Here is a 570,576-nt window from a genome sequence, read left to right as displayed (position 1 = left end):
CATGGGGGACATTTAGAGGTCTCATTTGTCGTTTTCTCTTCAATATGAGAGTGAAGATTTAAATTTATAAACAGATTTGTATTGTGTGATCGTGTGAGTGAGTGCGTGTTAGATGTGGAGGCGTGTTTGAAGTTTAAGTCTGGAAATAGTAAAGTAGACGTTTATTCAATAGTCACAGCTGGAACGCAGGTTTGGACTGGTGCAGAGGATCTGTAAAGAGGTGAGAGTTGTGAGATAAGTGTGTGTGTGTGTGTGTGTGTGTCTCTACAAGGTTTCCACAGCTGTCCAATCAAACACATCCCAATCCTACCCACTGCTGCCCACTCTTTTCCCAGAGTCCACAGCAGCGGCCCCCAAGAGGGGCCTGCGAGTCGACTTCCTGTATGAGGGAGAGCAGAGCAGGAAGCAATTTGTCACACAGGATTAAATGACAGGAATAATAAAAGGAGGAGAGGAAAATGAGTGTGCCTTTGTCCAAATCTATATATGGAAGTCGTGAAGGAGAAAATACAAATATAAGAAAGCAGCCTAGACAAAATATTAAGCCAAACTGTCAGTCAAGTGGGATGTTGTCTTTACACTGACATATGGATGAAGGCATGGACATCTTTTCGACTCATACTAAGATGGTTGAGAGTTGAGAGAGGGGAAGAAAGAACAGGAAGGACATTTGGAAAGCGCTGCAGGGAATGTAGCTGTTGTTTGGTGAGAGATGTAAAATGAAACAATCCGAGCACTAATTTGATGAGGGAAAAAAAGGAAAATAAGCAAATCGTGCTTGTTTACGGAAGTGAAAGCAAATTCTCCCTGAGAAACCTGTGCAGTCCGGCTGCAAAACCTTCTCTCTCCTTACATTTTAAGTACAAAACTTTACCTGGACATTGAGAGCCTCAAACTAAAATTACCTGGAAACCAGCTGAGCAGCTGAAGATACTACTTTATGAGCACAATTAAACTATAAAATATGTTTGGGGTTATTAGGAAACATCTAAAAATTGCAATTAATGGTTGTATTCAAGGATGCATTAAACTAAATTAAAAGTGACAGAAAAAGAAATATATAATGTTAGAAAAAATTTCTAATTAATGTAGTTTTTCTTTTTTATATTCTGCAAAAGTATTAAGCAACACAACCCATTTCAAGTCTGATAATAATAAGAAATGTTTATTGAGCAGCAGGTCAGCATACATTTAACTTTTTTACATACATTTTAAAATATATTAAAGTAGAATTTTTGAATTGTAATAATGTTCAAAATATTACCATTTTTTAATGTATTTTTGACGAAAGCATGAGAGCCTTCTTTTAAAAACATACTTACTGCAAACATATAAATGATAATGTATCTAGACATGAAATACATAGAAATCTATTCACATAATTTTATGTCAGAAACATAGCTTTTTTCCCAACAGTGCTTCTAGATTTTGTTTTGATTTTTCCTAACCTGTTCCCCTCTCCTCTCCATCTCTTCTTTAAACTCTATTAAAAATAAAAGGCAAACAAAAAATGGCACATAATTTGATTTCAGTTAGATGTGGTGTAGCATGTCAAAATGAAATTAAAAAATAGAATAATATTACATCCCCCCAAAAAAAACCTGATGTGAAGAATTAAGGATAAAGGTGTGAGGTGGCCGTATGAAACCATTTTGTGGTTGGAGACGTGAATTCAAATGTTTTGTATGTTTTCAGTGGAATAACGTCATGGAACTGGAAACTCTGGTTGGTAACACTGCCAGGCAGAATGGTTAATATGAAGGCAAAGTAGCACTGTGTGTGTAACCCTCCTTCCCTGACGCTCTCGGTGGCATAAGCTTGCTAACCCAAACCATCTGTGTGGCCCACACTGACAGGAAACTGATAAAAGAAATGGAGGGATGAAGGAAAGGTAAAAAGAAGGCAAACATATTTTATGTGTTTCTCCATAAATGTCTGCTGAATCAAGGAGATTATTTTGTGTGTAACCTTTACTGCCAATTCAATGTGACTTACAGTAACAGACATCAATAGCCTGATTAATCAATGCTTAACACAATCACAATAAAAGCTAATATAACCCAGTTATCCATTAAACTCCCACACACACTATGAATGTATGTATGCACAATTTCCCATGTTGGAAAGCAAAATTGTCCATAAAAAAGGAAATGTGAAAAATAACCCCCTGGAGACATTTTATATATTTGGGTTACTTTCTAGGAATTTTTTGTTAATTATAATAATTTAATTAAGGGTATTATTTAGACAGCTAAGTAAGTGTTTGTGTGTGTGTGTGTGTGTGTGTGTGTGTGTGTGTGCGCGCGTGTGTGCGAATCAAGCACAATCCAATTTTACCACACAAAGCATCCAAAAAAAGATTACATTTTCTCATTTGAAAATTAAAATGCAAACAATTATTTACAATCACTATTAAAGAGGTCATGAACTGCCTTTGTTTTTAGGTCCACTTAAATAGACATAACTTAAAAGTAATAGACGATTTTCTGTCTTGTTTTTGATCGTTTTGACCGTCATCTTTATCACTAGGTTTCTACATAGACCTGTGCATTGGTCAATCTCATAAAAACTACACGCGTGAACCAGTGGGCTGGACCGAGATGTAGAGGCGGGCGTTGATCTACTGCGGAGGCGGTGCTTATCCACACCATTACATCACAGAGTTGTACATTTCACAAGCTGCCGTCAATTTAAGCTGTTTTTAAATTAATGAGAAACTTAACAGTTCTGAGTACTTAGTTCTGAAGCTTGCAGGACGACCTCTTATATGTCAGAAGTCCAAAGGAATTTTAGTTTCTCAGTTAATGACCCTTTTTAAAAAATAGGTTAGAAATATTTCATTCAAAAACAACAACAGATTTTAACCATGAAAGTCTAGGTGCTCAGCTGTTAAAACATGGGAAACACATTAGCACCAAGCTGTGACCTGTCAAGTTTGACCCCTTAATTGGCTGACAATGCAGAACAGCTGGCAAAAGGAAAAGCCAAAAATGAGCAAAATGTTCTTCAGTTTGAGATAAAAAAAAAAAAAAAAAAAAAAAAAAAAAAAAAAGCAGGAGGAAAAAAACTAAGAGCGACAGATACTAAGACAATGCTTTCTTTCGGATATGGTGACAGAGTCTTCCTGACCTTTGCTAAAAATAATACCGTTTACTCAAGAATACTGCCAAGACATTCCACATCCAGTCAGCCGAGCGAGACAGAAAGCACTCAGGATGACAGCACGTGTGTTTCTAATCCGTGATGAGACTGAGCGACCTCTACATGCGATAAAAAAGTCTGAGTCACCGTCTGGCTGAAGGTTTCCTGCAAATCTCAACCTGCTATAGGACACGCACTTCCTCTAGATTCAAGGATCCACACTCTTTATAATACAATAAAATTTCAGCTCATTTGCACTTTTTGATTTTTTGATGATTAATGGTAAAACATTTTGTATGTGTGCCTGATTCTTTGTGCTGTGGCACACCCAAAGCTGACATACAGTAGTCAGGCAGCCTCGCATGCCATTGCCTTACAAGTGGCTGTGTAACATACGCCAAGTGAGTACATTTGAAACAATGCCGATCTTTTAAACTTTCCATTCAGCAAATATTCTTGAAAAAGCGTGCAACACCGTTTTCATAAGAAAATTAAGCAGCACAACAAAATTACACAATATTAATGATTTCCTGCATTCTTGATCAAATGTACACAGTCTTGGTGAGCATAAGAGATAATTCTCTATGATATTTATATCAAAATAAGATGGTATTACTATCCGATAGGATCTACAATACTTTTGTGTAAGGGTATATACTGTATGCACTGACAAATCTATCTGTCCAGGTTGTGAGGGAGATGTAGGACAGACACACACAGACACACACACACACACACACACATCCTATTAAACATCATTAATGGCTGAACTCACCAGGGTGTGCCGTTGGCTGTGCGAGTGGGCTGAGACAGAGTGACCTCTAGTTGCCCCTGTAAAAGAGAAAGGACAGAACACATGGGCATCTGGCAGGTATTGATCTCTAACTCCCCTTCCAGTAAACTCTGCTAGATATTCTCGTCGGATGTGCAGTACATGAAGAATGTCTCTTTCACTTCCTGTGTTTTCGATATGTTCAACACACATTATATGGTTCTATTTAGTACTTTAGTTTAGGGTTGGCATGATACAAAATTTCAGTGTTCGATACCAAATGTAAAAAGAAAAATCTAGAGTAAACGGCTGTTAATTTGGTTCACAAGTTACATTATTATATGTGCTTAAAAACTGTGAATGGTTAAGCATCACACTGTAACATGATTGTACATTTCTGTCAAATGCATGGTTTTTGCAATGAAAAACTGTGCATTACTTCATAATTTAGTGGGAGATAGTGTAAAAAGACAGACCTTGTGTGACAAGTTAGTCCCTTTATTTGTGCCATCAGTAATACACATCAGGGCGTTTTGTGTTACATTTTCCATATACAGTACATTAGTTAATATTTTTTAATTGTTTTAGTGTTATATGCGCTTTTTTTAAACATTAAATAAACACATGCTGTTCCGTTGCAGGTGGAAAAAATAGGTTAGTCATGAAACAGCTGGTCTTTAATTATGAATCATTATAAATAATTATGGCTTGGCATCACACCAAAAATCTAATGCCAGCATATGGTGAAAACCTTCAAAGTAACCGAGCATTCAACTCCGCTGTTGCACAATGTGCTAGCAGTGGCCTCAAAAACTAGCTATGTTTTGGACGTTGACGCCTGCACAGATGATTGACAGCATGGTAGGGTACGGTTCCAGGGATGTCCGGATTCTTTAGTGCATTCCTCAGGACTGGCTTCCCCTTCCCCATCTCAGAGCTCATATTAAAGAGGGGAAGACGGAAAAAAAAAGAGCTCTGGACTGCAGGAGGGGTGCAGGAAAGGTTAACCGGAATGACCTGGAAAGTCTTTGATGTGGCTCAACGTGGCTAACCAAAAGAAAATGTAGCAATTGGTCATAATGGCAGTCAGCCGACTGTATGGTGTTTCATTGTTCATAATTGTCAACTAATGATGAGTTAAGTCATGTAATTTGTATGGTAATTGTCAAGCAACTGTACAAATACCTAATCCAAGCTGTGAGCAATACGGTCATTTACTGGATCCTAAAAGTCTCCCTTGGTTGAAGAAAACCCCATGGGTTTGCAGATGTAAACCGATGTAAAGTGACCACACTTCCTATTTGAGACATGACACAGAGTCATGATCTGAAACTACCACACGCACAAACACACAATCAAAAAGCAGGCCAAATTTGGATTTCCCATTGCCCTTTATTATTCTTAAATTAAGCTAGAAAAGCCAAGCATCACCATTACCGCTCAGAAAAATGGGATATGATTGGGAAAGGTTCTCGAGTAGGGATTCATACCCATCACACCTTTAGTGCAACAGCAAGGCTATCAGGGTCCACAGGAGGGCAGTTCTTGCCAATGCATGTCACAATTCAGAATAGAAGATGTGACACTACTTCTGGTCAGCTGGAACTTTACCATTTTTCATCACTACATTACTAAAAATGTAAGATTTTTAACGGGGGCTAACACTTTGTCACTAGGTCATTATCAGACACATACTTTGATGAATAAGTGCACTTAGTAACAGCACCTCTTCTGTAGTACTTGGAGGTGAATTCAAACGCACAAACACTTGGCAATCCGGGGCTCTTGACTGCTGCATGTAGATTGTAAAACTCAGAATATGGGCTCTTCTTAGAACCGACAATTTGTGCTCAATCCATCTATATGCAATACCAACCAGTTCTGCCCCACCCAGCCCCTCTGGACAAACTGTCCCACAGCCAGCATTTAGCCCCTTCACACCCAGTGGACAGTAAATCCACACTGTCCTTCCCTGCGCAAAGATCCGATGTCAGCTTTAGTTTCCTCTCTACCTGACATGTACTACTTGAGCCTGAATATTTCAATAAAAATCCAGTCATTCTCATGTCAACCCTGCATGACTTTTCATTCTCCATTCACTTATACTGTATAGAAAAAAACATTTTCAAAATATCCTCGAGTTCCACAAAAAGAGAGTCAGTCATACAGGACTGGAACGACACGAGGGTGTTGAAAGAGTTTTTCTTTTTGGCTGAGCTATACCTTAAATGGCATACATGAAGTGATGAAGAGAAACCAATGTCAGACATAGAGGGAAACATTTCCTGCTTTGAACTGTGTTGCTTCTGTCAACACTATTAAACCAAAATACACACATAGTTAAGCCTTGAATACCTTCTGGGAGGCGATGGCTAAGAAAAAACATGCACGAAAGTGTCCTGAAAGATTAGTTGGCTCCTACCATTTTGCCAGCAATTTTCTTGTGAATGGTCCTGCAGTCAATAAAAGCAGTGTTTCTCCAGTCAGGCAGCGAGCACGCCACAATTTGCAATAAATACTGTTTATGAGTGGATTCTAGTTAAAGTTGATTTCCAGGAAAATTACAAAGAGGCTCATTTACACAACCATGTATTTCTACCCACTGAGATGACCATCTGACCCCTTTCAAACGCCCACCCACTGGCAGGTCCAGGCTGCGGTGCCACGCTCGGCTCGCCTGCGGGTTCCCGTTAATGACTGGTATGCATTGGCTCTGATTCTGCCCTTTGGTCCAGTGACTCTGTGAGGTTTATCAGAATCGATCCCGGCTGTAAACTGACTCAGTCTGACTCCCCCACATCAGCTGTAACTCTAGCCCCCCCTCACCTTGACCTCTTTCACAGACACGCACCTCTGTGTGTGTGTGTGTGAGAGTAAGTCTGTGCCGCTATGTGGCATCATGTTTCAGGGCCCTGGCACGGCCTCGGAGGAACGTTCCGTGCTGGGCTGCGGGCTGCTGGGGGTCATGAGGCTAAAGAGTCAGGAAGACGGTTCTTTTCTTACACAAACTCTTTCAAAGAAACAACAAACATTTCTTCTTCTTTTTACATTAGTAGTTATTCTGTATTTAGGCCTTATCTTTTCTTAGTTTTAAAAGAGTCACCATAATAGTCATAAAAATGTCTAATATACTGTATGCTCCTACAATAGGACAGAAATATGAAGTCTATTCACCAAGAATGTATGAAATTGATCAAAAGAGACAGTAAAGACATTTATAATGTTATTTTTTAACTTCCATCGATGAATCCTGAAAGAAATGTAGCAAAGTTTCAGTGCTGTCAAATTGACTAATCACAATTAAATCGCATCCAAAATAAATAATAGTTTACATAAATATGTGTGTGTGTACTGTGTAGCCTATATATATATATATATATATATATATATATATATATATATATATATATATATATATATATATATATATATATATATATATATTCACACACACACACAACACGTACATTATTATACACAAATCTAAAAATATATGCATGTTTCAATAAATTAACAGGTTACTAATTAATTACTTAATTTTTGATCAAGTAAAATTTGAAATTCATTCAAAACATTTACAAAATCTTATGAATCTAGAGGTCCTAAAGCTTCTGACATATTTAAAAAACTGTCCGTCACAAGATCAAACATTGCAAAATGTAATGCTATTTGAATGTAATAATGACTGCTGTTAGATAAATATTGAAATATTATTGTATTCTAAGGTGCATGTGAAAGGTTTGGCACTAAATCTATGAAACGCTATCCAGGTCAGCGGCAAGACGCTTCACAACCAGCAACCCACAATTTACAACTAGAGCTTCTAAGTTTAGTACATACGCACACACATTAACAATGATGGCGTAGGGAGTAGGGAAAGTTGTAAGTCTACTTGGCATAAGGAGATGGACTGGTTGAGGTCCCTGGCAGAGGAAAAGTGGAGTTAAAAGAGCTGGATGGAGGTGAGAAACAAGGTAAAAGTGTGTTACAGAGCAAAAGGGGTGTGTATAATGAGACTCGATTAATGTTTAACCAGGGTGGAGAGGCACCATAAATGTTGGACAGGCTCAGCAGAGGTGTCATTAAAACTCACTCTTGGCCATTCGTGGCCCACGCTTTTCATTCATTTGCTAATGTGGTGTACGTGCATTTCTTCATACGTTAAAGACGTCTGTAGGGCTTCAGGCAAGATCAGAGTTCAAATTCAGATGAATTTCAGGAAGCCAAACATCCGAATTCTTGTTCAGTGTCATATCTTCCATTATGAACCACTTCCACAAGACACATAAAGAGTTCACAGCACTGAAAATAAGTCTGTCTGTTTCATATAATATCTAATAAAGCTTAAGTGGGGGATTGAGTTGGTTAGGAAGGCTGGGAAAGGTATGGCGTGTGAGCGAGACCTCTGGCAAGAGCGCTCCGGGATGAGGAGCAGGATGAATCATCCGGGCAGGAGATGCCGTGATGGGTTCGTTCCGTGGCTCACTTCCGTTCCCGTGTCCCAAGAGATGGGGTTGAGTAAGCGGGCGGAAATGCCGCTGCTCTGCCAACCACGGGCCTCTGAAGCAGATGTTCGTCTGTGTGCTTTTTGTTTTTTTCCCTTGCTTCTACCCTGAGGGGACTTTTAGGGACAGGCAGGATTAGCCAAACAAAACAAGCTTCATTTACTTTTTTTTTTTTTTTTAATTTTCCGAGTGGCCTGAAAGACCACCACTTTGACTTTTTATATTAAATTTCAAGGTATCATGCAATCCGTTTTTATGTTTGCGTAACAGTTACCGTGTGTTGCTGGGAAACTAAGACTAAAAACTGAAAACATAAGGGGAAAAATACAAATGTAGCGTTATGGAAAATCGGGTTTATTTTGCCCATATCGCTCCAACGAAAATAACAACAAAACATTAAACTTCAATTTAGACCTGCATAGCGCAAGATTTTGGCTCACCGTAGAGGGTGTGGGGGAAATACCATCTCAAAGCTCTGTGGTTCTACCGTTATACATTAACAACACTGAGTCTGTGCCAGAAACTCCTGCCAGTTTGTGTTTCTTTCCCAGGATGCCCTGCTCCTCACCCCAACAGCTGCAGTGGGCGGGTGTCCTAGTGTCATAACATCTTCAAGGCACAGCGTGAATGTCAAAAACAAAAAGAAAGAAAGTTCTGTGTCTCCTAAGAAACACGGAAGAGCGAAGCAAGGGATGTTCATCGCTCTAAAAGAGGAAAGAGGGGGGAAGAGCAAGAGCGTGCAGGACAAACAGAAGCGCTCTTTCAGCTCACCCGCTGTCTGTTTGGCCAGCTTGATTGGGGACCGCTGCTGACGTCAGAAGAGCAGCACTGCAACGCTGCATACTTGCTATCGTTAAAGGGAAAATCTGTCACATTCATGTCACTATAAACCTTTAGAACTTTCTTCTGTGAAACCCAAAAAGAGATAATTCGCAGAATGTCATCGGACCTCATTGACTTAAACAAAAAAAAAACCTCAAGTCATTCATGTTTGGAACAACATATGGGTGAGAAAAACATCAAAGCCATTAAAATACAAAGTTACAAGCCTGAATATCAGCTTTACATATAAATGTATGACAAAATATAGGGTTTGTTTTAGCATAGATATGGTACATGTGAGTTAAAAGTGGATCTGTGGAGATGATGCACTCAACTGCGGTCTCCTGTGGCACAAAAAAAGGACCGTTAACAGTCGCTGCAGAGAGGAAGTATCCAAACACACGTCTGTGGGGTCTGACCACCTGCTTGAGTGTGTGGCCTACAGAGGGCTGGGTGCAGTGGAGGAGGTCTTTGTGTAAACACGTCAATGGATGTTTCCGGAGCGGGCTTTCCTAGACTTCAGCCAAACCAGGTCTTTCTGCACATGCTGTGTCTTCCAAGCATGCATTTCCTCTTTGGCAATAATAGTTGACAGTGAAAGCCCAACTTCTATAACTATCTGGTTTAGTTTGATTTAGGGGAAAAGGTTGCTAATACTTAATCCAAACAGAGCAAAGATTATCAAGCAAAAATGGGTGAAATAATGAAACTAAACAAGACTGATTTAGTGAAATTCCCAACTTGAAAATACAATTTAAGGTCTTATCTGTGGGATAGAAAATGGTAGATATGGTCACATTAGCAAAATTTCAGTGGATGTTTGGGGGCAAAGCACAAGAACTTACTTTCCATTTGGTCAAAGAGGTGAATTCATAGGACCAGCTTGAACCAGATGTAAAATCGAAATCTTTTGCCCTTACAAAAAAAATTCCCATTTGTGTGGATTCCTGGACTTTTTCACATGGGAATTCACTAAATGATAGTAAATGTGACTGCACCGTAAGCCAATCTTTAGTAAATCCAAAAAGATCATGGGTTAGTAGACAGCTTGTTTTTGGCAGCACACGGTGACTGGTCAACCGGCAAATGTCTATGCTAAACAAATTTAATCACCAGTTTAATCCAGTTATAAACCAGCTACCATGTTGCAAAACATAGTTACCAGTTTGATAGTTAGAGAGCTAATTATGATGACAAAAAAAAAGGTGCCACCCACCAAGACCAACCACCCACCAACCACTTAGTTTCTCCTAGGAAGGACAACTGAAGGTTGTTGTTCGGACTATTGATCCTGCCTGGCATGAAGAGGAAGCCTAGCTTTGCAGATGCACTCTAGATATCAATATCTTTTATCAATAATCAATAAAAGCACCATGGTAACAGTGAAATAAGCAAGAGTCAACTGTGGCGGTGCAAGAGCAAGAAAAAAAAAGATAAATCATAATAAAAAAGTTCAAGCTCTGTATGCCCTAAAAGAATGACTCAGCAAATGGGTACTCATATTACAATAGCCATTCATATAGTTAGAACTGATTATCAAGTCTTTAAAGCTGCTTTATTACAATATAAGATACCCAAAGATGCGGCATGCACTCAGTTGACTATGTAACATTATCTAATGGTTATATCACATACTGGAGACTGGCAGTGTTCAGTGGATCAAGTACATCAAATTTAATCATCCAATCAAATTCAAACTGAGTTTATCTGAAGCTTTGTGTCAGAATTCACCCATTCGCATGTCTAAATCTGTCTTTACTACTAGACTATCCCATCTTACAACACTTTAAAAAGTGCACTTTTTCTACTTCCTGGACATGTATTTTCTTGCCATTTGGCTCCAAAGACTCGCACTGGTACCTTTTTACAAAAAAAAAAAATGGTGCATGATATCCCTGGGGAGGAAGGAGGATGCATTGACCTATTAACCTCCTATATTCTACCCTGACACGCACGCACGCCACAAATGGGTTAATGGCATAAGACTTGGGCAAGGAAATATGGGGATTATTGATCTCAGGGCGATTAGCCCATAGAGGATGGATGGAGTGGGGGATAAAGGGAGTAGGGAGAGATAAGAGGTCAGTCCATAAGAGATTGGTGCAAAAGGTCCCTTAGGCTGTTTCATATTGATTGGCCCAGTGCATTTGTGTTTAACATGGTTTCACAATATTTAACTGATTAAAAAACGAGTGGGTTCCTCGTAGTGCATGTGTGTGTATATGTCCAGACATGTCACTATGTCTTTATACCCGCCTATCAAAGAACTGATATGAACTGCAGACGGTACACTTGAGGTAAGCCAGCATTAGATGCGAGTGTTGGGTCATAATGAGGTGTGGAATACTTTCAGTTATAGGCGATTAGCCATCCCAAGAAGTACACAGGGGCTACTGAGTGTGAGATGGAAATATTTCTGCTTTAATTCAGAAATGCTCAAAACTGCCTTTGTGTGAGTGTGAGAAAGGCTCGCTGGCTGTTGAAAAACTCATTTAGTGTACAAAAGGGGATCAATACCAGAGATTTTACTGACAGAGGAGCCATTATTAAATATTTGATCATGCGGATGTGTTCAGTTGCACAGAGGCGTAAAATAGATGGGGAACCTGAGTGCTGGCTCAGCTGAATGTCCTTCACTCACTGTTCATTACATTTCACAGGAACTCTTCGCCTCTGTTCTGCACTATGATTTGTGCCTTCCTTTTTTAACGCACATTTGCTAATCAAGAATCACTTCAACAATAATATCTTGTGCGTGAGAACAGGGGAATGCTTTTGGATGCATAATTGCCTACATATTTTATAACTACAAATTTTGATGTTATGGTGACCCTCTAACATGGTTGAAATCTCATATAATCCTCATACAATTGAAAAGCTCTCAAATCCATGTCGTAAGCATATATATTATTGGCTCACAAGTGTTACCTAGGGTGCATTGGTATCTTAGCATGCAAACCCAGAGCATTTCTCTTTCGATTGTGAAAATATGACCAGAAAAACTAGTTTTGCTAGAATACCCTTGGTGTTCTTATCACATACTATTTCCAACACTTAAAACCGAGAAAAGAATACAATCAATTTGCAAGTCAGTGCTTTTAAAATACAGTATGTCTGTATATGTCCACAATGCATGAATATAAAAAAACTATTAACTTGGAACATTACAGTATACACATGAAGAGAGTGTATGACTGCAATTATGGTATTATAAAGTTCCTAGCATGTAATCCAGTAAGGACGAACAGTATCCTTTTCAATTTAACTAGTAGTAACTATTTATTCAAATATAGGTGCCTATTTATTAGATACTAGTAATAATACAACAGTGACTAATAGCTATTCAATAAACCACTAGCAATTATCATCATCATCATCATCATCATGAACATGAATTATTATTGCTAATAATTACTTTTATTAGTTCCGAATAAATAGACACTAAAACTTAATCATATATGATAAAGTAAAACAACCACTGACTGGGACAAGTAATGTACCAAAGTACTAAACACCCAACAAAAGGCACTTTTTCCAAATGAAAAGGTACAAGTAAACCTGAATAGGTATCTGCAACAACTAACTTTAGCAACACATGCTAGTTGGGGGTGAATAACTGAGATCTGAATCACACATCCCCAAACAATGATCCCCCCCAAAATGGCAATATGTCACTAGATTTATTCAAAACAATAAAAGTTTCTTGTTATGTATGGGATCATGACAAGCGAAATAGTAACGAGTGTATAAAGATGCTAAAAAAGTTTAATCTACATAAATGAACCAAACTGGAAAAGATACTGTTCTGTTGCCTAGGTAGCCAGCTAGCCTTAGGTTTCTGAACACAGCTTTAGTTTTGTCTACATACCCGTCCTGTGTGTGTGTGCTCGTCCTGATTGCGTAACTCAAAAGACTCTTCCTCCTCTTTCTCCCCATGATCCCGAGCCAGCAAACTGAAGCCTTGTCTGCAGCACACAAGCCAGCAAAGTCCCTGCAAAGGCATTCAAATCACGGCGTGTCGTCCAGTTTCTATCCGTAAAAGTCCAGTGATGCCCACCGTCCTGTCGTGCAGATGGGACAGATGGGGACTGTCTAGTCGCAGGAAACGGGCTGATCCGAGAGAATAAAGTCCTCGAATTAGGCTGGGACAACTGACAATACCTTTTTTTTATTAGGCGAGATATATCCAAATACGCATCCAACTTTAGAGAAAGACTGATATATATATTATTATTTTTTATCCCACGGGTGATTAAAAATGAGACATGATCAAACTAGGCTTCTTATCGGCTTCTGTCGCGTCTCTGATTCTGTGGGACATAAGCATGCAGACTCTTTGAGAAGCGTGAGTGAAAGGGCGGAGCGAATCACCCCATGCGTTAGAATTCGCAAGATGATTGGATCACCGCGCACACGCCCAGAACACGCCCCGCCCACTGTCTGGCTCGCTGCACATGGGAAGTAGGCATTTCAGGAAATGGAAGCAATTCGGTAATGAGATCAGAAAGGTTTGAGTCTCGCTGCGAAGCAACGACACATGTAACTCTGGACCACAAAACCGGTCAAAAGCGTCAAGTTCTTGAAATTGAGAGTTATACATCATCGGGAAGTTAAGCTTTCAACTGATGTATGGTTTGTTATGATGAAGTGAAATGAAGACAGGAAAATATTTGGCCAAGATAGTATTTGAAAATCTAGCATCTAAGAGTGCAAAAATGTAAAAAAAAAAAAATTTTTTTGGAGAAAATTGCTTTTAAAGTTGTCCAAATTAGGTCCTCAGCCATGCATATTATTAAATAATTGTTGGCCATTGCTAGAAATAAACCTGTGCTACTTGTGACTGGTTTTGTGGTCCAGGTTAAAAAAACATCAAATCCCTGTACTTTAACTTTAAATTCAGACCATAAACAAGCAAATTATACTTTTTTTTTGTCAACCTGCATGCACTCCTTGCTCTGTTTACCTAGTAATTACTAAACATAAGAACTGTTTTCTTGGTTTTACCCAAGTCCTTGTCCTTGTCAAAACTATGATGTCATGACAGAAAGGTTACTTTGAATGGCAAAATGAAATTCGCCTTCTATTATTTGGATAGAGCTGGGACGTGGAGACTGTGCAGTTGAATTATCAAGTCAGTGTGAAGTTCTGGGTAAAGGGGTGAATGAGCACTCTGTATTTTGTGTGTGCGTGTGTGTTGGGGGGTAATGTAGTCTCCTGAAACGCATTATGTGCCTGAATGGAAAGCAGATGGACTCCTTTATTCCAGGAAACTCCTGTCACGAGAGGCTCTGAAGAGAGGGAGACAGACAGAGAATGAGGGGAGAGGGTAGAGCACCAGAAATACTTTTTTGTGTGACTTCCAAAAGGTCTGATGATCCCTCTTCCTCTTTATTGTCTTGTGCAATATCTGTTTTTTACATTTTTTCTGTCATTTATTATATTTTTATGGCTTAGAAAGCAAATGACTCCTTGTGGACACCAAACAAACATCACATTTTCATTTAGTTTTATTGTACCTATCTTCCAGGAAATAACTGGTCTGGTCAGAACTGTTAGTGTGATTCAAATAAATCAGTCTGAATTTAAATAGCTGAGAAATTTTTTTTCCAGCAGGTAAATACTTGCTGCCAATCATTGGATTAATAAAAAGTCCCTTTCTGTTCCTTGTTTCTAGTTCCCTTGAAGTCCCTTCCCAAAATCAGTCCTTTTTTGTGACATTGTAACATTTCTCTTTTAATTTATTTTTATAATTTTTTCCTCAAAAATACAGCAAAACCATTTTGTGAAATACTACTGTTTAAAATAACAGTTTTTCTATTTTAATGTATCCTAAAATGTAGTTTATTCATGTGATGCAAAGCTGAATTTTTAGTAGCCATTCAGTCTTTAGTCACACGATCCTTCAGAAATCATTTAATATGCTGGTTTGAATATATATATATATTATTATTATTATTATTATTATTAAAGTGTACGTATATTTAATTTAATTCCTAAATTCTTTTCTAAAAATGCATTTTTTTTTTAAACAGGACTGAGTGCAAATGCATCTTCTTGAAACTTGATCATTTCCTCAATGTGAGTTCCTAATTTTTACCATTTGTGTTTTAAAGCTTCATTTTTCCATCACACACATTGTCAGTCTTTCCACTCGAATCCTTCTTTTCCTGAAGCCTCACACAGAAACTAGCTCACTCACTTACTCACTCATGTACACCCATAAATCACGCTTTCAAAAAGCACACCAAACACGCTCTCTCTCGCACACATTCACGCAGATGACACATGATATTTTTCAGGGCCCCTCTGTGCCTGCGCTGCCTGCGCTCTCTCTCTATGCCTTCATTTCCTCTCGTTTGCTCTGCTCTGCTCTCTGCTGACTCTCTCCACGCATTCATCATTCTGCAAGCTGGCCCTGGTGTTTGTCTTTAAGTCTGCCTGCGGCTTTACCAAACACACATGCACACAAACGCGCGCACACACACTCACTCGTGCAGGGGTCTAGAGTGCTGTCCAGTAAAAACCCCCTGCTTGGCATGTCTCTTTCTCTGTCAGTCAGTTCCTCGTCCTCTCTCTCTCTCTATCTAACAGATTACAGTATCGTTTTCCTCACGGCTCATACCTCTGCTTTTCTCTCTTCTCATCTTCCTCTTCAGACCTGCCTCCCACCTGACCTGCTCCTGGAACAGATGTTTTATTTTTAGAGCACTCTCTCTCTCTCTTTCTCCCTCTTTCTCAATCTCTCTGCCCACGCTAAGAAGAAAAAGGGAGTCTTGTGTCTATATAAGGTTTGTGAGAGAGTGAGGTTTTCAAGAAAAAACAGACTGTCATTATCACACCCATCTTTTGTCTCTGAATACAGGGGAGTGAGAGGAATTTGACCACACTGATGTTTTCAGTTTTCTGTCTCATTTTCACAAAACAAACCCTAAATCTTCATTTGGGGCCCTTTTTCTGTTTACTGTCTTGATGCCACAGTCTGCTGTGCCTTCACATCCTCCCAAATGTTCGAATGTGTATTGTACAGCTTTTTTTTGAACCACTCAGATTAAGGAAGCCGTTTTTTGGCCAAAAATGACAGAAATGCTTGCAAGGGTTCTGAAAAACTTTATTCATGCTTTATAATTTAGATGGACATTTAGTGACTGGCGAATAGTTTAATTGTTTACATTAAAGAGAGAGTTCACCAAAAAATGAAAATGACTCCAATGATTTTTCCATCGTCAAACCATCCTAGGTGTATATGACTTTCTTCATCAGAGTTATATTAAAAAATGTCTTAGCTCTTCCAAGCTTGATAACTGTAGTGAATGGGTTTCGTGATTTTGATGCCCAAAGAAGTGAACGTATGCAGGAGTCTCCAAGGGTTAATACAGTTCTTCTAAAGAGAAGCGATGCATTTGGGTCATCCATATTTAAAACTTTAGAATCTCTAGCTTCCGCTAACTATGGTTCACATGTTCATGACAGAGCGGTGTTTCATCGAATAATGTAGACGTAGCCGTGAGAAGTGAGGAACATAGAAGCACAGAGGAGAGAGCAAAACAAAGCACTGGTCACTAATTAGGATTTGCAAAGAAACATGTGAACATTTTGATATAGGGCAAGAGGTTTTTGTTTTTGTAACTCGGTTCTCACAACACATATTCTCACTGGAGCTTATGCTACGCCTACATCCAACAGTCAGTGGAAACAAGAGATTGCGGTTTAGAAAGTTTTAAAGATGGATATTTTTCTTACATAAACGTTTCGCTTCATTTCAAAAGGCCTTTATTAAACCCCCAGAGCCATGTGGATAATTGTTTTGGCCTTCAAAATCTTTGTTTCATGGGCTGCAACCAAGGGCCTCTGAGACAATATAATATTTAATCATTCTGTATTCAAGGCATCAGTTTGTCCAATATTTGCAGGCATACGCCATAGGCCACCTTAGGCCATAACAAATGAATTCTTTTCTATTCTATTCTTACTCTTAACATTTCATCTTCATTAAAATTAAAACCTGGAGATTTTAATTCAAATGTAATTCAGATGGACATAAAATCGAACAAAAAATTCTTGTATTATAGTTTCCGTCTGCTTCACATTTCCTGTGTCTCTTCATGACTTGCACTCAAGTCAGAACTTGGTATAATTGACATTTCCTGTCTGTGAGGTTGTTTTAGCCCTTAAGGTGTTAATTCTACTTGAGAAATGGGATAGAGTCAATCCCTGAGTCAGCCTGACAATAGACAGACACCATAAAAACAAACCTCGTAATACTGATCCTATAAAGTTGTTCTACCTACCATGAACTGCTTGTTCATGATTACACTGTCTTGTTTTGTTTTGTTTAGTAGCTTTATTCTCTTGTTTAGCAGCCTCATTCTCCAGACTATTTTTCTTACTTAGTTTATTTGTCTTACAGGCTTGTCTGAAATGTGGCTGAATAGCTCATAGCTGTAGAAGTCAGAGGTCACCTGAAGCCTTGTAAATCTTAAAGTGGGAGACATCACAAATGACCAGCACACAAACATTTACTATACTGTGTCATGGTAGAGTTGTTACAAGTTGAAGTATAACTGCAAAAAATAAAATAGAATAAAAAGCAAGCTGAATGAAAATGGCAAAGTAAAGCGAATGCTTTTAGAATAAACAAAAGTGGTTTATATATCTGTGTTTGGTTTATTAAAGGTTATTTCTTAGAAGGATTGCTCAAATATAAGTGGCACCAAAAAGCACAAGCTGCCTTGTCAATGAATACATTGTATTAAACTTTTCTGGGCAGAATACTGTTATTGTGGTTTTTTTTGCAATGGAGAGTTTGGAGGCCTGTTTCCAGTGCCTCAGAGTAAAAAGTTAAGAGAAGTTAACAGAAACACTGTGAGATATATAGTCAAAAGTCGCAATGTGAGATATGCAGTCACATTTCGAGATAAAGTAAAATGGTCAGATGTAACATCTGATAATGAGATATTGTATGCAGTCATGTTGGGAGATATGAAGTCACATTATGATATATGCAGTCACATCTTGAAATATAATGTCACAATTTGAGACATAAAGTCAAAATGTCAGACATTTTGAGATACACAATCATGTTGTGAGATATTAAGTCAAAAGTAACATTGTGAGATATAAACTTAAATTTGAGATATGAAGTCACATCATGAGATAATCATGAGGTTGCCAGATTTTGTGGTTTGAATCTTGAAATCTGGCAACTCTGAGAATCTTAAATGCTCGTGAAAGCTGTTTACAGTAAATGAAATGTGTTTTTAAAATAAATGATCTGCACGCCTGATTAAACTGTATGTAAATGAGTTCTGAATCCAGGCTCTGACACATACTTTGCAAATGTCTGCTTTAAGAGAATCATTGTATATGTATACAGCTTGCTCTTCTTTGTTTTTCTTTCTGTGTGTATATAGGTCTTTCCATCTTTCTAAATCTCTCTGGAAGGAGGGGTGTTAGGGAGAGGGCACATAGGAGAAAAAATATTCTCTCCATAAACTTCTGACCTCTCTTCCCCACCCCCTTTCACCTCCCTTCATGGTCTCCATTACTCTATCTTTAACCCTGGTTCCTCTAGCTCCCCCCAAAACAATCCCAAATTTTGTCCCTCAGACAAAAAACTCTCACAGCCCAATTCATTTCTATAAAGTGCACTGTATGTGTCCCTTAATCTCCCTTGTGAACACATTTTGCTGCTCTTTTACAAGCAGTTATTTTGCTTTCGAGACAGATAGCAAGTGCCATTCTTTTTGTTTACTCCATTCACAGCAAACCTCCTGGTATTTCCTTCTGCGAAATGTTCTTACGGTCACGGCAGTGACAGAACAGGATCTGAGACACTTCTCGGCTATCTGATAGTGGCTGATTTCTGTCCATTGTGAACTGGCCTAGAAAATTAAAGGAGAAAAGAGGACATAAACAAAAGCATACCTTATCGTGTCTTGCATCAGCGTAGTACAACAATATCCAGGAAGAAAGGCGCAGATCTGTGATTGCATACGCAAACACAGACACATATATTCGTATAGGGTTGGTTGGAGCACAGGAGGCATAAGACAAAACAATGGCAAAGCAAAACAAGCAGCGAAAAAGATCCAGCATCCAGGCACCCTCATACTGCACGGTCTATGCACACTAAAGAGGGAGAAAGATAAAATCAACTGCTTCTTCAACTCTCTTCTCTTCTCTTCTCTTCTCTTCTCTATTTTAATTTGCTTAATTATTAAAGAATAGTTCACACCAAAACATTTTTGTCATCATTTGCTCAGAATTGTGTCATTCAAAACCAGTATGAGTTTCTTTCCCATGTTGAACATAAAAGGAGGTATTATGCAGAATGGTGTAATTAAACAGTTGCTGGTCCCATTATATGACATTATATGTAAAAACAAGGCATGCACAATCCCCTATATCAGCAGAAACACAGTATCTTTAATATTGACTGATAGAAAACATTTTTAAAAACTCTAATAACCAATTTTACCATTATATTGTACATTCCCTGCTTAAACATTGTTAACATAGCTGCAATATGTAATATATTATCACCCAAACAGTGATGTGTAGAACTCATAATGCTTCATATATGCTGCAGGTAGCTATATTTTATTTTACAATTGTGTGCGAGTATTATATGTAAACCTGCAACCTTATTTTCTTTTTCATCCATGCTTCAAAAAGCTATAAATCACCCATTTAATGCTGCTAGAAGCATCCAAAATCCAGTATATTTATGAGCATGTGTTTACGTTCATTTACATGGTGTATGCGCTCTTAAAAGAGGCTTTCTTACAGGTTTGCGTGTGAGCAGAAGTGCACAGCCCGTAACTGTAGGGTAGACTCACTGGTTATTAAGAGTTAAGGAAGGGTGGGCAGTCATCCAGAGGCCTTGCTCTATTTATATCCTCTAGACTGTGTGAAAGTACTGAGAACTTGTACAGAGCTGCCAAAATCCCTGAACTTCTGTGGTGTGTGTGTGTGTGTGTGTGTGTGTGTGTGTGTGTGTGTGTGTGTGTGTGTGTGTGTGTGTGTGCGTTTTGCATGCATTTCTATACATGTGACAAAGTATTAAACCATGTTTGTCTTACAGAAAGATTTCAACTACATTGTGCGGTAGGGGCAAGGAAAAAGAAAAAGGAAAGAAATGTTGGCACATTTCGGGTAAATAACCGAGGGTCTGTTAAACTGAGTGGAAATCTGTGTGTGTTCCCAGATCTCATATAACTGTGCTGTGATTTCATATGCATAAGGCCTTAGAAAAAAAAAGCATGGCTTGCTTTGCTTTAGGGAAGGGTGGAAGCCGCAGTGAACAATCATAGAAACCTGCAATTTCACCCCGAATACACACACACACACACACACACACACATACTCACATTAAAAAAATATGGGTGAATGAAACCTATTTCAGTATTGAGGTGGGACCGAACTGTTAACCATAAGACCAGTGTGTCGTATTTACAAGCCATTGTGGTCGAAAGCCTGAGCAATTATGACTGTTAATGAAAGGCATTAGCTTGCTGCTTAGCCTGCAGACACGCACACAAAGAGACGTATGCAGACATCGACATATATTCACATTCATATTGCATGTATAGCTGTGCACGCAGTCTTTCGCAAAGATACAGACGGGACAGCCAAGAATAAGAGACTGTGGGTCAAAGGGTTGGCAGGGCGTCCACATGCTCACTGGATCAGTTTGCGCTTGGAGAGTTCGGTAAAGCTTCCAGCACACACAGACAATCACACTGCACATACAATATACAGCCCATTAGTCATATTGACGCTTTTACAAAGCCTTAAGCAGCTGGAATGAATTCTGGCACTGGTGGCTGGGGATCGTGGATTAAAGCTCAGACCCCTTTTATTTCAAATATTTACTTCGCACGTCACACCACATACATCATACGCACACATTCTCTCTTACATTCAATTCGTGTGCACTGAAAAAATGAGGTGTTTGTAGAATGCCAGAAAAAGGGCAACAGTTTGCATTGTTTTCTTTTTTAGTTGAATCATTGGGTAAATGTTTTGACTGAATGTAGAATGTCATCTCTTGAATTAAAATTGCTACATACCAATTAGATTTGTGTGCGTTTTTTTAAAAGATTTAACAATTTTAACAACAATCCATACAATCTTAATTCAAACCACACAAAGCACCAAATAAAACCTATTATTCAATGCAGCTTGAGAAAAATAGATAATCTATTACAGTGCAAAAATGTCTTTCCATACATCATAAAAATTCTCAATATTATTCATTCAGCGTAAATTAATGTCATATTCTTGCTTAAACCAGTCTTCTGATAGTGCCATCAGCATCATTCCCTTCTTTTCCTTCTAGTTAGAACAACTGCGGCCTTTGCGACTGAGAGGGAGAAAGAGAGAGAGAGATGTACTGCATAGTTTGTACCGCCCTTTATCGAAGCAAAATCAATAGGATTTATTTGATTATTATCTAAAACCCAACAAATGTGTTTCCAAACCTTTGTAGGGCATTTCATCATGACACAACATAGTAACTCACTGTACGTAACATGACAATAAAATAAGCGCATTCTAGGAAAAGGCACATTCGTACTGAACCGCGAAACCATTTTTCTAAGTAGCCTATTTGAACTAAAAAAATTCAGATAATTTAACTTGAAAAGTGCATGTCCCAGACTAGTACTAAAAAAATACACAGGTTTTGCTTATCTAAGAATTTTGTTTTAGAGACAGTGACACAAAAGACATGTCTCTCACTGCACAAAGACAGACAGCAGCAACATCACACACACACACACTGTTTCATCTTCCACACATCTCACAGGCCTTGCATGTTTGGTCTGCCCGTTTGTTTGTTTGATATTGACAGCACTGTGCTGACTATCATACTTGGCAGCGGCGACCGAGGATTGTGTTTCAGTGTGCGAGTTCAACGCGTGTGCTTGTGTGTCTGCAAGGGTGAAGATAGCATTTTGCATTCTTCCATATGCATTTGCAAATGTTTGCAAATTTTCCCCACATGCAATTCACTAATACCTCTCTCTCTAGGCTTCTGCAGCGACTTCAGTAAAATCACAGAGAGAATGGATGGGTGCTAATTTCATTTCAAAGGTGTTGGTTGATGGCCATTGACACCCTGATAAGGCAAACACTATTCTAGCCTGTGAGCTGAGCTGCAGTCATGGTTATTTAAAACTGTAAAGTGGAACTTGATGACAGGACTAGTCTGGGCTCTGTAAAATACAATACTTGCTTACACCGCTTGCACTCTAATGCGCCTGCTATTGAAACTCTTGCTGACAGAGCTAGCACGCTAACCTCCTCGGTGTCTGCATGCAGGCCCCAAAACTGTCCAAAACAGATTATTACTTGAAGGAAATTTGCAGATTTAGGAGGTAGTAATCGCTCTTTTCTCTTTTAAGATGGAAATTTCTCTTTATTGTCTGTGGTAGATGGTGTCAGGCAGCTGGCCAGTGCTTGCAGACAGGGTACTTATTTGTTTATTTGCCCATTAAACTCCACCACAGCCATCTTGTTGTAGCAGCTGTCCTGTCAGGGGATGATGGGCCATGGAGAGGCTACAGGTGCCCCCCGCCAGCACCGTCAAGACTCGGTTTGCTCCTGCTGGGCTGCAAAGCAGCTGAAGTGTTCCAGGACGAGAGACAAGAACAAAAATAGCTGGATGACATGATTTTTCTCATTTTATCTTTGCATTTTAAATCTATTAATTCATATATGCAATCACTTTTATACGCGTCTGCCATTGTTCTCAACAATATTCGACTTGTCCAATTGTTCATGAGTTAGCGTATGTTTTACTCAGAATTTCTAGATATAACATTTTAGAGATTAATGTAACCAGAAAATTTTTTTTTATTCATTCTAAAAATGGTTATGGAGTTATAATATTTCATAGATTTGCATGATTTTGTGGTCTAAAAGTCACACTTTTAAAATTAGGCTTCCTCGTACTGTAAATTTAAAGTTTTCCGAGAATATATGAACTCTGGTTCTTCTTAGAAAAATCACTTGATGAGGGATTTCAGTTGTTTCGTCTCATTTTAATTACTGATTGGCCTAACACATTTAAAATCATTGAAATTTTGAACCACCCTTGAAAGTTTGCTTAGACCCCCTGTGGAGGGTGGAGATCCACTGTTTGGTGAGCATTTTTGCTAAATGTTGAATTAAAATTTCCTTTTGGTAGTTTTGGTGTCTTTTGGATGTCAGAGTGATTCCTGATGTCATTGTTCATCTTACTATTATTTCATTACAAAAACGTTCTTACTTCTTAGTATTGAAATAACCGTTATTTGCCAGCTCAAGCCATTTAAACAAATCAAGAAATGGTATCATCAATAGAGTCATACGAAATGTACTGCTTTTAGGGGTCCCCGGGACAGGTTTGAGAAGCACTGACCACTAAAGGCTCTCATGTAATCAATATTTTGCTTAAAATGTCAGATTTATCTTATGTGTTAGATCACCTATGCAAATTGGTGCTTTCAGTATTTATCACATTTAACCCATATCCTTGTCAGTGACATGCATAGATTATATTGTAGATCGTCAAACAAGTCTGTTCCGGACCTTTCTAAACTGTTTTTGACAACTAAATGCCAGCTAACATACCAGCTTTTGACAACCACACACACACACACACACACACACACACACACACACACACACACACACACACATAAGTAGATCGTCTGATAAACAGTGAGGAGGCCATTAGACCAAAGGAAAATCCTGCCCAACATATGAAAATAAAATAAAATAAAATAAAAGCGAATGGTTCAGGAGCATGGTTTTATGCTTATTTCTGGGTACAAATGTGTGTCGCAGCAGTACAGAGAATATGGAAACTATTTACAAAGCGGAAGAGATGAAGAGGAAGTGCATTTACATTTGAGCGTATCGTTCCTGCTGTCTCTATTTGCATGATTCTGTAACCTGAGCTAAAGCAGCACACTTTGTTCGATCAGAGGTTTCACTTTCCATCGAAAGATGTTTCGCAGCCTGAGAGGGAGAACTGAACCTGAACCAGCTAAGCTTTATCCTGACTAATGACTACCTTGAGACCAAAGTAAAGTCAAGTAAACCGAACAGCTGTGCGTATGCCTGAACGTGAAACTTCCCTCACGTGTAGAGACGTGTTCCTTTCTCGAGTCACGAACAACTTTATTTCCTCTTTTAACTGCAGAGGTCACTGGTTGGAACAGAAAAGGGAAGTGGGTCCGGACAGTCCCAGATTCTTTGACCGGCAGCTCCGTTTTGTTTGGATGGAAACCTCGCGCTATGACTTATGTGCGCCATCTGGTGCTTATATAAGGCATTTTATCAGTTCATGTAGTGCTTGTCTTCACTGTACGTACTAAAAACTGTAAACAGTCTAAGTCATGCCTATTAAATATAACTAAAACCATAAAACAAACCGTTGTCACAAATGTGTGTTTGTTTGTTCACTAGATAGCCTAATATGGAGCATATCGTTTCAGATTATTTTTCATTTTCATTTAGTTTAAGTTTATGTACTAAAAAAAACAAACAAACAAACAAAACAAACATGACCAACACAATAAAATTACTAATAAAATCGAATAAAATAAAAACTAATCCAAAATATTTATAAAAAATTATATTATTTCAGGTATAATACTAAAAAACACTGGTATAAATCTAGAATTGATAATAGAAAACTATTTTTCTTTTCTTTTCTTTTTTTCAAAAAATTATATTCTGAAACATGTTAATATCAACTTTTTGACGTGTTAATAGCATTATTTTTTTTTTTTTTTTTTTTTTGACTTATCTAATTCAGACGTTATCACTAATAAACATGATTTTATAATTCAGGACCTTAAACTTATTAAATGAACAAATTGGCACAGCTGTGTTTTGGACTTGAAACAGATGGTGATTTAAGGATGAAGTTTGGATTATAAAGATAGTAGATTTTGTTAGATTTTGTTTTGTTAAAGAAAGTCAATGCATGGATTTATCACTTAATCCTTTGCTCAATCTATTGACTTTTCCTTTATGTAAAAGCAATATGCTCCTGCCCATCCAGATGCCCATATAACTAGATAACTAGTTCTCTATTTTTACAAATCATGCAAAGTTTTCATCAATAAAATAGTGATTGTGTGCGTGCATGAGGATAGACACCTTAGTCTTTTTTTTAAGAAGAAGAAGAAATATCTTAACCGCCTGCACTGCAGATGGCTTTACTATGCGTTTGATTTGCTCATCATATTCTTGAATGAGTATTGATGTGTGTAGGATGATTGTAAGAACAGGGAGGGACTTTGGTAAATCCCAATCTGATTTGATTAGAAACACTGTAAATCCCCCTCTGCCCCTGCATGTGCCCCTGCTCCCACCCTGCTCTGTTGCTGTCCTACAAACCCACTTCTTAATCCCAAAGCCTTTTTATATCACAGAATCATGGACAGACCGCCTCTTCCAACACAAATCCGGATTTTCCACCCACTTTGTACGAATGACCCCCACAAACAAATGTGATTGTAGACAGTTCTGACTGTAATGAACTTGTGATGTCTGGTCAAACCAACGCTGCAGCGCAGGGAGAAACTGCAGACTACTTTATTTTATATTCTATAGGCTATTTATATTATATATAAATGCATTCAATATTTGTGACCCTGGACCACAACTAGTCATGACGGTCCACTTTTGTCATCTGAAAACGGATTAAATAAGCTTTCCATTGTTGGTTTGTTAGGATAGGACAGGACATTATTTGGTCAGTATAACTATAACAGTTTAACAGCAAATCTGGAATCTGAGGGTTTAAAAATGTGAAAATTGCCTTTGTAGTTGTCCAAATTAAGTCGTTAGCAATGCATATTACTGATGCAAAATTAAGGTTTGATGTATTTATGGTAGAAATTTACAAAATATCTTCATGGAACATGATCTTTACTTAAAACCTAATGATTTTTGGCATAAACGAAAACTCTACTCATGCTACTTATGATTGGTTTTGTGGTCCAGGGTCATTTATTTCTTATATATATGTAAACAGCACACACACACACATATTATATAAACAAAAACCTTTATTTTGGATGTGATTAATCACAATTAATGATGAAGATTTGGCCAATTAGGTAAAAATTAAATATATTTTAAAAGTGTTTAATTTAAATGGCTACAGCAAAGATTAGTGGGCAAGCAATAAACGGTCCTTATTATAAATCTTAATATTATTTAGATTTTATTTGAATCTATATAAACTTGAAACTCGATTTACGTACCTATTGGGTACGCAGGATGTCAGGAGCAATAACGTGATCTCGTCATTACGTAAAGGAATTATTTTAAGAGGTTCTGTTCAAAAGAACCGATTCACGGAAATGATTCGGACTGCTGAGTCCAAAACTTTTTTTCTGTTGTCATCTTGCGCCCCCTCCCTTACAGCGAACCCGGACACTAAAGTCGTGACTGTTCACCGTCTACCCAGACCGTACGACTCCACATTCCCTATGTATGTAAAAACAGAGAGTTTATGTATGCATTTCGACCAGACTGTCACAACTTTCCAAGTTTCAAGGAATTTGGTTTAATGGTAGGATGCGCGCTCCCGCCAAAGCGCAGCATCAGCACCACTATCTCGCGCGCGCCTGCCTCTAGCGAGCGAGTCTATCGCCATCCCGGCCGAGAGAGTTAAAGTTGGCCGAAAGGACGGATAAACGATGCTGTACTGTCGGGTGATGAGAAGAGGATAACATTTGATTTACTCATCTGATACAGACTCCATCTCCCGGAGAGGATGGATATCAAAATTCTTGCCCCAAGCCTTTTACTCTTTCTCGCCTTTCAGCATTGCTCGTCACGTAAGTCATGCCGCAGATGCAAAATGCAGTGCGAATACGGTGTTTCTTATCTGGTAAAACGTGGCTGTTGTTGTCTATCAGGACAGGTGCATCAGTGAAGCTACGACATAGCTAATGATTTTGATCTCAAAATTGCGATGTTTTAAGCTTGTGTTCGTTTTAATGAGCGCGAAATCGTAAAAAATGCTGTTAATCCATACGGTATATGATGAATAAGTCTAAAGGGTTTCGGCTGAAAGTACGGCACTGTTGTAGTCCTCAGTCCGGGCTCGCGACTTTGCTTGTGTCTACGGGCTCTTTCTGCATTGCAGTGCTTCTGCGCGCTCACTTGGGCAAGTTTCTGCATGGAAAGGTGCGCCTTGCGCAGGGGACACGCGGGAAGGACACGCCGTCCTGCTGTTAAACAGAGACTCTTCAAAGCACGTATGTGCGGAATTAGCCGTGTCTTCGGTGTCTTATTGGGGGAAAGTTGAGATTGTCGGTGCATTTGAAATGGCGTGGCTCGTATTGCGTGAAGTTGCTTGTGGGAGCAGCCCTATGCGGAGACAGAGGGCGGGCGCATTAACTCACCGAACTCCCAAATTCACATGACGTACAACACCGCATGCGAATCCTCACGTAAGGTTACCTTCAAGATAGCATTTAAGCCCGCAAACCACAGACTACATCCTAATGCAATCGTTGTTTCTATTCTACGATCTATTGAATCTCCACAAAGCACTACAGTTAGGTTGTAATTTTGGTGCAGCTAGAAAGCTTGTGATATTTTATTTTGTATGTAGCCTACTTAAATTATTTAGATCGTGTAGTCATATTCTCACATTTCATCTGCCAAGAGAATGCTTATTATAATCTCACATCAATATTTTGAGCGCATTCTTTTAGTTTGCATAAAATGTACCGAAGTAACCAAAGTTATCGTTAACACTATTTGTTAGATTTCTAAGGTCGAAATGCTAAGATGTAACATTTAAACATGTCAGTTTAATTTTCTTAAAATTTGTATTTTTTCTCATGTCAGCAAAAGTTTTGAGAAAGTCTGGTGTGGATGTCCTTTTTTTATCCACGCCATCGGCTCTATTTCCTAATATTAATTAGTGACTGTTTTTCAATACAGCGTTAGCACAAACCATAATAGCACATTGTGTCTTGAAACAATGAGGTTTTGTGAAATCCCAAAAGTGGGCTTTTGCTAGGCTGCCACTTCAGTACTTTGCCAACAATGAGAGCTTCAGTGTGACGTATTGTGTAAAGAAGATAATCCAGGCAGCACTGAGCAGTGAAATGAGACAGAACAAACAGCGTATTTGGCATAAAGGGAGTGGAAACTGGCCAAGCTGAAAACGGGTGCTGTGTCGACACAGAAAAACTGCTTGAAAATGTCATTTTTATTGAGATTGAGGATGTCATGTCTGTCTGTGGGATGATTTTAGGGAGCGTGGTTGGTGAAATAATGATAGAATAAATGTCGTGTTTTGGATTTGAAACAGGGCTACATATTAGATCCAGAATAGAGGAAGAAAGGTGTGAAAGATTCAGTGAACGGTGTATTTTTAGTCTGTGTTCAGTGGGTGTGTGCCCTTTGTAGAAAGATGTGCTGTGGCGTCATAGATTGACTCAGTATTTTAAAGTCCTTTTTGAGCTTATCTTTTGTTTCATTCAAAGACTGCCACCTACTGTGCTGCAAGTCTCGTTATGAATAATTCATACCAACGTGACTCCCCCGGTTGCTGTTCACCGTGCTAAAAATCCAACCACAGCCTCTACACCTATATGATCGATAAAATCTCAGCCAGCTCAAAGAGATTGATCTGAACTAGCAATCTTAGTCTAGACTCATGTGTGCTGCGGCCTCCTCCCAGAGATGAAAGATTGCTCACATGATATGCACTCGATTCTCCTCGAGCAAAGTGCTGCGTCAGCCTGCAGAGACTGGGGGAGTGCCTGTAATTCAACACATGTGTTACACAGAGAGAGAGAGAGAGAGAGAGAGAGAGAGAGAGCGAGAGAGAGAGAGAGTGCAAGGAGCCGCATGTGTCACTGTTCTCTCTTATCTTTGAATGGAGAGCATCCAAGGTCTTTGGAGGGAAACAGGAGAAGGAACGATTGAGAGTGAAAAAATAACATCACAAGGGAGTGAAATGGAAGAGTTTAAAATTTCAACAAGGCATTTTGCAAAAAGTAGAAACACCACTGTGTGAGTTATAGGTTATCAAAGGTTAAAGGGGGAGTTTTTTCTAACCCATATGACCTTCATGCTTCTTTGGAACACAAATTAAGATATTTTTAAATTAAACTGTCTGACCCTCCTTAGACAGCAAAGTAACCAAAATGTTGCCAGATCTAAATAGCAAGGACATTGATAAAATAGTCCACGTGACATCGGTGGCTCAACTTCGGTTTTGCGAATCTATAAGAATGTGTGCGCAAAGTAACGAGTTAATGCTTATTAGACCCGACAAAGACACGCCATACAGAACAGAGCTAAATACACAAGCAAATGAGGATAATTAATAAGACACAGGTGAACGAAATGACAATAAGGCTTGAGGGAAAACTGGGTCAAGGAACACACAATAAAACTGCCCATGGGTGTGATACTGTACAGAGTCTGATAGACCCTTCCTTTCTACTATGTAAGAAGCTGAGACAGTTGAGTTTACACATTCCACTTAATGGTTTTTATTTTCATATTATTATTTTTTTACATAAATATATACATAATATCCATACTTACATACAAAACCATGTTAAAATGTCATTATGATACATCATCTCTGATTTGTAGTGGACTGAATTATTTGTTTTGCTCCACAGAGCTTTTATCATAAAACTATAGCATTTAAACATCACGTTACTAAGACATATTATTGGGAGATATTTATACATGACATAGGATAGTGCACAAGTACACAAACTGGGACGCACCTCTTGTTTTAGCCAGACTGCAAAGCAGAATCGGTTGTGTCCTTCACAGACAAGACAGTCCCAGAATGCAATGGGAGAAGTTCTCAGAGGGAAAAAAGGAGATGAACAAAACAAGGGTTATTTATATTTTATAAAATAGTAAATTATTGATTATAAATAGACCAGTGTTCATCCGATTTTTATGTGTGCCGGGATTGTTTTATGATTAATAAAGAATTGCACTGTGCATCATGCTAACATCGAGCTACTGTAATAGATGGTATGGTGTTTGGAAGGTGTGCACAATTGCTGACTGAGTAGAGCATTCTGAATCCATCAAAATTAGCTTCCATAACAGTTGGGATGCTCCTTTAGGAGGCAGCTGCCCATGTCGGCTATATGGGGCAAGCAAGGTAGCTCACCAGTAGGTTTTGGAGCAGAGCTTTTTTATTGAAAAAGGTGAGTTTTGCACAAGCACGTCTATGTGCAAGTCTCTGCATATATCTCCATGACCCTGTCATTGCTTATTCCCAGTTTACCTCGCAGCCCTTCTGCACTGAGTGCTTTAATAACTGTAATGCTTCTCCTGCAGGGCAGGCACTCCTCTCCTCTCCGCTCTGCACAGCTGCTAGTTGGGAAAGAATAGCACAGGGTGGAGATCATTGATCTTAGAGCTGGCGAAGAGGGACAGACAATCTCTGCATCTCATATTTTACAAAGATAGATGGGGCTGGGTCACATTCAATCGATTCATTTATCTGCCTGATGTGAATTAGAATACTGCACTGGTGCTCTTTTGGGACAGTATGGAAATGAGGCTAATCTTAGACGAGAGCCTTTAACATGGATCTTGACATGGATTTTTAAGCTTGTGCTTTTAGCACTATATGAACATATTTGCATGATGATTTCTTCGAAATGTATTCAAATACTGATTACATACAAATTTCAATAGCATGAATAATTGTCCCTTTTGACTAGCTGCAAATCAAAGCCACACACACCTTCATTGACCAGCCAAGGTCATTCCCGTTCAGCATCTCTTTCACTAGTGAGTCATATCTCAGGGAACAGACACACAGCTCTTTCTATGGATAAGCTGGAATAAAGGCATATTCACAGGATGTTCCCATCCCAAGACATTTCTTTCAAAAGACTTTCATAATGGAGTTCATGACTTCATGAATCTGTTTCGTTAAAGACTGAAAGATGACAGAGCAGACGACTGTGAATCAGATGGGAATTGAAATCACTTGAGAATAAACTATGACTCATGCAGTATTGCGTTATCTTCCTTGCTTTCTCTCTCCATCTCTCTAGTTCTCTCTCTCTCTTTCCATCAAACTGTTTCTTTTCCCCCTCTGTTCCCTCACTGGCAGTTGCAGCAGTCAGAATACTAATAACCTCTGTTGTGTTAAGCAGTCTGACCCCTGCAGCATCTTTTTGGTAGCTGCAGTTAATACCTCATTGAGAAATACCACAATTAAAAAAACGCAACAGACTTACTAATTACAAACAAACAAATAAAGCCCGATCCAGTCATTACCTGTATTCTCTGTATTGTAAGATTTATTAACCATTCTTCCATTCAAAAACATCCTCAGTTGTGGTTTTATTAGACTGATAAACTTTTTTGGCAGGATGTTGTCAATTGTTGTAGTGAAATTCATCTTTAGAAAGGAGTTTGATTGACATGCAGTCTGACCAATCATAATGCTGAATCTGCCAAAATTGATGGACTTGAACTTGAAAAATTTTGTGCATTGAAGTCTTTGAAGATACTGTCTGATGTTCATTCATGTTTATTTCATTCAAAGTGGAAGAGATCATCAGTTCACGTGTCACTTGAACTGAGGCGCTACAGTGTTGCCTGTTGTTGCATTGTCAGTTTCCTCTTTTCTCCGCAATGTATTTTTTACTGTGGGAGAACATTAGAGTGCCATGTTACTACTTGGATGTAATTGGGCAAACAAATGTAATCATAAATAAAATGATAGTTTTACTTATTTTGCTGAGAATCATTTGGAGGCAATGACTGCCTCAAGCCTGGAACTCATGGACATCACAAGAGACTGGGTTTCTTCATTTGTGATGCTTTGCCAGGCCTTTGCTGCAGCTGATTCTGTTTGTCTGTGGGTCTTTCTGCTTTTAGTTTTGTCTTCAGCAAGTGTAATGCATGTTCAATTGGGTTGCAATCAAGAGATTGACTTTTTTTTTGACATTGCTAATTTTGTTCATTTATATTATGAAGTGCTGCCCAATCAACTTTGTTGCAATTGACTGAACCTGGGCAGAGAGTATATCCCTTTACACTTTAGAATTCTGTCTTCTTTCATGTCTTCAGTAAACACCAATTACTCACTGTCACTGGAAGCCATGCACACTCATGCCATCACACTAGTCCATCCTGTTTCACAGATCATTTAATATTCAAAGGTTCGTCTCAGTTTCAGCCAATCCAAAGAATGCTTTTCCTGAAGTAGCCTGGCATTTTTACATTTTTTTTTTTTGACTTCTATTTGACTTCTCTGTATTTGCTCTCATGAAGTCTTGATTGTAGACTTTGACAGGTACATGCCTGCCTTCACTTGGCTGGATGTTATAAAAGGGTTTTTATTTACCATGTAGAGAATCCTCTGATCATCCACCACTGTTGTCCTTCATGAACAACCAGGCCTTTTTATATTGCTGAGCTCACCAGAATGTACCAAACTGTTGATTTGGCCTTTCCTAATGTTGTCCTAATGTTAATGTTTTCTGATGGATTTATTTTGCTTTTAAAGTCTAACAATTGTCTGTTTCATTGCATGGAGAGATCCTTTGACTATGGTTTAGAGCAACAACTTCCAAATGCAAACCAACTCCAGACCTTTTACCTGCTTATCTGATGTATAAATAACAAAGGAATAGCCCACATATTTCTATGAAAAGGCATTTGAATCAACTGTACAATTACTTATGGTCCCTTGAAGGTATATTTAGGAGCTGTAATTCCTTATCCTTTCCTCCAATTTTGATGAGAATACTCTTTCATTAAAGTTTAGGGTGTGCACTTTAAGCCCGTGTTCTTTATATAACTTTAACTTGAATATGTTTTGGTCAGCAGCTAAAATATTAATTGTGCCCATGCCCAAATATATATAGACCTGACTATATGATAGTGACAGTGATTTTAATTCCATAAAGCTAATGTAAGGGCACATCTTGAGTTGTAAATAGTGCTATATAAAAAATGGTGATATGACATTCAATATTTCTTTCTCAAATTAACTCCATAAAATGTGCTTTTTGCTTGGGTTATTTTCTACAACCTATGACATTATCTTTTTATTTGTTATGTTGTACTACTCATTTTGTTATTTCTTTGGATAAAATAATCTGATACATGAATAAATGTGAAGGAATACAGTATTGTGGACGGAGGAGTATGACTTATGTTGTTTGTAGACCGATGCTATCATTTTTGTCCATGAATTACAGAACCTGTTTGTCTCTGTTCACCTTTTTTCTTGGTTGTTAGCTTTGCCAGCAATCTGTCTTCGTGTCTTCCTCTCTTACTCCTGTTCGTTTGTGTGTCGTCTGTTGTTAGAGAGGTGAGGTTGATGGGCTGTGAGATGCGATGCCATTTGGGCAGATGGCTTTATTAGAGCTCTGTTGAGAGGGTGAGATTGAGGTGGGTTTATCTGACTCTGTCGTTTAGATTAGGCTGAAATGTTGCCAGGTCTAATTGAAGCAGGGATTTGTGTAACAGAGGGACTAATGAAATGCCACGGCAAGACTTGCTAAAAGGGCCTTATTCATGTTCTATCTGTTTAATACTTCACATGCATATTTTTGTATGTTTTGTTTGTAAATGTAACATATGCATGATTAATTTGCAGTGCACAATTAAGTGCACATATATGCAACTGATCCTCAACTTCTTTATACCACAAATAATCTATGGATTCTTTATTACTTTTATTTTGAAGCAAAATGTTGTTAAAGTTATGGAAAATACTTTTTCAGCATTGTAGCCATAGGATTTTTTATAATGAGAAAAAGGACCCAAAGGCAGACGATGCCAGGACTTGAAGTTAAGAGCAACACAGCACAATAATACAAACTTTGATAGATGTATTTATTAATTAAATTCAGTAAGTATGCTGTAAGAATGTAATATTCCATTCCATTCAGTGAACAGGGTTACATGGTAGATTAGATGTCATTTTCAGCGCAATGTCAAATGTCATTGTTGTTCATTAGGCCTAGTAATAATCTCAGCTAGAACAGACAAAGCGTCACAGACGTTCTCATGATAGAGTGGTTTTACTGTGTTTGTGTTGGTGCTATGAATTGGATAAACTGTATATCATATACCAGCTACAGGATGTTTTTTTTATTGGAAACTACAACTTAAGTTGCAAATATTACACATAATGGAAAATAAAAGTATTTATTGCAGATAATTTATATATATATATATATATCATCTTGCTTTTATGATTATGTTTTTATGAAATGCTGTTGTTGTTTAATATTCTCAGTAATTTTCTTTTTCTTCTTTATTCAGGGCCATGCTTAGATCCGCTGATCTCTCCTCTCTATGCGTCTTCTTTCCATGCTTCCTCCAGATATAACTTTTTTATTCTGCACACTTTGCCAAACTGTACGGTAAGTGACTACTGAGTTATGGAAAGACGTTTGAATAAGTTGTATTGAGAATAGTGAAATTAAATAATATTATTCCCTTGAAGCACAAAAAGATTGTGAATAAAAGCATCTGTACCTATATCTGACATTACTGCGCTATTAAAAAAAAAAAAAATATATATATATATATATATATATATACATATATATATTAGTATGAGGGAAAGTTATATACTGTATGACTTGAAACAGAGCTAACAGTAAATGCTGACTTCTTCAAGGTTGAGTAATATTGTCCTGTAGTGTTATTGGCATGATTATATTTTAGGCAGCAGAGCAGTATAATGATTATTCACTGATGTCAGTGTAGAAGAACCCAAGTACAGCTTATTGAACAAAAGTGAAATCCATAATACAAACAAATGAAGACTTGATTGTCACACTCAACAGCAGGGTTATATATCCAATACATGACAAGGAACAATGGTAACAAATGGAGTACTTACAATGACAGTCACATTGAGTTCACATTGAGGACAGATGAGTTCAATGGCGTAGCAGACGTCTTTACCAAATACCAATGCAGCCATATTGGCCAAGGGATTAGACGTGGCAGCCATCTTGTGATGATGCTCAGGCATGGCGGCCATCTTGTAGCAAAACTCTTGACTGGTGGTCAAGAGTTTTCCTGAGTTAAACCAAAACGGTAAACATATTTAAGGAAAGTATCATTGACATCCACCTTATGACATAGCCCCAAAAAACCCTTTGAATAATCCTCAGAGGAGCAATCGCCTTGACAGAGATGAGCTAAGGGATCTGCTGGATTCATTTTGATGTTTGTGTTTTCTGTAGCGTAGAAGAACCCAAGTGCAGTTTATTGAACAAAAGTACAGACTCGACAATTGCCCTCAAACTCACCTACAGCAAGGGTATACATGAGCAAACCCATGAGAAACAAGACATATGACCTGAACAACCAATCAGAACATGACACATACACAAGGCAGAGATACAAGAGTGCAAGGGAAGCATGACTCTAACAGCATGAAACAATTACATAATAAAAGACATAAAAACAGAACATGAAACAGAACCCCAAAAACCAACCTTACAAGCAGTCAGTTTTTCATAGTAGTTTTTATTTTATTATCATAACAGCCATTACGGTTATTTTATTATTATTTTTTTTTTAGATCTGCTGTAGACACTAAATTAGGGATTCAATAGGCATATATTCAATTGGTTAGTGGAGAAAAATGACTATTTGAACTTTTTGCTTCATTTGAAGTGTCATAAACACACAAGGTATTTGGAAAATGTATCTTTATTTTCCACTAGAGGAGAACATAAAAATTCTAAAATAATGTAGATCATTTATATATGCCCAAAATAGAGGCCCTACTTACTACAATGGTTCATGCAGCACATAACAAGAATGGCTCAAGAATGTTTTATTACTTGAATTTAACAAATGTTTGTGTAATGATGCATTTGTAAGTAACTTTGTATAAAAGCATCCTGATGAATGTAAATGTGATGATGTAGGGAGCAGCGGCTGGTCTCCATCCCCTCGGGACAGGCAGCCATGGATGCAGATTGACTTGGGGAGGAAGTATCGTATCATGGCCATTGCTACTCAGGGTACCTTCAACTCTTATGATTGGGTCACCAAATACATGCTGCTGTATGGGGACCGATTTGACGCATGGACTCCATATGTCATGAAAGGAGGCAACATGGTAATAAAAATAACCACGTGTTATGAGTGCTAAGAAAGAAAGTGTTATTATGATTTGTGCTGATCAATGATCCTGATGTTTGGTGATTCAGGACAGGTCAAGAGGTAATGCATTTGTAGTGTTTTTGATTCCGGGTTTAGAATTTCCATAAGTTTTTGATATAGGATTAGTTGTAGGTGAGAGAAGCGGTTTGTTTGTTAAATGGTGTGCAACATTCATAGAGCCTCTAATATCAGATTTTTGTGTCTCTCAGACGTTGCCTGGCAACTGGAATTACTACCAGGTGAAGAGGAACGTCTTTCATTATGCGTTCACTGCCAAACATCTGCGCATCTATCCCATGGGCTGGAATACTGAGAACGGAGGAAAGATCGGCCTTCGTGTGGAGTTCTACGGCTGTCCTTACGGTAAAACAACACACTGAGTTACTGGCAACAGCTTTGGTTTTATCAGCAGCCAAGAACTTTATCTTAACATGATACAGAAAATCTCATCTGTGCTTTGTAATTTTAACTGGTCCTTTTAAGCTGTACTGCAGAAAATAATTCTTTAATCAGTTTTCTTGTTTCCCAGTACATATATCCTACATGTGCTTATGAAGTAAAAGATCATTTTTAGAAGTTATTTTCCTAAAAATAAAAAAAGTGAGGTTTATGAAATATAAAACCTTCTACATTAAATTTGTTTTTCTTACTGCAAAACATGCTTTATCGTTTTTCTTCTCACGCATTTTGTATCTTGTTTCAAGGATTTTTAAAATATTAGTACTGGAAATGAGTTTGTGTGTGTGTGTGTGTGTGTGTGTGTGTGTGTGTGTGTGCGGGCACATGCACCTGGTATTTATCACATTATGGGCACCAAATGTACTCACAAGGAAAGGAATACCAGAATTTTAGGTCCCAATGAGGAAACAAGCTTATAAAACACACAGGATTAAATTTTTGCAAAATCTAAAAATGTTAGTAGTTTTCTGTAAGGGGTAGGTTTAGGGTTGGTGTAGGGCAATAATACATTCAGTATTTACAGTATAAAAATCATTACCCCTATGGAAATACCCACATAGAACACGGAAACACAACATGAGTGTGTGTGTATGTGTGTGCAGTGTGTCAAGCAGAGTATCAAGCAGAATATCAATTTAAATGTTAAAATCTTTACACTGCAAATATAACAATGCTTTTTTAAGATTCAATGTCAAGCGCTCACACCTACTGCCTATTAAGATTATGGATTAACTGAATATCATTTGTAAATTTAACCACTATAAACATCGTCTTATGCTAATTTATGCAAGCTAGAAGCAATTAGGAAGACACTGTGTACACCTTGATGATCTGGGTTCCTGTTGTAGACACATAGGCTTGTCTATTTTGAGTTTAGTTTTTAAGATGAAGGACATCTTCCAGTAATGTTTTTGACAATCCTCTTCATACTCTTGACCTTTGACCCTAAACAGACTCATATGTGATGCAGTTTGAGGGGGATGACATGGTGGCGTATTCATTCCCACGGGGAAGAATGAGGACACTTCAGGACCACTATGCTTTAAACTTTAAGACCTTGGAGAAGGATGGTACTCTTCTGCACAGTGAAGGTCTTCAGGGAGACTCCATCACTCTGGAGCTGAAAACTGGACGCCTCTACTTGCATATCAGCCTAGGTATTGATATCTATCTGTCTATCTCAACCTGGTCTCTGTTTAGAATTTAGAATATCCACGCACTGTTGCTAAAAGTTTATGCTCTATCGTGTTGGAAGTATGCCCTACACCAAAGCTGACCCTAAACCTACCCGATATTGTTAACAAATGCAAAACTGATATAAAAAAAAAATTGTTGATGTAACCGTGCCATTTTAACTTCCTTTTACACAGATTTGAACTGTTTTGTTGAACCGTAGTTACACAGGATTTAAACCAGGGCTCCTCGCCTCCCAAGTACATCTCTGTACTAGATGAGCTACCGAACAAACCTAACGTCTGTGAAAACTCATAGATATGAAGCTGGATATGTGTGATGCTAACATTCAAAAGCATCAGCTTTCAATTCTCCCAGCATGTTAATATTGTTTTGTCATAACATGATATTCTAAGTAATTGTGCAAAAATGACACCAAGTTTTACTGCCTTTAGTGTTTATTTCTTTTGGAAACTGCAGTGATAAGTACGTATTTTGTGTCTCGCTTATAAGTGCACCATGGTTTGTTTATGCCATGAGACCCTGTTTTTTTTTCAGGGAGTAGCACTGTCCATAACACTAATGGGATGACCACAATGATGCTGGGAAACCTGCTGGACACTCAGCACTGGCACTATGTCACCATCAAGCGATACGGGCGAGAGGTTAACTTCACCTTGGACAGCCAGACTGAGACTGCTGTCCTTAACGGAGAGTTCCAGTATCTTGATCTGGACAAACAGGTGTTATTTTGGATTAAACATATACTGGACTACTAATGCACACTTCACTAAATGAATCTTTGTTCCCTGCATCCTGGTCACAGCAATTATCCATTTTTCTTTAGATTTATGTTGGCGGTGTGATTGAGAAAGATGTGCCCCATCTGCCCGGTAAGGTTAACTTCCGAGGCTGCCTGGAAAACGTCTTCATCAATGGAGTCAATATCATCTACAAGACACAGTACCAGGAGCCTGAAATCCGACTCGCTCCTAAAAAGGTAGGTGGAGTTTTCCTAAAATTCACACAACCGTTGAGCACAATGTTTGCTTTTGCAAAATATTTGTAATATTAATATGCATCTTTATCTTCTCATCTGCAGAAAAAGATGCATTATACTTGCCGTGATCTCCTCTGGAAGCCCATGACCTTTGCAGGACCCAACAACTACCTTCAGCTGCCTGGCTTCTTCCGGAAGAACCGCCTGGCAGTGAAGTTTAAGTTTCGCTCATGGGATTACACAGGGTTACTGATGTTCACCAGGTTTGCAGATGAGTTGGGCTCTCTGGAGCTGGGCCTCAGCGAAGGACAAGTCAACGTGACTCTAATGCAGCCTGGAAACAAGAGATTACGCTTCGCTGCAGGTATGATTGGGAAGTGTGTCCATATTATTATTCATTTTGACATTTTGAACTCTGTTTCTATAAGAGAGGACTGAACGAAGCCATGTAAGACCAAGAATTAAGCAGAACCAACACCAGATCAAAGGATATATAAAGTACAGTAAATACGATCCTTTTTTGTGTGGTTTCAGGGTACCGTCTCAATGATGGCTTCTGGCACACAGTAGATCTGACTGCCAAAGACAACTTATTAACTATTACTATAGATGAAGATGAAAGCTCACCACTGAAGATCACCAACCCTTTCATGGTTCGTACAGGAGACCGCTACTTCTTCGGGGGTAAGTAGCAGAATGATTAGTCTGTTATGATTCAATGCCCCAATAATTACTATAAAACAATGTTAATGTTTCATCTATTATACATAAATATGCACATGCCACAAATGCTACATTAATGTTTAGAATTCATACTGAATGTGAATGTATTCAGTGCCTTTCAGTTGCATAGCAGATAACTAGATTGATATTTCATATCTGATGTGCTGCAGGTTGTCCTAAGACCAATAACACGGCTCGCTGTGTGACCAAGCTGTCTCGCTTCCATGGCTGCATGCAGCAGATCTTTATAGACGATGAGCCAGTGGATATAGATGTCATGCTGCAGAGGAAATGGGGCAGATATGCCGAAATCCTGCTGGGCACCTGCGGAATCACTGATAGGTGTGTGTTTGTGTGGGTGGTTTTTGCCAACACTGTCCTTCCAATTGTAGAAGCCAAGCAAACAGCCCGCATGCATGTAAAATACAAAGTGGTAGGGCATAACATTAACATTAATATCTCTGTAAAAACAGTGCATATCAATGGGACACCACCATGAAAACTGAAAACTAGCATGCAGATGTGGGATATAAATTTAGTGTTTAAGTCAAAGTCTATTATCTTAATCTTTAATAAGCAATCAAGATTAACATATTAAGAAAATGCAAAAAACACCAGTGCAAATATTCAAACATAATAACTATTATCCAAACAAATAAGTTCATATCTTTTGGTTTGTTATCTAAGAAAACATGAAAATGGACAGTAATCTTGTTTTGCCCTCGAATTAATGTAATTTTTCTTTCCCTACTGTATCTCGCTTAATTTTGATAGATTTTTTTGAAAATATGACTTATGACAGATAAATCATAAATAACAGAAAACAAATATATATTCTGGTTTTGATATAATAATATAACTCCTAGGATGATTCATCTCATATTAGTGTCACCTGCAAATGATATTTTGTCCAATATGCAACAACAGCATTGACAAGAAAACATGACATGCCCAATTTAATATTGTGAGAAATGCATTATTAAAATGTCTCTTGCTTTTTCTCAGGTGCAGTCCAAACCCTTGTGAACATGAAGGCAGGTGTATTCAGTCCTGGAATGACTTCCTGTGTGTGTGTAACAACACGGGCTACAAGGGAGAAGTGTGTCATAACTGTAAGTGTCTATCATTGAGGAGATTCTTCTATAGCAACTATTTGTTGGTGAAACATGATAATTAAGCCGCTCTCTGTCCCTCTCTCATCATCTCAGCGGTGTACAGGGAGTCGTGCGAGGCCTACAGACTGAATGGAAAGTACTGGTCAGGCAACTACACCATAGATCCAGATCTGAGCGGACCACTGAAGCCTTTTACCGTCTACTGCAATATGTGTATGTATGAAGTAGAACAGACTGACGTATTGAAAGCGATTTAGAATGTTTTTTTACAACAAGCTGAAGTTTATCCTATAATATTTTTAGTGCAAAAATCATGGACCGTTATTGAGCACAACCGCATGAAAAGCACCAAAGTGAGCGGCTCCACCGTTGATCGACCGTACATTGGGGACCTCCAGTATGTAAATGCATCATGGGATGAAGTCACTGCCCTAGCAAACACCTCTTTATACTGTGAACAGTGGATTGATTTTTCGTGTTACAAGTCACGCCTCCTCAATACTCCACGTAAGTTCAAAAGTTTGAACAATGACAGGTGGGAATATCATTGGTCATTTATAGTCAGTGGTTGAAATCAATAGGATAATTTGCCTAAAATGAATATTCTGTAATAATTTATTTACACTCGTGTTTCAAACCTGTATAAGGGTAATCAGTGCTTCTCAAAATGTAGACAATCCTAGCCGCTCTAAGTATGTGATTAGTCTATATACGACTCCTGCACTACATTCCATACATTTTGTAGCGCTATAAAATTTTTAGCCATAAAGTTTAACTCATTATTCACTGAAATCCCTTAATTTCTTAAAATTAACAGCATTTATTAGGTGATCGGCAATGACCGATTCACAAATGAATCATATTTTTGAGCCAAATCTTTTCAATGAATCAGTTAAAGCAGTGCACAAAACTGTTTTGAATAATTTGCTCTCAAATCAAAATGGTCTCGTTCTGGAGTTCAACTTACTGATTCAAAATATAGTCAAAGCAGCTGACAGCTCACTAGATGTATATAGTAAATAGAGTATGTGAGTTAGTGCTGATTTATGCTTTGAAAAGAAGGAAATAGTAATACATTTATGATGTTTCTTTTCCTTCTTCTTTTTTTAGTTATTTTTACATCCTCAATCAATCCTCAATAACTTTTATTATATTAAAAAGAGTGGAAAAGCCTTCAAAAGCCTTTTGCAAAAATAATTTTATTTAAATGTTGTGTTATAATGTACTATATGAACAGCCATCACTATGTAGCTGAATTATAGCATAGAAGAAGAAAAAGGAACTACAGCTGTGACTTTTAGACAGCTGTTGAAGTATTGATCTCAGCTAGGATCTTAAGGGAAAACAGTAGATGGTCTGACTCAGCTGAACTGCCAGGAACTTGAACATAATTAGTGTCACTGACCTTCTCAGCCCTTTTCTCTGCTGAGTAACTAGGAATCTTATCAGTCAGCCTTTACCTTTTAAATGAGTCTGCTTTGTTGACCCAAGCGAGACTGGCTTGCCTACATTACCTACATATGTATGCACTAAGTGTTTCATTTGTTTTATTTATTGTTGTAAACAGAAGGACGACCATATACTTACTGGATTGGTCGGCATAATGAGAGCCATGAATACTGGGGAGGAGCTTTCCCTGAAAGTGGGAAATGTGGATGTGCTGTCAATCAAACTTGCACTGACTCCAAGTACTGGTGCAACTGTGACGCAGACTACCGCCAATGGTGAGAATGAATGAACAAATGAAAACTATTTTTTTAATAAGCATTCCTTTTAAAAATGTGTCTGTATGGTAGTGTTATATATTATTAAATATAAAAAAGTTGGGTGTCAGTAAGTTTTTTTTAAGAATTTCAAATAAATGCTGTTTTTTAATCTTTTATCTATTAAACAAAGAATCCTGAACAAATGTATCTTTTCTTTTTTTTTTACAAAATTAATCAGTGCAGTGCAATAATGAGAAATGTTTCCAAAGCTTTCCAAAACACACTAATAACATTTCTGAAGGCTCATGTCACACTGAAGATTGCAGTAATTATGCTGAAAATTCAGTTTTAACATTACAGGCATAAATGTAAGATATATTCAAACATTATTTCTGTATTTTTAATCAATTAACTGCAGTCTTCAAAAACTTAAAAAAATCTAATCAACCCCAAACGTTTGAACAGTAATGTGTAAGTATAAGCAACATATTAATTGATTATTTAAAGGCTAATTTCCATTCACCAGGCACTCAGATAAGGGCTACCTGTCGTTCCGAGACCACCTGCCTGTCAGAAGGATTATTATAGGAGACACTAACCGCACCGGTTCAGAAGCGCACTACAGTGTTGGGGCACTGTACTGCCATGGAGACAGTGAGTAATGAATGTTACAAAGATAAAATGGATGAAAAGTCTGTCTATATAAGAAGAAGATTCTGAGGTGTGAGTAAAGGGAAATGTAGAGTCATTTGATTTATCACAGAATAAACAGCTTTAAATGTCCCTATAGGAATTTATTTTAATGGTTGACTTTGAATATGAAATCCTTCTCTTTTAGGGAGTATCTGGAACACTATAGCTTTCACAAAGCCCACCTACCTGGCGTTCCCCACCTTCAAGCCCGGCACCAGTGCTGATATCACATTCCACTTCAGGACCTACCGAACTAACGGAGTATTTGTGGAAACCTCAGATGACCACCTGCGCAATTTCTTACGAATTGAACTCAATTGTGAGTGTTGTTTTTACCGTAGACGGACTGTAAATCCCACTGTTAATGCTTAAAACATATGCTATTATATCTACTGAGTCTGATGTCTCCTTTAGCAGCTTCTGCTTAAATTTTCACAGCTACAACTGAGGTGGTTTTCATTTTCATGGTGGGTGATGGGATTAGAAACGTGACCCTGCGCTCTCCTAAAGCTCTCAACGATAACGAATGGCACTATGTAGAAGCTGAAATCAATGTGAAGTTGGCACGTCTCAAGGTTGATTTTCTGCCTCCGGCCGTTCACAAGTTTCCAGGCCAAACCTACATCACCATGAAGTTCACTCAACCCCTGCTCGTAGGTAAGAATCATAGAACTAGAGTTTGTGTTGAAAACATGGCTTTAAGCAGTTGATAGCACTCATCTGTATTCAGGGGCGGCCAATCACACCTTAAGGCCTTTTCTGGGTTGTCTGCGTGGTCTGAGGATGAACGGAGTCCCAGTGGATTTGGAGGGAAAGGTTGACGAGAGGGCTGGCATACGCAGAAACTGCACCGGAGCGTGTCTGAATGCCTCCATACCGTGTCGAAATGGAGGCCAGTGCATTGATGGCTACGCTTCATACACCTGTGACTGTAATAACACAGCCTTTGATGGCTATTACTGTCATTTAGGTGAGTTAACACATATTTGCATATGCTTTCTCACACTTATAATAAACGTGAATATGTGATATCTTTTCATCTTCATCTGGGGAAAGACTAATTATTGCGAACACATTTTCATTTCATGAAACCGTGATTAGGAGATTTAAAAGATTAAAACTGATTCAAGTGAAGGATAGAAAATTGGAGGAACAAGCAAACTGGTGCCTCAGATCTGTTAAAGCACTGCCTGAAAAAGAGAGAGTGACAGACTTTGGCTTTTGTGTCTACTTTCCATTTTAAGCATCTAAATCCAGAGCTGACTTAGGCTAACAGAGAGGGATTTGTCTATTCCATGAATTAAACTGCAATTTTGGATAATCTGTGTGGGAATATTTAAGATATTTGTCTTTAAGCTGAGTTATATATTGCTTTTATTTTTTATAATTAATTTTTTTATATTATCTTAATACACTCACCTACACTATAGGATTCGCAATTTGCTCACAATATAAGTCATAAGTTATATATAACCATGGGGGATTGGGGGCTGGGGGGGTATGTCCCCATAGGTTATATAGATAAAATATGCATACTTTCCTTTGTTGTGTTCACAAAACTATAGCACAAACTACACATTAAACTATACGTTACTTAGATAACCTACTGTTGTTCAATCTACACTTATCTATCCCATGAGGCCACAGCTGATGTTTCGTGACTGGCTATGCAGCGATACAACTGATGCTGGAAGGACATATGACAATAACAACATGTCAAATCTACATACATTTATACCCAAGTCAAGTCAAGTGGCTTTTTATTGTCATTTCAACTACATATAGCTGCGCAGTACAGTGGAATGAGACAACGTTTCTCTAGGACCTGCTGCTACATAAAGTCACACAATACAAAAAAGCTCACATACTGAGCTAAGACAGTGTCTTAGCCACATAAAGTGCAACATAAAGCCACATACAGTGCATAAACTACTATGTAGTTTACTACATACTTTCATTCACTAAGTAAGTACTTATTCAAAAGATGTACCTTCGGACATAGTATGTGAGGCAGCCAGTTTTGTTTACAAATAAATCAGGGTCTTTGAACAAACTGGTTGAGTAAATGATTCAAAGACTCAAGGCTGAGTTTCAGACATTCAACTTGTTTTGTTTCTGAATGAATCAGCATTGTGAATTTATTATTTAAATTTATATTTTAATTAATTAATCATTTAAATGACTTGCTCACTCATAAAGACATTAAGTTGTCTTCTTCAACTGGTGTAAATTTGGAGCTGACAAGTACAGATAAAAAAAAAATATTACAATTCTACTCAGCCAGTCAGATAAAATGTTTTTTTTCTCAGGATTTTAGAAATATGGATGTGACTGTGTATATTTAATGTTTTTCTACTTTTGTCTATTTGAAATGGACAATATGCTTTAAATCCCACTCCAGCCCAAAATGACAATTTTACCATTAATCACCCCCATGTTATTCCAAACCCATAAAAGCTTAGTATATCTTCAGAACACAATTTAAGATATTTTTGATAAACTCTGAGGCTTGTGACTACTCCATTTACTGTCAAGTAATGAACATTGTTAAGGTCCAGAGAAGTTTGTGTCACATTGTGGTTTAGCATGAAGGAGCACTCAATGAGAATAAATAACTTAAATAGATTTAATCCTCTTCAAACGGGCAAAATAATAATATATAGGTAGACAGGCAGGCAGGCAGAACATAAACCACACATAAAAACCTTGACGATTGGAAAAACTGAATGCAAACACACAGGAATTAAATACACAAGGAAATTGACTAAATTAACAAGAAACAGCTGAAGACAATGACACAATTAACAGGAACGGAAGGTAGGACACAGAGCACATGGTACAAGACAAAAACGACAACAAAAGAGTCCAAATACGTGACAGTATGAAAGATGTCATCTGAATAGTCCATCTGCCATCAGTAGTTCAACCGTAACATTATAAAGCAAAACTTTTCATATGCAAAAAAAAAAAAAAAAACTTTATTTAACGATTCAGTGCCGTAACATCACCATAGCGCCATTTTAAAGTTCATTATGTGCACGCATATAACGTAAGCAGCATCAAAAAGTAAATACATGTAGAAGACATATCTTTCCATTGCTAATACAGAACTGCATACGTTATGTGCATGCACCAGATTCTGTTCAAAATGGCACTGTGGTGACGTTGCAGTGCCGAATCGTTAAATAAACCTCATTATTTTTGTTCTTCATAATATTACGGTTGATCCACTGATAGCAGATAGAGCATTCAGATGACATCTTTCATACTTTTCTACACCTTGACAGTTGTAATTGTTTAGCAGTCAATGGGACAGTCACAAGCCTCCCAGTTTTTATCCAAAATATCTTAAATTGTGTTCCGAAGATGAATGTAGCTTTTATAATTTTGGAACCACATGGGGGTAAGTGATTAATGACAAAATTTTAATTTTGGGGTGGAGTAACCCTTTAAACACTAATTACTTGTACTAAAATATTATATAAACTGTTACAAGTCTATTGTTTTTGAGTCTAATGATGATGTGTTATTATGATAAAGTATCTCTATCATGTCCATTCTTTTCTTTCAAAAGCAAGTTAAATCAGCATGTGGGAGGATTGCCTGTAAGATATAACCTGGCATAAGCAACACTCTGATCTCTGCTTGCGTCACATCCTTTTAGATATCGGGGCATTCTTTGATGTGGGAGCGTGGTTGCGGTATGACATCCGCAAAGAGCCAATATCCTTTGATGCATGGTGGGCAAACTTTTGGATTGAGCCTCATTGGCACAACTTCACCCTCGGCTACAACACCACAACTGATGACATAGAGTTCAGCTTCAGCACTCTACAGGCCCCGGCGGTGCTGCTTTATATCAGCTCCTTCAGCAACGATTACATTGCCGTCCTGCTCAAGAAAGACGGTAAACACATGCACAATCACACCAGAGCATACAAAACATTAGCTTTAGCACTGATGTGACGCTTTTGCAGGGACTCTTTCGCTGAGATATCGGCTTGGGATAATAAGCTACAAATTTAAGTTGACTGACCGAAACATGGCCGACGGCTTCCCTCATTTCGTCAACATCACCAGACACAACTACACCATATGGACACAGGTCGGATCTCAAACTAGATCTAGAGTTATTATTAGCATAGCAAAAGCGCATTGTTTGTATATGTATGTTTGTATATTTGCACCTGGATATAGGTGGATTACATGGATCCATGGATTGAGAAGTTAATACCAGGAGAGATTCCCAGATTCGATTCACCAAAGTCTATATTCCTGGGTAGAGTAATGGGTAAGACGAGCATTTTTATCTTAACTCGTTGCCTGTGCATGAGAATCTGTATTTAATAGATTGCTCTGATTTCTTTTCTTCATAGAGGTGGGAGGTGTCGACTACGAAATACAGAGACACAACAGTCCAGGTTTTATGGGCTGTATATCAGGGGTCCGATATAACATTTTTGCTCCTCTGAGGGCTTACTTCCGACCCAATGTAACCAGTCCACCGGTGACGACTCAAGGCTATGTGGTGGAGTCTAACTGTGGAGCATTTCCCCCTGTTTTAGGATATGTCCCTTGGGAGGATGACCCCTGGTTCACTGGCCTGTGTAAGTCTACCTATCCTGACATTCACACGAACGCCTTTATATACAGTATATGTATATGTTAGACTACTATTCAAATGTTAATGGAAATAAATGTGTACTTTTAGTCTAAAATGATACATAAAATTGATAAAAAGTGACAGAAAAGACTTTTATAATGTTGCAAAAGATTTCTATTTCAAATACATATTGTTCTTTTTCAAGGAAGGCTGAAAAAATGTATCAAGGTTTTCACAAAAATGTTAAGCAGCACAGCTGTTTTCAGTTGTGATAATAATACATGTTTTTGAGTAGCAGGCCAGCATATTAGAAAGATTTTGTAAAACCTGCTGATAATTACAATATAATTTTTTTTTCTGTACGTTTTGTGATCAAATAAATGCAGCCTGGTCAACAAAGAGACTTCTTTCAGAAACATTTCATATCTGAGCTCAAAACATTTGAATGATAATGAAAGTAATTGTAGGGTGAAGTAAAGCATATTGAACTATATCACAAAGATATGGTCCAATGTATTTACTTTTATTGCTTTTGAGCAAGTTATTAGTGCATGAACTTTCAAACTGATGTTTTTGTTTTACTTTTGTAGTGTATGATTAATGTACTTTACACTGTGATTAAAAACCAATGTTTTTCTTTTCTTCTCTTTAGTCTTTTATTACATTCATGATGATGTTACCCCACCTTGGATGACACGTAAGTTTACAGTCACACTCATTTTATCATCTTGTTTTAAAGCATATTTAGCACTATTTTTATTCCTCTCAGGTTTTCACCATCCTCCAAGTAAATGTGACAAAAATCCCTCCCGAGACAATTTTTATGTATTTATACTAATGGATTCTGTTCTTCTTGCTTTTCTTTGTCTTTTATTCCTATTCAGCATTTCAGTCAGTACTACAGATCATGCTGATCTTCTCTGTTTGTGATGCTAAAACCTGTTTTTAAAATCCTCTTAATTTGCAGAACACAGGATTAGGGAACATTCATGGGAATATAAGCTTCTGCATAAAGACGATCTTCTGCACATGACAGACATTTGGTATAATCAGTTAGAAAGCGTCATATAAGGATAATATACTGAATGAGGAATAAAGGTGTAACAAGAGTCACATCTTTACAAATGGCCATATATTTCAAAATATGTCACTGTGACAATCTTTTAAATTATTTTTGTTTTTGTTTTTGTTCTACAGAACTACTGTTTTAATGCTAACTTGATTATTACAAAAATAGAATACTCGTCAAAACAATACAAGACCATTTTTTAAACTGAATCAGTTTTATCAGAATCCTTACTCATCATTTGCAATTATCCATCATTGCTTCATTCAAATCCTCTTTTTTTCTATCCGTCTGATTGTCATCCCTTTTCTAGGATAAACAAGCCTTGTTTCTCCTACACACACACCCACACACACACAAACACTTAATCCTCCTTACCAGTAGAAACAGCTCTCACAGCAAAACAGAAAATCTAAAAGAGGTCAAGACGTTACAAGAACAATTTACCCCAAAAAATTAACATTCCTGACTCTCATGTTGTTCCAAACCTGTATACTGTTATTCTGTGGAACACAAAAATATATTTTTGCTGCTCTTTTCCATACTAACAATAGCGACCACCTCAAGGTGAAATTTTGTAATCATAAAAATAATCCATATCCGTTTGGTTACATGGAATTTCTCTGGTTGTTTTTCACAGATTTGGAACACCACAAGAGTAATTAAATGATGCCAAAAATTTTTGGTTGAAGTATCCCTTTAAGGCTTATGAGTACATTTGAGCTGACAGTCAGCAGTGTCTCCTGTCAATTCTGCAACATGATACAAATTATGTTTAAGCCATCATTTGCAGACTGCTCAACTAGCGATCCGTAAGAGTATTAAGCTTAAAACGACTGCTCTCTCTCTTTCTCTTTGTGTGATTTTCTCCACAGTAATCGTGACAGTGTCTCTAATGCTGCTCTTCCTCATCCTGTACGGCCTCTACATTTACCTGTACAGGTATAAAGGCAGTTACCACACTAATGAACCCAAGCAGCTGGAGTCCCCCAGCTCTGCTCGGCCCCTCACTGATACTCTGCGCAAAGATAGAAAGAACCTGCCGGAAATACAGGAGGAAAGTCCCAATGAATAACACGGACTGAGGGCTGTCTGGAGGCAAAGAGAGTAGCGCTGGTGATTTCGAGGGAGGTACATGGTGAAGACTGAGGAATGAGTTGCAAATGTGATTTTTTTTGTATCTTTTTTGCCTTTATGGTAATGTAACTATGTTTATTTTTCTGTCCCGTTATTTTTACAGCGTAATCTGATATTTGGTGCTTTTGGCAGGGTTCAAAATAAGCAGGCTAGAGACAATTTACCATCCGATCAATGAGCACTAGCAGTGCAGGCCGACTGAAGTGCCTCAGCAACAAGAAAAGATCGATCCAGGGTTCCCACGGTCATAGAGATATCAGGAAATATCAGGGTATTTAGTGAAAATTAATGAAATCTTTGCTCACGTTCATTTCTGTAGTCTGCAGTATAAATCATTGTAGTTATGCCCATCTGAAAAATATTTTATTGGTTACAAATTCACTTTTTGTGAAAACAATCTCAATAAAAAATCGTTTTCAGCATCTCTTATTTTTAATCGCAATTGGCTGGAAAACCGGAAACATTACAATTAATAAAAGTTTTGAAAATGAGAAATACCTGTAGTCAGAATAACTATTTCTAGTTATGCCCATAAATTAAATAATATACTGTAATAAAAATCTGTATAAATTATACATATATTTTTTAATTTAATTATAAATTACTGGAAAATGAAGAGGTGTAAGGGTGTGGGAACCCTGTATATACTGAATGAGAGTTTTGGCTCATTGTATACTGGCAGAAGTAGTGTGTTTAATGGCCATGTTGTTGTGTTCATGAGAGAATCTGCACAAAATGCACGACAACCTTCAGAGTACAGTGTTTTGAAAGTGTAGATCTGTTTTAACATCACTGAAACTTCATTCATATATGGAGGGATTTGCTCAGTATATAAGTACTTATGTGTTTTAACTAATGTCTAAACTAGGTCCAAGCACTTATAAGAGATGAAAGGTCAATGGCAATGAATGGCTTCAGCTTCTTTAGAGCACAATGACTTTAATAATGTCTGGGATCATATTATTTCTGTGGCATATCATGAACTGCTGAAAGGTGTTTTTGTGATAGCAGCCATATTACATCTTGCTTGTGAACAGCATTATGTGGTGATTGATAAAGATTTTTGTAAAAGAGACACAGTAGGCCTCATGAGAAAAAAAAAAAAAAAAAAAAAGCAGAAGGAATTTTAGCTCCATGAATGATTTCCATAGAAATCTGCGTTTTAGTGCAGTGAGTGGTGTAATGAACATGTTGTGTTGTGCTGTGTGTCTCAGGGTTGGTAACAGCGGTCATGATGGTCACGTTCTTCTCACTGCTGCTACAACAACAACACACCAGCCTTTTTAAGCCGTCCTCTTGACATTTTGACTCTGAAATAAAGTTTCAGATTATATTTTACAAACCTAGCAGTACATGAACAAGGGCAGGTAAGAACTGTATTGTGTTTGAGAGCGTGTCTGATTATAATGATGCCACAGATCAGTGACTGGAGTCGAAGCTGTCTTTTCAAGAGAGTTCTTCCTGTGGGCCAAAGTAAAATGATATAGTTTTTTATAATAGAGTATAATGATATCATACTTCACAGTCCACGCCATATATTTATTTCACACGATTGACGATGATTCCCAACAAGGATGTCAAATATGTATTAAAAAAAAGAATTAACTTAATTGATATCTCTTTTTTTCCAGTTAATTTTGTAAGGGAAAAAATATTTTTTTTAATGTGTGCAAGTTTTATATTTTTGTGGTGTTTTTCGTCCATATTTCAGGTTTTTCTTTAAAAAAAGACATCATGAATTAGTGATGATGGGGTAATTCTGCCTTATTGATTGGCTACATAAGGAAAAAACTGTTTGGGAAACACTGTTTTAGGCAGCCTGCACTTTTCATAGTGAGGAGCTTCTGTGGGCTGAATGTGTTCACTCATAGTCGTTGAAGCCTATAATGTACATACTGATCAGAAAAAGGTGAACAAACCGTGTTAACGGTGACAGAAGATACTAAGATCTCATCTTTAGAATATCAGAGGAACAGCAAACTCAATGTGTTGTGGTGGTTTGTTACAGATCTAAGATAATCAGTTACAATCAGTTTATCAGTGGTAGATTTTGGACGGAAGTAATCATTAAAGCAGCTGATATTTTTAACATGAGGTCACATATGAAAGCTTTCTTAGCGTGAAACACTGAGCTGTTCAGCACAAGTCTATCGATGTGTGTCAAGAGGCTTTCACACATCACAGACGGTCTGTGGATGAAAGACTCGTGTATAAACTCATGGTTTTTATAAATTCATTCATGCGTTTGCTGTGTAGGACACCATTATTGCTGCTGCTGCTGCTGCTTCTTAGCTGTTTTGATGGCGGTCTTACCAAGAGCTTAGAGCACTTCCATCGTCGTTCCAGATGTAAAATGAGCTATTAAAACAAAAGAGCAAATACGGTAGAACACATGTATTAACTTTAGGAGCTATGCATTTTGCATGACTACTGCACTTTTCATCGAAATGCAATAAGAAAAAGAAGAATCCGCTGCTTCCAGTGCCAGGCACATGTTCTTTAGTCTGTTTCTTTAACAGAGCCATAAGAGCTTTTATCAAAGAGATCACATAATATTCACCCACAGATTATGCTGTTTATGTATATGTATAAATAAAGTGTACTTCTCTTTTTATCATTCTAATTTGTATAAAAAAGGCAGGCACGTGAAAGTATTTTGAATAGTTGAGTACTGAATGAATAAGTCCAGCTTTTTGTCTTGTTTTTATTCTTTTTTTATGTATCCCTCATTCCTTTCCTCTAAACCAGTGGAATATGGACTTTCAATTTATTTTTACTTTGAAGAGTGTCTTGAATGAAGAATGAAATGCTACTGTAAAGAATTATTAATATTAAATTTAGCAGGGACAAACGCCTCTCAGAGTCTCTTCCTACTTGATTTTTTCTGTAAAAACGATATAGTTAGTATAAATGATTGAACACCAACACCGAAGGTTGGTGATGCTCAGACAAAAGTAAATGTTCCAGACGAATGTTAATGTGAAACGAGAAGCGAGCAGTATTTAGCACTAGCTTGTGTGATGTATGTTTGTATTAATGAGGTTTTGCGTGTCGTCTGTGTCGATGCTGCAGCTAATAGGAGAGTTACCTCATTGACATACATTTGACTGAATGTTTGAAGAAAACAACGTCACTTATGGGCACACGGAGGTCCATTTGTTTCATTTGAGGAAATGTATTACTTAATACATGACATTCACCTATGTTTTGTAGGGATTTTTTGTCCATTTGGCATTTTTCATGTACATACTGTATAAACACACTGATTCACTGTGAAGTATTTTCTTCATCTTTTCCAAATGCACTACATATCCTGTTTGAACAAAACTGAAATCTTGTAGGCCATTTTTCTTGTGGACAAACTTTAAGAATTCCACTCTGACTGTCATGTTGGTGACAACAGTAGCTGTATGTATCTTTTGTGCAAATAGCCAACTTTGTTAACAGTGGCTATTTCACCAATTTAACCCACTTTTTCTCAGGCAGTTTATACATAGTGCAAATAACATTTTTATTTCTTTTATTTTTACACTTTTTTGAATGGCATCTATCACTATTTGCACTGCAAACAAGTTGCTATAGCTTGTAACTTGGTGCAAAGTTATAGCATTTAATGTTATACTCATTAAGTCATTTAGTTTATCAAAGTGACATATACATATATATATATATATATATATATATATATATATATATATATATATATATATATATATATATATATATATTAATTACACGGTGGGTAATAACATCAAGTGCTAGTATGTTTCTGTAGGGTACTAATATATGTTATTTTGAGGTAAATAAGGTACAAAGTTGTACCTTTCAGCTTTTGCCACAATGACCGCTTTGTACTTTTTTTTCCTAAGAGTATAATATTTCACTATTTACGGACATTTTGGTCAAATAAATGAAGCCTTGGTGAACATCAGAACTAATTCCAAAACTTAAAAAAATGTGTACACCCCAAACCTTTGAATGGTAAACTGTATCTGCTGAGGTTAAATGAACATTGGGTACATTATTTGTTCTATTATTTGTTATTATTGTGATCACAATGATCTTTTATTACCACTGTGCTCTTGAGGTTGTTTCAGGGGAACTGTAGGTCCTGTGAATGCAAAGCATTTGCCAAAATAATTCCCATGAAAATCTCCAAGTTAAAGTCGACTAGTTTCATGGAATCGGACAAAACCTTATAATTGTATTGTCTTACAAGCAGGTAATTTCAGGTTTTTGGTCAGGTGTGACATGGTGTTCATTTTCAGTTTTCCTAATTCTTTAGTTCTGGTTTCGTTTGTGTCATCCTCATTGTAAATGACCATGACTGTGTAGAATCAACACAAATCCCTAATGACACTTTAATAAAAGAAGCCTGAAGGAAAGACAAACTCTGAGGACTCTTTCTATAATGGAATCCAGGTTTTGACGAAATTCATGCCTGATACAGTTAAGTGTGTCCAACAGATATACCTGCTTTTAAACGCATCTGGAATATCAGTTACACCTGACTTTTTCAGAAAGCTCAGTGTTTTGGGATCAGCGTAAAGCAAAATGTAGTTACAGCATTTTACAAGACACTAGGATTCATGTTCTCGACTTTGCAAAATAATTGCGTATATTTGTATTGAGTGGACGTGTGAAATGCAGTTACAATTCTAGGGCATGTTAAACAAATATGATCATTTGGTTTAGTTCTTTATTTTACATAAAATGTAACATATGACAGTGAAACCCAAACCCTAACTCTTGTTAGGCCTATTTTGTACACTCTTTTGTTCACTCCAAAAAAAAAAAAAAAGAAGCCTGCTAAACAATGTCACTCTTTAGCTCACAGTTCACATTCAGTCTGTCGGTTTATATGGTTACTTGTTTTGTTTATTTCTACAGAACATTAACAATATTTGACCTCATACAGTTTAAGCAGCGATGAAGATTAACTGCCTTAGTGCTATGTTAGCAAGAATGCTAATCTCTGACAACATGAGCCAGCTTTGTGCAATACAGCAAGCAGCTTACAGCTGAGAGATAGATAGATAGATAGATAGATAGATAGATAGATAGATAGATAGATAGATAGATAGATAGATAGAAGAGGTATGCACATAACAGTAACAGGCTAACATCAAATGATACCAGGTTGCAGACAAGTTTACTGAAATTTGCTCTAAAGAGAGAAGATACTGACCTGACTGACTATAAGTGCAAATGTAACTATGAAATATTGCTTATTTTGCAAAACATAATATTTTGACCAGAAACAACAATAACGGCTAAGTTTGATGCATTCGGTTTGCAGTTACAGTATATATTAAGTATACAGAGGTTATAGCTATTTCAGAAGCTGTTTACAGAGCCTTATGAATGGAGAGATGAGATTAAAAAAAAAAAGAAAAACTTCATGACAGTTGTTCAAACTGTAATTTTTCCTTCTGCGAAAGAGAAAATGGTGCCATCTATCAATATCCTGTGTTATTGGCCATATAGTGCAAATATGGAGGAGTGGATTTATAAATCTGAGGATGCCTTTTGGTTTCTTTAGGTCTTTACAAGCATTATCTCGAAGAAGTAAACAAAAACGCTTGTTCAGACAAGTCAATTAAACCACAGGTTAAGGTAGTGACATCACCATATGACTGCATCTTCAAATCAACCTGTGATGTCGGTGAAGTGCAAAGCGTTGTGGGTAGGCAAAAATGTTACCAGGTACCAGGTAAGCGAGGACACACTCGAGGAAAGCATGTCTACACGATGTCGATTTCCCTCTCAATACCCACATACTTCAATGCATCTGCTTGACTGTATCTAAGAAGCGGGAAAAATAAAACGACACAACAAAATGACAAGAAACTGCAGTGTATTTGTGATGCAACAGTATTGCTGAAGCAAACAAATCATACCTGTAGTCAAAAAAGAGCTCTTCTCCTCGCTGTATAGCTCGCTTGGCAAAGATTCCAATGCGATGATCTCCATTAACCATGACGACTGTAATAACAACCAACACCACACCAATGTGCTTAACAGCTTTAACACAAAGTGCTCCGATATTTACGTGATAAAATAAAGTACCTTTCGCGTAACAATTGGGGTTGACGGAGTGGTTGGCGAATCGTATTTTATTCCCTTTTCGAGTGGCATCCACTACAAAGTCTGGAATGATAAGAAAACACTATTTTAAAAACACCACATTTTCATCTAAAAGACAACTAGAATAGAACAGAATGAGTGAAGCTGATACCATTGTTCAAGTTGAACAGAAAACTGGACATGTACTTGTCATAGATTCTTCCTCTCCTGTCTGCTTCATCCTGGGAAATAAGCTACACACACACACACAAACACGATGCATTAATCAGAGCACTAATAATAATGTAACTTTCATAAAAATCACAAAAGCTAGTTCTCATCATCAGGCGCGTGTGTGATGTACACACACCTCTCCACAGTACTCAGAGATGAACTCGTTCTTCTGGACTGGCTCTTTGATGAATGTACCCCACCCCGCAACATCAGATGGGGCCAGGAGCAGGTGCTGGCAAACAGGTTAAACAACATTTACTAAAGCATCTTCTGTATCAGTTATTTCCCTTGACTGATAAAATGACAGATAGGTCATTTACAGTGTCACTGGAATGTACTTCATACCTTCTTGAGTCCTCTCTGAATGCTGCAGTTCTTACAGGAGACCTGTTTGCTGTCCCAGTGGTCTGCGGCCCCACAGGTCATGCAGAGGTCAGGGTCACACTCCCGCACAGCCAGGTAACACGGACACTGTTTGGTGTTACACTGAGTTTTACATCGACAGCCAGGAAACCGGTTCTGACCTAGAACAAATCCCCAGAGCAGGACTCGGTTAAAGTGTCTGAGGTGTCATTATACCTAAAATAAATGGACGTCCAAAATCGTGCTTTTTGATTGAAGTACACTAATTTGTTACAGTTAAGGTGCTTCATTTCTTCACTGCGCCACTAATGGTATGAGCTTGTTTTGTTGGTGCCCTCTAGTGGTGTATAGACGTAAAACCAAGAGAAATAATTGAGCATTGGACAGAAACGTAATTCTACAGATATTATATATCTACACAGTACAATGAGCTTTTAGAGTGTAAGCTTGGATAAAGTGAGAGAGAAAGGGAAAAAAACTTGTGCAAATACTGTATACTTCATATTTCATGAGTTTGCATGTGCGTGTGTGTGTTTATGTTCATTTGTGTTGAACTTACACTCCCGATCACACTGGCAGAATTTCTCACAAAAGTTTTGTGTCATCACACACGAGCAGGAGCTATCACATGGGTGCTCAGGGTGGTCACACGGCTGATAGTTGTACACTTGATTGGATGAGTTGTCTGTTAGACGAATAGAAAGGCAAATAAGAACAATTCGATCCAAAAATGTGTGTTTATTATGTATTATTTATATTTTTATAATTACTTTTCAGAAACTGCACTCACGAAAAGCAGTTTTGCTAACATTTTACTACAAGGTTTGATTAGCGTTATTAACAAACATATAGAGTCTAACTGTTAAAAATTGACGTTATTGTAAAGTGTTACTGCAATTTTAATATTTAATAATCATATTTAATGGAAATAAAAACATTTTTACACTGACTATAATTACAATGCCAACGATAGATATGCCTTTTGCATTTTAGCCAATATTCTGACTGCATATTATTTATTTTAAAATACTGAAAATACTTAACCTTAAAATATTATTGTCTTGTTATTTTCCCATGTTTGTTTACTGAGTCTTTGCTTCTGCACTTGAACGTTAATAAACAGTTTTTAAAAGCACTGGCACATGAACAAACTATCAAACTGACTATTATGGGTACTATTCGCCAGCCAGAATAATCTCCCTAGCTATAGACACCTCCATGGATTTCCTTCTGTTTGTCCATTCCCGAACTTGCCAAACCACTGAAACCTCATCTCGATCTGCTATTGAAGTTGAGAGTCTTACCTTTCTTAAGCTGTATCTTTGCCCATAATCTATCAAACAAACAGAAACAAGGTTGAGCTCTAATGTTAGTGTTTTGCTGCCTGTGTAAGAACAGCATGCATCTGACAGCCAGGTAAGAGTGTGTTAACATCTTGCCTGTGCTTTCGTTTTTTCTTCTGAGGTGAGATCCCACCATCCTCCAGCGGGACACGGTGAATCAGCACCTCTTTCACTGCAAACTCGTAAACCTGACAGAAAGTCACACAAAAATCACATGAAACGGAGCATTGCAACATGTTACACACACACACACACTGCATCACAAACCAGTGAACACTTAATGGGCGTTAGTCAGAACTTTGAAAGCCGTCTGAGACCTAACCGCTCATTATCATGTTGATCTTTGCCATATGAGCTCTCACACACACTAACACGCGCACACACACAACCAAAACAACACTCTTCTAGAAAAAGATTTGGACCATTTCCTAAATGAAAGAAAAACACATGATTTGAGGTAATCGCATTTCCAGTTAGCCAAACCACAGTCTTTCTGGGAAAAACACACAGGCACACACAGTCATACATTTAAACGCACACATTTTTGTCGTCTTTGCTTTTTAGCAAACACTGTAGAACTTGACGCGCGTTTAATACATTTTAATTCACTTAATTCGCAATCTGCATTAATGAACTCCTTTACCAATGAGTTACCAGACAAAACATTGCCAAACTAGCAAAAGACACATATAAAACTCCCTGTTTATTATGATTTGGGCGTACCTCTCTACATGTCTTGGTACCAATGAGTCGAGCAATAGAGCAGAAGTTGTTGTAATATGTGCCGTGCAGGACTCTGAACAGAGACTCCTCTCCTCCGCTCCACTGAGGTGGCGAATCAGACTCCTCTGTTCCTTCCTCTCCTGGTCTCAGTTTGGCGGGACTGGGACACCGAGAGTTGCCCTCTGACACATAAATGTATAATGTCAGGTTTTCATCAAAACACTCTTTGCTAAAGTAACTCAGAACTGAATGGCAGCAGCTGATATTTGATATTAACTTTTTAAATTAAAATTTTATGCAATTTTTGGGGCCAAAGTTTGGGGTCAGTAAGATATTTAAGAAATGACTGTTAAATTGATCCAAAGTGACAGTAAATGTTACTGTTGTGAAAGATTACTACTACTTTTACTTTTTATTCATCTGAAAATCCTAGAATAAAATGTAAATAAAATGTAATTTTTGTGCAATGTTAATGCTAATAGGAAAATAAATGATTTCTGTAGCAATGGCTGCTGAAAATACATATTTCCCATTACATGAATAAAATAAAAACTAAAATTAGTCATTTTTAAATGCTAAATGTGAATTTAGGCATCACAAAATTATAACGTACAGTATGCAAATAGATATTAATCTTGGGATTTGCTAAAGATTATAATGTTATTGAATTATTTGTGTTTTTAAAAACTTTACCTTAGCATAAGATGATGACAAAGGTAATCTAAATGTAATTATGAGAATAATAATTTAACTAAAAAGGCCGTAATACTGTGTAAGTGGATTATCAGATGGTGTATCTCTAATGATACTACTGATACATTGTTCATGAGCTTTATTCTATTTGCTTACAAACATGTTTTAGTTGTTGCTTGAATGTGATGACTTTAGGCCAAAATCTCTATTATACTCTCTCTAGAATCCCTCCTTTAAATAAAAGCCTGTACAACTGTTTTCCTGTTTTATCACCCGACAAGCGAAAATAATAATTATTACTTTAGTAAACACCACTACTAATGTTCCTACTTCCACCGATCTCTCTGTTGCAATTTCGACAAACAACTCATCATGGGACAAGAGTTATTTTTGGCAAGGGAAGGTTTAGCTGTGTGTTTCATCTGTGTTATTTTGGTCTGGATAAACTATTAACTCTTTATCCACTGTACCTGAGGAGCTGGTGGTCTCATGGTCGCTGTCTCCTTCTTTTCCCTCCTCGCCAGAGCCTGAGGGGGTGGGGCCACAGGAACTTGAGGGGCGTGGCTGTCGCCGTCGGCGACGGGGCCTTTGAGACCTCTGCATGTTTTGATCAGCGAACTCTTTTGCCCCTTTCTGTGACCAAAGATGAATATACAATTAAAATATAAAATTAATATAAAATAATCCAAGTTCATTAAATTGTAAAATTCGCATCTAAGTAGAAAAACGTATGAAACTGTTTTGCATTCAGAAAGCTGTACCTGCAGCAGAAAGCAGTCCAGTCCACAGGGCTCTGTCTCCATTCGGATTTCTTTATTCTTCCTCTTATACACATTAGGAGATGCATGGAATGCTGAACACAAAGAAGTGCTTATTTACATCCATTTTGGATGATTTAATCACAAGTGGTCACTGTTAACTCTAACATAATTACAATTACACTACATTTAGTACAATACTCAGCTAACCACTTGTGAGCGGATCGTATCAGACAAACACAGAAAGTAGACTAGAGAAGGACATTATAATTTCTTACGGTGCAAGAAGCAGTCGTATTTAAAGCAGCGACGACAGAAAAGTGTGTGAAAAGAGTGCAGACTTTGCTCTCTCTGAACAGATTTGGCAAAGGGGCCGTCCATGTTGGGCGTGCAGAGAGGAGGCAGCTTCACAGGGCTGGATGGCTCCAGGAGATCCTTATACCTGCAAGAGAGAGAAAAATACACTAAACTGAAACAGCTCGACAAAGCTGCATTTATTTGGCCAAAATATTATCGTGTATATTATGTATTCAAATATTATAATATATACTGTTAAATATTATGCACATTTGTAATAACAGTATAATAATTTTCTCTTTTAGAATATTTTTAATTTACGTAACTTATTCCTGTGATGCAAGGCTAACTTTTTAGGATTCCAGTCCAGTGTTGCCAAGTCTGCTGTTTTCCCACAGAATTGGGCTACTGCTGCCATTGCTTGAAAAAGCTTGTATTTTCCCCCTCTAAAAGCAATGTTTTAATGGGCTAGTTTTGAGTGGCAAATAGAATGTTTTGTTCTTAAAACCTGGCAACCCCGCTCCAGTCTTTATTGTCACATGACGCACAATGAAATCATTCTAATATGATCTGCTCAAAAGCGGTCAGTTGTGCTCCTTTACATTTTTGCAGAAACCATGATGCATTTTTCTATCCAAAGAAAGTGTATACTGTCACTGTTCATCAATTTAATGTAAAAAGGAAAACCAAAAAAAATGTGATCCCAGACTTTAAAGAAAAGTGTACAATTGTGCTATTATTTACTCATCCTCATTAACTGCCCTAGTCAAAATGGGCTGTTGTGCTGAGTGTATTTATGTATTATTTCTGTGCGATCTTTAATCAAAAAAAAAAAATGAATGAAAGAAAGAAAGAAACAAAGTTACACAAGTTTTGAGTGAATACAATGATGACAGAATGTTCTGTTTTGCATGAACTATCCCTTTAAAGTAATGGATTTGTTTGACACACATAACAGGCCATTAAATACAACTCTCACCCGCAGATTTCCCCCAGCCAGCGGAAAGAAATAAAATGAGCACAGCTGGTGGAATGAACAATAATGACATGAAACGGTAAACAGTTGGATGATAAGGCAAACTGTGATGGGTTTTTGTTTCCACTGCTGCTGCGGGGGCTGCACAGACAGCTGACAGCAGAACTCGAGGAGCTTCCCATGAACCTTCATTTACCACAGCTTGAAGGTGGCGTGACATACACCTTCCTAATCATGTGAAGAACGCGCACGAATGTTAGGTTTGCCATCATGGATGCAGACTCTTGGTGAATAAAAGCTTTAGTTTGGGACAGCGTCCCGTAAATTAATTAACTGGACTAAACACTAAAACAAACGAACCTGTTTGTCCAAACAATGGAAGTCATAGGAGTATTTAGAATAAGGTTTGACAGCATACACAATTTGGCGGGCCGATTTGAACCTGGACTGCCTTGTGTCCTGATCTTATTCATTTCTAAAAATGAAGGTTAAAAAAATTAACAGGGTGGCCTACTTGTCCTTCAGCTCCTCCATGGTGCCTTTGTAAGGAAACATTGACGCAATAGCTGTGAAAATCTTGTCGTGAGGAATCTTCTTATTGGTGGAGAGCTCTCTTCCTAGTGAGGAAAAAGCGAGACTAAAATCAGCATTGTCCTGAATTTGACTTCTAAAGCAAAAGTAGAGTAGTGCATGGGCTTATGTGTGTGTGCATGTGTAAGGGTCAGGGTGTACCGTAACCGGACACTGTCCTAAAACAAACTGAATGAACAAACAGGTTTGTCCAGCCCTCACTGGGAATAAAGGCAACACTCAGAGCAAACAATTGCACACATAGAGACAGAGCCTGATCTGATGGGCAATGCATGTGAGCTCTGTTTGTTGTTAAACCACTGAAATTCAAATCATCAGGAAGCTGAAAGCTCTACGGTGCTGCACCATCAATTGTCTATTAAAAGCCAAAATCTATGGCAATTTGACCCAACATATCATCAAAATTACTGATTCATTTATAGGTCTTATGATTTTTTTAATATATATATATATATATATATATATATATATATATATATATATATATATATATATATATATATATAAAACAAAGGCATTGATACATTTTTGGTCAGTAAACCTGTGTTTTCTTTAAAATAATTAAAATTAAATGTAAATAATTTCATTCAAACTAATAAAAAATAGTTTTTAAAATGTATTAAACATTTTTGTATATTATTTTAACATTATTATACCTTTTACATTTACTATACATATTTTTATTTATCATTTATTTTTATTTTTTTATTTTTACATTAAATAATTATTATAATTATTCCATAATTTTCTTTAAAACCAACTCACCTTCAGCAGTGCTCCTCCTCTTCCTCTTGAACAAGCCCATTTTTGACTCTTCTATTCCTTCAGCTGTAGTTTTCTGCACCGTTTTCTCCTCCTCCTCCTTATTCTCTGTTCCCTCTGAGGGCTCTTCCTCCTCCTCTTCCTCTGGGTCTGAGTATTGGCTCAGTGCCTCCACCAGCTCTTTAAAGATCTCATCATTTATGAAGCCTCCTTCTGTTGGTACAAGATACTATCATACTTACTGCCTGCCTAAGATTCACAAACAAGTTATGAGTAATATATTGATTATCATGTACACTACTGCTCTATTTTTTGGTGCAAATACTGTGCATTAAAGTAACTTGACATTATCATTGAAGAGCAGCAATAGTAATTTTCATTTTGATTACATAATAATAGCAGTATATACTGTACATGTCAAAGTTAAGCTACTATGGGAGGAACTGGACCGTGATGTCCATAAGAAGTGTCCAAGTCAATGTTTGCAGAAACTGACAGATCGGATGTCCATATTATGCAGAGATGTAAAGGCTGCTAATACTGGATATTTTGATGAATCGAAAATATAAGCATTTTCTATGTATAAATTGTTTATGTAATAAAATATGTTTTCGTAGTTTATGTTGTACCCTTTTTAGTGCAAAATACAAAAAATTAAAAATATTATACAAACCCCACTTTTCTAAACTTTTGCGGGGCAATGTAACTTAAAATATGAAATAATGCATTTTAAAATATATTAAAAAACATTTATTTTAAGTAATAACATTTCACATTATTGATTTTTTTTTTGTAATTCTCCCTAAAAAATGACAAAAAAAATCCTTTAAAACATTCAAGGTTTTCTAGAATAGATTCAGCTCAGGTCTAGCGATGCCTCTCATAATGTGTATAAATACATATTGTTATGCTCACCTCTGTCTCCATGCACCCCGTCATAATTGTCAATAAGCTCTTCCAGGAAAGCTTCATCCTGTTCCAACACCTCGTCTCCCATGTAGGGGATATTATGCAGAAATGTCTCATCTTCCACCTCAGTAACAAAGAGAGGGAGGAAAGGCGTTTTTGTGATTTTATTGACTTATATAAAGACATGTTCCATAGACATTCATGCATCAGTGAGGTTCTTCTAATGAGAGATAAATGCACGATATTGTGAATGTGTGTTGTGGGTGGCTGTTTTTGTGTATTCCTATATTTGTGCCTCTAAGTGAGTGTAGGCGTTTAAAGACGCACATCCTCCTCTACCTGAGAGAGGATTTCAAAAACACATGCTTCGAGCTGTCAGAACATGTGAATGCGCTGCTGCAGGGTGACCTACTTTCAAAATGACCAGTGTCATAAATGATGCTTTTCTTCTATTTTCATCTCTCTCTCTCTCTCTCTCTCTTTTTTTGTCTGCAGACACAGGCTTCAAATGGTGATCATGATTGAGTGCTTTTTATGTGTGTTAATGTGTGTGCGTTTATTGTCCACATCCAGTACCATGAAGTTCTGCTGCAAAGGGGACCAGGAGTACATGAATGGTATCCCAGCAACAGTTGTCAAGGGACGCATGGCAACTGCCTGGTTCGGAAAAGACGGAAAGCCAGACTCTACCATGCACAACTGTGATTGGACAAAAAAGGGAAGACAGGAAAACAGAAGACAAGTCAAAGTGTCACTCAAAACTATTAGAGGACCGTTAAATTGCTTTAGTCCTGCCTATGTTAATTAGTCAATATATTTTACACTGGCTATATTTTACTGACAGATTACTGAATTTAGATCTATTGCATTATTAAACGAAACGTTGACCCAAAATAAAATACTGTCATTACTTAAATTGTTTTAAACCTGTACGTTCTTTCTTCTGAGAAAAAAAGACATTTTTACAATAATTTTTTCACAAATAAATATTAACTGAGGCTTTCAAATTTCAAAAAAGACGTAAACGTATCATGAACATTGTATGGACTGTGTTCCAAGTCTGAATTTCTTAAAGCCATACGATAGCTGTAAATCGTTTGAGTCAAGCTGAAACTGAGAAGCAGATGAGGTGGATTTGTGGCCAGATCATTCAGAGAATGATCGTTCTATGAACTGGATCAAATGACTAATTAAAAAGATTTACGAATTAGTCACCAAAACTTCCCTCGGAATGCAAACTACTTTATTTATATGATCGTGTCTGTCAGTCGCTCAAAGCTTGTATGGCTTCATAAGGAACGTAGTGCACTCTCTGTACAGACCATATATGTTTTTAATGCTTTTGTGTCCTTTTTGAATCTTAAAAGCTTCATTCATGCTTAATGCACCGTAATAAAACTAACAATATTCAGTATGCCTCCTTTCGTTTCATAGGAAAATAAAGTCGATAACACTAGTGACCAATTCTGACGATTAACTAGTTTCCTATTAGCATGCCTATTATTGAATCATTGTTCAGCACATCTTCTGCATGACCATAATGATGCAGATCTTTAAAATAGCGTGATCAAAAAGTCATACTGGAACAACATGAGGGTATAAAATAAAATAATTGAATTCCAAAAATATCAAGAATAGAAATATCATAAGATCAAGATAAATAAAATATTTGCTTTGGTGTTATCTAAAGAAGTATGGTATTGTTTTCCAGTGCTATTGCAAGCAAGATCCAGCTGTTCTGGTATGTTGAGCAGTCTCTCTATATTCCACAGAGAGCTAAGCTCTGCTGTGCCCGCTGGCTGCTTTTATTGTGGATATCACAGGAGTTTCAGATATTGAGCTCTGGCTTGGCAAACATACAAATACATTTTTGGCAACAGAGCAATTGTACGAAAAGAGAAACAAAATGCTGCAGCATTTTACCGGCCTGCTGGTAATATCTGACCTGACTAATTAATCAGAGGTTAACTGTGCCACAGCCAGTCCATTAATAACATCATTAGATTGATCTAAACGCTTGTCAGGAAGGATATGATAAAGTAGGTTCTGCAGGAAATAGAAGGCAAACTGTGGCACCTGATCTTGAGCCATTACTGGCATTATGTTAGAATAAATTATGTTTGGAAACGGCAGGGCAAAGCGGACTATGTTTTGATTCAGCTCATAAATCAGCTAGGGGGGACAGTCTTGTGCTGAATTAGCAGGAGCAATTCATAGTAAAGTGATCTAGTGTCACGGAGCAGATGCAAGACGCCCTATTCTGGTGCGTGGTGGTCAAGGACTCCAGATGTGTCATTCTTGCCTTTTTGCCGGGCAGAGAGCCACTGGTTGTGGAAAGGGGAATGGACTGGATTCTGAGCTTGGACCATTCCTCATTCAGCAGATCGGTTCTTGCTTCAATCTTGCGGCGATTAGACTGGAAAAGAGCCTGTGAAAAACACACCGCAGAGACTGAATTATATGAAGTGAAAGTTACATTTGTATAGTTATAATGACAAATCTAGGAAATAAAAATTGACAGAATAATGAAAGGTTCTAAAAGAAATTGTTCAGAAGATAGTGAAGATAGCCTATGGAACACACTTTCTGCCTCGTTCTTTTAAAAAAAGCTACATCAGATCTCAAAAGCAAGCATTTGACTGGTAGTGTGGAGTAAAAATAATGATCTCTTTTGTTGGACGACAAGTTTAAAAATGTAGACAAGGGAAGTGTAGCTCAATTAAAGCATGTTTAGCTTAGCTAGTTAAAGGAAGGCTATGTGCTGCCGTCAGAGCAAGTGTGCTACTTGGATTCTCTGATGTCCCAAGTAGATTTTTTAAGTCGGGATGTGAAAACAACATGCACACTCGCGATACTACAAAGATTTGTTGGGTTTGTTGTCCAGGCAAGGCACTGAAATGAAGCACAGAAATCCACCTTTTGATTCGGCTACAGTACATCTTTATCATTCCTTAATTAATAGAAAGATTGGTAATACTTTAGAATAGGCACCACTTCTTAACTATTACCCACGACTTTTACCTCAATAAATTCTTAATTTGCTGCTTATTAATAGACAGTAAGGTAGTTGTTAAGTTTAGGTACTGGGTATTAGGGATGTAGAATAAGTGCTTGATTAGCACTAATAAATGGTGATGATTTCTAGTAATATGAATGCTAATAAGCAACTAATAGGTGTAACCATAAAAATAAAGTGTTACCAAAAGTTCAAAGAACAGCATTTATTTAAAACCGAAAATTGAAATCTTTTGTAACATTAATAATGTATTTACTTCCACCTTTGATCAATGCATCCTTGATGAAAAAAAGAGAATTGCTATAAAAACCCTTAATGACTCCTAACTAGTAGAATGAATGACATATAAAGAAAAGAAAAGTACCTTGACCTCCTCAGCTTTGCGGAAGCGTTTCAGCTGTCTTAACCTCATGTACTCAGACTTGACTCTCTTCTTCCATTCCAGCAGACTGCGGGGGGGCTTTGCAGTGCAGGACCGTGGACCTGACACCTCCTCCATCATCAGCCTCACCTGGCTACAAGAGCACACGACCGATGCTTCAATAAACGGGATGACTTTCAGACAACACTGGAACAAACAATATATGTTTAAGGGTTTTATCAAATTAATATTTCAGACTGTTCATAAAAATTTTAAAACGTTTTATGTATGTTTGTGTGCGTGTGTGAGATATATAATATATATTAAACATAATAATTATCATATATAATTACACAGTGTTGGGAAGTAACTAGTTACATGTAATTGAATTAAATTAATTAATTACATAATAAATTTAACAGTAATCTGTTACATTTACTGAGAAAAATGATTATATCATGGTTCCTTCTGAAAATGTTAATGATTGCAAAGGGGGTTATATTTGAATATTTTTACACACACATATGTAATGCTCTCTGACCCTTCATAGACAGCAAGTATATTACCATGATCAATGCACTGAAACATAGCAAGGACACTGGTAGAATGATCAATGTGACGTGATATCAGGGATTTATGAAGTTACAAGAGTACTTTTTTGTGCACAAAGAGAACAATAATAACATATTTATTATCTTCTTTGCGCACAAAAATAATTCTTATCAGAAAGCTCTCAGATTCCATAAAGATATCTTAATTTGTGTGAAGTTTTGGGTGACCCATTGCTTTTAAATGTGTATTTGACATCAGAATTAACTCAGAATAAAAAGAGGCACTAAATGTCTGATTTTGTGGTGGCTGTGCTTTCAAATGAAATGATTAATCTTAATTCGAGTGATTTTGAAAGTCTGACAGTAATCAGCGATGAATACAACTGTAAGGTTACCCATGCATGCTTTAAATTTTTGAAAAAGATTTGTGAACATCTGTTAGAAATTTTGAAAAGTAATTCAATGTAATCACAGTTGCTTTAATAAAGTAATTAAAACAGTTACACTATTTATTGAATTGTAAATAGGGTAACTTACAATCTGTAATCTATTACATCTTCAAAGTAACCTTCTCAACACTGTAAATATACTATGGTGAATAAAATCATCTGTACTGATAATTATTCTCATGAATCCATAGTTTCATCTTCTCGGTAAACATTCTCTGGTATGTAATAAACAGTACCTTCCATAAGGGTTCCCGTCAGATGTGACTCACTCTCTTTCACACACACACACACACACACACAGACACACACACACACACACACACACACACACACACACACACACACACACACACACACACACACACACACACACACACACACACACACACACACACACACACACACACAAGAGAGACCTATAAATTGCATGACTCAAACTTTATCATCAGTAGTGACTCCATATAGGACTCACTCACTGCCCCCTGCAGTTCACGAAACACAACTAACATTCCGCATCACACACCATTTAAAGGTCTCCAATTCAGAATACAACTTCAGGTTACCCCCCAAAAAAGTCATTTAACGGACAATGACACGAAGAAACGCGTTGATTGGCCAGGAACAAAACAGGCTATGGAAATCGCATCCAAGTGACACTGTGCGGGGAAAAACACGCGCTGGCTCCTCTCAGTGGAAGTGGGCGTGTCTCTCACAAGCCCATATCACCACGGTGCGGATAAGTGCGTAGTACACTTTTCACCATTTCTTAACCCTCCAATACTGCTTTCTCGAACTTTCGAGGAACCGAAACGAAATATAAAATGTTGTTTTAGAACGAATAACGCGAGGCTGCGCGGGCCAAGACCGAAAGCGTTAACGAAGGACGCTAAGCTCCGACAACGCCACACGTTAAAAAAAAATACGCGCAATAGACACTACGGAGCAAGCGATACACGCCGAGGCGATTTATTAAACATGTCTCGCGCACATGCTCTAGCTTCCTCGCGCGCGCTGGGGGATCGATACGGAGAATCGCCGTCGCAGTTTGAAATACCTTAAGAGTCCCTGCTCCTTCCTTTAAACCCTCTCGCGAATCGGCTTCGGCTTCAAGTACGCAGAAAAAGAAGTCCGCGTGCCCAAAAACGTCCTGTAGCGAAAAACGGTGTCCTGGCTAGCGAGCCGCTGCAGATGTCGTTGCCAGAGCGCTTGTGTTGAGGGATGCGAGGATTCCTCGGTCGTCCGTAAGCATGTCGAGATTGTAGTTGTACAGTTAAGAGCTGCGCACTTGGTTGGCACGGTCAAAGCACAGGGTGACGTCTTTATTATGAACATACTCCAGCTCTCTTTGGCTGGACCACAGGCTACGAGTGCGCCGAGGAGGAAAATAATAACGCAACTCATTTTCTGAATAATTAATAGCCTGCACGCAAACATGTGCACGAGCTCTGACGTTTAGTACGAGTCATTTAAAACGTGATTAATCGATTTAAAACGATTATCCGTCTATTATTATTATTATATTTATATATATGTATATATATATATTTTTTACATTATTGTTATTATTGTTGTTGTTATTGAAAATTCCGTAGTATTGTGCCTTATGTTAATTATAAATAAATATACACATGCAAAACAAATTAATACACAGTTGAAATATATAACAAATAACGTGCTGGTGACATATAAAACAAGTGACACATAAACCTCTGAAGTAGTTACTTTATAGCAAGATAACTAATCATATACGTAATATGTACACGTGGCTGTTAATGTATGCAGAGACAGAAGGTTCCGCGCAAAGGGGCTTGGCTTGAGGATCCAATGCTTGTTGTTTTTGGACGGCTCCCTTGAGATCCGCAGCGCTTAGCATGTGCTGTTTTCCTCCAGAGAGCGAGCGAGGGCAGCGTGACAGAAGGCACTGCCCTTCTCAGTAAGTCACACGTGACCGACGAGAACGCGCTCGAGAGAGAGAGAGAGATCGCCAAGCCGTTTAAGAGCATGAATAGCAGTAAATGCTTTTTACGTTCACCGCTTTCTGGCACTGATAATATCAGTTATTGGCTATTACTAATCTGTGAGCGCCAATGGCTGCTGCTGCGACTGTTATTTTTTTTAAATAATAGCGTATGCATGGTATAGATAATACAATAATAATAAGTTTTACATATTGTGTTACGTAATTTAATAATGCATCTCCTAAAGCTTGATTTCGACAGATGTTTTGATATTTATGAATCCACTAGGGGGCGACATGTAGCCATTTGTAACGCAGTCTTAAAGAGACAGATCACCCAAAGTCTTACTCGAGTTGCTCTGAACTTGTTTGGCTTTCTCACTTTAGTTAAACACAGAATGAGATATTAGGCAGAAGGACGATGTCAGACCCTGTTCAGTTTCAGATTGTCTGAAAAAGTGTGCAGTGAAAGTAAATGGAGATTTTTTTTTTTTTGCTGTTTTACAAGCTAGGATTTTCATTTTATTTTTGACGTTACTATAAAGAGGTATTCCGTGGAATTGTGTTAATAGCGTTAAGCTCCAAGTGAAAGAATAAAGGTTTTTGTTGTGTAAGAACTGAAAGTCACTGCAGATGTAGACCAGTTCACCAAAAATGAAAACTGACTCATCGTTTACTTTCACGTCAGCCCAAACCTATATGACTTTATTTTATGCAGTGGAACGTAAAATAAGCTATTTGAGAAATGCGTTTTTGTCCATTCAGTGAAAGTCAGTTGAAACCACAAAAGTGATCCACAAAAGAAAGTAACGCAGGTTTGGAGCAACACGAGGGTGAGTAAATCACGTCACAATCCCTTTAACTAACAAGGAAAAACTATTCTGTCAGATACTGAAGTTTTGTTTACTGTTTCTGAATGTAATCAGATTTTCTGTCTCATTCTGACACCGTGTGTGTTGTTTTGAGCTTATGCAGGCTTGGTTAAAGATTGGACATGTGCAGGTGTTTTAGCTTCTTCTGTTTGTAGAACTGAGGTGGTGTTGCTCTACTCTTCAGTATGTATCAGATGGAGTAGTAACGCAATTTTTCCTCCCAGCCTTATCCCAGTAATGGGCCCATCCTAACAGGGTTTTCTTAGGCCAGTCCGGTGTTTATCTTGGACTTCACAACAGAAGCAAACACAGGCAGAAAGATAGACATAAGAGGGAGGTCTTATCTGTGGAAAGTTTTTAATTATGTGCAGTGTAAACCCTGGATGTTGGTTTTGGCATGTCAAATGAAGATTAGTATCGGCCGGTGTGTGGGGTACTGAGGGATGGGCTCTTTGCTCTGAGGCCCGGAGTTCAGAGGATGAAATGAAATATAGTAGAGACTGTGACATTTGACATGCTGTTGAACAACTCCAGATACAGAGACTTTAAAGAGACAGCTCTAGAAACAGAGGCTCCTCTTCAGGAAGTACGTTTGGCTAAAAACATGTGCTAAATGTAAAGGGTGTAAATGCAAATGTGTATACAAGCTTTCTGTTTGAGATCGATAATTAACTAAACGAAAATCGTTAACGAATATCATATATTACATCGTTTTTGTACATACTTTATTATATTATGGCATCAGTGAAAGTTATTTTTTTGTTTTTTAAATAAATAATTAAAGAACGTGTGTACAACTATAAAGAGCCATTTGTATGGTGGAAGGTTTCTGAAGATTCTAGTAAAGAAGTTCTCACTTAAAGCTTTTATCAGAAGAAAATAACAATAAACAGAGAGACAAATTTTTTCACAAGTTTTTACAGAGGGAGACTCATTTGCTCAGAAGGTAGGTAGACATTTTGCATGTGTGTTCCCATGAAAAAAAAGGTTTTGGACTAAACTGTATTTCAGTGAATCCTAACATCAGCGTGACAGTTTCATCCCTGTGTGATCTTAATTATAAACACCTTTTCATATGTTTAGAAATTGTAATATACTGTTAAAAAAGCATTTTTGTCCTCACTATGCCATATGAACTCCAATTCTCTGAAATCGAAGTGTCCCAAACTGCTAAATAAACCCCGCATTTTCTGTCCCTCTAACTTAATCTGCTTCATAAACAGAGCAAACCAATTAAGGGTGGAAAACAAGCCTCTCCTTACTAATGTGAATCAAATGTGGAAGTAATTTGGGTCCTCAGAACTTCACCAGGCACCAGACCAAGTCCAGCTGAGTGAGAGAGGGGGAATCGCCAGATGACGTTGACTTACACATCTGTGGCTGTGAGAGAGTGTGTGGACAGAAACTCTAAGGGAATGATACTTTCTCCTCTTGCATCACTCCTGAGCTGAACTGAGCGCACGCCAGTGGTGGTCATAGTGTACATGCGTCAATGGCAGTGGTGTAGCTCTGTGTACGTCAATGGCGAGGGTAGACGCTCCTCTGGGCCAATGCTCAGGGGGTGGATTTGTCATCAGGCTTTATCTCTCCCCTCCTTCTCCGCAGCACAGTTCGCTCTCCAAAGCACCTGGGGTAAGACCCCCTGCACGGCTTGACGAGAATCCCTGCCAGAAACATTAAAAGAAACAGTCTGTTTGGAATGAGGCTGCTTACTCAACTCTATAATAATAAACACTGTGAGACCTACCACAGAAGCCAGTTCTGATCTATTATTTTAAAGAAGTGCCTTAGTTACAATGTAATTATTCTGTATTATACATGTATTTGGTTGCCCATGCAGGTTTGGGACTTTGAATGCACTTTATATTAGGATTGTACACAGTTGATAATAAATATGAAGTGAAAAGTGAAATATGTGTAAACATCCGTGGAAAGCATCCTGAATAGCAGAATTCTCCATTTCCGCATTGTTTTCACAGTAAATACCAGTACATCGCATTGTGTAGCCTATATATACTCTACATGATAAACAAATGAGTCAAACTATAAGCAAACTCTGGTTCATTTAAAAACAAAAAGCCAGAAATGTTTGGCTGACATAAAAAAAAAGAGTTATTATTAACAATTTGAAATTATTAAAACACAAAAGCAATAAAAAGCAAATATGACCGATTTGATACAACAAATAGTGATGGCAAACATGACAGAGACAGACAAATGGATTAAATAGAACGAGAGAGAGAGATAGCAAGAGAAAAAGTGACAGTGAAGATAATGTTGTTGAAATTCAGAGAGACAGATGATGGCAACATTGGGATATAATAGACTGCCCGCCCCTTCTGCAATGTCTCTCCATTTGTGAATCCACCACCCCTTTAAGGAAATGAGCACATCCTGTTGTTTTAATAGAGTCTTCCTGTTGAAGAGTTCATACATGTGATATTTGGAAGCTGAGGTGGACAGGCAGATAGAACTACCACTGCATTAAAACATAATGGCGCACATATCTACTTCGAAACCAGCAGGGACTCTTCTGTTTTGGGGTGAGTATCTGAACCTTCAGAATAAAAGCTTGGTTTAGTGTGCTTGAAACTTAAAATCAGAGGCGATCTCCAGCAGAAAATTCTTGTTATTTTACCAATATTGAACAAAAACTTACTGTGTTAACTATTTTCAATATTGTACAAATGTTATATGCGAATTTTATGGATATAAAATGTGTCTAACTGATAATTGAGAATATTCTGGTTTGATTGTAATATATTGTAACATAATGGAATGTCAAGTAAATTGCACTGCTGACTTCTTTCAGATTATTCCTTAATTTAGTATATGGTAGATATAGATAAATTAGACAGCTTTTGAGGAAATAACTGTCATGAACTGGTCAGGACAAAGGGAGGATGTTCCATGCCTCTCTCTTCATCTACTCCCTTCCTGCATCTTTTTCCATGCCTGTCAATATTCCCCAGACTGCTGGAATATGCTGTCTTACAAAGACAAATAAGTGTGTTTCTGTATACAAGTGTAATTCAAATAAGTTTTTTTTTTGGTTGGTTTTTTTTTAGTCTCCCTGTGTCTAATGGTCTCAACTACGCTGACCCTGGTACCAAACGAACAGAAAGAAACCGTGGTGAGTTGTGTTAAAGGGTTGGTTCTCCCAGAAATTAAAATTCTGTCATCGGTTACTCACCCTCATGCCATTGCAAACCTTTAAGACCTTTGTTTATCTTCAGAACACAAATTAAGACACTTTTGATCAAATCCGAGAGCCCTCTGACCCTGCATATGGCACGTTTAAGGACCAGAAAGGTAGTAAGCACATTGTAAAATAGTCCTATTTTCAGTGCGCAAAGAAAACAAAAATGGCAACTTTATTTAGTGATTCCACTACTCAATCTCATAATTGTGCGTATAAATAGTATGTTAAATAAAAACAAACACTTGTGTTAAAGATACGGAAAAACTTGTGTTTATGCTATGCAATGGACAGGTTTATGGTTGTGAGGCAGATCATGTGCACATGAAAATTGCATATTATATGCACACCAAACAAGTGATATATGTGTGTATACATATATATATTTGCGTATCAATACCATGAGTTTTTGTTTTTATTTTGCATATTACACATTTTTATGAGACCAAGCTGGGTTGTAAGTCAGCAGCACCACACACATGAGTAGTCTTCTGATTGTGGTAGTTCCCTTGCTGTCTACGGAGGGACAGAAAGCTGCAGGATTTCATCCAAAATATCTTAAATTGCGTTCTAAAGATGAACAAAGGTCTTGCGGCTTGAGTAATTAATGACAGAATTCAAATTTTTGGGTGAATTATTGCTTTAAAATGAAATTTGCTCTAAAAAGTTATTTTTGTAAAATTATTCTCTGTATTTCATTATCATTTATTTTTTTCTCCGTGCTCTAGAGACGAACTACATTAACCGTGCCGACAGAAGTACAAACCACTGCATACACCAGAGCAGGTGAGCGATACAGCTGTGTAAATATAACAGACATGTCCGCTAATTTCTTTGTTTTTCTGAGTTGCATGTCCAAATAAACCCTACTGTGAGGTGGTTTTCAGTGTATGGATTCAATTGAGTGCGTACTGAGCAACAATGAATAGAAGACAGTCAGTGCTTTGAAAGGTTACTGCTACAAAGTTGATAAAAACTTGTGAAAAGAATATTGTGGTGCAATTCTACATTGTGGTGAGAGATTTTGTTGACACTTTCAATCCCCTTTTTCTATGCATACGAGAGTCTCTGGAACAAAGAATAAACTAACTCTTTCAGTTTGAGATTTTAATAAACACATGGGCACTAGGGAGATTTACGCTGGCCTGTTGTTAGGAAGCAAAAACAGAAACAAAGTCTGCATTGTTCAGATATATATTGAAACTTGAATAACTCATATAGCATGCTGTCAAATAAAGCCATTTTTTCTCCACACAAGACTTTTTTATTATAAAACTTTAATCTTATATATGAAGATAATGTAACTTTAAACATGTATATATATATATATATATATATATATATATATATATATATATATATATATATATGTGTGTGTGTGTGTGTGTGTGTGTGTGTGTGTGTGTGTGTGTGTGTGTGTGTGTGTGTGTGTGTGTGTGTGTGTGTGTGTGTGTGTGGAATGCGTTTGGTGAATCAGCATACACTGCATCACTGATAGTTCCTATGGAACCGTTTTAGACCCTACTCTGAAGTAAGAGCTAATTTAGCTCCCCCAAACAGAGTTCCTAGAACTAAATACGTTCCTAGTTCCAAAACACACACACACCAAAAAGCGGGAACTTCCGCCAATAGTTCTAGGAACTATGGAAAGGTTCCTCCAGTGTGTTGTGTTGGAGCGAAAGCCCCTTAACCTGACTGAGGTCTATTAGGCTTACAGGATGTTTTGAGTTCTGAAACTCATCTGTCTTTTCATATTGCGATTAACGCAAAAATATTTCTATTTGAAAAAAGTAAAATCAAAACCTTTTTAAACACGAATACCAGACTAAATGCTTTTTTGCAGAACTAAACTATTGGTAGTGGTTGGTCCGTCTCACATGGTCAACATGGGATCCACAAGCCCGAAAGTGTTACATAAACTGTTCCAGCCCTCCCTCGGCCCTGGATTCGCTTCTTTCTCCTCCTTTGAAGTGAGTGGTGAGCTGAGAGTTTGTTTCAATCACAGCTGGGCTCAAACCAAAAGTGCAGCCCTTCAAGCACAGATGGCAAACTCTGATTATATCGTTTCCCGAACTCAATCTGTTTAATATGACCCAGTTATTCTTAAAAGTGTCCGTTCCATCAAGCCGCCCTGCTCTGCCCCTAAATGTTCACTTATGTTTCCTGTTTGGAAACAGATGCGAAAAACTCAAATAAATCAGAACCACTGAGCCGACAAGGAATCAACCTGAGAGAAATGGAGTGTTTTCTAAAGGGGAAGACCCGTTTGCAGATGTGCATCTGGACTGGGTGTGCTCAGCCCAGAAAAGATCCGCGCCTCAGGGAAACAGCAATCTTTAAACACAACAGTGCTTTACCATTTCAAGAGTCAGGACTAGAACCGAGAACTGGTTCTCACACAGAAACTGTTCCATTTATACAAAAGCACCAAAGTGAATTTTGTGACGCTTGGGTTGACTTGTCTGGAAAAAAAATATCTGACAATTCCACTACTACTCACCACATCACCACTACTAAGGGAATCTTCACGTGACAACAATGTACTAAAAACAGATATGTTTTTCCTTTGTTTTTTTGAAAAGTTTTGCGTACAGAACCATATCCATGAAAAATAACTAACAATGCTGTATTATGGTTTTCAAGCACTCGTGCACATAGACTGAATATGTAATATGCATGTACACGACATTACTGCTTACACAACCTGTAAAGAGGGCTTACGTGCACCCCTTGAGGGTCTGAAAATGCAAACATTTGAAAAAAAAAAAAAAAAAAAAAGTTTTCGAAAACTGCCGTTATACCGCTCAATACACGTTTTAAACAAGTGTTTGTTCAGTCACTAAACTGTACAGGGTTTTTTTTATTCAGTTGAAGCCTGACTGGAAAAGAGTGAGAGTGAGTGAGCGAGAGAGAGAGAAAGGCAGCCAGAGGTGGAGCGTTATTACGTGGGAAAATTAAAGCGTTCTCGATCAGCAGCTTTCTGAACATCTGGTAACCGTGATTGTATGTGGTGACGGCGCATCACGCTTCCACCCGTCGCGTTTCCTGTTATGCCTCGCGTTCTTCGGTGGAAAAGTTCAGACACTTTCAGCGGCGGGTTGAGAGCAGCTCGCCAGCGCTCGTTTGTTCTGATATGAGGGTATCGTTCGGCTTTTTAGGCGTCTTTCTGTCTGTTATCTGTGGTAAGTGTGCGTGTGTGTGTGTCGATAGAAAACTTCAGCTTTAATTTAAACTGAATCAGACAGTGTATGCAGTGCATGAGAAATGCTTTGAAGGATGCAGATGACAAATGTGGTTACAAACGCTTTAACAAGATAAATGCTATAAGTCGTAGTTTTTTGTCTGTTTTTTTTTTTTTTTACTGAAGCTAGTTATGTTTGGTATTGTTTTTAATGACCAGAGGCAGGGGGTTTCATTTCATTTCAACAGTTTGGACACATCACGTGCGCATTTTGCCTAATTATATTTACATATTGCGTACATGTATATGTTTGTGTTTGTATTTATTTACAGTACTTATATTTTTTTAGGTATCGGCTATGGAGATGGAGGAACATTTGGTACGTACATTTGCTATCGTAAGAAAGTTTACGTTAATGAACTAAGATCATTACTGTAGATATACAGCTTGTCTGTGACAGAAAACTGCATTATGCGGGACATGATGATTCATTATTTGTTTTTATTTTGTTTACATCTTAGGCTGTGGTAACAAGAGCATCTGTGACACATACTGTTCATTTTGTATGAACTATTCCTTGATAAGTCAAGAATGCTACGGACTGCTGGTGCAGTTGTGTCAGTATAATTTTGTTGCTGCTATGGACTCCATGAACAGTACTGACTGGTGTTCACTGGAAAAAGTAAAAAGGTACATGCTATGGATTCATTATCAAATGTCATATAATTCTTGATGCGTTTGATAGCAGTTGGTGACTCTCTTTCTCCGTCTGTCTCTCTGTCAGTGCATACAACAACTTCACTGTGTGTACTGAGACTGTTGCCGAATGTCTGCTGCTTCCCTGGCCGAATCAGTTGGTTGAACAGATGTTTGTGAACATCCACTCCACCTATTTTCACGATTGCCCCACAGAGGCACTGCGAGACCCCCCTCCCAGCATCATCCTTGCCCTTGTGATGACCCCCATATGCCTAATCCCCGTTATGGTGGTCCTAGTTGTTCTCAAGACTAAGAATGGAGACAGGAGGTCATAGGCGTCCAGGTGCAAGAAGATGTTACTTAGTCATTCTTCTCCTCTATTTTTTCTTCATCCAGTATCCCACCCAGGGATAATGTCCTGGCTCAACGCTCCACAGTCATTGCGCACCTGGGCGTCTCCAGGACTGACTAAACCAGGATGGAGGATGTGCATTTGTTCTGGGGGTGACCTCTGACTGGAAAATGTTACTGTAATTTAGTGGAACATTTGTTGTCTAGAAATGCAAATTTATCATGAACATACAGCTACTGCGCATGACAGATATTTCACAACCAGCATTATTATCTCCAAAGTGCACATATAGGCATCGTTGTCTTCTGGATTTAAATTCATAATCCAATGAAATGTGAAATGTAAAGAGATTCGTTTGAAGTATTCACACAAATTGTGTACATGACCAGATGCAGAACCACAAACTCATTTGAGTGTCCATTTTATGCACTGTAAGAAATCTTTAACCCGTGTTTTAATGTAGGTTTTGATGTTAGTTAGGTGACAAGAGCTGTTTAGCTGACTCTGGGAATAATGTCTTCGTGATTTCATTTCTATTTTGACACAAGTCATAACGTTTGACTTTTTAAATTTATTATGAAAGCTATTGGGGAATTAAGCATAAACAAATCAATCTGAATGCATGACAAAACAAAGCCGGATGAAAGCCACCAATTTCAATAGGCAGCTTATTAAATATCTGTTTATTTATCTAAGTTAATGACATGCGGGTGTCTCTGAAAAGTAAACGTTTAAGAGGAAAGGGGATGAGATTGCAATGTCCACTTACATTGTCCATTTTTAATTTTACTCTGCCCCTCACAAAGAACTGCAGCGTACTATGATTACAATATAATTACTGTATCAATGTAGTCACATGAACGAGACTGGCATTACTTTGTGTTTTATAATAACATCAGTAAGCGTTTATGAAGGATGAATCTTACACATGTCTGAATATAGTATCATCTATGCCTGCAGATCGTTTTCTCTTTTTTTATAGACCAACCATTTTAAGAGCCTGTGAACTATTTTATAATTTTATACTTCACCTCCTACTTTGATTGGACATGTGTTTTTAATATAATTAAACCACACCTTTTACCTAGAGTCTATCATTGTGATTTTAGCAAAAGTGTCTTTGTTGTGTGATTTTAGTTTTAAGAATATATCATATTTTGTCGTGCCTCTCAAAGGTGGCTCTATGATACTTGCTTGTCGGTGTCAGAGAGCTCAGATATTAAAGCTCAGAATTCCCCTCACACTTCAGACGGATTGGTGGATGTTGGCGTTTAAGAGCGGAAATACTGGAATAGTGAGTGAAAAAGCGAAGTGTCTAACATCTTCCAGTGAGCTTCTTTAAAGTCAGTTATAATTACAAGATATTATTTGTTTATAGCACAAAATTCTGGTGAAATCGCTGCCAGAAAGCTTAAACCATCCTAAACTGGTTTAATATGGTCTCCCAGGCAGCCTGGCCGGCAATACAAAACCTTAAAACTAGTTTAAGATGGGTTTTATACCACTCACTGCCTTCAGTCTTGATGTATCTCTCAGTAAATAGGTTAATATCAAATGCAAATATATAACTTTTTATTTAACTAAGGTAACTCTGCACATCGTTTCGTGAAAGTGAGACTCTGAGACGCCGTAAAAACGCCCAGTAAAGTGTGTTTGTGTGGACTCGGTCTGGCAGGGTGTGGTGGGAACGAGGGCAATCGCCCTCCTCCTTTGTCTCGTTCTTCGGCTCTCCTCCGGCTCAGGTCAGGCCTTCCTTAAGCCCGGCCCTCCTCCGGCAGCTCATCCAATCCGGCGCCTGTCTCACAGGTCCCGCGGGAGAGGACACACCTCACATCTGAACCATTCGGCCATTCACAGCTGGCCAGATGCTTCAGGCCTTCATTACTGCCAGATCTCACTGTCAGATCCCCGGCACTGATCCAAAACACAGATGCACATCTGTACCCTCCCCTGGCCAGCGATTTATGCAATTAAGAGCTTACAGTCGCATTGTACAACACCACTCGAGCTTCTGACAGACCCGTTTTATTCCATTAAAACCTATTACAAACGCAATTAACGTTACGCGTTCATTAGCCTTTATAAAAATTAAGTTAATTTTAATGACAATTTTTAGTAAAACGTGAATGTGCTGGTTTGAAGTTATGGATACTATTCTGTTTATGTTTCTGTTTCGAACTTTTTTAGTTTAATTCAGACCGGCAGAAAGGGTTTATGTGATATTGCTGCCACCCAGTGGTGAAGTTATTAAAAATCTGTGATATTGACATTTATTATTACTCTATTGCTCTCTCTCTCTCTCTCTCTCTCTCTCTCTGTCATTTTGTGCTCTTGGTGATTTTTTGGGCATGTTACAAAATAAAGGTTCCAAAAGGTGGTTCACATCGATGCCGTAGAAGAATCAGTTTTGGTTCCTTTCAGTGAATAGCCCCTACTGTTTTTTTTTAGTTTAAAGAATTTTTTGATAATCTAAAGAACCTCTTTGCTGCTCTTAGTTATAATGTTTTTCAGTGAAAGTACATGCTTTAACCAAACTCTGACCACTGGAGTTGCAGCTTGTGGGTTAAGGACAAAGCATGTTACATGTCTTGCAGCGTCACCAAACCTTCCAACAAAGTAACAGTGAAACAAAAAAACCTTCTTTGGTTGCACAGATTAACAGTTTGAAAATATTCATGACATACCCAAATCTGCACGTGCTCTTCCTTTAACTGAAAAATAAAATAAATAAATCAAAGTCAGTTTAGACAAAGACACAACTGAACTTCAACTGAAACAAAACTGATGATAATTCCAAATCAAAATGAATTCATTTGGTCTGCTCATGTTTCATTACGATGGTATTGGCTTACCAAAAAAAATGACATTTAATTATTGTGAAAGCTTGTAAAATCCTAAAACTATATGCTCTGATACGAAGTAAATGGATGCATGTTTTGAAAATGAGAGGATGGGGTTTGTAGAAGGCCTGATTTGTCATTCAAATCTGTAAAATGTCGCTATTGCTGTGTTCACCAATAGATGGCAGTAATACTTTTGAAATGCTGTTTTCATACAAGAAAACTTTGTTTATTAGTGTTTTGTTATGGCTGTCCGTTATATCTGCTTTTTTTTTTTCCTTTCCTTTCCTTTGCTTTCTTTTTAAATTATTAAAAATAGGCAGCCAATATATTTATTCATTTTATTTAGAAGAACATTTATACCGTAGTTTCCCTGAAGCATCTTTAACACTTCAGATGTCGGTCAGCAATGCACAATCAGCCTCGTGAGACTCTAAAATCTGAAGAAGGCTGTTATTAAATGAAGCACTGCGTGTGTCTGACTAAGGTGTCTGAGGGAGCTCAGAGGTCAGTGTTTCGCTGTAACAAACTAGACTGTTGTTGATACAAGCCATTACCCATAGAGAGGTCCAGAGTGTTTTCAGCTCTGCTGGTGTGAAATGTGGTCTGGCCTGAGGTGAGCCAGTGTATTTCATTTGGACAATGACCATGGCGTTGTGGTTTCAGACAAGCAGCAGTGGTCAAAGAGGGAGGGTGGGATGCCACATCGTGAAAACGTCTTTCACCAATGGCATGCTAGGAACTGTTTGTTGATCGACATAGTGTTACACAATATGTCTTCCCACTCTTGTGATGTGAGAGCATAAGAAAAAACAAACAGCAGAGGTCACAACCAGTTAAAGTCTGCACTTTGAGTGAACAGATTCAATTGAAAATGAAAGCTGCTCATGTACAAAGATCTGCCTAGAATTAACCGTATTAAACTTTGATTTTCAAATGAAATGCAAAATTTGTTATTTTGTTAGTAATTATGTTATTTTTCTGCTGCAGTTTTGCAAGTTGTTATAATAGTTGCTGCCATTTCTCTTGTAGTAAATCAAGATGCTTATGACGTTTATCACAGTTTCCCCTAAGATTGGTTGGGTTTTACCTGCAAAAACATGTAAATGCCTGCAGACAGTTTGCTGTTGTAATTATATATAATTATGCCACTGTAGCTAACGCAGATGCAGCTGTCCTATGAATCACAATTAATTTATAACACCAGCTCAAAAGCATATCTGGAAAAAAAAAAAAAAAAAAAGCAGTACACACTTCAAAAGTTAAATGTTTTTGAAGCCTCCACTGGTCACCCAGGCTGAATTTATTCGATCATACAGTAATATCGTAAAATGTAATTACAATTTAAAACAATTTTCTATTTTATGTTAAGATGTAATTTATTCCTGGGAGTTTATCACTCGTTAAGGCTTCAGTGTCACATTATCCTTCATAAATCATCCTAATATGAGGATTTGCTTCTCAAGAAGCATTGTCAAGATTGAAAATGTGGATGGAAAATAGACTGCTGACTTGGCAATGCTGCAGAAGATGATCTTTGACACCCACCACAAAGAGGTTAAGTCACAGAAGGTCATTACTGAAAGCAGTACTGATTGCTTAAATTGGGTAGAAAAGTGTTCAAGCAACAGGGATGACCGCAAGCTTGAGAATACAGTCAAGAAAAGCCAATTTAAACACTTGGTAGAGCTTCACAAGGAGTGGACTGAGGCTGGATTTAATGCATCAAGAGTCTCCACGCTCAGACCTTCAGGAAAAGTGCTACCAAGACACTTCTGAAACAGCACCAGAAGCATCTTAACTGGGCTAAGGAGAAAAATATCTGTAGTGTTACTCAGTGTTCCAGTAAAAGCTAATTTTGCATTTCATTTGGAAAATCAAGTTCTTGAATCCAGAGGAAGACTACACAGGCACAGAACCTAACCTGCTTGAAATTCTGTGTGAGACAAGACCACTTGATTAGACAGACAACATGCCTAACCTGAAACCCATGTGGAATCTATGGCATGTTTTCAAGAAAAAAACAAAGAAACTCAATCCTACACCACAGATAACATGAAGGCTCAGTGTCTCAGAAGAGCCACAGACTGATCACTTCAATGTCTGTCCTCACTGAAGCTGGAGTTTGTACCAAAGGTATGAAGTACAGAAATGAACATACTGACAAACTTGAACTTTTCAGCTTCGCAAATACTTAATCCATTTTACAATTACATTTAAGCTCAAAACCCACTAAATAAACTCAAAATAATATTTCATATAACCACTGGAACACAGACTCATAAAAGACAGCCAACACTAAAAACACAGGGTTTAAGTAGTGCAAACAATGAGGAATTAACTAGATAATTAACAGACACACACCTGGAACTCAATGAAACATTAATGACAAAAACAACAACAGGAACAGGAAAACCAAATATGGGCATAACGTGGGGAACAAAACACAGGGCAAGGGAACATAAGTCTGACAACGATGAAGTGTCAGCGATTTAACTAAAGAATAATTTTCAACCTTCAAGAGGCAGAAATCATCGTAAGAGACATCAAACAATGTAATATGCACCTGAACATGAATTGTGAGACCTTTTACATAATTTTTTTTTTTACATTACCTCTTCAAGATGGACGGATCAGTGGAAACCACAAATGAGTAATGGAATGATTTCTGGGATACTTACAGTAAGCTAGCACAACGGAAACAATAAGAGGCACACTGAACACATGATGATTTGTTCATGTAGTTGAGCAACATTGAAAGTCTTCATCTCACATGCACTTTGTCCCACATTATGTGGCTTGTATTACTATTGATCCTGTAATTTGATTGCTCAAGCAGCTTTATGGGGCACTAAAAATATGCACTTTTTAGAAAGCTATGGCATATACAAGAAGCTGCAAATGGTCCATTCAAGCCCTCTTGGGAAGTATGTATTTGCAAGTTTTGATATCATACTAATGATGTCAAGTGAGTTCTTCGGTCATCCATGAATTGCAGTGCAATTTTCATTGGTGGGTATAAAAATATTGAATAGCCGAATCCTTAGCAGTAGCCCAATATTGCTTAATCACGAATGTCTGCCCTCTATGGAGGCCCTTTTTTTTCCCAACATCAAAATGTTTCCTGTTCATGAGAATTTTTTTGGGTCCAAATTTGATGTAAGTATATTTACTTGTCGTCTGAGAAGCAGAAACTTTCACTATTATTTTGACTAGACTGTGTTTGCTGCAGCATGAGAAGCCAGAGGAAGTGTAGGTGATCGGAGTCTGGTTTACCACTGCATGGCTGCTGCTCTCAGCCCGTCTGGTGGAGGCCGCTTTTTCGCGGCCAGCCAGAAGCGGCCCAGCCAAATGCTGTAATTGAGAGTGTGGAGGTGGCAGGGATCCAACTAGAGGAAACAGTCTATCTCCACACTGCATCCCCGCAGTCTTGAGTCACCTCCCACAACATCTTATACAAACAGGCCGCCTATGTTTTCCTGAGCGGAGCTCGCTGTTGAGGCCTCTGAGGAAGCTGTCTGTATGTTTCTGACACTCAGATGGGCCTTCCCTTCCTCTGTCTGCTCATTTTTTCTGTTTTGGTTTGGGACGTGTTCATGCGTTACGTTCCATTAAGGATCGAATAACAGGACAAGGAGTCCATGAGGCCTTTTCATTTTTCTGAAAAGACAAATTTAGTTATTTACTTCAAATATATTAGTGCTTGAGAAAGAATTCTGACTTGAATATTCTTATTTGATACGTTAAAGAAATGTCAGACACACGCTCTAATAGCACGTTGTTCATTATTACTGCAGATAATATTGACTTGCCCCTCAGTTTGTAAAAATGATTAAAAAAAATCACAGTCAAGTCATATTTATTTATAGAACATTATACAATAGAGCTTGTTTTAAAGCAGCTTTGCAATCTTAAGCGAAGCTAGTAACAGAATGAAGTCTGATGGGTTGTTATCACAAACAAATGAGTCAGAGCATTAAAAACTTCTTGGCACAAGCTGATAGATTCACACTGCATACAAAGCCAACAAGTTCGCTGCTTTATATTTATAGTGCATTCAGAAAGTATTGAGACCTCCTTTGCATTTTTAAACTTAACGTTGCAGCCTGACACTACAATTGTTTAAATAGTCTTTCTCAATCTATACTCTGTCCCTCATAATGGAAAAACGAAAACTGAATTTTAGAAATGTAAATTTATGAAAAAGAAAAACCTGAAAAATATACAACATATTTGCATAAGTAGTCAGACCCTTTGCGACAACACTTGATACTTGGAGCCTCCCATTTCTCTTGATCATTGTTGAGAAGTTTCTACACCTGGATTGAAGTCCAATCCAGTAAAGTAAATGAAATTGATCAGACATGATCTGGAAAAGCACACACCTCTTTTTTAAAGGGCTCACAGCTGCCGACATATCAGAGTTAAAAACCAAGCCATGAGGTCAAAGGAACTGCATGCAAAGCTCAGAGACGTGATTATGTCAAGGCACAGATCTGGGGAATAATAATAATAATAATAGTACGTTTTCCAGTGCTGAAGGACACTTTACAATGAAATATAACAAGTAAAGATAATACGAATAGACACTGAGGGAAATAACATATAGTAGATACAGTAAGAAACATTATATGGGCAGGGTAGCAATCAGAGGTCAAACATAACAGAATACAAACCTAAAAGATAGAGCTGTATAGGACAAGTTGATTAAATAATACAGTTATTCAGTCAAATTCAGAAGAATAACATTTAGAAAACAAGTGAGTTTTAAGTAATGATTTAAAGTCAGAGATATTATTAGCAGAGCAAAGTGAGGAGGGTAGTGAATTCCAGAGTTTGGCCGCAATAACACTGAATGATCTGCCCCTCACTGAAGAGAGGCAGTGCCGAGGGACAGCAAGAAGGCCAGAGTCAGTGGAACGTAACACGCAAGATGGTTGTGGGGAAGACTACAAAAAACATTCTGCTTTGGCACAACCAAGACTCCAATAGTTCGTCACCAGCCAAACTGAGCAACTGATGGAGAAGGGCCTAGTCTAGACTGGTCACTCTAGTTGAGCTCCATGATCATATACAGGGCCTCAGACTAGGCCGAATTTTCACCTTCCAACAAGACAATGACCCTAAGCACACAGTCAAAGCAACATAGGAGCAACACATTCACTCTGTGACTTTCCTCAGAGCCCTGTGTCACGCACAGAAAGAATGTCAAAAAAGTGCTAAGTCAAGGGACTTACATAAGTGATATTTTCCTTCAATAAGTTTAAAGGCATTTTTAAAATTCAGTTTTAACTTTGTCATTATGAGGTACAGAATGTAGATTAATGAGGGGGAACAAATATTTTAAACAATACTAGTATTAGGCTGCAAAAAAAAACTGAAAAAAGTGAAGGGTGGTCTGAATTCTTTCTGAATATACTTTGAATGCTTGGTTAGTATTCCCTGGAGCAGTTCACACTGCAATATCTTACTCTGAGTTACTCTGAAACCTTAAAACTTCAGAGAGTTGTCACAATAGAACTGACATTACAGTCATCAATTATACAAAATCATACAAATTATATCAGGATGTAATATAAGATATCCGGAATTTATACTGCATTAAATACCCATGCTTGAATTGAAGAACTGTCTTCTGTCCTGCAGGTATGTTCAGTCATGAGGTGTTGAAAGCAAATGTGCTGAGACCGCATTTTAAACCATTCGGCTGACAAACATATGACCATATGTCATATTTCAGTTTTACAGAAAGCAATATTTTTGAATTTGTCCAACATTGCATTCTGGTGTAAATTACCCCTCTCTCAATAGCAATAGTCAAATTGTGTATTAGATTGTGTAATTAGATTGCACCACAGACTTCTACAAGAAGTGTAGGAAAACAAGAAAATATTCTTTTTTTTTTTATGAGGTGACCCATAAAAGTTGTCCAAAAGCACTCTATTCCTGTTAACCTGTAAACAGGCTCTTCTTGTAAACAAAATCAGCAGGGGAAATTGTAGCTTACTTCAATACACAAAACCATTTTCGGCCAAAGGTCACTGTGATCTTCACTTTCAACGGACAATGCCAAAAGAGCAGGCCAGTGACACTGAGCATACAATCATCTCCGCAGGTTTTGGAGAATGCTGGCTGTAAATGTATGCATCCCTGAATATAAACATGATGCAGTATGGTTACCCTGCTGTGCAATTAAGTAATCAACACAATAAATCATGAGGAAAAAAGTCCAGTGACCGTCACCAACTACTTTATACAGTATATATGATTCAGATACACATACGTATTTTAAGGCGTTTTGGAAAAAATGTTTTAGTAATTTAAAAAAATGCCTATAAATCCATTTCTTTATGAAAATGATTGAATTTGTTTTTGCAAAAACGGTTTTGCCCATAAAAATTCCACTGTCATCTGCAATGACCATTCATTAAGTGTGGAAACAGGCTGGCACAGCAACCATTAATGAAGACAGAAATAGTGAGCAATGTTTTACTGTAAAAACACTCATAAGCTGTAAAGTTCCATTGCAAATGAAATGTTTTTGTGGTTGTTTGCTCCAAATCGCCACATTTAGCTGAATATTAAATCTTACTACCAATCAAAAAGACCACTATTCTCATTTCTTACAGATGAGACATTTTCCGATGTTTCATTAACATCCTTGTGTTTGTTTTGATGACTGTCTAGTCAGAATTGAACGGAAAATAAAGAGAAGCTTATGTCATAATTCCGCCATATGCACAGGAACGAAGGAATGGTTTGAAGTGGATGTGTGTCGGTTTCGGGGCTTTGTTAAAGCATAGTTCTTACAAAAAAGAAAAATCCACTTTTTAAATTCTGTACTATGCATTTTTGCTGTCAAAAAAGAGACAGGAAATAAGAGGGAAAAGAGGGGGTAGTGGGATTGGAAAAAAAGGTTCATTTTGTGAGTTTCTGAAGGATAAAATGAATAACACCGAGAACGTTTTTAACTGTTGGACATGAACATTATGTAATCCTGCAGAACAGCATGTTTTATGTGCTAGCCCTTATCTACACAATCTATCACTGAGATGATAGATTCCTCACACTGGTGTCAGTTGTTTAATACCCAGTAAGCGGCATCTAGTTTAACCAGCTTCTGCACCTCAAAAGGCAGGGTTGGGCTGCTTTTCAGAGTCCATCTATCGATCTGACCCCTGGCAGAACTTCCAGACACATTCACTGAGCTCCTCTCATTCTCAACTCGGTGCTGGAGCAGACACAGTAAGTGAAGGGTAACAAGAGTTAAGAGGATTTTTAAAGAGGTCTTTTTAACAGGTCTGCTCTGACTGATAAAGAAATGAAGAGTTCAGATGCGAAAGCTTTTAAGTGCTATTAGAATTTTTCTTCTAAAATGAGTATTTTTACCATATGTCTCATATGTGTAGTTTTAATCATTTCAGTCTGAGCCTGAGAAAAGTTCTAATTTCAGAAGAAAAATTCAGATGGCACTTATTAGAGGCTTTTGCGTCCGAACTCTTTAAATAAATACGCAACCATTTGCATTGTAAAAGAAAGTATGTCACGGACTGCATTAAATACATGTTTGCCTTGCAACAAAAACACAGTGCAGTGAATATATGACCATGGACCACAAAAACCAAGATACAACTATTTCAAATCTGCAATCTGAGGGTGGGAAAAACAAACAAAAAAAGCGATGCGTATCCATAATAAAAAATGAAGTAATTATATATTTATGGTAGGAAATGTACAAAATATCTTCATAGTGCATGATCTTTACTTAATATATTTTTAGCATAAAAGAACAATGGATCATTTTGATCCGTACAGTGTACTACTGGTTACCGCTAAACATACCCATGCTACTTATGACTGGTTTTGTGGTCCAGGGTCACATCTTTTATCACACTTAACCAGTACAATTCAATTGTGTATGCTGACCTATTTTGGTGGTGTGTTGGGTTGCCACTCGGTGTTACCCACGCTTTCTGTAAAAAACGCCTTGAGCTGGCTTTGTGTTTTTTTTTAACTATTTAAAAAACTTTAACTATTTATTTACCACAAATTATATTACTATATATACTCCATCAGTGTTCAATTAACTAAATAATGTCTAAAATCTGATATCGGACATGACGTAATATATTTTTTGAACAAACAAAAAAATAACTTTCAGTCAAGAACGCCAGTAGCCCGACTGAACCCCGCACGAAATGCCTTTACAACCACCTGTAAACAGCGCCTGCATTCCTTATTTGCCGTAAAACATTTTCTCCGTCCATTAAAAAGCAGCATGAAGGGTGGAAGGGTGGGGTCAGGGGAGTCTGCAGAAGCGAGACCTGAAGGAGAGAGGGGTGTGGCCACGTCTGCGGCGCTCTCATCTCCTCCAGGGGAGTGTCTGTGGTACTGTGACCTCGGCACACGTGGGCCGGAGCGACGAAAGAGAGCAGGGAAGATAGTTTTACAAAGTCTAAATCTTCCACCCACCTGGCAGGCCAGAGCTCATAAACAGGACAGTTACACAAACCTGGTGTCAGACTGTTGCTTTGACAAGACCGAAGTCAGGACACGGGAGGCTGGCTTACAAAAAAAAAGGGGCTGAAACATACACTCAGGCACAACTACTGTCAAACTCACTTACACTGCCAACAGAAACTACATAGAAAGGAGACTGGGACGCTGCTGAGTTCAGGGAGCAGGGATTTACTACAGCAAGGAGAGAAAAACCTGGATGGACACCCTCTGCAGTCTCAGTGGCCTGGACCCTCTCTGGGTGAGTTTCACATAAGTGATGGAGAGGGGTATGTAGCTCTATTCACACAAACACAATTCAATAGCCAGTTAAAATGTAAGAGGTTCAACAGTTTTTAAAAAAATGACTGCATGTTAGTGAGATAACGCAAGCTGTGTCTAGTCATCTGTTTTTGTTATTTATGACCCTTTATTCTTGTAAGTGATCGCGGTTTGAGAGTAACAGTCATTTGGGGTGAGTCACGCATTTTTTGACCAATGATTCATTGAATAAGATTGAATGAGGAATGTAATGTGGAACCTCAAATGTTCAGTTTTAAGGTCGCACTGTGTTACATGTGTGAGAACATATTTTTAAAATTGTGTAAAAAGATTATTTGTGCTCTTTAACATTCAAACAGCTGTACTCTGGTATCATTAAGAGTGCAGTTAATGTAACTGTACTTTAGCCCATATTTTGAACAATGATTACAGATTGGATGATAACCAGTGTTGGAATTCAGGTTAATAATAAAAGATTAATGTCCTCCTTCTCTTTTTTTGCTTTGTATAGTAGATCATTTTAAATCAGGTGTAGTGATATCGGTGTGTGAAAAAGCCGGGCAAATGTTGTTCCAGGCCCTGTGCCCACTAAGGTTCTCCATGGTATAGTGTAATCATTTAGCAATATTTACCATTTCACAATGACGGTGGATCAGATGATGCACAATCAGTAAGCGACCGCATTCTGTGGATGATTTCAAAATGCTACATTTGCATCCCATCTAACATGAAACCTTCTCGGTTCTGAAAAATTTGTAAACTAAATATTCTTGCTGCAATGTTAACAGAACAAGCATTCAGCGTTATCAGATATACAATTTCGACACGAAAATGACTCATACATTATCAGTCATTCAAAAGGGTTCACTATGAATGGGAGAAACAGCAACCGTTTTAAGTCTTCTAAATAAAAGCGCCATCACATCACTGCAGCTGCCATTCCCATGAAAACATGACTTGGGCTACACATTTTTAATGCTATTTGAGCATCATAATCAACATTCATTAAACGATTCGTGTCATATTTCTGTTATAGTTTTGAAAAGGTATGTAAATGCGGGTTTTGAAGTTTTTGAGATTTAGGTCTAGCTATTTTCTCATTCAGTGTTGGTCAGGCGTGCCTGAAATAGCTGCCTAAAATGTGGCCATTGAGTGAACCAACTTTCCTTAAAAAGGATTTTTGTGTAATCGTCTATGATGTTTCATTAGTTATAATTGCTTATTTAATCATTTTACTTTGTATTTTACTGTTGTTAGAATGTATTTTTGCCCAGTCCCGTGAAACCCAAGGAATGCTTTACAGAACATTTGTATAATCAAGGAAAATGTTTCTAAAAATGACAAAAAACATTAAATGTTCCAGAACTTATGAAAATACCATTTTAGGAACATAATGGGAACGGAAACCAAAGAACAACATTCTTAAAATATTAAACTGTTAGTTGGGAAAACGTGGAATGGGATGAAGAAGTCAAAGTCATAAGCTGTCTATTGACAGCAGCAATCTGGCTGAACCTTTTCGACCTTAAGTTAGACTAAGTTGTTATGGTTAGCGTGAGAGATTGTTATTAGCTTCCAACTGGCCATTTCCAAAAGAAGTGACCGGAGATTTGCAAGCCATCCTCGCAAATCTCCTCCAAATAAATCCAAACATCAGTTTTAAACTGTTTTTAAACATTATTTGTGCTGACCAGCCTACACTTGTCTGAACTCCTACACTTGCAGGAAGGGTACACACACCACTCTGAATCACTTCCTGAGACTGTGGTTGCCATTGGGTTTAGACCAGTGCAAACATAGTCTTGGAGGATGCAGGACGGGCAGAAGCTGGTGTCTCTATGCTTTATTGAACTCCTTGTGGAAAAGTGTGACTAGGCTCTGCCACGTGAACAAGAATCTCTTTCTCTTCCTGGGCCCAGACCGCAGTACACCTCCTCTTAGATAAGGACATATCTTGACCAAAACAACAGCATAACCAACCAGATGTCTCATCTTCAACCTGTAGTGTGTGTCAGATACTGGTCTAAATAAAGGTAACATTTTTGGAACACAAAAGGAACATTTTAGTGATAAATATTTTGGCCAGAATAAATGAATGAAATATCATAAAAGTGGTCCATGTGACTTTTATGCTATTATTGCCAACCTGATCTCATGGCATAAACGTACTTTGGTGCATTAATTAGCGAGGCATGTACATATCAATGCAGTTTCCGAAAGAAATGAACACTAGAGCAAGTAAAACTCTGACACCTTTTTTTCCTTTTCACACACATTTACAGAGTTTTAATTAATGAAAGTGTCATTTTCACACAATTACTTGAAGAACATCTTTAAAACAATATTAACATGCTGGGAGATTTGAAATTTGATGCTTTTGGATGTTAGCATCACACATATCTATGTGTTTTCACAGACGGTAGGTTTGTTCAGTAGCTCACAGAGATGTGCGAAGAGTTCCAGTTCAAATTCTATGTAAAAGGAAGTCAAAATGGCACAGTTGCATCAACAAATGTATTTTTATACCAGTTTTGCATCTGTTAACACTATTGAGTAGGTTTAGGGTTGGATTTGGTGTGGGGCATATTTCTATCATAATAGAGCATTAACTTTTAGCAACAGTCCACGGATATTTGAATTATGAACCATCACAATACATACCTATAACACTGTAATAGAAACGTGCCAGTGTCACATAATGAATCTGTTTTGTGCCTCTCAGTGGACATTTCTTATTGAAACTGCGGCGAAATGTTCAGTAAGGCACATAAAAGCGGTGTTGCAGAAAAAGTGTACAGAGCTACATATTTCTGAGATCAGATTAATTATTGTATATGAGTTCATTATTTTATGTGAGATAAAGACCATAAAAGTCAGTAATTGCTAAAACAACTCACCTTGGTGCATTCATGAGGAAAGCAAAAATGTTTTTAGTGATTTGTTCACAAACTGGACCAGTCCAGTCCTCAAAATTCCCTAACTAACAAAACAATACTGATAAAAAAAATACGTAAACTTCAAGCAATGGCTTTACTGCTGTATGTACTTGAGCAAAGAAGCTTGTAAGAATATGTGTTTGGTGCTCTTGGTCTTTCTCATGGTGCATATATATGGGGATTATACATTTTGGCTTACCAAAGGTACACTTGATATATACTGCCATACCACAGGACTTCTTCCAACCAGCATGCAGTATTTATCAGAGCTGTGCCATTGCCGAAATAACCACAGCATAAAACACAGCCAAACAAGTTCTCATCAGTCCAGAGAAAGAAAAAACAACAGCTCTACAGCTGCATTTGGACTTCAGCCTGTTTTCCAACATAGAAAGGCTAGAAATAACTGATGAGATAGAGTGTGAATTACTGATGTCTGAATAGAACAAACTTGTGAAATTTGACTTGAGAGAGAAGTCTTGGCAATGATGCCAAACTGGGATTTTGCCCAACTTTGATGTAATCAAAATGCACAGAACAGCATTTTTGCCACACACCACAGCTTTGCTTTGCTTAAAATATACACACAAATTCTGATATCACTCAGCAGAACCAATGTGCACAAACTGTTTCTTCATCAAATCAATATTTGTACACACTACGTGCTTTAAAATCTGCTCTGCTGCTGGCAATATGCTTCTTAGCAATATCTGTCAAAAACAGTGGAATATTGAAAGAAAATTAAATTTTTTCAATTCACTTAGCAAACAAGTAAAAGGATATTCAAAATGTTATTGCAAAAACTGTGAAGATTTATTACAAGAGTTTTACCTTTCACCTTTGTGCTACTTTACACAAATTGTCTGCTCTCACTCCAGAACTAATATAAATAACACCTAGATATTATGTACAGATGTAAAACACGCAGAGCCATTTGGGCTGAACAAACACTGGACAGTCAATGGAACTGAGGGTGAAAAGACTGAAACCTTCTAATAAGATGTAAAATGTGCGTAAAAAGTAGTTGTTAATGGTTAGATAATCGTGATGTAACAAGTTAACGAGTAAGGACTAATGGTTTAACATTGTGTTTTCAGGACTGGAATGTCACATGGTACACAGCACACCCAGACCTGACCCAGTGCTTCCAGCACACAGTACTGGTGTGGTTCCCCTGCTTCTATCTCTGGGTTTGTGCCCCTTTCTACTGCTTGTACCTCAGATTCTATGACAATGGACGCATATCTTTATCCAGCCTCTGCTGTGCCAAGACGGTGAGTCATACGGGTCATATTAAGACTTGACTTGACCTTCGTAGATTAGACCTGAATACAGCATCGATCAGCTGAAAAACTACTTTATGAAAATGTTTAAATGAGTGTTAAAGAGATAAAAGGTAGGAAAATGATTCTCTGGGAAGAAAAACAGATCATATCAGGTTCAGCACAGTTAACATGCAACTCAATTTTAAAAGAGTTACAGTACTGTTCAAAAGTTATGGGGAGAGTAATATATTCATTTATGACAAAAACATAATGTTGTGAAGTTGTTGTTTTTTTACTGTTCACCTTTTTTAATGTTTCTACAAAGATATTCTGCAACTGTTGATGTTAATGTAGATAATAATGTAATTAATGTAGATAATAATAAGAAATGTTTCTTGAGCACTATATTAGAATGATTTCTGGAGGATCACGGGAAGACTGTAGCAATGATGTTGAAAACACATCTTTATATCACTGCAAGAATGAACTACATTTTAAAATTCATTTAAAATTCATTTATTTTAAATCATAATAACATTAATAACATAATACCGTTTGTACTGTATTTTTAATCAAATGCAGCTAATACATTATACACCTCTTCTTTAAGTTAAAACGCTCGGGGGTTATGACATCTCAGTGTTGCGGTTAATGCTTACATGTCTGTTTGTGTCTTAGGGTTTGGGTCTCTGTCTGGCCTCCTTTGGTTTGCTGGAGATGGTCTATCTGCTGTTGGACAAGAGCAGAGACATAGAGCATCACATAGTCTTTCTCCTGAGCCCTATAATTCGCAGCCTTACCATGGTAAATCGCACAATAAAAATGAATATTAATTATATAAGTATAATGTATCAAATTATGCTGTATAGGATTTTTTCTATTATGGCTATTATAACCAAAACATGAAAATGTTTTCCAATGGGGCTCTTTCAGAGGATAGTTAAGATTTACGATCTGTTATATTTAAGCTTGAATGAACAAATCTCTTTGTGGCTAGACGTCTGGCAGAGGTTTCCTGAAGAGATCAGGATAAATAAGCTTCTTTTACCTCTGGTCAAAGCAGACAGCAGTGTCAACAGAGGTTGTAGTAAATGGCTTTCTTTTTTTTTCAGATCTGCCCAACATGATAAGTCAATTCTAAAGTCCTGACACAGACTAAACATTCACAGTAGTCTTTGCACACCAGTATAGAATCACTACATTTGGTTGAGAGATTTTTGTATCAACATGTCTAAGCTGCTTAATGGTATTCTGCCACGTTCATCTAGTATGTTTTGGATTTCTCAAATTGACCATGACTAGCATACTGACCGAAATACACTCTGTCTTCAGATACTGGCAGTATTGGTGATCCACTTGGAAAGGATGAGGGGCTTTCGTTCCTCCATCTTTCTTTTCCTGTTTTGGACGCTGGCCGTGATCTGCTCACTGGTGCCTCTCAGAGCCAACATACAAGCCATCATGGATGAGGTTTGTTCATTCCCAGTATATCCAACTGCTGTATAATATTTAACATTTACACTTAAAATAAGAACAACAGAGGTAATCAAAGCAACAAAGTATAAGTACTGTGACAAGTCCTGTATAGTATACCACAGTACACATGGCATTCTGACTGTCGAAATCTTCTACTTGGATTAGAAATAACTGAAAATAAAAAATGAAGAGACATTTTGGCAGACCCGACTTCCCAGACCTGAATCTAAGAGTACACTTAAAATCTTAAATCTGAAATTAAACAGGAAGTTTTAGCATTTAACATGAATAAATAACATGAAAATTACACTTATTGTACTTGGCTAAATGCTGCTGCCAATATAATTTGTAATTATTACAAAATATGATACTAAATTGGAAAAGTACAAAATGGAAGCATTTATACTTGCAGTCACAGACTATTACCTATTTTTGTACTGTTTTAACAGCCATTAATGGTGCTTTGAGACTATAAAAGAAATAAGTGAATTTGACTTGTTGCCCTAAACTCTGAAGCTCCGTTCCTATGCTGTGTTTATGCACGCGTAACATGGGCCCTCTCATGGTTTTTTTTTAATGAATGTTACTCAATAAGACTCTCTAAATTTATCTGTGTTGTGTCTGAGAGTCTTACAGCGGTGCGTAAACAGAGTGCTTACAGATGGTGCTGTTCTCAGCACTGACGTCTGGGCAGCCTGTCGGTTTTCCCTTTCCAGTTCCCTCAATGCCCTCTTTGTCTGGAGCTGAGGCTGTGCTGCGACCATGTCACATCAGAGCTGGTGCTTTTCCAGACAGATAGGAGAAGCCGCATACGTCTGCGGATCCCCATACTTTTCCCTCAGTCTGTCTGTCTCTTGCCTGCTGCGATGCTCCCACTCCATAATTATTTCACTGCATCTTGTCAAAGACGCAACAATCAACGTCTTGACACTGGAGAGGGAAATATACATGCAACTCACACGCAGACACAGGCACACATACTGAGCGTGGAATATATAATCTTTAAGGCTATGTGCATATTTTGCTGATGAATATCGATGACAGCGTAGACTCAACCCATCGACAATTCACTTCACAACTGTCTGCAAATTAAAAAAGCAACTTAATTTTCATTTAATTCCCAGTAATCAAGATCCAAAATTTTCTGAATCATTCACTGAAATTTGCTAACTGATTCAACAGCTTATTATAAAAAAAAAAATTCATTTGAAAAGTTCATTCGTCGTCATTATTGTGTCTCATGGTGCCTCTTTACATCAATACAGGTTTTAGTGAAATGTAGTGGAGTTTCAAGATGTTAACCTTTGCAGTATACTGAAGTAAAAGCGAAAGTTTGAAAACATATAACTAAACTAAAATGTGGGCTCCTTAAGTACAGTAAGAAAGTAAAAATACAGTAAGGAAATGTAAAAAACCAATAATGAAGCCTCGTACAGCTCAGTGATGACAGTCCATACGTTTACACAGGAACTGAAGCTTGGTTTGTGGTGGGATCTGTTGTGATCTAAATGAGATCTGTGCCAATGGGCAGTGGGTCCAACAGCAACAGCAAAACAACCAGCGCTTGGTCCTCTCATACCACACTGTGGGAGGATATGTTCCCTGACCAGTTTGAGTTTCTCCAAACTGTTTAAGCGTACAGTGTGGCGGACAAATAATCACAGTATCCAGCGTTGTGGTATCCAGAGATTGGACTGTGACCATTTGAGTAAATTAAGCTTGTGTTTACATATTCTTAAAGAGGCCACTTTCTCTCGTGTCATGGCCATTTGACACAGTTTCTGTCAGAAGCCCGTAGAAATGGATGCCCTCGGTGGCCCTGTAAAACTTTCAATAGCAATTCAGGGCCTCTGGCAGGCCGGCTGTTTTAAACCTAAAACCCTGACCTCAGCATATTTTCTCTTGAACCTTGTATCGAGCACCACACAAACAGCTCAAACACAGCAAGATGAAACTTTGTCCTGAAAAACAAGTGAGAATACTGTAAAACAATAACAAACAGAAGCATTACTTATACGTAGAAATAGAACTTGTTAAATATTTAAACAATTCATTTAAATTTTACATTATTCAAATAGATTGAAGATCAGATCCAAGTATGTCAGTATTAGAAGTAGTTTCAATTGAATGCTTACTGAATACTAATACAGACAACCTCTATACTCTTAGAAGCTCTTAATGACTGTGAGTTTGGGTTTGTTGGCATAAATGTGTGTCTGTGGTCTGTATTTTTTTTGCCAGGATTTAGAAGCGTTCATAAAAAGGTTTGTTGTGTAATTAATCCTGGTTTGATGGAACATTTAAGCCATTATAATAAGCTGAGGTTTGAAAGGAAGGGAGGGGAACAGCAGGCAACATCCCCAAAAGAACACTCCCCGCTTTAGCCACCAGTCCCGCCTCCGCACAATGCGGTGAGACAAAGTGGGCGGCTGATCTCAGATCAGTCCTGGTGCATGGGCAGACGGAAGAGAAAATATGGATATGATCCCACAGGAAGCATGCAGCTTATGTGGTTATGACTCCTTGGGAAATCCCTGGCAAATGTGCCCAGTTGGTCCTCTCCACAGAAGGGGAGAATCAAAACATTGAGCGTTATTTAATAATTCATTTGTCACATAATTCAATTTGTTGCAGAAAACAAGAGTTTATTACAGCTTAGGCCAAGGTTTTTAATATGCATAAATACATTGTGATCCTGGACCACAAACCCTGGCATAAATAGCACCGATAGCACTGCCGGATATATGGAGCAATAGCCAAGAATAGGTCAGAATTATAGAGCAAAAAATCATTAGGTTAAGGTTATGTTCCATGAAAATATTTAGTAAATTTCCAACCATAAATATATCAAAACTTTTTTTTTTTAATTAGTAATATTCATTGCTAAGACTTTAACAACTTTAAAGGCGATTTTCTCAAAGTTTAGATTTTTTTTTTCCACAACAGATTTATAGTTGTATCTGGGCCGAATATTGTATCCTAACAAACTATACGTTCATAAAGCTTATTTATTTAGCTATATGATGATGTATAAATCTCTTTCAAAAAATGTATGGTTTTGTGGTCCAGGATCATGTCAATTTGATGCAATATTTAAGCTATAAAACAATATCAAAGAGTTCAATATGAAAGATTCTGGGTTTTTTTCTGGGGTGTGATGGGCAAAAATTGCAGTTTAAAGAGGAGGGACATAGACAATAATAAATGTTATATACTAGTTTATCTAACATTATATAAAAAAATAACTGAAAATTCTTCCCATTGCTGTAGTATAAGTGTACCATATTCATGCAATATTTTGTTCCTCACTGCTGTCTACATTCTGCTCATAACCAGTTATGTGTGTCACAGGGTTTCTCTGCAGATGCGATGAGATTCGTGGCATTTTTCACATTCTTCTCTCTCCAGTTGGCTCAGCTCATCCTCAGCTGTTTCGCCGATCAGCACCCAGCGACTTTCAAACCTGTATATGTAAAGGTACATGTTTGGTACATGCCTACCATGCTATTGTGGCATTTTTTTAAATGAGTAAACATATATTTGAAACATAGTGAAAAATAATACCTGGACATACTATTTGTCCACTAGAACCCTTGTCCAGTTGAGGATGCTTCATTCCTTTCAAAAGTATTGTTCTGGTGGTACGGCAGGTAGAGTCATTTTTTGCCTCTGATTTTACTGACTTCTTGTAAAGATCTGCAGAATAAAAACCCATGAGATACTGAGAAACACATATATTTGTGCCCCACAGTTTGGTGGTAAAGGGCTACCGTTCACCTTTACAAGCTGAAGATCTCTGGTCTCTACGAGAAGAGGACACTTCTGAAAAAATCATTTGTGATCTGGAGAAAGAGTGGGCCAAGCAGTGGGCCAAAATGCAACAGTAAGACACCTGCCCTTTCACTAACTGTCCATTATTGGCCTCTTCATAACTACTGATTATTTGTATTATTAATTAACAAAACACTTCTTTACTTTGTTAAAGCAATGATTGCACAATAATATACCCCCAGAGACTAACGTCTGGATAAAAATGTGTGTTCTCCTTCAAACACAGGCAAGAGTGTGCTCTGAATGGAGCGCAAGCTCTTGGTTATAAACTGAGTGAGCAGACACAGCTGCTTAGAAAACTTCATAAAGAACAAAGCTCGGGCTTCTGTCTGCTCCGGACCCTAGCCAAAAATTTTGGCCCTTACTTTCTGACTGGAACTCTCTGTCTGGTCATTCAAGATGCCTTCATGTTCTCCATACCACAAGTGTTAAGGTGAGTGACGCATTAATGCGGTTATGGCATGTAAAATGAAGCTGTATATAGTATAAGATAACTGTTTAAAAGTTTGACAATGGTAAGACTTAATATATTTAAAAGAAGCAATTTATGTTCAACAAGGCTACATTTGATTAAAAATGAATTAAAATGACTATTCCCCTTTAAAAGAAAAATATAAAAAATATCTAATATATATATAATATATATATTATGTAATTTATTAAAAACTAAAAGGATGCTTTCATAATATAATGCTTTCAAAATAATTTATTCAGACTTTTTGCATTTGGGAAATATCTTAAAGTGGCAGTTTTCAATGTTATTTTATCAAAAAAACACATGCCTGGATGCAAATGTAGAGCAAGACCTTTAGCACACAGCTGTAAAGCGAACTTGATGAACTTTCTCAGTTTTGAGTGTGAACTCCTGGCACAGACTGTTAACAGCACATCCTGCTGTGGTTCAGCCACACACTGTTAATTATGTCCCAAGCACCACGAGTCCACAACACTTTGGAGAGTCTGCTCACTGCAGCATCATATTCTTTGCGGCTGAGCTGTAGCTCAGAAGAAACTGGATTTGGATCATCAAACTAAGCCACTATTGAGAGCAGCGGTGGGTTCACTGCTCCAGAAGCACAGGAATTGTTTCACTCTGAGAAACTTTGATGCGTGGAGATAATACTGGACTAGAAAGGCAGATTTTTACAGTCATTAAATATATTCACATTACATTTTCTTTAGGTTTGGCTTATGTTTGCTATGCTTAAGAGTTAGACAAACTAAATAATGCTAAACTCAAACTGTATTTACAAAACTGGTGCGCCATTATTTGGGTCTCAATAAATGACAATACGTGTTTCTTTTTCTTTAGTCTACTGCTTGGCTTTGTGAGAGATGAAGACGCCCCCTTGTGGAAGGGTTACCTCTTTGCCTTCTTGATGTTCCTGTTGTCTTGTCTGCAGTCCCTGTTCAACCATCAGTACATGTATACGTGCTTCACAGTAGGCATGAGGGTTAAAACTGCAGTTATGGGCCTAGTGTACAGGAAGGTAGGCCTTTGAACTATTTGTTAGCAAATGCAAAGATGCATATAATGTTTCTCACACTCATTCTGGTCTCCACAGTCTCTGGTCATCAGCAGCGCGGCCCGCAGAACGTGTACAGTTGGAGAGATAGTGAATTTGGTTTCAGCTGACACCCAGAAACTCATGGATTTTGTGGTGTACTTCAACGCAGTGTGGTTGGCCCCGATTGAAATCGCCTTGTGTCTTTTCTTCCTCTGGCAGGTGAGAACAGATGATGGTTATTTTGTGGATGTTGGATTGTTATACGGTCAGGAAAAAATATACACAATATTGTATCTTTAGGGCAACTTGGTCCTGGAAAATTTGTCCCTGCAGAGTTTAGATCCAATCCTAATTAAATGCACCTTAACCAGCTAATCAAGGTCTAACTAGACACACTACAAAGGCAGGTGTGTTGTTGCAAGTTGGAGCTAAACTCTTCAGTTAGAAGACCCCAGCTTTAGGGGTACTGGGATAGCTTAGTACCTTTATAAAGTACAACTATTAGGTACTAATTACCCCAGTGTCAAGCTATTATACCCATATTTTGTACAATATTTCTGAGATCACAGATCTAAAATTCATTAGTTGAACTGTTTCACCCCTGTATAGCGCCTCGGTCCATCTGCATTGGCTGGTATCGCCACTGTAATACTCATCTTCCCTTTGAATGGGTTCATTGCCAAAATGAGAAGCAAACTGCAGGTACAGTCTCTACTGTTCAATTCAGTCAAATTTCTATGATGATATTCGTGCTGTGGCAACTGAGGTTCATGCCTACGAATGATTTAAAACACGAGCATGTGGGACAGTGCGCCCTTTGATTCTCTGATGTAATGAACTTGGTAGAAACCACAGGATTTTGCTTTGTCGTAAAATTGAAATGTCTTTATTTGCCTGGTCTCAAACATCCAAAGAATTGAAACTCGCCCATATTGGTTTCTGTCTGGTCTCGTAAACACGTTTGCTTGCGTGATTCTCAGTTCGCATCTGTTTGCTGCTCTCAGGAAGTCCAGATGAAGTACATGGACGGACGAATAAAGCTTATGAACGAGATCTTGAGCGGAATAAAGATCCTGAAGTTTTATGCCTGGGAGAATGCCTTCAGAGAACGTGTTCTTGGCTATAGGGAAAAAGAGCTTAATGCTCTGAAGAAGTCTCAGATCCTATACTCCATATCAATTGCCTCCTTCAACTCCTCAACTTTTTTGGTACATTTCATCATCGTCATCATCTTAACACATTCATTTAATCCTAACAACTGAAGAGTTATATCATGTATGCCCACTTTGCCTTTAGATTGCATTTGCCATGTTCGGGGTGTATGTGCTGATTGATGACAAGCATGTTCTGGATGCTCAGAAGGTCTTTGTGTCCATGGCTCTTATCAATATTCTCAAAGCTCCACTCAGTCAGCTGCCCTTTGCAATGAGCACTACCATGCAGGTGAGCAACAAACATTTGAACGCTTATGTATTTATACTTTTGAAGATAACTTTGTTTCTTCTTGTTTCTAAGGCCGTGGTTTCTCTCAAACGCCTCGGGAAGTTTCTCTGTCAAGACGAGCTGAAACTGGATAGTGTGGACAGAGCTCCCTACAATCCTGGTGAGTGCATTAGCGTGTCATTGATTTCAGACCATGCTCTGACATACAGCAGCTTATAAACAGACCAACAGTTATACATATTGAACAATACAATGACTTTTCCCTATTAATGTGATGGTGGAGTTTTATTTCAAAATGCCATAACAAAATCTGGCATGCCAAGAACAAAAATAATGAATTACTAATCTGCCAAAAAGACCCACCTTGTAGAATATTTTTCCAGTTATTCTGCAAGAAAAGCTTATTTGAATTTAAAAGCTGTAATTCGGCAAACACTACAAGGAAATTGTGCGGCTATGAGGTGGGTGTTGGTAGTGGTTGAAATGCGCATGATGACTTCATGCAGCGGTTAAAGGGGATTTTCAGCTTTGGGGCTGTAATTATATTTATATAAGTTTCCACATTTTTGTGTGTTAAAGGTCTATTTTAAAACAGATTTATTAAAAATACAGCTTTTTATATTAAAGGGCAAAAAGAAGTTTTTATGAAAATCTATAATTAATAACAGCCATGTGAATAATAATAATAATATCTCATGGATTCTTTTTAAATAATAATAGAAATGTATTACCTTAAATATCTATCATCAGCCTGTCGCATCATTAATGTGCTGAATTGTTTTATGGGCCTCAAATGCCACACATACATAAAGAGTTCACCCAAAAATGAAATTTCTGTGATCATTTGCTCACCTTCAAGTCAAATCTATTTCTTCCAAACATATAAATCGTATAGAAAATAACAGAAAATTGGAATGCCATGAGTGCATAAGTAATAAAAAATATCACCTCTTTATTTCCTCCGTCTGTCAGACATTGATGGTGTTGTTATTGACAACGGCTCTTTCAGCTGGTCTAAAGATAGCACACCCTGTCTCAAAAGGTAGGTGCCACTGAATACATTTATAACTTACTGTAATTTGAAATACATGCTGAAAGATCTCAGTAGGTTCACTATTCCTAAACAAAGATCTGGCAATGGTCATTTTCCTCAGGATCAATGTCAAAGTACAGCAGGGTTCACTGGTGGCTGTGGTAGGTCACGTGGGCAGTGGAAAATCCTCTCTTCTGTCTGCGATGTTGGGAGAAATGGAAAAGAAAAGTGGCCATGTCAGAGTATCGGTAAATCCTTTAAAAAATGACTAAAAATATACTGGCATCAATTACATATTCCACATATAAGTTTTCTAACACCTTCTTTTAGGGCTCTGTGGCTTACGTGCCTCAGCAAGCATGGATCCAGAACGCCACTCTCAAAAGCAACATTTTGTTTGGACGTGAGAGAAAAGACTGCTGGTACCAGAAAGTGTTAGAGGCCTGTGCTCTTCTACCAGACCTGGAGATCCTACCTGCAAGAGATGCCACAGAGATTGGGGAGAAGGTAAACAAGAATGATTCTTACAAAACAAACATCACCCAATAATGTAAAAAGGCATAAAATATAATTAATTTTTAAATATCAAATGTGCAGGGTATTAGCGGGGTATCATGAGTAATTACATGACTACATTTTTACAATGTTCACAGGGTTTGAATTTGTCCGGGGGTCAGAAACAGAGAGTGAGTCTGGCACGTGCAGTATACAGGAAGGCTGATGTCTACCTGCTGGATGATCCCTTGTCAGCTGTGGATGCACATGTGGGTCAGCACATCTTTGAAAAAGTCATTGGACCTAATGGCGTTCTTAAAAATAAGGTAAAACGTTTAATGTGATTTTAAAGGTTAGTTCTAAAACTGAAAATTCTGTCTTAATTACCTTCATGTCAAATTCAACTTGTGTTTCGAAGATAAACAAAGGTCTTATGGGTTTGGAATGACATGAGGATGAGAAAAATCATTCCAGATTCAACATTTAAAATTATCCCTTTAAATTCGAATATGTCAAATTGCTACATATTACACTGAAGAAGCAAAAAGGATACAGAATTGCAAATTGAATATAAATGTAAAGGAAGCAGAAATTGTTAACTGTAATTTAGCAAATTTCTCTTCCTGTCATTCCAATTAAAATTTGCAGAATATAGAAGCATAGAACATAGAAGCTTTTGAATAAAAAAATGTGTTTCCACCTTTCAGGCTTAAAAAAAGCAAATTAGATAGCTTGCTTGATTATGCTCTCCAATGCTTGCTAAAACAGACACGTATTCTGGTGACCCATGGGCTGAGCTTCCTACCCCAGGCTGACCTGATTGTGGTGATGGAGGATGGAGAAATCACAGAGATGGGCTCTTACACTGAGCTTTTAAGCAGGAAGAATGCCTTTGCAGACTTTGTTAAAGCTTTTTCTGTTAGCGAACGCAAGGAAAGTGCTACCCATAAAGGTAAGCTAAAACAGCAATTGCCTGATGAATTACTACAGCATTACTTTTATATATTGACAGAGTTAAAAAGCTGATTTGCATTGTTTTAGGGACCAGAAAATCACTATCTCGTCTCAGCATGACAGATTTCTCTATTGACCTCTCCCAGGAGCAACTCATCAGGTAAAAGTAACCAAGTTTTGAAACTGAAAAAGAAAAAGACAACGTTAATGAAGATCACATATTTACCCTGTATTTCAATTTTGTTTAATGAAGTGGGGACATGGGAAGTGCCAGTATACAAACCATGGAGGCCATATCTGACACAAAACAGGAGCAGGATCAAGAGGAAGTTGGGAAACTCACCCAGGCTGACAAAGCTCATACAGGCCGAGTAAGTAATGGAGTCACATCCACAGACATTTCAAACAATGTGTAGACACATCCAAATATACCTTACCACGTAACATAACACCAAAGACCAAAGATTTAGAGTGGCAATTCAGTTTTAAAGTTCAGCTACAGGTCAGTGACAAAAGCTTCAGATGCTCTCAGGTCACCACAGAGATCTAATTTTAACCCCTGATTACAGGTCTTTGAGCTTCATTGTTCCAAACACCATAATATAGCCTGAACGTGCACTATATCATCCAAAGTGTAATTCCTCACACACTCTTCTCAATAATTGGTCGCACATAGGTGAAACTGGAGATGTATGTGGAGTACTTCAGGACCATCGGCTTGGCCTTCATCATCCCCATCATCTTTCTATACGCGTTCCAGCAAGCTGCATCATTGGTGTACAACTACTGGCTAAGCCTGTGGGCTGATGACCCGGTTGTTAATGGAACACAGATTGATACAGATCTGAAACTTGGTGTTTTTGGTGCTCTCGGCTTTGCACAAGGTCCAAAATCCTTTGTGTTCCTTAATCTTCATTGAGAATCCTTGGACTTTGTACTGTTCTTGATCATTAACTGTGTTGTTGTGTTGCAGGAATTGCATTTTTTAGCACTACTGTAGCCATATCACTTGGAGGAATAATTGCATCTCGGCATCTTCATTTGGACCTTCTCAACAATGTACTTCACTCTCCTATGTCATTCTTTGAGAGTACACCCAGTGGTAACCTTCTCAATCGCTTCTCTAAAGAGATAGACGCCATCGACTGCATGATCCCTGATGGGCTAAAGATGATGCTGGGCTATATGTTCAAACTTCTGGAGGTTTGCATTATCGTGCTGATGGCGACTCCTTTTGCAGGAGTGATCATATTGCCACTGACTCTGCTCTATGCCTTTATCCAGGTATGCTACTATCCAGGACTGCTCAGCATGTAAAAAAATCATAACAAGTCACACCAGTTTGACACGTAATCTTCTGTGTTTTCAGAGTTTCTATGTGGCCACATCCTGCCAGTTGCGTAGACTAGAGTCGGTGAGTCGATCACCCATCTATACTCATTTCAATGAGACAGTCCAAGGAGCTGGAGTAATTCGGGCCTTTGGAGAACAGTCTAGGTTTATCCTGTTGGCTAACGGTCAAGTGGACCACAATCAAACATCCTATTTCCCAAGATTTGTGGCAACCAGGTCAGATTCAGTCTCAGCTTATTCATGCTTTGTATGATGTAATCCATTCTAACTATATGCAATTTTTTTAATGTTATTCCAATAGGTGGCTGGCAGTAAATCTAGAGTTCCTGGGTAACTTACTGGTCCTTTCTGCATCTATTCTCTCTGTTATGGGAAGGGCAACTTTAAGCCCTGGAATTGTGGGACTGGCTGTGTCGCATTCTCTTCAGGTAGGAAACTTGTCAAAAAAGTCCTTGAAAATCTTCAGACAACCAAATATTAGGCAAGTCTATTAGGCAACAACTTCTCAAGAAAAATTTTATTGCAGGTTACTGGGATCTTGAGCTGGATTGTAAGGGCATGGACAGATGTAGAAAATAACATTGTGTCTGTTGAGCGAGTGAAGGAATACGCAGAAACAGCAAAAGAGGTACTTTTGGTCTGAAAGCTGATTTTTTTTCTCCCCCATAAATTACTTTATATAAAGCGACCATATTATATTTTTACATTCATTCTTGAGGTCACTAAGTCTTGGGTTTTCACAGGCACCATGGGCAATCGAGGACAGTTCACTCCCATTAGACTGGCCCAGATCCGGATCTATTGGATTCCAGAAATATGGACTTCAGTACCGCAGGGGTCTTGACTGGGCCTTAAAAGAAATTTCCCTCAGTGTTAATGAGAGAGAAAAAGTAATTATAACATCTAAACACATTGTGCCATAGCTGTGCTTTATTTTTTACTACATTCTAAGCAATTTGCTTAATGCGTTTAGGTTGGAATTGTTGGAAGAACAGGGGCAGGAAAATCATCTCTTGCTCTCGGAATTTTCCGGATCCTTGAGGCGGCAAAAGGAAAGATTTTTATAGATGGGATAAATATTGCAGAGATTGGACTGCATGAACTGAGGTCTCGTATCACCATCATCCCACAGGTACACCGGAAGATGGAAAAACAAATCAAATACCTTGACAAATGCACAGTGTTTTATTTTCAACTTTTTCCCTCAAGGATCCAGTACTGTTCTCTGGTTCCTTGCGTATGAATCTAGACCCCTTTGATGGCTACACTGACGAGGAGGTCTGGAGAGCTCTGGAACTCGCACATCTCAAGAACTTTGTGTCTGGCCTGCCTGACAAACTCAACCATGAGTGTTCAGAAGGAGGAGAGAATCTCAGGTACAAACCCCTTCTCAACTATGTTTATTTAATCATTTAATTGTTATCTGATATGACCGTTTCTGATATTCTGGGCTTCAGTTTGGGTCAGCGGCAGCTGGTTTGCCTGGCTCGAGCTCTCCTGAGGAAGACCAAGATTCTGGTTTTGGATGAAGCCACTGCAGCTGTAGACCTGGAGACAGACAATTTGATACAGTCTACTATCAGAACTCAGTTTGAGGACTGCACTGTTCTGACCATCGCACATCGTCTCAACACCATCATGGACTACACTAGGTATAACATTTTTTTATTTTTAAGAAAAATATGGTTATGATTGCTGACAATGTTCAAACTCAATCCCATTTATCTGTTCCCAACAGAGTGATTGTGATGGACAGAGGGCACATCACAGAAATGGACTCTCCAAATAATTTGATTTCTCAGTGTGGTCAGTTCTATCGAATGTGCCAGGAGGCTGGGCTAGTTTGAACATTCACTGCCAGAGGAACCATCAATGACAAAATCATCTCTTCACTCAGGAGAGACTATAAAAATGGTGCAAAAATCTCACAAACGCACCTGCTCAGACTACCTGAAATGTTTCCTCACAGAACTTACTAAAGGGCATATCTTGCCTTCTCTAACGAGAGAATCACAAAGCTCAGGGTGAAGAGGTTTTGCCAGTAATAGCTGTTCAGTGGCTGGTTGCAACAGTCATCTAATTTTTCTTCTTCAAGACTGTTCATATGTTTTTAGATTCAGTTATGAAAAGGTAGACTGGTTTTACTTGTATTGGAAAAGTAAGACTGATATCCCCTCTGCAATTTCTAGTTGGTCAAACTAGTAATAAGACATGGTATTAACATGGTGGCTAAAGTTATGCAACTGGCCCCGGGTGTGCACGTTTTCTCCAGTATTACAGACATGGTGTGCTTCAGCATTCTCCTGTTGATTCTTTAACTGAGTTGTGAGGCGCTAAAACAGGCTGATCCCTTTATGTCGACAACAGTCTCATCGCAGAATACAAAGACTTGAATAATGTTATCTTGCCATAGAAGTGTTCAGTAGGTTAATATAATGCCCACTTCAGATAGTCAGACCATGCACAGCCATGTTCAACACCTCTCACTGCTGTCAAAAGTGAACATTTGTGGAATTTTGTTTGTTGTTGTAGATCTTGGCATAACACAGCTAAAGAATTAGGCATAGTTATACTTGAACCTTTTCAGGTTATTATAAGAATTTATTAATTACTATATCAGCACATTAAACCTTAAATTCCCATAATGGTGAAAGATGCATCTATATTTATGAAGTGAGAAAGATCTGTTCATGTTAAAAACAATGCAACACCCACTCATCCTTACTCTGATTTCGTTTGTGTGTCTCTGTATTAATACTATTATTGTTTTCTTTATCTAAAACTTTAAGTTTGTATTTATGTATTTTGTACTGTATAATAAGTGTATTTTTATATATTTAAAACATTTCCATGCACACTACATGAGTGACTATCAAACTTGAAAATGTTTTTTTTCCTGAACAGCTTCAGTAAAATAAATGTTTGTAGTAGTGATCAGAAACTGTTTTCCTTCTCACTCTGACAAAAAAAATTTGAAACCCTGATCTCAGAAGAACAACACTGTTAAAACACTGACAAAGGGCTTTTTACAAAAATTTATTAATATTTTCCCTGTACATATCAGCCTGATTTATGAAACTAAGCACACTTAAAACTAGTGCATGTATACAAAAATCAAATAATAACTTTATGTTTACATACAAATTATATAAATATGTAACAATATATAACCAATATATTTATTTTTTTTAATCATTCAAAGTGTGTCTTTGTCAGTTCTTTAAAAAAAACTGATTGGCCTTTAAAAAAAAGCTCAGAAGGCTTAAATGATCTAGAGTGGAGGTACTGATGAATGAAACCACGTGGCACACTCAAGCGTACATTCAACAGATATATGGTATACAGCACACAGAGTGAAGCACACAGCACACAGCACACAGCTCAAGACAACCTGTCCTTAAAGAACTACTACGATTTAAGTATCTGACCTTAAAGTGGCATAGAATAATTCCTACTTGTTTTTAAAACATCACTCCCAACAAACCTGAAATATAAACCATAATTTGAGGTTTTTATAAAGAACAATAAGTGCATTTATAATTTTTTGGTGAAATGATCACTGAGAAATAATAGTAAACAAAGATCATAAATCAAAATACACCAACTAAATATATTACCAATGAAAACCAAAGGTCAGTGTAGACTCTAATGCATGATATTGGTAAGATGAGGCTTAAGTTGCCATTAGTGGGAGATACCCATTTAATAAATATGTTATATGATAAAATAATTTGATACAAAGAAAAAATATATTGTAACAGATTCCTCAAACTATAAAGATTAAATGAGAGAAAACAATGGCTATCTGGAGATTAAACTAGAGTTTTCAAACGTGTCTCTTATTTGACAATGAGAACAGCTTCAAATGTTAACTTTGGCTTGGGATGAAGTATCTCATGCTCATGAAGGGATTTTCCAGCAGCTGTTTGGTTAATAAACAATTGATCACTGCATCACTGGTACACTGCACAGAGAAACTTTGTTCTTTACTCCTAGTGAAACTCCATTACTAACCATCAACCACTAGCAGCAAAGCGCAGCTTAGCGGTAAACTGGGAAGTCTTCCAAATCGAAAACCGACAACAAAACAGCCAGGACTAAATCAAACTAGTTTTAAATCTCCCAAATGTTGGCATCAAAAAAGCAGCATTTGCAGCGAATCCCTCAAAATTTAACTGAAAGCGGAGGGCTACAATAGTAGAGGATGGAGTTGTGTCATCTTCACACTGTGTGAGCTCCAGGCCCACAGAAGAGGTACCTTCAGAGTCCTTGTCCCACAAGGTCCACTCTCCAAGGGCTCAGGTCAGTGATATGTACTGGATGAACACAGGGCTCTTCAGCCCCATTACCTTTCAGACCAAACCTGAGTCTTTGGCCATCTTGTAGAAAATTCCCTTCTTGGCAATTAAATTGGACGGAGAATCAAATTCGGTCATCTGGCCTTTATCGAGAACCAGCACCCTTTTAAGAAATATTTTTAAATATTATTATATAACAATTAAAATACAGCATTGGTGATATAATATATTATGTATTTTTAATATTCTATTCATCATTTCATTATTAAAAAATAATAATTACCTAGTGTAGTCCATGATGGTGTTGAGACGATGTGCGATGGTCAGAACAGTGCAGTCCTCAAACTGAGTTCTGATAGTAGACTGTATCAAATTGTCCGTCTCCAGGTCTACAGCTGCAGTGGCTTCATCCAAAACCAGAATCTTGGTCTTCCTCAGGAGAGCTCGAGCCAGGCAAACCAGCTGCCGCTGACCCAAACTGAAGCCCAGAATATCAGAAACGGTCATATCAGATAATAATTAAATGATTAAATAAACATAGTTGAGAAGGGGTTTGTACCTGAGATTCTCTCCTCCTTCTGAACACTCATGGTTGAGTTTGTCAGGCAGGCCAGACACAAAGTTCTTGAGATGTGCGAGTTCCAGAGCTCTCCAGACCTCCTCGTCAGTGTAGCCATCAAAGGGGTCTAGATTCATACGCAAGGAACCAGAGAACAGTACTGGATCCTGAGATAGAGGAAAAGGTGTTTAGAAATATAAAACTTAAAAATAAAACAGGGTAACAGTTTATTTGGATAGTCCAATTTAGGCATTATGCTACCAGTAAGTAACTTTAATAACTGCTAGTTGACATGTAGTTGCAGAGTATTTGAAGACTGTCTGCTTAATATCTTTTAATACTTTATTTTGATGGGTCAACAACATACTGACTATCAGAAACTTTTCAAGTATATATGAACTTATTCTACTAACCCTAAACCTACCCTGACAGTCTACATCGAGAGTTAGTAGAAATGTAGTTGCAAATTAAATAAGATTTAGCTGACATGTAGTTACAGTGATACTTGCAGTTAGTAGAAAGTCTAAAGTGGACTATGGAAATAAAGTGTATCCTAAACCTAGTTTCATTTTCACTGATGAGTCAACTAAATCATTCTAAAAGAAGAGATTTTTTAAGAGCTTGTAAACTTTACTACTGATGTCCTCAAGTCCGTGCCTTTGAATCAATGTTTAGGTGTACCTGAGGAATGATTGTGATCCTGGATCTTAGCTCATGCAGGCCCAGCTGAGCGATGTTGACTCCATCTACACAGATCTCGCCCTGAGCTGCCTCAATGATGCGGAAGAGCCCTAATGTCAGTGAGGACTTTCCTGCTCCTGTCCTACCCACAATTCCCACCTAATAATAACAACAACAACAACAGCACACAAATACATACATGAGGAAAAAGTTTTAGGTGAAAAAAAAAGAAGAGTTTACTGATGCTTGAAAATGCAGTGGTTCCAGGCACCTTTTCTCCTCCCTCAATGTTGACTGAGATGTCAGAAATAGCCAGCTCCAAGTCCTCTCTGTATCGCAAGCCAAAGTTGCGGATTTCAATATGACCAGTGGTCGGCCAGCCAGCAGGAAGAGTTGAGTGCTCCAACTTCCATTCAGCCTGTAAACAGAGACGTTCATGCAGCATAGACGTGCTGTAACTCATCCAATACTATTTGATTTAGCTGACTGCTTATTACTCTACTGTTTAGAAGTCTGGGGTGGGTAGGGTGTTTTTTAATATTTAATATTTAAAACAGGCTTTTTTATTTCATCACAAATAGTCATACCAGCAATTCTGTGAAAATTTTTTAACAATTTCAAACATTTTTTCATTATGATATAATTTATAATGCTATTTATTCCTGGTAAGCAATGCTGAATTTTTATAAGCCATTACTCCAGTCTACAGTGTCACATGATCCTTTGAAATATTTTGTGTGTGTGGACTGAGATACTGTATTTACTTTCACTTAATGCATCCTTGCTGAAGAAAAGTACTAACATTTTAAAGTATAAAGAATATTAATTAATTTGTCAAACTGCCTGTCCATTTAAATTGAGTAAAGAATAAAAGTTAAAAAAAAAAAAAAAACATTGGTCAGCATATCAAATGAAAAAAGACCGGTTACAAGATCATAGACACAGGCTTTCATTTCATACATTGATGCAAATTACAGCCTAAAATCCTGATGTTGGAAAAAAAACAAGTCCATGAAGATGTCAAATAAAATTACCAAAAAATTAATAAATTAGTGCCACATCTTGTGGACAGATCCTATCCCCCACCTCTCCATCTGCGCTAAATATCCTCATCTCTCTAGTACAGTGTGAGATAAGGAAGGAAACAGGGCTAATCACAGATTGGACTCTACATAAGTACAGAATGAACACACACACACACACACACACACACACACACACACACAATCTGCCTACTGGAGCACTGACCTCTTTCTCTGTGTCTCCGTATTCCTTCACCCTCTCCACCGCCACTATGTTAGTCTCAAGCTCAGAAGACATCCTCACCAGCCAGTTCAAAGATGTCGTGACCTGTGTGAAACACGGGATAAGTACGTTTTTGGAGCGACATTTGGTCTGTATCTCATGGTTTTAGGAGTTAGACTGACCTGCAGCGCATAAGAGATGGACAGCCCCATGATACCTGGACTCAGACTGTCCCTGGCCATCACTGCAAAAAGCGCTGCAAATGTCACAATACAGTTTCCCACAAACTCTAACCTCACTGCCAACCATCTGGAGAAGCACAAAGACAATGACACACACAAATCATTAACTATCCAAAAAATAAAAGACTAATAAGTACTTAATGACACCAAACTGACCTAAAAAAAAAAAAAAAAAAAAGAAAAACTGGTCAATTCTTACCGGTTGGCTACAATGCTGGGGAAATACGCTTTTTGGTTGTGGTCCACTCTCCCATCACTCTCTCTGATGAAGCGCTGCTGCTCTCCAAATGCTCTGATCACACTGGTGCCCAGTAGCGTCTCGTTGAAGTGTGTATAGACAGGAGATCGGCTCACAGACTCCAGTCGTTTCATTTGTCGTGAGGACGCTACGTAGAAGCGCTAACAGAGACAAAAAAACGGCAGCACCCAGCAGATAATTACACTTACACTGAAGTGTTAGATCTTTTATATTTAAATGTATTTTAGCCTAGGGAGTTGCTAGCCTTGCAACTGCATGGTAAAATAACTGACTGACCTGTACAAAGAAGTAGAGCAGACCCAGCGGCGGGATGATGATGGCCACCAGCGGTGTGGCGATGAGGATGACAGCGCATGAGCCCAGCACATTAAACATGGAGCCCATGAACATTTTTATGATGCTAGGGATGACTGAGTCAATGGTATCTGTCTCTTTGGCAAAGCGGTTTACCAGATTGCCACTGGGTGTGCGTTCGAAGAAAGACATGGGTGATCTCAGGACGTTGTAAAGCATGGTCTGGTGGAGGTAGCGAGAGGCTAAGATCCCACCAACAGACACCGCCACAGAATAACAGAACACTGCAATGCCTGTCAGAGAGAAAATTAAAAATTGAAATCTGGCTTTTCAGAATCAAACTGGTTACTGGACAAGCATGCTAAAATAAATAAATAAATAAATAAATAAGATATTTGATTGTATTCAAAAGGTATTACAATGCTGTAATATTGTATTTTAGAAAAGAAAAAACTAATGTATGTTCTAATGTATGTTCTATCCAACAGTGACCATATGCCTCGAAACTTCACTGAGCTTTGGTGTACCAACTTTTTCTTTTTTTTTGTAGTTGATCATTCTCACTGACATTTCTGCCTGCTCTCTTTTGCCAAACTGTTGATTCCAGTTGAAATATTCACTGTTAACAAATATTTAAGCAGCCCCCAAAACAAAAGCATGTAAAGGCAATTAATTTTTTTTTTTTTACAATTTTATAATATAATTTAGTTTTTAATTTCAGTGACCTTTTGTACATTACATAACCATGTATACCTATTTATCTATGTAACTACAAGCTAATCTTAAAGCTTGGTTGAGGAGGCCATGTAACATTTAATAGAAGTTGTCATAAAAAGCAAGAATTTAAATATATATGCAATAACACACAACAATATAAACGTCTCTCACCTTGTGTGAGTCCGAGGGCTCCATACACCCCTAAACGCATCTTTCTATGGGGCTGTGTGTTGTTAATAACAGGGTCATCTGTCCAGAGACTGAGCCAGTAGTTTGATCCCAGAGAGGACAGATGATGACAGAAGAACAGAAAGATGCTGAAGATGGAAAGGGGCAAACCGATAGCCTTCATATACTCCCAAAACACAGACAGTTTGACCTGCACAACAAACACCAAATCTCAAAATCAGATGGAAACAGTAACAACAATCGCACGTCCTGACACAGAGATGGTGGACCCGTACCCTGCCAGTGTTGGCCTTGTCAGCCTCAGTCAGTCGGGCAGCTTCGGTGGATCTGGTCTTCTTTGCGGCCCCAACATCATTGGGTTCAGTTTTCTGTGGGGTTTTACCTAAGCCTGCCGCATTAAGAGAGATCTGACTCTGCCTACAGGACACACATTAACAGCAGGCTAGTATATCATGTCCAAATATTATTAGTACATGACTTAAATGGTTGCTACATATAATACAGGGTCTTTATCAACCATAACACATCATTTCTAGTATATAGCACAAATAAGCGAGTGATGCAGTAGGTTGGCATTGTTTTTTTTTTTTCTGCCAAACTGATGGATGGCATCTGGAATGACTGATTTAAAGATTTGGTCACCATGTTTCTCAAGCTTAAATTTCTACCCGTTTCTCACACAAATCTCTCATGAGACTTCAGAAGACATATACAGAAAGCAATGCACAAATTAGGAAAGACAAAATGTCTCGCAGCTGGTGATTCATCATGTTGCAACACGTCTAGACAAGGTGCTTATTCATAACAAATAAATGAAAGGTAAGGAAAGGTATCTCTTACCCCAACATAGCTGCAGGACCCCCATTCTCAAGTCCTTTCCGTGGGACTGCTTCTGTGGATGAGAAAATATATACTAAATCAGACAGAATTACACATATCTTCCTGCATGCTTCATGCTTTTCCATGTCCAACTATTTTGTTATTATCTATAAATCATGTCATTTAAAAGCGTCTATGCAACACAGTCATTTTGGAACAAATTTTGTAATCAAGAAGCGACTAAAACACCAGGCCGCACTCGAGTACAAACATGTCTATATTTAATGTGGCAATAAAAGGCAATCGTTATTTGCTTCTAAGCAACCACACCTCTCAGGCTAGCTGAACAAAAGACAATCAAAAACTGAATCAATGTTTTAGGCTCAGAGGTGTGGGTTAAGGTTAGAAGAATCACCAGCAGGCTGCCCAGCACCTCGGACACATGAGGAACTGACACAGTGACAAAACTGGTGAAGGTCAAAGGTTGAAGCCATTCACAGTGCTCCATTCTAACAAAAATGATAAATGTGAATGATCCTGCACAGACTACAAAGACCTTTCACAAAGGTCTTTCACATCTTAATCGGATTAATAAATATCATTTTTAAATCAAATAAATATTATTTTTAAATGTTCTATTCAAAGAATACTACATTTCACTTAAACAACAAATCGGCATATTAGAATGATTTCTGAAGGACCATGTGAATTCAGCTTTACAATCGCTAAAAAATTGTTTTATTTATTTTTTATTTATTTTTTTAAATGTAACAATGAACTGATAAGTGTTATAATGTATTAATTGTGCATACAATTAGTTATAAGATTGGACAATGCATTATAAGGTGCTCTACAAGGCTCTTCTTTTATAATGCATTATGGATAAAAACTCTGATCAGATATATGCAGTCTTGGTTGAGAATAGGAGACTTTAAATAGTAGTGTTTTTTTTAAATGTGTCATTCATAAATTATGTAGTAGAACTCACACCATTGCATGGCTCTCAAGTGGGTTGAGATGGGATCCAATTATATTACTGTGAAAGGGGGTACTACTTACTCCATCAAAATGAAGCACAGTTTAAGAATGTAAAAAGGTAAATATACGGGTTGAAATGGGAAAGTACTGAACCACTTAGTGTGCACCTCAAAGATTTCAGGCCTCAGACCAGGATAATAAGCCCTATTCTAACATGCAGTACAGGCCTATTTAATTTATACGGCCCAGGGACAAACTACACCCTCAAACCTTCAGATATCCCTTTTTCGTCCTCTGCCTCCCCTCCCTCCTCTGAAGAGCCAACAGAGGGGACACAACAAATAAGAACAAAAAGGAGATGAAAACACATACTTACAGACCAAATAGATCACTAGACAAGGATTAATTTAGAAAAAAAAAAAAAAAGATGACACACAATGTGAACAACAGTAATCATTTAGAGGAAACGGCTATGTGAAAGGACAGACGCATGAAAGAAGCTCAGATATGAGGAGGCCAGCCTCACCTCCCCCTGACTCCTCCAGCTCTTCCTGCTCTGTGTTGCTGTATGTGCGCAGGAACTCAGCAAAGGCACCCTGTCTGCCCAGAAGCTCGGTGTAAGAGCCCATCTCTGTGATTTCTCCTTCCACCATCACCAAGATCAGGTCAGCCTGGGGCAGGAAGCTCAGCCCATGGGTCACCAGAACCCGCGTCTGAAAAAGTACCATGTGCGATGTGAAATCTCTATAAGAGATGTAAAGATATTTAGATAATACTTGGCTAAAATGGCCTTACTCTGCCCTGTAGCAACCCCTGAGGTCCGATGACCTTCTCAAAGATGTGTTTTCCCACATGAGCATCCACAGCGGAGAGTGGGTCATCCAGTAAATACACTGCACAGTTGCAGTACACAGCCCTGGCCACGCTCACCCGCTGTTTCTGACCTCCAGACAGATTCACGCCCTAAGATTACAATGTCACACAATTAAACCGACTGGGAGCTACTTAAATAACGTCAAACTGTTGTATTAAAAGCAGCAAGTGACACCACACAGGTTTAACCTTCAATCTACCGTGCTTGTTTATGACCAAATGTAAGAATCTTTCTAGTCTTTAGTTACCTTCTCCCCAATCTCTGTGGAGTCTCCTCCAGGTAGGATCTCCAGGTCTGGTAGGAGAGCACAAGCCTCAACAACCTTCTGGTACCAGCTCTCTTTTGCCTCCCGTCCAAACAAAATATTGTCTTTGAGAGTGGAGTTTTGAATCCAGGCCTGCTGAGGAACGTACGCCACAGAGCCCTGAAAAACATCAGATGCTCAATGTATTTCTGTATCATCCTATTTTTAATGTTACCCAAATACACTGAAAAACTATTTTTTTTATACTCTTCTTGAGCTTCATTTTAACCTTAAAATGTCTTTAAGGCATTGTTCTTAAATCAAAACAAAGAAGGGTTTGGGCATGTAATGAACCATTTCTAAATCAAATAAATAAATGTGGGACACTGATCATGTGACAGTCAGATGTTCTTGATTTCACCGAAGCACAAGACCCTTTTTGGATTATTTTCAAATCATGCGGAGTTGGATGTCAATCAAGGGAACAAACCAAATACTAAGACGTTATGAATTTTGAACCTTAATTGTTATGCTACTTATATAATGAAATGATCTAATATAAAAACCATACAAATAAATATATAGTCAATTCAATTTAAATCTGTACCTTGATTGAGACAGATCCTTCTTGCTTCTGCATCTCTCCCAGCAAAGCTGAAAGCAGAGAGGATTTCCCTGAACCCACATGCCCTACCACAGCAACAAGCGCCCCTTCAGGGATGTGCACATTAATCCTGAAGAGACAGAGAGACACGCTGAGACAACAACAGATACAAACAACAACAAACAGTTCACGCAACATGTGGACAGAGGTGGCATTGTGTCATGAAGGTATAAGAGAGTTCACTCGTTCATTAGAATTTCTTCATTCACTTCACTTGATTAAAAGATATCAGGCAAATCCTTCAAGGTATGCTGATTGAGTTGTACTCCGAGTGAACAATAATGCAAGTCAAATTACACAGTTCAATGCATGATTTAAAGTAAATGAGATAAAAAAATTAAACTAGCAATTTCCAATTTCCCAAATTTCATTATCCCTCTCATTAATATCAGTGGAGATTCACCAGATTACATTTCCTCTGAAGATTGATGCTTTCCTGTATCGGGGTTCATGCACATGTACTTGCCTGTGATGTCCTCAGTAGCCTGTTTCACTGGTTCTGCTCTATATAACTGCAATATTCATGTCAATGCTAAATGTCATTTTACTGCCTTGAAAACAATAACAACATTTGTACGAAGTATATAGGGATGGGAATTAATAACGGAAATTAAACAAAAATCGAATGATTCATGACAAGTTTTCTAAAATTGTGCTGAAACAGTACTAAAATACTGTAAACTGTAGCATTTATTGGCTAATAAATAGATTTTTGCATTGCTGTTGCATACAACAATACAAATATTGCCACACAGTGTAGTCCTATTCAAATGGCAAACAAATGACTAATCAGTCTTGTAACACTTGGCACCGACAGGTTGTATTTTCACATTATGAAAAGAGTTTTATTGCAACAAACTGTACTTCAAATAAGAGTCTAATCAAAAAAGTATTGTTTTTGTTTCATTTTGACTAATTCTTAAAGGAAATATCAACTTCTTTAAAAAAAGTAATAGTTGTACATGGAATCGTTCATCAGAATCATGAAATTCCGCACAATTCCCATCCCTGGTACTGAACAAAATGCTATTCATTGGATCATGTAGTATCTCTTTTATACGCAAAGAAAATGGTGTTACCTCTTCAAAGCAGGGGAGTCGTCTTTAGACCAGCTGAAAGCTCCGTCCACAATCCTGATGCTGTCAGAAGCTGAATGAGCAGGAGACAACAATGAAGTCTCTTAAGTGGACATCAAAACACTTCATACCCACAGATCTACTGAACAGCTGCTACTTTCTCATACAATGCTGTTTTATTTCTGTCTTGAAACTGTTCGGGGACTGGAGCGCTTTGTGAGTCAAAATCGTATTGCATGTTAAAAAATACATGCCACAGAATAGGGCAGATTTGAAGTGTTTGCGAATTATTCGACTCACTTGCAGTGATGGCTGGCCGCTCCACATTGTCTTCATCCAACTCCTCATGGGACAGAAAAACACGTAGACGCTTCATAGACACACTGGCCTGCAGGAAGCAATACAGCTCATAGTTAACCATGCTATTCTTCTTGATCCAATCACAAGTGGCTGAAAAAAAGTTTATTTAACATTCTAAGGTATATTTCAAGGTTCATATTTTATTTTTTTATTTTTTTAAAGAAAGTGAAACAGAAAGAGAGTAGTACCTGCACCATGCTGCTGATCACCATGGGCAACATATTAAGAGGGAAACGCAGGATGTTGAACAATGCCAGAGAAACGAACGCCTTTTGTGCATCCAGAATGTTATGCTCATCCACTAACACATATACTGCGAACGTGGAAAGGGCAACCTTTGTGACAGAGAAAAGATGAAAAGAGCAAATTTCACTACACAACCAAAAGGTAGCATTGAAAAGTGCATGCAAAAATAGAACTCAAAAGGCACCACCTACCAAAAATGGTGCACAGACCCAAGTAAAGGTGGACACAGCACCAAGGTAAGCGGTCTTCTTCAGCACACGCAATTCACTTTCCCGGATGGCAGAAACTTTGTCTTTGAATGCCAGTTCCCATGCGTAGAGTTTAAGCACTTTAATGCCATTCAGCACTTCATTCATAAGCTTGATCCTATTGTCCTTGCTTTTCATTTGGGCAACCTGTTGGTGAGGGTATCAGATTAACAAAAATGATCTAATTAACGAAACTGGCTGCTTAGCAGGAAAAGGGGTACAAACCTGGTAGGTTTTAGTTTTCATGGCAATGACAGCATTTATAGGAACCATCAGCACCATCACAGCAACTCCAGCAAGCACAGAAGGTCCCAGATTCTTAAAAAAACAAACAAACAAAAAAAGATGTATAAAAATCTTATTGCACTGATGTAATAAAATGAGCATACAAGCCAAGACACCTTTGTGTAGGCACATACCTGCCACAAGAAGTAAAGGGCCAGGATAACCTGCAAAGGTGCTGACCAAATCATGTTGATATAGGTGATGAGGTCCATAAAGCGCTGAGCATCTACAGACATCAGATTCACGATCTCTCCAACAGTGGATGTTCGTCGGGCAGCATTGGTAATGACCAAGGCCTTGACAAAATGAAGCAAAACATTACAAATCACTACACCACCATTAAAAATTACTTGTTAAATTATTTAATTAAAATTTACTTTATTCAGTAAGGAAGCTTTTATTTAAATAAAAAGTGACAGTAAAAGACATTTATAGCGAACAATTATAGTATGCAGCTTTGCCATAAAGTCAAGTCACCTTGATTTATATAGCTTTTTACAATACAGATTGTGTCAAAGCACTTAACAATATCAAATTGGAGAATAAATTGTTAGTAATGCATGACAAGCTTAAACACTCAATTATCAAGTCAAGGCATTTCATTATTAAATTCAGCGACGTCATTGCCTAGCTCAGTTTACTTTAATTAGTATCTGTGCAATCAAATCGACAATAAATCACTAGAAATTAAGTGTCCCCAAGGCGACAGTGTCAAGTAACAAATCTCCATCTGTAACAGAATGGAGAAAAAAAAAAACCTTGGGAAAAACCAAGTTTAGTTCTCCCCTGGCCAGACAAAACTAATTGATTTATAGTTTAATGTATTTGTGTTTTTTTATTAATTTATATGATTTTTTTATTTGCTATAACTTTAATGCATAGTTTAATGCATATATATATATATATATATATATATATTGAAAAGGCTACAACATGTTTTCCAACAGCTTATTTAAAAAAAAAAAAAAAAAAAAAAAAAAAAAAAAAAAAAAAAAGGAAAACAACTTACTAAACCCAAACTTTTAATCATATTAGTTTTAAAAAAAATATCCACATTTGGCATGCATTTTTGTGCACTTTTTTGAATCTCTGAGGGCTCTAAATTTGAAAAAAGAAATAAATAAATAACCTCCAAATGGTCATGTACACTGTATTACTACATGTTACATTTTAGCAAACAAAAGTCCACATACTTTCCTGTAAACGGCTCCAACAATGGCTGTACGTAACCTCATGCCTGTCACAAAGCAAACATGGAAATATTTCTGCAGAATGAGGGTTTGCACACAGGTACAAACAAACAGCAGGGTGGTGTAGAAGTAGCCATGCCAAGTAGGGGCACTTGAATCATTCACAAACTGGATCAGCAGCCTAAGATAAAAAAAAAAAAACCCACAGAATTCGCATGAGTATAAATTAATGTGTCAATCATGCAGCAGAATGCAGTTCTTCAAGTGCAAGAAAAGTGGACAAAGGCTCACTGCTGAGACCTCAGGTGTTATTTTCGAAGGATTAGAGAGGATTTATACATGGTCCGGTGCACAATTTGATGGCACAACTTTTCAGCATGCCAAAACTAACTCTTCACTGGAGCTCTTTTAAGAGCCACAGCTGTTGTTTTGACAGAGTGGCCTTCCCACAGAGTTAAAGTCATTTCTAACCACATGACTGTGATAAGGCGGAGGGCACACTTGCACTTCCCCTGAAGAGAACTACTGCTTCTGAACTCAGCACAGATGGGAATAATCCTACTTGGAAAAAAGAAACAGATGATTCTGGTGCTGCGTGTTCATACCTGAGAATCTCTGGCCCAACAAACATCAAGATGTCATGAATAATCTTATACAGAGAGCTGACGAGAAAGTATGGTCCAAAGGTTCGGCATAGAGCATATAAGAGAGACGGCTCGCCAGTTTTCTGAAGGTTTTTTGCAAGCAAAATCTCTGATTCTTCTATTGGTTGTCCATCCTTCTTTTCTCCCCTTGCTGCTTTTTTTGGTGAGTAGAGTGTCTTATCTACTGGCCTAACACAAAATATAACCCAATCAGAGGATTAGATGTTTTTGTAGCAGGTTGACTATTGGAAAAAAAAAAAAAGAAGTGACTTTTCACTTCCGACCTTTTGACCTTGTTGCATTCTTGGTCCCAGCAGCGCACCAGCTGTGGCACCACTCTTTGAGACTTATCCTCTGTGTTGAGCGACCACAGATCTTTCTCTTCCAGAGGCCTTTTATAACCAGTCACCATCAATCTAGGAGCAAACAAAATGAACGTACAATAGAAAAACATGCGGTCTGAATAAAAGCTTATTCATTAGCCCAAAGATTTAATAGATAAAACAGAAAGATAGAAATTGATGGGGAAAAAAAATTATCAAGAACTTATGAGAGCCAGAATATAACTTTTTGTTTGTTTTTTTTAAAAGAAAGAGTGATAGAGATGCAATCGTTTATTTTGCTCACCCGGTGATCCACCAGAAAGTGATTCTGGACAGGAATGAAGCTCCTGACTCTGGACATGGATTCTGTAAAAAAAAAAAAAAAAAAAAAACATTCACAGCACTGGCCAATTCAACATTTCTATAATAAAGCATATCTTTGCCTGTTTTAAGAGAAGTTAACTAACCAAGTCTTTAACAGCCTGTGAAAACAGCGGAGGCTGGTCGGACAAGCAGGCCAGGATCAGGGAGATGAGCAGCATGGTGTAATATATGTAGAAGGTGGTGTATTTGAACACATTCACGCTGGCCGGCTGAAAGGAAAGACCAAAGAACACTTTAAGGGTTTCCTCACATTTCAAATCAAACCTCATTTGTTGTTTTTGTCTGTACTTCAAAACTGACTGCCCTTTTGACTCTGAGGAAATATGATCCGTTTATCCGGGTTGTTCGGTATTCTGTGTACCAATTATTATATATTGATTGCTATATTAGTGATGTAACGGTCAACATAATACTGAGAAAATTTGTTCTACGGGAACAGTGTGATAAGGGACAGGAAACCATGTGGGGTAAAAGGGATTTTACGCATTCAAGCATTTACTGCATTCAAAAATGCTGATTCATTCATTCTACTCTACACAATTCTCTATTACACAGTTCACTATATGAGGAAAGAGTGAACAAAAATGAGCGTATTCAGACAGTGCTCTTTTGCGCAATTGGTGTAACATTACATACAAAACACATTTCAAATGACAAAAAAAATACATCTAGCAATTCAGATTGAGGTAAACTGCCACACAAAAGCTTATTTTGAAGAACATACATGAATGTGGACAGGGTCGGGTTTGTAAATATCTGATTTTATGTGTTTGACTACAAAAAAATAATTTTCAGTATGGCTTAAGAAGACATATCAATCATACTTTATTAATTTGTGCTGTCAAACTATTAAATCGCATCTAAAATAAAGTTTTAAATACATAATATATATATGCGTGTGTGTTTACTACATATATATATATATATATATATATATATATATATATATATATATATATATATATATAATGGGTGTTTTTAATCTCAAGAAATTATAAATGTATAAATATATATAACATTTGATTTATACATTCATATTCCTATATATTCTAAATTTATACTGTATGTGTGTGCATTTTTAATTAGTTTCATGAAAACAAAAAATAAAAATTAATGCAAAGGTTATATTTACCTCATTGAGTGCATGCATGATTTTGGAGCGAAAGGTGACTGTAGCGCACACTATGGCGATCAGCCAAAAATTGAGCATCACCCCTGAGGACTGGACCCCCTTCATCCGCTCATACTGGATCAAGAACGTAGCCAGCAACTAAAACGCATCCAATTACAAACCACTTCAATTTTGTAAACATCAGGCTAAGAAAAAAACATGACTAGACAACTTTTGAAGCTATAAACAATAACATTAAATATGGGAGAACTGTTTGACTCGTTTCCCTTTGCATGAAATCAATGCAGAGCGAAGAGCAATTGATAAGCAAATCAGTTAAATTCAGCACTTCCTTTTTTGAAAAACAGGTCTCACCATAGTAACGCCAAGCATCGTGGGGCTGACTAGGTAGACTGGGGCTATTGTAGCACCATGGCTTCTTTCCCAGAAAGAGTAGAAAACATCTGCCCAGCAGATAAGCCATAGGGTAAACCCAATAACCTGTTGGAGGAGAGTCACGTGACCTTGAAAAAGTGTTGACCTTGGCAGAGTTATCAGAAAACAATCGAAGAGCACACTGCTACATGAAAAGCATTGTACCAGAATCCTGTTTATTAATACTCACTGTTTTGGCTCTGTTGAGGTGGGTCATGCATATGTATCCACGGTCATTTCTTTTGAGGTATAAGATGTAGAAGGGTGCAAACAGCCAGAGGTAGAGGCAGGGTATCCAAACCAGAACCGTGTTCTGGAAACATGGTGTCAGGTCTGGATTCTGTGTTTGCCATGTCCGGTTCCAATCCTGAAAACACGAGAGGACAAAAGGGTGTTTCATTTCATCTCCCATCTCCAGAGATTCTTTCGACGAAACTTAGAAACAAAGTAACAACTGGAGTAGACACAGAGCTCTAGGCCGCCCAGAAAAGCCAACAAAGATCTAATGATGTGTGCAAGGAACAAAGACTCTTGAGAAGATCTTTCAGAGAACCAAAGTCAAGCATCCTTTCTGTGCAGCAGAGCAGAGCAGAGTCTTCAGCTTCTTGACAAAAACAAGGCTCCTTTAAGTAGTGACATTCAAAACATGCCTAAAAAAATGAACTGAACCTTTTCTTACAAAGAAAACCTAATCTTGTTCTCTGTAGGGAGCATCTCTTCCCATAATCCTGTCTCTGAGGAGGAATAATAGATCAATAAATAAAAGGGAAAAACAAATCAATAAATAAAAGGCTGCTCTGCTAAATTTTCAAGACCAGGACATGAAATGCAATTTTCTTGACATTTGAGCTAAATGCACTTGTACAGCCCTACCATCTCTTTTTTCCATTTTGGATTTGTAATGTCATTTATTCACATTTCACTCCAAATTCACTGTAAGGAAGATGTGTTTTGACATTGTGAAAATGTAACATTTCCCCCTTCCTTTCTCATTATTCTAACAAGGAAAACAATGAGAAAAAATATATAAAAAGCAAACAATTAATTATTTTGTTGATTGCTAATTTTATATGTAATAGTCATGTTTGCTGTCCCTTTAAATTACTTGAATACAGTTTATCTGAACAAAAAAGGCTACATTTCACAAAACATTTTCACCTCAAATTCCCAGGACTTTAACAAGGAAGAAAAACAATTATTTATTCTTAAATATATGCCACACCTATTTTATGGTGTGACTGTAATACAAAAAGAGACTGATGAAGAAAAAAAAAAAAAAAAAAGTTAAAAAAATATTTTATCAAATAACCTTCATTACAATTTTTTATGTTTTTATTATTATTACTATTATTATTATTATTATTATTATTATTATTACTACTACTATTACTACTACTAGTACAGAACACAGTTGTTTTTTTAGTTTGTTTGTTTTTTTCATCCTATGCCTCCAAACTTTTCATTGCTAATCTTTCATCGCATTGTAGCCTTGAACAAACAAAGGACTAACAAACGTAAACTTAAAACCTGAGAGCTTTTCAAGAAAAATAACAATGTCTACTTGGCATGCTGTCATCTGTCAGAGTGATTCATAATTTAATGTTTTGGCCCTCTGATCCTGAAGGACAAATTGCCTGTCTAAACCTGTCAGACTACAACTAATACTGATAATCCACTGACCTAACAGACCTTACACAAACTGGAACACAAATAAACAACACTTAATTCTTTGTAAATATGACAAATAATTACAATTCTCTAGTTAAGAGGAAACGTCCTAGCATTACAGGAATTAGCTAACCATAAACAAGTCAGAGCAGTGTGACAAGTCAACTCTTTAGCTTCACACTGTGATAACGACACACAACGAACAGGTGATCGTGTAACAAATCACTCTTACATGAGACGGTTAGGCCGTCAAAGAAAAATATCAACACTATTGTATTAAAGTCCACAGAGAGTTATATGCATGTATAGTAGTTGTTGTGTGGCTAACCGGTTAGCTTAGCAACGGTGGCTGCGTCTCAAAACCTACTAAGCTGTCTACCTAGGCAGCAAAATTCGGCGTTATAGGCGCATTTAATCCAAAACCGTCTTTTCGGACGCGCATTTGATGCACGGAGACACCCTGACACCCACAACGAGCGCAAAAAAGCGCGTACGACGGTCCGAAACGATGCCTAGGTCGAGCTGCTCGCTGTGTTTTAAGACACAGCCAAGTGTCTCCATGCTGCGGAATACAACCCGGCGAACCTGGGCAATCTGTTGAAAACAAAATATAGTCGGAGGAATAGGGTTCACGACAGCAGAACTGTTTATTCACTCACCCAAAATGGATCAGAACCGTCCAAACTGCAGAAACTGTCAATACCCATCGGCCGCGGGAAGGATCTGTTATAATTGACTGGGTTTACACTGCCTCCGTTTCATAACCACTGCTCTGTGTGTTATGATGTTGGGGATCCGTATAGAAGTGGGAGGCGTACACTGACATATAGGGGGCGCTGTCGCTTCATTAATTTAACGAGATCTATACAGCTGCAGACCGGCAGCAAAGAGCACCAGCAGGTTCAGGAGCGCAGCTAATTTTATTAGAAAATCTGTACTTACGAACACCAACGAGAAAGGGGCTTTAAACTTTCTTTATTTCAACTTACTTTATTTAAACACAATACATAAGCTTAAACATATTTAAAATAAACTGGATAAAGAACCGTCTCAATAAACCCTCATCTATATGGGATCTGATCCCTAATGTTATCTTTTCCAAACTAGGTGGTTTAAAACTCTATCAGATTATCTCTTTTTCGCGTGATTAGCTTGGATTAGCATTTTTAAACACAATTTCACCCTTAAGCACACCTCACTTTTATCTTATCTGGAATAACAAGAATCTACTGTATAAACACAAATCTCCTTTTTTAAAAAAAAAAAAAAAAAAAAAAAAAAAAAAAATTCGTATTTTTTGTGTCTCAACGTTTCAATCAAAATGGTTCAATCTGTAATTAAAAGTTTTTAGTTAAGCATGGAATTCCTGTTAGTCCAAGAATTTGCTTGTTTTTAGAGGTCTTTCTTTTCCAATCTCTTGTAACTCTGTGGATCTTTGTAAAACATTTGTTGGATTTGTTTTGTTTCCGAGTCTATTTCTGTATGTAATCTGTTATTAGAATGGTTATGTAACTAATATTGCCTGGAAGAAAGTTTGATCATTGAATATTTGATTACTAACAAAATGAGAGAGATTAAATTTAAGTTGACTCCTACACAACATCATTTTTCATGAATGTGGAAAAAGATGATACTTATTTTATAAACCTTATTTTCCTGTTAGCTAAGTATCATATTCATAAATGTACATTTTCTAAATGCGAACATCTTTAAGATTTAAACTTGAAATGAAAATGTATATTGAATCTGTTTAATTTCCTACTAACTTAAAACCAATAAGCTAATAATGGCTTTGCTAAATATTAAATAAATTTGTATTATTAAATTATGTATTATTAATAGATGTAAATAAAATGTAGGCTACATTTTAATTGTTTGGTTTTAAAAGTATGCTGCTGTGTGTGTGTGTGTGTGTGTGTTATATTTAAATGTATAAAAAATAAGTAAAATTAACTAATATCATCAACACCAGCACTTTCAAAAGGTTAATCTTAGTGCTGTCTGTGAATCAAAATAAAAAACAAACAAAAAAAAGTCTGTAACTAACTCTAATTAACTGAATTAATTAAATTACTATTCAATGTTATAATACATTTAAAATCCATTATTTTTAACATTTAGCACAGAATACTAGGAATTGTAGTGATTTTTTTACTTTTCATTGAAGTGAACTTCAATCCTTAAACAATCCTCGCATGACCTAATTGTTTATGCATAAATTAATCTCCACTCAAGCTACAAAACTTGAGTGATTCCCAAAAGTACAAAAGTCTTGCCGGTTAAAAAAAATTCAGATCCGTGCAGCTTTTAAAAGGACAGAACTAAACATGCTGCCGCTCGTCATTAAAGGCATAGATGACCCAAAAATAATAATTCTGTCATTATTTACTCCCTTACATGTTGTCCCAAACCTGTATTAAGTTCTTTCTTGTGGTAAACACAAAATAAGATATTTTGAGTAACCTAACAGTACCTGGTCCTCACTGAATATAATAATATAATATTCAACAGAGGGAAAAAAAGCTATTTCAGGTTTAAAACGACCTGAGAGAGAGTAAATGATGTATATAGTGTATAAGTATATAGTGTTTCACTTTTTATATTTGTTAATTCAATACTGTTAAGTACACCTACTACCTGAAGAATAAAAGCACTGTTTGTTTTATTCTTATTACATTTATTTGTAACGTGTACAGTATCTATTCTAATGACAAAAATACAACAATGACAAAGATTTTTATCTTTGCTCATTTTGACCTAAATATCGGTCCTTCTTTGTAATTTTATACTTTACCTTCGAAAGGCTTTGTTTTTTAGAAAAGGGAAATTAGTTTGTCTGTGCCTCTCAGACAACTTGCAAAATAGTAAAATCAATGAAAAAGAATTATATGATATTTCTGAAAACAAAAAAATCGTGATATAATATTATTGTCATATTGCTCACCCCTACTTATTATTGACATGGCAGGGAAATAGGTAAATGTTAAAATATCAAACTGCTTATGAAAGCCATGAAATAATGAGCTTGTGTGATGAGCATCAACCTGTAACTGATGACTTTACAAAAGTCTATAGCTTTGACTTTAATTCTCATAAGCTGTAAAAGGTAAACTGGCCAGTTTAAACTGAAATAATATATATCGACTTTAGTCAAGTGACTGTGACAGATAGGCTACAGATAGTCATTTAGTGTTTAATGACCTTTACAAAACTGTCTTTCATTAGAAAAGCCTCATCATTTGCATAGGCTGTAGGCTATATTCTGGTGAATTTGGCTGTAGGATGGTCCAAATGACTTGCTCCACCCACCTAAGCCAAGTGTGGCTTAAAAATTAATAAAGATCATTCAAGGCAGTCATTTTTGGATACTGCTCTAAGCATACATAGACACTCCAAAAAGAAGAGGTTATTCTAGCATGTAAGTATTAATTTTATGCTATGCTATATATATATTGTAACCTATATACATTATAAATGTAATTAAAACTTGAATTATATATATTTTTGAAATATTGAGTTATAATAAAAGCTTATTTATAAAAAGCTAATCTTTTTTGCTATAGTTTGGGGTGGCAGGTTGGAACTCTTGAAATGTTTTGTAAAAAAAAATCTGTTTATGCACTGCAGTGTTATTGATATATTGCATAAGAACATCTGTATCATAAGAACATCTACAAATACAATTCTATTGTATTTAACAGCAAAAGTAATTGCTAACAACAATATATAATATATACAATATACACACTGACTGTAAAATGCCCCGGTAATTTGTCATGATAATACAATTACTTAAATATAAAACAGGCAATATAAATTGTCTCTAATATATCTGTGGTATTAGAAAGATTTTACTGGACACACTCAATATAAGGAATGATCATGGGGACTTTACTATCACCTTTCAGCAGGTTTACAGCTATTGGTTGTGGGTTGCCTGATTAGAATGTAAAATAAGGCTACATGTTTGCACTTCAATCGGTAGTGTCAAAAAAGCTAATACAGACAGATGATTAAAGTAATTTCTTATTACATCATAGAACAACTCACAGAAATACTTCAAGATGACCAAGCAACCAGAAAACGAAGACAGCAGCAAGTTTCTTTTCCTTGACAATGACTTTAAAAATAGCGGCGTTGCCCAGGCCGATTGGTCGACCAAAAAGATGGTGTGGATACCCTCAGAAAAGGAAGGTTTTCAGTCAGCCAGCATCAAGGAAGAGACAGGGAATGAGGTAGTGGTTGAGCTCGACAATGGACAGAAGATGACCATCAGCAAAGATGAAATCCAGAAAATGAACCCACCCAAGTTCAACAAGGTTGAAGACATGGCTGCACTGACCTGTCTGAACGAGGCCTCAGTGCTGCACAACCTCAAGGAGAGGTATTTCTCAGGTCTCATTTATGTAAGTTCATTCAAAATTCGCCTTACACAATTGGTTAAACTACAGAAGTCTTTATTTATGATCATAGCTCAATCATAGGGGTTTTCGAAAAAGGGTGCACTCCCATTTCTTATTTATGATTAATGTAAAAAGCAGTTGCTGCTTAATGCTTTTATGAAAACTGTGATATTTTGTAACCACAGTTTACAGTCACTTCTGATCTAATTAATGTATCCTTGCTGACTAAAAGTATTAATTTCTTTCAAAAAATAAAAAAAGAAGCTTACTGACCCAAAACTTTTTAATTGTACTGTATACATTGTATGCATTTATACTTTATAATGGGGGTCACATCTAAGGGAATCATTATATATCAGCCAGCCTTTGTATCTAAAAAGTTGAAAACGCTTTATAGTGTGATAAGAATGAAGAATATTTGTACCAATATATGTATAATGTATTATATTTCAGATTCCTGGCATACATTTTGACTATATATTTCATATTTATTTAAATCCAGACTTACTCAGGCCTCTTCTGTGTGGTGGTGAACCCCTATAAGCTCTTGCCCATCTACTCTGAGAAGATCATCGAGATGTACAAGGGAAAGAAGCGTCATGAGGTTCCTCCCCACATCTATGCCGTCACTGATAATGCCTATAGAAACATGCTTCAAGGTGACCACCGGTCTTAACTCTCTGAATGCAACCTTATAAAAACTATGACTAATTCACAGGCTTACTGTGGTTGTTATAGAAAAAAAAAATCATGTCTTTCTTCCCAAAATCAACATTTTCAGTGTTGTCCAATTGTGCAACAAAAATATAGAATAATAAGGAAAATGTAAAAATGAAGATTATTCATAGTTGTCCAGTCCAACAGAGCCAGCTGCGTATTAGTGTGTGTGTGTCAGGGAGTCTGTTTTACAGGCTGTGGATTAAAGGCATCAAAATTGCCATACAAGGGGCCTTTCCCTTTCTCACTAGAGTTTTTAACGGCTATTTTTGGAAGGTTGAACTGAAGTTAATCTCACCCTGTACTCAATTTAGAATATGTAAGATTTTGGAGGTAGGGATCTCCAGTGAACAATAGTGGAGTTTGTGTTTAGACAGCCGGGCCCCTTGTTAATCTCCTTCAGGTTCTTAACTGTGACAATTCATGCATTTCTTGTCCTGTCCTTGTACTGAGTTCAAATGTTTCTGTTTCTTTCTCCGCAGAGCGTGAAGACCAGTCTATTCTCTGCACGTGAGTTCTAACGGCCCTACGTATCGTTTGCTCCATGTACTCTTAAACAATAGTAAAGCATTTAGCCCAAGACCGACTCAGGAAAGAAGTATCCTCTGTGTCTGTGAGACACCATTCAGTAAAGATGCAATCAGCTGATACATTTGCAAGAATTACCAGAGCTTGAGTTTGACTGGTCAAATATCACACGGGCCATAAAATAATATACATTTATATGCACTATATCATTAAACGTGCTAAGCAGCCTGGCATGTAAATTCTAATGCAAATGATTATGGCAGCATTGTTTAATGTGTGTTTAATAGTGGCGAGTCGGGAGCAGGAAAAACGGAAAACACCAAAAAAGTCATCCAGTACCTTGCAGTTGTGGCATCATCACACAAAGGGAAGAGAGATGCTGGATCTGTGAGTTCAAAGTTTTTAAAAGATATCATACAGTATCTCTTAGAATAACAGTTTTTGCATGCCCTTATTACTGTTATGGTTTTGATAACAGCATAGTGTTCGATTAGAATAACAATCACGTGTTTATAATGGGATATAAATGTTTCAGTATTAAACAAGATATATTTAAATATTACATGCATGGTACAGTGCATTAATAGTGAACTTAAGTCATTCTCTGCACTTTTTCAATTTTAACTAATGTATCGTTTTAATCAGTTTATTATTTACCCCTGTTTAGCAACAAAAAGGACCCCAGTTAGCATATGTGAGTACATAAGCTTATTGTCATACATTTTTGGATATATAAATGTGCGGCATTTTACATGTCATTCATGGATGGCTAAACCCTGTATGGCCTTTATTTTAATATATGCTAAGCTATAATATGTCAAGTACACTAAAAGAGATTTTAGTTTACAGTTGGACTGCATTGAATCACAATGAATAACATTTGTTCTGTCCACATTTGTTTAGGGTGAGCTAGAGAAGCAGCTCCTGCAGGCCAATCCTATTCTGGAGGCATTTGGCAATGCAAAGACCATCAAAAACGATAATTCCTCAAGATTCGTGAGTTAAATGTTTACTTTGTCACTGAATATTTGCTCATTATCATTATTATCATAATTAACATTAGTGTCAAAACTTTTGCTGTTTTTCCTTCCCAGGGTAAATTTATTAAACTCAATTTTGACAACACTGGCTACATTGTTGGAGCAAACATCGAAACCTGTATCCTAATAAATCTTTCCATCCGAACAGTTTTATATCCTAATTAGTTAGAACAATTTAGCCAAGCACACTCATTTTCATCTTAATGACTTAATTAATCCAGACCTCCTGGAAAAGTCTCGATGTATCCGACAGGCCAAAATCGAGAGATCCTTTCACATCTTCTACTACATGGTGGCTGGAGCCAAAGACAACATGCGAGGTGGGTGAGGACAGAGAGTTTATTAGTTTTAGTAGACAGTTTTAGACTCGTTACCACTAGCAGTCATTCTCTTCCACAGATGAGCTCTTGCTAGAGGATTTTGGTAACTACCGTTTCCTGGTGGCTGGGCATGTGCAGGTACAAAACCAACAAGATGATGAGATGTTTGAAGAGACTCTGGAAGCCATGGAGGTCCTGGGCTTCAATGAGGAGGAAAGAATTGGTATTTAACAAAACAACGATTGGTTTTACAACTTAATGTCCTATCTTTTTGTGCTGCTTTACATGAAGTGTTTTGTTTTTTTTAGGCATGTTGAAATTATGTTCTACTGTGCTGCAACTGGGGAACATTGAGTTCAAAGCAGAGAAAAACCAGGAGCAGGCCAGTATGCCAGACAACACGGGTAAACAATCAGTCCAGAGGGATTCATCTGTGATGTTGCACTTATACTGAACTATCTGACTAAATCAAAATGATACTATGTTGTGATAAATGCATCCACCAGCTGCACAAAAAGTGTGCCATCTGCAGGGGATTAATGTGACTGACTTCACCAAAGCTATTCTCACTCCTCGCATCAAAGTAGGCCGAGAGCTGGTACAGAAGGCACAGACCAAAGAACAGGTGCATTACCACACTATCCCATACAGCTGCATATCCATTATTTTTAATTTGTACTGTACATACAGTAGTCAACATTTTGAAGTAGATCAAAAATGTTGTACTAAGAAAAGAACAGGTATTGTTCTTGACCAACTGTGATGAAAGGTTTTGATCCACTCCAAAAGTTGAATACTGTATATATCAGTTTGTATATGTAATATGTCCATTTATCAGGCTGACTTCGCAGTTGAAGCCTTGGCCAAGGCTATGTATGACCGTCTGTTTCGCTGGATCTTGGCACGTGTCAACAAGGCTTTAGATAAGACAAAGCGTCAGGGAGCCTCTTTTCTAGGCATCTTAGACATCGCTGGGTTTGAGATTTTTGAGGTGAGGCCAAAATTCTTTATTAATAGATTATAAAATCCAAATGTCAACTTTCAAAATCAAGGCTCTCCTTTTTTGTCTTTCTTGCAGGATAACTCATTTGAGCAGCTGTGCATCAACTACACCAATGAGAAACTGCAACAGCTCTTCAACCACACTATGTTCATCCTGGAGCAAGAGGAGTACAAAAAGGAAGGCATTGAGTGGAGCTTTATTGATTTTGGCCTGGACCTCCAACCCTGCATTGAGCTCATTGAAAGACCAGTTCGTACATATTAAGTCTAATAGTATTTGATAATCTTTACTGAGACTATTTTGACTAAGTCACTCAGTCGTGGCATTTCTCTTACAGAACAATCCTCCAGGTATCTTAGCTCTGCTGGACGAGGAGTGCTGGTTTCCAAAGGCAACGGACATTTCCTTTGTCGAAAAACTCACAAACACTCACTCAAGCCACTGCAAATTCTCTAAACCTAAGAATCTAAAGGAGAAGACTTTCTTCACTGTGCAACACTATGCTGGCAAGGTATTCGAAAGTCAGAAAATATATATATTTAAAATATTTACACAGTTAATGAAAAATTTGTTAAACTTAAAAGTTGAACCGTTGCAAAGTAAGGTACTTAACATGAGATCATTATGAGAAAAAAATATATGATTGCTATAATAATAATAATAATAATAATAATAATAATAATAATTTAATTTGATTTAGGTGGATTATAATGCAACATCTTGGTTAACTAAAAACATGGACCCCCTCAATGACAATGTCACAGCCCTGCTGTGTAACTCTTCCAGTGCTTTTGTTCAGGACATCTGGAAAGATGGTAGGTTTTTGTCATGAAAAAATGTAAATAATAACACTGTTTGCTTAAGTATGAGCAGAAAGACAGTAATTTATGCCAGATGAAGAAAGCTTTTATTTTTCTCCTTATTCCTTATTTTAAATGCAACGGGTATTTTGAAAAATGTATTTTGAAAAAAATTCCTGTGTTCTCACAGTGGATCGCGTGGTGGGTTTGGAAACTATGGCTAAAATGGCTAAGTCTGATAGCGCAGCTCCAACTGCTTCCAAGTCCAAGAAAGGCATGTTCCGCACTGTAGGACAGCTGTACAAAGAGTCTCTTGGCAAGCTCATGACAACGCTCCATAACACTCAACCAAACTTTGTACGCTGCATAATTCCCAACCATGAAAAAAGGGTATGCAAATATCAAAATATAGCAATTAATTTCTGTATTTAGTAGTACATCTAAGATGCCTTTTCCAAAAGGTAGACAAGAGCAGGTTTTACATCTGTTATATGGGATTTAAACATGAATTTAAAAAAAAACTATAGTAAAAGCAGTACTAAAATAGAGCAAAAATTCACTGCTTTTGTCCTTAGGCTGGCAAGATAGCTGCCCACCTGGTTCTCGAGCAGCTGCGATGTAATGGTGTACTGGAAGGGATCCGCATCTGTCGTCAGGGCTTTCCCAATCGCATCGTCTTTCACGAGTTTCGCCAGCGGTGAGTCATTTCTGAAACATGCTGGATCATTTCAGAGTTTGTAGATTTGGATGTTTCTAACTGGCCAGAATACTAATTTCAATCTCCGATTATTTCCAAGCTATGAGATCCTTGCTGCTGGGGCTATTCCTAAAGGATTCATGGATGGAAAACAAGCCTGTACACTTATGGTGAGTTTGAGCAAAATATATATACTTACACTGTACTGACAATGATGCAATTTTTTTTAGCATTTTTTTTCTCCCTTCTTTTTAAACATCAGATCAAACATCTAGACTTGGACCCCAACCTGTACCGGATTGGTCTGAGCAAGATATTTTTCCGCACAGGAGTATTGGCACAGCTGGAGGAAGAACGTGACCTGAAACTGACTGATATCATAATTGCCTTCCAGGCCCAGGCCCGTGGCTTTCTTAGCAGAAAGTGAGTTCTGTATACCATCTACCTATATAGCTTCTTGCTGCAACTGTAGTTTTATTGTGGCTAAAGACCAGAAGTAAGCTACTCTATTTAAACATCTTAAAATTTCCAGGGCATTCAGCAAGAAACAAAAGCAGCTGACAGCCATGAAAGTGATTCAAAGAAACTGTGCTGTTTATCTGACACTCAAGAACTGGCAGTGGTGGAGACTTTTCACTAAAGTAAGTTCTAAACACAAATCCAGAGTTTTTACATGAAACTCTTGATGGCACACTCTGATAGGTCAAACTCAATGTGACATAATGAAACCATTACATGGCGCAGCTGATTGGCTGCTGATGTGAAAAGAATCAATGAGCTCATTAATCAACATTCAAATACTTGACTAGTACTTGCTGTGGCAGTTCTTCAGTAACCCTACTCCTTCCCCAGCTCCCCCTGTATATATCTGCTATGGGGTGATTTGGGTTTACTACAGTATATGGAGGTTAGTTTATGTATTATTTGTGCAGCAGAAGTATTTCTTAAATGCTCACAGCAGCATGTTATTGATGTATTGGCAGTAGCAAGTCTTGGTACTTGGTCTGCCGTAGAAGTAGCATAGCAGAAATACAAAACACATTCAAATTGTCATGTGCATTACTATGATAAACCCTCTCAGAGTTGTCGTGACAGAACTACAAATTATCCATGTACTGTAGATTTAAAATATAAATGTGGCCATTTTGTAATCCATTTATGTTTCTGTTTAGGTAAAACCTCTGCTTCAAGTGACTCGGCAAGAAGAGGAGATGAATCAAAAGGAGGAGGAGCTTCAGAAAGCCAAAGAAATTGCCCAGAAATCTGAAACTGAACTTAAGGAGATCACACAGAAACACAACCAGGTACAAGAGCAGAACTACATCCAAACTTAACTACAATGGTGCACTCATTCATACTGATTCACTATTAATACACTCATATTTCCTGGAGTGCAGGTGGTAGAGGAAAGAAACCAGCTACAGTCAAAACTACAAGAGGAGGCAGAGTTGTATGCAGAGTCTGAGGAAGTGAGGATACGGCTGGAGGCCAAGAAGCAAGAGCTGGAGGAAGTGCTGCACGACATGGAGGCTCGACTCGAGGAGGAGGAGGAGCGAAGCCAGGTCTTTCAGCAAGAGAAAGCGAATCTGCAACAACAACTCAAGGTTGAGCGGTGATCACTTATAACAGACTAAGTGGAACAATATTGACACTTTAAATTGCTAACTGTAATTTTACTGTATTTTTTTCTCTTGCTCTCATTGTCAAAGCATAAGATTTGGAAAATGGTAAATAAGAAAACTGTCCTGTTGTTTTGTGCAGGATTTAGAGAAACATTTAGTAGAAGAAGAAAATGCCAGGCAGAAGCTTCAACTGGAAAGTGGGGCTACAGATGGGAAGATTAAGAAACTCGAGGAAGATCTTTTTGTCGTGGAAGATCAAAACAGCAAGTTGCAAAAGGTTTATATAGTTTTTATCTCATCATTATATGTGAAAAATGAATATCAGATCTGAGTAATGTGGCTGCTGCTTCTGTGTGTTTAGGAGAAGCAACAGCTGGAGGAGCGGTTAGCTGACTTTTGCTCCAACCTTGCTGAGGAGGAAGAGAAATCCAAAAACTTAACTAAACTGAAGGCTAAACATGAATCTATGATTTCAGATCTTGAAGGTTTTTTCATTATGACTTTGGGTTTTATAGTATAGAATTGTCTATAGTTGAAAATAACTTGAATCCTAACTAAATTAATTTAGATATCAAATAATAAGTAAATTCATCAAAGCGTTTCCTATTTCTGTTTGTCTGTGCAGTTCGAATGAAGAAGGAAGAGAAAAGTAAGCAGGATGTCGAGAAAGCTAAACGTAAACTGGAGACTGAGTATAATGATGTACAGGAACAACTAAAGGACACACAGACCCAGATAGAAGAATTCAAGACACAACAAGCCAGAAGTGAAGTGGAGATACAGGAGCTTCAGGCATGGTACATTGTTACTCACACGACTGTTCAAATACATTGTTTCCCTGCTCATTGTAAATTGTAACCAGATCATCTGTATATTGACCAGCATAGAAAAAGAATCAGCTCAGAAGAGCAATGCTCTGAGAAAGATACAGGAAATGGACGGGCTTGTCTTAGAGCTTCAAGATGAGCTCGAAGCTGAGCGGGAGACTTGTAGGAAGTCAGAAAAGGCCAAAAAGGAGCTGGAAGAAGAGCTGTCTGCACTAAGAACTGAACTGGAAGATTCACTAGATACCACAGCAGCACAACAAGAGCTACGGTGATTACTTAAATGTGTAACTTTCAAATAGTAATTTATTACTTTTTACCATTTACATGCAATGTGGTAGAGTAGATGTTAGTCTTAGCCTCTTTTTTGGACAGAGCTAAAAGAGAGCAGGAGGTGACAATGCTGAAGAAGTTGATAGAAGACGAAGGCAGAAGCCACGAGGCTCAAGTGAATGAGATGAAACAAAAACATGCTCAGTCTGTAAATGAACTTGGTGAACAATTAGAGCAAACCAAGCGGGTAAGAAACCTGCTTAAACATTGGCAGTGCTTAAACAACATTAGCATCAGTAATGATACCATCAGTAATAATAACATCAGCATTTTTTTTACCTCATAAGTAATATCTTGTGAAATGATTAATATGAAATAAATTTACATTTCCTAACCCAAACCTGAAATACAGGCCAAAGTCAATCTGGAGAAGGCAAAACAGGCCTTAGAGAAGGAAGTTGTAAACTTGAATGGAGACCTTCGCTCACTGAGTAATGCCAAGCAGGATGTGGAACAGAAGAAGAAAAAGGTGGAAACCCAGCTTGCTGACCTTCAGACTCGCTTCAATGAGAGCGAAAAGAAGAAGGAAGACCTTGGAGATGCAGTGTCTAAACTGACTGTGAGTTTTACATTCAGAAATGTGCTCTGAATAAACACTTATAAATGATTATTATAGATACAGTGAAGGTTATTGTATAAACACCTGATTTATAGATGTCTTTTGTAAAAACTCTCAGATGGAGTATAATAATGTGAACAGCATCCTCAATGAAGCAGAGAGCAAGAACATCAAGCTGAGTAAAGATGTTACTAGTCTCAACTCACAGCTTCAGGATACACAGGTATTATATAATCTAAAGCAGGAATTAAAAAATATATACAGATAATATTTTATACAAAGTCATTTTGTTACAGAATAAATGGGTTAATAAATGTGCAAAATTATATTTTGGGAATAATAATTAGGAGTAAAACTGAAATATGATTTTGGGAAGCATTTGATCTTTGGGGAAGCATCTTGATGTTTTGTCTGTTATGATCTGACTGTTTAGGAGTTACTTGCTGATGAGACCCGGCAAAAACTTAATTTTTCCACTCGACTACGTCAAATGGAGGATGAACGAAACAGTCTGCTGGAACAAATAGAAGAAGAGGCAGAAGCCCGAAGAAACGTGGAAAGACAGGCCTCCAGCCTTACCACACAGGCCAGTCTCTTGCAAAGAACACCCTCAAAAATTCGCAAAATATGACAATCAGTTGTGCCAAAATGAAATAAAAAAAAAAAAAAAAAAATACAAATGAGGTGAATTTAATTTATAATAAGTTTGCTTCCACTGTAGCTGTCAGATACAAAGAAGAAGCTTGAGGAGCACTCCAGCAATTTCCAAATGCTTGAAGAAAGCAAGAGACGTCTACAGAGGGATCTGGAAGCCACAGTTGGAGAGTTTGAGGAGAAAGCTGCAGCCTATGACAAGCTAGAGAAGATCAAGAATCATCTTCAGCAAGAGTTGGAGGATGTGCTGATGGAGCTGGACAACCAGAGACAGCTGGTTTCAAATTTGGAGAAGAAACAACGGAAATTTGACCAGGTTGCATTTCTGTGCTTTAACTTCAGTTAAATTTCAGTTATCCTAATTTCATTTTTTTTTTAATTAAAGATGCTTGCTGATGAGAAGACCATCTCTAGCAAGTATGCTCAGGAGCGTGACTGCGCTGAGGCAGAGGCACGGGAGAAGGAGACCAAATGTTTGGCCCTCACCCGAGCATTCGAAGAATCCCAGGCTTCCTTACGAGAATTAGAGAAACTCAATAAGACACTTCGCACTGAGATGGAAGATCTGATCAGTTCAAAGGATGACGTGGGCAGAAATGTAAGTTGTGTTTTACAGTAGCATGAATCTTGGTCAGTAGTTTATAGTCAATGTTGAGACAAAGTTGTCTCAAATTAGATTACTACGTTTTGTATATAAACTACTGAAGGTCCATGAGCTGGAGAAGGCAAAACATGGACTGGAGGCTCAAGTGGAAGAAATGACAATCCAAATGGATGAACTTGAGGATGAATTACAGACTGCAGAGGATGCTAAGCTCCATCTGGAAGTCAATATGCAGGCTCTCAAGGTCCAGTTTCAAAGAGACCTGCAGGTCAGAGAGGAACAAAATGAAGAGAAGAGGAAACAACTGCTCAAGCAGGTGAAGACTGCTTTCTTTGATTTTCTGTTGATCAATGGGTGAGCATTATCTGATTTTGTAGGTCTTCCTGCCTTGCATGACAATGTAGACTCCTTACTCTCCTCCAGGCATCAATTGTAAAAAGTTTTGAGATATTTACCCACTTGGCACACAGGTACGTGAGCTTGAGACTGAACTAGAAGATGAGCAGAAAATGAGAACTTCATTGGCAGCTGCCAAGAAGAAACTTGAGGGGGATCTGCAGGACTTTGAAGACCAAGTTGATGCAATCAGCAGGGCGAGGGATGAGGCCTTTAAACAGCTCCGCAAGACTCAGGTCAAACCTTCACATTCTTTTGGAGTTTCCCAAGCCTTTATCAAACTTCTTCTATGTGAGTTTTCTTCCCCATGACAGGCGCAGATGAAAGATTCCCAGAGGGAGCTGGAAGATGTGAGAGCATCCCACAAAGAAGTTGTTTCCGAAGCTAGAGAATCTGAGAGAAAGGCCAGAGCCATGGAGGCAGAAATCTTACACCTACAGGAGGTATACATGATACCAAATAGCACATTGCAATAGGCTTAAATATCTTGCCATACAATCGTCAATGTCTTTGTAGGAACTGTCTATAGCAGAGAGGGCCCGCAAACAGGCTGAGCGAGAGAGAGATGAGATAGCAGGGGATATGGCAAGTGGCTCATTTGGAAAGTATGTTGGGAATTAACATTTGCGAAATGAGAAAATAAAATTATAATACTTTGAATTTTAAAACTGTAACATACGATACGCAATGCTTGTCCACTGATAGATCTGGCGTGTCTGATGAGAGGCGTCGTCTAGAAGCCAAAATTCAACAGCTGGAAGAGGAACTTGATGAGGAACAGGCAAACACAGAGATGCTCAGTGAGAGACTGAGGAGAAGTGTGCAGGAGGTGATGGGGTTAATGTGCCGTTCATCCACTTGTATGCTGTAGTGAAGGTGTTCTTTTGAGGTGATACCACAGATTGCATTCATCTATAACTAGGTGGATCAGCTGACCAGCGAGCTGCACGTTGAACGCTCCAATGCTCAGAGGATGGAGAGTGGCTGGCAGCAAATGGAGAGGCAGAACAAAGAGCTTAGGGCCAAGCTGCTGGAGACGGAGGGACAGGTGAAGTCCAAGCAACGGGCCTCTGTAACTGCACTAGAGACCAAGTTACAACAAATGGAGGACCAAGTGGACCATGAGAGCAGGTAAGATCATTAATCTTGTAAAGACAAGATGGATTTGGTTATGGACTAAGGGATTCTAACTAGTCGTTTTTTGTAACAGGGAGAGACAAGCTATTGCCAAGGCCATGCGTCTGAAAGACAAGAAACTAAAGGAACTGATGATTCAGGTAGAGGATGAACGAAAACAGACAGAGCAATTTAAGGACCAGGTATGAAGTATTCCTGTCCAGCATTTGAGTTTTTAAGGTTCCATGTTTTGTCATAACATTGATGTCACCTTTGTTGTAGGCTGAAAAATCAAATCTGCGAGCAAGGCAGCTTAAGTTGCAGGTGGAGGAGAGCGATGAGGAGTCTCAGCGTGCCACTGCTGCCCGTCGTAAACTTCAGAAAGAGCTGAATGAGGCCACTGAGGCCAATGACGCCCTGATCCGAGAAGTGTCTTCACTCAGGAGCAAACTCAGGTTGTTCTCCAGTAACCCCTTTCTGTAATGTATGTGAAACCAGAATCCCATTCATTGACATCCTCCTTACTGCATTCTACAGCAACATACATTCAGAGACATAAGTTTGCACTTGGAACATTTGGAGATGTGTGGTTTTTAATTCTTTGTATGCTCCTCAGGCGTGGCAGTGACTCATCTTTCAGCAGTCCATTAAGGCGAAGTGGAGGTGGGAGCTTTAGAAGAACACGCAGGAGCATGATGGAAACATCTGAGGTCCCTGAAGATGAAGATCCTGCTACTCCTGTGCATCAACTCGAGGAAACTCAAATCGAGCCAATCAATGGCACAAAGGATGAAAACTAAAGAATTAATTCCTAAAGCTTTTCACTATGTTTTTGCCATTTCTGAATGATAATTTATGCTTATGTAATCCTAAAACAAGGTTTGGTATTTATTTCTTCTCTTCACTGACTTCAACAACTGGCTAATTCTAATAGGGTTTTTAACAAGCAATCAAATTTCTATTGTTCAGAAAATACCATAACATTAGTATTCACAAAGTGATACTAAAAGTTATACCACACTGCACCGTGATATGTATTGTTATTATTATATAATTGGAATTATTAAATATTGTTGTGTTAAAGGGGTAATTGATTGCTATCAAGTAAAGGCTTTAATACAACTTGGCTGACAAAGGAGTAGAAATTGAGGGTCCCCTTTTGCCAAAAACCTAAACTCCTATAATGCATTTTTAATCCATTGTCCATAGGCATAGTTTTAACTAAATCTGTGTCTGAATGATGTAAAATGACAACTACAACTGATGCATTCCTGCTGACAAATTAACTGGGGTATCTGGGTGCACATAACATAGGGAAAGAATATACATTACTATATATATAGAATATACATTACATATATATATAAAATACACTGTAACAATGCAAAGTTGGATGGAAAACTTTTTTTGGTCAAAGTCTTCTTAATTCAAAGTGTATAAGTCGCGTTTGTTGACCTCACTTGTATTTTCTGCTTCTGAACAGCTGTGTCTTGCATGTAATACAGCATTTAGGACCATAACCAAGAGTTACTATTTCTGAAGGGAAATAAATGTCAAATCAGTCCTGTTAACTACACATTTATTTTGAAGGTTATGGATTAACCAACAATGAAATGGTTTTACAGACAGGATAAACTTTGCATTGCCTTTGCTGAAGAACGCATGGACATTGCAGACGTTTAGGTTCATTTATAACAAAGAAAACCCATGATGGCAATAATTGGCAACTGTGCATGACTTGTGCATAGAGACAAATACTTGACAGAATTTGAACTGTAATGACATCTTTAGTGAAGTTATTGCTTTCATGAGGCCCTGAGATGGTGCGATCAAGTGTGATAAATCTATCAATCATGATACTCCATTTCTATCATTTTTCATTAGTACCTCTAAGCAAAAATGGATAATATAATGTATCAATTTTTCTTTACAACTATTTTTAACATAAAAATATCTGTACCCTTCACTGAAGTATTCATATTGCTTGTTTCTTAAATGTACAACTCAAAACGAAATGTGAAAACTAAGCGATTAAACGCCACTCAGAATTCCATTTCTCCTGTTAATGGAATCCCTGACACATCAGAGAATTAATACATTGGAAAGCTGCAACTCCCTTCGGGCTAATAAGTTCCCCAATACCCAAATTAACTTTGAGGCAAAGCTTATTATGGCCACAAAATTAAGGCACATTAAATTCATGTTCAGCGCATAATATGATAGCAACTACCCTCCAGTACTGCAATATAATCTTTGAAAACAAAGATGGCACTGACAGTTCACTAGCTATTACTAGAAACAAAAAGGCCCCAGAAAGGATCATGCGTAAACATTTTGCCTACTGTTGGTTACTTACGTCAGCCCCTACAAGGCAACGATATGAACAACAGCTTCAGTTGATAACATCTGACCAACCTCCTTAGAATTTCAAATCAAAACACTAAAGACATGACATTCAGTTAGTAACAAACATATATCATTAAGATGCTAGTTTCTAAATAAAATAAAATCAGGTATTTCTAAATTAAAAATGAACCTGCTATTTACCTTGTTTCAGTCCTGTGACCCACAATAGGCATTTCACTGGACATTGATCAGTAGTTTAGTGCCAAATATAATGGGACTGCAGGGGTATATCTGCCAGTGACCTGTAACAGTCTCCCAATTTATGGTCCCAAAAAGAGCAAATAAAAATGACAGTGCAGATACATTTAAAACTGCTATAAATCACCAGATATCTAAAAACAACACAACAAAAACAAAAAAAAAAAACACACAGTGAATTTAAGAGATAGCACATCTGCAAAACCACAATGCAAATCTCCAACAAAATAGTAAAATTACAGGTAGTAGTTTCAGTCCACAGACACAACAACAGGGTTGATATGAATGTTAAAGCAGGCCCCTTCTCAGATAGTGGAAGACTTGGGGCATAAGATATGATTCAGCTCTTGAAAATAAAGCATTTCCATATTAATGGTTTAGGAATACTTGTTCTCCCAATGAGAGCGAAAGACATGCTTGTGCACTGGTAGCGAATATGACTTTATTCACAGCATTATCTTGGGTCCTGTTCCAAAGTCCAACCGCTTCACCATCCTGCAACACAAAACCGTTTGAAGAAAAATGATTGTCTACAAGTCAGACATGATACAATCTACACCGTTTTGGTCAGTTACAGAGATGTACGGAAAGTAATAGTGATACTCACCCCTTATCATACAAGCCATTTGTGTTGGATGGGATTTCTGGGGTTTCCCGTGAAATGCTTGGTGTACCCTGACTTATCGCCGCACGGCTAGGTGTTTTCTCATGGACGTGTAACTCTCTGCATGATGCCAGCTTTGATTCAAGGTTCTGAAAAGAGAACAAAGGGACATCCAAACTACAGACCAACCTCAGTTGAAAGTGTGTATTTTTTGGTAATATCCACAGTTACAGCTGGACTCACCCCAACTTTCCTCAACAGTTCTCCAACGATATTGAGGGCAGATATTCTTGCAGATGTGGTGAGAGGAGTTCCAGTCAGACCTTCAACTATACATGACAGATAAAAAAAAAAGTATAAATCAAAACTCTTGAGTGTTATAAATCCTAAGGCTTCCTCTCCATCATTTAAATTAGTTCTTTCTACCCATTCTTTCCTTTACCAATCCTTCTCTTGACTTGACTCAAAATTCTTTGATAGCAAAATACATTGTTCAGTGAAAGTAAATGATTTAGTATAGTTAGGCCATGCTGTGTGTGCACTCACTTCTGCTGTAGGAAGCGGAGGGGGTGTTGAATGCGGTCCCTGAGCCAGGAGGTCTGGAGGGTGTGGCGTGGAGAGATGGGAGGGCAGAGGTCACAACAGACGAGGGTCTGGAGGGTGTGGCCTCTGGCTTCTCTATATCTTTAGGAAGGCTGATTGACGGCTTGCGCTCCTGTTTCTGCTGAACAGCCAGTTCCTGTCTTAAATCTGCCACGAGGGAAAAGGAGACCGAAAACACTGAATCTGTTAAAACATCTGAGACTGGCAAATCAGGTGATTATTCTTCCGATCATCAAATATATATATACAAACGGGTTTCCCTTGAGTTTACCTCGGGCTTCATCTTTTAATCTCTGTACTGATTCTAGAAGATTCTCTTTTTCATCAAGCTCACTCTCGAGGAAGGCATTTCTCTCTATAACATGATTCATTCTCTGCTCAAAGTCCTCAAGTGACATTATAGTCGCCCTATAAAAACACAAACAGGTATTAGTAAAAATTGTCATAAATAGATAAACATAAAAAACCCTAAATGCACCTCTTAGTTCTTTCCAGGTCATCGTTGGCTTGTTCTAACTCCCGGATATATTTGTGCAGTTGGTCTTTGATGGCTGTGGTCTCTGCCAGGTCTCCTTCTAGAGTCGAGATCTGCCTGACTGCCTCAGAGTGCTGAATTTCGTACTTCTCCTGTTAGCAAAAACAGAAAAGAAAATATGCATATGAGAAACTACACTTAAACTTAGACTTTTATTCTAAAAAAAAAAAATAAAGCACTAATCAAAAGTTGGTCTTTTTTTTTTTTTTTTTTTTGATGTTACATGCATACCAAAAGCTATATTTGTGTAATCAAAAATACAGTAAAAACAAAAATAATCCATTCAATCCATGATACTTTTTTTTTTTTTTTTTTGATTTTTTGATGAATAAAAAGAATAATAAACTTAATGAAACTGAAGTGTACATAAATATTTGAAGCTATTTTTAACAATAAAATACTGTCTTTGAATTATCAAAATTTGATAATTGGCTTTTTAGCAATTTATGATACAGTCAATTAATTGTGATTAATCGGTTGGCATGTAATTAGGGTTGCTTTATATACAGGTGTTGGCAAAATATCAAGCTGGATCAAACATAAAACTTGCGCTGCATAATTGTGCTGACGATTAAAAAAAAAAAAAGTGTTGTGAATACTAGTATAATGTACATGTAAACTAACAGAGCTATGCAATATGTTGTTTTTACAGGACCACTGCACTTCTGATAATTCAATTATTGCTCAATAATAGAAAAAAAAAATACAATTCTGATCATTAAATGGTGCTCTTTCCCTGTTTATGTGTTTACATTTGAAAACAAGCAACACATCTGTCTCATGTGTGTCAGTGTTTTATACAGTGCTCTTAATTCATCTTTTAGGCTGTTTATTTGTCACCTATGATATTGATTTAGTATGGATTCCAAGGTATTAGATTTTGGTATTATACCAAAGCCAACACTGTGGTATTGAGTCATCCCTAGACATAATTGTAGTGAACTGAAATGCCTAATGAGATGTACCTTGGCTTAGGTCTCTTTTTAAAAAAAGAATCTTGCAACATGGCTTTACAACCACGTTTGTGCAACAAACACCAAGTAAAAACATGAGTGAGCCTCCATGCCCTCCAGACACTGATGCAGAAATAAGCATCAGCTGATTTCCTCATCCTGAATTGGATCTCTGTTTTTGGTCTGTGAATGTGAGATTGTGTTCTCAGTAAGCACTGAAAGAACCAGACAGAGACATTCTGGATGTACACATTCAGCCAAAGAACATTCAAATGGCTTTTATCTGTGGTTATATGCACTTACAAATGAATGTCAGTTATAGATAAAACTCTTATTCAAATATTAGATAAAACTCTATTAATGTGCTTTATGAGACATCAGCGTCACAGCTATTCACAGTTCAGTGAGGCTATTCAGTTTGAAAACTATTATGTTGCTTACATATGGTTAGAGCTAATAGATCAAATTGGTGTATTATAAAAATAAGCACATATTGTCGGTGGTAGTAATGATAATAACAACAACAACAACAACAACAACAAGTAGTAACTTTTTTATATATTATTATCATCATTATTATTATTATTAAGAACATAACATTTTTCATGTAATATTTTGCTAAGCCATTTTTGCAGCAATAAATCAGTTTTGCAAACTGTTCAGGTGTGATTTGGGAATGTTTTCCTGTAAATGGACCTATAGTATATTTTTTTTAAGATGTTGGCGATTAAACGTGTATATATATTCAGAAGCACTTACATTGTGACTTTGCCCATGACTGTAATGTATTTGCATTCAACTTTAGTCATCTGCACTTTCGTTTACAAAAGTATGGCATTGGAAAAACCTGCCACCCTTAGTTACTATTGCTGTGTCTGACAAGTAACAGCATTCTCACTACCACACATTGTGTTTCCCGTAATGAAAATTCATCACAGAGCAAAGAGAGAACTGACAAACTCTCCAACAGACAACAGGATACAGGTATTAAAGTCTTAACTTTCAAATTATCATTTAATTATTTCAAATAACTACAGTTCTGTGGCTCTTTAATGTGTCCTGACAAATTGTTGTAGTGGCTCGTTTCAAGTGGCACATGAAATAATCATCTCTTCATCTTTACTGGTAATAACATAAATTAACGTGAACATCAGAAAGTGTCTTGTTTCAACCACAGAAAGATGTTTTTACACCATTCTTCAAGTTCAAGTCCGACAACGTTAATCTGCTCTCCTGTCTGGTCTGTTTGGCGGACAAAATGGCAAAAGTCAATCTTTGTGATATAGCCCTGGTGGTAAACGTCATCTAGCACTAAGGCTGTCACAATAACCGCAATACAGTGCTATTGAAGAGCATAATCAATATGCAAAACAATGTTCATGAACTAATGTTCCATTATTTTACATAAGAATACATATCTGTTCAAATTATCATAGCATGTGTTAACTAAACTTACATAACAAGATTAGTATTATTAAATTACTTATTTAATAAATGAAAACAAATAGAACCAATTTGCCATTAAAAACAAAAATTAATTATTTTAATGGCTAAAAGAGCAGCTGTGTAACAGGGAAAAAAGTAAAAAGACACAGGCTCCAGTCGGATTCAGGCTAGTCATTTTGATAATCTACTGGACAAAGGCATATGTTCTACTGATCTTAATTGGAACCAAAATCAATTTGGTACTTGCGTATATATCTGTGGATCATTATTTTGTCATTGCCTTCCGTTTAGTTCATTTCAATAACGCGATTTGGATTTCTGAATATGACCTTGTTACACTGTAGCACATACACTGATTTTGTATATGCGGTAATACTGCATATTATTGAGCCGCTCAAAATTACCGCAAGAGAAATTACTTCACCACAACAGCCCCATCTAGCACCTTAGATCAGCATCAGGTCAACGTGGGTCATGGGCTTTCCATGTATCAGAGAGATCAGTCAAATACATAAAAATCTAACAGCGACTACCATAAATCAGTTTATGAAGCATGCGTCTATGATGCACCGCAGTACCTTGTAATTTTCTAGTTCCATGCGGAGTCTGTTGTTGGTGGTAAGAAGCTCGCGATAACGGGCATCACACTGCTTCAGCTCAGTCTCCAGCTCTGCCTCATAGTCTCGACTCATCTGCTGAAACTCCTGCAGCTCCTCCTGTGCCTCCTCAGCCCTGAACAAGCAGTGATTCGATACGATGACTGAATGTGGGCTGTAAAGGCAGATCTTGTACTTCGATTTATCCCAGGTGTTTAGGAACAAACATGGGCTCTGCAAAACTGCCTCTTTTTTTTTACAATGTAGATCAAACATCATTATGAACGAAAAACATCAGTGAAGTACCTTTGCTGGTGTTTGGCAGCCTGTTCCTTCCAGTAGTCCCTCTCTTGTTCAACAGAAGAGAATGTTGCAGGCTCAGGGTCACTCATTGCTGTTCAGTCAGGATTACTGGTAAAATAATAACCATTAATATATTACAAAACGTAGTAATAAAAATTAATTAATCAATGGCTTAAATATATAAATTAGATTATATGAAAACACTGTTGATGTGTCAGCCATAAGCATCCATAACCACAATGATGAACATGGTAATACCTGAGCAAAACCTGTTAAACCTACTTATTAGACTATTCTGTTACTGAAAGTGTTTCTTCTTGAAAGAACGCACAGCTTTTTTGTATAGCAAGGGGGAAAAACAGAAGAGGAAGGGCGTGTCTTGTGATGATTTTAAAAACCTAAAGATATTTTCCCTCAGGCATACAACTCACTATTACGCTACCATTTTAAAAGTAACAACACATCAGTATTTTAGGACTGTGTGAGTTATTAGACTACCTGAAGACTTCTAAAGAATGTATAACCTAACAACAGAATTAATTCTCATTAATTCTAATTCTATTCAAAAATTGCAATAAAGCGGTATGTAGTTATGTTTCGAATTAAATAAACAAGAAGTCCAGATGAAGCAAACATTTCTGGAATACCATCATATGTAACGTCAACGACTTCAGTCTTGGATTAGCTAACTTAACGTTAGCTAGCTAACAACAAACCGGCCACTTAAAGTTCTTAACAGTCGGCAGATTCGGGCTCCGACATAAATCGCCTTAATAACGAGTGAATAAGACGGTTATGTGTAACCTACTTTGTTTTATAATTAAACAACTATACGATGAAGAGTCTGTTGCGCGGCGTTTTGGAGAACTAACACATCTCAGAACTCAACCGAACTGATAAAACTCTACCCCCACTATTCTCAAGAGCAATCACGCTAGCTAGCAACTTACCTCCGGCTAATGCTCAAAGTTGTTTCCTTCCAAATATTTATTTAGTTTCTGTGAGGGATATGTTCAACTAAATAGTATGATTACGATTCTGAGAATAAAATAATAGCACTACACGAACTATTTTCTGGCACGTTACACTCCCGACAATGGGACTCTTCCTTCTGTTGTGTAAAAACTCTCAGCTCGTGGTTTGTTTCATGCCTGCTTCTGATTGGCCGATTTGTAATGATGCCATCATTTTGCATGCCATCGGTTGGTTGTTTGGATACGTTTGTTTCAAGTGATCCTCCTTTCTCTACCCCGAACACCAGAAGGCGCTAAAAATACCGCTCGACACCTCAAAATACGAAAATTATTCACTGTATCAATTAAAAGCTTCGTTGCATATTTTTTTTCCAAAGGCTCGATTCTGTAGCGATTATTTTACGTCATGGCGTAACACACGTCATGACGTGGTACGTGAGCAGAGTATTCTCTAATAAAAACTTCTGCCACGATATTGAAGGAATAACTAATACGCGCTTTATTACATTTACAAACTTGCCATTTCTCCAGTTACGTTCTTATTTCATAATGTTAACTGTAATTCCATATTTTACAGTTAAGGTAGAGAAGTTTTGATTCAGCTTTTAAAACAGTTATTTAGAAAATAATTGCATTACATTGAACAATATTATAATTATATTAATAATAATTATTAATATAATTATATTAATAATTAATATATTAATAAGAAAACTGACAATACTCGTTTACGTTTTCCAGATGAAATTAGTGTGTGTGTGTGCGTGTTTTCTCGCAGAAGCAATAAATGCAGTTATACATACAGATAATAATGTATAAAAATTATTCAGTTCGAAAAGTAATGGGTTTTATCAAGCAATTTATTCACTGTATTCCAGTCATTAAACTATTGATTGATTAATTATAAGTTTAGTCCTATATTTGTGTTAATGTAATGTAATATATTAGATTACGTTATCCTTTGGCGCCATTTTTTTCGTGTTGGTTGACAAAACTGTCACGAGCATTTTTAATAACATATTTTTAATACGCTTTATTTAAATATTTGCTGCAGTTCGGAATAATTTACTCCAATTCTCGTTTGCTCCTACACTGCCTCTTCTCGGTTCAGTTAATCGGTAGCAGACCGATTCAGTTTAATTCGTAAACGAATCATTTCGTGCATGCAACTAGATTAAATGAAAAAAAAAAAAACATTCAAAACTGATTCGTTCATGAATCTGCCATACTTCTTTAAAAGAAGCGAGAACATAAAGAACATTAACATTTTCACATATAAGGCAATGAACACACTCATAAGTATAAAAATATTAAAATAACAATATCCCAATTAAATCATAATCAACAATTAATTATATAATGGTAGATAAACACAGAGCTTCATATTTTCAGTCTAAAGTTATGTTTTTTTTATTCCCACAGAGCTGACCTACATATTTGTGCTTTTTCAGTGTTCTGCACATCTCTGCTGTTCGGTTTGGGCTGAATTAATTCTGACCTATGATGACATCAGCGGTGAGCATTTAAAGCCATTTTAATCCAGTTGTAGGGATTTGCCGGGAACAAAACAACAAAAAAGCACTTACAACAGGAGACATCTATAAACTACACACACACACACACACACACACACACACAGACACACAAAACATTTCTCATTTCACAGGATAAAACAAACATTATATAAATAAAACATTCAACTCAAGAGTTCCTATGAAATGGTAACACATGACTGCCTATGTATTCCTTGTTCAGGTAGCAGAGGTCTGCCATGGCTCATTTGGGTCATTGCTGTATGGACCATCTTCTGCTTGATGACGGGCACCCAGACAAGTCCAGTGACCAGGAACATCAGCCCCACAGACAAGAATATAGGTCCTACTAAATAGGGCACATTGCCCACCTGGGTGAAGTACAACAAGGACAGTGCAGTGCCGGTGCCAAACAGAAGACCCCCAATGAAGATGGCCAGAGCTGGTTTTTTAAAGTGGCTCCAGCCACATTTCACTCCTTTGTAAGAAGTCTTTCCAGGACATGAAGCAGCTTCATCAGTCTCTGTCCGCACAGCAGATATGTTGGAATGCATCTTGATCTACAGAAACGTAAGACCTCCAATATAAAGTCAGCCAGAGTATTCAAAACACACAGAAAAAACTTTGCTTTTAGAGAATTCATCACTTAACTATATAAATCAAAAGAATGTACTTACTTACAAAGCTCAGAGTCCATCAATGGTTATACAGAAGCTCTTGTTCCACTTCTGCCCACCAGTTACTGTATTTATCCACAAAACACAGTGGAGAGAAAGCCACTCCCTGTGGGTGTGTCAGTACGAACATCTGGAGCTGGACCACACTGCCCTATTTGCGTCTCAGAGTAATTGCACCCACAAACACAAAAATCACATTGCAACTGGCTTAGGCAAAGGGCTAAACATAGTTCAAAACAAATCTTTTGCATATTTTGCAGAGGGCTTTATATAATTAAACAATGAAAATATTGAAGTTTGTAGACAATATGTATTCAGTGATATAGGAATCAGTACTGCATAATAGTTAGCATTTCTGTCTTTGACTATGCAATAAAAATTGAGTTTAAAATGAATTATAGCAACAAAGATGAATGCATTTTTTTAAAAAAGGGATTACTGAAACATCCTTAAAATTAAGGAGGACAGAGATAATTAATTTCTATCACATTTACTTCCTTTTTTCCCCTAAAAATAATGGCACAAAAGAAAAACAAATCGTTTTTTTTCCCCAATTTTATATTTTATTGTCATAGAAGATGCTTTAATAACGTGAACACGCTCATGCACTTTGCAAGAACGTTATGTGAACAGAAACCAAAATGGGAATAAGCAATGGGAGACATGTACAACCAAGATATTAACATTTTGGTTTCAATTGGTTAATCATTCAAACTTTACTGCTCAAAAATCACTTTATGTTAACAAGCAAATCTTGGTCCACATACGTTTACTGTATCTGCTGCCATTATATTTCTCTGATGGAAGCGAAAAGAAAAATTAAAAAAAAAAAAAAAAAAAAAAAAAAAAGGTTGGAAGGGAGCTAGATCTCTTGCCATTTAACATGTGCAGATTGATGAAGAACAGGTCATGGGGGAGAACCTAAAACAATGGCATCGCTGAGCTCTCAATATGAGAAAGCTGACACATGTGGACTTGATTTCATTTTCATTTGCTTAAAAACAGATTTCTTTAAGAGAAGTTTTTTAAGCTGGTCTTCAGGAGGCGGAGAGGAGAAAGGACAGGAGGGCTATGAAGTGTGCTGCGGCTGAAGCAGCATCTACCTCCGCCTTGGTCAGTCGTTTCAGAACCATCAACCTTTCTTTTCAGTCCTTCTCGGCAACAAGTTTCAACACTTTTCCAATGGCAATGGTTTTCCCTAAAAGACAAAACATTAACAGATCGTATAAAGTGAAAAATCCAAGTCGAAGACCAGTTAGACAGGTGCTTTTATTAATAGCATCCTCTCTCACCTTCATCTCGTAAGGTGAAGCGTCCCATTTGAGGGAAATCTTTGAAGGTCTCAAGGCAGATGGTCCCAGCTGTTCTCAGGCGAGCAATGCACACCTGGTCCTGTTTGACAAAGCGGGGTCGTGTTTTGCTCTTGTCCCCCGTCTTTTTGTCTACCAGACAGATTAAGGCCTGTAAAGGGGCCAGAGGCACATTTAAACCACTTTGATACAGAACTAGCTGTAAATGAGGGCACTCACTCGAGCTAAAGTCTACAGGCTTACAGTCACAGATTAGTTACACCATAAAAGAATTTATGCACAAAATAAAACATTTAAACAATAAATAATTACCGTAATTTGCACTTCTTCAATGCAGGTGTGGATATGAAGAACTGCATTGTAACCTGGGCAGATGATTGACTTGTGTTCAATGATGACTATCTGAAATGGCAGAGACAAAAGCACAATATGTAGTACTGCAAAACAAAAACCATGAAAACTGAGTAATCATTTGTGACCGTGGACAACAAAACCAGTCAAAAGTAGTCATTTTTCTTTATGCCGAATATCACTAGAATTTTAAGCAAAGATCATGTTTCATGAAGATATTTTGTACATTTCCTACTGTAAATATAATTCATTTCCTGATTAGTAGCATGCATTGCTAAGGATTTTAATTTGAACAATTGAAAAGGTAACTTTCTCAATAATTAGATTAGATTAGACACCTTCAGATTCCATATTTTGATTTAAGTTGTATCCTATCAAACCATTAATTATTTATGCTTTATTCAGCTTTCAGAAGATAAATACATTTCAATTTCATTAAACTGACCCTTATGGCTGGTTTTGTAGTCTAGGTTCACATACTGATATAGCTTGTATTGAAGCTGGATCTCTCTTTTCATTACAGTACACTGACCTGGGCATCGAAAGTGCGCCCAGTGTGGCAAAGGTTCTCAGCATTGCAGAGGATGAAGCCTGGCAAGATCTCCTCCTCTTCAATGCCTTTGAGTCGCAACTTCAAGTTCTCTCCCGGGCCAGCGTCATCGGTTTCAACATCGTCGGAGAGCAAACTCAGCACCTCCACAGTGTGCTGCACGCAGATGAGATGGGCACAGATATACGTCAGCCATTTCTTCCCACAAAACCTGATGTTTTAAAGGGTTATGTTACAATCTTACCCTGTTGGGCATCATTACAAGCTGCTGAGCTTTGCCGATTGATCCTGACTCCAATTTTCCCAATACCACAGTGCCCATGTCCTGCAAATACATTTTTTTATAAACAAAACCATATGAAGGGACAAAAGATTTTCTAGACAGAACAATGAAATAAATGAAAGTCATGCATGACATATGATGTATTTATACAATTCAAGGTAAGGGGAAAAACCACATATACATATGTATATTTTTCTTTTTCTTTCCACTCTACATACCTTATATTTGTCTACTATAGGTAACCTGACTGGTCCATCACTTGATCTGTTGAAATTTGGCAAACTGTCCAGATGTGGAATGAATGGTAACCCTCTGTCCATAAAACACAATAATGAGACACATTATTCATGTACTTTTTTTTACCCTGGACAATCAGGTCATCTCGACTAACTTCTAAGGGGCCCCAGTAAGTACCATAAAGCCTATGGTAACAGAACTAAATTTAAATATTAAATGAGAGAAAGTACAATAATAAACTAATATCATATTTTAGAGTTTATTCATTCTTATTACATAGACATTTTTTAGCTTAGAAAGGACGGCTTGAAGTGAAAAATGTTGAAAGTCATCAATTTATTTTTATACTTTTCAGAAAGCATTCAAACAAAAACCAAATAACCACAAATTCACACACACTTACGTATACCAAGGGCAGAACTCCGCTGGCTCCTTTAGATTGGCCCCAGTAAGACCCGAACATGGCATGAAATGAACATCTTTCCTGGGGTTGAACCCAACTTTCTTCAAAAATGGAACAAGTTTCTCCTTACATTCTTCGTACCTATGTGCAAGCAGTGTAAGAATAACCACTCAATACAATTTTTTCACAAAAGCACGTAAAATACAATACAGTCTCTGTATACAAACGTCCATCTTCTGACCTCTCCAGACTCCAGTTCACTGTTGGATCATCCATTTTGTTTACAAGTACAATCAAATGTTTGACTCCAGCAGTTTTGGCCAACATGGCATGCTCCCTCGTCTGGCCTCCTTTCTCAAAGCCCGTTTCAAACTCTCCTTTCCTTGCAGAGATTACCTTCAGACAGAAATAATAAAAAAAAAATTAAGTCACAGGCTGAAGTGAATGAACAGACAGTAGTTTCTGATTTGTGAGTTAACGTCAGGCCTTTTGAACCATAGCCTCCACCCTAATGTGCATACTATCCCCCCTTTCTGCCCCAAATATTAAACAAATAAATGACTAATATCACATAGAATTTAGGATGATAGTATGATCATTGAGCTGCAGGTTTACATTGGTATTCAAATATCGCCCCCTACTGTGTCGTATTACAAAATTCAACCAGCTCACAGGGTCCTTGGAGATTTTCTGAATTGCAGGTAGTATGAGTGGACATTTCTCACGGCTGTTTTTGAGTGCCTACTCAATGCTATGACTCACCAGCACTGCCAAATCAGCCTGTGAAGCTCCACCAATCATGTTGGGCACAAAGCTTTTGTGGCCTGGTGCATCCAGAATGGTAAAGTGTTTTTTCTCAGTCTCAAAGTATGCACGTCCAACTTCCACAGTCTTTCCTTTGTCTCTTTCCTCCTGGTTTGTGTCAAGGGCCCAAGAGAGGTACCTTAAAAAAAAATAAAAAACATATTGAAGTGTTACACGAGTTTTAGCTGTGTTTGGAGCGAATCTGTTTGACTGCCCACTAGATGTTCTGGTAAATATACTTACACCTAAATATAAACTTAAACATAGCTAATTACCAAGTTTCCCTGTTCTTCTCCTTGGCTTCTTTTTCATACTTCTCAAGAGTTCGTTTATCCACCATTCCTGTTAAATACCTGCGGAGGAGAGGCAAAATAGAAGCTATCAGAAACGCTGGAAGGAAAAACCAACAATATCTGCTAAAAACACTGCGACAAAATCAACAACTCACATGATTTGTCCTCCAATAGTTGACTTGCCAGCATCTGGAGGAAAATGAGATAAGAGAGAGACAGGGTGAGGCCAGAACAGATAAAGATGGTAGAATTCTGTTCTGTAAAGATGTTTTAAAAGTGTTTCCCATGATGCTCTGGAGAAATGTATGAACTGAGATGCCTTGACGGTAACTGATTAATAATAAAAAGGTTATATAACAAATCCAAGCCAATTAGAGCAAAGTACAAAAAATGAGATGAAACTGTGACATTACTAGAACGTCTTATTTAGAGAAAAATTAAATGGAAGCTCAAGATAGAAATGTACAGAAATGGCATGAAGATCCAACATACAAATTATAATTCTGCATAACCTCAGCTATATACTATATAAGGAATGAAAAACTAAACATACCCTTAACATTAAAAAAGCAACACTAAATTTAAGCAGGCATCAAATACATGTAAATGCAGTATGCAAACACTAACCGACATGGCCAATGAAGACCACATTAACATGTTCCTTCTTGGGGGCATTTGGCTGTGTGGGGACAACTTTAGGTGTTGGCACTACTTCTTCCTCCTCCTCCATTCCTTCCTCTTGAGGGGAGTCTTCTTCAGCCTGACCCCCGTCGCCCCCGGGGGTGCCTCCAGGCTCTGCCTCAGCCTTACTAGGCTCACTCCCTTTCTGCTCCCAGGTGTCATCTGTTGCCATCTCTGCATCACCATTCTCCATGGGCGGAGCTGAGGTCAAAGGCAACATTGTCATTTTACACTGTTTATCCAATCACTGTAGGTCATGCGTTAATAACTTCAGTCATTTCCTTTCTAACTAATACAGCTGTGTTTGGTGTCAACAATTGTGCCTAAAAGCTATTTTGAACCACAACAAAACGTACAAATCATGATAGCATGAAAACACAAAAACACACATACATATATAAATAAATGCAACAAACCACTAGAACATTTTAACTACAAAGTTTAATAAAATGGCTATTAATAATACATTCAAGAATTCTTAGAATAAAAATTAAATCTAACACACACACACACACACACACAAAAAAGGCAAATAGGGGTAAATGAAAACCTGCTCTCTGGCAGTTGGTGGCGCTGGAGCAGAAGTCAAGAGACACCCCAGTTAATAAATCGCTATGCAACTTTCCATTTATGTTACCAGCTTCTCACTGAGAATGTGAAAATGTTTCAAACAGCAGTTTAGATATAGACCTAAATGGAGCATAATTTAACGAAATATTTGAGTCATCAGCGCCACCAAGTCATGGAGTCTCTGAGCTCATGACCGAGAACACAGATTGTATTGGTTGAACAGGTTTTTTAAAACAGGTTCTTCTGTTCAAGTTCTACTTAAACAGAAGCATTAACATTATTCCTTGTTTAATTGTTAAAATGTTTATCTAAATGCATGTTAACAACAGTGGTTATATTCATGGCAAGATGAAACCTGTCACTATGTTATATATGCATATATAAAATTAAATAAAATGTATATGGCATTGAATTATTCACACAAAACATCCATTTTGGTGTGAACAGAACTCTAAGATTGTTGGAAATGGGAAAGTTACTAGCTAGAGACTCATCTGTAGGTTTATTATCATTATTACAGGGATGTGAAGCAAACTGTGGTTGCGCGTCTCAGCATTTACTTACCCTCGGGCTCTGATACTTCCACATTGGCATCTGCATCGGGACCTGCAGGAATATAAAATGCTTATTTTTACAGCTGTAATTACACAGGATAGTTCTAGTTACCAAAAATAATCATTAAAAAAAAAAGTCAACATTCAACACATTTACAGACAACATGCTGTGCACTGTGAAATAATAGTATGTGAATGGCATCTTTTTTACTTGTGGTAAGACAAAAACATTTTTATTATTTTGTAACAATCATATATCAAAATAAATAGTTTGAGAACCATACAGTTGTGTCTTAAAAAATACCTCTCTTTATATTTTTAGTTTATAGTCAAATAAGCTAGGAAAAGTTTAATAAGCACATCGGACCACATCACTGAGTTTACCTCCATTACACGCTGCATTGATCTTTCTCAGAAGACCTCCAGTGTGTACCTTATAAACACTTTGTAGTCAAATACAACAGCTGGCATAAAGGCTTCAGGCAAGATTTTTGAAACTTAGCTGTAATGAAAACCTGTAGCTTCCTTGTCATCAGCCAGATTCTAGGTGGTAAATACCTCTGAATGTGTACAGATGATGGTGAACAGCTTCATCAACAGATTTAAGCGGATCGGACCAACACCTGACTTTCATTGTTACACTGTAACAGCCCAACACATAATGGTACATCACGTTTGCAGTAAGACAGCATGGGGGCCAAACCCCACCCTTAAACAATCAGCCAAAAAAGGCCCCTCAAACAAAGCAGTCAAGCAAGAGAAAAAATGGTTGTTTTTGAAGCGCCAGGCCTCTGATCATCAGTATCGATGATATTGTCATGCAAACAAACGCGAGGACCTTTTCTTGTAAGTTCACGTATGCGACTAAAAATGCGGTAACGTGTCTAAAGCTGTCCAATCAACCAAAAAGTTACCCGAATACACTTTTAATTCTTTGTCGCCATCCAGTTATATATTGTTATACGTCTAAATTTGCTTTACAAACAGCTACACACAAAGTCTCCACTAAATTGAATCCGTTTCTAGCACGGGAGGCTGTAAATGAACACTTCTTATTCACGTCAAGAAAGTTTTTCAGCTTGTTCAATCGCAAATTACACGTTGGCCCCGTTTCCGCTTCGAGCCGTTGACGGTAACTCTGGTGTTACGTTAGCATCCATGCTAGGCTCATTCGAACAAGCGTGTGTGCGGCTAACAGCTAGCGCGGCTAACAGTCGTTAAAAACCGGGAACTCACCCGCTGACTCCGCCGTTTCCGTGGAGCTCTTCTGTCGGAAGCCCGGGACGAATTCCGCGGCGTGCACGTTGGGGACAAACGGCTTGGCGTCCACGTTTAGGGTGGTAGAAAAAGCCTTGGAAAGTTGGTCGTCGACCTGGGCCTCGCCATCGTCCTCCTGATCCCAGGAATCAGGGGCAGTGTCTATCGCGTCCATCGCCACACAGCTGCTCCACACACACGCTTTCAAGCCACGGACTTGATCACTTTTGTGTCCGGCCTTAGCCGCTATTAAGGTCACCCCGTGCGTCGTGAAAACTTTATGTTAACGCACCGTGGCCTTCCCCCGTTTGGTTGAAATCAAACAGCCGGTGTCTCTCAGCGAGGGGCGAGGGAAAAGGGAGGTTTGACTAAGCACTCGGAATGAGTCCTCGTGTGTGCTGACGATTCCCCTGACCTCGTGAAGCAACATCGTGTTGGATTCTGGGAAATGTAGTTGGTTTTGCTTCTCGAAAGAACGCGAAAGGCGCCTGAGCGGTGTCGATAATAAACTACATTTCCGCATTATGGATGAACCCGATCGTTTGCTGACCTCTTTTAAAACTACCGAAGAGACTATTTCCTTTTACATCAACTATGAAACATCTAAAAACGTGTTGTTTTAAAGTAATTCTAAAATGTATTTGAATCTTAGCTTTTTGATGCTTTTAATTATGTGATAAAGCAAAATTCCTTAAATTATGTAAACGTTCAGAACAAAGTTAAAAAAAACCTTCCAAACTCCTCTTATTTTTGTTTTAGGACCATTTTCTTTATTGTCATTTACATAACTGCTCATTGTAAAATAAAACTGTAATTATATTAAAAAAAAAAAACACTATTCTTACTTTTGACACATTTCAAGTCAGCACTCATCTCCCCAAAGAAAACCCCCAATGATTTATTGCACCAGTTAAGACAGAATAATTTTGAAAAGATGAGCAGATCTACAATTACATTATTCAGTAAGGAAGCACAGTTACGAAAAGAGCACTTTACGCACCCCCAAAAATATGGATGGACGTGTTCTAACTGTAATGAATTTACTTCTCATTAATAATTCACACAATATTCATATGCTAAATGAAACTACATAAATTCCCCAGTAGCAAAGCTTTTTTTTGTATGTGCTAAAACAATTAACATTGGTGTAAACAACAAATAAGGATCTTCATCTCAGTACATTATTTTTAGCCTTCATACACATCCAAAAATGTAACAATTATTCAAAAGAGACATCTCTGAAACATTCTTCACAGTGAGAACAGTATATAATTATCATCATTTCACTATTGGTAAAGCCAAAAGTTCTGGATGGATATCTGTTTGATTTAAACATACTTTAGACTTTATATAGCAAATGTTACTCATCTCTAAATAGCCTAATGTCCTCCAAGATAATTATTTATAGAATAAATAAATATTCTGCTGTTCTGATTAAAGTGTGACATTCTGTACATAAAAGTGCAATAAGGCTATCATTTGATTAGAAACTGCTGCATGAGTCAAGCATCAACTTTCCTTCTCACACGTCTGCCTGTGGAGACTACATAAAGCCACACCAACTTTTGGCAAACAAGACATTCTGACATTAATGTACATGACGGTAAGGCCACAATAGCCCTTTCGTTGTGTAAATAATGTGTGGAAATGGATCAGAAAAACCTGTCAGACAAGCCTATAGATGACAAAGATAAGCGTTCAAAACCTAAACGTAATGGCTGTGTCACCTATTATGGAAGGATATACTGGCAGTGCACATAAAGAACTGTGAGGAGACCCTATAACATACGATTATCCAAACCTTAAAAATGTGCAACTGATTACATAAAAAAAGGGATGTGTATTCAGACATTATTTCAGTGAAATTCCAGTGTTTTTGTTACTTGCATTTAAAGCTGCTTCTTTCCCTAATTTCAAGAGTGGTTTGCTCAAGGCATCAAGGTCACGGATGCATATCGCTCCATGAAACAAAGCCAACCTCCTGGACATCCCTTTAGGAGTGGTCTTATCTAAGGGTGTCTACACTCTCTGTCTCTTGTCCCTCTGGTACACGCTGGTCTGACAAAACCGTTTCCTCCTCTATGTGGACATGACGCTCCTGAGGGACCTCTGCCTCCTCTGCATCACTGGCCTGAACGGGTGCCGTTTCCCTGAATGATTCATCTAGCTGGCTGACGGAGCTGGTATCACTGACAGAGTCTGAGCCGGCTCCGTGCCGACGGAAGAGTTTTTGGCCTGTGAATAACATGGTTTGATTAACCTAAAAGATCTGTAAACATCAGCGACAGACCAAATGTGTTTTAATTATTCAGTAGACATGTAGTAATTAGGTGTAATTAGGGTCACACTGATCTTAGATCAAGATGTTACCGTTACCTGGAAACCGTTTGGTGACGGACTTGGGGGAATCGAGGGAAGCTTCTTTATTCATCTGTGCTTTAATAGAATAAACAGGCTCCGTGCTGTCCAGACAACCTATGGAGGCAAAACAGATGTTATAAAAAAATAATAAAAAATAAAAAATAATATATAATATATATATATATATAATATCATATTTGTGCATTACATACTTTAATAAAATATCTATACCTTCAGCTAGGTTGAAAGTTCTTCCTTTGACAGAGGACTGAACTGGGGAGAACCAGTTAAGCACAGAGCCCACCAGAGGGATCTGTCGAAGTACACCCTGAAAAGCACATTTTTTTCATGATTTCATCATTAATTAATTATTAGAATTACATAACCAGCATTTTTGAAATGGAAAGTTAATTTCCAAATGTTTGAATATTTAGTTTGTCTTGATCATTATTCACATGATTCACATGCAAAATATCACATACGAAAAGCTATAAATTAAGTAAAAGGAAAAAAAAATTGCCTTGATCTTTTGACATATACTACATGTCATTGTTCTATAAAAACATCCTGTAAGTTTCAGAACTCTCTCGTTGGTCTAAAAACAGCTCGTATTGAAGCCAGTCTGCCAAAAATGACAGATTGTGTAAATGTACAACTTCTTAATTATGCTTTTTGATGTAAAAATCATCTCGTTAACATAAGTCATCTTCAGAGTACAAAATAAAAACAATGACAGTTCATGACCCCTTTAAATATTCCCTCTTCCATTTTATGTCATCAAGTTTATTTATTTTTCCAAGTTTAAAATGATATCTTGTGATCTCAGACGATCAGACTCCACTGTCCACCTATTCACTTACCTCCTCCATAAGTTTTTCTTCATTCGCTTTCAGAAGCTGCTGCTCAGCTTCCTGTATGCCTCTTCTCACAACCTCGGTCATGTTCTCAAACAACTAGCCACAAACATACACACATGCATTATATCTTATGTTTTTGCTTTTCATTTTCGGCTTCAATTATTAAACACCAATCCAAAACAAAAGTCAGTGCAAACCTTTCCACTTTCTTCAATGTCTCTTCCAATAGATACTATAGTTTCCACCAACTCTGCCACATCCAGGTCTTCTGTTGCCATACCAATGAATATGCAGTTTTTGTCCTCACAAAACTCAGGACCTGCACACAAGACAGAAGTTTTAAGGTCACAGAGTTCAAGTGAATCACACCAATTCTACAACTGTCATTCATAAGACCATCAGGAATTTACCATCAGAGAAGTAGAGGTCAGTATCCAGCTCCATCAGTCTCTTAAGCAAGTCACTGTTGATCTTCTCCACCCTCTGTTGTCTCTTGTCTTCATCCAGGTCTGTGATTCTGGGCTCAAACCTTTCAAAGAGAAACAAACAATAAGTAACCATTTTACACTGGAACCATATAACAATGCAAGTTTCCTTCTTCGTTGAATGAGGAATAGAGGATATTATTATCACAGAATAGGTCACATTCTCTTTTTCCAACGAACGCAAAAGTGACTAAATGTATAAAAAGAACTTTGGATAAAATAATCTATCAAATGCATGAAAGTAATGGAAAATGTGCTGTAGACTCGAGTCACATGCATTAGAGTCTCACCTCACACTTCCAAGACCAGGCCAGCTCTGGTCTTCAATGTACGTGAGTGAAGCTTGTTGTAGAACCTCATCCTTGAAGTCCTGTCTGAAGCGTAGGGTGCAGCTCAGCACTGGAATCATCTCTCCCAGCTTTTCCACCAGTGCAGCCACGTCATTCTCCTGAGTGCCAAGAGCTACACACAAAAACAGCACTATTAGCATAAATTACCAGAAATTGGGTCTCACCACTGCACAGCAATGGACAAGTCATAAAAACAATGATAATTTGATAATCATTGATTTATAATGATAATCAATCGGGCTTGGTTTGTGGCAACCGTGCCAATTGTGAGTACATCCTGAAGCTTTGATAATACTTTAACGCAATGAAAAAGAAAATAACTACTTTTATTCATCACTACATTATCTCAGAGTCACCGTAGCATCATTTTGGAGAATATCCACAGTATGTGTCAGCCATACCATATGTACACGTTGTTCTACAGGTAGACAAATTGTTGAAGAAATATCATTGCTTTTATTTTCTTTACATACAAACAGCATTCTTGTAGCTTCATAACATTACGGTTGAACCACTGATGGCAGACGGACTATTCTGAAAATGTCTTTCATACTTTTATTTAGGGTCATCACTTGGCAGTCAATGAGACAGTCACAAGATCCCAATCATCTTAAATTGTGCTCCATAGAAAAACAAAGCTTTTACAGGTTTGGAACGACATAGTTATTTTGGGGTGGAGTAACCCTTAACATAGTCTTATTAACCTAGTGCTTGCACATAACCCAAGATTACCTGCATTTATCATTAGCAGTTCTCCAGTTCTTTAGTCAGTATGTCTTGGGCCTGAGCATTGTGTTAGCATTCCCGATTTTGATTATCTCCCAATGTCTTACCTGCAGCGGTCATGAGGGGGCTGAAGCGAACACATGTGCCTTCATCTTCCAGCTCAACCACATCCACACCACTTAGGGCAACCTGCTGCGCCAACTGTTCACCCAACTGTCAAATCAGATCAGAGCAGTTGGGTCACTCAAAATTATCTCAGCTCTCTGTTATAAATGCTCACAAGTCCGCCTAATTATTTCTTATAATACACTGTGAGAGAAGTATTTACCCATCTGTTAAAGGCATCAAGGATATCCCTTTCCCCCGTAAGATAGCCTTCTACTGAGCCACCACTTGAGGCTGCAAATAAAAGTTTTATGTATTTTAGTCAATATCTTTTAATATACCCATAATATGCATAATATTTCTGTAGAAACCTTTTTTTCCCAGAATTCTTTGATGAATAGAAGGTTAAAAAAAGAACAGCATTTCATTAAAATCTTTTATAACAATATAAATGTCTTTACTGCCACTTTAAAGCTTTGTCACCATATTCACATTACATGCAACTGTACAAATTCTTATTAAATGTTATACTTTGTTCTCGAACTGTTAATGTTAACATCAGCATTACGTGACTATGAGTCACTATGTAGTGTGTATTAGCATTAAACCCAATAAGCCAATTATTCCTCCCTAAAACTGGTTCTTTTAAAAATATAAATGTTGTGTAATCCCACATTGAATTTCTGTGATCTGATGCACATTTAAAACTGGGATATAATCTCATTTCAGTCAATTTTTTTAAATTACATTCCACCAGCAAAATGATACGTTTAATTATTCCAGCTGCTGTGAAAAAAGCTCAAATTTCCCGCTAATTCCTACCAGTACCACTCAAATTAAAAAACATTACTAGAAACTTACCATTGTGAATTGGATGAAGGCAAGGAGATAGTTTTGAAAACTGGCATTTTATGCATTTATTCAAAATATTAATGTCTTAATTCAAAACTTTCCAGAATTTTTCTCCGTACAGTGGACTTCTCCAGCTGGTTGAAGGTCCAACCTGCACTACTCAGTTCCATTCAAGGAATAAGGGTCTCATCTAGCTAAAAAATTGGTAATTTTCTTGAAAAACAAAATTTTTCGATATATAAAATAATGTTATAAATATATGCTACTTAATGCATTACGCAATCACATATGAGACATTACGTGCAGTTAGCTCTTCGTCTGTGTACTCCGGTTCAAAAGTTATGGTTGGGGATCTCCTCCAACTTCAAAATAGTTTGACATCGTTTTACTTTGTTTTGTAAAGGGCGTTTCATTTTCTTTGCACGTTTGCCATGTAAACACTGGGTTGGTACTTCCACCTGTGTCACACTTTTCTAACATGATTACGTAATATGTGAGGTCAAGCTAGTACAAGGCATGCATTTGTGGTTAAAAAGTATAGGCTTTTATAAGATAAGACACTTATTCATCAGCGGGCATCATGTAGAGTCCTGCAGTAAAACCGCAATTTGGACATACAACCTATTGGCCGCCAATGAAGTCTACAGTATGGAGAAAAATCCTGGAATGTTTTCCTCAAAAAACATAATTTCTCACATTATGACAAGATCATCTTAGATGGCAATTTAACCTAGCTAAATAAGCGTTTTCAAAAAAATTAATTAAATTAAATAATGTTTAACAGTTTACACACGCATAAACACACACACATACAAAAGGAAACTTACGAGTGCTGTTGTCTTGTGAAAACCTGAACACCACTACAGGGGAGTTCAGTTCATCCTCCACCTACAAACATTAGAGAGACACAGAGGGTGGGGACGGGTCTCAAAACACCTATTACACATATGAGCATTCTCTACAGGAGGCCTTAATGTCATGCTGTGAGCACTACCATGTTATTGTGATTGGTTTAGTATTTAAATGTTGTGATGCAATGTCATGGAGAGGCTTTTTGTTTGCTAGCTACTGGTTTGGCAGGTCAATCTGGACAATGTGGCACATGACCTAAAGTCATGCAATAGTGCTGCTGGAATGTCTAAATGATGCTGGAACCTTTGTTATAACAAAGAAATGATTATGTCGTTAAATTACAGGATAAATGCCCATTGTTATAATTATCAAACAATGCTTCCTTCATGATTACTGGACATTTTTATGAACAAATGTCTAACCACCACTAACATAAGTTAAGCAAATGAGATATAGATATACAATAAATGAAATCTCTCTACATCAATATCTCAAAAAACTTTAAATAGACGTTGTACTGTGGTTCCTGTTATGGCCACGTAGTTGTAGCTATCGTATAAATAACTTTATTTTGAACAAAGGAGTGTTAGTATTACACACAGGAACATCACCACTTAATTTTGCTTCTTCTCTCAAAACGGCCATTTAATAAATTCTGCTCTGTTCCCATGATGCTGCATCATTGCTCCAAAGCGAGGTCTAGCGTTGATGCCCAACGAGTCATCAAGCTCTGTGAAGTGACATTTCTCAAATGTTTTTGCACATGCCTGTAGCACTGGCAGGCCTTTACACAAATAAAAGCCTTCAATCTGAGCACCAGCACTTATGGGTGGACATGGTGAGGGAGGGAACAGTGGAGAAACAGCGCGAGTGAAAGGGAGAAGGAGTGGAGTGGGATCAAGCAGGCAGAGGGTTGGTCCCACCTACAATAGAGAGTATAAGAGAGCCCAGCACGTCCCGCAGCGAGCCCCCGGAGATGGGAGGGACCCGGGAATGAGACACCACATCCTGAAACCAAGGCACCCACGCTCACTACCACACTATGTATACAGTATAAGAGCTGCACACAGTGCTGACGGTCACAAACCACACCGCCAACAAACATATGACGAACACTCTGCTCTTTACCATGCGCAAAGCCTCGATGAGAGACACCTCACTGTCAAGGATATCCTAATGGTGGTGACACAGAACAGAGGTGTTTGCTTTTAAGGTTTAAGCCTTAAAAGTGACAGGAAAAAGTGGGCCACTGAGAGACAAAATTTCAAGAAGCTGCCAGATAAAGGGCAAAGAGTAGTGCCGTTAAGCTACCAAATGTATTATGTATTAATGTTTTCAGCTGACTGATACAGAGCCTGTCAGCTTGTAAATGGCAGAAATGCCTTTTGGTGCTAATGAGGTCATCGAGATTTTAAAAGGGAAAGTTCACCAAAAAGGGTAAAAGTTGGTCATACAATTCTATTACATATTAGTAATTTTAATTAGCTTTTATTTGTATCATTTTTTTAAAGCATAAAAGCTTCACTTTTAACTTAGTAATTGTCACATGCTTGTTTTTATATTTCTATTCAACTTTAATTTACATTTATTTTAGTTTTAGTATAGCAACTTAGAATACAGGTCACAAATCACACAGGCTACTTTTTAAGAGCATCTCTTTACAGTTCCTATTTATTTTCATTACATGCAGGTACGAAAATGAAAATCCTTGTGGAAAAAACTTTTTTTTTTGTTTGTGTTCCATGGACGAAAGTAGGTTTGGAACAACATGGGTTGACTAAAGACATTTTTGGGTGAACTATCCATTTAATAAATGAAGGAAGCAACACCAACTCAGGACAATACTGGTATGCAGAAGCTTCAAAATCATTTTGATTGAAAGTCATTCTTTTTTTGTGGTGACTGATGTAACACTAAAAGACTCTGTAACAACATACAGCTAAATGAATGAAAACAAGTTCACCTACCGAGGTTTTTATCGAAGCCAGTGTCTTCAAATGCTCCAACAGCTGTTGACTCTACAGGGAAACAGATCAATTCCCAACAAGGTCAGAGTATAATTCTTGTGTTTAAAGTACAGTGCTTCGGATTATCTAAATGAAGTTGGCAGGGTACTCACTAGCTCCGAGGCATGCTTAATCCTCTGTACAATCCCATCATGCCCAAGGTACTGAAGGGACAGCCAGAGAGGCAAAGCCCGAAGCTTCTCCACTGGTTGGCTAGACGTCAGGCCTGCTGTGAGAGACTGCCCCCATCCGGCAGGGAGGATAATTAGCATATTAGCAAGTATTTATACACAGTACGGTCATATATTTGGGCTGTATTTTAATATGTTGTACTGTAAAATGATTATTGGGATTTAAAATAACAGCCAAACTTACTAGGGCCGGATCTTCATGTCTGTAAAGGGTGACAGCAGGCACAGCCGGCAGACCCAACCACGGGCCTGGAGTTAATGTCATACTATCACATTTTGTGGCCGCCTTGATAGATAGAGGAAGAAAATAACACATACTCCATGACTAAAAACAAATGTGAACAAATTTGGGCCAAGAGAACCTACAACGTACCGTGACAGTAGAAGAGACCTGACCGAGAACAAGCGTTGCCAAATTCACCCTGAAAGAACGACACAGAAAATAAATTTACAAATGAATATTAACTAAAAAAACATATTCTGTTTATTTAAATGGATAAAAGTAACTCATGTAAAAGCTAATACCAACCCCTCCACATGGAGCCACATACTGTACTGAACGCAGAGCTCCTTCAGACGACTGAGTTTGTCCGTGTGACCCGCACCTGGCGTTCCTGGGAGATAAAATGAATTTTAACGATTGCATGCAAAACTGAGAACCAACAAGTGCTTGCAAAAACTGCGCTGCTTGAATGAATAAGGTCTAACAGCGAACTGACCGGCATTCGCTATCAACAGCAACGGAAGCTTCCCTGATTCACGATCATCTCTGATGAGCTTGTCAAGCAATGCGACATCCTGGGAAAAGACGAGTTAGTCTTTTAAAACACGCCATTTTAACACATTTTCTATGAATTGTATCAATAGCTTCTATTCCATATGTCTTTCAATTTAATGTGTTACACGTGTCCGTCCGCAGTGTTTTGCATATGCACCAAGGCAAATTCCTTGTTTATTTTTTTACTTGGTTTAAAATAATGTCGGGGGAAGGAAGGTTTTTTTCAATTAAAGTAATACTTTAAAGGTAAAAATTCTACTCATAAAATTGATCAACGGTGACAGTGTTTTAAATAAATCCTATTTCAAATAAATGCTGTTCTTTTGAACTTTCTATTAATCAAAGAATCCTGAAAAAAAGTAATCGCAGCTTTTATAAAAATATTAACTTTGATATTGTTTGATCAGCAACCTAGACTAAACAAATGCTAAACTTCTCTACCAAGTGATAACCTACCATTTGGTGCAAGGAGCCAAACATAGTGTTACATGGCACAATACAAAGACTTGACAGAGGCAGTCCCAGCTGAAAAGCAAACACATAAAAAGTTGTCTAATCAAAGCAAGCAGTACAAAGCAAGTGGGGGGGGGTTATATAGTGCAGTAATGTGAACCATTTCAGATCCTGCAGCACTGACATGTGACGTGGAGGTGACATTGTACCTGGCTGCAGAGATGTTGTCCCAGGCCAGGTCTGCATGCAGCACTTTGGTAAATCACGGGATGTTTAGAGCTGAGCAACGTAAAGCCCTCTGTAGCGTAGTCTTCATAATGAGTATTAATAGCCAACCGACACACCTTCACCAGCCCCTCGCGGTCATCTTCATGAAAATATGCTGAGCCATTTTCATATCTACGAAAAATAATTCAATTTGAAATATTTTAAATGTAATCTTTAACAGATCTCAAAATGTAGATATTTCGTTCTGCTCATTGTAACAATACGATGTCTAAATACACCTACAATTAAATATGATCTTCGATTTTAGTATTTAGTGTTTTATTTAAACCCTTTTAAACCGTTATAACTGTATATAACTGTCAGTGCATGCTTAAACCATATAATTTGCTTCAAAATCATCTTCTAAAACCGGAAAAGCACTGAAGAAGAATCTATATGATAAAGATTCCCCTTGTCCACTCTTATTCAGCATTAAATCTGTCATTGTTCTAATGAAAAGCTCAATGTTTTGCCGCCTAAGCTTTTCAAGTGAAGACACTGCCAATAAAATTTGCTGAGCCGAACCAAAGGTGGAGCCTATTATTAATGCTCTAACACACGTGCCTATAAATAGCTTTAAATAGAGAGAAACCCCTGAAATCACGAACGTACCTGAAAAGCCTGCAGAGCCAGAGAGTGGTATCTGACAGGATGCGTGTGGTCAGCTTTCTCAATCGTTCTCGTTCCAGGACAGAAATATATGCAGCCAGACTGTGTCCCAATAGAGCCATGTGTCCCTGCTCTCCGACATACTGCATCCTGCTAAACAGACGTTTATAGATTTATGACATACGCTGAGGGGTTTACACATGCTCTCAGTGCAATATAATGGAGCTGTTCAGGTCTGGATGTCAATATGCAGACCAACCCTGAAGACTATTTTAACATACCGTAGGTCTGGTTAATCAGTAAAATAAAGTCAAATAAAAACATTGTTGAATAAAAGTATTAATATCTTTTCATTATAAACCAGTTCGTAACTCTTCAGGGATTCATTTCTCGGCTTTAGGATGAGAAAACGAGCGCGTGGTGACCTACCGATGACCCTGCTTGTCATCATCTCCGTGCATCAGGTTCTGGACAAGCTGGAGTATGCTGACAACATCCTGTCCACTGTCAGAAAAATACGGAAAAGGGAAAAGGATAAGAAAGGCCTTCAAGCGCTTTTTATTGCCAATATACGGTGACTTTAAACTCCACAAATATGGCTTAGAAATAAACAAGGTAGAGTTACAGAGAATGACAAGAACTGGTGTAAAGGTCTCACTCACTCTCCTTGCAAGGGCCCCGGAATGTCTTTCCAACTCAACTTTCTTCTTTCTTTGCCCTGTTCAGATTCCCTGGATACATCCGAACAACGTTATATTATGTGAAACTAAATACCGTCGACATAACATAAAGATAGCTTAGCACTGGCATTTTAAATGCGATTTCTGAAAATATTGTAATAACAAAAGGTGAAGTCTCACAGTTTTCCACTTTCCAAAATCTTCATGGCATCAGAGAGATGGTTTCCCATCTCAGCAAGTGTAGGGTCCATCATCTGCAATTACACAGCACATATATATAGGGTTATCTTCAAAGGGCACTGCACTGAAATACTGGAGAACTCGCAAACGTGATGACAATGGATGTATATCACATTACTTGTCACATCAAATAAAATGATTCCTCAAGCTTTAACAAAACTCATCCTATTTCACCTGTAGGGCACTTTCACTGACTGTGAGATAGGAGGAAACATTCAGGCCTCTGTCCTCTTGTAATAATTACAGCACAAAGTAAACAACACACGGGCGATTGGCAGATTTGACAGGCACTTCTCTTTGTAAACTCTGCTAATTTGCGTGAAATGAGCCTGCAGTGCTGTCTCAATTCTTGCTTTATTAGTTCTACACTTATAATTCCTGATATTCAGGATGTGGGGCGTGTTAAGAGAAGCAAACCTGTCGGATGACAAGGCTCATTTCAATACACTGGCGCTCATCTGGTATGTCCACCTCGTCCACACAAGGAAATTTTAATGTCGTGTCCTCGTGCGCATCCTGATCTAACGCAACGCTTCATTTTGCAACACAACTGATTTTTTTAGATCAGACTTGCACGTGAAAGCGGTCTGCAGACCACCACCTATTTACACTTCAATTTTCACCGGCACTTTCACATTTAAAGATAGCATCACTATATATGTAGGATGTAAATACTCGATACAAATGATTCTAATGAATCCGGATTAGCTCCGTGTCGTGCTCCCCATGGCAATGACAGTGAATAAAGCTTCTTGCACTTTAATCATACGAGCGAGTCCTTCAGGGAATGATACGCGCCGTTCCACATTACCTTCACAGGCGGCTTATCCATGCAATGTTGAAAACCCAGTCGCAGGGACTCTGCGTGCCCCCAGTGCGTCGTGGCGTGCTTGGTGTTTTAGGAAAGCAAATCCAAAAAGCCCCAAAATCCAGCTCGGATACCCTCTCTCTTCGTTGTTTGTATCGTCAATTGAATTGTGTTACTTCCTGGTGTCATGCCGCTCCACGCTGGCAGCGCTGACGTAGCCTAAACGCACGCCCCCTTTTACAGTCTCGTGAGTTCCTCACTTGAGCCCGACGCAAAGACATGTAAGGATGCGGTGAACTGATGTGGAGTCCGAGCCCAATCGGTTGATTTGAACAGTTCGTTGCAAAACAAATACATAAATAAAAACTAATAAATAAATGTATGGTTCGACAACCCTTTTACGTCATAGCGTCATCTCGAATGGTAATCACATGCCTTTTATGATTAAATAAAAGTAAGGTGCAAGGTGCCCATATTCGTTGTTGCCATGATTGAGCTCATAATATATATATATATATATATATATATATATATATATATATATATATATATATATATATATATATATATATATATATATATATATATAATATTGTCTATGAAAGTGGTACACACTCACACACACACACACACACACACACACACACACACACACACACACACACACACACAATTACATCTATATAAATGTCGCCTTCATGGGCGCGCGCTTCGGTCTGATCTCTATGTAATAAAGATCGACCACATTCTCAGTTAGACCAGGCACTAGCTTTTATGTTCGTGCGATCCACATTTAACTGAGACTTTTAATGCGTACATTTTTTCTTTATATGCTTTAGCGACATATTGCTCATTTTAGGTTATGTGACATTATATACATATATAATGAATACATTTTTATTAACTAACATTAACAAAGCTGGATAAATACTACTGTAATAAATGCATTGTTTATAGTTTGTTATAGTTTGTCATGTTAGTTAATAACATTAATAACAAATGACTTACTGTAAAGTGTTACCCATAAAAAATATTGTTAATTTGAATCGTATATCTTTTTAGTGTTGAAAATCTAATAATTTCAAACATATCAGATTCATAATAAAAAGTAGGCTAAAACATTAAAAAAATAGGTAAACACACACACACACACACACACACACACATATATATATATATATATATATATATATATATATATATATATATATATATATATAACAGTGGTATTTATTTACCTTTGTTTATGTTACTTAATAAAAATACAGTCGGTCATTGTTAGTTCATGTTAGCTAATGTTGTTAACTAATAAACCGTAAAGTGTTACCTGAATATATTTAGAACCAGAGGTATAGTACAAAATAAAATAACATTTTAGGAAGTTTACGTATATTGTTACGTGCATGTTCTAGACTTATCGTCTTAGTAGCCTACCAAACAAACAGTGTCACATAACCTAAAATGAGCAATATGTCGCTAGAGCATATGAAGAAAAAGTGTACGCATTAAAAATCTCAATAAATGTGAATCGCACGAACATAAAAGCTAGTGCCTGGTCTAACTGAGTATGTGGTCGATCTTTATTACATAGAGATCAGACCGAAGCGCGCGCCCATGAAGGCGCAGGAGCGCTCGGGCAGATTAATGTGGGATTTGAGCAGCACCTGACTAAGTAACGGGAAACTGCTGATCACTGGATGAACGCGCGCTGGAACCTTTTAATTTAATTGCTAATGGATTAATGAAGCGTAATTCTTATTTTTTTGCCTCGTCTCTTTTAAAGTCAGAGAAGATGGACTGAGCCCAAGTACTCGATTGATCCGTGTTTTATTTGGCAGTGCTTTGTAATGATCTTCTAATGTTTAGAAACCGAAGGATGTTCACCAAGAGTCACAATGGGCCGTCAAACTATTAATCTGTAATTTAGTGCGCCTTTTAAAAATCCTCAACCAGACTGACTTACAGAGTTTAACTGAACATGTAACTTGAAGAGCAAAAGGTCGTATTTTATGAGCTTATCCACGGCCGTCTGCCAATGTCAGGTCACCGCAGTTTCGTTTCCTGTCCATCGACATCATCTGCAAGGGTTACGAAGTAGGCCTACGGCACTTTCTGTTTGGCGAACATGAGAAAATCTTTTTTCAAGCGAGCAAAAGTATTGCCTTGGATAAGCAATGTGACTCTGTACGGATGCTTGTTCGCCGGCGGGGACTTCGTGCATCAGTGCATGATCGCGCAGAGAGAAGAAATGGACTGGAGGCACACGAGAAACGTGGCCATAGTGGCGCTGAGTTTCCAAGGCAACTTCAACTACTTCTGGCTGCGAGCTTTAGAGCATCGTTTCCCGGGAAGATCGGCCGGTATGGTTTTCCGCAAGCTGCTTTTGGACCAAACTTTTGCTTCACCTTTGGCGACCAGTGTCTTCTACACAGGTGATGTAGACTAAAGTCAGTCCCGGTCTCTAATAATACAAGCGTTTTGTTTCATCGCCCGATTCCTTGTCTTTACAGGTGTGAGTTTCTTGGAGGGCAAGGAGGACATATTTGCAGACTGGCGAGAAAAGTTTTTTAATACGTACAAGGTAGGCCCTTGGTGAACCACCAGAAAGAAGTATTCTTTTACCACTTAACCCCTGAACAGCCTACTTTTCTCAATATGGAAGTGTCACTTAAAAAGAGGCCAAAAGGTATAATATACGAGATTATGCACAAAATCCACTGATAAAATGTCATTTTATTTTGTGATTTATTAGGCTCATGTTCAAAATGCTATATGTGCAGTTGAGTTTAGGATTAGGTTAAAAAATGAATAAATAAATGATGAATAAATTGCAACAAATCCATGGTATTGTTTTTGAATTAATATAAATGTCATATATTTATTATTAAAACAATATTGAGAACAAGTAGCTTTTTATGGATGACTGTCTAAATATATTTTTACATTTCAGACCGGACTGATGTACTGGCCATTCATGCAGGTAAGGACTGCGTTCAGTCACTATATAACATATAAACACAGATAAACCCGGCACGTCTTCATCCTTTGCTTTGTCAATATTCTTCAAGCGCGTGGTTCATTTTTCCCATCTAATCGCTATTTTGCGTTGATTGACCTGTACCTTTCTTTCAGTTTCTGAATTTTGTTCTGATGCCTCTGTATCTGAGGACGGCATTCATGGGCTGTTCGGCATTCCTGTGGGCCACGTTCTTGTGTTTCTCACGGCAGAGCGGGGACGGCACTGCAGCAGTGGCCTTAGCTTGGATCATGGCCCCCAAAAAACGGCTTCTACCTCGCGGCACCGACGAGGAGAAATAGAGACACAGTGGCGCACGTCAACAACATTGTGCCTTTGCGGATGAACAGTTCTGTCCCACAATGGTACTGCATTGAGGCTGTGCTTATGAATCTTATTACGAGTGATATTAAATTAACTTATTTGTGTACTTTGTGTTGAATAAGCCCATTTTACTTTATATAGTTGCATATACGTTTTGTTTCATGTGATTCGGTTTATTTATTTATTACTGAAGGGAAATGCATTGTGTCTTTATGAATTTCACTGGCTGGGTTGGAGGGGCCTTGTGACATTTGTGCCCCTGGGTAAGGTTGCCATTCAACCCATATACCTTATTCGTTTATTGAAATATTTAAAAATGTGCATATTGTGCAGTGTCTTTGTAAAGAGAAATAAAGACGCATTCATTAACAAGGTTTACATAACATGCACATGTATTCATAAGGGATGCAGTATTTAAAAAAATGTATCTTATTAAATTATGTAATAAAACAGTGTATTTATTGCGATTATATATTTTAGTTAAAATACATAGTTTAAGTATTTTATACTAAGCGTTGTTCACTTAGTTTGTGAGTTGTACGGTTTATTGTGGTGCTGTTTCTATGAAAGTGTATGCGAGAGGTGACGGCTTAATGTAGATTTTATGAGATATTGAGGGTGATGCTGGGTAACAGATAAACAGCTTTTCCGGTACTGATTGTCTGTGTTGGATTAGGCAGGATCACACGCTTGCTAATCTTAGAAGGGCAAAAATGTCTGGTGTGCCCTCACTGCATGCAATGACCTCTGACAGCAGGACAGAAAAAAAAAGCCTTTTTATTTTGGTTTTTAAACGTGTGGCATTTTTAGACAAAAAGAACGATGAGAACAAATACCAAAATGTGCTTCATTCGAAGCTGCTGCATAGATTAAATATTTGCCACTGGTTACGTGCAAGTTGCATGACACGCACCGCTCGCATCAAGTTACTTTTTATTTCATGCATGGGTCTTTTAAAACGCTCAGAACAACCCAGGGGGCCTGAGACCCTCCTAGCGGCCCTACACTAGGAGGTGTCAGTAAAATAAAATCAAGATGAAAAATGATAAAAAAGAAACCTAAGTATACCAAATTAATTGTGAAAGTGTGATCTGTAGACGTTGAAAATCATAGAAAATAATCAAATCTTTAAAAGTCAAGGAAATTTCTTTAATAAACATATTTTTGTAACATATTTTTGTCAAGCTATAAAACATTTTCTTTGTTGTAAATTATAAATGTATTATTATTATTATTATTATTATTATTAATTTATTGAGATAAAATAATTTGTAAAGCCTTATCCAATAAATCAGTGACTTAAATATGTTAAGAAAATAAGAAAAATAGTTTAATTTAATATTGACACTTGTTTCTGTACATTAAAAAGTTTGCAAACATAAATGCCAAAAATCTATAGGGGCTGCGTTGCTAAATATTGTCTTTTTTTTTAATTATGCAAGGCCTTGAAATCTAAAAGGTTAAGAACCAATGAAATGTGTTCATGTTCTAAATGTTGTATGTTGTTTTTTTTTTTTTTACTTTTAAGTTTATGCACATAAAAAGACAGTGCAGTGTTGCATTTTACATCTGGAGCAAGTTTATAGAGATCACTGCCACCAAACTCACATTTCTTTAAGACGCAGCATAGATAAGGTTTTACCAAAGATCTCACCTAAACGTTGAAAATAAGTAAACAAATTCAAACATCTGATGATTATTATAAATACAGTATACAGCCTACAAATCCAAGAATATTTTTAAACAAATTATACAAACCACACTTTTAATAGAATTTTATTACTATATTATTAATATAGCCTAAATTGTATTCTAGTCATTATTGCCATCCTACAAAACCCAATCTACACTGCACTGCCATGCAAAAAAAAAAAAAAAGATTCAAGAAGCTGAAACCATCCTGCAGTAAATATGTTTTTGAGGCTGTAAATACAGGTAACTTTCTCCTGTCCTTCAAAATATCACATTCAATCCAGTGTGCTACTTGCCCATTTTTTTGTATAGAAATTGTTTAATTTTATACAAGCAATTTTTGAGCTAAACGTTTTCTGTGTATTTTCAAAGTAATCAATCGACTGGTTAAGTAAAACGATAACTACTCTTTTATTAACTTTATTCAACTACAGTGTCTGGCCTCAACTAAAGAGAACTGAAGGCGCACTGTGAGTTGTAAGGTGTTGTGTGTGTAACGCTCGGGGCAGCAGAGCTCAGCTCAGGTGGACGGTCTCTAGGTGAGTCTGTGGTTAAGACGCACCCACCGCTCGATGCCACTCCCTTCCAGGTGAAGCGTCCTTCGCGCCGCTTACCTATGAAACGAACACAAACCCTTCCAAACCCTTCTTGTTTTTCAAAAAAAAGGCAATAACAAGCGTAAGAGGTGAAGCAGCGTGAAGATGGAGGCAGCGCCGGGCGGTCTCGGGCGCTGTTCCTGCGCGTTCTGGCTCGCGGTGGCTTTCGACGCGCTCGGTCTCGTCATATTACTGCTCGGCGTGTTCGGAGACTTGTTCTTCTACGACTTCTTGATATACGCGGGAGCCATCATCATCTTCCTGAGTCTCATCTGGTGGGTTTTCTGGTACACGGGTAACATCGAGGTGCCACCGAGGAGCTCGAGGACGACGTGGGCTTGCTGAAGAAGGGCAGGGGTTTGGCAGGGGTCGTGAGGAGGTTCTCCAGCCGCCTCTCGAGCGGAATCAGAAACTCCCTCAGGAGAAACGGGGGGCCGCGGGGTCGAGGCGCGGAGCCCGGGCGAGCGAAGCACGGGAGGGATGGCGGTCAAGCGCCGGTGGCTTTTGCCATGAGCTCTCAGGATAACGTGAGCACTGTTTCTGCGACAGTGAGCGGAGGAGACGCTCTCAGGACAGAAACACAGGCCATATGAAGCGCCACTTACAGGTTAATAGCGTCGCGTCTGATTGTCTGAATTACACTAATTAGGATAATAACGATGACAGCTCCACCAGTTTAGCAATTAATATTTGATTTAAAAAAAGCTGGTCGTATAGAGAAAGGAGACATGTCAATCAGATGACTTTGAGGAAGTATTCGTGTCATAAGTAAGGGCAGATCCCTCTGTTAAACATCAACCGTGAAACCTACAATAGCATATAGCCTATAAACAACCGAGACTTACAATGTAAAGTATGTAAAGTCATCCGGCTATGTACTATATGAGGAGTGTTTTACCACCTGTAGGCCTGCTTAATAATTAACACAATATGAAGTCAAATAAACACACAAAACTGAGTATTTATAGACTGTGTATGAAAAGAAAACACAAAAATGCATTATGCCTTCCAAGTGGATTCAATAGGTTAAATAAGTACATTCTATATATAATACATGCCCTTAGATAAATAGACCTTTTAAATGACAAAAATAAAAAGATGTTTAAACATTTTCTTTTTTATTTTAACAGGTTACAGAAGAGGATATTCAACCACATGGCATTGCCCATTATGCCTTAACAGACTCGTTTTTCTCTTCTGTTGAAATATTATTTTTTTTACTCTGGTGTTTTATTAAAAATGTTTACAAGTGAATTACATTTTGTACGTTTTTTTGATTTGATTGATTATGCGTATTGTGCTTTGTACTATACACTATTGTGAGATTATGCACTGACAAGAATGGCCGTGACGAAATAAACACAATTATGTATTTTCCTACGTTTAATTGTCTTGTCTTACATCTGTGTTTTGAACAGCGCGATTGTAACCCAGAAAAGTTCTAGTATCCTGCTTTTATTGAATCTCGTCTATACTGTACAACCTTTGGACACCGAGAAGTGTTATTAGGTTTGCTTCCTCTTATCTTTGTTTGCTCATACCAATTTAGAAGCAGCGGGTGTAAATGAACCAGATGGGTGGCAGACGGCTTGATAGTTAACTCAACAACAGTGTACTTTTTTTTTTTTTAACTGTTTTCCAGATATTTATATGCAGCTTTCATGTGGATTTGACAACTTTATTCCTCAAACCATACATGCATTTTATGCCATTTTAGATGCATTCACTCAAGAAACTTTTGCACAATTAAGATAACGATAATTTCATGTAAGACTGTATTATTCAACAGGGTGAATCTATTGCTGATATCATTTGTATTGTGATATTTTTCATGACAAAACCAAAACAAAAACAAGTGGTCTTCAATAAGGAGCCCACCAGTTATTTGATTTCTCACAAATAAAAAAGTAGCTTATTAAATATTTTAAAATATTAATATTTAATCATATAAATGTATTAAAAAGGTTAAACATTAAACATTGTAAAGTATGTATGTACACGTTATTATAGACCAATGAAACAGTTAAATCTGTATAATACATACCCGTCTCATCTCTCTTAGAGGCCTTTAGCCTGATTGCATGCCTTCATTGAGTCATCACGCTTTAAACCACTAGGTGGCAGAACTTTCGTTTATTGAGCACAACGCTACTTCCGTAACAACAATACAGCGCTTCCGGTCGTGCGGAGCTCAGCATGGTTACGCATGTGGCTATTCTTATAACTCACTTATAATGCCTGCTTTAATTTCATACTTTTTTTGAATAACCGTTATTTGGTAAGTTGCGATCTATTACCTCTCGTGACGTAGTCTGTTTAACAACTAACGTCACGCGCAGTTATTTTAAAGTAGTTTTGTGTTCGCAGATTAAAATTATTTGCGATAAATAATGGAAATTGAGGGCAGAGAATTCCTCAATACACCCCCGAAGAAAACTGTGCGTTTTGGAGGCACAGTTGCCAGTACGTTAGCGAAGGTGCAGGAGGTGAGATTGTACATAACGTTACCGTGTAAAGCGCGTGAAATGTCCCTGTCTCTAAAACATGTCCTGGCATGTCTGCTGTGACGTCCACAGGGCGACACAAGGGATTATGAACTGATAAAACATCAACTCTCAGATCCTGACATTAAGGCGAGTATTGTTTTTAATCGCTATTTCAAAGCATCCACGCATAAAATTGTTTTGGCAAGACCTGTAGAAATCATAGAACATAAAAAAACAGTAGATACTACTACTATACTATACTATCTTTCTATTTATGTATATATCTATGTATGTATCTGTCTATCTCTCTCTCTATATATATATATTCATAAATCTTGAATGAATTGGTCAAACAGACTCATGAAGATTGTTTTTTTTTTTTTTTTAAATGCTTATTCAATATTTGTGTGGGCATCCTGGAGCTTGTATTGAAATGCTCCTTCTATTTTATTGTCTTGTATCTCATTGTAGGACGCTCAGATTATCAACTGGCTGCAGGAATTAAGGACCTGTGTCACTCAACTTGGCAAAGATCACGAGCAGTTAATATATGTTGTTTTGGTGAGTGAAACACTATTGTGTCAAATGATGAACCAAAGCAGGGCGGTCATGTTCTCTGTGTTTGTCCATGCAGAAGCTGCCATGGCTCAGTCGCGGTCAGGCGGTGGTGGACGAATATCTGGCCTTTCTGAGTAACCTGGTGTCGGCGCAGACAGTTTATCTCAGAGTCTGTCTCAGGATGGTCATTGCTAATTTTGCACCACGTAAGATTTATCGTGATGATGCTTTGCTCCATTCACGTTGGTTAATGGCTTAAAATAATGTTTGATTTCCTTTTTCTTTCAGAGAGAATACGAATCCAAGAAGGGAATGTGGATATTTCAGATTCTGATGACGAAGATGAAAGTTGGTCTACTTTTTTTTTATATCAACTGCATGTGTTTTTAGTGATTTAATTTGTAGCGCTGACTATTGTTTTTGTTGATTAATTATCATATACTGGCTTCTTTAATCCACCCTGGTGGTAGACCTTTGTCAGGATAGACTTGATGGATAATCATACTTGCATAAACTCTCATAAACAGACTGTGGTTTTAATGCATTACAGTGTGCAGTGTGCTGATATGTCATGTTGACGTCAGTGATTTGTTTTAAAATAACTTGTTTTAACGGCAAAGATCCAATAAATTGATCCAAGACATTTTGTCCTTTTGAAAATATACTGCGATTTCCACAAGAATATTAAGCAGCAGATGCTTAAACGGATGTTTTAAATATTGATGGTAATATTAAATGTTTTTTAACAGCAGATGCTGTCATTATCCATTCCTGTCATCAATCAATGAAATCATATCTGTATGTCATTATTATAACTTCTAAGGCTGCACAATTAATCGATTTTCTAATTACAATTACGGATGCCACAATTATCGTTCAAAGTGGCAATTACACTTATGTTATTCTGCATGCTTAAGATGTTTTTTTTCTTGCAAAAGGTTATTTTAAGGGGACTTCTGTTGTTTTAATTTTGGTTTTTGTATAACATTATAACACAATTAATAGTTTTGGTCTTTTTTTCTTTCTTTTTTTAAATAATGGATAAGCCAATCCAATGTATAATTGACATTTGAGGCTTCAAACTATGGTATAAACGTTAAAATGTTACAGTTTCAAGGGAAAATCGTCGTAATCGTGCAGCCCTAATACCTTCTGCCTTACACCATAATCATTTTTTTTTTGTTTTGTTTTTTTATTCCCACAGATCTGCCGAGGACATTTGATCATTGTCATCAAGCCTTACAGCTGATTGCAAGATATGTTCCATCGTAAGTGTCTTTATAAAACCTTCAAAAGCTTAACACAGTTTCACAGTTCTCTAACTGCGAGTCTAACTAGAGTTTCCTTGTTCTCTAAGAACCAGTCGATTCCTGATGCCGATCCTTTCCGACAAGTTCCCTTTTGTGCAGAAGTCCTCCAGAACACTTGTGAGTCATGTAGAAAGCACGTCAAACCAGCACTGGAGTAAATGAACATACGTGAATGGGATTGTTCTGAGTCTGTTGTTTGCCCACTCAGGAGTGTTATGTGCACAACCTGCTGAGAGTTTCAGTCTACATCCCTGACCTGAGGAGAGACATCCTAGAGCTCATCATCAGCAAAAAGCTCATGCTAGATGTGAGGGACTTTTCAGTCAACACTGATTTCTTTGTAACTGTGCAGATGTTTGATGGCTGTTTTTGTCATTTAGGTTAGTGCACCACGGAGTGAGATTGAAGAAGTAGAAAGTGATGCTCATGCTAACGGGGCATCACACGATGACTGCCTCTTTGACATGGTGGGTCCAAAACCAAATATTCAGTCTCATGTTACTCCTATCTTGAATCTTGAAGAACGTACTGCTCTTTTACATTCAGTGAATAGGGACTGAAAAGTTCAAGCTTCAAAAAAGTAGTTGAAACAACCTAAATTGGATAACAAGTTTTTATTAGGAATCAAATTGACTTAATTCAGGGGTAACTTGTATTGTAGTCTTTCCTTTTTTAATGTTTGAGTAGTCATAGATCTTACTCGTTTTAACTTCATGTTTTGTGTGGTTTATTCAGGATGAGGAAGAGGACTCTCGACTGGATTCAACAAGGCCTGATGGAGCTGTGATGGTTCATCCCATGGCACAGAGACTGGACACAATGATGACCGTCCTGCTGTCTTACATTAAGGACATTTGCTATGTCAATGGTCAGGATATTACCTCTTTATTACTGTCAGTTAAAATGTTTAATTAAAATTCAGTTAGGACATTCATAACGAAAAACAAAACTGCCTAAAGTTTAGGGTCAGCAGGCTTTTAAAAAAGAAATGAGTGCTTTAATTCAGCATGGAAGCACTGAAAACCCTCTGCCTTGAATAAATGCTGTTTGTTTTTTTACTTTTGTATTCATCAAAGAAAATTGAAAAAACTCTTCACAGTTTGTATAAATATATTAAGCATTGCAGCATGCTTTTTTTTTTTTTTTACATTGATAGTAAAAATAAATGTTTATTGGTCACTGGATCATTTTATTAGGTAATGATTTTAAGGATTAAGTCTGGAGTAATGATTGAGAAAATTCAGCTTTGCATTATAACATTTAAAATACATTTGAGTAGAAATCAGTTATTTTAAATGATAATTTCACAATGTTACAAATTTTACTGTATATTTCAGCAAAAAAAATGCAGAAATATTGAGCATATAAGACTTTAAGATCTTTTGAACTGCTATCTATGTATAATGGTTGTGTTAGCCTGTTTATACCTCCAAGTAAAGAAGTGCATTAAAATGCACAGGCATTAATACATATTTCATAAATGGCATTCACACTTGGATTTTTAATGTAACTTTTTTTTCTTTTTTTTATTGTTTTAATCTCAATAGGCTCATTAGATATAGAGAAAACCAAAGCTCTCTACAGAGACCTGGTGTCCGTGTTCGATAAGGTGGTGCTTCCTACTCACGCTTCCTGTCATGTACAGTACTACATGTTCTACCTGTGCAGCTTCCACCTGGTAGGTTCACGCTTCTCTCTCATTTTCACATAAACAAAAACAAAACACAACTTAATCTCTAAATCTTTTATTTCTCTCTTAATTTCTTAATCTCTTTTTTTAGGGCTTGGCTGAAGCTTTTTTAGATCACTTATGGAAGATGTTACAAGCCCCCAACCAGCCCCCAGTCCTGAGACAGGCCGCTGCTGGATACATGGGAAGCTTCATGGCAAGAGCCAAGTTTTTGCCAGTATCGTACGTGACCTTATCATGCGGTTTTATCTTATCTGATGGAGCAGGGATAAATATTTAATCATCGTTCTTGGCAGTGGTTTGTTACCTCAATTAAGCAATTAAACATTAATGCCCCTTTGTTGTTATCTGCGGAAAAAAATGCAGATACCCATATTTGTGAAAACATAATTTGAAACCTACATGTCAAAACTGGTGCTGTAGAGTTTCCTGTCTTCCGCAGGACAGTCAAGGCCTGTCTGGACCTGTTGGTTCCCTGGTTGCACCTTTACATTGATAGTCAAGACTCAGGATCCAAAGCGTTCTGTGACATCAATCTGCACGGCCCATTTTATACAGCCTGCCAGGCTGTGTTTTACACACTCATCTTCAGACACAATGCCATTCTGGAGGGCAATATGAAGAAAGGTCAGAACATGTGGAATTTACCTGTCTATCTATCTTTTTTATAGCATAAGCAAGAAAAAGCCTCTTTAAAAACAAGGGAAAAAATAGTTTGGGTACATGTTATAATTATTGCTTTGAAAAATTATTTTAACAAAAATGCTTCACTGCTTAATATTTGGAAAATGCTTGTGTGCCAACATGCACCCAAAAAAAAAAAAAAAAAACACAGTAAGGAAAGGTCAGTTGTAAAGGTGTAAAGTGTTGCGTGATGGCAAAATAATCCTAACCTAATCCTAATCAAACAATCTAAAAGTACTCATTATTTAAATGTACAAAAGCATTTGACAAGAACTTCACCCATGGGTTTCAAACTAGACTTTTTGTCCTCGACCCTTCCTCAGGGTTGGCGTACTTGCAGGGTTTGAACCTGGAGCGTATAGTGATGTGCCGGCTCAACCCGCTGAGGGTCTGTATGCCTGCTGTCACCAACATGTTTGCAGCCATCACCAGGTACAGCACAAGAGAACCCCATCATCTGATTACAACACTTCACAAAATACCAGCATGACAAATGAGGGCAATTTCACCCATCTGTTGGCAGGAAGTACCAGCTCGTCTTCTGTTACACCATTATTGAGAGAAACAACCGGAACCTGCTGCCAGTGGTGAGCCATTCAACGGGCGGCAACTCGGTGTCCATTAACACAAACCCTCTGGATTGCTTCTTCCCTTTTGATCCATATCTCCTGAAAAGGTGACACATTTATGCTCATTCGTGTCAAGCTCAGCCTTGGAATGCTAGTTAATTTAAATCATTTATGTATTATTATTATTATTATTATTATTATTTACAGCTCTGGAAAACTCATTGAGCCAATCTACCAGGTGTGGGAGGAGCCATCCGATTGTATGATAGACGTTCCCAAGAAGGACGTGAGAAAGGTGATATACATTCATAGCGGCCAGAAGAGGATTTCATTTTTTTTTGGTCTTGAGTTTGACTTTGTCTGCACATTCAGGAAATTTTAAGTGTCCGTATACTTACTCTTTCGTGTTTTCATTTAGTAGTTTAGTTTCTTCAGAAATATCCAGTGACACTTTGATCTTGTCTCTCAGGGGTCTATGGAGGAGGAAGATGACTTCCTGCATGGAGAAACGCCTCATGGAGACTCACTAGTAGGCATGACTCCTGGCTCTTATGACTCTCTGCACAGTCCGCGGAGTGTTGGCTCTCCCCCCATCTCCTTCCTGCAGCGGCCTTTCTGATCCACCGCTGTAGCTCTCAGCTGTTCACAGAACACACCAGGAGGGGGCGCTCAAGGACTGCTTGTGCTTGTGTTAGCACAGATCTTACTGGGGCCCTTCACATACCAGCATTACTGACCCCAGTGTGCGGCAGTACTTTTACTAAACCCTCACTCAAGACCGTGTCATAAAATGTAAAAGTTTATTGCACACTTGTGCTATATTAATAGAAACATCAGCGGTTTTAAGTACAAACTATCACTTTAATCACTTTGAATAAATTAGTTTTTTTTCTGTGATATTTTCAGTTTGTTCTGAAAAAAATTGAGATTTGAATTGCTGGCGGTGTGTTTAAAGGTAAATGGGTGTCAATTCCCATGTTATGAGTTTGAGCTCGAGCTAAACCTTGTCTGTTTGCACAAAATATTCTGTAAAAATTGACATACAGAGAACACTTTATTGTAAAAATGTTTTTCTGTGTTATTTGTTAAAATTATAACTTGTCGCCCTAGGCATATTCTGTACAAATATCAAATCTCCGCACTGAGCTGTACTTTGCGCTACAGTTTTGAATTCAACTTTTGAAATTAACGTCAAGTAATAAATTGGTCTGGCTGTTTTATTACAATGTGGAAAATAACTCTCGTTTTCATTTTTGATCACTTTTGGTAAGCTTTGGTCAAACCAAAGCAAAAAACCTTTTTTAAGACATACATACATATGTGAATATACTAACAGTGATGAACCTATGACTGCATGTTACTGGAAGGTCAAATTCAGTGATGCATGCTTAATAGAAACTGTACAGATGCATGTAGTCGTATATAACAAAACAAAAAAAAGACCCACACAAGCTGTTGCAGATTATACAAGCATTAAAACTGTGTCAGCATGCAACCCTTGGTAGCCAAATAATTTTTTCAAATATTGCACCATGCACCAGCTTTGGCTCAACAATGCAGACTGGCACGCACCACAGACGCACAGACACGAGCGTGTCTGTCTCAGTGCATCTGAAAATAACAGACAAATACTGTACTGTTTCAAAAACTCAGCACTGCATGTAATACAAAAAACAAAAGCCACATCACATACTTGTTCAGACTTTAATAAAAACATTAAACGAAAGAAATTCAGGCCACACATATGATGCAATCTAGTTAAATCACAGGACTACGTGTCAGCATTTGCAGAGCATGTGCTGTTATTTATATTAACAAACCATCTGCATGACCGTAAACCTCTATCCTCAGGAAATGAAAGACACCAGCTTATTATTACACATTGATATAAGTGACTGTAGATCCTATACGGCAAGACAAAACAGCCGAATACAGTGTGCTTATGAAAACAGTAACCCGAACCATGTGCATTGTTCAGCTGAATGGATGCATTCGGGGTGGAACGCTGCAATATGACTCCCATTACTCCACACCAGCGCCGTGACGAGCCAAATCCCCCCCCAGAACAATCAGCATAGTCCCAAAGATTCCGAGATGGAGCAATCAACGTCCATCAACCCAACGAACCACGAAAGATTCCCCCCAAAGGACTCAACGGACCATAACTGATCGTAACGCAGTGCATGCTGGGTGACATTGGACTGACCTGCACCGCAAATGCGTCCCAGTGTAGACTGACATGATCGGCAAAGACATGAAGAGGACATCGAAGGGGTCGGCGGCTAGATTTACAAGGTTTCTGACGGCAACCGCGCACGTACTTACAAGCGAGCGTGTCTACGTGTCTATGAATAATAAAAGATTTGGACCGAAAATATAAAATCTTTAAAACATCATAGCACTTCTCAGAACGGATACAAATAAGCATCATATCAAATGATGACGAGTGGGGACTGTCCCAAAGATCCCTAGGTGAAATGTAATACATGTACTGTATAATACGCCTAACTCTAATAGAGAGGTCAGCTGCACAGCCACATGTGTTTTCATTACAGTTGAAATGGGGAAATATACCGCATCTGAATGAAATCGTCTTCATAACTATGCGGTATGTATTATAAGTCACATTCGAGCATCATAAAGTCGCCTCTGCTGTTAAGAGTGACGTCGGTGTTTCAGATTTCTATTCCCTCGGTTGGTTTCTGCCTTTATGTTATAACACTCAGTACTGCTACGTGTTAAATATGTACACGGACTGTGTTGAAAAAACGAGTATGAGTTTGATCAGTAGAGCTCAGGCCTCTGATAACTGCTTGAAAGAGTACAAACCGCACCGCAAATCTTCACAGTCTCTTATTTTCCACAGGAGAGCTGCAGTTCAGCCTCGTTGTTCTGATTGAGCCCGGTTCGTCTGTCCATCCCAGATGCTCTACTGACCTCTCCGCTCTCCCGCAGGAGCCCCGAGGACAGGAGGTTGTGGCCACTGAACGAGGCTACAGGGAGAAAACACAATTGTTGCAGGTTAAACATAGCGTTATGTAAGTCTATAATCTTCTCATGTAAATATGATGAAGAAACTCGTAAGCATGTTTGTGAACATGTTCCATCTCAGAAGTGACAGGCACTTGCCCTTTTCCTTAAAAGTATACACCTTCCAAAAAGGGGTGGAAAAAAATGGTCATATTGTGTAACACACAGTGGCTGTATAATATTGGACAGCTGTTGGTCTTTGTTCATTAATAACTTCTTAATAATGCAATGTTTACAGAAGAAAAAACAAACAACTACAGTATATATATATATATTTTGTCATCAGTAAATATGTAGTTAGTATAAAAAATAAAGAAAATATGATTCATACATAAAATGTATTATTATTTTAATAATAAATACATGCACATATACATAGGCCTACCAGAAAACAAATGTACCAAAGCATGTTCAATAAATAAATTATATAAAAAATAATTTCAGAATGATAATTAAAGACTAGCAAGACTTTTGTTTTCAAAGGATCTTCTGAAAAGCACTCATGAGCACTTTCTGTTAGGATTGACCCAATAACAAGGCTGCCCTTGATTCTCACGTCAAAATGGCACGATTAATACCATTTAAACTCTACATGTCTAAAATATGAGCCATGCGAAACCTGCTTTGGTGTTTTTCAAAACTCCTTGTCAAACTGGATAACAGAGAGACTTTGCAAGGTTAGCAGTTATAGTGCAGGGTTTTGTGACAGAGAATGAACGTTTGGCCTGAGCTAAACTCAGCTGACAGCAGCAGTTGAAGGCAAAAATGCTGATTGCTTTATAACACGACAAAAACGGCCACTCACTCTGAATCACAGTCCTCTTCAGCCTTCACAACGTCTCCCTCTACGTACTGCACTAACGCTGCAAAACAAGCAAACATTTCATGAATATTAATGGATAAGAAAACAAGTTTAAATGTCCCAATATCCCAGATTATGTAAGTCACCCCACTCAAACAGACTGATGTAGCTTCAAACAGTCAGAGTAAAGGAAAGAGGCTTTAAACGGCCAGGGCTGTTGATTTCTCACTCACTGTGATCCTCAGTGCAGAGCGAGCAGACACCGTCCACGAGCTCTTTGGCCTCAGCCGCGAGCTGGCAGGCGCTGTCAGGGATCGGGGATGGTGTGTCGGGGCTGTCGGTCACTGGAGACGCTCGAGCGCACCTGCGGGACGAGGAAGGTAAGTCACCATCTCTGGCGGGACACACAATGCAACTTTGAGTGCTTGTCTTGAGAAACTTACCCACTTTCAATCCCAAATAAGCTGGTGTTAGTGAGAACTTTGTGGACATTCTGTAAAAACAGAGAGCGAATTTTACCCAGAACAGTTTTAAGGGACAGTTCACTCAAAAATGCTAATTCTGTCATCATGTCGTTCCAGTCCTGTATGAATTTGTAGGAACGTTGCTTTTAACAGTATGGAAGAGTTACTGGAAGTCAACGGCTACCTTTAACTGTTTGGTTGCAAAAAATCCTATAAAAAAGTTCAACAGAAGGAGAAAAGTCATACAGGTTTGGGATGACATGACGGCGAGCAAATGATGGCAGAATTTAGCATTTCTGCGTGGACTAGGCTAAGTGTTGAGTCAGAAAATGAGGTTTGTGTTTACCTGTGCAAAGCCAAGGAGCTTTTTGTTGGAAATCTCCAGGTGTTTTCGTGTGAGTTCAGACTTTCTTAACTGACTATCAGTGGTGGTGAGCCTCCTGTTCAGCTCCAACACATCCTCCTGTGAAGAAAACCATTTACAGTTTACTAAACATATAAATATATATATATCAGTATATATATATATATATATATATAAATAAATAAAAAAAAACATTTTCCTAAACTGAAGATGAAATTGCAAAACCGCTCAAAATGTAACTGAAATACTAACTGAAATAAGTCTAAATGAGTGCTAAAATTAGTAAAGCCAAAAGTTAAATAAAAGAAATAGACGAAAAGAAAAAGAATTGTATATGAAAACATAAAAAAGCTAATTCAACAAACATAATAATACATAAATACCAAAATAACAGCTTAAAATGAGTTAATCACAAACAGGACTGTGCTAGTTACCTGCCAACTCTTTCCAGTCCACAGAAGTTTTCATTCATTGCATCATCTTGTAAATCTTCTTAAAAATAATATAAATAATTTTTCATCACACGGAGAGAAGTGATGAGGATGATTTACCTTAGTAGCCTCCAGTCCTCTCTGTTTCTTCCCAGCGAGCTGGTTCTTCAGATCTTTGATTTCAGCCTCCAGGAGCTGAATGACCTCCTCGTAGTCTTGCTCGGCACTGTTAGTCTGCCTCTGAACAGCCTCCGCTACCTGCAGCTTACTCTTCAGAGACTTGTTCTCCTCCACCGTGGCTGTGGCCTTCTGTTTCATCCATATACATGGAAATAAGAGAATACACAAACTGATGAGTGGAGAAATGTCTTGGGGCCAAATTCGCTAGGAGTCCGCGCAGGCACAAACCCTCATTTGGCATTAAAAAAAATACTGTCAGGATTTACTAAAAAAAAAAAGCAGTGGGAAATTAGCGCTGAAAAGGCATGTACGCAGTTATTTTTGAATAAGCATTTGTAGAAGTTTCCCTTCTGATCGGTAATCACGGTTTATGACCTATTATTTCATTCATAAAAAAAGCATGTCTTAAAGCGGGAGGTAATTTGCGGTGCCCTTGGTAGACTGCAAAGATCATTACGGCACTGATTTGTTTGTTTCCATTAATCACACGCAGCATTTTTCCTCCCATTGGTGCTTTTACGCTAATTCGCCCTTAAATGTTCAGATATTCATGTGTTTATAGCTTGTGTTTGGTATACACAAATATAGTAAGGTAAAATGTGGTGCATACATCACACTGCTCACATGCCTCTTAATATGTGGATGGGGTATTTTGAGCCGTTTAAGTCGCATCAAACAAATCGTGTTTATTTGAGATGCTGCAGGCTTTACCTCCGCCGTCTTCTGCAGTTCCTCCTCCAGAGTCTTCTTGCTGTCTTCTGTGTCTTTCAGTAACACCTGAGAGCATTGCAATAGATGTTCACGTCACAAAAGCTTTCTGCACAGATGTTCAGCTCTGTCTTGATGAGTGTAAATAGAAAGTTAAGCAGGATTCAAAATGACCATGAAACGCAAATGGAATTATGTTCTCTAAATGTATGATATTCATCCTATAGACTCAATGCATCAAGGCGTGCAATTTTTGATTTCCACTGAAATTATAGTCATGCATACTAAACATCAATCATTTATAACTCAGCCTCATGTTCAGATTTGCCACTACTACTTTTTTAGTTTTTGCCACTACAAGGCAAACAAAGTCATGATTAAGGAAGCCATATCAGTGGAGGAAAACAGAAAAAAATGTAATAACCTTATTTAACATCAAGTAACCTGATTTTGTTACTCTTAATTCTGTTTTAGTGGCTTAGTTTGAAAAACATTCCCCAACATTTCTTAATAAAGGTATAGAAGAAAAAAGCGGTTAAATAAAGTTATAAGCAGTTTAAGCTGTGTGTTACTAAAGATGATTTGTATATAAATCGCTCAGTCTAACATTTTAACAATCTGACTTAAAACTATATTATGTTGTATTTCCTAATGTATTATTATGTATTATGTTGTACTTCCTAATGGAGTTATATTTCGATATTCACCTTCAGCTGTTTCATTTGCAGCTGGAGTTGTTTGACCTCAGTCTGAAACTCCTCGAGTTCCTCGCTGCTGTAGCTGCACTCCGACTCATATGTCTGAAAGAGAGAGTGACACCCCTAAAACAACTCTTCAGTAAGTGCGTGACCCTGCCTCTGAATCTGAAAAGAACATTAAAACCAGGACCAATACATCGATGCGAGACATATCCAAAGGCGCAGGGTACAGAACAGGCGAGCTCTGACAATTGAAGCTTTTAAGAGCTTAAAAGACAGCTTTGATAACTTTCCTGAGCAGCAGAAAAGCTCCTTTAAGAACCCTGAGTAAATCTCCCGACATGCTCAACTTCAGGAGAAAGTGAAGTCTCTATGCGAGGAGGTGCTCTGAGGATTGCGCTGAAGTTTAGCCCCAATCAAAGTCACAACTAAATCCTGCGGGTCTACTTACTGGGGAATGAAAGGCAGAGGTGTCCATCAAACTGGCTGCTTCCTGATAGGAGAACATGAAGGGACCCTGTCCCAGTCCCGCCTCCTCCAGCTTCTCCTGATAAACGCTGCGGGTGGCTTCCACAAAGTCTTATTAAGAAAACAGAGGCGTAGTTGGAAATAGCCAAGTATAGCGCTACAAACATAAAAAGCACGTAAGCATCAAAGCCATCGAGACTTCTTTAGTGTTGATTTGAAAATTTGTGATTTCATGTCAACGTTTGCCAGCTGTACGGAAAACGGGTGCAATATATTCTCTTCTCCTGTCACTGAGTGAAATCTATCCAGAATACTGCAGGAGAAAGAGAGTCTGGAGGGAATATTTATGTTGAGGTGCCCTTGCTCTAAGTGTTTGCGCAGCTGAAGTACGAGAAAGCAGGCAGAACTCTTGCTCCACTGCGAGCACTTTGATCACGATTTGCCGCGGTGGCATCTTCCTGCTGAGGAGTGTAACTCCCTGTCATGAGCAGCCTGGAAATATACTTAGCTGTCTAAGTTTGTACTGAACCCAAATATTTTTCACCTCCTGACAGACAATCTGTCTCTAAAAACTCATTCTAGCTGTTTCAAAGTGTAAACTCAAGCTCAATATCCAAATAAGGATTGTGATTCCCTTTTCAGAATAGGTATTTCCGTCCACGTCAAAATGTGATTATTTCCTCAGAGGTTGGGAACCTCAGGCACGCAAGCTGTACCGATAATCACTGGCATCCGAGGAGAGAGTGCTTGAGAGATTAGTATTACGCTTTTTTTTTTTTTTTTTTAAGTTATTTCAGTAATGTTAAATTCCACCATTTGCATGCTAAACTACGACTACCTTTTTTGCTAAACTACAGTAACCTTTTTTTCTACGTCATGCAACCTGTTTGGTGGGAGTCATAGAAAGCAGTCTACTTATTAAAAGATGCTTCACCTGTAAATATGAAGATGCATTTTTAGCGATATTAAATAGTAATTTTGGATTTCAAATTATAATCATTACTTTAATATAATCGTTACTTTTACGTAAAAACGGTAACCCCTGAATTGGTAAAAACAATGTACATTACCTAAGCAGTTCAATGGCATATGCTATTAAACCTCACTTAAACAAGGACATTTGCAGAGGAAAGTAAAAATTGTTCAAAATGACCCCTATTTTAGACTCATTTCTGATACAGAAATATGTGATTTTCTTAAAAGGGAATTTAAATCCACACCAATTGTTTTTTTTTAAAATAGTGATTATTTCCTTCATCTAGTTGATTGGCTGAGGATAGTGATGCAGGTGCGGCATAGAGGCTTAAAGGATGTGTCTATACCTCCATACGAGACGGTGCCCTGAGGGTCTGTAGTGAGACTCTCTCTGAGCTGCCGCCGCTTCTCCTCTGTTACATCCAGACCCAGATACGACAGAGCCTGCAAAAATGTCAAAAACCTTTATCATTATAGTACTTCAGGCCTATTCAAATTCTGAGAGGTCTTCAATGCCATTATACTATTCTAAAGCGCATTTTTCACTAATATGATTTTTGAACACTGTTTTAAATTTACTGCTAGGAGCATAAAAAAACAAATGTATAACTATGAACTATCAGGCTTAACTTTAGTCAATAAACAGATATTTTAAGAGCCGACTGATGACTTGTTTTCCGACTGTACAGCATCTATCCGAGTTTGAAATGAGTGTTACAGCTATGTACACAAGAGGGCAGTGTGGTAACAGAGGTCAGTGGTGGACAATAAATCCAGGCTTATGGTCCATAATAGTTCAAAAGGTATTAATAAGGCTAATCAGATTAAGTTCAAACCTACAATCTGATACTGGCACTAAAGTAAGATATACTGTTCAAACACCAGTGACAAGAAAGCTGTCCTGTTCCAGATAAAACATTTACTTAAAGATGAGACAAACAGTGGAATAAAGCATAAAGTCACATCAACATTTTGGAGCATATCAAATACCTGTTCGTGCAACACTTAATATCGTGTGCATTGTGCCTTTAGTCCACATTTAAGTGCTCTCGTCCATTGAGACCTAATCCTATTAATGGGCCGGTAGATTAGGGTCAGCCTCGGGATCAGAAGGATTAAATTAAATCTCTGCTAAACAACTGCACCATAACAAAGAGCAGAGACAGAGATCTATGATAGGTATGATAGGTTATCTTTATAAGTGCTCTGTCAGTTACTTCACTTTGAGATACGGGTTCCTAATGAAGTCACTGGTTCAGATTTCAGAGGATTAACCCTTTAAATTCCCCTTGTTTTCTGAACATTACTAAAAATACAGCACATGGCACATGCCACTACTATCGTCAACTATATAAAGAATTAAAGTCTTACTTTTTTCAATAAAATGTTTTACACTCAAATTAAAAGCATTTAGTTTAAATAATTTATTCTTGAATGTTTAAAAGAAAATCTTAAAGACGTTAAACGTTTTGAAAAAAATGGTTTATTTTAACTGGTTGCCTCACGGGGGCCACCGCGTGTCATTCAAAACTAACAAGACCTTCATTTATCTTTGGAACACAAATTATGACATTTTTGATGAAATCTGAGAGCTTTCTGACCCTGGATAGACAACGATGTAACTGACACGCTCAAGGACCAGAAACATTGTTAAAAAAGTCAATTTGACTTCAGTGTCTCAACCCTAATTTAAACAGTCTTATGGACTATTTTAACAATGTCTTTCTTACTGCCTTTCTGGTCCTTGACCATGTCAATTGCCTTGCTGCCTTTGCTCTCAGATTTCATCAAAAACATCTTAGAGGATTGGAATGAGGGCGAGTAATTAAGGATTTTTGAACTATCCCTTTAAGGTCACATGACTAGTATACTCCTCTTTTTATGTTTTCACTGAGGGAAATAATCTGCTGATGTAAATTGTAGTCATATTTTGTAATGTTATCTAGCTCAGTGGTTTTCAGTCAGGGGGCTTCAACACAACCAAAAAAAGTACTTAAATTCTAATTTAAGCTAAAATGCTAAAATAAATAAAATCATTTTGTAAGGTATTACAAAGATAATAATAAAAAATATTTCTTTCTTCCGACTCAATAATTGTTTGTTGGCTTTAATAGAAGATCATAGAAGAAAATCAATAAATGAATTAGTTATACACATTAGTGTATATATATATATATATATATATATATATATATATATATATATATATATATATATATATATATATATATATTAAAATGGCTCATGTCCACTGAGGGATATGTCTCGGTACGATTCAGTATAATACAGTACGGTTCATAATTTCATTGTCAGTAGTTGTGAATAACACTATATTTAACAGGCATTCATTGTCTCATGCATCTTTTATCTGTTCCTGGTCATGTAGTTTTGGCTAATACAAAGTTATATTTAACTTCGTATATTTATTTTGACCTTTACCGTAGTACAGCACTGATTTTGTTTGCTTTTGTCTTTATTTTCTCCGAAGCCTTATACTTTTATAACGGCTATTATTGTTCAAAAAAGGAAGATTTGTGGTAATTGTCAAGCTCTATTGTCGATCGCTGCTTTCCCTGATACACCACACCTATCAAGTAAAAGTAGTATTCTGTTATTAAAAAGCTCAGAAACAAGCAGCTTTGTCATAATTACAGTATATTAGTGTAATATCCGCAAATCATTGAATACTAAGTTGAAGAACAAGGGGCCTTCAAAGTAAAAAAGGTTGTCCGCTTACCTATCTAGCTAACCCAAAGACGGGTTGAAAATGATAAAAGACTTAACATTTCTTTTTGCACTTTTTTATGTAATATACGTTCATTGTTCCATGTAAAACCTCACAGGCTAAAAACGTGCCATTTTTGTGTAAGGTCAGTGAAAGTACTACCTGACCGCTGAGAATGTTTCATGAAGCATCACTTGTTGTACACATGCAAAAGCGTTTGTGTAAACCAGGCTTACCAGATCGAGCTTCTCTGATTTGAGCCGTATGTGGGGGTCCAGCGAGATCTTGGGTTTGGAAACAGTGGTTTGTCTCTGCACGGTGGAGGCTGAGGGGGGAAAGTGGGACAGTAATTCACCTACTTTAAGAGTCATACTCACATTAGAGCATTTAGTGGCGAGTGCTAGTTAGCTGCATTGGATACCGTGGCCTTAATGTTTTTTTCATTGTCTGGGAGCTCAAACGAATGAGTATTATATTAATACAATAAAGATTATGAACTGTGTGAGGGATTTGAAACGAGGGGTGGAGAGAGATAGCGATAGAGAAAGTCAGGTATTAACACCAGCGCTTTCAGCGGCGTGTGTATTGTTAAGCAACGATGGCTGTAAGAGCTATGAGATGATCACCCCCAACCCGGGACACGCTCCTGCAGGGGATTTATCTGCCTTCTGACGCTCATGATTGACAGCTTGAGCTCAGACTCGTCAGCCTCACGCAGACTCAGACAGGTCCCATGCCGGTACGCACAGCAGGCGCTCGCTCAGGGGCACTGGATTTAACAGGTGGTACTGATGGTACACAATCCAGGACAGCTAAAACAATCCAGATTAATGGTGCTTCTATGAATGCCCCGGAATTGTAAACATGTGGAAAGTCTACTAGTTTACACAATTTGTTTTATAATTTATTCAGCCTCATGTTGTACAGACATGTATAAAGTCCTTTTCTTCTATGAAACACAAAATGTGAATTTTTGATGAATATTCCGGCTACTGTTTACCTAATGAAAGTGAATGGGGACTCACTTCCCCATTAAAGGTGTCTATTTTACTTAAAAGGATAGGATAGGATTCTAAACCAGTATGAGTTTCTTTCTTATGTTCAGTAAGAAGATATTCTGAAAAATACTGGTAATTAAACAGTTGTTGGTCTCCATTGACTTAGTATTTTGTTTCCTGCTATGGAAGTCTATGGGAACCAGCACAACTTCACAATTTAAAAAAAATATTTGCTTTTGTGTTCAACATAAGAAAGAAACCTATACAGGTATAGAACGACACAAGCACTGTATGCTCACGGTTATAAAACTAAATATAGCTTCATGCTTCATGTCATTTTCAGTGACATTATCCCCTTATCCCATTCACTTTTATTATACGGGGAAAAAAAAGTCTCAAAAACTCTCAAATTTAAAGGCCAAGCTCAACATCTAACATATAAGCAAATTCAAATTTAAAATAAGTTTGTATTAATTTAATAGTGTCATGTTTAACCTCCACTCTCAGAAAACTGTCACTGGGGTCACACCTTTTCAAACGGTACTAACATGAACATTTTAGGTAATAATGTGTACTAATATGTTGTATTCATGGGTTAAAAAAAATAACATTTTAGTTTTTGTACTCAGTGACAGCTTTTAACCTTAATTTAACTCAAAAAGGGTGCAAGCCAGTTGTAAATATCCCTCTTGCATGGTGAGCAGAATTCTACACCAATCTCTATGTCTCTACAAATCACAATGATTAAAAAATGACAACGGACGAAGATAAGAATGTCTCTGAGCCTGAGCGCATCTAGTCTCCCTTTCTAGGAAGGACACCCAAAAGGGCTTTTGCAGGATTACAGCACCTATTTAATTCCCATAAGACAGATCTTCCTTATTCTTATAAGATCTAATCAGCTAGTCTGGATAAATGGTAATTAAGTACTATACACTTTATAGATGTCAAGAATGATTAGAATGTTTCGCATGTAAACACAACGCCATCCAGAGTTCAAGGGCGAGCCAGGCATGCCTGCATCCCGTCTAGATTAACCTTAAGCTCTGGGCCAGGGATAGCCTGATGGACAGGTGCATGGTACACATCTAAGTTTGGACACTGGACATCACAGCCATACTTGAAATCTCTGAATGTCACTGAATTGCATTAAATAATCATTTACAAATGCAAAAAAACAATCTGCGGGTTTGAGGTTTCATAGTTAATATCCGTAATATTTATATATAGGTTATATATATATATATATATATATATATATATATATATATATATATATATATATATATATATATATATAGGTATATATATATATATATATATATACATAGGTTAATTTCATAAATACAAATTTACTTTGTCAAAATAGCTAATTTCAGTAAATGTTTCTTCCACTTGATATATCTAATACATGACACTTTCAAACACATTAAACACAAATCAAAATCATTAAACACAATCGGCCTTTTTTAAGCGTGAATTAAGTGTCAAAATGTGTTTGGGATCTTTGTGTAGACAAATACAATGATAAATCGTATATAAATGGCGATTCTTTCTGCATAGAAAGATTTCAGTGTCTGGAAAAGTGACTTGACATGTTAACATCCACTCTGACTGCCGCTTCGAAGTATCTAAGAGCATAAAATGGACTTAAGTGGCTTTCTCTGTATGGTTTCTTTAACAACTTATCAATCCCGTTTTGTGCCCCAAGAAAGGATTACGCACTGTGCTCAGCAAACCAATCTGTACCAAACAGCTACCCAGCTGCTGTGAACTGAGATAAGAGCACTATCTGACTCGACATGAAAGAGGCCTTCCTCTCTTATTCTGGTACGTCTTCTAGAATTGGATTGTGTAATTTCAACACCTCACATACATACCCGAACCCTGGAGCACCGAGAGATTACTTTGCAACTAGCCGTTGATTAAAATCCAAACACTGCTACTGACTAATCCCCAATCTCCCTCTCTGAAAACAAATAATTGCTTTGCAAGAAATCCTGTTTCTCTGAGCACTGCTTAATTTTAGATGCTACTTGCACCGAGGCAAGGTGCAATATGTAAGGTACAGTAACTTAAAGAGCAACTACTTTCTGTATTCATGAACCTGCACTTCAGCACCACTGGTTAAGTATTTTCCCTTTTTGTCTGTAACCATGAATGATTTAAAAAAATGTACTTTACATAAAAAGTTACTTCCTGGAAAATATTTAGATTAAATTAAAGGTTAATATTGAAAATACATACAAATTATTGTCCGTATTTTAATTCAGTAAGAATATCATCTTATCCTTTTGTAAATATCCTTGTAACAAGGATAAATGTGTATTGTTTTTTTATGGAAAAATATTCTGAATTATATTTTTAGCACTTATAATTCCTAATGCAGAATTGTTATTGTAACAGGTTTGGGTCTTTAATGCTCTTTTTTAGATCAATATTTTAAAATATGTTTCAAATTTAAATTAAAAGTTTATATTTATAATTCTTTTTATAAATGTAATTTATTCCTGTGATGACTTTTCAGCATAATTACTCCAGCCTTCAGTGTCACATGATCCCCCAGAAAAAAAGAAAAACATTTCCTATCATCAGTTATGAAGGCAGCTGTGCCTCTTAATCATTTTTTGGATTTCTTTCAGGATTCTTTTATGAAAGGAAATTTTAAAATAATTATTTTGCATTTATTTGAAAAAGAAATCTTTTGTAAAATGATCAATGTATTTACTGCCACGATTAATCAATTTAATGCACCCTTGCTGATTGAGGCTCAGTTTCACTAAACAGATTTCCGTGCATGACTCCAGTGTTTCAAGTCGTCTTTTATTTCTTGAGGCAAATTAGAAATAACAAGGCTTGGCCAATGGTATGATATGCAATTGAAACGTGTTGTTCTGGCATTCAAAATAAATTGATACGTGTGAAAATCCTCTCCCTTCTACCATCCTCCTCCTATAACTACAGCCATTTCAAGCACGAATCGTTTAACACATGCTTTTTGTGGGGCATTAAATAATGGTGCAAATATTTGATGAGCGCAAACATTAGTAAAACATACAGAGTGATTCATCTGAACGCTCTCCTCCCATAACTTTTGCTTCGAAAGGTTATGAAATTAGATTACTCCTTCAAAAAGGGAAATACGAGCCTTATAAATAACAAAAACTGCACTGTTCATGTGGGTGATGAGAATGGGTGGAAACTAGCAGTAAAGCTTATTAAGATAGGGTTTAAGGGGGTCAGACATATGAGTCCACTTTCGTGACGTACCTGAAACCTGTATGTCTGGAGGGCAGATATCCGGGGAGGAGGAAAGCACTGGAGCTGTTTCCTCTCGTTGCATCTGCAAGAAGAAAATGATAAAGCACTGCACGCTTAGCAGACAGACCACAACAAGCGTGTGTATTCTCTAAACCGCAAGACTCTTGTTGTTGAAATGCCAAAGACATGGCATGAACCGTACGCTAGTAAACACTGACCTCAGGAGATCGGACATGAACTTTTAACCGGCTGGAGTTGTATCCGTTTCCAACCCCCCTCTGAACTCCATTATGCAACGATGGGCTGTTGGAAAAAGGTCCTTTTCCTGGGATGAAGGCAACATCCACCACTGGTTCCTGACTTCAAGGGCAAAGAACGAGGATGAAGGATACGTTATGTAAAAAAGTGAACAAACATACCGATTAATTATTAAACACAGATCAAAAGACATAAAGCTGAACACTGAACAGAGTGAATACCTGAATTTGACTTTATTCAGCACACTTTTGGCCTCCTCATACGTGACTCCTATCAATGACTCCTTGTTAATGGCGATAAGCTGATCTCCGGGTCTGAGCCGTCCATCCTATAAGGCCAAAGGAATGAGAATCCTTCCTAAATGTTGCTGATCAGTCAAAATTCATGGCAGACTTTCAGTTTAAGGAAGCGGTGCCAACAAGATCAGCAGGAACATAAGCCACGGTACAACTCATCACCAGGTGGAGACCTCTCTCATGTCACAGAGGACACCACTACAGCAACTCCATTCCCTCGGAGAAACCAGAACTACACTGAGGCAAAAGTCTCCGATTCGAGGGAATACTATCCGCTCCCTGGCTTTTACAGAAACTGGGGGTTTAGAGATGCATGAAATATTAGCTGTCATATCAGTACTGGGCAAAAATGTCATCAGTTTTGCTCTTAGTGCACATATAACTCAATTAAAATAATGAGCCTGTTAAATTTAACCTGTTAAATGTACATTAAAAGCCACTTTCACTGGAGATATTTAAAACACACATAGATTTTGAGTTTTTAGTTTTTTAGTAGTCTCACAAATTTATTTTAGACTGATATTTGACGTCTGCCGATACATCACTTATTTGCTTAAAAATATAAATAATTGCAGTTATTGCCTAAATTTCCTTATCTGTGTATCACTAAACTACTACTCAGAAGTTTGTGTCCAAGAAGATTTGTTTGTACATTTTTCTCTTATGCTAGTTACAGTTATTTGATTTTAAAATACAGCAAAACAGAAATATTGCAAATTAGTTTTAATTTGAAATGGCTTTATTCTTATCTATTTTTCAAATGCAATTTATTCCTGTTATTGCAAAAAATCATTTTCAGCATCGTTACTCCAGTCTTCAGTGGTGCATGATTCTTAATAAATCATTCTAATATGCAGACTGGCTGCTTATAAAACATATAAGCAGCCAATCAGTGATTAACAGTTGTGCTGTTTGATATTTTTATAAATGAAAACGTCTCTTCTGTCACTTCTGATCGATGTAATGCATACTTGCTGAATAAAATAAAATTTCTAAAAAACCTTAAATGTACATATTTTACAACAAATTATTAGAAATATTAAGAAAATTATTATTACAGTTCTAACTACAGCAATAAAAGTGATTCTTGTTTTTGGAGACACCACTTGCATGCAAGTAAAAGCTAAAACCAAGGGCTACACAAAAAACAGGGTTTATTTCAAATGTTCTGATCATTGATTATTATTAACGGATATGCATGGGAGCTTATATAATAGGGGTCGCAGATGGCCAACAATCTGACACCGAAAATCTAAGTGATATTGAATATCTTGGTTTCAGCACAATAGTCGTGTAGGTGAATGCCACAGCTCCCCTGCCCGCTCTGAGTTTTATATTCCAGAGGGAGGGCGATGCCCTAGACGGCCTTCTGTACACCTGACCTCTGCAGTCTGCTGTGACAGCACTACCCATCCCCAGAGCAGTCCAGCGGAGCCAGGGAAAACACTCAAGACAACGTAAAGCAGGGGATAAATTGCTTAGACGGTTTCCAGGAGATGTCTACCTGCTTAAGAGGAAACCTTTGCTCTGGCTCAGGCTATAACGCACTACTCTGACATTCTAGGATGTCATCTTCACTTTAATCCCAACCTCCTCTGCGATAAAGATGGCTAAATGTGTTAGAGCTTAATGGTAAGGTGTAAAAAGCTGAGTGATCCTTGCTTTGGGAAAGAAGATTCTTGGAGGTTTGTAATCGGTTTCTTCTTCAGCTCACAGTATACACTTGTGTGACATGTCCCACTCAGTTATGTCCACTGATCTCTGTCGTTCTCTTTCACTTAATCAGTTAAAATACAAATGACGATGCTTACAATTGGTAATTAGCTTAATATGCATTCAAACTCCATATATACGAGCTGTCAACACAAGCTCACCTACTCATCTATTCAGCACTTGTTATTCTCAGAATTGAACAGTTAAAACACAACTAACCAGTGGTTCGCAAACAGGGCGGCTTATCTAACTTTCAAGGGCGGGCTCAAGATAACTTAAATATAGCAAAACAAGCATCAAAGCATCTAAAACTCCATATATATATTTATATCAAGCTCTAGAACATTTACTGAGCTGAAACAGTATATATAAGTATATATTTTAAGTTATTTATACACTTTTTTTAATTAGACTTCCTATGTGAATGTGCAACACACACAAACTCAAGAGGTGGGATTTATCGCATGAGCCAACCACAGCTGATCATAACCAGTCATACCCATCAAATGAAAGTATATGACGATGGAGGCATTGCCTCATCTCACACGGCTTTCCCCCATTCATTCTCAATTAACCCCCACTAAACCCACCGCAGGCTTTAGGGGGTCTGTTAAAACTCAATGAGCTCAGGGGAGGAAAGTGAGACTCCCGCTGAAACTTTATCTTCTGGTGTCGCTGTTGGGCAATCTTTCGATTGACTATTTAGACACTTTACATGATATTTTTGTGATATTGCCATTGATTTATTCTTGTACTACAAATTTTAGTCCCACTTTATATTAGGTGGCCTTAACTAATATATACTATTGTATTGCTGCTATTGAGGTGAGATATGGTAAGGTTAAGGAGAGGGGATTGGTGGTACGGTTTAAGGTTTAAGGGTGGGCTAAGGAGTAAAGAATTGGTAAACAGTGTAATTATAAATAATTGCAGAAATGAATTACAGATGTATGTTTTTCTATTATTTCTATCATAAATTTTCAGTAAATCCTGAACTGGTAAAGCCATTGGGCCATCAAATTGGAAATTGCTGGAAATTTTGGTCAATGGGGGTAAAAAAGGTTTGAGTTCCACTGCAAAAAATGTTTTTCTTTCATTCTTAATCCAGAACTTGTCTTAGATTAAGTTATAGGTTTCAGTTTTACAAATTTAGCGAAGTGAGTTTAAACATTTTGATGAATCGTGATTTCTGTGTACGCCCAGATTATGCACAAACAGATTATGCGCACACAGTTCATTACAGAGTCGCACTCTCTCACCCGATGACAATCTCCTCCAGACAGCACTTCCTGGATGAAAACTGCAGGGCCATCAGGTCTGTTGGAGCCACCGCCGATGGTAATACCCAGACTGCAGGAGCGAGCGATTGATATCAGCTGAATCACCCCCTCACCTGGGTGACTGAAACCAAACACACACAAACTCTGTAAGACTAGACTGAACTTTTGGTAAAAAAAAAAAAAACTTACACAATTCAGTAAGCTAAATTTACAACTAAATCATTGTTTCTCCGTACCTTAGGGAGCGTAGCAAAGGTCCAGTAGTGTTGTAGTTACTCTGAGACCCAGCTGGACTGAGCAATAGAGGACTTTGAGATCTGGATGAAGACCCTGATGATGTGCTGTCCAAGTATCTGCCTGCTTTAGCGCAAAAAAGATGGATAAAGACGTGATGGAAAAATGAATGATCATAAATTTCCTGATATAAAACTAGGTAGTTAGTAATTGTGAAAGTTTTTAAAAGAACCACCAGAGGGCAGTGACACAACCCATCAATTCATCTATTTCAACAATAACAACAGCTTTAGTATCCAAAGAGTAAGTATATCCAAAAAAACTAAAAATAAAGCTTGTTATAAAACTACCTAAAAATAAAGATATAAAAATTCTGCTTGTTATACAGTACCATTCAAACCTGGAAAAATTTGAATCTTATTCATCTATAAAGAAATAAATACTTTTATTCAGCCTGGAGTTGCATTAAATCTATAAAAGATTACAATATTTTTCTATTTCAAATACATGCTGTTATTATGAAATTACTATTCATCAAAGAATCCTTGGGGAAAAAAGTGTGCCGCCGTTTACCTAAAATATGAAGCAGCACAACCGCTTTCAATATTAATAATAATACAGAATATTTATTGAATATGTCTTCAGCTTTGCCATCATATGAGTAAATTAAGCATAAAAAACAGCTCTGTGAATGGTTTAAACAGTATTGTAGATGCAAAAGGAGTGCTGAAATCAACAGAAGCTGTCATGTTCAGAAAAAGTTTAAGTTTGCAAACTGAACTTTGTGTTATTGTCAAAAAAAAACAAAAAAACGTTCAGATGAAGAATTTTGACCAAAGCTCCGTCTCATTTGCACTTTTCAAATTAAAGACTTTTTGCTGCGCTTAAAGCAAGTTACATCATTAGAATATTGTACACTGAGGGGAGAGCAGGGATCAGACTGAGCAGACAGTGCATGAGCACACGCTCCGCTCCCAAAAACTTTTTCCTGCGGAGCGTCTTTCCTCCGGCAGGAACAGATGTTCAAAATTGCATAATGGACAAATGCGCTGTCTTAAGCCATTTTCAAGGGCTGATTTGTTTCTCCCCTAAACATTATAATTCTAATTGACTTGACTCCAAAAAGAGAGATTGTTATTCGAAAACACAAAAACAGCTTGTGTTTCTGCTTTTATATACATATATATATTTGACAAAGAGCAAAAATGTAGACGTTAAAAATAGAGGATGATGATCAAAATATGTGATGTGAATTTCTCCCTCTCCTCCTTCAGTTTTGAGGATCATATTGCATGAATCAGCAAGGTTAGGGAAGATCCATTTTAGCACACCTGAGCACAGAACTGAATGCTTTTACAAAAGACTATGCCTTTAAAATATGCATCTTTCATTTACTGTAAACTTGACAGTGACTGAAAAATAGAAACCTACTATGCTGAATAGGTGAATTCCTGGTAGATCCTGTGCTTCCGTTTGAGCCGTATTTTTCAAGGAGCTCTGCAAATTCTCTCCTACACAAAGACAGCAGAGGAATTAACAATAACCCCGGTGTAACCGACCAAGAAAAAAATAAAACCTTCAATAACATCATACAAAACAACCCAAATACCTTTAGACACCTAAATGACATAACAGTTCTTACTGCCCTCAGATTATGTAAGACCAGCTTGCACCATTCCGAAATAATATCATGTCAGTTAATTCGTTTGTGAAGGACTCGGGAATGTTATCTACGCAATCCAAATATGCTTTAAGCAGATATATACGATTCTCTAGAGGGCAGTATACAGCGATTAAAATACTCCACATCATATGTGGAAAACATGCCAAATAAAAAAATAAAATAAAATAAATAATAATAAAAAAAGATAATAATAATTTTGAACAATAACTGAAAAAAGGAACTATATATAATCTTATACATGTTATACATAGGACCGGCTGTTTTCCAGTAAATGTTTTTATGAATTTGCTGTTACTGAAATATATAGCAATGCCAATGGATTTTGTGATCAGCCTATTGAGTAAAAATAAACATGCTGATTCTCTTTAGTTGCCTTTAGTTGGGCTGGGCAGCAACTACAGTCTATTTAAATATTCCCCTCCATCTCAGTCCATTTTCCCCTAGACACCTCTTGAGTGTCAAATATAGGTCAACAGAAATGTCCTGTCACTGGACTCAAATCATATTCAGTTATGTGCATGTGTTCATTACGCACTGGTGCACAGCCTCGGCCACTGGCCTCTTTACCTACATGCAGGTGTCCCTGAGTGGCTCCAAAGGGACATGTAAATCTGAGTAGACCTTTGCTTCCTTTAACCACACTCCGAAGCGACTTTGTGTGTTCAGAAGACTATATAAGGACAGACAAGCCTTCAAAAACTACTGTAGACCCATGGATCTTTATTTTCTTCCACACTAGAGCCGATTCGTGTTTATTCTAAGCCCAAAATATCTAGGTGTACTCAAAGTGACAGCTTTCGAAGTACATGATGCAATGCAATAAGAGCTTTTTCCTCCTTTTCCCTCGTCCTCAGGACGGGTTATCGGTGCGGATTAAAAAGAGGGAGGTCAGACAAGGTTACGATGCATATGGTAAGGAGCCGACTCTAAAAGGCTTGAGCGTTGTCTCAGTAAACCGCCGTAGATACATGCACATTCTAAAGTGTCTTCCTCATAAATACACACAAACAAAAAGCCCAGAAATGCTGCGCTCAGTCTTCCGGTCCCTGAAGACTTCCAGGTTGTTGATATGCGGGTGAAGGCAGCGGAGGTCTTTGCATGGAGGCAGCGGAGTAATCCCCTCAATGCGCATTGGTTAAGGGCAGAACGCAGATTAAAGCATGGAGACGCAAGGACTCATCTCATCATGGCTTAAACTGTGAGTCTGTTCTCATTCTCCCTCACTCTTGCTCCCTCTGGTTCTTCCTTCATTCATACAATCCGCTGCCAGTCCAGAGCCATGGGACTGAATCTCCTGCCAGTCTGTCCGTATGTAAAGTTCAAAAGTACACTGTGGTCATGCCACTCACTCTCGCAGTAAACGCATCTGGGATTCTGCATAATGTATGTCTGATACCAAAATCTGGACAAATTCCTATTAATCTTGTATTCTCAGCTTACTCACTCATTTGAAGTAGAAGCCGCGTGAACAGGTGGTTTTGCACTATTCTGTCACACGGCACTATTACGAATACTGGAAAACTGCTATTAGATTTCACAAATGAAATTTCATGTAAAATATGTAAAACATTTATAAATACATTTGTACTGTGTACCATATGAAAAATGGATATTCATTTTGAAGTTTGTTAAATATTACATTAACTGTTAAATTATCTGTGCTTTTAACCTTAAATGAGGATTTTAGGTGACAGCAAACTATAAGGTAGGGGAAATGAACAAGCATAAGTACATACACTAATACAATATTATAATCCAAAGTTTGGGAACAGTACAGTTTTTCTTCAAGACATTTATACTACAAAACACTTGATCAAAAGTGACAGTAAAGCTGTTATAATGTTATAAATGACTGATTATAAAGTGTCTGGAACAGGGATGTCAAACTCAGTTCAACACACATACTCTGCAGTTTTCAATTAAGCCTAAAGGACTTGATTAGATGGCTCAGGTTTATTTAGGGTCGCATTTAACCTCTGCAGGGCTCCCTCCCTCCGTGAACTGAGTTTGACACCCCCGGTCTGGAATCACAGTGTTTTAGTTACTTCAAGAAATGAATCTTTGAATGGCTTTCTTATAATTGTTTCCGTATATTAGCATAAAAAAGGAAAAAATTATGCATTTCACAAACGTACATAATAAAGGTTCGTGCCTGATCGCTCTTTAATTAAAAACAATAGACCCAATTTAAGTAAAGTTTTAGAGAGTGAAAAGGTCACTGGCATTTCCATGAGCAGGAATGCTGTTTTTCCATTTATAGTGTTTTTCTAGTGAGTGAAGTGAACAGTGGAAGGAGGCAGTATGGGAGCCCTGTGGGTCCAAAGCTTGTCTTTGAATAGCACGCCAAGAGACTCACATGCACTGCCAATACTCAGTCAGATCTAGTTTATGAACAAAATTATTCATCTTTCATTGAATTATTTAACATGTCATCCAAGGGGTGGACATGCAAATGAAATATACTCAGGTCAGATATCCATAGATCAAATGTTACTGTGGCAGGTTGGCAATAAATTTGGACTATAAGCAGAAAAAAAAAACTTCGGTTTGCTCAATGTCATTTGATAACTTAATGTTTTTTCCGATTTTTAGTCTTAATTGAAATGAAGTCTGTGATCTTCGGGTCTTACCTGGCTTCCTCATCTCTGGCTATGAGAAGGCGCATGTGATTGGTTGAGGATGCTGCTCTAAGAATGTCCACCGCTCTGCAATCGAACAACAATATCAGACAGTGTTTTAAAAGTGCCTAATTTTGTTCTGCTTAAAGAGTAAATTACCAAAACTTTACAATTAAGTCATTTTCTCTATGGCCATCACAGAACGTTTACACAGAATACAAGAATATATTAATAAAAACAAATAGGAGAGCAATGTATGTACCGTTCACTTGTCACGCCAATCAAGCTTTCACCATTAACTTCCAAGATTTGGTCTCCAGGCTGCAGGTTTCCTAATAAAACATTAATAAAAGTAAACACCATGAATAAAAACCCATGAAATGACTTGACAAATATATCAATATTGAATAATATATAGTATCATTCTTAATAACTTCACCATATAAAGACAGACTACTGTTCAGGGGGGTTTGTAACATTTTTTTTTCTAAAGAAATTAATATATTTTCGGCACGGATGAAATAAATTAATCAAAAGTGAGAGTTAAAACACTTATAATGTTACATATATAATGTATATAATTTAATGTTGTTATAATGTAACAATTTCTTTTTCAAATAAATGCTGTTTTTTGTTTTTGCTGTTCTGAAAAAAAGGTATCATGATTCTATTAAAAAAAAAAAGTAAATATTTTATTGCCATAAGCAACTTCTCAAGTATATTAGGGTCAAAAATGGAAAAGGGTTTAAATAAGTGTAAAACTGCTTTAAAATGTTGTTTTTCCCAGAAAAAATAAATATCATACATTTTCCCTGATTTACAGAAGACACCCAGTAAAATGTTCAATCTAACAATATTGCCAGGCATATTTACAACAAAAATCAATTTCAAATACTTTCTTTATTTAGCCACTATCCTAGGTTTTGCCCATTTGTCAGTAAGAATTGTTCTAATTTAAAACACAATAACACTTAATAGGCTCATGTGTATATTTTAATAAACATGTTGTTTGAATGTTTACATATATATATATAAATATACATTTCGGAGGTATATTAAATGACTGAATGACAATGTAACATTATTTAAACCAAATTTTATTCTCCAACACTTCTTTGAAACCTTAAAAGTAGACTTACATTTAATGTGCTTTCTATATCTTTTTTATAAATCACAAATTTCTTTTTATGCGGACATCATAAAGTCTTCGAACCTTTAGGAAACTGTACCAGCAGAAGAGACAGCATACAGCCCTCAATCTTTTTTTTTTTTTAATTTCTGTAGGCCATATTAATAACATCTCTCTCGAATGTAGGTCAGGGATACATCTTCTCGACCCCTTCCACCATTTCTTCAGAGATGTCTTGTCAGAACAAATCAAATCTGGAAAGGACCAAGCTGTAAAAGTCTCAGAGGGGTCACCTATGTCCTACTCGCTCCACTTCAGCCAAATATCACCTTTGCACTGTCCGATTTTACAGACACCCAGGATTATCGGAACTGTGAAAATCTGGTTTCGTACAGAATATCTGTCTGCCGGGTAAATACCAGCATGCTTAGTTTTGTATTTCCACCAAACCAGAGCAATCAGCCAAGAATCTCGCTGACTTCTCTGAACGGTGAGCTGACAGAAATCGCGTGTTCGGGCTAAAAACAAGCAAAGCCCCCTCAGAGCGCATGCGCCCATATAAGCTCCCATATACCCCGTGCTCGGCAGCAGCAGAATGGGAGACAGACTCTAATTCCAGTCCGTCAGGGGCATTAACTCTAAGCACAGGGATGACGCTAAACTCCCCTTCACACGTGAGAGACTTAAGCAGAGGTATACGCAGTGAGACAGACAATCTGTTTTGCAGAAATGTAAACAGCTGCACTGACACAGTTTCCTTTCTAACTCTGTTTCTGAATGTTCACATTTCTCCGGTTCAATTTAAGGGGCTATTATAGTTCACATTCATCAGATTTCAACGTATGCCGCAGTAGACGCTTCCACCGATAATAACAAGATTGATTCATTTTGTTTATTAGCATAAGCTGCCGAATATAACGTGGATCAAAGCAATTTAATTAAACTCACTGGTCGGAGCAGATTTCAAGTTCCCATGCTGAATGACTAGCTACGTTTTGCTTTGTGTAAAACAATTTAGGAGACCGCTTGTATAAATGTTAGGGCAAATTATGATAAAAAAAAAAAAAAGAAACTTACCATCACTGGAAGCAAGGCCACCAGGTAAGATCCTTTTCACATAAACACCATATTCTTCTCCTGTTAGTTCTTTCACACCACCGATCACTTTGATTCCTTAAGAAAAGACAAAGCATGCTTTACTCAAAATAAAATACAACAGTTCTTTACAACTTACAGGAATGCACGGCCATTTTCATTGACAAATAAATGCCACTGCATTGCCAGTATGAACTCACATGCTCACAGGTGACTGTGAAATGAAAAACCTGAACATTCACTCTTGTCTGTGAATCATTGTTTTTCTAAACAAGAGGAGATAAAGCAGACTTATATTTAACATGAACACTAGACAGCTTCAGCTGATGCCTTCTGAAAGCTTTAACTCTTATTCGTTCCATTTAAAATGCCAAAAACATTTCAATAGTTGAAAAAACAAAAACATTCAAAATCTTATATACTTTGTACCCTATGCAATGTAATTCGAAAGATTTTTCTCAAAAATGCAGTTCTTTTGAAACGTCCATTAATAAAAAATAAATAAATCCTGAAAAAAATATATAATTGTTTTCACAAAAGAATTAAGCAGCACAGCTGTATTCAACACTGACGATAAGAAATGTTTCCGAGCATCAAATCAGCATATTTCTGGAGTAAAAACAAATCATGCTTTAAATTATATTAAAATGGAAAACAGTCATTTTAAATTGCAATAGTATTTTACTATATTACTGTTTTTGTATTACCTCAAACTTTTGAACAGCAGTGTACATTATTTGTCACTCTGGTAAGGAAAGTAATAAATATGATAAATACTGTACCCCAGCTGCTGTCCATTTGTGATTTCAAGTCTGATAACAGAGGTCTTAAACAGCTTACGTTCAAATGAGTCTCCCTAAAGTAAGGATTTAGAGCTGACTCGGGTCAGTATTAGTTTTAGGTATTACACACAGAGTTTCAGGTATATGTTGTGAGGTTTACATCCCCCTGAGGTCATCAAGTGGACTGAAATGAGTTTATTGGATTTCAGGGGGTCACACAGCAACTCTGTAAAGCTCCAAATCTCCCTGGCGACAGAAGCATCTTCTACCAGTGATGTAAACGCTGTGCTGCGCTGAATCGATTACTAAGTGAGTTAAACACACAGGAATCCTGTTTCCCTTCACCGAGTTTAAAGGTATTGAGGTTAAAGTAATCCTTAAAGACAGTTTTACATCAAAAGCAATGAATGAAAAATTATTTTCAAAATACTTTTTTGTGTGCAAAGAAAACAAAAATAATGACTTTATTTAACAATTTCTCCTCCTCCGTGTCAGTTTTAGCTTTATGTTGCAAGCACTGATGTCACATGGACTTTTCTCTGCCTTGATCCTGAAAGTAACCTTGCTGTCTGAGGGTCAGTATGCTCAGATTTCATCAAAAATATCTTCATTGTGTTTCGAAGAAGAACGAAGGTCTTACAGGTTTGGAACGACATGAGGGTGAATGATTAATGACAGAGTTTTCATTTTTTGTGGTAAACTATCCCTTCAAGAACAAGACGAATCCAGTACAACATTAAAAAAATGTGATGAAACGGAAGTAGCAACAGAGCCTTTCCTCCATATTATGTCTTACATCTGGGAGAAATGGTAGAGCAGGGATTTGTTCTATGCATCGGTTGTTGACTGGATGGAAGATGAATGTGAGTTTAAGCTTGATTGTAAAGCCCTGTTCACACCAAGAATGATAACTATAAAGATAACAATATTAGCAAAAAACATCAACTGTTTGTTCTTAGTGCATGCGCTTCTACAGCTTTAAATTCTCAAGCTTGTGATAGCAGCATCGATTCTGATTGGGCGTCAATGTTTTCATCATCTGAAAAGAAATTGTTTTGTAAGTGATCGTTTCTCTTTGCCTTTATTGTTATAGCTGTAGTGTGGACTGTGCTATTCTTTAATATTGAGAATGATTTTTAAACTATATCTTTATGAATATCATCCATGGTGTGGGATTTAAGCGGGCAAAATGATTGGAGACACTCACAATACACTGACAGAGAGAATCTGACTTTCTGACTTCAAAGACTCAAGGATGATATTTTGACTAAAAATTAGGTGGTAAAATAACATATCAACATGCAACAAGGAAACTGATGAACTTAGGGTTTATCTAAAAACTGACACATTGAATAAACTCACTGTCTAGATGTCAGTGTGAAAGAGCAACAGCAAATGCGGTAATTGTTGAAACAACAGGAACGAGCTTTGACACCACCAAAATATGAAAGCCTTTAATGAGATGAGCATCTTTCACACCCATACCTGTGGAAGATCCATTAGCAGGCAGTTCAGTGCTAAAAAGACACTTCCCTTGATGGACAGCACAGATGCTTCAGATTCGATTTTGGTCACACGGTTTAGTCACACTCATGGAATAATAAATATCCTCTTTTTGCTTCAGGCTTATCTAGTATTAATAGACAGACAATGTATTGGCACTAATTGAGTTTTGAGCTGGTATTGCATGTTAATAGATTCACTTCAAGATAAATCTTGAGAGTTGGAAGCACTTTAATGAAAAGAACTATCCACAAAGCTTGTTCTTTGCTAAACTCAATCTCAAAAGAATGTCACAGAACTCAAAAATAAATGCAAAGTAAGCACTGTGTCCTGGAAAAACCCTTGAATGCTTATGACAGTGTCACACTTAAGTCTCTACATGATAGCGCTGCAAATACGTGTTGTAAAATATTCGATTTATCTGTGCTGTTTTTATTCAGAGCTCCACTTCCTGGGTCTGTATTCATGAAAATGTCTCCTAAAACAGAATCATCTTGTAACACAATGGATTGTTGACTGTGCAAGTTGGGATGTAAGAAGGACAGGTTTAAGGAGCTTAGAGCTGCCTTCAAATAATGTTTTTGATCTATTGTGAAGAGGGAGATCAGGCTGCAGAATAAATATAACAAAGACAGCGCAAGACTTGAAAGACTGGAAAACAACCGTACCCTAAACCTATCCCATCGCTTCGCTCAGAGACTCCGCCATACACCTTATTTCACGTCCCCATGGCCATTAGAGATCAGAGACGTCTGCTGTACATTAAGCCTCGTTAAAATCGACTAAATGATGGGCTGCCTTTCTAATGTCTCGAAAAAATTCTCAGTATCCCTTGATTCTCAATCCGCACACACAAAAAAAGCATTTATCAAAAAAATGTGAATTCTAAGGTGGTCCTCAGACATTGAAGACGCGGTGTTCTGATAGAAGATCTGGTGGAATATTTGGGAAATTATACAAACACACAAATGCACAATGAAATGAATATGTTAAGAAGCACTTACCTAATCCATTCTCACAGTCTGTAAACTCCATAGAATGCACTGCTCGATCTACTCCATACGGACCCATCAGTGTCCTGAGCAGGACGGAGAAAAAAAAGGCTTGTTGGATTCAGAGAAACCTTTTTTTATGTGAAACAAACTTTTTTTACGCTGGTAATTCAATTCATATACGAACATTGTAACAAAAAAAATATATATTAAAAAATACGCTGTGAGTTTATGTGGGGGTGAATTTTCTGTACACACTGTGCCTGTGGACTGTTATTAGTATCAAGACCAGTTCATTCCAGTGGGGAATCAGTGTAAATTATTTAGCATGAATGTCCTGCTTTGGACAGGCTCCTCTTTCTCATGAATTCAGATTTTTGAGAAACACAGTCAGTTAAATCATTCAGTAAAATGAAATCATGTATTAAAAAACTCAACCCTTTGACAGTGTAAACTCTGTTTTCAAGCAGTTGCAAGAGGAATAAATATAATGAGGTTTCTTTTTAAGTAGGCAATATATCAGGACCCTGACGTCTTTGGGCATTTTGTTATTAAGTGACTTACCAGTACCACACCAGAAAGATAACATGCTTCCAGCCTCTCCTGCAGACTCACTGCAATGTCCTTGAAATTGTACTTTAGACTTAGTCTGAGGCTACAATTCAAGCTAAACACGCTTCACACGAGTTACGTAACAGAGAGTGTCCACTGTCCCCAGCACAGCGCCCTCTAAAACAGACATTTAAAATGGTAGGGGGTCAGTGGGAACCAAAAAAATATATTTTTTTAAGGCTGTTACAGTTTCTATCAATGTCGCTCTAATCGTGGTTATTTTATTCTATTACGAAAAAAGGGTTTCTGAGAGTTCATCAAATGTTTATACATACACTGAATGTTTAGTAGTCTATTTGGGTTTTTTTGGTTTGCTCACTGGAGATGTTTTCATTTCGTTTATTTTTAAGTGCCCTACCAAAAACTAATCATTTAACGGAACATGTACATTAGCCTACAGTTACCTTTATACAAAGTATACATTTTCCATATTACCTATATTTGAGTGATTTATTATTTTTTTTCTACAGTAACTGATATATATAAGCCAATTATTCTAAATTATAGTCCTAAATATCATGCTTAATATAGAGCTCGCATATGGTCTTTGAAAATAAATACATGAAAATATCCAGCTGCCTTTATATTTTACAAAGTGGGTCCCTTGCAAATGGATCATCGATTTGGGAGTGTTCCTGGCATCCGAAAGTTCAAAAACCTCTGGTTTTAAACGCATAAAGCCTAGCAAAGTTGTATTCCACGAGGTATGTATGAATGGATTTAGTGAGTACGCACGAATACATTATAATCTCCAGGTGATTAAAGCACATTAATAGCACATCCTTTATAGTGTTGTGGATTCTTCAAAGCATATAGCTTGAAAAATAAAATCATAAAAAACGCGCTTTTGCACGCTCTAACCGCAGTCAATGCAATTTGTATTGCGCAAGGAAGTATGGTGAAGTATCCGTCGTTCAACACGTTTTACTCACGCTTTCTCTCAGCACTCATAATAATAACACGCTTTGTTAGGGATACACCTGAGCAGCCAAGGTGCCACAAAGTGCCCAAAAGTCTCCAGAAGCGGACGAAGTGAAGATGTCGACGCTTCTCTCAAGACCGCTCGGCGCTTATTGCTCGCTGGAGCTAATGAGCCGGGAAAACGAGTCGTAATGCAGCTCGACTGCCACGAAATCACAAAACAAAGGCTTTTTTTTACCTGCTAATCATGACCGCTCCCTTGTACATGACCGAAAATGTAGGCATTTTGAAGATATTTCTGCGCATCCAGCGGCGTGTACCGTATGCCCATTCCTCTCGTGATCAGCGCCTCGCGGAGGTCCGGTACAGCGCGAGCCACATGATTCACTGCTACAGCCCTCTAATACAGATGATCCTAAACATCACCAACTTTGCCCACAGATTAAATCTTATGCAACAGAAATGAGGGGTAGTGGTTTTTTTATATATAGATAAGATTTTTTTTTGACATTGTTTAACAGTGACCGGAACAGGTGGTTTCCAAACTGGAAGCCACATATTTGCGTTTATGATAGGACTGTGAAGGCTTGCATGTGGTGTGATATACAAAGTGTTGCCGACATTAAGCCGTTTCAATCCAAGAGGGTCTTTCAAGGGTATCGTCGGGCTGAACCGAAGTATACTAAATTCTTTTGCATCAGATCAAACCTGATATGGGAATTAAAACTGACAAGCTACTGCAATCTCGAGTCTTCAAACAAGGATCCACAAAACCAAATAATATCACTGGAACAAGCCTCTAGATGAAGCACACACAGAAATGTAATGCAACAAATTTAAGAGACAAATGATATAAATGAATATGACTGAATCAACTATACACCAACAAGCATCATTGGTTTAATCGGGCAGTATAGCATTTTTTTTACAGTATACTGACGGACGGTTGTGTTTTCCTAACTTCCTGTTGATGGAATCACATCGCCACTGTAGCTATTTCACTGTAGTCATGAAAAACGAAGGAAAACAGGAAACGCTGATGCTTTGAGGAGAAAACAACATTTGTGCAAAAGCAGAAAACTCTAAATCCTTGTCAACTCAGAAAGACATATTTAATCTCTCGACTGTTTCCATTTTTAGCCAGTGTTATTGTCTATGGTCATCCCATGCAAAGCTAGAGTGCTTTCCTCTCGCACAGCAATCAGATTTATACACACATGCTTGAGGTAAAATTACACAATATCTGGATTACACCGTCCAAATTTACTCAGGTTTTTGTATTCTTACAATATCATGTGTAATATTTGTGGGTATTTATGTGTATGCACTTCTTTAACATGACTAACTGCGTTTATAATGTAATGAAGGGACTACCTGTTAAAAGAGATTATTGTCATTTAGTGCTCTACAAACAGCGCTGCTTGCGCTCTAGTTAGAGTCAGAGTGACACTTTCCCTTTAATGCATTGTCACTGTGCAACTCCTCAACGTCATTTACCTTGACACATGTCCTGTGAATCAGGGACCACTTTTTACCTGCAGCTTGAGTCACGCAAGTTTGTACCAAAAGCTGCTAGATTACAGACATTGCAAACAGTCACGTCATTCACTAAACCACTGAGGATCACACACTAATTCAGAAACTCCAACTCATTCAGAAATGTGTGTCTTGTTGTTAAGAGATGTGTGACAAATGAAAACAATATTGTAAAATCAGCCGGAATATAAAACATGTTTGATTTGCTTCAACCCGATGGGATCATAGTCTGAAGCACAATGCAATTTACTGTAAAATCTCAAAAATGCAGACTTTTGCCATCTAGCAACGTCTTCAGACTGTAAATCAGGGCAAAAGTCAAGCACTGTATTCCAGCTTTAGTTTTTTTATGCCTGTTGTTTGCATTGCAGTTAACAGAATGCTACATCTTGTCTGATTTTATTAGGCAAAGTGCTAAAAAAAAGAATCAAATGTCTTTTTTTAACAATATAAATAATGTATCTACTACTGTACACAATCTGTCAAGTCTCTGTGATAGTCACAGAGTGACCGGACTAAGCCTTTCTTGTGCCAAACTCGCAGGCTGTAATGATGTAATTTGAGGATTAGCTTCACAAACCCGGCCATGATAAGCTTTATTTTCAAAATTATCACACTAAACTACACTGACTTAAAGCGTCCGACTGGCTTGCCTTGAATTTCTCCTGTAAATCCTCTCATGAGGTAATATGTCAAGTGTGATTTGCACATTCACATATCAAGCCATGACTGGACAGAGAACAGGTCAGGTCCTTACCAGGGTTTTTTTTTTTAAATATGAACTCACACTCATGTTCTTCAAAAACCTGAACAAAGACTTATATAAATGTCTCTGTGTTTTTTGTTTGTATCTGTAAAATGGAGTGTGAGTAAAATATTTTTTCTGTAAGTTATCCAATTAAGACGTCATCCCCCAGTTTCACAGACAAGGCTTAGGCTTAGTCCCAGACTAAATTGTAAGTCTGAGCTGTTTCAACTGAAAGAAACGTACATTGATCTTAAAATATATCAGTGCCTTCACTTTGTTTTAAGATGCACACCAGTACTGTTTTTTCTAAGACATGTTTCTAAAAACTATTTTCACGTTCTAATTGCCTATTCCCTTAACCCAAATCCTATCTGAAAAACCAGGCCTGTATTTATTTGTTATGGTTTTGTTTTTATTTCAAAAGATGAAAAAAATCTATATCCTTACTGAGGTCTATAAGGCAGTATTTTGACTGTAGTAACCAATAAAACCTGAAAAACTATGAAGTGTGATATGTTCGTACAACACCAGGCATCTTCACACTCCATCCATCTCTCATTCAATCCCTGACTGCCTCGATAAAAAGGCAGGAGATTTTTTAATTGGCTTTGTATAGTCACTCTGTGACCAACTAAAGTTTATGATTCTTAGACATTTTGTCCACCTAGATAATCTTTACAAAATGTGTGAATTGTGATTACTATATACAATTGTCAGACCTATAAAATGTTGTTTATTTTAAGTTATAAGTAAAAAAAAAAAAGGCCATTAATCTTCTGACAGCTGGAAAGTTTGAGTTACAGTAGTTTTCAGAAAAACAATTACAAACACAACAAAAAGGAGGGCAAATGAGTAGATGAGTTTTCCTGTTTGGCATGGTGGCGTTTAATGTCCCTGACAATGTTTGCAGTTCCAAAAATAATAAAATTAATCACATTCTTTAAGCATTTACCCAACGATACATTAAAAAAACACTTCATGAAGAACAGCACAATCAGAAGTTCAAAAATGCTAATTCATTTCTGGGTTTTAGAAAAAGCAGTTGACCTGAATTTTGCATTAATTTTCTCCCCAAAACCCGAATGGACAAAAAGAAAGAGTTGTACAGGACTTTTCATCTCATTTGCTCTAAAACGTGACTGTGCCTACATTTATAAAGCCTGATACTAAACGTCTATAAATAGTCTTTGAGGGCAGCCTCTGTGATACAGGAGGCAGCTGTTCTTTATTCAAGAATCTGCGATGCCCGAGAATGGCAGAACATAAAGCTCGGGCAGAATGGCAGATATTTAGCACTGGAAGGCTTAGCATAAGACTACGTGCTAGAAGACAATCTGAGATGAGCTATTTAAATGTCCCAGAGAACGTTCTGAAAATCGTTCGTACTTTAAAAATGAGCCAAAATCATCACTTGTGATTTACTCATGTGTTCTATTTATGCCTTTCATAATCTTCACCTTTCAACCACCCCAGACGATACACGAACTCACACAGCCCTGTCAGACACGGGCATTAAACTGTGCAGCGCACCGTGCTGTAACATGCTTGATAACACGAATAAACATCAAACAAAGAAATGAGCAGAACGCTCATGCATGTCGAAGTTGCAGTACTTACATTGCGCTGTAGATTTTTTTCATTGAAGCTTTGGATAAGGAGAACTATTGAATAAATAAATTATTAAATGCACGTGTAAATATTTACAACAGTATCTCTGAATTTCATAAATTCTTGCTCCAAAGTATCATATATCTCACCACTCAAGAATCTCAGAAAGCCAACAGCCCTTCAACCCTCTTAAATCGCTGAAGCTGTAAATCCCGTGAATGATGATTCATGACAGATTGTCTGTCCATGTGATTTCTCATGATGCAAAGAATTCATTTATACGGGCCATGTATCTATATCATGCATTTGTTGGCACAGCGTGAGTTTTTATCGTGTTTACTATGGTGGTATATTAAGTATATGTTAGTCTTATCTGAAATCTTCTTACAGGAGAAATTTTTTTCCCCATCTGCAGTCTGTTCATATCGATCAGAACGTGTAAGGACCGTAAACAATATACTGGTATTATCCATGTGCAATAGACACAAATATGGATGAGTGAAATTTAAGTAGCGTGAAAATCATATACTTGTTTCAGACTTAAATGACGATGGTTTGCATTGAAATCTTTAACAAAGGCAAAAGTTATTAAAATAATGCAAATTATGTTGCTACTTATTAACTTTTTGATTTGACCAGTTGGTTTCAATGCTTTTTAAAAATATTAATTTTCTAACTAGTCTTCCAAATAATATGAAAATTGCATGTTTAATCATTTTAATGGTGTATCTGCCATTTTGCCCTTTGGCGTTCCTTTCGAAACAACGGCTTTTGAGCCAATCACTTGAGCTGTAAATATCATGTGACTCATTACGCTTGGAGGGAAACTGAAAGACATCATAAATCATTTTTATTTCGTTTAGGTTGTATTTGTAAATGTTGACATTTTTTGTATAAAAAAGCTCACTGTTTGAGTTTTGAGAAGAAATATTTGCTGATGTATGATATATTTATGATATAAGACCATATAGACACCCTGAGAAAGCAAACGGCAAGTCACGTCAATCACTCAAAAATATGCATGAAAAAAAGTAAAAACGTATATGTAAGTATAAGTATAGTGTCTCTGACTGCAAACACAAAGAGAAGAAGCTAAAATAACATACATGCATACTATCCCTTTTCCTTCCAGCAGCCATGGCAACTACCCATTGCATCAGAACTTTAATCACCAAATCTGCACAGTGGGTTGTTATCAGATTATCGGATAATCCAGTCCACATTGAGAAATCATAACAGCGGAGAGGTGGAGACGCACTATGTCCGTTTTTGGCCAGTCCAGCTTCTTATTTTTCATCAAGGCAAAGCTCAGTAAACGTGCCACCCATTGCAGTAAAGAAGAATGGGAAATGAGGGTGGCAGCTTTACTCAGGTGCCAAGTTTCCATGCTGGACCACCGAGTGTGGTGAAATGGGTTAATCTGAAACAGTCTGACAGGCCAGTCTGACCTGTTTACAAACTGCTGCATTCTGGGCCCACGACTGCCCTCCGTCGGTAACAAACAGAAACACATCCCATGTCACAGCGAGCATATCATCCACTTTTAATCACGCTTGATGCTGTCAGCATAAAACAACACTGAAGAGGATGAACAATCAGGAAGGGATTGCTGGAATCGTTTTTCTCATATCACGGAAGGACTGAGGTTGCAATTTAATGAGACGATTTTGGTCTATTAATGGTCTAATTTTTGATGAAAGCAGATAGGAGAAAAAAAGCACAACATGTTTTTATACGACAAAAATACAACTGACGAATCAACTGAAACTTCTTTACTGGCAATAAAGGTGTATGAACTGTACATATTAAATATAGGCATACCATTCTGAATATGTTTAGAAATGTAATAATAGTATACTTTTTCCTGGTAATTTGATACACTAAGCACTAACACAAAATCTTGGTTCTACTGGCAGGTCAACTAACTGTAAGAACATGCCTGATTTAAATCTCTTAACAACCGCATAGCAAAAAGCAGAGAAATCAATAAATCGCAACCAAGATGACAACAAACTACTCAACAAGACCTCATTATTAGGCAATAACAAGGCTGATAAAAAAGAATGAACAATCAGAATTGAATGACAATGGCTAGTACCAAAAACATGGGGGGAAAATGTAAGATGCAGATAAAGATAAAACAATTATTTTCATTAGACCCAAATGTTACTTTTCATTAGCAAATAGTTTTAAAATTACAGTGATATACACTGTAATTTTTATTTATTTCTCTTTTATTTTAACCAGTCTACTGGTGTGCATTTGACAAGAATATACTAAAGTATTTAAACTTAAAATTTAATGTCAAAATCACTTATTTTATATTATTGTCATTTACATGTGACAGTTGTTTCAAAGAGCTGCTGCTGTTGTTTTTGTTGTTTTGTAATGCTGTCAAGTAATCCACAGATATTCACATAACAGTCACAGACTCATGCAATCGCGCACAAACAAAATCTGAAGCTTCATGGTAGAGCAGGTGTGTCCAATCTGTGCCTGAGGGCCCATGTCCGGCAGAGTTTAGTTAAACTTGCCTCAGCACACCTGCCTGGGGGTTTCAAGTATGCCTATTAAGACCTTGATTAGCTGGTGCTTAAGTGAGTTTTAAGTGAGTAAACTCTGCAGGACTGTGTCCCTCCAGGAGCAACACCTGCGATAGAAGAAACCCTTTCCTGAAAAACTTCATACAGGTTCAAAACCTTTACACTGGGTATGGGTTACACAAAAGCTCCTGCTCCTGTGGTTGCTTTATATTTGTTTCACATTAGTAAGTCAAAGCCAGCACCATAAAAACAATGTTCAACGTTTGTCAAGTTACTATAAAAAATGTTAATTTGTTACACTATTTGTGGCACAAGCATCACAGGTGTTTGAGGATGAGATGATTAACTACAGCGTCAATCAAACAGTATCTTTAAGCTACTGAGTTCATTTAGTATTATTTGAACACAGCGCTCACGATGCTGAGATACAGACCCTGTCTCCACGATCAGAGCAATGATTTACACACACGCTTTTTACGGTGTTACTTCTACGCATATTCTCATGTACATGCAACATACGTGCTTCCTCAGGTTTCTATTTTAGCATAGAATAAATAACATTTATTGATATTAATGTGATTAATGAAATATTAAACCTAAGCATCGAATCAAACTGAAATTAAGATTTAAACATGAAAGTCAGCGTTAGTAAACATTTCACAGCATTATAATATCATGCAGCCTTTGTTAAATTTGAAAGCTGTTGCAGTGTTATATTTAGAAATAAAAGATTTTTTTCAAACATGTTTTTGTTTAAGGTCTGTTCAGCACAGGTCTATAGACCTAACGGTGCTCATTAGTGCTATTAAAGAAGTTTGGTTTTGTCTAGACATGTGTGTTTGTATAAACTGGGTAAATATCCACCATTCTGACCTGCTGTTATGTTAAGACATGAGACATGAGGACATGAGACCTGAAGAGACCCTATTCTTCCCAATAGTCTATTCAAGTCCCGGTCACCAAACTCTAAATTTAGCACGTCACCGGGCAGATTCATTCTCAGGTACATACACTATTAGCTATTCTGATCTTTTAAGGCTATAATATAAATGTGCCATTAGTAAAATATTCAAAAACTCTCCCAGATATGTCAATCACGTGTGAATTTGAAGGATGATGGCAACTGTAAACTGCGCTAAAAACCCTTCAGAAGGTGACAAATTGCCTGTTCACTTTATTCACCTTAAATGTACACCTTATCTACATTTGAGTAATGCCTTTGAATGTAAACAAACAAAAAATCTCTGCCATACTGTACTTAAAACTATCTAAAATTAGGATTTTAAACCGGGAAGGGGCTAAAGGGGTGCTTAGGCATCCACAAATATTCTGAGAGAGATTTTTCTTAGGGCTGTCAAAGATATATTGTAAATTAAGATTCGGATGAAACATGTTTAATACATTAGCAGAATGTACTGTTCGGCTAAATCACTTTTAAATCGCTTTTATTCACATAACAGCCTCGCTTTTGATAAGTTTTTGATAACGGACTTTGAAAACGCATCTAAAGTACTTTGAAAACACACCTTTTTTAAAGGTTTAAACATTTTACATTAATCAAATAGCGACAATAAATACACATTGTAAATATTCTACAGCTATTAGATCTTTCTTTACTATACTAGACAACATAAGACAACAATTATTTAATTTTAGAAAAACTGTTTTTATGTATATTGTGCATTTCCTGCTAAAGGACCTTGAGTCTGGAAATACAGTTGACTGAATCATATTGACTATATTATATCTGTCTTAACGCATGGGTTTTCAGCACAGTCTTTATGAAAACACAATAAGGCTATGCTTTTATACAGGCGGGGGAATCGTCATATTTTGGGTTCTTGTCAACAAAAATCCCTTGTGTTTGCAAAAAATGCAAGCACCATTAAAACAGGCTACGTTTAACTTCCTCTATATACTCTACATAATAGTATATACTCTTTATAAACGCAAAAAAAAAGTTTTTTTTCTTTTCTTTATATATATATTTTTTGTCAGTTGTAGGCTACTTTGGTTAAATAACTACAAGCTTTTATTACTCAGTTTTCGAAGCGACTCTTTCTTTCGTTCATGGTTTCTTAGAAAACGCCAATGCCACAAAAAAAAAAATCAGGCAACGGGAAAAAGCTCACAGATAACTGTTCTCTGCCGAGAGCGTTATGTGAACAGGACTGTATGTACTCCGTGCTTTTCTTTAATTACGCTGATCTTCACTTGTTACATATACTACAGTTTGAGACTTTATATGAACGTTACGCTTCGCAGTACTATACTATACGCCCGAAATGACAAAGAAAAATAAAGAGACGGCACGCGCAACTCCACAAGCATATTCAGTTCTTACCAGTAAATGAGCGAAAGTCCATCAAAACGCTCGAGCTCTCTTCCCCGGGGGTTCAGATAGGACATTGCATCCAACAGAAACGTTAAGGATAAAAATAGTCTGCTCTGGAAACGGACTTAAATGCTGCCTCCAAATATTAGCATCACGCACATCGCCGCGGTTTCGTGTCACGCTCGTGGTCCGCCGCCTCGCTCAAGAGTCAGCGTTCATTCAGCATTAAATCAATGATACCTCAACTGCCAGGCGAGAGAGAGACTCAACTATGCCAGTTTCTAATCTGTAAGACACGTGGTTTTCGTGCTGACCTGGCCGTCTGTTAGAAAAAATCTACATCTTGTCGACAGCCCTCTGGTCACATTACTTTGACTTTTTCTAGACTAGGTACCAGGTAATGTCGGCGTGTGTGTGTATATACTGAGATGTGTTGTATCAGATTCACTGATTGCCTCTGAAAAAATACTACCAAGAGAGCCTTTTAGGGCACCGTGTGTAGGCTCGCTGCTGAGGACTGAAATGTAAGGCACGGATAAATATATAGAGACAATTACGGTTTGTTTAGCCAAGTGTGCAGTCAGACTGAGGTGAAGCCACATGACCGTTCAGCTTCAGGTGACTGAGATTAATAGTGCGGCTTTTGACCTGTCCTGAGAGATCTGCTGCACTGCAGCCAAAACACCAGGGGAGTTTCCAATTTCCTCACATAGACATTTGTTTGTAACACCGGTATCTGTCCCTGTAGCTTCATACTGTGAGTTCAATCAAAACCGGTGTCTACATTTGTTCTCTTAGTGCATAAACCGTTTAGGCACATTTACCATCATAATCGCATTGGGTCGAAAAATACTATAGTTAGGCCTATTGTAGTTAATGTGAAATCAGAAGAAAAAGTAAAGGACAGGACTCGTAACTAGTATAAAGAAGCGTAAATAATGCATAGACAAACTTCTAATACGCATTTCAATAATATATTAATAATATATGACCACGAAACAAAACTAATGTAAATATATCAAAACTTAATTTTTGGATTAGTAATATGCTTTGTTAAGTACTTCATTTGGACAACTTTAAAAATGATTTTCTCAATATTTAGATTTTTTTTTCGCAGAATCAGATTCCAGGTTTTCAAAGAGTTGTAGAAAATATTGTCCTATCCTAACAAAGTTTATTTATTCAGCTTTCAGATTATGTAGTTTCAAAAAATGACCCTTATAACTGGTTTTGTGGACAATGGTCACATAATCATATTCCAAATCCATATACTATTTGCATGTAGAATCCTGCTCTGTGTTCTTTCTTACATCTATTTTCATTCTGAGTTCTGATTGGTCTGTCCTTTCTTGCATTATTTTAACCGTGAATAGCAACTTTACACAACACCAAGGGTGTTGAATCTAACAGATTTTTTTTTTTTTCATTCTACTATTTTATTATTATTATTATTATTTACAATATCAGATAAACATTAAAACAAGAACTTAAGAACATATGGGGGATACAATAAAAATGAAAAGGAAAATAAAAAGTCAAATAAACAATAATAATACAACTTATTTTAAATTGATACATACAGATATAGCATTTTAATAAATTTGGTTACCGCTGCAAAAAAAAAGTCAGAGATCAAATTTGTTGCACTTATATTTACAATGTAAAATGAGATTATAGTTGTGTATTAAATGTATCTTCTATTTTATTTATATTCTAATGATGGCTACCTGAAATACCTTTCCAAACGACGCTACTCCCCCTAGCGGTGAAGTTCGGTAACACGCAGCTATGGCTGCTTTTAGTGGGACATCGGTGCGCGTATCCGCACCGTATTTTAAATGCGTGCCACGTGTTATAGATGTCTGGCTCTTAAACAGCATGTCTGCACTTTTAATCCGAATGCGCATCATTTCAGATCTGTGTTAAATCTGTGTGCAAGCCTTCATGACATCCTGCCTAAAAAAGACAACAATGAAAAGTCACTTCACGGAGTTCGGTGCCATGGTAACTACAATGCTTGACATACTTTGAATGAGATCATGATGTGAGGTGTAAAGTGACAGAAAGAGTGACAAGATGGGTGTGGCAGCATGTTTAAGATAGTATAGTAGATCAGCGTGCATTACCGCAATCACCCTGTCAACATTCCTCCTTATCTGTAAAGCAATGTTCATTTTCAGTCTTAAGCAAGCGGAGAAGAATATAGCTTTTGACAGCAGATTCCCTAAAGTAACATTTTCAACACAGCATATTAGTCACAAGACTCTATGAAGCCCGTTTAACACTCTCTTTAATTAAAATAAATGGCTGGGGCCTGGCAGGATTGGCTGGTTTTCTGAGACCTTCCCCGTTCTAGAATGTAGGTGGGGCTGCACCATCTGCAGTGTTTGACCCAGCCGAGCAGGTTCCTTCTCCGTCTCATTCTTGACCTGGGTGTGGTTGTCACCTGTATGTGTCAATGCCACTCCATTGCTCTTTCATACGTGTTGAACTCTTATAGCTCGCCGCTTATAGCTGTGCGTTTTCCAATCCGTTTTTTTTCCAGGCTTGTGACATTCTACGACGACAAAAACAAAAGCTAATTCTGAAGGGATGAATAGAGTGATTAGCCAACGGCGGCTGATGATCATTGCTCTGTTGAGATTTGAGACCGTGGACAGTCTGGTTTGATGAACTCTGGCTGGGCCGTAGCAGGATTGCTGCAACACAGCAGTTTTGTGTGTCAGAGGGTCTTTGGGAGGTTTTCAAACTCACTGAGCCTTAGCTTTCTGCTTTGTTCACAGTCTCAGGGAGGATTCAGCCATGCTCTGGATTCACTCTGCGTGCCCAAAAGAGTTCCAGACCCCGATAGCTTCGAAGTCTGGTACTACTATGTAGCAAAGACACCTAAAATACACGGACGGTGATATAGTTGTCTTTAGTTTGTGGTATAGCTACATTAAATGTCGTTACAGAAGTGAAACCAGACCGGGTTAACCTTAAAATAGTATAACACTGATTACTGACTTTCAAAAGACCTTCAAGATTAGAATCGCTTCATTTTAAAGCAAAGCCTCCACAAGCTCCTCCTTTACTTTTAGATATTTTAATGTTAAATAAGGATTTGCTATCGTAATCATAACAAGAAGTACATAAATAGCTATGGGTTTTTTTATGACTTATAAAATAAAGCATATGAATAAACCATGTTAGTGTGTCATACACTCCTGAAATATTGGTGTCTTACATTCTAGAGAAGTCAAAGAAATCAATTAAATCTGTAGGTGTGTACAAAAGCAAGCAGATATTTTGTAAGTAACTAATTTCCAATTTTTTTCTCAGTAACTATAATGGATTACAGTTACATTTATTTTGTAATAAAATGATTTACATGCAACTCCTCAACACTTTGTACTTCACACACCACTACTCTATTGACAATGGACCTTTTTTTGCTGGCCAACTTTTTCTGAAGTGAATAATGTTGAAAAATACGAATGTGACTTTCACTGAGTCAGTAACTAAGTATGTCTACATTAGCAGTTATGTTTGTCATCTCTCTGCCAAGTGATTGACTTTCATAGATTAAATGCATGTTGCACGCTGGACAAATTTGAGCTACAATCACATTACCTGTTCCGACCTCACGAACTGAATCATTCAGTTGTGACAGTATTTGCATGATGAATTATTGCTTTAGTTTGACTGAAACAGAACTGTTAAAGTGCATGTCATCCTCTTACCGAAACTGCATTTTATGCAACAAAGCACAAATGTTATGGTGCCGTTTACCGTTGCTCGCCAACAGTAATCCACGTGAACAGGATTTTCACATAAAGGCAAAACATTTCCCCACACATATTACACATCTGGTTCTAGTATTAATGCAAACTTTCATGCAAGGGGCTTGTGTATGAGTGAGTCTTTGTGAAGACGAGCACCAACCATATTAACTCAACTTCACAAACTCAGCGATTTAGGTCGGACTAAAGCATTTACATAACAAGCCAGGCTAACACATCGCATTTATTGTAATGACCTTTCTTGGCCTCTTGCTGAAACAGCATTTTCAGCGATTGTGAATATTCCTCTTCAACCTAAAGAAAGAGAGGATAAGTAATCTGTCTAATGACCACAAGTGTCACTTCAATCTACAAGAGAAACAGGTGCAAAGCAAGGCTTCAAGACTAAAACGTTTCCCTACAGAGACAAAAGCTGTGCTGTCACCAACAATGTCTTAACATACCACAGCGGATAGCTAGCATATTTGCATTATATAGTTTCTAGGTGCATTTTAGGCACATATTGCTAAGAGAAACTGTGTGACACACCTTTAGTGGCTGTTGTGTGTTTAACAAAACAAGTGCTGACACTCCTGCCATTGAACCTTAAATCTTCACACCCGGAAAAACAGACACTCCTCTCCCATTTAAAATTAGTAGATTGATGAGAGCGATTTCTACACAAGTTGTAAAAAAAATATATCAGTGTAATATAAATGACTTGCTTATCTATTAGTGGAAGATTTGAAGGAATCCTGGGTATGAAGTGAATGCTTTGTTCTTAAAATGTCATGTAGGATAGTCTATTTTGGTTGATAGCCCACATCTACCTGTTTGAAATACTCTCTCCACCCATGTTTGGATAATGCACCTTGCACTCGGAGACATGAAGTACACACCCCACAGTCCATACTACACTTTATCACAGACAAGACTCTTCCTTAGAGGAGAATGAACTTTCACTGGTACCCCCACCGCTAAAAACTTGACTTCACGGTGGCCGATGGCACACCGGCTCTTCAGTACAACTTTGCATATAGGGTGTGTTGAGTTCCAAAGCAGGCCCATCCTGGCAGAGGAATGCTAAAAAAACCCACACACATAAATTCACTACGGTACTTCAAATCTGGCCGCACAGGTCTCTCCACTGAGTTGTGTTCGCATAATGATCCACGCATGTCAGTCAGGAGCTTAATCGCCTCATTCCTCACCTGCACCGTATGGGTGTGAGGGAATTCCGGCCTTTCACCCGTTTCAGAAATTCTTGGACCCAAACCCACTTAGACTGAGCTTTATTCATTATCAGCAGCGCATGCAAACACCTATTTATTTGAATATAAAGTGATGACAAAGAAATTTCTGTGTAACCGCTAGAATGTGGCGACACCGGTTGAAGAGACGGTCCGTACAAACACATCTGGCACGGAAGAAACCCTGCGGCCCGTTGAAAGAGGCTTCAGATCCAAAAGTAAATGATGGATGAAACCCATTCACACATAATAGGCATCTGATCACTTTAGTAGGTGTTGTAAATAAACGCTGCATTGCAGGCTTGGCTGCCTGACAAAGTTAATATTTAAGCCCTTGGAATGGACTGTGTTCACTTCTAGCCGTTTTCAAGCAAGTACTGCACAGTCGTAGCTTATCTTTGGGCATTCCTTTAAAGTAGTGATATCACATTACTGCGCGGCTATATTCATTATCGGCGTAGTAAGATAGTACTGTAATACATTTCACGTCTCCTAAAGTGTCGGGCACTTGGAAGCTCTTCTTACCATCATAACTGTGAATACTTAAAATACTTTGGCAATTTGCAGACTGTATTCTGATATAAATATCGCCAGAGAAACATTTTTATGCACAAAGACCAGTTTCTTATAAACAAGACATGTATTGTACGAGTTATTAAAAACCTTGTGCGCTCTTATATGCACTGTAAAATGCTCGATGCTTCTTTGAGACTGACGTACTTAGGAAGTCACGTCAGTGTAAATATTAGCATAATGTATTCAAATATTCTGATTTGAATTGGGTTTGCGGTCAATGCAGACGATCGCTGCCCATGGACACTATAGGCTATATACTCTGTATCCCATTATTCATTGATTATCTGTAATTCAGGTAATTGAAATGCACTCTGGGTCAGCTAATGCTAACACTTCAAATTATACACCCTCTGAAATAATTTGTCTCCTGCTGTTTGCTCATGTAAGCTTGTTTAGGTTGGATGGCAATCTTCATCTGACACCTGCTGAATTAGTCTTTGAAAGAAAGGCCTTATTATTTATATAGCTTGAAGCCTAAGGCATGGTGTAACATGGAATAATACTGAACACCGAACCAGTATTTCTGTTTTGTTTCCATCTGCTTCCATTCAAAAACAGACACTGGAGCACACACAAATGCACACATACACACCCCCGATGACTCATTGTTTCTAGCCATCCAACAATACCCGGTTCTCATGACTTTTCCTCTGTTGGCATTAAAAGGGGTCCCCAAGTGACTTCTTCGCTGCTCTGAGCGTGAGGCCCTGTTCAGAGACAATTGCGATATTTTAAAACTGGAAAACATATGTACCAGCTATAAAAATGAAAGCCGCTCAGGAAGTTTAACATCAGCAGACTCTTCTTACCGCTGACTCTTACAAAGTAGCTGCATCCCAAACAAAGGTTGGACTGATTATGCGAACTTTCTGTTGAGCTGACAGCAGCATGAGAGAAGAATGAATTATGTCGGTCTTGAGCATTACGGCGCAAAAAAAGCCATCAATAAACTAGACATTACATTTGTGCTCTGCATTTGTACTATGTTTGTTTTGTTCGTTAAATTATATCCTATATATTAAATCATGTTTGAATAATGTTTCCTGTCAAATAAATAAACGAAATTTGCATATGTTATAAATGATGTTGCAATTCGTTAAAATATGTATAAATATGTTTATGTTAGGTAACAGTTCATGAAGCATACTCGGGTTTTGTGCTTCTTAAAAAGTCATGAGACACCAAAGTGTATTGCAAATGTGGACTTATGCACACACTGATGTGATAATAATATCATAACTTCCAAATAATAAAAAAACGCAGCTGCCGCTTGTGTCGTTGTTTACTTTTGTGAATGCAACAGTCTACTGCTGAGCAAAAGCGTGCTCCGACTGTGACCTGTTGAATCTATCCCAAGAAACTCGTACAGAAGAAAAAGAGACGACGCCTCTGTTTGGATAGGCTGCAGGTACGTCTCTCAGAAAGGGGCGGACACCAGCCCGTACTTTTAAATGGGCTTGATGTTAAAAGCACGGCTAACCTTGTCGGACAGCGAGCGCTCGTGCTGTTGGGAGGGTAGTGGCTGTTTCGTTCGTTGTGGGCGTTGTATGCGAGGTGTACCTGTCCTGGGACACTCGTCAGGTAGAGAAACGACAGACAGCAGACCGGGATCCTAACCGTGCCATCTAAGCAGAAACTCCGCAGCTGTCACCATGTTCAGAAAGAAGACCGGAAAGACCAGCGTGGCCATCAGCGATAAAAGGTCGGTGGTGACCCGATACAGTATCGCTTTGCATTGTCTCGTCGTTCCGGAGTCACTAGGCGTTTTTGCGTTTCCTTGTCGTTCGGGTTGCGGTAGCTGCTTGCCACTTTACACAAGCTAACCCGTATTTTAAAATGTATCTTTACGTTAAACCGGGTTAATACTTGCTTGACTTAAGGTTACTGTAGTAAGGGTGTGGCGCTGTAACAGGTTGGATAAGTTTTCTCTGAGATAGATATTGCGTGGTTTCTCTGCTTCTCGTCTGGGTTGGTCTCGGTTCACATTTAAAACTTTTTTTTTGCTGTATTAAAATGTGTCTGGTTTCAACTGCAGTCTACTCTGGACACACGTTTATAGTAAGAGAGCGTATGTGTTGAATGATTGCATAAATAAACTATATCTAGGTCCTCATCTTTGCGATAAACAACTGGATAACCTTCAGACAGATCTTTTAGTTGTGACACACTCCATTTGGGAAGCGCAGGAAAGACGGTTCAAGGTGAACTATTTTGTCACAGACCATTGGTTATTCTGTTCTGAGCATGCAACTGTAAAATAAATAGATTTATTTAAATTTAACGTCGCTTGTGTTATTTCATTCACAGTAATCGACATTTTATTGTTCTTATTGCGTATACAGCACATACGATTGAGAACAGGCTGACAAAATGTGTAGGGAATCTTGGAAAGAAGCCGGGAGAGAAGTGTGATCGAAGTGACAAGTTCAAGTTCAGACAAGCATGAGCTTCGGATGGAGTGAGAGACGAGTCTGGCCCCGAGCTTCGTTCCAGCGGGAATCAATATCGGATACTAATATTGTAAAAGCAGCGCAGGGTCTTTCACTGTAGCTATGAAGGACTTTACTCCAGGAGTATGGTTTCAGTCTGAGTCAAAATTATTTTATTGGTTACAGATGTACTAAAAAGAGGTTTTTCTAAACACATAGTTTTGTGTTTAGGTCATCTTTGGGTGTTGTTTGGCTGAGCACAGTGGGTCACTCCGTGTCAAATGTGCCATGTTTTGTGACTTGTCTGTCAGCTTTTGACAGAAACAAGGCATGGCACACTGAGATATGGGCAGTTTGTTTGCAGTAGGCTAAAAAGGACAAAACCATAGGCTAGTTAATACTGTGCTTATTATACCCACATTTCTTATTTCATGTTTTTGCATTTGTATATTTTGGGTATGGGAACGCCTCTAGGGAAGGGAAGTGAGCATCAAATAATTGCTCGCCACACCCAGATCTTCCCCTCGAATCAGATTAAATTATTTTCTTTAGACAGCAGTTCAAATGTTGCTGCTTGTCCCCATTATCTGTTATATAAATCTGCCAATTTCACAAAAAATTTAATTGCAGCTTTGCTTTTGTATGTCTTGCTGCTTTAATGGTTGTTTTTGATTAAATAAATTACAACAACATTGGTTACATAATCTCATGTTTAAACAGTCCAGCTGTGTTTCGCCTCTCATTTTGATGGGTTTCACATGCAGATGCATTCAGAGTAGACAACATCGAAATCTATGAAAAATCACTCCTGTATGCGTAGTGACACATTAGTAAACTTGTTGGACCAGTTTGAGTTTCTAACGCCCTCATTAAAGCCACCTTCTTGTTGTAATTATCAGCCTCATTTGCATCTCTCAGTCATAACTCAGTTCTACAGCGAACATAAAATGTAAAATTAAGACAAAACTGTTTTGTATTTCATGACAGGACATTATAATTTTAGTCAGTGTGAGATATTTTTAACCTGCAACGAAGATCATTATTAATGATTCATACTGTTGGATGTTAAAACAACATGCCTTGTCCTTAAGGCAAATACGGCCCAAGGTGTGCAATTTGTTACTGATCAAGTTTAGTCATGTCTACTATACACTGTTAAATGGCATTTCTCTAGAATTCGCAGAATGCAAAACTATGCAAGGCTGCTGTAATGTTGGACAGCATTTCTACATTTTTCTGTATGCTTCAGCTGAGAGGTGCAACTTTTTTTTTGTTAGCACCATGGTTCTCTTAACAGATCTAAAATCTGTGCCAGATGATGTGGAATGAAAGTGTTTCAAGTCCGGTGTTTATTTTCAGAGCATGACAGCGAAGTGAAGTGAGGTGTTCTGTCCTAGATCCAGAGATGCAACATAACAGACCTACCACATTTGCAGCAGTATTTTAGGAAAAATGCAAATGCAAAAAAACCCAAAAAACTTTCTGTTATTTCACCTTAGACCGCCTGACACTGATTTGGCGACCCTGATCGACAAGTTGCAGAAAAATGCAGACAAGGTGGAGAAGAACATCATTGAGACGGAACAGAATCTCAACAGGGTAAGCACAGAATGACACTTTCTATGGATTACAAATCAAACCAATAAGCATGTCAGTGCACCTTCAGAGATGCCAGATTAGGGTTACTTTGGGTCAAATAGAAGAAAGTGTATACCAGTGTATATTTTATTGTTATTTAGTATTATTTTTAGTATTGTGGCTTTTTCAAATTTAGGTCATTTTGTTGTTTTTGCACAACAAATATTTTGTGTGCGAGCGTGTATATATGTATATGTTGTCAAACTAATATATGTGTGTGTGTGCTGTGTATAATTATTATGCATGTAAAGACACACATGCATCATATATTTTGTGTCATATTTATATAAATATTTAAAATATATAAATGTAACATTTTTAATAAATATATATACATGCATGTGTGTGTATTTATATATGCAAAATAAATATACATACTACAAATATTTTATGTAAACAAAAACATTATATATATTAAATATGTATTATTATTATTATATTAAATAAAAATAAGAATATTTTTCTAAATATCTGCTTTTGATGAAAAAATAGATGAAAGAAAGTCATACAGATTTGGAATGACCATCTATTTATCTATTGATGCATAACTATTCTTAATAGTGTTTCTCATTGATGTTTCCAGGACATCAAGAAGATCAATGAGGGCAAGCAACCCCTCTACCAGGAGGACACCAACAAGAGGATCCTGAACTCACTGGAGCTGTTGAATAGTCTGGATGAAGATGCATCCAATGCCTCTCGTTTGCAGCACCCTCAAGCTGAAATGATTGAGAAGGAGTGAGTACTAACATTCTAACTCTGTCTACATGACCACCTTTAAACTGAATTATCCAATAGCATTGCATGCTTTATGCCATGGAAACAGAATTTTGCTGGGATTGTGGATGACTTTTTTTTTTTTTTTTTTTCTTCTCAATGGTGAAGTATGAGACAACTGCGAGTGCGTGTGATGAAGCTCCGCGAGGAACATGATCGCATTTACCACATCACACGATCAGAGCAGATTCCCATTGTGAACTGGGGAAAGATCGTTGACGAGAAACTGGTGTGTGTCTAAACATATCTCTCTCTTTCTTTTGAATGTACAGTTTCAAATGCAATCGATTCATGTCCGATTATGCTTTGGTGCAGGCAAATGTGAACAACAAAGGATACGGACAAGATCTGCTGATCGTCGAGAATGAATTGGAGGAGCACAATATTTTCCACAGTGAAGTCGAGGCACTGGCTCCGTACATCACAGGAAACAGGGTACATTTTAACTTTCTTTTTTAAATGCAGTTCTGAATGATAGAAGTATAGATGGCTATTTTGAACAGTCATGCGAATGACATCTGTGACTCATCTGCTTACTTGCATAACAGGACAGTCTGGATGGTCAACAGGCAAAGTACAACAAACTACTGGTGAAACTTCATTTTTTGCTTCTAATTTTCAACTTAGATATGCACTGAAGTTGCAATAGTTAGTTGTCAGTTCTCGAGTCTCAAAACACTGGATATTGCCATGTCTGTCTCAGGCGAGCTCATCTGCACGTCAGAAGAACCTGCTCAGTTTGAGGGACTACATGCAGCGCTGCACTAATGAGCTCTACTGGATGGAGCAGCAAGCTGAAGAGCGAACCGCGTATGACTGGAGCGACAACAACCTGGACTACCCTGCCCGAAAGAGGCAGTATGAGGTAAATGAACGGCTCTTTGATGCTAGGTAATGCATAAATGAGTTGTGATTCTAGATAAGAGTGTGGATTATAACTTGTATTGATATGTTACATTTTAAATATGCTTTCATCACTTAAACCTCCTGCAAATTACAGTATTGAAATGAAAACAATGAGTCTATATATTTTTAACATGCTTCTTTGTACTTCATCAGAACTTCATTAGCAAGTGTCTGGAGGCTAAGGAGAAGAGCATCACCCAGCTGAATGAAGATGGAGAGGAACTTATTGAGCAGAACCATCCAGGAAAAAATGTCATTGGGGTAATTACAAGTCACTTGCTAAAAAAAAAAGACAGTCAAAACCTAGCAGTGGTCGTTGCCACAGGCAATATCCAATGATCCGCTTTATACTTTAAAATAACCACCATAATTGACATGTGGATTAAAGGGGTTCTTAGTTAGATTCTCAACCACAGGCTTCTTAAAAACATTTAATAATGTATGATCTCCCAGTTGGATATTGTACTGACTGACTCTGTAGATGAGAGAATGCTAACTTGTAGAAAGGTCAGAAAAAGACCAAGTATCTTCAGGCTAACACATATTACACAACAATACACTACATTGATTGCAGATAAACCACATAACTTCAGTGCACATAACTAATAAAAAATATCGAAATTTATTATAATCAGTAATGGGTCATAAAAGAATTCTCAAAATCCCCTTTCTATATAGATACATAATTTAACGTGCACTAGTGCTTTCAAACAATTAATTGTGATTCATTGCATCCAAAATACGTTTTTCTTTACAATATGTGTGTGTGTGCATGCTGTGTATATTTATGTATATATAAATATTACGCAAAAATCCATATATATATATATATATATGTATATATGTATATATATAATATTTCTGGATTGTTTTTTCTATCAAATAATTGTATATGATAATATTAATGATATATAAACAAAACGATTAATAAACTAAAACATTTCATATGTTTTTAGGCACACATGGATGCCGTACATGCGGATTGGAAGGAATACCTCAATCTGCTCATCTGTGAGGAGAACCACCTCAAGAACATGGATGATTATCACAAAGTCAGTTTGCGTCTTGCATCATTTCCTATTCTATATTTCCTTTAGTTTGCTTTCAGACTTGCTCAGTTACATTCTTTGTATTTTTCCAGTTCCACAAGGATGCAAGAGACACCAGCGATTTGTTGAAGCGCCTGGAAACCGAAATCAACCAGAAGTACAACCCTGAGTTTAAAGATATGTACCAGATGGAGGGCCTGATTGCTGACCTAAATGTAAATACACTGTGCTAATTTGGCACCCATTACTAAATCTTTACCGAATTGCTGAACTAAAAGGTGTCTTCGCTATCTAAGTCTGTGTGTGTATGTATTGACAGGATCAAGCAAAGGCCATGGACCATTACGACGAGCGCCTGAAAGCTCTTCAGAAGCGCAGTCTGCAGGTGCTCCCTCTGAAGTACCGCAGGGAGACTCCTCAGAAACTGCTCCCTATCGAGGCTCTCTGTGAATACGAGACTAATGAGGTACGGAGTTTGAGCTCTCGCTCACTTTATGCATGCGGCTTAGAGCTCCGCTAATACCAGTCAGTGAACCATCAGCTATTATCATGAGTAAGCACAGAAAAACGTTACACTCTGTCTCTGCTTGTGTTTTGGATTCCCCCATCTAATGTATTTAAATCCCTAAGAAGGCCTTCACCCAAACGATTCATCTCATATAAACCTCTGGAGACGTGTGCAGGGGATTTTGCACGGATTTCACATTTATTTTAAGAATTTAGGCTGCAATATCAAGTTGAAACAGAGCTTACTTGCTTATTTTGTTTGACACAGGGTTCAATTTTGCGAGGGGAGCGGTACACCCTGCTCAGGAACAATGGGTCAAAATGGGACGTGAAGGACGCAAATGGCCGCACCATGAGTGTTCCAGCTGTGTGCTTCATAATTCCTCCAACCGACCCTGAGGCTGTGGCCGTTGCTGATAAGTAAGTATTCCCTGATCTGTACATGTGGTTTATAATGTATACACTTGAAAATGTGTCTAATCGGAAAACATCTGTGCAGTCTAATAAACCAGCACAAGGGTATCAAGCAGAAAGTAGCCAGCAGCAAATCTGCACTACAGGGACGACTGGCAGAGCTGAAGAAGGATAGTACAGGAGGTCAAGGTTTGTCTCTCCTGTTATAATATACTTAAATGCAGAGCTCTCCAAAAGACAGTAAAATACTCAATGCCTTCATTTCTTGAACCTCAGATAAACAAGAGCAGCAATGCCGTCAGCTGATGGCAGGACTGGATAAAGTGGTCGGTGATCTGGATAAGCAGGAGAAGGCCATTTACTCTCGTGTGCGCCCCCCACTGGAGCAGACACGTCCTGTGCAAGACAGCGCTGACCGGCTGCAGGACATTAAGGTACAAAGTTTGGTGTTTTTTAAGGATGTATTAGTGGACATTGTGCATTTTTCTGAATAAATATATATTTTAATAGGCATATATTTTCATTCTGATAATGTTTATTAAATAAGGTTTTCTCTAAGTAAGGTTGTTCTCAACCTTATTAGAGTCTTAACATTTTCAAATCCAAATAAAAGGTGAAAAAATAAGAAACTGCACATAATTTTTTAGTGTCTATTCATTTTTTTTTTTTTTTTTTTTCATTTTCATTTTAAACACAGAAGCATTAATTCTGGTCTTGTGTTTCAGTGGCAACTGATGTTTTTACTTTAAGTTAATCCAGTGTTTTGTTCACAGGACATTGCTGCTGCTGTTCGTAAGGTAGAGCCAGAAAAGTCTACAAAAGTGCAGGAAGCTGAGAGTTTCCTCAAATCTTCTCCCAAATGTGCAAGTGCACCACAGCTCTACTCTAAGGTGGATGAGGCAAACAAAAAATACAATAAAGTTGATTTGCTTTTGAAAAGTGCTGATGACAAGTAAGTATTACTTTCTTTTTTACAGTGGAAATCACAAAGGTTTTGTTAATTAAGAGCTTGAATTGTAAGCCTAAAAATTGCCCTTTTGTAGACTGCAGAACTCCTATCGGCTTGAGAATTCTCTGCAGAATGGCAAAGCTCTGCTGTCCTCTTATGAGAACAAACTGGCAAGAGAGGAGGTCGCTCCATCTGACCCCACCTCACTGGACAAGACCCAGCGTGAGTTGGCGGTAAGTCTAGTAATTTATGCCACATTAGGTTTTATATAATAATAATTATTATATAATAATAATTTTTCTTTATATTGTTTATTTCATCTTATTTTTTTGTTTAATAGTATACTATGCATTCATATATTGAACTCCTGTCTCCAGGATATTGCATCTGAGCTGAGGAGCAAAAGATCTACTGTCACAGAGACTGAGCAGAACCTGAGAGATGCCAAGGCCAGCTGCAACAACATGGCCAACAAAGTGCAAGAACATTGCCCTGATATTGAGAGGCAGGAGGCTGAAGTTCAGAAACTCACCAAGCGCTTTGACAACCTGAACAGACAGGTTGAAGCAAGGTGAGATCATATTCATTTAAATTCTTTTACATGGACATGTACTTAAAAATTACTTCATTTAATATATTCATAATATTTCTGTCACACCTTAACATAATAGGACTGATTTCACTGTTTATGGTTCTATTTCATATAGGGTAGAATTTTTTGATATAGCGTTTTGTGTCAAGAAGAGCATTTATTAATTTGTGTTTTATTTGTACAGTAAATTAGCTATTGTTCATTGTTAATTAAAGCTTGTGAAATATGTACATCTGTACATAATGTTGATGAACTGAACCTTATTGTAAAGTTGTATCCTTGCTTATGTTATTCAGATACATTCTTATTTCCATAGGTCCTACAGAAAGTGTATTTAATCACAAAATAGCAAAAGAGCATCTTTAATTATTTGAATTGTATTCAATTTACAGATCACAGTGTCTGCAAAGAGCCAAAACCGCCCATGCCAACTACAACAATGACTATGACAACCTTAATAGCTGGCTTTCTAGACTACCAAACTATGAGCCACGTGAAACCGATGACGTCAGACAGATTGATGACAAACTAAAAAATCAAAGAGTATGAATTTAGACACGTCTGTCATTACAATAATTGCATTACAACATTACAAATTATATTTTATTTAGAAAAACTATGTTTGAAATGTACAGAATCTGCTCTCTGACATCACAAGAAAGGAATCAGACCTGAACAATGTGTCTAGAAATGCACAGCTTTATCAGCAAGCAGTCAAGGTACAAAAACCTCAGTGTATTACTTGCAGAGCATTATCCTACTATCATGTTTATGCAAAGCCATGTGAACTCCTTTGTGTTATGGCTTTCAGGACTACGAAAATGAAGCGGAGCGGTTTAAATCCATCCTTGACCTTGAAGATGGTTTGGTTCCTCAGACATACAAAAGGAGCAGACTCGAATCTCCTGCCTTGAAAGTGAAGAGAGAGGTGAATGTTTTCAACACGTAAACAGTTTCCTGGATCAAGTAATTAGTATGCCTTTTAATGACAGTTTTTCTGACTGTTAAAGTTTAAACATGATTGTTGTGTTTTAAAGGAATCTGCAATTGAGTCCAAATTCACTGAAGCAAATGCTGTGAACAAGCAGAGGCTGCAGAACCTGGAGTTTGCCCAAGGCCTTCTTAACCAGGTAAAACACATTTTTAACATACACTGTGCATGAAAATAACCAGAGTATGGCATAAGCATTGCTTTTTAATATTTTTGCAATTCTTTATAGCAACCAGAAGTTACAATAATCCAGCAAAATGTCCAGACGGTGAGATCCTCAGCCCCAGGAGAAGAGCCCTGGAGAATCAGAAAACAGCTTCAGGAGGAAATTCAGCGGAGAGACCAACTGGAAAGAGAAATTCAGACTGTCCAAAGTGACATTTATTTACTAGAGGGCCAGAAACCGCAGGACACAATCGTCAAGAAAGAGCTCATCAAGAAGGTGCATGATCCTCAACTTGATGAAGAATACCACCGGGTTCAGCAGAAGCTATTAGAAGAAAGCAGGACCACTCGTGTCTTAGAGAGCGAGTTGGACACCCTCCGTGTAAAGCTGCGTGGAATTGAGACCGAAATGAAAGAAGGAGCTCAGCAGTATACAGTCAAAGAGGTGCTCCGCATTGAGAGGGACAGGGGACAGGAAGAAGAACTCAGGAGACTGAGAGAAGATCTTGAGGAACTTAAGAGACTGAAGATGGTCAGAGAGAATGAAATCATTCAGATTCAAAAGCAAGTGACTATTCTTGCAGAGGAGAAAAGCAGAGAGCAGGAAATCATCAGGGAGGAAGAAGTCATTAAGGTACAGAATGACCCTCAACTTGAGAGTGAGTACAGACTACTGCTTGACAGGAAACAAAAAGAAATAGACAGCCGAAAGGAACTCGAAGATGAGCTTCGATTCCTGCAGGATAAACTAAGGCGTCTTGAAAAGGAAAAGGCAATGGCTGAGGAAAAGATTTCCATCAAAGAAGTACTTAAAGTTGAGAAAGATATTGCTTTGGAGAGAGAGGTAGACAACCTGAGAAGACAATACGAAGATGAAAAAACCAAGCGCAGCTCATTGCTGAGAGAGAAAACAGACATGAATCGCAAGATCACCAGCCTGGAGGAAGAGAAGTCGAAGGTCATCATTCAGGAGAAAGTGCGCGAGATTGTTCGACCTGATCCGAAGGCGGAAGCGGAGGTGGCAAACCTTCGACTTGACCTTGTGGAGCAGCAGAGAAGATGCAGAGATTCAGAGCTCCAGCTGAAGACTTTCCAGGATGAATTGACAGTGCTAAGAAACAGAGGCCCACAAATTGAATACAAGGAAATCATCAAAGAGGTCATCAAATACAAGATTGACCCGGAAACGGAAAGAGAGCTGGAGAAGCTCAGGAATGAAATTGTGGACAAAACCCACCAGACAGAGAAATTTGAGATGGAGATTCTCCAACTCAAAGAGGAGATTCAAAGATGGAAAGACACCAAGCCTCAGATTAATACCAAAGAGGTTGTAAATGAGATCCTCCAGTACAGAGAAGATCCTAAGACCAAGGAGGAGATTGAGAGTCTGAAGCGGAAACTGTCTGAGGAACAGAGGAAACGTTTGGACCTGGAAAATGAAAGGGCCTCCAATGAAGAAAGGATCAGGATTAAGAAGATCGACTTGTCACAGGTGAGGGAGAAGGTTGTCCAGCAAGAGGTAGTGAAGATGGAGCAGGATCCCCTCTTGAGGTCTGAATGTGACACTTTCACTCAAAACATCAACAATGAGCAGAAACAGAGAGAAATCCTAAAAGAAGAGCTGATCAGGTTGCAGCATCAAAAGGCTGAATTCGACATTCAGCTTGAGGAGCTGGAACGAGAACGCAGAGCCCGCAGAGAAGCTGAACTTGAAATCCAGAGGCTGAGAGTGCGGCTCAATGAACTGGAGATCAGGGACAAGGAAAACCGAGAAAAGGTTACAGTTAAGCAAAAAGTTGTACTCCAGCAGGACCCTCAGCAAGAAAAAGAGCACTCTATCCTACGTCTTCAGGTTGAAGAGGAGAGGCACAAGCGGATGCTTTTGGAGAAGGAGTACAATGCCTTGTTGCAACAGCAGGAAATACTCGAGAGAACGGAAGTGCGTGAAAAAGTCGTGCGAACCGAAAAAATTCAAGTCGAGCGAGACCCTGAGGCTGAGATGGACATTATAAGGCTAAAGAAAAGCCTTGAAGAAGAAGAGAAACGACGTCGTGAGCTGGACCAAGAGATGATCAACATGAACTCGAAGCTTTCCGAGATGGAGTTCACCAATACAAAATCATCCAAAGAACTTGACTACATTCGTGATGAAAGCAACAGGTTACAGCAGGAGAACCAACGCCTGCAGAACGAAGTAAGGAAACTGCAAGCCGAGATCGAGATCACGACAAAAGAAACCAGACACATCACTGAGACGTCTCCGGTGGAGAACAGCAGGAACCTGGAAATTCGACTGGAATCCTTGCAAAGAGAACTCACTGAACTTAAGCGCATGCGAATCGAGAAAGACGAAGAAATCGAAAAGCTTCAGAAGAGTCTGTCTGCAATGAGAGTGAAAAGGGAGCAGCGGGAAAGTCACCTCCGCCGCTCGATTGTCGTCATTGATCCGGACACCGGGAAGGAGATGAGGCCTGAGGAGGCTTACAAGCTCGGCCTGATCGACTGGAAAATGTTCGTCAACCTGCAGAGTCAAGAATGCGACTGGGAGGAGATCACAGTCAAGGGTCCAAGCGGCGAGTCCTCCGTTCTTCATGACAGAAAATCGGGCAAGAAGTTTGCCATTGAAGACGCTCTGAGGGCTGGAAACATCACAAACCGTCAGCTGCAACAGTATCAGAACAAAGAGATCAGCATCCAGGAGTTCGGCGTCATGCTGTCAGGCAGAGGCAAATGAATCTGTTAATCAAAAAAAACAACATCATATACTGCTTGAATAAACGTGCTGTTTGTGTTCTCTGTATTCATTTTCTCAATACAGGATGTATTTATTTTTAAATGCATTCGTATACCAATGCAAGATGGTGTTCTTTTGGTTATGGTGCTGAATATGGGTTAATGTTTCTATCACTATACCTATGAATCTTCATTGAAGATTAGCGAGATATGAGAATTTTTACTGAAGTTTTACTGAAATGTAGTTCAGTTTTACTGTAATCTGATCTAATATATGCATACAAAATGTGTGCCTTGATGATAAAGTTATGGCCCTATCTGTCTCTCTTTATGCACTTTTTACTTGTGTCAGATTATTCTACTTTCATGTTTGATTTGAGATTAAAAAAAAAATTAAATGAAGATAAATCAGAGTACTGTTATATTTTTCCCTCCATCTTTATCATGAAGTAATAAAAGCTGAAGCTGTCTTTGCGATCATTTTTACTTAACAAAACATGTAGGTGTCTTTCATCTGTGGTTTAAATGGTTCCCATACAATACACAAACAAAATAAAATACTTAAAATGTTTTTGCAGTAGTATTTTTCAATTTTCAGAACTAAAAACACTGGACATTTATTAAACCGCAGTAAAGTAAATTTACGATTAGGCATTCAGACCACAGTTGATATGACATTTTGTCATATCACATGATATTTATCAAATGCTAATATGGCCAGTGTCTATTCCATCACATCTTAAATTATGGTCATGTTTAATAGCTTTGGTAATGACATTTTTATGCATATTTAGAATAAAATGTCCAATGTTTTTATTTATTACATTTTCTCCTAGCTTTTTCACACATAATTTCATACTTTTTATGTTATTTTACATAATTTGACAAAATAAACTTTCATCTTTATGGCTGATTTGTGCGTGTCTGTATTATATTATTAGTGCTGTCAAACAGTTAATCACATTTAAAATAAATGTTTTTGTCTACATGATATATAGTCATGGCCAAAATTGTTGGAACCCCTGAAATTTTTCCAAAAAAATCAAGTATTTCTCACTGAAAAGTATTTCATGATGCACAGTCAAGGCACCCAGTGCCAGAGGTAGCAAAACATCTTTGAACCTCCATCATATTTGACTGTAGGTACTGTGTTCTTTTCTTTGTAGGCCTCATTCCGTTTTTGGTAAACAGTAGAATGATGTGCTTTACCAAAAAGCTCTGCCTTGGTCTCATCTGTCCACAAGGCGTTTTCCCAGAAGGATTTTGGCTTACTCAAGTACATTTTGGCAAACTGTAGTCTTGCTTTTTTATGTCTCTGTCTCAGCAGTGGGGTCTTCCTGGGTCTTCTGCCATAGCGCTTCATTTCATTTAAATGTCGACGGATAGTTCATGCTGACGCTGATGCACCCTAAGCCTGCAGGACAGCTTAAATTTCTTAGAAACTTGTTTGGGGCTGCTTATCAACCTTTCATCAATTTTTCTCTTCTGACCACAGGGAGATTAACTATAGTGCCATGGGTTGCAAACTTGATAATGTTGCTCACCGTGGACAAAGGCAAATCTAGATCTCTGGAGATGGACTTTGAGATTGTTGATATTTTTTTCACAATTTTGGTTCTCAAGTCCTCAGACAGTTCTCTTCTCCTTTTTCTGTTGTCCATGCTTAGTGTGGCACACACAGACACACAATGCAAAGACTAAGTCAACTTCTTTTCTTTTTATCTGCTTTCAGGTGTGATTTTTATATTGCCCACACCTGTTACATGCTTAAAACTATCTTATTTATCCACAATTTTTAAGGGTGCCAATAATTGTTTGAGTTTTGTGTGATGTTGTGTCAAATTATCTTTTTTTTTTTTTGTTCCAATACACACAAAGGGATTAAACATGTGTATAGCAAAACATGTGTTAATGCAATACTTTTCTGTAAGAAATACTTGATTTTCTGGAGAAATTTCAGGGGTGCCAACAATTTTGGCCATGACTGTATGAAAATATTTAGAAAATATTTACATGTATATTTAGTGTTGCCAAACGATTAGCATCAATATATATATATATATATATATATATATATATATATATATATATATATATATATATATATATATATATATATATATATACTGTGTACTGTGTATATTTATTATGTATACATAAATACACACACATAAAGTATATATTTAGAAAATATTTGCACGTGTATACATTTATTTCCATTTATATTTTATATTATGTATAAAATATTTAATATATATAATTTCTGTATTTATATTTTCATATAAATAACATACACAGTACACATATATTACATAAAAAACTTTATTTTGGATGCCATTAATCGCTTGACAGCACTACGTTATCGTTGCAAATTGGTATTTCTATGCTATATAGTTCTATGAATTTCCACAGGAGGACCTCTACATAACTCCTCCGCAACCTGCTGCTTAAAAATACATGAAGCAGGTCAGTGTCGTTACACTTTTAGTAAGCCACGAGCGAAACTACAAGTCTCGTAGTAACAGCCTCCAACGATAAACAAGACGAGCGCGTACCGCTTTCGTCGCGTCGCGTCGCTCGCAGGGGTAGATGGGTGTAGTGGGTGTGTTCATTCCCTGCATTCAGTGCGACGTTTCTCACTAACAGTTTAAGATGGCGACCGTGCACCTAAGGATCGGGGATCTGGTTTGGTAAGATAACAATTTCAACTTTACACGATTTGATTTTGCGTCAGTGTCAAATTCTCGTGCGTGCGCGTGAAAGGCATTTTGCCGTGGCTGCAATAAAATGCTTCGCTTAAAAATCTTTCATATGGCCCAGTTTATGGGTCGTCAAGCCAAACACTGAGCAGCAGGCTTGAGAGAGCTTAGCATAGAAGCTAACGATATGCCTTTACTTTATATGCTTTTTGGGGGAAACCTGCGATGTTAGTCTGTTTAACGCTAAAAAGGGGTTTCGTCTTAAGTTTAGGTGTGTAATTATATAACCAGTTAATTTAATACAGGCTTCGGTGCAGATAGGGGGCAGTTTGCTGATGGGGTCGAAACGGGGTTTGCTATACACTAACGTTAGCTAGCTTGTTTCGAGGCACGAGATATTTCACTTAATAAGCGCTCAGTCGTGTCACGTTTTATTTACAATACTAACTTATCGTCTCAATTTGTGTTTCAGGGGTAAGCTTGGACGCTATCCACCTTGGCCAGGCAAGGTAAGGTCTTTTCATGTAAACGATTGAGTTGAACTTCTGTTGTTTTTATGAGGTCAGCTGTTAGCTTTTGCATATAGAGGTCGAATTTGCCGTTTTTGGCCGCTTTCAATCAAAGCAAAGCAATGATGCTTCCATTTAAACCTTAATACAAGTCCAGAAAGGCATTCTGTTTAGACTGTTCGCTTAGTTTGAGATACAGCCAAGTTACTGTATCAGCAGACTCTTTTTGGATAATGTGTTGGTTTGTTGCGTTTACTGATCCCTAACCGTTGTGTTTTCAGATCGTCAGTCCTCCGAAGGATCTGAAAAAGCCGAGAGGCAAAAAATGTTTCTTTGTGAAGTTTTTTGGAACTGAAGATCAGTGAGTACAGAGACGCCCGTAGCCTTCTGCCGTCACTTCCTCTTGTTTGCAGAGGATTCGAGAGGTTAAACCAAGCAGATGTTGACTTTTGATATGCCTTGCCCTTTTAGCGCCTGGATAAAGGTAGAGCAGCTAAAGCCTTACCACCCCCACAAAGAGGAGATGATCAAGATAAACAAAGGAAAGCGCTTCCAACAAGCTGTTGATGCCGTTGAGGAGTACCTAAAGAAGGCCAAGGGAAAAGATCAGGTAAGTGTGTTCACAAACTTGTGGTCTTGTTTTCACCTTTTCCGTGATCTGATTAAATGCATCTTCCCCTTATTTTCTCACACTGTACATGTACAAAATGGCCTTGAGTCGTGCAGATTATGTATGGCTATACAGTGGAAGCAAGTTGGCACCAAAACGGTTGTCAGGTAGTCTTACAGGTTTGGAGTGGCAAGAGAGTAAGCAAATTGTAAGCCTTGGGGGAAAGGCCCTAGTTACACCTGTTATGAAGAAATCCCTCTTTATTTCCGATTGTAATGTACATCTAGGTTTCTTGTCACCACTTGTGATCAGATTTTAAGGTCGCATAGGCATTGCTCACAATGCCAGTGTTTAACTTCACATAAAGAAAATCACAAAGTCGGCAACCGTTGTTTCCACATTAAGTTTAATCCCACTGTAGGCAGGGGTCCATTCTTCGTACATCGCAAGCTCACTTAGCTGGATTTCGCTTGATCGTGGGTCATGTGGTTTTTTTGTTGCCATGACTTGCTGTCATAGCAACAGGTCCGTAAGCTTAAGGAGCAAGCTTATTTCATGTAAACAGGAATAGATTGCATCTTTAAAATTTGTTCCTGCCATTGCTACTTTATTACAAGAGTATCTTACTGGGTCCAAGGGAATTAATTAAAATAACAAATAATATAGCAATGCTTCTGTAGTCTATAATACCATAAACAAAGTCAGTTTTACTCATTGAACGATTTACTTGTGATGAAATAATTGCTTTATTAAAATTAAAATTGTATTGCTGTCTTACACATACACACACACACAGCGTTCTTAGCTGTGCCTTAATTTGGGTGATGAATGACAGGTATTAAGGGATGATGAAGTGCAGGAGATGTAGATAACTTAAATTAATGCAGTCATTTAAGGCAACTGCTTCAAAGATAAATATGCCCTGTTTTTAATTTTATTTTATTTTTTATATATGATTCCCAATTATATTAATGATTTGTATTATTTCTACAGACCTTACATTTTTATTTTAATGTTATAATTAGCAATTAAGTTAATCTATTTATTTCATTTACATAGTTTTGTTCGATTAGATGTTTCCTTTATAAAAGTCTAGAAGTTTTTCGTCAGGTGTCTTTTATGATAAGATGACGTTACGTTGCTGTCTCGCCACCAGCCAATCACTCCATTGTTGTTTTGAGTTTCGGGAATGCGGGAATCCTAGACGACTTAATCCAGATATTTTAATCCAATGCACAAATTTGTTCGAAGAACCAAATTAGCCAGAGATCAGTGATCAGGAGTATAAGATCTGGCATCTTTCAAATCATAACGTATAAAGAATGGACCCCAGGACATTGAGTCAAACCACGCTTTTTTTTTTTTTTTTTTTAATAGATATAAGGTCTGGTTTCTGTTCCCACCTCTCTTTTTATGTTGCCACCCAAAACGCTTCACTACCAGGCACAAACGGGTTCTTCAAAATTCACCAGGTAGTATTTCAGAAATAATTCCTCATGTTTTGTAAACTTTGTTTTACAGGCACACTCTGATGACAAAAGCAAGTCAGATAAAGGGCGTAAAGCAGCTAAACCAATGAAGATCATTGAAGAAGATGACGAAGATGCCTTTAAGGGTGGCTCATCGGACAAGGTTAGAAAATATTTCTTTGCCGTTAAATACCATTGTGGAGGGAAAAGGCTAGGTCATAGCACTTTTTTTTTTTGCCCGCTTCATCAAAGTCCTTCGCTAAGGCCATTTGCTGTTGCACCTGCCGTGGAGTCAGGTTACAATTGTATGTTTTAGAGGTGGATTTGTCAAGAGCTACCTACCCATTCATTGAGCCTGATGTCATCTTTTGCAGTGTGGCCGTATTTTGACTGGGTCGAGATGCAGCTAGATGTTTCATGAGATATAGCCATTCTGTACACACGGTGAATGTGTCTCTCTTTCCCTTAAGGAACAGACTGATTCTGACCCAGAGCCATCCTCAGTACGACGGCTGGTCGCTGGAACAGTATCAGGATTCAAATGGGAGAGCAGTGTAGGTTACATTCACAGTTTGCTTCTGCACTTTTACGGGATCTGCTGCACATATGCCCTTTTTTAGTCATCAGTAAGACTGATTTTGGTGCAGTTACAGCTGTGAATTCTCATAGCAGCCGCACGGCTGGTGTGAAAACACCGCTTTTTCAAAACGTCATTATGTCCTTCACTGTATAGTTGCACCTCTCACCATGTCGCTGTAATTAGTTGCAGATGAAATAACTGTCAGGTCAGTAAGTCTCTTTGGAGAATAGTTTCCAATTTAACTCTCTTCCATTATAGCCAGTAAAGGATGACCCACATTTTCATCACTTTCTGCTCAGCCAGTCTGAGAAGGTAAGGAGACTTTTTGCTGGGATGCTGAATGATTTTCTAGTTAGTGCAACCTTACCCCTGTCTCTTGCACATTGCACACTGCACACAATGGCTGCTCTAATAATTTCTGAATAATATCCTCCCCCAAACTGCTTCTGGCAATGCTAATCGGCCAAATCTGCAGCATGGCAGTTGTACAGTTGAGTTGTTTTTTTGTTTTTTTTATAACCTAACGGGACAGACAGCGTCAAGCTTATTGGTTGATCCTCTGAGATTGTGAGCTGATGTACTCAACTTTGCAGTTTAAAAAAAAAATTTCTTTGTCTCAGCTGTGGTCAGGGTCCAAAATAACTTTTTTTCTTTTCTTTTTTTTTTTCCTCCAGCATTTCAAGTAGCAAAAAAGCACACTGTTTTTAAAAGTGAGATCAGTAAGATTTACAGTTTGAACAGAAATTCTTTTATCAGTCAAGAATGCATCAACTCTTATGGTGCTACTAAATATTTCTGAATAAATGCTTTTCTTTTGAACTTTTAATATTAGAATTTTTGTTGTCATTGTAATAATACATTATTACTGCTCCTGTATTTTTTGCACAAATAAATAAAGCATTGGCTGGTATAAGAGACTTGAGACAAAAAAAATCTTACTGACCTCAAACTTATGAGAGATAGTGTTCACTATATTTCAGAAAAGTTGGATGGGAGACAGTTATGTCCATATGTATGCCTGTTAATACAAAGGAGGTTTTACCTGCAATCATTTTGTCGGGTTGTTGTCAATCTCGTGTGTGCAAAAAGTGGGGTGATAGACCATGGAAACAATACTGTAAGAAAGCAAAAAGTTTTTATTTTTCCCACAGCATTTGTGAGCTACAAACTATGGTAAAAATGTTTTTATTGAAACCAAATAAATGGGCTGTAAAAAAAAAAAAAAATTGTGCCAAAAAGTTAATTTTGGACTCTGGTTGCACAGTTTGTTACATGCTAGTCCGTGTGAATAATTGATTGGATTGAAGGGAAAAAAACTGCAACGGAAAAGCTTGTTTTCAGCCAGCAAAGACGCCCAGCCAAAATACTCTTGTGCTTCTGTTCGTGTGCCAGTTATACCAGCAAACTGTTTAAATGACTCTTCCTTTCCTCTTGGCACTTCCTCTTTGGAGGAACATTTCCTTCTTGCTTGTCCTTTTGCCCTTTGCTTTCAGGCACCACAGTCAGAAACGAATTGATCTTAAAATTATATCTCCAAAAAGGAGACCCTGAGATCTTAATTGCCTGAGGTTTTTCTCAAAAATGTGCATTTAGGCTGCGTCAGCCATTTTCTTGCCCTGTATAAGTTTCAGTTAAACTGAAACGGAGCATGTGGCTGAGCATGATAACTTGATTTTCAGTTCCTAACACTGGCTTTGCTCCTGGCTCTCACATCAGATATGGCAGAAAGAGCTGCGCGGCACGACAGCAGAAGATAATATAAGTGCAATCTTTACTGGAAGCTGACGGAGCAATGAATATCGTGCACTTAAGATCATTTGTGACTGTTGGGCCAAAAGGTTTCCACCTGGTTTTCCTCCCCTGGCTCTGTACTTGGTGTTTTCAATAATTGTGTGTCTAGGATCCTTTTGTGCAAGATTGTTTGCTATTTCTAGACTAAAATGAATGTGCTGAATTGACTTTGACAAAAAAAATGTCCCTTTTCCTTACAGCCAGCTTCATCAATGGAACCCATCACCAAACGCTTAAAGATAATCGAGGAGGTGAGCGCTTTCTAGCATTTGACAGCTTGTGGTTTCTTCATTAACCTGCTAACTAGCCAGCATTGCTTGGTAATTTGAAATAATTGTCTGTTTTCTTCGAAAAGGACACAGGATCAACATCTATTCAAGCAGCAGACAGCACAGCCATCAATGGCAGCATCACACCTACAGACAAAAGGTAACAAGAAAAGATCATGCTTTTAGTGCTCAGAAAAGGTGGCAGTCCAAATGTCACCATTGAAGTTCTGGTATAAAAAAAAAATCTGGAAGTTCAAGGTTTTAGTCGTTTTAGACACTTCTAATTTAAAACATTTTTCATCTTATTTTAAGTAACTTTGCCAGAAAAGGTTTTAGAATTTTTATTATACGTTAAGGTCCTTGTGAGCCAGAGTTTTGTGACTGGTTTTACTTCCATATCGGAGACTTCCGAGAGAAACAGAATATTGACTGAGGGTGTGACTTGTTTGTTTGTTTTTTTTCTACTGCGAGTTGATTGGATGTAATAAAGTAGGTGTTTTATTCAGAACACTGACAGTTGGAGGGGCGTGGTTAAGGTTGATACACTCATGCCCAAGCCGCCAAACTGATATCTAAACTGATTTTAGAAAGGTTTTTATTGTATTTGTTTTCCTTATTGTTTTTGCCATGAAAATAGCCTAAGATGTACTGACATGAAATAAAAATATTCTACTGTGGTTTGGTTTGGTTTTTTTTGCTTCGCTGCATTCACTGAAAAAATTATGAGCTGGTTTTTAGTAAATCAAAAATAAGTATGATGACACTAACTGTAATGTTTGCATTATTTTTCACAACAGGATAGGGTTCCTTGGACTTGGACTGATGGGCAGTGGTGTGGTTTCTAATTTGTTAAAGATGGGGCATGTTGTGACAGTTTGGAATCGCACTGCAGAAAAGGTACAATCCAAGGTGTTTGGTTGCTTCTTATGTTACACAAAGTGAGTGAAAGGTTTGTTTTGAACTTTTTATTTCCTCCTTTTCCAGTGCGATTTGTTCATCCAAGAAGGTGCCAGATTAGGACGAACACCAGCAGAAGTTGTGTCCATGTGCGATATCACATTTTCCTGTGTGTCAGACCCAAAAGCTGCCAGAGATGTAGGTCAATGTTTTGTAAAAAAAAAAAAAAATGTTTGCCAAGCTGCTTTTTCTTGGGTTTACATGTGCGGTATTATTTCCGTTCAGCTTGTGTTAGGTCCTAGCGGAGTCCTACAGGGAATCAGACCAGGCAAGTGTTATGTGGAGATGTCAACCGTTGATCCAGAAACCATCACAGAGCTTGCACAGGTAACAAGCAACATCCAGACGGGTCTTTCATGACATTACCAGGGGAAGTCTGTAACTAAGGTTCATTTGACTCTGTAGGTCATCACATCCAGAGGTGGCAGATTCCTAGAAGCTCCGGTTTCAGGCAGCCAGCAGCTTTCCAATGACGGCATGCTGGTCATTGTTGCTGCAGGAGACCGCAGTGTTTATGAAGACTGTAGCAGTTGCTTCCAGGCAATGGGGAAGACGTCTTTCTTTATAGGTACTACGGCCTTTCAGTCGTGCCATGTGGCTGTGTGCGAGGTAGATGTTTCCACGTGATAACTTTGTTTTTTCATCGAAGCAGGGGAAGCAGGAAATGCTGCGAGAATGATGCTGATCCTTAACATGGTTCAAGGCAGTTTCATGGCAACCATCGCGGAGGGATTGACCTTGGCGCAGGCCACGGGCCAGTCGCAACAAACATTCTTGGATATTCTTTGCCAAGGACAAATGGCAAGCACGTTTGTGGACCAGAAATGCCAGAGTAGGTTTACTTTGTAACATTTCTAAGATTCTGACAAGAAGTGTTGGTAGATTAACCATTTTCGGTTACGTGCTGATTGGACATGTCTAACGGTGTCCACCCAAATGCCTATTTAGTCATTTATTGCACAAGTCTTCCAAGGGAACGTTACAAAACTATTGTAAAACTTCAATGGAAACTGGTGACTATTACAATGTAGCTCCTTTTGGAGCTATTAGTTTGATACTAGAATATAGCTCATTTTATTTAACATTTGTTAAATTTTTCCTCAGATATCTTGCAGGGCAACTTCAAACCTGATTACTACCTGAAACACATCCAGAAAGATCTGCGATTAGCCATTTCAATGGGAGATTCTGTTAATCATCCAACACCAATGGCAGCTGCTGCAAATGAGGTAAAACAGCTTTTTGGTAACTGATTTTGGTCACTTGGCCACAATAAATGACCAACTAATGTATTTTAAGTTCTGTAATGTAAACTAAACCACGGAACTTAATTTAATGTAATATTTAATTGTAGTATATGGATATTTAATAGTAATTTCCCTCTGCAATTAGATTAACTAAGCATTATATTTTGGGAAAGCTAAAGTTAATCTTTAACGCCAGGTTTCATAGACGTGGATTAAGACTAGTCCCTGACTAAAATGTAAGCCTGAGCTGTTTTAACTGAAATAACTTGCACTGACTGATCCTAAAATATACCAGTGCCTTTGTTTTGTATCAAGATACACCTCAGGTGTTTTTAAGTCTATAAAAATTACTTGAGTCTCTATTGAACTATGGCCTAATTCTGGTGTGGTCTAATTCCTGTCTTTGAAACCGGCCTAAAAATGTTAAAAATAAATATCCTTTTTCATTTTTTCATTATGCATAATGTTGTGATGCCTAAATTCACTTAATATATATTGTGTGTGTGTGTGTATACACGCACACGTACACATACATGCATGCATGCATACATTCTGTATTATTAAAAGTTGGAAATTATCATCTCAAATAATAGGTGTCATTTAAAACTTGAATTGTGTTTCCTAGAACTAAATTCAATTTTGGCTTATGCTTCCGTTTGAAGTAATGCATTGTTTTGTACTTCTGCAGGTATACAAAAGAGCAAAAGCATTGGACCAGTCGGACAATGACATGTCTGCAGTCTACAGAGCTTATATTCACTAATCCTGTTTATGTGCTCTACATCCTGGACCACAAACCTCACCTACTTCTTTGTTCCTCTCCCTCTGTCTTTCTCTCTGCTGATGAATTTTGTTGGGCACCAGTGATATGTTTTCCCATGTATAATGGGATCTCTTTAGCAGCCTAATCTGAGCATTGCACTGACTGTAATATAGCTGCACGTATGCTCAGTGGGAGGTTATTAAACTCCCTGCGAGTGATTTATTTTATGATAGAACGTGCAGTGTATTATATCTGCGTTTCGTTAAGGCTACTGCATTCGCTGCAGTGTTGTTTGAAGATGCTAGGGTTTTTATTTATCATTCATAACTTTACAAACGAATTCCCACGTTGTAATTTTCAATCTTCAGAAACATGTAAAGTGTGAACTTTTGATCACAAACAGGCTTAAGGAGCACGACGAAGAAGAAGCCACTGCATTGCCTTAATACCCATATAAGATAGATGTATTTATTTATTTTATCTCTTAAAGATCACCATCAATGTCAGGTGCAATTTGGCCGTACTTTTTTTTTTTTTTCTCCTATTCCTTTCAGTTTTGGAGGTCACCTGTTCAATAGTAAATGATTTTGTTCTTATTGCCTTATGATAAATGCAGTTTTTTTTTTTTTTTATTTGGTTGTGTAATCTCACAGAAGTTCCTAAAACGATTTTTCCATTTACAATGAAGCTAATGCTGAAAAGCATCCAGTAGTTTTCCCATTGTTGAATCTTGATCTCTGCAACAGATGTTTCCGTTTTTCCAGCTTGACTATTTTACGGACGGATTTGTTTCACGGCTTTTAAGTCTTTCACCTGTTGTGGTGGGATAATTTGAAGACATTTTAAGTTGACTTATTTGCTTTTGCTTTTTAAATTGGATGTTATATTTTGTCCAAGTCATTCAGCTGGCAGAGTGATCTGTTTTTATTTTTTTTTTGACTAATTTACGGTTTTGTTTTTTTTCTTTCTAAAATTACCATTACGGGCCGTAAGAAATTTAAAACAAAGTTAAGTCAAAGTAATGTTTTGCTGCATTTTATCCCTACATTATGATTGCTTTTGTTAATTTTAAGTGATATTACAAGCCATGAAATCAGTGGCATATAATTTGGTCTTTTTTTTAAACTCAGAACAAATACAGGGTGATTCATTTTCTATAAATTGTTCTGCCAAAAAAAGGAAAAAAAAGACTTTGAAGTGCTTAGTTATGGATACGAAAATTCTGTGATTTACTAAGGACTCTGTAAGATTAAGATGTTGTAAATATCCCCATCAAAGGGTTGGGTTATTTGAATACATGGAATAACATGCTTTCAGTTTGACTCTACTGAAATTTATTAATCATCTGTTGTCTTAATATTGTAGACTGTTCTTTTGTCTTAGCTAATGGGTTTATTTACTGTAAATGGTTTGATTTTTGTGGCTTAAACAGAGCTGGTGATGATATACTGACGACTTGATTCCAGTTGTGCAAGGAAGGTATTGGTGTTAATTGGAGGTATTTATAATTTCATGTAAATGTGAAATTTCTTTTTTTGTTTTCGTTTGTGCGGTCAACTGAACCCTCTGAATAAACAAACCGAATGTCCAGCTGTTTATTTATTCTTAGGTCTAATGTCTGTTCCGAGTTCATACATGAAATGAAAACGCAATATGATATTACAAATGTTGTGTATTTTTTTAAAATGTTTTTATAATAGAAATGCATTTTCAAATAGGTTTTGGCGGCGTTCAAATATTTTTAAAAATAAAAATAAAACAAATAATCCCGTCATATCCAAGCCGGAAGATTTCAGGGTTACACAAACCGGAAGTCGACGAGAAGGAGGCGTACCAAGACTAATTGTTTACGTGTGATCAGTCTGGCCAGTCACACTAAATAGCGGACTCCTCAGGTTATTTTCAGCAGATTTAGGACAGCTTCAGTGTACTGTAATGCTCGGAGCAGAGCGATCTACTCTCTCTGAACTAGCGAAGATGACGGCCGCGAGTCAAGCAGAGAGGACTGTGCTGGTGAGAGGCTGATCTGTGTTTAATGCATGTAACGTTAAGCTGCTTCACGGACGGATGCTAGGTCGTTATGATTTGACCGCGCGCAAATCATGTCCAGAGGTAGATTTCGGGTGCGTTGCAAACGTGTTCATTGCTTTGTCAGCTTTTTGGTGCGGTTTTGCAGAGCAGCTGGTGGGACAAAGTCCAAATTCATCCCAGTGTGAATGGTTAAACAGTCGCGACAGTGATTTGTCCTGCCCTTATCATGGTTGATGCTGATGTGCTACTTTAGTCTTATATCGACTGATGCTGTTTTCTCCCATCAGTTCGCCATAATGATCGATTTAATTGTGCAACGGATTCCAAAGTGATAGAAACGAATGGTTAGAATGAACTATTTCTGTTCGTGACGTGGTGCTTTGTTTAAAATAAGGGCAGCTTCAGGCATTGCTGACTTTAACTGCATGGCTAAAAAATGCATTGAAAGTGAAAAGGGGTGACTGTCTCTGTCTCTGAGTTCTTAAATTTCATCATTCTGACTTCTACCGAGTTCCACAGAAGAAAGGAAGTCAGGCCTTAATCATGATGAGTGTGAATAAATGCTGACAGAATTTTTTTTTTAGCAAAATACGTATTTACTGTTTGCAACTATTGTGTGCTTTAGGAAGAGGAGTTTAATTGGCTGCTGAAAGAAGAGGTCCATGCGGTGTTAAAACAGCTGCAAGACATTTTAAAGGTAACATCAGATACTTATTACACAGCTTACTGCATAATATTTCTGTTTTTATTATAATAAAAAAAGGGCATTAATGGTAGCATTTGACTGTTTTCACTAAAGGAGGCGTCAAGACGTTTTTCGATGCCGTCACCAGGTCTGGAAGGACAACTGAAACAAGAGAACTTCATTCTGGGCAGTTCAACGTAAGAGCCATGAAAGGAGACGGCTATTTTTGGAAAATGTTAGATTTAAAGTATACAATAATGTTAATGTTACTACAGCTTTAAGGGACCGTGTGCATTGCTGAAGATGTGTACAACACGGTATAGACATGCTTTTAAATGAATCTGTTGTTTTAATTTGCGTATGATGTAGGATGGACCAGGTGAAAGGGGTTTTGACACTACAAGGAGAAGCTCTAACTCAGGCTGTGAGTATGTTTTATAACATCAGAAAATTAAAGTCCTCATTCAGCGTGAATTGCACTGCTTTGCTTCAGTTGGACTAATCTATGATGTTTTGTTCACACTAAAAAATCCAAAAGGTGCACAAATCTGTATAATGCACTTAAATAACCAAAACAAAGAAATATGTTGGAAACTTTCATGTCAGCAGTGAAGGGGAAGGTGCAATTAGACTCTGTTTATAAATAACAAAATAACCTTTTATGTAATTCATACACTGCATGATTGAGTACATTGTGCATACATACATTTATATATATATAATATTATGTCAGCCAGTGGAACTTTGCTGTTCAATTTATCTGAGCTCACTGATTACTTTTGCTGTTATTAGACTCCTATAGAAAATGGAGGGAATAATTTGCAGCTTTTTTCTTTGCAGGATATTAATATTAAAGTGGCTAAAAGCAGTCAAGTCATGCATTTTGCATTCCGTGATGATAAACAGTGGAAACTGCAGCAGGTACTCTTTCTTTCTCTCTCTCTCTCTGTCTCTGAGTCATTTATGCATTATTAAAATGAGCTGTTAAACGCATCCTGCCCCTGCTCAGATTCAAGATGCCCGAAACCATGTGAATCAGGCCCTGCAGTTACTAAGCAGCCGTGACGACAGTTACACCTTCAAAACGGGTGCTGAGGTCAACAAGGTTTGTATTTCACAAATATTTGACGTGTCCAGGGACCAGATTTACACACATCTGAAGCAAATACATTCTTTGTAAACAAATACACTCTTGATAAGTTCTCATATTTACTTTTGGATTTAAGTAGATATCTGGTTTGTTTGTTTTTTTGGGGGTTTATGCTGCCTACAGATGACCATTCTCATTACTGTCTGCACTGTCACATTTTTTTGAGCTTAAAGAGCATTCCTCGAGACTTTGTGCTTAATCTTTCCTGTTGGTGGATGGCTTATGTATCGCAGCCCATAGAAACAGTCGCTAATGAGGGATATATATATATATATATATATATATATATATATATATATATATATATATATATATATATATATATATATATATGTGTATGTGAAGTGAGATTGCACTCAGTGATATAATTTGTGTTTCAGCTCATGGATGCAGTAATGCTTCAGCTGACCCGAGCCAGAAACAGACTGACGACCCCAGCCAGCATGACGCTTCCTGAGCTCGCGGCCAGTGGCCTAATGGTCAGTAGTGGACCATAACTGGATCTTTATGTGGATTCTTCATGCGCTCTTGTGAATATATTTCTCCCGTTCTTTCTAGAAAATGTTCACGCCTCCCATGCCCGGTGACGTGATGGTGAATTTCTATATCAATCTCAGTAAACTGTGTTTGACAGTGTATCAACTACATGTACTGCAGCCTAACACTACTAAGGTATCGAGCCATCAGCACAAAAAAACAAGCATCTTCTTAACAAGAATGTGTGTGTTTTTTAAAATGCACAACCTGTTTGTTTTTCGTTAGAACTTCAGATCAGCAGGAAGTTCAGTGCTTCATAATCCAGGAGCAATGTTGTAAGTGCTCATCACGTTTCTTGTTTTCATGCTGCAACACCAGCGGTCAGACTTAAGTTTCGTAATGTCACATTTGATATCTGCCCTCAAGCGAATACAACAACACCAAGTTCGAGGTGAGCCACGTTCATAAGGTGGAGTGTGTCGTGCCGTGGCTAAACGACACTCTGGTGTTTTTCACCATTTCCCTGCAACTCTGTCAGCAGCTCAAAGATAAGGTGGGTGTGGCCTGTTGATATGGTAACGAACCTCATTTCACCTGCACAGACACGGTCAAAATTTATGAACAATGTATGGTAACAGAACAGTAGTGGTAGTGGTGGTAGTTAGTAGTATTCTGTGTTCAGAAATCTATTTAATATGCTAATTTGCTGATTTTCAGTTTTTTTATGAATGCATTTGTGAATTTTTCTGGGGTTTTGAATGTTGGTTTGAATATATAATTTTTTTTTTTTAAAAGAACAGACTTTATTCAAAATTATAAAACACAAAGCAAAACTTTGTGGAAGCAAATCTAAATGGGATCAAATGCGTTTCACTACCTAATAGAAGATCAATTCACATGTCAATTTCTTTCATTTGCAGATTTCTGTCTTCTCCAGTTTCTGGAACTACAGACCATTTTAAGCTGCATCTAACCAAAACTCTAGTCGGTGACCATAAACATGATGAATTTATTATGCACTAGGAACAAAGAATTCCACGAACAAGCTCCCTGATATAATTTGTGACTTCGCTATATGACCATGTATTCATTTCGTGTGCTTTATTGTTCAGTATGTGTTCTGCAGCAGAAATAGAGTGTGCTGTGTATGTAGTATACAAACTGAATTCATTCATTTGAAACGACAGGCTCTTCAGATGAAGGTATTCAGCAATGCCTTGTTTTGTCTATGCAGTATTTGTCTTTGTCAGTGTTGTCTGTCAGTAATCTTGCATCATCTGATATGTGTTTAGGCTATAGGCAGGAAATGCTACTAATTACGTAATGCTTACATTCTTATGTCACAGAAACTGTGAAATATTCTAGTTGAGATCTCTTCAGACTCATTTTACCAGTGTTTTTGCCTTTTTAGAGCAGTGGGTTGTAACACTTGAACATTATCTGATGCCAGGGACTATCTTTAGTGCAGAAAAGCACAAGCATTGAGACCATTATCATATGCTTACGAATGTGCATAAATGACCAATAGTGTATTTGCCATTGTGACGCAACTGTGGTATGACTATATTAACACTAAATGACAGATTAGAGTAAAACGACACATTCCTGAGGACGGCTGATTAGGGAGCAGAGCTCAGCATCCAGTGAGGAAAAAAAGGAATATTATATCAAGCGATTAGTTCAGATGCTGATCAGGTTTCTCTGTGCTGATACTTCATTTATTTTGTCAGCTTTATTTATTGCTACATTTTTTTTTATTTATTTTGTCAAATGCACTTAATTTGTCTATTGATTTCATGCATGTTAATTTGAATACTGATTCATGTTTTAAGGAAAACCTAAGCTATTTTCATGTGTATTTCATGCTTAATACGAAATATTTTGTGCAATAAACATAATATCAACATTACGAACTTACCTTTGCTATTAATATTTCCACTGAATTAATTCATCCAGTGCTGATGTCTAAATAAAAGGTACAGGCGAAGGTGCATTTCATTTAAAGGTATGTATTTTATTTGCTTACAAAGTCTAATATTTATACAAATGTGGTACATTTCTAAAAATAAAACAAATATTGACATTTTTCCAAGGTATAGTTTTCACAAGTATTTCTCTTATTAGCATTAAAACTTCTTTTTTTTCTCTCTCTCTCTCTCTCTCTTGTAAGTTCTGTATCATATGCACATTTCAGATTAAAAATTCATTAAAAACACTTAAAACTTGGACAAGGCCGCTGGTTGAAGTAAAGATTATAGGTTAAGTGCAACAGTTTTAACAGCCAGGCTACAGATTAACAGGTTATACTTACTGTTCAAATAACAACTAAAATGAATTTTAATAGAGGCTGTTTGTAAAAGTCCTGCGCTAGTCCCATCCAGGATGATTGTTATAAAGTGCTTAAAGGGTTCAAGCAACCAATGTCTTCAAAACTGGTGAGCGTGCTTCTATGTAAAAATCTATAAATACAACTGACAATGACATTCAAATCATGTGATTTCCTGGCTAAATATTAACAGCATTTTTACACAGTAGGAAAAATGTCTTTTATCATCCCTATAAGGAAGCGTCTAGCTAAAATATAGTTCTCCCTCGATTACTTGTTCACACGTAAATAATGAAAAGGTGGCATAACTGTTGGAGAAAGAAACCCAGTTGTAATGGTGCCTGTGTTTCAGGAAGATCATGGCTCCATTGCCATATTATCGGCTCCCACCTTCTGTCTTCTTGGCTGTAACGTAGAAACCTCAAAATCACCACAAATATCATGACACTTCTATTGTTTGATGAATATAGAGCTCGGGTTATCAGTCTGACCTTCTCATCGCAGCAGCAGCAGCAGCAGCAGCGGATCAGAACCAAGATGACCAGCAACAGCACCATGCCTAGGGACATTTAACACCAACTTAACGATTTGTAACTCTATTTCCTATTTCTACGCAATTCGATTTTACCTATGAAGATAAAGAAAACGGCAAACGAGGCAATGTCCCAGTCCGACTGAAACATCTGCTTCGACTGTAGCCTCGAAACCACATCGTTGAACTGGTTCTCAAAATCCTGCTGAATGCTCTTGTCCATGACTTCAGCGAGACGACTCCTGAATGGAGGGAATGTCGTTCATCTCAAGTCGTTAACGAATACGTTTAAATAAAAGACAGGCGCCCGTAAACAAATCCAACCCACTCAACAAACAAATATACTCGTACGACTTTGTCAACAAACAGGAAGTTTTTCTGTCTAGTTTTCGACGAAGAGAACCGAAATAAACCACTGATTGTAAACCACTGTGAGAATCGTAAAGTATAAATTATATTGTAACTTTAAAATGTATTTTGAAGTAAGAAACTATCTATTATGGGAGGGGGGAATGACATACAAGAAGAGCAAAGAACTCCATCATTATGAAGACTAACTGTATACAAACTGCATCATATTTTAATAATCTTTTTATTTGTATTCTTTATTTCGTAAACCGTTGCGATCTTAAAGAGGATTGATCAATTACCCACCTGTTGTTTTCGTTGGTGGTGTTTCCGGGTTACCGCGTACACCTGTTTCTGTGGCGCTTTTGATCAGGTCTCGTTCAACCGCTGAGAGATTTGCGGAAGTGCGACGATTGCACAAAACTACAGGAATCTAGTCATAAAGTGTTCTTTATGTGCTAAATATTAACCACAGAGAATACACCATACACTACTCGATATTAAAGCAGCTGACAGACGTAACATGCAGTATTCCATTCATGCTCTTTATAATAATTTTAAATAATTTGTAACGTTTCCGGTGTTTTTTTATTCAGATTCAGGAAACTCGGGAAGGGTATGGTACACAAACAGAATTTAAACGTATGTGACACTGGGCTGCAAAACCAGTCATCTTTTTAAAATTAGATTTATATATCTGGAATATTTTCGTTGATGCATAGTTTGCTAAGATATGACAGTATTCGGTCTAGACACAACTATTTGAAAACAATTATTTGAAAAAAAAAAAATCAGTCCGATTGAGCCAAAACAAACTAAAAAAATAATAACAAATAAATAAATAAAATAAATATGCAGGAAAATCGCCTTTAAATAAAAAAATCGTTGCAATTCATATTACTTCTCAAAAATGAGGTTTTGATATATTTACGGTTGGAAATGTATGAAATATCTGGAACACGACATTATACGTAATATCCGAATGATTTTTGGCATGAAAGAAAAGTTTATACATTTTCCCGTACAAAGTATTGTTGGCTAAAATGGCTGTTCTTGTGTTCTAGGGCCACAGTCAACAAAACCAGTATTAATAATAATATTAAAAGGAGAAGTGAAGGGCCAATGTTCGCTTAATATAATAAGACAATCGAAAGTAAGAAGGATTATTGTGATTGAGGGTCCAGTACCTAACTTCCACTAAAGGGGTCGCTGTCTCACTTCGTTCAATATGTGAGGAATGACCTCTGACCCTTTGTTTACGTGGAAGGAGAGCCGTTCGTGCTTCCGGGTTTTATTTCTGCAGTTATCTGCCCATTTTTAAAGAGATGGCTACTGTACCGGCCCAGTCTCTCCGGGTCTCAGAGATTAAAGACCCCACCGTTTTGTTTGAACGGTACAGCACGGAGGAGATCCGTGCTATCGAGAGGAAAGTGCGCGGAGAGATCGAGCAGAAGAAGGAGGAACTTCGACAGATGGTCGGTGAACGTTACCGGGATTTGATCGACGCCGCTGACACGATCGGTGAGATGAGACAGTGCTCGGAGAGTGTCGTTCAGTCCATCCAGGACATGTACCGGTACTGCCACAAACTCAAACAGGCGAAGCACGCCCCTCAGTCCAGCGGAAAAGCTGAGGTAAAGCCCTTGTGTCGCTCTCAGTCCAGAGTAATGGGACAAAACAGCCTGTCAGAAATGAAAATGTGCCGCTAAAACAAGGTTTATGCAGGTTTTTGTTCTGATTTAATTTATTAATTCCCGCCTGCGTGAGTGCAGCTAGTTTCTTTAATTTTCTCGTCGCTCAGTATACCGTCAGTAAACAAAGTACGTCGTTAATGTTATCAACTTTGGCAAACATGGCATCATTTCACTGAAAAACTACAGGATAGTTGAAAACTGTACAGTCAGATTTGAAGTTTTGCAGTGTTGACAAATTAACCATCTATCTCGGGCAGTATCACAAGTATTTGATAAATGTATTTCTATGTACATATGTAGATTTTTATATTATACCTATTATATCATATCCAGTCTTTATTGTTAAGCAGTTTCTGTCATTATACGATAAATCTTAAAAGTGTCAGATGCATTAGTGAGATATTCGTGTGTTGGGAACGGGTTTTGTTCCTGGCAGGGTCAGAAACAGTCGCAGGAGAGATTCTACACGATGGCCTCGCAGATAAAGCTCCTGCTGGAAATCCCGGAGCGTGTGTGGAGCGCGATGGAGTCCTCGCAGTACCTGCAGGCCACACAGCTCTACCTGCTCTGCTGCCACCTTCACAGCCAGCTGCACTTGGAGGGAGGAGGGCATCAGTACAGCCCCGTCCTCTCTCGCTTCCCCATCCTGGTGCGCCAGGTAGCAGCTGCTGGTCATTTCAGGTACATTACGGAATTACACCCAACAGAGAAAACCGAAAATGACAAGTCTGTCATCGTTTACTCCCCCTTAAGACTTTGGAAACTCTTCGAAAACACACGTTAAGATTTATTGATGTACATTAATGCATTCATTTTTAACATATTCGTAAGATTTGCTTCTTAGTTGCTTCTTAATATCCTTTTTGAATCTCATATGTTTGATAACCTGGGACTTTAATGGAGGGACAGAACCCTCTCAGAGGTATCTTGTATTGTTTTTCAAGATTAACCAATGTCCATCAGATTTGGAAGGACACGAGAATGAGTAAATGGTTGCACTGTCCCTTTAAAGGCTTTGGTTTAGTATGTTTCTCTTGCTAAAAGCTTTGTCTTTGTCTGTAGGTCTACAATCCTATTGGAGAGTAAGTCTGTGCTGCGTGGCAGGGCTGTGTCTGATCAAGCGATCGCCGAAGCGCTGGTCTCCACCATGCTCCTGGAAGACAGCTCTCCTCGCCAGGCCCTTGCTGATTTCCTGCTGGCTAGGAAAGCGTCCATTCAGCAACTGCTCAATCAGCCCCAGCATGGTGAATAACTTTTAGTTTATGAATGCTTAAAGCTCTACTCTTGTTTGTTCTTAGTTTATTAGAATACATCCTTGTTTTAGAAGCTCTGTTATATTTGCACATGCTCGTTCTTCGTTCAGATGTGATGCTGTTCCTCTGTTAGGTGCTGGTGTGAAAGCACAGGTTTGTTCTTTGGTGGAGCTGCTGGTCACCACTCTGTACCAGGCATATGCTGTGTTTTACGTGCCTCCTGAGGGCCAAGTGTCCGATACCGGTCTGGGATGTGGCCTGCTTTTCACTACCTTGGAGAATGTGACCTCCAACAAATCTGGTGAGTTATCCATTTCTCTTTAGGGATCAGGGTTAAACGCTCCTGAAAGGAACAAATATGCCCCCCAAATTCAAGATACACGCGTGTCTGGCTAGTGTAATAAATGCACTCTCACAGATTCATTGCGAACATCAGAATACAGATATGATGTAATGGATTCATTTTGTAGTGTAGACAGCTTCCTACAATAAGTACACCAAAAATATATATATATATATATGTATATGTATATGTATATGTATATGTATATATATATATATATATATATATATATATATATATATATATATATATATATATATATATATATATATATATATATATATATATATATATATATATATATATATATATATATATATATATATATATATATATATATATATATATATATATATATATATATATATAATGATGTAAAAGACAGCATACATGCATGTAATTATAGCATTATATAAATTGCCTTTCCAAAAAAAATAAAATAAAATAAAGACACAGGAAATCAATTGCAGGTGGCAAATATTGCCCAAGTAAACCTCAGGATCATAAATTAATATGTACAAGCCAACCTGTCACCTTCTCTGTAATTTTTTTTGTGAAATCCAGGGAAAGAGAAGAAAGTTCTGGACAAGGAGATGAGCACAGGAAGCTGGTTTAAACACCTCCCCCTCTCGGTGATGAACTTCCAGCCTGCTCTTCGGACACTAGCGCAGCCTATCCAGAGGGAGCAGCTCAGAGACACGCTGCAGCAGTGGATTGATACGTATGTCCCTCCTACAGATGTTAATGAACATCTCTCAGTATTTGTTTTATACGCTCATTTGTGTTTTAATAGCTGCAAGGAGGATATCCGCAGCGGAGTCAGCAGTCTTCTGGTCTATGTGAAGAGTCTAAAGGGTCTGGCTGCGATTCGGGATGCAGTGTGGGAGCTGCTCAGCAGCGAGTCCATCAGTCTGCACTGGAGCACTGTGTGTCAGTCCCTCCTCGAGCGACCTCTGGCCTTGTGGGATGACCTTTTGCAGCAGCTCTTCCTGCAGCGACTTCAGGTATTCGCAACCGATTTAACCAGTTTAACTAGTCTGATAAGCATGGTAGCACAGTTTACACCAGCTATTAACATACATCAGGTGATCCCATAACAAGTATCTCGCATAGACAGATTTTTTTATTTAATGTGTGGATTCAGCGCTCCTCTTATGACCGCCTGTGATTAGGGTACGGTTTCTAACTATAGCCTAGTTCACAATGTAAGGGTGCTTCTACATGTTAATTAAACACTACATATGCACAATATGTTCATGTATGTTAGTTAAGCAGAAACGGAGGGTCTACATGATCCCAGCTCAGGCTTAAGGGTCCTATCTAGTGAAACAATTGGCAAAAAAAAAAAAAAGATCTTACAGATCTTGTTCTTTTGGGGGTTTTTTTTGTTTGTTTTGTATTTTACAAACAACGATGTCAGATGATTTTGATGTTGGAGGATAAAATGAGATGGACTTTTTTTTCCCCTACCAAGAAAATCATCTTTAAAGTTGTAAAATGAAGTTTATAGTGCTGCATATTACTAATAAATAAAAATAAGTTTTGATACATGTACAGTAGGAAATACAGGAAAAGGGTAGGAAATAAAGAAATTAAATATATTCATGGAACATGATCTAACTTAATGTCCTAATGATTTTTGACGTAAAAGACTTATTTTATGTTCCAGCTTCACATTTATTTATTTATTTAGAAAATGGCCAATCATACAGCCAAACTGGCTGAGCTCTACCCAAAGAATTCAGAAAGAAATTAAGCTCAGTAATGAAGTTACAGGTGACGACATTCTCATAACCAAAGATGAAGAAAAACATACTCCTCCAACTTTGAAAGCTGTTGTGGGTAGAAAAGGTGCTTCTGTCACTGAATACTTGCAATACCTTGTTCTGATAAAAAAATATAATAAAAAGAAAAAATTAAAATGGCCGATTATTTAGCTAGATAAGACTAATTCCTTAGACCGTAAATCCATTTTTACAGTACTATCAGGATTTTTTTTAGAAATGTAAATTAATCCTTTAAGCAAAAAAATGGCATTACGGTGTTGTTAATTGTGTTATAGATGATCATCTTGTACATTTTTAGGTAACTGATTGAAAACACTTGTTTACCCTTTACCTGTCTCTAGGCGATCACTCAGGAGGGCACAGAAGGGATCTCCAGCAGCTCCAGACAACTCTTGTCTTCAGCTCTCCGGGATCTACAGGGTCAGGCCACAGCTGGGAGTTTCAGCCGTGGAGCACAGTACGAGAATGACGTCGCAGCTTTCCTGTGGTCTGAGTCTCAAGGCGACCTGCTCAACGACACAGCCTGGGTGAATGTAGCCCAGCGCAGCCCACAGCAGAAGAGCGGCCTGTCCATGAAGACCCAGGCCCTCACCCCCTGCGTTCAGACCTTCTGCTCCTCCCTGGACTCTAGGCTCAAAACCAAATTAGATGATCTGCAGCACTACTTGCCCTCTGAAAAAAATGGCAAAGAGCTTTCAGAGATGGTCCCAGTCACCACTAACTCAACTATTAACCGCTTTATGGATGCTGGGGCCGTGGAGGACACTCTTAGAGAGCACTGCTTGGCATGTGTCCGGGACATCCTTTCCAGTGTGCGTGCCGAGCTCGCTACCGCCCAGGCCAAGACCAACAGCCCCAGCCAGTTAAGTTCAGTGCTCTTTATGGCCAGGCTATGCCAGTCAATGGGGGAATTGTGTCCTAGTCTGAAACAGTGCATTCTGGGGAAGCAGGGGGGCTTGGATCCCATAAACAGAGGCACTCCAAGACAGGGCAAGAAGTTAGGCAAAGGCAAGGCAGCGGAGGTCAGCCCAGCACAGTCCAAGTGGAGCTGTCTGAAAGACGAACTCCTGTCCTGCAGCATGGAGGCCTATGGTATCTGGAGCTCAGCACTCACCAGGGTAAGGTGATGAACACACTGTTAACAATGCATTCTGAAAACAGGAAATCATGACAAGCGTGGGTGTTTTTATGCAGAGAGCATATATTAGGGTTCCCTTATATTCTGCAATACAATTAAAGTAAAGTAACAATGCGTTTCAGGCACTTGTGGGCAGTTTTGCTACGACTCTTCACTCTGGAACCGCCGGATCCATCCTGAGCACCGCAACAAATTGGGAAGAGCTTGAAATACAGGAAGAAACAGAGTCAGGAAGCAATATAATGTCCAAAATTCGCCTCCCTGTGCAGGTAACTGTTATATTAATCCTTTTTATTATTATTAAAATTTATATACATACTAATATATGTACACTTAAATGTGATGATGCACTTTTAAGGGTACTGCTTTGCTTAAAAAGAAAACTTTTATGTATTTTTGTTTATAATGGCCCATTTAACAGAAGATAAACAAATATACTTGATCAACTTCCAGAAGTTTGTGTTTTTTTTTTAATTGTTATCGAAAGAAGTCTATTATGCTCACCAATTAGAATCAAAAACACAGTAAATACAGTAATATTGTGAAATATTACTGCTATGTATTTATATATTTTAAAGGGATAGTACACACAAAAATGACATGTCTGTTATTAATTACTCAACCTCATGTCATTTCAAACCCCAACTTAAGATACTTTTGAGGAACTCTGAGAGCTTTCTGAACCTCCAGAAGGTCCAGAAAGGTAGCAAAGACATCGTTAAAATAGTTCATGTGAAACATTATGAAGCTGCAAGAAAACAAAAATAACAACAGTTTTCAATAATTTATTGAATATATTTTTTTTCTATCTCTTCAAAATATGTAAAACATAACATATCTTAACATAACACCCCGTTGTGGCCACCTTGCAAAGTGTTTTGTTGACCTGAAAGGGATATAAACAATTAAAATAGAAATAATAATTGTATTTCTTCCCCTCTCTACAGCCGTCGTGGTATGTTCAGTCGTTACTCTTCCATCTGTGCCTTGAGGTCAATAGGGTCGGAGGTCACGCGTTACCAAAGGTCACTCTCCTGGACCTTTTGCGGGGTTGTCTAGATCAGGTGGTGAGCGAGTATGAAAAACTCACTCAAAAAACACAGAGCAAGGTGAAACAATAATCCATTCCTGCCTAGTCACTGTAACAATGGAATAATTCTGTAAAACCAAATCCTTTCGCCTCTCTGCTCTCTAGGATGCAGCCCTCCCCATGACCCAGAACAGAGCTTTGCAGCTGCTGTTTGACCTTCGCTATCTCAGTGGCACTCTAGGGTCCCGCCTTGAAGAGGGCAGGAGTTCCCGCTCTCAGCAAGACCCAAGGTAACCTGTTCATAAGCTATGGATGGGCAGAAGTCCTCTGTAGGAAGCAACAGCAATGAAAACAATCATAGCGTGACTTGACCTTCCAATTTCAAAACAAAGCACAAAAGAATAGCCCTTTCCTAAGAAGCAGACCTCTTACACTTCTCCTTAATTCTTGCGATTTGTTAAAGGATCCAGCAGGTCTGCGACTCCCTGGAAAGTCACATTGATCCATTTGACCTGGATGTTTTCACTCCACATGTGAACAGCAACCTGAACCGACTCTCACAGAGGACCTCTGTAAGCACGGCCAATTTTTCTCCGAAATCTGTTTCAAACATCCTGCTAATTTGCTCATCCAGTTTACCCTTTCTCATGTGTTTTAAGCTGGCATGGCAAATGCTGTATTTCCATACTCTAGCAAAACTGTGCGTCCTATTGTTGATTGAGTCGCGTGTTGTTTCTAGGTGCTTTTAGGACTGTTGTCTGGTACGGAGAAGCAGTTTACCTCTAGGACCAACAATATCAACTCTCAGGAACCGTACAACATCCTTCCTTTGGCAAGCAGCCAGATCCGGTCAGAATAAAACTCTTATCTTAGCCTTCGCACCGTTTACCTTATTGTTACGTATTTATAGCTAGTTTATTGCTGTCATGCTGTGCGTTTCATTGTTGTACAAGACAATAAAAATATATTCATTTAGAAACATCTTAAACATGTTTTGCTGATGCTAATTTTCTGTAAAATTCACAATGTTACATTTTCATTTGCTAAATTACTTATTTGGTTATTAATTATTAAGTGCATCGTTTGCACTAAATGTGGTCATTTCATACATTTTACATTTTAGTTAACTATATATTTATTTATTTATTTATTCCCTCCTCAAGGTTTGGTTTGCTGCCACAGAGCATGACAAACTCTCGGAAGACTAATTCAGCCACGCATGGAGCAGATATCACCAGACCACTGGTAGGTTGCTAAAGCGTTTGTTGTGTACAGCATTCAAATACCTCTGCTGGCTTTTTTTTTTCCACATAAACCATTAACCAATAATATTTGTATTTTAAAAAATAGTATAGTTTGTGTTTTGTTCTCATGGCTTTGCAAATGAGTCCCTTTCTACCAATGCTCCCAGTTTTTCATGGCCTAGCAGAAGAGCTGCTGGATCTCAAGGCAATAGGTGATGTGATATTGTGTGGTTGCCGCTTCGTTTTTTGCAGTGAGCTTGCGGTGCATAGATTTTCTGCACTTTAATCACTTTGGTGGCATCGGCTGATACGCTTTATGAATGCAACACATGGCACAGCAGCGCTCAAATGCAACGGATACATTCCAAATACTGAGCAACATGAAGATCAAGGCTGTTGAGCATCAGTCACAACAGTCCATCTTGAGCTTGTTACTTCTGTATCATAAGCCTCATGTAGCTATTGGCCCTTTAAAACTGCTAAAACATTTGCTTGTGGTGACACTTTTTGGCTTGTACCGTCATTATGAAATACAGTTACATTTTGAAGGAAATTGAGGCAATTTGTTTTATTTCTATTTTAGGTGGCTCCCTCTTCTGCTTCTGCTCCACAGGACAGTTTCCGCCCAGGAAATCTCTTCAGGCAGTTAGCCAATCAAGAAGAGGAATCCGCAGCCCCTTCTCTCTTTAAATTAGGCTGGCTTTCTGGCATGGCCAAATAAACTTTTATTAAAAAATTGCTATTTTTTTAATCCGCATACAACACTATGTAAAATAATATTTAAAATACATTTTGAAATGTTGAAATCTGTGTCCTGTATTGCATATTCTTACAAAATCACATGAGGAATTGCAGTGCAAAGCATATTAATAAAAGGGAGTTTAAATGGAAATTACACTTTTGTATTTATCATGCACATTAGCTATCGTTTTGTGGCTTTTCATTTTTATTCTGATTAAAATTGTAATTGAGTGAATCATAAACACAATATAGTTCTATATTTTTACATTTTAGTGTACATTTATATTTTATCATGTCCTTGTTAGTTAACCTAATTAAGAGTTTGTGTATATTCCATTTTTGTAACTTAATTAAAGAGGCTTTTTAAGTAAAGGTTATACAGTTGAATAAAATGACGTTTTGACTGTAGATTTGTAATTTAAATGGAAAAGATTAGCTACATTTTCAAAGACGTTTCTTCAACACTGCAGGCGGTATTACAAACACACAGCACTGAACCAATAAACATGCTGTCTACACTCGAACATAAACAGGTATTCGCTACTGCACACACATACTAAACATCTTCACACTGTAATGGGAAACCGCTATACAGGTAAACACATTGAAATGTGTGTTGTGTGAACAGAATCACTGCATGGAAACAAGTGTGATCTGAAAAAGTATTTTGCAAACTACAAAAAATATTTGAGTGTAGCAATATGAAACTAGAAACTATGTTCGGGAGTCATATATACAACAAATTTCGCGGAAGTTAGGGTTTCAAAGTTTAGCTTGATTATATAAGACCTTGCATTGGATCATTAAGCCATGTACGGGTCTCTTTTTATTAGTCAGATTGTCAGGTGAAGCATTTCCAGCATGTCCCGCTGTCTCAGCTTTCTATTTGCGGTCTAGTTTGCTGGCCATCAGTTTCTTGATGTCGATGGGTCCAGCTGCGGCTGCTGCTTTGGCTTTCTCTTCCTGCTCCTTCTGCCAGGTGATGATGGGGCTGACGCTCGGCCTGCGGTTCCTCATGTTTTGCTGCAGCTGGGCCTCACTGGAGGGGGGGTAGAACAAGCCTTTTTACAGCAAAATACCGTTGGTTTGGTGACACGTGTTTTATATTTCTGAAACTACTTTGGTAGAAATGGTAACAAAATGTACAAGCGCACTGGCAAAGAATTTCATGGATAAGGTATTTTCATTCAAAAACCGTTTTGTTTTGTAATACTTGCTCTAATATAAATGCTTCAGTCTTTGTTTAATTATTGGTCAACGTGCATATACAAAAATGCACTTACGAGAAATCGTGTGGTGCTGGAGAAATGGCTTTTTTCTGCATTTCCTTGTAAACTGGTGACTTCAGGTAGCGATAAAAGGTATCCTAAATAGAAAATAGAAAATGTATAAATGAGAAATGTCTGATGTGCATACTTACTAAACAAAAAACAAAACACGCATGGCAGAGTTCAAATTAAGCATACAGACTGCAGGTGATACAATCATACCTTTTTCATCAGCATAAAGATGTGGGTCTGGGCGGCGTCCAATACGTATCGGTGAGGATGTTCCAGTCCCTTTACTGTTAGGCCCATTGTCCTGCCATCAATGTTGATCCATCGTGGTGCTCCTGGGGCCAAAAAGGTCCTACAAAAAATGTATAAAAAATAAAAATGAGATGCCTGACATCCAAAATAAATATAAAACTATTATGTGCACAAATAATGTGCATCTCACTTGAAAATCTGTTCTGCTTTCTCTGACATAGAAGCTGCCGTGCCCCATTTCAGCTCCTCGGCGGCCTCCCAGAAAGCTAGATTCTCACCTGCAGCGAAAAACGTTTTTTACTCGCCCTCATTTTGTTCCACACTCATATGACTTACAATCAAATATAATAAAAAAAACTTTACTGCAGCCAGAACCATATTTAAATTGAATAGAAGTATTTAAATATATATATTTAAAAAAATGAATGAATAAAATTTAAATTTAAACTAAAATTTCTAATTAATTTAAATTCATTAAGACTCTTAATAAGAGTACATAAATAATATTAAAATAATACTGGCTCCAATTTTATCAAAGGATTAGTACATCACAGTGTACTCAAAGGAGCTGATTCAGTTCAGAAAGTGGTCTAATTCATTCTAAACTGGAATGATCCAAAAAACTAAGACTCACGAAAAGAAAATTTTCAGGTTAAGCAATGGCAGATTTTGTTTTCGTTTTTGTGTAGTTTCTCTTTCTCACTCCATACCAACAAACGGTCAAAGCAGTAACGAAATATTGACAAACCGCTGAATTCTTTCTTTAGGAAAATCTTGAAGTCTGCACGGCCCCGTGGATCATTAAGCAGCTCATAGAAGCTAAAGGACCAACGCTCCACTCTCATTTTTGTGGGAGTTTCAACACTGCGAACAAAAATGTGAGAAACCATTTGTGATTTAAAACCTCAATAATATTAAGTAACTGATTTAAATTTAGAGCGCTCTCTGTGAATTTACTCTGCCGTGTTCAGCTCCCAGTAAGCGTCGTCGTCAGTAATCCAGGGATTGCTGGGGAGGCAGGGAACGAGGAATGGGTCGTGGTTCTTAAGTGTCGTCACATATTTGACCAGGCTGAATGAAAAGAAATCAAAATTTCACAACTAAGTCAATGAGTTACTTCTGACTATTTGGGAAATTTATTAAGAATTTCTAAGTGTGAATAACTTAATTGTGTTCAGTGCAGGAGCCATCCCAGCTGTGGCTAATGTTGACTTACGCTCCAAGAGATACTGAAGACTTGACCCTTGACCTCATGATGGCCTGTTGTGTGTAGATGATCTAAAATACACAATTTGAACCAACATATAAATATCAATAAAAAAAAAAAAACAGTTTTCTGTATTTTTGTAAAGAAACAGTGTCACTTACAATTCTTCTGTAGTAATCGTAGGTTTTTTTCTGTAAATAAAAGGGAGAAACAGCATCCTGTTACATTACAAACAGACTGCTTCTGAATACACCACCACAAGACCCACTCGCTACATGCTATCCTCACAAATACTAGTGATATCCTGAGAGTGATATCCACATATACTACCAAACACAAGCTACTGCAAGGAACAACCTAAAGCTCTTAATATAACACAGGGACAGTCATTTTAATTGTCAATGCTCTGAAATAATGCTCAGGGTACAGAAGCAGGGAAGTACTGTGGCACACTATATATATACACACACTTGCTTATAAAGTGTTTGAATAATATTCAAGGCAGGAAATAATAGTGTGTGTGTGTGTGTGTGTGTGTGTGTGTTTGTGTACTGGCATTTATGGTTTATGAGAACAGAAAATGTATATAATGACATGAGTAAGACAACATAAACACTTCCTGTGTTCCTTTAAAACAAAAGGCTTAAAAACATACAAAATAGTGTTTTATAAAATTAAAAAATTGTCAGTAATTTCCTGTAAGGAGTAGATTTAGGTGTAGGGCGATAGAAAAAATGCTTAAGGAGAGTCCCTGTAAACCACAAATACAAGTGAGTCTGTGTGTGCGCGTGTGTGTGTGTGTGTGTGTGTGTTTGTGTGTGTGTGTGTGTAGGTGTGTCATCTTGATAGCTGAAGACATATTAGAAGTGAATATCTGTGTGGAAAGAGAAAAAAAGAAGAATAGAGTCACAGTTTAAAAAACTTCAAAGCAGTCCAAGATATAGTCCCAAAATCCCAAGAAATAGTCCCCAAATATCAAACATTTGAGGTCTGCAAGTTTTTTTTTTTTTAAGTATGCAAGTAAATATATTTACAGAAATTTCTGAGCACCCCACTGGCTTTTATTACATCAACAAAAAACAGTTAATTAATTCATTCTCCAAATTATAGTTTGTGATCCACAGTAAGTAATTTTTTTAACAACACGAGGGTGAGTAAATGAACTTTCATTTTGGGTGAACTGTCATGACCCTTTGACCGGTGTTTTAATGTTAAAAAAGTGGATTTAAAGAACTCGTAAATGCAAGTTTACACGTTATCAGCAGCAGCAAAAGCAATCAGCTGCCCTGGTCTATTTCTAAAAGGCTCTATGAGGGAAAGTGTGGGTGGGTTGGAGGGGAACTCCTCGGAGGATCAGCAGGTCAAGAATCCTCTTATATCACAAAGCAGATTGTGGGAGAATCTACATGGCCATCCCAGGACTGAGACAGACACACTGCTAATCAGCTCTAGTTAGAGCATTCAGCAGTATTGCCCGTAAAGCCTAAAGTCCCTCCCACAGTAACGTTTAACAGCATTTAAAGAGACAGTTCATCTAAAAATGAAACTTATGTCATGATTCCCCGTCCCCTTACGTTGTTTTCTTTAGTAAAACACATAAATGGATGATTTAATACAGGTTTCAGTGTATTTTCAGTGGTGGGTTCACATCTTTGCTTAAGATATCTTCTTCTGTCACACATAAATGATGACAGAATCTTCATTTTTGGGGTAACTATCCCTTTAACTACTATATAGATAGATTTAGTGATTGTCAAAACTGAAGCTTTAAAATAGAATCAACCAGTGACATCAATCTTGACTGATGTCTACAAGAGCTGGCTTTACCTTAACAGATATTAAGGGGTCACATGTACACTTACCAGTTACCTCCTCCACATTAGGGTCAATGTGACGTTCCAGGCCGCAATCCATAGCGCTGTGGGTTTGCGGCTGTAGGCATTTTAGAGAAAGTACATTTATCCTCCTTATAATGTTTAGAAAGCCACGGTAAACTAACAGATTCTGCCAAGCACTTACTGGAGGCCTGTGGACAATCCAGTAGGCTCTTTCCTGACAGTCAAACACAACTCTGTCTGCCTTCTGACGCTGCTTCCCGGCACTTATAAGAGAAAACACAATACCGTGAAGTAAGCACCAACAATAAGTGCTTGAAGATGAAGAATTACAAAAAATAGGACAAACCACATGACACAAATACAGATGACAGAAACTTAAAAAGGAAGCATATATGTTTATTAAGAAAGCAGGAGAAGATCAGAGTTGAGAAACTCACTGGTACTGCTCTTTAGCTTGCATCACGATAAAATCCCATTTGTGGTTCATCCATTTGTGAAGTTTGCTGTATTCCTCCTGTCGGTGTTGTAGTATAATGATATTAAAGTCGGCATTGAAATTGAAATTCACACAAACTATCATCTACATTCGTCTTATGGATCTCATAGTGAACGGTTCATTCAAAATGGAATAATGCGCTCTTGCGGTAAAATGAATTCTGAATAAGTCTGGTTCTCAGTAATAACAAAATCAGTATATTTTTACATACCTGCTCATAAGCATCAAGCACACCCTTTTTTCGAATGTTTCTCTTTGCCAGATAGATTGCTTTGGTGACAGAAAACACTTTTTTATTAGGTGACGGTTAACAAAAAAGATCTCTTCAAATGAGTTCACGAAAGCAAGCGACTTCTCAGGTTTTGTTAATATATAAAAGATTACAAACCATAATCTGTGTCCTCAGCCTTCCACTTCTGTACAGGCCAGAAATAGGGGGTCTAGACAGAGGGGAAAATGCATCTGTTTGCTATGCACTGCTATTAAAACATTTTTAAAGATACAAAGTCTCCTGACCCATTTACCTGAAAGCGGTACAAACTGTCATCTGGTCTGAGGGCAAGCTTTTTGTGGTCCTGCAGAGGATAGATGTAACCGAATGCCACTAACATTGTTCCAAATGCTTGAGCCTCTGTCAAAAAAAGCATTCAAGAACATTATTGTGCTGGATATTATATTATATTCCAAACATATACCATACTATAAGGGTATTTTTACAGACCATTAGTTTTTTCAAAACAACTTATTTTTACAATTACCATCACTGTCCATGTTCATGTTTTTGGCGATCCATGCAACAATATCCTGACCTGTCAGACAAACAGACAATGTCATGACATCTGAACAAATAGCAAAAAACGTGCATGAAAACTACCATGACATGCAGCTCAGCAAAATAACAAAAATAAAAATAAAATAAAAAGCGATGAGGAAAATAACGAGTAATATTAATGTCCGAATATTAAATCGCGGTGATACATTGTAGAAAATATGTATACGTTTTCAAACGTTTTGATCGTGTGCTTTACAAATTTCAAGCCCATTATTACAAGAACCAGTTAAATGTAAGACAAAGTTAAAGTGCCTGGCTCGCTGGATTCGTCGACAACCCTTGCAGAGATTAAAGAGCAACTTTGGAACGTAAAGTAGCAAAGATCTCATCCAATTGAAGGCTGCTGTATATAGCCAGTGCCGTCAGATTATGATCTGGCAGCAAAACACTTGTGTCCGTACAAAGGCTGAAAGGAAACGTACAGAGCACAGTACAACGGTTGTAGGATTCTGTAGGATCTCACCAGTGATGGCATGGGGAATGGTTGTAACGTTGAGCTTCTGACTCGTTCCCTTCACTCCAGCCGATGGGTCCTGCATCTGAACCACTGTGGTCTCCACCTGGGAAAATCAGGAAATTAGTAATATATAAACTATTAAGAAGGAATATATAAAAGCAGGCGCTGAAGGATAAAATGCAATGCTAAGGAAAGGTCAGAATCAGTCCTCACAACTACAGATGTTCAACCCGGGAACAGGGTTCCCTATTCAGCTATATTCGGCCATGACAGTCACGTTTCAGCTGTACAGGTCCCGGAAGATTGTTTTACAAATAAAGATTCTAAAATCAGTAAAGAACATAGGAATATATTTCATTTTTCCAGTTGCTGCTGTGTTATTTTAGGGGTTTCAAAGACAAGAGAGAAAGATGATAATGCAATAAACAATTAAATTTAAATGATTGGTTTCTTTTTCACAGCCGTTATATTTTTGCATAATTACATCAGTTTTTGCCATTAAGTATTTGTTTAAGGTTTCTATATGCTGTAGGGTAGCTCTACAAACCTTACTGTAGAAGAATTAATTTCTTACAGTCAATATTCAATATTTTATTAATTATAAATCAACAAGGAACTTTTAGATTAGCTTAACTTTTAGTTTAAACTTTTAAGGTTTTTTTCCGTAAATGCCCATTTAATGATACATTTGCCCAAATGACACTGAAAGGCTTTTTCCCCTTTTTAACACTGCTTCATTAATATTCCCTAAAGTTTCATATGCATATGAATTATGTATTACGAACTATTGGGGCATAGCTGGTTCTCAACTAAGCCAAGGTTAAAGAAATAAAAATATTTGTCACAGGTACCACTTAGTCCAGACCTAAAACGGGTTTGACAGTCGAGTACTATGGCAACATGCATGCCCTTTGAACTTAGAGTAAGACATGAAAGTCTTAAGGCAAGCTGTCAGATGTGGCATGAGGCCAGGCTAATTGGCTTTGAATCAGAAAGCTCTTTTAGAACGAATCTTTTCAATGACTTCAAGATCTCTCCAAGAAGCTAAGAATAAACAGATACTCCAGAAACGAGAGCAAAATAGCGTGAAATAGCATATAAAAAACAGTTAAAGCTTTGGATATTCCATGCAAACGCTGAGATACAATGACTTTGGTTCTTATTTAAATCATGGCATTGTTAGAATCACATTACAGTATTTTTTTTTTATTACGAAAATATGAAAATAAAATATATGCAATTTAAAATAAGATATGTTGTAAAGTCGTTTAAGTATATTGAACGCTACACTGGGCATGGCGTGTAGCTTATTTACAGCAGAATGAGCAGAGAAACAAACATCTACTTGTAAAATACATAGGATGCAACAAAAAGTGAACTGTTCGATAGTAAGGTAAGAATGGACTTACCTTTTTAAGGCAGGACATTCGTGGCCGATAACGCTGTCCATGGTCTCGGTCCGATCTTATAGTCATATTGTAGTCCACAAAAACAAATAAAGCGGAAAACAAAAGGTTTTCTAGGGCAGAAGGCAAATCTTGTTGCGATTATATTCTCAGCCTTACTGAGAATATAATTTCAGGTTTTCAAAGAGCTGCGGACAGCGCAGATCCCTGCTCACGCACACACCTGAGAAGAGCGCGAGCGGCGAACACGAGAAAGTGACAGCGGACCAATCACGGCGTGGCTCTGTTATCCGCCGTCACTGCTCTCACTCACCGACAGGGGGCGACACACAGAGGCGACAACGCTGCCAGAAATGACCAGAAGCACAGCCTAGACCAGTGATCCTCGAGTCCGGACCTCGAGATCCATTTTCCTGCAGAGTTTCGCTTTAACCCTAATCAAACACGCCTGGGCATGCTAATCAGCGTCTTCGGGATCATTAGAAAATCACAGGTAGGCGAGTTTCATCAGGGTCGGAGCTAAACTCTGCAGTGCATTGGACCTCCAGGGTGAGGTTTGAGGAACCCTGGCCGAGACGGTCCTCTGGTGGGTAAGATTGATTCATATGGGTTCAAGATGCCCTGTGCAGGTGCATTCATGTCATGCGAGGGCAAACGTTCAGCCAGTCACACTACTTGAAGGCGCACTCGCTGCATTCTTTAGTTCTCAATGAAAACCTTCGCAAAAAGCATTTACAGGTGCATTCATGTCATGTCAACGTGACAGTTCCCACGAATATGTAACCAGCTCCAAGTAGAATAAAATAGATAACTAGATGCACCGGTCTTCTGATTAGCTGATTATCATCTCATGTGATTAGAAATCCTTTAATGATATTTATCAAAATGTTTCTGTATCATATTTGATACGTGGACCTCTAAGGCCTGTAAATTACCAACACTTGCACACTATCTGTCTACACGCAATCTGCCCCCCGATTGATAGCCCATAATTCTTTTAGCAAATAAAAGGTCTTTGAGATGTGATATTCTCAGTATATCATACTATACGATCCATAAATCCCGATCAAATAAGATACAAAATAGTGGTCGATCCATTTATTGCCAACCGATATATTTAAAAAAATATATGTGTTTTTTAATGTTCCATAAAATGTATATTTTTTTGACAGTGCAGGGTTCAATTCTTTGTATAAAAGTTTTAATTTAGTGCTAAAAATATACTGAGTGCATCCTTAAATTCGAAACTGCCTAAAGTTTAAAAATCTCAGTTTGTTTATGTGACACAATCATCATTTCTAAATTATTTCACATTTCTCATACATTGATTAAAATAAAAATAAAAAAAGCTTGGCTTATTTATGTCGGCCATCCTGCTTTTAAGCACTGGTTGTCAGTCGACCACTACAAAAACTTTAAACATAAACATAAACATGTAAACTTTTTACAAATAAATTGTTTAAAGGTCCAATAAACTGTTCCATATATTTTTTCTGACAGTGCAGGGTTACATTCTTTGTGCAGAAGTTTTCGTTTAGACGTAAACCTTTAAGTAGCAATGTAAGTATGTTTATTTTACACATTTTCAAAACATATTGATAATAACAAATAAAAACGATACATATCTTGACATCACCCTGTTCTCGAAAAAAAAACAGTATCGGTCGACCACCACAAAAACTTTAATCTCGTAAATGCAAATGTTTAAAAAAATATAGAATCCTGTCCAATAAACTGTTTTTATTTTGGTAAAGGTTCAGTAAACTGTGGCATAAAAAGTTCAGACTGTGCAAGGTTTTCATTGAGCGCTAAAGAATGTAGCGAGTGCGCCTTTAAGTAGTGTGACTGGCTGAACGTTTGCCGTGCATTTCGAAGTTCGCACCCGCCCAAAACTTTCAGAGCACTGCGCGCGCGCGCCACTGTTATGGTAACGGCGCCCCGCCCGCCTCTAGCACTGCGGCGCGCGCAGTTTCACTCCCTACTGTATCGATGAAGTTGCACAAAGATGGCGGATTTCCTGCCGTCCCGGTCCTTTCTATCCGTTTGTTTTCCAAACTGTCTTCTCAACAGCAGCGAGGCGGAACAGCTGAGGAAATCTAAAGAAATAGACCGAGGTCTTCTGAAAGACAAAACGTATGTGAAACGGTTAGTGAAGATACTGCTGCTCGGCGCCGGAGAGAGCGGCAAGTCCACTTTCCTCAAGCAGATGCGCATCATACACGGCCAGGACTTCGACCAGCGGGCCAAAGAAGAGTTCAGAGCCACCATTTACAGTAATGTTATGAAAGGTAGGAGGCGCGTTTCTCATCCACGCACATGTACAAAGTTCCATGCGGGCTTTAAACCTGGCTTTTAACTGGCAACGGCGGGGATATAGGCTAGCGAAATGAGGTTTAGCTAGCGTTAGCTGAAGTTGCGCTGTAACCTGCCCAGGAGAAACGCCCATGTTATGCTCTCAACTTTTCAGCGTCGCGGTCTTGAACAAAGACCTCCGCGAAGGATTTGTTTTTTTGTCTAAATAATTTACTAACTCGTCGCCTCGTTAAAAGTGCGATCCCCCCCCCGCTCTCTTGATTTCTGAGGTCCCGGAAAGAAGTTTGAATTTCATCAGAAATGAACGTTAGCGCTCAAGTTTTTAACGGCTTCGTAAAGCGCACGACTCCCCGGATTAATTTCAATTCAAACTATTATTCTCAAAAGTCGCATACGTGTTCGTTTCTAAAATCGTATACTCACGATTGCCCTAATTTTTGGCTTTTTACCAAAATCTCTGGGCTGTTTAAAGACCTGCTAAATCTTTCCCCCGCGTGCTAATGTTTTGTCTGTCCGAGGTAATGCCATAACCGAAACTGGATTATGTAAAATAAATCAATCCATTATGAAAAGCCCGGCTTAAATTGTAAATCAGCTCTCTCTTGTTTGTTGGTATGCTGAGCCCGTCTCGTAAATAACAAAGAGACTGGTGTCCACCGAAGGCACGCCACTCATTGAACTCCTATTCAAAACCTACAGACTCTTGTCCAATAATACCTTTATTGGCCTTATTATAGACTTGTTGAATTTTCACATTTTAAATGAAAGGGTGGTTTTCAAGTGTGTATATATATTAGTAGTAAAGGACGCGTCTGAATTCACGTGTTTGGGCATCTGTGAAATGGGTGGAGTCCAGAGCCCTTAGACTACAAGCACATGATGAAAACATGGGTTCACAGTGGCACTAACTACTCACTAACACCTGTTATGAAAAAATAACTGCCTTAGCTACCTTAGACAATTTGAAAAAAGCTAAACATGTCAGACGATCCTTAATTTGTCATATTCAATTTTTTTCTCTTAGTAGTTCATGTTGATTTACCACCATCTTGCTTTTTGTCTTTCAAAAAAAGGATGTGATAAATGATTAGTACCCACCTTATATAATACGGGGCTCCCCGTTTAGGCTGCCTCAGCTGGGGATTTCCAGTGCCTATCTATGAAAAGATTTGCGATTTCCTGTATGAGATTAATATGTGACAACGGTCATCATTTACAGAGGCGTCGCATCTCATGGAGACTCGATCGCAGCATCGCTAACATCATATCATTCCCTAGCTCAACTTAAACAGGAAGCGTTTAGTCAAATGGCCTTGGATCTAATCCTAAGGCATTCCAGGAAACGCAGACATTTCTGCTTATAGTTTCTGGAGACAGAGAAAAGGCACTTTAACAAACGGTAGCATTTTCGAACGCTTTCTCATGTTTCACTCCAGCTTCTTCTCACATGCACCTGTGAAGATGTTGGGTTCGAAGCAGAATGGTTTCTCACTGTTTGACAGGTTGGTTTGATCAAACGTTTGGGGTTTGCGAGATTTTCTTTCAGTATATTTTGCTCACCCAGGCTGCAATTAGCCTATTTGATAAAAAATTAAATAATAATAAATCATGTAATTTATTCCTGTGGAACAAAGCTGTATTTTCAACAGCTCTTACTCCAGTCTTGTGTCACATGATTTTTCAGAAATAATTGCAATTTGCTGATTTGGTGCTCAAAGTATTTATTCTTATTAATGTTGAAAAAAGTTGAGCTGATTAATATTTTTGTGCAAAAATATTTTTTCCAGTAGTCAATTTCGAACAATTTAATGCATGCATGCAGAATAAAACAATTTTTTTTTCTTACCAACCCCACTATTTAAAATGGTAGTCCAAAAATGCTGATTTAAAGATAATTCTCTTTAATATAAAAATGTCTGAGGGCAGATATGAACAAATGCACTTCAATGGAGTCTGAAGTAGACAGGAGGTACTTATCGAGGCTTTTTATGAAAGGTTGTAATTGTTAACATAATTCCTCTAATTAAGTGCATATTGATAGCCAGGTTCATTTAATGTACTACACATTTGACTTGAGAAGAATAACGGTCCTGAGCATCCGTGTTGTATAACCAGACTGAAACACCAGCTGTGTGTCAATGTCGTTTATTTTCTGAGTTTTTTTTGGATGGTATGGATGAAATCCTGCCTTCTGCGGTTTCTCTTCCAAGCTGAAGCTCGTTGTTTATCTTTTCTAACTCAGGCATGATTCTGTTTATAATCCTAAATAGTTTAGCCCAGCATGCATTTGTTGCATCCTGCTGTTGTTTATAGAATTTGATGTGAAATTATGTCTCACTGAAGTCAGATCTCATCTCCCAAACATCCCATTAACATCTGCAGTTACTGTAAAGATTTAAAAATGTGTTTTGTTACACATAGTCAAGGTGAAAGTGCATGTGCTTGTATATAATGAGGACACCCTCAGAGCCACAGTCACATGGACGCACCACTTCACAACAGATGTGGGATGTGTCAAAGGGGTTATGCTTTTGAGCACCTCTACACTTTCAGTTTCCTGCACAGTCGAGTGTGTCACTGTAGCCCTGCAAGTCTGATGCTGTTTATTTCATGTGCTTAGTTGACAATGAATTGATTAGGGCTGTCAAGATAACTTAAGAGATATTGGACCAATTTTTGTTGCGTAAACAATATTATTGTCATTTTAAGACTGTTTTATTCCACTGATTATATAATGGCAGCATATTAAGATTGGAACTGTAATGTGAAAAAATATATACTACATTTTTTACGACATACACAATTTGCTCTCCTCTCTCAATCGTCTTAAAGCTCCCACACCAGAGCTGATTTAATTATGAAAAATGATTGCACTCATTTCCACATATCGTGCAATATATTGACAGGCCTAGAATTGATATGTCTTTTGTTGTTCCATGTTCTAGTTTTGCACAATTTTTGGCTTCCAAAAGACTGACTTAAATAATCAACAGTGGCGATTACAGTGGCTTTTTCACGTGGATATACATTTAAACCTAAAATCTTGATATGATTTAAATATGCACATTAGCTACCCATATGTGCTTTAGTCTTTATCAAAAAAATTTTGGCCTTGGGAATGAAATTGTCAAGGCCGGCATGCTCTTAACTCTGTAGGGGCAGGAGAGAAACTGTACTGTATGTAGTGCATGAGTATTTTAGACCGAATGGCTATTTGCTTTCGCTAATGTGCATCTATGGACTGCTGTTATTGATTTTGCTTTAGGACATGCATATAATAGAGACAGCTCTTTTTATATACAGTCTTGTGCTGCAGTAGTGGCTTCTGCTTGGACATTGCTGACCTCTTAAAGGGCTTTCAGTTAAACACTTGACCTGGCATCAACTCACGGTGGAATGTGTTAGGAAAACAATTAGGGACTTATCCTGTAAAAAGACCCCAAAACAGGTTGATAACTGCAGGATGATGAATCTTGTCAAATCCAGCACGATATAAACCAATTGTTTTTGTTTGTTTGATTTTTTTTTTTTTTTTTTTTTTTGCAGAATGGAAGATAAGCGCCAAGTCAACTCCATTCATAATGTAATTCTCTATTTCTAGTTACCAAGAGCTTCAAGTGTTTTCCACTAAACTGGCTAAAAGACAATATTTGAAAGGTCAAAAGAGCTTGTTCTCTTTGTTTGTCATTGTGAGACAGCTACAAGTGGAAACTGGTTAAGCAGGTTATTTCTACTGTGACTGCTTGTGACGCCACTTTTTAAAAGAGAAAGCCAGGTGTGAAAACCAGTGCACAAAGAGACTCTCCTACGTCGATAATCTGAGTATACAAAACTTGAGACCAACATCACCAGCGCTGTTTTAACTGCTGATACTCAAGCCCTCACCTAGGAGTGGTGTAGGAGGTTGTAGCCACATGCTTAGGACGAGGCTCAGCGAAACGTTAATCTATTTATTATAGGATTTTCATGTTGTTGCTGTACTGCATCACAGAAGTGGATAAATTCTGAATTCTGGCGCTTTGTCTTTCGTTGGGCACATGATAGCTCTTGCTCTTCAAAAGGCTCAGCGTACAGCTGGCATACATTGTGGGCACTGCAGAAATCACATTTATTCCATATGTAGAATGGATTTTGAAGTTTATTGCATTGAATCCTTGTTCAGTGATAGTAAGTGTTCAGGAAGAGTCATTTCAGTACATGCAGATAATTATAGCTCAATTAGCAGCATTGACTGAACATGAACATGGATCGCAATCAGAAAGCTCTTCACCAAAATGAAAGCCCAATTTTAGTGTACCTGACATGCGGCCGCTCCGAAAGTATTTGGAGGTAGTAAGGGATGGATTCTGTAAAGTGCATTTTCTTTAACACAACCAAAACGCTCGAGGCAAAATAATAATCATCATTTATCAAATAATCATGTCACTTTGAGTCAGCTAGGCTGCTTACTTAAATGATACTTGGAAAATATCCCAACAAGACTGAAAACTTTTTCAAATTTGTAATTCCAAATCTAATAAAATGATCCTTACTAACTACTTACACTTTCTGGTAACACTGTTTTATTGTTACACCTATTAGCATGGCATGCATATTACTAGAATATTCCCCATTGATTAATGCTGATTAAGCACACATTAATGCCTTATTCTACATCTCTAATCCTACCCAGTACATAAACTTAACGACAACCTTACTAACTATTAATAAGCAGCACATGAGGGAAAAGTTGTTAATAGTTCATAAGTGTTACCATTAGTCTTTACACAATACACGTGTCTACACTAGAACTGTATTTTAGTTCACTTCACTTGTGCCCTGAGATGTCCGTTATGTATGTGTGGGTGTAAATATATCAAAGCAAAACCACAAGCCTTAATAGCAGGCCACTGCATAATTCTTATGCTTAGCTTCATACAGACCATTTGTCATTTTTATGAATATAGATTAATTTATGATAAAATGTCCTTTTTTGTTAGTGTACGTCCTAATTTTCCATGTGTTAAAAAACTGTGGTCTTATGGGGTTTTCTTTGTTTCACTCAACCTTTGTCATTTAGACGTTAGAACTGACACAATGATTCACCCGTGTCTATTAAAAAAAAACGTACTAGATCATTTAAATCTGCATTTGTGCTGCCACTGATACAGAGAGCAGACACTTACCATGTTTGGGTAAGGAATCACAAACTGCCTTTTTTAACAGCACACTAATATTTCTATCTTACAGTCATTCATATCACAGAAATAATTGTGTAGTTCAGATATAAGCAAAATAGATCAAAATAGTGATCAAAGTAGTGATGAAAATAGAGCAAATTCTTTGAATTTATATGAAGTAATTGTCACTTCAAATAACGTTTGTGTCAATTGTATTGCGAAGTGATTGTTAAAAATTGATTTGATAATGAATCATGCAGGAGATTTGTTCAAAAAGGCTGATTCATCCAATGATAGCATTGAATCATTCAATCAAACCGCTTTTTCATCACTTTAATATTAAACATTTATTTATTTATATATATATCTTCAATCATATCTAAAATTAATATAATTGACACACAAAAAATTTTTTTTTTTCAGAAACAACATAAAGATTTACATGTTCTTATTATTGCTGCCATCTAAGGTGTTCGAGTGCTTGTGGATGCCAGGGAAAAGCTGCATATCCCATGGGGAGACTCTTCAAACCAGGTGCATGGAGACACCATGATGGCTTTTGACACACGATCAGCCATGGTGTCACAAGGGATAATGGAGACCAAACTGTTCCTGCAGTACCTGCCTTCAATCCGTGCCCTGTGGGCCGACAGCGGCATACAGAACGCATATGACCGGCGCAGAGAGTTTCAGCTGGTGAGTTTCCCAACTGTATTTCTCTAAAAAGAAGACTAGAAGTTGTAATTAATTTCACTTCTGTAATGCGATGCTTTTTTTAGTGAAACCGAATATTTAGCAGGCAGTGGGATTTTTAACAGCTGTTGAGCAGACAATGTGTATAGCATGGATTTAAAAATTATTAATAATAATAATAATAATAAGAACGCAACCGTTTTTTGAAAACGCTCTGCGGATATTAAGAGAGTGGATATTATCTTAACTGTCTTAAATACACATTCATGCTAGTTATTGTGGTTTTTATGGCACTTTAGGCTACAGGCACCTGCTGTGGCATTTTTGAACGTTGACAGAAGTTTTGTGGCAGACATAAAACCTTTTTAAAGACTTTCAGAGACCCCAACTGAAAGTTTAAAAGGCACATTAACTTGCCAAAATGGTGTGTATATCCATAATGATGGATATCAGTTTAGTTGAGTAATTTTCGGTTTTCCCCAATAAATCTCAAATGATTCCTCATTAGTGCCTGACATAAGCAAGTGCCATCTTAGCAACTTCAGACTTCTCTAAATGCTCTCAGTTCCTAGTGCAATAGTTCCGCATTTTAAATGTTGATTTCACCAAAGTACTTTACACCCTGTAACTGACTCTTACTATTATGATTTGTAGAGATCACAGAGAAAGAGAGATTCCAGATACAGGCTCTTTCATATGTTTTCCCACCAATCTCAAGTAAAATAGTTTGAGGAATTAGGGCTGTGGTATTTATACATCACATGATCACAAACATGCACACTACATGAGTCACTTTATGTCTCTAGTGCTGTAGTACTAATTTTGCTACATTGACGCTTAACGATTTAACATGCATTGCAAGTGCAAATTAGTTGCTTTCACTTTTTATTCTATCCAACATGTATGGCTATTCATTGTCAGCCAAAATGACATGGCCGTGACGTCCTAAGGCAGCTTCGTGACTGTCATTTAAACTCTCTTTAGAACATGCGTATATAATACCACGGTATTTTCCCATCACCGGTGTCATGCACAGATAGTTTGCTTTTTTGCTGAGGTATAAAGGTGGTCTTTGCCCATTTCTAGTGATCCTCTCAGCATGGGCAAGTTAGGTCTTAAGCAGAGCAGTGGATGCATGCGGTTGAGGACAAGAAACAACACGACACTGAGCCGCTTCACTGCGGCCCAGATGGAGCTGATATAACAGGCTGGGTCTGCTCGTCGCCTATCTCAGGAATCTCCATTTGTGCTGAACCAAGGCTGGTCAAAGGCAAATTTGTCTGTTACTGTTGAGGTTTCCATACAGCTCGTCCGTTAAGTAGACGGCCTCTTTCCTCGGCTATGCCACAGGCTCGGGTGATTTGCATGCACTCTGTGTGAGTGAAGGCAACAAAACAAAACACTTTTGTGCCCTGTAATCCACAAACCACGTGTGTTGAGTGCAAAACATTATCAGGCTTCCTGCTTTCACAACTCTGCCCCTTCAGCCTCTGGGGGTTATGGTATGCACCCGACATGCACCCGACTGGCCCCTCCTCTTATTTCTAGCCATTGCATAATTTTAATCCACTGCCTTATTCCTCGCTGTTCTGCTCTCAACTACCCCCAAAGAGCTGCATCGTCATTTGTCTTCTTTTGTTTGTCTTTTTAACGTCTGCTTCATGCTAAAAAGCCAGCACATAGTTTATAACTGTCAAATTCAGTTTGGTGAATCATTAGATGGTTTACTTACAGTCAGTGAGGTTCATTTTAACTCCATTTACTGGAGGCTTAATCTGATTTAGGTAATACTTGCGAGACGTGCATTTTTCGAAATGCATACTGGCTGTTCGGTTTAGACGGTCATGCTGCTTTATAAAATGAAACTGTCTTAAGCGCGGTACATCTCTGCTGGGAATCATGATCTCTGCAGATTCAAGTGGAAGATTCACCGGAAGAGATATTTTGATCCACCCAAGTGGGCTCTGTCTTGCTTTCTCAAACACTTGATTCTGTGCTCTGCGCACCCCATATAGGGACAGATAGTAAAACATCTAAGAGTTCGCTTTCAGTTTTAGTAGTATTCTTAACTACTGTGTACAGGTGTCATTGTTGAGTGTAGAGTGCTTTGTGGAGGCTGACAGGCCCGAGGTCTCAGGCTTGCCTGCCTCACGCCTTCCCTTCATCTCAGCCGGAGATTACTAGGATCTGGGAGAAGGATTGCATGATCTGTGAAGGAATGTTGAGCTGTGATTTAAAACGATGACTCTTCTGCACTCCTGTAAATCTGAGGCCCAGAGAAGGATGTATTTAACAGACCTTGACTTACACTAATTAATTGTATTCATGCATTACAGATAACAATTGGGCTGTTTTATTAATCATCTTGTCTGCCAGTTATCATGACAATTAAGTTGTTTAATACGTGGGATTTTTATATCATGTTTAATTTGTGCACTATTCCTTTAACCTACTAATTTCTTCGAGGTCTTGCTTTGCTTGTAAAACATTTGACAGAATAGTTTCTTGTGTACTGGTCAGCAGATCAAAATTCTATTGCAGAAAGAAGAAAACATAAGTTACTTTTGTATAAGTCACGTTTTAATATTCCGCTAAACATTTGATTGTACTGGATGGTACTGTTTTTAATGTAAATGGACAATGGATATACTCTGTTTGCATTGGTGTGGGTGTGTGTGCATGTATATTTGTATATATTTGTTCAGGGTTTATAAAGAGATTTTGTATTTGAAAGCATCCGTTAGCTTCAGACTTAGCTTCAGATGTTGCTGAGTTAACAGGACTTCCTTTTTAGCTTCGCTTAGAAACTGATATCCTGGCCTGCCCTGACCATGTTGTTCCTGTGTGCCCACACCCTTCATTGAAGATGAACAGCACACTGTGGCTATGGCTTCATGCCAAGCTGGGGGAAGGTTCCCGGGGGTTTTCTTATGACATAATCCCCTCTCGACTGACAGTCACCTCGAAAGTCCTACATTCACCCCTTATAGACCTCAGCTAACCCCAAGATGCAAATAGATGCTGTAATGGTTGGCAAGGGTATTTTTTTTTTTTTTTGTAGGCAAGAAGGAAGACTTTTCTTTTTCTTTTTTTTTCTTTTTTTCCTCCCTGACGGACTTCCCACAGAGCTTTGCTTTAAAGTTTCATTGTGCAGTGAGATAGATGAGAATCATGAAGGAAGCAGAACATAACTCCTTCCTGCTGTCTTGTCAGCGTGCCAGACTGTTGAAATTGCAAGAGGCTAATTGGTCTGTTGTACATCTGAGCGTCACGGAACATTAACACATGGCCTGTTGCTGTTTCCTGCGCAGCTTGTTCCTGTTACTCAAGATTTTCATTTTCTGAACCAGAGCCAGTGTGTTCTTCTTCATCATTTTCTAGTGTCCTGTGTTTGCTGAGACCAGCTGTCACAAATTCATGGCTGAAGCAGGAGGTGGTGCTAGTACAGCACTTGTACAGTCAGCACTATAAACTGATGCAGATAACCAATAACACTACAGAATTTCCCCTACAGGGATAAACAAAAGATGCCGGTGACATTTGCCTTTAAAATAGAGTATGCTTGTAATTACTGACATCCTGTGAGAGGCTTTTCATGAGTCATGTCCGTGTGTTCTCATGTTGAATGAGGCCCTCATTACCTGGAGTGCTTATGTCTGCACATCTTACATGTTTGCATATTGCCAAGTTTATTTGAGAACATTCAACTGTAATAACCTTTTTTTTTTCATGAACACCAAATTACATTCTTTGTGTATAAATCCAAATCCATTAAGTATGAAGAAAGGAACATTGTTATTGTTATGTCTAGTTTGTTCTCAGCTGTATTCATTGTCAGTTCACAGTGCTTAGATAACCTGACCGATACTTTTTTTTTTTTTTTCCTCTTCCTCACAGGGTGAATCGGTGAAATATTTCTTGGATAACTTGGACAAACTTGGAACACTGGTAAGCATGTGGCTTTCAGTTTCTCGCCTCACATGTACTTTCCAAATGTGATATTTATGTTTAGTATTAATGTTAATTTAATGTGGATGCTTTTTAAATCTTAAGACTTATTGTCCACACTTTTTTTTAAGTTTAAAAAAAAATGTTAGAGTTTTAAATGTGATAAACTGTATTAATGGACCCTCTTTGCAAATGGAAAGCATTAACAAATTTGCCGAAGTGTGTAATAAACAAAGATGCTTTCATCTTTGTAAATGGGAGCATTTCAGTTCTGTGGAGATTTGTGGGCACACATTCCTCGTAGGCCTGGAAACTGATGAGATGGAGATTGACTTCTGTGACAAAATCTCAGTTTTCTTTTGTAGCAGTTTTAAGAATGTTGCTGTCCTTTTTACTTATGATTTAAACGGATAGTTCCCCCAAAAATGTACACATCATCATTAAGTCACATTCATGCAATTCCACACCTGTATGTCTCGTCTGTGGATATTTTTAAAAACATCATCAGTTGTATCCCATTGTTTTCCATTTGTGTATGGAAAAGCAAACTAATAAAAAGCGTTTGAGACATTTTATTCATCATTTTATTCAGTGGATGAAGGAAGTACTGAATGGCAAATGCTGAAGATGATGTGAGACTGATGAATGCCTGTCTGTTTGTTCTCTCGCAGTGCTGTGGGGCACTACAGGGTTGCCCTGTTCACCAGCCAGTGTAGACAGAGAAGTGAAACTAGCCCTGCAGATATCAAAGGATTACGCGCGTCAACCCTTTCCCATAACACTTTCGATAGCACCTTTTCCACGTAAACACCTCACCAGTTTTAAAGTCTAAGGGTTGGTTGCACCAAGGATTACATTTAAATAAAAAGGTTTGATTTGTTACCCTAAAATTCAAAATAATGGGTGCGACACAACTATTTTAAATAGAACCGTGATCAACAAATTTAGCTCTAAACTTTGCTTAATTTAATCCTTGTTGGTGCAACCCTCCCTAAAATAATTTGAAAGGATCAGTCGTGTGTCATAAGGCTGTGTGATTAAGAATGACTATATGACAGTTCCTCGTCTGCTCATGAGGGTTTTCTTACTCATTCAGATCCGTTTGCTCACACTGATAAGGACTGATGATAAATTCAATATGCTTTCTTAACAAGCAACACTGACCACCCGTTTCAGCGACTCGTTTTTTATAGAAATGATTTTTATTACGTTCCAGCACAATTTGAGATCCCCGTTTACTTAGATTTATCTGTTTGTGGTCCGTATTTCTTCCCATGTTCTTGGTTTTTATATGCAGAGTTTGTTGTCAGATTAGTTTTGAGGCTTGCATCTGTGCAGCTGTCACAGCATCAGTGTTGGACTGATGCACGAGGCGCCAGTGCAGTTCCTTTTGCGTCATGTGACTTGCCGCCTGCCGCTTATGTTCTCTCTCTCAGTACTAAACGGATGTTTGTGGTTTTGTGCTCTTTCTAGACGCTGCTGACTTGAGTAAATGTAATGATTAGTATCTCAGCTTTGACTCCAAGCTGCTCTGCTTTAGGACAACAACAAAAAAATCAGATAACCTGTTTTAAAGTCACGTTCTATGAAAGCAGGCACACTCAAATCATCCTGTTTAAATCACTGATGCCGCATCGGGTAGAGAGACCGAAAGGACGATTCATTTCCCCCCCTGTATATCTCACTTTCTGTATTACGCACCTCGACGTCACTGTGTCGCACGGTCTTGGTTCCCGTGTCTGTTGCTTTGACTTTGTTCTGAGAAAGAGGAAGCAGAGTTGAATGTGCTCTGCTCAGGCGGCACGCCTCAGACAGGCCCCTTTTTCTTTTTTTTCTTTTTTCTGTGCCGAACTGCTCTTCTTCACTCAGCCATGTCACAGCACTGTAGACCCACTTCTGCAATCACACCATAGACAAACAGGAAGAGGAAATAGCGCATGCTTCAGAGTGTGTTCAGAGAGGGAAATGGCCACTTGACTCTTTTGGAAAGTATGTGTTTGTTTCATGTTTATGTTCATCCTACTTGGATGGATGTAGAGTGGGTGTCATGTTTGGAGAGAGACAGACCTCAGCAGCCCAGAATTATAAATATTTGGGAGGAGGTGAGGAAGAAGGGTTACCTCAGGCATGTGACACAGTACAGGCAATGCAGAGCACATGTCAGAGAGAGATGTGTAGGTTTTGTTATAGAACCGATTATTGGGTATAATCTGAAGCTCTAAATGAAAAACGTAATTCAACTTTATATGTCTAGAAATCATTATTTAATATCTTGAAGGTACAATAAATAAGCTGTTAAGATTATTACACAAAATAATGTTCACTTATACTTCAGTTTGTAAAATCATGCCAATAATGTTGACCCTTACTAACAATGGAAAGCCAATTAAACAGATGGAAGTTGATTTGAAATTAAAAACTTCGACAATAGTTACTCAAGATTATTTGGTGGAAAATGTGTTTTACATAAGAGTTTCCATGACGTTGGGTCCACGCTGAATGTCTCGTCCACTCAAGGCAGGTGTCTTTGGCGTCATCCTGTCTGGAATTTCAGATATCTATCTCAGGTCTTATGTGCTAGCACTGAGCACTGCTCTCTTATTGGCTTGACATGGCTTGCTTTTGCTTTAGTGTAGAGTTTCATCTAATGCGTTTGGAGTGCATTTGCCCTTACACCTTTGTATTGGCCGGTGCTTACATCCAGATACACCTTTTTGCTAATGCTTTACCCCCACCCCCCCAACTTTCATCTCTGGTATGCCAGCAATGTGAAGAATGAGCTAGGTCATAGTTGTTGTTGTTTTTTATTCTCACTTGTCCTGTCCCCACAGAGTTTTGTTCTACTCAATTATTATCAGTTTTTGTTTTTGTTTGCCTTACGGAAGGAAGTCCAAAAGACGTTTCTTCCTTTTGTAATGTAAAATGTTTATCCCAAAAAAATATGATAGTAGCTTTGTTAGCTTTATTTTGGAATAGCCTTTATTTAATTACTTATTACTTTCTTTAATCAATTTAAAAGATTCCTGCACATGATTTAATTTAATATCAAATCCTAACCACCACATGCAAATCTCATTCCAACATGGGTCGCTGGCCTGTGCTTGGAGCTCCAAACTTCATTAGAAGCCATACTCCACAGAAACGTCAGGAGGAAAATAGCATTCATTTGTCCCTTTGGTGCTTTTTCAGCACTAAAGTAAAATTTCCTTTCAAAAAAGTTTTCTTTTCTGGTTGACGCCTCTCTGTATCTCTACAGGACTATCTGCCAACACAGCAAGACATCCTGCTAGCCCGTAAGCCCACCAAGGGCATTCACGAGTACGACTTTGAGATAAAGAATGTGCCCTTCAAAATGGTGGACGTGGGCGGTCAGAGGTCGGAGCGCCGCAGGTGGTTCGAGTGCTTCGACAGCGTGACCTCGATCCTCTTCCTCGTCTCGTCCAGCGAGTTCGACCAGGTGCTGATGGAGGACCGGCTGACCAACCGCCTCATGGAGTCGCTCAACATCTTCGAGACCATCGTCAACAACCGCGTCTTCAGCAACGTGTCCATCATCCTCTTCCTCAACAAGACAGACTTGCTGGAGGAGAAGGTCAAAACGGTGGCCATCAAGGACTACTTCCCAGAGTACACCGGGATGCCACACGACCTGGAGGACGTGCAGAAATTCCTGGTGGATTGTTTCCGGAACAAGCGCCGGGACCAGCAGCAGAAGCCCCTCTACCACCATTTCACCACCGCCATTAACACGGAGAACATTCGTCTGGTCTTTCGCGACGTCAAGGACACCATCTTGCACGACAACCTCAAACAACTCATGCTGCAGTGATGCTGGTCCAGCCATTACCCTTCAGATCTCTCCGAAATAACCCTCTTCTGCCCAGAAGAAACTGACTCCGATGTTTGTACTCCACACAGTAACCTTTCTGAATAGCTCTGACGTGCTTTTATGCGAAGAAGGCGGCCTTGGCCTAGCGGCCTGCCAGGAGCACGGGACGGCGGGTAGTTTTGAGGAGAGAGCGGGTCCGGCCACTCGCCCTCGTCCTGCCAAGAGAAGCTGTACCTGTCACCCTCTCGCCGAAGGTGCCAAACGCAATGCGCTCCTCTCTCAAAAAGAGGAGAGAAGCGGGATGAGAGATCCTAGCACTGTTCTTTGATCTGTTACCTTTGAGCCTTTTTATTACTGACCAAATAGCAAGATAAGAAGCAAATGCTGTTTTAACCTTTTAACAGGAACTATGTTCTGAGCCTTTCTGTCAACGCCTGCCTGGCCTTAAACCCCCCTCATTTTGATTGGTGTTTTTAATGTGTAGATTTCTAATCAATTGTAAAATTTCTAGAATCATGTTTTGTTTTTGTTTTTCTTTTCTTTTTTATAGATCTAAGAATATATTTACCGATAAACTTCTTAAGTTATGTTTCGAAGGTTTACACTGATTTTCCTCTGCTGATGGATAACGCTCACGATTCGTACCACTTGACAAACGGAACTTATCCTGTGGTTAGCCACGCTAGGCCAGCTGATAGATGCAGCACGCATAAACAGCGTAAACTCAGGGCTGAATGTAGACCACTTAAGCGCGACTGTTCGCCTTCAGGAACATCCACTAATTGTAGCTCACCGTTGGTGGCTGGAAATCGCATTTCCTTGCTGGCCTGCAGAAGACATCCTCTGCTCTGCCCTAGCTAGTCTGGAAGAACTTCTTTATCCATCAGGGAACGAAAAACGGTTTCTTGTTAATTTATTTGCTTTGTTTTAAATCTCTCTTGTTTGCAAACGAACTAAACTGGTTTCTCGGTCAGACCCCGCTAAACAAAAAGCATCTGTATTCACAAGTGCCACGTGTTTAAGGTACCAATAATTCGAACAAATTTCCTCGAAAGGGATAATCTTTGTGACCCTCGTTCCCTCGACGGTTGTGTATAGCTACTTTGTATAGTGCCATGTCTGCCCTGAATACTACTGTTGTAGTAAGTATTTTATGTAAATAGTCTGTACCTCACCCACTCTTTTCTAACAGATATGTAACCTACACTGAAATGTATAGCTGTGTTTTGTTTGGTTTTGGCCACTGTGCACCCATAAATCCAGAGATACTGACTCCCCGCCCCGCGTTCGCCCTATTCAGGGTTGCTCTTGTAGCGCTTCTGGTTGGTGCGTCTGCGCTGAATGGTTGCCTGTATATGTCGTCTATGCATTCAGATAGCGGTAGAGCACTCTTTGTCTGTTGTCGAATTCTGCCTTACGCCTCTGGCTGAAGTCCCGGAAGGCTCGTGAAAAGCAAGTATTACGTCTTCACTCTCCACTGACAGCGTCCTGTGTTTTCTAGTGCCATTCACTGCCCTCCAATGCCAGGAAACCAGGCATCGCGGAGCTTTTGTTGTCTTATTAGTGTCCGACGTTAGGAAAGACATAGTATCCGTCTTAGTATTTCACTTCACAAACTCGAACCGTTCCAAGCACAAGATGTTGACTCATTGAAGTGACTTTCGGTGTCTTTCGGCGATGCTAAAACACGGAGTATCAGCTTCTAGTATTTGCTGCATAGTTCTAGCATGCCGAGTCTTAAAGTGTTGTATTATCTGCCTTTGTGCTCGAAGACCTTAATAAAGCAAGTACTCGCCAAAACCCAAAGGAATAGCTGAGGACGCTTCCGAGTCTAAGACTTTCCGCATCTCAGAGCCTTGAGCGAATGATGTGTCTGTCTGCTGTTGACGCGACGGAGCCGTCATGTTTAAAGGAAGGGCAGTGCTGCAGATAGATACACTACTCCAGCTGTATTCTTCCTCTACACGGCCTGATTTTGTGGCAGTTCTGTTGGCTTTCATTAGCGGTTCACGTTCCATTCTCCGCTCTTGCTGAAAGGATGGTGTACAAAGAAAGGCCTTTTTCTCACTGTAGCCTTTTTTAAAAAATTTGATTCTGATCAGAGAAGGCTGATTTGCCGTTTTGGTTTTGCCCTGATAATCAAGTTTGATTATTAATAATTATGCAAGAATTTTTATGCCTGCCACAAAGAATTCCTAGTGCCTCCAGTTTGATGCCTGACATTTTTGGTCCTTTTTTTGTACTTAGGTTTTTTAAATTTGATTTAATGTGGGCGCTTTTGAGTCCTCATATCAAAATAATTCGTACTAAAGATTTTGCTCAGTACAGAATATAGACCTGCTTTCATTGTACAGTCTAACCTAAGCTTCCTCATTCTTCATCATTGACCCAATAAAATCATTTTGCAAAAACCGTCATTTTGGTGTGGGTTGTCTTTTTTTTTGTTGTTTTTTTTGTTTTTTGGATTTAAGCAATTCTGCAACTTGTTTTCATTACAACAAATGCTAAAACGGTCAGTGAACGTGAAATTCCATTCGTGAACACTAGGTTGTAGTGTTAGACCAAATTTATCCAGGATTTATTTGAGATTTGCTTTTCTCAGTTATGTGACAGCATTTAAAATATCTTTCATTTATTTCATATTAACTGAACATAATGGGTGCTAAAAATATGGAGTGGTGTTTGGCATGTACACTGTAGGATTAACTAGTGGGACACTCCCTACTAATAAGCAGTTTTGAATTTAGTACTTAATTAAATGTTTAAACAATGGCTTCTATTTATAGCAACAGTTTGGACATGGCCTTATTTTATCAAGACAATTCTTCTGTGTATAAGTCAAGGTTAAAAAAAAAAAAGTCAATTTTTTTTTGGCTTTTAACACAGAAGCATTGTCATGTTAAAATAGAAAAGGGTCCTGTCCAAGCTTGCTATAAAAAGCACACAATTCCCTAGAATATCATGTGCTTGAACACTGCGATTTGTATTAGTGGAAATTATAAGTAGTCAAAGCCATATATAGGCCACCAACTCCCGAGGGGCACCATCCCAGTTGTTAAAAATATTTTATTCTGTATTAATGTTAATATATATAAAAATGAACATATAAATATTTTTATGTAACATATATAAATATTATAAAAAATGCATTTTGCAGTGAACGCAGAGCTGTTTTTACATTTACAGGACATCAAATCATTGAGCAACATGTAGTCGGACACTACAGTACAGTTCTGCTCAGGGCACCCATTTGGCCGACTGCTGCAGCACAGCTACATGACTCAGCTAAATGCTTCAGATTATAGGTCGGTACAATATGATATGTTTATGTGGTGTTCCCCGAGGAGGATGAACCTGTGTAGTATCAAATAATGACCAAGAACGACAGGACTCGGAAATGAAAAACATTGCTTTTATTCTACACTGAACGTGCTGTCATATACAGAACAAAAGTGCAGTATCTCACTGTTAAGACATCTGCAATACGTAAAAAAAAAAAAAATCAAAGAAGGACGCACAAAATGTCCTCATTGAAAGTACAAAACCTAAACAAACAGGGCAGGGCCGTAGCTGGGGTTTGTGTGGCCCCGGTGCAAGTTGTACCAATGGTGTAAAACACTTAACATTCTTGTTAAAACCACAAAGTAATTCAGAGAGCAGTGAGTGATTTTCTTCCTGTCATTCTCTTGGATTAACATTAAGGACATCGACAGCAGCTAGTAAATTAGATGTGGTCACTTTAAGAGACAATGCATGCAATGTAATGATGCACAAGTGATTTCTTTCTCCACAGATTACTTTCACTTAAGATATAACTGAGGATGCTCTCTAAGAAGGGTATTTTGACATGATATTTCTGTGTATCTGTCTGTACAAGTGCAAGAGGCGACTGAGATCGCCAGACGTGGGCCCCTATAATTCACTCAATCTTTCACCCTGCTAGCGACGGCCCTGCGTGTATGACAAATGAAAAGAGTTTACAGAAGATAAGAGGTACACAAGATTTCAAGTCATTAGGTAAGTGCTTTAATGGGTTTCACCTACAGACTCCTCTCATATGCACTACTTGGTGCTAGAATACTTCATTGGGGTTTTTTTCATTTTAAACTATAGTGCTTATGAACTATCATTTCTCTCCGTCAAATTACCCGTTCTGTCATTCATGTAGTGAATCGCACATAAAAAAAAACTAGTCAAGATTTGGTGTATTATGTTTTCAGGGATCATTCTCGCCGGAACACGTTCAGTTGCCTCACCTTTTATGAATCACTGATGTGCGTCACGTAATAATGAAGCAACTCTATGTAGTTTATTTTATTGTGACTCTGGAACCCCCTATAGTTGAGTGAGTTCACTGCTGTGCACATATAACTACTAATACCCCTGTCTGTAGACGAGCATTAGCCGCTGCAGTAAACCAGTGCACCCTTTTTCACTTAATGTGGTAACCTCGCACCCATCCTACACCCAGAACAGATGTTTGAGAGGCATAGGCGTCAGTGGACCATGTTCAAAATGATCCTGATATCTAAAGGTAAAAAAATTGACATACAGACTCGTTCCGTCAGAATTTCAACTTTTACGTTTTTCAATGTTTCACGAGTTCTTTTCCATTAGTTTTCTGCGTTCTACTTCGCTGAAGTGAACGTGTTATAGACGGGTGTCTTTCACTATTAAAAAAGCAATTCAAAATACACGTCTTTGTTTTTATATGAAAGCTTCCTGTTTCAAGTCAAACTCTCTTCGTAATTCAGCAGAATTCTTTGAGAAGGCACGGACGGCGCGCTTCACTTACAGCGGTAACATGACATTCGATAGCCATCGTTTTTCATGAGAAACTTTTGAAGGTTTTTCTAGACAGCATACATCTCTGAGCAGCAGTTGAGACGTTTGGTCACCATGACTTATCAGTTTTTTCAGTTCTGACTGACAGTGGATTATGATTTATCATCAGAGCTGAGATGCTGCCATCTTGGTTTCCATTAGCAATAGCAATAATAGTTAAATATTAAACCAGTGAACACAGACCGTTATCTATAGGCAAACGGATAACATATAACCCTAAAACAATAGACAGCTCTGTTCTTGTCTCACCTTCGACTCTGAATGAGGCTTATGCAATCTAATGTAATATGCATCATGGCCTCAATGTAAGCAGCAAAACAGCCTGAGGTTTCTTTTTTAGATGTTAAAGCCAGAAGTAAAAGTGGTACGATGGTTTGCGGACAATATAATAAAAAAAGGCTTTGGTAAATTTAAGGAATAGAACTGGATGCTTAATTGGTTTAACTCTTGTTCTCTTTAAAAGTGTGCTTATCTGTAAAGGAGAGGAACGTTTGCTTGTTTTCAATAAATAACAACACAAGGAATGTTTTCAGGATTCTGATTGGGTGGTCAGCAAAAAAAGTGCAACGAAGAGTGATTAAACTCTTCCTTAATTGACTTAAAGTTAGAAAGTTACCACGTTTCCACAGGGGTTGTGTACGGCAGCCTTTGGGATGATTATTCAAGTGAAGGATATGGTGTTTGCTCTTGAGGTGAGGCGGTTTTCATACTGGCCGAGGTTTGCTCTTTTCAGGACTGTTGTTCTGTTCCATGTCCATTTCCACAAAGTCAGCAAGGCCTTCATCACTGCCCTGTGAGCTGGAGTCTTTGTCCGTTGTTTGCTGCTCATTTCTTCTCCTCCAAAGGCAAAGGCCGGCTTTGGCTGGACGCACCAGTCCAAGAAACAGAGCCCCGACTCCTATCCCAGCCGCACACGAATAAAAGGCTGATCCATAATTGTTAGTCCTGTCTACCAGAAAACCTGAAACAAAAGACACAAGTTGACCTCCATAAATGTGGGAGTTTCTAAAGATAACTTTTCAGGAGGAAGCATGAATGTGTATTTCAAATCAAATGTGTTTAACATGATTTTTTTTTAACATGACATTCACCAAATGTTGATGAATAAAAAAAAAATGTCTAAAATGTTTGCTTACTTTTCACATTAGCAGTACACTGACTGTAAAATTGTACATTTATTGACTCAAAATTGAGTGAACTTAAACTAGCCTTGAGTAAATAATGTAAGAAAATTTCATGATGTTTGATACCCTTTTCAAACAGTATTTTCTTCTTACTTATTACAAATTAAATTTATAAAATTAAAATATATGATACAATATTTGAATTTCTTTGAAAAAACCTGTTCCAGGTCGCTATATGTTTGCTGAAGTGTTCGGAGTGCTTTGTAACTAAGTTTTTACCTCCTAAAGGTGGACCAGCCAGTCCTGCAAAGCTCTGGATACAGACATAGACGCCAACGGCCGATGACATTCTCTGAATGCCGATCACGTCATCTTCAGCCAGCATTGGGATGTGACTGGAGGCCACGGTGCCCAGCAGGAAGCCATAGAAACAGCAACAGAACATGAGCCCCCAGAACTCAGTGACGAAGGTGAAGACGATCAGCACCGGACACAGCAGAACCGTGCAGATCAGCAGAATGTAGATTTTGCGGATGGGCCTGCGATTGAGCACCCAACCCATGGACAGGCGACCTACGATCTCAGCCACGGCCATGGTTGAGAGCATGTAGGTGGCTCTCTCCCGCTGCACTCCTCGGCTCACGCTCAGCTCAATGACATAGAGCTGAGGAGCGAAGAAGCCCAAACTGGCGAACAGGCCAAACAGTGCATAGCAGTTGAAGCTGGCATCTCTGAGCACGGAGAAGTCTAACAACTTGGGTCTAGAGTCGCTTGAGTCTTCTCGTTTCTTTTCGAGCGGGGTCTCAGGCACCGCTGGAGGCTCGTTTTCTTCTTCCTCCTTTTCCTTAAGTGCTTTTTTCTCCTGTTCCGTAGATTCCTGGTCCTCGGACAGGTTGATCTGGAAAGAGGTGACGGACTGGACCCCTGAATCCACAGAGTCGAAAGAGGTCCGTGTGAATTCATTCTCCAGGTCGAATTTAGATTCGGGTTCTTTAAGGGGGGATGTGGAGTCCTCTGCGGTGACGGGTTTGGGTTTGATGACTATCGGCTTTAGCAGAGCCCCACAGACAATAATTGAGGCCTGCATGACCCCGATCACAATCAAACAGTTCCGCCAGCCGATCTGCTCCTTCAGCGCATTCATAGCTGCAACGTGAGTTCAAACGAAATGAATTACAGAAAGACCAGTTTTTCAACATGCCTGTAAAACATTAGGCTTCCTGTGAAAAGTAAGTCTTTTAAGGCTATGCAAATCCATTTCACTTCCAAATAGACTTTAATCATGTTATGTACATGATTAGCTAATATGTAACATTCAAAATAGTCTGCCTATGCAGACTAAGGGCTAGTTCACGCAAACATTAATAATCTATCATTATTTGCTCAGTCTCATGTTGTTTCAAACCTGTATTTTATCTGTGAAAATAGAAGATATTTTTAAAAAAATCTCTCTACGTTTTTGTTGTACTGAAAGTCAATTTTGGATAAAAACAGATGGAACATTTTTTAGTGTGTCATGTTTTGTTCTGTTGCAGAAGATTGAATGACATGCGCGTGAGAAGCAATTTCCATTTTGCTTGGAACTGTCCACATGATTATGTTGCACGGCTCTTGCACGATCATACCTGGCGCAAGTGCTAGCAGGGAGAAGCATTCTCCTGTGGAGGCTATGGATGTGACGAGGGAACGGCGCTTGCTGAAGTACTGCGACAAGATGGTAACTGTAGGCAGGAAGGTAAGGCAGTAACCCAGGCCTGTGAATAAATAGCAAAGAGGGAGATGACAGCCACTGGTCCCTTCAACACAAGGGCCTCAGGTCAGTCTGAGGGGCCGTGCTCAAAGCACACCAAGAACCAGGCCGCTCTCGTCCGTAGCGCAAACTGGACAAAGGGCTGAAAGAAAACTGTATTTAAAAGAGACAAGGAGAAACAAAGATCGGCGAGGTTAGGATCAACTAACGTTTGTGGGGAGGGAGCGTTTTGATATTTGGGGAAAGCTAGCAGTGCATCTTTTGAGAAAAACTAAATGATTATGTGGTCACATTGAGTGTCATTTCAAATTTGAGCTTGACAATAAATGACAGGGATTCTCCATAAGTCGAATGGACAGCTTGAGCGTGAATAAATGATTCGATACAAATTAAATCTGCAAACATACTGTGTTACATTGGGGTATTTAAAATGTGCACGATATAACTGTTATATATTGTATATACCTGACAGTATTCTCAAAAGAAGTAAGTTTGAAATAAGCCCAGTTAACTTTTGGATAATGAGTTTGAACATTAAAAAACACTCCACCCAAAAACATGATATGTTCATCCTGTTATATAAGGGTGTGTGTTACTGAAGCTGTCAGGAATCAGGTTTATTGATGCTGACAAGTCATATGCCAGTCACAGCACTGCTTGAATTCCCTCCTTAAAAAAGTAAGTGAACAGAAGAGAGCCTCATGTCTACTAGAGAAAAAACAGTCAATCATAAAGTAATGAAACAGGAAATAAATATTGGTAATCACAGAATCTATGACTATTTATATGACAGAAAATATTCTACTGTTCATAAGTTTGAGCTTGGTAAGATTCATCAGTGTTTTTGAATTATGCTAACAACACAGTAAAATGGCAATATTGTGAAACATTACAAATTAAAAAACTTGAATACATTTTAAATGTACAATATCATGTCACGCCACCCTGAAGAAAAATGTGTTTCTGCACAAAAAAGCACGTACAGAATACATATTTTGTTATATGACAGTACGGGACGAAACATATATCACAATATAAACTCACACTCGAGCTGTATTTACCTGCAACAATTCCCATGGTAATGTACATCTCAATGATGGAGCTGGTAAGGGCTGTTGTAATTGTACCCAGGCTGATCAGGAGTCCACCGAGCATGACGACCGGCCGATAGCCAAATCGGTTGCTCATCACCGTGGAAAGAGGAGCTGTGAGACACAAGGTGCTAATCGTAAATACTTACAATAAAACATATTTGCGGTCAATCAATGCACTTCCTTTTCACAACTGTCCTAAACTAGCCATTAATCGTGCTCTCATTTTTGCCGCAGAGGCACGAAGATAGCTTCACTAGCAAGTTTGAAAAAGAACGATCCTTCGAAGCCCAATCAACTGCTTTGTCACTGGGCAAAGTGACTGAATCTCCAGTCAGCCGCAGCTGGAAAGATTCCACTGACAAGCAATCAATCAAACATCACATCCAATCAGAGTGGGCGGGCTCTCTCTGGATAGCACTGCTCTCGCAACAAAAGGGATTTGTGTATAATTCAAAAATATTCAACCTTTTTAACATTATTAAATGTGAGTTCACACTTTTACCAGTCATCTTTGCTTTAATTTATTTTCAAGATCCGAGGTGAACTGCCTGTTGCTTTTAGTATGTCTATAAGGTCACTCATATTTTTACATGTTAAATGTAAAATGAGCGTAGAAGACAGAATCAGCTTGACCGGTTCATACTGAAGAAACTCAGTTTCCTTTTTGTGCACAATTTAAGAGGATAGCTAACCTGTCTCTCACCATTATTTCATTTGTGAAACATTAAAAAGAAGATATTTTAAAGAAAGTTGGTAACCAAACAGTTCTGGTGTTTGTTGACCTTTGACTGAATGGACGAAAAAAGACATTTCTCAAAATATCCTCTTTTGGAATGACACGAGGCCAAAAAAAATCACTTTTATAGGGCAACTATCTCCTTAAGGCTTCAGAGAATTACATGGAAAGGTAATGCTTGTTTCTTAATTTTACACTTTGTACCCGCACCGCCTTTTATGATATGCCCGTTCTTTTTTTAATGACCTATTTTTCCCCTCAACTCCCCTGAACTTAACAGAGTTGTGTGTTTGGTGTAGTTTTGAAGCTGTGGTCGCTGTAGACTAAAGCTAGCATTGATAATGATGAAACAAACATCCCATACGGTATTTTTCTCTTGTGTAAACACCATTTGTATTGTGTAAACACTGTGAGGTACACCTAGTACTATCGTATTGTATCTTTAAATGTCTAGACAGAATTACCTGTGAAGGCCATGACAAAGACACATATGGAGACGACCCAAGACACCCTGCTGTTGGTTTCATTAAAGTCTGTCCTGAGGTCCTGCAGGAAGATCCCAAAAATCTTGATGATGCCATAGGTGAAAACCTCCACAAAGAAGAAGGCAGCAGCCACCAGCCAACCCCAGCCTCCATCTGGCACCTCATCGTATACATTGGGACTTGTGCAGCCCTTCAGGCCAGACATTATTCCTCTCATGATGCACACTGGTGTTTCTGCAAATGTAAGTACAGTTACCGTTTTAGACATGATGCCATTTCCACACTGGCACTGATGCACGTGTGCCCTTGTCAACTCAACACGGGCTTTGTTTGCAAGCTGCTCATGTCTTTAATAACCTATGTTTCCTGGACTATTTAAAGGTGCTAAAATTCAGTTTGCACAAAACATTTGTTATATAACTACTGTTAGGACATTACAGAAAAATGGGAGTGGCGGAGCCAAGCAATATTTTCAAACTTTCACACAGACACACACATATATATATTGATATTAACACCCACCAACCCACCGAATGCGGGTGGATTTCCGCTGTGACGGGTAACACAGTTACTCCCACTAGCACTCTAAAATGCATATATATATATATATATATATATATATATATATATATATATATATATATATATATATATATATACCTGTGTGTGTGTGTGTGTGTGTGTGTGTGTGTGTGTGTGTGTGTGTGAAAAGTTCAGATTCAGTTAAAAACTGCTGTCCAAATCTTCTAAAATGAGCATTTTTATGTCTGTTTTATGTTTATTTCATTTTAATGGCAATAAAAAAAAACTTTTTATCGTCATTACACTGAAATTACTGAACCTGCACAGGAGCCTGAGAAGAATGCTCATTTTCAAATGGCACTTAGCATCTAAACTCCTCTATTAATGTATATTTTAATGTATAAGATAGCAGTGTAGCCTAATACATTTCGCAAGACGTGGACTGTTTTAAATATGAAGACACACGTATTGGCACTGTTATCGGTAAAAAAAATAAATAAATAAAAAAACATGACCTAGCTGACTGGTTATCATAGGCGAGATAAATAAGTCTCAATAAGTAAGTTTATCAGGGCATCTGTCCTCAGACGCAGTGCAGCAGGAGGACTGTGACCCGGGCTGTGTGACATCGTGCTCAGTTAACTCAGCGACTCATTACTGTCTGTGAAAACACTCGGAAAGAGCTCATCACATACCCCGTAATTTTTACCGTATTTAAAAAAATATAAATAAATAAATTGAATCCTAATGCCCATATATTCAATAGACTAACGTGGCAGTCACGAGCGTCACAACAATACAAAATAGTTTTGAGTATAAATCGTTTTAACTTACCGAAACGTTGAGGAAAGTGAGGAAAACTCGGAGTATTAGGGGGGGGGAAAAATTGGAGAGCTAAGTTAGCAGGCTCTATTGAAGTGTTCGCTGGAGAACATCGCTATGAGCATCAGTCACTTCTGAGAAAGACAACCGAGCGAGAGCGACCCGGCTTAAATATATAGTTTATAGCTTATGTTTTATAGCTAAATGGCTTCATTAACAACTTATAAACACAGAAATTATATCTAAAGCAGGTATGACATGCCAACTCCCTGTCTCCGTTTCCTCTTACTGAGGCTTTGCAGATTTTATACCGGCTGAAGCCGGTCTTCGGGCGCGCGCGCGCGCTAGCTGTACTACCGAGCGTCGGGAGCGCGCTGTGAACGGAGTTCAAATGTCACCTGTCTGTGTTTACACAGGACAAAACACACGAAGAACTCGCTGGCAAAAAATACAGAAACAAGATTTTTCATCCTGCATTCGTTATTATCGATCAAACTGCATAATGGGTTATTTCGATAACTAAAATACATCGAACACAATAAAAATATGATTTATGAAAATGAATGAAGAGGGAGTTATGTGTCTTTACAAATAAACTCTTCATATCTTAAGCAGACATGCTGGAGGCTGTCTGAGGAGTCAACACATCACGACACTCAGACTGTGTTATTTAAAAGCCGACCCTGCGTTCTGTGTACGTACACCTATAACAGAAATAGGTTCGTTATTGTTAACAGTCATTTTTACACTCGAGTCTCGAGAGGCTGGCCGCAGTGGCTCTGTGTAGGCGCGAGCGAGCGCCTCGTGCACGCGCAGCATGGCAGAAGCCTCTGCCGGGCAAAACGGGTTTATTCCAGTTCTGCCTCCAGCGCGAGCTGCTTCATTAAGACACAACTGTCAGGCCGCCTATAATGACACCCTGTAAATATAGAGTGAAAATCAACGCTAGAAACACATTTCGAAGGATTCCTTTAAACTAAATGTTCGTACACTCTTTTATATTTTTTCGTACCGCTGGCTGTGACGTCACTCGCGCGTCCAGCCGGTTTCCGCAGACACGCTGCTGACGTCACGCGCGTGAAGCGGCAGATGAATAACTAACCCACGGTTTTCACTCTATGCATTTGTTATTTGTACTGTCGACTTCATTTATTTAAGTTGTTATTATTTTTATCTTCCTCATCATAATCGTTATTATAGTCATTATTAGTATATTATTATTATCAATTACTTGTCGGTATGTATTGTTTTTTTGTATGTGAAACTTTAGGCTACAAGGCGTGATGGGTTGTTTTATTTTTTTTGTGAAGGTTTTGTCTGTTCTGTCCTTTACGTATCTGTTTAATATATAAAATGCAGAAATGAAAGACCAAACATTAAATCTGCAACATTTTACATTCTGCTTATTTTAATTTCAAAACCCTAACAACGCTTACAAAGTTAAAAAAGTGAAATGATCTTTTCAATCCCCGAGGTCTTGTGAATCATTTGTCTTTTCCAGTGGTCAGATTAGGCATTTATCTTTCTAGGTGTCCTTACAGAGGACCTGACATCTATAGTGAGAGATAAGTAACCAGCTAACTGTTATCTACAAGAAAGTCTTGCGTCATTGTCTTTCATTATTATCAGTTGGAGAGTGCTTGTTTTGTGATTTAGCATTATAACTACAGTTGCCATGGATTAATAAAGTGTATCTCAAATTTTTTTTAAGAGTTTACTGGAAACCATCAATTATCCTGGCTTGCTCTTTGGAAACTTTCCAGACAATGGTTAAATTATAGCACTGTGTACCCTCAGACTCTAACAAACAAGGATACAGCGCAACCCTTCTGTGTGTGCTCCTTGCAATAAAATGCTGACCATTGTGCTTTTTTACTACAATGTGAAAGCAAAGGTGAAAGTACAGCACTGAGTTAAAGCACATACAAATACATGACCATTAAACATGCTGGACTGATTCATCGATGATAGGTAGGGTGATAATGGATTACTTAAAACGCCCTTGTAAAGAAACTTGGGAGTTACTGTTTAGGTGTTATGATGAAGATGTATCACAGGTGTTTGTGTCTGTGTTTATATAAGCACCAGACATCAGTGGGTTTATAGCAGAATATTCTTCAGTACCCTGGAGAGCTCATTTATCACACAACAGGGCCATTTTTTGATTTTCAAATGTTCTTATGCAAATACTTGATGATAAGAATGCATAAAAACTGTAGTGTGTGTTCATTTTAGCGCTTTAAGATAAATATGTCACATTTTATCATCAATATGTCATTATAGAAAAATGTTATCATGGGGGCTTTAAAAGTTTCCAGGTATGAAAGGCACTTTTTCAGGTATTAGTGACTCTAGTTTTTCTTATTCATCATTGATACTGTAAAATAGAGGACTCTGCATGGCAGACTCACGCTGGACTTCATGTGTATTAATGTTATTCAGGATCTTAAGGTCTCTCTGTGTGAAGACAAAACAAATTCATTAAAATCAACTATTAGGTAGATTATCTACGGTGACCTATAGCACAAATCTGACCTAAATGACTCAGTTTTCTCAAATGTCATTAAATTTTATCAGGTTTGTTGATTTGTCTAACAACTCAAGTCAAAACTGTTTAAAGTCATGAATTACATGCATATTGAACAATAATATATGATTAGATAAAATTTTTGGATACATTTTTGACAGTATCCTCTTTTGCTCACCAAGGGACGAAGTATTATAATTAAATAGCGTTGCATTTCATATTAGCGTTTCATCAATAATATTACAATTTAAAACAGATATGCAGTAGTACATTTCTATGTAATTTATTAATGTGATGGAAATCTCAATTATCAGCACTAATACTCTTCAGTGATGCTTCATAAATCATTTTATTTATGCTGATTTGCATAAATGATGCTGATAGCTATTTCTTATGAATTTTCTGTGTGGAAACAGTCATTTGTTATTCGGGATACTCTAACGCATAAAAAGCATTTTCTTGCAATAGAAATCTTTTTGTAACATTATAAATGTCTTCACTGTAACGTTCGATCAATTTAAAGCAGATCTTCTGGCTGAAAGTGTCTATACTAACCCGAAGATCCGATGAAGGAAAGACCACAGGACACAGGAGGTGTTTTGCATAATTTCATTCCTAATAGATTTCCTACATAATTTCTTTTTTTTGTTTGTTTTTTTTAGCTTTTGGTCTTGAGCAATCCAGCAAAATACTTTGCACTCTTACAAGTAATATCATAGGCACGTACATACAAAACATCCCGTTGTATTAGTATTCAGGATGGTAACATGTAAACATATTAAGTATCAATACAGCAAAACACATATATAAAAAAGTAATTCCTCTTCTCTTATGATTCAATATGATGGTGTTATAAATTAAAAGAATAAAATGCTACAGTATTACGACTGAATTAATACGATGTGTTTACGTAACTAGAACAATATGTGGTTATATTTCAGTCATGCACCTCATTTATAACACACCCTTCAGGGGTCTGAGCGACAACGACCCAAATCCCTGATCAACTCATGTGTAAGATATTATCATTTCAAACCGTTCCTGTAATAATTTAGCACCCTGAAGTTAGTTAATTTATTTATTTTTTTATTCGTTTGTCCTTGCTCATGCACTGAGGATCCTCCTGTGACAGTTGCAGCCTCCACCTGTTCTCTACCCTCTCACGGTCGTCTCCCCTTGCCTCTCCCAGATCCGTCACGGCACCAATTTATCTACCAGAAACCAGAACAGAGCTTTATTGTTCCCTCGGCCGCGGGTGTGTTATAGACAGATACAGATCTCAACAAGAGCTAGCTGAGAACATGTCGGACACATATCAGTTAGCCATAATGACATTTCGATACACCACAGTGACACTTGGAAGGTATATAAACGCAATAGCGATGGCATCTGATGTATGTCGGTCCAAACTGTCAACCCGGAAACGATAAAATCCAGAGTCCTGAGCTCCTCTAATTGAAGGAATAGCTGTTCACCCAAAAATGTAAAAAGTTGCTGAGAATTTACCGACCCTCGGGCCATCCAAGGTGCAGAAGAGTTTAATTTCTTCATCAGAACAGAGACATTTAGCTTTACAACACTTGCTCGCCAATGGATCCTCTGCGCTGAATGGGTGCCGTCACAAAAAGCACCACAATAATGCTTCGAGAGCAGAACCTAATGATGTGTCGTTTTGTGTCATAAGGCATTAATTGATGGACTGCAGTCGAATGGATTGCTTGTGAATTATTGTGGCGTTTTTATCAGCTGTTCGGCACACATTCACTGCAGAGAACCTATTGGTGAGCTAGTAATATGTAATGCTGCATGGACGGAGGTGAGTACATTTTCAGCTTTTTTATTATTGGGTGAATTATCCTTTTTAGCATCTGAAACTATCATTTCAGCTCCACCAAAAGAAGTTAGGAAGTGTTAGTGTTAACAAGGCCCGTCGGACAACAATAAGTGCTCCACCGTGTGGAGTTACGTGAGCACTGCATAAATATAAAGCGTCCTTTCTAGTTTCTCCTCTTGATCTTGAGATCTTTTGCATTGTAAAAAGTAACGAGTCCATCGAAATTTGTTCAGATGTAGCATGTTTAAGCTGAAATGTATGTTGTGTGTATGCATAGACAAAAATGTGTTTGAAATCGTGCCATTTAGACTAAAAAAAAAAAAGAAAAAGAGCTAGTTACATAGTTATCTTATGTAGAAATGTTGATGAACGAACCCGGCATTTACTGCATCAAAAAGGCCGACAGAATGTAAAAGACAAACAACTTAGGTGGATTTGATGCATTGTTCATTGTCCTGTCTGTGCACAAACAAACAAATTAGTCACCTGACTTGTGCTCATGTCCATGTATATAAGATCAGAAACATCATTAGACTACAACAGCAGGTTTAGTGTCAGAAAATGTGTCTGAGATAAACACAGATCACGTGGAACGCTTCAGTTTTCTTTGCTATTAAATATAATCCAAGTGGCTACATATACAGATTTTTTATGAAAGGTTTTCAAAGAAACCTATTGTTTTTACCATGGCCGCATTAATTAATTAATTCATTGAAATGTGTACTGTAAAACAGTAATATTGTGAAATATTATAACAGTTTTCTATTTGAATATACTTTAAAATATAGTTTATTCCTGTGACATGAAGTTGCATTTTCAGCATCATTACTCCAGTCTACAGTATCACATGATCCTTCAGAAATCATTCTAATAGGCTGATTTGATGCTCAGGAAACATTTCTGATTATTATCTTATTAGCAGTTGTGCTGTTTCATATTTTTAAGTGTCCTACTTCGTCTACTAATACTACTTTGATACTAATCTTTAAATGTCCCACTGTGTCTGTATTCACCCAAAACGTACATGAATGTAGCATTATTTCAAACTAAATACATAATAATACCACTGAAATATATAGCTCCTTCGCAAAAGAAGTAATGTTCTGATGTGAACGAACTTCAACATTCGTTCCTGCTAAAATGTATTTCTATGAACCGCTTTCTGTCATGAGACCTAAACGGGCTGGTGTCGGTTTGGTTAAAGATAAACAAGCACACTTAGTTTGAGTGCTTGTGGACAGAGGGACAAGACAAGCCCATACACTGGAAAGCACCACTGCCGCTTAGACGTGGGGAGGTTAGCGAATGCTCACGGGAGGAAATTCAGTTTCGTCGTCCAGACACACAGGCCCTGCTGCAAACTCGTGCTCGGGAATCACTTCGCCCTTCTTAGCTCCCCCATCCTCTGAGTAGCCTGAGACGAACACAGTTGAGCGGCCGTGAAAACAGAGCTGAAATGCGGAACGGCGTGTGTTCGAGTGTGCTGCTGTACCTGTGAGAGTGGCTGTAACGGGTCCAGAGGTGGGGATGGCCACGGTGGCAGCATAGGACTGGCATGCTTGCGGTGGCTCTGTGAGTTCGGATTTCTCAGTCTCCTCCCAGTCCTTATCTGATCCAAACAACCTGGGGGAGTTTTAGCAAAATATGGACTGTGTCTATACAACTGAAAAAGACATTTATGTTGTTTTGTACTACATTACAGTACATTACAGACCGACATTGCAGTCATAGTCAAACGAGTCTGCTTTAAAAATATCTACAACAAAGAGACCTCTTGTTCATGAATGAGCTGAATGAACTGGGTCAACACATTCATTATGAGGATTTTTGAGTCAGTGACTGAATGAGAGTTGTTTGCTCATGTGACATTTGAGATGATCTTATTCACAGCAACAATGGAAAAAGAGCAAAAGATATAAAATTACTGATGACCTCGAACCAGTTAAAATGCGTAATTAATAACTATTATTTAGGACTGGAGAAAAATTATAGCTTGTATGTGTGTGTGTGTGTGTGTGTGTGTGTGTGTATACAGTATATAGTTTTATTTTATTTATTTTTTATGATTTTGTCATTTATATTTTTTAACATTTCTATATTAATTTGATTTCAGATTTAGTTTAATTTTAAAGTAATTTTATTTGCTTTTCTACTTTTTATTACCTTTTTATTTGTTTTTATATTTCTGTTTACTGTTCATTTATTTTTAATATAGACTTAGTTTAATTTACATATTAATACTTTTAAAACTTTTAGGCAAGTAAAATTACAAACTGCTCCTTTTCAATACACATAAAAATACAGACACTAGTCGCCACCCTCTGGCTTAAGGATGTAAAATGCAAAAAAAAAAAAAAAAATCTATGAACAAATTTAACAGATTAAGACGACTTACCTGTGCTTCTGCACCAGAGTGCATTCACCCCCATCTTGAGGATCAATATTATAGATGAATAGCTGCCCATCAGAGGACGCCACAAGCAAACGTGGAAGCTTCTGGATTCTGATTGGTCAAGTGAAACCCATGAATGAGTTTTCTTTTCTCAGTAAATACAAGGTTAAGCTTTACAGATTGCAGTGCATTGGGTGCAGGACTCACGTTGCCAGGGCACAGACATTTTTCTGACCCGCCATCTGGAGTCGGACGGTGGCGAAGGCTCGGTCTTGACTCATCATGCCTGATACCTGTGCTGGGAGGTAGCTACTGGCTGCTGTGAACATCTTACCTACATACGCTGACCAAGAGGGAGCTTCCTCCTCCCCACTGCGAGAGAGACACAAACACACAGACGAACACAAACACAAACACTGACAAAGTTAAGATCTGTCAGTAAAAGCAGACGTACCGACTCATTCGTTTAGTTGTTTATTAAACAAATTGAGAGCAAAGAGCATTTTCAGTACCTTGGGCTGTGCTGTTCAAGCTTGAAAATGTGCACCGTCTCTGTATTGCTTGAGGCGCAGAGGAACTGAGCATCCGGGCTGAAGGAAAGGGAGCTGATGTTGACATACCTTGGGTGACACAGACACACACGGAGGTCAAAAATGTGAAGAAAAAAGGCTCACGCATACCACAGTTCACACAAACGCCTCCATCGCTGTACCTTTTCATTCCACGGCGAAACTCAAACAAGCGCAGTCCCTCTGGAACGGAGAAGACTCGAATCACTGTGCCCTAAAAAAGAAGTGGACAGATCAAAAACACATCTGTGTTGCATTACATATATTATCATTGTATAAATTATATTTAGCCTAAAGAATACTGAAGTCTATTCTAGAAACATACCAATTCAGCAACTTTTGCCACAGTTCCTAGCTTTGTTACATGTCTGCATATGTTCATTTGATTTGATTTTTTGATTCACCCTTCAACCAATGCTTTTTTTACTGCTATTAGAAAAAAAATATATACGAGGTAGCTTCATTTAAGTGTATTTTCTAGACCTGGATAATGTAGATGTCAATGTAGATAAATGTTTTTTTGATTAATATATTATGAATATTATATATTTTTGTTTTTAATCCTTAACTTAATTCCTTTCCAATCGATCAATTACTACTGGAGAGGTCATAGGGCCTTTGAAACGTTTTGTGGACATTGAGAAAAGGTTGAGGGCCACTGTTGCAGAGCATTTTTACTGTAGTGCATCAAAAAAAGTCAAATGAACAATTATTATAATTATAACAAAATATTATGTTATATTATTTATTTGTATTTAAATCAGCACAACATTCCTATAACAAATACTAGCATAAACATTTATGCAATATTTCTTTTTAGTATAACAGTATGTCATTTTTTTTTTTTTTTTTATCATGGTGATGGCAGTGTGGGATGTGCTTGAAATAAAAAAAAAAACAACCTTAAATCATTAAAGCCACAGTTTCTTTCCTATGGACTAAGTGTGTAAGATGACCCAGACATGCTCTTGACCAGTTTTGTGAGGTTCACTTGGCTGTGTTTCTATATAAACAGAGACTCTTTACCCTTTCAGAAGCACTGGCCAGTTTGGTGCCGGAAGCACTGAAGGTGATGGCAGCGAGTGGACTGTCATGAGCTGGAATCATGGTCACAGTGCTCTGAGACAAAGAAAAAGATTCAGTAACACTTTATTTTAGAGTAATTACCTAGTAAGTACTTAGTAGTTGCCGTTGTACTTACCTAAGGCAACATGTACTTACCATGTAACGAAGTTATGGAACAGTTTGTACTTACAGTTTGTAAATATGTATATGTAAAAGGCTGCTACACATTACACTTATAATGTTACACATATGTTACAGACAGAGTCTGTTACACAGCTACTTATGTAACCAAATCAATGTCACATATGTGTTGCAGACTTTATACAACTTAAGTGTACTTTGTGTGTATCTATACTGTACACCTCATCTGGCCGCACCTTAGTTTGATTTAACCCATTAGTACACAGCTTAAATTCATGCAATACCTTTCTAATTACTTTTAAATTACAGAACATTACACATAAGCTACTTAAAATAAAGTGTATCAAGATTGCACTTAAGTGTAGCTGTGTAAAAGTCTGTAACATATGTGTAACAGTAGCTGCATGTTACATCTACGTACTTACAAACTCTAATTACAAGCTGTTCCATAACTTAGTTACATGATAAGCACATTTTATTTAATTTAAGTACAACAGCTTCTATTAAGTACTAAGTAATAGGTAATTACTCTGTATCATGAAACCTTAAAATAAAGTGTTACCAAAGATTCAAACGGTGCATCACGACTAAAGATTAGTCATTTGTCTCATGTATAGCAACTAACTGAACCAAACGGAACTGCCAAAATGAGCTGCATAACTGGTCCTTGGACAATATTTTTACCAGATTGTTGGCATCATAGACAATAATTTCTCCGATGGTGTCACTTCCTGGATATGCCAAAAAAGAGTTGGAATGGTTGATGGAGAGAGCACAGAGACCTACAGAAACATCATACACAGTGTACAGACATTTTATATATTTGTAAACATATAAATACATACAAATCGATTAATATAAATTATAACTGATATTTTTAGGTGCACACACCTGATGGGTTGGATGGCGTGTTGAGAAGGGTCTTCAGGAGTTTCATGTCTTTTATATTGTGGATATAAATGGATTCCTCCAGACAGACAACCAGTCTCTGCCACGAATAACACACAAAAACAAATGAAACATTCGCGAAACAAACCACGCTATTAAAGAACAGAGACAAGCCTTCGCCTATTCAGCTGCATAATTGATAATTGGCAGGTGTTTTGCTGCAGCACAGCTGTGTTGTGTGTTACCTGTCTGTTTAGACGCACTGCAAGAATGTTGTTCGAGTAGCTGTAGTTGCAGATCTCGGTGCCCTTTTTGAAGTGGTAGACATTCATGCGACGTGGCATGGACTGACTCACCACCACAACCAGGCTGCTGGAGAAAAGCCTTTCCACGATATACACGTCTGGAGTTTCTGCTGAAGGGGAGCAGAGGAAAGGACACATTAACAGAAACATACGGTCAATAAGCCACACGTGCAGCTGATGTACAAGCTTGTTTTATATAGAGCTTTACACGATACATTCATATACACAATACAAATTGCTTAAGGTAACAGAACCATGAAAACAATGCAAATGCTAATAAATGATACAAACGTCTTTTAATGTGAGACACATTCTGCTGTAAAGCAGCTCTAACAAGACAATAATGTCATTATTTAGCTCTGATAAGATTAGTGTTGATTTAGTTCGGTTTAGCGAATGTGTAAAGTTCATAAATTATAAAACAATTAATTTTACTATATGTAATTGTGGAAAAGTCAACAGTGTCTTCAGCTCAGTTTAATAACAGAGCAAGATTCTAAAATCTATTATGGAACAAATTATATTCAGCCGTGAACAGAGCTGTGTAAAGATAACAGTGTCATTTTCCCGGCTCAGTTCGGTTCAAGTTTTGTTCTCGTGTGATAGTGTCAGCGTGGCCAAATGCATAATGTTGCCAGTGGTGTCGGTGGAAAGAAACCCAAAGTCTATCAGAGGACAGAAATGGAGATAAAATGACTTTTAAAGAAGGTAGTAACGTCCACGAACATTCAGTCATTATCTGTCATGCAAATGATTGTGTGAATTGAAAATTGTCATTATGTACCTTTACTAATCGGTGTAAACATTCTTTTTAAAGAAATAGAAACATAAAAGTTTGTCGATGATACGAGGCAGTGGTAATTATTACATTTTTTGATTGTAACTTCAAAATGCTATTTTTTATTCAGACTCTTTATTTACCTTTATTGTATTTTAACCCTATGACTTTCCAAGCATACCTTTTATACTGCACACATTATCAAAACCGGCTGTTTCTCTGTCTTCAGCTTTTTTCCAACCAGAAATCTCTGAATGACTTTGTTGTGGACCGCAGATACGATCTCAAACACATAAGGGTGTTGCCACCAGGTACAATGAACCAGCCGGCTATTCTGACTCCATTAAATAAGACAGGATCACGTATGGGTTCGGAGAGACAACTCTTTACATAAAACGACTCCAAAGTCAAATGTCTTCTCACGTCTTTCTCAACACAATACAAAGGAAATGAGATGGCATTTTCAGTTTATGTAGTAAGTGATTTGCAAGAAAGTAGCTACACCCTATGATGATGACTATATTATACGGCACGTGTTGGTTCCACCTATTGCATGGAAGTTTGGTAGACAACTATACATGCCCGAATTATCACATTTAAACTAAAAAAAGAATGGGAGGATGTCTCACTGCTCTCATGAATGCAGTCCAGTTTGTCCACTGAGGTCACAGAGAATAGTCTGTATCCAGTTTTAGTGCCCACGGCCAGAGACCTGCAGAAACAATGAGATCTGAGGTTGCATCAAATCTGTTAAATAAGAGCATCCACAGTTCTGTATCTAGTTCACTTGTGCATATGCAGCTTATAGTATATATGTTCTTCTTTTTTGGTGTGAGTCCCTAGGCTGATACAACACATAATGAAATAACACACTGATGTACTGGCAGACAGGCTTAATATTACTGCTTAATATTTCAGTAGCAAGCAAAGTTTCTCTACATCATAACAGAAGTCCTGACGCAAGTTAGAAACATTTTGTGTAACTCTCAACAAAGGTTGTTAGTAATTATTTAGCTTTTATGTAAACACAATAGTTTAAGTCTGTTCCATGGACCTATTTAGTTAAGGAAATAAGATCCACATCTGTTTCGCAGGCTCCTCATTCCTTTAGACGAAGTTGTTCATGTCAGATCTTGTGCTTAGCATGTCCTTTCCTACTTTTATTGAAGAACATAAGTACGTCTCCACCGTCACTGACCACGCTGCTGAAACCCAAAACAAAACCTTGTGTTTAGAGCAGGACTTCAATAACTGTGTCTGACATGTGTTGGCAATTACCGCTGTGTCTAACACCCTGTATATAAAATAAGAAGATTCAGATTTTTCTCATACAAATGTGTATTGCCCGAAGAGACACAGACCACGTCCATCTCAAATGAGCGGTGTGTCAGATCACCTGACTCTCAGTGTCATGTTGTGCGTTAGATTTGCTGTGCTTGACTTTTTAAGACAAGAAACCAGTGTGATCAACTGCTAGAAAAGAGGACGCAAGCGGGTCACCTTGTCAGGAGACTGTGGACTGATCAATAAGACCACACAATAATGCAATTTGTTTATCCTCTATAAAAACGAAGAATAAAGCCCAATGCTTGGTTAAAATACAGAGTAAAGACACAACAGAGCATAATTTGTGCTTATTTAGCCCCTAACACCAAAATATGTCATTTCTACTGCCGACAAACAGTATTGCATCTAAAATAAATGTTTTTGTTTACATAATGTGTTTGTGAACGCTGTTCATTTTTGATGTATATATATGAATACCTACACGTGCATGTGCATATTTAAGCAAAATATGTTATAGCCTAATGATATGTAAAATATTTGTATTTATACACAATATGAATTGAGGATATAATACGTATATATTATAGGTATTTATATATACATAACACATTTACAAAGTACACATACATGCAGTATATTATGTGATTTTTATTTTATTTAGGATGCTATTAATCACGAATGGTTTGACAGCACTGACGCCACCTCTGAGACTAAACCAAATGCCACTTAAGACGTGCTTCTTTGCCGCATTTGCAGTCTAAATTTGCACTAAGTTTCATACACACTTTACAAACAACCCGAGTAGACTCGTTGTGTGTTTATTGCAGTGTTCGTGTTTGTTGTAGTTGTACGTTTATCTCATTTAAAGTACTATCCCGCAGCCAGAAACAAAACAAGGCACAAACAGCACTGAAACAACGCCTCATCATGCAAAACACCGTTATAACACAGTGATTAGCCTTTTATGGATATGTAATAATCAAAATAGCCAACTAACTGCGGACAATCCTTTAAGCAAAGGTGACATTCCCTCTAGTAGGGTTTATCGCGGTTAATAGCATCTTAGAAATATCCGCCTCGACAGATGATGCAAGACTGGTCTGCAGATGTGCGGCGCTTACGTGGAGTCCTGGTTGAAGGAGGCGCAGCACAGCCCCGGCCCAACATCTCCGGTCTCCATCCCGATTCCCAACGACCTCCTTCCCTCCCTCCGCCCTGGATCGGAGGCCTGGGATCGGCTGGACCGCTCGGAAAGATAGTGGCAAAGCGTAGACCTACTGAGGAAAAACTGGATGGTCCGGATAAAGTGGAAGACGAATACTCCGACGCTTCGACTGTTCTTCCGCCTCACATTAATGAATTAAAACGCGAGTTTTTCGTACATTTACGACTTCAAGCGGAGCAGAGAGAATGAAGCAAAACAAAACCAGCTGATCGTTGTTGCGTCACATCAACATCACATACTAGTGGTGGAAGAAAATGCGCCGTGTTGTCGTCTGTCTGAGCTCCGATTGGCCGAGTCAACGAAGACAGACGCTGATTGGCTGTAAGTGCGGAATTAAGTCGAAAGGGGGCGTGGTTTGGGTGTACAGTATTGTATTATTCAGAGAATTTAAACGCATAAAAAATTTCCACGAATACAGTTATGACAGAGTCATTCACAACCTTTTCCTCTGGTCTGCAATGCTTATTAGTCTAAGGAAGTCAGACTCATTTCCGCGAATCATTTCTTTCGAACAGTTCATGGTTTTGACTCGACTCGGTGATTCTTAAACGTCATCACGTGATTTTTGATAGTCTTTAATTTGTGACCCTGAACCGCGTAACCAGTCTTAAACTGCACGGGTTTTTTTTCTTTTATACCAAAAATCATTAGGATATTAAGTAAACACTGTGTTCTATGAAGATATGTTGTAAATTTGCATTGCAAAGAACTTTATCTGGACAACGTTAAAAGCTATTTTCTCAATATATAGATTTTTTTAGCACCCTCAGATTTCAGATTTTAAAATAGTTGTATCTCGGCCACATATTATCCTATCCTAAAAATACATTGATGAAAAGCATATTTATTCAGCTTTTATGTGTTTTTTTGGTCCAGGGTCACATATTAATCATTAAAACATTCCAAGAATCCATTTCAGTGTTGCTGTTTGTGTCATCTTTTTCTGATGACGTTTAATTAAAAATCGCTTTTATTGAAATATCATGCATTCCAGCTCAGATTTTTTTGCACCAATTATGTTGCTTTTAAAATATATTAAACATAATAAAACAGAAAATATGTCAGAAACATAACACAAATTTTATTTGTGTCTCTCAGTTTTTCACAATTTTAATGTCTTTTCATTACAAAATGCGTAACTGTAATACAGTCAAGTAATTTTGGAATGTTTTATTCTTATTTCCGCTTTGAACTTTCTCCTCACTACATCGGCTCTGATGGCTCACTCATAGTTATTTGTATCTAACAATCTTCTGCAGTACTGCAACAAGAGAGAGCGAAACGAATTCACCCAACTTTTTAAAGAATGATTTCTTTATTTGTTTGTTGATTTTTTTTTTTTTTTGGTCAAATCTAAATTTTTATTACAATAGCAGCACATTTGGTGTAAAAAAAAAATTATTATAGTCATTGCATACACTGTTAATTCTCTTTTTGGTGCTAAATAATCATTTTTATGTTTGCTTATTTTCGAAAACCTGGGTTCAGTGTTAAGATGAATTAATACTGCATGACAAAAACTACTGCATACCACACATTTGGGATCGGCCATCTAACATTCCATAGCAATGAAATATCATATTAATCATAATAAAATCAACCGGCTTTAATCACTTTAATGTGTAACTTTTGTAGTAAAGGCTAAGAGGTTTCTGAGAAACAAACAAACTTATAAAGATGATCCTCAATTATTATTGTTGTTTTCTGCTCTTTCCAGATCCCATGGTGTTTCAGTGCTAAAGAAAAAATTAAAGAGGAAAACGTTTAATACTTTTTAAATCGTTATGATAATGCTTAAGCAATCTAGTGTTAAACAGTACAAATTAAAATATTGTTTAATTGTCTAAAATATCAAAATATTGTTTCATGACAATACAATACCTTAAAATCCCAGACAACCATGGCACCATCTAAGCCCACACTGCTGAATTTCTCCACCTTGGCTTTCGGCCCTTCCAGAGTACACAGCTGACTACAGTAGAAACAAAGTATCAGCAAACTGCAATGCAATTTCTCCCAAATGTGAGCAAAATGCAAAAGGTGCTAAAATAGACTGTGCTTGCAGACGTCAAGCCTTATATTACGTGATGCTGTTCTGATGCAGACTGCCCAACCCAGTTTCCTCCTCCTCAGTAGTTGCTTTTTTGTCCAAATTACGGAAATGCTGCATGGCTGACATGTTACCCTTGGAGCTCTGCTTGGGAATGTCCACTTTCTTCACAAACTCCAGGCATCCAAGACCCTTGTATGAGAACTGATAAGGGCAACAGTCGTGGCCCTAAAATCCCCACCACAGACACACGCACAAGGAATTAATATTAAACAGTGGTAGGAAAACACGATGGCACGTCCACATCCAATGATCATGTCACATCCTGTCAAATGAGATTACTTCATGTATTATATGTGTGCTTGTTTCCATGACAGTAGAGGTAAAATGTACATATCCCATTTGAAAGTTGTGAACTATGCCATTTCTTAGAAATTAGTTTTGTTCCCTCAGTTATCACAAGCTCTATTTTCTGGTAGTTCATAACGCTCTTTTGCTGCTAATAGAGCAAGTGTATAATTTTTTTTTTCTCCATCATTTAAACTCATTGAAAACCTTTTAAACTGTGTCTCGCTACAGTGCTTTGTCTTAACCTTTTTACATTTATTTTTTAAAACACGGAGAGCAACAATTTTATATCTCAGTACGGAACGGTAAGTAACAGAAAATGCCTCACCGCAGCTACAATCTCTGTCTCACTCACATACAGCACGCTCAGCAAAGGAAGATGTCCTGTTGTCAGCTGAGTAACCCTGCAATGCACAAAATTTCATATGTAGGCAGTCTAAAAGTGACGGCTAAAGGTCATACTGTGCATATTATTAATTTCAGGCATGCAGCAAACTCCAGTGGTTTTAATGGAGGCAAGGATAATTAGTATCCATTTATTTTAGTTTGATTTTACTTTCTGTGTATATAAGGAAATGGAGTTCTACAAATTAAGCTAATTATTATTTGTGATTGCTGGTCTTACTCCTTTCCCTGTGTGGCATCTGCTACACTGATGGCGCTGTTGTGGCTAACCCAGGCCAGAGCATCACCAGACGGGGAGAAACAGACGCTGTGTACCCAGCCGCCACACTCTTTATACTCCAGAAGCACCTCTCCAAAGGGCATTTTCGACCCCCAGGGTGTTGGTCCAGGCTTGTCCTCGATGTCCTTGATATATGCAGAAAAAATTCTACACCAATGAAAAGACCTATGTTACCAAAAAGTGGATTGGAAAGCAGCATGGTGCGAAAGCAGTCTGAATATTCAAACCTGCAGTTCAGATCAGCTGAGCCAGCTGCCAGCAGAACATTATTGGGATGCCAGTCTAGACTCAGAACAGTGGAGTTAATGGGTTTCTTGATATGCTTACTTAGCCACCTATAGAGTCAATCAGGAACAGAGATTGCACAAGAGATGTGGCTATGGATGAGATAATACATATGTGAACATATGTGTATTTTTTTTTTTGCACTTTCATTTTACAGATTATACAATAGTTGTTTCTGGGCCAAATACATACATCATCCAATCATAAAAATAAATCTCTGTTTCGAAAAATTGACCCTTATGACTGGTTTTGTGGTCCAGGGTCACATATATTTAGCAACAACTCTCTCAGTCAGTAAAGAAATAAAAAAATAAGGTTAAAAGGTCTTATAAAAGCAGGTCTCACCAGTCATTCTCTTTTTCAAAGTAGCATACTGAAATAAGTTTAGCCCCACTTCCAAGAGCAAACTTGTTCTCGAGTGGTGACCACTTGACACATGTGGCAGCTCGATTAATGCGAACCAGGACCAAAGTCGGCTTCCAAACCCCATCCTTAAGTGTCCATACATAGGCATTCCTATCTGAGGCACAGGTCACTATACGGTTGGACTCTGGGGCCCAGTCAATCCCTAAAAATGAAATCAATTGTTAGAGATGTTTTAGTTGCACTTTATTTTACAGTACGTGAACTTACATGTACTTACAGTGTACTTATAGTGTACTTAAAAAAGTACTGTTAATATAACTACATGGGGTAGGGTTAGGTTTAGGGGTAGGTTCAGGGTTAGCACCTAGTTTTTACCTATAGTAACTGAAATTACTGTAATAAATACATAGCATGTACATAAGTAACAGGACTGATGTTTTTTTATTATTATTGTTTTCTATATGTATTGTAAATATGTAAATCCTGTGCTGTAAAATAGGGTATATGTCAAACACATGACCAAAATCAAAGTCTTTTTCATAGATGTTGACAGATAGAACTGATGTTAATATCTATGTACTAACCTAATTTTTGTTCGTTTTCTGTTAGAATGTTAGAAAGGGGAAAATCTTTTGGTTACAATGTTAGAGAGAGGAAAAAACGTTTAGATTTCGGCCTGCAAGTGTTGGATGTTGGTTATGCACATCTTTGAAGGCATCTTTATTAAAACAAAAGATTCGAACCAGAAGTGACAAGCCCTGTTTAACAGGAAGTTTGCTGCACACAACCCCTATAGCGCAGTTGTAGTAAATATAGTCAATTTAAATCTTATCCAAATTCATCTCTTTTCTAAATGCATGTTATTGATGTTATGAAATTTATTTTCCCTTTCATAATTGCATTCAGATCTGCCTCCATCCAGTCAATAATTGTGTATTGAACCTTATTGAACCTTAAAATTTATGTCACAATACAGAAACTGTCTGTCTTCTTTCATTGTGACTAAGTTCCAGTTTAATACTCAGACTTTAGTTGAAGCCTTTGATTGGTGCACTGAGATGTTTGTTTTATGGGTCAGTCTCACAGTATCTGTGGGTTAATGACTAATGTGGCAGCTATTCTCTTTGTCTTACCTGTGATTCGCCCACTGTGTTCCGTCAGTTCATGAATCTTAGTCCATTCCTTTCCTTTCTTTTGGTAAATGTGCACAATGTTGCTGTTGGGACTTATTGCAATTTCTAATAATAAAAATAAATTATACATTATTATTATTTTAAAGTTTTATGCACATAAAATAGACCTGAAAATTGTTCTGCTACAAAATGTATGAAGCAGCATTGTTGCGGTACGTTCATAGCAAACTGATGATTCATATGAAGAAGTGCAGCTTTTCTCCCAAAGACAATCTGATATTCCTCTGAGTAGATTATAATGGATGAAAATGGAACTGCAGGCAGCAACATTAGGAGCCTGAAGGGATGTAATTTGTATTGAAATGTAGCTCGACTAGTTTTCTCTTACGTGTCCGGTCCTTGTTCCAGGCATGACAAGACAGAGGCTCCAATCCAAAGCTATAGAGGGACATGTTTCAACAGGGAAACCCTGGAATGCACCGCAGATGTTAAGAAGAGCATGCAATCAGGAAAATGAATGTGACTAAAAAAGGAAGACAGAGTGTTGTTAGCTCAGAGTTCTCCACCCAAATGTTCTTGTTGTTTATTTTTCTAAATAGTATAATTTGTCCTTGGTTAGCCATTTTCATTCACACAGTACACTAGTATTACAGTTACATTACCGAAATACAACATTTCCACAATTACAAGTGAATTAAAAAATTAATTCTGCATACAATGTTCAGTACTACAAAAGAGCCACGCTTCTCTAACAAATTCTTATTAAAATAGAGTTCATTTACAGTAGAATGGCATGACTGAGCAGTGATTGCAGATTTGTACAGCAAACAACAACTCTACCTGACTATGGAAAATTAACTATGCCCTCACCTTAATCTCTTCCTCTCTTTTGCTAGATAGTGATATTTCCTATATCCTTGTGCTGGAGAGTTGTTGGAAGGCTATGTTCGTGGACTCTGGGCAGTCGACACGAATGAGGCTGAGCTGTTGTAAGAAGGGCTGCAGAAGCAGCAGGGAGGAGATAAGAGAGGGTGTGTCTATATATTCTGATATAGGCACCTGGGCTGTATGATCTTATGATAATGTGTTTAAAAATAGTGTTTTTTTTCACTTAAATGTTTTTTTTTCCTGCAAAAATTAAAATTCCATTATCATTTACTCACCTTAATGTTGTTCTAAAAGCTGTGTTGTCTTCTTACTTTTGTGGAACATACAAGAAGATATCTTGAGAATTTCTGGTTTGGTTTAACTACAGATATTCCTCAATGTTCTTTTGTGTTTCACAGAAGAAAGGAAGTCATGCAGCTTTGGATTTGGAAATTAAATGTTGACAGTGTTTTCATTTTTGGGTGAGCTATGCTTGACGTATTGTGTTTTAGTTCTTACGTAAATACTTCTTACTGCTTGTATTCTTGTATTATATTATCCTTTGTAAGTCGGTATGAGTAAAAGTATATGCCACAAAACATGGTTACTACTCTAACCACAATAAAAGCATGGTATTTTTTATGCAAGGGGCAGTTAAATTATGGATTCCATTATCAGAGACATGTGGGTGTACCGGTTAAGTATTAGTTTTGTTGAAGTAAGGCAGTGGTGGTTATGACCCTGGCTGAATAAGGACAACACTAGGATTGGGTTTATGTACAGAGTTGTTAACCTTTTCAGCTGTCATTAGATCCAAATCACACAGGCCCTCAGTTTTAAACACATGTAAAATAAAACCTGTTCTTTTGAAATTCAATACCATGGCAAGGGAACTGCTAAATTTAATCTAAAGTACATGTAGCACATCATGTGAGTCAGAATGTAATAAAATAGTTTGTTTGATAACCTCGGTCTCCTCTCAATACAAAAACAAGCCCTTGCCCTTTAAGGTTGTCAGGAGTAACGGGCATCCCAGATCGAGGCTCATTGACGTCAATCGTTGTTTGTGATTGGTCATAACCTTTTCCGGTGAGGCATCCATCCATCCAAGGACTGTGAGAAAGCCAGTGTAAACGAAGTAAAACACGTCGACAAACTCATCGAAGCGACTCAGGTATGAATATTTAATAGCAAAAGTCTTCGCTGTGACAGTTGTTGATATCGATGCGTGGGCTGACAGTCTGTTAGAGTGGTTAGTGTAATGCCGTCGGCTTCCGTTGTTGTGGTAATGTAGCTTGCAAGATGGCGTATTTTGCTGCTTGACAAAACTGGTTACAGAAAACACAGAGCTGCAAGAAGTTGCAGGATTACCCTGCTTAACCTTTACGCAATTGCTAAGTAGCATGTATTTACAATGTCATGTATTTTCTGCACTAAAATAATGTTACGTTCACATGACCGATTAGCGGTGAATTTGAGAAACGCCTGTGGAGATGCGAACTGCGAATTTTATGAGCTCAGGGGCCCCGGCAGGGATTTGGGGCCAAGATGTGTATGTCAAAATGCTACACTGCTTAAAAAATAATATCTTACTTGGGAGAATATTCTAAGCTTATCAGCTTAACCACAGACGAATTTATTAGAAATATAGGAAGCATGTTAACTGTTGAACTTGTTGAAGTTTGACAACTTATTATTTGAAATTGTTTATTGTTGTATGGGATTGCAGCAGCAGTATGTATGTTTTTTTTTTAATCACTGGTGCTTTGTTTTCGTTAAGATATGATCACGAGGTCGTGTGTGTGTGTGTGTGTGTGTGTGTGTGTGTGGGAGAGAGAGAGAGAGAGAGTGTGTTTTTTACCAGAAGGTTCCCAGAGTCAGGGAAGACCTAGAAATAAATCGTTTAATTTAATCAAAACAAAATGTTAGGCCAGGCCAAGTAATAGAAATGGAAAAGACATTGATATTTGTAGAATGGAAACATTTCTATGTATTTTAACTTAGAATTTCATCAGTTAAAAAATATCTTTTTAAACATTATTTTAGTCCTGCAATGACAGATGGACTGGAAAAGATCATTGGTCAAAATGTGTGGAAACCTTGTAACACTGTAAACATGGCAGCGATTTATTTTCACACATGTGGGAATGTAGGAAGTATGTTTAACCACATAAACGTCTAGACGTGATCTGTTTGTATGAGAAATCACAAAACAACAAGTATTTATAACACATACATGGAGCAAATGTATTAGACGCCTCTATTTAATGCCCGTAACAGCTTTGTTTGAAAGTTTCGAAACAGTACAAAATATTTTGCTGTGATCAAAATGTAAGACACTGTTTACTCAGCATGCTAGTCTTGTGGTAAACAGTTAATCTGAGTGCATGTTAATCCACAGAAAAATAATGATCTGTCTTCATAATCCTAGTCAACATAAGAGAATTCGCTTCTGCTCTGGAATGATGTTCCGTCTCTGATGACGTCAGTTTGACGTGTGTCTGCTGCAAGCTAGAGATGGCTCCGCCCACAGTATTCCGTTTTTTATTTGGAAATATGTCACAAAGCTGGTTGCAACTTCAATTTATGATACAAAATTACTCTTTAAAAGGCACAATGACCGTCAGCTCTTCACATTTCAATGCGAAGAGTTGGTCTAATGAGGTTTTTGGCTCATGAACGAGGACTGGATTTGCTCCAGGTCTGTTGGGTTGTTGAGCTGATGTGAACTGCATGTGCTGGGTCAGCAGGTCATCATGGCGTCCAGCAGTACAAGCAGTGAAGAAGAGAGGAGCTTGCGGGAGTGTGAGCGCTACGTGCAGAAGCACAACATCCAGCAGCTGCTGAAGGACTGCATTGTGCAGCTGTGCACAAACAGGCCCGAAAGACCCATGGCTTTCCTCAGAGAGTACTTCGAGAGGCTTGAGAAGGTCGGTCATTTGTCAAGGGAAACTGCATGCTCTTAGACTCGGTTCGCTTTAGACATATATTCTTTACTCTTGAGAAGCTGGTTTCAGTGTCTCAATTGTTGTTTATGTTTATCAGGAGGAAGCTAAACAATTCATCAGCCAGCAGAAGTCCAGCTCTCGCTCAGACTCCCGTGAAGATGAGGTTTCTCCTCCCATGAACCCTGTGGTTAAGGGCCGGCGGCGCCGCGGTGCCATCAGTGCAGAGGTCTACACTGAGGAGGACGCAGCGTCTTATGTCAGAAAGGTAGCTTTTTACTTGCTTTTAGTATTTTTCTGTGACACAAATAATATCGTGCTGAATTCTACATTACGATTGCTGTTTAGTAAGACAATAGCGTTTGCTGTTTTTAACAGGTTATTCCTAAAGACTATAAAACCATGGCTGCTCTTGCTAAGGCGATTGAAAAGAATGTGCTTTTTGCTCATCTTGATGACAATGAAAGAAGGTGACGCATCTTGTGGTTTCAATAAGCAGATTGAAATATTCAGTGGGACTTAATACGGTCTAACATTTATTGGAAACCACTTTTTTTTTTTTTACTCTTTGCAGTGACATATTTGACGCCATGTTCTCAGTCACTTACATCGCAGGAGAGACCGTGATCCAACAAGGTAAGGCTTCTTTTTTAGGAGAAGCTGAATATGTAAAAATAGAAAAAATAAATTGACTAATGTATCGTATCTCTCGTTTCAGGGGATGAGGGTGACAATTTTTATGTTATTGACCAAGGTGAAATGGATGTAAGTGCAGTGCTTTCAAATTGGCGCTGAATCAGGATGTAATATGATAATGCATAAATGGGAAGGATATTGACATATACATTTGTAAGTACTGTTGTTTTTTTTTTTTTGACAGGTGTATGTCAACAATGAGTGGGTGACCAGTATTGGAGAGGGTGGCAGTTTTGGTGAGCTGGCTTTAATCTACGGCACTCCCAGAGCAGCCACTGTCAGAGCAAAGACCAACGTCAAGCTGTGGGGAATTGACAGAGACAGCTATAGGAGAATACTCATGGTCGGTGTACTATTTAACCAATTCTTTATTTATTTATTTAATATTATAATTTTTTTTGTCCTCCTGCTGAATCTTGATTACCCTCTGTTCTTAGGGAAGTACTCTGAGAAAGAGAAAAATGTATGAGGAATTCCTTAGCAAGGTCTCCATTTTGGGTGAGTTGATTTTTCATCTGCTGTAAATGTAACATTTTTATACTATTTTATTGTAATGTAGATTTGCAGGTTGTGTCTCTGTGTGTGTGTGTGTGTGTGTGTGTGTGTGTGTAGGAAGAGTTTATTTGCGGAAACAGAGAACACAAAATCATGTTTTTTTTTTTTATTATGTTATCATGTTTTTATTGTGTTCCAGCATACAGAGGTGTGATTAAGCCTGCGCAATGACATTTTTTTTTTTTTTTTTTTTTTAGTTGTTAAAATATGGAAAAAAATAGTTAAATGTATTTGATTTGCCTTTTGTGTTGATGGCATGTTAACTTTATGTGAGCAGAGTCTCTGGATAAATGGGAACGGCTGACAGTTGCTGATGCCCTGGAGACGGTCCAGTTCGAAGATGGCCAGAAGATTGTTGTGCAGGGTCAACCCGGAGATGAATTCTTCATTATTCTTGAGGTAGCTTTCCTTCTTAAATTTTTGGTAGTTTTTACACTATTTTCATCCGTTTCTCCAATAAGTGTATACTCGCAAAAAATGTAAATAATTGTTAAAGAAAATATAGTCCTAAAAACCTCGGAGCAGACGTATTGATTCAGTTTTCTGTGCTCAGGGTTCGGCAGCAGTCCTGCAGCGGCGGTCGGAGAATGAGGAGTTTGTAGAAGTCGGGAGACTTGCACCTTCCGACTACTTTGGTAATTGTGCTTTCTTTACTTTCTGGAAAATCTCTCATGCCGCGTATATTTAAACATATCCCAGAAATGTAATTGCTTATGGATTCCATGTGCAGTGTCCATTAGTGCACTTTAATGTGTTTGTTCCTCTGTGTCCTTTTTTTTTTTTTTTTTTTTTGATTTCCCTGCATGTGTGTTTCAACAGGTGAGATCGCTCTGCTTATGAACCGGCCTCGTGCCGCCACCGTGGTTGCCCGCGGCCCGCTGAAGTGCGTAAAACTTGACCGTCCACGGTTCGAACGCGTGCTCGGCCCCTGCTCAGACATCCTGAAGCGAAACATACAGCAGTACAACAGCTTTGTGTCTCTGTCGGTCTGAGGCGCACTAGGCTCTTTCCTCCTCTATTGCAGGGTCCACCAATGCAAATCCGCTTTATTTTCTTACTTTTCTTTATGCATTTTCCAACACCCAGGTGCCCATTCACTTCAGTGTTCTCTCTCTCTCTCTCTCTCTCTCTCTCTCTCTCTCTCTCTCTCTCTCTCTCTCTCTCTCTCTCTCTTCTCTCTTTTTTTTTTCTTCTTTTTTCGTGCCGTACCCTGTCGCGTTCGTATCCATCGTACATTTAAGGCTGATTGTTAGTTTTGCCTGAGAAACGAGCCAATCATTGTGCCACAGATGCCTGTCATGTGAACAGATGTTGAACTAACAAGGTCTGTCGGGATTGTCTCTTTCCTCCAAGTTGCTTCTCGTTCCTGTATAACAGTGTTTTGAATGGAAGGAAATCAGTGGCAGGGTTGACATTCATGTAGTGTATCTATTCAGTATATTCAGTATGATGTATCTTATTTGAGGCATCAAGTTCCAGTTCTGTTTTCCCTCGTTCATTTCAAGCATTTGAGTATAGGGAAGCCAAAGGCATAAATCCATGTGTTATGTTGTTTTCTTGGGGGTACTGAAGTTAAAATGTCACCATGGTTATCGTGGTGATTAGCTTTGCTCTTTTATTGTTATAGCTGCACATATATAGTGTATGTAAATGATTATATATTAGAAGTAAATGACCATAACCATATTTTTTTGCACAGTTTGAGATATATATATATATATATATATATATATATATATATATATATATATATATATATATATATATATATATATATATATATATATATATATATATATATATATAAAAAACACTTTATATGCGCCTGCTGTCTTTCATTGTGGCATTTAGTCCTGTTTCATTGGATTTTTCCATTTTCTGTTTTGTTCTCCCTTCATGCTACACATAGGCTTGCACTGGATTCTTATGTAGAGCACACCAGGATTAGACAAATCTCCTTTTAAAATTTAATTTTGTTTCGCATTTGCTCCCTTCTGAAATGCCACCTGCCGCAAATGTTTTTATTGGTTTGTTTCCCCCACAAAAAGGTGACGATATCTTGTATTCAACATTGTGTTTAAGTACAAAAAAAGCACTCATTTTTAGTTTTGATTAATTGATGAGAAGAGTTACAGATATGTAATGGTTAATGAAATCTGACCGAGTATGCAAGGATCCTCCTCGACAGGAAGTGACCACTTGGTGACCTCTTTAGCCAAGAGAATCCCATTAGGTTATTTTTTTTTTCCTCGATGAGTGTATGTGAATTGCTTTAAAAATACCAAATGTCTTTTCCCTTCTTTCTTTCTTTTCATAATTTAAACTGAAATTATTTGGTTTATCAACAGAGCAGGACTAAGAAAAATAGTTTTCAAATGATCAGTGTCTGTATTTTTATTTTTTTAAATTGAGATTTAGATTATTCTCCTTAGTTAAATCGAAGTCTTAAAACAGGGACAGTATTTACCGCTTGTGTTGAGTTCATGGTGTCTATATGCCATTAGGGTTAGGGTCCATCAAATGATTGGCGTAGATCTGCAATCCAATACTGCCACCAACTTAATCTCTTATCAGACATTGTTCTTAGGGTTCTCTGAGCTGTTGTTGGATTTTACTGGATGGTACAATAGTGTTAACTGTTGCTGAAAGTAGATTTTTAATGGTCACACAGATATATTCTTGTATTATTTGAAAACAGTTGATGTGAATTTTAAATCTGTGTGTTTTTGTTTTTCACACATCTTGTGTTCATGTAATTATTCAGATATCCAGCTCCTTTATACTGCAGACTCGAGCAAATTTAGTTTTTGAAAAGTGCCTGATTTCTTTACTTTCATAATTCACAGCCAACAGACATTTCCTGGTAGGTTTTCCCCCTTCCAATTCTATTCGTACATATTCTGTCAGCTTGTTACCTGTATTATCTATAAGCTACAATTTTAGTTTATTTTTTCATATGCAGATACCTTTGGCCCTTAGCAGTGTAATTTTGTTTAGACTTGAAACTCCAGTAATTAAGAGTTTATTTAACTGCCCCAAAATTGCTACGTTAATTAACGAAAGGTTCAAGTGAACTGACCTAGGTTTCGTGTTTTTATCTTCACTATCTGCCCTACTGACCGCAAGGAGTGGTTTTCTTTTTACTCTCTGACACTTGATTTAAGAGCCTTACTGCATTGCCACTGCAGTTGTCTGGGAAAAGATACTCATTCACAGATTCTGCCCCTTTAGACCGGATTATAATTTCAGAATCAGTAAAATCTTGGTGCTGTAGCTTTAAAGACACAATCTGCACCCTTAATGATATGTAAGGAGTAGCCTTTGATTAACCGTTCCACTGTCTTTTCACTGAGTGGTTTATGCCTTATGATGGGGTTGAATAAATAAACACTTTGAAATTATTTCTATAGTCCTTAATGTAAACTGTAACACCATTTGTTAGGCATACAATTGCTAAATGGTGTACTTGTTATTGCTCAAACACAATATGTATTGCTTTGTTAATTTAACTTCATTTGGCAGTGCAGAACTGAGTAAATAAACAATAAATCTTTCCCTGTTTTCGGTAAAATGCATAATTTAAAATTTATTGTAATTCTCTCCTTTTTATGAATAAATGAAGTGATTTGTTCTACCGCTAATACAATTTTCTGCTTGCTTTATTATGATCTATTATTAACTTCAGCCCCGGTTTCTTGAGGAACATTCATTGATACACTAGAAGTGTGTTTGTATTACCACCATTAACCTTTTTTTTTTTTTTTTTTTTTTTCCCCTCCAAGTTTGCTTTTCATTCCCTGGTTGTGACTGCCAATGGTGTTTTCTTCTGAAGTTTTCAGTAAAATTGTGTTCTAGTATGTACAGAGGAATTGATATATTTGCTCGTAGGCTTTGCCATCAAGGCTTAGAGACTCCTGTTCACCTATTCTTCAGTTTGTTAAGCCCTCAGCACAGAGAGTTGTAAAATGTCAGAGGACCATTTTTCTATTATTCTTTTTCTATAACTGTGTACGGTTTGATTTCATTGGATGTGCTCAAGTTGTAAACCTTTTGGTATAGATTGTCCCAATGGCAGGTCAAGCAATAAAATGATTAATTCTTGAATATGTAAGTGTCTTGTGTTTCCTGTACCGTTTTCATACTTTTATTTCTAATACGACCTGCATCCTGTGGTTTAACTTGCGTATTTTGACATAAAATGCATTGAATTAATCATCCCCAATAAATACTAGATGTTTACAGTGAAAGTACAGCAATAATTGTAATTGATAACACTTTATTTTAAGGTGTCCTTGTTACACTTTACCTGCAATTACTATTATAATAACAATTATGCATAATTGAATGCAAGTAACCCCAAACCATCCCATAATCTTAACCATATAAGTAAATACAGTTAATTAATATTACTCAGTGCTTAAATGTATATTTATACTGGAACAACATAAGTGTAACCTAGTCACTTTTAATAATAATAAAAAAATCTAATTCGCAGAAGTGTCGATTGAATGACCTCTCACTGTCAAAATGGCTGTAAGGTATATTTATTTTGACAACTGTTCGTTTTATCTATCCCAGGGGAGTTGACTCTTCCCATTCCAGAGATTTCTGTATCATTTTGCCCCACCTCTCCACACCCAGTATAACAACTGTCATCCCAAACGGCACTGCAGCGACAGCTGTTCCTTTAACCCTTATCGTGCAAAACAAACCTCAGTTCCTTCCACAACCTCTAGTTTCTACATTAACCTGTTAAATATGCACGTGTTTTTTAATTTTAACGCGCGCAGTTCAGTTCTTCGTCTGTGAAATAAATTAACCGATTTTCACACGGCACGGAACGAGAGAGAAGCAGGCGGACTCACGAGATCTCCGAAATCTCCGAAAGTGCACGAACCACGTTCGTGTTTTTCCGGACGCATCGTGAAACAAGCCCGAGCGCCGCCGCCGCTGCAGCCGAACGGCACTCGCACCAGCCCACTGGCACCTTAACATCACATTTCAGGCTATTTCTTCAGACTCCTCGCTCGTCCGATACTGCCCGTGCGCTGCAAATGCAAGCCATCAAGTGTGTCGTTGTCGGCGACGGGTAAGATTTTGACGAGTAAATGGTAAAATCGCTTCTTTTTGTAAGGAGGTTTTCTTTTGGGGGGGGGAAAGCAATTGTTGCGAGAAGGAGCCGGGGAGTGGGGATTGTGGTTCGGCTCAGCGGATGAGGGAGATCTGCATTGGCAGAATTGAGGGGTTTATAATAATTAAACATTTTTAAATATATATGTGTCATTCTCCGATTCACGGTAGTTGTTTTCCCTGTGGTTTAAAATCAGATTGTAATGAGCATTGGCTCTGTTGTGATGGCTGTTTGGTTAAATATCTATATATGCTCAGGCGTTTACGCTTGCGTGCGTTTGTTCCGTTTTTAAATGCGTCGATTTCGCCCTGACAAGTATTGGGGCAAAAACAGCGCGTTAACCACGCGAACGTTAAACGCTTCTCGTGCGGTGTAGAAATGAGATGCGCGTGTACGCTGGAATGGCTATGTAATGATGTCATGGTTTCACACCTACATCACTAGAGCTCCGGTGGAAGTGATCGCGTGCTCGTGAGCACCAACTTTAACCTTTTCATAATTCATTCTTTTTTTTTTTCTTTTTTTTTCAGAATTAATCATAATTCCAAAAACTCGGTTTTTCCAAGCGTTGGTAAACATGGAAACAAATAGCCGCGTTGTAATTGCTATGCATTTGGTAGATACAGTATTTGTTTTTGTGATAATTTCAGTCTCACATAACCACTATTCATCTTTTTTTTATTATTTTTTTTAATTTATTTTTTTTATAAATAATAACCACTGGATTGTTAGACTATAATAGTAGAATGTAATATGTACTACACAATTTTAACAATAATACTATTGCTGTTTTAGCTTAAAATGCATGTCATGCAGAAAAAATATTGGTCAAACCATTTATCTCTATAATATCTGTGGAAGCTTATTTCATGGTATAGTTAAAAGTATGCTCTTAGGCCTCGGGGAAGTAATATTAGCTCTTTCATTGTAACCATTTAAGGTTTAGTCCCTGTCTCATAGTACACACTTTCTGTCGTTTGCCATGTGAAACCTCATTTCACAGCCTGCTGATTTAATGACAGGAATACAAATTCAGTCTTCAGAGCCCTCGAACATACTTGCTATTTTTGCCTGCTTATTTTGCTTCTTCTATTTTTACCCCCTTTTATTATCAGACTTCCTCACTCTTTCTCTTCCATTTTTTTTTTCACTTTTCACCCTGCCACTGCATTTCCTGTCTAGGCTCTTTACTCTTTCTATGTAAGTGCATGCAGGGTGTTTTTCATGACAAGAAGCTGTCTCCCTGTATTCAGTCCTCGTCTGGCGGGGCAGTTCAGTCGAGAGCAGAACTGTGAATTAGTGGCTGCCAGTATGCCATCGAGCCTGAATGAATAGCTACAGGCCTTTCTGCCTGCTTTCCACAATTGTTTCCTTGATGTGCAGTCCTCGGTTCTCAGTACGGCCGTCACACGTACCACTTAACATCTTTTGTATTTCAGTGCCGTGGGTAAGACATGCCTGCTCATCAGCTACACCACCAATGCCTTCCCAGGAGAGTATATCCCCACAGTGTGAGTACAGTCCGAACGGGAATTATTCCTGTGTGTCTGTTTACTTCTGTGGATGTGTTTCTGAAATGTCCTGAAAAATCTATGCGTGACCCTCAGATTCGACAACTACTCTGCCAATGTTATGGTGGACGGCAAACCTGTCAACTTAGGCCTCTGGGATACAGCAGGACAAGAGGACTATGATCGCCTCAGACCACTCTCCTATCCCCAAACGGTACGTAAATATCTGTGTCATCTTTGTAATCCAGACTTTACATTTTTTCTTGACAGTTTTGACAGTGTTCATTGTTTAGTCAAGCTTATTAGCTTATTTTTTTCTTTTACTCATTACTAGGCTTCCTTATTATCATTTTTGGACTTATCCAAAGTCTGTTCTTTGCTTTGTAAGACAAAATACTAAGATATTCTATTTCAAATAAATGGTTTTCTTAACTTATTATTCCTCAAAGAATCCTGAAAAGATCTGTCATTGTTTCCCCCCCAAAACAAATTCAACGTTGCCTTTATGGGAATGAATTACATTTTCGAATATATCACAGTAGAAATCTCAATATAACTGTTTTACTGTATTTTTGATTAAATAAATGCAGTCCGCAAAAAGAGCTTCTTTTCAATACAATCAATACATCGTACAGACTCCAAACATTTGAGCAGTACTCTGTATTCTTAAAAATAATGAATGATTTAAATAAAAAGTTTTTAAAAATATTATTCCGTTTTCTGACAACCTCGGCATTATATAATGCAGTGTAAACAGAAATGAATAATTGATGACATTGATTTTTTACAAAGAGTCTCCTTTGCTTTCTGCAGGATGTGTTTTTAATTTGCTTCTCACTGGTGAGCCCTGCTTCCTTTGAGAATGTAAGAGCAAAGGTTAGTATCCACAGAAGAATAAGACGAGCATCTTGAGCATTTGGTTTCCTTAACAAGATCACAAGCTGTTAGGGTACCTCGTTTTAACCAAATGTCTCTTTGTAGTGGTACCCTGAGGTTCGCCATCACTGTCCAAACACCCCCATCATACTTGTGGGCACTAAACTTGATCTGCGAGACGACAAGGACACAATTGAACGTCTGAGGGATAAGAAACTAGCTCCCATCACTTACCCGCAAGGGCTTGCTATGGCTAGAGAGATTGGTAAGAACGTTTTCTTGCATGCGTATTTCCTTTTTAAACAATTCACCATGGTGTAGAAATCATTTTCATTTATAAATTACTAGTCAATTTTACTAACAATTACTAATTAAGAAAATGATGCAATTAAAGTGAACATTTCAAATTTGAAAACTGAGATATATATGCATAATATATACTTAAATAGTCTTTGTTTACAAGTCTGACATTTATTTTTTTCACAGTTTAATAAAATGTGAAATTTTGAAGTGACAGACACTGATCAATAAATGCATCAAATGTACTTAAATAGTATAAAATGTGTATGTTTTCAATGTTTCAATAGTGTTACGGCATTGCCGTGGGGAATTGTATATCACGTATAGTTGGCTCATTGAAATCTTTGGCTCTGTAGGTGCTGTGAAGTATCTGGAGTGCTCTGCTCTTACTCAGCGGGGTTTAAAAACCGTGTTTGATGAGGCCATCCGCGCTGTTTTATGTCCTCCACCTGTAAAGAAAAGGGGCAAGAAGTGTACTGTATTTTGAGGAACACCGCAGCTCATTTCTTCATCGATGTGCCATGTAATCTGCGGGCTCTTGGTCTTCGGCTCTGCTGTTATCAACAGATAAATCCAGCTTGTGAAGTGACAAACTGCAGAGACATGCGTTTCCATGGTATGTCTGGTATAACTGATATATCAACATAAATATGCCAAAATTGCTTTGTTTTTATTAAACTTTGCCTTAAAACGTTGGTGTAATGTGAACATTTAACGGAAGAGAATGACATAAGGCCATGGCGTCAGGATGAATAATTAGTTACTTAAGAACACGCATTGCTAACTGTAAAGAGCTTTGCCCTGTTGCAACAAATCTTACATTTTTCAGAGCTTATCGTGTGGAAATTGTGGCTATTCGTATTTGATCTGCACATAATTTTCCCTCTTGGGATCTGTGAATGTGTCAGAAGATCGTGTAAATAGATATTTTGCGACCTAAATGTGTGGCCATAGCTCATGCTCTCACGTGAGGGGTGACGGTAAATGCATTTTTCAATATTTTACTTTCAGCTTTTGTTGCCTGTAAAACATTTAATACTGTACCCGTGTTTTAATGTGACTACTGTATGTGACAATTTGTTAAACAATGACAGAAATATTACACACTGAAATATTTGTTTGCCAATAAAGTACTATTATTAGATACTATAAACAAAAATACTATATAAAATAAGCCGTAATCACACTTGTCTGCTACATACTGCAACTTACAATGAAAATCATTTCGTGTAGATCTAGTTTAAAAGTGTCTTTTTTTTTGCTAAACATTTTCCTATACATTTTGATATGTTTGAAACGCAATGAAATGTGCCATTATTGATTTTTTTTTTTTGTGCTGGGCTAACAAAATGTGTTAAAAGTTGTAAGTGTTCAGATGATTATTTGAAATGTTCTTTTACCTTTTAATGATTGATATTTCAATTTGAATGAGATTAAAAAAATGTATGTATGTGTGCCAATTGAGCATTTTTGTTTTGTTAGTATGCATTAGCATCAGGCTTTTATTTGAACTAATGACTGGAAATTAAATGAGTGGCACATACATAATCTTAGTTGGAGTTTCAGTTCTTACCAAAAAATAAATTAGTAGGATAGTGAGATCATTGCAAAGGTAAGGTAATTTTTTAATTAATTTGATAAGTAACATTTGTATACTGTACAGTCATTATCTCAAAACAAACTTTTCAGTGTACGATATCCCTTACATAACTAGACTTGGTAACTTTGGTAACTAGGAACATTTCTTAGTTCAGTATTATTGAAATCGCACTGTTACTGTCTATAAATGAAAATACAGGAACATATTACAAAGATTTTTTATGTTTTATTATTACTGCTCCATATACTGTTAGTATAATTTATTATATATTAATACTATACTAATAATTCTATACTATTATACATTAAACTGACCCAAACTGGTTTTAATACAATATAAAAAAAAATACTAATCTATTAGTAAATAAATCTGCAGTTAAAAATAGTAAATATCTTAAGCATTTTAAACAGTAAAGAGGTAGCAATAGTATTATATCGACAAAACGAACTTTACAAAAACATACAAAATAAATACATAGAAGATGTGATAAATGGGACTATTTAGCAAATAAACATAAAGTTAATTATTATATTTCAGACAAAGTCAGAAACCCAAGCGATAAAAAAGGTCGGCATAATTTGCATCGTTTTACCAGACGCTGCCTCGATATAAAATCAGCCACTTTTTGTTATTATTTCATGGCCTGTGAAATATATCCCCCCCGACCGAGGCAGCGTCTCGCGGAGTGTGAAGGTAGTGACGTCTCCGCGCTGCAAGACGTCGACCACGCGCACTCTCATGCCCCGGATGTGTTTGTGTGCTCTGTTTCTGCAGAGGAGGAGGAGATGCCACTACCCGTGCAGGTCTTTAACTTTCAGGTAAATAAGCGCCTTTAAATGCATTTCAGGCATCTTCCACAACACGAGAGTAGCTAGAAGACGCGCGCCGAGTTGAAGTAGCTCTGTTTACGGTGTCGGTTCCTCGCTTATCGCAGCCGTTGGGAGCTGTTAGCTCGTCTAGCATGAGCTCGTAAGTCAGAGCGGCCCTCAGGACGCGACAAGTTTAGCGACAGCGCGCCTCTATCCGCCCGAGGAGCGAGACCGATGCAGTTTCGACAGTGAATACATCCAGTAGAGCTGTTTTGGTTTACACCCAAAGTGGTCCAGTGGGTTTTCTTGGGGTTGTTTGTGAAACACTTGGGTAGAAACTTTCTTTAGCCGGCTAAGTGTATTTAGCAAGCTATCTCGTTAGCAAGCTGTCTGTTTTGTATCATTTAGCCAGTGTGCTTGGAACTCAGGACGTGTCTCAATACATAGTACAATACTCCTGGCTTGAATGCGTTTTAGTCATCGTTTAAGTGCTCCAGCTTCATATGAGGCTCCAAAATACTGTCCAAGTAGGCTGCTCACAAGGATTTGAGACACAGCCTCTATCATTTGCTTGTAGAAAATTAATATAGAGCACTAAGCATTTCAATTTAAGCCATATATATATATATATATATATATATATATATATATATATATATATATATATATATATATATATTACAAAATGATTAATCACGGCTCATATTTTATTGAGCAGTATTTCTGTCATTTACTGTCATTTATGAGCATGTGCATTATAATGTAGTTAATTATGAATGACAAACCAGCTAATTTATTGCAGTGTAATGTGATCTTAAAAAGAATTGTTTGTGTGGTAAACGTAACTGCTTATTCAAGATAGGTTGGCTTATGTTATTTTAAACAATCTGTTATTGAAAAACCTAAATGTGTGACTAGTAAGATTAAAAAAATTGGGGGGGAAGTGTCCCTCCCGTTGTCTTTTGTGGTTATGAATCATTTAATGAATATCTTTAAGCCCTCACTTCTAGTAGAAACATTCTTCAGTTGGTTTGGTTTATATTTATGTGTTCATTTCAACAACTTTTGACTTGCTTTTGTCTCGGAGCTGCTGCCACCCCAGTATGATTTTCTAGACATCCGCCTTCTTGCAGGAGTATTTTCAGTCAGGTCAGCGGGGTGCCGAAGGGCAGGTTCAGGGAAAACTTGAATTTGCCAGTCATTTCAGCCGCGTCCTCATGAGTAGAGCTGAACTTCAGTGGTCAAAGCAGCATGTCTGATCTGTTTATGGATATTACCACGGCGTACAGCTTAAGCTCCTCATCATGCTCACTGGAGGTAACCACACAATGAAGGCAGATAGGATTCGCAGCTGTCACTTAGTGTTGTGGTGCTATTTTTTTCTTTCCTCACAAAATTTGTTTGGTGGTAAGGATATTGGTTCCTCTGTGCAATTTTGTTCACCTGCGCTTGAATACATCCCTCCAGTGCAGAATGTTAAACATGGTGTGTCCTGCCTTAACAGGGGTCTGTAGAACCCATGCAGATAGATGCTGACCCTCAGGAAGACCAGCAGAATGCGCCTGACACCAACTATGTTGTGGAAAACCCGACGTTGGTATGTGTCATTGTGCAGCAAATATCATTGTATTCATTAATTTCTCATTTCTGAAGTATTATTAACACAATATCATTCAGCATCTAAATTATCTTGTTGTTTAGATCATTTTCTGAATCACAAAAAAGTAATCTTTGGTGGAGATTTAAATTATTTTTAGAATCACAGAAAAAGTTGTACTCTTTGGTAGACATTTCATCCAATAACCAGTAAATGGCTGATATCAGAAGTATATATTGTAATAATTAAAAATAAAAATAAACATTTAGGGTTTACAGCATAATAATTTAAAGTACAAAAAGTTTTTATTTTGAGATTTGCTGAAGATTAATTTGACATTAAATTATTTGTCATTTGTTTTTACCTTATGATTTTTTTTTACATTTATAATTTAATGTATTATTTTACATTTGTAATTTTTGTATACTTTCATTTTAAATTTTTATTTTAAAGTTATTTTATGTGCTTTTGTCATTTTGATTGTTTTTATTTGCAAATTGAATTATGTTTTTATTATATGCGTTTAGCATCCAAGTCAACATATCCCAGCTTTTTGTTGTTGTTGTTTTTCATCTAATATTTGTACTTTTAAGTCAACTTTATTACAATTGTAATGTTTTAATAGTTTTTGTTTAAACAGTAACGACAATGCCTCAACATTGCCATTATCTAATTCTTATTTAGTTATTTATTAGTATACAAATTGGACAAATGAGCATCTGTCATATTGTTTGATCATCAACCTAGTGCTGATGATCAAACGATCGAGTCACAAACTTTATTTTTGCACAGGATCTAGAGCAGTATGCCTCCAGTTACAGTGGGCTGATGAGGATCGAGAGGCTGCAGTTTATTGCAGACCACTGCCCCCAGCTACGAGTGGAAGCACTGAAGATGGCCCTGTCCTTTGTCCAAAGAACCTTTAATGTTGATGTCTACGAAGAAATCCATCGCAAACTCACTGAAGCCACAAGGCAATTCAAGATCATTTCTTTTTTTCTTTTTTTTTTTACAACCTAACAAGGTTTCTACATGTAAATCTTACATGCATGACTTTGAAAAAGATTGCACTTAACATATTTGTCAACACAGGGATGTGCAAGGAGTCCCAGATGCGGTACCGGAGGGGGCAGTCGAACCCCCTCCTCTCGACACAGCCTGGGCAGAATCCACCAGGAAAAAAGCCCTGCTCAAACTGGAGAAGCTGGACACCGACCTTAAGAACTACAAGGGAAACTCCATCAAAGAAAGCATAAGGTAAGGCCAGACCGAATGCCTGACATTTATTGTCTGCGATCGCGTGCTTGTTTTTATATATATTTTTTGTACACCTGTATGTATTCAGGAGGGGTCATGATGACCTCGGAGATCACTATCTTGACTGTGGTGACCTCAGCAATGCCCTGAAATGCTACTCCCGAGCCAGAGACTACTGCACTAGCGCCAAGCATGTCATCAACATGTGTCTTAATGTAATCAAGGTATGGGTTTGTTGTCTTCCCTGACCGTTAACTTAATGAATGTGCTTAATGATGATGCAGAATTTTTTTGCTCACAATTTAGCCTGCGTATAGCAGAATTATCTGTTTTACAGTTATGAATCTTTTCTGTGCAGATTGCTTTAAAATTCTAGCAGCCTCTAACAGCTCATCCTAACAACCTTAATATTTTATAGGTTAGCGTTTACCTCCAAAACTGGTCCCATGTACTTAGCTATGTCAGCAAGGCTGAATCCACTCCAGAGATAGCAGAGGTAGGAGCAACCTTTCTTTCTGGTTCATTAAGATGAAACTTAAATATAGAATGAATCTGCAATTATCATTTTTGTGTATCTCCGCAATCTAGCAACGAGGAGAGAGAGATAGTCAAAACCAAGCTGTTCTAACCAAACTGAAATGTGCTGCAGGCAAGTACATTATTTGTATTTCAAGTATGTGAAGTATATTTGTCTTTGAAATGTAGACACGACACATGCTGAATCATTATTTTTGTGTGTTTTTAATGTGTATACATTCTCAAAATGTGTGTGTGTCTGTATATATACATTATATGTAGGAATTTGTATTATTTTAGTCACATTTTTAGTAAATTCCTGAGATTTGTACAGTAAGTCATCCAAAAATGGTTTGAACCTTTCTTGTGATATTTTATCATCTCTCTCGTGACAATAGGATTGGCAGAACTTGCCTCAAGAAAGTATAAACCGGCTGCCAAGTGCTTCCTGCAGGCCTCCTTCGACCACTGCGACTTCCCTGAGGTTGGTCCCTTCTTAGCTTTGCTCTAATGCAACACCAGATATTTCTTATAACACTGTTGAAGAGAAATAAGATGCAGTGGGTAATGATAAGCACTGTTTGCTCTCTAGCTACTTTCCCCCAGTAATGTAGCAGTGTATGGGGGGCTGTGTGCCCTGGCTACATTTGACAGACAGGAACTGCAGCGAAATGTCATCTCAAGCAGGTGAACTTTTTGGACCTTCAAACTAGGCGTCTTTATTGACACAAGGTTTATTGTTACTGGTTACATGTGGATAAAGCCTCACTGATTTATATATATATATTTTTTTTTTTCCTTAGCTCCTTTAAATTATTTTTAGAGTTGGAACCACAAGTCCGTGATATTATCTTCAAGTTTTACGAGTCAAAGTATGCATCTTGTCTGAAAATGCTGGATGAAATGAAGGTGAGTTTACTGATGCATGCCGAGTTGCTAGGTTTTTATTTAGCAGCGTTTCAGACACTGATTCTTTCTGTTGTTATGTTTGTTGGGATGTTGTAATTTGTGTTTTGTTTATTATAGGATAATCTCCTACTAGACATGTATCTGGCCCCTCATGTAAGAACACTGTACACACAAATCAGGAACAGAGCCCTCATACAGGTATGTAAAGGGATATTTGGTTCTGAATTTTATGTAGTTGCCAATCTTTGACTTCAGCTTAGTCTGATTCCTTTAAAATAATAGTTCAATTGGAGTAAATGACAGAATCTTGATTTTTGGGTGAACTGTACCTTTAAATCAGCAGAATTCACAAGAGCAGCGTTCATTACGTGCTCCAAACTTTTGCGAGTCATATTGACGCATGCACGTGATCAGTGAACATCAGGTCATCCCTGTTTTTGAGCTCTGCCTGACATAGATATGGAATGCCGAATGGGAGTTCAAATTAAAAGTGCAGTGACCATAAGATTATATTGACTCCTGAAGTATTAACATAGTTGCACTTACATGACCAATTGATTAACTTTGTCTTGTATTTCCCACGGGCAGTACTTTAGCCCCTATGTGTCAGCAGACATGAACAAAATGGCCGTGGCCTTTAATACCACAGTGGCAGCTCTGGAGGATGAACTGACCCAGCTGATCCTGGAGGGCCTGATCAATGCTCGAATCGACTCCCACAGCAAGGCAGGGCTGCACTCTCTCATTTGTCACCATGACACTTCCTTTTCTGGAACAGTGTTCGCTAAGCTGAAATGCTTTGGCTGATTTTTGTATCAATACTTTTCTGTACTGACTGAATTATAATTATAATCCACATTTCTCTTGCTTTGTCAATGAGTTCTTTACCTTAAATAAACACGCCGTATTGCCTTTTTGCTTTGGTGAAGATTATACATTAAAATGTAACCTGTGTTTTGAAAACTGTGTTTGTAGATTCTGTATGCCAGAGACGTGGATCAGAGAAGCACAACCTTTGAGAAGTCTCTACAGATGGGCAAAGAGTTCCAGAGACGAGCAAAAGCCATGATCCTGCGGGCAGCTGTGCTTCGTAATCAGATACACGTCAAGGTAACAGGGTCCCCAGGGTAACGTGTCCTCGCTCTGCTCTGCTCTTCACCTCACCATCACCTGACCATCTCCTTCCCCTCAGCATGAGCGTCTCAGAGCGCTACAGCTATTAACGCAGTAACACGTCTGAGGATGCGTCATTAACATTGTGACGCTGTGAGATGAAGTGGTTTACTTCACATTGATGTGACTCATAGTTTTTTAACATTTAAATCAATGCGAAGAAAACGGCTTGTAATCATATAAACTTGCCTCAGCTGTATTACTGCACTTATAAGCAAACTTATAAGTTATAACCTGAATGTTAAATGAATATTCTGGGTTCGTTTTAGGCTAATCTCAGTCGACAGCAGTTGTGTCTTTCATTTTCTTAAAAAAAAAAGAAAGGAAATCTAGGTTGCGATGAGGCGCTTGCAATAGAAATGAACAAAGGGAATCCAAAAAATTAAATACTTGCTGTTTTAATAGTTAAGCCAAAGGAAGTTAAAAAAAAATGTCTGTGAAATTACATTTGTACAAAAAAAATGGCGTCAGTAAAAAGAATGTTGTTCTCTTGAACTTTGTATACACCAAAAAGAATCCTGAAAAAAATATTGGTGTTTCTACTTAAATCTTATCAATGTTAAACACAGTTGTTTGTTTTTTCAGATCAGCACATGACATGTGACCATGTGATATTGAAGACATAGGAATAAATGTATAAAAAAAAAATATTGTAAATTGTGTACTGAAATTATACTATAATATATAATATAGCCATTATTGCTGTTATGGCATTAAAATATAAATTAATACATACGTTTTAATATTTGAAAAGGTTACTTTTAATAATATTTGACAATATTGCTTTTTTTTACTGTATTTTTGGTCAAATAAATGCATGAGTATGAGACTTCTTTAACTACTCTACACTTTTAAATGGTCGTGTCTATACAGTTTTAGCTTAAACCCTTAGCCTAAAATAACTATAAATCAATAAATTTATAGTGAAAATAATAAACCCATTTTTAGTCAACTAGCTACTTTTTACAGTGGATGCAGGTTACTTTAATGTGTGGAAAAAAGCTGTGAGCTCTCTGAGATCTTGATCCTGTTCCCTAAGAGCTATAAGAGATAACCCCAACCTTCATCTGTCATTCTTCACCAACACCAGCATGCGTTTTCCTCTGTCTGTTTTTCCCGCTTTACGTGATGCTTCTCACTGATCTCTCGTTCTTTTCACAGTCCCCTCCAAGAGAAGGCAGTCAAGGGGAGCTCACACCTGCCAACAGCCAAACACGAATGAGCACCAACATGTGAAGACTCGACCAGATGCCTCTCCTAGGAAAGTACACGGGGCCACTGCCGCATCTTAGGCCCCCCGTTTAGAAAACAATTATTTCCCTGCTGAAGAGAGAAAAATCACAATCTAAAGACTTTATTTAAGTTGGGAAGAAGATATCTGTTGTCTGTATTAAAGACAAGCACACCCTGTTGCTCAAATGAAAAGGAAAAAAAAGATAAAAAGAGAAACGCGGCACTTAAGCTGTACTGGCCTGTTGTTCTTTGTAAAGGATGCACTTTCCTCTGTATCTTGTGACAAACCTTGATTACACATTGAGAAACCTCATCACAAAACATGCTTTTAAAATAAACATACATTCAAAAAGATGCTTCAACCCGGAAAGGTTCTTTCGCCATCCGTTTCTGACACTGCGGTCGGAAATGCATTTAAGACTGGTTCGAACACTTTCAACCACCGCAGCAGCGTCTCTGTTGAATAACTTAGTCATTTCTCTGTTGTATTGTGTTCTGCTGTTTAAGTGAAACATCATCAGCTGGTCGGTGACCTTCCACAAGGCTAGATTTTATTTGCTTTTATGGTCTTTGAATAAATTATAACCTAGAAACGTTTACAAACTATTCAGTTTTTTGGTCATATTATAAGAAAAGGAGAAAGACGACTTTTAACACGTCAGAATTTATTTGAGCAAAGTTTCCAAAATGTTTGAACAATAAGCCCTGATGAGGAAAAAAAAAAACTAAACATCCACAGATCTACACGTTTACATTCGTTCAAGGGTGTTTTCTGAGTAACTGTCCCAAATCTTTAGAATAAGGCACGGAGTTGAGTCCTGATGCTTTAAAGCAGGGGTCACAAAACTTGATCCCGAAGGGCCGGTGTCCTGTAGTTTAGCTCCAACTTGCCTCAACGCGCCTGCCTGGAAGTTAAGTATACCTAGTAAGAGCTCGATTAGCTGCTTCAGATGTGTTTGATTAAGGTCAGAGCTAAGCTCTGCAGGACACCGGCCCTCCAGAAACGAACGTGGTGACCTCTGCTTTAAAGTAATGTGTGAAAAAATAAATCATGCTGGCCGATAACAACAAGAAAATGTCAATATGTTGAACAGAAGTTGTATTAGGACTGTATCCTTTTTTTTTTTTTAAACACCAAAAGAATGGAGGTAAAAGGCAGTACAATATTAGCGATTATAGGCTAAGGCATCTGTACCTGAAATAATTTCCTGGGTCAGGAATCTTTGTAGTGTAACTAAAAATTTCTACAATAAATCTGTATAACAATATATGTGTGTGTGTGAAATAGTCGCGTTATCGTAAGCGCACAATAAAATAAGCAGAGGTCTCGGAATAAAAGTGAATTTACATACATGTTAAAAAATTAAAAATGGATTAAAAGTCCAAAGATGTTTGGTTGCAAGTTGCAACCTACAAATATGGCCAATCTTTCATTTCGGAAGACAATAAATATAGTAAAAATACAGTTAAAATAATGTTTGAGTGACGATGACCACCAGCGTGTTGGTGTATTTCCACAGAACGTCCCGAGATAAAAGTCCAGCTCCTCAATCTTGGGTGTAGTGCAGGATTGTGCATTCAGAGCGGCTGCTTCATATACTACGTTCCCAGTAATTATCAAAATATACTACTCTAATAAACAAATCTCGAAATATTAAGACTATGGAACTATTCACCCGACAGCAGTCTAGAAAGTGGTACTTCATTACAGAAAAGAAGGACTCTACAAAAGATCTAGCGTAAGTAACAGTAGCGCTGATCTTTCCATGCCCCGTTTCTTTGCACGTTCAGTTGTTTTGGTGACATATGGATCCAAATCACACATCAACAGTGGAAAAACCGGGTTTGTCCACCAATGCAGTCTTGTACATTGAAGTCAGTGCAGAAATGTTAAGCGGTAAACCAGTTGAATGTGATTTCAGAAGTCACTGTTGTGCTTTACAGCGGATTGTGGGCTGCGCTGGAAACGGTCTGACTGTTGAGATTCCCATTCGTCAGCCCACCACCCGTATCGGAGTTAGACAGTTTTAAAGCCTTGGTTTTAAATCTCAGTCCATGGCCTGCAACCCAACAAAGAACAACCGTTAATCTTATAGAAGTGGTAGGACGTTACAAGTTACATTCAGATACATGCTGGTCCAGAGATTATAACATAACATCAGGACAATAGTGTTTTCATTTAAACGTGTTTAGTATTTACACAATAGTAAAGCAAGTCAAATTCAAATGGCCTGTTCCTCGCAGTATTAAAATCACTAAACATCTCTGACTTTTGTGAGTATTACTGATCAAGCTGCTTGAAATACTAACCGGGACAATCGGCCACTTCCTTGAAAGCCTTCCTCTTACAGCAGCCACGGCACAAGCTGAACACACATTTATTCCCCTGTTGAGAGTAAGATCAGTTTACCTTTTGTACATCTATTCATTTTTTGAAAAGCATGCAAAATGGTTCTTTCAAACGCTACGAAATTTGGATGAAAGGAAAAAAATTAAGCTATCAAAAATCTTACCTTTGGGTTTCCGCATTGCTCACACTTGACGTATTTTGCTGCAGATACAAGGATGCAAAGGCAATGATATTTTAAGTCTGGGGTCTGTATTATGTTTCAAAGAAAAAAATTTTTTTTTCTTTCTTTCAAATTTGGTATCCAATATTCAGAAAAAAGGATCATGTAAAATGTTTCTTGATCGGTAAATCAGCATATTAGCATATGACTTTAAGGATCACGTGACACTGATTAAAACAACAAAACAAAACAAACCTTACCAACCCCAAATTTCTGAATGGAAGTGCATCTCTAATAAATACATACGCATTTTTTTCATATCTTTTTTGTCATTTCATATCCTATTTGGTAAGTTTTTTTTTCTGTTTTATTATTTAAAGGTTACAATAAGTGCACTGTGCCATCGCCCCATTAGGTGAGTGAGCTTTGGATTCATCCTCACGTTTCAGCTCTGGACAGAAGTTCTTGTGGGGATTGCGGGCTTTCTTCTTCTGCTTGTTCTTGGAGAGCGAGTCGTTGGGGCCATCGCTTTCCTCCAGCGCCCTCTTTACACTCACGGCTTTGGTTTCTGATGCTTTCTGCCCATTTTCAGAGTTTGGATCCTTGGGCCTGCAAAATATACTTCACAGTCACGCACCGACGCCATTCAAACTAATTGTCTGATGTATATCGTGGGACAGAAACGATTTCTTTGAAACTTGTCTTGACTGATATTATTCTGAACCACAGAATTACTAGAATTGTGCCGGTTTCAAGAAAACATCCTCACGGTGGTCTGACGTAGGGTTGACAGATCCAGTGAGGGAAGGGAAGTCCAGTCCGAATCCATTCCGATTCATCTTTAGCCATCTCCTCCTGTAACAGTAAACTTAAAATTAAACTCTCTCAAACCCTGTCATGAGCTTAATACATCTTTGTTGAGCACAAATTAAATTAATATTCAGACATAGTTGCTTGACCTGGCAACGTTTTTTCAGCTGTCTGTTGACCTCTGCAATCCCAGCTATGTTTTTGGCTTTGGCCAGCTCCTCCCTCAGGTCTTGATGTATCTGTAAACTGCAATAAAAAGGCGCACTTATTATTATATTACGATTAAAATAAACGTTGTTTTAGAATATTAAATAAATATTTTCTACTGTATCAAAATTCATTTCCAGTTACCATTACTTCCATCTCCAGTGTCAGATCTGACAGAAAGGAATATTTCATCTTATGGTCAATTTTGAAAGCAGTACCGCTTAATACTCCTGTGACAACTGAGATGCATTCTTTTCAGGATTTCTCGTTTAATATTATGAGCACAGTTTGACACACAGGGCTAAGACTAAGCGGGATTAGGACATAGTTCAATCAGGACATTTAAGTAATTTTTAAATGCTTAGTTGGCACCCCAGTAATTTTTTTTTTTCTAAGACAAAACAAAAGCATTGATATATTTTAAAATCATTCAGTGCAATTGTATTTCAGTTGAAACAGCCCAGACCTGCATTTTAGCCTGGGACTAGGTTTAAGCCTCGTCTGTGAAACCGGGGGATTAAGTTAGCATAATTAAAACAGCATAATGTAACTTTACTGTCACTTTTAACCAGTAGTCTGTGCCCTGAATCATTTCTGAAACCCTTACTAACCCCACACCCTTGAACGAAATCATTTAATGAACTCTCTCAATTCATTAAGAGACTACAATCTCAAATCAACAGCGAACATCAGCGTCAAGCTTCAAACGTGAAGGAACTTACGTGTGGTGCCAGAGTTTGAAGATGTGAGCTCTGACGAAAGACAGACTGCAGGGTGGGTGTTTCTCCACAACCTCCAGGTACTCCTCAGCCATCTCCCACACAGGTGGACTACGGCCTTCAAACAGGGCAGGATTGTGGAGATTCCCTTCTGTGAATGTAACAATTTCATTTTTTTTTCCTATTACTGCGAGTCTTTCAGCACAAGCTCGTTTATGAGTCTTGTTCGTATGCGTCACCTGCACTCATGACACCTTGGACTCCAGTCTCCTCCATGCAGAGCTGAACATCACTCAGGTGCTGGATGTTTCCATTGGCGAAGACGGGAATCTTTACAGCCTCCCTACACCAACACAATAAAAGGTACACCATCAGGACAACACACTGAGACCAGTTAGCACCAGAAGCAAGTGTCGCATCTCTTACCGTACAGCTTTGATGTGCTTCCAACTTGCAATGCCCGTCAGAGCCCCCTTTTGATCTTTAGTTCTCCCGTGAACTGTGAGGAGCTGTAAAAAAAAAAATGTTCAACATACTAAACCCTCAGCAGCTGGTTCAAGAATACATGAATGACTTTAGATTGAGATTTGAGGCCATGCAGTGGTTACAGCTGGTCAATTCCAGCTTGGAGAGAAGTAGGCCTCACTTGAAAAAAAAAAAGTGTGTGATCTCAGATTGCTCCATGTGCATTTTAGATAAAAGTATCTGCTGTATCATAAGCAAGGGGAACACTTTACCTGGCAGCCAGCCTTTTCCAGCATTTTTGCATACTTCACGGTTTTCTCAATCTCTGGGAAGACCCGGATTTTGCAGGTAATGGGCACGGAGAGTTTTTCATCTGCCAGTTTAACTGTAAACCACAGCACCTGAATGAGACATATTCTCTGCGCGCTTCACATCTGCACTGAGCTATGAAAACAAGACAACTTACTCATTTTCTCAAGAAGGTCCCACTCATCTTGAAGAAACACCCCATAATGGCCTGGGAGATAATGTATGTAATGAGCCATAAAGTGGAAACAGAGATTTTAGTGAATAAATAAAGCAAATATTTTCAGTACTCCTATGCTCACTTTATTAGATCAAAAATACAATAAAACCGAAAAAAGTGCTCTTTCATATACAAAGTCATCTAAGTGTACTCAAATGAATATAAACTAAAATACACTTTTAAAATACTATGTATTGAAATCATGTATTTAGTTACCATTTGTAAACCACCTGAACCCATCTTTTATACACTAGTGCACTTAAGTGTACTTCAAGTGGTAACTAAATACATATTTACATACAGAGAATACAGAGAAAGTATTTCTTATAGTTAATAAGGAATATTTTTTAGTATACCAAGTACAAATTGTGCTTTAAAATTGAGCATTTTAAGTACCTTGTGGAAGTGCACTGTTAAATATGATTATAATTTTAAATAATTGCAATATATTTTTAGATACTTAAACATATTTTAAACCTAATTTATTTTTCTGATGGCAAAGCGGAATTTCACCATCATTACTCCCATCTTAAATCCCACGATTCAGCAGAAAACAGTTTAATGTGTTTTTTTGACGCTTTAAGAACAATTTTCACATTTCTTTTTTTCACATATTTCAATCTTGAAATCAGTCGCACTGGTAATATATTGTTAGAACAGCAATGCTTTTTATTCAGGATCCTTCACTCAGCAGAAACTAACCAGAAATATTTCCATCACTGTTTTTCCCTCATTTTTGATTAATTTACTGCATCCTCGGTGAAGAAAAAAGAAGAAGAAATCTTATGATTGGTGGTTTGTCTCTCGGATACAACATAAATTAAGTTTTGGGTACCTCTTTTTGCAATCATCTGGGGGCAACCCAAATTCAGATCGATGGCATCACAGTAATCCTGTGCGAGCAGAGCAGCCTGGATAAACACTTCAGGATCATTGGCACAGAACTGCGAGGAGGAGACACCAAATCAAAAATGACACTCCGGTGTGAACACGGTCCTTCTCACTGATGCCGGACGGCACGGAGCCCACCTGTGTGATGAGGGGCCGATCCTCCTGGTTGACCTCGTTGTACAGGTTCTCTCGGCGGTAGTTGACATCCCTCACGAACACCTGAGCGTGCAGCATGGGAGTGTAGCAGAGCTCTGCTCCGTGTCTGCGGCTCAGCAGCCTCCAGGCCAGCTCGCTCTGCTCCACCATGGGTGCCACCACATAGCGTGCCCCCTTCAGAGTGCTCGTCCAAAACTCGAACCCGCTGGGTTTCGCCATGCTGCCTGCACAGGATGAGATCCAGAGCTGGGCAGTAACTGGTTACATGCAATCTGGGTAACCTGTTCAGATTCCCAAAACGAAATGCTTGTAATTAGATGACATGATTACGTACGCGTTAGCAAAAACGCATTTAGAATTACTTGTTCTTCGTAATTGCTCGTTTTCATCTACTGAAATTTCCTTAACCTCATATACACTCTCATAAAGTTTTTTTAATCCGTAAATCACGGTGACAACGTGAAATCATACATTCACTGACATTGGAAACTACTCTACATTAGCCTAGCACCTAGCTTTACGGCGAGCTCTAAAAATAACATTAACGTAACATGTTCGCGTTATTACAGTACTTTGAATCTGTCAAAGCGTTTATCATCACTGAGCATTTTGGAAAGATGTTTTTTTTAGTAAAAGAAAGTAGAGTCTGAGACCACGGACTGACTCGTGCTACATATCCGGAGAAATAAAGCGTGAAGGACGAACACACCGACAGTATTATATCCCATTAGCTGTCATTCTTTTAAACGTACTGTATTGAGAGCCAAATACTTACAGTAGCTTATGATCCAGCCACAGAGACAGCAGCTCTATGCGGCACATGAAGTGCTGCTGGTGTCGCGGTGAAATACATCCGTGAGGAAACGATAAACCTTTTGATTTATTCCGGGGATTGTGACAAAATACGATATGTCGCACCGTTTGGACGTGAGTTGTGTATGATGCTTTTGTTAAAATGTAAAAATCAGTCATGTAGTCTGTAGAATGTGCAGATATATTCTTTGTTCGTTTAAATGCTACATCCATATTTGCTCCAGGTCAGTGGAGAGGTATTCGGTAATAAGGCAATCTGGAAGAAAGAATCTTTAAAAATACTAATAAAAAACGTTTTATGTAAAAAACTATTTACAGTTCACGCGAAATAAAACATTTACGTCCATACTATAATCGAACACTAGAGGTCAGTGTTGTCCTGTTTTTTTTATATAAGCGACGTGTTCAGACTGTTTTTCTTTATAAGCTATCTGTCCCGTCTTCAGTTTACTTTCAGATGCCATTGTTTTTTTTTTTTACCATAAATTCAAGAACAATAATCATCGTCATTGTGTGACTTTTTGTCCTCATAACACATGATATAACTGAACAACTATTTTCTGCAGTCTAGCAGTAAACGTGCTGTTTACTATGATAGTGTACAACGGGGCCCCTAGGATAAAAGGCCCCCTGGAAGCAGTTTTCTTTCACGGTAATGTATAGCTAAATGCTAGTAATGAGCTGTACAGCTACTCGCTGTCCTAAACACATGCATTAGTGGTATAAAAGGCCTGTTGAAGGATCTGTTGACTGCTTCAGTCTCAGTGGAGGTTTATTTGTGAAAACCATGAATAATCGCAGATTGCAGATGTAACTGATCGAAGAACTAATAGAAGAATAAGTCAAAGGTTACTATAAAACACAATAACTATTAGTAAATGACAAAATATTCAGAATAAATTGTGTGTGTGTGTGGGGGGGTGGGGGTGGAGTACTTCTTTGTCTTTTTCATATAGTCTTTTATAGTTTTACTGTAATGTGTATTTTCAAGTACATCATATCGCCTTGTATTAAAAGACACCTGAGATGTGTTGTTCTCAAGGTTATCCATTAATGTAGAATGCCTGTGATACGTTATCTTGACCCGTGTATGTATTGATTAATTATAATAAAATCAACAGGCATGCAGTTGTTTCCTCACGTTTCAGGGCATTTGTGTCGACAGGGCACTGGCGGAAAACACTTGTTACAGAAAGCACCAGTTAAGCTAGAATCTACAGAAGAACATTCCCGTTCTGTCAGCTCTTTGCTCTGCACGCATCTGTATCCTTCTGTTGAGATCTTGTGTTGTTGATCGCCTCACTAATGCACAGTGTGTCGGAGCTCGAGCTCTGTAAATCTGGCACGGCTGTTAGAGTGGGCGTTCACAGACTCTCCTGGCGCATTGCTCTCAACGTGACCGAGCACGTGCAGTGGAAAGCTGAGTAATTCAGTCACGTGACTCTCGCCCATACGGCCTCCAGCATTGGCTCCTCTCGGGCCAATCATGCTCCACTGAATGCAATCATCAGCTTCTGAGGGCGTTATCAGACGAAAATGATCGCGTTTCAGAAAAGGGGCTCGTAATACTTTGGAAAGTTGTTTTTCGAAACGTACTGCAAAGAAAAAGGTGTTGTGTGTTTATGTTTGTTTTGTAATAAACGTACTGTTTTCTCACCTAACACATTAATACAGTTTACTACTGCATCATGTCACACTGTATGCAGCTGCATCGCTAAACATGAATTTATATCAAGCTTACATTTGAACTTTAAAAAGGCTATTAAGTGTAGTCGGTGATTTAAATACATGTGTTCTTATTAGCAGGTAAAAATGTGCACTGAGTCATTATCTGCATAAGTTCCTGTAACTAATGTCTCTTCCCACTTCCTTATTAGCTTCATATTGAAATGAGTAAACATTATGTTTTATGTTGTTGTTAACCTTTTATTGTGAAGAATCAATGCTGTGAATATATTTAGTATTTAGATTTTCTTTGATATACAGTGTTATTATTAATGTTTCAGCTTATGCACTCTCAGAAATAAAGGTACAAAAGCTGTCGCTGGGGCTATACCTTTATCTAAAGTGCCTAAAGGATCCATTTTGGTACCTTAAAGGTACATATTAGTACTAAAAGGTACAAAAGTGTACCCTTTTGAAAGGTACCAACCCACTGGCAGCTTTTGTACCTTTATTTCGGAGAGTGTGGCATTGGACAATTCTTCCTAACTTTCATAATGTTTTTGCCTATTAGTGCTTTGCTTGTGTAAGCCAAACGAAATTTACATGATTATAAATGTATTTTAATAATAATAAACAATAAACAAAGGAAATAAAGCACTTTAATCTCAATAAATATTCTTTTCATGGTTGTTTCCAGTAACTAATGCATCATCATTTTGATCTGCTTCTCAAATTTATTTTCATTTGATTGCATAAAGACAGATAAGATGTCAGTTATGTGTTTAACAGAAGTTTCGACTTCAAAAACTGGTTCTGCAAGTAGTCTTCCTGAAACATCACCAGGAACACACCCAGTGAACACCAGCAGATGTCATTTTCAGTGCTTAACTAAGCAGACTGCAACAGAGAAACAATAAATCAGCAATAACATATAGTTGACTTTTATTGTATGTGACCCTGGATCACAAAACCAGTCTTTGCATGGGTATTTATAGCAGTAACCAACAATACATTGGGTAAAAATTATTACTTACATTTTTATGCCAAAAATCATGGGTATAAAGTAAATAGCACGTTCCATAAAGATATTTTAAGATTTCCTACCATAAATGATTAGTAAGACACATCTCTAAAAACAAAGGCAATTTTCTCAGATTCCAGATTTTCAAATATTTTTATCTCAGCCAAATATTGTCCTGTCCTAACAAACCATAAATCCATGGGAAGCTTTTTTATTCAACTTTCCGATGATACACAAATGTCAATTTTAAAATTTGTGGCCCTGCACGGTCACACGTTTATTTACACACAATTATTTACATCCCCGCGCATCGCCTGGGTTTATTAGTGAATATCACTAATAAAACTAACTGTCAATAAACATTCTTCATGTATTAATCTAACTACGATTACGTATATTTCAAAATCTCAACCGATTTAACAAAAAAAAAAAAAAAAAAAAAAAAAAAAAAATATATATATATATATATATTTTTTTAAGTCAGTTGAGATTTTATATATATTTTATATTATATGTATATATAATACATATTTACACATTTGTAAGTACAAACTAAGACTTTTTCTTTTTAATAAAAAAACCCCCAATACAATAATAATAAAAAATAAATAAAATTAAACAGCATTACATTAAATAAAAACAATAAATTAAATAATATTAGCAAAACGAAACGAAAAAGTAATAATAATAGTAAAAAAAGAAATAAAATAAAATGTTGCCTCGACCGTTTTTCAAGATTTTCCAGTGGCCGTCTGTTGCTAGGGGAAGTGACGTCAGGGCGCTCGGCTGGATTACGCGCTGATGGAGCGTCTGTTGTAGTAGATACACAGAGAGTCAATGGTAGTTCCTGGGCCAGCGGGACGAGGAGGGAGCTGTTCTCAAAATCCGCCTTCATCCTTTTTTAAACAGACTATTTTCAGGGTGAAAATTAGTGGAGCATAAAGTTCACACTTTGCTCTTTTTAATAAGCCTAATATTTTGATATTTCCCGATTCGGAATGTTAGGAAACGACTGGTGAAAACTGGGTAGTTACTGTGAAGGGAATTAGCAAGCTAGCAGGCTGTATAAGGGGATTCTGGCCAGGAGAGACGGAAGAATAGACGGGTAACAAAGAACGTGTTTTCGTTGCTTTTATTAAACACTCCGAACATATATCATTTCAACTGCTCCCGTTAAAGCTAGCTTCGTCGCTAGCTTTGTTATTTAGCCATTTACCATGGAACTGAGAGTAGGAAACCGATACAGACTGGGAAGGAAAATTGGTTCAGGATCCTTTGGTGACATTTATTTGGGTAAGTAGCTGTTCCTTTTATTTATTCGTTTTTTGAGAGAGTCGGTATTTTCTGTCAGTTTGATAAAGGTGCACACCATATTTTGTTTTGAAACGTCAAATGGATTCCCAGCGTCCCTCAGTCAGCTGCTCTTGAGAGTCCTATTCAGTGTAGCTTGAGCAGCAGAAAACCCCCACTAACCACCGATATTTAAACGGGTAGCCAGCTAGTTTAACACGACAGGAACTGGAGATTAGTCCCTTATTTGTTCGCAAATAAATATTGTTACGAATGTTACCTCATACGGTGCTTTTCTTGAGTGGGAATACAGTCCAGCCTTAGCAGCTTTGGAGACTTCATATTATTAGAAATTTGGTCAGGAATCTAGAAAACTGTTGTTTGAAAGCATTTGTACTATTATTATTATTAAACAAACCCTGGAGAAACTGTAAGTCCCAGATCGATTTAGACGTAATTCATCTCTGTCTTTCCTGAATACACTGTTCTGAATTTTGTTTGCTGAACTGTCAGCTGTATTATAATCTTCTGTCATTGTGTCATGTTCGTAATTTGTATAAAATATGTGTTGTAGGAGACTCACATTTGAAAGGTGTTATTGTAATGTCCTGGAATATCCTGTAACAGACAATCATATGGCGAGTCAAGCCTGTGTGTTGTCTTAAGCATCTAATATCTTCAGGATGTCAGCCAACTCGCTCTTTTTAAGGCTTTGTCACGCTGCATGTTGTATTTTCCTCTGTATTTTTGTTGTCTGATTTGTCAGGTCATGCACGTCTGACAGTAGAGGAAGTAAAATGAATTTGTCGAAAGTAAACGGCGATATAGCATTGGCACGGCATTCTGTGTGCAACTTCTGAGTTGTTACTACATGTTGCTATAGAGGTCTTTAATTACGAGAACTTTTATAAAAGGCCCGTTATGCTCAGCTTGCACAATTGGCAAGTTCCCTTCGCGTGCAAGTTTCAACTTAACTTCCACAGGGTCTTGTGAAAAGAGCTGGTGATGTAATATTTGCTTTCGTCATTAGTTTTGGGGGCCTAAGGCAACTAGTATTGTTGTAGGCAGCTGCCTTTAATGTACCTTACTTGTAAGGTCTTATGTCATCACAATGAAGTTATTAAAGTTATTATATATATGATCTCGGGCTTAGTACCAATTTCTTTTGAAGCCTCCTGCACAGGCTTTTATTTTTGAAATTTTTGCATTGCGATATGGGATGCATATGGTTTCTTGTGGTTTGATGTGCTTTGTGCTCTTGCTCAACTCCTTCGTTTTCGGTTCGCAGTTGGAGTTGTGTGCGGTGATCTCATCGCTGGCCGGAGTTGTGTTTATTATGATACGTTCTCTGCAGTACTTTGGTGGAGAAATACTCCACTCCTTCTCTCTGTACTTCTCTCCAGAAACGTCTTAAACAGCCACTAGTTCCAAAGCAAGATCCTAAATCTAAATGGATAAGCCGCCCAGTGCGTCTTGCGAAATGTTTGTTTTTTTTTGTTGCAGAAGTCCATTGAAGTTTGGAAGAGGAAGAAGGATTTTCGTGTGGCTGTTTACATAAAAACTTGAGTTTTTTGTTTTTGTTTGCTTCAGGATGGCACTATCAGTGAACTTTAGAGTTGGGTTGCACATCTTGTGCATGCCGCTGCGGTGTTAATGGTCAATAGTATAATCCAAGTGTGTGAATTACCAAGTACCTAAATGTTGTTATGCAACAGTGGTGATTCAGCTGGTGTACTGGAAACAGCCGTGTTCATGTACTCACTAAGGGGCTTATGTAAAGACTCCCAATATCCCCACACCTGGGAAGGCAGAGCATGACAAACTCCAGCTGGGGCTGAAGGAGGCCGTACTGACCTGATCAACAACACATGGTCTCTGTACCAAGCCTCTTAAAAAGTGCAACACCAGCCTGCCTGTGTCAACCAGACAAGGGGAAATATTCGCAGAGCTCTCATGAAAACATTTCTTGTGGCTTGTTAAATCATGCAGACGAGAGAGAGTGCTTTTAGTGGCACAATGTTTTTCCACTGTCTTCAGTAAACAGCTTCTAAATTGTTTTTTGCCACTGTAATATTTTTTATTAAGCATTTAATATTATAAAAAGTTAAATAAAAGCCCTTTTAAAACCATTATTTATTAATAAATCATTATATTTATTAATAGAATCAAAGAATCCCCCCCCACACACACATGCACACACAAATAATTAAGCAGGACAGCTGTTTTCATCAATGATAATATTAAGAAATGTATCCTGAGGAGTAAATAAGGACATTATAATGATTTCTGAAGGATCATGGGATGCTGTAGACTGGGGTAATGGCTGCTGAGAATATAGCTTTAACGTCACATGAGTAAATGTCTCAAATTATATTTAGAAAGTAGTTGCTTTAAAATGTTGATTGTTAATTTCGTCCATTGGAGAGTGTAAGAAACCTATGTTTACTAACCCCAGAATTTAAAATAAAAAATATATATATTTAGGTTAGCTTTGCTGTCATCTAATGTCTTATTCATTTTAATAATTAATTAGTATTATTTTTAGCTTAGTCCAAATAGTATGTTGTAGTAGTAGTAGTAGTAGTAGTAGTAGTAATAGTAATAATATTAATAATATTATCATCAGCCATTTGTCAGTTATCAGACATAGCATAAAAATAATTGACTTTTTGGAATTGGTCCAGATTTGTTACTAGGTTTTTATCCCAGTAGAACACTTTTTCCACATGCTGTGTGATTGTTGTTTAACACCCGGTGTTGTCATAAATCTCTTCTTATTGTTTAGCTGAACAGGTATTAGACCCACACTGCTTTAACATGCTGTTCTCTCATTTACCAGAGATGCTTATTTAGCAGATCTCTCACTAATGAATTGAATCTCAACACTGCAACATGAGTATCCATCTGTCTCTGCACTGCACAAACCAACAAGCTCGTGGTCACGCAAAGTGAATTTGAGCATATGCACATGAATGAGATGAGTGCAACCAATTTGTTCTCCAGACAGGCTAAGGCTCGAACCCTCGATCCCTCCGGAGGGCCCTGGGCCTGGTGTGCGGGATGGGGGTTGAGAAATATGCCAGCTGCCTGCATTGGGGGGCGGCAGACTCTTATTGATCTCCAAGATTACATCATGGAAGGCTTCCCCAGGAAATGATTGCACTTTTATCTTAAAGGGAGAAAATTGAGCAGAGATTGCTACGAAGGAACCAGATATTCAAGCAGATGAAAAGAAAAGGCTCAAGAGCTCAAAACCATGGTTGATATGCAATGAACGGAAAGTCAGCAAGGGTGTTAGTCATTTGTGTCATTCCCTGTTGAACCATGTGCATGTGGACAGCTGTGTTAAGGATGGGCTCGTGTAGTGTTTACTGATGTGTTGGATGTGTCTGAACATGTTCTCTGTGCTGTCAGTATGTATGGGAAGAAGAACATTCTCTGCTGAATGTGCCCAGGCAAATCAAATTCCACTCTACATATCTTTGCCGTCTTTGATTCACCGGTGGTGTAACACGTTTATAGAGGCATGAAATGCGAAAAGATCAAAGGACAGAGATGTTGTACAGAGAAATGCGCAATATAAAATGCACCACTCGCCTTGATTTTGGCCGTGTCAAATAAAACAAGCGAGTCAGACTGGGTTAATTTGAAAAATGTTTGAAAGCATCCTTGTTCGTTTGCATGGGCCTAGCCAGGACTCTTTGTGACAAACCTGATCAGGTGTCTAGGCTTTGCTCATGTTCATTATAGTAATGTGCCTTTAATGTGTCTGATGTGTAGCTGTTCCTCGTTTCCTGTGAATGCGCTCGTAATGCGAGGCTAAAAAAGACAGGACAATCAGAGCTCTGCAGCCTGGTCTCACTCGTGTGTGACGGGAAAATCTCACTATGCCCAACAACGGGCTCTGTTCAATTTAGATGGAAATGGGGCTGATGTGAGTAGCTGTGCACACTGACAAACAGCAGTAAATCCTGGCAGGAACCTTTTAAAATATTCCAGTCTCAGGCCGCACAGGGATTTGCTCAGGTTTTAAGCTGAGTTGGCAAAATTTTGAGGTTACTTGAAGAATTGTGGTAATGGTAACTCTTTTGGAAACTTGTGATGCCTTGACTTATTTGGTGCTGTATACAGTATAATAGGGATGATAAAAGGGACGATTTTTTGATTTGTTGTCCATTTTTACTTTCTGATGATTCGTTACACTCAAATGCATGTCACATTATGAAATAAAAGATCTGTCGTTGTTTCAATTTTACTGCATCTTTACCAATGTTTTAAATGTTGTGGTATATTTGGGCAAGACCTAATCTAATCTGAACATGATGCAGAAAGACAGTGTTGTAAGCCAAAGTCAGCATAGCATGTTGTTTTTTCAAGATCATCACCTTTTTTTTTTTTTTTTTTTTTTCATATCTTGCCATGTGCCTACTTCAATTCTATTTTGATATCTCTCTAGCTTTTATTGAATGTAAGGATAGATAAGAACAGCTCCTTACAATTGCCTGACTATTTATTTTTTTGCATACAGATCCTCACTATTGATTAGCATATGAAACAGACATGCTCGTTTTAGGCGAGGATGTCTACCAGATTAATTTTCACTGATTCCTGTCATGATGGTTATGGCGATTGTTTAATTTTGTAACAAAACGCTTCTCATTTCATAAGAGGTGGTCAGGTTACCTATAGGCTATGCATTGCAAAACGCAGATTCAAAGCCTGTAGGTTGACACCTGTTTGTCTGCTTCCATTAAAAAAGGAAAATGAGAAGGTATTAATTTTAAACCCAAAAAGCTCTTGGTTTACCAAAATCTTTCTACAAGCCACATAAGACAAAAAGTAGAGTTATAGTGCTTGCAGTAGGCTTCATGAGAACATGAAACATGAGAAAGTTCTTCTGAATACAAGTTTTCTCACATACTGTTCATTTGCAAAATATCTTTTCCCACAAATTTGTATTATGTCCTCAAAAAAAATCAAAGTAGTGTTTTTTTTTTTTTGATAGTGTGTTTCTGTAGCTTTCCGACTGTGAGAGCAGTTGTTCCTTCATGCATTTTTTTGACCCACCATTGTATATTCGATGATCTGTAATGTGTAGCTTCATTAAGCTGATTGTGTTGGGCAGCTCATGCATTAGCAGCTTTGGCCAGTTTATTTTATTTTCAGGAGAAGGGTTGAAGAGCACTATGGTATTGACAGTTATTGATTGTTATACCACTCTTCACGCGGCAGTACCCACAGGGTGGGTTTAAAGTTTCAGGGGCTGTGGGAAATCCACTACAGCTGTGATTGAAATGAGTCACAATGTCCAGAGCCATGTCATATGGGCACATCTAAGCAGTTAGCCTGTTCAGCTAGCTTGCCATTTTCCACGAGCCATGACAGGTGATGGCTTTGTAGAGAGTGTGTCCTGTGAAGCTGGTACTGCTTGTCTCTTAGAGTGTCTTTTCGAAGTGGAAATAGATCATGGTAATTCAGGAAGCTCCGTGGCTGGAAATATATACATGATATGCGTATGGATGAGTTTGAACAGGAACGTACCGGATCCAGCTCCACTGCGGCATGGTCCTGGTACAGCACTTGTATAACCTGTAAAAAATAAACCGCTTGCACATCCAACATTTTAAACCATATTTAGAAAATGAGTTCTAGAGAAACGTCCTGGCACATGCATCAACAGGATCTGATATGTACACTATTTGTGCTAATTGCACAGTGTTTTTTTTTTTTTTTTTTTTTTTTTACATTTGAAGTTGTTGGTTACAGTCTGCATGTAATCTGGTTTAATCATTTATGCTGTGATGTGCTAGCTATAAATTATTTTCTTACCATTCTGATGAATGTTAGTATATGATTTATGTTACTGGAAGTGTTCGAAGTTGAGCTTTACACGTCATATTCACTTTCTCTCTTGTGGAGGAGTGTTTGACCGTGAGAAGATTGAGGTGAGCAAATAAGTTGATGTAACGCTCATCACCACCTATTTAGCTTAAGATGTTGGCAATTTGTCATATTATGTCATAGCCATAATGACTATTGTATTATCTCTGCAAAAGGTGAATTGGCCTTTTTGTTTTTTTTTAGAAGACCACAAAAACAATGAAACAAAACTTTACAAATGCCTAGGGATGCACCAAAGTCAATTCTGGACCAAACAACATATAGATGTAATTGACCAAAATGGAAAGCGCTTTGTAATTCTTATTTATTATTTTATTAAATAATATAATGTCATTTTGAAATACTTTTTAAATTAACACAATTTTAATGATACTGAATAAAAAAAACAAGCCTATAAAATAACTACATTTTTACTGAAATTAAGAAAACTAGACAGAATTTATTTTAATAATGTTAACACTTTACAATATGGTTAATTTGTTAACTTGGATAACTACTACAGTTAATATGAACTAAGAATGAACAATAGTTTATTAATTCATTTATTAATCTTGGTTAATGTTAATTGCAACATTTACTAATTCTTTCATATTATTATTATTATTATTATTATTATTATTATTATTTTGCATTGCGTTATTTAAATGCGCTTGTTAACTGTTAGACTCTGAATGAACATGGGTAGAGTCAGCTGTGTTACAGCATGTTACACCACAGTAGTGCTATTGCAAACAGGAACAAGTACGCTACATAGAAATGTGCAATTGACGCGTTATTTTAGTGAACTCTTCTTTTTAGCTTTGCTCTTTGTGCGAACTTTTAACATGAGCAGTAGGATACTATATGAGCAGAAGCACATTCATTAAGCAGAATACTGAGCGGTGCTTTCTGAAAATTTTTTGGGAAAAACTCAAGTTAAAGAGTTCAACTTATGTCATTTAACCTTGCATTTTTTCCCATTCCACTGCCCTGTCTTGTTTTCAGTGCAAAAACACATTCTGTATGAATAGCCTCAGGACTTGTAATACATTATATTTTAAAGCACACGAGGTTAATTAGTTGTGCAGTCATGTGGCTGGATTTTTTTTCTCTCGGGTTATTGTTTTGAATATTTTAAGTGTCTAATTGTAACTTTTGCTAATTTTTCCAGAACTACTACTATTACTAGTCCCATTTGTTATAATTGAATGTGTGTAAATGAATATTTGCTCTTGTCGCAGCTCTTGGTTCATTTGCATATGTGTATATATAATATAAATGTAATTATAAACTGAATTGTGAAATTGAAATTTCATCTTGCCATGAATATTAAAACAGAACTATGAGTCAAACTTGCACGCCTTACACTGCTGCCACATAAGAGCCTGTATGCTACTTTTTCCAGCTGATGAACAATACAAACATTGACACCCAATTAGAATCCATCCTGCTATCCATCCTGCTATTCCTGAATTTAAAGCAGCAGACAAGCATGCGCTTAGAATTAAATATCGTAATGTAATATCGTTACTTTTAAAGCTGTCTTTATAGTTATCGCTCTTTTGTGTGAACAGGACTTGAGTTTTTTTTTTTATTTTTTTTTTTTATATAAACCTGCTCATTCATCCTGCCTTTCATGTCACATCCCTCAGGCGCAACACATACCCATAGCCTAGTCCTTGGGAATGCCACAGCCTTGTCGTTCTCCTTTTATGTTTCACTGGGTGTCTCTTACAGCAGATGACTCGGGATGATTTTCAGCATCCTCTGCTCAGGAGTTGAGTTGAGGCAGATGGTGGGCCGGAAAGGAGGTGGTATAGCAGTACGCGTAGATAATTGTGCCCACTCCCTCATGCTGGAAAGCTGCATACATGAGTCAACCTTAGATATGTAGATTTTTTTTTATATATATATATCATACTGGGCCTGCATATTCATTATATTTTTTTGGTTATATTTAATTGTGTCCCAATGACTCATAATGCACTGGAAGCTAAAGTGTATTTAGACACTGCAAAGCCTCTCTAGTTGAGTGGATTTATTGTTCTCATGCTCATGTGTGCGTGTATTGTACGTCACAGGTACATGAGCAGATATTTTTTGCAAAAGCTCCCTACTTTAGAGATTTCTCCATCTACTATCCGCTTTTCGCTTTGGTTATTTATAGTTTTATTGACTTCTGTCTCCACTCTTTTCTGATTTTTCAGGCACAGACATCTCCGTGGGGGAAGAAGTAGCCATCAAGCTAGAATGTGTGAAAACGAAGCACCCACAGCTGCACATCGAGAGCAAGATCTACAAGATGATGCAAGGAGGCGGTACGTGTTTCCACACTCAGTCAGTAGCTCCTTGTGGTCTCCATCCGGCTTCTCCATTAACACTGAACTATGAGTCAGACTTACACACCTCACACTGCTGCCGCGTACTTAAGAACCTGTATACTACTTACTGTATTTCATATTTAATATTTTATTAAATATTTGATGTTAACCTTATTATTTCCTCTTTTTTTTGGTAATTTAAACAGGAATAAATAAAATTAAATAAATATATTAAACCAAAAAAACATTATGGAAATATAAAAATGCATATTGCCATTCAAAGTATTTGGGTTGGTAATTTAAATATTTGAAAGACGCTTTTTACGCTCACCTAGGCAGCATTTATTTGAGCAGATATACAGTTAAAACTGTGATATTGTAAAATTATTAGATTTTTAAATAGCTTCAACTTTTAACCTCTATAAAATACAAGTTGTTTCCCTGCTGTAAATGTTTATTTTCAACTGCCATTACTTCTGTCTTCAGTGTCACACATCCTTCAGGAATCGTAGCATACCGATTTGATGCTAATTTTGTTCCTATTGTTAGCTTTAAAAACAAGTGAGCTGCTTAATAATTTGTGGAAACCGTTGTACAGTTAAATTTTTTTTCTTCCCCAGAATGGAAGGTTAAAAACTACTGCATTTATTTGAAAAAACTTTGTATAGATAAAAATGGGTCATTATGTGCTGGGGCCAGTGGAAATTTAAAACAGGAGCTGCTGGATGTCCTTTCTGTTGAGCCCTGGTTAGTAAAATTAGCCTTTAAAAGCCTCTGTAAATTATGACCATGTTATGTTGGCTTGTACTTTTGATGAGCACCTGAGTAATTGGTTTGAGTCAGAGCGTTCTCTGGAGGTAAGGTGTAGTTCGCAGGATCTCCGTTTCTTAGATGGTGTTACAGAATACTGTAGCAGCAGTGGGCGGCAAACCAATCGTGACCAGTTTCCCTCACTTCATCATTCAGTGAGTCAACACTTCCTTCTCCAATGAGAGTGGCATTATTAGACCTCAAACTACTCACAGCATTCTGTCACCACCATGAATCGTCTTCTCGTTGGTTATATTGTGTATGTGAAGGAAGTAGGCAATTTGTATCTGTTGTTATTGTCCTGTAGTCAGTCACAATAGAATAGCTTTTGTCAAATGATTAAAAAATTTTTTTAAACAAGATAAGCTATTGTTGAAATTTTGGCTCTGTTGTAATGTATGGTGATGGTTTATGAATATACATGAGGTGCCTGGAGGATGCGTCCCCCCTACCGGCCCCAGCTGGGTTCGTCCCCAATTGCTTTTATTCTCGATAGCTTTATGACAATCCTGTCAGGGGTGTTTTACGGTGCCAGCAGCAAAAGTGTGTCGTCTGTGTCACTCTGTGGCACAAACACGCTCTGGTTTGTTCACTCGTTCCCAGCATGACCGAGCATGCATGACGTTCGCTCCGCGGCGGCCAAACGTTGCGATGGCATCCGTGCCTCGACAGAACGACATTGTGAGTGAGCCTCCCTCTCAGCGCTTGTGCTCTCTGTGATCACATGGTCCTCGGGCCAGATGGTGCGTGCGGAGGGGAGTGGGTTTGGGGGGGGAGGGGCCGGCCCTGTGCATTCCATCTCCTAACTGGGTCTCTTGCACCACTCGCAGCCTTATTTAGCACAGCATGAACAAGCGTACGCACTGATAACTTTATATCCAGAAAGGTGCGGGCACCTGCACACGCGCTGTAGGTAGCAAGGCAACCTTTTATGCCGTTTCTTTTCGTATGTTGTTGTTCCTGCATGTTTTAGCAGCACAGTTGCAGTCGTTTTCGAGTCCATACATGGAGAAGCACAAGGCTTGGCATTTTTCTATTTTAATTCCTATTAATATAGACCGTGTCAGAGATGTCCTGATGTGAGAATGGAAAGGCGTGCTTGGACGGCTCAGAACAGGAGATATATTTAACCTCCTGAGTTTGCGCAGGAATAGCTGACCTGGAGGAGGATTTCTGGAAAGTGCTGAACGGCAAAAGCTATGTGTTGTTGAAGGCATCGGCCAGGCTCGGGGTGCACACAGCCGTAGACACGACAGCAGCTGCCGAGAGATCTCTGACCTACCAGGACTCTGCTGAACCCTCTGTCGCTTCCTCTCCTTGATAATCCTGAAAAAAAAAAAAAAAAAAAAAAGAAAATCATAGGCTTGACTAGGATATCTCGTTGTCTAAATGAATGGCGTTCAAGAAACCTGTTTGAAAACAGTCATTATACTGTAAAATATATGCCAATACAGTTACGTTGGGGGGGAAAGTAGCTGTGGATGCCAGAAGTTGACTGTAATAAAAAAAAAATTTTTAATTAAAATAATACTGTGACATTGTGTCGGGTATCACTCAGGTGTTTTACTTGCAAAAATGTAATTCTTAAATAATTTTTATTTAAAGTACTGAGAACTGCTGCGTGGGGTAGATGGTGCCGATAACCACCATGATGGATGGAGATATAGAAAGCCACATGTTTAATCAGTTAATCGTAGGTGTCCTGTCTGTAAAACATGGCCAGAACTCCAAACACACAAAGATTGAAGGGTAACACACCACACTTTAAAAAAAAAAAATCTATATTAACAGATAATGTAAACATGCTAATATACATTACTCAAAAATAAACTTTTTTTAAAATAACTTTTGTTTAAAGTAATTCATAGTATTTACTTGCAAAAACCATGAAGTATTGTTCAGTAAAATTATGGCATGGTAAACCATTTACGTTTTTATATGTATGGTGACCGATTATTTATTACAGTTTTTTTGCAAAGTTACATCTTCTTCTTTCTTGCCTTATTCAATAGAACTTGGTTTCGAAATTATTTACTAATTGCCAATATAAGTGAGCATTTTATTGAACCTGGTGGCTATAATTATGTCACATGAAAGAGTCGTCTTTGTTAAACTGGAGGATTGTGTATTCAACATCCATTGTATCGGTACAAATTGAAATGACATTATAGTGTTGTGACAGTTGCCTTTCCTGGTTCACGTGTGGCTGAGTGGGAAGAGGGGGGCAGAAAAATGCCCTTGAAGTGATCTAATTGGGTATCAGCTGTCTTTCCCTGACAGCCTATATCTTTTCGTGCATCACTTCAAGGTCATCCTAGAGATGGTATATGCTTTATGGCTGATGAGTTAGAGCCCCTTCTGATGGTGACCAACCAAGACCCCCAGTTTACTTAAGCTGAAGCTCTGCCTGGGTTTTATCACATCACTGCCCTATTGAAACAAACGGCCTCCCAACCCCCCACCTATTATGTTGTAGGTCACCTTCAGTTTCTGTCAGTCCTTCAAAGATACAAACGTGTATTAGCCCTGTCTGTTCTCTAATTTAAACTTTCAAGATCCCTTCGATTGGCACAAAATGCCTTTTTACAAAACAAATTTCTTTCTACAAGAAAAAGTAATCTGTACTAATTGGTTCTAAAGGTAATTGTTTCTTTTCCAGTGGGTATCCCAACAATCAAATGGTGTGGAGCAGAGGGAGATTACAATGTGATGGTAATGGAGCTGCTGGGACCCAGTTTGGAGGATCTCTTCAACTTCTGTTCCCGCAAGTTCAGCCTAAAGACTGTTCTTCTTCTGGCTGACCAGATGGTAAGGCTTGTAGACATGATCACTGTAACCTTTGTCCTCTCCAACCTACCCGCCTCTTGTTATAGGACACCCAAGATGTGATAATGTTGTGTTCTGGTGACATGACAAGCTTTACTGTCATCCTTTTAGCTGTTTGACTCGGACAGCCAGTGTCCTTTTTCACTTGGTGTTTGACTGAGTATTAAGTGCCAAGAGGCATAATGTGAAAGGACTGCTTGTTCAGCGGTTGTCATGCACTCATTGTTTTATTTGAATTGGTGTGTTAGGTTTGCATGGAGTCTTTCATTCAGTAAGTCGACCTGCTGAACCTGTCCTGTTTTGTCCTCAGATCAGCCGTATCGAGTACATACACTCCAAGAACTTCATCCACAGAGATGTCAAGCCCGACAACTTCCTTATGGGCCTGGGGAAGAAGGGCAACCTTGTTTACATCATTGACTTTGGCCTGGCCAAGAAGTACAGAGATGCTCGCACCCACCAGCACATCCCTTATCGCGAGAACAAAAACTTGACTGGCACTGCTCGCTACGCTTCCATCAACACCCACTTGGGAATAGGTACCCTGACACCATCTTTTGAATAAACTTATATCATATTAAAACCTCCTAGTGATTTCAGACCTGACCTGTCATCACCCAAACAATTTATGATTAAGCCACTTCACCTGTTATAGTCTGGCCATCGAAATGACATACAGTGTTTATCGTCTGTGTTTTCGTTCACAGAGCAATCCAGACGAGATGACTTGGAGTCTCTTGGCTATGTGCTCATGTACTTCAACCTGGGCTCTCTGCCATGGCAGGGTCTGAAGGCTGCCACAAAGAGACAGAAGTATGAGCGAATCAGTGAGAAGAAAATGTCCACTCCTATTGAAGTCCTGTGCAAAGGATACCCATGTAAGCTTCTGCTTTTACATACAATGAATTTTTAGGTAAACAATAGCCTTAAACTGATTGGAACAAATTGGAGTCATTGAAAGAGAAAAGAAAGGAAAAAAAAAAAAAAAAATATATATATATATATATATATATATATATATATATATATATATATATATATATATTTATTTATTTATTTTTACACTTATGCTTTTTTTGGTATGTTTTTGATCAAATAAGTAAATGCTGCCTTAGGAAAAATGTGAGACTCTTTTTTTAAACCATAAAAACATCTTGCCAACCCTAAGTTTTAAACAGTTGTTGATTCATTCAAATCTGACCAAAGTGCCTAAAAGCCACAAAAGTTATTTCATTGCATGTGCCTTTTGCTTTCCAGCTGAGTTTGCCACATACCTCAACTTTTGTCGCTCCCTTCGCTTTGACGACAAGCCTGACTACTCTTACCTGAGACAGCTCTTCAGGAACCTTTTCCACAGACAAGGCTTTTCATACGACTACGTGTTTGACTGGAACATGCTCAAATTTGTGAGTGACATATTGGTAGTCTTTGCATGGATGCTGTTTTTCTTAAATTATTGTTACGCTTTAATTGGGGTCTGTTAAATAGGTAATGCTTCATTTCTAATGTGTTGTGTTTTTCAGGGTGCGAACAGAGCGGCAGAAGATCCTGAGAGAGAGCGGAGGGATCGAGAGGAAAGATTGCGGCATGGGCGAAATCCTGCGGCCCGTGGCATGATGCCTTCCAGTTCAGGTAGACCCAGAGGAACGCAAGAAGTAGCACCTCCCACACCCCTCACGCCAACCTCACACACAGGTAAGACATCGACTGCTGCCTGTCGGTGCTTGTTTTTTAACTCAAGTAAACATCTGAAGATCTTTTTTGTTTGTGTATAAAGATTATTTTGTTTTGCAAGACACACAAGGTTTTTTTTCTTTTCCATCATTGCTTCACATCAAGATTTTTTTATTCATCAGCTACTTTCTTTCCTGCCATTTGTTGTCGCCTTAGCTGAAAGGAAGTGGTTAAAGGGTTGCAAGCTACTATGCTCAGCAGGATGTTTGCTAGACATGACTTAAATTTACTAGCGTTTGCTTTATCGAGGGGTGGAGGTTCACACACAGATATAAGTAAGACGCTGGTCTTGAAGTGTATGGCCTTGACTAGCAGAGCGCAAAATCTCATAAACCCACCATATGTCACCTCCCCCAGAGTCCCAGTAAACTTCATGTTTTTTTTATTCAAATAACGTTTATTCTCTGTGGGCCTCAATGCAGTTTTTCCAGTTTGGTCTAATTATTTTGTGGTTCAGACGTTGGAAAGAAACAGAAGGATTTTTGTTTAGGTGGACGTGACCCAACGTGTGGTGTCAGTGTCCTTTTTTTTTTTTCTCCATTTTCCATGCTTTAGATGACACGTGTCTTCCTTCCTTTTGTCTTTTTTCCAGGAATGGAGCGAGAGAGGAAGGTCAGTATGAGATTGCACCGCGGAGCCCCTGTCAACATTTCCTCCTCTGATCTAACTGGTCGACAGGACACCTCACGCATGTCCACGTCACAGGTACCAACGTTATGAGATGAAATACTCTGCATTTGTGCACACTTTTGCCTGTGTTTGGCGGCATTGTTAGTCTCTCGCCCCAGCTCCACTGCTCTTAAATCATTCTTACTTCATTTCCAGTCAAGTTTGACCACGAAAGAAATCACTTTAGTTAGAAAACATTTATAAACAAACTCCTCCACAGCTGTTTTCCAGCAGAAAGACAAATGAAAATGATGACAGAGAGTGATAGCCCTGAACGAGTGCTCAGATGGAGCTTGTGTCTGCTGTGGCCTGGCATGATATGAAGCCGAAATCGTGGTCTACGGGGCTTTTAGCATGCCACTATAAAAGCACTCTGCTCTGAGGTGTTTTTGGGCTACACGTGTGTCTTTTAATTTTGTGTGCAATATTGAAGTTGATAATATGTGCAAAAAGTAAAAACATAATAAACCCTGGTCATTTTACCCTGGTAAATAATATCAAGATTTGAAAAATAAGGAAATGTTCTTATTATTACTGTTTTTAGAATTTGTTCCTGTATTTCAAAATCTTTTTAAATGTCTCTTTTAAGACTAGTACAAATCACCCTCTCTGTATTTCTGTCAGACAGCCAAGTATCAGTGCATTGCTGACGAATTGTTCAGTATTGTTCAAACATCACAGAACACCAAAATGTGACACTTGCAAAGCGTTGCATAACTTATAAATGTAAGGATAGTTAAAACACAGGCGTTGGCCTTGGGCCATCGGACCATCCTTTATTGTTGAGCCCTGTATTGTGTAACCACTGCCACATATTTTGGATCTTATTTGAGTAGAGTTCTTTTCAGAACTTGTCACACATTCTTGAAATGCTGCCCAGAGTCATATATCTGTCTAGAGAGTCTCTGGTGATTTGAATATTTTGCTGTTAACGATTCTGTTCAGTTCCGCATTTATTTTGAAGTGTTTACCACATTGTTGTTTATTTTTTTTTCACCACAAATGAATATGTTTCCCCCTCCAACCACCCACCCACCCACTTCAGAATAGCATTCCCTATGATCACCACGGCAAGTAGATGCTCGCCATGTTCTGGTATGAGAGACAGCATTGGGTGAGTGACAGTTGGGTGTCTTTTTTTAAACCTGTACCTCCTCCACTTCCCTTTACTGAGTAATAGACTCCCTGTCTCACATCACTGCTGTACGGCTGTTACGCAGCACATCACTCACCACGCAGAATGAAGAGAGACTCCACTACTTCATTCCTAACAGTAATTTGGATTCAGTCAGATGTTTAGCAAAGGCTCTTGAAGTGTTGAAATGAAGTGTTGGTATTATTCAAACAGTGCGCCACAGTCGGGCTCCAGATGTAATTCCCCATTCATTTTCTCCATAGAGAAACAGATTCTCTTGTGAATATATTACTAAAAGAATGTTATGCAAACGCAGTTTGTCTGTTACAAGCTATGCTTTGTTTCGTAAATGAAAGCAAGGCATCATTTGTTCAGATCATTCGTCGTTCCAAACCAGTCTTTACTACACAAATTTAAGTATTTTTGATTAAATCTGAGAGCTTTCTGACTCCATTGACAGCAACACAACTACCACATACTCTTGTTTAAATAAAAAGTTTGGTCAGTAATCACCCCTTGTCGCTCCAAATCCACACAAGCTTTGTTTTCAGAACACAATTTAAGACATTTTTGATAAAAACCTTTAGACTGCCAAAATTACATTGCCTAGGTGTAGAAAAACATTGTTAGAATGCACCATCTGCCATCAATGGTTTAATCTGAACGTTATGAAGTGATGAGAATACTTTTTGAATGCAATGAAAATAAAAGCGATAGTTTGTCATTTATGCCTTGGTTTGAATGAAAAAATGGTGCATCCTTGTGGTGTGGCAGATACAGCATAGCTTATGTAGTGCATTTATTCTCCAAAAAAACCCAGCTTGACACTTCTGATGATGTCACACTTTTCTGCATATTAAGTGCTCATTACTTTCACAGTCAATGGGACAGTCTAAATGTTTTCATCTAAAATATCTTAAATTGTGTTCCAAAGACGAACAAAGCTTTTACAGATTAATGACAGCATTGTAATTTTGAGGTATTTCTTTAATAACCGAATTATAATATCACTTTAAATTTACGCTATTGTACCAAGTCAGATTACAAAATATTCATATAAGCACTTATGCTTCAAGTCAGAATTTGTAATGAGTATTAGGGGTGTCAAGGTACACAGAAATGTTTTATGTTTAAGAAACTTGCATAAGCTCACAGCAGATCACAGTGTTATTCTGCATTATATTTCAGATGTGTTCAGTGTCAAAATATATTGATACTGGTACTTTCCTATCCTGGGGGGAAACTCTTTCGAATCATGTTCCACATGTGCAGTGGTTATAACAGCGCTGCATTTCTTTATTACACATGCATGTTAAACCAGAAGATTCTTTTGGTACAAATAAGTGTATTGTTACACCCTTCGTTCAGATTCATCTCAAAGATGGCTGATTGGTTTGTATTGCGATTCCTAATTTAATTGTCTATGGAGAAAATGAATGGAAAAAAATTATGGATCTAAGGCTTCACCATAACCACCAGTATTCATAGCCTGGGATACTTGCTTACTTTATTTCGGCTTCATCCCAGTTAGCAGTTTAAGACCTCACGCCCCACTCTAATGACTCATGTGGTATTTTTAATCTTTGCACAGAAAGTAATTCATAACACCAGATGATGTGATGCGTTACTCACAGATGGACAGTACTGTTATCCTCTAAGCTGAATCTAGACGGTTGGGCTTTTACTTATTTTTGCAAAAAATAGTGCTCAAGTATCAACCTCTAGAAATATTTCCCTGCATTAAAAACAGTTTAAAGCGTAATTTCAACCCTTGATAGGTTTGATGCAAATTGCACTATTATCATTCCTTTTAGTCATTTTAGTGAGTTTCTGCCCGACATCTCTATATCCCAGTGCTTAGATTTGATCAGATCAAGAGTTGTAAACACGAGGCCCACTCTGCTTTCATTTTAAAAAATAAATAAATAGTGCTCCCATATGCACGTATGCCCACCAGACCATCTGTCACAACTGTCCTATAGCAGGCTAAACACAATCAATGTATTTAGAGAACATAAGTTTAATCTAGTGTTGGAGAGCTTATTTGAAACCAGGCGCTGAAGCAGAAAGGAAGCACAAATGCCGTGCAGCAGAGCGCTCTTGATCGTGTGCTGCGCAGCGCCCTCTGCTTGTGAGTGTGTGTGTTTCTACACTCTACTTTGTGATGAATCCATAACCTCTAGTTGCCTGGGTGTGGATGCCTCTTTCTGTGTCAGTCTTTTAACCCCCCAGTGCTTGGTTTTGGCTCTCTCTTGGCATGCAGCGTGATCACCCTGATTGTGCTCCTGCACCAACTTAATCGATGCAGCTTTACACTTCTTTACAGCTTTTTTGCTTTTAGTTGTTCACGTGTAAAACTGCTGCTTGTGGCCTCAGTTTACAGAAACCCTTCATTCACTTCTTTTATTATTGTTTGTGCCTTTGAATGAATTGTGTTTACTGGTAGTCTCTGATTTGCGTAGCGGCTCAGCTCTTTTGTTCCCTCTGTAACGTCAGAGATGGATTCACCCCCCACCCTTTTGAGAGCAGCCGTCACATGATTGGCCCTAGAGTCCTCTTGGGCCCCCTGCACTGCCTTGCCTTTGACGGAGGATCATGAAAAATGTATCCCCACCTAGTAGTTAATCACCTCCGATTTTATTGTGTATCAGAAGGTGCAAGACATAATTAGCTGTCGCCCCTCCTCTGATCTTAATATAAGATCTTAATATAACCCGCCATTTGTGTTCCTGAGTGGAAACAAAAAAATACAGTATGCATTTTTTTTTTTGTTACTCCCTTTGTGTTTGGTGTTGTAAACCTTGTTCCCCCCTCTCTTGCCATATGCTCTCTGCTGTGGCAGGCCATGGGGGAGCTCAGAGGACGGCCCCAGGACCACCTAAAATATTTAGGACTCAAAGCATGCAGGTTAATACCCTGAAAGAACTAGTGATGGACCAAAAATATTTGGCCAAGTGTTTTTTTTCTTTTGGAGGTTAAAAACATTTGAGCGAATGATGTTTGATTTTCTCCGACAACTGTGAAAGGCATCAATAAAACTGCCCCCTTTTTTTTTTTTTTTTTTTTTTTTTTTTTTTTTTTTATAACCTCAGGAAAGCCATTTCATGCCCATAGACCGACACCAAAAAATGACTATAGCGAGACACATTATGCTAATTTTATCTTAACCTGTTATCATTAATTGACATTTTTGAATAATTAAAATTTTATTTGAACACCGATTAGAAACACAATTATGTAATTGGAAAGTTGAGAGAAAATCTGTGATTCAAATGTTCATATGTAAAATTTTTTTTTTTTTTTTTACCTTAAAAAAACAAAACAAAAACACTTTGGTGCATTACTAATAAGAACCATACACCTCTGAGAAGTTAAATTGTCCCAGGCTGATAATGACGACTTATCTTAAGGGCACAAAGGTAAAATTCATGATGACGCTTGACATGATGGCATGACATCATGAATGTGAAAATGGTGATTCTAAGATCTGAATTGACCGTTTACGCCTGGTATTAAGATCTGTCTTAGTTCAGCCAAAACACTTGTGCATGTTTAAGTGCACTATAAAATTCAATGTTGTACATTATCTTTTTAAACTTATTTTAGTACTGTTGTGTTTATATACACGTGATCACGTTTACGGCCACCTTGTAATTAGCTTAGAGTGAACGCATCACACAGTTTTTTTCCAGATACTTCCCTGTTTACAGTTTTCAGGCTGTCTGCTTGTGATTGGATAACAGACTGCCTAATCTTTATACCAGATGTAAACGCAATGTCTTTTTGTCATTCCCATGATACAGTCAAACTCGGATGAATCATGGGAATAGGGGAACAATGGCTATGTTCACGGAGCAGAATAATATGGTTGTCAGTCCTGTTTGGAGTGTTAAATATGATTCATCATTCACAGTTCATTTAAAAAAGTGACTTCTGTAACCAGTAAATATGGACGGTCATAAATGTTCATGAATTACCAGCGAAATAGTAGCATACTATGTTACTATTACTATGTTATGAATAAAACCATTTAACGAGTTGACCGTACGGTCACATCATTGACATGAAGTACACAATGCTTAAGTTTAGGGTCACTAAGATCTAAATTATTATAAATATTTAATATATATTAATACAAATTTCATAAACTATTTAACAGCGTTCTAGTTTTAGTGTTTTTTACTACTTTTGGTCATTCTTTTAAAACAACAAAAAAAGTAGCCCATACTTTTTAACCGTAGTATATGTGGTTCAAATCAGTACATGTTTATTTATCATTTATTTGTTGTCATGGTTACAGGTGTTACGCAAGAGCTTGTGAAGCAGTAGAATTCGGTGATGCCTGTGAAGACATCATCTAATCCTCTCCCATCCTTTTTGAAAGAGTCACACCTAGCAGTTGTCACTCCAAAATACTGACTGCTTGAACATAGTCAAACTAAAATAGTGCTGTTAAAGCCAGTTCACACAGCACCGACAGACGCTGACATTTTTGTATTCGTCCTAGCACACAGGTTTTTTCACGGCTTAAAGTTTGAGGCAGTGTAAATGTGATTGACACAGTGTGAGGTCTCATTTGTTTTTTTTTAAGCTGCGCCAATTTCGGACTTGGTGTGCAAGTACCGTTAGTCTGTGTCCATCAGTGCAGTGTGAATTACCTTTAAAAAACACTCTCAGCAGTAGTTTGCGTTTACTTCACGTGGCATGCAGAAACTGATGTGTCTCTCTCCTCCCCACGTCAGGCTCTTTCTCGCGTCACCCCAAGTGGCCTGCAGTCTGCCGTACCTCGATGAGACCCTCCACAACTCCTCAAGAGCAGACCAACCACGGCCCTGATCTGCACTAGGACTTCTCCAGCAGCCTCTAACCATGTGAAATCAACCTCAGCAAATCAAATCGAAACAAGAGACTTCATTTCCTCCTTCCTCTCAATGCAATTAAACACTTGAGAGTCACGCAAACTTGAGAGATGGACAGATTTTGGTTTTCTTTTCTTTTCACACACACAACACACAAATTTCCTTACCTACACTACTCCAGCAAACACGTGGGCACATCGGTTGTGCTTGTTAACATCACTTTTTGCCAGACAATCGCTGGCGAGATGGGAGGGACGGGCGGGGGGCGTGATTTTCGGCCATCGCTGCCTTGGGCCCTCTGACACACACACACACACACACACACACACACACACACACACACCCCAGGAGGAGAGGGCCGTCCTCCTGCCGTCCAAGGGCCTCTTCGCAAAGCAGAGCGTCTTGGCTGAAGCCATGTACAGCAGCTCTGATAGCGCAGCGCACCCTCTCCTATTGCAAAAAATTACTTTTACACAGCTTGGAATGCAGCTGTACTGATAGCCATTGACATTTTGCTTACCGTAATCTTTTATTTTTGTCTTTTTGTTTGTGTACAACAGAGATTAAATTGATTTCACACTGGCTACAGTCTTTCGCAGGTGAATCTTTCTCTTTTTGTTAGTTTAACAGCGTTAAGCTTAATGAGATGTGCAGAACTCGAAAAATCGAACGATTGCAAGCCTGTTCGTTCATATGACCGGATGAAGGCAGTGTCCTTTTTTATGTTTTTTGTAGTTTATTATGCGGAAGGCCAGGCAGAGAAACAGTAAAGGTTCAAATAGTTACGCCCACAGTTTCACATTCACACTCTTTTTAGATGGTTTTTAGTTTTCGTTGCAGCTATCCTGGCCCAATATCACTTTTTTTTTTTTTTTTTTTTTTTTTTTTGCCCAATGGTTTTATTGCATTCCCTTATGCTTTTCATTTGTTTCTCAAAAGCTGTGAAATGCCTGTATTGTAGAGTCGTTGATGTTATTAATGTTTCTGTTTGTTTCTTTTTACCCCCTGAACTAAGCTTAGTGCTTTTACAGTAACGCAGGCACACGTGGTTGGGTCAAGACTGTTGACAGACATTCAAAGCAGGAAGTCGAATAATTAGAAAAGGGCTTCGTTTTTTTGACCCGAGGCTATAAATGTGAACAACTTGGGGCATATGTTGAGACAAACGGGCACGTTTTCTTTTAACATTTGTGTTTGGATTTGGAAATGGATACCCCGAGCCCAGCTTGTCTCATTGAGAATACACCAGCCATCATTTAAGCCATGCCTGATTTGTTTTTTTTTTTTCGTTTTCTTTTGACTGACACTTTTAACAATTGAGATGCAAGGTTGTTTTTCTTCAACTTTATTTACTGAGTATTATCAATGCTTTTAGTACTACCTTTCCCTTGTTTCAGAAGTGTGGTTCCTTGACTTACTGGTGCTATAAGTCACAGAGGACGTGGAAGGCGAGCTGCCTGTCCATATCATTCAGCATAGTAGAGCGTAGGCTTTTTCTGTAGTCTTGGGGTGGGGGGGCTAGTGGTGAAACTCTTAAATTCTGTTGTCATGTATATAGGATGTTTCTAGTGATGGCAAAGTACCATTTTTTCATAGCCTCTGTCGGTCTGTCTGTGTGTGTGCGCGTGCGTGTGTGTGTGTGTGTGTGTGTGCGTGTGTGTGTATTGTGAGTATGGGGAAAAGGCTAGTGCTTAGAAAGGTGCGAGGGACTTTGTTCCGTTCTAGATTTGATAAGTTAGTAATTCTTTCTCTCCACTGGTGGTCTCACAGAAACAGCCGCTCCAGTACTGGTGTTGTTTAAATGTAGGCACAAGTACACTTTGTCGGGGATCGAGCTATTATGGATTTCTCTTTCATTTTCTGGTTCATTCTACACACGACTGCTTGGCCAGTCCTTCTGCATCACACTGTGCTGTATCAGGTGGAATTATGGAAATCTTCCTTCCCTGGAAGATTTTTTTCCTCATTTGTATTGCCACTGTATTTGTGTATTTTAAAATGTGTAAATAAATTAATAAGTACTTGTAAGTTGTCTTTTTTTCCCTTTGACTACATGAACTATGTCTTTTAAGAAACATCTTTAATCCAAAAATTTACATCTGTCAGTTACTTAAAGGGATAGTTCACCCAAAAAATATCAGTTCTGTCATTAATTACTCAGGCTTGTGATTCAAAGGCTTTAAGACTTTAAAACTGACGCAGAGATGTATCATTGAGCAAAGGTGTTATTTTAGTTTTCTTTGCATACAAAAATGATTCTCATAGCTTTAAATGTCACATTGATTTCGTTGATGTATTTGCTGAGTTAATGGACGTTTATAGAGTTAATTATATTTCTGTTTATGGTAGGGTCAGAGAGCTTTCAAAATTCGCAAAAAAAAAAAAAAAAAAAAACCCTTTAATGACATTTATTTCGGGGTTTTTTTCACCCTCGTGTCGTCCTAAACACTTAAGACCTCTGTTCATTTTCCGAACACAAAGGGTGAAGCTTTTAATGTTGTTCCAAATGATTAAAGCTTTTTTCAATCAGGTTAGACGCCATACTGAATGGGAAGATGGCTTATGATAAACATTTATTTCAGGCTTTAATTTAGTTTTTTTTTTAACTGTTAGGGGCTTGTTAGGCATGAGGCAAAACATTTTATAAAACGGTTAAGTGTACGTAGCAAGGATTGACTAAATAAAACCGAGCAATTAAAGTGTGATATTAAAAACGTGTTCTTCCGCCAAACAGCGTACTCCTTCAGCTACGGCTCTGCTTGGAACAAAGTGGTTGCCGAGCAACACAGACGTAAACAAAGGTGTATGTGGAGTATTTTATAAGAGCTTTGAACACGACTCAACCAATCAGAATCAAGGACTGGAACTATCCGTTTTATAATGACTGTTTTTTTTTTTGTTTTTGTTGGAGGAAATGAGTGCAGCTGCAATTCACTTAATAAATGATAGATGGCGCTGTTTGAACACCTTTTAGTAAGTAAACAATTGTGCTCTGTTCAACATTTATTGAGCCGTTTTTTTTTTTTTAAGTAGACAGAAATTAAATTACACAGGCCGTCTGCAAGATTAAAGTAAATATTGCAAATGTTTCCCAGACTAACTCGGGCAAAATGGAAGGGCAGCAACACTGATTCTGGGTTTAAATTTCTCATAGCTTCCCTTGTACTCGGATGTATTTTGAGTACAAATATCTGACAGGGCAAGTATCTTAACCAATAGTAGAGCTGTCTCCTCCAGATGCTGGTATAAAATTAAAACCAATGCCAGGAGGCAGTGCTGTCAAACCTCATTTCTTCACGAAGGGACAAACTGCATGCTTGTCAACATTGTTGTCAACACTTATCATTTGGCTTCTAATTCGGTATTGCATTTGGTGCATTTCAGTAAATAAAGAATATATATATATATATATATATATATATATATATATATATATATATATATATATATATATATATATATTTTTTTGCAATAAAACTAGGTTTGTAAAAAAAAAGAAAGAAAATAGACTAGGTGAAAAATAAATATTGCTAATCTTGCTGTAGGACCCTTCATATGAAGTCATAAATGCAGAGATACCTGCTCTCTACTTCACTTTTCTATGACAATCTCAGCATAACGGTAAAAAGTTAAAAGTCTTAGATGACAAACGTACAGTGTCAAAATATAAATTCACAGTACAACTAATACTGACTAATACAGCTGTATTCCACTAAGATTAAAAAAAGCTAAGCTTATATTGTCCTTTAGCACTGAAACATACCAAAGAACATAAGGTGAAGTAGGGCCCTCGGTGCATGTAACAGTACTGAGCTTTATGCAGGAACTCATGGCATTATCAGAAGTGTACTTAAAGCTATTGGTCCACAGTCACCACACCGCTCACGACGGACAAAACAAAGCACTTCACATAGTGTATGAGGTCTGTGAATAGTGACGCATACTATTACAGAAGCGTTTAAAGAAGTGGAAACACTACAGATCTCCGATGATTGCTGATATCTATGAATATGATCAGACTTCAGTGTGCCCGCACGTTCAGTTCCTGTGTTCAGGTCTGTTTACTTCTGTGACGTTTATTTTGCACTTAGTTAAAGATGCTGTAACAAGGTTAAACTTTTTAATTCAGCATTTCTAAATCATGACCGAGGGGAACAAACCAAATCAGCTTAAAATTATTTGATTACGTATCTCATATTACTAGTAATATGTTACATACAACGCTGACTGATCGGTGTGATATTTCAGGGCAGTGTTTTCAGTGAAGAAGATTATCTTCTTCATACAATTCCAATCATATAATCACTTACAGCACCTTTAACCTTGGTAATGTTTAAGTCAAAGATTATCTGGGGTGTTGAGTTACACGTATTAAGACCCCGTTTACGCGATGTTATTGTTTACACGGTCGTCAAGGATACGCAGAGAGAATGTGGGCAGCCACGCCATCGTTTTCCAAAGTCTCCGTTTCGCTCTGTTTACACAGAAACGCAACCCCGGGGTCTTTAGACTAAAACGGGGTCTGCAGCATTTTCAAAACGCCGGAGTAGTTTAGACGACAGGCGTAACCGTAACTAGTGTAAACGAGGGCCTGAGAGTGGCCTGTCTAAACCTCTCTTTGTGGCAGTGCAGCTGTATTGATGAAACACTCCGCTATCAGTATGTAGCACACTTAGCAGGACATCACGTTGGACTACACAGTAATACACATCAACACTGCAGGTCTCAGCAATCTCCTCTTATTTGTGTCTTTCAACCTCTTCTTAAGCATCAGAGGTCGGCCTCTGCCACAGTTGACGTTTTAATTCTGCTCATCATTATCTTTCAGAAACGTTTCCACTTCCTTTGGATCCTTCGTAACATTCTTGACTCTCTTTTCTGAGTTTCCATTGGCCTTATGAGGCTCCTCTGTAGGTGGCGTACTGGAGTGATTCTTTGCCTCTGCAGTCTCTGGTGCCTCAGGCTTCTTCTTTATGAACAGTAAGTTGCATATGGCCAGCACTAAAGCTGACATCACAACCTCAATCCCAGCCAGCAGGAAAACAAACATGTACTTCTTAGTGGAGTCCAAAAGGCGCCCTTGACAAAAAGAGAGAACAAAGATTTCAACAGTGTTAAAAGATTCTCAATAAATTAAAGTGTAGCAAGGTTTATAAATCAGGAATGTGTAAAATATACCTTAATACATACACACATAAAAACAAGTGCACATATATTTGCACCTTTTTTACCCTTAATATGTACATATTAGTACCTTAAGTGTACGCATTAATACACACGTACCTATTAGGAGTAAAAAAACAAACTGTTGTACCCAAAAAGGTAATATTTTAAACCCTTATTTTTCTGTGTATAATTACATCATCATACATAATATATTTGACTAGTTGTTAGGTTGCCTAAACGTTATGATTTTTTGCACAAAGCTGATTTTTTTTATCAGTAGTTACTCCAGTCTTCAGTGTCACATGATTCTTCGGAAATCATTTTAATATGCTGATTTGCTGCTCAATAAAAATTTATGATTATTATTAATGTTGAAAACAGTTGTGCTGCTTAATATTTTTTTATATATATTTTTTTTTTAATTTAAAATATTTTTTTTGTGACACTGCAAATCTTTTTATTGGCAGTTGAATGCATCCTTCATCAACAAAAGTAGAGATTTAATCACATCCGAAATAAATGTTTTTGTTTACTTAATATACATACACACACACATACACGCATCTAATATATATGAATACAAATGTAGAAGTAAATATTAAAAAATATACATGCATGTGTGTGTGTTTATATATATGTAACAATTTTACACAGTACACACATAAGTTATGTAAACAAAACATTTATTCTGGATGTGATTAATTACAATGAATTGTTCGGCAGTACTAATTCAGTTACAGTAATGTTAATTTATGTGACATTTGTTTAATTTGTAGCAAATCCTGCATTGTGTGTTATTAGTTCACCACCACCATGTAATCGAGGGGTGAGAACCAGAAGGGCTTAAGTAACGTTTTTGGTGAAATGGAGATGTATATATATATATAACTAAAGCTCTTAATAAACTCTTTCTACTGGCAAAAGAAGTGTCATTCATAAGTGTACAAATTTGTATTATAAAAAATTAAATCAGCTCACAAAGTCAGATCAAACTATGAAAGAATTTTTGTAAAGTTGGTAAAATGTCACTTACACCTTCACCCTTCGTAATATTCTTTCATGTTCTTGGGCAGTTAAACCATTCAAAATCTTAATTCAAAATCTAAACATATAAGATACATTTCTCAACCTGCTTTAGTTTAAGAGGAAGCTAACCTAAAGTACAAATCATTTTAGTTTGAAACACTCACCAGCAGATGGAGGCCCAACTAGCACAGCAATGGCTTCAAGCAGGAGAACTAAACCAATGGCACTCGAGAACTTCTCTGTACCCACAACAGCCATGAGAACCTCGAACTGCAGGGCTCCCACCATGCCGTACGAGATGCCAAAGAAGATGCAGAACACCACCAGAGAGGCGTAGTCTTTAGCCAGGGAGCCCACCAGGTCTGTGGTGCCATTGAATATGAGAGCGAAACTGAAGAGGTAGACGCATCGAGGGCGAACCCACTGGAGTCCAGCGATAATGCCACACGTGGGCCGTGCGAAAATGTCAATGAAACCCAGAATGGTAAGCAGGAGGGCGGATTTTGTGTCTTCGTTTCCCAACTCTTTAGCATAGCTCACCACAAACACCGGAGGAACAAACAAACCGAGCACCATTATGGAGGCAGCGACTGTGTAAATGACAAAGCCCGGGTCTCTGAAAACACTGAAGTCCAGCAGCTTAGGCTTGGGCTTGGCTTTCTCGTTACCGTCCTCTGGTGTGTTTTCAATCCCAGCGGCCTCCGACTTCTTTGGCGGGTACAAAGGCCTCATTAAAGCCCCACAGGCACAGCAGTTCAGAAGAATCCCTCCCAAGATGAGGAAGCCCCCTCTCCAGCCATATTTATACTGAAGGACCTGCCCCAGAGGAGACAGACAGCACAGAGCCACGGGACTCCCAGCTGCTGCCAGGCCGTTAGCCAGCGGCCGCTTCTCACTGAAGTATCGATTCAACATAATGAGTGAAGGCTGGAAGTTCAGAGCCATTCCAAGACCTGGAGTCAGGAGACAGAAATGTTTACATGTAGCCGGATGGATATCGATGCTTCAGTAAAAGACTAAATGATGGCTAAAGTACCTGTAATGACTCCTGTACACAAGTAAATGTGGATGATGCTTGTGGCAAATGATGCCAAGACCATTCCCAACGATGCAAAGAGGCCGCCCACTAACATCACTGGACGGCATCCAAAACGATTCACTAAAATGCTGCATAAAGGCCCTGGGAGGAGCAAATATAGACATTAAAAGGATTGCTACTCAAAAATTCTGTCACTGCTTGACCGCTTCAACATATGTGACGTAAAGTAATACACATTTGGATCAACGATGACTGTTAATTTTTTGGTGAACTACTCACGTTTCTGGTGGTCAAGTCAAGTGATTTATTTAGTGTTTTTGACTATACTAATGTACCAAAAAGCAGCTTCACAGCATCAAACAGTTAGTCAACAATGCAAAAGCAATAGTAAACAGAATTTCAGTTAAAGGCAGTAGCGAACGTACCAGTGCCATAAAGCATAGCCAATAGGATGGAGGAGATCCAGGCTGTGTCACTGTAGCCCACATCAAACTCTCTAATCAGCTCCTTGAAGAAAACACTGACAGCCTTGGGAAAGGCATAGGAGAAACCTGTGATGACGAAGCAACCAAAGAGCACAGCCCAACCCCAGCCACCATCAGGGGCCTTCACTCCACTACTGCCATCATCCAGTGCCACTCCTCCCATGATGCTCTACTGCTCTGTGGAGACACCAGACACTCATGTTCTCAGGGGAACATAGCTGTGGTATTCAAGTCTATTATGATGCCTACGACAAGCCGGGAATTTAGAGAGAATGTTATTATGACTTTTATCACATTTTATGATTGTCTTAAATATATAAACATATATTTTAAATTAGAATGTGCTCTAGTTTGTATTATCTTGTTTATATCTGCATATGTCTTTGTATATTTGTATATATCTACTGTTCATGTTACTGTTCACTAAATTAATACATTGCTTTAGTTAATGCCACATTTCACAGCGTTACTTTTGAATATTAATTAGTAGCCTGTAACTTTTGTTAATGAAACTGAAGATATGCTTACCATAGTGCATTCTGTGAAGAAAATTATACATTTTGGGGAAATTCAGAAGTAAGCAGATATACCAATCTTTCAAAATATCTCCTCATCTCTTATTGATTTATCGAGATCAAATATTAAATTGTAAACAAACGCCCTTTCGTCTCGTGAAACTGTTTTGACGCGCAATAACCGCAAATTTATAAGTGTTTCTTTCTGTAAAAACAAGCCTCTAATGCAGTGGTTCCCAACCTTTTCTTGTTTGAGGCACCCTTGGAAAGCCTTTCAAAAGTTCCCGGCACCCTTATAAGGAAATAGATATTTAAAATCTCCGTAGCTTTTTTATTATTATTTATTTATTTGTTTCATTTCGAGAGTTTGCATGCAACAACACCTTATACCTAGTCCTAGATGATATGAGAATACTGTTTACACCAGTGGTTCCCAACCTTTTCTTGTTTGAGGCACCCTTGGAATTTTTTCCCCGAAATTTTGGTGGCACCCTCAAAAGATCTCACGGCACCCCTTAGTGCCGCGGCACACTGGTTGGGAACCACTGCTCTAATGATTTAATCTTTAATCCGGTTAATCGAGTGTTATCTTAAATATTGTCTGTTTGTTCACGATGCCTGAGCGCTCCGTTATTCTTCCGTATTTCCGAGTCACCTGTTACGCTTGTATGTATGTGAGGAATATAAGGGATGCTGCATGGATGCGGGACGGATCATGCGCAGTCCACCTTTATCAATGTGAAGCAAGGTTATTTAATGAAGTTGATACATGTATTAACTGTATCGTTTATCATTCGCGGTGTATACACCTACGAGCGTTTCGGTGATTAGAGCCTCTTTATGCAACTCATCTGTAGCTATGATAAATAACGTGCAGATTTAAATCCATAGCTAGTACATCCAATCAGTCACATCAAACTGACATTTAAACTCGGTCCTAAGAGCTGTGCAAATATTTATCTTCTTCTGGAGAGTCTAATTAACGTCGTTTTGGCTATACAACATTGTTACCCAAATCCTCTAATTGCCACAATAAGCTTCTAACCGGATATAAAACTAACCGTAAATGGTACTTACTAAAAATATGGTCAGATTTCAGATTCGTTCACCGAAACACGCTTCTAGGAGCACGTATGACATTATAGACGCAGCTAAGTAAAAAAGAGAAAACCGACCGCCCGGCTGACTTTGAGGACCGGGTCCTAAAGTCTGTTGCTCTCGGTATGTTTTCATGTTCACCTGAGCGTGCGCTTTCTGTGCGACTGTGTAAAAATAACCTATTAAAGTTGCAGAACAGGAAATGAAACTAGACATTTCGGACTAGAATGTTATTTCAAATATGTGTGAAAAAGGGCATACTGAGTTTACGGAGAAGCTTAACATGCATATCTATCTCAAACGACCGAAGCAGTCAAATTCTATGTAAACTACAGGCACCGCTGTTAGACAATGAGGCCTGGCTCAATAGGTCACTTCCACACGTGTATTTTTCTTGTTCTTTAATTTTAATGTCAGAAGAGAGCATGTGTGGCCTGTCTGCTCCATTGTAGCTTTTTGCTGCAGAGCATTGAAGTTTGTTTTGAACTTTTCGGCGGAAACCAGACTGGCCTCTGTAATAACCCTCAGTGCTGTGGTGTAATACAGCCGTTTAATCACAAACACACAGATCTAGTGCAGATCATTAAGCTCAACACATCCATGGCGGCTGTCGTGACTACGTTTTTAGTTTTGAGCAAACCATGCAAAGCTCTTCGAGGCGTATTTTGCATATGATGAGTTAAAATATATAACGACATTTCTTGAATCATTGTTTACAATCTCGATGACTTATTATAGAAGCATAACAATGCAAAGGGAAAAGGAAAAGAATGACAGGAAGTGATGGGAATGACTTGACAAGTCAACTTCCTGTAAGTGAGCTAATCTACATGTTGTTAGTTTCTGTTTTTAAATGCTTGCTCAGTGTCTACATAAGATGCCATAAGTAAATATATGGATGTATATTTAATGCGAATGCATGCATTTTCACTAAAACATTAGATTGGTGATGCCAGTTTTCACAATCATTGATTTATGTATACCGGAATAAATGAAAAACAATATGCATAAATGTTGTAGTGCTCATGAAAATTTATGTTTACTACATTAAAGTCTGCCTCTCTGCAACTGTTAATGAAATTTAAACTTCCACATTATCATGGCTCACGTATCCCTTCCGCTTTCAGACTGCAGGTCCTCAGGACTACTGAAAGAAGAAAAACAGAAGAGAAAATGGACAATCATATCAGAAGTGTTTAGACACAGTGTTTAGAGACGAAAATGGTAGAGAGTGTGAATTATTTATCATCTGGTATATCTTAGCTACCCCTACATAATCCTGCAGAAAATCACAGTGAAGCCACATAGTGACTGTTCACCAGTGCTCACTCAAGCATTGAAAACCAATTAATAATGTAGGTAATTGGTTATTTATTTCTAATATTTTTCTATGAGTGACAGTTATGTTGTTTGTTGTACTTTTCAGTCTTAAAACTCAAATGCATAAACAGTGGGCTATGGGCAGTGACCATAACATAGAGTGAACACGATAAACACGAAATATATCATTTTTAAAACATGCAGTTCAAGTTCATAATATTCCATCTGTTGGCCGTCATTTAAAAAGTCTACTCTACTGCCCTCTCGTGAAGAGTCAGAGCAACCCCGTCACTCAGGATGACGTGCAGCCGCTCTTTCAGCCAATCAGCGCGCAGCCGGAAGCTGGCCTCTCTTTCTGCTTCTAAAACGCGGGGGGGTCTCGTTGCTGCCAGAAATTACCGATTTGTCTGGAAACTAGCTATCCGTTGACCTTTTGTAAATGGAAAGTGTTTCTTCAAAAGAGAAAGATAACATGACATCCCGCAAACGAAAAAGGGAAGGGACGAGTGCTAAAACCGAGGAGAACAGGTAACTTTGTTTTGACTGGTAACTTATATGATCATATTCGTATCTGCATGCTGTGTACGCTAACTCTTTTATTGCACTGGCAACTTATTTTGTTCAATGTGATGCTCGTTCTTTCAGCTCTGAGTCTTGCCTAAGTCAGCCGAGCGATCAAAGTGTTCATGAAGTCATAACTTACGAGCCATCTAAGTTGCCAGGTACTGATCATATATGCTGCATCTTAATATTGTTAAACGATTACTGTTTCTTTTAAAGGTCTTTTTTTGTATTCCAACAGCAATCCACTATGATCCTGACACAACTGAGCCCATCAGCTGCAGTCTGAAATCTCTCGAGGAACTGTTGTCGTGGAAACGCAATGAAGCAAGTCCTTTTAATGTAGCCACTGTGCCTTTGGCTAGCAGGCATCCTCCACTGAACAGCTGCCCTAGACGGACATTGGTGTCCCATGACATGATGGGTGGCTACCTGGAGGACAGGTACAACTCAGAGGTTAACGGTTTGATTTTTAAGTATGTTATGTCAGTTTCTTTAGTTTTTTTTTTCATGGTCCTGTCTTTTCTGCTGAGGTTCATTCAAGGTGCAGAGGTGGAGATGCCATATGCTTTCTATCACTGGGAGTATATCGACATCTTCAACTACTTCAGTCATCAGATGGTAACCATACCTCCTGCGGTTTGGACAAACGCAGCACATAAGCATGGGGTGCTCTCTATAGGTGAGTGTCTTGGTGGGATTTTAAGGACTTGTTGTAAAAAGATATTTATCATGTCTTTGTAAAAAAAGCAAAAAGTATGCTATATAGTTACATTCCATTTAGCTGATCTCTGGGTCTGGCGATAACACTTTAGCATAGCTTAGCATAGATCATTGAATCCAATTAGACCAATAGCATCGCATTCGAGTTTCAGTATTTTTTTCTATTTAAAACTTGACTGGTTCTGTATGGTTCTGTACTAAGATCAGTGGCTATGACTAGGAACTATAGTCTGATTCCAAATATTTTCCACAGGTGCTCTCTTGACATCATTACGCCTGCTGCAGCAAACTTCCTTGATTATTATGCCATAAATAAGAGTATAGCAACTAGTCAAAAATTTTTCCTTTTTTATGCAAATAGTTTTTTTGTGCTGTCAAATGATTAATCGTGATTAATAGCATCCAAAAGTAAAGTTTTTGTTTACATAATATATGAATGTGTACTGTGTATATTTATTATGAATATATACAAACCACAGCTGCCCAACTCACTGCAGAATTAAACGTGCACCTCAGCTCTCTTGTTTCTGTCCATTGGGAGGTCCACAGGGTCAATATACATGGCCGTGCTGCTATAGCCTGCTATAACCTTTGGTCACTCACTTTCAGTGGTGCCAGCAGCGAAAACGCTTAGGCTGTGGACAATGTGAAACATGTATTGTTCTCTGATGAGTCGACCTTCACTGTCTTTCCCACAACCCGGAAAGTTACGTATGGAGAAGCCCCAATGAAGCGTACCACCCAGACTGCTGCATGCCCCGAGTGAAGCACGGAGTGGATCAGTGATGGTTTGGGCTACAATATCATGGCATTCCCTAGACCCAGTACTAGTCAGGAAAGTTTTCCTCCACCAGCATCACGTAGTGTCCTTTCCACAATTCTGCAAGAAGAATGGCTCAAAATCCCTCTGGCCACTGTGCAGGACTTGTATCTATCATTCCCAAGATGAATTGATGCTGTATTGGCTGCAAAAGGAGACCCTACACCGCACTGATCAATTATTGTGATCTAAAACCAGGCGTTTCAGTTTTATTCTCTAACCCCTGTATATACATATTATGTATGTATGTGTATACTGCTTTATTCACCTATGGGTGAGGCTTCTGGTTTATTAGAAGCTAAAGGTAAATAACGAGGAGAATAACATCGGCAAACGGAAAAACTGTTTGCGCTACAAACCAGTCTGTTCATAATTTAAGAAACACATAAAACACAACAATTTTCAGTATCAAGCAGCAACATTTACTGTTTTGTACAGCTAAAAACAGTTGGATGCAGATGAGCTTGAAAGCTAGATCCACAGGCCACGTCCATTTTTACGTCAGGAAATGGGTGGATACAAAAAATGATGCCTTTTGAAAGAATCATACTATAGTGGATATAAACATTTTGAATGTATACGTTTATTGTTGGAGGTTGACAGCTAGTGTTCTCGGTGTGGTGGCGTGATAAAGAGCAGCTTGGACATACTACAAAATTTCTGCTTTTGTGCTCCACAGAAGAAAATCTGCAGTGACGTGAGAGTAAATAAATAATGATTGCATTTTTGGTGCCTGTAATTAACACAGCCCCTGTAGACAAGAGAAACCAGAACTGATGTATTAAAATAGTCCTATTCCCCTCTAAGGCACGTTCATCACGGAGTGGACAGATGGAGCAAAGACGTGCGAGGCCTTCCTTGCAGATGAGGAGAGTTACCGCGCTGCTGCTGATAAGCTGGTTCAGATTTCCCACTGCTATAGCTTCGACGGCTGGCTCATTAACATAGAAAATACGCTGAGTGTGAGTAACAAAGGCATATCTGATGATACAGAAGCGTATGTGAACATACTGTGTGTGGTACATTACCCCCTAATTTCACTCCCTCTTCAGGAGACTGCGGTGAAGAACACTGGACCCTTTCTCCGCTACCTCACAGACCAGATGCACGAGCGCGTTCCAGGCAGTGTGGTGATCTGGTATGACAGCGTGCTGAAAAACGGCTCGCTCAACTGGCAGAACGAACTCAATGATGACAACAGGCAAGTGAGGGATTATAGAGGAGCAGGTCAGGTCTGTGACATTTGTGACCTCACAAATGTCACAGACCTGACCTGCTCCTCTATAATTGAATAATAAAAGATATTGTGCAGCTCATGTCCTTTTGTCGTCCTGTCAGAATGTTTTTTGATGCCTGTGATGGAATATTTACTAACTACAACTGGACAGAGCAGAGTCTGGAGTGGATGAAGTCCTACTCTGCCGCTCAGGGCCGCTTTGCTGAAATCTATGTTGGTGTTGATGTGTTTGCGAGAGGGAAGGTGGTCGGAGGGAAATTTGAGACCAATAAGGTTAGTGAAGAATTTTATATATAGAGAATATTTTTAAGAAATCTCTTATATTAATCGAGGCAGGACTTATCTGATTAAAACTACAATAAAATAGTTATGATGTAAAATATTATTACAGTTGTAAAAAATGGGTTCTGTTGTAATGTACAGTATTTTAAAATGAAATAATTTTGATGTGATTGCAAAGCTTTATAATGAGCAGTCATTAGTCTTGAGAGTCACATGATCCTTCAGAAATTAGAAAACATATTTGTAGTGGAAACTGTAATACACTTTTTCATGTCTCTTTAAAGAAATAGTTATATAAAAACATATTTTTTGTTATATAAAATTTTTACTGTCGCTTATGGTTCATTTTAAGCGTCCTTGCTGAGTAAAGAATTGAACATTACACATCTGCAATATCTCATTGTTTTTTGACTTGGAGTACAAGCTTCTTTTTGTTTTTCTGTTAGGCTCTGGAGCTTATTCGGAAGCATGAATTTTCAACAGCAATATTTGCTCCTGGGTGGGTGTATGAGTGCCATGAAAAGGAAGATTTCCGCCAAAATCAGGACAAGTAAGCTCTTTACTATGAGCACTCCACTTGGACTGTTCATAGTTTGCTCACTGTTTTGTGTTGGAACGTGTTAGTAAGCACCCACATAGGCACACACACACACACACACGGTTAATGGGGTCAGTGAGGACTCTCCATAGGTGTAACATGCTATTGCCCTGCACCTAAACCTACCCCTTTATGCATTTTCAGGTTAAAAAAACACAATTTAGCATGTTATTTAAGCCTTTTAAACTAAGGGGAAATTGGCAGTGTCCTCATAAACAACCTTTAAATTGTCATACCCATGTCATTTAACAAATTTTGTCCACAATAAACCAGCTCACACACACACATTTGTTTTTGTGAAAAGTAGGGATATCCAATTCTACACCTAACCCTACCCCTCACAGGAAACTGCATTCTTACTTTCTCAAAACAACTTATTCTGTATGAATTATAAGTTTTGAAAAGTGGGGGCATGGGGTTATGTCCTGAAAAGTCACCTTCTCCTTATAATACCTACGTCATACTTGTGTCATTTTACAAATTCATGTCCTCGTTTATCACAAAAATGCAAGCACACAAGCAAACGTCCTAGTCAGCAATGTGTTTTCTAACCACTCATTTCAGGTTTTGGAATTTGCTGTCTGATTTCGTTTATATCCACCGGCCCTCGTCCAGTCTTCCCTTCATCTCTTCATTCTGTCAGGGCTTTGGAAAGAGCCTGTACTGGCGTGGACAGGTACGCTGCACTAAAGATGTACTTTACACATCTATCTTGTTTCAACAATTCATCAATACTCAATTTCAGCCATTCATTGGACCAATGGTTACGAAATGTAGGGCACAAATAAATATAGCTTTTCATGGTTTCTTAAGATGTGAAGTATTTTTACATTATTTTTAGGCCTTGACCCTCGGAAGCAAGCAGTCTATGACAATTATACAATTATAGTTATAGTCCCAGCTACAACTGTAGGTATCTGTATTGTATCTGTATCATTCTGAATATCCATTTCACTACAGCATTTAAGACCATCAGTTTTAGTTTTTCAGCGTTTTATTTTTCTTTTAGTAAAACTAGTATTGAATTTACTTATCGGCCATTTTACATGCATCCCTGGAAAATTTCTTGCAGGTGGAGATGAAGAGAAGCTGGTTTAATCTGCACGCTCAGGAGATCCAGCCTTTGTACCTTTCTCAGGACCTGAACAATGATGGCTGGCTGAGAAGTCGTGGCTGCTCGGACGACGCTTGGATCGGTGGCAGCTCTCTGATGCTGGAGGGCATGGTTCCATCTGGACTTTCTGAAGTCTGTGCAAGGTACCGGAGGTTTCTTTTTCATGGGAGCACAAAAAAAACTTCAACCAAACACAATCTTTCTGCCGCTTTGTAGGATATTTTCTCTCCATGTTCCCTTGGCCCCCAAGACGTTTGTTTCTTTTGTCTACAAGCCACCAGCGGGGGTTAAGATATCCTTGGAGCTCAAAACGATAGATGGTCCCCTGTGCACATTCGATGGGACGGAGGAAATAGCATGTGAGACCTGGTTCTTTAGATATCTCACAGTCTGAAGCTTTCATGTTTAAAAGTGTGTATCTAATCTGCTTAATCTGCTGTGTGTTTAGCTAGCAGTGTGTTTCCAGAAGCGTTAGCAGAGGATAATCAGTTGGTTGAGCAGTTTGCGCGGAATTGTGGCCGTTGGACATTGGATGGCTGGGCTACCAGGTGAGAGTCTGAAAAATGTTACCTTTTCCTAGTTAACCAGTTGTATGTACAGTATGTATGTATTTTTAAAACCTAGCATGCCATCATATGAATAGTGTGATGAGTTTTTATTAGAATGCCATCATACGAATAGTGCAGAATCTTGCGTATTTCTAAAACAATTAAAAAAAAATCCTGAATGCTAAGAGCATCAAATACATACGCACTTAACTCATGCCAAAGAACAGAGCCTAGATCTACACTGAGCATGTATGCAGAGTTGTTGCACAGATGGTGTGTCGCAGCTTTTTTCCTCATTTTGACAAGCACATCTCACGGTTTAAATAATATTTATAGCTGTTATCTTATTACAAAAATAAAGCTGTATGAAAATTGACATTTATGTTGAAATGCATATCCTATACCTTCTCTAATAAAAGTCAATGTTGTTGTACTCCTAGATGTTTCCTGTTGAAAATGAATGGCTGCTCACTGCGAGAAGTTTGTATTCGTGTTTCCCGAGATGAAGGCAATGAAAATGTTTCCTTCAGGTGCAGGATTGGAGAGATTATGGTGAGTGACACATGCATCTTACAGATGGCTTTTGTTTGAATGCATGAAAAATGTATTTACTAAAGACTACTTTTATTAGATTTTAACATCAAATGTAAAAGTATCAACTGATATCAGTAAATTAATAAAGAATTGTCTTAAGTGATAGGCTAGACTTTTTTTCAAACAATAATGTATAAATGTTTATTATTTGTCATTTAATTGTTTGACAGCACTAATCAAATGTGAATTTAGGAATCTCTTTAAAAATATAGAGTAATTTCTGGCTTGGCTTACATATTTACACCATTAAAAAAAGGTGGGGTCTGCGATTTTATTTTATTTTTATTTTTTTATTTATTTTTTTTAATCTCCGCAAACTACACCTAGGCTGTATTTATTTGATCAAAAATACAGTAAAAGAGCAATAATGTGAAATATTTGTACAATTTAAAATTAAATGTAAAAATGTATAATTGTATTTACTGTCACCTTTAAGCTGAAAAAAGTATTCATTATTTTAATCTTACTCCATAACTGACGTTTGTGCACATATATGGTAGCTAATTGGTCTGCATCTGTTTTTTTTTTTTGTTTGTTTTTTTTGCACAGCTGTTAGATGCAGAGAGTCTCCAATCACCCCTGCAGTCAGTCAAAGGCATCTGTGTGAATGATGTGGTGTGGCACACAGGTGCTTTGAAGGGAGACGGACACACGCTAAAGGTTTTTTTTAATGCCACCTTACACTGGCAATACCCCACCCAACAGGTCCGCCATTTCCGGATTCACTGGAAGCATCTCCGCGGCCCTGACCCTCGCAACCCTCCTGGTCCATTGACTCTGATTGGCCGATCCTACTCTAACCTGTACCGTGTGGTGGAACTGGAGGTGCCTGCTGCTCCGGGTCTCATAGAGCTGGTGGTGGAGCCTGTGAGCAGAGAGGGATTCAGAGTGCCTGAAGCACAGTGGGGCCGACGCACTGTCAGCTACAGCGCCAGTTCCCCGGAGAGCCCATCAACGTGAAAGATGACTGCCTTAATACTCTATAACTCACACGCCATATAATCTCACTTCTATTTTATATGCAGTATAAATGCGTGATGAGTTGGTGCTAAATATGTATTTAGTGGTTTTTGAATGACTGAAAACTTTATTGAAGAAGCGGCAAATCAAATTTGTACTATATGCAATATTATATACTTTATTATAGTAAAAGCCGTTTTATGTACCAGAGTGCATTTTGAACATTATTATGCAAGGACCAAAGCGGTCCGCTTTTAGTGATTTCACATATCAATAGCTTTAAGTTCATAATTTAACACAGATTCATAAATGGCATGCAAACCTCATGAAAATAATCTCGTACCTTCTCCAAACATTAAAAAATATAAAATCAAAAATCTCTGCATTAGTGTGACAAGAAAGGAGATGATTCTAGTTTTCCTTCTTGACCTTGTGTTGCAAATAAATGGGAATGCTAAACAACTTTAAAGTTAGTCCTGTCTGAGCGAATGTAGATTTCAGGAAACAATTCAAACTGTATAAAAAATTATGACTTTATTGTTTGCAGGCATTCAGATTTACAAATGTTACAAGACACAGGCATTGAAAAAAAAAAAAAAATGAAGATCTCAAAGAAAATTGTCATGTTTTGGTAAAATTTGAGTGTTGATTGTCTAAAAGTGTTTAGCAAGCAATTCCAGTTTGTATCCATCACTCCTGCTGAGTCACCATCTTCAACATCCGCAGAGCCATTGGCCCCTGGTCAGACGGGATCTGAGATGATGTAATGGGTAGAGATAGTCACATACACTCATGAAGTCTAAAATTAAATACTGAGAAATGAATTTTCCCTTCAGGAAAAAAAAAAAAAAAAAAAAAAATCAAGCTAAACCACCACAGCTTCTGCGGTTATTGCCATGCTAAAACTATTTGAATATATCAAACACTGAACATGTTTTACAAAAAAGAAGATTGTGTACCATATGTCCAGCTTTGAGGATCCAGTAGAAGGCAAAGTTCTTGTAGGTCTTGTAGAAAGCTCCAGTCTGGCTCTCTGTTTGTGGGTCCTCCAGTGCTGTCCATTTCATTTTGCTGAAGTATTGGAGTCCGTCCCATTTCAGCTGTTTCACCCACAACTCCTGACCTGCTCACAAATAAACACAAATCAATCATCACTGCAGTGCAGAAACACTATCCTGACAGCACCCAATCATAACAGCCATCTTAAATATCAAACTGCTGAGTAAAATGGATTATAAAAAAAGCTTACTGACTTCCAAACACCATCTATTAACATCCGACCCCAGTGATCTAATCACAAGCAGTCAGCTGCGGCACATTATCAATTACACCAGGCATTAAAAAGCATTGTGTATGACCATTTGAGATCAGATTTAATGGACAGGATGGTCTCTGGTTTCATGACTATATAAATCAGTGTACAGCAAGTAGACAGACTTTGTTGTTGTCTGGGACACAGTTTTGACACAAAACTATCAAATGTAAATGACCCAAACGTTAGTCTAAAATGAGTCACCATTCTGAAGTGTTTCCTAATGTTTGACGTTCTCACCCATTGTGTCCACAATGAGATCCAGCTGGCCATTATAGACGGTAACATTGACCCCTGCAGCCAAAAGCTGATCTACAATGTCCACCACAGGCTTCATGAAATCTCCTGCCATGCTTCCAAACACTGCCCCAGCTTGTCCTGAAGAAACGGGAGAACACTTGTAAGGATCATAATGTGATTTTTTTTTTTTTACACCGATACCTCTGTAAATCATAAAAACACAATGACCTCCCCATGTGACATTCTTTGGTATGACACCAAGCTTCTGCCTGATTGGACCATTCATTAACTCTGAAAGGGACTGACGGTGCAAAGGTTGAATGTGGCGACGTTTCAGCGAGGCTGTAGAAACAAGACAAAATGACCAAAGCATTTCCATTTATGTAACGCAGAAAGTTTGAATTTGTGCATGTTGAGTTCCTCACAGAGAAATCCATTGTTTTGATCCGAACCGGTCTTCACCATCTCGTCTGAGTTTTGTGCGAGGATGTTATAGAAGTTCACACCATTTGTGTTCTGTAGCAAAATAAATTAAGGAACTGGATGAAGCACACATTCATTTCTTCAGTTAAACAACACATTAAGACCCCTCCTTGAATTTAATCGGACGCTCCTGGTGCTGGACTCACCTGTTCCACTACATTCTCTGTGATGGACCACAAGTCTGTGGCTCTTTGGTACTGGCCCTGTCTCACTGCTTCCAGCACTGCCTTTGCTGCTTTAGTCACCTCGCCCAGCCCATTGTCATCCAACAGAGACTATAAACCATGACATTTCCTTAAATATTGTACACTGCATTGAATATACACTATCATTCAAAAGTTTAAAAACTATCATGCATTTGAAATGAATACTTTTTAAGTGAAATTGATTAAAAGAGTGAAGAAATGATCTGTTTACTAAAGATTCCCCATTTCAAATAAAATATTTCTCTTATCAAAGTGTATCAGTTTCCACAAAAGTATTAAGCAGCCCAACTGTTTTCAAGCATTGATAAGAAAAAAATGTTCCTTGAAAAGCAGATTCTGAAAGGATCGTGTTCTGAAAGGATCATGTGACACTGAAGTTATCACAGGAGTTGATTACATCTTAAATATATTAAGAAAACAGCTATAATAGTATTTTACTGCATTTTGGACCAGATAAAACCAAAACCATTGAAAGGTAGTGTATTGCTTTGATCAGGCTAATGCAATCATGCTTGGAGATGTTATGATGAATTACTCACTGTGCTGTAAAGATAAGGACCCCATGTGATGACTGAATCTGCAGAAACAGAAAAAGCAATCAGGTGTGTTGAGTGCTGTATTGTAATGGATACACCTGGTTTATGCTGTCACGATGAATGTGCACAATGATTAGTAAACCAAGATTTGGTAACTTAAAAAAGACATAGCTGTACATAACCAGACTAAAAGCTTTTTACAGACCTATAGGAGAGATCCAGGAGTCTCCCAAAGCCACCCCAGCAAAGTTGCATTTGATTGTACCAGCTTGAACTGCCTAAAGAGATAGGAAATAAATATTCAGTGCAGATTAAAATGAGCTTAAGGTGTCGTCTGTAACTTAACAGCAAAACTAGTAAAAACTAGTATTTTAAACTGATGCCAGACTACTTTTGCAGAAGTAGGAACTATTGTGACTCTTCCACATCAAGCACATCATCAAGCACATGACTTTTTTTGGTCTTGTGTGTGTTGCTACAAAATTCCCTCTCATGAAGCCTAAATTGAGAACAATTATTTCAGTACCTTTGTGAGTTCGAAGGAAATAGCTGCTGCCATTTTGCCACCATAAGACTCCGAAAATATATAGAAGGGAGTACTCTGTTGGGGAGAAAAGTGAGATACTATGACAAATGTTGAAAATATATTCAATTCCGTCTGGTAGGCATTTTTGTTTTGCTCACTTGAAACTCTGTCTTTAGAGAGAAAAAGCTCTTGAGAAGGACCATCATGTCGGATGCCACCATTGAAACGTCCTTGGTGAGGGCATCTTCAGTGTCTGTGTAACTGTATCCGGTGCCCACTGGGTTATCCACAAATAGCACACTGGCAGCACGCACCTGCATAGACAAATATTTTTAGGTGAATTATAAATTATTCACAAATTCTAAAACCGTATATTATGCGTATGTCAAAAAGTTATATATAAAGAAACAATGAAGATCAAGAGTGGCAATAAAATATTCTGTCATTCCCAAAATAAACTCCTCAATCAATACAACAGATATGGAAGTTAAGAAAATATTTGTTTACATACCCAAGAGGTTTCTCTAGGCTTAAGGTCTCTGTCAAGGGGTCCAATTTCCTCAAAATTGCCAAAACCACAGCTAGATCCACCAGGGCCTCCCTAAAATAAACAGGAGCATGAGCGACCTTAGATGTACTTCAGAACAGAAATGGAAAATCAGGGTGGAAAAACAGAAAGGGTATAACAGCAATGTTAATGTGGATTGAAGGAAGCTTCCAAAGAGATATGATTTGGAGAAGATATATGACCGGTCACACTGGACAGATGAGGGACAAACCTGCAGCCACATAACCAGAGGTAGATCTTTATAACTGGCGCTGGAGCTGTTGGCGTAGTACAGCCACCAGAACATATGAGCTCCATCACGGACATCCACATATCCCCACGACTCTTTGGCTTGAACAGGAACACAACTACCTGTGATAGCAAGAACAAACGATTCTTGGGGTTTCTTATCGGAAGAAATATTTACAGGGAAAAGTAATGAAATTCGTAAAGCAATTTCTCCCCTTAAATATATTTTAATAAATCAGTAACAGTAAAGGTTTAATGAACATTTTGAGTAGGATTTGACGAAAAGTACTTGTTGTGCAGCATAGAATAATTACAAATAAACGTTGCACGTTTGCTTTACGTTTCATGTATCGGATTCATTAAAAAGAACCGACTCTTTCGAATCATCGCTTTATCACACAATAATTAATGTGAGTGCATGTTCGAAAACTCTCAACAGAACCTAAACTGAAGTTTCCTTATTATTTTAACCGGGCTCTCGGTTCGCAGACTTGACTTGCGTACATAAAAAGATGCACGGAAAAAAAACGGACATTATCTTTCGCTTTCAATTTCCATCCAAAGTTTCAAAACATTTCAGTATGTCTTCTCGTGTTGCAGTTACACTCCTTAACTACAAAACGTGTGACTGAGTCTAAAAGGATACGCATAATCCCTACAGATTTGTAATGGGTAACCTTCAGCAGCACATAATATATATATATATATATATATATATATATTATATATACCTTTCCATACATAAAAGCTCGCAGCAAATAGCAGCACAGCTAGCATGCCAGTCCACGAGCGCGCCATTATTATCGACCTCAAGCTCTCTCTCAAGCAGCCTGCCACATGGGCTGTGTTTGGACCCACCACCGGCTATAAGTACTCAAATACAGTCCTCTGGACACCGTGATGTGAGGCTCGGTATCATATGACTTCAGTCAGCTGACGAACAGGGAAGTAAACTGCAGTTATTGTTCTCTTCCACACCAACAGAGAGCAGCAGAGTGTTTGACAAGCCCTGTTTAAAACAGTGAGCGCCTCCATCATCCTCGTTGACGATACACGGCTCAGGCATGGCCACCTCCAGCCTCAATTCTGTCAGGGTTAGATTGTACTTCGACTATCCTCCTCCCGCGACACCTGAGTGTCGGATGTGTTGGTTGCTGGTGGACTTAAACAAATGCCGAGTTGTCGCAGATCTTTCCAGCATCATAAAGGAAAAGTTTGGCTACAGCCGCAGGACTGTTTTAGACTTGTTCATTGAGGACTGCTACCTGCCTTCCACAGAAAGTATTTATATAGTACGTGATAATGATAGCGTAAGGTAAGAACCGCTTTATGTAGTGATATGGCGAAAGTTTAAACAGCCTTTTTACGTTGATAAGTATTTATTCATCATATCTATTGACAGGGTGAAGGCTTCCAGTGCTGTTTATATTAATGGAGCAGAGGTTTGCCAAAACTCTGACGCGCAAAACCCAAAGACCAAGAAAAGAGGGAGAGATGATGAGACGCAGATCTGTGAAGGTCTAAGTAAAAAAAAGAAACCCGAAGATGTGCAGATCAATGGCTCGGCACCAGCTGAGGAGGCCAAGAAGAAGAAGAAAAAGAAAAAGAAAGAGTCTGCCACCCCTCAAAAAACCATTGAAACCCCATCTCCTACTAAAAACAAAAGAAAAAGCATTTCTGCTGTCCCTACCAGTGACAAAACAACTCGTGCAAAGATTCGCCAACCGATGTCAAGTTCTTCAGACAGCAGTGAGGATGAGTCTCACGTTAAGGCTCTTCCACTGAAACCCAAACAGAATGGCGCCGCCAAAAAGCCACAGAGAGTAAGATCACCTCCGGATGACACAGCGAAACCCAACAGCAGCGCTCCTGTACAGCCGCTTCTGGTTACACCTAAACTGTCTAGCAAAACCTCAAAACTTCCACTGCAGACCCCAACACGCAGAGAGAGCTCCACAGATTCGTCTTCCTCTTCCTCTTCGTCATCGCTCAGCCAAGCCAGAACTACAGCTAAGAAATCGCAAGAAGCAGCTCAGCCCTCCTCAGCTAAAGTTCAGGCTGTCTCGTCTTCTGTGTCCAAAAAGCCCGGGGATAACACCGGGAGCTCAGACTCTGAGGACAGTGAGATAGAGCTTGTGATTAAGAAACCTAACCTGCACGGGATGGGATTGAAAATCGCTGGTTTGAGCCCCGGTGTTAGTGAAGCAACCGGCAGGGACCGAGGAAACACGAGAGGTCAGGAGAGAGGCAGAGGCCGGGGGGCCAACCGAGGCAGTGGCAGGGGAGGTTTTGGTAGGGCCAAGGGAACACCGTGGAAACAAGACTTTCACTACAACTATGACAATGGTGAACGGCAGAAACAGAACGATTCTCTGACTAATGAAAGTTTTATTCTGCAGGTGAGTTGAGTGCAGCTACATTTACGTTGTCATCTTGCAGACACTTTTATCCAAAGCAACCTACAGTTTGAGCTACTCTTATCCTATTTTTATTTATTTTTTGCAAAAGTATTGCAAGAAAAATTACTTCTAAACTTGGTTTTCAACTAAGGCTCTGTGGATAAGATAAACACATCTTTAAAAAAAATGTTTGTTTGCTTATCAGGTCATTATTTAATGATAATCAGTGTTATTTTTTTTTTTTTTTTTTTTACAAAAAAACCCACTAGATTTTCTCAGTGACATTTGTTTGAAATAAATCATCCATAATAAACAGGTCTGTAAAAAGCAACACTGCGCTAGATAAAACATTTTCAACGATTTCAGCTAGTAGTAATTTTGGTTATATTAATTCATTAATAAATAATAAAAACAAACATAATTATATTTTTTACACTTTAATCACTAACTACAGTCATTTTTTTGTGTTCTTGTAGAATCCACCTGAAATAGCTCCCAGACGGGACTATGCAGCTTTACCCTTGCTGGCAGCTCCCCCGGCAGTGGGCCAAAAAATGGCCTTTAAGGTACAATGTGATATGATAATAGACTTTTTCTGATTCAGTGACCACATGTAAGTTGTCTTTGAGTTTTTCATGGTTCTCTATCGTCTTAAAGCTTTTGGAGCTGACTGAGAACTACACACCGGAGGTGTCTGATTATAAAGTAAGCCATTATTCACTTCTTTAATGTAAACCGTGTTGTGTGTAATGTGTAATGAACAGTTTACCGTTGTTATTTAGGAAGGGAAGATTATTGCATTCAATCCTCAAACAAAAGTGATGGAGCTTGAACTTCTTTCTCAACCTCAAGGTATCACTTTATTACACACTAGTTTGGGCTCTTCCTTCTGCAGCTGTACCTTATTGTAATATGTGCTTTTTAGCTCCAGCTGAACCTGGCAAGTTTGACCTGGTATATGAGAACCCTGATGGATCTGAGAGAGTAGAGTATGCTGTCACACATGGATCACAGGTACTGAATGTTCTCTTGAAGAAATATCAAATGAAAATTTACCCTCAAGTCATTCAATTCAATCTGCCGCTTCAGGCTAAAATATGAGTTCTGTAATATTTTCTAGTCTCCAGTGAAAGTACAGTTTTAAACATCCACTAGATTTTGATTTGAGAGGAAATCGAGGAGTTTTTTTTTTTCTTTTTGGAGAAATTATAGATTATGGATTTGTATTTTGGCCAGAAGTAAGGGATTAAAATGAGTTAATTGTTTTGTTAAATACAAACAGCTTTTTTGCTGATGGACTGGTGTCGTGGGTGTTATTTGTGGACTATTGTGATTTATAGGGTTTTTTTTAGCTGTTTTGGACCCATTCACTGCAGAGAATCCATTAGTGATTAGGTAAATGAAGAAATAAAAAATTTCTGGGTGACTTGAGGGTTAAGTACATTTTCAGCAAGTTTTCATTTTTTGGATGAAATATTTTTTTAAATATTCCATAATAACCCCCCCAATCACATATAATTGTTACAGCCAATCAGATTCTGTCTACTCATTAAAAAGGTTTTACTATGGATTGGAAATGCATATGAACTGTTCAGGGGTCACACTAAACAAAAGGCTAATGTTTTTGCTGTCATTAAGTAAATATGGGATTCATACGAGTTATAAACACATACACTTACTAAATTACATTTTGCCATTACCTTCATCAGAAGGGAGATGTTTTATATAGAAGTATTAGTAGTCGTATGGATAAAAATAGCTTGTAAGAAGAGTGTTTTTGAATAATTAGAACTGCGACTAATTATTTCTCATTTTAATTTCAGATTATAGATCATAATTACAACACTTGTTGGCAAGGGCATTTGACACCCAAGATATAAAGGGATAAAAATAAGCATGCTCCATGTTTAACACATGCAGTGTCCCGACATTGCTGTTGCGAGCACTGTTTGGCAAAGCTCTAAACCCTCTTTTGTAGTTTGGATTGTAAGCCCATCCCCCCAATCACACACACAAATGTCGCTTTCTGATTATCCCGTATAATTGTTGAAGTGAATAAGGGCAGTTCTTTGTACAAGTGTATGCTGTGGTAGGCTAAAACAAGCCTTTCTTTGATGTCTTTCCTGCAGCTGACTGAGCGTTGGGATTCTCTTTTGGAGCCCCGGCTCATTGTGGAGAATGTTGGATGATGGTCATACAAAACATGTCATCTGAGCCAGACCTTCATGGACAACCTTTTTTTTTTTTTTTTTTTTTAACGCTGTTTGTTGAAACAGCCGATTTCCATATCGTATTAACTTTTAATTTTATTCTCAATGTCAGTCAAATAAATATAGTTTGTTTTTTTTATTTGGGAGTAGAGGTGATTGATTTATTATTAGAGTGTGTTCGTACAGCGAGTGCAAATAGCCAACAGTGTTGGCCTAGGCTGTTTTTACTTGCTATAGAGAGAGAGGTTTAGGTTTTAGTATGATTCGCATAATTCCTTTTTAATCATTGTGTGAGTTTCAACTTTCACAATTTGCATTTAGTGTAAACTAGTTTCTACTTGTTGCTTTTGAGAAGGACATTTTAGTGTTAATTCAATAGTTAGTGTTCTGCTTAATAGTTTACACTCTTCTTGAGCTTGAAAAAACAAATACTGAAGCAATATGTCCGCTAGAATTTATAGAATTCATATATATATATATATATATATATATATATATATATATATATATATATATATATATATATATATTTTTTTTTTTTTTTTTTTTTTTACATATTTTTACATATATTTACTTGAATGCTGAAAATAAAGAAGAAATCTTATGGTATTGTTACATTGTGCAAAAAATGAGAGAGAAAGAAAGGAAGAAAATAAGGCACACTCTCTTATATCACAGGAGCATTTTATTTTAGGATCACTTTTTTTTGTTACATTTTTAATAAAGTAAATCCTTACATTTCATTTTATTTGTTTGATAGGAAAAACTAAACCAATAGATTTACTGCCTTTTTAGATTCTGTTCTATTTAGACTATTCTGTTAAGTAATGGAAATGTAATAGGGTAACTTGCAATCTAATCTGAAATGTTATAGTGGAACTATTTTATTTGCCTTTTTAAAGTAATACATAAAATTTTATATGATTTATTTTTAAGATTCTCTATCTTAAGTTTCTAATGTTTTCAACTATTAATCATTTTCAGATATATGTGTATGTGGTTATATGTTTCCCAAAAGACAAGATAAGAAAAATTCAAAAAGTATTGACCTCCCAGGTCTTAATGCATGGTTTTTCCTTCTGGAGCACCAATTAGTGTTTGAACCTTCAGTTGCATAGGAGACCCTCAGTTGTCCCCAGTGTGAAAAGCATACAGTAATTGTTGGAAAGGGTTCAAATGCACACAAATGCCAAACTAAATAATTTGTGGGACCTGAAGGATTTTTCTAAAGAACAAACAAGGAACTGCTAAACAAACATCCATCCATCCATCCATCCATCCTGTGGATTATTCAGGTAAAAGCACAGTATTATGAACCAATGGGATGCGAACATCTAATATTTTTTTTTCCAACTCTTACTTTCTCTTCTAAAATATATGTAACCATCTTATTTCAGTAAAGTAATTAACATTTGCAGAATCTAAAAGGGGGACGTAAGCCTTGACTGGTATCGTTCAACGGTTCTGACAGCACGAGCAAGAGATCAGGATTCGATGTAGTCGATAACGTATCCCTTGTTTTTGTTCCACCCCAAAATATTGTCACTTAATTCAATCCAATCTGATTTTTGATGACACGTGTGTCGCTTCCGTGAACCAACCGAAGCGAGCTGAAGGCGCTGGCGTCACACGCGACGTCAAAGCCAGTCTAGGCCCCGCCCCTCCGCTGCCGCGCCGCCGCTCTCCTCCGGCTGGACTCGAGCGATGCTGCTGCTGCTGATGTCAGAGCGCCGAGGCTGAGGCTGAGATGATGGAGAGCGCGCTCGCAGCTGCCCCGAGTCTCTAATACAGCGCGTTTGACAGCGCCTCTTCATAAGGATGGACGGCAATGTCTTCCCCGACCAAGAGCAGCTGCTGGTTTTCCTGAAGAAGCTCAAAGAAGTGTTCGACGTGTGCGACGAGGACGCAGACGGATATATCCGCGTTGAGCACTTCGTGGACCTCGGTCTACAGTTTGGCCAAGGAGATGAAGTAAGAACCTCTCTTCATGTAATCACACAGTCGTTTCTTTTCCTTCTGGAATGCTTGGCTTTTAATTCAACAGAACACTTTTGTACCTTACAGTGTCTGGGATCAATTAAATAAATCACTTTCTCCAGATTTGTGCAAACAGGTTGGTTTATGACGTTACGTATATCTTCTTTTCTGTAATTGGTGCCAAACCGGTGATATAGATTTATGATTTATGTAGGCTCTTAGCAGTTTAATAATTGCACTTCAGCCAAGTAACCAAGACAACCGTCTCCTCACTCTCCTTCATAAACTGTGATGTCATCAGGCATCACTTGCAGATTCAACAGTTCATACATATATATGTATATGTATATATATGTATATGTATATGTGTGTGTGTGTGTGTGTGTGTGTATGTATATATATATATATATATATATATATATATATATATATATATATATATATATATATATATTTATATTTTTTTTTTTTTTTTTTTATTAGACACTGGACCACAAAACCAGTCATAATAGAAAATGTAAAAAAAATTGGGATTTAAACATCATGTGAAAGCTGAATAAATAAGTTTTCCTGATTCTTTGTTAGGATAGGACAGTATTTGGCCGAGAATCAATTCACATTTAAGGTTTTCCTATGCCTATTACTAAAATCAGTTTTGATACATTTAAGGTAGGAAATTTACTAAATATCTTCATGGAGCATGATCTTTACGTAATATCCTCATGTTTTTTTTGGCAGAAAAGAAAAATCAGTAAATATGTATTTTTCAAGAATATACCACAATATTAATTGCATTAGACTCATTTCAAATGAGAAAATGTTTAAATGGATAGCTGGCTTACTTCCGTAACATAAAGGTAAAATTCATGGAATTAAATATTATTCTGAAAATTGTTCCATGAAAAATGTAACATTGTAGTTTTGTTATGTTGAACGAAATTCCAGCCTGCGTGTTTGGCAAGATGGCCAAAGTTACTTGTTTTTCGCGTACGTGTCACTGAAGACATTGTAATTCTCGTCCTTAAACATCATAAATGATGCATTAAAAACGACATATTCAAATGCTAATTTTCCCATTTTAATTTGATTGATTTCCTTTTTTAAACTGCTCATGATGTCCTGTCTCAAGCAGTGAGCAGTGCCGGATCTCTCAACTCTAGATCTTGACCTTGCGTTTCTAGCTCTGGTGGTTTGGCTCTGTAGTTCTACGTGTGCTTCTTGATAGGCTGCCAATAAGCGCTTTTGTCTAGAAATCTGTCTAATGGAGAGTATCTCTCCTCAGAGTGACTAGTCAATATCCACTGCCCTGCGTGAGTTCTGTTCCTGCTGAAAATCAGTTTGTGTATTTTATTGCATTCGACTGCATTCAGCTCTCTCATAACGAAATACGGCACGTGTCTGTGGGCATAACATAGCTCTACTGCATTCATTAATAAATCAATTTAAAGTGGCGATATAACAAAACATGATTGACTCCCATAAGGGTTTATTTAATGCTACATTAAAACGTCTCATTGCTTTCCTCCTCTCAGTTGATCTGTCAGTTCAGCTTATCTGCTCCAGAGAACTGCCTGTATTTAGAGCGTGACCAAAACAAACATCGTAATGGCAGGAATCACAGGTGCTTTGGCTAGTCCTCATTATCTTTTTCTCATTTACAGAGACTCCTGTTATTCTTCTGCCCAACCCGACCACATTGTGTTTGTCAGGAGGCATTTTTTTTTTTTTAAGTTTTATTTTTAATAAGAATCACTCAGGAGAAGATGGACCCCTGAATGTTCTTATGTCATTAGGCTGGTATGAAGGCACAATACAAACAGCAGACATTACGGCTATAAAAATGCTTATTTCCTTTACTGTCACCATGGCAATCCATGCTTAACAATCTGAGGATGCTGGAGAGGTCTTTCCTTTCAAAGGATGCAGTGCAGGTTGTTTTAGATTTGTAGGTTACACGGACTTGAACAGAGATATTTATCCTTTTTCAGATTGGCTTGAGATTTTGGTAGGACGTAAGTATTTTCTCTACGTGACTCAAACTGTAGTCTTTTTTTTTTTTTTTCTGGACTGTGTGCTGCTCAACCATGTGCAGCCGTTCCTGGTTGACGTTTGCGTTTTTTATTCAGCTGATTAAGGTGTTTAATTGGCTTCCTTTACACATTCAATTTAATCCATAATGAATTGTGGTGCCTCAAGGCTCTTTGACATTTAAAATGAGTCTGTAAAGTCTCGGCGGACGGCAGTAATGAAAACGAAATGAGCAACCTGCCACGGTTTGCCTGCAACTTTTTCAGGAAATCTTAATGTTGAGCATGGCCATAGGTACATGCACTGCACATCTGGATGATTAAAGTGATTATTAAGATCACAGATTATCTGATTAGATTGTTTTAAATCTAATTTGATGCCAGTTCACCTAGTTGTCACACTGCATTTTTATACCAAGTTAGGTTGTGTGACTGTTTTGCTTGCAAGCATGCAGGAGTCAGCAGTGGTGACAAATGGGTGATTTTATCTGATTGATAGTGGGCACGCAGGGGAAGGACTCGTCGTCTTTCTAAACCTTCAGTACAGATTCAATGCAAAATACAAATCATTACTGCTGCACAGGACAAACGCACAATGTTTAGCTGTGTGTGATCATCTCTCAGTGACTTGAGCATCACGTGGAACTGTGCTATCGGATGCTTTAAGTGTTTTGTATGCTGTGTATATCATGCCTTTTATATGTTGTCTTTATGTCTTTATGTTATAAACATACACTATAGTTTGGGGTTGGTAAGACAAACACTAAACCTAGTGTGCTGTAGATGGCAATTAATGGATTTTAGATACTGATAGATTGGACTTCTGTTGTTTTTTTGTCATTATATTTACATTAGTGCTGTCAAATGATTAATCATGATTAATTGCATCCAAAATAAAAGGTTTTGTTTACATAATATATGAGTATGTATTGTCTATATTATGTGTATTTAAATACACATACATGCATGTAATATATTTAAGAAAGAAACGTTATGTTTATGTGATACAAATTATAATGATTATGATACAAATATCTTCCTGCCCTTTGAACGCTCATGGTCATTACTTTATTATTTTTTTACATTTGTTTTGTATATAATTTTTATTTAGCTTGATTCTATCGCAATAGAATATAATTGAATGTGGGGAAAAAAAGTGGCCATAAAGTAGTGTATTTATCGTTAGTCAGACGCAAATGTTTTTGTGCCAGGTTGTACCAGTTGCAGCGCTACAGTCGAGTGCTTTGTGCAGAAGGAAGTGATGTAACAGCATGAGTGTGTGAGCGTGAGGTACAGTCACAGATGACCGGTCTCTCTGCGTGCTGCTAGTCACAGATTCTGACTCACAGTTGTGAGGAGCAGTTCACGATAGCAGCTTGAATGTTTGTGATGATCGTCTCCTAGCTTCTCGCCAATCCCTCCTACACTTCTTTTCTCGAATCCATTATTTACATTTCTCTGAATGTCATCACCTTATATCCATCTTTGCTTCCATCTCTATTTGCTGCTTTCTCATACCCTTTCCTTATCCTTTTTACGGGTCACCTTTTTCTTCACCCTCCATCTGGTCTTCGCCTTCATTCCTTATTCCTCCCTCTCGTCTCTCCCCTCCCCTCCTCCATCTCCTCCTCCAGTCCGTGTCCTGACGATGAGCTTGCTGTGATTGGTATGCGTGAAGAGCACGAGGATGTTTCGGTGCAGAACGTGTGGTGAACATGTGTGCCTCTGCTCTCCATCCCCTCCCACAGGCTTGCACTGGGGTGGCCTTGAAGAGTTCTCGCTAACGTTGAGCCCTTGATGAAGCGCTCATTAACAGCAGTTCTGCTTCACAGGGACCCCTACAGGAACACTCTTTGACACGATGTGAGGGTCAGCGGCATATGACTGAGCTTTAATTTAATCTTTTGCAGACGTTGTTTGACATTTCTAGGCTCAGACGTAACAGAGCTGGCAACGAAAATGTTGCTTAATGCTTCAAAAATGCTGACTGACTGTGAGGATGAAGATTGATGAAAGGCTCTTGCTTGATCGGTGAGTTCAAAGAAACAAAGAGTTCGCAGTTGGCCTGCAGATATTCTGGAGGTGGTGTGAATTTTTAATTTCTGCTGATCTCGCCAGTTTTTAGTTATGTAAACTCAACACAACCGCATGAAAGTATTTCTTTAAAGTGACATTTCATCTGAAAATGAAGGAAAGGGACAGTTCACCCATAAATGAAAATTACCCCATGATATGCCTACACTCTATCCGTAACTGGAGTCACATTAAAAGATGTCTTGGCTCTTTCCAGGCTTTATAATGGCAGTGGATTCAATAGTTCGATAGTCCAATGAAGTACATCCATCCATCATACAAAGCGCTCCACATGGTGTTAATAAATGCCTCCTGAAGTCAACTGATGAGTTTTTTTTAAGAAAATATCAATTTTTAAAAACTACTCTAGTTTCTGCTTCCAAATGAGATTCGCTGCCATTATAAAGCATAGAAGAGCGAGGACATTTTTATGTAACGCCGATGTTTTTGTATTCAGGATGAATAAATCATGGGGTAATATCAATTCTGAGTGAATGAAACCAAAGAGATTTTTGTCCTTTACATTTCCCTCAGACTTTCAGTTTAAGAGATTGTAAACATAATCAATATATGTTGAGCAGTTTAATCCAATTCCATGTTAATTAAAACATGAAATTAAATGTGTCCATAATAAAATGTGATTGTATTTCTTAAGAAGACTTGAATTAATCCAAAATTTATATGAATTTTAATCGCAATGTCTTTATGAGCTCTTTTGAACACACTCTTTGCTCTGATATGGTGAAATCAAAATTATACTCCCCCTTTTTTCGGATATTCACTTATATGCAGATGATATGCAACTTGGATTATTTATAGTTTATTTAACTGGGTTTTAAGTAAGATTTTTCAAGGTTTTTAAAGAAGTCCCTTATGCTCACCATATTGTATTGGAATAGAAATACATTAAAGCAGTTTTTACCTCAAAATATTTAAAATATTTTCAGTCATTGCTCCAGTCTTCAGTGTCATATGATCTTTCAGATCTCATTCCAAATATACATATGATTGAATTCTTTACATTTCTTTCATTTATTTCGCAATAGAAACATTTTGTAACATTATAAATTCCACTTTTGTTTACTTTATAATGTATCCTGGCTGAGAAAAGTATACATTTATAAAAGTAACCCCAAAGACCCCAAATGGTAGTGTACAAGTTATGTTTCTCAGATTTTTTTTTCTTCTCAGCCTGAGCTGAGCTAGAAGAAACAATTGGGGCAAGTGATTTATTTAGCCCACATGTGTTCCCTTTTTTTGTGCTGTGTGCATGCACCATCACAGAGATGCATCACCTGCTTTCATGGCTGCTGTGTTTCAGCTCTCCATTTCTCTATTTCTGGCAGTGTGGCGAATCATTCTAGCAGGTTATGAGAGGAGGGCTGTCAAGAACACATCTTCTCCTTTTGGAGGAGAATATATTTAGACAGGAGTGACGTTGTAAGGGAGTTGTGTGTGAAGTGGGAATCACAGTTACGATGATTTCTGCGTTACCATGAAATGTTTTCTAATAAACATGTCTTGGCAGCCCTTAGGGGCAGCCATCCCACAGGAAAGAAAAATGACTAATGAGATCTCCTCAATAACTTGGCTGTTTCTGAGCGAGATCCAACGGAGATGAAAAAGATTTCGAAATCTTATTACATTCTTCCAAGACCAAATTGTCAGAGCTCTGCTGTTCAGTTTCATTTGGTTGTTTTATAGACAGACTGTGGTCTAACAGTACTAACAATGGTCTGTTTGTTTGGTTTAGGGAATGGGTCCCACTTTAGATTAGGTAACCTTTACTATGTACTTACATTTAAATGAATCATTTAATACAATGCACTTGTTGTGTACATGTTTTTACATTGCACTTATATTTTTCCAAAATACCTGTATCTAATTTCTGTAGTTACATTTATAATTACACGGTTGACCTATCCTTTACACCTTAACCCACCCTTAAATCTACCCATACCACCAAACCTGTCTCTAACCTTGCCCATATCCACCTTGAAGCGGCAAAAGTGTTTTGCAAATCAATATGTACACAATGAGTATATTGTACTTATTTAAGGCCCCCTAATATAAAGTGGTTCCAGAGTATGTTAATATTTAAAATAGCAGCCTGTAAGCAATACAGTATTTACTGTTAACAGATACTGCTATGCTTGAGCAAGGTGTTTGAAGGTAAATCGTCTTGAGTAAGTGAGTCTTGTCACGTGTCAGCAGTATGTCGGGATCAATCTTTTTCACCTGGACAGCTGTCCATCACAAAGACCTGCTGACAGCGACGACATGTCCTGACAGCAGCTGTTCTTGTGCTTCATCTGTGGGAGCTGAAGCTGACTAGATAATAGGCACATTCTCTCATTTATTTATAGCAAGGTACCGTACTGAACATGTGATCATCCTCCTCATCAAGGTGACTTTGCGGTTACCGTTCTCACAATTGTCCTTTTTTTTTTTTTTTTTTTTCAGGTGAAGAAGTTTGCCAAGTACTTGGATCCCAACGCTCATGGCAGAATTAACTTCAAAGATTTCTGTCACGGAGTGTTTGCAATCAAAGGTAAGAGCACTGTTCTCCTCTGAGCAGCATTTCATTCCTATAAATACCATTGATGGGTCTGTTTGCATTAGATGAAAGGGATTCTAAGAACATCAGGGAAAAAAATCCCTGAAATATGATTGCAAAAATACAGTTGAAAATGACATGTAACTGCACTACAAAAATATTGCTGTATTCTTCGGTAAAATATATAAATGCAAAATTGGCTTATCAAGTATATTATTGATTATGAAACATATATTTATATATAGCCTACTATACCTTCCTTTAATGCTCTAAATGTTCATACTGTGGCATCAAATACAGAGCACATCTCTTCTGTTCAGTCACACGCAGATGTTAGGTTCAGCACAAAGTGTGCCAAACTGAAAGATTCTCCAGAGATAAAAGCTTAGCTGCTAGACACCATGTTCCTTTTAGAAACACACTTCCCATGATGTCCCTGAATTAAAAAGAGCACGTTGTGCATCATTCCAGACATTTATGCAATTTAATCTCCAGACTAGTATTATCACTTCATTTTATTAAACAATTAATCAGAAGAACCTAAAGGCGGATAATGGCACACAGCTCTCTCTTTTTAGCATTCTGCATTGACGTCTGTTGAAAATCTAGAAAAGCAATGGATAATGAATAGCCTGAGTGAGCAGAATCTGATTAGAGATCTCTGCTTTACCGCTGATCTCCCTAATTGAAAATAACCACGTTCGAACAACAAATTACGAGCATCTCTGGGTGTGTCTTTAATTAAGCGTTTATCAGATTGAAACATTTTCCCGTTTAACGACGGCATAGTAATTCACTTGTTAGCATGGGTTGTGCCTCTCGGTTAAAAGACGGGGAGGATGTTATTCCTGATTATAGTGTTGAGCATCACTTTGAGGTTTTCTTAGGTATTCACAGACAAAGTTACTGTGTAATCATGGTTCAGCAATCTCATTTCACATTATTTATAGCTGCTTTAAGCCCTGTCTAGCTCGCCCCTATTTCGCTGTCATTAAGAGCGCAGTAAACAGGGTTACATTTGTCAGCCAGGGACACTCACACTGCATGCAGCAGAGATCTGCCAGCAGGCACGGGGACCCGGGCAGGACGTCCCTGTGCCAGCGCTCTATGGAAGCGGACGAAGAGGGAAACACAGGCAGGCCAAATGGGCTCCAGGCCCAGAGACTTTGTCCCCTAGTGTCCTGTGTTTAATGAGCCCCAGTGGTCTTCCCACTCACTCTTTCCCTAATGAATCCCCCAATGCCTGATCCCCAGCACGCACAGCAAGCAACGCCAAAGCCTATGTGTGTCCTTTTGAGGAACTAGAGGAGACTGCGCTGTTGTGTGATTGTTAGAACAGTTTCGCCATCGCTTTTCTATAACAGGCGTGTTGTGCATGGCTTTATATATTTATGTTTTGCCCACAATATGTTCCCATTCGGGACATTGTCTCAGCCAAGGCGAGCTGTGGCCCACTTGAGATGTCACACAGAGCACTGAGCCTTCACTACACTTTGTGTTATGTGACTATAAATGGATCCGAGGCCTGGGCTGCCCTTCGCTGCGCCTCTCAGTTTGTTATTTATTCATGACATATTACTTAGCTTGTTGTATATCTGCAGATGGGTTTGCGTGCTTGAGAAACAATATAGCCATATATTTAAGAGAACAGTTCCTCTTTTTAACATGATTTGTAGTTTAGTTGAAGTTTAGTTTTTATAAAAACATGGATTTCGATTATTTTTTCTTTTTCTGGCTCTCGTAAGTGGAGCAAAGAATCTCTAAATTTTACAGAGGGAGTAGTTTAATAATTCAAGCCTGGTTTGAGAAAACACAAGATGTCGTCAAACAGAGAAATGAAATTTAAAGTGACAGAAGCTGATTTATACATACAGTACAATAGCTATAGTGTTTAAGTGAGAAAGCTGCATTTCTTGAATTAGTCAGTAAATATATCTGAGAAGCACATTTTCTCTGAAGAAAAATAAATAGGTCCTTTTAAACTAATATTGGAGAGGTCATGCAAGCTTAATTATTATCCATCTTGTTTTATGATATATCCATCTCTATTAACTAGTTTGTATAATACACACATCAATTCAGTTTTTCTTCGACTGGGCATCATCTCTTTCTTATTTGCGCGTTATTAGACATCTTGAAAGGACTAATATCTTTTTTTGTGATTCAGGCTGTGAGGAGATCCTGAAATCAGCTCTTGGGACCCCCAACATCAGTGCACAGTCATACCAGATGGACAATGGCTACTACTATCAGGTGGGCAAATTTCTTTGATGCTGATCATTTCTTTCCCACATAATATCTAATTATATGGTTGACCCCACCCCACCCCCTCTCAATAAAACCCAAGACTCTTAAGTCTGCTCAGCTGAGCACACTGCTTGGTTGTCATTGTGTACATGCACCTAATTGCACCCATTTAATTAATGGCCATTGACTATAATATTGCGGATCTCCAAGCTAGAGCTTTCGTGTCTAACGATGTTGCTGTACTACGTGGTCACAAAATCATTTTTTTGCCCGTTACTGTTTAAAAATAAGTGTTTTAAGCCCTTAAAGTAATCAGCGGTGATAACTCATTTTGCTTTATGCTCTCTCTGTCTGAGAGCGTAGGAATATTGAACAGAGCTATTTTTGTCGCTTTATAGGCCTTGAATGGTTACACAGATTTGTATTTGTTAAAATGCCTGTCTTTGCAAGTATCCTTGTGAGCCCAGTAGTTCAAGTCTTAAGTGAAAGCAAACAGCAGAGATGCATGTGTAACAGTATGTTGGATCCAGGCAGCTCTTAACGCTCTTAACCTTTTATGTGGTTGAAAAGTTTGGTGTATGTACAGAAAATGCTTTTTTGGATATCAGTAATATAGAAGAATGTGTTTTGGCCATATTTGTATAAAAAATAACTACCATGCTTGAATCAGGCTAATGTATCTGTTGTACATGTTTTGATTCGCTTTACTGGGGGACATGCACTTCTGCTTGTTCTTATCGTGTTTATTTGCACCATATGGAGGCATTTAAAACCCAACCGTAAGCCAGAAACTATAAGCACTTCTGTTGGCAGTGTGTCTAGGCGCATTAGGACACTTAACGTGGAGAGGCATCTATTGTTCACCGATATAACAAGGAACGACCTTCTTTTTGTCCCTAGATTCAGTGCTTGGCTTGTGTGAACTTGATAGATGAGAGTAAGTGGAGCCAAAATACATCCCCAGCATGTCAGCGCTCACTCACATATACACAGCAATCCATACTGCCACTGTTTCACAGGCTAGTGCTTGAGTTACAGTTTAGGCCTTGTAAAACATAACCTGACTCTGGACGTTTTAATGGCTGCTGTCAACATGCTGTACATGACTCAATGGAGCTGTCAATCAAACTGCCAGAGTAGAAGGGAATCCTGACATCCATAGACACTTACTGTACACTAAGACATTTATATGTATTATTATGCCATTGATAACAATTTGTTTTTATTAAGGCTTTTAAACCCTTTTGATATCAAAATCTGAATGCATGTGTATTGGCTATGAGGTCATTGGTGTCTATGAAGGGTCAGAAAGCTCTCAGATTTCATAAAAATATTCTTAATTTGCGTTCTGAAGATGAACGTAGGTCTTATGTGTTTGGAACCACATGAGGGTGAGTAATTAATGGTATCATTTTCATTTTTAGGTGATTATTAATAACAGAATATATTGCTGGTAAGCAGACAATAAACAAAACTTTAACTGTGTCTTAATTTTTTTATTCTTTATCCATTTTACAAGCTGTAAAGTGTTTTTTGCTGAACTTTGATATAAAATTTTGAAGTAATGCCTAGTGTTAAAAATATTTTTACTGTTATTACTTAATTTTTAGACTTCCGCATTATAGTTGACATCACATGGTAAGCACAGTAGCTTTTTCTAATATTAAACAGGTTATAATTATAAAGCAGGTTATTGCAACATTGTTGCATCATCACTAGGTGGCAGTGTTTGAAAAGAAAACTGATTATTTTAGCTCAAAACACATAGAAAAGGCTTTTAATAAGCAACACAACACACACTTTGGAGATAATACTGTATGCATGTAAAAAGCAAGAAATCAAATTCTGATCAAAAATGGCATTATGCAGATTTATGGCAACATATGGCATATACTGATCTAATATAATTCGTTTTTATGCATCATTAGTTGTAATCTAAAATAGCTCATAAATCATTACAGTAATGAATGGAATATTTTAAGTATTTAATCAGTCAGACGCTACATTTCAGAGTACAGCTGCTTCACTGCAGCAGTAAACAAACCTAGACAGAATAATAAAGACACATTCGCTGACACTAGGAATGTAATAATGAGCATATTGCCATTTATTTTAAAACACACTGCTTAAATAGTCTCATATAAAACCTGCAAGAGAAAAGAAGAGAAATATAAACAAATTTAGCCATGTTTGATCAGTTCACAGTCTGAACAGAATGCTGTAGTAAATTATTAAATTTAGCATCATTTATACCTAATCATGCCCTTTTTGGAAAATCCAGCAGTTTTCCAGCAGTTACAGGAAATGTCATGTGTTTCCTCTCACACCGAAAAAGGGTGGTGCATGTATTATTTCCGGGGTATCTCCTATACATCTTTGTTTGTTTGTTTGTTTGTTTGTTCAGTTTTAAATTGCGGGACTTCTGTTATGTGAGCATGTGCAGATGAAGTCTGTGCCATCGACTGCATTGCTCTTTGCTCTTTCTGTGCTCTGCTGCAAGCGCTTCTATTAGCACTTCAAATGAACACTGGACTGAAGCTCCGCATTGATCTTCTGCAGAGCACCTTTCTTTCCCTCCCTCTCTCTTTGCAAAATCAAAAACTATTGAAATGTTAATTTTCTCTGACACGACACTATAAAAGAGAATATCTGTGAATGGCGCTAACATTTCCCTCACAGAAAATAACGCTTCATAGACGTATATTCTAACTGAACTAAGATGCAATTAAGCTGCCGTTTGCTATATTGTGTCATTTCTGTCTTTTTACTGGTCAGGCAGCATAATCATTGCAAGTCTTTCTGATCACAGCAGTGTAGTGTGATTGTGGTCACAAAGAGTCACTGTCATACTAATAACACACTGTGTGTGTGTGTGTGTGTGTGTTTTGTTGTATGGATCATTGTGCACGCACGTGTTTTAGAGATTAAGAATACAGACAGCTGATCAGATTGAGCATGTACAGGACCTGCTTGAGAACAATTAATGGCTTACTTGGTCTGTTAATACTACTTATATGAATAATATATTCTTCACAGTTGCACAAAAATACTCTTTACTCAAACTGTTCTCTTTAGTAAGCAAATACCTAATATAATAATAACTTTTGTTAAAACTCTTACTGAAAAAAAAAAAGTTTTTTGTTGTAAATGACACCACAAAAGAAGTGGGAAGTGCATGCAATTAATTTTCACACAGTAGATGCTGCGTGGTAACACTTTACAATAAGGTTCCATCTGTTAACTATATTTAACTAACAACTGACAAAGACCAGTTTATTTATCACAGTATTAATCACAATGGTGCTATGTTTTAGAAAAAAAAAAAAAAATGTGCTTCTATAGTTGAGTTTCTATAGTAAGTCCATGTACGTGTGTGTGTTATGTTGGGTACAGATCACTCGTGATGGGAGTTTGAGATGTTTCTTCTGAGTGACTGCTGCTGAATGATAGTTGAGTCAGAGCACTAATGAGCCTGTCACATTGATTACACTGATGGATAACCACAGAGAGAGCGACTAGAAGAGCATGTGTTGAGGTGGTTGTCCCTTGTGAGATATTATTAATCTCTTTCATTGTTGACATCAAAGGAATACGCTTTTCTTGTTTTTCTCTTATTGTCTTCAGCTCTCTGCCTGCAATATCAGTGTCTGCACACAATGCCTTGTCATTTTATATTGCTGTAAATGAAGGCGAATCCTTGGTTGGACTAAGCTGAATCTTTAGAAAAGAGACTGTACTGCTGATAAATGGGAAATACTGGATGTCCTTGGCTGTCATTGAGACTGAGAGATTGTAGGGTTCAGTGGTGGAGAGAGCAGAAAAAAAAAATGCTCCAGACAGACATCTGTCTCTGTGTGGCAGTCATCAGTTCTGCTTTATTGTCTGTATCTAGGGTCACATTGACCGTAGTGTGTACATCAAGACATATCAGATAATGGATTATAGATGCTGAAGATTCATTGATGGGACTTGATTTAGAACCATTCTAAAGATCAGTAAGTTAAAAAGTAAGTTCAAAAATTATGTTTTTTATTGTTAGCATGTTTTTACTGTGCTAGTTAGCTGCATTTGTTACTTATTTGTTGACCTAATCAAAATAACCCTGCTGCAGTTTGATTGAGATGAATTGGAAAGGGTTAATTTAAAAAAAAACAAAACTGAGTTATCTTTTTTTGCAAATGAAAATATATATTGGTGCTTGTGTGTTTTCCTGGACAATAATGTTGTAAATATTCAGCTGCTTTTTGTAATTTTTTTGTTTATACTGTAAGCCCTTGCAAAGCTGAACTGACTCGCCCATAGTAGACCTACACAGCTTGCCAACACATGCATGCTTTTATAAATGTGTCTGGGTTATTTCTTTGTTGTATCATCTGTCTGTCAGCAGCCTCTATATGTGCTCATCTGCGCAGCGCCACAACAAACATCATCATAAAGTATCTTTATCTGCTCAGACTAGAATGAATACAGATGATACTGTGAGGCTGATTTGTGCTTTAGCGGGTGGAGATTGAAGCTGTTGGTATTTCAAGCACAGACTCATGTTGAAATGAGATGTACAGCGACAGTGTGTGATGAAGATGTTTCTGTGCGAGTAAAGCCCCTGGCTTTCATGCACCACAGCGCTCCCTTCATGAGGAGAACCGCAACACTGCTCTACGTGACATTGAATTTCACAGGCCAGAGCCTGTTCCTTTGAGCCCAAAGGAGAGGAGAAGGATGAGAAGATTTATATATTGAAAAAAACACTTTCTATGAAGCCTGTATTTATAAAACATTATAAGGGTATTCTCAAGGCAATATAATGAAGGGGTAATGCATTTTAAATAACTTTAGAATATATTGTATCATCTCATAAATATTCATAAGAACGGTTTTAAAGTGTTATAATATTTACTTATTTGTGGTTATAGCCTTTGAGTATGATAATTTATAACACACGATGAACATGATTACAATTGATTATATATAATATATATATAATGCATAGTTATAATGCATTATAAGTCTCATTTCTTGCCATTTTACTTATGTTGCTTTAGTTAAAACAGCTGTTGACTCTGCAACCACGTATCATTTTTGAAAGTGAAACATATTAGCTAGCTCACATTAGTCTCAACATTAACCTCAAAGAAAACACTTAGCATCTGAACACTCACAAGATGTTGTAATGTACAAATAACCAAATGTGAAGATATATAGTCCATTATAAATAAAGTAGATTTCAGTCGTAAATATTATAATGTATTATATAATTATTTTTATGAATATTCATGAGATGTTATAACACATTATAATTTTTTTTAAATAAAGCATTATGCAGTCATTATAATCCCTTAAGAATACCCTTATAATTTATTATAAATACAGGTTTTATAGAAAGCGTTACCAAAAACAGTAGCCGTAATTGCTTGTTAATAGATTTTCATAAATATGTTTGTCATAATGATCCTGCTTTTATCAGTGTATTAATTGGCATGACTTAAAGTGATAGTTCATTCAAAAATGAAAACGACCCTCATGTTGTTCCAAACCTGTTTTGCTTGCTTTCATCTGTGAAACAAAAGAAGAATTATATCTTTGCGTTCTTTCTTTCATTGCATTCAATTTTCACAGAAGAACGTTTTGGAACATCATTATGAAACTAGTTTGAAATTAAAATATGAGTGTTGGCAAATACGAAAAGAGATGATGATCAGTATTGCCTGTGCAGACAGAGACTGCATGTCACGTGTTTACCAAATTATAGGAAATCAAACATTTTTTGGCAGGACTGTCATTACGTTTGACATTGTCATTTGTTCTGGGGTCATATTATAAAGGCAACCCATTTTTGGGTGATGCTGTGCAGTACTGCCACCCGCTGAGTCCAATCACTGCCATCAGGCTTTCAGCATGGGCCGTGCTCATCATGTCGTCTCCTCTGCTCTTTTCTCTCTATCTGGGTTGGTGTGAGCAGCCCGGTTCTGAGTGTATGCACTGTCACAACTGAATGAATAAAAAATGACATCACACGTTAAGTACAAACTTTCTCACCAAGAAGCCGACTGTCACACCCAGCGTGAAACCCACATCGCCACCATTAGATAAAATGTCAGCATGTTGCTCAGAACCCTGTGCACCACAGGCATTGGTCAGTTTTCATGGTGATATATACTTGAGTAGGACCTTTGTGCACTGTGTCGCCATGTAGCAGATTTAAAAGTTTATATGGCCATTGTTTTGAGCTCTTACATTTTGTATTTACAGTGGTGCACTATTTCCAGATAATGATATATAGCAAACCACTCAATTTAATATAAAACAAGTGAGCACCAAAGGGATAGATCTTTATTGGTTGCCGCTACAGTATGTTGTTTGTGTATGCCTTTGGCTTTCTGAGGAGACCGGTTTGCTTTGATCGATCCAGTGGCTCAAAAACATTCATCAGCACCAGGATTTTAAAGGGCAAACACTACCAAATTTGCTCAGAGTAAAAAAGTAAACAAAAATGTCCTTAGAATGTCAATTTTGTCATTTTTAATTACAGTGTTTATATTAATGTATGGAATTAGTATTTGTTTATTGTATATTTCAGTAATGTTTAATATTTTTATGTAGCTTTAAGGTTGTTTAACAATCCCCGAATCAATTTTAATAGGAATCACAGAAATGTATTTTTATTATCTTCACTGAACAGATCTACTTGGATGGATAGTATGAACAAAGGGATGCAGGGAGTGAATTGTTTCTTTTCTTATTTAGTTATTTGCAGATGGGCCAAAATGAGAACAACAAACTAAGTCTAATTAAAAACAAATTACAAATTTACTCATATCTACTGTAGTCTAGTTTTTTTTGTGTGTGTAGATTGTTTCGTTTCAATGCATGTTACGTGGTTAGTTGTGTTTAACATTGTGTTGCTGTCTGTGAGCCCATCAGAACAGACCTGTGACCCATTTATACATTGCAACCCACCAGTTCAGACCTCTGCTTTTAGATTATGGAGGAATACAGTCATTTGTATGCACACTGTGCCCAAACTGCCAAGCCTGTGCTCACTGTGTTCCCTCCTGCTCTTCTGCCTGCTTCTTACTCTTGCTGTCTCTCACTTCATCCTCTATTCACTTTCTAATCCACTCTATGTTACACTACACTAGTAGAGCATCTTAAGCTTTGGGGCTGTTGACGTTTATTTGGATTTTTTTGTTAATTTCATTGTGTCCAGCATGTGTGTGTTGTGTGATTCCTTCTGCCTTTTGGCTCATCGGTTTGATTAGAGAATAGACTGTTTGTGGCCCCCGTCTCTTATTCTCTTCCTCTCTTTCTCCACGTCCTTCCTCACATTCCAGAAGTCCACCTAATCTACCAGCTGTCAATCACAATAAGGGTGAAAAAGAGTAAAGAGAAGGTTAGAAGAGATAAAAGCCATGCTCGTATGCACATAGAGAAGGATACTTGACTCTTTAAATTAAAGCCTGAAGCAGTCACTAACACTTTATATTGTTTAATACAGCAGAACATTTTCAGTTAACGGCCTAAATGTTTTCTGTCTTATACAACCCTCTGCCTCTGCCTATCTCTACTTCTGAGAGACTCTGCCTCTCTGATATCCCTTTTATGTTACAGTCCTGATGTCACTTAACTTAATTAGTTGCTAGATGTTCTCCCAGCTTAATTTATTTTCAAAATGTCAAGTTTTTCAGACCTCTGTTGCCCCCGTGCCAACTTTTTAGAGAGCTGTAGCAGGCATCAAATTTGAAGTGAGCATTTAGTGGATAAAAATGTCAAATTTCTCAGTTTAAACATTTGATATGTTATCTATAATCTCTTGTGAATACAATATTGGCTCATGTGATTCGGAAGTCTTTTAGTTTTCATTTAATTCAAATTTAAAAAACATCCCAACATTTCAGGAATTGGGATTGTATCAATCATAGGTCTTACTACTGACTGATGTAATATTTATTTATTTTCTCTTCATTATTATGACTGTTTGCAAGCTTTACTATTGCTATTAAACTGAACAAATCCTTAATGCTAATCATTAAAATTCCGTGCACTTATAGCAATTATCTAGTAAGCAGAACATCCTAGCTCCTCAAAAACTTAAATCAATTAGCAACCAGATAGTAAGTAATTAATGCACCCAGATCAAGTTGGCAAATACATAATGTGCCCTGCAAGCCCCCCAGAACATCCTGAGACAACTAAAAAAAACACCTTTTCAGCCACGTATCCTACTCTGGGCAATAACTGCAACACCCTAGCATCAAGACTAGATCAAAGAATAGATTTCTAAAGTTCTGCAGTACATCTAAGAAACTACATAGAAGACAGATAAAAACCCTAAGAACGTCTTTATGATAGGGGTGTGTGATATCTACAATAGCATCGTAATTGTTGTTTTAATGATGTGCGAGCAGACATGTCACTGACTTTGCAAAAAACGAATAAAACTTGAGTCCAAAAGCATTCAGCACTGTGTGATAAAGCCTATTAAAATGCTACTATAATTCAATTTATTAATTTAAAATAACACTTTTGTATTTAAGTAATATCAAACAGGCAAGATGTTTTCTTGAATATTAGCATGGGAAAGTGATCATAAAATGTTATACAGCAGTTCAAAAAACAAGCAGTTAATATTGAGCAGATACATTTTTTCTGTTCCTGAATGAATCTATTTTTGAACATTATTTGTGTCAGGTCATTTAATGATGCAACGATCCATTAATAAAAACAACTGCTGCATCAAAATGTGCATACTGTTATGTTTTAATAAGTTAAATGTTGACTATTAGTTACTTTGTTAGTAGTTACTTTGCTGTCAGCCACTTACATATTAGGCATTTTATCCACATTTCAAAAATGTACCTAAAATAGTAGATCATATAGAGACTTCTGGCATTCTCTTTTCAGCATATTATGCATTGGCACACACTAATTAGGATGGGTAGTATGAACATTGGGATGCAGGGAGTCACTTGCTTCTTTTCTAACTGAATTATTTGAATGAATGATTAAATTAAATCACTAATTAAAACAGGGACTTGCTACCTGGCTGCTATAGTGTCATGTTTATTTATCCATGACAGGCCTGTACCAGCACAAAAACACGCTTGCAATATATTTAAAAATGTTAAGGTCCTAGCTTGCATACTGAATGCGAAATTTGTGTATGCATCGTTTGATTTTTCTGTATTTGTCATTCTTTCCTATCAAACACAGAAAATCAAAAATCATTTTTTTATGACGGGCAGCAGTTTGTGGACAACATGTTGGTCATGTTTACTTTTTTAATGCCTAGCAAACATATAAGCTGCATCTCATTTCAGAGACTACATTCTCTCGTATTTGTCAGACACGTGAACAGCGGTTTGTTACGGTTACTTTTATTTGCCTCAATTATTTGGGAACCACCCTGGATACCAATAGATGAGCGTGTTTCGTGTTCAAAGAACAACAATGAAAACAATTATGGATTTATTTCATTTCCTTTGAGACACAACATGAACAGGAAACAGGTGTAGATCAACCACACCTGACTGAAATAACAAATGTCTCTATCACGACACAGTATTTTTAAAACCTGCAATCCGAGTAAAGCAGGACAAACATGTCTGAAATAGAATGGCTTTGGCTGTAAAAACAGCATCAGGAGCCGAGTAGCAGTTGGTGATAGAGCTGTGTGAACATCTATTCATCTGCAGCCAACACCCTCCTGATCTAACAGCATCCTCTCTCGCGTTTCCACCCTCCCTCTCCCTCTCTCTCTCTCTCCGTCTCTCTCTTCCTTCCATCTTCTCAACTAAATCTCAGACTGTGTCTGTATCCCTGCAGCATCACAGAGATAATGTGTAAGATGGTTTGAAGAGGTGTTCATGGCTGTGACAGAGAGAGAAGAGCATGTGTGAGGTAAGAGCTGCCGGACTGAAACTAACCGCTGCTGCACTGAGCTCCTGGGAATCATGGGAAAGTGGGGCATCACGGATACACAACGGAGAGAAGGAACGGAGGAGGATTGCTCTCTCTCTCTCTCTCTCTCTCTCTCTCTCTCTCTCTCTCTCTCTCTCTCACTCTTCCTCACACACCTGCATAAACATGCATCTCGAACCTCACGCATATGCAGAGCATAGCGTATGTGAGACTTCTCACTTGCAGCTGTGGAAGTGTGAATGTACATGTGCAAATGTTCACCAGTGATTGGATTTTGACATCATTCGTCTTTGCCTCCAGCGAGAGCTCATTGCTGCTGTGAATTTATGAGAAGTGTTAATTAAGGAAGCTCTTAAGGTATTCCATAAATCAGTCATAAGACCCACTCTAGTTATTAAAGTGAACTCTAGTTAATTTTTAAGTTAAATTATTTGCAGACTTCTTGTTAATGTTAATTAATGCTACAGTATGCTTAAAAGGACAGTTTAACCGTTTACTCTCATGTCAATTCAAACCTGCATGACTTTGCTTCTTGCGGATATTTAAAAAATGGGGAAAATTTGATAAACAAATGATCCACAGGAGAAAAAATGTTAACATTACTTAGCAGTATTTTTTTTTTCCTGTAAAAGCCACTTAAAATTCAAGATTAAAAATCGAGATTATGCGCGGTTAAATCACTTTCATTTTTACGCTTCAGGTTCATTTTCTTTTATGTATTTGCACATTTTGAAGCCAGTATGAAGGGTTTTGGAAGAGAAAAGCCAACATACGCTCTTTGAAAAAAAACATGCTTTTACTCCAAAAACTTATACATATAATCAACAACAATTTACAGCAAAAAGGAGCATCAGTGGCACCAAAACACCAACAATTGATTATTGATTAATAAATATTTATTTTCAGCGTGTTCCTTACAAAATCCTGTGCACCTTAAAACACATTAAACATAGTGCATAAATTTTAAATTCCTATATTTTAAATTCCTATATTTTAGTGTTTACATGGCATAACCAGCTCCATATGTACAGCTTTTCTGACATTATAAACTTGCTCAGCAGTTCTCCCCATACAGCACTGCACTTAAGAGTCCCGTGTTACTAGAGAAGAGATTATAAAGTACACTGAAATGGCATAATTGCTGCAGCACATACGTATTAACACTATCGGTTAAAGGTAGGGTTTAGTGTAGATGATATATTATTTTCAAAAGCAATAGAGCTTTAACCTTTTACCGACTAATTTCTCAACTGCTGACATGTAACACCCAGCATAATAAAATGTTGTCAGATTCAGAACTTTTCTTTTTTCTGTTTTATATAGTATTACTTTTATATAATAAACATTTTGGCATGTGTATGAGGGAATTTTAAAGCAAAATACTTAGATATATATGATCAACCCCCTATCGATACTTAGATTTCTCTGTATCTTATTTATCTATTTGCATTATTTGCCATGGAACTTAAACGAGGAGAAGGTTAATTATCCGTAATTGTGCGTATTATCCAGCACAGCTGAGGTTAGGCTTAAGATAGCTGTGTGTGTTGCGATGGAGCACACTCACGCTCCCCTCGATGTCACGGCTGTGGGACGGCTCAGCTGAATAGTTTCCTAGCAACAACCTAGAGAACGAGGCAGAGCGAGGGAGGGAATGTGACAGGCCGGAGTAGGGGAGGTGATTTGCTGGGAGGAGTGGCCAAAAGCCCAACAACTGTTGCCAGACCGCTAGCGTCTCTGTCCGTACGCATTGGTGTGTGGCCGCATGATCGGCTGCTGCGGGGTCGGAGCAAGTGTGTGTGTGTGCGCATGTATGTGTGAGGACGACCGAGTCGGTTTGGAACGGCGCTGGATGTAGGTGGAGATCCCCGAAGCCACACGTCCACGGGAGCGCTGAAATCTGCCGGGACTGGACACTGATATTTCACCTGTTGGACTGTGGTGAGGGTGGGGATCCTGGAGGGAGACGGGGACACCAAGTCTTGGGCGTCCTCAGCCGATGAGGACTTAACCGGCACGGGTGCAGAGGATGGAGGAGATGGAGCTTCATTATTGAGCAGCGGGGTAAGAGGATGAGATGAAAAAACTGGCATGTGTGAACGTTTGCTGCAGCCAAGTAAAGCCCATTGTTCCTGCTCTTCCTCTCATGTTCTTCTCTCATCCTGTGTAATAATCTCTCAGCGCACCTCCCAACATTGATGCTGAGAAGATCTTTTAGATCTCTTTGAAACCCCAGTGCCACTTTAGACAGTTGGATTTTTATTTTGTTGTAAAATACTAAGGCTCTGAGTGTGTTGGAATTCACGACCAGCCCGTGTGTTTCCCAAACGCTACACCTGCCCTTGAATGACAAGTTGAATGAATGACTGGAGAGCCAGCCTGGATTGTGTGGTGATCTGTTGGAGGGGAAAGGGGTCATGCCATTGAAATGCTAATCAGACAGTGTGTGTTTGGACTGTGTGTGTGTGTGTCGATGCGTCTTTTGGCGGTGCGTGTGTGTGCGCCTGCCTTCGTCTACCCAACAACCGTTGGTGACCCCATTGTTTCTGTTTTCCGCTTACTTTGTTTCTTAAACGCCAGGCTGGTGAAAATATCTGTTCTTGGTGATAGAAAATCACCTCAAATGAGACTAATGGTGTAGAAAAATGGATTGATTGTTGTTGTAAGTGCACATGCTCGTAAACTTAAACAGTTAATTCTCTGTCTCTTGGGAACAGGGCTAATGGTGTGTGCTGGGAGTTGTTGTGGGGTTGGGGGATGTCGAAGGGGAGGAACTGGGGAGTTTTGAATGCGGCTGATAGTTAGAAGGGACTGTGTGAACATGAAAGGGGAGGTTGAGTGTGCTGGGTGGTTTGGGAAGACTTTTCGATGGTTAATGATCACCTGCTGGTAGTACTGTATCCATATTGTGTTTGTATGAATGTGTGTGTTTCTAAATGTTGCAGTGATGTTATTCCTCTGGCACCTTAGGGACACTTTAGAAAGGTCAAGGAACAATAGGGTTAGACGTCCATTAAAATTCCTTCCCTGGTGCTTTGTCTTTATCCTTCTCGTGGTTTGTTTTGCTAAAGTGCTACTGGCTTCTTAAACTTTTACCTCAGAGAGCTTGTCAGCTATATGCTGATAAATGGTCATTGTAGCTAAATACAATACAAAGCCCTGTTCCCTCACTGCGGAGGACATAAGCCTGCTATAAACGCAGCATATGCGTGCCTAAACTACATTGTTTTTTACTGTCAAAGTTGTCTTACATTTTTAAAATATATTTTTTAAATTAACCATAATTGTATCATATAATAAATGCCGTAAAACGAATAATATAGTTTTTGTTTACGTAATATATGACCGTGTACTGTGTATATTTATTATGTATATAAAAATACAAACACATGCATGTGTATTTTTAAGAAAAATTGTATGTTTATTCATGAAATATATTGATAATGTAAAATATATACATGTATACACATAAATATTGTCTAAATATATACTATGTGTGTATATATACATATATAAAACTTAAAAATCTAAATTTTGGATAATGATTAACTGTTTGACAGTGCTAACTTTTATTATTATTCCGAAATATTATTACAGACTAAATAAAATTGAATATATTTTAAAATGTAATTTATTCCTGTGATGACATAGCGAAATGTTAAACAGCTCCCAGTCTTCAGTGTCACATGATCCTTCAAAAATCATTATAATATGCTGATCTGATGTTGAAGAAATGTTTCTTATTATTATCAGTTGTTGTCCTGCTTAATATTCTTTGGCGCCGTGGCACTTATTTCAGTATCATTTAATGAAAAGAATGTTTTCGAACAACATTTGAAACATTGAAATATAAATATTTTGTAAAGTTTGAAAAAAAAACTGTCTAACTTTTGCTTGGATTGATGTCGTACACAGTATAAGCTGATGCTGTATACATAGGCGCTGTACACAATCAGTCCAGTTCTCTTGTCTACTGCATTTAATATTAGCTGTTTAGCAGCTGGTCTAACAGCTTTAGATATCGATCTGTTATGAAATGCTGTATCAGACATGGTTATTGCGTGGGCAGCAGAGAATCTTTGCATGACCAAGGGCACAATCTGCACTAACATTTCATGGACGTGATAATGCAAAGCCCAGCAAAAGAAATAATTCAGAGTTATAGTTGGGACAAGAGGTTAATTGCACTTTGGACACTCTAAAACCCAATAATGTGGTTCATCCAGACTATTGCTCTGCCAAGGGAGAGGGGTGGGTGAACATTTTGTGACCGACCAATTGAAGTCAGTGGTACACTTTCATAATTGTGCTTGGATGTTAGAACAACTAAACTGAGTTCCAAATGTCCACTTGTCTCGACATGTCTTGCTTTCCAAGGGACACCTACATGCGCTGTGGAATAAAAGGATAATTTGCTTAGCCAATTCAGCATTGATTGCGTACCTGCAGCTCTGCATGGCCTTTCTGTGTGTTTGTTGGTTTACCATTTTCAAGGTCAATAAAGAGTTCAAAGGTGTTTAGCTTTGATACCGTCAAGGGAAGGGCAGCCGACAGTTTTAGAGCCCCGAGAGCTGGATTATGACTCATGGCTCCTGGTAAATCCACACTGTCTTTTGTCTGCTGACTGTGTAGGCAGCGAGATGGCCAGCTATCCAGCTGCATTTCCACTGAGATCTCAAAACAAAACCAGCCAAGCGCAGTTGATACAAAAATGAGCAGCCAGCTTTTATGTTCCCCGCTAGCATGTTTCTGTTGTCACTTCAGTAATATAACTGACAGTCATAGTTTTAGTGTACTAAAGTGTTTGATCTTAGCTAGCTATTTTACAGGGTCCATTAATATCAAAACTAACATTAGCAAAAACAGTCATGTTGAAGTTAAAGCTATTTCAAGATTAGGGTTAGGGTAAACTAAGATAATTTGTAGATCTTGTTTTGAGGTAGTCGTATAGATTCGGGATGTCAGGTGAAGGTTTGTTTGAAGTGGGTTGTTAACTCAAAAATCCCCAAAAACAGCAGCTACTGTGTGTGTGGTAGCGATCGCTGTTGTCTTGGAGAAATTCGAGAGGTTTTTCTGTCATGTTCATGCGCACACTTGACATTTCTTGTGAGCTGCACTTGAAAGGCTGTGAATATGATGGTGCACTTGGACGCTAGCCAGAATTGAGTGTTGTGTTTATTTATTTGTGTGGGTTGCTGTCATCTTAAGATGGCCGATCTGAAAAGTGCTGTTCTTCTCCAGATTAACAGAGAAAAACTGAACCGCATCTAAACATATAAACTATATATATATATATATATATATATATATATATATATATATATATATATATATATATATATATATATATGTATGTATATGTGTGTGTATATATATTAGCTCTGCTTTCACTGAACATAATAATCTAATGATGTATGTGAGTGAGATATCTAGGTGCATTCCTCCATCTTCTCCTAGACTTCACAAGTTCTCTGACAAAACTTCTCTATTATTTATAGATCGAGGGCTTTGGGACATGTTGTGCATTTTAATGTTTTTTAGCATGCTCCAAGACAAAGAAACTGTGTTTCATTGAACATGTTTAATCCACTACCATTAAAAAATTTGGGGCTGGGTTGTTTTTATGCTTTTGAAAAACGTCTCTTTTGCTAACCAAGGCTGCATTTATTTGATCAAAAATGCACAAAACCATAGTATTGTGAGTGTGAATATATCATTACAATTTAAATTAACCAATTTCTATCTGAATGTATTTAAAGATTTTATATATTGAATTCTGAGCCGCCAATTCATCTTAAACATGCAAAATCATTTGAATATGAAGATTTTCTGCTCGTTAAACATTTCTTCTTATTATTAATGCTGAAATCACAAATTAATGCTGCTTAAACTTTGTGGATTTCTAAGATGATTAGAAAGTTTTCTTTTTACTTTTAATCAATGTGACGCACCCTTGCAGAATAAAATAAAATTTCTCCTTAAAAGAACTTACTGATACCATACTTTAGAACAGTAGTGCACTTTCTGACCATTTCATTTAATTCACTCTCTCGAATACAGAATGTTAATTATTGGACTGTCCCTTTAAGCCACGTAATAAAAGGATATTGCTTTCGGGGAGTGATGGCATAAAAGTGTGTTTGATTACACAATAACCATTGACAGAATTACACTCTGCAAGAATACAGCAGCTTTGACTCGGCGTGGACATCACTATGTGTTTGAATCGATACCTGGCTGCATTTTCCTGAGCGAGCCATTGGCTTTTAATGATGATCATCCCTCCAAATCAGCCCGGGACACACTGGTTGGTGTATTTTAGCATCCCAGATTTTGGATGTGAGCTGTATTTAAGCTTTGATGCAACTTATGTACTCAGCAATATTGCATGAAACGCTGGAGGTATGGGAGCATCAGCAGTACTGCAGCATGGCAGTATTAGTCCATCATGTTAACCTTGAAAAAAGGCAAAATCTGTACAGTGGCCCTGCTTTAATTTTGAGTTGAAGCATCAAACGTGTTAAACGAATTAAAGTGAATCTTCCCTTCACTGTTATTTATTTCAAAGAAAATGTGTCTATAATATAAAAATTTAATCAGCCACATAAAATCAAATCACTTCATTGTCGCTACACCATATACACAGAGTAATGCCAATGAAATTATAATAGAAGTTAACTGATAACTGCTCTCATCAGTAGCACACTTATATCTCCATGTCAGTATATTGTTTTGGTTTGTAAAATGATATGAAGTATGTTTGTGTATTAATGCATGCCTAACATTAAAAGCAGTCTGTCGGTAGAAGAGTGTAAATAATGAATGTTAAGTCTAGGCATTCCAGACGGTGCTGTCTGAGGGGGGCTGGCAGATTCAGGTCGGGTTGGACCAAAAGGGGTCTTAGTTTAGAGCTCATTTATCTGGGCTCTCACTGCAGGAGACCCCTGCATCTCCTCTTACATTACTGCAGTCAGAGTGTATCTGATAGGGCTGCATTCATCACAGTCGCTGCTCAGCAGGGAGAACCTCTATTATGCTGTCAAAGCTTCACATTAAGACTATGCAGATATCAGTCATCAGTAATCTGCTCCTCCGCTCTTATCTCCAAAGATCCAGCCATGTGGGAAGAATCAAAGTTTTAGTCAGATTTGCGATTAGACCTGTGATGTTTAATCCCGGGGCTGGCCGTTACATTTGCTTTTTGTAGGTATAACCTCAGATCAGACCAGACAGACTAGAAGCTTTTTTCCTCAAGGCCTTTTTAATAAATGCATAAGACTTGTTTGAAGACTGGATATACTGTATATTTTAATTATCCTGGAGGTCCAGCTAAATCAGTATAAATGCACTTTTGCATGCATCACTGTGACACTCAGATATGAATGAAATGCTTTCAGGAAAAGGCCACTGAGTTTGCAATTAAAAGAAAGACCATTTTTGATTTTGAACTGAAGCTGAGTCTATGTAAGTCAGTTTGAGTGTTTACACAATAAGCACGATGCTACATCCAGGACAAAATATCAAACTGACTGGCATTTATTTTAAATGAATATTTGCACATACATGTTAGTTTTTGTGAAAGTGGGGACATCCCATAGGTGTAATGGTTTTTATATTTATGTGCTATTGCCCTACTTCTACCCTACACCTAAAACTACAGCCATTTTTAGATTTAGAAAAAAACTTACGCTGATGTTTTAGAAGCATTTTAAAAAGTGGGGACATGGGCAATGTCCTGAAAAGTCACCTTCACCTTGTAATACCCATGTCATACCTGTGTTATTATGCAAATTCATGTCCTGATTTGGCACAAAAGCATGCACACACACAAATACAGACAGAAAAGTTTAAATAAAACAATAGATATGCAGTTCAGTATTATGACAAAAAGCATTTGTCAAACGTTAGCGGTCCATGTTTGAGGTTAATGTGATAAACTACACCCTGTCTTAAAACTGCCTTCAGAACAGATGGTTAAAGTCATTTAAAATATTGTATCTTTGTATCGAAATTCAAAAAAATCAAAACGAGAGTTCAAAAAAAGTGTTCAAATATATTTGGGGTCAATGTATGACAAACTAGCAATTAATGGCTATTTATTTGAATTTGTCACATGGTATTAAAGTAGTGGAGAATGAATGAATGTGAATTATGATCAGCTCTCAGGGATGAGCTTTTTAAAGCAAGTTGGTGTGTACTGTAGTTCCCTAGAATGCAGTAAAGGCTTAATGACCAACTATAACTCTCAGCTTTAATAATACAGTGTCTCCCAAGACACAGAGATGCAAATATAAAAACACTTTCATATTAGACAGACAGTAAGTGTCAGACATGTATGCATTTAAATATATATAATGGCTTACCATTGATTTAACAATCTATTACAGTGTGATAATTATTCTGCTCTGTCTGTGCAAATAACAATGAACCACTGGCCAAGATCAGCTGATTCTCATTGTCCTCCTGCCATTGAGATGTGACTTGAATTTTAATAAGCAAATTAATATTTTTAACTGCACTTGTTGTAGGACAGAATGGATGTAAAAAAAAAAAAAAAAAGTCAAACCTTGTGAGAGTGAGCAGAGAAATGTGGACTGTGGTATAAACTAAATGGAGAATATTTAAATCAAATAAAATTTTGTGAGCACCGTTTCTGTCCATGTCATGCAATCTAAATCCTCATCCTTTTCTTGTCTTTGTAACTGAAATGTTTCACACCAGTTGACCACGATGACCTTTGTCCTGTCTTGACGTCCGTTGAGTCTTTTGGGGTTAATGAGCAAAGTTTCCGTAACCTTTGACCCATTCTCTTTTGTGTTCCTCTGAGAAAGGTCTTCTTAAGTTCTCATTTCACCTCAGCAAGTTGTGTGTGTGAAGAGACCACATACTGAGTCAGAGTAATCTGCTCGAGTTTTGATGTAACATTTGCATTTCGAGCAACATGACTTTATTCAACAGGTTTTGATATCTGTTTGCAGCACGGGGAGGGGAGTCTGGGACCCCCGATCATTGTGTGCACACGGCCGTACCCAGAGTGCCAGCTGTATTCTGATGAGGAAGCTATGGGCGGCCGGGACGTGCAGGAGGCAGACATGGACAGTGCCGGAGACAGCGGGGCAGGCTCTGAATCCTCTGAAGGAGGACGCCATGATGATAAAGAAGAAGGACTGGGGGGACTCTTTTTGCGTGGAAACAAGTCAGTAGCATTGATGATTATGTTTTTTATTATTGTTTTTTAACATTATTTGAGCCTAAAGAGCTAAATGTCCAAATTTAAATGCTGAGTCAAATTAATGAACTTACTTTCGTGCAACTGTACTTAATTTGTCATTATTATAATAGTAAGTACATGTAGCGTGTACCAAGAACACCTGAAAGTGTTACCAAATTATGTATTAAATTAATAGAAATATAATTAAATTGAATGAAATAAAGAAATGTAATGTTAATAATTAACTGTAATAATTAGTACATAGAGTGAGACTTGTGTTTTTGGTTTTAGCTGTGGTCAGATGGTGTCGTCGGCAGCCGCATCGGTAATCTCGGTGGAGGAGCAGTTTGAGGACTATGGAGAGGGAGAAGATGTGGACTTCACTCCCAGCAGCCCCATCCCTGATGATGACACACGCACCAATGGTTTCTCTGACTTGGGCTCCTCTCTGCCCTCCAGGTTCACTAACTTACTTTAGCACGCACTTCTCACATGAAACACTGATAATATGTGACCTTGGACCACGAAACCAGTCATAAGTGTCAATTCTTTTAAAATGAGATTTAGACATCACCTGAAAGCTGAATAAATAAGCTTTCCATTGATGTATGGTTTGTTAGGTTATTGCTAAGATAATAGAGTGTTACTCTAATGGAGTGCTACAGGGATGATGTACAGTATTTTTGTTATCAAGTTAGCATAACACTGGTTCTCTCAACAAAAAGCCAGTAGGATTTTTCCAATGTGTTTTTTGTTATTGCAGAAAATTTTGTGGCCAAAAAAAAGTTTGATTCTTTTACATCCACATTTTCCTTCAATGATGTATAGTTTGTTGGATGCAACTATTTGAAAATCTGGAATCTGAGGGTGCGAAAAAATCGAAATCCTGAGAAAATCACCTTGGAATTTCTTAGCAATGCATATTACTAGTTAGTTTTAATACGTTTATGCTAGGAAATTTACAAAATATCTGCGTGGAAACACGATCATTACTTAATATCCTAATAATTTGTGGCATAAAATAAAAAATTTATTAAAATAATAATAAAAACATTTTCAGAATTTCATTTCATTTTCTTTGACACTGAACTACAACAGATATATTTTCATAAGAGTCATTAGGAATATTATTCATGTATGGTTGTTATAATTCTGACACAAATAGACTCTGTTGCACTGATTCTTTTGACAGCCATTAATTAACTCATTGTTGAACATAAAATCATAACAGCCACTAATTCTGAAACACTTTTGGCGTGCAGTGGGAGTTTTGTATCGTTAGCTGTTCTCATTTGCTCTTTATGATTCTGGTTGAATTAAGATTAATCCTATCATGAAATTAATAACATATTCTTCGCCAAATTTTAAATATCTTAGCATTATGTATTATTAAATATAATGAGCAATTAAGATTTGAATGCTTCTAGTGCCAGTATTGATCATCAGTTGATGGTGTTTGCAGTGCTGGTCAGACCCCTCAGAAGATCAGGCACCTGTACAACAGTGAGCTGCTGGATGTGTACTGCTCTCAGTGCTGCAAGAAAGTCAACCTGCTCAATGACCTAGAAGCCAGACTCAAGAACCTCAAAGCTAACAGGTGAGAGAGTTTGATATTAGCATATTAGCATATATATTGCTAAGATAATAGCGTGTTACTTTAATGGAGTGCTACAGGGATGATGTACAATATTTTTGTTATCCAGTATTGAAGTTAGCATAACACTGGTTCCCTCAAGAAAATGGCAGTAGGATTTTTCCATTTCCAAAAAAGTTTTATTCTGTTACATCTACATTTTGTTCATTTGCACAAGTGAACAAAGCTTAGAATTACGGTGGCTATAAGTTATTCACTAAGCTTATGAAGACACTTTGAGTCTTGTTTTAAAGCCAAGTTGGAAGTTAATTTGCAAGAGGGAAGGTTTGAACACAATAGAAGCGGATTAGTTAGTAGGTGATTAGATGATTAGATGATAGAGATGTCCCCAAAAACCACTGAAGTCCCATTTAGCTACTGGTTTAGCAACAGCCTTTTTCAAGACACCTAAAAGCTTCACAAAAGAATCACAAGGGGTGTTATTGATGTATTTTATGTAGTAGAACAAAATGTTAAAATATCTTGAGCTTCTTATGACCACATACCTTATTTCCAACATTTAACCAAAATCCATTAAAAACAAAAAAACTTAACTGTTTAGAAATAAAACTCAGGTCTAAAACTCAGGTCTGTATTTCTTATGACTCCCTTTTAGTGCTGTCTTTAGTGCCCTTAACTCTGCAGCATCTATAGTTCATATTAAATGGCATAGCCATGCACTTCTGAGAGGATTCTTTATGTCTCAGTTCACTGTAGGTAAAGCTATATATATTTTTATGAGTCTCTTTAATCACCCCGCTCTGTCAAAAGCTTTATCGAGAGACGGGTTTCATCAGAGGAGCTGTTACCATAGAAACAGTGTTCCAGTCAAGGGTTTACTAATCTTTGTGAATGTTATCAGACAGTGAGGGAAAACTGAGCCCCCCAAGAAAAGCCTGGGGTGTTTAAGTGGGTGTGTGTGGTGCAATTTGATGAAAACTGCTGAAATAATCCTTTTATTATTATGTGGACACCTAACAAATTTGGCACTTGAGGAGAACGACACTGCAATCTTTCATCTGTAACAAGATTTAAAGCATCGTGGGATTATGAGGTTTCCACCTCTGCTGCTGACACACCGAGACGTGATACTGCAGAAAGAGATCCTGTATCTTAAAACCTAGTGAGCTGCCTCACTACATAATTCCTACTGTAGACAGACAACAATATCCTAGCAGTCCTGGGACTCCACAAGTTATTTCAGAAGTATAGAGACAGCTGACAAATAAGCAATAGACACAATTGACTTAGACAGCACTTTTTCAGCAGCCTTGGTTCTGAAAGTAATTGTCCTATTCCATTTTTCATATTGATTTTCAAAAGTACATTTAAGAGTTATAAGGTATAAAAACGTATTAAAACTTAGTTTATTAATGACAATGTATCTTCATTAAATTCAATAATGCACAAGTAGTAGTGTATAAGTTCATAGTGTGTCATGTTTCATTTGGGACACGATTTATTTTATGTATATTTTCAGTATTGAATGAAAAATATGTATATTTAGCAACATTACTTATTCTGCTACAATAGATTATTTTTCCACAGACTGATACCTTTTCATTTGTATTATTATTAATCGTAGCATAATGAAGTGGCTACCTTTTGGATCCGAGCAAGAGCAAAGAGTAAAGAGCTGCGTGATTTCCTTTTCTCTGGCTGGATAGGTGCGATGAGGAAGTGAGATCATGTGGCATTCTTTGGCCTTTAGCTATTAATCCTCTGGCATTTTTGTCCAAATCCTCCGCTGCATACTCTGCTGAAGTTAAAATGCATTCATGCAAGACATGATCGGCACCACTATGAACTTCTCTATGACCAGCAGACATTTAGGTTATTGTATAAATTAAGTATTATATATATATATATATATATATATATATATATATATATATATATATATATATATATATATATATATATATATATATATTTTAGACTTCTAGAGAGATCTGTTGTTGAATGACAGTTTAGTGAGAAAGCCATCAGGAAAACCATTAGTTTTTGCATTGCCTTTTTTTTGTACAAAATACGTCCAGCTACTTTAACAGGTCACGAAGAGCCTGCCTTCTCGAGGGCATGTGCGTGAATGCTGAGTGTGTTTGTCCTCATCCCTCTTGGTTTGCAGATTGTCTGGCTTTATCATTGTTGTTGTAGTTAAATGTGTTTTGCCAGTGCTGTGATAGCTGGGTTGGATGTGAGGACAGAAGAGCTGACTTGTATTTAGGCGAGCTGTTTGAGTTCAGACCCGTGTGATGTAATGAGAGGAGAGCTTTAAAGAGTGACGCGGGTCACACAGTTACATAAACCCAGGCAGAGGTTTATAATTAGAGTGCAGGTATTCTATTTTTACTGAGGTCCTCCAGAGCTGATCAGTGTAATCTCATGACCTAGGACAAACTGGCTGCAGTACATGATCTTGACCACTTGGGGCACTGAGTTATCTTCCTGTCAGTAGATATCAGTTAAACTTGGACTGCATTGTATTTTATCATTTTTATATAAACTTTTTTTTTTCTAATAAAAGGATCTTTTCCATTTCTTTTTACAGCCCAAACAGGAAAATTTCCAGTACAGCATTTGGTCGGTAAGTCTCTTATCTTTGTAATTTTTACATGATTTGCAGAAAAACAGATTCCGAAGCGCTGGCCTAATAACTATTGCCTGACTATCTGTGTGTCTGATGCTTGCAAGCTGTGTAGGTGCTACATTTAAATTTAAATGTACTTTTTGACTGTTAAAAAGGATGTTCTGCATAGCATAGTAAATCCTTTCGCTTGGACTCGTGGGATAGTATACTGTCCATCAAATGCAAGTCATCTGGGTACTTTTTGCTTTTTTAAATACTATGAATTCAGACATTTTTTTGCATGCATTTTTTGCATACTTTATAGTACTTCAGATGCTGTTTAGAGAGAACAACGGTTACTACCTTCAGTTTTCTCTGTGTGTCCCACAGCCAGCTCTTTCACCACAGTAACTTCAGCAGCAGTCAGGGCAGCACAGAGGACCTGTTCAGAGACAGCATCGACTCCTGTGACATCGACATCACTGAGAAGGTCCTGGAAGCAGAATAATGTAGTCACCGAAGACCCTGTTAATTGCTTAGGCTTAATGCATAAAATATATTTTTTAAGGCCACTACAATAATGCTGTGAATACGATTCAGAGAATGTTGTCTATAATAAATGACTATAATATTCAACTCTAATGTATTTCTACTGCAGGTGACTTATTTGGAAAAGAAGATAACAGAGCTTGAGAACGACAGTCTGGCTAATGGAGATCTGAAATCCAAACTTAAACAGGAAAACACACAACTAGTTCACAGGTATTAGTTACATACAGTTATTAGTTGGTGTGCATAAGGCATGTATGCATATGTATTATACGTTTTCTTATGTTTGCATGTGTTCATACATGTTCATCCATCATCAGGGTACATGAGCTGGAGGAGCAGATCAAAGATCAGGAGACGCGTGCAGAGCAATGTTTAGAGGAGGAGCTGAAGAGACACAGAGAGGCCTACAGTAAGATGGAGAGAGACAAGAGCACGGAGATCGAAATGCTTAGTAACAGGTACCTAATTAGAAAACTCACAAAAGCGTGTATGAAATGTGCATAATAAATGTGTATTTTCAGAAAAGCAGTGTGCGGCATCTGCTTTATAATGGATGATTTCTCCCCACAGGGTCCAGCAGCTAGAAGAGGAGAATGCAGAGATGAAAGTGAATGTGTGCAGACTCAAGTCTCAAACTGAGAAACTGGACCAGGTCAGATATGCATGCAATCTCAAGCTCTTGAATAGAAGTCCCTTGCCCATCAGCACAACCACACACCCCCTAGGTTACGCATCAAACGGTTAAAAGATAGCACTCACTGACACACGTTCACACACCCACTTTCACACTATTACTTCTGACCTCACTGAAGCATCTTTTGACACATTTCAGCAGGCAGTGAAATCCCTGGAGCTTGTCAGTTTTAACAGCACACTCTTTTAGACGGCTTGCATTAGCTAGTGTAATGAGTGTGAAAGCTCCTGCCTGCATGACATTAGCAGCCCTGTATTTAGACGCGGAACCTACGAGGCTTTGATCTCTGAGATGGATTGAAACATCGTCGAGCAACCGCACGACTTTCTATGCTGTAGCTCTTGCATGAAGACGAAAACTAGGTCATTGTCTGATATAGCTGAAAAATTAAAGGTCCTCTTGTGGACTAGGCTGAAAATACAACTTTTGGTTTCAAATCAGCCAAAGAAGCTAATTTATGGTGAAATTGTTGTCAGATTGCTGATTTGAAGTGCAGTGAAACATGAAATATAAAGTTGTGTTTTTATGTGTTTTTAAAAGTCAAGTGGATGAGACATACTTGTAAGCATATTGCCTACCTAAAAAAAAAACCCCAGCTGCACTGTGTCCAAAATGGCTGGCAAGTGAACTGACTAGTGCTAATCAAGAGATTTTTTATAATACAGTGTTTCAATGCAGCTTTTTAAGAAATAATAATGTTGTCTAAAATGCCTTAAAATTGTACTACACCTAAAATCCTAGATGTATATGACTTTCTTTCTTGTGTAACACAAATGAAGATTTTTAGAAAAATAATCACTGTGAGGCCACAAAATGCATGTGGATGGGAATCAGAGTTGACAAGTTAAATCCATACACAATTTAGAAATAAAGGTATGAAAACTGTTTTTTTAAGCAACAACTTTGAGGGTCCTATTCACTTGCACTGAATGGACATTGTATGGACTATGCATGTAGGAAGCAAGGGTGAGTAAATGATGAGGGAAATATAATGCTTTAAATAGAGAGATTTACGGCAAGGTGATATTGAAATGTAAATGTAATAAATCATGCATTTAGATCAATGTATATTGTATGTATAATTTTGTCTAACATATATAGTAGTGCAACAGTGTCTCTGGCACAAGACCAAGTTTTTACAAAATTCCTTAGCAGTCATTGATGTGAGGATGTTGAGATATATGTGGGTATGACTTTATTTTAAATCAGTAATGTGGAGACTAGAATGATTTCAAACAGAATAACTACGTCCTTCTAGTGGTTATAGTACTTGTGTCATGGTAGAGATTTTGGTCACTCACTATGTGTATTTGTGCACAGGAGAAGCAGCGTATGACAGATAAACTGGAAGACACAAGCCTGCGTTTGAAGGATGAGATGGATCTGTACAGGAAAATGATGGATAAACTTTGGCAGAACAGACACGAGTTTCAGAAGGAGCGAGAGGCCATGCAAGAGGTAGCACAGTGTCATTTTCATTGCAGGTCACAATTGTACACAAACATATATGTCCAGAGCTCTCACACCATTCACACGTGCATGTAGCTGATAGAGGACCTGCGGCGTGAACTGGAGCACCTTCAGCTCTTTAAACTGGAGACTGAGAAGCCCGGCCGTGGCCGTACCGCTGCAGGACTGTCCGAGTACAACGCCAAGACTCGAGAGATTGAACTGGAGCATGAAGTAAAACGGCTCAAGCAGGTACAGTGCAAATATGGTATCTGACAATATGCTAAATGCATGCGTTATCTAACATTGTTAAAATTGCAAATCAATTGATTCTATGAATGTTTACATGATACATAGTATAGCGTATGGATTCTGTGTATACTTCACATCAGCTGTCAAGCTCCAAAATGCACTGTATTTAAGAACATATATTACATTACATTAGATATTTCTGTGACATTCCCAGGTCTGGAAATCACTCTTTTAAAATTCCCTTATATGCAGTAAACTGCTTTTATACATTAAGCCATTTTATGGCACCCTTTGGAAGTGTGCTGAGGCCCCCTAGTGAGAACCACCGCTATATATTATGGATACTGTATATCACCTATCATTCAGAATGATTTGCAGACTGACGTGTTTCATCTTCTAACAGGAAAACCATAAACTCAGAGACCAGAACGATGATCTGAACGGACAGATTCTCAGTCTCAGCCTTTACGAGGCCAAAAACCTGTTCGCTTGTCACACCAAGGCCCAGTCACTGGCAGCAGAGATAGACAATGCCTCCAGAGATGAGGTGAGAACATCATTCCCAATGTACAGAGACCTACAGAATACTGAACCTCGTTAACTAACTATGCCTGGTCCACCAGTGCATTATGGGTGTTGATGTTTTCCATCTTATTGGCGCTAATCATGTTGCATCGATTTTTAAATTGCTTTCCTACATTATATTATCTATTTCTATTAACTACTCTATTATTCTATATTAAGAGAATAACTTTTTTTTAAAAGAATCAGTACAATTAAGCATTCCGTACATTAATATATAGTGATGTTTTATATGTTTCGTTTACATTTTGCATTTACTTCATGAATTAGCAGATGTTCTAATCTAGAGGAAGCTACAAAATGTCCTTTACTTTTACATGAAAGGCCGACACTCATTTAGTCGATCTCTCCATCTTTTTCAGCTGGTTGAAGCTTTGAAAGAACAAGAGGAGATCAACTTCCGTTTAAGGCAGTACATGGACAAGATCATCCTGGCTATCCTCGACCACAACCCCTCCATTTTAGAGATCAAGCATTAGGCTCCTGAGAGCGGATAGAGGACTCGGATTCGGCAGAGAGCTCCCCCTTCAGACCAGGGGTGTGAAACGCACCGCTTCTGCCCCCTTACATCATGTTTTTACAGAGCAAAGTTGCTGTGGAAATGATCGTGTGTCTCTCATGTGCTCCGTCTCACACACGTGGGTCACGGTTTCCGTCACTACTCATGTCATCACGCTGTGCGTTTAGGCTGTAGAAATGACAAAAACAAGTGATGAAACTGGAATCTAGAGTAGAAGTGTACTTTTCACTCTCAGTTATATACACACTACCTCTGAGTATATACAACTCAGTGTTGTATTCTACACGTGAACAAAACAAGTAGAATTACATGGAATATCACACGATCACGCCATATAGGAGAGCTATATGTGCACCCTATGGCATGTGGGGTTTATTAATATTATTTGAGCATTTATTCAGCCCTCAAGAATCTCTTTTAAAGTGCTGTTCGTCTATAAAGTCTTAACAATCCAGCACTGAACCAATGAAAGAAATACTGTAATCAGCAGATAAGGGAACTTCTGTTGAATACATACATTGTGGCCTGCTGTGGAAATAATAACAAAACCACGTCAGTCCATCCTGAGATACACTGCTGTTAATGGCTGATGCTTTTAGTTGGGCTGAAATGATCTTACAGCTTTTAACTAATAACTCTGTACTGACCATCAACATCTTTTGACTGAGGGGTAACTTGTAGAGAAGCACAAGTGAACTATGCGAGTACAGACGACATTTGTATAATATAGTATATATACATATAGAAAGAAAACTCTATTGAAAATGTGAAAAAGAAAGGTTTATTTTTTTGAGAAGTTTGGATGAAATGCTCCGCCGAAGTTTAGGGGAGAGGTGGATGTTATACGTAATGAGTGAGAGGTTGAAGTCTTCTTGTTTAACAAGAACTACAAAAGCCCACAAATTATGGCTATAATACATTATGAATAAAACATTATGATCAGTTTTTTAACGCTCTATTCATCAAGAATCCATAAAAAGAATTAAGAAATGTTTCTCGAGAAGAAAACGAGCATATTGGAATGACTTTCTTGAAGTCTGAAAGCTGTATTTTTGATCAAATAAAATGCGGCCTTGGTGAGAAAAAGAGACCACTTTCAAAAATATGAATACGAAACTTTTTTTGTTTTGGTCTTAGTCTCTTGGAAGATATTGTACATCAGTGCCATGGGTAAAGGAAGCTGCACATTTAATAAAAGTGCTTGAACTGTGCATCCCATGAATGTATGACCACGCCACATGCCACAGCGTTCTGTATTCCCATATTACCATTTTCCAGATTTAGCTAGTCTACTACTATGTGAATCAGTATTTTAAATTCTTGTGTAGTTTGGGAAAGGAGCCAATACTGCTACATGCTCGATTGTCACAAACTAGTTTTGCTTTGTTGCACAACTTGTACTGAATCTGTTTCTTTGCATGGTCTTAATCTCTTTCTGTTGGTGTCCTTTATTTGGAATGTAACGATTAATGTTTCGGTTGTTTCAATAACTATTAATCCGATCGGTTATAGAGGAACTTTTATATCTTTCTGTTCTCTTTGTGTTGTAGCATTTTTCACTCATTGTAAATGTTGTACAGAAACTAGTTAATATTTGTATTGATGTGCCACTCATCAACCTTAATGAATAAAGGAAAGGCTGTCTTTTATACAGTTTTATGACAAATGAGCAGTTAGACATGCAATTAAGTAATGTATAAATCATTTGTAACTGTTGAAATGAAATGATATCACACCTTGCTCATCGGTGCTGATGTCACAGACAAGACTCGTTCTTCATTATCTACCTAAAAAAAGGAAATTTGATTTGGAGCAGTCACTTCTGAACAAACACCTATATTAAAAATGTAATTTCATATAATTTCCGTTGGATGACCCATTCACAGCAACAATATCATTTTTGCACATTTTACGTGTTGTGCTGTGTCTGTGTCCACTGTTACAGGTTAGACGTAACACAGTTTGACAGTTCTCTGTGGGTCATGGTTTACAAAACCCATTTTTTGTTGTTTATGCCTTTTTTGTTGTTTTAGAAAAAGATAGACCTTTCTTTTGTCCAGTGTGTGGGTATGTAACTAGATTACTATTACTCATTCATATTTACACAAGTAGAAAGGAGACAAGTGAAAAAGCTTTCAGAAAACTCAATAATAGTTTAAAAGCCTCAAGAGTTATGACAAATTTGAAATGTACAATAAATGAATTGTTTTGGCATGACTTAAAATGACCAAAGAGTATTGAATTCTTTATCTTTCCTGTTAGTTTTTAGTTTGGAAACAAGTGTGAATTTGTCTTCATCTAGTGGACAAAGCCTGAATCATCACAGGAGGCCAGGATTAGTGGCATTAAGGATATGTAAGGACATATTTCTGTGGAACAATTCTGTAGATTCATATATATTTTTCTACAATGAAATATCAATTTTGTAAAAAAAAAAAAAAAAAAAAAAAAATATATATATATATATATATATATATATATATATATATATATATATATATATGTGTGTGTGTGTGTGTGTGTGTGTGTGTGTATATATATATATATATATATATATTTATTTTTTTTTTTTACAAAATTGATAATTCATGTATATATATGTGTGTGTGTGTGTGTATATATATATATATATATATATATATATATATATATATATATATATATATATATATATATATATGTATTTAATATTTTATAACAGGATGGATTTGTGTCAAACTTCTTCAAAGCAATCTAAATGAATTAGTTCTACACTACACGCTTATAAAAAAGATTGGAGTATTAAAAATAGTTCTTCTATAGTCTATCCCATCACTACAAATATTCCTATTTGGAACCTTTTTTTTTGACCAGTATAGTATTTTAAAAGAATACTATTTTAAAAGCAATCATTTTGTGTTTTATTATCTTTCATAATCTCAGTTTGCGACAATGTACCGAACTAAACCCACCCTAAATTTGAATTCCTTATAATGTTGTGAAGACTTAGATATAAAGAAGATATTCCTATAACCGACCACAACGTCATGTTTATTTGGGCAGAAATGGCACCGTGTTTACAAGTGATTTAATTATAACTTCCCTAAAATAAGTGAATAGTTACACACTTGTCTGGAAATTCTGGGAATGACAAGGATGTCTGGTTGCTCTCATCTGCAGACCGTTTAGCTTTCGTTCACAATGCAGGTATTTTTCAATAGAAGATTACATGAAATGTAAACAAAATATTACTTACTGGAGGATTAAGATCTGTTGTGACTTAAGTAATTCGCAGTATATCACGTTTATTAAATTTATCTTACAGGAGCATTCAAGTCCTCTTGCATGATCCACCAGGGGGTGCTACTGAGTTTTATAAACATTTAAACCTCTTGAATTGAAACCAATGAACTGAGGTGCTTTTTATTTCTGTCGCTGAAACAGAGAAATGCTAATAACAACTCAACTAATAAGTCCATCCACAAATTAAGATAGTTACCGTTAGTTACCATTTGTTATTTTTAATTTTTTAACGGCAATGTTGTTGATGCCACAGGCCCTCAGACAGCTATCAGGGGCCTTTAATTGGAAGAGATAACAGTCACATGACAAACTCGCATGTGGCCTATGTGTACAATGCTCATGAGATCTGCACTTCCCAGCATAAAATATTTGTATTCAAGCAATATCCTCATTCTTCACATTTCTGAGGCTCTGATAAGCCAGTCACCTCCCGCACAATTCTCATTAGACACATCGAACAGGAATGTGCTCTTCAGGAATGACTTACATGTGTTTTATCACAGCTGTCCAAACAAAAAGTCTCTCAGACCTTCTCCTGTATTCATTTAACGCAGCTTTTGTCTCAGGTTTAGTTTTTTTTTTTTTTTAAAGGGATATATTTAGAAAGAGAGGACTGAGAGGGTTGCACAGATGAGGTGTTTTTGCCGTGAGGGGGTGAAATAACATAATTTTTTGCCCTTATCAATGTTGAAAACAGTTGTGGTGCTTAATATTATTGTGAATTTTTTTACAGGATTCTTTGATAAATAAAAAGTAAATAAAAGTAACAGAAATAGAAATATTTTGTAACTTGCACTCACAGTCTCACTAGGTTATCAGCCCGCTCTCCTGAAAATGCGTATAGTTTTCATGTGCATATGATACAAAATTTATTGGAGTACACATGATACGCAGTCTCAGAATATATATGATACACATCTACCCCATAATCTTAATCCTACCAGTCGGGTAGCATACACACCAAAGTCCGTTTTTGAGTAACTTTGAATTTTTACTATTACTATTTATGCGCACATTCATGAGATCAGGTAGTTATATATTTAAGAGAAAACAACAACAACAAAAACTTACTTATTGAATTTATTGAATATTAGGCGTTACTCCCAAAACTGAGCCAAACTGAGCAGCAATTTGTGAAAAATGATTTGCTCCAAAGTGATCTGGGCAGATTTTTTTTCTTTACTAGAGCATGCTACAGTGAAATGCTCGCAATGAGCATGCATTAAAGAAGTAAACAGGGTCAATTTGGAAGTTGACTTCCACCTATTAGCCTTATACATGTTTTAAATGGCCTGTCAGTGTTGCTGCAGCCCACAGCTGTTTCACTCCCACGGCAGACCTCAGAGTCTCTACTCGCCTGTCCTGGTGTGTGCTACATTACCTCTCTGCTAGGGGAATGTAGCGCTTTATTTGGGCCAGGCGCGGCTGCTCCTCATGATTGAGCACTACAAGGTGTGAATGACCTCCTTCTCACAAGAGCAGGGAGGACGTAAGTGAGGAACCCAACGTACAGGGGTCTGTCCCACTTTCAGACTTTTCTCGGATCTCCTTTTAGGATGGGCCCTCTTGGACTTTAGCCAGAGACTTCGAATCACAGCTGAGAGTTACTTTATAGTCTGCTGGGATAGATAAACAGTACTGACCTGATCCAACACTCATAAAGCATGTTAGTGTGGAACGATAATCAGATCCATAAGATCTGTTTGGACTCTAGAAAATCATCCAAAATCAGATTTAGTCAGATTTTTTTCTGTTTTGTTTTGTCAGTGACAACGTGCTTGTTTCCTGCTTCTCTATACAACCAATACTAATTTATGACTCGCCAGATGAACATGTTTAGAAATCTGATGCATAGCTTAAAGAGATTTCCTTTAGGAATAGCAAAAAAAGACCAAATATGTCAGACCAAATAGTTTTACGTTTTACATTAGTTTTCATGCTTTTTTTTTACTACTGTTTCAAATGTTTAATAATCTTTGTTGATTCTTTTAGAATACTTTTAGTTATTATAGTACATAAAAATGGACAAAAAAATAACTTCGGCTGATTTTAGCTGTTTTGTTTTTCCAGCTGGGAGAGATAGTTTTAGTTAACAATACCAACTCTGATCCAAACCAGTATGACTTTCATTTAATCTTCTTTTCCAAATGAACGCATGGTTAAATGTCGGTTTAAAACAACATGAAGGATGAACTATCCATTTAAGTCCGTGTTGTCCATTCTGAGTGCTTTTCTCACAGGGTGCTGTTAAAGGGACTCACAAACCTCCTCACCAGAAAATCAATTACCTTGCGTGTTAATTGCTGCTCTCTACGTGAAGTCTGCCCTCTGGCCATAAAAAGATCACCGTTCTCCCACACGTCCTACAGGCCATCTTCACCCGGGTCTTTTGAGGGAAATTGTCTTTAGTGAGGTTTCACTCTTAGGGAAAAATCAATATGAAGGCCACCCACGTAGTCAGACTGGTAACAGGAGAACAAAAGATGCACTTTAAGATAATTCCTGCATAAATAAACGGCCCACTGAATGTAACGAAAAAGAGAAAATAATCACCAGCCATTTTGCTTAACTTAGCATTACTTTTGCCTCAAAAACACCTATTTTGCTGCTTTTTAGTAGTTTCGTTTTCAGGCAGGTATTTTAAGTACTAATGAACAAATTAATACGTTAATAATAGGCATGTTATACGCAAGTTAAAAGTGAGAATTGGTATGGTCTCAATAAGTGTTACCAGAAAACTATTTTTGTCTTATTTAATTATATATTTTAAAGGTTGCTGTTAGGGTCAGTTATTATAAGATTAGTGATGTAAAATATGGCCATTAACATTATGTGCTTTAAACAACCAATATGCTATTAAGCAACCAGTTAATAGTGAGAATTGCTCCCTATACTATACTATCCTATATAAGTGTGAGTATTTTTCGATAGGCCACATGGATGTCATACAACTTTCATTCAGCTCGCTGTGTAAAACACTGTGTATGCTCTAGCTCCCCTGTTTTTAAAGGGACAGTTCAACCAGAAATGACAATTCTGTCGTAATTTAATCATCTTCCCATCATGCCAAACCTGCTGAGGAAAATGAAAGAAGATATTTTGAAGAATATCTCAACAAACCTGTGATAACACATTTCCAAATGTATTAACATGATAAATCTAACAAAGTTTTAGATTTTAATTTTAATGTACATTTATAATAACACAGTACTTTGCATTATTTTTCTGTTTGTCCATGCAGTGTTGCAATAATAAGCCAGTTGGGTCTAATGTTATTTAGGCCTCAACATCTGTAAACATCTTTCATGTTCTGCAGAAGAAAATAACAAGAAGGTGAATAAATGAAGATTGAATGTTTATTTTGGGGGTAAACGGTCCTTTTAAGTAGTTTGGCTGTTCTTGGCCTGCAATGCAGTATGAATGACACAGCATCAAGGGATTTTATGTACGGTAGTCTCTTTAAAACCAAACATATGGAAGCTTTGCGACCATATGGTGTTAATTACAATATTACTTGGCAGAAGTCATTGAGGTCTGCATTAAGAACAGCATTTTGAATAGAAATGGGCTGCAGAATAGATAAAGACAAATTTAGTGGGACTTTGGATCCCAAATGACACTTTTGGAGAGCATGGAGTGTGTGACTCAGAGTGTGTGTGCTGTAAAGGGGAACTCCGATCTGTCCAGGCATGCCTCCAGCTCTCTCTCTTTCCCATATAATGACTCATAGAAACGTGCTGTTTAAAGTAGGGGAATTCTGCCCTGGTCTGGCTGCCCGGCACATTGGGGACTAATGGGAGACAATGGCTTATGGAAAGCTCATGCTAAAAAGCACTAGCCAACGAGAGCCTAAAACAGTCCCGCTGCAGTGTTTTTGGCATATCGCACTGGAATGTCATTTGGCAATAATCTGTTTGTCAGTCTAAACGCAGAGCAGAAACAGATTCCAGCTTGGCATTTCAGGTTCTGTGTAACTGATGGAAAAACAGATTGCAGTGTTGAGAAATTTTCTAGGTTCTGGCTTTGCCAAACCCACCAATGGGAAGCAGACTTAAACAGTTGCCGGGCAACTGTGCCTGTCCTGCCTGGAGAGAGTGCCAAGCTGCGCGTGGAGCCATGTGGGTCGTGTTATAGTCCTGGCATTCTTGTATATCTAGCTCATCTAATGCCACCAAGCATGAGAAGACCACAGGGTTCTGGAGATCATGGCACCGATGCTCGGGTGATGAAATACCAGCGTGTCTTCACGGCTAGGTGACTCTTGAATCTCTTTTGACACAATGTAATGACCCCAAGATGTCTATTCAATATAAAGTATTTAATCAGATTAATATGCATAGCAAATTCATCCATGCCTACTAGACAGTGTGCCTGAGCAACCTTATGCGGGTGCAAATGGAAACCGAAGAGAATTATTATACTCTGAGAGAACAGTCCCATTCATCAAAATGGCATTTGCTCAACTTGCAGAGAAACAGTTTTCAAGAGCACTTTAAAAACTGCTATGATAAAAAACTTGACTGGCCGACGATTAACTAGACCGTGCTAACCTGCTAAATCCAGCCTAGTTGGGCAGGGGGAAAAACACACTGAATGTAGAACTTAAAATACCACGTTTGAAGCCCCTGGTAATTTGAACTGGTTTGGTCACAGGTATGAGTTTGGTATGAGAAGAGCAAATGTTTGGAAGCGCTGAAAAATTGCAGTGGCTTACAGTCTTGAAAGGAAGAATAATGTCATTGTGAACGGATTGTTGACTCTAGATTTGAGCTGCTTCCTGAAAATCCAGGAAAATCTAAGAATGCATTCTTCCATGAAGAAAGCTGTGCAAAGAAAAAAAAATTACTTTGCATGCTTTTTTTAAAAAAATATAAGGTTACACTTTAGTTTAAGATCTAATTCTTATTATTAACAAACCATTAACTATAACTTTTGCCTCAATAAAGTTAATAGTTAGTAAGGTAGTAAGGTTGTTAAAGGAACGTTCAACTTTTTTGAAAATAGGCTCATTCTCCAACACCCCAGAGTAGCTTAGCATAGATCATTAAATCTGATTACACCAGAAGCATCTGATTTATTTGATTTGTATTTTTCCTATTTAAAACCTGACTCTTCTGTAGTTACATTGTGTACTAAGCGACAGAAAATGTTTTAAATTAGATTTTTCTGGTTTAATCAGATTCAGTGATCTATGCTAAGCTATGCTAAAAGTGCTATCGTCAGACCTGGAGATCGGCTGAATGGATTCAAAAACGGTAAAACTTTTTGGTTGGAGAGTCTTCCTTTAAAGGAATAAGGATGTAGAATATGGTTATGCAGAATATGTGCTTTAGTACTAATAGACAGCCATTATGTTAATAATAGGCATCTAATATGCAACTATTAATAACAAGAATTGGTCCCTACACTAAAATGTAATCGAATTTAATTTTAGAACAATGCGTTACGTAGAAATTACATGATGGGGCGAGTATAACGTCTTTTGTTACACAAGAAATATATTGGAGAGAAACTTGGAATGGGATTAAGACATGATTCAGGCCAGACTTTAAGCCCTGTCCCATTGGGAAAGCTGCGGCTCTATGATAGGCCTACTGCTGTACCATGGCAGGTTTTGTTCTATGACACAATAGGACATTTCACTTGGTGTTGTTGGTATTCCTCATGAATATGAGGAAATGAGTCAGACCTGATGTTCTTGTCATCTTTATTGTATGCTCCCACACCCAGCCCATCCTTCTTTGTGGCTCAAGTGCTCTTGTTGTATCTTCTGGTTAGCAGGGAACAGATGTTTTCCAGGACATCATTGAGTAAACATCTCTTCCTCTACGTCTCCTGTGCTGGCCATATGACAGGTTAAAGAGCGGATTGTCGGAAAGGTGCGAAGCCTCAGCCTTCATCATACCAGAGATGGCCAACGCAATTATCATGGATTTGAAAACCACATAACCACAATGTGGTAATAATGCTATTTTAAGACGCTGGGGAAAAAAAAATGTCTATTGCATATTAGCCATCTTTTAAAAAAATTCTGTAGGCTCTGGCGTGTATGCATGTGTTACCGTGAGTGGGAGGAGGTCTCATTAAGCCCTCTTATAGCTATAGATGGGAGTTTTGGGTCAGGGTAATATGGGTATTTGTCTGACAGTGAAAACAGCAGACACAGGCTTAACTACATAAGTCCAATGTTAACATTGGCTCTGAGCTTTGCATTGCCTGAGTGTTTCATCATCATGATTTAAGGCCATTGTCTGTTGCTGGCTAGGCTACGGATTTACCACACGAGTTCTTTGTCTGTGTGAAATCACCATTTGTAGTGCATCCAGTTTATTATATTGCTTGTAGCCTATTACTATTTTAATGACATTTACAGACTTTGAACAGCATAAAATTGTTTGATGTACAGCTAAACTTAAACAAACAACAATTAAGCAATATAACACAAACATGCGAGTTGTTCTGAGTTTCAGCACAGAAGTGATTCAAAAACAAGCAGCTGATATTAAGAAATATTTAAATTTGATTTGCGGACCATTTGCCCAAATTTGTTATTATGATATATATATATATATATATATATATATATATTTATTTATATATATAATCACTATATAATTATATAACTTGTTAATAGGCGCTTTTAAAAATCGCTTTTATAACTTGTTGTCCGTGAAAAACGTTTTCCCATGATTTGAGTGAGTCATTGAATCATTGAATCAGTGAATCGATTTGAACACACTGATTCATTCCGTCACGCAAGTATCGCTGTGTGACACATGGATCGTTTTTATTTCGTATTGATTATTAATATCCACAAACAAGCTCACTCTATTATGACATATGTCATTTTCCGATTCTTAAACATGCTTAAGTCAATGTATTTGGTAGTTTAAACACTTTTATAATGACCGCGTTGATCTATACCCGGTGATGAGCACCGCCATGTTAGTTCTCCCGGAATCAGAACTGTGGGATTTAAAACAGGCAGATTCATCCTCTCCTTCCGTTAAAGTAAGTCTCCAAGAGCAGAGTAAACTTTATAGTTACCTGCACAATCTGCTGTTAATAAAACATGTCGTCAGATTATATTTGTAAGGATAATTATCGCCTTTTCTATAGACATCAGCGTGTTTTTTTCTAGTACTCGTGTGTATTTAAGTGTGTGAAACCTAAAATAAGCGTTATATGGTCGAAAATACTAATAAACAGAATTAAAGCCATGTCTCGTTTTATGTGACGGGTGTGGGAATGAACATCTAGGCAGGCAACAGCCGCTCTCGCCTTCAGGAGAACTTCCTGCAAGTTTCGCTCGATATAGTAGAGTTGTGATTTATCTCTGTCACATATGGAAGCATGATTAGTTTTTGTCTTTTGTTGCCGATGGCGCTTCAGATTTATACCGGAGCTCCGTGCCTCAGGCTTGACCCCTCGAAGCGTCGTGTCTCTATAAATCAGCCTGTTCTCCGTCGCCATAATACACACTAGATGAGGATGTAAATAATTAGAATATACACGGTAATCCCCTCTAAAAGGGTGAAACTGAGTGTGAGGGCGTGTTGAGTTCTCCCTCATGCTTGTGCACGTCTCGCCAGCATCCCAGCATCAGCACGAGCACTGCTTTACAAAAGGGGTACAGAGCACTATCAAAAGACTAAAACGAGCAAAATTGATTAGTTAATTAGAACTAAAATCTAGAAATTTGGGCCGACCTTAAGTAAAAAGTAATTGTATAGCTGTATTGGCAGCTATACAATTAAACAAAGCACTAAAATGACTAAAAATAAAATAGGATAAATTAAAAATAATGTAAATTAAAAAAGAAAGAAGAAAACTAAATAAAAAAAAGCACAAAACATTGCTCAAACTTAAATAAAAATAAAATAATGCGAAGGAAAAAGATGTCAAACTATTAATAAATGCTATAGTAGAAAATAAATAGTAGGCCTACTAAAATAGCATTGGCTTGATAATCTGAATCTTCACTATGTTCACTAGATGTCACAGACTTCTCAACCTCGCTTTGGACCATGTTTAAGCTTCACCTTGGCTTTTTCAGCCGTTTCACTGGCGGCGTCATACTCCTCGTGGCCTTTGTACTGCTTACCCAGATGCCTGTTCCTCTCTGTTTGAAATGTTTTTGGAGAGACCTGGCCCTCTCCCTATTTGACTCCTCCATCCATAAAACCCTTTCCTCCAGAGCGCCGTCTCGCGATCCTCCTTAAATCATCCCCGGAATGTAGTCTTAACAGTGTATTAATGGCGTCTCTTTAAAGCAGGGCCAAGATGGCTTCATTAATGCACGGTGGCCTGTAGAAATGCTCCTCTCGAGCCTAATGCAGACAAGTGCTGCAAAAAAAAAGTCTAAATGAAAACGCCTGATGGATTTCAAGCATGGATATTCAATGCTGATAAGGTCCCGGTGCTGTTTTTTTTCATTCTGATCATTTAATACTCTCTTTTTTAGTGCTGCCCCTGTGAAACACAGGATTTGGCATTTTTACAGAGTGTGCTGGTATTGCTGATGTTATGTAGCTGGTGTGCGTCTGTGTTTGTGTTAAAGCAATAAGTCTCTCTGCATCTGTGTGCTATTGTGTATGTGTGTTTGTCAGCTGTTGGTTCAGGCTGGGCCCATTTCTCCTCCCTGATTGGAGAAGAGAGCCGAAAAAGCACAGCGGAGCCTCTCTCTCTGTGTTCCCGTGAGTAATGCAGGGCCGCTGATCCAGGGTGTGTCGACCCGCCGCCCCTGCGCTTTCCCCTCATCTCCCTGCGGCTTAGTGACTGACAAAGAGACTCCAGCTCTTGGCCTACTGTTCACCAAACGCTGTTTATAGTTATTCCAAATTTCAGAAATATTGCAAACATCATTTGCAACCATTTGAAGCGTTTCCACGCAATGTGATCATTTTTGCAGGCATTGACTGAGGTATTATAGAATGACTAGAGCAACTTGTGAGATGCTATACATTGATATCACCGTCACATGCCCTGTTAAGGCAAAGTTACATAACTTTTTAGATGCACATGTAGTAGGAAGTTTTTTTTGTAAACATGCATCTTCTTTACAAATACAAATGCATCTACCCCAGGTATATATATATATATATATATATATATATATATATATTTTTTTTATTAATTTGATAATAAATATAAATATGAATTAAATGATTAATATTAATTAATTCAGGGATTTCTACACAGTACTGGATGGGTCTGTATACATGACAACAGATTCAAAGGTTTGAGGTCGGTAAGATTTTAAATAAATTTTTGTTTACCAATTCATTAAATATGTGAAACAATAACTTTATAATAACGGTTTTGTTTATTAAATATATATAATTAAATATAATATATTCCTATGACTCCGATCCTTCAGAAATCATTGTAATACATTGCCCAAGAAACACTTAGTGACTTCACACTTTAAAACTTTTTGTACTGTATAGATGGAAAGAGAGTATCATCACTTGTGGGGTCTTTGACATCAAATGGTTTAAAAACTCTTGCTGTGGATCAAAACGTGTGTTTCTGGACAGTCTCACATTTGAAATATGGTTCTGTGGATTACAATTATGTCACGGATTCATCACGACATACAATCAGTATACGGTGAAACTAACTCATCTTGCTGATTTATGAAGAACGCTGTGATCGCAGTCACTGAGCCAGATCTATACGTAAAAAAAGAAGACCGAAAGAAAAATGCAGCGTCAAAGATTCACTTTTATTGAAATTTATGAGACCGATTCAAATCCAGTGTACGTCTATACTGGAAGTGGATATCCTGCCTGTTTGACTTGTTGCTTCTGGTGGAAATGAGAAAGCATGTGACTTGTTGTCCTCGTGTGGGTGTGAGGGCTGGAGTTAAAATGAATACCAGAAATACTTCTATTATTATCTTTAACATTGCTGACACTCAAGCAATAGGAAACATTTCTGAGTGGAAATTAACATCTGCTGTGGGCTTTTCTGTGATCCAGTACATGAATCCACAGGATGCGTGTGACCTTTACAGTGCATTCTGTGTGTGAACAACTTGTATCTGGTCTGGATAATATATCTGGTTCTCCTGTTTCTGACCCCAGCGCAGGTTCAGCAGGCCTGAAGGATGACATGCCCCGAGATGAAGTGTGCAGAAGAAGGACCTCCTTTCTGTATCCCATTAACATCACCTCATAAAATGCTCCTACACGACATGGGCAAACTGACACCCATGTGTGAGCTGGCTCAGCTTTCTGCAGGTATGGCATATTTGGTTTTCATTTAGCCCCTGGCTCTCAAGCCGGTGATGGATCGTCCGAAAACGAGGCGGTTGCGGGTGCAGGGCACGGCAGAAGAATGCACCCGGCCCTTTATCAAGCCATTTGTGCATTTCTGTGTGTTGTCCTGCGCTGGCAGAAGCAGCCCCTCATCTGTGTCTTATATTAGCGTCAGGAAACTCACACCTTAGCAGTGCGTCCGTCACATATTTAGAAAATTACTCCGCTAAGGAACTTTAAATAGAAGTAAACTGACTGCATAACAGCTGATGTATTCATTAGGCTTTATTTCGCATCTGTTACACAACATTCCCGGACTTAAATTGCAAATTAACTAACTGCTAATTAAGGTCATCACAGTTTTGCCATCTGACAGCAAATGTCCACTTAGAATGCTGATGTTAACTTCCATCAGAGAGTCACGGGTTGAGTTTCACACAGGCATCGGGCTCAGGATAACGTGCGTGTGTGTGGGTCTCCTCCGTGGCCTGTGTCATAAACACTGACTTGTTAATCCTGTGGGTCAAATCGCTGGGCTGTTAGAGAGGGGTGACAGATGCTGAGAATACCTGGCTATATTAAGCCACCCTCTTCATCAAAAACATCCTCTGTCTCTATTAAAGGGATAGTTCAGCCAAAAAAAAAAAGGTCATCATTTGTCAACCTATGACTTACTTTCTTCTGTGGAGCATGTTTTTTTTGTGTCTAACGAATGTAACGGTTGTTTTTGACCTCAACGACTTTAATTATATGGATCAAAAAAGTTAAACATTCTTCAAAATATGTTCTTTTGTAAAAAACTGAAGAAGACTGAAAATCATACAGGGTTGGGATTACTGAGTAAATGATGACTTTTATATATCTTTCATTATAAACAATAATTAACATTTCAAGGCTGAAAACATCTTTACAGGAGATGTGAAGGATATATGTAAGGATATATTTAAATACTAATATGTGCAGCCTTTATTAAAAATACTGAAAAAAAGTATTAAATAAGAGTACTTTTGTAATACTTTTCTGGAAACACGTAATAATAAAAGACCATACCAATTCTCACTATTAACTAGTTGCTTATTAGCATGCCTATTATTAACATGTTGGCTGTTTATTATTACTTATAAAGCATATATTCTACATAACTATATCTATACCTAATCCAAACTGGTCTAATAAAAATATGTACCTCTGTGCACGTTTTGTGCAACACCGTTTTATGTTCCTTACTACACGTTTCGTAGCAGCTTCAAAGAGAAATGTCCACTGAGTGGTGCCAGGTTCAATACATAAACCCTCGCACATTTTTAGTACATTGACATAGATAAGTATTGTTGAGTTTATATCACGTCTGCTTTAGTCACATATTGTGACGGTTCAGAATTAAATATCTGTGGACTGATGGAAATATGCCCTACACAAAATTCAACTCTAAACCTTCCCTGATAGTTTTAACAAATGCAAAAGTGATATAAAAAGGCATTTATTGATACAACTTCCTTTTATGCAGATTTTTGTCGAACCATTTTGCACTGGATTCAAAGTGCTGTATCACGTGAGCTACCGAATACACCTACCATTTATGAAAACTCTGGGAAAAAGCTGGATATGTGTGATGTACAGCACCGGTTTTCAAATCTCCCAACATATTAATATGGTTTTGAAGTCATAACAACTTGATATTCTTCAAGTAATTGTGTGAAATATTTTTTTACTTATCAAAGAACCCTCCTAAAATGTATCAACAAATGTATCAGTACAACAGTTTTCACCTTTGATAATTAATCAGTATATTAGAATAAATTCTGGAAGATCATGTCATACTGAAGACCGAAGAGTAATGACTGCTAAAAAAACATTTATATATGTGTGTGTGTGTGTGTGTATTAATGCTATCAAATGATTGATTTACTTAATATATAAATGTGCACTGTGTATATTTATTGTGTATAGAAAAGCATAAGCATAAACAAAATCCTATTTTGTATATGTGATTAATTACAACTAATAGCTCGACAGCACTGATTTATATATATATATATATATATATATATATATATATATATATATATATATATATATATATATATATATATCAGTGCTGTGAAAAGTTGAGAGGTCCTTTTGTACACACTATAAAGGTGGTGGTCCTTTCTCAGTGTCTGTGTGCAGTAGATGTGCTGTGCGGTCTGGAACTCTCATTTAGTCCATTTAGCATCATCAATTTCTACCAGTCTCACTGGCCTGGCCCACAATGGGCTAAATTTGGGCACTGATGCCCCTCTTTATCTTCCTGCAACAAAGATGTCAACTCCCCTGATGTACTCATTCAAAGAGCATTCAGCACAAGTGGGTCAAGGCAGTGGTTAATTCACTAATCCAGCCTGTGCAAGCAAAAGTGTGTTTTGTTTCTTAGGGTTATTTAAGGTTGAATCCTGCCTTTCAGTTTGATAATTGGTTACAGTCTACGACCACATTTGCCAAAAATTAATCAACACTTTCACTAGACAGCTCTGGTGGGGCAAGCAAACACATAGCTCCATCAATGCTGGATTGTTAACTAATATTCACATGTTGTTGTTTTTTTTTTTTTTATCAAATGACACAAATTACATTTTTTGTTTTGTTTATTACTGAGGTCAAGCTGAAGTTAAATGTAGCATTATCATTATTTTGTTTGGTCTTTGTTTATAAAGCATTATTTAAAGTCGGAAAATATGCTATTTGCTACAGATGTGTAAATAAAACACATTTGTGACATGCTAATATACACATTGATAGCAAAATGTGAACCAAAAAGGCTTTTAAAACTGTCTAGTTTATTATGTTCATGATAACACTCAGTGTCTCCATAAGTAAACACTCCAATTGCTTATAGCTCGTCGCTCACAAATGCGTACAAATGGACTTTGTGTCTAGCATAACTAAGAGCTCTTGCTGTACATGTTTGAGAGGCATTTTATATTTATACTTTCAGGGAAAAAAAAGAGGCTAGACTCATTAATTACGATGCTAAAGACGGGTAAACAGTCGCTTTATTTTGCTCCTCTTGTTTTTAAGCTGTCAGTTGTGTACACTGAAACGCTGGGTGAACTACATGGAACAGCAATTCAGTGCCAAGTGTGAACGAGTGTGGTTTTGGCAAGAAAACTCGATTTACCCTTGGTTCAAGAATTGTGGACATGATAAACACAGTGATCCTTGTATTTTTAAAATGTCTTCGCAAATAAACCTTCCTGGCACACATTCAAGTTGTGAAAATGCACATTGTTCGGCATTTAATGCAATTATCATTCATCGCAAAAGGACTAAACATATTTTTTAAATACGCATTTTTACGTTTTTCTTAAACACAGACAAAAACATACAGTGAAATAATGCAAAAAAGTAAAAGTTGAAACCCAAACATAACCACTTTCTCATCACAGAGTTTGGTAATATAACATGGGCCTGAGATTAAATGAATGTGACACACCTGTCTGTTAAAATGAGCTGATTCTGAAGTAAACATTTATGCATGCAGCTGTCTCAGCAAATATATTAGCGAGCAAAAACTTTTATTACAAATTGTTGTACCACTTATAATTTATTTTGTGATGACACCAGAAAAACAGCCGATTAATATTTACAGATGATCAACACAAATTAACATTTACTTACACAGAATTTAACAGAGCGGCATTAAAAAGTGCTTTATCTTGAACCGTGGCACTGTCGTGTTCAAAAAAGGCATTCGCTTTTATATATCTTTTAATTACAGTTTCACAGGAGACGTAAATGGCATGCTAATTTTCTGAATTTTAAATCTCTGCTTTAGATATGTATATGAACTATCAAACTACTAATTTGTATCTAGCCTATAATACATAAGCTAATGCTTTTTTGTCAAGCCAAAGTTTCCTTTTAATAATTTTTTTTATATATATTTTTCCAAATTATTCTGTTTCATTTGATTGAATAGCGGTTTACACAAAACAGCTTTACAGAATACAAAAATAATGAAGGAGAGATTGTTAATATACATTTATGAAATTATGGTAACACGCAGTTATGGTAATTACATGTAATGCTGTGTAAGTTAAATTATTGGTATATAAAATGACTGAAATTACATCTTTTAAGAAAAGGATCTGTCCTATAAAATTGACAAAAGGAATTTATATTTGGCCAGTCCCGTGTGGGATATTAAAAGGCTTTTGGCTGCCCGTTTGGATTGGCAATAGACAGACTTTACCACACAGTCGGCTCTTACTCTGTTTATGACGGCTCATATTGCATATCATTTAAATTGGTTCAAGCGCAAGTCTTTACCACACTGAAAATGCCCGGTTCTCAGGAAGTCGTTTTGTCCATTTTCGCTCAGTTGAGCCGATGCTAAAAGGCCTGTACCAAGAGAAATTCATGACACGGACTTAGGCGATATGTAGATAGTGTTTTCAAACAAATTTGTTCCTTGTATAAATTAGTCAGTTTCCCTTTTAGAAACAAGAAGTCCAATTTGTGCATAAATTCAGCCTCACTCTATGCCACAATCATTTTCAAAACTTCCTAAACAGATCTTGACATTTTTATGAAAGACGACCTGTCGTCTATATGTTTGATCGGCCAGACGCGCTGTTTGGAAAGCTTGCCAAACAGGAAATAACTTGAAATAGAGTCCAGGTATCACAGGACATATTCATGCCAGACGACAGATTGTGTCCACATAAAGCAAATGTAATTTAAATAAAAGATGTTTTGTCTGTTTCTTTAAAGACTGTCCGCCCCCACCCCCTTTACAAACATGCAGAGAAAATTGTTTGCCTCGAACTAAAAATACATTTGGTGGTAGAGCACGCCACAAGGCTGAAGACCGCTGGCTGGGTACGTCTGAACGTGTCATTTGTATCATGTTCACTATAAGACTATATCGTGTATATAGTCTTATGTGGAGGAACAGCGTCTGTCTCATTATCTGCGGTATCTTTCTACTGCTGCTTTCTCTTTTTCTATCTCAGCGCTCCCGCCTCTCTCATTTTTCACTCGGAACAAAAGCATATTTCTTCACCTCTACTCATCTTGTTTCTTATATTTGATAGGATCTTTCATTTCTCCTGGCAAATCTTTCACTGTTCACATAAAGTTTTGGCGGAGGTCTAACAGACCACAGGGCATGTTTGCGAATCATTTTAATCACGAGGTGTGTGATTTATTCTGGCATTCCCTCTCCTTCTTCCATCCAGCAGCGGCTTAGTAGGGACCGTGTATCTTGGTTACGTTTGCTTAGCATTAATAATGCTTCTAGGAATATGTACGTATACAGCCGCACACATGAGCACACTGGATAAACATATATATAGCCAACAATCCGACAATTACACCCGGGTGAAACTACTACAGTATGTAAACGCAAACTTAAAAAGAAGTACTTTGACTGTGGTTAGGGCTTTTATGTAGTTTACTCAGTTGGAGCTGGATGGTGCCTACGGGCCTTCCCACTGCGGAGAAGAAAACATCATTTTGTGTCTGTAGCAGGCACCAGAAACAACACTTTGAACAACTGAGAGGCTGAGAGTTCTGTGATCTGTTAAAATACTGGCTTCATTTTAAGTCAGGATCGTCATGGATCTATTTTTGCAGTCCTGGCTCACTTGGCGCTCTAGGCGAGATAAGACATGACCAGAGACCAAAGAATACACTTCTACGCTTTTTCAACATCTTATTGGGTTCTATTTATTGGGTATATTTATACGACTTTTGTCCAATGAATGAATGCATCCTGTGGTTAAAATGAACCTTCGCCCCTAAAAGGAGCTAATCAAAAAATAATTTAACTTCAAATTCTTATTAGAAGACATCTAATAAATAGCCTCCTGTACTTTTTTTTCAATTACATTTTTTTTTATTAAACTCAAGCGTGCGGTTGAGATGTCAGTCCATGGTAAATCTCTATTTAAATTCAGAGAACTATTTCATGAGTTATTTTGCAATTATAATTATTCCTTGAGTCTTGGATACATTTCTTAACCTTCAGGGTCCACAAAGATAAAAAATATATTTAAGCGTCTGTGTAATAGGCTTGTTAAATATAGGCATATGGCAATCTATATGCTATATTATGTCTTCTACAGAGATACTGACCATATAGTCAAGCAATTGTGCATTTCTCACACATTTAGCTATATTTCTGTTCTTTAACCGCTACCCTAGACACAACAACATTATGGTTTCATCCCTACTTCCTTGATGGCAGTGTTATTTCTTTTGTGTAAACTGCTGCTGTCACTTGAAAACTGGAAATACCCAAACCCCTCATGACAACAAAAGACAGAGACGGGGAAAACAGCTGTGAAAAGACTGTTCTCTCATCTCTTCCTTTTGATACATTTATTCTTTATCAAAGTAAGCTCAAAGTCCGTAGAGATAGCAGTTAAAAGGCGCATATTTTATATATATATATATATATATATATATATATATATATATATATATATATATATATATATATAACCACTTTTTTTAAGACACTACTTACAAATGAAAAAAAATCCTGCTAAATGAAAATTATACAATTTATGTGGCAATTACAGCTGACATAAAATAACCACATTTTTTTAATTTTATAGTCCAGCACATAAAAAATGTTTTTATGGTTTTATTTTTAATTATAATCATAATAATAATAATAATGATAATAACAGAATTGGAGAGAGGCTCTTCCTCTCTATATAACGCCACATAAAATGATCAGTAACTAGCAGTAACAAATAAATGCCACGTTCAGTCACGAAACTCAAGATGGTGCAAGCTGATGGATTGTCAACACAAACATGATATTCAGCGTTGGCACAAGCTGATTGGTTCAAGTTCATGCTGATTGTCTCCACCTTTATGGATCTGCTACAGGTTATATATGCTACTTGTGCAGAAGCAGTATGTCTTATATACTCACAGCATCCCATCGACATATGTATTGGCAAAAGCAAGTTACTGTACTTGCTTTGCAGCAGCAGCAGCAGCAATCCCCTTCAACAACAGCAAAAGCAGCACTACAGGAGATCTATTCCACCAAGACCAAATACATTAACATTGTCATTTTCAGCAGCATGCTACGATCTTGAGTTGTCATGATAGAACTGAACTAATGCAAGAAATCTGGCCGTGGACAAATTGCAAAGCGTTAATATCTAACGGTTTCCAGATAAACAAATTCCTGATCGTGATTGTGAGTCAGTGTGGCTTAGGAGGTGTGTCTGTGCTGAGTCACCAGACCTGTGTCACCTTTCATTTCTCACCGCCTTCTAGTACTCTTCTCCACCCAGTCACAGACCACTGCCTCTTCACTCCTCAACAACACACAGCTGCTGAATCACACACGCACAAGCTATTCATGAGCATTTGGGATCGCTCAACAAGTTTTCACTCGTCATCATTATGCATGTTTGTTTGTAAAAAAAAAAGTGAGAGTGTGATTCATATATGTGTGTGTGTGTGTGTGTGAAATCTGGGTTTGGGTGCATCACAAAACCACAAGCATGTCCTCGCTTTCTATGAAGACATACTCTTGTGAGCTTGATCAATATCACGTACTGCAGTCGCAGAAGTAATGTGTGATACCACATCAGCTTTATTCCAAACGTGTGGACGGCTGCCATGTCTTTAAAATGAATCTATGACACAAACAAAATACTACATCTTTGTGACGTTCAGGTGGAGACTTCACATACCCGGGTGTGATTTTTGACTTGTCATTCTAATTTAAAGCTCATACTGTGCACCTCTTCGTTTTCTCATCTGCACCATCAAACCTTTATTTGTCCTTCACTTATGTTTCAAAGAAATTTTTAGGCATGCTTTTATGACCCCGTACCTAGATTACTGTAACTCCCTCTTACTCATTAAACTGTGTGAATAGTTAATTTGTCCTGAGCTCTGCAGCCCATAATGCTTCCATTGTCCTCTAGTATAGGAACTAAAGCATCACTGCCCTAAAACTCTGGGATACCCTCCCCACTATCTCTCCAAAATGTCAAATTTTTGTTCTGTTTGCTCAATTATATTCCAATATGTGTGCTCTTGTAGCAGTCAGAGTTGTACTATTTCTTTTTAAATAGCATTTAGTATTGTTTATTTTTCTTTTGCTCACAGCGCTAATGGAGTGAGACACAGCTTACATAAACAAACATTTTAAACCGATGAGTTGCTGTGAACTTATACTATGCTATGCAGTGATTTAAAGACACTTTTAGTAATGTCTTTTTAGTGCTTTACTTGCCTTCTTCAGTGATGCAAATTTTTCGAATTTTCTATAGTTTTTTTCCTTCTCATCAAATATTGGAAGCAGGTAATTAATTGATCAGCATATGCTTAACATTTTACATTAACTGAAGCCATGAAGTCAAAAGTTTGTGGTCGGTAGAATGTTTCAATAGATGTTTCTTCCAAGAGTGTATTTATTTGATCAAAAATACAGTAAAACAACAATATTGCTAAATCTAATCACATTTTTTATTTAAATATTTAAAAATGTATTTCTGTTATTGCAAAGCTGAATTTTGGGGAGCCTTCAGTCTTTAGAGTCACACGATGAAATAATTTCAATATACTCATGTGCAGCTCAAGAAATGTTGAACCTGTTTATAATTTATCAATGATAAAACAGTTGTTCTGCTTAATATTTTTGTGCAAAGATTCTTTGATGAATAGAATGTTGAAAAGAACAACATTTTTAAATGGAAATCTTCTGTAAAATTATAAATGCCTTCATCACTTTTGATCAAGCTATTGTTTCCTTGTTTTCCTATTGTTCATTTTTAAAAAGTATTGAGCCCAAACCCTTGAAGAGTAGAGAAGATCATTTATACTGTAAACAGCATATAATATATATTTCAATATGTAAAGTGTCCGAAATACTGCTTTAATATCTTTCATAGCATTTAATAGCCATGCCTCTTCTCTCTGGCTTATTTTTGCACACAGGGACGTCCTGGCCGGAGGGAAACTCACCATTTCCAGCGTGCTGTGATAATAGAGAAGTGCAAATGAGACGTGTGAGACTGCAGGCGATCTCAAAGAGCAGCTCGAGATTCCACAGGCTTACAGCCTCATGCATCCTCTCCAAGCTGAGTCACTTTTTCTCGCAGCCTCTGTGGCAGGCTATTACCTTCCCCTCGCCACAACGCAGGACGATACAGAGCGTTTATTGAGTTTCTCAGTGTGATTTCCATGTGACATTATAACAAGGGAGAGAATCTGCTGTGATCACGAAGCCAAGCTTAAGCTACGAACGCCCCGCAGGGTAATACAACCATGTCCAGAAGAACTGGACGACTTGCTAGAAAGTTTTGGGAGAATGAACGAGCCCGAACTGATATTTGACAACACATCTTTGTCTCCGAGGTCTCCTGACAAACTCTGAGAAAACTTCATTCAGTGTTCACAAGGCTGACTAGGCGGACTTGACAAAAAGCAGTCGGATTCGGAGCAGAATGAAGTCACGTCTTTGAAAGGAGCTGGTTTGAAAGAGAAAGCGCACATTACATTAACGAAAGGAAAGGGTGTATTTACTCAACCGCTTATTAACATAAACCACATATAGTGTGTTTCGCATTACGTTACACAAGATCTTTTGACTGTGTCGCAAAGACCACAAATCTTAAATGGCTAAATTAGGAAGCTGCATTTGAAAAGGAGGGTCTGAAAAGCATTTCACAAAAAGGCTTTCTTATTCTCTGTTATATTAGAGCGTGCATTAAGCCCCGCTCGGTCATGTCTGTCCACGCAGGGACGCTGAAAATTGCAAGAGCAATAAGGATTTTTAGGGGCATTATGACTGGGTTAATAAAACACAGCTGCCCCTAAAAGTCCCTCATTTTTCTTGCTGCCTTTTGGGTCCTCTTCCTAGACTCACATTTCAACAGCAAGGAGCCGGCTCTCAGTCCGGCGGCTGGGTGTTGGTGAGAGCTGGACACCCTCTCCCTCCCCTGGGGAAGCGCAGACATGGGGCTGCTGTATCGCTTCCTTGCTTCTGACGGCTGGAAACGAGCGAGACCCTGTTTGTCAGCCGTCCAACAAGTGAAAAGTTTAAATTAAGAAGAGAGTGAGGGGAATTTTAGCCTCCCTCCTCCCCTCAAGCGTGCATGCCAGGGGTTTATAAATTGCCCTTATAAAAAAAGGGGTTTGCTTTGGGATTTAAGTGGGTAGCTGAGAGGGGTGAATGAGTTCAGTGCATTTCGGAGCGGGATTCTTTCCTATTCGGATTGGTATTTCTGTGTTTATACATGCACTACAAACATGCCCATTACACAGCGTGAGGGTCTATTCAATATAACAATCGTGAGCTACAGAGATGTTTGTAAAATGCTAGGAAACTCTAGATTCTGATTCCAGCTTGATAGGCCTAAGTGTGCAAGTTCAACAAATCACACCATTATAGATAATGTCAGGAGCGAGCCGTAATTTAAAATACATCATGCATCTTTAATAAGCTCTAAACTTCTAACAGTGGGACACTGCGTAGAGAAGCCTTGACAGAACGCCTTGAGCAAACTACTTTGGATAATTATTTTACCGAATTATGTAAAGTACCGTATTGCAGTTAGTAAGCAATATATGCAAAACCGAGTTCCTTCTCGCTCTCATGTTTCCCACTTACAAAACGGCTAAATATATATATTTTTTACTGTTTATGTGCGTATCACAAAATATGCATTCAGACAGAAATAAGTGAGGAAGATTACATGAGCCAGAAACTGGGACTTTGTAGGCCAGTTGAGAGTAAATTTAACTACTCACCTTGCCCGCAAAGACCCAACCTCTAACACATTCATGTCTTTAATCCCAAACATACAACATTTATTAGGCTGTTATACATCCATTGTTGTTTTTTATCTGATAACGAATTGTCCTAAAACTACGCAGTTTCACTAAATCGCACTTTAATATACTTACTTTGGCCTGTTTCATTTCTCCATATCGGTATAAATCACATCAACATCGAGCCGAATAACATAAATCAGCAATGACCCTGAAAAAACATCTAATTAAATACTTCAGCAGGAATGTAGAAGCACATACTACTGATGCAGTTTCTTATCAATAACTAGCAACAACAGATTAATTTACCTCTGCTCGACTTCCATTGTTCGAGAGCCGTATCAACCCAGTTGTAGCTTATTTGATTTACGTCCACTGTTTTGACTGTCGAAAAGTTTGTCGATCTTACGGTCCAATTCTGGTTCCGACTGTTGTCACTGGACTGGAATAAAGATGCAGTCTTCGCCGAAGCCCGCGAATAAGTTTCTTCTGAGGAAATGTGCGAGTTTATTCTTCTCTCGGATGCGTCAAAATGTATTGAAGTTGAGTCGTCGGGAGCGTAGTCATGACTGTCACCGTCGCCGTCTTAAAGGATTTACCTGGATTCTGCTCGCAGTCGCGTGCCACGAGAAAGGCAGCGGCGGCAGCGGCGCGCGGAGCTCTCGCGCAGTCCTCGCGCAGGCCCTCCCCAAAATGGCATTCTAGGTAGCACATGCGTTTATGGATGTGTCACACTCACCTACTTGTTTTTGAGCCTTTGGTTTGGGGCAAAGCAGCTAGAAAGTTAATTGCTGGGTTCGCATTTATGCCTTAAATGCGAAATGTCTGCGCGCCGTCGGGAGACGTCCAGCCAGTTCATTTATTGTGGCAAGCGTGTTAAAGTCCCACGGAGAAACAGCAGCTGTGTAGTTTGATTTGAACCTTTAGGGTTTTATATTGTTGAATATTCATCAGCACTACGGCTGTTGTACAGAGATGTTTTATCTTGGAGCGCCAGCGTCATCTTGTGGATATATGCTTAATACGACATTACACACGACTAATTACATTCTTATATTTGGTTAAACCTTTCCAATTTAATATATTTTGCTCTCCTCAATAATACAGATACTAAAATAATACACTTTTAGTCATTAATTAAATTACATTTATTCGTTTGACTTCCATTGTTTGAGAGCTGTAATAAATTAATTCGCTCTTTTTAACAAGGCTATTTTAATGGGGTACTCAGAATAAATAACACAAGGTATAGTTTATTTCAAATCCTCTCTAGACAAAATAATTCTAATATACATTAAGGTGATGCGGTTTTTAAAGGAATCAGTTAAACACACATCTGAATAAAACCGTTGTCTAGTTACATTAAAAACAATAAAATCTAATAAAATATGCTTCATAGTCTTTTTTGTTTGGCAGGTAATCATGATGGCGGTTTTTCAGTTTTTAATAAATATACATAGGCATGTCTTTTATGACCTAAAAGACCTTGTAAAAACTCGGTTTTTCTTACACTGGGATTTATTTCATAATATAATATATTAGCAGAAGATAACATATAGTTTATCACAGGGCTGACAGTCTGACATTCATTTGACACTCTGAAATATTCCGGTTGAGTGCTTCTTCAGCAGTGATATCCGCTTTCTTGTTACCAGAAAAAAAACCCATGTGGCCTGGAGCCCAGCAGAAGAAAATACTGAAGTTTCTCTTCCGTAAACAGCCTGCTTTGGCTAAAACCTTTATAATTACGGGATGGTCGGTCTTTACATTTTCAAGCGTTTGAAGGCAGGATTTTGAGTCAGTGGAAATGAAAGGATTTTATTTGTGTCCATTTTCCGTCAGTGGAGTGCGAGCTTCAGCCGAGAGGATCGAATTCTGTCCCGAGATTAGCACACCGAGACTATAATTCTATAATTCTTGCCGCCGCTGCCTGAACTCGATTATCTGCTTTGGATCCATCTGTGAATACGTCCATGATGAGAAAACCTACACACGAGGGTGTTTTCTACATACGTTACTACAATAAAACAAGTGCTTGTGCAGTATTTTTACTCCGCGGCATTTCAAACTTGCACAGATACCGCAGTGTTCAGGTTGTACCACAGGAATTAAATCGGATTTTAGTCTGCGCTCTGGCGGTCCCTGCTGCCAACAGGCTTTCCGTTTTCTCATTGCTGATAAAATAAAACCTGCTCGTGTGATCATAATATATGAAAACAAGGCTATTCTAGTAGCTTATTGCAAAGACATTTTCTGCAAAAGCGTGTTTTTCTTGCTGATCGAGGCACGGACGGGGTTCGAACCCGCGATCTTCGGTTTACGAGACCGACGCCTTACCACTTGGCCACCGCGCCTGATGGCCAACACGACGTAAATCACCTTATTTGGTGTAATTTCGCCCGGAAAAAAATTCTATTCAATTTCAACCGGTTTTTAAATAAATTTTCGTCGATTAATTCTCTCGCGCGAGCCCACGCCTCGTTTCTAAACATGTTATAGGAGCGATCAAACGAGTGTTTTTACTCTCTCTGCTAAGTTGGACACATCCGGTAAGACGTTAGCTCAGACGTTTGCCGGATGTGTAGCAATTCAAATCAAAGTCTACAACAAATCAAATTAAAAGTACAACACATGCAAATGTATCTCTTACGTGACACAAAACACGTTCAAAATGCGTGTCACTGGTCATTTAAAATACAGATCCAGCGAGCAAGGATGTTTCCCGAGTCTTTGAAACGTATCTGTAATATCGCATGTTTTGTATGCGTCTCTCATTATTTTAGAAATAGCCCGGTTAAATAAATAACGAAGTAGTAACAGCAGTATTAATGTTATTTCTTCGCAGTTATTCAATACATCGCTTTATATGCATAACAAATTAAATAGACATCAAAGTTAGAAGGACATGGTGTAATTTTAATAAATAATAAAATTCCCTATTTTTATTTTATTTACCGCGTAAGCAAGTGATGGGAGTCTTCTGTGAAATAAACATTTGTTAACAATTTTTATGGGGTAGTAAAATTCTATTACATTATGAAATAAGGATGTTATGTGGTTTGCTTTGCCATTCACTATCAAGATAGTCAATGTAGCTTAAGTCTACACAATTCAGTTTGATTAGATTAAAAAGGAAAATCGTGAACTTTAAAGAGAAGCAGACCATTTTAAAATCCTTTTTTAAAATAAAACATATTCTTTCACTTTTTTACTGAGTCACGAATTAACAGGGGTCGTCGTTTAAGCGTAAATTAGCGAACTGGATGAAAACAAAACATTAGGTGTGATTTTAAAAATATATATAACGTTAGGCCCTAACCAAAGCACTACGGGTTTTTTTTAAGACAATCAAGAAACAAAACGTCTGGTAACATTTTGTAGACAACAGCTAGATGCTCTGCATTTATTTCACACGTCCCGAGCTTTTTCTTGACACGGTATCTATTTAAAAAAACCGAATTTCCCGCGAAAAAATAATAAGCGAAACGGAAGCTCTCGGCGCGCTCTCTACCAAACTTGACTGCAATGTCCAAACTCGAGGTTTTATCAGCTGTGTGGAATACATTCAAGACGGAGGGCGGGTAATATCCACAGCACTTTCGACTTGAGGCTGTTTCTCATAGGGTACAAAGCTTTTGGGCTCACTCGTATACTCTTAACAAATAAACAGCGGCGAGATCCTCGTAAACGGGCCGCTAGCCTTCACGCGTTACTTTCTGCCGCGGTGTTTTTTGTGTGTTGTAGTCAAGCGCTCGACATCGCGTGGATCCAAATTAACGTTACACATGATCCGATAAGAGTTCGCGACGCGCTCGGTTCTTCACGCGGATGAGGCGTCGTTGCGTTCTTTCTACGTCTTCACGTAACGATACATTTGTGTTGTCGCGAATTCCATCCGGTCTGTAAAACAAACTGAAGTGCCGGCGCGTTTATGTTAACTGTTACTTTGTTGAGGGGGCGAACCGGTCTCGGCTGCTCTCCCTTTGTTTGGGCCCAGGACTCGGCTGAATCCACTGGAGCTCCGTCTCAAACGTATTATTCGACCGCGAACGCTATTTTAGGATGGCTCCACAAAAGCACGGATCTGGTGGGAACGGGTTTTATGCCAACAGCGGCGCGAGCAAAGCGGCTAATGGAGGAGCGCACGTATCGTCCGGTGTTGTGATGACTTCAGTCAAGCGACCCAAGATGGAGCAGGTCCAAGCCGACCACGAACTCTTCCTGCAAGCCTTCGAGAGTAAGTTGCTCGACGATACAACTTTAGAAATAAATCGCTGTTTTTCGAGCGCACTTAACAGTATACGATAGCTCTACCACCCACAATTTTAGCTTGAGGGCTAAACAACAATACTAGCCTGGAAATTGTGTTCTGTAGTTCGCCGAATGCTTTAATAAACCAGATAATTCGCGTTAAAAGTCGTTATGGCACGGTTTGCTCGCAATACAATGGTTTAGACAAGTATTAGTTGTATAGGCCACATCCTATATGAAAATTAGACACGTGCATCAAGAGATGACACGTGCTTTATGGTGCTTTTATGTATATTAAAATGACATTGTGCACTTTTTGTCGTAAAAGAGCGATGGGCAACAGTCATGAACAACACAAAACTCTTGATAACCACACTTGGAGTTTCTATACACTAGCTAATACTTTCCCAATTGTTTCTTGTGTAAAAGTGTCATTATACCAAAAATAGGGTTTATTTTACACATGCATGATTTAAAAAAAACAAAACAAACAAACAATAAAACTTGTAGTTTCTTTGGTGGTTTGCATGGCATGAGTCAGTCTGGCAACATTGGTGAACATGGTACCTTTGCATTTCTGTTTATAGAACCAACTCAAATCTACAGATTTCTTCGCACAAGGAATCTTATAGCAGTAAGTAGCCCACAATTTTGATGAAATGACTTGCCACTCTCGTTTACATGCGAGCTAACTGTACATGGCTGCCATAATTCTAGACTTGACTGGTTGATCTTTTTATTTTTCCTGTTTTTCAGCCAATCTTCCTGCACAGGTCTCTTACCTACATGTCTCACAGAAACTCAAGAACAAATTCAAAGAGGTAAAACGACTGCATACTGTCTAATGTCTTAATCTCTTTGTTTGTCAAAAAACCACACCTTCCATTTCCTTGTGCAGGCCTCACAGAGAGACAATTTGCATGTTGACAAATGCAGTGCAACCGACTGATGTACTTCAGTTATAGGTAGTTAACTTGAACGAGAACTTCGCATCTCAATTATTTACTGAACGTTCGTTGGCGTCTGTTATTTCAGAAAATGTTTCCGCGTCAATAACCTGCTGTTCAAAGTAGAGAAGTCGAAGATGGATCTGGAATCTCACAAGTAGGATGATGTTGATCCAGTTTTTTCGCTCGCTCATTTTCTTGAACATTACTGCAGATGTTTTAACCTCGGTTTTGTCTCGCAGCGTGGCATCAAACCTGCAGCTCACTTTTACTGGATTTTTTCATAAAACTGGTAAGCCAGTGCTAGGTTTATGTACACTCTGAACAGCATACATGCATAATGCTGTCTGATTGCTTAGTGATTCTGATTTGTTGTTCAATGTATCAGAGAAACCATTGCAGAACTCAGAGAATGAAGAAAACTCTGTGTCCGTGGAAGTGCTACTCGTCAAGGTCTGCCACAAGAAAAGAAAGGTAAAACATGCTTGCTAATTTGCAACTAAAAACTAAATGAATTCACTTGACTGGCGCAGTTGTCTTGTGTTGGGTTAAGAGCATTTGATTAGGCTTAAATCAGCATAGTGCAGCATGACTCATTTAAAATTTTTGATCCCAGAAAGAGAAAAGGTACAGTCACACATAGTGTTCAACAAATTTTCATGGGCAAAATCCAGTCATTTTAATAGGAAGTCATGCGAACTGGAATTTTGTGTGAGGGAGAAGTATTTCCCTGCGTAGATTTTAGTGGGCTCGGGTTGGTCACAGACTAACCTCACTGATTCTGCTTGGTTTGAAGCTCTGCACTATAGCAAAGTCCATTCGCTCGGCTGCCATATTTGCAGTGCCTCCAAGAAGCTCAAACAAGACCACGTCCTATTTAGATGAAATGGCGATTAAATTACATATTTAAAATCTGCAACGAAACCTGGAATGAACTGCCCCATCAGTGTTGTTTATGCTCAAATAGTGTTTAAAAGGCTTTACATTTTTAAGTTAGACCAGCCAGTGTGCATGTATAGCTTCAGTGTCTTTATGACTGTGTATGTCTGTATAGTCTTTTGATATAGGCAGTGGACCTTTTTTGCCCTCCAAATTTTGCAAACTTCACTACCTACAAATGTTTAACATGTGCTCTGATAATGTTTCCTCTGTTTTTGTAGGATGTAAGTTGTCCAGTAAAGCAAGTGCCTACAGGTAAAAAGCAGGTGCCTCTGAACCCAGACAGCAGTCAGACCAAGCTGGGAGCTTTCCCCACACTGATCGTGCCCAGCCAAGAGTTTGAGCCCAGTAACAGCCACATGGTGAAGTCCTACTCCCTTTTGTTCAGAGTGTCTCGTCCAGGGGGGAGAGAGCACAACGGCGTGGCCACCAGGGAAACCAGTATGAGCCTCTAAAATAGCTTGTCATAGTCTTGCACCTTAAAGAGAATTTCAGAGTTTAAATAAGGCCCTTTTTTAATTATTATTATTATTATTATTTTTTATTACTAAGAAGTTGTTTTCTTCTCAGATGTTATGGAAGAGCTGTCTAACAGAAAGAAGAGATACTGCTCTAATCAGGATGATGGAGAAACAACATTTGTGGCGCAAATGACTGTTTTTGACAAAAATAGGTAAATGTTCTGGGTTTAATTGCCTGTTCTTATAGTGTTTAGTTACATTCGTTTGCTTGTGTGGTTTAAGATGTTTTTTTTTTTTTTTCTTATCTTTCAACAGACGCCTCCAGCTTTTGGACGGTGAGTATGAAGTCTCAATGCAGGAGATGGAGGAGAGTCCTGTAGGCAAGAAAAGAGCAACGTGGGAAACCACACTAGATGGGAAGGTCAGTAGCAGGCGTTGTTTTATCAGTCTTCATGAGGCTGTTGCTGAAATTTTATTTGCTTATTGGTGGCATTTGTTCGTTCTTTGTATCTTAAATTCTCTCATCTTTACCCTGTGTTTTAGTGGCTTCCACCCTTCGAGACCTTTTCTCAGGGACCAACGCTGCAGTTCACTTTGCGATGGACCAATGACACGGCTGACAGGGGAACGGCGCCAGTGGCCAAACCGCTTGCCACACGCAATTCTGAGTCCAGCACAGTAGACAGCAGCAAGCCTAGCAATGTGAAGCCGCCACAGGCAGTAGGTAAGATCACAAACGCTGGTTAGTGATTGCAAGTGAAGATCATTTACTTTTTGGTCTTTAAAGCATAAGTTTGTGTTGAGGAATTCTGATCTTTTGATTTGGTTGCAGCTGTTAATGAATCAGTTGGTGCTGATCTACAAGTGAGAAGAGAACAAACTCATGTCGAACCTCGTCAGAAGCTACGTGTTTATTATCAGGTAATTAACATGCATCTCTCAATTTTTAAAATGCTGCACTTACCAGTGATCCCAGGCCTTTATATTGACCATCAGAAGGGCAGGGGGTTTCTAGTGATTCTCTACTTTTTTTTTTTTTTTTTCCCTCACTGTTGATTCTGTTGTATCGTATCACTGGAGTCCATAGGTTCTGCCTAGACAGTTCTGCCGTGTTGGTCTTGTTTTATTGGCTGCTGTGTGGTCATGGTGTGTTGTGTCCATCCACTTGTTTTGTAGTTCCTGTATAACAATAACACACGGCAGCAGACAGAGGCCAGAGACGACCTGCACTGTCCCTGGTGCACGTTGAACTGCCGAAAACTCTACAGCCTCCTCAAGCACCTCAAACTCTCCCACAGCCGCTTCATCTTCAACTATGTGGTGAGATACATCTCAAGGTTATGAAACTGTCACCAGACCACACGGATTGCGTAGTCATAATCTGTGTAATGCCACAGTGTTTAAACTTTCATAGCCTTCAAAAATGTTTGAATATTATTGGAACAATCCAGGCTGTATTTGGTAAGAATGTTGATAGTGACTAAGCCATGTTTATATCACCCAGCCTCATCCTAAAGGAGCCAGGATAGATGTATCGATTAATGAATGCTATGATGGATCTTATGTGGGCAACCCTCAGGACATCCACTGCCAGCCTGGCTTTGCCTTCAGTCGCAACGGCCCAGTGAAGAGGACTCCAGTTACACACTTCCTTGTCTGCAGGTCTGTGTGGGTTGAAAGTAAAAAAACTGAACGTGTGTGTATCCAAATTCATGACTGCAATGTTCCATCATTTTCCATTTGTGGTTACTAATATCTATCTATCTATCAAACAAACATATTGTTAGCACACTGCTTTCACTGCTCCATAAGTATAAATTAATGTTGCAACATTTCGACCAGGTCTTCGTCAGGCACATATTACGTGAACAGAGCTACAAGTCAAAATAACAGGTGATCATACTCTAGGCAACCCAAAAAAAAAAGTTAAGTACAAATGGTACTGCTCATTAATCACACAAAATATATACACATCCTTCATTCAACCCAAAAGGTGACAACATAAAGTATGAATCCAAAATAGGGTTTTAGAAGGGTTTCCAAACCCTGGTGAACATTAGGCAATGTATATTTCAAAGGTATAACTGCAAATTTTTTACATCAGCTTCCACAAACCATTCCTAATACAAAGTGGATTGAAGGTTGACTTTCTTTTAAAAAGGAAGTCAAGAATTGGATGACAAAGTGGCACTGACAGGAGTATAATCAGGTTGAGTAGATATTTCAGTTGTACCAAAATATTTAGTTTTTGATACTATGATCGATTTCATAGAATTAGACTCAGTGGTAGGGATAAATGAAAGTCGAAAATGACTTATCTGAGAAAAATTTACATTTCCTCTTTTGGCTCCTCGTCAGTCATGGAGGTAGTGAAGAACCTCTTTTGTTTGCCTTTTCTAGTTCTTTTCTTGAATTTCTTGTCTTCCAATCCGTATTTGGTACTTCAGCCTGAGCTTTTCCACCAACGACTGGCAACAACGGAATCAGGGTCACCCCATGTTGAAGAGTCCCGTAGTCCATTTTCCCAAGGCTGTCAGCGTCTGTGGCTTGACTCTGAGTCTGTGAATCTGGTTTTTCATTCCTCCAGAATCAACCCTTCCTCACTGGTAGTCATCATTGTCCCTTGCAAACGTCCTCCACTTAATCGTTTTAATCTCAACGGATAGCTCTGCTCATTTTCTGCTTAAGCTTTTTTCAGTTCTGTTAGCTTTTGTTGACAGTCTCACCAAGTTGTGACTCAAGTGTTTTCAACTCTTGATATGTTCAAGTTGATTTGTCGTCTGCTTAATCACCGAAGCCAGAAGATCAAACAAGCATTTGTTTAGTTTCTTGCACCACAAGCGAGCGCAGAACTCCAAACCATAAGCAGGAGCTTTTTGTGGACGTAAACCCCTTGGGATGATTTTCTTATGGAAATAATAACTCAGTCACAGCATGATAATATTGTTTAACTTCTCGCTGGAGCAAATGCTGCAGTTTCTGTGTGGTTATTGTGACATCTCATATACGAAACATCATTATCATCAACAACAAAGTACTATATATATTTATAATTTTGAGATTATATTTCCCCCTCACAGTATATTTAAATGTAATCAAAAATTGTTGGATATTGCTTGTTGGATCCACTCCCCCCAACCCCCATTAACTAGTCGGTGTGTTTTGTTTTTTGGATGCTATCCAAAACAGATTGTTCATAAGAAATGAATGATGCATCTGGCATCAGTGCTAAAACAGCTGCTTTGTATTATGTAATGCTTGAGTTAAAAATAAAACTCCAGTGATGAATTATGAATGTCAGAGGTTGAGCTGTGTTATAAGTTGGATAATATGTGCACCTATTATCCCATACTGGTTAAATTCCACGCTAACTACCATTCAAACGTTTGAAGTGGCTCATAACTCAGTCACAGACCTTGCATCTGTTTCTTCAAATCTGTGTTAAAACAGTGTTTCGGTTTCCTCAGGCCCAAGCGCTCAAAGCCCAGCCTCTCTGAGTTCCTGGAGTCTGAGGATGGAGAACAGGAGCAGCAGCGGACGTACATCAGCGGACACAACCGCCTGTACTTCCACAGCGACAGCTGCATGCCGCTTAGGCCACAGGAAATGGATGTGGACAGTGAAGACGAGAGGGACCCGGCATGGCTCAGGGAGAAGACTGTTATGGTGAGGAAGCAGTCAGAAGATGGTTAACCCTTTGGTTCTTTTTTTCATTTAAAATCAAGCCTAGCGTTTACTACATCAGACTAGATGACAAATCAAAACTCAAGACAGATAGTGTGCCATTTGAGACATGATGATTATATGCTTCCATGTAACATGTTATAATTACAATTGAGGAGGATGTTACAGAGTATCTGATGTTAAGATACATTAAATCGTTAAATGTTAAAGGCTAAATGTTGAATCAAAGGGTTTGGTGACGATTTCTAGCAACCCCTAAATTTTAAAAACATGGTACATACCATTTTAAATGATTTTGATCATCTTCACTCCCCCTTAGCAAATCGAGGAGTTCACGGATGTCAATGAGGGAGAGAAAGAGGTCATGAAACTGTGGAACCTGCATGTAATGAAACATGGGTATGTTTTTTGTTTTTCTTTCCACTTCTACCACAGTCCTATTTAAAAATGTGTTGTATTGAGTCAAATCTCTGCCATTAAAGAAATGGATCCCTTCCAAAATGAACATTTTCGTATAAATTTACTCGCCCCATGTCATTCGAGTTGTTTGTCTGTCTTTTTTCTTACAAAGAATTTTTTTTTGATGAAAACAATCCAGGATTTTTCTCCATATAGTGAACTTCAGTTGGAGCCAGTTTGGCAGATTCAGTGCAGCTTCAGACATGATCCCAGCTGTGAAATAAGGCTCTTATTTTAATCAGTCAATAACTTTCATTTATATAGCACTTTTAACAGTACATATTGTCAAAGCAATGAACAGTATCAGATTTGAGAATGGAGAGCCAGTAATGTATAATGACAAGATGAAGCACGACATTTTCAACTAAAGGCATTTCATTGAGTTCAGAGCATTCACGCTGGAGTGACGTGAGGTCAGTTTCTTTTGTGTACTTCAGTTCAAACAGGTAGAGTAGGGTAAAAATCAGCCCACTATATGGAGAGAAATCCTAGAACGTTTCCCTCAAAAACCTACATTTCTTTTCAACTGAAGAAAGAGAGACTTGAATGACGTGGTGGTGAGGAAATTGTCAGGAAATGTTCATTCTATAATGAACTTTTTAAACACAACCCTTGTTCTATATATATTTGTGGGCTGGATATACTCATGCCATCTTGCATGTTGTGTGAGCTCATCCGTCAGAGCGTGATCACATTTCTGCCGTTAATTAATTTTCTTTCTGTGCAGATTCATAGCTGACAACCAAATGAATCAGGCCTGCATGTTGTTTGTGGAGCAGCACAGCAGCATCATCCTCGAGAAGAATCTGTGCCGGAACGTTCTGCTCCATCTGGTCAGCATGCACGACTTCGGCTTGGTAAATACCACAACCATAGACAAGGCCATGGTTCACCTGAGAGATCTGAAACAGCAAACGGATGACCAGCAGCAATCCAAAACACAAGACAGTGCTGATGATGGATCCAGCGGCGACGGTGAAGCCAGTGTATCAAATTAAGTCAAGACCCAGAATCACAGAAAGCACCTCCTCACACTCTGCGTTGAATGGAGTGTCAGCGGGCGTCACGTGCCCCCTGGACTTGAGAGCCACCATAGTCTGCTCGCTCGCTGGGTTAAAGTTGATGTCGAGTTAGAAGCGGGTTATGTGCTTCAAACGCCACATTCTCTGCAGATCATGATTTTTGGGCTGATATCATCAGAGTTCAAAGCAACTCTTTACCTAGATTCAGATTACTTGAAGATGCCATTAGTCTTTATGATGGACTGTATAAGCAGGTCAGATTTTTCTCTTCCCACACAGCCCTGTAGCTCTAGAAAATTTTTAGCACTTGTTTTAGGTGCCTGTTTTTAAAAGGACTATGAAAAGATTTTTTTAATATATTTTGAATATTGATGGATGGAAATGGCTCCTACAAACTTGCTTTTACTGCATATTTTTCACAGGGGTTGATACCAATTCTAAAAACGTAAGAATTTTAGTTTTGATTGTGTACAGGTTTTTTTTTTTTTTTTTGGAGAGATTTTCATGATTTCAGTTTGTGCCACCAAGGGTTTTTTTTTTTTTTTTTTCTTCCCTCTCTAGATGTTGTATGGACCAAAGTTTTATTGGTCTGTTTTTGGTGGCTTAGTATCCACTTTAACGCTGCACCACACTTGAAGACTTCAAATGACTTTTTTTTTTTTTTTTTCTTTTGGATTGAAGAACGAGCATCAGTGCTGCAGGCCGTGTGCATCTACATTGCAGTGGTTATCAAGATTTTCATAGCCTTAATTCCACTGACCTTGCAACACAAACGTACAGGTACAGGGTACTACAATGCAGTGGGGTGGCGAAGCCTTGCAGAAATGTTTACACTTGCCTTACCCATGGAAACATGGATTCTAAGCAGGGTTTGAACTTTTGGTCTAAATCAGTGCGAACAGGTTTCTTTTTTTCTTTTTTTCTTCTTCTTCTTCTTCAAAGACGCTTTACTGCACATAATACTGTGTCCAGTTCCATACATTAGTTTTATCAGTTTCTCATTTCCACTAGTCCTTCATGGTGCCCATTTGTTTGATTTTTCAGGTGTTTGAGGAAACCTGTTGTAACGTGTACATAAGTTTAGTGATTATGACATGATGGCTTTGCTGAAGGGGACTGCATTCCAGAAGGAATATAATTTTAGACCAAAGTAAAATTGCTATAATGCTTGTTTAGTTGATTTCGAATCAGAAATGTAAGTCTTCATAGTTTTTTTTTTGTTGTTGTTGTTGTTGTATGCATATGTTCTAAAAGAAAGGGATCTGTTTGTGAATCATTACTGCTTTGTTTTAACTGTGCACTGGGTTAAAAATATTTTTGGTCGATATTGGAGATCGATCACTGAACTGGCTGAAGCCGTTGCGTAATTGCAATTTGCGTAACGCTCAATACAGCAATGATTACACAAGATGTGGATTACTGATATAAAGTAATGTCAAAAAAGATATTTATATCTTGAATATGAACGTTCATAAACCTGCTTGAGTTTCTGAATTATGCTGAAACATGCTTGAGGTTGCTCTTTATTTAAAATAAAGATTTGTTTTGTTTTGCAATCGATACCTCATAGGGTCATGTTCATAAGTTTCTTTCATGTGTTTTGAGAAAAACAAAAGCGTTTTTGTAATGTTTCAAACAATTTATTGCATGGCAAATGTTCAGTTGTATTCTTACAGCTGTACTGCAAAGGCACAGACAAAATGAGGTAAATAAACATTAAACGATCACAGTTTTATAAATATAGTTATAGATCTGATCTTTCGCGGGTTAATGGGCGTTGGGTTACTAAGGTTCTCTTCTGCAGTGAGGAATTACATAGTACCTTGTAATGATGTTTTTATCTCAGGAACATGCCAATCGGCGGCTTGTTTCCTCATAAAATGTCTTTCCTCTGAAATTTTCAACCAATGCATTATAGACATTACTGTAGGGTAAGCCAGCTAATAAAAACGTGGTACAGTAAAACAGGCATGCATGTAAAAATGTGAACATTAAAAAAGTTCATAATAAAATGGCACAACACTTAAGCTTAGTGCGAATGATCACATTTCTGTGGAAACATCTACTGATCAGTATTATTTGCTAAAGTTGTGAGCAGGGGGGACACGTTAAACACTACCCTGTGACGTAAAAATTAAAAACAGTACTTTCTAAAAGAACACAAGAGTACCAGGCATCCGTTCTTGTACATTTTTGAGCAGTTTTGAGTGCCTTTTATCTCTGAATGCTTCACAGTAGATTCTTTTCTGTGGTAAACCAGACCAGCATGCTTTGCAACTTAACACCTGCAGCTTAAGACTTTATTAGACTCATCTAACATGTAAAAGTCTCTTTTGCAAATATTTACTGTTATGCAAATACCACAACACCTGTCCACCTGTAATGAGGTCAAAGAGTAGTGGTTGGCATCATACCTCAGAACAAAGTTTAATGTTATTTGCAGTGAAATGTGCTGTTGATAATGATGGGGGGAAGGGCAAATGTGACGTCTGAACACTGTAAGCACTTGGGAAGTTTGATAACATTAAAGAAACTTGAGGTCTTGGGATTCCAGCAGACTGGATCTTTTATCATGCAACAATCAAAACACCAGCACTTTCCATCCGGGGTGCGTGAAGGAGCAGCCGAAGAAAAGGCTGTCCACCACCTGATCCAGCAGCCAATCAAACACCACCTCCCTGTTCCCTGAGCCAATCGTCACCCTCAGCTTGAAGTTTCCCACATCACTGGGGTTATTGTTGTTGCTCACAGGAAAGAGGTTGACTACTTCCATGTCAAAGGTCACAGAAGAGCCAATGGTGATGGCTGGTAGCTGGTTGGTCATCTCTTTTCCATTGACAAACACGGCACCTGGAAAATGTAGGGCATGTGGGAATTCGACAATGTTTACTGCAGTTGGTGAGTGCTTCAAAAACACGTTTCATTCGATTTAAAGTTGCGTTAGTCTGTTGATCAGCTTAAACTGTCCATTTTAGGGAATCAGTTTAAAATTCTGATTTAAATGATTCATTTGAGTCATCGCTCTTAAATATCCCACAAAACTGTGAGTGCTGATGTTTTAGCAAACTTTGATATATACCTACCTAATATTTCTTTTTGTTAAAATGATAACATATCATTTTGACTTGTGTTTAACTTGTTGTGGAATGCAAGCCATGATTATTTCAAGATGACGATTCTTCAGTCTCAATAAAAAAATTACATAAAAACACATGAGCCATTTAGGCACAAATATCGACTGCCCAAAGGTTTTAGGCTAAGTTTGTTTTTCCCTTGACTTAATTTTAATAACGGTACCTTTTTTTGAAATATGACAATAAAATAATTTATAATATTATAATATGCTTCCATTAAAAAAAAAAAGCTCACTGTTTCCACAAACATATTAAGCAACAGAGCAGTTTTAACACAGATGGAGCTTAGAGTAATGGCTGCTCAAAATTCATCATAAGAATAAACTAAATTTTAAAAATGTTTTTTAAATCGCCCCCCATAATATTACAGTTTTTTTACTAATTTTTTTAATCGAATAATTGCAGCTTTAGCAAAACAGAAGAAGATTAGTGAAAAAAAGCTAACCAACCCCAGACAACTGAACAACAGTGTACATGTAAATCCTAAGTTAGCTAAAGCGTATTGTCCTGTTCATACCATTAGTGGAGATGCAGACAGCCTGATCCCTCTGCAGTGAGTCTGTGTCAGTTCTGCTGTCCGCACACACCCCCAAACAGTCACGCTTATCTGTCTGTCCAGCAGCTGTGATCCTGCAAACAAACAAACGGCAAAGCCAAAAATCAGACAAACAAACGAGTGAGGCACACGATAAACCCGCTGATATTTGTTACTGTAAAAACATCATTTACGATGACTCTGCATCTTCCCGTTGTGTTTTGAATAATTAATTGCTATATGCGTAATATGATCTCGGCCTATTTTTAGAGTCCCACTTCCATATAGCCCGCGTTACTTTTGCTATACGATTATGTGGAAGAATAAACCGCTGACGTACTTGAAGGTGAGGGTCTGGCCGCAGAAGTACGAGGGGGAGTTGGAGTACAGAACACCCCCGTGACCGGGCGATGAGTCACTGCGCATGGCGATGTTCTTCCTGCTGCTCAGAATGTAACCATCCACGCCTGGAAGCCATTCTGTCAACGCACAATAAAACAACACCTTCACATTCCGTTGAGGTGCTTTAGGAGGAATTTCCAAAGAAATTTGCAAATCATTTACGCATTCTCAAGTAGTTTCAAACCTGTATCAATTTCCTTCTTCTGTTGAACATAAAAGAAGATATTTTAAAGAGTGTGCGAGGAGCTGGTCCCCACCGACTTGCAAAACTACTACTTGAGGATGAGTAAATGACAGAATTTTCATTTTTGGGGGAATCATCCGCAGTGCGATGTTAGAGGATTGCTGGGTCCGTACCGTGGGGTGCGAGCGTGGTGTAGCCGGTCTGCGGGATGCTCCATGGGCTCCATTCGGTTCGGCCCTCTCCTCTGGCACACACACGAAACAGGTGGTCGATGTGCGGGTCGAGATGGAGCACTAGGAACTCGGTGTCTTTTCCAATGTACGCGTCCTCATACTGAGAAGAGTTACCGCGGCGGTACTGCAGCCGGTAGTCCTGCGGGGCGAAGTCATCGTCCACCTACACGCAAACGGCAGGCATTACCAAGAGCGCCACGTGAAAAGGGCAGAAAACTTCTGATGGACTTGATGGCCAGGCTCACCTTACACCAGCGCACCAGCACACCGCCCGGTCGCTCCACCAGCTCTTCAATCTGGACGGGTGGATGAGAGGCCACGCTGCCGTGCCGAGCCACGTGTGCACGAAACACATGCAGCAAAGAGTCGTCCAGCTGCGCAGACAGACACGGCACGTCCACCAGCGCAGGGACCTCGGGCAGACTGAGGACAGCAGGTTTTTACATGCACTGTATCTGTTCACGACTATACTTAAATGCAAGGTTAAACCAAGGCACATCAAGTAACTAAATTAGAATGAGGTAGCGCAAAACATGCTGACAATTTTTTTTTCATTCATTTTTTTTTTTTTTTTTTTTACAGGGCCCTGCACAAAACATGCTTGAATAAAAAAGTAAAACTTTTATAGGGATATATATATATATATATATATATAATCATCATTTAATATTATCTTAATATGAAGTCCACGGTATGATATTTATTGCGATATTCAGCCAAAAAAAAAAAAAAATGAAGACTTTGTGAAAAAAAGAACATTTTGTGCATAAACATAAAATGTAACTGAAGGCCATTGTGTTCCCAAACGTGAGCTAAACTCATAGCACATGCAATAAAGGAGTTCACTGCATGGATCGTGAGCTGATCGCCTGAATGAACTGTGCGCTTTGCTTTGAAAAGCCATATTTCGCTTTATACGTTTTTATATATATTTCAAAAACGACACTTTTTGTCCATAAGACCTATCATTTCATACTATCACGTGACCATGATGATTTCGACACCACGATGCCACAATATTGATAATACCATTACACTACACCCTACAATTCACTTATTCATTGGAGTAAATCATGTGCACAAAATAACAATTTGTACTATATCCTGTGGTCTGAGACATTATAAAATCCTGACTTAATTGACAAACTGAGTATTAAAGATCAGAAGTAACATTGTGAAACCCTTTTATAAAAGTCTAAAACGCTTTCAAATGAAATATCGTTCAAAAGTGTTTATTCTAAAATTCAAATGTTATAATTTAAATGTCATTATTTAAACGCGTAATGAACGTAGGCATGTTAAAACTTGATCCTGGGGTACATTTTCATTACGTAAAATCATGAATCATAGCTAAGGCAGCGTGGTTTTATCAAGCTAAGCTTGGGTGATTCAGCACACCACTGCTGGTTCAGTTAACATCTCTCCGTTAAACTTTGAGCAGATGCGTCAAAAAAACACAAAACAGATGAGTCATAAAACCAGGCATTAGTAAAGGTTAGGTTAAATGAGTGCTTTAGTAATTATGTGAATAATGTCCTCAGAAAAATAAGGCTTTTTCTGGGGCTTTTTTGTGTTCTCAAGGATTGAATCCCTGTGTATTCAGTGGTTTTAGACATGAATTGAGAGTGACAGTGTTATATCAAACTCTTCTCTGTGTACTGGCCCAGCTGAGGTTTGTTAAGTGAATGAGTCTGTGTGCTCCTCACCTGTCCAACTGGATCTGCAGGGCTTTCTTAGTGAAGCTGCCCAGCTTGTCCTCCTTCTCATTTATGCCACAGCGGATGGCAGCCTCCCCTGAAGGGACAGTCATATTATTACATTCATAACTGAGCGTTAGAGGCAGTAAAAATCTACCTGTAGCAAATATAATCTAATGATCTCTAGAGGAAATTACAGCAACCGAGATATGGTTTTATTGCTGTTTATGTTAAACCGTTTAACACATTTAAACATTTAATCAACTTAACTATTTTATAGCTGGCAATTAACCAAATGGCAACAATAAGTAAAAAAATTTCTACTGGTCTAATGTATATATTTAAAAATGTTATGAATAAAATTATTTTAAGCAACATGTATTAAATGTATTAATTAAATTGTTCTTTCAAATAAAACAACATTATATATATATATATATATATATATATATATATATATATATATATATATATATATATATATATATATATATATATATATATATTATTATTATTATTTTTTTTTTTAAATAAAAATAAATATTGACCTAAACTCTTTTACACTGGCTTTGTGCATTAAAGGGTTTGTTCACCCAAACATTCGGTCATTAATTACTCCCTCTAATGCCGTTCCAAACCCAGAAGACCTTTATTTATCTTTGGAACACAAACTGAGATATTTTTGATGAAATCTGAGAGCTTTTTGACCCTGCATAGACGGCAACGCAATTGACACGTTCAAAGCCCAGAAAGGAAGCAAGGACATCATTAAAATAGTCCATGTGACGTCAGGGGTTTAACTGTAATGTTATGAAGCTTCTTATACATGAAGAACAATTCTTCAAAAAACAAAAACTATTCAATTTCTCATCTTTTCTCACACGTATGTGATGTATCGTACTGACATGAGAGTAATTAATTTCACTTTTGGGTGAATTATCCCTTTAAGCCACATTTTCACGCAGTTTGATTAGTTCCTTCTCAGATAATCAAATCACTGCTATTCAACTACTTATGAAGCAAATGTCCAGATTGATTTTGCATTGTACTACTGATACAAGCTGACATAGCTGATCCTTGTAAATCACATTTTCTGATCTGATAAATACCTTCTCATGACGAATTTTGCACACTTGAAATCAGATAATCAGATCAGTGTGACTTTAGTAGAAGAATAACTGTATCGTAGCGCTGACTGGCCAGTCTCCCTTTCATTGATCTGACAGACTCACCCTCTCGCAGCAGCTCATCAGCTGTGCTGACTCCATGCTCAATGAGCTTCTGACAGTCATCTAAGGGACTGACGCTGTCCAGCTCGATGCTGTCGACCTCTTGAAGCAGAGCATTCAACCTCTCGGTCAGCAGTCGACTCACTGCTGTCTGCAGCTCCTGAAAGTGCCTCTGCAGGGCCTCACGCGTCTGACTGGCACTGCCTCGCACCTGAACACACACACAACGGTCTCCATTACATTCAGCCTTCGAGGACGCTTCTGGAAAACATTTCCTCTGTGTAGCTTGATAAATGCACATTTGCTCAAACCAGAGGCAAAAAAGGGATTTTGACACTGATTTTAAGAAGTAACTTCAATCTAGAACATTCAGATAGCACTTTTTATTGACAATGTTTAAATAACAATGATTGACAGATGTGGTCTGTAATGGCCTGTAATTTCATAACTGGTATTTTACTCAGGATGCTAAAGATATAGCACAAGAACATGACATGTAGTTATGTTAAATTACATTAAATAGAAAAAGTCACAAGATTCGTCAGAAATCATTCTAATATATTGTTTTGTGTTATAATCAGCATTGAAAACAGATGTGCTGCTTAATATTTTTGTGGAAATTTGAGGATTTTCTAACGAATAGAAAGTTCAAAAGAACAGCATCTATTTAAAACAGAAATACTGTCTATTTTGTGAATGTAACGCAAAGAATGAGAGTACGAACTGATCACATGATCCAATGTTGGCCGATAAACTTTTTTTATTTTATTTTGTTATGTTCAGGTTATTCATGTTCAAGGTATTCAATTATTTAAAAATTAAAATAATTTTGTTTTAAAAATAATTGATTTGTTTTAAATAAAAGTGCTGTGGAAATTAAAAGAAATTAGTCTTCTCTGAATAGAGACAAAACAAACAAACCAACCCCTAATAAATTTGAATGCAAGATATCATTCTACTGTAACAGAATTCAAATATTGTAACATTGATTGATAAATGTAAATGTGGACATTTAGTAATGAGTGTAAGTCACGTAAATGTGCCACTGTCTTGTTTTCTATATGAAGTGAAGATCTGAAAGCGGAAGTGGTAAAGTGAATGGCACATTTCAATTTTCTTGATGCATCTTTCAGACTAACTGCTTCACCTTCGGTGAAATGGAGCCAAGAGTGACAGGAAGCCTGGCGGTTTTCAGTGTAAAAAAAAAAAAACAGTTCCTCTTGTGAACACGAAACTTGCGCTTACAAAAGAAGGTTAGCTTGGGCTTTACAACGCCACATATCAATGAACATTGATACGTGCTTCAACTGAATTATGGTCTAGTTCACCTTAAAACCTAGTGAACTAACACACACAAGTACTCTTCACACTGCCATAAACGCAAAATTACACTCTGTAATTTTAAGAATTCCTTGAGTCATATTTCCTGGAACGAGGCAAAGTCTCATTCCCTTATAATCAGTGAAATGCAACACAGCCCCGGGCAAAAACATGTTGACAGAAACACACACAACAGATCGCAGGGAAAACGTGTTGACGATTTGCAGCCTGGAACTCGACAGACTGCCGTCACAGTGTGTGTAGGTAGAGATAACACCCTGTCGTCCAGGAAGTGGGAAGAGAGTCTAAAATAACACAGATAAAGTGGCGCAGGATTAAATGGATGAAACCCAAAAGAGACGGCGTTATTAATCAACATTAGTGGAAAGTTCCAGGCTTCGCTTTGTTTGCAGCTGACGCAGGAAATGCTTCTGTCCAGAGACGTGCATCATTCCTCATACGGTGAAGTCTTATCAGGATCAATCTGAACATTTCAAGCCAGGACAGAATCGTCTGCCTAAATATTGTTATTCGTGACAATACGCTGTGAGGTGTGTGTGGAGGGTGGAGGCAGGATCTCAGGGCTCTGCTGCTTTGGGTTTTTAGGAGGGGGCACTAGAAGTGCTGACTCCCCATCACAGGATGTTTAGACTTAGCCCAAAAGTGCTGGATCTCTGGGAAGTCTGGGAAGCAAATGTATGCACACTGACACACATGGACACTGAGGGTGGACCAGCAGGGATTGGCCAGATAAATTCATATCTGGGTCAAAGTAGAATAATAGTCTCGTAATTCTTTGTTTAGTGTAATATGGCTTAAAAGTGTATTCTTAGCCTGTTCTTAGTTTGGATATTGGTTCAATTCAAATAACAGCAACAGGCATTTTACCTTCCCAATTAGAGCCCAAAATCATGTGCTAAATAATAAATAATTACTACATTTAAAAAGTGTAACTAAAAATCTAGATTTTGTGATAATATAATTGTATTATTAGAGACAATACAGAGATATCTAGCTACAGAATTACATTTAAGTCCCTCAATTAAACTAGATTAAATAATATTACATTTAAAATATTAATTAAAAATATAGATTTTTTTTGCAGAGAGAATATTAATACAGTAATGTGAAGTAAAACACATTAAAAAGGGATGCTTTCCTATTGGTTTGGACCTCGACATGCATATGCTGTTTTAGATTAAACGCACCATAGTACGTATTTCCCATGTTTTGGCTAGTGGGTCACAGGCTTTTGGAAACAGAAGCCAATTGTAGATTTTAAGGAAGCCGCTGTGGCTGAGACCTAGTGTCACGTTTAAAGAGGAAGTAGCTAACGTGAACGATACAACATCAGACTTGACCACTGACCAGGAAGTTCTTTTAATACATTTCAAATCAACATGGACGAGCCTCTTCGACTGTAAGCTGGTTCGATGCAGTCTGACCGCAAATGTTGTATCTTTGCTGTGAATAACGGAGGATGTGATATGATCATATCAGATGGGATGCACATATGGGATCTCCCTCTGACAGCTGCACACGCTGTGAGGTTAATCACAGCACCGTAGGGCGGCATACAATCACTACTCGATGATCCTAAAAGTTCGCTTTAATTCTCTGTCCTGAGCAGGATGTGAGGAACGAGAGCTTAACCATTCTCTGAGTTGTCTCGTTTGAAGAGAAGGAAATTACAGCCTTGTTTACGCTCTGAATGAGGCATTCTGGGATGTGGGGGAGGAGGAAGTTGGGTAAGATGCCAGAAGCCAAGGCTGAAGATAACAGCGAGCAGCAGGCCGGCTTTACATCCTACAGCCACCCCGGGAGACGTGTGGCATGAATCAGCCCTTCTGTGCTGACCAACGGGCTTCCTGGCATAGAGGATCCCACTCGCTTCGCCGAGACAGCAGGAGTATCATTTACCTTCGCTCTCTCAAAACGCCCACATATGTCACTTTCTTTAGTTACTGTGTAGGGAACCACTACCTTTTGTGAAGCTGAAATGTTTCTGGCTTTTTTTTTTTTTTTTTTTACACTGCGTTTGATGATGTTGTTGTATTATTTTAGGCAACAGCGCACACTGGGTGTGATCAATAGCAATTTCATTACTGTCTCCATGGGTCTGGCTTGACTGGAACAATGTGTCCTAACCAGACGGGATGAGAGAGAGAAAAGAGGAGACGGCAATCTCTTCCACATAAATCTGTTTTTATTGTAGCCAGCCATGACTGAGACAAGGAGTAAGCAAAAGAGATAAGGTGGTTTTATTTTCAGCTACTTCCGTTTCTATTCCTGCCAGGGTTATGTGCCATTTATAACTGATTGGATGGATGTAATATTTAATTCATATTAATTCATATATATGTTAAAACTAGTGCTGGTTAGGTCTGTCAGCATAACAACTTTTTTGTTGTGCGATATATAGCCCTAATAATAATTGTGATAAGCAATATTATTGTCATTTTAAGACCATTTTATGCCACTGAATGTATAATCATAGTATAATAGCACAGTAATGCAAAAAGGCCTACACACTTTCGACTGACAATATTTAGATCATGGAAATGATCAAAATACCTAAAATACCCAAGGTACCTAAAAAAAAAAACCCTGAATAAATAGTAAATATACATTTTCTTACAAGTAGGAAAAATACAAATGAAAAGTAATTTTTGTGTAGATTTTTCCATCTACAGATTCTTCCATTTTTTTTTTTCTCTGCACACTACTGAAAATTGAAAAAAAAAAAAAAAAACACAATCCCTATTTAGCAGTCAGATCTCTATATGCACAAAGGCACAGATCACAGATTATATAATATTTGTATATTAAATTTATGTATCATATATAAATTATATGAATATAAACATGCATGTAAATGCATAATATTTTCAAAATATATACAGTATGTTTATGTCCTAATATATAAATACACATATAAACAAACTTTTATTTTGGATGCAATTAGTCATTGCAGAACTATTAAGCAGTAGTTTTTGTTAAATGTAATAAAATTTGCAAAAAATAAATACATTTAATTTAAAATACTGATAGACATTATTACATAATACTAAAATAACTAAATTTTAAATACATAAATGTCATTTTAATGACCATGGTGGACCATCTGTGATTTACACAGATTACCTATACGTAATTAAAATTTAGGCGGCAAATTCCACTTCGATTTGTAGTACAGCTTTCTGTAGGGTGTGGCCAATTACATTAAACTTCAACTTGAATTGAACTCCAGCTCCTGAATTGAAAAATAGCCAAGTCAAGAATTTTGCCCTACCCTGATTTCTGCAGCGTCAGCCTCGGCTGCACCACCCACTCTGAAATATCAAATACCACCGTCTATATGAAATATTTCATGATTGGCTGTTAGTGTGTCACGTTCCGCAGCAGTTCTGGTGAAGACTGACCCATTGCTTGCTATTGGAAACCCATGCATTCTTCCGGTAGCAGTGCAGAGAGTCACAGCCGTACCTGTTTGCGTGCCTGGCTGAGTCCGTGCAGTCTCTGCTGTAACTCGCTTCTGTAGTTTTGAGCTGCTTCTATGCTCTCCTTCGCCTCCTGCAGCAACGCCTCTGCCTCTATTGACATCCTTGTTGACCTCTGCAAAAGCACAGACATCAAGGTGAAGTGTAAGAAAACATGTCCACTGATAGAGAGAGGTTTTATTTTGACTGGATTTATCATTTATGGGATTGGGCATTCGAGACATTCGAGAGAAAGGCTGAGACCAAAACGCGCCTACTTCGGAAAATGTCACGCTAACAAAGCTAAAAAAAACAAAAAAAACAACAGCATGAAATTCCACACAGGCCAAAAAAACAGAGGCTATTCTTCACGCTCATAAAAAATGTAACGGCAACTTTATGAAACCATCAGGCCGCTGTTTCCATGTCATGTGGATGTGAAGCGTTTTAAATCATAACAACGAATTCACAGCCTTATTTGTAGGAGAAGATGATGCGGTCGCGTATAGTTTTGACTAAAAGTCACAGAATCTATAACCTTGAGAAACCACGTCCATGTCAACTGTCATAGCAGTGCAAAATCACAGGAGTCATGGAAATGAATCACCAGACCTGATGAGATGCGTGTTATAAACTCACATTACTAAACTGACGCAGCGAGCCAAAGAGCATCACGACAGCGTGAGCCATGTTTTTTTTTTTTGTTTGCATAGGATGACATCAATCTGTGTGACGCTCGACAAACTGCTGTGTTTGTGCTAGTTCGGGTTTAGATAACAAATGTGCGAGCAACACAAAAATGACACACAGATCTATTCTGATAGGGTCTAGAACAACAGAGAGCAAAACCAATGCTTAAAAGTCAATACTAAAGTGCCACTAAATATACATTTTTTTAAATAATATTTAAAATATAGCCTTTCCGTCTTAACAAAGAAAGGCTATGTGTCCAAATTTTGGCAAATTCATCATTCTTAAAATATATTTGACCTATTTTAAGCTTACACATGCCGGTAACATAAAGGTGCATATTAGTACCTAAAAGGCTCAAAAGTGTACCTTTTGAAAAGGTATTGACCCACAGACAACTTTTGGACCTTTTTTCTGAGAGTGAAACATTAAACATTTAAACATGTTTTGAATGATTTTTCAGAAGCTCAAGCATTTAAAGAGGCAGACGTCATAACTACAGCACAAGCTTAAAGGCTTTGGTTTGGATGAGATATATATGTATATATATGTATATGTGTATATATATGTATATGTTACAGTTTTATTATTATTATTATTATTATTATTATTATTATTATTATTATTGTTGTTGTTGGTCTGAATAAGCCTTTAGGCTGGTAAATAGCATTTGTACTGTTGTTTTTGCATTTGAGAAGTTAATTTTCTGATTTAACAAACTCAGCTAATAGTTTGCAGCTCATGCTAATATTAGTAAGTTGTTTACTCTGTTGTACAATCTACTATATTGGAAATTTTTTCATGTAAAATCTAGATTTTAAAGCAAAAACGTATTTGTATTTGTAAAAAGTATCATGTTAATAAACAGCTCTCACGTCTTACGTTAGTGGATCTGTTTTAGAGCTAGCATGCTACAATGAAACCGCTTCCGTTGAAGATGAAGTGAAAGCAACTGCACTGCTTACAAGTGCCCATGTGGCTTAAAATCACAAGCATGACCGAACGTACCCTGAACTAAACTTGGACTCAACTTCTGTACTATAGTGCCTGTGTAACACTGGTGTCATTGTACAGGAGGGAACACCTGCTTTTCTGCTTATGCGTGTAAGTGAACACAAATAGCGGACAGGTGGAATGGCAGCAAGCTATTCAGTTTACCTTTGTTTAACACAAAGATGCCGACCTTAGTGCACAAAGCAGAGAATGAACCTGTGCTTAACTCTCAAAACCACCCTTTCATCTAATCACATGTGAGCGAAAAAACAAAATGCGACCTGCACCAACAAGCCTGTGAGTTTCCACAATCATCTACCTTATGATCAATTCCTAAAAAATGTTATGAGTTGCAACATGGGCATTTTATAAAATGCTGACATTTAATGATCAAGGCAAAGGGAGGGGTTCTCCAAAATCAGTCTAATCCTCTGATTTAGCAGCAGGGATCTCATCCAGACTGGGGTTTGTAATCTAGGCAAAGAGCATTAAGACAAGCAATTACATTATCTATTGCTCTTCCAGAATCCTTTCCCACAAGTGAATTCATCAGGGAGAACAGCAGAGGACTGGCTAACTGTCAGAGGGACACGAATGACCTAGATTCAAAAGCAAAAAAATCTGCTGCCAAAAGACAATGTTGGGAATTCCAGTGCGAGATGTCTCTGATCTGAGGATCATGTGTCCTACTTCACACTCTGTGACCATTCACTGACAAGGGCCGCGGTTCAAAGGGCCCTTCCGTTAAGATGAAATGCATAAGATGCGTTTAAACAAACAAAGTGTTTATAAACTATCAGAGGTTGCTTTTGAGTTTCTGCTGCCCGTCAGCTTTACAGTTATGCTCTTACATAAAAACATGCATTCCTCTTTTGCTCCAATCCAAGCATATCAGAACAGTTATGTAAAGTGCAGTAATTCTCTGTGGGCCATATTGATGCATCGTACACATGTTTATACATGTCCAATGCAGTAGAAATAAAAGGCACATGAGAGACGAGCAGTGCATTTATTTAAATATTAAACAACATTTTTAGTTATATATAATCATAAATATAAAAAAAAGCATTTAGTGATTATTTTCAAACTCACAAAGCATCATTCCGTGTATCTCCTCTATGAGGATCGCCACACCAACACTCATCACTATAACTCGTCAAGAGTTTTACAGTACGCTCTTCAAAGCTCTTCGCCCATAAACATTTCTAACTTAGCACTGAAAAATAAACTGTAACAAAAACACGAACTATTATTAATCCATTTTGCTGTGTTACCTTATGCGAGCCTGTGTTGTGTCATATTAACTTCTGCCGCGGAGTTCCGCCATTGACGCCCTGGCAACAGTAAAGAGCTCGAGGCACATATTTTTACTTTGATACAAACCTGTCCTCCAATCAGATGCCGCATCGCCGTGTTTTCCTCCTGTCTGCTGTCAGTTTTAGCCAATCAGATGATTGAACCTCACTTAGCCCCGCCCTATCTTTTGTTAAAAACCCACAGCGCAAGAAGGCGTCGGTCTAGTCCTTTGGCGTCAAACAATAAGTGAAGGTAACTTTGCGTTACTCACAAAATAAGAACTGTTACTTCCACACATGTGTATTGATTTTGAAGAGTATCAAACCACAAGATTTTTTAGAGCGAACATTTTCAACCAACGTTGACACAATGAGGAATATAACACTTACTGTGACTATGAGAGAAGATTGTTTAGCTACAGAGATTAGTGTCCGGTTATTTAGGTAATTCAGCAAAATATAGGCAGTAAAAATGTTACTGAAGTGATAGTAAAGATACTAAGTAAAAAACAACAACAACTCAATTTAAGGCAGTATCTGGCCAAAAACATTGAGTAAAGGTGAAAAGGTACAACTTTAAATATGTACTCAAGCACATTTTTTTTTATCAGTAATGACACTTAAAAAACTACACAAAATGATTATGAAAGTAAATCATACAACCTCTGTTAGTGAATCAGTTTCTTCTTAAGTGAATCAAAAGGCATATGTAAGAAGATTACAATTACTAATATTTTAAACTTGACTGTCGTCTTCACTTTTTGTGGTTTCTGTAGTGATCCTGTTCCCTTTGCAATATACAGATTAAAAATCTGTGCTTGTGTTCATCTGAAGAAGGAAGAAAGTCTGGGACTAAATAAGTCAACCATCACTTTTAATAACAATGTGATGAAGAGGTTAGAAACATATTCCAAACAGCAGTTGGTTGAATTAAGATAAACTTTTTGTGCCATCTACTTCACTAAATTGATAATTATAATATTATAATTATAATTAATAGATAATTATAACTTATCCACTACCTGGTAAGAACATCACTAAACATGAATTACAATTAATAAAACATACAAGTAATTTGCTAACATTTAATAAAAAAAAAGGATTCCCACAAAAATATGAATTATATTTAAATATTATATGATTTTACTTCCAGTCAATATATTACACAGCTAATGGCTCTATCAAAACAGAAATAGTTTTTTGGGGAAAACACAACTTTGCAACCTCACCATGCGTCCTCAGATTTGATGGTGACCTGTTGGACCCAGACCATTATCTGATGAAAATCATAACTGAAGTAATGTGTGAAATGTGTGTGTGCTTGATGCATGAAAACAATGATCATTGGTCCACATTTGACCTTATATTTACCATATTTAATGTGCATAAGATAAAATAAAAATGTACTTTTACGATGTACAGATTTTTCTTCAGAAATGTAATGCAAGTAAAAGCAGTGAGTTTCAATTATACTTGAATGAAGTAAAATTCCCCCCCAAAAATAATACTTAAGTACAGTAAACAAGTAAAATGAACTCGGAATATAGGCTACTGTCTAGAGTTTCGTACACAAAAGTACGATTTTAAAAATATAATTTTTATAGGCTAAACAAATAATACATAAGATTTGGATTCTTTTGTATATTGCTGACTGTAGGCTATATGTGGGAACATTTTTAATATTTAATGTGGGGTTTTCAGTGGCTGTTTAGTGTTAGAGTAGTAGTTAGTTAGTTGGCGACAATCAGACTATGCGTTTACTGTGCTAGTGCTAAATATGTTCAATGCTGAGCAATTTCGTTGAGTTTTGGTAGCTGTTTTGTGTGGGCGATGAAAGACAATTATACATAACCAGACAGTGTTATTTTGTGATAACATTAAATGCAAGGTATGTTATTATGTAAAATTTTAAGGCTTGAAATAACTTTGCAGTGCCAAAGCCCAAATACAAAACCCATTTATTACAGTGTTTTGCCTCTAAATGAAACTCTTATGGGTTCAGTAGGAGCTGCTTATCTGATCTTCTAATCAACCTTTAGATATAAGCTCCTGTTTGCCTTACTTCAGAGACAGTCCTTCTGGCATGTCTTCTCCTCCTCCCCACCTCCATCCTCGCTCCTTTAAGATATTCTGCCCTATATACAGTAGCTATCTTCATCCATTTAGTCTCATAGGGAGTAAATTTGGTACTTGAGTTGAGCCTCATCCTTGAGCCCCTCCTTTGCTTACGGCAATCCAAATATGAATGTAACAAATATCTTATGAAGTACATCATATTTCTTCTTCAGTCAAATGTAAAATGTCGCTCGCGTGTAATACACTTACACCCTGCATGACTAAAGGTGCTGGATGCTGAGATATTGCTCAGCTATTTCAGCCGCTAAATATATGAACTATTTATTATGTATATTAGTATATTTATTCCACAAGATTATGGGAATAAGCTATTTAATATCATCATGTATGACTCCTAAAGGCTTTCAGAACTGTCAGAAAATGGCGAGACCGCATGAAATATGATATTCTCACGTTTCGCTGGAGTTGAATGCCGTGTCTTTAGAAAGGGTGCTAGCCACAAGAGGCCTGTCTCCACCGATTCACTGCATTCATTGCATGCGAAAATAAAGAAATAAAGAAATCAAATTGACAGCTGAATTGTAATGTGCCCAGTAAACACTAGAGGTCTGCAAGTGTGGTAATGGCATCCTTTAACTGATTTTCTGTCGTGCAGCACTGGATGGCGCTGGATCACAGTCAGATGTTGCACAGCCTCAGTAATATCTGGATGAAGGATGTGCAGGTATTAATGATGTGGTGATTAGGGCTAATTTAATGAAATTCATGTTTTTAAAAAAAAAAAAAAAAAAAAACGCCTTCCATGTCATTAGTTTGTCATCATTTGAAATCTTTTAAATGTTTACCCATTTTTTATGTTAATTGTTGCTAATTGATTATTAAACCATCATGCTACTGAACATTCTGGGTTTAGATATTGCTGTTAATAATCAGACTGATTCAGTTCAGAGGTTTTTTTGGACTTGTTAAGAAGTTTCTTCTCTAAAAGGTTTTACACAATATAATGACAAAGGGATAGTTCAGTTTTCAGTATTTACTTTCTCACAACTATATGACTCGCTTTCGTGGAACAAAAAAGAAAATATTTAGAAAAAGATCAATTTTTTTTTTTTTTAAGGTGGTAAATTTAGTGTTAAGTGACTGAATGCAACATGACAGTCATGACTGGACTCTACTCTGAAAGAGGGTCATTGTGCTTTGAATTGGATATAAGACTGTGAAAGAAACCCCGTGTAGCTAAGACAATAACTCTGACCAGGCATTCAGAGGACAGTTTTGTTTTGCAGGCTTCATTCAGCCGGGCGCTTTTTGTACCCTACTTTGTAATCTTCAAGCTCCTTCAAACTGAAGAACTGACAGCATTTGCTGGATTTGAGAGGTGAGGATATAAAAGCCCAAGTGTCATTTGATGTACTTTTTAACTAAAAAAAGCTTAAAGAAATGCAAAGCCAAGTTAGATTCCATAAACTAGTAGCAGACAGTGCATATCTAAGGAGCTTAACCTTGCTCTTGAGAATTTACCTTCCGACATCCATGGAGATAAATTGTCTAACTGGCATGTATTTTATGGTACTAGTAGTTTTTTGTTTGTTTGTTTGTTTGTTATTTATAATGATTATGAAGTGATTAGTCCAATAGCGGCAAATACATTTCAGCAATTTGTTACTAACTAAATTTCTCATCGAGCTACTCACTAATACCTATTTTGTCAGAAACCTTTCTTATGCGATTTGTTATTTGCTTTATGCACATGTAATGACTAGTAACTTTGGTTACTACTTTGCAACTACTTTGGTGACATTTTGTTCATTTTTTCTTATTAGTCACAAAGTGGAATAGTTACTTGTAATTATATGTAGCATAAAACTGTATACAGCCTAGTAGTTCGTTTCAAGGACTAAAATGAAATGGGTTTTCAAACAGTGCTCAGGTAAGTTACGTTTTTTGTACTGGTTGCTGCAATCCACTTTTGCCAGGTCGGTGTAATGTACCGAACACAAATCATTATCATTTTCACGAGCTGCGTGCTACAAGGCAAGGCAGATTTCATCAGCATGTGTTATGATACATACAGCGGTGTATAAACGCATGTGGCTGTCAGCACTGGAACAGGGGGGTGTTCCTACACTTTGGGACCGCCCTCTGGATGAAGCGGAGCCATTTACCACAGCAATGTCAGCCCAATCCGAGGCTGGGGAAATGCACATTGCACGCTTCTTGTGTAGACCCATCGCAGCACAGAAAATAACGGTGCGAGTACTACGGAGAGATGGCACCGCCGCCTGACGCGCCTCCAGCTCAGCCTTTCGGATCCCAGGAAAAAGCGCTCTTGGGAATTTAAAGAAACATCGATTTTGCATTTTCGCATGCATCGCATCAGATCCGCTCACGACACCAAAACGTGATTGGACCTGGCTTATCCGATGATGGTTTTCTAGAACAGACTGTTCGGTTTTGGCCAACGCAACGCAGTCCGTCACCGTGCCGCTCAAATTAGCTTCTAGACACCGGAATACGAACATCTGTGATTCGCAGGAGCCAGCTGCACCAGCTCTATAGTATTCCAGCATCCTTCCGCCAGTGTGCATCATCACCCTCCTCATCGTCATCATCATCATCGCGCCCTGCAGCTCCATCGCAAGAGGGAGGATCCGCAGAGGAGCTCTCCGGGCAACACTACACACGCATTCAGAGGATGCTTTGGATGTAAAATAAATAACGATGGGGAAAGATCAGGAATTACTGCAAGCGGTGAAGACTGAGGACCTGATGACGGTGCAGAAGCTCCTGCAGAGGCCCAAACCTGGGAAAGCAAGTAGGTTTTGCGTGATTAAAAAAAGCATTTACGTTATTGCTTGCCATGTTGTTATGGCTGATAGAGGCAAGAGAGATCGTGAGTAGTTGGATCTACTTTCAGATCAGGAGGCAAACACTTGCCCTACCCTTTAATTATGGCTAGAGCTGTTTAGATTTCACTCAAGCTCTTTGGAAATACCAAAAATATGCTGTGTACGTCCTCATCAAGGTTCTTAACTGGCTTTTCCATCAAGGTCAGTCATCTTTGGTGAACAGCTTGATTTTGGTGGTTCAGACCAATATCTAAATTCATTACTGGACTGAGCTGGTCTTTTTTCAGCAGGAGAGAGGGTTCCCAATGATTCTGTGATGTTTCCAGACTGTCATGTGATTATGGAACACAACCGATTCTGATGAACATCACATCTGCTTGAATTATCAGTGATAAATGTTTTTTTCCTCCCCTCAGTTATACACTTGATTTGCAGCGTGCAAGTTATTGTGATGTTTTCACTCTTGAAAAGGGGCGTTTCGGATGTTAATGAGTGCTGTTTGTGCATAAGAGTTATATGAATATTAATAAGCTTGTTTTGGAATTAGCAGAATAGGCAGAAAATTCTAGACACAGCTATCTGGTAAACATGAAATATTTTTGTAGATGGATGAGAAAAAATTAATTCCCCAATGAGACCCTGATTTGCTTGACAGATTCATATTTTCGGTTGAGAAGCAACTGTGAACATTCATATGCCCATTCAAAATAATGCCATAGAAGCCATTGAATAACCTTTTTGTCTAAATACTTCCAAAAAGAACCTTTAACATCAGAAGAACCTTTCTGTTTCACAAAAGGTTCTTCGTGGAAGAAGAAGGTTGTGTTCAGATTATAAAAAGGTAAGAAAGAAATGGTTCTATGAAAAACCTTTGACTGAATGATTCTTTGTGGAACCAAAAAATGGTTCTTCTGTGGCATCTCTATGAAGAACCTTTTTAGGTACCTTTATCTTTAAGAGTGTGGATTGATCTTCTCATTGACGCTTTGAACACCACAATCTGAGGTGTCTGCATTTGAGAATGCGTTGTGATGGTCTGCTTTCTATCTCCTCCACCACATCTGTGGCATTATCAACAGCGTCTCACACAACAGCTCAACTGAGATTTCTTTGTCTTACATGCCTGTCTGCGTCGAGCGTGTTCGGATTAGAATAACCCGGGGGGCTCAAGGCAGAGAGCCACGGCCGTCACGACGCTCCTCTGAGCACCAGACTCCGTCTCTTTCCCCCCTCTGCCTGTTCTCCAGTGTGGCAGCAGCACACTCCTGCTCAGCTAAACACTGCCCCCTGTAATGATGGGGTGAACGAGCATGAGGTGCATCCACATCACTGCACTTTCACAATAAGAGAGAGAGGAACGAGCTGCCAGTGAGCTTCATCACTTGGCTTCGTGCCACCAAAGCAACACGTAGATTTATGCTGTAAACTATGACGGCTTTTTGGCACTGAATGTCTGCTAGGCTACTCTGTGGGAAAAACACTGACTGTGATATAATCTTGGAGTATTATATATTTTATAGTCGGTTGTTTCAGGTCACCATTTGATATTGTAAGTCATTTCACTTAAATTATGAATAATATAGGTGTTTTGAGAGCTGCTTTTATGAAAATCTGTGTGGAGTTCAAATGCTCATGAAAGGCAGTAGAGCTTTGCAGACAACTTAATGCATTTCACACGAAAACAATGAATCAGCTTCTTCAAACAGAGAGTGATATGTCTTTGTGAAAGTGTTGGTTGGCTTTTATGTAAAGCTCCACCTCTGTATTGGAAACACAAAGCTACCCAGAAGCCAATTAGTTCCAGTCACAGCAACTGCAGTCTCTTGCTTGACAGTGATTGGTTGGGCTGGATGCTGTCTCGGCTTTGTAACAAAGTTTTGGTCAATTGACTGAAATATGGTACCTGCATTTGTTTTGTGCAAAAATCCTATTGTGATGAAATCATAGCTCATTTGTTCAGGATAATATTGACTGTAGCTTTGAACAATCAAGTGGTAACCAGACTCTGGAGATGTAAATGATTCTTAAACATTGAAACACTGACAGAAGACGGCGGATAGTGGTTTCTTTATACATTTGAAAACATTTTAGTATTAATTTAAAGTATATTCCTGGCTGCTTCTAGTACATTTACAGTAGTACAACATTTAATTTCATTACAATTAAAATGACCACATTAAGCAGAAAATAATATAACAGCATTGTGCTCAAGAATTACAGTTATTATCTGTGTATGCATTACACTCATTTTCTGTTTCTTAATAGCACATTTAAATATTAATTCTAATAGTTTGGTGACCTGTGCTGGTGCTTAGATTCCCAGCTTGCACTGTGGCATTATTAAATTGTGCAGTTGCATTGGAATACTGTTTGCTGGTTTATTTTCATTTCATTAAAAAAAAAACTAGTTTGTAATGCTCAGGAAAGTTTAAATCGTCTTGTTGTTGATAATTGTGAGATTTGTATGCTGTTGTCAATTGTGTGACCTGGTAGTGCATGTTTTTGTAATTATATATATATTATTGCTACATTGCATGTTATGATCTATCTGTCTTAATAGAGCATGCATGTATTTTGTCAAATATAGACAGTATAATGATGAGAGTTGAGAAAACATCATAAAACATCTCCCAGAAACTGAAACAAAGCTGCTTATATTTGCAGTCACTGCCAGTCAATATTAAGACAGTGGCTTGGAGCCCTGTAGCTAATCCAAGTAATCATTACTTCCACTGCTTAGTGTGATGATTGAATTACAGTGCAGATGGCTTTAAGTGAGTCGCACAGAGAGAGAGAGAGAAAGAAAAGAGTGCTGGGAGGGAAAGCAAGGGAAGCAGAAATAAGACTGTGGAAAGCCATCAGTTACTCTGACACAACGAAACTTTCACGTCTCACTGGATGGCTTGCCACCTCCAGGGGATTGTAGCGTTGTGCAGATGTCTCACACGGAGGCGTTTGTTTCTCACTGGGGGTGAACCTGTTTTTCTGTCCATTTATCTGCAGCAGCGTGGTCTGCATACGGAGGTGTAAGTGTGTATATGAGCCCAGACTAGGGAGGGTGAATTTGAAAGAGTGTTTCCAGACGATATCTACACAGCATTTTTCCACGTATTCAGCACATTCTCCACCTTTTCCACGAGCATTCACCGCAGAAGCCTACAGAAAGAACATCTGGAATACAGTATATCTTATTGCAGTAAATTGCTGATTAGTTTCATTAGAATGAAGCGAGTGGAACATTGCAGAGCGTGACTCAACATACTGATGAAGACATGACGGGATGGGTTATCCGTTCTCCACCTCTACAACCTGTTCACATATCCCAGCAGCAATTAGAGACGAGCTATTTTAGCAGTCGAAACATATGGGGTCCCTAAGGAGAAAAAAAAAAAACTCTGTTCGTTGTAGGCCCTCGCTCATTCTGCTTTCCTCTGCCGATTTGATTCTGGCGTTTTGGAGTGAAATAAATCTGGTGAGAAAATGAATGCTGTAGGGGTGAAGTGCTAGATTGATGGATGACTCTCAGCGCACAGCGCACCATCAAGTAATGATACTGTTGAAATTGGTAGGATGTGGTTGAAGGATGTTTTTTTTCTGCATATTTATAAGCTCAGAGCTCAACTCGTTGGAAATCCTCTGTAGTGGGTATCCATGGAGATATCTGACATCTGCGTGACCGTCCAGGACAAGTGTAAATGGAACAGGACATGATCTATCCAAAGATTATATCACAAAATCAGTGTTTAGTTAGTACTCAAAGCATCAAAATAACGTTCATTTGCAGTGATGTCTCAGGATGTTTTCTATTTTCCCACTTAAATTAAACATACTCTAGTAATGCAATGAAATACTAATTTTAAATTTTAAATTGTGTCATTGCAGAATGTTGTATATATTGATATAACTGATATATTGATTAACTGGTTTAGTGTAAAAGTTTTGTGTTTGAAGTGAAGGTTTTTGGCATTGGATCAGAAACTAAAGCCATATGGCATTAAAAGTTAAAGACAGTGGATGACACATTATTATAAAACATCATAATTAGCTTTTTTTCAAACTATATATTATAAAGTTCATGCACTGGATTAGATATATATAAAATATAGTCTAAGTAATGGATGGTTTACTTTATAATACTATGTTGAGTGGTCAAATAAATATTCTTTATATGTGATGTGATAATGTGAAACATCAGCAGTGTTAATTTTAGTAGGCTAATAATGCTTTTTTCTAATATTTTACAGTGAGGCTCAAGTTGTTAACATGATGTATTACATCACATATCACAAACTAACAATAAACAACATTTTTATTTAACAATAAACAGCATCATGAGTGTAAATGAACAATGAACAACAGTAATTTAACATTAACCATGGTCAAATAAGTGCTGACTTATTTGACCATGGTTAATGTTAAATTACTGTTGTTCATTGTTCATTTACATTCATTCATAATTCATCAATATTAATTATTATTACTTCAGATGAGATACTAGCAGATACTACTGCATTACTATACAGTAAGTCAAAATATACATTAAACAGTATTAATAAACACTTTAAAAGTATTGTACATTTATAGCTATATTATTATTTGCTATTTCATTATTCATTAAACATTTTATTAACTAATTTCAGTGTTAACAGTTCCGCCACACCAAATTTAGTTGTACTAGTTAAGAAAAACAGATATCAGTTATCTGTATCAGTTTGTTTAAAACAATAATACTCTGAGTGAATGTCAGCCACCCATTGTCTTGTTTTTGCCTTGGTACCCTGGAGCATTTGCAGCACATGACCTTAATCTGAGGACCTGACCCACATAATCCTGAAGGTAGAGGGGGCGACAGAATTCTTAAGCACATTAACTGTTGCTGATTCCTCCCAGCATGCTCCTGAACTAGTCTGGTAGGTATAAATGTGCTTATCACTATCACTTTGATCAGGCTCCCCAGCACGCTGCACATTAAATCTGTTTACGTTTAATAGCCTTAAGTGTATAATTGCAGTTTTAAAGATAAACCCATAGTATTTATACAAATCGATAGTCTAAAAGGTCAAAAAACGCCCTCGTACAGTTTTAAAAGTCTGTAAAGCCTTGTGCTATTGTGTACATCAATGAGAGGTGTGAAGAGAAACAGGGGATGAAGGCTGACAGCTGTTATGTAACCTCACACAATGAAGTGGTGGATATAGTGCAGGTGGGTGGACGAAGAGAGAGTCAGGATAGTGGACTGTGTGTTTGTCATTTCTTATGTGCCGCAGTGCTTAAGAACATCACTGGAAAATCCAACCTGAACTGATCATTGAAAATGCATAAACACAACTTTCGATAGAAGGTTATGGACACTTTGCAACGGTGTAACGTTCAGTAATTGTGACCCTTTTTTTAACAAACCAGTCAATTTTAAAGGATAATCAAGTACCTTTTTGATTCCCTTTGAAATATATTCCATTTAGTTACCTCAGAAACATTTTTGCTAAGCCTCCAGTAGTATACGTTTCTAATGAAGCCACTGCCGCAGTCATTCATTACAATACTCACCGCAAATAAACAGATTTAATGAGCGACTGACTCAGAGCGATTCAGTTGCTGAAAATAAAGAATCCTGATTGATACTGAGGATCTTCACATCCAGATGTTGGACTGGGGTGAGCTGACCGACAGGCAGCTGTGAGGAGAATTGTGGCTGCCTGCTGAGAAAGAGCGCAGATGTCTCTGTCTGGAGGCCATATCTGCTGGGCTACAGCAGATGAACAGATCACATATCCAGCAAACCTGAATCCATCTGATCCTTACGGACTCAGGCATGATTAAAGTTCCCGTCTGGAGTGTGCACGAAGAGATCTGGCTGGATATGTGCTCATAGGGGTGCAGCAGGCAGCTAGTACATTTAGAGAGGAAATTTGCATTTTGTAGGGATGCATGATAAATAGTGTAGCATAAATAGTCAAATAGAAGAACTGTTTTAAATTGCAGTGCTATTATATACGTACAAGACTTTTAAAAAATCTCATATATATTCACGGTATAATGTTTTGATGCCTAAATTAATTTTGTACATCCGCTGTGCAAAAGAAAAAATAGTGAAGATGGGTTTGCTATACTGCATTATAGGAGAAGCACCAAATATTAAGGTTCAAAACAGGTGGGCCTGTTCAGGGAACATATGATTTTTCTGACACAATTTCAGACATACTGTCAAAAAAGCTTCCCACACATTTTCCTAGGAGTGTCTTCCCTGGTCTCCTAGCTCCCAACTGTAGGATCGTTTCAATTTTTTTCTGTTAAATAAACCTCTTGCCGCTCATCAGATCACACTTTCCCAGAGGGGTCGAGTGGAGTCGGGCATTTGTCTCAGCCACGGACCCAGTAAGTTGAGGAAATGGACGTTTCTCCCCCTCGTGACATTAATCTTCCTCCCAGCGTAGCTCCAAGTTATTTCAATCCAATCTAGACTGTGAATTAATTCTCTCCACTCAGGCTCGCTTTTAATAAATCATAACTTGCACTTTGTGTTAAATTAGTCACGCGCATGGCAAAGGTTGCTACTCTGAACTGAACTGTTTTCTTTGCTTTTTCTCTTTTAAGCGATAATGAATTTTTCAAATGGATTCCTGATGATGTCATGTATCACATCATTATCAAGCAGAAGTGATAAAAAACACATTTTCCCAAGCTTTTCCATTTGAGGAATCAACATGGATTGAAAAGGCAACTAATATTTTTTTCAATACAGTAAAATTTTTCCTTTTTTTTCCATTTGACCCCATGCACAGAATGTAAAGGAATTCCGTAAAATTTCAATGAAATACGTATCAGCTGTGGTTGCCCGGAAATCTACTGTGAAAAATATGGTAACAACTTAAATTTACAATTAAATACCGTAATTTCATTGCTGATATAATGTTAATATACCAACATATAAATGCCTGAAATCTGTTTCGTACCTTTGAAATACACTGATCAGGTTCAAAGAGTTATTCTGCTGTCATTGTTTCCACAATAAATAAAGGACTTGTAGATGCTTTGATGAGAACAATCAATCGGATGTTTGCAAGATGATGATATTTTTTTGTGTTGTCTGATGTTGAAGGTTAAAAAGAGTATCATGGAGCCTGTGAAACCGAAGTCTATTTACACTAATTAAATTGTGCTACTGGTTTGTAGTAGGCATTCATACTCCATACTAAAATATAGTATCTAACCGTATCTGCACTGCTGTTAATGCTGCATTCATTGTGCCGCACTGCCACTGCTCATTTGCATAAAATTCATTGTTGCTTATGTCATTAGAAATGCCGTCAGGACACTTCGCAAATAACTGTCAGTGTGAACTCCCCTTTTAGACATAATCTCCTGTCAGGTTGATTCTTAGGAGCGCTTTAAAAGAATTGGCAGTAAGAATTAGCACGGAGAGCTCTCTTCAGTCCTGACGCTGATGAAATGCACAGCTGATCCTCTGCTAGTCATAAAACAGAACTTTGTGTTTCTTTGGAATCCTCGCAGATTTTTCCACAGATTCATCCAGTTACAATTTTGTTTATGATGGTCATAATACATCTTGTTTTGTAAAAATGCATGTTTCCATACTGTATGTGGTTACCTTGTGGCTTATGATACTTCGTTTAGCAAAAACATATGGTACATGTTATTCAGAGAGCTGAGTGACTTTTTGTTTCATCCACACTTAAGGGAAGTTCTCTTATCTTGTTATCGCTGCAGTTTTTGTAGACTCTTATGAAGTCTAATTTGTTTGCTTTTGCTTTTAATCAAAGATGCAGTGCTATGCTATTCGTCTGTTATTTGTCATATTTTTTATTTGTTTTATGTAATGCATCAAATTGTACATAGAAATTGCTGTTTAAATAGTGATTCATAACTAAAGTGGCACTGTCATTGACTTTAATGGTTGAGCTGACTCTGATTTTCATTGTTTTTACAGTTCATAAATTATTCTTAGTGTTTGCAGTGATAATGCTCCTTTTGTTGTTATCATTATCGCCAAGTGGTGTTGATTTCTCTCTCATAGAATAAGAATGATAATTTGCCACCTTGGAATTTAAAACTTTCTGCATTCTGAGCAGTTTTGAGTTATAGATTTTGAAAGGTTTTTTTGCATTTGAAAAAACAAAAAGGTCCAAAATGTGCACGGCTTCAAAAAAAAATAAGATCACATAATGTAAATAAGTTGCACAGTATAAGAATATGTGAATAACTTCATTTTGGCAAAAATGAGATAGAACTTTATAATTTCAAGGTGAACTTTAATACAATTAAATAATACAATAAATAATAAATATTAGATGGACATTTTAAAATAAATTAAAGTTTTAAGTTTAAAAATGGCTAAAATTACTAACTGGAAATAAATACAAATTGAAAATGAATAATGTTAATACTTAGATTAAATTGAATTGAATTGTGTTCATGCTAAAATTAACCTTGAAATGAACAATCTTTAATCTGAATTGCAAATGATTGTTCCTGAATGTAATGCGGTGATAACCAATGAAATAGTTTGTAGCTCTACTATTTAACCCTCGTGTTATATTTGCTTTGCTTCATTGTACGGTATGCCAGAGCATTTAGAAAAGGGCGTATCATGATTTTGGATTTCCACACCGATCATTCTAATCTTCAACAGGTTATTAATAACTATTAATTTAATGATGCCTGACCCAGTGACTGCATGCTATCTCAAATCTCATCATGCTCTACAGAACGTGGCTGTTTCCCAGCAGTCCTAGCACTGGCCTACAGGACTGCCCTCATGAGACGGGTTCACAGATCGGGCTGCTTCTCCTGTTTGTGTGTTAATGGTGCCCAACAGGGCAGCAGAGAGCAGGCATATGGTGCCAGGGTTTACAGGTGCCATGCTGAGAGAGTGTTCCTGGCAGAGATCAGGGGCTGAGAGCGCTGGTTTTGGGGATGCTCAGGATGAAGATGAAAGTTCCCCATTGCTCATGTGGCTGTATGCAGATTCTCATATATTTCTCTCTCGTTCAGCTCTGTGGCAGTGATAAAGTTCGATGTGGACTGCGTGGATCTGGGCACGCATTCCTCCAGACTGTGGCGTCAGTCAGAAGCGGCTCTGGATAACAGATGCCTTGTCCTGGGGATCTGTCAGGCCCATCCTGCTTTGCTTATCGCTTGCTATCTCTCTGCTCTCTATTTCAAACAGATGCCTTCATCTTGTAGTCATGTGTGGGTGGAGATATCCCTTCAGCACTAAATTATACTTTACATTTTTTGTTGAAACTCTAATTTAACTTGCTTTCAACAAAGATCGCTTTTAGTCTCTTATATTTATTATCAACATGAAACAGACGTTGCAATTGGGACATAAATCTAAGTGAAATGATAAATAAAGAAGATATGTTATTGCAAAGGGGGGTTCATGTTTAATCAAATATTACAAAAAAATAACATGCTGCATCCAAACCTGCGTGACTGACTTTAGGTTAGGTAATCTGTAATGTAAGTATTGGGTATGATTAGGGATGGAGAATATGATCTTGCATGCTAATAAGTTAATAGTGAGAATTTGGTCTGCTACAGTGTTACCAGAAATTCATATGTGGACAGATATGAGGGTTAATGCTGACAGAATTTTAGTTTTAGGCACACTTTCCCTTAAAAACCATAGATCAGGAATATAGCAAGCAAGCATTAGAAAGACACACAAACATTTCCGTGGGAAACACTGAATAAATATGACCTTGCAGAGCTTGCTAGATTGTAAAATTGAGCCGACTGCTGCCATTGCCTTTATTAACAATGCTTCACGGCTAACAATTGAAATACTATATTCCCATGCTCATTCATATTTTGGTGTGTCTTTTGACTCTTATTATCTCATTGTCTGTTCACCCCACCCTGAGACCTTTATCCATGAAGATGACTAACAAAAATAGGTTATTGTGGCAACTTGCACTCCCAGTTTCATCTATAGAGTAGGCTAAGTCTCATTGTCAGTGCCCTTGCTTGGATAGATGAGAAGACACACTGTTAGCGCTGCATGAATATATGATTAGGAAGGTACTGCCAGCTCCTTACCAACATCAGGCTATCAGCGTGTGCTATCTTAGAGCGCAGCTCCAGCTGCTAGCTAAAGTGCAGCGTTAAGCTTAAGTGGAGGCACTTCAGGAACTTGACAAGGTCTGTGAGCTGGAACACACTGCAGTGGATGGGAGCTGTGCTGCAGAGAGTCCACTGGAGAATGGAAGATATAGGAAGGCTGTCCCTTTACTGGACTTTAACTTGACTCACAAATGTGAATCTGTGGACGGTTGGGCACAACACTGTGATAGTGCACTGGTGAAATCTTTTAGTTTTATTTTATTTTTACATAATATAATATATAATATAATCTTATTATTATTGATTTTATTATACACATACTCTACATGAAAAAAAGAGAAAATAAAGAAAAATCTGAAAAAGTAGATAAACTAAAAATATATTTATCAGTTAATTAGTAAACACATATGAAAACAACTATTCATTTTATTCAATTTCATTCAATTTATTTATATTAGTAATTAGTAATATTAAATGAGAAAACTTTTCTATTAATTTATATACAGTTTATATATACAATTTATAAAGTGATTATTTGTGTTATAAACAGTACTTGCAAGTATTTACATCTTTTATTTTTGAATTCATTGATTTCTTAGTTGTTGTTTTTTTTTTTATTTGGCCCCTGTGCCTCCAGTGTAAAGAGTAAATGTGATATTACTGTAGGTTGTTTATGATGATTGACTGATTGACAGATTTGATTCACAGTTTGCTTGATTCGTAAAACACTAGATTTCTAACCATTGACGTTTGAAGATAAGATGTTCTATAGTGGCTCCAGACAACGATTAATCAGCTGGGTTTGAGTGTCTGCTGATGCAGCGTTATAGCACTTCATTACATGGATGAGTGGTCTTAATCTATCCTGCCAGTCCTTAAACCACAGAGTCCTCATTACTGCTACTCTACAGGCTCAGCCTCCTCTCTCAGTATCCATTCTGCAAGACCACTGCCTTAATCTCACTCCAATATGCCATTTCCTCCAATACAGACGTTGGCCTGCTTCCATTTTCACTGGCTAACTACGCTTTTGGAAAATGGGAGCGGGCTTGAGTAGTCCTGACCCCCTATCCTGTGTAGCACAATGCAAGAAGCCCTATCATGGACAGGAAGGAGTTTGGTTCCTGGCACATGGAAAAAGCTCTTTGTGTTCCCAGAGCAAGTAAGGAAAGGAGCTCGAATCTCCCTGCTGGAGGAGATTAGGCCCTGGAAGAGTTTCAAGAGCAGGGCGGTTTTAGTGGCACTGGGAGTCGTTTTCACCATATATCCATGTGTTTCATGCTGTAATTCACTCATGCTGGATTTGTTTACTCCTTCTGTAACATGAAGTGAGGTTAAATGGATAGTTCACTCAGAAATTAAATTTCTGTCATTATTTAGTCTCCATTATGTTTCCAATCCATATGAACTTCTTTCTTCTGTGGGACTTAAAAGGAATATATATATATGTGTGTGTGTGTGTGTGTGTGTATTTTTTCTTCTTCTTCCTCAACATCCTGGTTTAGCAAAACCTACTTTTTCAGGTACATGAGGAGTCTGTTAAAACATATATGTTCTTGATTTGTAAAAATTTAAATCACAACATCTTTTTAGTTTTCTGTTGATTTCTTTGAGCTGATTTCTCTTTGAGCAGGCAAGAGAAACCCTGCTGCCAAATAGCTCTGTTTGATTTCCTCTGGCTCAGATAAACCGTACTTCTATTGTCCTTCTCTGAATATAAGACCCATAAACCTGTAAACTCATCTGTGTCTTGTGTAGAATGAATTCTGGAGCATATATTCATGCTTTTCCATTTATTGAAGATGTTTTTAAGTGTTAATCTCATCAATATACATTATCAATCAAAGGTTTTTAATTTTTTTTTTTTTAAAGTCTCTTATTCTCAAAAAAGCTGCATTTATTGGACCATGAAATGGTAGAAACATTAATATTGTGAAATAATATTACAATTATTACAGTTTTCTGTAAAAAAACTGAAACTGAATTTAGAATTTTTAAGCATAATAATTCGAGTCAAATTTTAACAGATAATTATTCAAGTTCACGAAAATTGTGAAATATCTCAGTAGTTGCTGTGGAAATGCTCTGTAAAAAAGTATTTTGATGTTAATAAAAATGCTGATAAATCTTTTGTTTAAAATAAGAAGTGTTTATTTATTTTCAGAATGTTTAAAAAATTGTTATAGTCAACTAAAATGTTTTTCATAGATCAAATAAAAAGGGCTAGAATGAATAAACAATGCAAAATACTGACAAAAATTTAACTGGTCGAATTACAAAAATTGTGACAAAATTTGTTTTGGGAAAATTGGTTTTGACACTAATCCAAGTGGTTTGATGTGTTGTGAAGCGATGGTGGAGATTCCCTGGCACTGAACTGCATTACACACTGCAACGTCACAGAGCTCATGAATGGCTGCAGGAGTCGCCTCCAGATGGTGTGCATCACAATCACTCTGTGAATTGGGGCAAATCTGCAGGGGTAAAGATGAAAGGACAAAATTATAAGTAGCAGATAACTAGTCCCGCAGGCCCACCCTAGTTCAGAGACGATTTCATTTTTACCCCGACAGTGACTAACATTTGTAGACTTAAGATTTGTAGATTTGGCCCAGAGCCTCTGAATGCAATAAAGATGACTAATCTCAAAAAGTGAACAGTTGGCATCACAGAGAGGGCTTTTTCATTGTATGCTTTCAAAAAATGCTTTCTTTTTGGCCCTGGACGGGTTGAAGGTGTCCTGTCCTGAGATCTGTGCACTCTCCGAGGAACGTTTCCAACACGATTCCCATTAAGAGGATGCTTTCATTACGACAATAACTTGGATGAGGTTTCAATGTCTATATATCTTGTCAACTAATGGAATTTATGATTGCTGATGGATGGCTTCTGCTCGGGGTGACCTGCGGTGTTGGCTCCAAGCTGACATTTGTCGAGCTCTCTGTAATGGAAACTGAGTGTCAGTATTTTGAAATAATTCTGACGGATTGCACATAACAAGCCAAATCCTGCTAACACGCATTGCAGGGAAGCACAACAAGTAGTGCTAGATGGTGTGCGTTTCAGGATGATCTTGAAGGGATAGTTCGCCCCAAAAATACCTATTCTCCTTTAATCAGCATCGTCTCATTCCAAATCTGACTTTTTTTTATTCTGTGGAAAACAAACAAAACAGAGCAACATGAAGATGAGTAAAAAAATAACAGAATTTACATTTTTGGTTGCTCAACATCTTAAAATTGAATAAATATCAGTTTAAACTGAATTTAAGTTGTAGTATGGCAGGAAGACTCCATTCCCTCTCTCATTAAAAGATCTTTAGTAATTACTCTCTTTGCCTGATGCTGAATCAATGGGATTTTACGCATGGTTCATTATCTCTAGGACTTGACTATGAATTATAAGCTTAGATAAATCTTTTGCTGCAAAAACACACACACGCACACACACACAGGGTTGTAATTTTAATTAGGAGAGCATTAATGATACAGAGAGGCTGTAATTTGCTGGTGGGTAATAGATCTATGAAATAAGTAATAAAGCCCCATTTGACCCAGCTTTCATTATAGTTGTAGTGTGAACAGTGGAAAGAATAGACACAGCACTATGATAGAATTTTTGACTAAGTTACACTGAAATGTGCCTGCACTCAAAAAAAAAGAAAAAGAAAAAAGATAATATTTTGTCAGTAGCTCCATGGAAACAGGCCTTAAGGATTCAGGGCAACAAAGCTGTTGATAGAGCTTACTCAGTGTGCCGGACATATCAAGGCTGTGCTTTCATAAGTCTTGGAGTGACCATGATGGGATGAGCAAATGCTATGACAGTCATATCTCTGTCTTGTTTGCTCTCAATTTATTTTGATCTTTCTGTCTTCCTGCTTTTGTTTGTATAATATCTCCTCTCTTGCCATGTCTGAATATTTATACTTTCGTAGTATTCAATGCAGCAATATTGTATAGTATAATATAGAATGAAATATTATTGATATTATTATCAATTATTATCATTATATATATATATTAGTATGCATGTGAGTAGTTTGAATACATTTTGAGACGTATCAGCTGTCATGCTGGAATTGCTTTTGACTCGTTTTTTCTTTAAAATATGATTACATATATTAATATGATACATTTTAACCAAAACGAGCAGCTTTTCGGCGTCTATTACATTTGTATCTAAAAACAGCTATCTGACTAATAGATGTTTTTTTGTTTTACTTGAGAACTTTATCTGAGAACTTACTCATCTCTCTTTGCAATGGGATCTTGAAGTGTCCCGCAGATAACGCTTAAAAGAGATCTGTCATCTGGGAATTTGTCATACACTGTTTTGTGAATATTGATTAGGCATTTTACTCGTTTTAATTTACTGGTATTCTCTCACTGCGTATTGTTAATAATACACATATAAACAATTGATATTTAATAGTATAGTATAGTGTTATTCAGCCTCTGTCCAAACATGATCTGAATGTGACTGTCATTAGTTCTCTATGACATTCCTAGGCAGAAATCCCAAACCATTAAATGGTTTTGAACATACTTTTGAACATATGGCTACAATCACGCGTAGGGTAGTGCGTTTTCAAAATGGCAGAGTTGCGTTCTGAAAGCAGTGTATATAGAGAGAATGAAAGAGAGGGCTCCTGCGGTGATGTTGTTTTTATCTTCGGCTCTGTGATATGTTGTGCAGTAAGTTGTCATTGGTAATTGCAGTGAATAAAGACTGAGTCTGGAGGCTGTTTACTAACTGAGATGTGCAGACTGCCTCGGCCTTGCCCCGGCTGTTTTTGTGTGCTGGTGAGAGCTGGCAGACTGTTTCGTGTGAAGAGTCTTGTTTACTTTGCCCACCATCCCATGCTTGTTTGTGTCCATCATTCTCAACCCCACCTTATTTGTTTTGTCGCTATGGTGGTAATTGTGGATGAGATTGGTGAATGGTGGTTTGTTTAGAATGGATGTTTAAATAGTCTGGTTTTGGGAGACGGTATGAATTCCCCATGTTAGAGAGATAAAGAGGCTTGAAGAACCACTTTAGCCTGAGCAGGATTGATCAGGACAATCACTGGGGATATGTTTTATGTGCAAAACCACCTGTGTGTAAAATGACAGGAACAACGTTATTTCCAAAATAAGATTTTTTTAAAACCTTGCCCAATTTGCACAGTTAAAATGTTTGATTAGCATAATGCATAATTCATACAAATAGGTTGTTGTAAAATGTTGTGTTATTTATACGTTAAAAAAAAGTAATACCATAGAAGTAATACAATTAACGATGACTTTATATAGCATAATTACATTATGCTTAATATTCAGCCAGGACACATAAACATTTTGAACAATTGCTTAAAAACCTTTTCAATTTACATAAGTTCACAACTTGCACACAATTAGCAGGTGAATGATACTTTGTAATAATGAGAGCTTTAGAGACTGTGGAGTTCATGGAAGTGTGTTGTCTGTCATATCTTTTTTCTCTTGGCTCATTACTGGAGTGTGTTCAGTATAAGAGAAATGAGTACAGGCTTTTACTGTCAGAACTGGCCTTTACAATGATGAGGAGATTTCTTTAAAACCACCGGCTCCATGTGACCTGGGTGTCCCACATGCTGAGAGAGAGATATAGAAATGGGAAAAAAATAGCAAGACAGCCGACAGCGGGCAGGAGGTGCTTGCGTTAACTTTGCGGTTTCTCTGTTTTTGCATTTTGTGTAGAAGCATCAGTTTTTCTCCTTTCAGAATAGTCCTGACTCTTGCTTACACATCAATAACAAACCCTGCAGGACAGACGCAGAGCTGTATTTATGCCCAGGCTCCGGCAGAGCTGCCAACTTGGGCTAATTTAATTGCATCATCTCCATCAAAGCACAGCAGAATCACCTCACAGGATCCAGAAAGCAGAGTTACAGGTTATCTCCCAGCTGGACTCACCATGTTTAATTGGACCAAGAATGAAATGATCCTCTAAAGGAAAAGATGAACAAACAAAAAAGGCCTCCAATGGTGTTTAGGATGGTTGCCCACAAGTCTCATCCAGTATTAGCACTGTTGACACATGCTATGCTAATGTGCACTTTATCTGCCCTCATTACAGTGTGTTATGCCAGGCGAGATGCGACAGGAATTCAGCTAGAAGTAATTTGTAAAACAAGAAACATACACAGCCAGTCAACATCACTGAATTTAATATGCAGTAATGTGAATTTGGTGATTTCAGTGACACACAGAAGAAATGGAAACCAAGTTATCAAATAAATTTCCTGACCCTTATAATAATTGGTTAGGAAAAACACTCTGGAAGAGAAGGCCTTTGGCTTTTGATGCTTTATCAGGCGTGATTGTTTAGGAAGCTCTGTTTGAGTACTGTGTGCCCTCAGAGATCACAGCTAAACAAAGAACCTCAACTTTTTTCATTTTGCTGCTCAAGGCCATGCTGTGTATGACATAAGTCTTATTTTGTTTGTTTTTGTGTCCAGAGGGCCAAACATAGTCTGAAGGAAACTGCCTTTAATCAATTGTATTGTTAGTCACTTTGTTGCTTATTTTAAGTATTTTGAGTATTGTGCTTCACCTTCTTTATAATAAATGAGTCGCAATATTGTATATATACATTATGAATATTTTATTTCAAATTCAATATTACTACTCAATCATTCAAAGAGTCAGAAATGAATACTCTTATTCAGCAAGGATACTTTAAATTAATCAAAAGTAACATTAAAGACATATATGATGTCATAAAAGTTTTTCTGAACAGATTTTCTCTGTCTATATTTTTTTTTTTATCAAAGAATCCTAAAAAAGACAGTTTCCATAAAAATATTAAAAAGTGTTTTGAATATTGTTGTTTCTTGAACAGCAAATCAGTATATTAGACTGATTTCTGAAGGATCATGTGACACTGGAGACTGGAGTAATGCTGATGAAAATTCAGCTTTTTCTACTTTCAGATTTTTGTTTACAATTTACTCCTATACTGACACCTTGTGATGTGAATGTAGCATCACGCAAATGTAAATGTTTGACTATCGATGCCACTAGACTAGAGAATGATTTATTTTGTGTCTAATAACAGGTAAAGTGAGTAGCATACAACTTGTCACATGTGTTATGATTGTGATCGGCCAACATGAGGCGACTTGCTACATGTGCAATAAATCAGCTTTTAATAGCCTACTGAAACAACTCGAGTCATCTCATGTGAGTGGACAAGATTTCAGAAAGAACTTGATGCCTAGTGAAATTTTAAATGTTTTTAATTCAGAGCACTTTTGCTGTATTTGAAGCATACAAGCAGACTATTTCTTCAGTTGCTTGTCAAATGAATAAAATATAAGATACAGAAATACTCTGGTAAATATTTATATCCTGTATTTCAGGCCTGACATTTACCCAGACAGTGTGTTCAAACCACATTCCTCTGTTGTTTGGAGGATGACCTCTGCTGTGAGAAGAAATGAGATGACTCTTTCTTTCTTCTGCCCTCTTTTTATCTCTATTCCTTTCACCCTCTCTATTTGCTTTGCCTGGAGGAGAATCAGACGAACAATATAGCAATATAATCCAGAGTTTGCTGCGTTTAATCTCATTACACTAAGGCTGAATGTATGAATGACCCAGAGAAATGGAGACCCTCGGCCCTATAGAACCCCACCTGCCGTGGCCTTTCACAACCAGAGTGTCCTCTTTACCTTCAAAGACCGCAAACTCTTTGAAGCTTGCGATATGCCTGTGAGAGCCAGCAAGCCTTTTAGTTTATCACGAGCCAAGAAGAACAATAACAAAACCTTGGTGAAACCCAACACACATTAAGAAGAATAGATGCTCTTATTCCATGCTATTATAGCCATTGTGGTGGCCACCAAATTGCTTGATGGCAGTTATGTCTTGGCTTTGTAGAAGTTTACAGAGCTTTCTGTGGTGTTTTGCTTAAATAGTTGATCTTGTGATGTTTTGCGATGTTTTCCTCCTAATGCTCAGACACACACAGTCTGCCGTTTACCACACATTTGTGCGATATGCAATCGCATCTCTTTGTTAAGCTCTTGGTCCACACACAACAAAGCTCCTCCGCCTGCGGGACAAATTGAGATAGATGAGGTTGATGTTTACCTTGAATTGGAAAGCAGTCTGTTGTTTATTTACCACTTGGAATTCGAGCATGGCTCTTGTATACGAGACTGTGTTATTTGAGACAATGATGTTAAGCTTTGGCATTTCCAATAACAGTCACATAAGTGATACTTCACGAAAGCGCGTAAGGAGTTGTGCTCTTGATTGTTGACACAGTTGACATATCCATTGGCCTGTGTTTGACTGGAGGCTACAGTTAGTCATCAGATGTGCGCAGAGCGGATCTTCTCAGCTATTTATAGGGATGCACTGCCCAAAACAGCGGCACGAGTCCAAAGGAGGCCTTGCGCAAGTTTGTTCTCTCAGAACGTGCACCATTGTGTGTGTCTCCTTTAGATGAATATTGACAAAGGGAAGAGGGTGCAGATGTTCACGGGCTGTTGCATTGTATGTTGTTGAGGCCTGTTTGAAGTAAACATGGAGAAAATCGACTGTTTGCCTTCTTCGTAAATGTCTCTGTGGTGATATTGTGGACTTCGTTATAAAGAAAAAAGAAGCTTTGAAATCTTTGATTATGCTTTTGTATAAAAATAGTATCAACCAAAAATGATCTTCAAATCCCTGTTGACTGGTTAAATAAATGAAGTATTTTAGGGTTTAGAGATCACAACATCTCTCACACATGAGCAAAATCATTCATTTGTTTTGAAAAGCTATGGGTTGCAATGTCATAAAATGGGGGCAGGGCTTATCTCATGAATATTAATTAAGCTGTGCTGATATAATTTAGCATGTTGATAAAAAATAGCACATGAAGTGCACTGATCTGACAATCAAGTCTGTGAATACCTTATGCTGCAGAGAAAAAAAGTGTGCATCTTTAGAATTTTGTGTCTGAAAATCTGTATCTGTATGAAAATATCTCTGTGTATTTCTATAGGATTTGTGTTGAAAAGTAATTAGCTGGAGAATTAGACTTACTTACCCGTAGAGTTAATTAAAGTTATCATGAGTGCTGTAATTTGTGAGGCCAGTGTAATAACAAATGTCAGTAGACTAGGAAGAATTTAAAACAAGTGGTTCATTCATAAATTTGTATGAATTTATCTTCATCATGTGAAAACACAAACCAGAAGACAAGTGCAGCGAAAATTAGAAACCACAATTATTTGTAACAGAAATCTTATAATATTATAGATGTTTTAGAATGTCTGTTTTAACCAATTTATTGCGGTCTTACTGAATAAAAATATTCATTTTTTTCTAATAAAAAAACTGAAATGTAGTGTATTTGATAAAAATAACTACAAATAACAATTTTGACTTAATTCGTACCTGTTACTGTTGGACTGGTGAATTTTTATTCAATGGATAAGCACATTAGTTGTGTATTTTTCACTTACAGTAAATGGATTCCAACATGGCCTAATATAACTTTTTGTTTTAGTAAAGTGTAGTCTGTATACAGGAGAGGGAAACAGTTTGCTTTTCACTTGAATAGATAACAGGTGCATTTCTGAGAGCTGTGTGCTGAAGAGAACAAATTCCTGTAAATGCTTTTGCTACGGATAATGCCACGACTGCTCAGAAATGTATTAAAAAAGCAAATACATTCAACCACTGGATGACCGTTCATTATAGCGCAGCTGGAAGTTGAATTAGTCTGTATTAAATACTGTCCTGCCTTAAACGTTTTTATAAAGTTCCCCAGACAATAATAGCACTGACAAAAAGCATATTCTCTCCGTAAATGATGCCTGCGCTCACATGGTATCTTGTCTTTGATTGACAGGAGCTCCATTGCTCCTGAACTGTGTTATGTAACACTCATTTGCGTTTCAATTCTGCACTCTTTGATCTTTAGTCTTACAGACCTTCCATGGAGCCGGGGAACTGCTGGATCACTGTTTCTAAGCCAATCTTAATTCAGCTGTAATAAGATCTGTCGTAGTAATTTGGGGGGCTGTGTTGCCTGTGACTGACAGACTACTACGAATGACTCTGCATTTTTGCTTTTTTTAAACTCACAATAGCAGTATTTGCATATTTCCAAGAATGTCATGTGTATGTGGTAGCACATAAAATCCTCTCAGACTAATAGCCTCTTATCGACAGATAGAATTTGTGTTTGTGCGTGTGTGTGTATTGCAGTGTGTGTTAATGGGTCTGTGTGTGTTATTTAAGCCTGCTGTGTACCTGAAATATGTCAGAGCTTTTAAGTGGCTCAAATCAAATCAGTCACCAAAGCATTGAACCTCTGCTTCCGTCTGAGAAAGTCTGAGCATCTATAAACATCTGAGTGATCCACTCTGAAGCATCCTCTGCTACCAAGTGAATAAGAACATAATTGCATAATTACTTTATATTCAAATATCAAATACACAGAATAAATTAAAAATTAACCTATTTATAGACATTACTTGTTCATTACTTTAGTTAATATGTGAGGCATCTTTCTAAAAAGTAAAGTATAAAGGAGTTTATAAACTGCAGAGGCAATACAGAAGTGTAAGTGTTTTGTTGTCATTGACCCCCAAATATGATGACCAGAATATGTCAAAGGCAGCAAATGATGTGTTTTTACTGTGTGAACAAAATATGTGTGATAGTATGATATATTGCCTCTAAATCCAATTACTAAAACCACATGGTAAATATTTACTTTGTATGAAGTTGCATATTCAGTATTCAGAATTATTGGTAAAGCTCTCCCCACAATAAATATTTTTACAAATATATTACAATTATTTTGTTTGTATTCAACACATTAACTTGACAGTCCTGAAAATATATATTTTAAAACCAATTTATTTTTCTTTTCATTTTTTAGTATACAATTGAACATTAAAAACCCTTGAAGAGATTTATATGTGATCTCCTGCGGCGTGCCACTGACTCTGTCTAAATAATCTTATTGCCCAGAATTACTTTGCATGATATTAAAGTTTCTTTTTTATGGCGTGAGAAGATTTTTTGATGGATGAGGTGGTGGGTGTCTTGCACTAACTGGCAGCTGTCTGAGCACACTGGAGACATTTTGTGCTGGCAGTGGTCCCGCAGTCCCTCCTCACCTCCCCATTTCTTTCATGGGCATCAGAAATGACAAAAGACTCCATTACCCTATTAGAGAGAGTGACGAGAGGGCAAAGACGGGCCGAATACTACTCCAGCTCTTCTGAGACCACACATTGACCTTCTGACCTATAGTGCTTGTGACACCACTGTATGTATGACTTCACATATTGAAAGTGTAGCTGTTTCTTTGTTGTATTACATCATTCCTTCTTACATTCATCTATTCATGCTCAATTCTTTCTGAAGTCTTTTTTTTTTGAGTGATTCACACTTTTAAACCTCTTCATTCCATTTGTTCTCTCTGTGGGAGTTCCAAGGTCATCAATTCTGATTGGGATCTTTTAATTGAGGAGTCTTGCTCTGTGGACGGAGAATGATGTAATTGTCACTGATGGATAGATTCTATTGATTTCTTATTTAACCCTCAGTTTGAGTCCTATGGATGTCATGGTAAAGGTCAGAAGCTTCAGTGTTCCATCCTTCATTTTGTTTTCTTTGCATTTCAGTGCAAAGATTCATTTAGCTTTTCATCTTGTAGTAGATGGACCAAATATCATGGATCCTTTGTGCTCTGCATTTAACCCATCCAAGTGCTTTTTAATTTCCTTAAGCAAAATAGTATAGCATTTTTGTAGCGTAAAAGGTATTTATTATCTGTTTTTAGCTATAACATGGAAATAATAATTGCCTTCCCTGTTCAAAAAACAGCATATGCTAGCTTAAGATGCTGGTTAAACCTGGTCCTTTGCTGGTTTGAAACTAGTTTTGAAAATAGGCAAAAAAGTACTCTAGAGTTAAATAGTTGAATGTTACTGTTTTCGAATGCATTCAGCTAAAAGTGCTACTGCCAGATCCAGAGATCAGCTGAATGTTTTCGGAAATGGTAAAACTCAACTGTTTAATTCTAGTGGAGTTGGAAAATGAGCGTGTGTTCCTTTAAGCTGGTCCTATGACGATCTGACCAGCTTAAGACCAGCAAAGGACCACCATAAACCAGCAAAGGACCAGCTTAAACCAGCATCCCAGCTGGTCACAAGAACCAATGGCACCTGCTGCTTGTATTATGTATTACGTTTGCATCTCATTTGAAAGGGAAGCATATAAGCGGAATGTTTGGATGAACTACTACTAGCACAGTAGTACAACAAACCTATACATGATAACCCCGATACTGAAGCCCAGTTGCTAGGAGACAAGATTTATACGGCTCTTGGCAGGATCAGCAAAATCTAGCAGCGAAACATTGTTATTGGCTGAGGACAAGTGCAGATTTCGAATGTGATTATTGTACATGTGTCATTTGTACACATCTAATTGAGTTCCTCTCTTATAGCTACATTAGCTGAGGCAGAGCTCGCTTCAGATCAGCCCAGGTTGTTTTCTTTAGCTCAGTGGCTGTCTGAGAGTAGAGGAAACATTGGCATTATCTCTCGCTGCTGTCTGAAAGCCTCTGTGGTTTTGCTCACTCCATTTTCCATTTTTCTTATCCTATTATAACGGAGGAGCTATCCTGAATTTCAGGTTCCATACAGGCAGCCTCACCAGGCATGGTATTTTGACTAATCAGAGGGTAAAGCCGGCGGTGTCATTAAACTCATGTCTTCACTAAACCTGCCAGTTTCCTCTATTTGTCGGCAGAGGATTTGTAAAGGTTATACATTTGACTGAGATCATGGAGAAAGACATGTAGGCTTTTAAGAAGACTTGTCACAGGAGAAGAGAAACTCTATATTCCCAGTGCAATCATAGAGAAGCTTGAAGCAATACGACAAGGTCAGGGAGAAGCCATGTTTTTTCATTTAACATGCATGCATAAGATCTTTCATTTATTTACCATTATACAAGAAATTTCAGGGAATGTCAGAAAAGGTTAAGTATCTTTATGTTAGTCTTTTAGATAATTAAGAATGAGAGAGGTTTGGCATGTGGATGAGTGGTGCAAAATCACACCACCATATTGGTTCATTTTTAAGATTCGAATCCATAGAGCTGTTTTGTAACCATGGAGACTGCATCCCTCAGTTACAAACAGGGTTCAAACATAAAGATAACCTCAGTCTGTTAACTCACAAACAAGCTAGCCTCGTACAGACTAACTGTATGTTCATAAACACTCCCACACGCACATGCATAATTTATACTAGGTTTGATCAGTTCTGGGGCTGTAGCAAGGATGGGGTCAGATTTCATGGCTTGCACACAATGGAACAGCAGCATTTGTTTTTTTACTACATAAAAGTAAATGGAATTCAATCAAGCACTGTACAATCTTAAAATGTAAGGTTACAAAAGGGGAGTGCAGTGATAGAAGTACAGAGTATTGCATGCTCCCCAAAGAACCTTTCAGTGAACAGTTCTTAAAATAACAATTTTTTTAAAGATGTGAACACATTTACCTTCATTCAGTGAATATCTTTGGCTGAAATCCAGTAATTACATATAATGATGATATTTAAGGTGACTTTTATGTGAGCAGTGCTTCATACATCACTACACTTGACCTTTTTTTGCTTATAAAGCTATGCCCAATTGTCACTAATGTAACTGCACCTTTAAAGTAAATAACTTTTGAATAATTTAAAGAACCTGTTTGCCACTAAATAGAACCTTTTGTTCAATGGAAAGGTTCAGTGGATGTTAAAGGTTCTGGATGCCAATAAAGAATTGTAGATCTCTATAGATTTGACAAAACTTGTGGCAAACATGCATTTAAAAGCAGATTCATGTTGTCAGGAGCTGTAGAGTCACTGAAATGTGTCTTGTAGTGGAGGCATTGACCCGAGGAGACCCTGACTCTGTGGGGGGCGCGGAGGCAGCAGATGCTTATGGGATGTTCTCTGAGGGGCAAACCACAACACAAACAATATGGCAGAAGTTAGCTTGACGGACAAGCCCAGGGCCCACCCAGGCTTCTGAGCTGTAGAGTACAGATTTTGGCCTTTCTCATTCACATGCTAATCGCTTTCTCACTGCAAGGAAACAGGAATAGGACCCTTCAGAGTCCAATCAGGCCAGGCACATTATCCACCTGCTGCTAACCTGCTTCAGCTGCATTGATATGTTCAGGAATGCTCCTCTCCATCTGGTACTTACAGACATTTATATATGATGGGCTCTTTTGCACTATGTTTTTCATAGTTTTTTGTACAAAGGGAGACAATGTCGGCTTGTTTTCTATCTAGCCTATTTACAATCTTCTGCAAAGGGTCTTATTAACATTTTAACATGTTGTGTTAGTTAATTAGTAAACTGATGCATTAAACATGCAGAGAAACTGTCAACAAGCCTGGGCGCTAAATGGCCCCCCTTTCTGTTTAATTGTGTGACGCGCTTTGTCTAGCTGTCCTGTCAGCTGTGTCTACTGTCATCTGCAGATTTTATGTGAGGAAATGTTTCCACATATAGCAAGGTTTGTCTTCCTGTTATTTCTTAAGAAAACTTTTTGTTTCTTTATAGTCAAGCAACTGAAAGTGTTTCTGTGTTTGGTGCTCTTAAGTGTCTTTCAGTAACATTGTTTCCAGCTTTAAATAGGAAAAAATGCTGAGTTGCAGTTGCTGACTAAAAACAGATGTTAGTTCAGTAGAGTTGTCATTATGAATTGCTGGGACTAGAAGATTAAGATCAGATTTAATTCCTCGTTAAATGAAATATTCTTTGTGCAGCATATCACAATTACACAAATTCCAAGGATACATGTTATTTTGAATAAATATTGTGATTTGATTGGAACATAATATGTTTAGTCATGATTTAATAAGGTTGTAATAGCACTTATGGCAGACAGATAAGTGTATGTATAATATTACAGACAGAAATGAATAAGATTCTTATTTATGAGGAATGTTCAACCACATGCCTGATTAAGACTCTTCTTTACACTGCAGCATTGGCCATTTTCATGGACATACACAAGACGTGTACTGCCAACATTATCCACATGCCATAGGCCAGAGCTACCTTGCTTTCTGGCCATTTCACACACAACCACATATGGATTTCTATATTATCTTTGTAGCTTCTAGAGCAATATATTTGCATTAACATTCCTCTCTGAATTATCTTTATTAAACATTTAATGCAGAAATTTACAGTGGATTCTATACTTGTCATATACCTGAGATTTATGTTATTCAGGTACATTCCTGGAACATTTGCACCAGTTTTTTAGTGCGGAAATAATGCTGTTGGAATAATACAGGGATATGAGTGAACACTCTGTAGTAGAGGTCCAAGTATGCTGTCTTTGGTGTTTCTGAGTAAATATTAATCAGTTAGTAGTTTACAGCAAGACAGGTAATATCAAGACCACAGAGGAATTTATTTAGCTGAAGAAGATATATTAGAAAGTTTTGAGAAAGCATTCTGTCTCAGTGTGTACAATAAAGCAGTAATTGTTATGAATATTCAGTGACTACATTACATTATATTCAGCAGTGTTCATTGCCATTTTTCTACCTTCTGTATTCTGTATTAAGACTGGTAAACTGCATGCTATAAAATTGCCATTCTCTGATGGCAGAAGTGCATTTGTTTAAAGGAATTGGTTTTACATGAAAATGGATAATGAGGAATGAAGCCTATTCTAATATATCAGTTATTAAAATCTGCATGTTTTCTCTCCATTCTTATTTTAAGTTTTTCTGTGTAAAGTCATTGTAGAAAACTGTGCTTTGATATCCTTGAGTGGAGTTGGGCATCTGCCAGTCATTGTTTACCGATATCTTTTAAATGAATAAGAAGTATACCCGTAGCATGAAATTGCAGAATGCATTAAGTACAAAATGACCTGTGCATGCAGTTTGTAAAGGGTCAAATGTTTTAGTTGAGCTATAGCTAGTTCAGCTATAGCTAGTGAAGAGCAACAGTTGGATATCCAGATGTGGATTGGGATGCTGAGCTGTGTTTGTGGAGAGCTATCATAGAGAGGAAGTGGAAGAGGAAGTTGTTAATTAAATGAGGAAAAAGGCTGTTTGCTAGGCCTGAGGCCTGTCACAGACTGTTATCATTAATCTGGATGCAGGCGCCTGAGACAGGCCTGTGCAGACTCGTCTGTGCCATCCCCACTCTAATTAGAGCACTTTAATCAGGGACAAACTGCAAAGATCCCAGAGACCACTTTAAAGTACCACTAACCTTTACTGTAAACAACACTCATTCCCGCTCCATGGAGCCCTAAAGTTCAGTAATCATCCACGTGTGTAATGAGAGGGGAGGTTTGGTCAGAGTCTGGGTTGTTTTCACACATCCTGTTTGAGAGCTGCGACTGCAGGAGACAGCAGTTTGTTTGCCTTCTGAAGTTCAGCTTAGTTCCACCAGGTGATCAGCGTTATAAAATGTAAATTTTACAGCTATTACTGCGGGAGATTAGCTTTCCAAACATAGAGGGCATTTGGTTTGAGTGTGTGAGTTCATATTTTGATGCAGCTGAAGAAATAAGTCCTGTGTGATGTGCGCCCAGTATTATTGTGGCACGAGGTGTTGTACCTTAATCTTTAATTATCCTTATTCTGTACATTGCTACAGAACAGAAGACGCATAATGAATTGGTGTGCAGATGCCTGAGCAGGGACTGAAGTAAAGTACACCAAACCCATTGCTTCTAAACAAACTAATTCTCACTGGCTGAAAGTTTCTTTGAAAGTTTCTGTTTGAGTATTCATAGAGTGAAACTCTTGCTGATTGATGCAAGTTGTTATACTTTATTGAAAGTCTTTGTTTCCTCTAAAAAGAGAATAATGAAGAGATGGTCTGTGTCCATTTTGGTACTTCAGGCTGTATTTATAGTAAATGAATTCACGCTGGCAGTGTTACTGAGCTCTTTCTGGCTTCCGCTGCTGTGCTGTAGAACAATACAGTCTCTGTGTGAGTCTTTAATACTGTCTCTCTGGTTGCAGCTCACAATCTAAAATGTACCCTCACTCCTCTCCTCTGACTATTTATCGCTTCCTCTGTGAACCTAAGATACTGGCACTGTTGTGTGCTGTCCGCTGAGCTAATCTCATGTCCTCTGACACGACACTGGGACTGGTATGTGGAACAGCATGACAGAAATGAAGTTTCTAGTTGTCTGACAGATCATGCTGCTGAAATAGACTGACAAAGCAGATGCTCTTTTAATAAATGTTTGGTCTTAAGGGTAGCATGATTGTTAAGGTTTGTGCATGCCATGCGTGTTGCGGTCATTCAGCCTGCCACATACAGTCAGAATAAATTATATAGTGTTTACTTTGCTTTATAATCTCTGCCAGTCCTTTGATATTGTAGTCCTTTTGGGTACATTTCTTAATAATTACAAATTCAGTTCTGATTGTAATATTTGAGGAAAATAAAGCTAGTCAGTTACATCACTAGATGACAAAAGGCTGTCATTTCCCAGATATACTCTGCAATTTTAGGCCTCAAGGGTTGTTATTTCTGCAGCATTAACTAGCCTAAAATGGTCAGCTGGTCTCCCAGCCTGTCCAAACTGGTTACATTGGTCTGTCTCTGTGGTTTTGGGCAGTTGATAATTAAATCAGCTTATACTAGCTAGGTTAGTTTGGGACACCAGGTAAATCTGTGTGCACCAGCTTCGCCAGGCAGAGAGACCAACTAAACCAATTTGACTAGGCTGGGAGAACAGTAAAACCAGACTACACCAGATAGGTCAGCCTCAGAGTCCATCTAAACCAGCTAAGCCAGACTGAGAGACCAGTAAACAAGCACAAACCAACTAGGAGACAAGATAAATCAGATAGACTAGACTGGGAGACTGGTAAAATCAACATACACCCGCTAGACCAGGTTCAATGACCAGTCTAAACCAGTTAGACTAGGCTGGGAGACCAGTTAAACCGCATACACCAGCTAGCCTATGCTCAGAGACCAGCTAAGCCAATAAGACTAGGCTAGGAGACCCGCTAAATCATATAAACCAGCTAATATCAGAAAACCCACTGATTCTTTCATTAGGAATATGTGTATGTTAACCAAGGCTGCTATGTTGAACATGGTCCTCTGAGGCCCTCTTTAACGAGATCGTTGCAATGGTTTGCAAAATGTACTACACACGCCACAGTGTGCTTTTAACTGAGTAAACATTCATCACGTAGTGCAAGCCTACACAGAAATCTGCCCGTTGCCTCCATGGCAAACCCACACAATCCTTATACAGAGATAGAGCACTGGATCTCAGCAGGATAAAGCTGATGCATGCTGGGTATGCAGCCTCTGTAATTTAGGAATGATCAATGAGGCTTCTTCTAGCCATGGCAGCAGTGCTGTGGGAAATAGATTAGCTATCAGCGTACGAGGAGAGGCAGACTCACCTGTGGGCTGTGGATCCCTTGAGGAGACTCAGCTCTCGGCCAATAGTACTTGAGAAATGAACCTGCATGCATGCTAACATGCCATTACGAGGAGTGCTTGGAGGGTTTGTTTGGTTTCGTGTAGTGCCACAGGGACTTGACAGAAAAATAGGTGGGTATGTAAGAAGCTTTTTCTCAGAACGTGTTTTAATCTGTCCTGTTTTGTGAGCGTGTTTGTGTGTGTTGAAAGTAACAGAGTGTTGAAGGGATTGTGTGGGTGTGCTGCACTAATTTTTGTGCACATGTGTAGGAAGAGGTAGATGATGCTTGTTGCTTAGCAACTCCATTACAGCTCTACAAAAGACATGAGAAGAGCTGCTTTGCCTAAAATATTGCTGTACTTTTGCATAAAACGGTGTCGAAACCTTTACACCCCATTGGCTTCTCTTTGTACTTTAAGTCAAGAACATAACGATTGTGGATTTGATGGAGGCTTGATATAAAACTTGTGTGTGGGTTACAGGAAGGTGAGATCACCAGAATAGCCCCATGGGAAGAGCAGCAGATGGTCTCCTCTGTTTTACCTGGAAGGGAAATGGCTCCACGGGAAGTTCAGGAAGCAGGAAAAAGCGGGGTCAAACTGGATCAAAAGCTGCTTAATGCTACAGAGCAGTCAAGCTGCGCTTCACCACTGAGGGGCAAAGCGATGTTGACATGCTCACGTTTTATCATACACGTCCTCTATGTGAGACAAAATGTTTTGCTCTTTGTTGCACACAGATGAGATATTTTTGGGATGGAGCTAAGGAGGAGGTCTTGAGGTTATGCACTGAGGAATCAAAACAACCCAAAACAAAACTCCCTTCAACTCCCCCGATAATACAGTGACAGCACAAGAATCTGAAAAAGAAAAAAGAAGTACAATGAAAAAGTTCAGCTGTATCTTATGCTTTTAAGAGCCCTCCATAAAAATTGGCCACTAGTAAGACATCTACCATAATGCAACTAAGCATTTGTGACTGATATGGATGTGCAGTTAAACTAAATAGAAATTCATATTTCACAATTCAACTGTAAATTTAGAAAGTTACATTTTAGTGTTTGTAGGCATTATAGATAGGGATGCACGATAATCATCAGTTGATATGTACTGCGCATTTTGGTTTTATGTACAGTGGTGAATGCCATCATGTGCATGATTTTCACACGGAGCAGCACTTACTACACAGAGCCGTTGAATTTTCAGCATCATTACGCCCAGGGACCTTACTGGGGCCTGGAGCTTTGACTTACTGCAGGGCCACCCACAATCATATATTATATATATATATATATATATATATATATATATATATATATAATACAATACATAATAATTAATATTAATATATATATTAGACTACTGTTGTTATTTTAAACCTGTTTAAGTTTCCTTCTGCTGCTGAATGCAAAAGAATATATTTGGTATATTTGGTAACCACAAAAAGTCAAGGGGGATCATCTTGTAGATACTTACTCAGCAGCCCAAGCCGTTCAAAAGTCAAAAATAAAATAATTGCAATTTAATGTGATGTTTCAATCTCAAATGGTGATGCATGGAATTTAAAAACAGTGTTAATAAGTGAGGAGTCAATCTACTCCACAGCTGATCACCGGCCCCCTCCTTGCATCAGCCTTACCTGCCCCTATTACTCCAAAACAGTTAGGCTGTTCAATATTTTTGTAATTTTTTTTTTTACTTTCAGGATTATTTAATGTATGGAAAGTTCAAAAGCACAGTATTTATTTAAAATAGAAATAGAAAATGTACATGTAAAAGAAAATGTCTTTACTGTGTATATGTATAAACATTTCAGTTTCTTTTATGCAAAAAAATGTAAATTCAACAAACTCTAAATTCCCAATGTTTTTGCAGTAAAAGCCAGAGTAAAAGTTTGAATAAATAATCCTGTATATGCATTGTGTAAAGTGATTGGGAGGCTGGGAAATAGTGGATCAAGATAGAGCAGCTGGCTGGGGAGCAGTTCAGTCCATGGATGAGCCGCCCCACCAACCACTAGCCAAGAGAAGAGGCAAAGCAAAGGAACATGGCCAAGCTTTAACTAATCACTTTCCATCAGTGCTGCCAGCTCCATGGAGGCTCAAACGTTACTATTAGCCACCTGCTAGTCCTGCCGGCACCAAGCTCTGATATGAGGTTTGGTTTCGCCCCAATTCTGTTTAAAATGGCCATTAAGTGTGATCACAATCAGGCCAGTTCACGAGCATGAAACCGGAACTGCTCCCAAGGTGCTTTGACACTTGGAGCCATTCCCTCCCTGGGCTGGAGTTTGTGCTTCTCTGCCTGTTTCTGATCTGTTTGATCCACTGTCAGCATTTGGTTGATTGGATTGGAGGAAGGACTCGCAGGACACTTTCCCTTTTGCCTTTCTCGATCACTCTGTCCTTTCTTATGAATGAACAGGGCGATGTGTTGTGTTCGCGCCGCGGGCCCCTGCATGTAAAGATGTGTGTGGTGTAGCTCACGCTGGAAGCAGAAATGTCTTTATTAGAGTGCTTATGTGTGCTGTGTACCGTGAAGCACAGACCTCGGCAGTCAGACTGGATGAAGGGGTCTCATTGTGTGCATTCTGGGAAAGCCCCAAAGTAACGGCTCTGGAGGTGTGGACATTTTCCTGCTGCTACTACAACAAGCAGAGAGCTTGACACAGAGAAATGAACTTTGATGCTCAGTGATGTAAATTGTGGATAAAACTAGGTTTCGGACGTGAGATGGGATATGAATGAGAGGTGTTGCTAAGTTTAGCTTAACTATTGTTTGCTTTCCCAGTAGGCCATTTTCCTCAACCCCAGAGACATCAATCAATGCTGGCAAGCCAATGCAAAAGCAGCTTTATAATCAGCCTCTTTGGCTTTGAGAAACTTTTTTTTAAACTGCTTTTTTTAAGTGCTTTTGTTTTTTATGCTTATAAAGTTAGGACTATTTCTAAGCAACCAATGGCTTGCAGAAATATACTGCTGTTTTATATCCCTATATGAGAGGGGGTTCTGAGTCTGAAACTACAGTTAACAATGGTTAACAATGTCTGTTCTCTGTTTGGTAGCGAGTAAATATGCTAAATAAAACTGACAAGAGAGCAATTTATTTCAATTATGAAGATAATAAATTATGTATTAAATCCATGTATTAAATTCTTTAATTCATTATTTTATAGCCATAGTGATTTGATAACTACACTAAAGGCTGGAACAATAATGGTCACTACATGTTTTTCAAAATAGTTTTAACTCCCTAGAAATCATACACTTACTGTCTTTGTAAATAGTGACAAAGGAAAACCGGCAACCATACACTAAACAACTGAGGATTATACACTTTCGAAGTTGTTCCGATCACAGCAAACTTACTCAGAAACGTGTGCCTTTAGCCTGTGACAACTATACACTGCGATTTTCAGTGAAATCTGTAAACACAAATCTGCAGACTGGCTCTGACTTTAGGTAAGTAGTCAACTTATCAGTAATTCGGTTGAAAATCCAGGGGAAAAACATGCAGTGTATTCCAGGCTTAAGCCATATCAGGATTTCAGGGTTTTTTTTTGCTTGCTTGCTTGGTATACATTTAAAATTTCGAAAAGTAACACATGTAAAACCTAGCACTTAAACACTTAGCATATAAGCTATTGTTGGCTGAGCTTGTTCCTTTTTAATTTAATTTACTTTACAGAACGTACCGTGGCTCAATAATGGTATAATATGGGAATTTGGCGTCATAATGTAATACCTTGTCCAAAGAACATTGCAATTTCTTTTTGGTACTTGTTTGCATTTTCTTAGGCTATACTCTAGAACTGTCCCAAATGTTGTAAAATATCGCCTTACAATTGAATCTATTGTAACATCAAATTATTTTTCATGCTGTGCAGTCTAGCTAGCATTATTATAAGACCCTGGATTATGCACAAAAATGGCAATCTTTGAAATCCATTTTTGTACGTACACAACCTTTATTAATTAGGCTCAGCTGTGAGTCACTTTAATGTGGGTGACCGCTAAAGTTCTTCCAGATGTGTTTCCTCATGCCCATGGCTTCCGTATACACACTTTGTTACAGTGTATGGGTCGCATGTACTGATCTTTTTTGTTTGTAAACATGGTCTGTCAAATATAAGCCATAGTTAATCCTATTGGTACAGTTTAAAATGAAATTAGCCCCCCTACACATATTGTGCTAATGTCACAGTCTGTTGAACTGTTGTTGGTCATATTCAGTGCTTAGTATTCAGAACATCACTCTGTTACTAAGGTTTAGCCGCTGATGCAGTTCTGCACAATTTTTATTACTTCTATTCAGCAAGGATGCATTAAATTGACCAAAAGTGACATTAAATATGTTTATATGTTAATTCAAATTTATATGTTTATATGTTAATTCAAATAATTGAACTTAGTTTTGAACTTTGTACTCATCAAATAACACTGTTTCTTGAGCTTTACTGTCATGTAAATATATTTATAATTTGTAACAATATTTCACAATAGTACTGTTTTATTTGAAAATGTAACAAATAAATAAAGCCTTTGTGATCATTAGTGATGCCCAAAACATCAAATATTTTTACTGGTTGCAAACCTTTGAATGTCAATGTATATTGTATATGTATATGTATATTTCTTTAGTACAAAACTCAAAGAAAATGGTACAATTTTATATGGATAATATTTATTTTGTATTATGTTGACACTACATATTTTTCTGCCCACTGCTATAAAGATGTATGTATAAAATCTTTTAAAAAAATAACAAATTTTAATTCTTAAAATCCTAGGACAGAAGACAATTCAGTATGTGCTCAAACACATATTAAGCCTGAAAACGCTCTCTAGAAGGTTTTCTACTGACCTCCTGGTGGACAAAATAGCACTTTTTTAGGGCAACACAACTGGAGCTGCAAATTCCTGATACAGTACTATACAGACAGCTGAGTAGACATTTGGCAACATAAACACAATACTTCTTTGAAGCTTGAAGCCATTTAAAGATGTTTTTCAGGCATTTTCACTGTCCATTGCAGATTCAAGAGAGCACAGCTGCAGATCTATAAAATGCTTTCTTGTTGTAACACATTTCCTTGCTGTTCTTCATCTGGTATCCAGACCTCTCATTGCCTTTGACCCATCGCCACTCCAATTTCTCTAACTGCATGTCTCTACAAAGCTTGTGAACAACAGATGATGCCCTGAGCCTTGAAATGATCCCTCACCCGGTTCTTTTTTCTGTATCACCAAGTAACACTTGTCCCACTTGTCCCACTCTGCAGACAGAGAGAGAGAGAGAGAGATGAGTCACAGAGAACCTTTTCCACTACACCTCATAACATTCTTCTGTCTGGGAACAACGGATACGCAGAATCAATCGTGGCTGGACCGCATTCGCTGTTTCTCCCCTCACTGCTCTCTATAGTCCTGCAGTCAGCTCTTTGATTTTTCCATTAGAGCATCAGTCTCTTTTGTTCACCCCAATATTTTAGCACAAAGCAACAATGGAGAGCACGTCGTAGTGTTCTAAAAGGAGACATCTTTGACATGTTAGATTTCTCCTCAAAAGGGAGTCCATTTTGTCTTGTGTGCTTGTGTTGGAAACTTTATTCAGTTGAGGTCATTTCAGGTGTGAGAACACTGTTGTCATTTGGGGGAATTATGTGCAGGCTTGACAGCTGTTGTTTACCTCTAGTAGACTATAATAGTACATGCTGATTTTTTTTTTTTTTTAATACGGGCCCTATTTGCTGCGGGCTCATTAATTTTTACAAAGAGGCAAAACTCCGCCTCTTGTCCCTAGAGCGAACATCTCCAGGCTCATATTTGTACCTCTAAATATTTTCGTACAACAAAGCAACCCAGTTCTGTCTGTGCACTGAGCACCTCAGTGTGATGTAATTTTTATTTCAGTTTTTAAAAAAACGGTTTTTGCTGACCCATATTTTTCCTCACTATCCAGCGGGTTAATTGTGGGCACTATAAAAAGATCTGAGACATGCGTCCATCTACAAAATATTTCTGGGAGAAGTTGGGCAAAGTTTAGATCTATGTGCATTGAGGCTAAGACTTATGTTTATTGTATTGCTTATATAGCTTATTCAGTTCATTTTTATCAAGAGTCAATGACACATCAGTCTCAATCTTGCTTATCATTGTGTATCAGTAAATATATGTGGCAGGGTGGTTGTCAGGGGATGCTGTAACTGTGATGGTTACCATAGATGGGGAATGGGGGTCCTATGCTCAAAATTATTGTCATAGTAGCCCCTTGATGTCATAAAGTCACAAAATGCGCTGCTTAATGGGAGGTCAACTAGTTGGCTAGTCGTCAGATAACCAGCTAGCCATTTAGTGAGGTTAGCTATTTATTCCAGATCCAATTCTAGATACATTACCATTTAAACGTTTGAGATAAGTAAGATTTGTAAATACTTATATTCAACAAGAATACATTCAGTTTATCAAAAGTGATAGTAAAGACATTTATAATGTTACAAAATATTTAACTATAATAAAATATCTGCAAATGTCCACAAAAAAGCAAAACTGCTTATTATTCCTTGATAATAAAAATAAATGTTTCTTGAGCAGCAAATCAGCACATTATCATGATTTCTGAAGGACTGGATTAATGGGTCCTGAAAATGCAGCTTTGTCATCATAGCAAAAAAGTAAAGTATATTCAAATAGAAAAAAAATAAATAATAATACAAATAATATATATATATATATATATATATATATATATATATATATATATATATATATATATATATATATATATAATTTGAATATATATTTTATTATTACCTAAAGGCAAAGTAAATCACAGTTTACCACAATTTAATAAATTAAATAGACATCAATTATAGGCCATTCTATTGATGTAAACAACTGAATAATTGATAAAAGTCTCTATTATAAGTAGAATCTATACATCTGCACTTTTCCCATTGCTATTATTAGGGTCAGTTCTAACATACAGTACCTTTCAGTGCAGGTCTGATTTCAGAGGCCAAAAGGTTGATAAACAGATCACCGGAGAGCAAGAGCACAAAGACAGCAGCTCACTATAGATAGAAATTCTTCTGTGTAACCTTTGCGTCTTGAAATAGAAGCACTTACTTGTTTCCCTATAAACATAGACGGCTGGATTTATTCCATACCTGTGTTTTATTTAATATCAGTTCTAACCTCGCTCTGTTTCCAAACGTCAAGCCAGCCCTGAGAGGCGAAAGAGTTTAAGATAGAGCAGAAAACGACACAGATGTTCTCTGTCACATTGAGGAGCATCTGCTGAAAACAGCCCTATATTCAGGCTGACTGATGTAGATTGCTGCAAGCAGCTCCACTCCAGCTGGAATACAGACCTCATATGGCATATTCTGATTCGCTTCCAAAATCCACCGCTCATATTATAGGCCTAATAGAAGCCTGTTTATCAGGTGTTAAAGGTTTTATCACATACAGACCATTTAAATTGGTGAAATCTGAAACATGCCAAAGTCAGAGGCTCTATGATGTTTGGATAAACAGCAGCTCTGCTGACTGTTGAATGAAAACAGGCCAGTGAGGTACTCAAAGCTGAAGCGTATCATTTTTTCTCTTCATGGTTCATCAAATGTAATAGCAAAAATCATTACAGTTTCCAAAAAGATTTCCTGAACATTCCTCCTGTCTATTATTGTCTGATTAAACACATCCTACTTCAAACACACACCACTGGTTGATCTATTGTTGATGTGGTGAGCATTATGGAAAATAATACTTTTTGCAAATCAACCTCATACAGTACTTGAGGCTGTGTAAGTTGTAAATACAGCACTTTTGCCCAAAAGTGTTATATTGGGAAAAAATATATATTTAATTGTATGCAGTTTTTTGTATTTATTAATTTAGTTTTAACAAATTATTTAGAAAATAATAATTAAGTAATTAACTTGCAGGATCTATCTGTTGCTTCTGGTTAACCACCAGATTCTCCCTCCCTTCATATCCATGCTCCAGTTTTACCAAGATAGGTCCTTCAAGGTATCTTAATGGGGTGAGGTGTCTAAATTGCAGCATCTAGCTACTGGAGTGCCTCAGGGCTCAGTACTTGGGCCACTTCTCTTCTCTATCTACATGTTTTGTCATTCAGAAAAATGGCTTTTCATATAACTGCTGTGCTGATGACACTCATCTCTAACTCTTATTCCATCCTGATGATCTCAAAAGTTATCTTTAATGAGTAATATTTGGATAAAATTCAAGGCATTTATGCTGGCCTACAAAACAACCACTGGCCCTTTACCTAAATGTACTACTTCAGACTTATGTGCCTTCCAGAAGCTTGCATTCTGCAAGTGAACTGCACATTATAGTGCCATCCCAAAGAGACACAAAAATCACTTTTCAAGACTTTTAAGCTGTTCCCTGTTGGTGGAATGAGTTTTGGCCCTCTAACACTTACATTCTCTTTTATTACAATAACAACTTGACCCTCTAACACTAGCTCTGCCTATTTATATTCCATTATATTTATATTTATTTTTTTTATATTCCATCTACTTTTGATAGTTTTTTATTCTTTTTAATTATTAATTAATGCAAATCATATATATAAACAGTTTGATAGTTTGTCAAAACAACATAAACATAAGGTCTATATTAACAGAAAGTAGATCATAATAATGGAAAAATGCAGATTTATCTGATTCAGTCAGATAAATGCTGCTTTTGTGCACTAAGAAATGAAGTTGCTCACCTCTTCCTTTAAACTTGCATCCTGATCCCCTGGTGGCGCTGTGAGTGAAGCATGGGCGATTTATGGGTGAACAAAAATGCAACATTCAGTATTCGGTGCTCCACAGAGTCTCTTTTATGGCTATGCCACTGTTAAGGGACGTGATAGAGTGAACAGCCATTAGAGACAGGCATATCATTCTTCCTTGTGTCTGCTGGGAAACAAGACAGTTTGCCATCCACACAGCTTGATCTAATTTAAACTAGATGGATACTAAAATGGTCGTTCTGTATAACCTCAAAGGACAGTATGTTTTTTTTTTTATGTTAGGATGCATGTGTAATTGTCAGTGATAACAATAGTTCTGCTCCACACAGCTGAGAAGAATGATTATTCCTGTTGTTCTTGCTTTCTAATCAGCACGCCCAAACTATGAAGATTATGGAATGTTTATGTAAAAGTATACATTTGAATCATTGATTATGCACCAAAAATCATAGTTCTATCTCAGTGGTTTTCATTTGTAAGTTGGAAGGCAGTGCAGAGTTTTACATTCAGAGTGTTTCATTTTCACTGCTGGCCTTGTAGCTCTGGTACACACTCAGTATTCTAGTGCGTACTCAAAGTTGCAGTCCTAAAATAGGTAATTTTCCAATGCAGATGAAAAAATTAAGCCCTAAATCAACTGCACTGGCCTCAAACACTTATTTGTTGAAATGTTACTTTTTGCTATTTAAACTGTATATAAAACCATACTGTTGTAGAACATGCTGTGAAATGTCCTTACTCGTACAGTGTACTGTTGTTACTATTTAATCATACTCATCCCTCTTTCCCTCTCTTCTTTCTTTAGAGTTGTTGGGCTCTGCCAAGAAGGTGAACGTCAACTTCCAGGACACTGATGGGTGAGTGGGACATATAAGGACTTTATATGGCTCCATGTGGCAGTCTCTTGTAAACATGATTGTTCCTGTCTGACTGCCAAATATCCTTGGGATCTGCCAGAGCTCATGTGTGCTTGTTGGTTTAGAAAAACCTTTATCCAAATTTCTTTCCCAGTCAGTCTCTTTTTTTCTGTTTATTCAACTCACTTCTGTATACATGAAATAACAGTATCAACCCATAACTTATCAGTGCTTAATTATAAAAAAAAGTGAATAAATGTATCCCAGTCAGTTTTTTAAGGAAAATGTTGTTTATTACATAAAAAAAAGGCATTCTTAAATTAAGAAAAAAGAATTTGAACCCTTTTTTGTTGTCAAATATTAATGAAGCATGTTACTGCTGCATTCCTTTTTTTAATTTGAAATATAACTTGTTTTTGGCACAATAATTTTAAGTTAGAAATAAACAAAATACTAAGGCATTCAAACCAAGGTTCTCGCTTTATATTAAGCCTGTAATGTTTTTTTATTCAGAGCTGTCGATGAAATTTGGTAGAAAATGCCTGTAAACACTGAAAAATAAAACTCTGTTACAGTTTTAAAATGTATTTTAACTGTCGAAATGCTTTGGGACTGTTACATTGCACAGCATAATTGTACGTCAATTGCTGATAAAGTCTAGATAGAATATGAGTATGACATATTTGCTCTCAACCAAATTGCTCCTGCCACTTTTAATAACTCTTTCAGCCGCCCTTGATGTTTGTTCAGTTCTATCCAGTGTGTTTCAGAGTCAGAGAGCATTGTGTTATTTGTGGCAGTGTGTTATTTGTGCTAGTGTCATAGAGAGTTGAATCAGCCGTTTGTTGTGCTGCTTTGTTCCAAATATCCTGTAGATTTCTTTACTCCGGATGTTGTAATAGTGTACATATTGGTTGTTAATCATGCACCCTGTAGGTTTTTCATGAGTAAAGAAGACCTGAAAAGAAGTCTCTGTATTGAGATGTAATGCAAACGGTGGTTTGTGGTTTGGCACAGAGCAGAAAGACACCTGGGTTGAAGCATAAATGTTCTAGTGCTGCATGGTCAGTTATTTCTGTTGATGCAGCTAAAAAAAAAAAACAATAGAATAAAAAAATATGGATTCAACAATATTAATGGATCTAGTAAAACCAAAGTGCCATACACAGCCTACAATTACTCTTATGAACGATGCTGACATGAATGACCATCTTTATTAATTAGGGGTATGTCACAAAAAAAATTCTTAGTATTTTTGGGATTTTTTTTCCTTTTTGATAATGATACTTAAATTTGGCTAAGTGTGTTTTTATTGTGGTACCTTGATTGATTTAGACTTTATTGTGTATAAATTAATATGAATAAATATAAAAATCACCAGTAGGTGGAAGTAACTTCCTGTCTTAATGAGTGATTCACCGAATCATTGGTCTAAAATAGCTGATTCATTTAGAAATGAAGCAATTGAATAATGATCACATTGTTTCCTGAAAGTTTCATTTTTAGGAGCTAATAGAGCCCTTTTTGTCTGTAGCCTTTTCAGTCTTTTAACCTTTTCTCCGGCCATTAAATGTGTTGTGGGGAAGACATAATTTTACAGAAATTTCACCTCCTACAAAAGCACACTTGTATACACAGTGGATGGGAAGGATGCCATAAACCCTCACTGATTCTCACATGCGCAGACGGATAGGCAAACACACGCTGACGCACACTCTCACACATACGCAGTCAGGTGTAAATACACAAACATCCTCTAACAAAACTGTCCTTACACCAATCACAACAACATAGTTAGACTTTTTCAAGACTTTTTTGCTTTACGCTCAAAGATCAAAACCAGTATTATTTTGCTGTAGCCTATCAAGCTGTGAAACTGGCAGAATAATTAAAAAAATCTCTTCTATTGATCACTGTCACAGAACAACGGTGGCATTCATCATCAAAGCCCTGTTGCATGGGTTTTAAGAAAATGAAAGCTATAACTCTAAACCGATGAATAGCTCCTTGCAGCCTGAATCCTCACACGCCATGTACAGTATTTACACATGCAGCCTTCCTCGGGACGACCTCACATTTGTATTGGTGAGATAAATGACTCACACATTAATTCCTTCTCCATAGTCTCTTGCTTTCTAAGCAGAGATGAAATGATGTTGTCTGCTGAGTGGAGAATTGAGCAGCAGCGCCGAGAAAATTGAATGTGGTATGATCCCTGTTTTTTGAGGTTAAACTGACAGTTGGATGCGTTGTGGTCCTTCTAGCCTTGAAATGACAGTCAGACATCAACATCACCCTCCCTGTGGTCACTTTAATATCTTGCACCCTGAGTGATTGAGAGGCCTATGAAGGTTACACTGAAGAGCTTTACATGCTTCAGCTACAATGTCTTAAATAAAAAAAATAAGTTAGTAAGTTTAATATTCGCCAGTAAGATAAGTCAATAGGATTCTGGCGACAAGCAATTTGTCTGTACAGACCAGACGTGAAAGATATGTGATGCAACAAAATTAACCAAACATTACAGCCAATCAGAAGCACATGTAGGCTGGCTTTCAAAAAAACTCACTGGTCATAATGAAATACACCTGCTTATAATCTAATTCATGAATTTTTTTTTTTTATTAAATTAAGAAGTATAAAAATGTCAAGACTGCATCACTCCTGATGATTCTTTCATGGAAATTATTAAATGGGCCCAGGAATACTTCCAGAAACCACTGGCAGTAAACACAATCCACCGTGCCATCTGCACACTCTCAGAAATATTGTGAGTGGAGTCACTCACATTCATTAAAGAACAAGACATGTGAGTCACATAACTGGGAAGAACACACACATAAGACACACACGCAATCCTGACATAAAACAGCTACTGTCGCATCTCACTGCCAAACCTCTGTTACATAATTTTAGATCAAGTATGTATTTCTATATAAGTTTGTATACTTTTATACTTTCTATATTTATTGGAAAACTGTAGCGAAAGAGAGAGCATTTGAATATCAGTAATAATTTAAAAAGTCAGTATATTTTGCGAGTAAAACTATATCCTACTATGTGTGATAATAAAAAAAATGTGAGGTAACCCGATTGGCATGTTTTTTGTTCAGTGCTGAGTTATGCAAGCTCATAAATCCTCTCATTATAACAAAGGACACACACTATGTAAATAATAGATTTATTATGCATTGTAGAACAATTCATTCATTTTAATGGAACTTTTTGAGATTGCGATGATAGACATCTTTTGATTATTATGGATATTGAAGCAAGATGTTAATTATTAAGCGTTTTACATTGTCTGACTATAGCCTAAAAGTGTTGCCTGAAAGTCACAGCTGAGCTTCTGTGAATCTCCATTCAAAGTTTATGAATGAACATGCATTTTTAAATAAATCTAATGAGTCAACTACAAATTTGTGAAGAGATGTACTACACCACTGGTACCAACAAAGTGACAGCGACAGCTTTTGTACCTTTATTTCTGCAAATGCAGAAGCCAACGTAAGCCCTAGCATGCAAAAATGAATGCCATATGGTCCAGAAATGCCATTTAGAAGACTCATTTAAAATAGACTGCTCGAAAGTGGATAAGGTTTCTGTGGTCAGACGAGTCCAAAGTTGACATTCTTTACCCTGTGTCCTCCGGGCTAAAGAGCAGGGAGACCTTCCAGAATGGGGGTGCGTAAGTTACGGTATGGGCAGCTTGCATGTTTTTGAAAGCAATATGAATGCTAAAAGGTTTTAGAGCAACATATGCTCCCCTCCAGATGACGTCAGATTCAGGAAAGGCCTTGTGTATTTTAGCAGGACAAAGCAAAAGCAAAACCACATACTGCAGCTATTACAACAGCATGGCTTTGTAGTAGAAGAGTCCAGGTGCTGAATTGGCCTGCCTGCAGTCCAGATCTTTCACCTATAGAGAACATTTGGTGCACCATTAAACGTTTGTTGATTCTCATTGAGTTCACAGTTTTAATGTTCATGCTTGCCTTTTTTTGTAGGATCAGAGTCAAATCTACACTTGCTTTCAGTATAGCTATAAAGGTCACACAAAAATGATATTTACACTCACATAAGACACTATTAACAGTGAATAAAGCATATAATCAGTACCTGAGATAGTCATTGTCATTGCTTGTATGTTGCTCAAGCTGCAACGTTGCAGAAATGGAAACCGTTTCAAAAATAGAATCTGTTACTCGTGACATGTCTCTGTTATGGCTGGTTAGGACAAAAACGCTGATTAACATGGAAAAGATACCTTTCATTGCATGTAACAGTGTCGTGTCACATCTGATAAGGACACAGTGTTAACCATAGCTTAGTGTTTATTATACCGGTTCCAACACTGCTGAGAAACTTTATGCTGAGTTATAAGAATCTCAAAAAAATCATGATTTAAAAAATCCAGGTTTCATGATTTAAAGTATCCAGTGTTTCACATGTTAAATGATTTTGCGAGACAATATTTTGTGTCATTCCGCAATTTCGCGCAGATGACACATCACATGTTAAATAAATTATGTTCATATTTAAAAGTCCAAACAGACAATAAGCGACAGGTGCTTGTTTGTACTCATTTTTTATTGACTGTCTACTGAGTCTGCTTTGGTACTGCCAACTGAAAGCGCTGTTTCTCTGGCGTTCACTGCACACACCAGACGCAGAGAGAGGCGACACTGCGCCGGGAGAGTCTGAGCTCGCGCTCGCAGGGCAGCACTGGTGACAGTACCAACTTTTTTTTTTAGTTAGGTTTGTCAGTATGCACCTGTTATGGGAAAAAAAGCCACCAAATGGGTCTGAAAGTTGCCAAACATCGTGAAAAGACGTGGGAATAATTAATATTAAATAATAATACTATAAATATATAATAATAAATATATATTTATAGCATTGTTATTTAATATAAATTATAATAAAATGAAATAATAATACTATCAATATATAATAATAAATATATATTTATAGTATTATTATTTACTATTAATTATTAATAATTTAATAATTGTATTTAATAAAAATGTAATGATACATATATTTTTATTAAATACAGTTATTAAATTGTTATCGAATTAAAATGTATTATTGTTGTTGTTGTTGTATTTAAATTAGTACTTATGTCAGATCAGTTTTTGTGGTGCATCAGGATCATAGGTGCGTGAAAGAAGCAGCAGGAGCACAGCGTGAGGAGTGTCAGGTGCTTGATGCTGATAGGAGGATTGTGTGCGAGAATGTTCCGGTGGAACAATAAAAACAAAGACGCTTTAGATGGGGCGCACACTAAGCTCTGATTTAAAGGCTTGTTGTGACAATGTTTTAGACAGATTTGTGAAGGCAGTGTGTCTCAGTGCCACAGGCACTCAGTGTGAAGGTCACTGGCACTGACAGCCGCACAAACACACACTCTCATTGCGGTCAGAGTTGAGGCCCAACAGAGCCACAGCAAAATAGGAGGCTTTCAGTGGATTCAAAGATAAGCTGTATCTGAAATGAGCTCGAGGAACATCGCTACATGACTGCCATCTGCTGTGAGGCTGTGTTCATCAGGATAATCTTACTATGGCATCACATACATCTCTGTGTAATTGTCTCGATCACATGCCATGACAGCTTTCAAATTGACTGTGGATCAAACCAGACCTGTTTGTCCATTGCTTTCAGGTGGATTCAGAGTCTGTCTTCCATAGCCGGATAAACATAGGGTTGATAGACTCTTTTAGTAGAGGCTTCATCCTCTGCTTTTCAATTCAGCCCACATAAAAATCTAAGATTAATATAGCTGCCAGTCCCCTTAAAAAATCTAACCTTGCTCTTGAAGCAATAAATAAATCTCCCAGCCGCAACAGCTCATTTTCAGGTAAACAGCTGAGCAATTCTCAAACAGCTCCTCAACACGTTAGCTTTGATCTACAGAATATACATTTAGAGTATTTACAATTTTGGAGATGGGGATTTTGAGTCTTCGCAGGATTCAAGCGTTCGCTAAAATGACGAGATTCATTCGTTGATTTATTCAGTGTTTATTTACTTAGATTAAATATTGACACCAATAGAGGGTGACAAATTAACAGTTTCATCTGATTTTAAATGTGATTTGATTTGATTTGGTTTGATTTGTCAACAAGGCGTTTGTTCAAGACTAAAACAACTTTTAATATGCTTATTTTAATTTGTGTTTTAAGAAAGCAGATCTGCCATTTTTCTTCTAGTGTGTGAACAGGTAAGAGTGACTTTTATCAAGCTATTAAAGTATATATAATGTTTCATCTTGTTTTTTAGCCGCCTAGGTCTCATTAGCTTCAAAAGCAATAGACTTCAAAAATAAGAGTCAGTGTAAGAAAATGTAAAAAGAAAAGAAAACAGGTTTATTATCATGTCATTATAAAGTCTCTACAACATGAAATGAGCAGCAATTCTCTAATTAAACATGCAGCTTTAGCTCAGCAGATAATTCTCAATGTGTGTAAGGCTGAGAATCAATGTAATGACTTTATTTTGAGGATCAAAAACAACCTAATCTATAAACCTGCTGATGTCTTCAAAACACACAGCTTGGGCAGCTACGACTCAGTGGCAGGATTAATGATGCTGTTCTTTTATTGAATTCATTACCACGCTCAGTGAGCATTAATATAATAAAGCCTTAATTGTTCTGTCTAAACCCAATCAGCTAATTATGACTTTTCATTTCTTGAACTGCAACTCTGCAGTTTCTTCAGTGCAATTCATCATCTTTAGACTTTTAATATACTAAGGGTTCCTGTTATAGCTGTCAATCAATATAACAGAAACAAATAAGTGAAAGCCACACTGTGACTTGCTTCAAAACCATAAAAGTCACATTTTAAACATAGCTTTAATTTAAAGATCTTTTATATGAGTTTTGGTATATTATTTAAAATTTTAGGTACGCATTATATATCTGTAGTTATATTGGTTCTGGATGATAAAACTGGTTGAATTACATTACCATTTTTATCTGTTTCAGCGATAACATTGTGGAATCTGTCTTGAACAACGGTTTTAAACATTGTTATTAATAAGAGATGTGTCTTAGCAGCAAATTAGCATATTAGAATGATTTCTGAAGTAATGATGCTGAAAAACTCAGCTTTGTTAACACAGGAATAAATTGCATTTGAAATTTATAACAATAGAAAAGAATAATTTTAAATAGTACTTTTTACTATAGGCCTATGTTTAGTCAAAAAAAAAAGCCCACACACACACATATATATATGTATATGGTTGCTTTTAAAACTAAACTTTGTTTGTAAAGCACCAAGCAACACACGGCGACAGCAGTTTCCCCATCACCTTAGCCAATAAGTGAGAAAATAATATTTTAAAGGTATGTCATATGCACATTATGACATCCATATGTAGCGGCCCTGCTCTCTTCGGTAATAGAGATAACAGACGTCTTGTGATAATAAATCTAAAGTGTTCTCATAAGAGGCTTAATGTTCTTTCTAATCTGAGATCATTCCCTTAAATGGGAGCAATAGAGGAGCAATAGTGGGAATTTGATTTATGAGCAAGGAAAAGCTTGTGATTTCACTGCCTCCCCCTTTAATAAACCTGCCTTCATAAAAAAATGTTCTGGAGAAAGAACAACTGAGAAACAGTAGAGCTGAGATATTTCAGAAACGGATATTACCAACACTGAAAAAGAAGATTGTCTTGCTTGATGGCAGTTTGTTGGAGATAAATGTTTAAGAGGCAGAGGAACCAGGAGAGCTATAGATGTGCTTGGATTATTACCCATGATCCAACTGACGTGGCTGCTAGACATTAGTTGTGTGAGATTCAAATGCGTTTTAGTATACTTATTTTTCACTAAGGGAAAGTAGCCTGTTTCAACCATGAAACGTTGTCAGTACACACCTTTTTTTCAAGTTTCAAGTCCACCAACGTTAATCTACTCTCCTGCCTGGTTTGTTTGTTGGATGAGAATAGCAGGTTTGGCAGTATGATAGGTCAGATATGATTGGCCTGTCAATCAGTCTCCCTACCAAGCATCAACTGCAGGCTACATTTTTTCCACACTGCACTCTGAAAAAATTGGTGCTATATATCACAAAACGTGGTTCTTTGACGTGATAATCATAGGAGAACCACTTTTAGTGCTAGTCAGCACCAATTGTTAAAGGTGCTATTTAGCACATTTGTCAAATTATGCTATGTAGAACCATAAGCGATGCCATATAGCACTTTATTGCAGTGTTTCTTCGGCTTGTTATTATAGGGGAACCTTTTTTGGTACTTTATAGCACATCTGCTTAAAAATAAGAATCATGTTAGCACATTTGTCAACAAGTCGTACACAGAACCATTAGATGTACCATATACAACTACCATAGATGAGTCAGTATACTTCTAAATATATACACACTCACACACTGTGATGTTGTAATCAAGTAACTTTTTTGCCTATAGTTTTTGGCCTCCAATAGTTTAACATTAATAGTGAGTTAAATGACTGAAAATGAATAATACACAACCACTTGCAAACCAACTTGCATACACTGAAGTTTGGCAGTGTCTTTCACTCTTTTACTGTGAACAGTGTATTAACATTTTTGTAAGAAAAAAACAAACAAAAGAAACTGCAACTAGACCTGAAATAGAAAATAGTGACAAGAAGTAGTTTAAATCTGTGAATGAATGTTTTGTGTATAGACACTGTCAGTCAGAGCACAGTTCACTCATGGAGAGCTCATGATTTGAATCAGGTATGTTAAATAAGTGAGACAGGCAATACATGGTGCAGGACACCTGGACTTGAGTTGAGAACCGCTGCTTTAGGGTACTGGATCCCAGACACAAAATACACACACAGGAGGAGTCCCAGTGCTGTCAAGGTGTCCTCGCTCTCAATCTGTGGTTAAATGTCCATCCAACGTGAACACAATGTGGTCATACTGCTCCAGATGACCCTCCTTACAGAGTTTAACCTTCATATTAGGTGTTGGGACAGGCTGGTCTGAGAATGGCTCTGAGGGATAATAATAGCATTAACCATCTTCTTATATTAATTTTCAGTTAAAATTTAAATACTGTCATACAACTGATTTAATTATTTCGGCCACGACCTGAAAATAAACTATTTTCTCTTTAATTTGATAGCATAGTTTGTGTAAAGCAGGGGGACCCAATCCTGCTCCTGCTGATGAACTCCAAGTTCAGCTCCAACTCTAATCAAACAAACCTGAAGCAACTGAACATGGTTTTCTGGATCACTTGAAAATTAAAGACAGATATGTTTGATTAGAGTTGGAGCTGAACTTTCCAGGACAGTTGTTCGCCAGGAGCAGGATTGGGCACCCCTGGTGTAGACCAAGAAACAAAAAACTAACAAAGAGTAACAAAATGTGCAACAAGTGTAGTGTTTTGATTAGATTGTGTTTTACATGCTGTATTCACTGTTCAGGGCTCACCTCATCTTTAAACAGCGACCCAGCTCCTCTTTAAGCAGAGCAGGTAAGAGCAGAATAGCTGCTTCCAACTATAGACCTGTAAACAAAATAACCTCATTAGTTTAACATGACATGGTGGATCCATTTCTTGTACATCCATTACTGTGTACAAAAATGCAGGAAAGAAGACAGGTGTGATCTCAGGCAGATAGGTAGGGTGTCCGTGGTAGAATGAAAAACTAAGCAGTGATGATTTAATTAACTCTTTTCAGTCTGCCATCTTCACATTCATCAATCACGCACCTGAAATTCTCCTTCAGGAGACTTGGGGTGTGATTACAGAGAGCTGTGTGAGAATTTGTTGGTCCACATCAACACTGGCACAGCTTTGCTATAACTATAAGGACTTGACAATGTACTGACAGCAATTTGACAGTCCCAGCTGAACACCTCTGATGTGACTTTAAACGCAGTCCTTGAGCCAAAAACTATACATTCACTGTATGGACAAATGTATTGGGACATCCCTTTCTGTAGAACAGAAAAAGGCACTTTCAAAACTTTGGCAATAAAGATGGAACCATACCTCATGTTTCCATGAATTATCATATATGTATAATCTGACAATTAGTAAATTAGTAAATTAAGTTCAATGTTATGCAATAACAAAATGGTGAGTTGTAAGCATATCTGGTAATCCATATTTGGAATTTGTGTTCTGCAAGTGCAAAAAACTTTGCTGGCTTAATGGCTTCTTTATACAGTGGTTCTATATAGAATCTTTACCACATCAAAGAACCGCTGAAGAACCATAGTGGCGCTCTACCGGTTCTTTATACAATAACGGTGCTATATAGCACCTTAACCTCTCCAAAGAACCAGCTTTTTAGAGTGTAGGCTATAATTTAATTTTTTTTTTTTTTTACACACTGTTGTTTAAAAGTTTGGGGTTGAAATGTTTTGAAGTTTTAAAGTATCTCTTAAAGTATCTCTTATTCTTACCAAAGCAAAAAACGTATACAAAATAAATTTTTAGGTTCCAGTTCACTTTTAATCATTTTTAGTGATTTACTCTCATTATGATGATGATAATGATAATGATGACGAGGGCGGTAAACAAAATCTCATTAGACATGCTGCTAGTGAATGGAGGAGTGCTGATGATGCTTCCTTTGGAGAGAACGCCTTGGGCTTTAGTACCCTCATTAAGAAAAGTAGGTCAGGCGGTGTGTTTGTATGTGTTCACCTCACGAGCAAGAAAGACACACACGGATATATGAAGAGACAAGCCTTACTGTATCTGGCCTACTAATAGAGTAAGTGCCGCAGAGTGAAGAGGACAATGAATTTTGTATGGCTTGTGATGAGGAGCCTGGGAAACAGGGGACGTGGGGAGAGTGGGGTTTTCTGGCCCATCCCCCATCATGCTCTGCTGCAGACCTGCATGATAGTGCCAGTGAGAGAGGGAGAGATGGGTCAGGCAGGGTTCCTGCGAGTTTAGTATTCTGCTCTGAGCAGTGGCACTCCGACGGTTTACGTTCACGCTTGCACTGGCAGCCTCACAACCGTAGCCATGGTTACAGCATATTTCATGCACCAATCAGAGACGGCGAGCTGGGACAGAAAATCCAATGAGGGCTTTTTGTGTGCTCCACTTTGAAGACATCCTGTGTCATAATGCATTGTGGGAAGATACTAAAGGACGTAAAGGATGCAGATAAACATACAGTAGATACAAAAATCTTAATTGAGGTTTTAACTGTTAGTGTTTAGGCTATATATGTAGTTTTTGCTAAAATTCTTTTTCAATTTACTAATTTTTTTCCTTAAAAGAGAGATGTGTTATTATAGTTGACACATTTCTAAGTAAAATGACCAAACAGATGTTTTCCAGTTGTTTAGAGTATTTGTTTTACAATATTTTATATTTAAGTATTTGTCCAATACCATCAACAAAACTGCTCAATATGTTAATTAAAACTTAAACAAAAATATGTAAAATTATATTTTTATAGTGCAAAAATACCATGTATGTTTAAATGGTAACAGGTGCATGCTGTGTGCATGGTTTGCACCAGAATAAATTATAAATAAATATACTTGTACTTTCATACTGATTCACACAAAAAATAATAAATTCTATACTTTATGTGTGTGTGTGTGTGTGTGTGTGTGTGTGTGTGTGTGTGTGTGTGTGTGTGTGTGTGCATGCATTTATGCATACATTATGTATTAGAGTTAACACAAACACATTTACTTTGATAGTGATTATTGAGAAGTTCATGGTTTTGATATTAATTCATTTTCCTTTAGTGGCAGTGCTTTTCTGCATAATCCAATTATCTCAAATGTTTTAATCTGTTTTTTATAAAATTGACCAAAATGCTGGAGTCTGGAATGTACTTTAGCTCTATGAGTTTGTGTTTGGAAAAGTCACAGCTGCTTTTGGTGCAGAATTCAAGATGGAGTGATTAAATCTTGTATATACAAACAGACACACACAATCTGCTGCCTCATATATAATCACGTGTTCTTACACTGGCAGACTCTGCTATTATCAAAAACAGCTGAGCAAACATACACGCAGCGACACATGCACACAGATGAATGAGGCTGTGACTCAATCACAAACTCTTCATATAAACTTCAAACTTGCAGTTCTCTGCAAGTAAATGAATGTGCTTGTAGTTCAAGTGTATGTGGCTGACCGTATTGTCTGCCAAGCCCTTTGCATAGCAGTTGATGTGGTCAAACTGAAGAGAGACACAGGAGAGCAAGAGACATTAACATTCATGTAGCCAAAATAAGCTCGATTTTTTTGTATCATTTTATAATCAATCCGTTTTAATTCTACTTGCTTGCATTCAAATCCAAATTAAGGTTGTGCATTTTTTGTTCTCATCCAAAAAAAGACATTCTGACATCCAGTTTATGTTATTTTATGGGTATTATTATATTCACAGATTTTCACCACTGCACCATGCAGCTCTCAATGGAAATGTGGAGGTTATATCTCTGCTGCTGGAGTCTCAGGCCATAGTGGACATCAGGGACCAGAAAGGTACTAGATAAAGTGTTAGCCTAATACGCCCTGTTTTGGCACGCAGGTAAAAAGTACAGCATGGCTTTGGATCTCACATCCATACAACCTGATACAGGCTTAACTCTAAATGTTTTAGTCTAATGTGTATTTTTTTATATTTTTAGTATTTTGCAGTACATTAATATTACAAGTCTTTCCTTTCATGTTCCAGGGATGCGGCCTCTGCATTATGCGGCGTGGCAGGGAAAGTCAGAGCCCATGAAGTTGCTCCTGAAGTCAGGCTCTTCTGTGAACGGTCAGTCTGATGAGGGTCAGATCCCCCTGCACCTGGCTGCTCAGCACGGACACTATGACGTAGTGAGTTCACACACTGCCCACTGTTCATCAAAGACTCCATGTGAGAACTGGTGTATGATAAAAGATTTGGCATGCCGTTACGAATACTGGCAACTTGGAATCAGAACCTGACGAGTAAACGCTTTGAAGCTAGATCATCCCACACACATGCATTTAATGAAAGGCACAAGGCAGACACTTTTCCTCCTCTCTGTCAAAGTTTCTACCTCTTAGTGAAGAAGCAGCTTTAATAGATACCATAGCTCCCTTTTAAAGACTTTTTAAAAGGTTTTTGCTTAAATGTTTAAACATATGAGAGAAATATGCTATTATTTTGTGTGAGGCTAAAGAGCTGGGAAGTGTGGAACTGTTTTCTGAAATTATACATATATATAGTAGGGGTCCACAAAAATAACATTTCAATCAATATGTAAGCTGTTAATAATTTTAATATTTTTTTGTATTATTAAAAAATACGGATAGCTGATATTATAATTGGGTAACCATTTAGGTAACACTTTTTAACTATTAACTATGGCTTTTCCCTCAGTGAATTCTTAACGTGCTGCTTATTAATATTAGTAAGGTAGTTGTTTAAGTATTGAGTAGAATCAGGGATGTAGAATAAGGTCATGTAGAATGTGCTTAATTAGCACTAATAAATGGCTAATATTGTAGTAATATGCATGCTATTAAGCAACTAATAGATGTAACCATAAAATAAAGTGTTACCTAAAATGATGTTAACAGTTTATAGACAATTCTCACCATTAAATAGTTTCTTATTAGCATACCTGTTATTAACATATTGACTGTTTATTAGTACTTATAATTTACATATTCTGCATGACCATATTCTACATTCCTAATCAATACATAAACTTAACAGTTGCATTACTAAGCTGTAATTACTAAAATACTTAGATAATGGTTTTCTAATAGGAGGAATTGAACTTTAAAATAACGTGTGACCAAAATTGTATACTATAATGTCTAAAATAATTAAATAAAAAAAGGTGATAAATGAATTATTTAATGTATTGATTACAAATAAATAGTAATATTTTCAGTATAGGGCTAATATATCCACTGTTGACAGATACATTAAATTAAGTTGAAATGTATTCTATTCTATTCTATTGTATTCTGTTCCGTTCTAATGGAATATATGTGCAGTATAATATAATATTGGCTTGTAGTAAAATAACCAAATCCTAAGAACTGACAGCTGGTTACGTGTTCACAGTCTGAGATGCTTCTGCAGCACCAGTCGAACCCCTGCATAGTCGACAATGCTGGGAAGACCCCACTGGACCTGGCTTGTGAATTCGGTCGGGTTGGGGTGAGTCACGCACTACATTTTTGGGTCACTGTCAAATTACTACTACATCTCTTTCCTGTATCTAGTTGGCTTTTGTGCGTGTATGATCGTCTGTTTGCTCTGCAGGTGGTCCAGCTGCTACTGAGCAGTAACATGTGTGCGGCTCTGTTGGAGCCCAAGCCCGGAGACTCGACTGATCCCAACGGCACCAGCCCGTTGCATCTCGCTGCCAAAAACGGACACATCGACATCATCAGGTGAGCGTTCAGAGCACCAAGATTCAGATGGAAAGACAGGATGCATGGCTCAAATGCTCTTCTAAAAATAGAAGTCACACCTCTAGTGAGCTTTTCCAGATCTCAGACTGCCTGTGCCGGGTCGATGTTACACTTCTGTTTATCAGACACTGAAAGTAAAACAGGTCATTTCTTCAAACCCATAAAACCTCGAGATACTTTGAGAAACTTTTTTAACAACATTACACGCTTTATAACAAGGTTATAAGGTAAAATTCTTAAACGTAAAGAGTAGTTTTAGTAGAAAGTATTAGTGCATGTTATTCATGAGCTGCTGGCGGTATTTGCACCTCATATATTATGGGCTATGATACATCACACGTAGCAATCTCTCGTAACACATCTGTAAAGATTTCGTTTGTGTCTTATCTAAACCTAATTGACATTCCTTTGCAGCATGGCATAAGAAACTATCTGTATTCTGTATCTGTGGCATCAACACCAGGGAACAGAATATACTGGTTAGGTATGTTTTTGAAGCATGTTAGCTGGTTTAAGGCCCTTTGCAGGAGGTAGTTGCTTAGGACCAGCTTAAACAAGCTTAAATCTGTCATGCTTCAAAGTAATACTGTAGGTAGACTCAGAAATCTGTGTGCATTGACTGATGCATGTAGCAGCTCTGGGGTGGGACAGGAAAGCTTGAGTGAAATTCTAAGTTGAATCATTATCGATCATATCAAGAGAGCACTAATGTCTTGTTTGTGTGTTCACATAAATGTTCGTTTTAGGTAGCAATAATATTTACCTCCTCATGAAGTGTCTTTACACATGCATTCATGATCAAACTGCAGCAGGTTTTTGTGTGGACAAGCTACCGCACAGTCTGCATTTGTCAAGCCATAATACATAATTGAATTTTAAAAAAAGAGTTCTAATAAAAAAAAAAAACCATTCACTGAGAATGAGTCTCAGGCCAGTTTGTTTCTTCATCAGGAACTGATTTGGAGAAATTTGGCATTCCATCACATTCACTAGTTTCCTTTGCAGTGAATGAGTGCCGTTAGAATGGACAAGGAAAGCATAACAAAGATACTGATTTAACAATGAGATTATTTATGTTGCTATGCATTTTAACTTTTTAACATTTTTATTTTAAGAGCTAAGAAAGTTATTCATAAACATAATCAAACACTGTAGCATGGACTTGGAGCTCTGGGATGGAAATGTATAAGGGAAAGGGAAAAGCCTACATTATATTAATGCAAGCTGACTTTATGAGCCATTGGTGTGATGTGACTAGACCCCGCTGTGTGTGTTTGAGTGTTAATGGATCCATGTGCTTGACAAAGTGAGACTCTGCATAGAGACATGCTGTCACCGATGCTAATGAGCAGCCAATGAGCATATGATGATGATGCAGGCGGCGTGTGCAGGTCAAAAGTGCTGGATTTACTGCCGCTTGTGAGAGAGAAGGGGAAACAGTCTGTCACTTAACATGTATTACAATATCCATATATCATATATCAATATCCATTCAACAAAGCCATTTCTGTTCTACTGGCATCAAAGAGAATTGCAACTCTGAGACCATATATGTCTGGGTTTTGGCTTTGCTTTCTTGTTTTTTTTTTCAATACTTGCTTAAGGTAGCTGAAGTTGTATCAATAGCATGCAGAAATTGTTTATAAACATGTCATGGTGCAAAGAAGATGGGATTTACAGAGAACAATTAAAACGATGCAAATACGCTTACATATAATGTATATGAAGACTGTAGAGAGAATTTTCATTGAAAAACAAGTCCAGAAACTAAATTAGGCTATTTATAAATCCCAAATTTCAAAGGCATCCAGTTTTATTTTATTTTATTTTAGCAACTGCTTTACTCAGTAAGTATTATAAACATATACAACTTCATGTTTCATATCACCATTCATTTCCGCACTAACCCATTTTGACTGAGCCATTGATCCCTGTGCGTGCGTGTGTGTGTGTGTTTTATGATATCTGCGTATTATCAGAACTGGCCTGGAGCTCAGAAATCTGCTAATTAAAGAAACTCTTTGATGAGCTGTAAGTCAATTATCATGTGACTTCCCATTGCATTATTATACAAATGCCCAGAGGTCCACATGCAACTATTTACATTAGATGAGAAATCTATTGCTCCAGATCTCGGCTCAGCCGTGCATTGTGTGCATCGACATACAAGCTCAAGCTTACTGGACATGCCATGTCCTCAGCATCACCTGCTGTATCTGTGTGCAGACAGCTGCACCTGCTCGCGATGAAGGGCATCTTTCCATCTTTCCACTGCTAGCATGAGCATGGTTGAGTGTGCACGTCCCCAGGCCTATTCCTCTGGGTTTGCCAGGCCCTATCCACTCCCTAATACAACACAATGCCATCCATCATTGTGACAGCCAGAGCCAGACCTCCTTCATTATCAGACAGAGATGAGAGGAAGATCAGAGGTGTTCTGTACTGTCCTGCCTTTGTACCATCCTAATGTTATATTGCATGTCAGACATTTTATTGGACAACAATCAGACTGACACATTAATCCCGAAATCATACAGCACACCCAAATTTGCCTCATTTGATCGATACATGTATAAAACAAATTGCATTATGTATTGTTTGTTTTTTTTGGTTTAAATCCTCTGGTTATGAGGATGATGATACATAGGCTCAATCTCAAGCCCTGTAGCTAACATCAGAATATCAGTGCAGTTAGCAATAAGGATCAATACTAGATGTCAATACAGATGTCAGCATGTGACTGTATGATAGTGTATATCCTAGTGCAGGGGTGTCAAACGCTTTTTAGGTCAAGGGCTGGCTTGATGTAAATATCACTTTATGTTGGGATTTATTTCGTTTAGCCTTGCTGAAGGTATAGAGAGTTCTTGAACAAATGAACATGCTATTACATGAAAAATATATTAAATATATTATTTTTAAATATATTATTATGAATATACTGCACTAATATAAATAAATACAAATTCCAGTTTTCTTTATATCATCTTGTATGCTGGATTGGACCACTCGGTGATCTGTTTTTGAGCTTTTAACCTTGGTGACGTGAATTCTTGATTTCAAACCTTAAAGAACATTACCTACAAGATGACAAACTATTTGGCACTAGATTGATCAATGTCTCATAAAGACTATAAAAGGAGCTCAAACACCTCCATGGGATCACCAGGTCTATCGCGGCTCATTTGACACTCATCATGAATTATCCTGTGTGGATGGTGAGTGTTGCTGGGTCCCACAGCAGCAGCGGCCCTCCCCGTCACATGTGTCCACACATCACCTCCATCTCCCCCCTCTCTCTCGCTCTCCAGCTCTGATCAGCCTGCAGCTAATTACGGGCCACGTGAGTGTGCAGGTTACAGCAACTGAGCGCAGGCTATCGCAAGACTGTTAATTACATCATTAATCCAGTCACCCCAAAGGCCGCACACATTGGTTGGCCCTAAATAGATTAATGCAGTGAGGGAAAGTATGAAAGCAGGCTTCATTTGTTGTTCATATCTTTGAAAGAAATGGATCGTGGCACATCTAACCGAAGCTGTTACCTTTACATTAAAATTCTGTCTCCTAAACTCAGTGTCATGTACGTGTGTTAATGCTTTCATACCTGTAATTAACACAGATGAATGTGGTCATTTGCCCACTAGCAGAAACCGTTTTTCTTATGTGCGCCGATGTTAAGTGATGGCTCAGCACACAATTGGACCAGTCAATATGTTATTTAATCTGCTGCATTTTCCAAGAGAGGTCAAGCATGAGAGGGCATTATGTGAAGCTAAAACGGGTCATTTTGGCAGCTAATTATAGGGGGAGGTGTCTGATACAGCACCAGGGCCAAGTTCTCTCACTCTGTTTCCCATCCTCCTCTCTATGGCCGTGACTCAGGCCACCTGTGTTTGCTGATGTCCTGCTGTTGTAATTGAATTTATTCTGGTGTCAGAAGGTCGTGCTCAATCCAATAGAGGCCGTTCAGTCGTCGGGTGGCTGATTGGGGATGTTTGGGCAGTTTAACATACAATAGTAGGGTAAGATGGGGAAGACACTCATAATTGACATAAGTAACAAAATTAGAAAAAAAAGAAATAAATAGAAACATATAGACACTACTCAGGTATAGGTATTTAAGTATTCTATTTAAAATTGTGTTTTTGTTGAGTAATTGAATAACCAATGACAGATAAAGCTGAATCTCAGTATAATAGACCCCAGACTTTTGAATTGTAGTGTATATTGTTATAAAATATTTTCATTTAAAGCATTCATCCAAGACATGCATTTTTTATCAAATATATGCAGCCTTGTTGAGGATAAGAGACCTCTTTAAAAATGTAAACAAAAAAAAGTAGCATATGATCACAAAAAAACAATTATCTTTCTCTGCACCTAATTACATGGCTCTCTGGAATACTTGATTCTAATTGTTCGGATGTGGCACCCTGTGGTATATAATGACAGTAAACTCTATTTGTCACCCAAATCATTTACTTTTTTTTTTTTTTTTTTTTTTTTTTACAAATATAAAGCAATTCAGTAACTTAAAGTATTAATGTCTGTTTATTCATTTTGTAAGTAGCTGTATGGTAGACAGAATATTGTACAACGCAGCCATCTGGTTAATACTGCAAAAAAAAAAACCTCAGGAGGGTGATCACTTGATCACTCGAGGACATTGACAAGTTTCATTGAAAATGGTGATCCAGACGTGAATTCTGAGCCAGATGTAAGCAGATTGTTGACAGCGTTTTTTTCGTGTTTGATTCAAACTAGTTACTAATTTTGTCCTCTCTGAACAGATTGCTGATCCAGGCCGGTATCGACATCAACAGGCAGACCAAAGCGGGCACTGCCCTGCATGAAGCTGCGCTGTGTGGGAAGACTGATGTGGTGCGCCTCCTGCTGGATGTGAGTTCACAGAGTGTACAGCAACATGGAGACTGTTCAAATAAAAACAAAAATATAATTGCAAAACAGCACCAGCATTTAGTTTACTGAATGAATGAATCAGCCCATACTGTTTGTGATAACATTAAGAGCATTGTGATTATATTAAGAGCATAACTGTTATACTTAGGTGCACATAAATTGTCTTCAACCAACTTTGCTAACAAGTAGTCCACCTGTTTAGATTCAAATTAGCAGTTAATGTTGTGGTGGTTGAAATTATTTTAATTAGTGAATTGGTTGGAAGTGGCCATAGAGGATACAATCAGAATTACAGAACTTTTGGGACATTTTAAAAATTTTCATTAAAAAAAATCTGAAAGAATTTCAAATCACATGAGCCAATATTTTATTCACAATACAAAACAGAGGACACAACAGATGTTTAACTGATATTTCTTTACACTTTTATCCACTATTATGAGCTCATTGTATCTCTAAAAAAGTTGACACGGGCAACAAAGGACTGAAAAAGCAAGACATTTTGAAAAGATTCAGCTGGGAGAACATCTAGCAACTAATTAAGTTAACTGACCTCTGGTCTGTAACATGATTAGCTATAAAAGGGATGTCTTAGAGAGGCAGAGTCCGAATTTGACATTCTTGTTTGAAATCATGGATGCCGTGTCCTCCAGGCTAAAGAAAAGGGAGACGTTCCAGTGTGTTATTCAAAAGCCAGCATCTCTGATGGTATTGGGGTGCATAAGTGCAAACAGTATGGGTAGCTTGGATGTTTTGGAAGGCATAAAGGTATATGAATGTTTTAGAGCAACATATGCTCTCCTCCAGATGCAGCCACATACTGCAGCTAATACAACAGCATGTCTTTGTAGTAGAAGAGTCCAGGTGCTGAATTGGCCTGCCTGCAGTCCAAGTTCGGTGTATTATTACACAAAAAACACATCAAAGACAACCACAAACTCTTCAGCAGCTGGAAACCTTGTATCAGACAAGAATTGGACCAAATTCCAACACCAAAACTCTAGGCACTCATAACCTAAACTGTTTTGAGAAGAAAAGGAGATGCTGCACAGTAGTAAACATGCCCATGTCCCAACTATCCTGAGACCTGTAGCACAAATCAAAATAGAATTGAGCTAAAATTAGAAATCTAATTTTAAAATTTCTCATTTTATACGTTTGTTATGCAATCTATGTTCAATTGTGAATAAAATATTGCCCATTTTTTTATTTAATTCTAATTTTTTTAAAAAACGTCCCAACATTTCTAGAATTCGGTTTGTAGAGTAGACTGGTCTCTTTTCTCATTCAACCTCTTATCTAAATGAGCTTTTATGTTTCACAGAAAAACATATCTCCCATGTTGGTAAAGAGGATCCCAAACATGATCTAATATTGAGTTAACCTTCACCCTACAGAGTGGCATCAATGCAACAGTGAGAAACACATACAGCCAGACGGCCCTGGACATCGTCTACCAGTTCACTGCTACACAGGCCAGCCGAGAGATCAAGCAGATGCTGCGAGGTAAGAAAAGGGGTAAATATATATCACTTTTTTTATTCGTGTTTGTGTTCATATATATTTATATATATATATATGTTCATATGTGATGTATAGTAGCTTATGCAATTTATATGTGTTTACCTCAATGCAGATGCCTCAGCAGCCTTGCAGGTCAGGGCACTGAAGGACTACTGTAACAATTACGACCTGACTAGCCTTAATATAAAGGCTGGAGATGTTATCACGGTAATATTCATAAGACCTGCTCTTAAACAAATTATGAATATTTGAAGCTAGTTCAAGCTAGTCAGTTTGTTTTACTTTCACGTATTATTAAAATTCAAAGTGTGTTAAATATGTAGATGTTTTAAAAAATTCACATTGAAGGTCAATTTTGACTGCATAAATAATTACAAATTATTCCTTTGAAATAATAGTTCAGTGTACTTTCAGAACTTGTCAACAGAGGGTGCTGTTGACTGTGTTTCTCTCCAGACATTCAAAAATCATTTATAATGAGATTTCATTGAAATCTAAATCAAAAATCATTTTAAAATAAAAGTAAACAAAAAATAACCTTTACGATTTCTACATTTCCGAGATTTTAAATGAAGTTAACTATAAAGATCCTGATTTTAGGTTTGCAGTTAAATCTGGCATTACAAGGTATTAAAGGTGATGTAGATTGATTGTAGATGATTTATTACTCATATAGGTTCTGGAGCAACATTCAGATGGGAGGTGGAAGGGCTGCATCCATGATAACCGCACAGGAAATGACAGAGTGGGCTACTTCCCCTCCAGCTTGGTGGAAGTGATCAGTAAGAGGCCTGGGGCTGCGGGTAAGAGAGGACAACAGGCGGGTCAGTGCTGCCTCTTACTGAGACCTCACGCACTCGCAGATGCACAAGTAATGCTACTAAACTCACATGACCCTGATTCTGTTTACAGCCAGCTGTTCATGCTGCTCATGTGCACTGGATTGAGAGACAGATAGGGCCATCTGCTTTTGTGGCAACAAAAACAGGGCAAATGTGGAGCATCTTTATCTTATTTTTGATCTCCTATTGCTCAGCTTATATAGAATTTTATGTTGTCAGAAAGGAATCTGCTGATACTAGTGCCTCAAATAGCAGCTAGGTCTCCATCCAAACACGGATTGCGCCCTCTGCTGGTCAACTGGAATTTAATAAACAATTGTATGCAATGATGTCTACATCTTCTTCTTAGTCCACATTGGCCAATAAGTACCACTTTATCCTTGCTAAAGAACCTAATTTTGAGGCTGAAGGAGAAGAGAAGAGAAGAGAAGAGAAGAGAAGAGAAGAGAAGAGAAGAGAAGAGAAGAGAAGAGAAGAGAAGAGAAGAGAAGAGAAGACCTGTTACACCTGACATTAAAGATGCTTTAAGCTTATCACTCATAGGAAGATTCTTTGGGCATCAGAAGACCTTTTTGTGCACCTGTGCAGATTTCTATGATCCATAAAGTGCGTTTTTTTCATCCAGAGGGTTTATGTCCGGTCTATGGCTCTGTTTGGGAATGACAGCAGGGGACTAATCTAAGTGTTCATTGTGTCTCATGCTTCACTAAGTATCCATGTCTGTGTCTACATCTGCTGCTCTCAGTCTCCTCCACTCCATCCACTTATTTTTGTGCCCCACTTTTTGTGCTTTCGAATAGTTCAGGTCCTTTTTTATAGTCCCTTATTTACTGAAATTGCAGTTTTTATCAACATACTGTACTGCAAGTGATATAATTCCTGTTATATTTATGTCGTTAGTGAAAGGAAGAGAGTTCTCATCTACAAGCCCTCTACAAAGTCCTGCTGTGCTCGCAGTAAACATAAATGGTCAAATTGTGCACTCGCACAGCCACCCACACACAGACTAACTGAAAACAGTCGTGCATACTGAACTTCTCATTTGAGAAGATCACTCTTTTTCTCCTCAGGCACTTACAGAAAGAGACTTTTCATTTCAGTCAAACACCAGCTCATTTCCAGTTCGTTCACTAACCTTGCATTTCCACATATCGCCTCTATTTCAAATATATATACATATATTTATATATATATATGTATATATATATATGAGTGTACGTACATAAAATATCAATCAACAACTTGAAGATGATATAGTTACATGCATTTCACTTCATTCACACTAAATAGTTCGATATATAAAGCAAGCGTTTCTTCCTTTTGAGTTGTCTTTTATGGTTTTGCTGTTTTGAATTTCGTGATTGGTTGTGATTTTTGTGTTGGGTTAATTTGCTTTCCCTCTCTTATGTGTAATTGTTTTGTTTGTTGTGGTGGTGGTTGCTGTGTTGTCGTATCTAGGTTCATGGAGTACAGTCACTTGTACCCAACAGTATCAAAAGATACAGCTCTGTGCGCCGGTGTGCGGCCCTGTGTCGCCCGCCGTTGCCATGGTGAATGGGGACTCGTATCATGAGATTCATATCCTGCCGCCTCCTCCACCTCCGCCACCACATTCCCATCTGCCACTTTTCACTTCCTTTGGCTATAACAGGTCCCCAAACACCTCAGGAGAGCCGCACAGTGGACAAGGTACAGATCCCCTAATCTGTCTCCACTGTATTATTATTAATATCATTTAGAATTTATATTATTATTCACAAAGCTTTAAGGAATGTGTTAAACTAAAGTAGTTTTCATTTTAATAGTCTGAATACAAACAGTCATCTCCAATAATTCCTTAAAGTTTTCTGAATTGATTTTTCTGTAAATTATTATTTCTGAATTTTTCTTTATTTGCATTTAATTTAAATTTTATTTTCTGACATTGTTTTGGTTGTTGATTTTTTTTTTTTTTTTTAGAGGCCAAGAATGACCAAGATTTGGCTAGTAAGTTCTTTTAACCAGCACAAAAGAGGTTCATGGCCTCTCTTTGTTGAAGCTGTTATCTCTCCTCTTTTACTCCTAAATCTCCCTGAGCTTGGTGCTACATTTTCCTTCTCTGTGATGACCACACCTGGGATTCGCTCCACTGCCCCCTTCACTCGTTCTTTCTTTTACACGTGACCAACAGGGAATGCACAGCCAGCCTCTCACCTCTCCATACCTGCATCTCTGCACAACATCAGTCTGTGTGTGTGCCGTCAATGAACATTTGTCTGTTTCATCTCTCCTTCGTCTCAACTGTACTGATCTGTCCAGTCATATACTAACTCTGATCCTTCCAGCAATTTGCGTATCAAACCAAACTTTGATATTGGTATAGAGCATGTTGCTATTCATATGTACTCTGGGTCGTCGTAGATTGGAATATGTTTAAGTCTGTTAGTTGTAGGTGGTCAGTAATCATCAGGCTCATGTAGAATCAGTGCGTTCAGAATTTGAACTATGGCCACTTGCAATCTGAATACACTTTCAGCTAGCAGTGAATGTTTTGCACTTTCAGTTCCCCTTAACACCATGTGTAAATCCATTATGAAGAATTACGCTGATTTTTTTTTCTCTTTAAATTAAAAACAATTCTGCACATTCTGTCTGGGCCTGGTAATTGTGAAACAAACCCTAAAGGGATAGTTCACCTAAAAAAGGAGATTGGCATCATTATTCACCCACATGTCATTTAAAACCTGTATGGGTTTTCAACACAATATAAGATTGTAAATTGGTCTATACAATGAGTCAGCGGTGTCTAATAGTCTAAGTCAACTTTGGTGAGTGACTTTCATTGTATGGACATTAAAAAACACAAAAAACAAGGGTGAATAAATTATTTTTTAGGTGAAGTTTCCCTTTAACAGTATTTTTTTTAAAAAAGGTCTGGTGAGACTCTTCTTTGATTAGAGACAGCTACTGTATAATGTTATTGTGTTTATTGGTATATGAACACATTAATGTACATTTGTGGTTTGATGAATCCTAATGAACTATGCTCCTGTAATGCACTGCAACACCTTTTGTTGTTATACCTATTTACATATATAATCATATATCTCTGTATATATTATATATGTCATACCTATGTGTACGTTTAATTCAAGGCATATATATATGTATATACACATATATACAGTACATGTTTCCTCTTTTATATTTCATGTACCTCTGTATGTAAATGTTCATATATATTTGTGTTAGATATACAGTATATATATGCGTGCTTGCCTTACGTGTGCGTTTGAAAGGGAGAGAGAGACTTGCAGCCAAGCAGACTGCTAAAGCGAAATAGTTTAGACGTAGTTTAGCTCTCCTCTTGCCTGACCTGTCCAAAAAACATCTGATCCCGGGCAGGTGGCCAAGCCAGGGCACAGTTAATGATGGTTTCTGTGTTAAAGGTTCTCGCGGCTCAGAGTCCAGTCCACATGGCTCACCCACCCCAGCCGGTGGTCCCCACGGCGGCAGCAGCGAGGAGATCTGGGTGCTGCGCAAGCCTGTGGCAGGTAACAGCAGGGCTGCCCCCTCTTCCTCCTCCTCTTCTTCTCTCATAGTTCCCCCTGCTTTGCCACGCTCCTGGTGCAGCCGCTGTACGCCTGGCCTCAGAAACCTCCTCTACCGCAGGCGTGTAGGCGCATTGAAAGGCTCTCATTCGCTCTGTCAGAACAGCATCCGCTAAGTCGTTCCCTCACGAACACATGTACAGACAATCCACAGATGTGTCTGTAGCCATGTGTGCAAACTGCATTTTCAATGAAGGCAGCGTGTGCCTGAGTGTGTTCTTATTAGCGACTCTGCTAACATGTCGTGTGTCATCTGTCACCTGTTCTTTATTCACCATTGTTATGTAAGTCTCTGTCATCTCGTCTATCAGATCAGTGCATTGCAGAGGGGAAGTTCATAGTGGTGTTTGGAGGGTTTCTCAGGGGGGTGTGGTCCGACTGGGCTGACCGTGTATGTGTGTGTGTTTGTCGGGGACTTGTTGTTCCAGGTGGAGACCGCAGCAGCGTGGGAAGTTCAGGCAGTGTGACCAGTGCCCGATCCTCTGGTAGTGGACAGAGCGCAGGCAGCAGCAGTATCCTTCATGCACAGGCAGAGGGAGTCAAGGTAAGCTATCTGACATGCAAAGTGACTCAAATCCTCCAATTGTGGTTTGAGAAGATGCCTGAAAGAACTTACTTATATGTTGTTGATTTAAATGGTTAGACTTGTCTTATATCTACTAATGCTGGCAACAACAATCTCCAAAAACCGTGACGTCACCCGTAGGTTTCTGAAGAGCATTTTTGATGCTCAAAGTGGGCGGACTTGGAGTTGGAATCGTGTCACCTTACGTTATTCTTGGACAATCGAAAATGGGCAAATAGGTGGAAACTGGTTGATGAAACCACGCCCCTTGCTTGACAGCAGCTGCAATCCACCTGTCACTCAGGTTGCCACACCCATATAGTAACGCTCCACTGTTTTTGGAAATAGGCTTATTCTCCAACTCCCCCAGAGTTAATAAATTTAGTTTAGTTTTTGGAATCTATTCAGCTGAACTCTGGGCCTGGCGATAGCACTTTTAGCATAGCTTAGCATAAATCATTGAATCCAATTAGATCCAATCAGTAGTATCACATTCAAAAATGACCAAAAACTTAATTTTTTCCTATTTAAAACTTGACTCTTCTGCACTAAGATCGTGAAAAATTAAAAGTTGTAATTTTCTATGCCTAATTTTCTAAGATTTGGAACTATACCCCAATTCCAGTGTAATAATCAAGGAAGTTTGCTGCTGTAACATGGCCACAGCAGGCACAGTGATATCACTGACCACCTGAAAACAGCCAGACCCTCTTGCTTGCACAGAGAGTGTGTCTTGCAAGCTGGGGACAGTTTTCCACAGGTGTGATGTCACTTTTTCCAAAAAAATTTAAGTGTTCCTTTAAAGCTGAACCCTTGTTTCATTCCAGAAGTAACCTGCTTTGTCTTGTTTGTCGGTCTGTTTTCATTTTTCTTTTTACTCTCCAATGTATTTTTTACTGCTTAATAACAATGGTGTGTGGCGTGAGAGCGACATTGCTTCTCAGCCATAGCAACAGTAACTAAGAAAGGTGGGTTTTTGCAAAGGTTCAGTTGAACCAACTTGACCTAAATCAGTGGTACTCAACTCTAGTACTGGGGACTTACCGCTCTGCACATTTTGTCCACACATAATTCAGATCATCTGCTTGTTAGGTGAGCACTCCATGAACTCAGATGAAAGGGTTGAGAACCACTGACCTAAATAATCACGAATAATGAGCTTCTACAAGCTAGAAAATATTTTAAACCAGCCACCGTTGAAGTTGGTCTGCCAGCCCTAATCACCAAGCAGAACATTGTGGTACTGTGAGATTTGGAATGATACACCCTAAAAATGCAAAGTGGTCTGTGTGTACATATTTAAAAATATCCACTTTATTTTTCCCATAAGGGTGGATTTACCCATTTGTAAATTTTATGTGTCTGGCTTCTGGTCTCATTCGTGTCCAGCTATTTTTGGTTCAAAAGCCCTACATTTTCCAAAGGGACATTTTACACTTATTCATTCTTGCAAACCTTTATTCTTCATAGCTGAACACAAGGGAGGTGAACTTGAAGTCCACTTGGCATAGCCTGCTTTGATATTTACATGTTATTTCTTGATCTGATGAGCTTTGTTCATTCTGTAGCTTCTGGCCACGGTTTTGTCCCAGTCAGCCAAAGCTAAAGAACACCTGCTGGAGCAGACCAAGTCTTTGGACCACCCCTCTCACGCTTCCAGCAACAAGGGTTAGTGGGAATTTCAAACAACTCTTTTGAGAAGAAATCACACGAGAATCTCTCGTCACAAAGATGTCTCTCCATCCAAAATGTTTTATCTTTTTTTTGCAAATTGGCTGCTTTTTCTGTGCCAGATGGTTGCACTAATAGCTGTGGGTGTGTGAGCATCACAAGGATCTGATTGGCTAAGAGGGATAGTTGGTCAGAAATCACAAAAGGGATTGGTTTGTGCAATAGCGGTACTTCAATGTGTACGAATGATTTCATGCTTCTTCTAGGACCCTCCTCACGCAGTCAGAGTTTGTCAAGCTGTCCACTTCATGAGCAGCCGTATGGGGAGGCGGTGTCTCAGAGGAAAGGGGAGGTGCTGCCCGAGGGGAAGGTAAGGAGACTCCTACTCCCGCTCGAATCACACTGTCCCCTTACCTTTCCCTCAAACAAGCAAACACTTTCTCACGCACACATACGCATGCATGCACTGGCCTCTGCGTATTCAGGATGCTTTCCCAGCACTTCCTCTCACAGCTGGCATCATCTGTATTACGTGCTCTCGGTTGTCGTCAGGACACGGTAAGTTGGCTTCTCCGCATGTCAACCTCTCTGTCTGATACTTCTGTCTAATATTGACAGCGATTACATTCTCTCTGATCTTTTCCGGTCATTCATTTCATTTTCTTTGCTACATTTTGAAGTCCATTCCAAATTTTTGCCTTATTTGCAGTAATTTTCACCTTATGATTTCTTTTCAGAGAGTACCCAACAACGTAGATTTTCATTTGAATGAGGAGTGTATTTTAAAGGTGATATGGTAATGGCACATAATCAAGATCAAGTCTGTTCACAAGTCTGTTCACAGACTTGAGTGTAGAGGATATTAGACTATGACGCTGATATTCGAGAAAGGTGTATCAGCGCAATATGAATATGACACTGTCTAGGTGTTATTGTCATTTATCCCATGAATGAGCTTTTATAATGCATATTTTACACTGTCCATTTTTATAATTAGCTGAAATCAGTTGAAATCAGACACTGTTTAGAGTCATATAACAGAGAAATTTGGCTGCCATATCTTTCCCAGCGGGACTTTGGAGCTGCTGAGTAGAGCTGCTCCATGCTGGACTTCTGGACTGAGAGCCATCTGTTCAAAACAGCCCTATTTTCTTTGCTGCCCACGTCCGTTTTTTGCCTCTCCTACACAAAGTTACAGTACATCCTCCTACTTGCAGGGAAATGGCATTCCAAAGCAGATAATATATGGACACTCCTTTTTTTAACTGAACCATTTGGTTCATAAAGAAGCCCCTGTTTGCTAAAGCTTTGGCTATTTTTGCCAGAGCAGATACCTGGACCAAGAGCAATAATTGTAACTCCAGTATAATACCAGAACAGAAGTAGGAGCAGGTTTTAATTATTCATAAACTAAAAAAGTTTAGTGGAGTTGAGACATTGGTCACTGGGACTGATGTTTTCTGTTTGTTGGCCTGGGGTCTGGTCCATTTTCAGCCACAGGACCCAAACAATGATAGACTGCCACCTATCTTCTCTTCTAGAGCTCAGAGGCTGTTATCGAATGGCTGAGTGAATTTCAGCTGCAGGTCTACGCTCCAAACTTCATCAGCGCTGGCTATGATATTCCTACCATTAGCCGAATGACCCCAGAGGTAAGAGTTGTCCCCCCACCCCCTTTTGCCACCCTGAACAATTCACGTCACTCCCCTCTACCCGAAATGTAACACTCTCAGACCCACTCAAACCACAGAAAAGAAGCGATCAACCAACAAATTATCCTCCAATTTTCACACACAGTTGCTAACAATGTCCCTGAAGCATGCAGGTTTTATGAGTTCGGATTTTGGAGAAGTTGAAAAAACTCACCAGAAAACCCCCCCAGACAGTGCCGTTGTCATGGTTGTCAAATGTGTCTGTCTTTTCTTACTATGTTTTGTTTACTATTGTTGTGTATTATGATTAAAATTTTAAACATACAGTATATATCAAACATATATTTTGTAATAGATTTATTAATGGTAATGTCATTAATGCTATGGAGTATATATCTGTAACTAAATAAAAATCATTACTAAAGCTGAAATTAATCTTTCAACAATTTGAATTCATAAAAGCAAGCTCATCTATACACAATTAATTAAACTAAACCACTTTATAGGATTTACATAGTGTCATTGCTGAAAGCAGAACAGGGCGGCTCTGTTTTAACACATGATCAGTTAGGATTATGTTTATATAATTATGTTTAAGGGTACTCTGAAAAGGCTTCTTTTCCTCACTTGTTCCTGGTATTGTTTTTTTTAGTTTTTTTCCCATTCCGTTTTTCATTTTATTTTGCCATCTGCTTCTATCATCCTGGCACCTTTTGGCAATCAAGAGTCTTTGATATGTCTGATTTTAAGGGTTTTATTTTTTATGTGTATATGTAATTTTGTGTATAATATTGTACATTTTTGTGCAGATGTTCATATGCAGTGAACATATGCAACTTGATTTAGTGTGTATGAAGGTCTTAGGGTGCTGAAATGTAATTGGCATGTTTAGGGGTCTCCTATATTTATTTTCAGGATTTAACAGCTATTGGAGTTACCAAACCAGGACATCGAAAGAAGATAACCTCAGAGATCAATAAGATAACTGTAAATGAGTGGCTGCCTGACCAAAAACCAGTGAGTTTAACACCCAATCATACACACATTCAAACACATCCATATATTCATTTAAATTTTTTTTTTGTTTGTGTTTAATCTATAGGCGAGTCTTGGAGAATGGTTAGCTATGATTGGGTTGAGTCAGTATCACCAAATCTTAGTCCAAAACGGATATGAGAACATTGACTTCATCACTGACATCACGTGGGAGGACCTTCAGGAGATTGGCATTACAAAACTTGGTAAGATAGATAGTGTACTGAGTGGACTGGGATCCATAATATTAAAATGATTTCGCATATACAAACTTGTTTTCAAAATTAAGTTTCTACAGAAAACAAGTACAATTTCCAGAAAAAATGTTGCATGTTCTAAGCAAAAAGTAACTTAATTTTTACTTTTTTTTCTGAAACACAACAATCATGTTTTCCTTGTCTAGAAAATCCTTCTTGATTTAAGAATTTCTAGATATTATGGCTAAAAACAAGACAAAAAATCTTGACTAGAAAAGCATTTTTTTCAGTGTTCTGTTTTTTCCACACTGCTTGACCATAGTGGTTTACTCTCTTTCTCTATCAAAATTTGCCTAGGACACCAGAAGAAGCTTATGCTTGCAGTGAAGAAGCTAGCAGAGATCCAAAAGGCCTCTGATGGTCGCAACACATTGCGTAAAAAGCCCCCAGTCACTCAGGAAGTGATGGCTATTGAGAGCCCACCCCACGACAGTGGAGAGTGTATGTCCCCTAAAATGACAACGTTCCAGGACAGTGAACTGAGTGGGGAGTTACAGGCTGCTCTTACACGCCCTGCTGATGTGCAGGATGGTGCAGAAATGAGAACCAACAGCAACCTGGGACCACAACACCGAGCCCGCAGTCTGCATGAGAACAGTATGAGCAAGAGCCGAGACTCAGAAGAGCCTAGTGGGCCACCCAAAAAGGAGGCACGTACTATGCGCCAGAGCAGCCAAGGAGGGGTGAGAAGTACCTCATCGGCGCAGCCAAAACCGCGTCAGTCTTATCCCCAAGGTGCAGGACCACCCTATACTCCACCACAAACACCCACCAAAACAAAGCCTCCCACCTCACAGGCAATGAGTAACCCACCAAGTAAACAAAAACCTAGCACTCAGCTGCATCAGCAGACCGAAAAGCCCATAACAACTCGTGCTCACCCCCAGTCCCCCACTCAAAGGTCCCATCCACACCCAGTGTCCCAGCCTGTGGAAACTAAGGAGGCTGCACCTCAAGGACCTGCTGTCTCAGTACCACTCCTGTGCCTGCCTCCAGAAGGTGATGAAGCTTGCGATGAGTATGGTCTGCCCAAGAAACGGGCCCACAGCCTGAATCGCTATGCTGTTTCTGATGGTGAGCAGGAGCGGGACGAGCTAAATGTGCCAGATTCAGGAGGAAAGTATGCCACAGTACAGAACCGGGTGGGTCGCAGCAACTCAATGAAAGGGCAGGCAGACAAAAATGTCAACCGAAGCCAGTCCTTTGCACTCAGACAGAAAAAGAAGGGTCCTCCTCCACCTCCCCCCAAACGCTCTAGTTCAGCCATCTCGAGCTCCAGTAGTAATCTGACAGAAGTGCCCAAGGAGACAAGCAGTGGACCTCTTCTGGAGGTCCCCTACCAACCACAAAGACGTGCAAGTGACCTGGGTGGCACTGTAGACACGGGCAGTGCCGGTAGTGTGAGGAGCATTGCAGCCATGTTGGAAATGTCCTCCATTGGTGGGGGTGCCAAGGGTCTCGCTTTACAGAAGTCTGCAGGTCACTATCTGCAGGTAAGGTGGTTGTTGTTGTGTCTTTGAGATGAAACTTAGTATTATAATAGAACGGTATTTTAGCAATATCTAGTTCAGTAAAACAAGATTGTTTCTCTTCAGGTGGGTTCTACTGGAGGAAAGCAGCGAGATGCTATTGGTCTGGATGGAGAAGTAGTGAACCGTCGCAGGACTATTAGTGGGCCTGTCACTGAGTTAGTAGCAGCTGCTAAGCGAGGACCACAGCCAGAGCCAGTCCAGGATAGACAACGCAATGAAACCCAGCCAAGCTCTAGTGGGAGCTCAGCAGAGAATCTTCCATTTGCTGAGGATGGAAACCTCACCATCAAACAAAGACCTAGACAGGGCAAAGATGAGAATGAGGAGGGACTAGAAATGTCATACTCCTTATCCCAGGAGGACCATTCACATGTGGATACCACAGCCTCACTGAAAAGGATGGTCCAAAGCACCAAGCAGCAACCAAATGGCACCAAGTTCCAGCTAACAGAGTCAAATACAGTTAAGCGCCGCCCCAAGAACAAAGACAAAGATACAGAAGAACTCCAGGATGGGCAGATGCCTGTACCATATGAGAATGGGACTGGCACCATTAAAAGGCGCCCTGTGTCAGAGGTTACAGTTTCGGAGCAGCCCAGGCCACAGGAACATCCTGAGAACTCGCCTCGTCGGGACAGTGCAGACTTGGAAGGCCATGTTACTGAGAGTGCCCCTCGTAAGTCCGTCAAACCTCCTGTGTCCCCCAAACCTGTTCTGGCCCAGCACATGAAGAAACAAGGACCACCGGCTGCCATCACCAAGAAAGCCCCATTTCCTGGACCAACTGGGGCACCTGGCAGCCCAGGTACTACACAGTGCGGCCCTTTCACTTGCCCTGTCTTTACACAATTATGTGAGTATCCCGTAAAACAATGTAGCATTTAAACCTTGTTGCATCAAATTCCGCTCAGTCTCTTTTCCCATCTCTCTCCCTATCTCTTTTCTTTTCTATTTACAGTTGAGGGAAAGAAAGTACCTCCTCCAATTTCACCGAAACCTACACCTCCTCCCACAGCCCCCAAACCATCCAAAAATGTTCTGCAGTCTTTAAATGCAACACCTAATCCCACTCCCATACCCTCTCCAGCCAAGCAGACTGTTACCAGAATGGCTAGCACAGCTCCTGCCCAGAACAACCACCCTGTCAAGGCTACAACCCCACCAGCCTTGAGTGCACAGACCCCACACACGCCCCAGTCTCCTCACACCCCACAGACACCACAGACACCCCAGACACCTCTAACCCCACAGACACCCCAAACTCCCCAGACATCAGGTCCCCCAACACCCACCCCTACACCACCACCTGTGAAGCCCCCTCGCTCCTCAATCAGTGGGGTGTCCATGGACAGTTCAACTGGATCAGCGTTTGTCGCAGGGGTAGTGACAGTAGATGCAGTGCACCAGAAGATAGAAGAGACCAGTGCCTCACTGGCTGCAGCCCTGCAGGCAGTCGAAGAGAAGATCAAGGAGGATGGGCAAAAAGAGTGAGTGTCACAAAACATGAAAATGTTTTCAGTGACATCGCAGACCTGTAGGAATGTAGTCTATGGTGGCATCTTTTCCCAAGTTGACATTTAATTTCAAGTTATTTTCTAGTCTCAAGTGCTTCAGATCAAGTTAGGAGTTTTGAGGCCACATTTGTGGTTATATAAAGCAAAGACTTTAAAGTAGGAATGTCCTGAGCCGATCTAAAAGTTGATTTGCAAGAAAAAAAAAAAGTTTGTTCCAGCGCATCAGACACATTCATGTTTAGCATTTTTGATGTTCACTCTAGTAACAAAATTTAAAATTTAGTAAAAA

At 37.9% G+C, this 570,576-nt stretch overlaps 37 protein-coding genes, 2 long non-coding RNA genes and 1 other non-coding gene across 101 annotated transcripts in view; 22 read left to right on the top strand and 18 right to left on the bottom strand.

Moving 5' to 3' along the window:
- LOC122341305 (pleckstrin homology domain-containing family H member 3-like) overlaps positions 1–13,582 on the bottom strand; it is a gene marked incomplete at its 3' end in the record, with an annotated part of 28,051 nt that extends 14,469 nt beyond the window's left edge. Inside the window, exons 1-2 of the mRNA XM_043234669.1 lie at positions 13,109–13,582; positions 3,917–3,972 (exon numbers count right to left, since the gene is read on the bottom strand). Of these exons, the coding sequence (XP_043090604.1) occupies positions 3,917–3,972; positions 13,109–13,243 (191 nt within the window). The remainder of the gene's footprint in view (positions 1–3,916; positions 3,973–13,108) is intronic.
- A 13,106-nt stretch (positions 13,583–26,688) lies between these two features.
- cntnap1 (contactin associated protein 1) lies at positions 26,689–54,471 on the top strand. The gene is given in 25 exon segments (XM_043235861.1): positions 26,689–27,086; positions 34,546–34,614; positions 34,617–34,646; positions 36,174–36,367; positions 36,621–36,774; positions 37,824–38,027; positions 38,602–38,786; positions 38,891–39,043; positions 39,146–39,407; positions 39,578–39,727; positions 39,937–40,108; positions 40,772–40,878; positions 40,975–41,094; positions 41,185–41,388; positions 42,449–42,605; positions 43,114–43,241; positions 43,426–43,599; positions 43,719–43,937; positions 44,011–44,250; positions 46,945–47,187; positions 47,258–47,385; positions 47,478–47,571; positions 47,657–47,887; positions 48,536–48,580; positions 49,825–54,471. Coding segments are annotated over 25 exon segments (3,927 nt in total). The 5' UTR covers positions 26,689–27,022; the 3' UTR covers positions 50,025–54,471.
- A 475-nt stretch (positions 54,472–54,946) lies between these two features.
- On the bottom strand, positions 54,947–69,649 carry ezh1 (enhancer of zeste 1 polycomb repressive complex 2 subunit). Of its 3 annotated transcripts, none has more exons than XM_043235863.1 (20): positions 69,233–69,649; positions 67,182–67,385; positions 66,104–66,229; positions 64,378–64,500; positions 63,808–63,925; positions 62,896–63,105; positions 62,054–62,156; positions 60,545–60,708; positions 60,270–60,361; positions 59,979–60,141; positions 58,816–58,997; positions 58,189–58,280; positions 58,054–58,082; positions 57,309–57,434; positions 56,732–56,910; positions 56,523–56,618; positions 56,325–56,406; positions 56,156–56,236; positions 55,987–56,071; positions 54,947–55,891 (listed from the first exon to the last, which is right to left on the bottom strand). In XM_043235863.1, exons 2-20 carry the CDS (start codon positions 67,317–67,319, stop codon positions 55,831–55,833), a joined length of 2,250 nt encoding a protein of 749 aa, XP_043091798.1. In that variant the 5' UTR covers positions 67,320–67,385; positions 69,233–69,649; the 3' UTR covers positions 54,947–55,830. The 3 variants fall into 3 exon arrangements, with proteins under 3 accessions (XP_043091798.1, XP_043091797.1, XP_043091800.1); XM_043235862.1 differs by having other exon boundaries at positions 67,182–67,332; positions 69,233–69,647; XM_043235865.1 differs by lacking the exons at positions 64,378–64,500; positions 66,104–66,229; positions 67,182–67,385; positions 69,233–69,649 and adding an exon at positions 64,214–64,368.
- Positions 69,650–73,235: 3,586 nt separating this feature from the next.
- On the top strand, positions 73,236–79,527 carry ramp2 (receptor (G protein-coupled) activity modifying protein 2). Of its 3 annotated transcripts, none has more exons than XM_043235867.1 (6): positions 73,236–73,550; positions 74,076–74,137; positions 74,935–74,992; positions 77,737–77,766; positions 77,909–78,077; positions 78,172–79,527. In XM_043235867.1, exons 1-6 carry the CDS (start codon positions 73,502–73,504, stop codon positions 78,419–78,421), a joined length of 618 nt encoding a protein of 205 aa, XP_043091802.1. In that variant the 5' UTR covers positions 73,236–73,501; the 3' UTR covers positions 78,422–79,527. The 3 variants fall into 3 exon arrangements, with proteins under 3 accessions (XP_043091802.1, XP_043091801.1, XP_043091803.1); XM_043235866.1 differs by having other exon boundaries at positions 73,255–73,550; positions 74,076–74,140; XM_043235868.1 differs by lacking the exons at positions 73,236–73,550; positions 74,076–74,137; positions 74,935–74,992 and adding an exon at positions 77,070–77,388.
- A 10,206-nt stretch (positions 79,528–89,733) lies between these two features.
- Positions 89,734–109,291, top strand: abcc6b.2 (ATP-binding cassette, sub-family C (CFTR/MRP), member 6b, tandem duplicate 2). Of its 2 annotated transcripts, none has more exons than XM_043231322.1 (31): positions 89,734–90,036; positions 94,090–94,182; positions 94,936–95,061; positions 95,590–95,727; positions 99,085–99,210; positions 99,322–99,383; positions 99,485–99,616; positions 99,791–99,997; positions 100,877–101,054; positions 101,130–101,291; positions 101,682–101,774; positions 102,077–102,280; positions 102,369–102,515; positions 102,588–102,675; positions 103,488–103,557; positions 103,670–103,796; positions 103,879–104,055; positions 104,202–104,369; positions 104,812–104,995; positions 105,085–105,157; positions 105,251–105,368; positions 105,674–105,881; positions 105,971–106,281; positions 106,367–106,566; positions 106,652–106,778; positions 106,877–106,978; positions 107,094–107,240; positions 107,324–107,482; positions 107,560–107,726; positions 107,808–108,002; positions 108,089–109,291. In XM_043231322.1, exons 1-31 carry the CDS (start codon positions 89,995–89,997, stop codon positions 108,195–108,197), a joined length of 4,440 nt encoding a protein of 1,479 aa, XP_043087257.1. In that variant the 5' UTR covers positions 89,734–89,994; the 3' UTR covers positions 108,198–109,291. The 2 variants fall into 2 exon arrangements, with proteins under 2 accessions (XP_043087257.1, XP_043087249.1); XM_043231314.1 differs by having other exon boundaries at positions 94,090–94,266.
- A 76-nt stretch (positions 109,292–109,367) lies between these two features.
- Positions 109,368–127,187, bottom strand: abcc1 (ATP-binding cassette, sub-family C (CFTR/MRP), member 1). Of its 7 annotated transcripts, none has more exons than XM_043231272.1 (32): positions 127,043–127,187; positions 124,906–125,082; positions 124,656–124,781; positions 124,302–124,439; positions 123,253–123,378; positions 123,090–123,151; positions 122,747–122,878; positions 122,424–122,651; positions 121,822–121,999; positions 120,763–120,924; positions 120,569–120,661; positions 120,287–120,490; positions 120,038–120,184; positions 119,790–119,877; positions 119,493–119,562; positions 118,357–118,504; positions 117,753–117,929; positions 117,427–117,594; positions 117,158–117,344; positions 116,902–116,943; positions 115,675–115,726; positions 115,110–115,251; positions 114,817–115,024; positions 113,911–114,221; positions 113,575–113,774; positions 113,316–113,442; positions 113,137–113,238; positions 112,160–112,306; positions 111,889–112,047; positions 111,208–111,374; positions 110,932–111,126; positions 109,368–110,811 (listed from the first exon to the last, which is right to left on the bottom strand). In XM_043231272.1, the coding sequence occupies exons 1-32, from the start codon at positions 127,088–127,090 to the stop codon at positions 110,703–110,705; spliced, it is 4,620 nt and encodes a 1,539-aa protein (XP_043087207.1). In that variant the 5' UTR covers positions 127,091–127,187; the 3' UTR covers positions 109,368–110,702. The 7 variants fall into 7 exon arrangements, 6 of the variants coding, with proteins under 6 accessions (XP_043087207.1, XP_043087211.1, XP_043087219.1 ...); XM_043231276.1 differs by having other exon boundaries at positions 118,357–118,483; XM_043231284.1 differs by lacking the exon at positions 116,902–116,943.
- Positions 127,188–129,727: 2,540 nt separating this feature from the next.
- On the top strand, positions 129,728–143,570 carry myh11b (myosin, heavy chain 11b, smooth muscle). Of its 2 annotated transcripts, none has more exons than XM_043234910.1 (42): positions 129,728–129,801; positions 130,424–130,789; positions 131,289–131,445; positions 131,986–132,013; positions 132,319–132,418; positions 132,699–132,725; positions 132,935–133,027; positions 133,126–133,189; positions 133,293–133,391; positions 133,471–133,614; positions 133,700–133,795; positions 133,898–134,016; positions 134,230–134,382; positions 134,470–134,643; positions 134,732–134,905; positions 135,095–135,209; positions 135,385–135,584; positions 135,770–135,891; positions 135,992–136,061; positions 136,154–136,314; positions 136,424–136,532; positions 137,064–137,195; positions 137,289–137,495; positions 137,653–137,790; positions 137,875–137,998; positions 138,139–138,310; positions 138,396–138,608; positions 138,713–138,857; positions 139,023–139,229; positions 139,348–139,452; positions 139,663–139,815; positions 139,951–140,199; positions 140,269–140,481; positions 140,591–140,803; positions 140,958–141,119; positions 141,198–141,326; positions 141,400–141,488; positions 141,589–141,712; positions 141,806–142,014; positions 142,094–142,202; positions 142,282–142,454; positions 142,616–143,570. In XM_043234910.1, exons 2-42 carry the CDS (start codon positions 130,448–130,450, stop codon positions 142,797–142,799), a joined length of 5,997 nt encoding a protein of 1,998 aa, XP_043090845.1. In that variant the 5' UTR covers positions 129,728–129,801; positions 130,424–130,447; the 3' UTR covers positions 142,800–143,570. The 2 variants fall into 2 exon arrangements, with proteins under 2 accessions (XP_043090845.1, XP_043090846.1); XM_043234911.1 differs by having other exon boundaries at positions 142,282–142,483; positions 142,616–142,739.
- nde1 (nudE neurodevelopment protein 1) lies at positions 143,562–150,786 on the bottom strand. Its single transcript, XM_043234926.1, has 9 exons — positions 150,594–150,786; positions 149,647–149,751; positions 149,323–149,476; positions 146,289–146,437; positions 146,082–146,218; positions 145,754–145,957; positions 145,451–145,536; positions 145,211–145,356; positions 143,562–145,098 (listed from the first exon to the last, which is right to left on the bottom strand). The coding sequence occupies exons 2-9, from the start codon at positions 149,730–149,732 to the stop codon at positions 145,050–145,052; spliced, it is 1,011 nt and encodes a 336-aa protein (XP_043090861.1). The 5' UTR covers positions 149,733–149,751; positions 150,594–150,786; the 3' UTR covers positions 143,562–145,049.
- A 2,580-nt stretch (positions 150,787–153,366) lies between these two features.
- gspt1l (G1 to S phase transition 1, like) lies at positions 153,367–160,526 on the bottom strand. The gene is made up of 14 exons (XM_043234925.1): positions 160,099–160,526; positions 158,873–158,914; positions 157,685–157,939; positions 157,213–157,246; positions 157,040–157,117; positions 156,723–156,903; positions 156,202–156,356; positions 155,961–156,101; positions 155,539–155,632; positions 155,282–155,362; positions 155,020–155,193; positions 154,449–154,538; positions 154,119–154,287; positions 153,367–154,024 (listed from the first exon to the last, which is right to left on the bottom strand). The coding sequence occupies exons 1-14, from the start codon at positions 160,292–160,294 to the stop codon at positions 153,972–153,974; spliced, it is 1,743 nt and encodes a 580-aa protein (XP_043090860.1). The 5' UTR covers positions 160,295–160,526; the 3' UTR covers positions 153,367–153,971.
- A 340-nt stretch (positions 160,527–160,866) lies between these two features.
- On the bottom strand, positions 160,867–172,950 carry pdxdc1 (pyridoxal-dependent decarboxylase domain containing 1). Of its 6 annotated transcripts, none has more exons than XM_043234912.1 (24): positions 172,743–172,950; positions 171,872–171,945; positions 171,674–171,742; positions 171,441–171,515; positions 171,015–171,164; positions 170,345–170,534; positions 170,139–170,207; positions 169,624–169,702; positions 169,434–169,518; positions 169,278–169,326; positions 169,089–169,190; positions 168,827–168,952; positions 168,675–168,725; positions 167,836–167,880; positions 166,683–166,743; positions 165,227–165,297; positions 165,006–165,111; positions 164,113–164,284; positions 163,748–163,866; positions 163,535–163,656; positions 163,341–163,433; positions 162,712–162,808; positions 162,496–162,594; positions 160,867–162,354 (listed from the first exon to the last, which is right to left on the bottom strand). In XM_043234912.1, the coding sequence occupies exons 1-24, from the start codon at positions 172,761–172,763 to the stop codon at positions 162,125–162,127; spliced, it is 2,355 nt and encodes a 784-aa protein (XP_043090847.1). In that variant the 5' UTR covers positions 172,764–172,950; the 3' UTR covers positions 160,867–162,124. The 6 variants fall into 6 exon arrangements, with proteins under 6 accessions (XP_043090847.1, XP_043090848.1, XP_043090851.1 ...); XM_043234913.1 differs by having other exon boundaries at positions 171,015–171,161; XM_043234916.1 differs by lacking the exon at positions 170,139–170,207.
- A 1,495-nt stretch (positions 172,951–174,445) lies between these two features.
- mpv17l (MPV17 mitochondrial membrane protein like) lies at positions 174,446–176,323 on the top strand. Its single transcript, XM_043234927.1, has 4 exons — positions 174,446–175,171; positions 175,250–175,320; positions 175,690–175,719; positions 175,872–176,323. The coding sequence occupies exons 1-4, from the start codon at positions 174,865–174,867 to the stop codon at positions 176,055–176,057; spliced, it is 594 nt and encodes a 197-aa protein (XP_043090862.1). The 5' UTR covers positions 174,446–174,864; the 3' UTR covers positions 176,058–176,323.
- A 2,003-nt stretch (positions 176,324–178,326) lies between these two features.
- On the top strand, positions 178,327–179,747 carry si:dkeyp-72e1.6 (transmembrane protein 238-like). Its single transcript, XM_043234929.1, is given in 3 exon segments — positions 178,327–178,680; positions 178,683–178,974; positions 179,498–179,747. Coding segments are annotated over 2 exon segments (486 nt in total). The 5' UTR covers positions 178,327–178,472; the 3' UTR covers positions 178,961–178,974; positions 179,498–179,747.
- Positions 179,748–180,496: 749 nt separating this feature from the next.
- rrn3 (RRN3 homolog, RNA polymerase I transcription factor) lies at positions 180,497–186,899 on the top strand. 2 transcript variants are annotated; one of them, XM_043234923.1, is made up of 18 exons: positions 180,497–180,645; positions 180,735–180,853; positions 180,944–181,000; positions 181,325–181,414; positions 181,488–181,617; positions 181,700–181,759; positions 182,616–182,679; positions 182,769–182,838; positions 182,930–183,028; positions 183,102–183,188; positions 183,457–183,589; positions 184,269–184,399; positions 184,503–184,633; positions 184,854–185,038; positions 185,419–185,527; positions 185,619–185,771; positions 185,872–185,959; positions 186,134–186,899. In XM_043234923.1, exons 2-18 carry the CDS (start codon positions 180,758–180,760, stop codon positions 186,281–186,283), a joined length of 1,833 nt encoding a protein of 610 aa, XP_043090858.1. In that variant the 5' UTR covers positions 180,497–180,645; positions 180,735–180,757; the 3' UTR covers positions 186,284–186,899. The 2 variants fall into 2 exon arrangements, with proteins under 2 accessions (XP_043090858.1, XP_043090859.1); XM_043234924.1 differs by having other exon boundaries at positions 180,529–180,853.
- A 455-nt stretch (positions 186,900–187,354) lies between these two features.
- On the bottom strand, positions 187,355–224,953 carry si:dkeyp-72e1.9 (syntaxin-binding protein 4). 4 transcript variants are annotated; one of them, XM_043234922.1, is made up of 22 exons: positions 224,665–224,953; positions 214,365–214,438; positions 211,058–211,153; positions 209,114–209,183; positions 208,864–208,938; positions 205,981–206,060; positions 204,552–204,672; positions 204,295–204,436; positions 201,248–201,354; positions 200,987–201,128; positions 200,778–200,850; positions 196,746–196,834; positions 194,132–194,228; positions 192,793–192,920; positions 192,351–192,443; positions 191,647–191,712; positions 190,876–191,064; positions 190,307–190,423; positions 189,940–189,989; positions 189,730–189,860; positions 189,500–189,557; positions 187,355–188,657 (listed from the first exon to the last, which is right to left on the bottom strand). In XM_043234922.1, exons 1-22 carry the CDS (start codon positions 224,727–224,729, stop codon positions 188,594–188,596), a joined length of 2,127 nt encoding a protein of 708 aa, XP_043090857.1. In that variant the 5' UTR covers positions 224,730–224,953; the 3' UTR covers positions 187,355–188,593. The 4 variants fall into 4 exon arrangements, with proteins under 4 accessions (XP_043090857.1, XP_043090855.1, XP_043090853.1 ...); XM_043234920.1 differs by having other exon boundaries at positions 204,552–204,675; positions 224,665–224,951; XM_043234918.1 differs by lacking the exon at positions 224,665–224,953 and adding an exon at positions 216,124–216,268 and having other exon boundaries at positions 204,552–204,675.
- Positions 224,954–231,706: 6,753 nt separating this feature from the next.
- On the top strand, positions 231,707–244,305 carry ppl (periplakin). Its single transcript, XM_043235128.1, has 22 exons — positions 231,707–231,944; positions 234,171–234,270; positions 234,893–235,047; positions 235,195–235,315; positions 235,402–235,521; positions 235,635–235,676; positions 235,790–235,951; positions 236,146–236,253; positions 236,949–237,044; positions 237,134–237,256; positions 237,361–237,507; positions 237,817–237,968; positions 238,048–238,151; positions 238,239–238,396; positions 238,736–238,914; positions 239,006–239,144; positions 239,289–239,482; positions 239,896–240,046; positions 240,139–240,222; positions 240,315–240,431; positions 240,541–240,633; positions 240,724–244,305. The coding sequence occupies exons 1-22, from the start codon at positions 231,895–231,897 to the stop codon at positions 243,391–243,393; spliced, it is 5,265 nt and encodes a 1,754-aa protein (XP_043091063.1). The 5' UTR covers positions 231,707–231,894; the 3' UTR covers positions 243,394–244,305.
- A 1,669-nt stretch (positions 244,306–245,974) lies between these two features.
- glyr1 (glyoxylate reductase 1 homolog (Arabidopsis)) lies at positions 245,975–255,874 on the top strand. 5 transcript variants are annotated; one of them, XM_043233919.1, is made up of 16 exons: positions 245,975–246,082; positions 246,564–246,600; positions 246,882–246,961; positions 247,072–247,210; positions 248,732–248,842; positions 249,150–249,233; positions 249,518–249,571; positions 251,251–251,301; positions 251,406–251,479; positions 252,117–252,216; positions 252,304–252,414; positions 252,502–252,603; positions 252,682–252,844; positions 252,929–253,108; positions 253,381–253,505; positions 254,212–255,874. In XM_043233919.1, the coding sequence occupies exons 1-16, from the start codon at positions 246,045–246,047 to the stop codon at positions 254,284–254,286; spliced, it is 1,524 nt and encodes a 507-aa protein (XP_043089854.1). In that variant the 5' UTR covers positions 245,975–246,044; the 3' UTR covers positions 254,287–255,874. The 5 variants fall into 5 exon arrangements, with proteins under 5 accessions (XP_043089854.1, XP_043089853.1, XP_043089857.1 ...); XM_043233918.1 differs by having other exon boundaries at positions 252,926–253,108; XM_043233922.1 differs by lacking the exon at positions 249,150–249,233 and having other exon boundaries at positions 252,926–253,108.
- Positions 255,875–256,098: 224 nt separating this feature from the next.
- rogdi (rogdi atypical leucine zipper) lies at positions 256,099–260,538 on the top strand. Its single transcript, XM_043233926.1, has 11 exons — positions 256,099–256,299; positions 256,943–257,014; positions 257,117–257,199; positions 257,372–257,426; positions 257,843–257,923; positions 258,012–258,107; positions 258,533–258,631; positions 258,711–258,824; positions 258,915–258,964; positions 259,056–259,182; positions 259,550–260,538. Exons 1-11 carry the CDS (start codon positions 256,222–256,224, stop codon positions 259,589–259,591), a joined length of 897 nt encoding a protein of 298 aa, XP_043089861.1. The 5' UTR covers positions 256,099–256,221; the 3' UTR covers positions 259,592–260,538.
- An 84-nt stretch (positions 260,539–260,622) lies between these two features.
- On the bottom strand, positions 260,623–262,298 carry smim22 (small integral membrane protein 22). Its single transcript, XM_043233927.1, has 4 exons — positions 262,142–262,298; positions 261,584–261,729; positions 261,447–261,514; positions 260,623–261,360 (listed from the first exon to the last, which is right to left on the bottom strand). Exons 2-4 carry the CDS (start codon positions 261,708–261,710, stop codon positions 261,313–261,315), a joined length of 243 nt encoding a protein of 80 aa, XP_043089862.1. The 5' UTR covers positions 261,711–261,729; positions 262,142–262,298; the 3' UTR covers positions 260,623–261,312.
- Positions 262,299–263,086: 788 nt separating this feature from the next.
- On the top strand, positions 263,087–271,130 carry cog1 (component of oligomeric golgi complex 1). Of its 2 annotated transcripts, XM_043233917.1 has the most exons (15): positions 263,087–263,469; positions 263,966–264,210; positions 264,592–264,773; positions 264,916–265,083; positions 265,690–265,846; positions 265,919–266,129; positions 267,254–268,030; positions 268,173–268,319; positions 268,998–269,159; positions 269,246–269,370; positions 269,544–269,652; positions 269,820–269,929; positions 270,244–270,325; positions 270,492–270,536; positions 270,908–271,130. In XM_043233917.1, exons 1-14 carry the CDS (start codon positions 263,161–263,163, stop codon positions 270,504–270,506), a joined length of 2,799 nt encoding a protein of 932 aa, XP_043089852.1. In that variant the 5' UTR covers positions 263,087–263,160; the 3' UTR covers positions 270,507–270,536; positions 270,908–271,130. The 2 variants fall into 2 exon arrangements, with proteins under 2 accessions (XP_043089852.1, XP_043089851.1); XM_043233916.1 differs by lacking the exon at positions 270,492–270,536.
- Positions 271,131–271,355: 225 nt separating this feature from the next.
- rgs9a (regulator of G protein signaling 9a) lies at positions 271,356–280,662 on the bottom strand. The gene is made up of 17 exons (XM_043233924.1): positions 278,834–280,662; positions 277,431–277,527; positions 276,894–276,944; positions 276,660–276,766; positions 276,524–276,575; positions 276,347–276,405; positions 276,077–276,153; positions 275,821–275,902; positions 275,671–275,733; positions 273,963–273,992; positions 273,811–273,872; positions 273,552–273,665; positions 273,343–273,458; positions 272,785–272,872; positions 272,556–272,694; positions 272,349–272,431; positions 271,356–272,104 (listed from the first exon to the last, which is right to left on the bottom strand). The coding sequence occupies exons 1-17, from the start codon at positions 278,897–278,899 to the stop codon at positions 271,948–271,950; spliced, it is 1,443 nt and encodes a 480-aa protein (XP_043089859.1). The 5' UTR covers positions 278,900–280,662; the 3' UTR covers positions 271,356–271,947.
- A 56-nt stretch (positions 280,663–280,718) lies between these two features.
- On the top strand, positions 280,719–297,189 carry gna13b (guanine nucleotide binding protein (G protein), alpha 13b). The gene is made up of 4 exons (XM_043233925.1): positions 280,719–281,118; positions 286,772–286,998; positions 290,893–290,943; positions 294,200–297,189. Exons 1-4 carry the CDS (start codon positions 280,836–280,838, stop codon positions 294,770–294,772), a joined length of 1,134 nt encoding a protein of 377 aa, XP_043089860.1. The 5' UTR covers positions 280,719–280,835; the 3' UTR covers positions 294,773–297,189.
- A 981-nt stretch (positions 297,190–298,170) lies between these two features.
- On the bottom strand, positions 298,171–306,475 carry slc16a6b (solute carrier family 16 member 6b). The gene is made up of 6 exons (XM_043235112.1): positions 306,163–306,475; positions 304,786–305,040; positions 303,553–303,696; positions 302,367–302,495; positions 301,021–301,887; positions 298,171–300,578 (listed from the first exon to the last, which is right to left on the bottom strand). The coding sequence occupies exons 2-6, from the start codon at positions 305,021–305,023 to the stop codon at positions 300,322–300,324; spliced, it is 1,635 nt and encodes a 544-aa protein (XP_043091047.1). The 5' UTR covers positions 305,024–305,040; positions 306,163–306,475; the 3' UTR covers positions 298,171–300,321.
- A 2,797-nt stretch (positions 306,476–309,272) lies between these two features.
- Positions 309,273–319,404, bottom strand: wipi1 (WD repeat domain, phosphoinositide interacting 1). 10 transcript variants are annotated; one of them, XM_043234940.1, is made up of 14 exons: positions 319,058–319,402; positions 317,704–317,854; positions 317,279–317,361; positions 315,812–315,981; positions 315,570–315,666; positions 315,363–315,460; positions 314,499–314,591; positions 313,616–313,686; positions 313,416–313,523; positions 313,111–313,275; positions 312,907–313,014; positions 312,004–312,134; positions 311,825–311,925; positions 309,273–309,888 (listed from the first exon to the last, which is right to left on the bottom strand). In XM_043234940.1, the coding sequence occupies exons 4-14, from the start codon at positions 315,908–315,910 to the stop codon at positions 309,838–309,840; spliced, it is 1,122 nt and encodes a 373-aa protein (XP_043090875.1). In that variant the 5' UTR covers positions 315,911–315,981; positions 317,279–317,361; positions 317,704–317,854; positions 319,058–319,402; the 3' UTR covers positions 309,273–309,837. The 10 variants fall into 10 exon arrangements, with proteins under 10 accessions (XP_043090875.1, XP_043090878.1, XP_043090876.1 ...); XM_043234943.1 differs by having other exon boundaries at positions 315,812–315,978; XM_043234941.1 differs by having other exon boundaries at positions 317,704–317,851.
- Positions 319,405–320,222: 818 nt separating this feature from the next.
- On the bottom strand, positions 320,223–325,033 carry zgc:86896 (uncharacterized protein LOC415190 homolog). 2 transcript variants are annotated; one of them, XM_043234945.1, is made up of 10 exons: positions 324,899–325,033; positions 324,417–324,497; positions 324,029–324,133; positions 322,875–323,097; positions 322,472–322,579; positions 322,185–322,391; positions 321,888–321,963; positions 321,246–321,439; positions 321,043–321,133; positions 320,223–320,897 (listed from the first exon to the last, which is right to left on the bottom strand). In XM_043234945.1, exons 2-10 carry the CDS (start codon positions 324,478–324,480, stop codon positions 320,892–320,894), a joined length of 1,074 nt encoding a protein of 357 aa, XP_043090880.1. In that variant the 5' UTR covers positions 324,481–324,497; positions 324,899–325,033; the 3' UTR covers positions 320,223–320,891. The 2 variants fall into 2 exon arrangements, with proteins under 2 accessions (XP_043090880.1, XP_043090879.1); XM_043234944.1 differs by having other exon boundaries at positions 324,417–324,551; positions 324,899–325,025.
- A 921-nt stretch (positions 325,034–325,954) lies between these two features.
- On the top strand, positions 325,955–333,195 carry prkar1aa (protein kinase, cAMP-dependent, regulatory, type I, alpha (tissue specific extinguisher 1) a). 2 transcript variants are annotated; one of them, XM_043234025.1, is made up of 11 exons: positions 325,955–326,069; positions 327,646–327,825; positions 327,941–328,108; positions 328,219–328,310; positions 328,415–328,476; positions 328,559–328,605; positions 328,721–328,879; positions 328,974–329,034; positions 329,369–329,490; positions 329,645–329,726; positions 329,911–333,195. In XM_043234025.1, exons 2-11 carry the CDS (start codon positions 327,652–327,654, stop codon positions 330,081–330,083), a joined length of 1,140 nt encoding a protein of 379 aa, XP_043089960.1. In that variant the 5' UTR covers positions 325,955–326,069; positions 327,646–327,651; the 3' UTR covers positions 330,084–333,195. The 2 variants fall into 2 exon arrangements, with proteins under 2 accessions (XP_043089960.1, XP_043089964.1); XM_043234029.1 differs by having other exon boundaries at positions 325,958–326,069; positions 327,643–327,825.
- A 782-nt stretch (positions 333,196–333,977) lies between these two features.
- Positions 333,978–338,369, top strand: rac3a (Rac family small GTPase 3a). The gene is made up of 6 exons (XM_043235907.1): positions 333,978–334,180; positions 335,662–335,733; positions 335,830–335,947; positions 336,547–336,609; positions 336,715–336,874; positions 337,266–338,369. The coding sequence occupies exons 1-6, from the start codon at positions 334,146–334,148 to the stop codon at positions 337,394–337,396; spliced, it is 579 nt and encodes a 192-aa protein (XP_043091842.1). The 5' UTR covers positions 333,978–334,145; the 3' UTR covers positions 337,397–338,369.
- Positions 338,370–339,174: 805 nt separating this feature from the next.
- gps1 (G protein pathway suppressor 1) lies at positions 339,175–346,357 on the top strand. Of its 2 annotated transcripts, none has more exons than XM_043235001.1 (14): positions 339,175–339,327; positions 340,823–340,915; positions 341,708–341,889; positions 342,008–342,172; positions 342,261–342,396; positions 342,591–342,668; positions 342,761–342,821; positions 343,087–343,172; positions 343,281–343,375; positions 343,492–343,597; positions 343,715–343,795; positions 344,186–344,323; positions 344,573–344,707; positions 345,932–346,357. In XM_043235001.1, the coding sequence occupies exons 1-14, from the start codon at positions 339,295–339,297 to the stop codon at positions 346,004–346,006; spliced, it is 1,464 nt and encodes a 487-aa protein (XP_043090936.1). In that variant the 5' UTR covers positions 339,175–339,294; the 3' UTR covers positions 346,007–346,357. The 2 variants fall into 2 exon arrangements, with proteins under 2 accessions (XP_043090936.1, XP_043090935.1); XM_043235000.1 differs by having other exon boundaries at positions 344,573–344,724.
- A 294-nt stretch (positions 346,358–346,651) lies between these two features.
- On the bottom strand, positions 346,652–353,172 carry dus1l (dihydrouridine synthase 1-like (S. cerevisiae)). 2 transcript variants are annotated; one of them, XM_043235003.1, is made up of 14 exons: positions 353,063–353,172; positions 352,270–352,511; positions 352,076–352,184; positions 351,181–351,231; positions 350,987–351,099; positions 350,676–350,758; positions 350,489–350,592; positions 350,253–350,400; positions 349,473–349,569; positions 349,283–349,368; positions 348,956–349,122; positions 348,517–348,554; positions 348,314–348,389; positions 346,652–348,063 (listed from the first exon to the last, which is right to left on the bottom strand). In XM_043235003.1, exons 2-14 carry the CDS (start codon positions 352,504–352,506, stop codon positions 347,942–347,944), a joined length of 1,431 nt encoding a protein of 476 aa, XP_043090938.1. In that variant the 5' UTR covers positions 352,507–352,511; positions 353,063–353,172; the 3' UTR covers positions 346,652–347,941. The 2 variants fall into 2 exon arrangements, with proteins under 2 accessions (XP_043090938.1, XP_043090937.1); XM_043235002.1 differs by having other exon boundaries at positions 352,270–352,568; positions 353,063–353,132.
- A 3,434-nt stretch (positions 353,173–356,606) lies between these two features.
- Positions 356,607–379,338, top strand: csnk1da (casein kinase 1, delta a). 2 transcript variants are annotated; one of them, XM_043233728.1, is made up of 10 exons: positions 356,607–357,079; positions 365,164–365,274; positions 368,747–368,895; positions 369,224–369,452; positions 369,621–369,791; positions 370,171–370,319; positions 370,437–370,608; positions 371,240–371,352; positions 372,362–372,430; positions 377,194–379,338. In XM_043233728.1, exons 1-9 carry the CDS (start codon positions 357,004–357,006, stop codon positions 372,392–372,394), a joined length of 1,203 nt encoding a protein of 400 aa, XP_043089663.1. In that variant the 5' UTR covers positions 356,607–357,003; the 3' UTR covers positions 372,395–372,430; positions 377,194–379,338. The 2 variants fall into 2 exon arrangements, with proteins under 2 accessions (XP_043089663.1, XP_043089662.1); XM_043233727.1 differs by lacking the exon at positions 372,362–372,430 and having other exon boundaries at positions 356,608–357,079.
- Positions 379,339–380,298: 960 nt separating this feature from the next.
- On the bottom strand, positions 380,299–386,716 carry slc16a3a (solute carrier family 16 member 3a). Of its 2 annotated transcripts, none has more exons than XM_043228898.1 (5): positions 386,619–386,716; positions 384,967–385,203; positions 384,539–384,682; positions 383,667–384,455; positions 380,299–382,389 (listed from the first exon to the last, which is right to left on the bottom strand). In XM_043228898.1, the coding sequence occupies exons 2-5, from the start codon at positions 385,187–385,189 to the stop codon at positions 382,112–382,114; spliced, it is 1,434 nt and encodes a 477-aa protein (XP_043084833.1). In that variant the 5' UTR covers positions 385,190–385,203; positions 386,619–386,716; the 3' UTR covers positions 380,299–382,111. The 2 variants fall into 2 exon arrangements, with proteins under 2 accessions (XP_043084833.1, XP_043084832.1); XM_043228897.1 differs by lacking the exon at positions 386,619–386,716 and adding an exon at positions 385,555–385,791.
- A 1,585-nt stretch (positions 386,717–388,301) lies between these two features.
- engase (endo-beta-N-acetylglucosaminidase) lies at positions 388,302–395,601 on the top strand. 4 transcript variants are annotated; one of them, XM_043235132.1, is made up of 14 exons: positions 388,302–388,487; positions 388,605–388,681; positions 388,762–388,963; positions 389,054–389,202; positions 390,871–391,025; positions 391,116–391,264; positions 391,402–391,573; positions 392,029–392,132; positions 392,745–392,856; positions 393,253–393,437; positions 393,511–393,653; positions 393,743–393,842; positions 394,283–394,394; positions 394,986–395,601. In XM_043235132.1, exons 1-14 carry the CDS (start codon positions 388,399–388,401, stop codon positions 395,394–395,396), a joined length of 2,160 nt encoding a protein of 719 aa, XP_043091067.1. In that variant the 5' UTR covers positions 388,302–388,398; the 3' UTR covers positions 395,397–395,601. The 4 variants fall into 4 exon arrangements, with proteins under 4 accessions (XP_043091067.1, XP_043091066.1, XP_043091069.1 ...); XM_043235131.1 differs by having other exon boundaries at positions 388,762–389,202; XM_043235134.1 differs by lacking the exon at positions 388,605–388,681 and having other exon boundaries at positions 388,349–388,487; positions 389,065–389,202.
- Positions 395,602–395,904: 303 nt separating this feature from the next.
- Positions 395,905–400,423, bottom strand: scpep1 (serine carboxypeptidase 1). Its single transcript, XM_043235136.1, has 13 exons — positions 400,235–400,423; positions 399,479–399,620; positions 399,211–399,300; positions 398,858–399,013; positions 398,700–398,774; positions 398,379–398,451; positions 398,177–398,214; positions 397,578–397,706; positions 397,374–397,464; positions 397,177–397,290; positions 396,949–397,086; positions 396,356–396,519; positions 395,905–396,149 (listed from the first exon to the last, which is right to left on the bottom strand). The coding sequence occupies exons 1-13, from the start codon at positions 400,291–400,293 to the stop codon at positions 396,087–396,089; spliced, it is 1,332 nt and encodes a 443-aa protein (XP_043091071.1). The 5' UTR covers positions 400,294–400,423; the 3' UTR covers positions 395,905–396,086.
- Positions 400,424–400,465: 42 nt separating this feature from the next.
- Positions 400,466–404,483, top strand: coil (coilin p80). Its single transcript, XM_043235135.1, has 7 exons — positions 400,466–400,810; positions 400,898–401,894; positions 402,371–402,460; positions 402,552–402,599; positions 402,677–402,746; positions 402,820–402,908; positions 404,024–404,483. Exons 1-7 carry the CDS (start codon positions 400,560–400,562, stop codon positions 404,081–404,083), a joined length of 1,605 nt encoding a protein of 534 aa, XP_043091070.1. The 5' UTR covers positions 400,466–400,559; the 3' UTR covers positions 404,084–404,483.
- A 1,309-nt stretch (positions 404,484–405,792) lies between these two features.
- Positions 405,793–444,589, top strand: rab11fip4a (RAB11 family interacting protein 4 (class II) a). 3 transcript variants are annotated; one of them, XM_043235822.1, is made up of 15 exons: positions 405,793–406,075; positions 412,645–412,732; positions 414,906–414,991; positions 433,882–434,099; positions 434,406–434,573; positions 435,577–435,711; positions 438,299–438,334; positions 438,707–438,806; positions 438,975–439,078; positions 439,186–439,326; positions 439,439–439,520; positions 440,883–441,020; positions 441,108–441,263; positions 441,667–441,810; positions 442,208–444,589. In XM_043235822.1, the coding sequence occupies exons 1-15, from the start codon at positions 405,923–405,925 to the stop codon at positions 442,322–442,324; spliced, it is 1,866 nt and encodes a 621-aa protein (XP_043091757.1). In that variant the 5' UTR covers positions 405,793–405,922; the 3' UTR covers positions 442,325–444,589. The 3 variants fall into 3 exon arrangements, with proteins under 3 accessions (XP_043091757.1, XP_043091758.1, XP_043091759.1); XM_043235823.1 differs by lacking the exons at positions 405,793–406,075; positions 412,645–412,732; positions 414,906–414,991 and adding an exon at positions 424,859–424,882; XM_043235824.1 differs by lacking the exons at positions 405,793–406,075; positions 412,645–412,732; positions 414,906–414,991 and adding an exon at positions 426,578–426,967.
- A 7,810-nt stretch (positions 444,590–452,399) lies between these two features.
- Positions 452,400–464,977, top strand: LOC122342150. The gene is made up of 3 exons (XR_006250534.1): positions 452,400–452,658; positions 455,736–455,891; positions 464,865–464,977. It is a non-coding gene; the product is annotated as an uncharacterized LOC122342150 (long non-coding RNA).
- LOC122342149 lies at positions 462,408–468,751 on the bottom strand. Its single transcript, XR_006250533.1, has 3 exons — positions 467,010–468,751; positions 466,836–466,911; positions 462,408–465,397 (listed from the first exon to the last, which is right to left on the bottom strand). It is a non-coding gene; the product is annotated as an uncharacterized LOC122342149 (long non-coding RNA).
- A 231-nt stretch (positions 468,752–468,982) lies between these two features.
- Positions 468,983–469,054, bottom strand: trnat-cgu. The gene has a single exon. It is a non-coding gene; the product is annotated as a tRNA-Thr (tRNA).
- Positions 469,055–470,223: 1,169 nt separating this feature from the next.
- On the top strand, positions 470,224–480,023 carry suz12a (SUZ12 polycomb repressive complex 2 subunit a). Its single transcript, XM_043233929.1, has 16 exons — positions 470,224–470,937; positions 471,539–471,585; positions 471,708–471,772; positions 471,987–472,055; positions 472,141–472,190; positions 472,287–472,372; positions 473,059–473,278; positions 473,408–473,510; positions 473,614–473,719; positions 473,842–474,022; positions 474,131–474,219; positions 474,475–474,618; positions 474,803–474,960; positions 476,766–476,964; positions 477,302–477,381; positions 478,169–480,023. The coding sequence occupies exons 1-16, from the start codon at positions 470,763–470,765 to the stop codon at positions 478,437–478,439; spliced, it is 2,043 nt and encodes a 680-aa protein (XP_043089864.1). The 5' UTR covers positions 470,224–470,762; the 3' UTR covers positions 478,440–480,023.
- Positions 480,024–480,087: 64 nt separating this feature from the next.
- crlf3 (cytokine receptor-like factor 3) lies at positions 480,088–493,737 on the bottom strand. Its single transcript, XM_043233930.1, has 9 exons — positions 493,634–493,737; positions 490,684–490,812; positions 485,881–486,088; positions 484,658–484,745; positions 483,197–483,374; positions 482,892–483,114; positions 482,473–482,611; positions 482,115–482,227; positions 480,088–481,313 (listed from the first exon to the last, which is right to left on the bottom strand). Exons 2-9 carry the CDS (start codon positions 490,798–490,800, stop codon positions 481,045–481,047), a joined length of 1,335 nt encoding a protein of 444 aa, XP_043089865.1. The 5' UTR covers positions 490,801–490,812; positions 493,634–493,737; the 3' UTR covers positions 480,088–481,044.
- Positions 493,738–497,895: 4,158 nt separating this feature from the next.
- caskin1 (CASK interacting protein 1) overlaps positions 497,896–570,576 on the top strand; it is a 76,475-nt gene continuing 3,794 nt past the window's right edge. Inside the window, exons 1-22 of one of the 16 annotated variants that reach the window (XM_043235784.1) lie at positions 497,896–498,545; positions 536,728–536,779; positions 549,168–549,265; positions 549,459–549,604; positions 550,830–550,925; positions 551,031–551,161; positions 555,976–556,084; positions 557,503–557,623; positions 557,742–557,836; positions 558,306–558,453; positions 559,930–560,160; positions 560,431–560,457; positions 561,900–562,004; positions 562,490–562,605; positions 564,195–564,294; positions 564,564–564,667; positions 565,839–565,949; positions 566,865–566,966; positions 567,052–567,190; positions 567,539–568,734; positions 568,837–569,578; positions 569,732–570,260. In XM_043235784.1, the coding sequence (XP_043091719.1) occupies positions 498,452–498,545; positions 536,728–536,779; positions 549,168–549,265; positions 549,459–549,604; positions 550,830–550,925; positions 551,031–551,161; positions 555,976–556,084; positions 557,503–557,623; positions 557,742–557,836; positions 558,306–558,453; positions 559,930–560,160; positions 560,431–560,457; positions 561,900–562,004; positions 562,490–562,605; positions 564,195–564,294; positions 564,564–564,667; positions 565,839–565,949; positions 566,865–566,966; positions 567,052–567,190; positions 567,539–568,734; positions 568,837–569,578; positions 569,732–570,260 (4,592 nt within the window). In that variant the 5' untranslated portion in view covers positions 497,896–498,451. Of the gene's footprint in view, positions 498,546–536,727; positions 536,780–549,167; positions 549,266–549,458; positions 549,605–550,829; positions 550,926–551,030; positions 551,162–555,975; positions 556,085–557,502; positions 557,624–557,741; positions 557,837–558,305; positions 558,454–559,929; positions 560,161–560,430; positions 560,458–561,899; positions 562,005–562,489; positions 562,606–564,194; positions 564,295–564,563; positions 564,668–565,838; positions 565,950–566,864; positions 566,967–567,051; positions 567,191–567,538; positions 568,735–568,836; positions 569,627–569,731; positions 570,261–570,576 lie in introns of all 16 variants that reach the window. The other 15 variants (XM_043235781.1, XM_043235782.1, XM_043235780.1 and 12 more) reach the window with 15 other exon arrangements.

The sequence above is a fragment of the Puntigrus tetrazona genome, chromosome 3, assembly GCF_018831695.1.
Source record: "Puntigrus tetrazona isolate hp1 chromosome 3, ASM1883169v1, whole genome shotgun sequence".
Taxonomy (NCBI): Eukaryota; Metazoa; Chordata; class Actinopteri; order Cypriniformes; family Cyprinidae; genus Puntigrus; species Puntigrus tetrazona.
This window is presented reverse-complemented; position numbering and strand designations above follow the sequence as displayed.

Excerpts from the sequence above, each read along its gene's own strand:
- ezh1 (XM_043235863.1), bottom strand. The coding sequence starts at position 67,319 with ATGATGGAGGAGGTGTCAGGTCCACGGTCCTGCACTGCAAAGCCCCCC. Across the intron at positions 63,926-64,377 it reads CTTTGCAGCAGAACTTCATG|GTGGAAGATGAGACATTTCT; the intron begins GTACTGGATGTG and ends TTTGTTACTGAG. Across the intron at positions 58,281-58,815 it reads GTACCAAGACATGTAGAGAG|GTTTACGAGTTTGCAGTGAA; the intron begins GTACGCCCAAAT and ends ACTTTCTGTCAG.
- ramp2 (XM_043235866.1), top strand. The coding sequence starts at position 73,502 with ATGGCGCACATATCTACTTCGAAACCAGCAGGGACTCTTCTGTTTTGG. Across the intron at positions 73,551-74,075 it reads AGGGACTCTTCTGTTTTGGG|TCTCCCTGTGTCTAATGGTC; the intron begins GTGAGTATCTGA and ends GTTTTTTTTTAG. Across the intron at positions 74,141-74,934 it reads ACGAACAGAAAGAAACCGTG|AGACGAACTACATTAACCGT; the intron begins GTGAGTTGTGTT and ends TCCGTGCTCTAG.
- abcc6b.2 (XM_043231314.1), top strand. The coding sequence starts at position 89,995 with ATGGACACCCTCTGCAGTCTCAGTGGCCTGGACCCTCTCTGG. Across the intron at positions 102,516-102,587 it reads CAATGAGCACTACCATGCAG|GCCGTGGTTTCTCTCAAACG; the intron begins GTGAGCAACAAA and ends CTTGTTTCTAAG. Across the intron at positions 103,797-103,878 it reads GTGGCCATGTCAGAGTATCG|GGCTCTGTGGCTTACGTGCC; the intron begins GTAAATCCTTTA and ends ACCTTCTTTTAG.
- abcc1 (XM_043231272.1), bottom strand. The coding sequence starts at position 127,090 with ATGGGTATTGACAGTTTCTGCAGTTTGGACGGTTCTGATCCATTTTGG. Across the intron at positions 117,930-118,356 it reads AAGGATCTGTCTCAATCAAG|GGCTCTGTGGCGTACGTTCC; the intron begins GTACAGATTTAA and ends GATGTTTTTCAG. Across the intron at positions 114,222-114,816 it reads AGCCCTCGGACTCACACAAG|GCATTGCAGTGTTCTGTTAT; the intron begins GTGAGAGACGTT and ends TCTCTCTGACAG.
- myh11b (XM_043234910.1), top strand. The coding sequence starts at position 130,448 with ATGACCAAGCAACCAGAAAACGAAGACAGCAGCAAGTTTCTTTTCCTT. Across the intron at positions 133,796-133,897 it reads CAGTATGCCAGACAACACGG|CTGCACAAAAAGTGTGCCAT; the intron begins GTAAACAATCAG and ends TGCATCCACCAG. Across the intron at positions 136,315-136,423 it reads CGTGGCTTTCTTAGCAGAAA|GGCATTCAGCAAGAAACAAA; the intron begins GTGAGTTCTGTA and ends TAAAATTTCCAG.
- nde1 (XM_043234926.1), bottom strand. The coding sequence starts at position 149,732 with ATGAGTGACCCTGAGCCTGCAACATTCTCTTCTGTTGAACAAGAGAGG. Across the intron at positions 146,438-149,322 it reads TGGAACTAGAAAATTACAAG|GAGAAGTACGAAATTCAGCA; the intron begins GTACTGCGGTGC and ends TTTTGCTAACAG. Across the intron at positions 146,219-146,288 it reads GACCTGGAAAGAACTAAGAG|GGCGACTATAATGTCACTTG; the intron begins GTGCATTTAGGG and ends GTGTTTTTATAG.
- gspt1l (XM_043234925.1), bottom strand. The coding sequence starts at position 160,294 with ATGGACGCGATAGACACTGCCCCTGATTCCTGGGATCAGGAGGACGAT. Across the intron at positions 157,118-157,212 it reads ACTATTGGAGGACAAATCAT|GTATTTAACAGGAATGGTGG; the intron begins GTGAGTTGTTGA and ends TCTCCTCCGCAG. Across the intron at positions 154,539-155,019 it reads GGCGCACTTTCGATGCCCAG|ATAGTCATCATTGAACACAA; the intron begins GTCAGTGTACTG and ends CTGCCATTTCAG.
- pdxdc1 (XM_043234912.1), bottom strand. The coding sequence starts at position 172,763 with ATGGATAAGCCGCCTGTGAAG. Across the intron at positions 166,744-167,835 it reads TCATCGAGGCTTTGCGCATG|GTGGAGGATGAACTGAACTC; the intron begins GTAAAGAGCAGA and ends TAATGTTTGTAG. Across the intron at positions 162,809-163,340 it reads AAGAAAAACTTATGGAGGAG|GGTGTACTTCGACAGATCCC; the intron begins GTAAGTGAATAG and ends TGTGCTTTTCAG.
- mpv17l (XM_043234927.1), top strand. The coding sequence starts at position 174,865 with ATGAGAAAATCTTTTTTCAAGCGAGCAAAAGTATTGCCTTGGATAAGC. Across the intron at positions 175,321-175,689 it reads AGTTTTTTAATACGTACAAG|ACCGGACTGATGTACTGGCC; the intron begins GTAGGCCCTTGG and ends TTTACATTTCAG. Across the intron at positions 175,720-175,871 it reads TGTACTGGCCATTCATGCAG|TTTCTGAATTTTGTTCTGAT; the intron begins GTAAGGACTGCG and ends CCTTTCTTTCAG.
- rrn3 (XM_043234923.1), top strand. The coding sequence starts at position 180,758 with ATGGAAATTGAGGGCAGAGAATTCCTCAATACACCCCCGAAGAAAACT. Across the intron at positions 181,415-181,487 it reads AGTTAATATATGTTGTTTTG|AAGCTGCCATGGCTCAGTCG; the intron begins GTGAGTGAAACA and ends TTGTCCATGCAG. Across the intron at positions 181,618-181,699 it reads CATTGCTAATTTTGCACCAC|AGAGAATACGAATCCAAGAA; the intron begins GTAAGATTTATC and ends TTTTTCTTTCAG.
- si:dkeyp-72e1.9 (XM_043234918.1), bottom strand. The coding sequence starts at position 216,191 with ATGCGCAGAAATATCTTCAAAATGCCTACATTTTCGGTCATGTACAAG. Across the intron at positions 196,835-200,777 it reads TCCAGACATACAGGTTTCAG|CCTCCACCGTGCAGAGACAA; the intron begins GTACGTCACGAA and ends TTCCCCCCTCAG. Across the intron at positions 191,713-192,350 it reads TGCAAATGAAACAGCTGAAG|GTGTTACTGAAAGACACAGA; the intron begins GTGAATATCGAA and ends CAATGCTCTCAG.
- ppl (XM_043235128.1), top strand. The coding sequence starts at position 231,895 with ATGTTCAGAAAGAAGACCGGAAAGACCAGCGTGGCCATCAGCGATAAA. Across the intron at positions 238,152-238,238 it reads GGATAGTACAGGAGGTCAAG|ATAAACAAGAGCAGCAATGC; the intron begins GTTTGTCTCTCC and ends CTTGAACCTCAG. Across the intron at positions 238,397-238,735 it reads ACCGGCTGCAGGACATTAAG|GACATTGCTGCTGCTGTTCG; the intron begins GTACAAAGTTTG and ends TTTTGTTCACAG.
- glyr1 (XM_043233918.1), top strand. The coding sequence starts at position 246,045 with ATGGCGACCGTGCACCTAAGGATCGGGGATCTGGTTTG. Across the intron at positions 246,083-246,563 it reads AGGATCGGGGATCTGGTTTG|GGGTAAGCTTGGACGCTATC; the intron begins GTAAGATAACAA and ends TTTGTGTTTCAG. Across the intron at positions 252,217-252,303 it reads GGAATCGCACTGCAGAAAAG|TGCGATTTGTTCATCCAAGA; the intron begins GTACAATCCAAG and ends CTCCTTTTCCAG.
- rogdi (XM_043233926.1), top strand. The coding sequence starts at position 256,222 with ATGCTCGGAGCAGAGCGATCTACTCTCTCTGAACTAGCGAAGATGACG. Across the intron at positions 257,015-257,116 it reads AGCTGCAAGACATTTTAAAG|GAGGCGTCAAGACGTTTTTC; the intron begins GTAACATCAGAT and ends TTTTCACTAAAG. Across the intron at positions 259,183-259,549 it reads GTCAGCAGCTCAAAGATAAG|ATTTCTGTCTTCTCCAGTTT; the intron begins GTGGGTGTGGCC and ends TTTCATTTGCAG.
- smim22 (XM_043233927.1), bottom strand. The coding sequence starts at position 261,710 with ATGGACAAGAGCATTCAGCAGGATTTTGAGAACCAGTTCAACGATGTG. Across the intron at positions 261,515-261,583 it reads CGTTTTCTTTATCTTCATAG|GCATGGTGCTGTTGCTGGTC; the intron begins GTAAAATCGAAT and ends AAATGTCCCTAG. Across the intron at positions 261,361-261,446 it reads GCTGCTGCTGCGATGAGAAG|CCAAGAAGACAGAAGGTGGG; the intron begins GTCAGACTGATA and ends TCTACGTTACAG.
- cog1 (XM_043233916.1), top strand. The coding sequence starts at position 263,161 with ATGGCTACTGTACCGGCCCAGTCTCTCCGGGTCTCAGAGATTAAAGAC. Across the intron at positions 268,031-268,172 it reads GGAGCTCAGCACTCACCAGG|GCACTTGTGGGCAGTTTTGC; the intron begins GTAAGGTGATGA and ends AATGCGTTTCAG. Across the intron at positions 270,326-270,907 it reads CAGATATCACCAGACCACTG|GTGGCTCCCTCTTCTGCTTC; the intron begins GTAGGTTGCTAA and ends TTTCTATTTTAG.
- rgs9a (XM_043233924.1), bottom strand. The coding sequence starts at position 278,899 with ATGACTATAAGATCGGACCGAGACCATGGACAGCGTTATCGGCCACGA. Across the intron at positions 273,993-275,670 it reads TTGACCCTAATGTGGAGGAG|AAAAAAACCTACGATTACTA; the intron begins GTAACTGGTAAG and ends TTTTATTTACAG. Across the intron at positions 272,695-272,784 it reads AAAGCAGAACAGATTTTCAA|GACCTTTTTGGCCCCAGGAG; the intron begins GTGAGATGCACA and ends CATTTTTTGTAG.
- gna13b (XM_043233925.1), top strand. The coding sequence starts at position 280,836 with ATGGCGGATTTCCTGCCGTCCCGGTCCTTTCTATCCGTTTGTTTTCCA. Across the intron at positions 281,119-286,771 it reads TTACAGTAATGTTATGAAAG|GTGTTCGAGTGCTTGTGGAT; the intron begins GTAGGAGGCGCG and ends CTGCCATCTAAG. Across the intron at positions 290,944-294,199 it reads TGGACAAACTTGGAACACTG|GACTATCTGCCAACACAGCA; the intron begins GTAAGCATGTGG and ends GTATCTCTACAG.
- slc16a6b (XM_043235112.1), bottom strand. The coding sequence starts at position 305,023 with ATGAGAGGAATAATGTCTGGCCTGAAGGGCTGCACAAGTCCCAATGTA. Across the intron at positions 303,697-304,785 it reads CTTTGTCATGGCCTTCACAG|CTCCTCTTTCCACGGTGATG; the intron begins GTAATTCTGTCT and ends TGTGTCTCACAG. Across the intron at positions 302,496-303,552 it reads TACCATGGGAATTGTTGCAG|GCCTGGGTTACTGCCTTACC; the intron begins GTAAATACAGCT and ends ATTTATTCACAG.
- wipi1 (XM_043234933.1), bottom strand. The coding sequence starts at position 319,116 with ATGGAGACCGGAGATGTTGGGCCGGGGCTGTGCTGCGCCTCCTTCAAC. Across the intron at positions 315,982-317,278 it reads GGACTGCATTCATGAGAGCA|CAGAAACTCCAGACGTGTAT; the intron begins GTGAGACATCCT and ends GCTCCCCTTCAG. Across the intron at positions 309,889-311,824 it reads ACGAAACTGAATTTCCTCCC|ATAAATTGGTGCCGTGACGG; the intron begins GTGAGCATTCGC and ends GGTTTCTGGTAG.
- zgc:86896 (XM_043234945.1), bottom strand. The coding sequence starts at position 324,480 with ATGTCCCTCTATAGCTTTGGATTGGAGCCTCTGTCTTGTCATGCCTGG. Across the intron at positions 322,392-322,471 it reads TCAGCTGATCTGAACTGCAG|AATTTTTTCTGCATATATCA; the intron begins GTTTGAATATTC and ends TCATTGGTGTAG. Across the intron at positions 321,440-321,887 it reads AGACAGAGATTGTAGCTGCG|GGCCACGACTGTTGCCCTTA; the intron begins GTGAGGCATTTT and ends TGGGGATTTTAG.
- prkar1aa (XM_043234025.1), top strand. The coding sequence starts at position 327,652 with ATGGCGTCCAGCAGTACAAGCAGTGAAGAAGAGAGGAGCTTGCGGGAG. Across the intron at positions 327,826-327,940 it reads ACTTCGAGAGGCTTGAGAAG|GAGGAAGCTAAACAATTCAT; the intron begins GTCGGTCATTTG and ends TATGTTTATCAG. Across the intron at positions 328,477-328,558 it reads AGAGACCGTGATCCAACAAG|GGGATGAGGGTGACAATTTT; the intron begins GTAAGGCTTCTT and ends CTCTCGTTTCAG.
- rac3a (XM_043235907.1), top strand. The coding sequence starts at position 334,146 with ATGCAAGCCATCAAGTGTGTCGTTGTCGGCGACGG. Across the intron at positions 334,181-335,661 it reads TGTGTCGTTGTCGGCGACGG|TGCCGTGGGTAAGACATGCC; the intron begins GTAAGATTTTGA and ends TTTGTATTTCAG. Across the intron at positions 336,875-337,265 it reads TGCTATGGCTAGAGAGATTG|GTGCTGTGAAGTATCTGGAG; the intron begins GTAAGAACGTTT and ends TTGGCTCTGTAG.
- gps1 (XM_043235000.1), top strand. The coding sequence starts at position 339,295 with ATGCCACTACCCGTGCAGGTCTTTAACTTTCAG. Across the intron at positions 343,173-343,280 it reads ACCACTGCGACTTCCCTGAG|CTACTTTCCCCCAGTAATGT; the intron begins GTTGGTCCCTTC and ends TTTGCTCTCTAG. Across the intron at positions 343,796-344,185 it reads GGAACAGAGCCCTCATACAG|TACTTTAGCCCCTATGTGTC; the intron begins GTATGTAAAGGG and ends TCCCACGGGCAG.
- dus1l (XM_043235003.1), bottom strand. The coding sequence starts at position 352,506 with ATGGCGAAACCCAGCGGGTTCGAGTTTTGGACGAGCACTCTGAAGGGG. Across the intron at positions 351,100-351,180 it reads GGACCTTCTTGAGAAAATGA|TTAAACTGGCAGATGAAAAA; the intron begins GTAAGTTGTCTT and ends TGTGGTTTACAG. Across the intron at positions 350,593-350,675 it reads AAGCACATCAAAGCTGTACG|GGAGGCTGTAAAGATTCCCG; the intron begins GTAAGAGATGCG and ends GTGTTGGTGTAG.
- csnk1da (XM_043233727.1), top strand. The coding sequence starts at position 357,004 with ATGGAACTGAGAGTAGGAAACCGATACAGACTGGGAAGGAAAATTGGT. Across the intron at positions 365,275-368,746 it reads CAAGATGATGCAAGGAGGCG|TGGGTATCCCAACAATCAAA; the intron begins GTACGTGTTTCC and ends TTTCTTTTCCAG. Across the intron at positions 369,792-370,170 it reads CCTGTGCAAAGGATACCCAT|CTGAGTTTGCCACATACCTC; the intron begins GTAAGCTTCTGC and ends TTTGCTTTCCAG.
- slc16a3a (XM_043228898.1), bottom strand. The coding sequence starts at position 385,189 with ATGGGAGGAGTGGCACTGGATGATGGCAGTAGTGGAGTGAAGGCCCCT. Across the intron at positions 384,456-384,538 it reads GTGTACAGGAGTCATTACAG|GTCTTGGAATGGCTCTGAAC; the intron begins GTACTTTAGCCA and ends TCCTGACTCCAG. Across the intron at positions 382,390-383,666 it reads AGTTGGGCCTCCATCTGCTG|GGCGCCTTTTGGACTCCACT; the intron begins GTGAGTGTTTCA and ends CTTTTTGTCAAG.
- engase (XM_043235131.1), top strand. The coding sequence starts at position 388,399 with ATGGAAAGTGTTTCTTCAAAAGAGAAAGATAACATGACATCCCGCAAA. Across the intron at positions 388,488-388,604 it reads GCTAAAACCGAGGAGAACAG|CTCTGAGTCTTGCCTAAGTC; the intron begins GTAACTTTGTTT and ends TCGTTCTTTCAG. Across the intron at positions 391,265-391,401 it reads GAACTCAATGATGACAACAG|AATGTTTTTTGATGCCTGTG; the intron begins GCAAGTGAGGGA and ends TCGTCCTGTCAG.
- scpep1 (XM_043235136.1), bottom strand. The coding sequence starts at position 400,293 with ATGGCGCGCTCGTGGACTGGCATGCTAGCTGTGCTGCTATTTGCTGCG. Across the intron at positions 398,775-398,857 it reads CTCTAAAGACAGAGTTTCAA|AGTACTCCCTTCTATATATT; the intron begins GTGAGCAAAACA and ends TCTCCCCAACAG. Across the intron at positions 398,215-398,378 it reads CTCCTGGATCTCTCCTATAG|ATTCAGTCATCACATGGGGT; the intron begins GTCTGTAAAAAG and ends CTGTTTCTGCAG.
- coil (XM_043235135.1), top strand. The coding sequence starts at position 400,560 with ATGGCCACCTCCAGCCTCAATTCTGTCAGGGTTAGATTGTACTTCGAC. Across the intron at positions 401,895-402,370 it reads ATGAAAGTTTTATTCTGCAG|AATCCACCTGAAATAGCTCC; the intron begins GTGAGTTGAGTG and ends GTGTTCTTGTAG. Across the intron at positions 402,600-402,676 it reads CGGAGGTGTCTGATTATAAA|GAAGGGAAGATTATTGCATT; the intron begins GTAAGCCATTAT and ends GTTGTTATTTAG.
- rab11fip4a (XM_043235822.1), top strand. The coding sequence starts at position 405,923 with ATGGACGGCAATGTCTTCCCCGACCAAGAGCAGCTGCTGGTTTTCCTG. Across the intron at positions 412,733-414,905 it reads CGGAGTGTTTGCAATCAAAG|GCTGTGAGGAGATCCTGAAA; the intron begins GTAAGAGCACTG and ends TTTGTGATTCAG. Across the intron at positions 434,100-434,405 it reads CTCTTTTTGCGTGGAAACAA|CTGTGGTCAGATGGTGTCGT; the intron begins GTCAGTAGCATT and ends TTTTGGTTTTAG.
- suz12a (XM_043233929.1), top strand. The coding sequence starts at position 470,763 with ATGGCTCCACAAAAGCACGGATCTGGTGGGAACGGGTTTTATGCCAAC. Across the intron at positions 470,938-471,538 it reads CTTCCTGCAAGCCTTCGAGA|AACCAACTCAAATCTACAGA; the intron begins GTAAGTTGCTCG and ends TTCTGTTTATAG. Across the intron at positions 473,279-473,407 it reads CGTGGCCACCAGGGAAACCA|ATGTTATGGAAGAGCTGTCT; the intron begins GTATGAGCCTCT and ends TTTTCTTCTCAG.
- crlf3 (XM_043233930.1), bottom strand. The coding sequence starts at position 490,800 with ATGTCAATAGAGGCAGAGGCGTTGCTGCAGGAGGCGAAGGAGAGCATA. Across the intron at positions 486,089-490,683 it reads TCAGCCAGGCACGCAAACAG|GTGCGAGGCAGTGCCAGTCA; the intron begins GTACGGCTGTGA and ends GTGTGTGTTCAG. Across the intron at positions 482,612-482,891 it reads CACCACGCTCGCACCCCACG|AATGGCTTCCAGGCGTGGAT; the intron begins GTACGGACCCAG and ends GTGCGTTGACAG.